At 56.0% G+C, this 502,609-nt stretch overlaps 25 protein-coding genes across 32 annotated transcripts; 11 read left to right on the top strand and 14 right to left on the bottom strand.

Annotated features, from left to right (window-relative positions):
- Positions 1-3,622: 3,622 nt before the first annotated feature.
- KIF21B (kinesin family member 21B) lies at positions 3,623-32,355 on the bottom strand. Its single transcript, XM_032203380.1, has 35 exons — positions 32,298-32,355; positions 21,237-21,459; positions 20,783-20,965; positions 19,934-20,083; positions 19,580-19,714; positions 19,090-19,257; positions 18,554-18,669; positions 18,219-18,414; positions 17,566-17,755; positions 17,408-17,471; positions 16,773-16,979; positions 16,445-16,523; positions 15,943-16,063; positions 15,472-15,663; positions 14,786-14,985; positions 14,501-14,608; positions 14,107-14,175; positions 13,512-13,741; positions 13,086-13,233; positions 12,819-13,013; positions 12,224-12,325; positions 11,949-12,114; positions 11,709-11,769; positions 11,376-11,433; positions 10,773-10,978; positions 10,277-10,351; positions 9,997-10,110; positions 9,472-9,510; positions 7,725-7,861; positions 7,303-7,483; positions 6,843-7,007; positions 6,463-6,580; positions 5,546-5,716; positions 4,889-5,088; positions 3,623-3,730 (listed from the first exon to the last, which is right to left on the bottom strand). Exons 1-35 carry the CDS (start codon positions 32,333-32,335, stop codon positions 3,676-3,678), a joined length of 4,860 nt encoding a protein of 1,619 aa, XP_032059271.1. The 5' UTR covers positions 32,336-32,355; the 3' UTR covers positions 3,623-3,675.
- A 2,087-nt stretch (positions 32,356-34,442) lies between these two features.
- CACNA1S (calcium voltage-gated channel subunit alpha1 S) lies at positions 34,443-67,795 on the bottom strand. Its single transcript, XM_032203022.1, has 44 exons — positions 67,635-67,795; positions 63,919-64,024; positions 59,122-59,261; positions 58,491-58,624; positions 57,964-58,116; positions 57,478-57,683; positions 56,831-56,934; positions 55,341-55,489; positions 54,298-54,379; positions 53,548-53,708; positions 52,938-53,163; positions 52,399-52,606; positions 51,963-52,083; positions 51,374-51,488; positions 51,166-51,259; positions 50,759-50,828; positions 50,405-50,537; positions 50,100-50,229; positions 49,135-49,194; positions 48,440-48,546; positions 48,069-48,156; positions 47,694-47,801; positions 47,277-47,329; positions 46,901-47,047; positions 46,398-46,599; positions 45,931-46,089; positions 45,560-45,670; positions 45,333-45,416; positions 43,140-43,196; positions 41,947-42,075; positions 41,710-41,775; positions 41,098-41,189; positions 40,506-40,665; positions 40,060-40,187; positions 39,499-39,595; positions 38,651-38,753; positions 37,651-37,752; positions 37,426-37,550; positions 36,868-36,996; positions 36,129-36,319; positions 35,404-35,468; positions 35,070-35,191; positions 34,833-34,913; positions 34,443-34,697 (listed from the first exon to the last, which is right to left on the bottom strand). Exons 1-44 carry the CDS (start codon positions 67,793-67,795, stop codon positions 34,443-34,445), a joined length of 5,514 nt encoding a protein of 1,837 aa, XP_032058913.1.
- A 3,428-nt stretch (positions 67,796-71,223) lies between these two features.
- Positions 71,224-73,265, bottom strand: LOC116498906 (lysozyme C-like). The gene is made up of 4 exons (XM_032203384.1): positions 73,112-73,265; positions 72,587-72,745; positions 71,929-72,007; positions 71,224-71,501 (listed from the first exon to the last, which is right to left on the bottom strand). Exons 1-4 carry the CDS (start codon positions 73,263-73,265, stop codon positions 71,441-71,443), a joined length of 453 nt encoding a protein of 150 aa, XP_032059275.1. The 3' UTR covers positions 71,224-71,440.
- A 35,198-nt stretch (positions 73,266-108,463) lies between these two features.
- Positions 108,464-112,130, top strand: PIM1 (Pim-1 proto-oncogene, serine/threonine kinase). The gene is made up of 6 exons (XM_032203219.1): positions 108,464-108,692; positions 108,819-108,925; positions 109,048-109,098; positions 109,691-110,057; positions 110,833-111,009; positions 111,200-112,130. Exons 1-6 carry the CDS (start codon positions 108,611-108,613, stop codon positions 111,355-111,357), a joined length of 942 nt encoding a protein of 313 aa, XP_032059110.1. The 5' UTR covers positions 108,464-108,610; the 3' UTR covers positions 111,358-112,130.
- A 7,346-nt stretch (positions 112,131-119,476) lies between these two features.
- Positions 119,477-134,214, top strand: TBC1D22B (TBC1 domain family member 22B). The gene is made up of 13 exons (XM_032203395.1): positions 119,477-119,591; positions 122,672-122,728; positions 123,508-123,824; positions 124,627-124,806; positions 125,279-125,349; positions 125,796-125,924; positions 126,346-126,411; positions 127,235-127,349; positions 130,630-130,736; positions 131,178-131,253; positions 131,511-131,638; positions 131,811-131,906; positions 132,347-134,214. The coding sequence occupies exons 1-13, from the start codon at positions 119,536-119,538 to the stop codon at positions 132,473-132,475; spliced, it is 1,527 nt and encodes a 508-aa protein (XP_032059286.1). The 5' UTR covers positions 119,477-119,535; the 3' UTR covers positions 132,476-134,214.
- Positions 134,215-136,921: 2,707 nt separating this feature from the next.
- BRPF3 (bromodomain and PHD finger containing 3) lies at positions 136,922-165,733 on the bottom strand. The gene is made up of 13 exons (XM_032203402.1): positions 165,673-165,733; positions 159,150-160,552; positions 157,918-158,074; positions 155,896-156,027; positions 153,720-153,848; positions 153,029-153,341; positions 151,489-151,755; positions 150,843-151,319; positions 148,659-148,752; positions 145,807-145,904; positions 143,656-143,753; positions 141,543-141,697; positions 136,922-138,986 (listed from the first exon to the last, which is right to left on the bottom strand). Exons 2-13 carry the CDS (start codon positions 160,532-160,534, stop codon positions 138,803-138,805), a joined length of 3,489 nt encoding a protein of 1,162 aa, XP_032059293.1. The 5' UTR covers positions 160,535-160,552; positions 165,673-165,733; the 3' UTR covers positions 136,922-138,802.
- A 9,541-nt stretch (positions 165,734-175,274) lies between these two features.
- On the bottom strand, positions 175,275-215,872 carry MAPK14 (mitogen-activated protein kinase 14). The gene is made up of 23 exons (XM_032203023.1): positions 215,624-215,872; positions 208,641-208,770; positions 205,085-205,143; positions 204,608-204,719; positions 204,052-204,081; positions 203,558-203,605; positions 202,976-203,090; positions 201,878-201,949; positions 196,187-196,266; positions 193,441-193,519; positions 192,938-193,111; positions 192,417-192,477; positions 183,441-183,663; positions 183,013-183,071; positions 181,791-181,899; positions 180,587-180,616; positions 180,097-180,144; positions 179,005-179,119; positions 178,564-178,635; positions 177,953-178,032; positions 177,410-177,488; positions 175,921-176,097; positions 175,275-175,554 (listed from the first exon to the last, which is right to left on the bottom strand). Exons 1-23 carry the CDS (start codon positions 215,737-215,739, stop codon positions 175,475-175,477), a joined length of 2,148 nt encoding a protein of 715 aa, XP_032058914.1. The 5' UTR covers positions 215,740-215,872; the 3' UTR covers positions 175,275-175,474.
- A 2,569-nt stretch (positions 215,873-218,441) lies between these two features.
- SLC26A8 (solute carrier family 26 member 8) lies at positions 218,442-238,406 on the top strand. The gene is made up of 19 exons (XM_032203249.1): positions 218,442-218,678; positions 221,224-221,363; positions 221,713-221,844; positions 222,815-222,990; positions 223,484-223,648; positions 224,323-224,472; positions 225,584-225,666; positions 226,020-226,167; positions 226,919-227,032; positions 227,795-227,872; positions 229,034-229,129; positions 230,058-230,164; positions 231,379-231,448; positions 232,281-232,373; positions 232,451-232,585; positions 233,900-234,259; positions 235,602-235,656; positions 235,789-235,967; positions 237,129-238,406. Exons 1-19 carry the CDS (start codon positions 218,509-218,511, stop codon positions 237,324-237,326), a joined length of 2,649 nt encoding a protein of 882 aa, XP_032059140.1. The 5' UTR covers positions 218,442-218,508; the 3' UTR covers positions 237,327-238,406.
- Positions 238,407-249,485: 11,079 nt separating this feature from the next.
- On the top strand, positions 249,486-265,780 carry SRPK1 (SRSF protein kinase 1). Its single transcript, XM_032203146.1, has 15 exons — positions 249,486-249,732; positions 252,997-253,115; positions 254,313-254,421; positions 254,773-254,860; positions 255,061-255,148; positions 256,621-256,727; positions 257,403-257,568; positions 258,608-258,633; positions 259,127-259,340; positions 259,615-260,040; positions 261,487-261,587; positions 262,510-262,617; positions 263,982-264,051; positions 264,492-264,584; positions 265,350-265,780. The coding sequence occupies exons 1-15, from the start codon at positions 249,662-249,664 to the stop codon at positions 265,532-265,534; spliced, it is 1,971 nt and encodes a 656-aa protein (XP_032059037.1). The 5' UTR covers positions 249,486-249,661; the 3' UTR covers positions 265,535-265,780.
- A 2,827-nt stretch (positions 265,781-268,607) lies between these two features.
- Positions 268,608-272,312, bottom strand: LHFPL5 (LHFPL tetraspan subfamily member 5). Its single transcript, XM_032203210.1, has 4 exons — positions 271,844-272,312; positions 269,539-269,775; positions 269,189-269,219; positions 268,608-268,925 (listed from the first exon to the last, which is right to left on the bottom strand). Exons 1-3 carry the CDS (start codon positions 272,253-272,255, stop codon positions 269,203-269,205), a joined length of 666 nt encoding a protein of 221 aa, XP_032059101.1. The 5' UTR covers positions 272,256-272,312; the 3' UTR covers positions 268,608-268,925; positions 269,189-269,202.
- Positions 272,313-273,801: 1,489 nt separating this feature from the next.
- ARMC12 (armadillo repeat containing 12) lies at positions 273,802-277,374 on the bottom strand. The gene is made up of 7 exons (XM_032203024.1): positions 277,215-277,374; positions 276,927-277,063; positions 276,649-276,783; positions 276,386-276,559; positions 276,234-276,305; positions 275,861-276,122; positions 273,802-273,944 (listed from the first exon to the last, which is right to left on the bottom strand). Exons 1-7 carry the CDS (start codon positions 277,372-277,374, stop codon positions 273,802-273,804), a joined length of 1,083 nt encoding a protein of 360 aa, XP_032058915.1.
- On the top strand, positions 274,448-275,442 carry CLPS (colipase). The gene is made up of 3 exons (XM_032202986.1): positions 274,448-274,543; positions 275,085-275,207; positions 275,311-275,442. Exons 1-3 carry the CDS (start codon positions 274,448-274,450, stop codon positions 275,440-275,442), a joined length of 351 nt encoding a protein of 116 aa, XP_032058877.1.
- Positions 277,375-285,840: 8,466 nt separating the features above from the next.
- Positions 285,841-310,445, top strand: FKBP5 (FKBP prolyl isomerase 5). 2 transcript variants are annotated; one of them, XM_032203189.1, is made up of 11 exons: positions 285,841-285,853; positions 297,727-297,855; positions 298,625-298,769; positions 298,903-299,045; positions 299,684-299,798; positions 304,233-304,389; positions 305,214-305,304; positions 306,297-306,380; positions 306,628-306,813; positions 307,699-307,938; positions 309,162-310,445. In XM_032203189.1, exons 2-11 carry the CDS (start codon positions 297,751-297,753, stop codon positions 309,267-309,269), a joined length of 1,374 nt encoding a protein of 457 aa, XP_032059080.1. In that variant the 5' UTR covers positions 285,841-285,853; positions 297,727-297,750; the 3' UTR covers positions 309,270-310,445. The 2 variants fall into 2 exon arrangements, with proteins under 2 accessions (XP_032059080.1, XP_032059081.1); XM_032203190.1 differs by having other exon boundaries at positions 307,798-307,938.
- Positions 310,446-315,098: 4,653 nt separating this feature from the next.
- TULP1 (TUB like protein 1) lies at positions 315,099-319,537 on the top strand. Its single transcript, XM_032203191.1, has 10 exons — positions 315,099-315,260; positions 315,445-315,558; positions 315,654-315,788; positions 315,923-316,014; positions 316,308-316,478; positions 316,829-316,941; positions 317,577-317,685; positions 317,861-317,959; positions 318,314-318,485; positions 319,404-319,537. Exons 2-10 carry the CDS (start codon positions 315,510-315,512, stop codon positions 319,535-319,537), a joined length of 1,074 nt encoding a protein of 357 aa, XP_032059082.1. The 5' UTR covers positions 315,099-315,260; positions 315,445-315,509.
- Positions 319,538-325,297: 5,760 nt separating this feature from the next.
- TEAD3 (TEA domain transcription factor 3) lies at positions 325,298-347,302 on the top strand. 2 transcript variants are annotated; one of them, XM_032203212.1, is made up of 13 exons: positions 325,298-325,332; positions 336,596-336,849; positions 340,144-340,208; positions 341,725-341,787; positions 344,049-344,060; positions 344,363-344,500; positions 344,666-344,709; positions 344,808-344,869; positions 345,219-345,352; positions 345,512-345,685; positions 345,828-345,968; positions 346,208-346,360; positions 346,964-347,302. In XM_032203212.1, exons 2-13 carry the CDS (start codon positions 336,714-336,716, stop codon positions 347,075-347,077), a joined length of 1,236 nt encoding a protein of 411 aa, XP_032059103.1. In that variant the 5' UTR covers positions 325,298-325,332; positions 336,596-336,713; the 3' UTR covers positions 347,078-347,302. The 2 variants fall into 2 exon arrangements, with proteins under 2 accessions (XP_032059103.1, XP_032059104.1); XM_032203213.1 differs by lacking the exon at positions 325,298-325,332 and adding an exon at positions 341,915-341,977 and having other exon boundaries at positions 336,641-336,849.
- A 4,374-nt stretch (positions 347,303-351,676) lies between these two features.
- On the top strand, positions 351,677-354,927 carry SMPD2 (sphingomyelin phosphodiesterase 2). The gene is made up of 10 exons (XM_032203135.1): positions 351,677-351,786; positions 352,252-352,348; positions 352,436-352,512; positions 352,732-352,825; positions 352,910-352,999; positions 353,259-353,341; positions 353,450-353,582; positions 353,675-353,779; positions 353,859-354,015; positions 354,217-354,927. Exons 1-10 carry the CDS (start codon positions 351,737-351,739, stop codon positions 354,558-354,560), a joined length of 1,230 nt encoding a protein of 409 aa, XP_032059026.1. The 5' UTR covers positions 351,677-351,736; the 3' UTR covers positions 354,561-354,927.
- MICAL1 (microtubule associated monooxygenase, calponin and LIM domain containing 1) lies at positions 354,917-368,816 on the bottom strand. Of its 4 annotated transcripts, none has more exons than XM_032203130.1 (26): positions 367,877-367,909; positions 364,694-364,966; positions 363,779-364,007; positions 363,403-363,681; positions 362,602-362,809; positions 362,395-362,511; positions 362,005-362,259; positions 361,762-361,862; positions 361,391-361,648; positions 360,825-360,940; positions 360,574-360,700; positions 360,171-360,243; positions 359,577-359,727; positions 359,321-359,508; positions 359,107-359,216; positions 358,972-359,025; positions 358,799-358,876; positions 358,304-358,472; positions 358,112-358,194; positions 357,540-358,005; positions 357,349-357,437; positions 357,151-357,246; positions 356,944-357,037; positions 356,762-356,861; positions 356,597-356,670; positions 354,917-356,509 (listed from the first exon to the last, which is right to left on the bottom strand). In XM_032203130.1, the coding sequence occupies exons 4-26, from the start codon at positions 363,661-363,663 to the stop codon at positions 356,379-356,381; spliced, it is 3,399 nt and encodes a 1,132-aa protein (XP_032059021.1). In that variant the 5' UTR covers positions 363,664-363,681; positions 363,779-364,007; positions 364,694-364,966; positions 367,877-367,909; the 3' UTR covers positions 354,917-356,378. The 4 variants fall into 4 exon arrangements, with proteins under 4 accessions (XP_032059021.1, XP_032059023.1, XP_032059019.1 ...); XM_032203132.1 differs by having other exon boundaries at positions 358,972-359,022; positions 364,694-364,970; positions 367,877-367,905; XM_032203128.1 differs by having other exon boundaries at positions 364,694-364,970; positions 367,877-367,905.
- Positions 368,817-369,783: 967 nt separating this feature from the next.
- Positions 369,784-375,193, bottom strand: LOC116498740 (protein MRVI1-like). Of its 2 annotated transcripts, none has more exons than XM_032203133.1 (14): positions 375,054-375,193; positions 374,258-374,304; positions 373,885-373,961; positions 373,700-373,763; positions 373,371-373,446; positions 373,115-373,142; positions 372,373-372,513; positions 372,127-372,258; positions 371,725-371,872; positions 371,241-371,293; positions 370,608-370,658; positions 370,427-370,503; positions 370,224-370,337; positions 369,784-369,951 (listed from the first exon to the last, which is right to left on the bottom strand). In XM_032203133.1, the coding sequence occupies exons 1-14, from the start codon at positions 375,170-375,172 to the stop codon at positions 369,792-369,794; spliced, it is 1,287 nt and encodes a 428-aa protein (XP_032059024.1). In that variant the 5' UTR covers positions 375,173-375,193; the 3' UTR covers positions 369,784-369,791. The 2 variants fall into 2 exon arrangements, with proteins under 2 accessions (XP_032059024.1, XP_032059025.1); XM_032203134.1 differs by lacking the exon at positions 369,784-369,951 and adding an exon at positions 370,935-371,005 and having other exon boundaries at positions 370,239-370,337.
- Positions 375,194-383,943: 8,750 nt separating this feature from the next.
- FANCE (FA complementation group E) lies at positions 383,944-387,955 on the bottom strand. Its single transcript, XM_032203026.1, has 11 exons — positions 387,750-387,955; positions 386,854-387,484; positions 386,155-386,199; positions 385,844-385,903; positions 385,624-385,767; positions 385,404-385,527; positions 384,712-384,787; positions 384,556-384,622; positions 384,347-384,472; positions 384,039-384,136; positions 383,944-383,947 (listed from the first exon to the last, which is right to left on the bottom strand). Exons 1-11 carry the CDS (start codon positions 387,953-387,955, stop codon positions 383,944-383,946), a joined length of 1,581 nt encoding a protein of 526 aa, XP_032058917.1.
- A 5,966-nt stretch (positions 387,956-393,921) lies between these two features.
- Positions 393,922-407,880, bottom strand: PPARD (peroxisome proliferator activated receptor delta). 2 transcript variants are annotated; one of them, XM_032203253.1, is made up of 7 exons: positions 407,561-407,880; positions 397,978-398,211; positions 397,204-397,355; positions 396,391-396,529; positions 395,738-395,940; positions 395,060-395,513; positions 393,922-394,690 (listed from the first exon to the last, which is right to left on the bottom strand). In XM_032203253.1, the coding sequence occupies exons 2-7, from the start codon at positions 398,111-398,113 to the stop codon at positions 394,443-394,445; spliced, it is 1,332 nt and encodes a 443-aa protein (XP_032059144.1). In that variant the 5' UTR covers positions 398,114-398,211; positions 407,561-407,880; the 3' UTR covers positions 393,922-394,442. The 2 variants fall into 2 exon arrangements, with proteins under 2 accessions (XP_032059144.1, XP_032059145.1); XM_032203254.1 differs by having other exon boundaries at positions 395,060-395,510; positions 407,561-407,878.
- A 6,139-nt stretch (positions 407,881-414,019) lies between these two features.
- DEF6 (DEF6 guanine nucleotide exchange factor) lies at positions 414,020-427,359 on the bottom strand. The gene is made up of 11 exons (XM_032203393.1): positions 426,879-427,359; positions 421,392-421,532; positions 419,517-419,702; positions 417,511-417,738; positions 417,215-417,361; positions 416,984-417,092; positions 416,608-416,906; positions 416,024-416,190; positions 415,616-415,814; positions 414,987-415,077; positions 414,020-414,801 (listed from the first exon to the last, which is right to left on the bottom strand). The coding sequence occupies exons 1-11, from the start codon at positions 426,972-426,974 to the stop codon at positions 414,590-414,592; spliced, it is 1,875 nt and encodes a 624-aa protein (XP_032059284.1). The 5' UTR covers positions 426,975-427,359; the 3' UTR covers positions 414,020-414,589.
- Positions 427,360-428,011: 652 nt separating this feature from the next.
- Positions 428,012-439,002, bottom strand: ZNF76 (zinc finger protein 76). Its single transcript, XM_032203431.1, has 15 exons — positions 438,955-439,002; positions 437,331-437,522; positions 436,082-436,162; positions 434,896-434,973; positions 434,549-434,751; positions 433,651-433,728; positions 433,124-433,240; positions 432,624-432,699; positions 432,142-432,267; positions 431,617-431,796; positions 431,094-431,327; positions 430,564-430,703; positions 429,564-429,716; positions 429,341-429,454; positions 428,012-428,979 (listed from the first exon to the last, which is right to left on the bottom strand). Exons 2-15 carry the CDS (start codon positions 437,401-437,403, stop codon positions 428,875-428,877), a joined length of 1,758 nt encoding a protein of 585 aa, XP_032059322.1. The 5' UTR covers positions 437,404-437,522; positions 438,955-439,002; the 3' UTR covers positions 428,012-428,874.
- Positions 439,003-439,430: 428 nt separating this feature from the next.
- Positions 439,431-442,742, top strand: RPL10A (ribosomal protein L10a). The gene is made up of 6 exons (XM_032203394.1): positions 439,431-439,509; positions 439,722-439,796; positions 439,890-439,970; positions 440,297-440,445; positions 441,275-441,447; positions 442,541-442,742. The coding sequence occupies exons 1-6, from the start codon at positions 439,505-439,507 to the stop codon at positions 442,709-442,711; spliced, it is 654 nt and encodes a 217-aa protein (XP_032059285.1). The 5' UTR covers positions 439,431-439,504; the 3' UTR covers positions 442,712-442,742.
- A 3,673-nt stretch (positions 442,743-446,415) lies between these two features.
- SCUBE3 (signal peptide, CUB domain and EGF like domain containing 3) lies at positions 446,416-479,436 on the bottom strand. Its single transcript, XM_032203237.1, has 22 exons — positions 478,996-479,436; positions 470,775-470,897; positions 469,587-469,712; positions 466,271-466,405; positions 464,121-464,246; positions 463,172-463,288; positions 455,442-455,558; positions 453,665-453,787; positions 452,095-452,211; positions 450,952-451,074; positions 450,258-450,374; positions 449,843-449,935; positions 449,628-449,744; positions 449,386-449,547; positions 449,046-449,249; positions 448,781-448,942; positions 448,337-448,504; positions 448,085-448,246; positions 447,651-447,848; positions 447,054-447,206; positions 446,811-446,890; positions 446,416-446,609 (listed from the first exon to the last, which is right to left on the bottom strand). Exons 1-22 carry the CDS (start codon positions 479,078-479,080, stop codon positions 446,460-446,462), a joined length of 2,958 nt encoding a protein of 985 aa, XP_032059128.1. The 5' UTR covers positions 479,081-479,436; the 3' UTR covers positions 446,416-446,459.
- A 13,460-nt stretch (positions 479,437-492,896) lies between these two features.
- TCP11 (t-complex 11) lies at positions 492,897-499,569 on the top strand. The gene is made up of 9 exons (XM_032203027.1): positions 492,897-493,002; positions 493,442-493,574; positions 494,316-494,436; positions 495,132-495,352; positions 495,704-495,840; positions 496,527-496,726; positions 497,026-497,210; positions 497,690-497,853; positions 499,331-499,569. The coding sequence occupies exons 1-9, from the start codon at positions 492,897-492,899 to the stop codon at positions 499,567-499,569; spliced, it is 1,506 nt and encodes a 501-aa protein (XP_032058918.1).
- The last annotated feature ends 3,040 nt before the right edge of the window (positions 499,570-502,609 follow it).

Here is a 502,609-nt window from a genome sequence, read left to right on the forward strand (position 1 = left end):
GGTTTGGGGGCCTGGCATTTTGGGGCTCCTGCGTCATCTCCATCCCCGCTGTGCAAAGCTCAGCTCCAGGCCGGAGCTGGAGCCGGCCCCTGTGTGCTGGAGGGAGGAGATCCAGGAGCGAGGCGCAGAGCCCGGGACCAGCAGCACCCAGCTCCCCCCCCCCGGGCAGGGATCAGCCTGGCACAAACCAAGGCACCGAGGGAGAAGCAGCACGAGGAGGGTGGTGTGAAGGCAGCTCCGAGCTGGCCCCGCCATGGAGGGGCTGGGGGAAGGCTCAGAGACCCCCACAGACCCCCAGGGGAGCACCCAGCGATGTGCAAAGGGATAAAAAAAAAAAGGGGGGTCGCTGGCTTCCTCCACCCCTCACCTGCAGCCCTGTCCTTACCCTACACACACGGTGTTTCCAAAACCACGGCCCCAGCCTGAGCCTGCAGGCACCGTCCCCCGGGCCAAGGACAAGGTGGTGAATTTGGGAACGTGCACCCCAAAACCCAGCGGTGCCCGCAGGGATGCTGCCCACGGGCAGAGCTGAAGGAGCAAAGGGCAAGAGCTCCCCCTCGCCAGACCCCCAGCAGGGTGGGACCTTGTGCTTTAGGGTTTGGGGGACCTGCCCCCCAAAGCTGGGGGTAGGGCTAGGAGCCACGAGCCCCCCCCCAAACCCCATGGGGCAGGGAGTGGGGCAGAGCCCCGTGCAGCTCCCCAGCCCCACAAGGGGAGAACCGGGGGCCCTGGGGCTGCCCCGGGTTGTGTTCAGTGCCTGGGACGGGATCTAGGCTCAGCTACATTTTGGGGAGGGAAAAAATAAAATAGACATTACACATGGGACTCCCCCTCTCTCGCAGACCACCTCCAACCTGGGCAGAGGTGAAAGCACCGCTCCCTGCGCCCAGGGCTCAGGAAAACAGGGACGAGGAGCAGCCCCGTGCCCACCCTGTGCTTTGGGTGCCATCACCCCATGGAGAGCTTTGCACCCCCAGAACCTAGCTGCGAGCACAGGGGCGGGGATGGAGGCTGATCAGCCCTGCAGAGGATGCTCTCCATCCCCCAAAGGGACAGGAGGGACCTGTGCCAGGCTGCAGATCAACCCCAAAACTAATGGGATCAAGCACCCTCCAGCATCCAGAGCCGGATCTCAGCAGGAAAGCTGCAGCAGAACGGGGAGCTGGGGGGGGGTTGGGGTGCTGAGCTGCCCAGGGAGGGGGCTCAGAAACGCAGTGAGGTGCAGGTGAGGGCACACGTCTTTGGGACAAACTCAAGCATCAAAATCAGACCGACGAGGACGAAAAGGCAGAGAAATCCAAACTTCAACCCCCCCCCCCCCCACCCTCCCACCCCATCACCCCCCCGACGAAACCCAACGACGACAGCACCCAGCTTGCACCGTGAGGTAGCTAAACCAGATCAACACCCCAAAAATCACTGCCCTGCCTGGGCAGCACCAACCCAGGCAGGGACTACGACACAGACACACACACACACACGGTATGGGATCACGGTCACCTCCTGCTTCACAGACCCCCCCCCCCGTGCCATGCTCCCCAGCTCCCCGCACCTCCAGGCTGCAGCCGGGGGGGCTCAGCATCAGCCAGGATCCAGCCCCCCAGCCCTGGGAAGCCAAGCAGGCACCCGCAGCCCACGTGGAGGGGGGAAACTGGAGAGAAAGGCGAGGCAGATCTGACCCCAAATGGCCCCAACAGGGCGGCCCTTCACTGATTGCAGCAGCGCGAGGTTTTAGGGCAGGCGCTGGCAGATCTTGGCACCGATGCCCACCAAGCTGCAGCCACACAGACACACACATCCCAAAAAAAAGTATCAAGGAGCAGGGAAACCCTCTCCAAGACAGGCTTAGAGGGCATCACCACCTCCAGCTCCGTACCTCTGTGCGCTATGGGGTGGCCGTGGGGCCCTTGTGCCTCTTGGCACTGTCCTGGGCAGGGTGGCACAGCATCGTGCCCTCCACCGAGGCATGCCAGCAGGATTGTTTTGTTGCTTTTTTTTTTTTTCCCCAAAAACCCACAAAAAAAAATCCCTATCAAGTCAGTAGAGATGCTCCTGTGCTTCGGGATGAGGAGGAATTGCCACGCTCCGCCTGGAGAGGTTTCAGCGAGGGCCGGTGGCTGGCCCAGGAGTGGCTGTGGTTGCAGGAAGGAGAGGGAAAATGGTCTGTGCTTTATGGGGCAGGTCCTGGAGCCCCCGGCCTCTGAGATCCCAGTTCAGCACCGGTGGGATCACGTACAGAAATCCATAAGTCCGAGTCCAAAAGCTGCTTCTTCTGCGACAAAAGTGAGGTGAGAGCAGGGGAGGAGAGGGCACCGCTCCTGGGGTCCCCTCGGCCATCCCACAAAGCCTGGCATGGGGCAGGAGACGGCCCAAGGGACCAGGGGAGGGAGAAATCAAAGCTCCAGCATGGGACCGGAGCCTGGCCGACCCTTAAACCAGGGGAGGAGGAGGGTGGCTGCAGAGGCTGAATCCTCAGGATCACGCTCCTGGATGGAGCAAACTGTGCAAGATCAGCCCCTGCAGGATTGTCCTTCAAGTGTGCAGGGAGTGGGGGATTTGTGCCAGCCCCAGCAGCCGACCCCATCCTCACCCCGCTCCTGGTACTGAGCCCCATCGCCGGCACCCCAGGGCTCGTGGGGCAAAACCGAGCTGGTCCCTCCCCAGGAAAGGGGCTGAGAGCGAAGCGTTGAGAGCCTCCAGCCCCCAGCTGTGCCAAAATGAGACGGGCCATCGGGGCACCAAACCCAGCCTCGGCTTCTTCAGCCAGGAACTTCTGGTCTCGCTTGGGGTCCTGAGCTCGAGAGGGGTTAAAAGGCTTCAGGGATGCACCAGAAACGCCTGCTGAGACCCGAGGTGCCAGCAGCAGGGCCGAGCAGCCCGTCCTTGCCCCGCCGCAGAGCGGAGCTGGGGTCTGCTGATTTGGGCTCAGAGATTTTCACAGATCACCACGAGGAAACGCAGCAGGTGGGGCTGGAAGTCGTGCGATGGATGGAGAGCTGCCCGGGCTCACCGGGCACAGCAGAGATGCTCAGGGCGAGCCGGGTCGGACAGGCTGAGGCTGGGGGATGATGGAGCTGCCTGGAAATCCTCCTGCAGACCCCATCGCAGCACGGGGGCCATCCCACAAGTACCATCTCCAAAGAAGCAGCCTCTCCGTGCTCTGGTCCTGGCCAGCAGACCCCAAACGGCCTCGAGACTGGGGAATGGAGAAAGACTCCTGCAGGAACCAGCCCTGGAGCCAAGAGGGACCAAAGGAGCACATCCAGGCGGAGGCTGCGGGAAGCCACAGGGACAGGAGGGAATTTGGCATCTCCAAATTCCTTTGGGAAGGAGCCAAGGAGCTCAGCCTGGACTCCAACCCCTCAGAGTCCTGACAGCAGGAGTACAGCAGGGTGGGCGAGAAGGGCGACGAAGTTTCCTGGTCAGTGGAAAAACCATCGAGAAACCGCAGCAGGAGGGGAGGTGGAGCTGCCGGTGCTCCACGGAGCTGCCTCTTCACAGGGAAAAAAAAAAATCAGTGCTCAAAGTACCAGGTGGGGCCTCATCCACCCCGGCGGGCCAGCCACAACAAATCCCATCCCTGGGCTGAGCTCCTGTCGATGATGAGGTCTCGATAGCAAGGGCGAGGTACCCGGCCGTCGCCCTCCTGTCCCACCTTCCAGTCCTTGGCAGCCCCTAGTTGGACCCAGCGGGCAACCTCCTCCCGCTCCAGAGCTTCACTGTCAGGTCGCTGGGAAATAAAGGGCGAGAGGGGCGGCGTGAGAGGGGCAGGGGGCTCGGCACCACGAGGAGAACGTCCTCCACCCCCAGCCCCTGGCAGCATGCAGCCCCCAGGGCTCCCCCAAGCTCCTTCCCCTCGGCGCGAGGACGCCCGGGTTGGTTTGGGGAGCAGGCAGACCCGGTGGGGCTCAGCCTCCAGCTCACCCCACGGGCAGGGACCGGGGACAAAGGGGAGTGGGGACCCTGACAGCGGGACCCCTGCACCCCTCGGATGAGCTCTGGCTAGGTCGAAGTGATGCTGCAGGGAGCTGCTGAGCTGGGTGTCCCCCGGGCACGGGTTTGCTTCGGGGTGGCCCCGTCTCCATGCAAGGGTGCGGGCAGGCCGTGGTGCCACAGGAGATGTGGGCACCGGGCGAGAGAAAAAAAAAAAAGAAAAAAAGAAAACCAAAAACAACACGGGGGCATGATGGGGACCAAGGGGCCGAGTCACTCCTAGCAAAGATTTATCAAGTGGGGAAAAACGCAAAAGAGTTTCATACCGTCAAGAAGCAGCTCAGACCAGAGAGAAAGAGAGAAAGAGAGAGAGGAGCAAAAGCAAGCAACAGCGAGAAAGAGATGGAGAGAAAGGAAAAGACAGAAGAAGAGTGCATGAGCAAGAGAGAGTCAAGAGAGAGCAGGAGGGTCAAGGCAGACTAGTAGCACGGCCCTTTATGGCAAGGACGCGTCGTGGAAGGCAAGGGGTGAGCCCAGGCACGTAATTCCATAACTTTACCCGGCAGTCGCTGTGTGGCACAGATGGGAGGTGGGGAGGAGGAGAGACAGAGAGAGACAGAAAAAGGAAGGGAGAAAAGGGACATGGTCGAAAAGAGGACATCAGAGTCTTGCTGCCAATTTGCTCCCCGAGAGCAGTTTGGGGTGCCCAGCCCCGGGGAAGAGGGGTCCCTGCGCGGGGGATAACCCAGGGCAGCGCCGGCACGCGGGCAGGGGACGGACTAAGACGGGCAAGACGAGATGAGGAGTGCAGGGACTGGAAAGCTGCGAGACCCCCCCCTTCCCTCCCTCCCTGCTCCCTGCAGCCCCCTCCCACCAAGGCCCGGGGATGCCAGGTCAACCCAGGGGGCTCCCACCTCCCCGGGGGCTGCGGGGGCGCAGAAAGCCCGCGGCTCACCTGGAGGCGGTGAAGATGTGCTTGGAGTTGGTGCAGATGGCATTGATGGGGCTGTCGTGCCCCTTGATCTCCCCCACCGGGGTGAAGTTATCCACGTTCCACACCTTGATCACGCCTCCTCGGCAGGCGCTCAGCACCATGGGGCGGCCGGGGATGAAGGCCAGGGCGCAGACCCAGTCCTTGTGCGCGTTGGGGATTTGCTGCACGCACGGGGACAGAGCGGAGGTGACGATCAGCATCACCTGCAGCCCCCGAAAAAGCCTCGTGCGCCCAGCTGGAGGGGCTCCGATCAGCATCGCCCCAGGGCTGACCTCCACAGGATGCCAAGGGGCTGGATCCGAGACCCAGAGCTCGGTTTGCCCCCTGGGCAGGGGGCACTAATCCTGTTTTCAGAGTGGAACCCAGCTCCCAGGGTCCCAGCACAGCAGCTGATGCTGCAAAGCCTGCGTGCCGAGGGGAATTGGCAATGCTGGGTGCCAATCCACACACATAGGTGTTTTTGGGGGTACAGAGCCACCTGGCACAGGCACTGCCATATTCCAGGGGGGCCCTCCAGGTGCGTTCAGCACAGGACACCAGCACCATGCCCAGAACCTTCCCCTAGCCCCCCCCCAGCACTGCTGCTCTGCCCCACGTCACCCTGAGGACCCCCCAGACCTGGATAAGTTCCTGCTGCTCCAGGTCCCACTTCTTGATGCCGTTGTCCCTGGAGCCACTGAAGAGGACGTCCCCCTGGATGGCCAGGCACTCGATGCCGTCGTAGTGAGGGGGCTCGAAGTTGTGAGTGGGGCCGATATTGCCCACCATGCCCTCGGCAATCTCAAACACCTGGGGGGAAAAAAAAACAGCGGGTGAGGGACCCCAGGTGGAGGCGTAAATAAACGGAGGTCACCCTGCCTTGGAGAACTTGGCATCGTCCTCTGAGGTGGGCAATGAGGAGCCATTTCTGCTCAGACAGAGCGGGCAGGCGTTGGGACGGGTTGCCCAGGGAGGTGGGGGAGTCCCCGTCCCTGGGGGGGGTTCCAGGAGAGGTTGGGGCTGGTGCTTGGGGACACGGCTCAGTGGGGACAGTGGGGGGGGGGTGGCTGAGCAGGTGACCATGGGGGGCTTCTCCACCCCTGATGACTCTGGGATTTCACTCACGGTGAGCTTTTACACCTCTCCAAGAGCCGAGCCAAGAGCTCGCAGCTGACAGAAGAGCAGGACCCTGCCTCCCTCCCCATCCCCCTGGTGCCAGCTCCACCTCAACCCAAAAATAAAACGGAGGGGTGAGCTTTTTCTGTGCTGGAGCTGCAGATCAGCCGGCACAGAGTGTCTGCACCAGGAAGGAGAAGGGAGCAGAATGGGGCAAGCTGCTGATCCAGGTCAGCCGTAACGCACCAGCACCAGGCACGGAGCCTGAGGGATGAGACAAACCCCCCACACCCAAAGCTGCACCCCTACCATGGACAAAAGGCAAGATTCAAGGCATGGAGATGCACAGAAAGCCATACACAGAGGTGAAAATAGAAATCTGGGCATGGAGGCACCGGGGGGTTGCCAAGACCCGGGCTCCCCGAGGTGCCAGGGCCCACCTTGACGTAGTGATCCTTGGAGCCCGTCACCACCAGGTCGTGGTTGCTCGCCGTCTGGTTTACTGTCAGACACATCACGGGCCCGATGTGGCCGCTCAGCTTCCCGACGGGCTGCAGCCTACAGAGACCGGGGGCTGGGGTCAACTCTCCCAAAAAGCTCCCCCAAAAGCCTCCCCCAGCAGGCGAAGGTCCCCCCCTTCTCCTGCGCTCACACCCCGAGGAGCCCCATCACTGCTCGTCACCCCTTGGGTCCCAAAAGCCCTTATTATCATTATTTCAGGCACCTTCCGCTGCTAATGAGGCTTTCCCTTTCCCCGGGGGGTCCTTTTGGGTGCCTCCAAGCAGACAGCAGCCCCTCTGCAGAGCCGTCCTGCCCTCACCTGCTCAGCTCCCAGATGCGGACGGAGTTGCCGGTGGCGGCGTAGAGCATGGTGCCGGTGGGGTTGAGCGCGATCTGGTTGATCTGGTGCTCCCCCTGCACGCTGGTGACCGTGCGGGTGGTGGTCCCGGCGCACGCGTCCCCAGAGATCACCTGGCCAGAAGATCTAGGGGAGGGAGAGGAGGAGGGTGGATGGATGGGGCACGGTCAGGGACCGGAGGCAGAGATCGGGACCCCGCTGAGGAACCCAACGGGGCTGCTGGGTGCCAGATCCCACATTGGGAAAGGCCCTATGGGTATCATCGACTGCCTGACCACCACAGGACCAGCAGGATCTCCACCTCCTAGAGGATCCCCTCCATCCTTGCACCCCAGCCCCCTCCTGGGACCAGCTTGTGCCGAGCCAAAGACGCCCCCGGTGCCCAGGGACCCCCCCGGGACTCCCCCAACCTGCTACGTACGTGAGGGTGCGGATGCAGCGGGCCGAGTCCCGGATGTCCCACACCTTGATGTACGAGGTGGACACGGTGAACACCAGCCCCGTGTGGCTGCAGTACTTGATGGACACCACGTTGTTGGGGTGCCCCTTGAGGGAGGCGATCTCCTGCCCCGTCACCAGGTTCCACATCTTGCAGCTGCGGTCTGCGGGAGGACGAACGTGCCCATGGGGGGGGTCTCCCAAGGGGCATGGACGACTCCCCATGCCCAGCACAGCCCCCAGGGACCCCCCCAGGGCAAAAAAAGCCAACCTGGGCAGCACGAGCTCGATGCTGAGGGCAGGAGGGTGGCCCAGGAGGGAGCGTCCCCGCGGTGCCCACCGCACCGCCCATTCCCCCGTGCCGACCTGCTCGCAAGGCAGCGCCCTCCTCGCCCCCTCACGCACCTTTGGAGCCGGTGAAAAGCAGCTCATCGGTGGCATCCAGGCAGAGCACGGGCTTGGTGTGTCCTTCTGCCACGGAGACGCACTGCAGCGGGGCCGTCCGGGCGTTCTTGGTGCCCCCCACCGGGTTGATGACGCCCCTTGCGCGGGAGAGAAAGGAGAAGCGTGGTGGGGTGCGTGTGCGTGCAGGGGGGCACCACGTGTCCCCAGGGGCACCCCAAGCATCTCCCACCACCCTGCAGGGTGATGGGCCCCCTGTCCGAACCCGGCACATCCGAGGAAATGTCTTTATGGAAACCCTGGGAACCTCCCCACTGCCTGGTGCCCCCGTCCTGGTGCCCAGGGCTGGGAGAGGGGGAACCCAACAGCCTCTGCCCTGCTCCTGAGCCTCTTGAGCCCATCCAGCAGCGAGCTGGGGAGCCAGGAGACCCAGCTCACCATCCCTCGGGGCATTTCGGGACAAACTGCACCTTGTATGGCCTGAAGCTCTGCCATAAACATTTCAGGATGCTAATAGCCAGCACCTCGCTTCCTTACAGCCCGTCAGGGCTCCTTTTAAAACCTCAAGGGTGGCAGAGGGCAACGCTGGCCTTTGTGCCCAGCATCCCCGTGACAGTGGCCGTGGGAGCCCTGCACTGCTCTGAGCCCGAGGGGACCTGTCCCTGCCAAAATCCCCTCCATGGGATGCCGGTGGGCACGTGAGAGGTGCTCGGGGTGCTGAGATCCAACAACCCTACAGCTCCAGCCCTGTCCTGCACGGCCACCAACATCTCCTCCCCGCTGCCACCCCAAAACGTGGCCCCGAGCTGCGCTGCTCTCTTCTTACAGACAGGGAAACTGAGGCACGGGGCTGGGGAAGGGCAGGCCCGGGGCCACGGAAGGCTCATGTTAGCCAGGATGGCTGCGGGCTCGTTCAGCGGGGTTTGGGAATCACACGGGCGTGATCTTCCTTTCCCAATTAGCAGGCGCAACCACAAACTCTAATTAAGCAGCTCTCCCCTGACCCCTGGTGTCCCTGCCAGCCTGGAGGTGACAAATGGGTGGAAACCCCAAATCCCCGGGGCGAGACGGTGTCAGGGGGCTTCGTGCCTGGCTGCAGAGCACCCAAGGTGACAAAGGGTCTGGTGTCACCCCTCCAGCACCCGTGGGCGCTCAGGGCAGGGTGCTGGGGAGCCGCTACTCCTAAAGGGTGAGGGAAAGGTGGTCCTGGAGCTGGGAAACCCCCCGGTGGATGGGAGGTGGCACGGGGACAAGCCCAGCAGCACCTCGTTCCCATCCGGGCTGTGTTCCAGGGCAAAAAGCTCTGCCCCGGAGCCCGGCGCTGGAGATGCAGGGCCAGGCACGGGGAGATGTTTCCCGGGAAGCCGCTCGCAAGAAAAACCATGCCGGCAGCGTGCGGGATGATCGGCCCCTTCCCCAGCACCGCGCGGTCCTGCTGGAGAGCCGGGGGACGGGACGGGGCACGGGGGCATCAGGCAGGTGGCACGGAGCATGCTGCCACCGCAGCACGGTGCGATCCGGAGCAGGAACGGGGCAGATCGAGGTCCCGAGCCAGGGGACGGTGCCGTGCCCAGAGGGGACACGGCACGGGGACAGCAGGCACGGGCTGGGAGATGGGGCAGAGCAGCGAGGTGCAGGCAGAGCATGCAGGGACAGGGGAGAGCGACCTCAGGAGAGAGAGAGAAAGGAGGAGGAGGAGGAGGAGGAGGAGGAGAGGAGGGAGGGGTAATAAATAGAAAGTTGTCTATACCTCAGCACCTCCGAGACAGAGGAATCGCTGTCATCAGACCTAGGGGCAGAAAATTAGCAGGATTACGGGAGAGAAAACCCAGACTAGAAGAGGCAGCGGAGGAGTCAGAGGTGGAGGGGTTGTTATTGCATCCAAGCCAGCGCAGGGCGTAGAGGAAGAGGAGGAGGAGGAAGGGAGAGAGGGAGAGAGAGAAGCACACACGGAGAGGGCAGAGGAGCAGGAGGGCACTGAGGGTCGGATAGATCTCCGTCAGGACACGGCGCTGCCGGCAGCTCTCCGAGACGTGGGCAGCCACCTGGAGCAGCTCTGGGGGGTCCGTGCCAGCCCCTGAGCATCCTGCAAGCCCCCAGCCCACCTCCCCCCTGCTGGGGGCAGCCGGGGACAAAACGGTGGCAGGAGGTCAGCAGGGAGCCCTCCTGGGTGCTGCGCTCTCGTGCCCCGCTGTGGGACCCGGTAGGCCCCGCCGGTGCCACGGCACGGGTCCGCACCATGCAGCGCCCCCAAAAAAAAAAACCCCACACTCACTTGTCCAAGGCCGAGCCCTGGCTCTGGTTGCTCGTGAGCCGAGAGAAGACGTTGCGGTCGTTGCGCGGGCGGGTGGGGGGGGACGAGGGGGGCGTGAAGCCGACGTCTGGAGGCCTGAGGCAGGAAGGATTAGAGGGACGCGTGATTTGGGGACTACTCATGCGGCACCTGCCAAACTCCTCTTCCTCATACCGGCACCCCAGGGCCTGGAGAGCATCCCTCCTGGCTTGTCCGGGCCACCCAGCCTCCCCCTGACCGAGTCCCTGGCTCCCGAGCTCACCTGGCGGGTTGCCCACGGTCGTAGGATTTCCTCCGTGTGAGTGGCGACGTGTCCGAGACGCGAGACTGCCTGGGGCTAGGGGAAGCAGAACGGCACGGTGGGTGCCTGCTCTCCTCCCCGTCGGGGGGAGCTGCTCCATGCTGAGCCCCTCGTCCTCCCCCGGCAGAACAAACGGGGAAGGGGCTGCCCTGGTGTCCCCGGGGCACCATCAGAGTCATCCGGTGGGCACGGACACTTCTGGCAACCCAAGAAGTCTCCATGAAGGATGGGAAGCCAGGGGGACCAGGATGGACCAGGATGGATGAGGATGGACCTGGATGGGACCCCCAGCACGAGGGGGTCCTTCTGGAGAGACCCACCACCGCGGGCAAGCCTGGATGGATGCAGGCTTTGGCTCGCCCTCGTTGCTCTGCCATGGGGCACAGCTTCCCCCCCCACCAGCCCCGATCCCCAGGAGCCCCCCACAGCCCCCCCAGATCCAGCACCCCCTGCTCACAACGTGCTGCCTCGCGTAGGCAGGCTGACGGTGCGCGACACCTTCTCCTTGTAATAGGGGTCTCGGATGGAGAAGCTGATCCCGTCCTCCTTGATCTCCATGAGGGACGCCAAGGACTTGGTGATGTTCTTGGTGGAGATGTCCAGCGTGGGACCCAGGCACTCGGCCGACACCGCCTTCATCTGCCCGGAGAGCTTGGGCTCTCCCTAGGATGGGACACGGGGCTCAGGGGAGCTGCGGGGCCAGCAGCACGTGCACCCCGGCCGCAGGAGGATGGACGAATTCCCAGTTTTCCATACAAATCTGACAGCCTGCACAGGGCAGCGGGCTTCCCTCCACCTTAGCCTACAAAGGATCCAGCACACGGACACCCCCCTGGGTGCCCACCCAACCTGGAAGCCATCCCTGCATCTCTGTGCCCAGGGGACCACAGATCCAGGAGGTTATGGAGAGCTGACCCCATCCAGAGCCCAGCCGTACCCCAAGGCTGGCTCCCCGAGGGCCAGGCTGCAGAGCAGACCCCAAAGCCGAGCCCCACGGCCCTATAAACAACGCCTCCCCCCATCCCTCCTCCCACGGCCGGCGGCAGGGAGGCCAGCTCACCTTGAACTTGAAGTCATCCTGGCTCGCTGAGCCCTTCATGGTGAAAGACTGGGAGAAGCTGCGAGGAGAAGGTGGCAGAGCTGGATCCTCATGGCTGAACCCCTTTCGGAGAGGCTGCTGCAGCCCCCCCAAGACCCCTGAGGTCCCCCCCAGTCCCCAGCTCCCTCTCTCCAAAGAACAACCCCATCTTCACGGGGTTTTCTTCACTTAGGAATGAAGAGACATCTGCGCTCCCCAAGGGCTAAGAGCCACGGGAAAGCTCAGGAGGGGACTTCATCAAAACCCACCCCTGAGAGGCCCCGGACATCCCACCCCACGGGGCTGGGTGCTCACCTCCCATCCGAGGCCAGGCTGAATTCGGAGACCTCCTCATCCGTGCTGGTGTAGCCGTTCTCTGCGCACAGGGGAGAGGGCACATGAGCGGTGTGAGGGGGGCCACGGCCCACCAGAACGGCACCCAGGGGCACGACGATGCCAGTGGTGGCACCTCTGGGTGCTCCATGGCACTGGAGGCCCGGCCTCACCCCACAGAGAGGACCCCGACCCCAAGGGAGGCCCCGGGCTCGTGCCCACCTTGCTGGACGTTGTGGATCAGCGCCTGCAGCTCGGGGTGGGACTCGGCTTTCTCCCGCAGGGCGTCCAGGATGAGGTGGTTCTGCGAGGAGCCGGTCACGTCCGTCTGCCTCAGGCGCCCCTCCAGCAGCCGGATTTGGGCCTCCTTCTGCGCCACCTGCAGCCCCTGGAGGATGGGGAAAGCCACAGCCACCTCAGCATCATCACGCTGCTCGGGAGAAACCCCCAAAGTGGGGGACGAGGCCCCCCCCAAGGAGGCGGCGCGGCGCCCGCACCTTGTCAATGGATGCCTTCAAGAAATTGTCCAGCAGGAGCCGGGCTTCGGCCAGGGAGCAGGAGCTGATCACCACCGAGGTGTCCGTGGAGTCCAGCTCCTCCTGGGAGGGGAGGAGAGGGAACGGGATGGGACCGGGGAGCATCGCAGCCGGGTAGGGTTGGGTGATGTGGGCACCACGGGTGGCACGGGCACCACGGGTCCTGCACCAGCACCACCCCATCCTGGCTCATGCCACGATCAGGGACAATTTGGCACAGCCAGGGACAGGCTGGGCACAGCGCAGAGCCTCCAGCCCAGGCTGCAGCCGCTAGAGGGGGCGAGGAGCCGCGCATCTCCCCGCCGTGCCCAGTGCCAAAACCGGACACCAGAACCCGTGGGGTTTCTCTGGGAAAAAAAAAGCCGGGTTTCCCAGACATTTTCCAGCATCCCACAAATGTTTGCAGACGCCCACGGAGACCAGAAATCGTCAGCCCCATGGGAAGGCTGCGGCTTTCCCACGTCCTGGGGCAGGATGCTCGGGGGTGCCCGGGTTCCTCCCCCAGCCTGGTGTTCCCCTCGCCTCCCAGGGACCCTCCCGCTCCCTCCGTGCCCACCTTGGTCTCCTCGATCTGCATGATGGTAGCCTGGCAGTCGGAAATGCTGTCGTTGATGTAGTCGATGTTGGCCCCCAGCACCTCGATCTCCTCGTTCAGCTCCTGCAGCCCCTTCTGCTCCTTGGGGCTCTCCGCCTGCAGCTTCGCCCTCTTGCCCAGCAGCGCCTCCTGCAGCAGCGCCAGCTCCTCGCGTTTCTGGGGGAAAAAAGAGGGAGTTTGGCACTGCTGGCACGGCCAACCCCCCGCCCCCAAGCCCACCACCCTCACCTTGATGAGCCGCTCCATGTCGGCCTCCAGGTTGACGATGGTCATCCTCTGCATCACGATGTCGAAGATGCGCCGCTCCAGGGACTGCCACTTGAGGCGGGCGGCCTTGCTGAAGGTCTGGCTCGTCCCCTTCTTGGGGAACTTCTTCCTGCAGCACGAGGGGACCAGAGGCACGTGGCTGCACCGCCTCTGGAAAGCTGGGCTTTCCCCAAAAGGACACCCAGGCTCTGGCTGCGTCGCTTCTGGATCGCCCAGCTCCGCCACCACCCCTCCCTGATCCTTCCAACGCAGCTCGTGCCTCGCGTTGGAGGTTTGCCTCCAGCCAAACGCACCATAAAAACCCTCCAGCCTCTGCCACCAGCCTAAAACCAGACCCGGGAGCCCCGGGGACACCTCCCCACCCATCCGCACGGCCCCTGCCCTGACCTGGGCGGCCGAGCCCCGTTGGCGGCGGGCGAGGGGTCTCCCAGGAAATTGTTGATTTTCCGATTCCACTGGCGCACGATGCTGGAGACGGAGCGGGCGCCGGATTCGGGCTCGGAGGAGGTGGTGCTGGCCGAGACCTCAGCGCCCGAGTCCAGCATGGGCGGCTTCTGGCTCGTCCTGCCCGCCACCCGGTCCGACATGGGCTTGGCGAGGCGGCGCAGCGCCGACACCTGCCCAAAAGAGGGGCCGAGGGTGTCAGATGGGGGTCCCCCACCCCAAGCCTGTCGCCGACTCCCTCGGCTCCCCAAAGGGCCGAGAGCAGAGCTCTGGAGCCCCGAAGCCGTTCGCACAGCCCTGCAGACAGCGGGCAGCTCTGTCCCTTCCCCTCACAGCCCTTTTTCTCGGCTCAGCTGCCCCAGGAGATGGGCAGTTCGGTTCCTCTGCTGTCTCCAACCTCCCCCAACCGGGCTCCCCGCAGCCATAAACCCCCTCCCACCCTTTGGGGGTCCCACTCCCAGCCAGCATTGCCCGAGTGAGGCCGTGTCACTGAGCCACAGTTTGGCTGGGACCCCCACAGAGATGCCCCCCCCCTCACCTCCTGGGTTTTCCTCCGCAGCACGATTTCCTGCTGCCGCTTCTGAGACTCCAGAGCCCGGATCTGGAACTGCACGAGAAAGACAGATTTGGCTCCTGATGGGGAAAGGAGAACCGCCCGGACCCCCCAGAGATGGCCACAAACTCCCCCATCACCTCGAGGAGTTGCTTTGGCACAAATGGGGTCACTCCTGATTTTATCAGCCAGCAGGTTCCCAGCCAGGAGTTATTCCTCCAGGTGAGCCCTGCTGGGGGCTGGCACCCCCTAAAGAGGCCACGGGGACAGCAGGGACCCCGAGCGTCACCAGCTGGTATTTACGAGCACCTTGGGGTGCCGGAGCAGCACAAACACCCCCTCCCCAGCGCAGGGACACGCAGAAGGGCCGGCTCCTCACCTCCTGGCGCCGCTGCTCCTTCTTGAGCTGCGCGATCTCCCGGTTCCTCTTGGTCTCCGCCAGCCGCCTCCGCTGCTGCTCCTCCCGCATCTGCTTCATCAGCGCAACCTGGGGAGGGGAAAAAACACCGGCACGGCGTGGGCACCCGGCGCTCCCAGTAACCAGGGTGACCCCCCCAGGACCAAAAACCATCCCTCCTGCCCCGAGCAGGGCCAGGATTCAGGCTGGTCCCACAGAAGCCTCCCTGAGGCTGGTCCCAAGGGGTTGCCCTCCGTGCCCGGGTACCTTCGCCTTCTTCATCTCGGCCACCTCCGCCTGCAGCTTCCTCAGCTCGCGCTCGTAGCGGGACTGGTTCTTGAGCAGGCGAGCGTGCTCCTTCTGGGCCGCCTGCAGCTTCTGCAGGTCCCGGTTCATCTCCTTCAGCCGCTTCTCGTAGTCGGCCTTGATCTTGTTGGCTTTCTCCTCTGTGTAGCACTCCATGGTGCCTGGGGGGAGCGCGGGGAGGGTTTGCAAGGCTCGCTGCACCCTGCCTGCCTTGCCGGAGCTTTCCCTCCACCCGCAAGGGGCTGGGGTCTGTATGGGGTACCCGATGGGGCGATGGGTGGGGGCTGAGCACAGGGTGGGGGCCGTGGGGTTGCACGGCAAGGGCTGAGCTGGGAGGAGCTGTGGGTCTGGACCTTCAGCCACAAGCAGTCTTTGGGGTCCCCATATGCCCCGCAGCACCGCAGCTCACCCAGAAAGGAGTGTATGGGACTAGAAGGGGCTTTGCTTCCCCGTCCTCTCCAGCAGCAGTGGGGCCAGGAGCTCTCCAGCTCCCATGGTGAGACACGCACGGCCTCGGGGTCCCAGGGACAGCAAAACCGTGCCATTTAGGGCTGCTGGATGCATTGACCCCGAGCCAGGGGGGCAGAAAGTGGGGGACGGGGACCCAAAGCTGCAGGAACAGGGCCCCTGGGGGAGGCAGCTCTCACTGAGGTTCTGCAGGACCCGGTCCCGCTCCAGCTGCGTGTCCCGGATCTTGTTCTGCAGCAGGATCAGCTTCTCCTCGTACTGGTGCTTGAGGGTCTGCAGGCGCCGCTGGCTGTTCTCCAGCTCGTCGATCAGCTTCTGCTTGATCTCGATCTCGCAAGTCAGATCCGCCAGGTCGGCCTGGAAATTCACGGCTGGAGGACGGGGGGGGAGCAGTCAGGCCAGGAGGGACGGGGACAGCATCACCCCCACAGCCCCCCAGAGCCAGGAGAGAGCTGATGCATGTTCCAGAGAGACCAGGGCATGTTCCTGGGAAGTGGCAGCACCCCTACGAGCCCTGGACACCCCCTGCAGCACCCCTGGGGCTTCTCCAAGCAAGAGAGGAGGTGGCCGGGGGTCCCCATGGACCCCCCAGTTCCCAGGACTGGAGCTCAGTGCCAGCAGACACCAGCACGCACCCCCCTGCTCTTTACCCTTCTCCTCCGCGTCCGAGTCCGAGTCCACCAGGCTCTCTTCACTGCCCGAGTCCTCGTCTTCATCCTCGCGCCCATCCTCTTCCTCGCAGCCGCTCTCGTCCTGCTCCTCCTCCTCCTCCTAAGAGCCGAGTGCCTGACCTCAGCTTGCAGCGTGGCCTTGCCCTTCCCTCCGCGCTCTCCCCCCTTCCTCCAAACCTGAGCTCACCCCGCAGAAACCAGCCACAGACCCTGCACCGGGCTCAGCCTCTCCTCGAGGGGCTGCAGCATCATTCCTGGACACCCCCCCCAATGCACCCCATGGCAAGGAGCAGCTCCGTGCCCCATCCATATCCCTACAGCACCACATCCCCCAAATCTCCTTCGCCTACCTCCACACCAAGCCCCTGACCCCCCCAGCCTCCTTGTGAGGCCAGGCTGGGCTCTGTCCCCCTCCCAGGGGGGGCTACGACAGCCCTCTGTAACCACCCCCCCCTTGGCACGAGCACAAAGCCCCCCTCACCTCTTCTCCCTCGTTCTCGTCCGTCTCCTCCCCGTTGTCCTGCAGCTTCGGCCGCTTCTTGAACGCCTCCTTCTCGGGGCTGGGGGAGAGTGGGGGGGGGGCTGCTGGGTCCCAGAAAAGGGCAACACCGGGATGGGTCCCCCCAAGCCTCCCTTTGGGAAAATCAGCCCCTGGGTGTCCACGGTGGGCGAAAAGGAGCCCGAGGATGGGGCAGTGCCTGGGGGGGACCCCCAGGTGCCCAGGTTTTGTCCGGGTGGCTTTGGGTAGGACGGGGGGAAGCAGCCCCAGGAGGGATGGCAGCCTCGCCTCACGCGGCTGCTGCCCTCACCTTTTCCTCCTCTGCCTCCTCTCCTTCTTTTTCAGGCGCTCCAGGTCCTGCTTGGCCCGGCGCAGGACGTCGGACGCCTCCGTCTCCGCGGGGGCAGCCAAACCGGGCACCGGGGACGAGCCCACGGAGTAGGGGGGCCGGGCAGAGACGCGCGAGAGGCTGCGCCGCAAGGACTCGTTCATGGATTCACTCTCCAGGAGTTTGGTCCTGGGGGAAGGCAGGCACAGGATGCGGTCAAAGGGGGAATATCCCACCGTCCCCAGGGTTTGGGATGGTGTGAGGCAGGGACAGGCACCACAGAACCCATCTCAGGCCATAAGGTCGGGATGCTGCGGACAGGGAGCGCCCCGGGGTCACCGATGGACCCGGGTCTGGGGGGCCAGCAGCCCCCGGGGAAGACCAAGGACTCCCCCCAGCATCTCCCCCATCCATCAGCAGCCACACAAAGGATGATGCTGGCCACAGCAGCACCAAGGCAGCCCCATGGGTCTCAGCTGCTGCCCCATGGGGGTCTAGGAGCCATCCTAAGGACGCTGGAGGCACGGAGCTGGGCGCAGCGCACGGGCTCGGACCCTACAACGGCACCCACCAGCCCGGGGACCCCGGTGAGCCGAGAGCCCCGGTGCCTGGCTCACCTCAGCTCTTCGATCTCCCGGATGTAATTCTGGATGAGGGCGCCGATAGCTTCGTTACCGTCCCCTGCAGGAGGAGCAGAGCCTCGGGTGGGTCACGGGAAGAGCCGCGGCGCGGTCCCGACCCAACCCCACGGCACCGTGCGTGCGCCCAGCCTCACCTGCCTTGGCCAGCATGAGGTTGGCCTCCTGGCTCATCAGCTGGGTGACCCTGTTGTTGATGGCATCGATGGCCTCCTGCATGGCCTTCACCCGCATGCGCAGGGCGCTGTTCTCCTTCTGCAGCATGGCGTTCTCGCGGAAAAGGTCGCTGTAGCCCTCCGAGCCGTCCTCCCCGATGACCCGCTTGCCCTGCGGGGACAGGGGGCAGCCCCTGAGCGCGGGGTGCGCCGGGACACGGGCACCCACACACGTCCACGCAGGGGAAGGGTGAAATCTAAGGACCAGGAAGGGCTGAACCCATGGGGCACAGGGCAAGAGATGCTCCAAGGCTCTGCTCCGCCTCGGCATCCCTACAAGACTTGCCCGAGGTCCTCCCGTGGCAGGGCAGGAGCTGAGCCGTCGCCAGTGATGCCAAAGCACCAGCTGCACGATTTCTCAGTGCCACGCCACCTCCCCAACACCCCGGTGCCACCAAGACACAGAACAGAGCTCGGCTGGCTGGTGGGACACCCTCCTTGGGGGAAAGGGCTGGAGACAACCAGGGGAGGGGGCACAGTGGGCAGGAGGGTCTTGCTGGCTAAAATCACCCCGATGCAAGCACGGGGAAGCTCCCAGCTCCATCCCACCCCACAGCCTTTGCTCGGGTGCTCACCGCCTTGTACTCCATCAGCTCCATCTGCAGGCGGGCGATCTCGGCCCGCAGGGCGCTGATCTGCTGGCTGGTCTTGTCCTGGTTCACCACCACCTTGTTCTTGATGTTGCGAGCCCGGTTGGCGTACTTGAGGGTGTTCAGGGTCTCCATGAAGTCACGGTCGGAGGGGCTGACGCAGGCGATCATGATGGTTTGGCTGGGGGAGGCGAGGGCTGGGGTCAGGGGAGGTCGCGCTCTGCCTGCCACGAGGCACCCACCCCATGAAGCCCTTGAGTCCCGAAATACCTCCCCAAGCCCCCCGGACCCTCACCCCGTTTGCAGAGGGACCCCCGTACCTGTTGCCCCCGAGGGAATCCTGCAGCAGGCGGGTGAGCTTGGAGTCCCGGTAGGGCACGTGCACCACCTTCTTGCTCTGGTCTCCCAGGGCGCTGATGACGTTCCCCAGGGCCAGCTGCCAACGCAAAGCAAAGCCCCCACCCCAAATTCAGCCCCTGCTGAGAACACAGCCACCCCCACGGCCGGCGTTTGGGGCCTGGGGTGCGTGCTGTGGGGTGCCAGAGCTGGAGGCTTCCCGGGTCAGACTCAGCGTTTGCCCTCGGAGTGGGTTTTAAGCTCAAATTAGCAGACCTGGAGCTTTTGTGGGCTTGCACCCTTGTGCCCAGCTGGAGCCCCACCCCACACCCTCAGAGTAAAGCCGTGCCCTCACCACTGCTGTTTAGGGTCACGGATAACCCAGGGCCAAGTCACTTAACCCACGGCACAGAGAGCACCAACTCAGCAGCTCGGAGCATCCCAGAGCAGGACCCAAAGGTGCCCCAGGGCCCCCCACAGCCCCCATCTCCCCCTGCCCCTTGCACGCCCGGGGCCGTACCAGCCCGCAGTTGATGGAGATGCCTTCCTTCGCCCTCTCGCCGGTAGCACCCGTTCGTTTCAGCCTCTCCGAGCCCGCCAGGTCGACGAAATGGAACTTGGCCGTGAGGGTCTCGTACTCGGTGGTGGGCTGGGCTCCGTCCAGGAGGCCGCTCACCTCCCCGTTCACCTGCAGGAGGCACACACAGAGGGGTCACGGCCACGGCCCCCGAGCACCCAGATACCCTCTCAGCCATATTCAGACACCAGCAAAACCCTGAGCACCCACCCTCAGCTCTCAGCCCCTCGAGGATCCCAACAGAAACTTGCTGCGGGTCACCCCGCCCGGCACGGGGCTGCTCATCTCCCACTAAATGTTAATAATTGCAGCAACAGGAGAGAAGCAAAACAAAAACCCAGCTCTCTGCGAGACTTCCAACCCCTGCCCCTTTCCAGGGACCCCACACAGAGCCAGGGGAGAGGGACAGGCTCCCCAGACCCCCTTTTCTCACCAGCTCCGGGCGGGCGCAGACCCTCATCTGGCACAGGTGGATGGTGAAGATGGCGTGGGAGCGGGAGCTCTGCACGTTCATCTGGGTGCTGGCAGTGGTGCGGGACAGAGCCCCTTGCTTCAGGCACTGGATCAGCTGCAACGACGCACGGCAGAGAGGAAACAAAACCTTTGGAGCACCCTTTTAGAGATTTAGGACAGCAGCCCTCAGCAGCCCAGCGGGCACCGGGCAGCCCCGACCTCCCCCTGCACCACCCTGGGACTGCTCTGCTCCGGTCCCTCCTCGCCTTGCCCCTCTTGTAGGGCATCCCTGGCTGCGACCCCATTTCTGCAGCCCCCCCGGTGCCGAACCCACCTCGTCCTGCGAGCTGATGAGCCGCGAGGTGACGCCGGTGGTGTAGATGCTCCCGCTGGCATCCTCGTGGATTTTGATGTTGGATTTGCGGTGCCGCGCGTCGGGGTCGCGGGCGCTGTCAAACAGGTCCAGGATCTCCTCGTTGTAGAGCTGAACGGGGCGAAAGCGGGCAGGGGGGTGAAACGGTGAGCGGGAGGCTGCTGGAGCCTGGCATGGAGGGAGTTCAGGAGCTGCCCTGTGCCCTTCTGCTGCTGCAGTCCCAGAGCTAGGACGGGCGGCGCAGGAGAGCCGGGGGTGCGTGCACGTGGATGCACACGTGTGCGCACAGGGAAGGGTGACCAGGAGAGCTGGCGTGCATACAGGTGCAGGAGAGGATGCACAAAGGGTGCACAAACACGTCCAGGAGGTGGTGCATGAGTGAGTTCGGATCTAGGTGCATGATTACACGTGCCCAGAAGGGATGGGGTGCAGGGGGGCGTGCGCCCCGGCCACACAAGCAGCAGGGCCCCTTGGGTCCCGAGGTCAACTTCACCAGGTGGAAGGGGACACAGGAGGGCAGGGGAGTGCCAGACAAGCAGGGACAACCCCGAGGAGTCAGAGCTGACAGCAGTCAGACACCTCAAACAGGAGTGAGAGAGCCCAAAGCACCCCAAACCTCCTGGGGACCAAGGCATGAGCTCCCATCCCTCAGGGGAGCTCCCAAGATAAATGCCACCGCAGTTTGTGGCCACCATGAGGCCAACAGCACCCGGGTGCTTTGGGTCTCCTGCGTGCTGTCACGCCTCCAGGAGCTCAGGACAAGGGCAAAGGGACACCCCAGGGTGCCAGCCCAGCCTTGCTGTCACCCACCTCCAGGAACTGGGCGCTGACTTTGAACTCGGGTGCCGCCACGCCTTGGCTCTGTGCCGCCCGCTTGCGCTCCTCGATGCCGCTGAAGAGGTGGCCGATGGCCCGTGGGATGATGCCCTGCTCGTCCTCGGAGATGTTCATGTCGAAGCCCGTCCCCATGGTGTACGTCTTCCCGGCCCCCGTCTGCAAAGGGGACGCAATGGGGGGGCTGCTTGGGTCCTCAATGCCCCCTTGGCTCCCCAAACCCCCCAGACCCCCACATATGCCCCAGCTGTGTCCCTGCCTTCTCCCAGCCCAGCCCCTGCCCCAGCTCCCACCCAGCCCAGGGCCACCTCTGTCCCCTCTGCACCCAGGACCTTTAACACCTCTGCCTTCCCCTAACCTCTGCGAGCACCAGTGGCTCAGGAGAGCCCAAAACCCACAACGGAGCCCAAAAAGAGGGCAGAGCAGGTACCTGGCCGTACGCCAGCACGGTGGCATTGTAGCCCTCGAAGCAGCCTTCGATGAGCTTGCCCACGCACGTGGTGTAGATCTGCTCCTGCCACGTGTCCAGGTCGAAGACGAAGTCGTAGGTGAAGGCTTTGTCCTTCCCCAGCAGCACCTGGGGCTCGCCGGGGGTCACGGAGGTGCAGATGTGACATCCCTCGATCTTCTCTTTGGACAGCTGGGGACGGATCCTGCAGGAGGAGGAAGAGGCTGAGGACAGCCTCGGGGCTCACCCCGCTGCCTGCTCCTGGGGACACCGGCGTGCCCCACGCTGGGGCTGGGGCTGCTCCAGGCAGGTGACAGCAGTGCCACCGCTCGCGGTACGGAGCGCACAGCTCACAACAGCTTCCCTTGCACCAACAGCTGAATACAGCCCAGTCTCCCACTCCTACACCAGTTTATTCACCATGTCCCCGGCCAGGCAGCAAGCCCCGGGCTGCAGGTAGACACCGATCAGTTCCTCGAAGCAGCCCGGAGAGCCAGGGCACAGGCACGGGCACGCCGAGGGGACGCATTGCAGCCAGCCACTGCATGGGCGCACCCGCTCGGGAGGCAGCGAGATCAAAACTGCACTTAGCAAAGTGACAAAATTAAAAGCACAAAATGAAATGCAAAGCGCAAAACCCGACGAGACGGTGCCAGCACCAAAACCTCCGAGTGGACCCAACCCTCCGCCCAGCCCCGTGCCTGCCCCAGGCTGCAGACGGGACCAGGGCAGCTCCGGCTGCGGGCACGACCAACCCGCCGCGTCCCCACCCGCTGCACCCAACGCCCCCAAAACCCTTGGGGTGCACCGCCGGCACCGCACCGACACGGATCTACTGCACGAGAGGCGCCGGGGCCGTGCAGCAGCTCCGGGTTTCGGGGGAAGCTGCCGGGTCCCCGGGGACTTGCGGAGAAAGAAGGGAGCGCGGAGCCAAGCGCCCTGGCAAGCGGCTCTCATTAGAGCTAATGACTGCAGAGCTCCCCTCCCTCGGCGCTCCATCAACGCGCCTATTAATTCCTCCCCAGCCCGCAGCGCCCGCAGAGGAGGTTTTGCGGGACGGGGCTCACCGGGAGGGCTGTGGGGGGGGGCAAAAATCCCCCCGGCGTGGGAGGCGGGTGGGCCGCGAGGCTGCGCAGCAGACGCGTGGGAACAGCGCGGTGTCCGCGGGTATATTTAGCTCAGCAGCCACAATAGAAAGCAGCTTCTGATGTGCTCTGCCCGAGACTCGCTGCCGTCGCCTTCCCCAGGGGCCCACCCTCCTCCAGGAAAATGAACCCCAGTTTTAATTACTTTTTTTTTTTTTTTTTTTTTTTTTTTTGACCCAGATGAAGCCCTCCCCATCCCCAGGCGCGCGCACGGCAACAGCGTCCCCCGGGGAAGGGCAGAGGAACAAGCTGGAAGCAGGGCACTTGTGGAAATTTTTCCCTCTCCAAGAAAGAGCAGAGCAGGGCCTTCAGCAAAATCCTTCATTCTTTTTTTTTAATTGCTCCAAGCAATTAAATATGTGCCTGTGGGTCTGGGAGAGAGGCTGTGCAGCAGCGTTGGGGTGACTGCACATGAGCTTTCTGTAGGATTTTTGGGGACCCACCTGGAGCCTGGTGCACGGGGCTGTTCCAGATCATCCACACGCCAACACCACCGTCTCCCTACCCCTGCTCCCCAAATCTCCCATCCAAACACTCCGGTCCTGAGCACCCGAGCGGGGCCCATCCGTCAGCCCAGCTCCTGCAGCCGTGGGACCCGCAGGGGCTGGAGGGGACCCAGGTGCCCCACAGGAGGGTCCCGACCACGGCGAGGGGCTCAGTCCCCAGGCAACTGGCCAAGAACCACCCGGGTACACCCCGGGGAGCTGCTGCAGACAGCAAATATCAGCCCCCCCATTACAAGAGCAGAGCAGGGGGCAGGGATGAGCACAGCGAGTGCCAGCAGACACAGACGGGGGACGCGGCTGTCACCAGCAGCCTGGCCACCCAGCATCAGGAGATTTATGAGGCCACCAAGACTCACCACGGAGGTGTCCCCAGGCCAGTGCCACCGTCCCAGCTCCCAGGCGTTGGGCAGCCCCAGCTCTCTGCCCCTCGGGGGTCTCAGCCCAGCCCAGCCCTCCCAGGGGGGCATCGCCACGCCAGGCACCGGGCGTAGAGGCACGAGACCTCCTCCTCCTAAGCCCTATGGACCAGCAGAGCCAGCACGGGCTCTCCCCTCGGCCCTACTCTCAGCCCCACCAGGTGCTGCCGGGGGAGCCGGCAGCTTTTTGCCTTGCCCTGCCTCAGTTTCCTTCCTCTGCAACACAGAGCAGCGACCGTGGGGTGCAGGAGGTCACCGTCCGGGTGCGCTCTGCCTCTCCTTGGCCCTGCCCTACTGAAAGGGATGCTCACCACGTCCTGCCCACCCAGCAGAATTGAGGGGGTGCCAGCAGGGCCCACCCTACAGGCTGATGGAGCTGCTCCCTCCCCTACAATCCCAGCAGTGGGATGCAGCCAGGCTGCTCTGCACCCCACTGCCCCGTACAGCTTGTGCCCAGCACCGTGCCAAACGTGCCAGGGTGCCCTGCCCCAAGGGGCTGGGACAAGCACAGAGAGCAGAGCCCGGCTGATCCCGGTGCAGGCTCCTCCAGCTATTTGGCTGTCCCCCTGCCTGTCCCCAGCTGCTTCGGTGCAAAGCCACCAGCGTGGGGAGGACACAAACTGTCCTGGGGCCCCCAGGGCACCACCAGCCCCATCTCCCTCGTGCCCACGCGGATAAACCGAGGCACGAAGCGCAGAGATGGCTGCAGACGGATGCACAGACATAAGAAGGTACGGGAAGGGGAGGAAATCCCAAACCAGCTCCTTCCCAAAGCAGCAGCACTCGCCGAGGGGATGACAGGCGGCACGGCAGGAGCCCACCCGCTCTGGCATCGGCACGCAGACCCCGCAGCACGGGCGGCACGACGCCAGGGAAAGCCCGCATCCGCGCTGGGGGACACAAGGGGACACAAAGGCTCAGCAGCGGCACGGAGGGGAGCCTCTCCATCTCTCCTCCCCTTTCCTGCCGGGCTGGCAGGCTGTGAAAGCTCCCGTCTCCATGGCTCGGCTGCCAGGGTGACCGAGCATCTTGGGGAGGAAGCGGAGAAGCGGGGAGCGGGTCCCGCACCCCCAGGGGCAGGGAGCGCCGCGGAGCGCCCCGCGGCACGCACAAAGGTCGGGTTGTTCGGTGCCAGGCTGGGAGCCAAGCCCTGGGCGGGCAGCACGAGGCTGTCGGCTCCCACGGGCAGCCCTCGGGGCCCCCTCCAGCCCCAGGGCAGGAGCAGACCCCGTGGGGAGCCCCCCAGCACCTCCAGCCTTGCAGCCAACGGGGTGGGCTTCGACGCAACGGGAAGGGATCCGTCCCTCCCGCAGCATCGCCCACTTCCAACCGGGGCTGTCCCAGCCCTCGGCACTCCCCAGCGAGGCCAAGCACACGTCCACTCGCCACCAATTCCCAGTCCAGGACAGCTGCTTCAGACTGGGGGTGCAAGCAGCCCCCCCAGCGCCTCCTGGGCATCTGGGGGTCACCACCACCCTGGCTGCCGCTGCCTCTCGCTGCCTGGTAGAGCCACTGCTGGGCAGTGCCCCGGTGCAGCAGGGAGCTCCCACCTCTCCAAGGAGGCTCTGGCAGGCAGCCCTGGCGGCGAGGGCTGGTGCAGGGTGGAGCTGGCAGCCCCGGGGCCAGCCGAGCAGCCTCCGATTTACCTGCACAGACAGCGCCGTGCGAGCCCAAGCAGCTCCTGGCTGCGTTCCCCACGGTGCCTGCGGTCCCCCGGCTCCCATATCGCTCCCATCCCTGCTCCCAGGCTCTTTCTGACCTCCAGCAGCACCAGGGATAGGTCAAAGCGAAGACCCCCGTGGTTTTCCCACATCCCCAGGCCAGCACAGAACAGGATCTGTCCCCTCCCCCCCCCCAGGACCGGTCCCCGTCCCCAGAGGACGAGCCCCCAGCCAGGTCCCCGCGTGCCCAGAGCCGGCTGGTGGCACGCAGGTTGCTCCGGACCCAAATCAAGACAAAGTCGAGCATTTAATTACGGCGGCAGGGAAGCAGCTCGGCAATCAGAGAAAATTGAATAAGGCTCCCCTGGGACTGCCAGGTCTGGTCAGAAAATGCTTAGATTAAGAGATATAGCGGGGCATTTCCTAGAGGCAGCCAGCACAACACGGGCAAGCGCTGGGCTCAGCCTGCCTCCGTGCCGGCTGAGCACCGAGGGCACAGCAGGTCCCTGTGGGGCAAACCCCGCTGCCTTCAACCCCAGAGCCCCCCGGGCCTCCTAATCCTCCTGCTCCAGGCTTTCCCAGGCTTAGGGAAACCTTTAAATCAGGCCTTGGCAGCCGCCGTGTGTTGCTCATTAGCTCTGGCAGGAGCACACCGGCCCCGAGCCGCGCCATCTGCTCCGCACCGAGACCCACCAAGGGCCAGGGGACGCACGGCCCGCACGGGGACCTGGCACCCAGCAGACCCCAGCCCACGGCTGCAGGCAGGGCTCGGCAGGGCTCGGGGGGAGCAGGGGATGGCGTTTTTCCCAGCGCATCGCCTGGAGGGCAGCGGGAGCACCGAGTTCGCAGTGCCTCCAGGCTCCTCCTCCGTCCCAAAGCCACTGGGGATCCCGAAGGCTCCTCGCTGATCCTGCCTGGAGAAGGGCTGGGAGATGCCACGAGGATGTTTGTGGATGGCAGACCGGGGGCAGTCACACACGAAGGGCCCCAAAACCCTGGGGTGGGCAGCGCAAGGAGCACACGTGAAGCGACCAAGGCGCAGGGCACCGCGCGGCCCCATCCTCTCCAAGCACACGGGAACGGCACAGGCACGCTGAGAAAGCTCCAAAACCTCCAGGAACAAAGCTGGGCCCACACTGGGGATGGCACCAGGCTCCTCACGGCCCCGTGTTCCCCTCGGGAAGGTCCAGCATGAAATATGGATGAGCAGAGGCTGCAGCCCCACAGCGCGGGGGATGCCCTCCTGCTAACAGGGGCTTGCTCAGAGGGAGGACGGCCGCCCTGGGGGATTTTCTCTGCTCCTTTCCCCTCCAGCACAAGCAAAAGGTCGGCTGCACCCATGCAGGTGGCACATGCCTTGGTCACCCAGGGGCTCCCCGAGGAGACGAAGGGGTTGCAGACCCAGAGCCCACCCTAAATAGCCCCAATTGTGGGGTGATGGGCACAACACCGCCCACGCTGCTCCTGGACTCCTCCACCCCATCACCCACACTCTGTATCAGGTCTGGGTCACACACAAGAACCAGAACCCCAAATCCACTCTTTTCCCAGCCTTTTTTCCCCCAACACGAGCCCCTTCCTCCTTTCCCAGCACTGCTCACCTCCCGGAGCACAGCGGGGGCGGAGGCGACCCCCTCGAGCTGCCCCCAAGCGACGCGCACCCAGGGCGAGCTCTGGCAGTAGGTGACGGCGTTTTCACCCTCCAGCAGCAGGAACCTCACAACTTCTGGCCAAGGGCACGGTGAACGGCCCCACCACGTCCCACCCTGCCCACAGAACCCCTCAACCCCCCCCGTCCTGTGCCCGAGAGCCCCCGGGGGCCGCTCTCACACCCAGGTCCTTCGGCTCGGGCACTCGCACGTGCGCCAGGTTGGGGAGGGAAGAGCCGAGAGCATTCGGGTGGCCTTGGCCCTGGTGTTTCTGATCAGGCAGCACCAGGGAAGGGGCTGAGAGCCTGTGGGGTCCTGACTGCTGTGGGTGGGGGCAGGAGGGCACTGATAAAGCCTTTTTCACCCCCCCGGGAAGGCTGGGTTGGCACAGCGCTGCCCCAGGACACATCGGCACCAGTCTCCGGGCTGTTTGCAAGAACAAACCCTGAGCTTGGGGAGGGGAGCAGGGCACCGAGCACCCCCCCCAGCACCCACCAAGCCCTGGGCAAGAAGAGCAGCCAGGCAGGAACCCCCAGGGGTGGGTTACACAGGTTATAGGGCCAGGCTCAGCTCTCCACGCGATCCAGCACACCCCGAGCCCGCCGGCTGTTTAACCCAGCAGCTGGGGACTGTTTTGACAGCCTCCAGCAGGAAAAAACCCTCCTGGGACCACCGGGGCCAGCCCCCGCAGCAGGAACAGCACAACACCGGGGAGGGGGGGCCGGGGCAGACCCCTCGATCAGCACGGGCTCGGTGGGGGTATCGCCTTCCCTCTCCGGGGCCGGGGCCGTGTTCCTGACAGCTTTGTTTGGAGCTTCACCTCCCGCAAACCGCCCTCATTCAGAGCCTCGTCTCCTGCCCCTCAAATTTCGCTCCTGGTGCATTGAAGGCACCGCGAGCCCCCGGTTCCTGGTTCTTCGTGGCATCAAGCAGTTCAATCCTGTAGGGTGCACGCACCGATAGCCCCCGGGGGCTGCAGGCTGCGATGTCCCCGTGCCGTGCGCGGCCCCGCTCCCCTCGCAGCGCCGAGGTTTCCAGCCCCTCTCGAACATTTCCGCTGTAAAACCCAGCAGGCGCACGCCTGATTGAGGCCAGGCACGGAAAAACCCCTCTCACCCACACACCTGGCCCCCGGCGCTGCCCCGAAGCATGGGGCCCCCACACCTGAACCCCGCTCGGGGCGGGGATGGGAACGCGCACGGCCGCGGGATGCGGTTTTGGGGCTTGGTTCCCGATCACCAGGGAGCCCCCCAGTCCCTGCAGATGGGGGAGAGACCCCAAAAGGGATGGAAAAGGGATGTCCCGGTGTCACCCTGGGGGCAGGCACATCCCCAGGCAGCGGGGTGGAGGGTCTGGCAATGTCCCCATGGTGTCCCAGAGTGGTGCGGGATGGAAGGGACCCTACAGAGCATTTGAGGGACACCTCCCACTAAACGCACACCCCTGGGACTACATCAAAGGGCTCGGAGCCACGGCAGCACCAGGATGGCAGCGAGCACCGGGGACGGGGCTGTGCCACCACCCTCGGGTGACAGTGCCGTGACACCGCTCAGGCTGATGCCACCTCCCCACCTGGACCCAAAACCAGCCCCGGGAGGAGCCAGCTCCCACGGCCCCGTGCCCTCCTGGTTCAAAAGGGGGCACAACCACCCCACCTCCTCGGCACCGACCCCGGTCCCGCAGGCTTTGTGAGAGCAGAAACCCCCCCAGCGAGCAGCGGAGCCCCAGGCAGGGCAGCAGGACGCTTTGCCCCCCCATGGTCACACCAAGCTGAGCCCCCTGGGCACACCACGATGGCTGCGTGATGCCGAGCACCCCAAAAACCCCATCCTGCCTCCCGGGCACGGGATGGGAGCAGCTCCCCGGGCAGCACCCAGCCAGCACCCACGCTGCCGGCACAGGGGCACGGAGCATCATCCCTCTCGGCGGGAGCGTTTGTGAGAGCAGCGGAGGACTGGAGGTTGCAGAGTTTAAATAAACTTGAAATCCGACTCAACTTCCTTCCCCAATTTCACAAGCTCTGCTTCCTGCGTCTCGGCAGCCGGCCGGGCGCGCTGGGGTGCCGCAGGCAGCTCCGGCACAGGGGGTGCTGCTTTCCCCCCGACCAACGCCGAGCTTGGGGGGCTGCAAAGAGCCCTTGGGGGGCTGCAAAGGGCCCTTGGGGGGGTGTTTCTGCAGCCAGCCCGGCTTCTCAGCCCCCCCCCCAGCCAAGGAGTCAAACAGCCCCGGGTTCCTGCTCACCACCAGCGCTCCCTGACACAGCAAAACCACGCGTGCAGCGGGGCCGGGCGCCAGCACCCTCCAGCAGCCCCAGGGCCCCGCTCCCCCCACAGCACCCCCGGGTGCCGGAGCCCACCAGGAGCCCACCAGGAGCCCGGTGCCGCACGGAGAGGGGGGGCCCCGAGCCCGGCCAGCCCCGCTGAGCTGTGCGGGGAGCCGCAGCGAGCTGCTGTGCAGCAACCACGCTGTGAAGGTCACCTGCAGAAGGACAGGGGGAGGTTGTTGGCTTCCCAGGGTTGCTGAGCGAGCACCCGAGGTTTTGAGGTCGCCCCACTCAGCACCGCGGCTCTGCGGCGCGCAGCACCCGGCTCAGCCCCTCGCTTCCTTCCCCGGCGGCATCCGCCAGAGCCGGCGAGCTCCGACGGGCCCACGAAGCGACCCGGAGGGCTCGGGACTGGTGGCAGGGGGAAGGCAGACCCTAAAAATGGGGCAGGAGCCCAGCAGAGCATGGTGTGGGTCCCTGTTGCAGGGACCCGCTGGGCACCCCCAGGGCTGCGTTTCTCTCTGCTGGCGGCGGCACTGCAGCAGGCATCAGCCATTGCGCTCGTGGCGCACCAGGAAGCCCAAAAAACACCCCCGTGCCCTAAATAACCCCCCCCCACCCCCCCGGCACCCAGCTCCACGCGGCCCCGGTGCCAACAGGGCCGCCGAGGCTCTCAGAGGGGAAGGAGGAAAATTTCTTTCATATGTGAAGGCCGAGGGTGACACTGCCGCATCTCCACGGCCTCCTCCTGCCGGGGCAGGGCAAGCAGAAGAACCGGGGCCCCCCCTTCTTGATCCTCCCAACCTTGGGGGCTCCACGAGACCCCAAAGATCGGTCCTGGTGGCTGCAGCACCTCTCGGCATCAGTGGGACCGTGCCCACCGCCCAGCAGCTCCCAGCACCTTCCTGCCAAGACCCCCCACGTCCCCCCACACCTCCCCTCGCTCCCACCAACAGCAGGGATGCAGAAACCCAAAGAAAGGGCACGGTAACACAAAGGGACAACATTGGGGCTTTTGTTCCCATCCTGCCGCACCCCAAAGGCGTTCGACCTCCTCCGCAATCCTTCCCGGAGCTGCCCTGTCCCCAGTCAGCCGGGGGGGCCGGGACCTGCTCCGCACGGAGGGTGGGGGTCCGGGAGGACCCCGCATCCCGGCTGCTCCCCCCCGCAAGGTGTCACACAAAGAAACCCGCAGGGTGGGAGGGGACCCGTGCCTGTGCTTGGGCACAAAAGCAGCAGGGAGAGGAGAGGCTCGGCCCTCCTGTGCCAGGAGCCACGCAGCCCCCCCCCCAAGCACTGCGACCTGCCTGCTTTGTCTCGCAGCCTCCTCGCCCCCACCCTCCTTTGTCCTGCCCGTTCACCTCCCCACAGCATCGCCCCCGCCACCCGCTGCCCACCGGCAGCACCCGGGGGGGACACGGGCACCCTTCCCTGAGCTGGGGGGGGGTGGGAAAGGGATGGGCGCCTTCCCACCCCACCCCGATCCTTGCCATGGATGCCCCAGCCCCACCACGACGATGCCGTGGAAGGGAGGATGCGCGTTTCCATCACCTCCTGCTCGTGGTCCCCTCCCCGTGCACCCGCCAGCAGCGCGGGCAGGGGCTGAAGGGTTCGGAAGGGAACAGCCCTGCAGCACCCTCCCTGACAGCACCCGCTCATCTCCTGGGGAAAAAAGGGACCGGCCCTGAGCCGGGGCCTTTGTTCCAAGGCTCCATCCCAAGAGAAACGCAGGATGGAGGACGGGAAGAGTGCGGCCAGCAGGAAATCTCCACCCGCAGCCACCGGCATCGCTCGGCTCCCGGGTCACTGCCCTGGCACGGCCACCCCTGACCTGCCCTGCGCAGGCACCGTGGGAGCACCCACACGGGAGGGATGCTGTCCCCTCCCCGCTGCTCCCCCAGCCTGCCGGACCCCAGCCTGGCCCCAATTCCCAGCCTGTGGGGTGGAACGAGGCAGAAAACCCCGAGCGGGCAGCACCGGGAGGTGCCTGGGTGCACCCGCACGCAGGCGGCGGCGGCAGGCGCAGCCACACACCCCCCCCATTTCCCCCTCCATCCCTGATGCTGCACCCAGCATCTTTTGTGCTCTGCCCAGGGCACTGCCTCTGCACCTCCCTTCGAGCAGCACCGCACCCCCCTTGCATTCTGCCATCCGCACCCCATCCACCTCGAGCCTTCGCGGGCACGGGGCCGCGGCACCCCCTGGGTCACCCCCTGGGTCACCCCCTGGGTCACCCCCTGGCCCTTCCCGCAGCCCCGCGGTGGGCTCCGAGGCAGGAGCAGTGGGATGGGGAGGGTCTGAGCCTTCCCTCGCCCCACTCCGGCAGCCTGCGGGGAGCTCGAGGCACCCAGGGCCTGACCCAGGGCAGTGCGGAAGCCGCGGGCTGAGCGGGGCAGGCACAGGGTGAGCGGGAGGAAGCCGAGCACCCAGCCCCTGCCCCACGCGGGGTGGCAGCTCCAACCGGGACCTGCTTCACTCGTGGGCTTCCACCGGGGTCTTAACCCCTTTCTGCTGGGTTTGGGGACGCGGGGGCTCCTTCCTGGCAGGGAGAGGAGTGACGAAAACGCCGCGGGTCGCAGGACCCCAGCGGCTGCGCTCAGAATGCACCCAGCCGGGTACGGCGCTAACAAAGAGCCCCCGCTCGGCTCCCAGCTCCATCCATCCCCTGCGGATCCGCAGCAGAGGTCGGGGATCTGCAACCCAGCCCCGGGGCCCCATCCCTATCCCCCCTCCCCAAATCCCCCCACCCCAAACCAGGCATGAATTCGGTGCCTGGCAGCTCCTTTATGGAGGTGCAAGACCCGTGAGGGGCATTGTTCCCAGCTTGGAGACAGCACAAAGGACACGGAGATGCTGCATCGCCCCCCCAGCACATCACAGGGACCCCCCCCCCCCGTGTCCCCTGGACACCACCGGGGGTCAAACCCAACCCCAAACCTGCCAGGAGCACTTTGGGGGGTGGGCAGCGAGGTGCAAGGGAAGGGTCTGGGGTCCCCCCCTGCACTGCGGGGCCGGGCAGCAGAGCAGTGATGGAGCTGATGGGGGGGGGGCAACCCCAAAAAAGATGGGGGGGGCTGGGAGGGGCTGGCACGGCTCTGCACCGCTCGGGGGACCCCCGTGCTGCCCTGGAGAGGGGGGTAAAACAGGGGGGGGGGAAGCCCAAGGTGGGTACAGAGCCCCCGGGGGCGCACCGAGCTCCCCTTGGGGGTGCACCGGGTGCGCCCCAGATGCGCACGGAACCCCCCCGGGGATGCACCGAGCCCCCCATGGGGGTGCACCGAGCCCCCATAGGGGGTGCACCGGACCCCTCCCACGATTGCACCGAGCCCCCCCACCCCCGTCCCGGGACCCCCGGGACCCCCGGGACCACCACCACCACCACCCCCCCCCCGGAGGCGCTCACCTCACGGCCACCTTGACGCAGCTGTCCGGGGCCGCCATGCCCCCCCCGCCCGGGCACCGCGGCCGCCGCTGCCCGAGAGCATCCGCGGGGGGAGGAGGAGGAGGAGGAGGAGGAGGAAGAAGAGGAGGAGGAGGAGGAGGAGGAGGAGGAGGAAGAGGCAGGGGGAGGAGGAAGGCGGCGGCGGCGCCCCAGGTGCCGGGGGCGGTCCGGGCGCTGCCGCCGGGGTCGGTGCCGCCGGGGGGGCTCCGCAGCCAGGGGCCGGGAGGGGCGGGGGCTGCGAGATGGGGGGGTCTGGAGGGGGCGGGGCTTCTAGGGGCGTGTCTGGGCGTGGTCACGATGGGCGGGGCTTCGGGGGCACGCCCCCGGCCAGGCGCGCACACGCGCACGGTCGGGCACGCGCAGCGCCCCCCCTGTTTACACGCGCACCCCCCCCCCCAGCACCCCCAGTCTGCCCCTGCTGCCCTCTGCCGGGCCGGCGGCCCCGTTCCTGGGTGTACTGGGTCATACTGGGCTGTACTGGGCTGTACTGGGCTGCAGTGGGTGTACTGGGAGGACCGGGTGTAACTGGGATGTATGGGGCTGCACCAGGTGTAACTGGGCCATACAGGGCTGCAGTAAGTGTACTGGGAGTACTGGGTGTAACTGGGATGTATAGGACTGCACCAGGTGTACGGGGCCGTACTGGGCTGCAGTGGGCGTACTGGGTGTAACTGGGCTGCAGTGGGGGTACTGGGTGTAACCAGGACATATAGGACTGCACGGGATCACACGGGGCTGCACTGGGTGTACTGAGCCATATAGGGCTGCACTGGGTGTCCTAGAGTGTGCAGGGCTGTACCTGGCCATACAGGGCTGCACCAGGTATACTGGGCCATAAAGGGCTGTGCTGGGTGTACTGGGCTGCACCAGGCCGTGCAGGGCTGCACTGAGTGTACCAGGTGTACCAGGCTGTACTGGGCTGTACTGGGCTGCACTGGGTGTACCTGGCCATATAGGGCTGCTCCAGGCCATGCCGGGCTGCACCGAGCTGTACAGGGCTGCATCGAGTGTACCAGGCCATACAGGGCTGCACGGGGTGTACTGGGCCATATAGGATTGCATGGGGTCATATGGGGCTCCACTGGGTTTACTGGGCCATACAGGGCTGCACTGGGCCATACAGGGCTGCACCAGGCAGTACCAAGCAGGTACCAGGGCCGTGTGGGGCCAGCTGCCACCCCACCCCTCCACCTTCAGAAGGGGGCACACACAGCCCTGCGCCCCCCATGGGACCCACAAACCATCACTGCCCACCTTGAGGCGCGTCCTTGACAGCTCTCCCAACAAAAACACCGGGTCCATCAGCAACCCGCCCCCAAAACCCTCTTCAGGAGAGGGCAGAGGTGTTTAGGGTCACCTAAGGGGCTGTGTGCCCTGCCCTAGGGCGGGAGCAGGGGATTCCCAGGGCTGCCCCTTCCCGATCCCACAGCCCCTGGGGGAAGGGGGCTGCTCCAGCACGTCCCCTGTGCCAGAAGGGCTCCCCAGAGCTCGGGCTGCAGATGGAGCTCAGCAACAGCCGTTTCCCTTTTATTAAGTTAACAAAATGCCCTGCTGGAGCGCAGACAAGCGCTATTGATTCAATACCTCTCCTGGGACCTATCGGTTTGCTGCATTTTAATATATATCAGGCAAGGAAAAGCCTGAATCACCCACTTTGGAGGGGCTGGAGGCCCTCTGAAGCAAGAACCCTACAGATGCCCGAGGGAAACGGGGCTGTCCCGGTGTCTGGCACCCAAATTCCTCCTGGGGCACCAGAAGTCTGTAAAACCAAGCTCCGGGGCAGACCCCTTCCTGGAGAGAAATAAATCCGGCTGCTGCCCCAATTTGCAGTCCTCTCCCCAGGCTGAGCAGTCAGCAGCCCTGAGCTGTGCAGTGGGGCTGGCAGAGGAAGGAGGGGACGAGGAACGCAGGGACTCACACAGCAGGGACACTTTAATGACCCGTCCGGCTCTTCCCAGACCCTTCTGGCACAGCATTATCCTGTCCCGTCACCAGCACCCCGGAGCCACAGCCCCAAAAAAGGTGGCGAGATGCCTGTCATTGCTCTGGTAGCCCCCGCAGGGTCCTGAAAGGGGCTGTGCCCAGGGGGCCGCAATGGCAGGCGGCTCACGGGTGAGCAGCAGGGTTGGATTTTTGGGAGGCAGCTGCGCGGAGCCCCGGGGAGCCGGCTGGTGACGCAGCCGAGGTGTCCCAGGGGACAGAACCGGCGTCCCGCGGTGCTTCTCTTCCCTTCAGCAGCTCCACAGCTGCCTTCTCCACTTCATCCACCTCCAGCTGGCTGCTGGCTGCCATCTCGGCCCTGGTCATCGCCACGAAGGACGGGTCCCGGGCCAGAGCCTCAAGGCCCCCGGAGATCAGAGCCTGCAGCAGAGGACGGGGTCACGCTCGCTGCCTTTGTCCTGCTCCAATCCCCCCCCCTGTGCCACGAGCAGCCCCCCGCCAGCCCTCTTCCTTCCCCGGCAGCTCTGCCTCTCTCCCCCCCAGCCCCTGCCTTACCTCCTGGATGAGGAAGGTGATGGCTGGGGTGGAAGAAGTGCTGGGGACGCCGCTGTCACCCCGCTGCTGTTCTGAGGACGGCTGGGTGAGAGGAGCAGAGAGCCGCAGCTCAGCCTTGGGCAGTGCCCACGGAAAACCTCTCCCACATAAATGTGAGGGCTGCAGGGACCGTCCCCAGCCTGTACACACAATCCCATCCCTCTGGAGCCCCTGAGCTTCACCTCCTCTGCCCCACACCGTCCCCGTTACCTCCTGGGGCAGACGGTGCTGCCCTGACGCTGGGAGATGCCCAGAGGCGGCTCCTCGCCTCCTGCTCGGCCTCTGCTGCAGCCTCTCCGAAGGGAAAGGGAGGTCACAGCCTAGGAGAAGGACAGGAGGGGACATCGGGGGGGCACAAGGGCAAGGCCACAACAGCCACCCAGAGGGAACCAGCTGGGAAAGGGTTATCTAAACTCAGGGAACCATGTGGAGGGGTTTGGGACTGCTGCAAGTCCCAGCTCCTCCTCCTGCCTGCCACCACCACCCCCCAGCAGGCTCAGGACCCCAGGACAGGGAAGATGCCGACACTCACCCTGTGCTGGAGGCCTGGGTGCTGCTGGCGTTGTCTTCCTCAGCACCTCGTCCTCGTACTGCAGCCTGGCAGGGGCAGGCAGACGGGGCAGCTGAGCAGGGAGCCCCGCTCTGCACCCAGCTCCAGCCACGGCCGCAGCCCTCCCCACCTTCTCCACCCCCAAGGGACACAGCTGGGATGGATGAACAGGGTGGAGACCCCAAGAAGGAGAAGTATGTTCTCCTACACGGGTAACCCTTGTCCCTTGTACCCATGTTGGGCACTGGTGGCCTCTACCTGGGCCTTGGCACTCAGAGATTGTGATGGTAACAGCGCCGAGGTGAAGGAATGATGAGAAGGACAAGCTCAGGGACACATGCACACTGCGTAGGGGCCTCACATCAGCCCTGGAGCTACCCTGCATGTCCTGGGGACACCTCTGGACGTGCAGACACCCCTACCTCGCACCCCAAGGGCTAAATTTCTGCACGGAGCTCCTGCACCTATGGGGCTGCTTCTGCATTGGCATCCAACCCCTGGTTCCTCCCCGTAGCCCACGGGGAGCTCTCTGCTGCAACCCTGCCCCTTTTCCAGATCCTTCCTAGCCCCATGAGGATCCCCTGGGCATGACCAACACACAGCATTGCCACCAGCACAGCCTCGCTGGGAGCTGCAGGGCTGCAGGGCACGGCCCCCAGCTCTTCCCCCAGCCCTGCCATGCCCACACGAGGCTCACCAGCCCTTACCCCTCTGGCCAGTTGCTGTTGTTGGTGTTGGTGTTGCCTTCCTGGGGGAATTCATCGAGGAAGACAGGGGAATCGAGGTCTTCGCTGCCCACCTCTGCGAACTGCAGGGGTCTCTGGCTGGTGACGTGGGGCTGCAGGGGGCTGCTCGGCTCCAGGAAGCTGTCGACCTGGCCAAACAAGCCGCCTGTCCTCTGCAACCAACGGGGAGGGCGTCAGGGGAGGCCTGGAGCTCTGGGAGGCTTTGGGGCCATTCCCACGGAACAAAACATGTTTGGGAGCCCGTGGGGCAGCAGGGAGAGAAGTGGATCTGTCCCCGTTGTGGTGGCACCCAGCTGTCCTGCCTTAGCCTGGCAGGAGGGGTGAATGGAGCCCTCCAAATCTGGGGGCCAACGTTCACCACATCCCTGCCAGGCATGTGAGCATGGTCTGTAAAAATAGAGGGGGAAACTGAGGCGAGTAACACAGAATCATAGAAGAACCCGAGTTGGAAGGGACCCATAAGGATCATTGAGTCCAACTCCTGGCACCGCACAGGTCTACCCAAAAATTCAGACCATGAATGTGCTGCTCAGGGCGACTGGGCCAGGATGTCCCGATGCTCAGGGAGAAGGAAGACAGAAGCACTGATATAATCGTGGTGGCCCACGCTGCCTGTCATGGTCAGGCTCATCTCTGAGGCCTGCTGGTCGCCACGCTGAGCCCCCACCAAACGGTGGGGTGCCCCACAGGCTGTGCTCACCCTGTATATCCCTTCCTCCATGGCAGCCTCCACCATCGCTCTTTCCAGCTCCTCCTCAGCCATCAGGTCCCCAGAGATGGCTCGATGGATTTCCGGAGCTGCTTCTTCTTCAATGCTCCTCAGCCCGGCCTGGTGGGGAGAAGAAGACATGGCTGGGGGTGACCTGGACCCACAACCCCTCTCACGTGGGGCTTTGGAGAAGGAACGGTGATGGGGCACACTCAGGAGGTCTCCAGGCTTTGGCAAAGGCCGTGGTCACCCTGCTGCTGGCCCTGTGCTTGGTGAAACAGCTTTGGGCTGATGCTGCCCAAAAAAGGGGTTTGCTAAGGGCAGCCCGTTAATGGGTTGGGCCAGTGGTGCCCAAAGGGGAGACAGAACTTTGTCCCTCACCCACAGGTATCTGAGCTGGGGCCTGGCTCATTCCCTCACCCGGCACTCTCAGGGCTTGTTTTATTTCCACCACAGAGGGTTTTCCTCTGTGTAAGAAGGTCAGGAGAGGCTGGGGGTATCCCTGCTGCTCTGACCGGGCACAAAGATGCCTCTGCTAGATCCACGAACCTGGATCTCTACGGGGTTCTTCTTGGGACGGTACCCGTAATACTCCTCCTGGCGCTTCATGAACTTCCTGAAGTGCTCCTGGATGAGGAACGTGGCGTAGAATTTGCCCACTGTCACCTCATCATCTGGAAAGGAGGAGAGCAACCTGATGGCACTGCCCCGAATTGCCATAGCTGAGCCCCAGGGGTTGTTTGGCCCCCCGAGAGGCACCACGGGGTGGGATACCTCCGATCGGTGGGATAACCTGGTCCAGCAGTTTCATACTGGTTCGCTTCCAGATTTTTTTGATAATAGCTCTGAGCTCCTCGTTGGCCTGCTCGAAGTTCCCTGTGAGAAAAGCGAGCGGGACGGGTTGGTTGGTTCCCAAGGGAAAGCGGACATGGGGGAAGAAGGCAAAGCGTGTGGAAACCTGGCCAGGCTCTTCCAGGGTGTGACAGCACCCATCAAACGGCAGCTTTGTAGGAATAAGGCTTTGATTTTAGCAAAAAGGGCTTAACTACAGGGTGAGTCACAGCTAGGAAACGGGTGGAACACGAGTGCCGTGGTCTCTGCTGTGATGATCAGCAGCAGGCTCCAACCCCCCCCTTCCATGCTCTCCCAGGATTTACTGCTCCTGCTCATTTGCACACCCAGCCCGTCCTCATGCCTGCTCTCAGATCTCCTCTGATCCTCCCAGTGCTTCCTGCATGGTGCTGGAGGCCGTGTCCCCCACCCCGGCTGAAGGGGAGGCACCGCGCCGTGCTGCTGGGGGATGCTGCCTGACCCACAGGCACGGAAACAAGCTGGTGTGGTTTCTCACCAAGGCAGGGCTTTGCAAACCGCCCTGCTGGCGAGGAAGAGGGTGAAAGCAACTCCACCCCGGCACAGCCGAATTCAAAGGGCAGCCAGCCTCTTCCATCCCAGTCTGAGGTTATTTGTACCCGGGGAGATGGAAAACTGGAACAACCAGCGCTGTGTCAGGCACACAGGGAGATCAAGCTACCCTCAACGGTGTAGGAAGGGTGGCTGTGCACCGAGACAGGGCTTGGAACTGGGTCAGGACAGCTCCTGAGCTGTTCAGAGTGAAATCACACAGCTGGGGTGCCAGTGGTTCGCTCTTCAGGGTCACAGCACACAGCCCTGCAACTCATAATGCCCTCCAGGCTTTGCCCGAGCAGCCCCATGCGCATGCACAAGGAGAGAGCCCCCCCGCTGTGCCGTGGAAGCAGACCCGAGCACCCCGCACCTTCTGTCTTGATCTTGAGGGCTGTCCTCACCAGCGCAAAGAGGGTTGCATTGAAGGTGACGGTGCCGTCGCTGTTCAGGGGCATGTTCATGCACACCAGACGCTGCGGAGCAAACCGATAACCGTGTCCCCACGAGGCAGAGCAGGCCGGCTGCCCTCCCCAGCAGGAGAAACACGGCGCTGCTCTCAGGGTGCATTCCTGCTGCTTTGCCTTCCATCCTCCACAAAGCGCACCAGGCTGCCAGGAGGGGCCTGGGGATCAACCCCCTACAGGTTTGCTCAAGACCCCTGCGGGTTTATACCCGTGGAGGTATAACCCTGAGCTCCTGCCCACGTGGTTTTCCTGGGAGCCTCGTACAGACTCTGGTTTTGTGCAGAGAGCCAAGCGTGGAAAAGTGTGCTCAGAACTGCAGTCTCCAGCTACCTCAGTGCTATCAGCTCTCGGAGACAAACCTCGACAGCCCAGAAGATGTGGCCGTGTTCCCAGCCCCAGCGCTGCCCCCTTGCCCCAGGTGCAGATGTGGAGCACCCAGCACAGCTTGGAAACCTCTGTGCAACGAGGGCTGCAGGAGGGCAGCCCACGGGTGTCATCCCCTGGGTGTGGAGGTGAGCACAGGCAAGTCCTTATCTTCGGGACCCTGAAATGCATCAGCTCCGTGCAGGTTACAGCACCTCTCCTTGCCTCTGAAAGACTCCTCTCCATTAAAAACCAGAGCTCAGAGCATGAGCATAGAGCATGAAAGTAGAAAGCTGGCTGAATTCGTGTCCTCAGCCTCTCCGGGGAGGATGCAGGGATGGCCTGGGGAAGGTGCCCCGTGCCCACGCACCCACCTCTCCTTGGCTCTTACCTTACAAGCTACACGGTGCGGGCAGAACTTCCCAAAGCCCAGGGGAGGCTGGATACGTCTCAGCAGAGTCACCACGTCCAGGTGTTTGATCCTGCCCCTGCAGAGGCAACGAGCTGCATCAGCAGCGTGGTGGCAGACAAGGGGGGGCAGCGGTTTGGGGAGGGGCTGGGTGGGTTTGTCTTCGTGGTCTGCGTGGTGGGCAAATCCTTTTACTTCCCTGCGCTCCTCCTGGGGAAAACAACTGTTCCCTGAGGCAAGGTAGCAGATAAAGGAGGTATGGGAAGAGTTGGCAGCACCACCAGGGCTGGACAAGGAGGGAAACGGGAGTCTTGTGTCCCCAAACCTCCTGATGGCTCGTGCCAACACTGGGACATGCTGGCGAGCCCAAACCCACCTCTGAGAAGCCAGGATCTAAATTCCAGACAGTGCTGAGGCTCGCATGGCCCTGGTGGCCCCAGGTTGCAGCACAGAGGGCAGCCCACCCCAGCCCCCCGACACGGGTCCCCACGGAGCGTCCCCTCCATGTCCCTCACCCCCTGCCACGCACACGTGGCCACTCACTTGGCCTCGGGGTCGTACTCAGCCCAGATCCTCTTGAACTCATCCAGGTGGTGGGGACCGAGGATGGACCAGTCCCGTGTGAGGTAGTCAAAGTTGTCCATGATGACGGCCACAAAGAGGTTAATGATCTGGGGGCAGAGGGGACCGTGACCCCTCACCCCACGCACAGCAGGGCAGGGCAGCCCACGGGCTCCATCCAGGGGGCAAAGCACAGGCAGACACACATCAGGTCAGGGACAGGAAGGCGCCAGGGCTCCCTGGAGCCAGGGGATGCTGTTGGTGACCCCACACAGAGGCAGGACCCCCACCCCATGGGGTTACACGGCAGGATGCGGCCGGCACACGCAGCTCTTCCCTCTCAGGAGGAGCCAGCACCGGTGCATGGCTGGGCAGCAGCACACGGGGGATACAGGGAGGAACTAAAGGGGATGCACGGCCCCACGTACCAGGAAGGCACAGAGCATGTAGAAGCTGATGAAATAGAAGTAGGCGAAGCCCGTGCCGCAGGTGTACTCCTCGCCCTCGGCAAAGTCGGACTCGGGGTCGCACAGCTTCCCGTAGCTGCAGTCCAGCAGGATCTCCTGCCAGGCCTCTCCTGTCGCACACCTGGGGAGAGGGGGATGCCCGCTGAACCCAGGCTCTCCTGGAGGGCTGCTGGACCTGCAGGGACCAGCCCCATACAGCGGGGAGCAGGGAAAGGAGAAGGCAGGGTCCTGGGCTCGCTGCGCTGCTGCAGGGAGGGCGTGGGAGCCTGCTATTGCGAGCTCCAAAGCGAAGCATTTGGGGTCAAGGAAAGCCTTGGGCTGAACTCTCCCTTCCCCTTGCTTTTCCTGAAAATTCACTAATTAAAATCCAGTCTGGGAAGGAAACATGCAGAACAGAAACACCACGGTGCCCCCAGACTTTTTTTTCTGTAGGGCAAAAAAATCAATCAGCTGCGGAAATGCTGGCGTCCCTTCGTCCAAGCCGGGAGGCTCCTGTGCCAGCTCGGAGCCCAGCTCCATTCTGGAGCTGCCTGCTCCCTGAGACAGTACCGACCTGAAGAGCAGCAGCACAGCCTGTGGGAAGGTTTGGAAGTTGTTGTTTCTGTTGATCTGGGTCCCATCCACCATGGCGATCTTCCCAAACATCTGTAAATCAGACTGTCAGCCCCCAGCACCCTGTCTCACGCACCCTCGCCCTCCAGAGCACCCCAGCCCAGGAGTTCCTCTTCATCTTGGTTACTTGGCTTTGATTTTCCCCAAAAGAGAGCGTGAGACCAGGGGGGACGTGGTTGTTCTGGGGCTCGTGAGCAGCTTGGACATCCCTGCCTATGCCAAAAGCCCCCTGTCGATGCTGTGCTGCACTCGAGACAAGGAGATCTCACGACCCAGGCACTGGTGACAGCGTGTCTGCGTCATGCTGTTGACTCAGAAAGTGCTATTTGGTGTGTGCCTGGGTTGCCTTAGCTGCAGCCTGGGGATGGGAGGAGGTGCTCAGGCTGTGTTAATTCTGGGCATCCTCAGAGACCAGGGAAAAGCAGTCCCACCGTGCTCAAAGCCCCCAGCACTGCCGTGCAGAGGATCCAGTCCCCCCCTGCCCCATCTCCCCCACTGCTCCCAGGCTCAGGTCCCTGTTCAAGACCAAATCCCCCCGCCCCGTGCCTCTCACCTGCATCCCGATCACAGCATAGATGAAGAACAGCATCACAATCAGGAGGGCAACGTAGGGCAGAGCCTGCGACAAAAGGATCATGGCTCGGGTGAGAGGCAGCCCAGCACCAGGGGACGCCCAGGGACAGCGGGTCGGGGCTGGAGTTATTGGGGGACAGCACCATGGGGACGGGACAGCTTGCTGCTCAGGGCTTGCTGCCAGCCCTGGGCTCGTGCTGGTGTGTTCCTCACAAACCTGGAAGGATTTGATGAAGGTCCACAGGAGGGTGCGGACGCCTTCTCCCCGGCTCAGCAGCTTCACCAGCCGCATGACGCGGAACAGGCGGAAGAAAGTGATGGAGACACGGGAGTTGTCATCGGGGTCCTGCAGGCAGAGGGGAGCAGCAGTCACAGACCCTACAGGAGTCCCGTTAGGTAGGGATGGGACACGGCGGGGGGAGAGGCATGCTGTAGCGCAGGCTGGGGGAGCCATGCTGTTCACCACATGCCCCAAGAGGTGGGTGATGCCTGGAGGTGTTCACGAGGCATTTGGGTAATGCCCTCAATCCCATGCGTTAATTTTTGGTTAGTCCTGAAGTGGTCAAGCAGTTGGACGTGATGAGCTTTGAAGGTTCCTTCCAACTATCCCATCCCATCCCATCCCATCCCATCCCATCACATCCCACCCAGGGCTGCCCGAGGACAGGCTCACTCTCTGCTCTCTCACCCTACACACCCTATACGTTACGCTGCCACCTTGGGGTCTGTTGGGGGCTGTGGGAGATGCTGGGGGCTCAGTTACCCGCTGGGGAGGTTGTTTTGGCACGGCACAGCCCCAGCCTTGCTCACCAAGTGTCACAAGCAAATGTCCATCCCGTCACACCTCTGCTACCCCTCCTGCTTCCCCTTGGCTTCCCAGGGCTTTCGTGCTGACCCCCCTCAATCCCATCACCCAACCCACCTCCTCCCAGAGGTATCAGGGCAATAAAACTCACCCTCAGACACCCCCGGGCCCTCCAGCAGATCCAATTTCCCTGTTATGGCATTTCTGAGCCCCCAGGGCTGCACTGGAAGCCACCACCTCTTCTTCCCACCCCTCCTTTTCTTGCCTTTCTCCTTCCTAGCACTCAGCAGCACAGTGGCCAGGGAAGTGGCCACATCCCCACGCAGCAGCACCAGGACAGTGCACCAGGGCCCTGGGACCCGCTAGAATATGCCCTGGGGGCACGGAGATGAGCCAGGTGCTGCACGTGGGACCTGCCACCGACCTCTCCCCATCTCCGGAGCCTGGCCCTTGGGCTCCTGGAGGCGAGATGTGCACAGCAGAGGGGAGCAGCAGGGCTCGGGGCGTCCTAATGCATGCAGGACACGCGCAAACGCTGGCAGGGCCCCAGGCAGCAAAGGGGAAAGGGGTCGGGTCCACTGCAAGCACGTGCAGCTGGTATTTACGATGTTCTCACAGCCCCCGCCGAGGCAGTACAATCCGCCGCTGGAGGCAAGAACGGTCTGCCAAGAGAATAAAAAGAGTCAGCAGGAGGGAGGGAGAAACGAGAGACGGGGAGGGTCGCAGAAGGTGGCGGCACAGGCAGCAGGAAGATGGAAATTGGGGACAAGAGGGGAAGGACGCAGGCGGAGGCACCATCAGTGGGGCTCGTCGGATGAGGAGATGGCTTTTGGGGGGCAGTGGCAGCAGGCAGATGGCCGGGAGAGCATCGTGAGCACGGGGGCACAGTGCCCACCTCCACGCTTCACCCGCTGCAGCAAACACACCTGGGGTGAGGGCAGAGGGACAGGAAACCTGGGCAAACGCTCAGCACTGCCTGGTTCAGCTGCCTCCCATAAATCACTCCCACCCCGGGCAGGCACAGGGCCACGGCAGGAAGCAAACCCCTGCCCAGCACCATTCACTTGCCCTCCAAGAAGGGGAAAAGCAGGAGCTGGTGCCGGCGCACACCCACACGCCCCAGGCACACTCATTTGCACGCAGAGGAGCTCCCGGTCACGCTCACGTGTGCACACACACAAAGCCTTGAAGCTCCTCAAAGCTGCCAGGCTCCAGCACCCAGCCCTCGGAGGGGTCCCCAGCTCCCTCCCAGAGCCTCGGTGCCCTTGCAGTGATTTTGGGGGATTTTCAGGGCTGGAAACCATGCAGCGTTGCTGAGCTCCCAGGGCAGCACGGACACTGCTGACCCCAGAGCTTGGGGTGGCACCACCAGAGGGTCTCCCACCTCTGTTGCCCTCTTCCTGCAGCCAGAACTTTCCCAGACCCCTCAATAACCCCGACGAGAACTCGGGGACTGAACAACCGTGAGGATTTGGGGTTTGGTGAGGGGCAGAGGGCTCCTCACGGCACAGCCTTCCCCACATCCCCATCCCTGACAGAGACACGAGGGAGGAGAACAGAGGCAGAAGGGAGAGAGAGGAAGGAAAGGCAGACTTTGCAAACCAGTCGCATGCCTCAGTGCCCTCACAAATGGCTCAGCTGTCGAGGGGTAACCTCCCAAAAAAGCTGCAGCCCCCAAGGTGTGCCCACACCTGCACAGTGACCCGTGGGGTGCAGCAACTGCAACCGGCTCCTGGGGACCAGGAGGGATGGAGACACCTCGCCCTGACCCCTCAGGTCCCAGGATGGGGTCTTGGGAGGCTTGGTGGCAGCTGGAAGCTGCTGGGACTGGCAGGAAATTTGGGAATCATCAAGGCTGAGAAGCCCAGAGGCACGGAGGATGGCAGTATCAAGGTGTGGGGCTTGCAGGGAGGAATGTTTTGGGAGAAAGATGGGTGGTTTCTCTCATCCAAGGACCCCTGAGCCTCTCCTCCTCTGCATGGGGACGGCTGCAGGACTCTCCCGAGGGTGGCCGTGGCAGCAGCTCTGCCAGATAAAGCCCTGCTCCCGAGGGGAGACGTGCAAAGTCACCAGAGAGGGTTAACCTCATCCACCCGACCCTACAGCTGCTTCTCCAGTTACCGTCGGGTCTGCCAAACGCAGCGCATGACCTCCCGGTGCACAGGGGCATTTTCAGAGCTGGTTGTGGTCTGGGGAGGTCCCAGTGCTGTGACACGCTCTGAAAATGCTCCCAGTGCTCCCAGTAGAGCATTTATCAGCATATAACCAGTGGCTGCAGCCCCCCGGTGTGTATGGCACAGAGCACAGACCACATTTAGGGGAGACACACGCACACATGCACGGATTGCTGCGTACAGGGACACACACAAAGCGATTTCATTGAGGTTTGATGTGCCCGACCCTCCCGTGGCATGGGTCAGCAGCACCCTGAGGGTACAGGGAGCTGCAGGGGAGCCCTTTTTCTGCCCACCCGCCCCAGTCTGAGGATGGACACCCGGACCTGTTGAGGTGGGAGCACACAGCAGACAGGCAGGGTGAGTGGGGCAGGGGCTGGAACACATCTTGCTGCTCACGGGCCTGTTTTCCATGGCATCCCACAGCCTACAGGCTCTTGGGAAGGGAGGGGGCAATGTGGCAAGTTGCTAGCCTGGGGACAGTCCCCTGTGTTTATAGAGAGGCCACCAAAGCCCCACGGAGCTGGGCATCACTCCAGTATCCCCAGTTCACCCTGGGGCAGGCACCAGCAACCCCAGGCGGGGCGAGGGGACACCCTCGTGCCCGAGCAGCCCGGCACTTACATCGATCTCGCTGAGGATGACATCGATGATGCTGCCGATCACAATGAGGAAGTCAAAGACGTTCCAGGGGTCCCCGAAGTAGCCCTGTGTGGGGAGAGCCAGAGAGAAGAGGGATGAACATCCAAGAACAAAGACAAGGAGGAGATGGATGCTGGAGCCCAGGGGAAGGAGAGCCCGATGAGGGAATTAATCAGCCCTCTGATCTCCAGGCTGCGCCCTGCCCTCACCTTGGCTTTGAAGGCCATGAGCTTGAGGATCATCTCCAGGGTGAAGAGGACGGTGAAGGCCACGTTGAGGATGTCTGAGATGTGGTTCATTTCCGCAGACTGGTTGTAATGCTGAGAAAATGCAGGAGCAGCCGTGTCAGCCCAGCTGCAGGGAGAGCAGCCTCCCCCAGACCTGTGGCTGGGAAAACTTCCAGCAAAACCAAAAAATCCCCCCTGCTGCAGCCCCTCCTCTGGGCACCCCACATCCAACCTCTCCCCCTTTCTCCCCAGGGCTGCAGAGCGCACACCCTGAGCCCAGCCAGCCCGGTGCCACAGGCATGGGGGTCTCAGGGGGGCACCACCGCCCTGAGGTCAGCACTCCCCCCCCTTACCTGCATGCCCAGGCAGATGGTGTTGAGCAGGATCAGGAAGAACATGAGGTACTCGAAGTAGGAGGAGGTGACCACGTACCAGATCTGGTACTGGTAGGGGTTCTTGGGGATGTAGCGCCGCAGCGGGCGAGCCTTCAGCGCGTACTGCACACACTGGCGCTGGGGAGAGCAGGGGAGGAGTGAAACCAGGGAGATACAGCAGGGACGGGGGCACGAGCACAGAGCCAGCACCACCAGTGACAGTGCACAGCCCCACCAGCACCAGCTGGATCCACCCTTCTTCCTCAGCCCTGTGTGCCATGAGCCAGAGACAGTGATGACCAACTACCTGCCGTGCTCTCCCCACCCAAAACCACGTTCCCAAAGCCACCCCTTGCCTCCAAAGGTTGCCGTGCTGCCCTGCTGCTGATCCCCCACTGAGCACTACGGGCTGGATCCACCTCGCCCCGTCCCAGCAGCTCCAGTACCTGGTTCTTGTCCAGCTCACAGTTCTTGTACTCGCTCTCCCCCTGCTCCTGGAAGGTGACAATGACAAAGCCCACAAAGATGTTCATCATGAAGAAGGCAATGAGGATGATGTAGATGATGAAGAACATTGCGATCTCCACCCGGTAGTTGTAGATAGGGCCTTTATTCTCATCATTAGTGTCAATGGCCCTGTATAGCAGCCTACAGGAGGGAAAGCGAGGCAACAGAGACCCTAGTTAAGGGGGGGAAGACCGTCTGCCTTCTTGCAGGCTACGGAGAGCTCTGGAGAAATCCCAAATCCAGCAGGGGTAGAACTGGGCTGCGGGGATCACCCTGCTGGCTCTCCAGCCCCTACCAGGATGGCTAGCCCTGCTCCTCAGCCCGGGCAGCTCTTCTTTCCCTGGCAAAGGCTTTCCAGCTCCCAGCTGGCAATCAGCCTGCGGGCAGCGACCTGCTCCCAGCACGACCCGGCCCTCGTCGGGCCCCCACACACCGGACTCACTCTGGCCAGCCCTCGAAGGTGGAGACGGTGAAAAGCGACATCATGGCCGAGAAGACGTTGTTGAAGTGGAAGTCGTTGTGGAACCAGACGCGCTTCTTCAGCTCGATCTGCGTCGGGTCCCCGTCCACGTAGTCGATGAAATCGCCCCTGCAGCAGAAGGGATGCGGCGCTCACCTGGCACGGCCCCCTCCTGCTGCCGCGCTGCCCCAGGGCTGCCTGTCCCTGGGAGGGGAGCATGGCTTTGGGCTACGTTTATCCTAGGGTGAGGGACAGCAGCAAGAGACCTCCCAGCCCCTTCTTGCTGGCTGCGGGATCCCCTTGCAGGCACGCAAACAGCCACACGCCCCCTTCCCCTCCCTGCCTGCTGCCCTCTTACCTGCACTCCTTCTCCGTCAGCTTGGATGGATCTGAGCAGCTGTAAAACTTCCCCTGCGTTTGAAAGAGAGCAGGAGGAGATATGGTTTTGTGGTTTTCCCTGTGATTTTTCACAGATTGGTTGATTCCCACCCTGCCTCCGTGCTGGCTCTGACCTCTGCCAGAGGGGAAACTGAGGCAGTGAGCAGGGGAAGGGAGCTGGTCCCTCTGCATGTGCTGCCTGGAGCTGACAATGTCCTGGGTGGTTCCTGCCCTCCTCCCACTACAGGCACTTCTGCTGGGAGGTCTGCTACAGGCAGGCATCTTCACAGAGCACAGACAGCACGTTCTGTGCTGACCTCGGCATCGGGAGACATCAACCCCAAAGCCCTGTGACTGCAAGACCCCAAACCCCTGGGCAGCCTGGGACATTTCTCACCTTGAAGAGCTGGACTCCGATGCAGGCAAACATGAACTGCAGCAATGTCGTGACGACCACGATGTTGCCGATGGTCTTGATGGCCACGAACACACACTGGACCACGTGCTGGTCAAGGACAGAGCACACGTGAGCATGCCTGGGGCAAGGCTCCCCCATGTGCCCCACACTCAGAAAAGGAAGAAGAAAAAAAAAGAAAAAAAAACAGGCAGGTGAAAGCAGGAACCTGCCAAGAGCAATGGAATAGGGCAGGCTCCTTCCCCAGATGGGGAGTGGGAATTGTTTTCCTGATCCTACAAACCCCACAGGGCATAAAACCCCACATAACCTTCCATGGGGACTCCCATGGGCCGAGGATCCCAGCCTCGCTCTTACCTTCAGCCCCTTGGCCCTGTTAATGGCTCGCAGAGGCCTCAGCACCCTCAGCACCCGGAGGATCTTCACCACCGAAATGGTGCTGGACCTGAGGAGGAAAACAGAGCTGAGACAGGGCAATTCCCAGATGGGAAAAAGGGACTCCCAGTTGAATTCCCACCCAGATCTTCCCCTTTGTCACCCAAGGGGTTTGCCTCCCAGCCACCCAGGCCATGTTTCCCTTAAAAATACAGCCAGGGACACATTTTGGGGGCCCTAACACATGGGCTGGCAGTTCCCATCCCACCCAACCCAAATTGCTGCAGCACCCCCGCTGCCCGGCCAGGCTAAACAAGAGCAGTGCCCACCCTGGGAAGCGTGGAGCTGCTTACTCGATTCCCATGGAGATGAGGGAGACGGCAACCACCAGCAAGTCGAGGATGTTGAAAGAGTTCCTGCAGAAGGAGCCTTTGTGCAGGAAAGCGCCGTAGGCTGTCATCTGGGGAGCAGGAGGAGTTAGGGGAGAGGCAGGGTAAGGCTCAGGGCACAAACCCTCTGCAGCTCCAGGGCAGGCAAGGCACAGAAAGCTTTTCCCATGGCCCAGGGACCCCATCCTGCTCAAAGCCCTTGCTTTGCAGCCAGGCAGGCAGCTGACTTCAGCTGGAAATCCTTTGCACTGCACTGGTGGAGAAAAAAACTCTGCCCAGTCATTCAGCAAAGCAAAGAGGAGAAGAGCAAAGAGACTTACAGCAGGAGCAGCTCACAGCAGCTGCTGGAATATGGTTTTACTTCACAGATTTTCATTGCTTTCTCTTTCCCAAAGCTTTTCTTATAGACATGCCAGGACAGAAATGCTGGTGCCACGGCCCATCTGTCCTGGTGTCACAGCACAGCTGCCTGACCTCGCTGCAAGGGGACTTCTGGCCCCTGGGGCAGGGCACATGCCCTGGGGTGCCCAAAACTGGGGGACATTAGGCTCAGCTGGCAGCTGCTCCCTGCCTGCTCCTGGAGCTCATGCCCACAGCCAGAACACAGCCCAGACCTGGCTCATGTGCATGGCCAGGGCCACGGGAGCAGGTGGACTCACCTTCAGGACGATTTCAACGGTGAAGACGGAGGTGAAACCGATGTCAAAGTATCCAAGAATCTGGGGATGTAAACACCAGAACTGGGTGAGATTTGGGTGATGTGGGAAATGCACCAGTGTTTTCAAATGTTCTGGCACTGTGGTTTGCCATCCACCCTGGGTCTGTTTGTCATCCAGGGTGTGCAAACCCAGGGCTGAGACCACGCATGAAATTCCCTTCACTTTTTTGATTTCCCCCAGTTTCCGCAGGAAACACGACCCAGTTTCCAGCCTGGGACCAAGCTCTCAGTCTCCAAGCAAGTGATGATTGCCCTGATTCACCTGAAAGACTCCGGTCCCCAAAAGCAATGGGCACCCTGAGAGACCCCCTTGTCCCTGCCAGGCACCACACAAGCCTAGACCCGTGGGGCTACCCCTGCCCCATGCAGGCAGTGTTTCAGGCGCTGCACACACCACTTGTCCAGTCTGCATGGGATGTCCCTGTCCCCAGTAAGCTGCCACAGCCCTAAACCAAGGTAATCTCGCTCACCCTAGCAGGTAGATCTCTTTACTGGGAATAACCTGAGATACAGAGCAGTAAAACTTTGTCCCGCTGTTTCCCCTGGATGGGAAGCACAAGCAGCCTCCCCTCCCCGAGCATCCTGCCCTCCCAGAGGCAGGGATTAACCCAGGAGAACCCAGTCCCCCAGAATCATCTTCCTTGGATTCAGAACAAGAGCAAAGAGGTAGGCACAGAGACTTTCCTCCCGGAGACCAGAAGAGCAACAGGGGGCCCTTGGTGAGACTCCCTTTCTCTGATTAAAATTCCCTTAGAGGGAAAAAAAAAGAAAAAAGAAAACAAGAAAAAAAAAAAACACAACTACCAAAACTCAGCTAGGCTCAACACCTGGCAAGCAGGTATCTGCTCACAGGGGAGCTGGGGGTCTCCGTGACATCTCCCCCACCCACCCGAGTCACCCTCGCACCTGGTTGCGGAATGACTCGGCACGGATGGGATCCTCAGCTGCCAGGGAGATGCTGCTGAGCAGAATGAAGAGCAGGATGAAGTTGGTGAACCAGGTGGCATTGACGATTCTGTGGCACAGCATCCGAAACCTGCCGGGGACAAAAACAGCGTAAGACACTGCGAGAGGTCAGAAGGACATCAGAGGGGGCCGTGGTAGCCTGGAAGAGGGTTATGGCAAAACAAGTAGGGTCCCTCTAGGAAGGGTTGGTGCCTGAGGTGCCCAAGGCAGAGCTCCACAAGGCAGGGGGAAGGCTCGGTGCTTACTTGTTGGTTGGGCTGAAGATGAAGAAGGAGCTGGCTTCAGGCATAGGCACGGCCTTCTCTTTCAGCTGTAGCTCTGCCAGGGGACGTGGCCGAGGACTCAGGGGGATTTCGGGCTCATCTTCCTCATCATCACCTGCAGGGGGGTCACAGGGAAGGAAGAGGAAAGGGTCACCCAGAGACGGAGGAGCAACGTGACCCCGTGGAAGATCTTCTGATGCTGTGATCCTGAGCTGGCCTCTGGGCCAGCCAGACCTCAGCACCCCCAGGCTGGTGAGGGGCCACCACATCCCTCGCTCAACACACAGCCACCAGGGCTCTGGCACCTTCCCCACAGTCTTTGGGGACAAGTCGTACCTGGGAAGTCTGCAGATGGGTAGGGGTCTTTGATCTCGTTGACGTTGGACTCAAATTCATCCACTTTTAACTGGAACAGGGGAGAGACAGAAAGGAAGACATGCAAGTGAGTGTGCCAGTATCGCTGCCAAACACCCCCGTCAGCCTGGAAGCCCTGTGGGGTCGGTGGTGTCTACATTCAGCCTGTACAACACCAAGCACGTGGGGTCCTGGCCCATGATGTGGTGGACCTGTTCCACCACACAACAGGCCCAGTCTGAGCCCAGAGAGCCTCCATCACCAGAAGACACCAAGGCAAGGAGCAATTCTGGCCCAGCAGAGTCCAGACCTGAGTGAGCTCCAAGCCTCTGTCAGCCCTCAAGGAGGCACTTGATCCCTCACCAAGGCCCAGCCCCACCAGCACCGACCTTGGCTGTTGTGGGAATCCCTTCTCCCTTCGCTTTCTGCTCAAGCTTCTTCGCCAGCATCTGCTTCTCATCTTCTGACTTCTCTGGGTAACCCCTGAGCGGAGAGCAAGGGCTGAGCCCAGGGCAGGACCACAGACGAAGCCGTTCTGTCCCCTTACCCCAAAATACCCGGCCTGGGAGCTCCCCCTGCCAAGACTGCAGCCCTCACCTGGACATCTTGCGCCGCTTGCGTTCCTCTGCTTTGGCCTTCTGGGCTGAGGTGAGGCTCTCAGCCTCAGCCAGGTTGTCAACCGCAATGGCCAGGAAGACATTGAGGAGGATGTCTGGTGGGACAGCACTAAGGACATGAACTCAGTTCCCATTTGGATTATGTGGCTGGGGCTGCCCGTGGTCTGAGAAACCTTCCTGGAGGTGGGCCTTGAGGCAACCCTGGCCAGGGAGGTGGTGGAGTCACCGTCCCTGGGGGTGTTCAAGGAAAGGCTGGATGTGGTGCTTGGGGACGTGGTTTAGTGGCTGACAGTGGTGGTAGGGGGATGGTTTTCCAACCTTAATAATTCTGTGATTCTATGATTCACTCTTGCACCCATCCTAGTGAGTGCTGAGCTCTGGGATGACCGCCCCATCCCCGCCTGAGCTCAGTCTGGACACAAACACGTGCACACACACACACACACCACACAACACACAACACACACACAACACACACAAATACGCTGAGCCTTCAGCCTCACACAGCTGGAGCAGTTTGTGAGGCTGGTCACAGGGCACCCGGGCAAGGCATCGATATCAGAGGATACAGTTCCCACAAACAAAGAGGATGATGAAGTAGATGCAAACCAGCATGCCAGGGAAGGACGGGCCTCCATAGGCCATTATCCCATTGTACATTATTGAATTCCAGTCCTCTCCGGTCAGGATCTGAGAGAAGAGCAGAGACAGCATAAGAGGAAACAGGGATGTGAGAGTGCCTGCAGCAGAGCAGGGCAGAACCCCACAGCTCCATCATGCTCCCAGCTCCAGCCCTTTGCCAGATCTCACCCCCCTCCTCTGGCCCTGAACCCCCACTGCCACCCATGACCCCATCTCCCCTCCCCACTCCATCCTCAGAGCTGCACCACCTCCCACAAACCCACTTCTCTCCTAACCCCAGCTCTTGCCAGGAGACCCCCGAGGGGAGAACCCAGGCTGTGGGGGTCCACCAGCCCCCCTGCCCTGCTTGCCACAGCCCCGTACCTGGAAGACACTGATGAGGGCCTGGGGGAAGTTGTCAAACGTGCTGCGCCGCACCTCCATGTCCTCAAAGTCATACTTGCCCCCAAAGAGCTGCATGCCCAGCAGGGCAAAGACGATGATGAAGAGGAAGAGGAGGAGGAGCAGAGAGGCGATGGAGCGGACCGAGTTGAGCAGAGAGGCCACCAGGTTGCTCAGGGATGTCCAGTACCTAGGGAGAAGAACATGCAGGAGGTGAAGGAGCAGGGCAGGACCATGGAGAAGCGGGGAGCACACTGTCTGCCCCCCAGGATGTCCCAGAAACCCAGCAAGGGGGACTCTGAGCCAGCACCACTCGCAGGGTGGGCACTGGGACTTCTCCAGCCTGGCCCCAGGACTGGTGTCAGGAAATACCAGACCACATCCTGGGGACACAGAAATCGCCAGGCTTGGCCTTGTTCATCACCCCAGGAGCTACCAGCTCTGCCAGTGCTGCAGGGACAAGGCCAGTGATGCCTGGGGGGCAGCCAGGCCCTGGCACCCAAAATTGCTCCCATCCCAACCTGGTGATCTTGAAGATGCGGAGGAGCCGGATGCAGCGCAGCACGGAGATGCCCAGGGGTGACAGGGTGCTGAGCTCCACCAGGATGGTCTCCAAGATGCCCGCACACACCACGAAGCAGTCGAAGCGGTTGAAGAGGGACATGAAGTACTGGCGCAGGCCCAGCGCGTACATCTTCAGCAGCATCTCGGCCACAAAGAGTGCTAGCAGCACCCTGTTGGCGTTGTCTGGGGTGGGAGATCCAGCCCATCAGAGCACGGGCCTCTTCCTCTCAGCATGGCACAGCAGGAAGGAAGGAGGGCAGCGCTGCCCACATCCCTTCTCTGCCCACCACCAAGCCCTGAGCTGCAGCAAATGCAGATTTCTAGGGAGCACTCGGGAGAGGAGGATGAGGAGAAGGGCAATGTACAACTGTGTGCTTGCACACATAAGAGTGTGAGTCCACGCAGTGTGTCCAGGTGGTGCATGAGCAAGGCTGTGGGTATCTAACAGGCCCTGTGCTAGGCCAGCGTGGCTCTGCACACACAGCAAGAGCTCCTCGTGCACGTCTGCATGGCAGCAGGCTTTCCCAGGCCCTCCCTCTCCCTGTTTGCTGACAGCTGTTTGCTCACCTTGCACCACCGTCAGCCACTCGGGCTGGAAGTGATGCTCAGAGGCAATGGAGAGGGTGTTCAGTGCCACCAGCAGGATGACGAGCCAGTAGAAGAACTTGGACTTCACCACATCCCTGCACTTCCTACGAAACATTCGGTTCCAGCGCCTCCACTGCCGGCTGCAGAGAAAGCCAAAGGGTCAGTGGGGTCAGTGGGGCTGACCAGAGGGTCCTGAGCAGCCCGGGGCAATGCTAACAGACAGCCGGGCACAGCCACCCCACTCCCTTCTTCTGGGCCCTTCCCTCAGAAGGGCTGAGCTGGCCCACCACCGGTGCTGGGGCAATGCATGGTGTCACCCCATTTATGAACCGGGGGCATGCAGGTACCAGGAGCATAACCCTGGCCCCAGGCATCGTCCCCAGTCGCCCAGGCTTTGCTGTTCATTCACATGAACACCTCCCAGCTCCTTTTTGGCCTACTTTGGCTTCTGGTTTCCTGCCACAGACCCGGCTTCTGAAGCACAAGACGTGTTGCATGGGCTGTGAGAGGATGCCAGGAGCCTAGACCCAAGCCGAAGAGGTTTTTTCCCTTGCAGCATCTTCTTGCCAATACAAAGCACCCTTCCCTATTGCTTGCTGTACTCCAGGAGAGCATCTGGCTCTCAAAAGCCCCTGGCTCTCCCCACAAAACTGGTGGCTGAACAGAAAGCCTGGCCCAGCCACGACAGCAAGCGAGAGACAGCAGATGGTGCAGCCCAGGAATACTCACAAGTAGAGAATCCACTTGTTCATGCCCTCAATTTCATACAAGCTCTCCGTCTCTGAACCTCCTTCATCCAAAGGCATCATACCTACGGAGGGAACGACATCCCAGGCTTTCCTTGGAGCCCTTGGGAAGAGCGTACGGGAGAGGACCTCTCCCAGGAGCACAGCTGGGAGAGCTTCCCCCCCAGCAGTGAAATCAAGAAACGCCATCCCAGGGAGACAGCAAAGGGAGCCTGAGCTGGAAGGTTTAAATGTCAGGTGCAAAACCCCTGGGAGGCCCCGGGAACTCCTGCACCAAGGGCAGCAGCAGCCCAGGGAGGCAGCCGGAGCAAAGAGCAGCACGGAACTGGGCTCCCCACAGCTCCAGACACCCCCAGCACAGAGAAAACTGGGCTCAGCCGGGATCTGAGCAAGTGCTGAACAACAGGAGGTGGGCGAAAGCACTGTCTACAGGTGTGGTCTTTCCCCCTGTTTTACAAGGCCCTTTCTACACATGTATCAGCTCTCAGTTATTGCATAGGCAGAGTGGCAAAGCGCTCGTGAGGGACATGAGTGACCCAAAAATACAGAGGCTCAGCGGCAGAGCCCTTGCCTAGATGTTCATCTCCTTTCCTGAGCTACTTCTAATCCCCCAAAATAGTCAAGCAGTGGCAAGAAACTTGTGCTCCTGTTAGGTGAGAGCTAGCAGCCCTGCTGACTACCCCTGTACGCACATGAGGCTTCCCGTGGCCATTTCAAGTGTGTTCTGCCAAAGGGGACCTAGGTCTTGTCAGCAGCTGGCAAATGGTAAATACAGTGGCTGAGGTGGTGTTAGCTTAGATGCCAAGTTATTTACTAGTTTGGGTCAGATTCAGCACCATGATTCAGGAAAGCCCAAAAAAACAGGAGGAAGGAAACTTCTGCACAAGCCAAAGCGTTTTGTTTCACAGCTTTTCAGGCAAAATGAGTCTGTGACTTCTCCAAAGCTCTCCCCCTTGTTTCTTCAGGGTGCTCAGTGTCAGGAACCCAACCCTCACCCCAGTGTCCTCGCCCAGGCAGAGCCGGTACCTTCTCCTCTGGCCCGGTCACTGTCCATCACCTCAGCGTGGGTGATCCAGTCCATGTAGCCCTTCAGGTCCTCCTCCAGCTGCTGCTTCTCCCGCAGCTTCTGAAACGTGCCCCGCGACTTGGCCTTCTCACGCTCCTTGGTGAATTCACTGGGACGAGGCCAGGAGCAGAGTAAGGCTCAGGAGGCAGCCAGAGGCCACATCCCGCAGCCCTGTCCCATACCAATCCTCGTAGAAACCTAAAAGCCCGAAATACCCTCCCACTAAGAGCTTGCTCTGCTGACTCCTCGCTCTCAGCCCCATTCCACGACACAAGATCATGGGGGATCGTGTGTTGGCAGGCAGGGATTCTTCCCCACCACCAGCTGCTCCGTGGGACCTCCGTGCTGCAGGAGGCTGTGGCTGGGCAGGCCAACTGCCATGAGATGCTGCAGAGGTCCCCAGCCCTGCTAAGGATCAGATCCCTTGGGGCACAGCCAGCAGTTGGCCCAGGGGTGAGACCTCACCTTGAATATTGCCCTCAGTTAAGGGCCTCTCATGACAAGGACACTGAATTGCTTGAGGATGTGGAGAGAAGGGCAGCAAAGCTGGGAAGGGATTAGGAAAGAAGTGATAAAACACAAGGCAACGGCCTCAGGTGGCACCAGGGCAGGATTAGCTTGGATATTGGGAATAATTTCTTCATGCAGAGGGTGGTTCAAGCATCGGAACGGGCTGCCCAGGGAGGTGGTGGAGTCCCTGTCCCTGGAGGTATTTCAGAGACGTGTGGATGTGGCACCGAGGGACGTGGGTTAGTGACAGGACTCAGTAGGTCAGGTGGATGGTTGGACTTGGTCCTGAGGGTCTTTTCCACCCTAAATCATTCTGTGGTGCCATGATTAAAGCAAGCAGAGTCTCCCCCATCTGGAGACAGACAGCTGGCCCCACGTTCTCCATGTGGGGAAGGGGAGCTCATCACACAGCAAATAATTAGGATACTGTCTCCATGGCAATGGGGATGAGATCCGTCTGCCAGTGGGGGGGCTCCCAATCTTACCATTCTTTTTCAGTTTGTGCCCATTGCCTCTCGTCAAATCGCTTGTTAGCCCTAAAAGAGGGCTAACATATCCAAATAATTAGCATATAACTAATTGGTGTCTCGACACAGCTGTAGGGTAAGGACAGCTGGTTTGAGCTCTCTGCTCAGCTCCTTTGGCTGCAAACCACACTGCAAACACCTCAAATGTGTTTCACGGCTGCATCTGCTGACAGGTGCCAGTACTGCAGGGAAAAGGTGTCTGTGTGTTAGGTGCTGAGCTAAAACCTCAGGCAGCCACAGATGCTGATACGAAAGGCAACTCGAGGTTGTGTTTCCAAGCATGCAAAAAGAAAAGGAGTGGATTGGGAGAGGAGAAGGAATACTTTTCAAGGCTTTTTTCTCCTTTTACAGTTAAATGTCCACACTGCGCTCACTGATCTGCTGGCAAAGAGAAGGGGCAGGGTGGTACTTACCCGCTGAGCACCCCCAGCACCAGGTTGAGAACGAAGAAGGAGCCGAGCAAGATAAGGCTGACAAAATAGATCCAGGGCCATTCGTTGCCAATGGCATCGTTAACCTGGCAAGGAGAGAAGCAGAAGTCTGCCACCTGGGAGCCCCCCAACAGCTTCTGGGAGCTTTGTCCCCTCCAAAGGGAGCACCTGGGATGGCAGCAGATTAACCTGGCTGAGCCCTTACCCTGCACCACTCTGCATCTGCTGTTAGTGGAGGAAAAGCCAGAGCATTTAGGGAGCAGATTTAAACACCTCATGCCTAAGCCTCAGCAAGACAGCCTCCTAAGGACTGCAAAACGTGGGGTTTTGCTGGAGAACCACCCACCAGCCCCCCACTGCCTGGTCTGCACCCCCCAAAGGTGGGAGCTGGAGCACCCTGGAGAGCAAAGGCATGGTGGGCAGTGTCTGCAGGGCAGAGATGTGGGATATGTGCCCCGTGCACGATGTGCTGTGCATCACAGCATGAAGCTGGGTGAGGGCAGGGTGTCTGCCAGTGGAGAAGAGATCTAACCCCATGAAAGGGTCCCAGGGGGAGTTCCCTGCTGCGAGGCACAACCAGAGGTCACCAGTGCCAAGCTGGGCACCGAGCCCAGGCTGCTGGAGCCTACCCAGTAGAGGACCTCGGTCCAGCCCTCCATGGTGATGCACTGGTAGACGGTCAGCATGGCAAAGCCGAAGTTGTCGAAGTGAGTGATGCCGTTGTTGGGTCCCGGCCAGCCGCTTCGGCACTCGGTGCCGTTGATGGTGCAGTGTCGCCCGTGGCCGGAGGTGGTGCAGGGGGCTGGCTTCTCCGCCCCCACCGTGGCGATCACATCTGAGGGATGAAGCCATGGTCTAAGCAGCATTTTGGGCCAAGGCGAGCAGGTCCCAGAACCTCCCAGCCTCCCACAGAAGCTTTCCAAAGGGGGCTCCTTCCACCACCTCCTCCCACCATCTACATTTCCCGGCCCTGTACCAAACATCCTTCAGCCCTCATGCTCTCCCAGGCCTGATGTTGGCAGGACCAGACTTTCTGCTACCTGCAGAGTCTCTGTGGTCCCCACAGGAACCACACAGAGACTTCTATACCACGTCCACCCCTGACACAGTCCCACCTGTCCCAAAGTAGTAGCAGGTCTTGTGCATCTTGCCCTTGAAGAGCTCCTGCCCAACAATGGCGTAGATGATGATCATGAAGAGCACAAGCAGGGCGATGTGGAGCAGGGGCACCATGGCCTTGATGATGGAGTTCAGGACAACCTGAAGGCCTGCACCGGGGAGAAGAGAGAGGAGCTCAGCCACTCCCCAAACTGCTTTGGGGGCACCCTGCATTCCTGCCAGACCCTCCGACAACCAGCCTGGAAATGCAATTTCTTGCATTGAAATTGCAGATGGCAATTTCTTGCTCCTTTCTCTATCCACCCTGTGAGCACCTGGAAGACTCCAGCGAGTAGTGCTGGAGGATACTTCATGCCGTCCCCCCATCCACTCTTTTGTTCTCTTCTTGTATTTACACAGCTTATGGGAAAAGGAGATCCCTACCAGAAGCAAATGAAGCCTGCTCTATGGTCTCCATCCCAGCCAGGCCCAGGGCCCCATCCACCCCACAGCCCGTCCTGCTGGCAGGGAGCCTGGCACCCACTCGGCACTCCCGACACCAGGCGCAGCGGTCTCAGCACACGAAACGCTCGCAGGGCCTTCACGTCGAAGCCGCCTTTCCCCCCCGAAGACCCTCCCTGCTTCGCATTGATCTGCTCCAGGGTCATGGTGAAAAGCCTGAAAAGGCACAGAAAAGGGAGGGAAGGGGAGAAAAAAAAGGAAGGACAGGGAGGAAGAGAAAGGCGTGAGGATGAAGGCCAAGGATCTGTGATGGAGTCAGAGCTCTGCAGGCAGGAAGGTGAGGGACAGGGCTCTGCCAGCTCTTGGCTAAGCCCAGCTCCTGGATGCACTCAGGGCTGGGCACAACCTGCTCTTCCCATCCCATGCCCAGGGGACCCATTCCCCACATGTCGAGCACAGGAGGACACCCTGCCACTCCTACACCCCAGAGCTAGGAGGTCCGAGAGGCATTAAGGAGAAATGGGAGTTACAGAGACTTCCAGGGGAGGTCAGGGCAAGAAAACGGGGCCCTTGGGAGAAGACTATGAACTGACTTTACAGGTTGCCCAAAAACTCACTGCAGTCACTAAAATAAAATAGAATAAAAAAATGCTGATGGGCTATGGACCAGGCCTGGCACAAGCTGAGCCAGCAGCTTCCCCTCCTTGCATTACCCGAGGGACACGATGGAGAAGTCGAGCACATTCCAGCCATTTCGGAGGTAGGCGTCCGTATGGAAAAGAAACCCGTAGGCAATTATCTTGAGCATCGCCTCGATGGCAAAGAAGATCAGGAAGGCATATTCGATCTTCTCCTGGGGGTTGCAAGCAGCAGAGGACGCCCCGTTAGAGCAGCCTGTCACCTCCCTCAGCCCCACCGCCATGTGTCCCTGGCTCTGCCCCTGCTGCCGACCCATCTGTGATCTCCCCGGCAGCACCGTGGTTGTCCCAGGCAGGACTCGGTGGCATGCTGAGCCACCACATGCCACCCTCTGCATCCCTTCAACAACGTGCTGACAGGATCCTACCCCTGCTTCCTACAGACTACACCGGGAACACCGCCACCTCCCAAACCAGCACCCTGAGGTGCCCGACCTAGGGCGCTGCACGTCCCTTCCTCACCCTCCCGCTCCCCTGGGGCCTTCATCGCACTGCTCCTCCTCCTCAGCCTCCCCAGCAGCAGACACGCTGGGTACGTGTTGGAGACACCACACAGACCCCGTGGTACGAGTTGGCTGCGTTGTGTTTTCTCTCACGCCCTGGGCTCCCAGGGAAGCCAGGCCTCGGCCTCCAGCCTGCTCCAGACATCTGCACGGCGAGAAGGAGCCTGGCCCGGGGGTTTTGCCACCATGCCCGCTCCCCCCGACAGGGCCTGGTGCCCATGCAGGGGCTCGGCACCGTGCCACAGCCACAGGGCCTGGAATAGCTCCGTTTTCCATGGAGCCCGGCCAAAAGCTGCCTGTGCCCACCTGGTTCTGCCCATCACCGTGATCACCGCTGCTGCTGGCCCTTTCCAGGCTGGGATTAAAATGCCGCTGAAGCGGTCAAATGGATGGGGATATTTATATTTCTGGTTTTCCGTGGCCCCTCTCCTCAATTTGCACCCCACAAAGGGCAGGGAGCATCCCCCATGCTTGGGCTCTGCAGGGAATCGCACCCAGAAAGGCAGGGGGAGGCAGCAGCACCGAGGGCACGCTGCCACAGCGCTGCTTCCTCACGGGGCCATCTGGCTTGCCAAACGGAAAATGCTGTCCATGTACGAAGCCAAGGCTCAGACAGACCCATTGCTTGCTCAATTACCGCGGCCAAAAGCGGCGGGCATGCCAAGTGTCCCTGTGTGACTGCCACCCATACCAGTGCCAGCCCCTTGTTAGATCGGTGGGAAGCAGTGGTGAGAGCAGAGACCTAAGCACTGCAACTACGGCTGTTATTGGGCTGCATCTTAGTGAGTTTTCACTAAGGCAACGCTGCTTGCCTTCCACGCTTATCAGTGACAGATCCCCTGTATCCTGTCCTTATTAATTCCCTGCCCTGCTCCACCCAGCAAGGCAGGATCAGCTTCCAGTGTCTCCAACCAGCAGAGCTCCCCTTCTAAAAACCCCTCACACAGGTTCAGAGGATGACTTACTGTTCCTTCATGATCCCTTTGAGAAGCCCACATCGGATGAACTGCCCTTTGGCCACCTCCAATGCCATTTGGAGCCCACCATGTACATGCAGCCAGGGAGTTTCAAACCTGAAAGTCCCCTGCTGGCTGTGTCGCCTCCCTCCTGGGAGGCTGCAGACGTCCTTACAGCTCCAGCTCCACACAGTGCTTTGCAGACCCAGCCTTATATGTAGAACTGGATCATCCTGGTCTGTCCTGCTGGTCTAACTCCTCCAGTGCAAAGAAAGCTTGTGGCATCGTCTGTATGAAGGTGCTATGCTGGGATCCATCAGTGCAGGCTGGAGGAATCCCCCTCATCACCTGTCCTGCAGCTGTGGGTCCAGTTCCCCCAGCCTTGTCTGGCTGTAAACTGCAGACAAGCTCAGATGTTAGCAGAGCAAAGGAAAACCAGGCCCCTGCCTATAAAGATATCAGTGGGCTGAGGTGGGACAGCTTTTACTAGGGCTGTTACCTCTCAGCAAACTCTCTGAATTCCCCAAATAAGTGTAGGTGCAGAACACATACCGAGAATGAAACCCATGTGGCCCCAAAGAGATGCCCTGAGCCAGGGCGAACTTGCTGCTGCTGATGGAAACCAGCAGAGAGAAGCCAGGGGTGTTTTGCCCTGAAGATCTGGGGTTGAATGTACAAGGCCAGCCCTCAAAAAGCACTATAAAAAGATGCGGATCTTTATAGCGTGCTGGCTGCTGCACATAGACATGCTTCAACAATGCTCGGGGACATGGGGTAACCTGACCTGCAGGCTCTGAACAGGACACAGCACAGCAGAAATAACAGCGTGCACCACGCTGCTGCGATGCAACATGACACAGCTCCAGCCTGCTGGGCAGCACCGGCCCCCAGCCCTGAGGGCACTCAGGACCCTCCAGAATGAGCCGCGATGTCTCCTTCCAGCAAATAGGGGGAACAGAGGCTTGGGCTGTGGGGCATCCCAGTGACATTCCTGGGGCTGCCCTAGGTGAGATGCTCTGAAATTTGGATTGGCTTGAAGTCAAAAAACATTTCAGTGTTGAAAAAGTTTGATGTCATTAGAACTACACGAAATTTTCAAAAATCTGCATTGCAAAACAAAAACCTGTGGCAGATGAAATCTAATCTATAAGGAAAAAAACTTAAATACATTGAAATTAAGCATCTGTATTTCTCCCAGGATACAGGAAAACAGACTCATAGAACACTTATGGGTCGTCAAATATTTTCCATCACCCTAAATGAGTTTTGACTGAGAAAGCTTCAATGAGACTAATCCTGTACCTAGTGCAAATTCTGTATGCAAGTCTTCCTTGGGTGGTCCTCGAAAGACAGCCACGAGTGTGGCTGCTCACAGGGTTTTCCAGCCACATGGTACTAAAGCAGCAGAAGAGGTGTCCCAGCATATCCCCCCTTCCCTGCACTGACCCACGGGGAGCCCAGATGGGAGCCTTGGTCCTGCAGGAGATCTGGGGTAACATCCTCACTGCCCTGCTCTCTCCCCCCTCACATATTTCCCCTCCTCACCTATTTTAAAGCCTTCAGATAAAAGCAATCCTCCCTGGAGACAACTGGGCAGTGAGGAGAGGCAATCAAAATTGACAGGGAGACACTAAATGCATCGCAGCATCCCTCTGCTGCGGGAAGAAATGCATCCAAGGAGCATTTCTTCCAAGAAATTTCATCCAAGGAGCACCCGAGGGCTGAGCCTGGCCCAGCTCGTAGCAGGGGATGTTCGCCAATGCCACCAGCACACGGGGACAAAGGGACAAAGAAATGTGTGGAGCAGGGCTGAAAGAACGGAGCCCCGGGGCTGCCAGGCTGCTGATAGAGCAGGCCGTTGGCATGGCAACAGGCTGAAAAAAATCCAAATCAGATATCGTATAAATAAGCTAATATGTAATAAATACAAGGAGCTGAAATGGCTTTGTAGACGCAGTTAGGTAGCACGTGTTGGGATCCCACCTGGCCGCCTCCTGTCCTGCTGCTGGGCTCGGGCTCATCCTCTGGCCGATCCCAGCCAAATCCCAAATCCCTTCTCAGTGGGAAGCCCCCATCGCCCCTGCCCCCTCCTCTTGCTCGCCACGCTCAGCTCACCCCAGTTATGCTTTGCCTCTTTCATCTCCCAGCTGAGATAGTGGCACTTTCCCCATCCCCTCGTGCCCCCACAGCCAGGGGACAAACCCAAAGTAGCGCCTCCTGCTCTGAGCACACCAGGGATCAGAAAATGCTCAGGGATCATGCCAGGAGGCTGAACGAGCCCCAGGTGTCCACCACACATTTAATTCCCCTCCTCTGCCGACCTCTCTTGATTTTATTTTTAAAATCATAGCACAATCACAACAGCATCCCCTTCCCTTTCTCCAAGGAAAGGAGCAGCAAGCACCATCTTCAGTGCCACTAAAAGCCTGTTGAGAGGGAAAGAGCTAAAAGCAGCTCAAGGAATTAAAACCTGCTCAGATGAAAGCCTTGCTTTGTGCTCCATACCTCAAATCTCATGACTGCTTTGATATTTTTCCCTGCAGAGCCTCTAAGGAACAGTCAAAACACAGAGCGGTGTTTAAGTCACAAATTGTCAGCAATACCTGCACACAACACCCCACCCCAGCACTGACAAGTCCTGAAATTAGCAGAAGAGAACATTTAATTAAAAACAACATATTTGGATGCCTTGATTCAGTGCCCAGACTCAGGCTCTCAATGGAAATCAATGTGGATTGAACCACGAGAGGGATTTGAAGAGGGGGAAGGTGGTGGCAAGCTAAAAATAATGAAAAATATTGATTGGGATCACAGCAAAATATTTTATTCCAGGCAATACGGAGTGACTGGAAAAAAAATTGAGTTACTGATTGGAAAGGAGTGACCTCTCTGCTTAACAGTGTTTTTTTCCCCCATTAAAAAGAGGATCCCAGAGTTAAATATACAGTTTAGAAATAAAAGGTCAGGAAACTTTGTTCCAAAAATGCTAAAACAAAACATTTCAGCCTTTCTGGAACAGGATGTTTCCTTTTGGAAGCATCGGGATAAAAAAAAACTGAGGGGATTCTTTCCTTTTTTGGCACCAATTCTTCCTTCCTGTGCACTTCACACACCAGTCTGCTGCCCTGGGTGCTGACCTGGGGGCGGTTTCAGCCCCTCTGAGGACCCATTTTGCGGCAGTTTCTCCACCGCTTGCCCCTCTCTGTCTCTCTCCATGCAGTGCCAAGGCCTGATCTCATCCCCCAGGGTGGCAGCAGCTCCCCAGCACGACAGATACCCCGTTTTGCACCCGGGGGGTGCAATGTGGGGCTGTGCATGAGGAGGATTGGGGAACACACCGGGCTCTGCCTTACCAGGCTGGAGTTGGCGACGTTGGTGTCATCCTCGGGCATGGGCAGGTAGATGGCCAGGGCGACACAGTTGGCAAAGATGGTCAGAAGGATGATGATCTCGAAAGGCCTGAGAGGAAGAGTTAAGGAAGGGGGACGGGAATGGAGAAGCAGGCGCAGCCCCCACCCTGTTTGGGTGCATGGGGGGAACCAACCTCGCCCTGGGGCAGGGAACCAGACAGCAGCCAGACCTCACCCCCTGCACACCCCCAGTTCCTGCCCCTTCCTGAGGTCCTTGGAAAGGGAAGGAGTTCAGAAATAAGGATTTGGGATGAGATGCAGGACCTGGAGACCTCGCAGCCTCAAGGTCAAGCTCCAGCTGCCACGTCCCTGAAGTCCCAAAAATGGCCCAAAATTCATCTGCAGGACCTCACCCACGGCAGGGCTCTCACCCCAGGGACCCCAGCTCCTCCCAGTGTGGTTCAAGCCCACCACCTGCAGTACCCTGCAGCAGACGTGGTCAGAAGAAGACAGACATCATCTTTTCCTGTCCTTTTTCTGGTCACATCCAGGCCCTGCTGCAGCTCCGAAGAGCTTTAACCACTGCATCACGGAGCCATGCACATGCCTGGAAGCAGAGGGGTTTTTTTGGTCATTTAGCGGCCTTGTGCTGGCAGAAGACAGCTGGGTGCAGCATGGCACAAAAAGGGACAATGAACACTTTTGGTCAGAATGCTCACGTCACTTCTCCTTGATCTATTTGCCTTGCCCATACCCACCAGTAGCACTGGAAGTCACTGAAACTGAGTGCAGATGGAGAAAGTGAGTCCCATCCATGGAGCCAAACTCACCAATGGGTTATATCAACAAACTGCAACACAAACCAGCACCCCCCCTCCAGCTCCTTCTCCATTTCACTGCCCCATCAGACAACATCCAGTGGTCATGACCCCCACGGACTGTTTTTGAGATCTCTCATCCCAATCTGCACATACCAACCTGCTATCACTCCCTTGAGGGCTTTCCCAGCACCCCCATCCTCACCTCAGGCAGACCCTACAAAGGACAGCCCGTGGGCACACCAGCAGCTCAGCCACACAGAGCGATACCGCTGCAGAGCCCAGCACAGCCCCTGAAACTCAGCCCTGCAGCCATACCGACACTTCCCTGCACCACAGTTAATTAACTACTTAGCTCAGCTTTCCAGGTAATTATATGGCATCGGGCTGCCTGATTCAGCATCATGGGGTAAGTGGCACCTGGGTTTTTTTTCTCCATTTTGGCATGCTGAGCTGGCTGAGTGCTGTCAGTCATGTCCTCTGCTCGTCATGGGTTACTTTGCCATATCTGGACCCATCTATCTATAAACTTGATGATGTTATAAAAAACAAAATCTGCTGGATCTTATGAGAATCTTATGGACTTCTGAATGTCCAGTCTGCTGAAGTATTCCCTGACCTGATCCTCTTCCACCGAGGGTACATCTTCCTTGACCCAGCCTTTCACCCTGGTCTCTGGCATTTGGACTCCCGAAGGCTGGTCTTGCTGGTAAAGATCGAGGCAAAGACCTTCAGCACCTCAGCCTTTTCACCATCCCGTGTCCCGTTTCATTCAGCAGAGGACCCACGTTTCCCCCAGTCTTCCTTTTGTCACCAATGGACTTGTGGAAGCCCCTCATGTTGCCCTTGACATCCCGGCTTGTTGGGTTCCTAGAAGGTGGTTGAGGGATTTCTCTCATCTTGCTTGCTAATCCGCAAGAGCTGGAGGGGACCCAGTTTGATCCCCACTTGGTTGATTTGGTGATCGGTCCCTACCACACCCCCTGTGCCCTTTGCTCAGCAGCCCTGTCCTGGTTACCCTCTCCCTCTCTGTTCCTTCCCCCTGCTCTGGGAAAACAGCCACGGGCTTATTTCTGCCTCCCTGGAGGGTGAACTCTTGTAATTGGAGCTGGAACTTGTTGCATGAAAGTGTGCGAATCTGGCACCATAACGAGGTAGAAATGCAACGGGCCAAATCCAGCCAACCAAAACTTCTGCCTTGAAGTCCCCCTGGCTGGGAAATGACCTGAAATACCACAGTGACACCACAAAGCCAGGCACATCCCAGTAGCCACCAGCTTGCTGGGCCAGCTGCTGAGTGCGTGATGCCGTGCCAGTTCGCAGAGTACCCCAATTTCCTTGTACTAACAAACATGGAGTTTGAGATGTGAGCAAATTTCAGCATTAAAAAAAAAAATAAAAAAATAAAAAACGAACCCACCCCTGAGGCATGCCCCCAGCAAACAGACACAGCTCATCTCTCATCTCCACTTGGCCTCTTGCCTGGCCCTGAAGCCTGCAGCACCCCTAGGAGCTGGAAAGGTCCCATCAGACCCTGTAAATCCCAACCCTGCAACAAGGGCGGTCAGGTGCATTGGGGTACAAACACAGGTGGGCACACGAGCCATGCCAACGAAATGCAACACCCTGGATGGTTTGTCCTGCACGGGGCAGAAGCACCTGCACCCTTCCTGGTGGGACACCTGCCTCGTCCCCCCACGCCCCTCTGTCAGTTATGTGTTCTCCAACCTGTGTTGGCCCAGGATGAGGAATGTGTTTGAGCACGCTGGAGGATGTAAGCCCTATTTCCAACTCTTCCCCTGCTGCTGGGATGTATGGGCAAGGTTATTCCATGCTCACTGCGTGTTTGAGACAGGCACAGCTCTGGGAATTATGGTTTTGAAAAGCCAAGGAGAAGCAGAAATGGAGAATTCCCCAATTTTGGCTCTGCTCCTCTACTCAACGGTCACAGAGCCCCTTTGCAGTGTAGGAACAAGGCGACCAAGCCTCCTCCTCAGTTTAGAGCAAAGCCTGGCAGGGCTGGGACACCCCTGCCAAGGCTGGTAATGTGCACATGAATCCAGTGGGTGAAATGAGAAAAGCTGGGGTAGAAGGACTGGGCTTGCTGGAAATGTCCCCAAATCCCACCACTTGATCCCAGATGTTTCGCTGCACACAAAGCGAAATGTTTCCTCTCCCACTACGGTAAAATCACCCTCTCCCCTTCCATAAAATGCAGGTGAACAAGACCACATCTAACGGCCTGGAATAGTTGCCGGCCGGGTGGCAGAAACACCACATTTTACATTTTCCAAGCCAAAACATCCCAGCAAAAACATGACCAAGGAGCAACCACCGAAAGCCCGTCCCTAAATCAAACCAGGGGCGCGGAGAGACGCCGTCCCCCTGAGCAGTCACTCACAAAAGCCCTCACCTGAGGCAGCGGTGCCAGGGAGGGATGGGAGAAAGGGGTGAGGGGTCACCAGTGCTGGCAAGGATTTGGGGGACGCTGTCCAGCCTCCTCCTCCCCCCCTACGTCAGGGAGCAGCTGCAGGACCAGGCAGGCGGTGACGCACTCAAGGAGCCATCCCAAGCAGCTCGCCGTGGCCTCGCTCCCCCCCAAACCTCCCTCCCCTTTCTCCTTCCTCGGCTGCTGCTCCCTGTCCCTGCCCGGCTCTGCCTGGCCCCGTCCTCACCCCATGACGGGCACCGTGCCCCCTCCTCACACACCACCCCCCTAATGTTCCTGGAAGCCATCCTGACACCTCCTACAGGGGTCCCCGATCTCCTCCTCGCTTTGTCCCGCTCCCTCCGAGCCCTTCCCTTGCTGCCGCAGGGCGAGGGTCCCAATCCCCTGCACCCCTGCCCACGGGCACACACAAACACGTGCGCTCCCCATCCCGTGCACACCCCAAAAGATACTTCCACTCCACGATGCTGATGCATGCCTTCCTCAGAGGGTTCTGCAGCGTTAAGCAGAACAGAGCCCGGGGCGGCCGGGGGGCTGCTGGTGGCACTGGCTTCTTGGACTTCTCCTTCTGTTGCCTCTTCTTCACGTCATCCTGGGGAGAAGCGGGCTCCATGGTGTTCGTCCCCAAACCTTTTCTCGCCCCCTTGCCTGGGTCGCGGCCAGCCGGAGCCCCCCGGGAGCCCCCTTCTTGCGGAGCCCGTCTCCTCCGCGCGCCGGGCAGAGTGGTGGGGCAGTGGGGGCTGGAGGCTGCGCTCGCATGTCCAAACACACAAAGCAGGGATTTAAATTTAGATCCCAGCCTGGCTCCCGGGTGCTGTCACAGCTCCTGAGGCAGCAAAAGGCCCCCAGCAGCTGTCGCTCCTTCACCCGGCGCATTGCGAGGCGGGCGAGTGCTTCGCATGCCGCGGACCCCGGCTGGGGGTGGCGACAGGCTGCCTGGCCCCGGGACACCCTTCTGCAAAAAGAAAAGTGCCTTTGTCCCGGGTCACCCCCTTCCCTGGCTCCTCCGGCCTCCTGTGCCCAATCTGGGAAGCCGGGGGATGCATGCCCCCATCACGCTTTTGGGGCAAGGTGGAGAACCGGTGGGGGGCTTCCCAAAGAAGTCACTGGTCAGACCCCTAGATGGGGGCAGCCACAAGTGAGCCAGCCCTACTGGGAAAAATACTATTAGTGCTATTCCCTCAATATCTACAACATAAATATATTCACTTCCTGGCAATATTTGTGGTGGCTTATTATCCAGATACATGCCTGCCTTTTTTTTAATCATAATATATTAGTTAGTGGTGTATATATTGTATATATTGTATATATATTGTATACAATACATACTGTATACAATATATTGTATATTGTGTATATATTGTATATATTGCTTATATGTTATATATATATTAGTTAGTGGTATATATATTAGTTAGTGGTGATTTCATAGAATCACAGAATCATTAAGTTTGGAAAAGGCCTCCAAGGTCATCTGCTCCAACCATCACCCTGCTGTGATTTGTGGTCATCTGTAACAAATAGATGTTTTAGAAAATAAAGCCTCCTCGTCCTTGTGTGTGACAGAATGCCATGAACCCACTGTTGTGACCTCTACACACCAGCAGGCCGGGAAACCCTTTAGACCGTGACAGTCCTCCCCCTGCAGTAACCCCACCACCCTTTTGGGGCATTTTGTGCAAAGCAGTCACGCTGCTCCTGCTGAGGGCTGCGGACTCGTCTCTGTGCCACTGGCAATGATCCCTTTTCTCATTTCACCCTTGTTTTTCCCTTTCTCCCTGGTGAAAGCCACGAGTCTATGCTTCTGGAGCCATGCACAGCAAGGGCTCGGGGCCCATCTAGTGGCGCTGATGCTGACAGCACCCCAGGCACCCGCAGCCCCTCGCCCTAAGGATGCTGCGAGGGCACCCATGGCACCTCCTCGGGAGGTCTCTGCGGGGGATGAAGAAGCATCTGCCCCTGGAAAAGCTGTCTTGGTGAGAAAGGGCACAGCGGGCTCGGTGCGAGCAGTCCCTGGAGAGGATGCTCAGAAACCTCTCAGATCTCTGTGCCTGCAGGCAGGAGCTGGGAGCTGGGAGCTGGGAGCTGGGAGCTGGGAGCTGCCTTCCTGCGCCCTGGGTTTTGCACAGGAGCTTGCTGCAGGCCCAGCCTGATGTGGCATTAGCACAACACCATTACAGAGGGGTCCCTGAAGGCTGAGACTAATGGATCACAGAGGCGTAACAACGCACAGGCTCTGCTTTATAAAATCAAGCAGCAGCAAACCTTACAAAGGACCCGAACTGGAGCTGCTGCACGGCAAGGGATGGCAATCGAGCTGCCGCCACCATCAGCTGCTTCCCCCCAAGGACTGAGAGCAACTCGTGTCTGAGTCTAGATTCTGAGGGTTGCTTTGTGTGCTGGTTGTTAAGAATTCGACCCAATCTGCAGAGGGTTCAGCTGTCTGAAAAATCCAGGGAACAAGAACTGTGGATAACAAGAAGGCAATGCTAACTGCTGGGAGCTCTGTGTGACTGCAGGCTGTGCTAGCTGCTAGAGATTGGAGATAACACTAAGCTCTGCTGATTGCTGACTTTTTTATGTGATAATAAAGCTCCAGTTATAACCACCAGCCTGTGGCCAGTCCTCATTCCACTAAGATTCCCTACAAGAACCTTACTGCCCTCTGTAGCATAGGGTGAGAGCAGGGAACTGAGCAAGCAGGCGTGTGGTGCTCTGCTGCCACCAGGGATAAACCACAGCAGCCCTTTCTGGTGGCCGATGTGATACTCACAGGGTCTGAGGTAATGGCAGACTCGATTGGCGTGTGCTAGACTGAATTTCCAGCCCAGCAGCCCCTAGCAGGGACACGTGTGGTTTGCAGCCTTCACTTCCCCTTAACTCTTTTTGTTGAGAGTGTCCCTTAACTATCAGCTAGGCAGAAAACATCCCTTCATCAGAGTTCAACCCACAAGTAAAAACCCCAGATAAGCTTTGTTCAAATCCCCAAATGGATTGAAACTTACCTGCACTGAATACAGCGACAAGGTCAGGCTTCAATTCAAGTTCTCTTGAATTTTCTCAAAACGTTAAGGACTCCCACATGTGAAATAGTTCTTCCTTGAATTACTTAATAAGGTCATGAACCCTGGTTTTGTCATGGGAGAGGAAAGAGCCACAGGTCTGCCCTGTAGACAGGGAGAGAGTCTTCTGCAAGGCTACATTAAATTGTTTTTTTGGGGGGTTGTTTTGGTTTTTGTTTCTTTTTTTTTTTTTTCATTTTTTAGCCATCTGAATAAACGTACCTTTCATAATTGGTTTATACATTAACATAAACTCTGGAGACAAAAGTGAAAGCATCTCTTTATTGTCTAAACATGAAAGCAGTCACTGCTCACCAAGCAGCAGAACAAAGCATACAAAGAAGCAAGCGTGGCTGAAGGCTGAAGTGTTGTCCCCTTCCATTTGTGCAGTTCCTGGATTCAGCATTCATTTGGAAAAATTACTCGTGATCTAAATGGCAAAACATTTCCCTGCCCTAATTGGCTTTCCCATCCTTTATTTCCTCACTGAGACAGGAACTCCCTGCATCTTTCCTACACTGTATTTGATCTGACACCTCGAAAGATGATAAGAGAAGCCATATTCTGCCAGACCAGATGTCCATACATTTCAGTGCCCTATCTCCCACGTCAGCTAGGAGCAGATGTTCAGGACAAATTTAAGGACAAGGTTCTGTTTCAGTACAGTTCTGTCTCTGTACTTCCCACCTCAGCCAGGGACTGCCCTAGATACAAGGCAGCTGCCATTATGCAGCTCTTGTAACTAGTGCAGCATTCATTAAGGATCTTACTTTCTTCATCTCAGATAAGAAGAAAGAAAAGAATGAAAGAAGATAAGGAAGGGAGGGGAAAGGTGGGAAGAAGGGAGGAAGGAAGGAGGAGAGAGAAAGAGAGGAAACCAGAGAGAACACCTAAATGGTCATCATTCAGGACAACAAAATCTTGACACAGGACTATGCAAGTAAATCGCTGAAAATCCGCCTGTAATGCTCTCACTGCCACTAAGTTTCATTTCTACTACGCCATCAGCCTTTAAATTTTCTCTACTTGCATTGTATTAGCACAAAGCCTCGTTGTATTAGCAATACCCAGCAACCCATCCACCTTACGCTGCGTTCAATTCCCTGCACCCATCCATTTTCCTAGTTGCTCTCTGCACAACCCCTCTCTTCACCGTTGGTCATCCTGAGAACACGGCCGCTGCTGGCAGTCGGTTAGCACCCCTTGACGTAGGAATCCAGTTTTTTGCCTTTGCAGTGTTTTTTCCAGGCAATCCTGGAAAAGAAATGCATAACGTAATTTGAGGAGTTAGAATGCAATTTGAGGAGTTAGATAACGATTGAATTGGTTATAAAAAGAGAATTCATTAGGCTTTGCTAGTTTTGGATGAAGAAAGCAGGGTTACCCTGAAAGATATGAATTACTGAAAAGCCTGGTGGACTCAATCTGGGAGAATGTGAGGGAAGAAAAACAGAGGTGTATCCTCACCACGGAAAGGGGAGGGAAATTTAGGGAGTTAGGGTGGGTGCTGGGATCCAAGACCCCTCTGTTCTCCCAGCTCCAGGATAAAGGGCTGTGCTAAACTTCTACGAAATACGCCCCCGTATCTAGGGCTCCCCCACCACCACCACCAGACAACAGGAGGATTTCTTTCTGTCTCCTCTGCTCAGCCTTCCCCAGTTCCCTCCACAAAGCTCCTTACCAGCGTGAGAGGCCATTAGCCTCTTTAGCAATTATCTTGGCACACCGAATATCATCTTCAATGTTATCATCTAGAAATTCTGCAGAATAGGGAAAAAAAAGGTCAGCATGGAGGGAAGGGAGGTAGAGAAACAGCACGGACAGATGGGCAGAGGGTAAGGTGCTCATCAGGAAGGGTAAATGGGATACTGAGGAGCTGGATGAATAGAATCATAGAATCACACAATCATTAGGGTTAGAGAAGCCCTCCAGGATCATCTGTTCCAACCACCCCCCCCCACTGTCCCCACTGAGCCGTGTCCCCAAGCACCAGCCCCAACCTCTCCTGGAGCCCCCCCAGGGACGGGGACTCCCCCACCTCCCTGGGCAACCCGTCCCAACGCCTGCCCGCTCTGTCTGAGCAGAAATGGCTCCTCATTGCCCACCTCAACCTCCCCTGGCACAGCTCCAGGCCGTTCCCTCTGGTCCCAGAGCAATGAGCTCTGCCCTGAGCCTCCCCTTCCCCAGCCCAAACACCCCCAGTGCCCTCAGCTGCTCCAACCAGGACAGACACATGGACAGAAACACCCAGAGCAGCTGCCTGGACAGGTGGCATGGACAGAGCAGGGTGCTTTCACCGAGTGGATGAAGAAGGCTCTTTGCCCTGCCCCAGCACTTACTCGAGCAATTGATACGACAGGTATTTGAAGTTCCGGGGGTTTTGCCATCATCACACCAGTACTTGCTGTTGATCTGAAAGATCCCGTAGTCCCGGCTCTTACCCTCATCACGAAAAGCGTGGGTGTTGTAATTGCTCTGATGTTGCACCAGGCAGACCCCTGCAGGATGAGGAGAGAGCCCAGAAGAGGAACATCAAAGTGTGCTCAGGGTAAAAAAGAGGAAAGAGATGAAGGAGTCAATGATGAAGGAAGACCTGGAAGAATAATTAAATTGTGGACTTTGTAAGACTGAGATACGGATGCACAAATATTTGGAAGGAGAAAGGTCTGGGTGGGCAGAAGCATGAGCAGGGATGTGCTGTGTTAGCAACAGGAGGCAAGGAAGAGGATGAGGAAGAGGAATGATGAAAGACGGCTTGCCAAAGGAATGGTTGGACAGAGTGGTACAGCTGGAGGATTACAAGAAGCTGAGAAAGACAAGGGTGGTATGGGCAGAGAGGTACAGGGGGAGCTCATTATACTCACAGTCAGCTACAGTTTTGCCCACGAAGCCCTGAAAGCCATGGTTGCGGAAGATCTTCACCAGCTCACATCGGGGAATAATTCTTCCCTGGGTGCCTGGCAGAGTCAGGCCAAGGAAGACAAGAAGAAAGCCAAAGAAGAGAATTGACTTTGTCATACTGCAGTCCCTGTGAAGAAGTGCCAAAGCAACTTTAGCCTTTTCCTCGAACTCTGTGTCTGCCAGGACTGCCCTCAACACCAGCCTTTTATTCCCGCTGGCAGGAGGAGGGCCAAATGGCTCATCAAGCGTGTCCGGTTAAGCGTGGGAGGTTTTTGCAGTAATTAGCAAAGTATTGGGCCAAAAGCCAAAGACAATTTTTGGAGGATGCTAGCACCTATCTCACCAGCCCCGTGAGGCTGGGGTCATGGACGGAGGTCACAGCCAGAAGTCGTGGACAGGGTTCTAGGGATGAAATTTAGGGTTAGCATTGAGATGATGGTTATGGTTGCCACAGGAGTTGAGCTGGGATTTACCTGTGGATAAAGGCCAGGAAAACTCTAAGAGTCTCATTTCCATCAACATAAAAGACTGAGTTTAGGATTAAATTACAGTAACCCATGGGTTAGCCTTAGGCATGTTCTGTTGATATGATTTGGTGTTGTCCAATGGGGGCAGGGTTGCCATAGAGACCATTTTAGGGTAATTACAGTAACTGAGGTCACCCCAAGTTCCTCTAAATTAGGGTTTGGCTACACATTCATTAGTTTTATGATAGCGTAGGTACCAATTCATGAGGCATCCACCATGGACTACCATTATGAACTACCTTGGGTGGGTTACTGTCACCCTGGAGCTGGAAATGGCATTGTCCTAGAAGCTGGGCTAGGATGGAGGCTTGTCAAGGGCCGCATTTTAAGGTATATTCAGTGGGAGTGGGGAAAAAACCTTTATGTTTGTGTAATGAGGTTAGGGACGGGCACAGAGTCCAGTAGTTCAGAAGAAGGCAGGACGAGGAGTCAGAACACCGGTGTTTGTTCCCATTGTGGGAAGCAGCAGTTGACAGACAGGGGCTCTGGGTTTGAAATACCTACTAAATTGGTCGGGTTTTTTGTTTGGTTGGTTTTGGTTTTTAGTCATTTCTTTTTAAAACATTAGCACTCTGGTTAGTGGGGCAGAAAACAAACAAACAACAACAACAATAAAAGTTATTTGCATCTCCAATATCATAGACATGTCCACAGCAAAACACCTCTATTTGCAGATGCTTCAAAACCCACTGCAATTTCTACCAAAAACTCACACTGCCAGCCCTGTCTATTATGAAACGATACACGGGAAACTTTCCAAAGCAGCTGGTGACTGTAGATGCCTCGTTCTGCAGGTGTCGTCCTTCCTAGTTTGTTATGCAGCACTGCTCATCAACGAGGGCTAAACGTGTCAATCTGAAAACCATTCCCTTCTCAGTCTGTTCACGAAGGAACCGGTGTATCTGACCAGGCTTAAACAAGAGACGTGCTTCTGCAAAAAGCATCTGGCACAGGGTGTTGGACACAATCTCAGGGTGATAAAACAACGTCCTCCTGCCCGTAATTTCGTTTCCAATTTGCTTCCATTGTGGATTGAATCCTAATCCCGCAGACACTCCTGGTAAATGCGGACAGGAAGAGGACACATCTTCCAGCTGACCGGGGTTGGTCTTCTGATGCTGGGTCATTGTTTACCTGAGCCTTCAGGAGTCCAAAGATGGCACGGAGAGAAGGAAACAGCCACAGCTTGAACCCGCACATCCTCGAGCACCTCTCTTGTAGACAGGGAGGTGCCAAAATGGTGACAAATAGGAATTGATTTGAATCAGTACCGGGAATTCAATGATGCAGGGACCACATGTATGAGAATTAACATGATTAGTATAATTGCAAGACATGCACAGGTAAAATCTCTGATTGTGTTTATGTCTTCAGCAAAAGCTCAGAAGCAACAATAACACCTTAGAGTTTGGCAGGTCACGATCCTGTTTATTTCTGAGCCTGAGAAGATGACGAGAAAGCGCAGTTCCCTCTGTCTTCACATCCTCTGCCTTCGACCACAAGGATGGGGATCGAAAGATCCCATTGCAGTCACTTCCGTGGGACCTGCTGCCATCTGCATTGAAAAACAACCTGCCCATTGGGCTGCAGAGGGTCAGGGCAAGGTTCAGATACCAAACACGTGTGTCTTGAAATGTCAGAGGTACCCAAAGTGGCCTCTGGTCACTGATTCAGGTTTCCTGTAAGTGCTGTTCCACGTCTGACAGATCCACGCTGATGCTTCAGGCATCCTGTCCCAGATGGATCCAGACATCCTCACGTAGACAACCGAGCCTTGCCCAGCCGTCCTGTCCCCAAGGTGCTGTCAGGTTGAGCTCTGCCATCCCACCTCAGCTCCAGACCTGGGAAATCAGCCGTCCAGCCGCCCTGCTCGCGGAGGCTTAGCCTTGGCCAAGCCATCACCCTGCTGCTCGCACGCTGTCCATCTCAGCAGGACAGGGGGACAAAATAGGAAGAGTGGGACAAAGAAACCTCGTGGGTTGAGATAAACACAAGGAGGTCACTTATCAATTATTGTCCTAGGCAAAACAAGCTTAAATAGGGGAAATTTCTCTTTCGTTCCTCTCCCCTTTCCCAGGCCCACGTTCATACTTTCATGCCTGGACACCTCTGCCTCCCCCGAGCAGCACAGGAGGGATGGGGGCTACAGACGGTGCTCCTTCCTCCTCATACTTTTCCCTCACATGGTTTCCCCTCTGGCTGCAGCAATATCTGTTCCACCACGCACCTCCTCCTTCTCCAATCTTGGTGTTTCATCCAGGATACTGTGTTGGAAGGGTAAATAACAGGCACTGCTTTCCCTTCATTCGTGGGCTCATCCCAGAGGCTGTTCAGCCACAACTTGCCCTTGTTTAATCCACACTGATGGTTTCCAGTCCCACTGGAAGTGGTTTCCAGGAGGGCTGAATCCATGATTTTCCCAGGGACAGAGGTGAGGCTCGCTGCCTTGTTGTCCTCCTGCCCTCCTGCATTTTGAAGATGGACATGGCATTTGCTTTTCCTTTCCAGTCAATGAGAACCTCTCAAAGCACGACTGCTTTCCTGCGATGATATTGGCCATATCCAGTAGCACCTTCAGAGGCATCCCACAGGGATCAGGGACCAGTGCACCTCCAGCATCTCAAAGTCATTCCTACAGGGGCTTCACCCAAGGGATGGCTGGGCACTGGGACAGCCTGCCTGGGGAGCTGGTGGAGTCCCCAGCCCCAGAGGGATTTAAAAGACGTGGATGTGGCACTGAGCAACATGTTTAGTGGTGAACTGGCTAGTGTCAGGTTGCTGGTTGGATTTGATGATCTGAAGGGCCTTTTCTGACCCAAAAGAGCCCAGGATCCTATGATGCAGCTCCTGTGGGTAGTGCTGCTCTCCTCCAGGTTTCACCAGCCAATGTGGAGACCTGCAAGCAGCTGTTTTGCCAGTGAAGCACAAAGTATAGGTGTCATGGAATACCTCCGCCCATCCCGTGTCCTAATGAAAATATTGGAGCTCCAATTATAAATCTAATAGTTTTATTATGATTGTGCTTACTCCATATTAGAAAAATAAAAGAGTCATTGTCTATTAAGTAAATTCCACTTCTGCGTTGTTACCTTATTAAAATCCCTTTTCCAGTAAAGTCACTCCCTTTAGGTCAGCCATCAAATGAAACATAAAGGAACGTTCAACAATCAGCTCGTGCACTGCCACCAGCCTTTGCCTTCCTGTAGCGTGGAATTTCTTGCTTGCAGCCTCCCCACATCCATCCTGGAGGTCCGAGCCCTGCTCAAAGCTGGGGGCTTCTCTTCCTTCCCAGCACCCTGCATGTCTTCCCGAGTCCCCAGGGACAGCATCGCCCCCGTGCTGGAGCAGCTCCATGAATCTCACAGGAGCTCGTTTGTCTGCGGCTCTCAGCCCTGCGGGATCCATCTGTGCACCAGCAAAGGCAGAGCAAGACCCCAGTCCTCAAGAGGAAAAATGAGGGAAGTGTCGATGCCACGGAAAGATTATCTCCAGCAGAAATTGCTCACCTATCCACCTCACAGTGGGCTACTCAGGTGTTTAGGGAAATTCTAACTACATCATCGCCTGTAAAGGCCTGATTCCAGGTCTTCTGATCCAAGTAGAAGGGGAGGCAAACCACAGAAATGAAAACAATCGCCTCTGCTTGCTGAGATAGTAATGTTTGGGTGGTCAGGTCACGGATGTGGTTAAAGAAGTGATAAAGTAAACAGTCACGCAAAGGCAGAAATGTCACCCCAGTACTGTGAGTCGTACGCTAACAGATCAGTGAATGCTTCTCAAGGTCTTCACAAGCAGACATTTTGTATAGTCCGTGTTTCATTCGCAGTTTCCCCAGTATGAGCTGATAGAGGCCAAACTGTCCTAAGACACACAACAGAAGTACACTGCACCCATGGAGCTGACCACAGTGATAAACAACGGGCAGTGTATCCCTCATACTGTGGCAGCTCTGCCCTTTGGGGGGCTACGACACAGCTGTCCCACCACTGTGGACCTGGTCCAGCCTGTGCCAGAGTTGTATGATTCAGGAAGAGGCTTCAGGACAAAGTTTTCCTCCTTGTGGCTCACTCCCATCCCTTCCATCAGCAATCGAGTGCCACCAGCAAATACAGGAACTGCCTTGCTTTCAGCAAGGTCCTTTACTCCATCCTGCACTTGCTAACCATGGGACTATACAGAAAATAATGCACACTTCCACCTGTCTTTTGCCAGTTGTTTTGCCCGTGAAGACTTGCTGACACACAAATAGGTTCAAGGAAGCAAAATGCCACTGGACTGCCGTGGGAAGGGAAATAGGCTGAACATAACTAAAAGCAAACATCTTCAAGCAAATATTGCTCCTCGTCTCACCCAGAGTTTAGAACTTTGTATGAGAAAAGGCTAACAGCAGAAGATACTGATTCTGCTCTGCACATCCTATTCAGCTCTGCTGACTCCTTGTTAAGTTTCCTGGCGCTCCATCACACCCAAAATTAGGTGGCTGGGTGTGGAGGTCTTGCCACAACTTGTGGTGACCTGAAATACACTGCTCATAAGCCTTGACTCCAAACTTCTGCAAGAAACTAGCATCTCACCTCATCTTCCCTCATACCTGCTCATCACATACGGCTTCTGCTGGGCAACAAGAGTGGTACCAGCCAGTCAGAAAGCCAAGTCACGCCCATGATCCCCTTTGAGAAGGAGAAAGACTTAAAGTGTTTTGTCTCCCTCTTGGCCTTAAAATCCAGTCTTCAAGTTGCAGCATTCAGTTAGGAATGGTGCCTGCTGCAAGACCCAGGAGGAGTTTGGCATTGCCTGTTTGATGCAAGTAAAGCAAGTGGGGCAACAGACCGGCCCGGCTGAGTAGGGAACTCCTCCTGGAACTAGGGCAGAAAAAAAAAAAAAAAGTATATAACCTCTGGAAACAACGTCTATCTTCATGAGGAGAAGACAGAGCTGCAGTTCTCATCTGCAGGGAGAAAATGACAAAAGCCAAAACTCAGCCTTGAGATGACAATGGCCGCTGCAGTGTCAGACAACAAAAAAAAAATAAATAAATAAAAATAAAAAAGGGCTGCCTGCACAGTCAGAGAACCACGACCAGAGGAGCCTTGCCATCCTAAGGGCCAGCAGGAGGATCCAGGGAACCACAGCCCTGTCTGTCTGACCTCGGTGCCAGGGCAGCTCATGGAGCAGATGATCCTGAGTGCCTTCACGCAGCACTTCCAGGACAAGTAAGTGATCAGACCCGGTCAACATGGGTTTATCAAAGGCAGGTCCTGCTTAATGAACCTCATCTCCTTCTACAACAAAGCAGTGTGCCCAGTGGATGAGGGAAAGGCTGTGGATGTGGCCTACGAAGACAGCAGTAAGGCTTTTGACACTGGTTCCCACACTAGTCTTCCAAAGAAGCTGGCTGCTCGAGGCCACAGATGTATGCTTTGCTGGGTTAAAAACTGGCTGGGTGGCCAGGCCCAAAGAGTTGTGGTGAATGGAGCTGAATCCAGCTGGAGGCTGGTCACCAGTGGTGTCCCCCAGGGCTCACTAGGGAGGTGACTGTGCCCTGTACTCAGCTCTGGTGAGGCCGCACCTCGAGCACTGCGTTCATTTTGGGGCCCCTCACTACAAGAAGGACATCGAGGTGCTGGAGCGTGTCCAGAGAAGGGCTACAAAGCCAGTGAAGGGTGTTGAGGAGCTGCTGAGAGAACCGGGGTTGTTTATCCTGGAGAAAAGGAGGCTCAGGGGAGACCTCATCACACTCTACAACTACCTTAAAGGAGGCTACAGGGAGAAGGGGATCAGGCTCTTCTCCCAAGCACCAAGTGATGAGGGGAAATGGCCTCAGGTTGCACCAGGGGAGGTTTAGGTTGGATATTAGGAGAAATTTCTTTATAGAAAGGGTTGTGCAGTATTGAAATAGGCTGACCAAGGAAGTGGTGGAGTCACCATCACTGGAGGTCTTCATGAAACATGTAGATGAAGAATTTAGTAGCATGGTTTAGTGGTGGGCATTAGTACTAGGTTAAAGGTTGGCCTAGATGATATAAGAAGTCATTTCCAACCTGAATGATTCTATGATCTGCGGTCACTGACATTGTAAGAGACCAGTTGTATCAGTTCAATGTTCCATATCCATGGGGCCTGACAGGATTCACTCCAGAGTGCTGAAGGATTTTTGTGTTGTAGCTGGATCCCTCTCACCAATCTACCAAAGGTCTGGGGAGTCCAGGGAGATCCCCGCTGACAGGAATCTGGCCAACGTTAAGCCATCTACAAAAAGAGTATGAGAAGACCCAGGAAACTACAGACCCATTAGTCTAAAGTCAGTCCCTGGAAAAGTTACGTAGATCATCCTGGACGATACTGAAATAAAATTAAAGAACAAAGCTATAGTCAGGCTGAAACAAGGGTTCTTCAGGAGAAAGTCCTGCCTTATTAATTTGATCTCCTTCTACAGTAAAGTCACTTGCTTGGTGGATTAAGGGAAGGCAGCGGGCATAATCTTTCAGGATATTAGGAAGGCCTTTGATACTGACCCTCACAGCATCCTGGGCAAACTGTCCAGCTGTGAGATAAGCAGGTTTATGCTATGCGGGGTGATGGTGGGGTGGTGGCACAGCTCACAGGGTTGTAGCAAATGGGGCTACATCAGTGCTGTTCCCCTGGGATGGTTCTGGCCAACGTTTTTATTAATGACCTGGATGCAGGAGTGGAGTGCATCCTCAGCAAGTTTGCTGGTGACACGAAACTGGGAGGTGCTGTTGACTCCCTGGATGGACAAAAGGCCTTGCAGGAGGATCTAGCATTAGGCAATCAGCACCAGCATGAAATTCAACACAGGAAAATGCCCGGTGCTGCACTTGGGATGGAGCAATGCTGGACACAGGCACAGATATGGGGGCACCTGGCTGGAGAGCAGCTCAGCAAAAGGGGCCTGGGGGTGCTGATGGCAGCAGCTCGGCACCAGCCAGCAGCACACCCTGGCAGCCACGAGGACAAACTGCATTGCGGGGAGAATTAACCACAGCATCACTGCAAAAGTTGTGAAAGCAACCTCCAAGGTCATACAGTATTCACGTGCCTCTCCCATGCTGCATCTGCAAAAACAGTACTTATGTTTTTACTTCCAAATGTACTAACTTCCCTTTTCTTGGCATTTCTGACCCTGTTAGGGCTCCATCTACACTGCAAATGAGCAGGTCAGGACGCTAAGTTCTTACAGGCGTGTTTTGTAGCAAAGAAACACACTTCACCATCTCTAATAAATGCAAAACCCTCCACCAACAAACCTAAGCCACATAAACTTCCACTGCGCCTTCATCCACAAGCAAAGCCAGAGTAACATGTCACAGCAAGGGGATGTGGCAGTAACACCTGAGCCAACACCTCCTTGTCCCTGCCCTGCAAAAACAGGTACATAAATCTGACAGCTTTGCAACAGGTTGTAATGTTTTATGAGCCCAAGGGTGCAGCTGGAAAAGTGGGAGAGGTGCTGCAGGCCGGGTATGGCACTGTGCTAACACTGCATGGGACAGCTGGGGGAACGCTCCCGTAGGCGAAGCGAGGCAGGTACAGAGCTTTCCTTCCCTGCACATTTCTTCAACAGCTGGAGGTAGTGGTTCATGCCCAACCTGCAGGAAAAACCCTATGAGCATGTCCCTGTCCCCAAACCCACTGGGCCACAACAGCCTCTACCCCAGCTCCCTGAGCTCTGGAAGGGCCACATCCACCCTGTCACCCCATGATATTCAGGGTCCTGTGACATGGGGTCCATAGGGTACAGGGTGTCCTCATCCCTGCCACTTTACAAGTGTCCCCAAAACCTGTCATGTGAGTAAGCCCCAATTCCTGATATAAAGGAGTCTGCACTGTAATGGGGGCATTGTTGCTCTATTACATATTCCCTGTCATACAGAGGGTGCCCGTTGCAGAAGGTATCCTCATCCTACTATACAGCGCTCCCCATTTTATAGGTGCCCTCATGTCCTTCAGTACAAGAAGGACATCGAGGCCCTGAAGTGTGTTCAGAGAAGGGCTACGGGGTTGGTGAAGGGCCTGGAGCACAAGTGCTGTGAGGAGCGGCTGAGGGCACTGGGGTTGTTTGGGCTGGGGAAGAGGAGGCTCAGGGCAGAGCTCATTGCTCTCTGCAGCTCCCTGAGAGGTGTGGGGAGCTGGGGGTTGTCTCTGCTCGCAGATAACCAGGGACAGGACCCAAGGGAACGGCCTGGAGTTGTGCCAGGGGAGGTTGAGGTGGGCAATGAGGAGCCATTTCTGCTCAGACAGAGCGGGCAGGCGTTGGGACGGGTTGCCCAGGGAGGTGGGGGAGTCCCCGTCCCTGGGGGGGCTCCAGGAGAGGTTGGGGCTGGTGCTTGGGGACACGGCTCAGTGGGGACAGTGGTGGGGGGGGTGCTTGGAGCAGGTGACCCTGGGGGGCTCCTCCAGCCCTAATGACTGTGTGATTCTGTGACTCTAGGGGTTCTACTATGCATACCCCCCACTGCACAGAGGTCCCCATAAAGGACCCCCAGCTACAGAGGGACCCCATCACAGGCTGTCCCCATGCACCCAGGTCCCCTCACAGACCCCATGCACATGGCGCCCCCAACCCCACACGGGGAGGGCCCCGCCCCCCACACACACAGCCCCCCCCGCGGGGTCGCCATGGCAACGCCACCGCCACCACCGCGCCTGCGCCCTCCCCGCCTCACACGTCATCACTCCGGGCTGTGCCGCGTTGCTGGGTGGGGGGGGAGCGGGCGGGACCATTGTGGGAGAGACGGGGGGGTGCGGGAGGGACCATTGCGGGAGATGGGGGGGAGGAGCTGTGGGAGGAGGGAGGGCGATGGAGGCGCTGGAAGAGGAATCTCCACAGCGGGGCGCACCCGGAGCTGGCATGGGGAGGCTGTGCCAGGGCCAGGACAGGGTGCCTGTGCTCCTGGCATGGAGTCACTGAGTCCTTAGGGGTGGAGGAGCCCCCCAGGGTCACCTGCTCCAAGCACCCCCCCACCACTGTCCCCACTGAGCCGTGTCCCCCAGCACCAGCCCCAACCTCTCCTGGAGCCCCCCCAGGGACGGGGACTCCCCCACCTCCCTGGGCAACCCGTCCCAACGCCTGCCCGCTCTGTCTGAGCAGAAATGGCTCCTCATTGCCCACCTCACCCTCCCCTGGCACAACTCCAGGCCGTTCCCAGAGCCATGAGCTCTGCCCTGAGCCTCCCCTTCCCCAGCCCAAACCCCTCCAGTGCCCTCAGTCACCCCTCACAGGACACTGTCCTCCCCTTGGCCTCCCATGGACCCACAGTGAAGTCTTTCCTCTGTTCCCTCCATCCTCTGCTGCCCTGTGGTGCAAATCCTCATCCCCAAACGCTGCCGGGCCCCAAGGAGACCTTGGAGAGGGAGGACAAGTCTCCTGGGAGCCATGGTCACCACCACCCAGCCCCACAGTGCCAACACATCCATGGCCCATGCCATGCCAGGCGATGGTATCGGACACGGTGCCTGTGTTTGAAGGCCTTGGGGAGCATCGCGGGTGCTGCAGGTGCACCAGGGCTCCCCGTGGTGCGGGTTCAGAAAAGAAGCCCCATGGTGGAGGTGGTTTGGAGGCTGTGGGGAAGGAGGTGGGGTAATTTGCTTTTCTTCAGCACCCAGATCCACCCCACTGTCTGCCTCCTGCTGCAGGGGGAGATACCTGAAAACCCCAGCTGGGATGTACCTGACTTTGCTTTTGTTTTCCGTGCCAGACTCAGGTGTAGGCAGTGGCACACTTCGCAGCCAGCCTGCCTGGTGAATATTTTCTTTCTCTGCTGCCTCTGGGGAAGAGGATTTTGGTCTGCAGACATGCAGACTGTTCTCACCCGGAGGCAAGTGCAGCCATGGCAGCTCCACCAGCACGCCTACTTCACAGAATCACAGAGCCATGAAGGTTGGAAAAGCCCTCCCAGATCATCTGGTCCCACCATCACCGTACCACCACCATCACCCAGCCCTCCGACCACTGCAGCCCCACCAGCTCTGTGCCGGGGGCACCCATTTGGGCTCTTCACAGCCCTTGGGACCGGACACTCAAGTGTCTGGGAGATCCCGAGCCTCCGGCACCAGCTTCAGCTGTTTGCAGTGATGTGACTCCCAGGAAGGGGAATGGAAAGTGTCTCATGAAGGGGGAGTGAGTTCCTTCACAGCTGAAATTCCTCCTGGTCAGATGGATCCAGGTGAACCCACTCCACACTGCCCTGCTCCTCGGGATCGCTAGTTTTGGGAGAAACAGGGTGACCCAGGAGGAGATGAGGCAGGCCTCCCCACAGCTTCGTTTTCACCCCCAGTTTTTCTGCATGTGGCGTTGAGGCCCTTCCTTTGCCCTCACCTAGAGCGAGATCCACTTCAATCCCACCTCCCTGCGCTTTGGCTTTTTGAGGCAAAAAAGGAGCGAAATGGGGGCACGGTCGCTACTGCACAGACAAACTGGATCCCCTTTCCCCTCCCTCCTTGCTCTCTACAGGGGATATAGAGGCTGGGGGACCCCAGGGGACAAGCTGGGGACAATTTGGGGACCGACCCCCCCCCCTCGGTGCTGTGCTGCCTGCTGCCGCCCGAGGGCAGCAACGCCTCAGCTTTCCTCCGAGCCCGGTGCCGGCTGCTGCAGGGGAGATGCCCGGGTTTGTGCAAGGATCGGTGGAAATGAGGCCATAAACCCTGCCCTAAACCCTACTGCCAGCCCAGTGTGAGCCCCAGGAGCCTTTTTGGAGGGTGTATTTTCTGCGGGATGGGCACCAGGGGCTGTGCCCCAGCGGCATCCCGCCCGTCACTGCAGAGCCCGGGCTGGTAGCTCGCCTTCACCCAACTTGTGGACCCTAATTAAGGATTTAGGATGCTGCTCTCCCAGCCTGTCACCTGGATGCAGTCCCCTGGTGTGGGGGCACCCCATAACCACAGACACCCCCCTCTGTGTCCCTGCACTCCTGCCCAACCCAGACTTTCCCTGGATTCATTCTGCCCACAAATGCTTTTCACCATCCTCTTTAGTCCCCATAAGTGTTTTTTTTTTGTCCCCACCTTCTTTAGCTCCCCAGAAACGTTGCCCAGGCAGAAGTCACCACTTTGAGCCTGCCGGGGGCTCAAATGGGATGCAGGGAGGCTCTGGGGGCCCCAGGAGTTTTGCATCCCCCAGGGATCTGGGGGTCCCCACTTACCCATCAGATGGGGACAGCTGCAGAGCCCTGCAGCAGCCCCAGCCCCAGCCCCAAGCCTCAGCCAGGTCCCAGGGGTGTCACAGGTGGAAGGGATCTGCAGATGGAAGGGATGTGGGTCACAGCCCAGTATTGCAAATGGGGACAACGCTTGGGGAAAGAACCAGGGGCAAAAATAAACCTCAACCATCGCCACCCTGGGGGTCTCTGGGGAGGTCTGTATGTATTTTTCCCCCCTTCCCCAGCCTAACCAGCTCAATCCATCCCAGGAAAGGGCAAGCCCTGGTGGCTTTATCTCCTCGGAAGCAAGAGATAATATTGGGAACGGGCGAGAGGAGCTCAGGTGTGGGGTGCAGAGCCCTGCCAAGGCACCCTCCAGGGTGCTACCGACCGCGTGTGTTCCCCCCTCGCCCCTGCACCTCCTGCCGCTGCCTCACGCAGGGGAAACCCCAGCACCCCTGGAAAAGCCGAGGAAGCTCAGGGTGCTGCCGGGGGTGGGAGGGAAAGAGCAAGCGAGGGGGAAGCCCGCGGGGCTGGAACATCTGCGTGGCCGCCTTCCGCCCCGGCGTCACCCGTGTGTCAGCGAGGAACAAAACAAGCCCGGAGCGGGGAGCTGCCGTCAGCCCGCAGCTCATGAATGGGCCTAAGAATAGATTTCCTGTTTACCCAGCGACAAATCGCTTCTGGGGCAGAGGGCACCTGCTTGCTATTTTTTGCCAAGCCCCTGCCCAGCTTGCTCCCCGGCCCGCTGGCCTCTGGCCAGCCCCGAGCTGCCCCCTGCGCTGCTGCAGCGTCCACGTGCGGCAGGGGAAAGGGCCCAAAGAGGCTGCTGAGGGCTGGAGGAGCAGGGCAGAGTCACGGGCACAGCCGTGCCACCAGCATCACGCCGTCCCCGAGCATGGCTGCAGGGTGAAGCAGTGCCAAGGGCACAAAACCCGTGGGCCGCGAGCACCAGGGAGGCACAGAGCCAGCTCCTGCCCCTGGCACCGAGCATCCCCCTGGTGCTGGGGGGCCAAGCAGGGCAGGATGAAGCCCCCAGGATGTCAGCAAGGAGGATTTCCAGAGGTGCACGGCTGCCTGGACATGGATCCCTTGTTCTGCTGGGGTGCAGCAATCACTCAGCTGCCCTGAGCACCTCCAAAACAGGCTGGGAAACCCAGCGCACAGGGCACCTTGTGATTCCCCACTGTGTTTTCCCATAAGAAAAATATTTTACACCCAAAACCTGCAGCAAAAGCCCAGCGGGACCACTGGGGAACTCTGGGGGAAGCAGGGTCTCGTCCTACACTCAGCGAAACCCATTTTGAATGGGTTCCATTTTGATAACTAAAAAATCATACAAATATAACTTTTTATGATTTTAAATCATACGAGTTTATTGCATTTTGCCTCCCCCTGCCTTTTCAGCCCCCTCGCAGCAATGGCCACGCGGAGCGCTTCACCTGCTGGTCTCCCCACGTGGAAAGCGAAACCCCGTGGAGAAGTCGTGCAGTTTCCCATTCTTGAGAATGAGGAAGGCTCGGGGGCCGTTTACTGGAATCCCCGCAGCCCTCCCCGCGGCCTTTTCTTGTAAGCACTGACCAAAATACATTGTGAAACCCACACGGCTGCTACGCTGGGGGGCCGGGCCACCCATCATTGAGAAAACGCAAACCGCGGCAAGGAGGAACCGGCGCTGCTGCAGCAGCCTCGCTGCAGAGGCTTTGCTGTCCTGTGCTCAACCCGAATCCCAGCCAGGTACCCGAAAACCTGGATCCCAAATCCCAAATTCTGGCTGGGGAGCACGGCCTGACGCTGTCAGGAATGGGATGCAGGAAGGTTCAAGGGCCTGGAGCCAGCAGGAAGGCATCCAGCAGGTGCCAGCCGAAATGCACCCTGCGCCCGATCCTGTCCCGCAGCACGTCGGGAGGCTGCTTTGTGGGGTGGGGGCTCTTGCTCTATAGGGACAGGCTCCATAGGGGGGGTCTCTACAGGGGAAGCATCCCCCTCCCAGTAGGGACTGCTCTGTGGGTAGATTCTCCTGCGTGATAACTGATGTAGGTGCTGCACTGCGCCATAGGAGATGGGGTTCCTTGCTCTGTAGGGCTGGTCTCCAGCCAACTGCAGTATCCCTCGTGCTATAGGGGCCGAGGTTGGGCTGTATAGGACCCAGGCTCTGTAGGGTCAGCACCCCACAGCAGGATCTCTTGCCCTATAGGTGTTGGGCTCCACAGGTGCATTCCCAGGAGCTGCTGGAGCGGAGCCAGAGGGGTCTGCGCCGCGTGGAGAAGGGTTGCTCCACGTGCCCTGCCCTATAGGGGCTGCAATCCTGCCCTATAACGGCTGCAATCCTGCCTTATAGGGGCTGCAATCCTGCCTTATAGGAGCTGCAATCCGCAGGGGCTGTGATCCACAGGGGCTCTGCTCAGCGCTGCTGCCTGCGCATCCCCGTGGGGCCTGTTCGGGAGCATCGCCCGCGCCGCGGCGCTGGGGCTGCGCGAGTCGGAGCCTCCGCAGCGTGGCCTCTGCCTGCCTGCAGCCTCTGCAGCCCGCGGGGTTTTTGGCTGTGCTCGCGGGCTGCCGTGACAGCCAAGAGCTCCTGGTAGGAGATGGCAGAGGCTGAAGGAGGCCATGGGGGAGCCCTGCCCAGCGCAGCCGTCCCTGCGGCACCCAGGGTCCCGTGGGACTCTCATCTCCCCTCCCACCCCGGCTGTGCTGGGGGCACCCCTGGGTGCAGGGATTTTGGATGGGAAACGCTGAAAAATGATGCAAAAAGGTTACAACGCCCCCCCCCCAAAAAAAAAAAAAATGCAGCTGGGACCGTGCAACCCCCCCAAAAAACCCTCCAGGGAGCAAGGCAAAGCTGGAGGGGTCCCCAGCACCCACCCGGCTGCACCCCATTCTGCATCGCAGCGGCGATGATCCCCACCTTGGGGGGGATTTTTTTTTTGGGGGGGGGGGGTTTGCAGCTTCCTCATCCTTTGCAGGGCCCCCGCAGGCTGCCGGCAAAGGGCGTTTCGTGCAATTGAGAACCAGGTCGTGCATCGCGGCGTCTAGCGAGCCGCGGGCGGGAGGTGTTTCCCGGCGGCGCAGGAATTTGCTGCTTGCGCCCGTGTTGCAGGAGAATTTCGGGGGAGAGGCGGGGACGGGGAGCGTGTGATGGTGAGGGGTGGGGGGGGGGGTTGGTTGTTATTATTTAATTTTATTTTCCTGCCTCCATCCAGGAATCTCTGCAATGTGCCGGCTGCTCCCCAGGAGGCTGGGGCAGCCGTGAGTCACCGCTGCTGCTGGAACGTGACTCAGAGCTGCTGCTGCTCCCCACCAGGACATGACCGGACTGCCAAAACCTGGGAGAAGCCCAGCGCCGCCGCCGCCCGCCCTCGCCCACCGGCGGGGAGGACGCGGGAGCCCCCCCACATCGCTCAGCACCCTGCCGGGGCATCGCCCCACTGCCGAGGGGCAGAGCTTAGCGTGGGAGAGCTCAGCATGGGGGGCAGATTGGTTTTTTTTTTTTTTTTTTTAATTATTCATTAATAATTTTTTCCCTCTTTTTTATCTTTTTCTCTCTTTTTTTTTTTTTCTTCCAAGCCTGGAAAATCCCCTTCACCCACTTTGCTTCGCCCATCTGTGGGGCCGTGGGTGTCTCCCCAAGGATTTTGCTGCCCCATCCTCCAGGCCAGACCCCATAGCGGAGCGGGGAACACCTTGGGTCGCCCCCGCTCCCGGCGCTGCCCCCGCCCCAGTTCCCGTGCCTCAGTTTCCCCATCCGAAAGGAAACGGAGATGTCCCCAGGCAGGGGGGAGGAGGGGTGACTTCAGGTCCTGCTTTGAGGTCTCGGAGCAGCAGCGGGGTGCTGTGATTAATATTAATGGGCTCAGGTGGCAGGGAGGGACGGGGCGGACGTGGAGCCGGACGGAGCCACCGCAGCCCTGAGTCACCGGCGGCCCCGTGCCGAGCCCCGGCACGCTCACAGCACCCCAGGGCTACCCACCCATGGGACCCCGCTGCTTCGCACGACCCCTCCTCATCCTCACCGTGACAGCTCCCGGGGGGGGACACGACGGCATCGGAGGGGGCCGGGGGCTGAGCTGAGCACCGGGACGCTCGTCACACCTCAGGCCATGGCTGCGGCCGCAGCTGCCTCTGTCAGCCGTGATTGAAAGCCCAGCCGGGCTGGCAGGCCTTCTCTGTGATCTTGTTAATTAAGAAATACATTTAATTAGCAGCACCCCAGCTGTGACTCAGCTCATCATCATGATCGAAACACAAGAGCTGGACTCCAGCGCCACCAGGCCCTGGCCCTGATGTGGGACCCCAGCGGGTCCCACGCGGGGTTTTGGGGTGATTTCCCCCCAGGATGGAGGCAGATTGGGGCTGGGGCCATCCCCACGCACACTATGGGGGCAAATTACCCATTGCCAGGCTGCAAAGAATCCTATTAATAACCCATTTACTATAAATAGCCTCGATAATGACATCCCGAGCTTTCCAGGAATAGCTCTTCCGAAAACGTGGGGAAAGCCGCTCCCCCGCGCCGCGATTTCCAGGTGGGGAAACTGAGGCACGGCCGGCACCGGGCTCGGCCCTGCTGCGTCCCCGGGCACGGAGCCGTCTGCCAGGCAGCTGTGGAATTTGCTCCCCGAATAAACCGTCATGGAAATGAGCCCTTATGTATATTTATGGGCGCCGTCCTGCCAGCTGGAATCTAAAAGGGGAGAAAATAAACCGGGAAACCGCCAGGAATGGGGCTGGGGGGGGGCTTCGCTTCACACCTCAGCCCCACACCCCTGGTTTGGGTGCCCAACCCTGGTCCCTGGGGTGCCTGACCCCGGATTTGAGTGCCCAGATGTTTTGGGGTGCCCATTTTTTGGGGTGCTCGGGGTGGGTGCTGCCGGCTGCTCCGCAGGTCCTGCAGGCTGCGGGGGCTGCAAAATGTGGGGCAGCACCGGGTCGGGGCTGTGTGGGGTGGAGCTGTGGAGCCTCACAGCGCACAGGAAGGGGGGGAGGACGTTGTCCCCAGCCCCACATCCCAACCCTGCACCCTCTGTGGGGCCAGGAGCCGGCTGCAGGCGATTCCCCACCCTGCTGAAGCATCCGCAGCGTGGCCCCCGCCGGCGTCTCCATCATTATCTCCCCGAGCTCTCCGCGGGCACTTTCCTCTCCACGGGGGGGGCACCCACGGTGGCACCCACAGCGGGGACCCAGAGCTGCTCCCTGGGGTGCCCTCACTCCCCCCTTTCTTTTCCCGCAGCCTCCGCAGAGCTGGATGGGGAGCGGGAGGCGACGGCGGAGCGAGGCCCATTAGGGATGCAGACAGCGGCGCGCGGAAATGTCTTCCTGTCTCGAGCAGGCGGCAGCCCCCCCCCTCCCTCCATCCCTGCGCAGCCACCACCGCCACCCCCTCGGCCTCCGCAGCCCCCTCCTCATCCTCGCGTCCCCCCTCCGTGCGCCCCTGCCTGCAGCGGGGGCTTGGTGAGGTTTTGGGGGGCCACCGGGTTTCGGCCCCTCGCCCTTCATCCGCTTCGCCGGTGCCAAGGCTGGGGGCGCATCCCCTGCAGGGAAAGGGGTGGGGGTGGGGGGTGTTCCAACCCCCGAAAAATAAATAAATAAGGGAATAAAAAATGAGAAATAAAGGGGGATTTGGGAGCGAGGCTGCTGCGGGCAGGGCTGGGGAGGCTCGGTGCTGCGGCACCTCCCCGCCTGCCGCCCGCCCTCGCCCCGCCGTGATTCCCTGCAGCGGGCTAAAAATAATCGCCGGGAGCTGCCGCCGCACACCGGCGCTGGAGGTGGTTATAAATAGCCCAGGGGCGGCTCGTGCTGTCCCCGCGTCCCTCGTTGTCCCCAGGTGTCCCCCCTCTCTACCCCCGGTCTCTGCGGGAAAGGCCGGAGCCCCCCCCTGTCCTCGCTGGGTGGGCGGACGGAGAGGGGGATGCGGGGAGATGGGGACGGAGCAGCCTCTGCCCCAGGGTGGTGCGGGGAAACTGAGGCACGGGGAGGGGGTTGGGGGGGGAAGGGGAAAGGGAGGGGTTGGATTTAGGGGGATTTGGGCTCTGATGGCAGCGCTGGGTGGGCAGGGGGGTGACAAAGCCCCGCGCCCCCCCTGCGGCATCTCCAGCCCCCTGCACCGCGTCCAGCCCCGCGATGGATCCGTGCCCCCCCCCCCCGGCCCTTCCCCGCTCCATCCCCGCCGCCTGCCCGCAGCCCGGAGCTGCCAAAGCGCAGGGCAAACGGGGACAAGCCGGGGGGGGGAGCGGCAGAGGCTGATTTTTGCCAGCTCTTCCTTTCCTCCATCCAAATCCCCCAGCCGCAAAAAAAAAAAAAAAAAAAAGCAGAGAGGGAGGGGAGGGCGAGGAAACCCCCTGGGGGTCGCTGGGGGGGGGATGCTGCCTCCCCCCCTGCTGCAGCGTTTTGTGTGTGTTTTTTTTTTTTTTTTTTTTTTTTAATTTCTTTCTTTCTTCATTCATCTCTTTATTTTAACGTCTCGTCTCAGCCTCGTAACGAAGCCGGGGAATAAATATCAGCGTTCTGGTAAGCGGTGAATCACCGCCCGCTCCCGGCGCTGACAAGCACACGGCGCTTCTGTCCCCGACCCTGGCCCCCCGCCAGCCCCCCAGCTCCACGCCAGCCGGCCACAGGGAAATTTCGGCCACGGCACAAACATGTTTGGCCGCATTCCCCTGGCTTCCGCCCCGGGCTGGTGCCGGGAATCGGCTCAAAAATCGTGTTTTGTGGGAAGGCGCCCGCTAGGTAATAGGATTTTGATGGGAGGCTGCGGGAGACCCGGGGATGCTCCTGCACCCACCCCCCCCAGGACACGGTGGGGATGTCCCCGCTCCCAACCCCATCGCTGCCTTTTCCTTCACTGCTCCCATCAGGTTCATCCTCCCCTGGGGTTGATCTCTGCTGTTTTCCAGTCCCGTGTCCCCAAAAAACATCCCCGGCACCCCCCAGCCCTGCTGCCTCCCCACAGCCTTCCCCCATCCCGTTCCGCCCAGCCTTGGCCAGGTGGTCCCTGCAGGATTGAGGGGACCCCAACCCCACTGCAGTCCCCTCACCGGGATTAGCACATCCCCAGCTCCCCACCCCGCTGCTGCTGGCTGTGCCGGACCGAGGACCCCAAACAGCGTCACTGGGCACGTCCCCCAGTGCCACCGCGGGTGGGACACGGTGGCAGGGGGACCCCAAACCCAGCCTGGGCCCTGCTGCTGCAGTGGGGCCGGCACATCTGGGAGGCACCCCTGGGGCCGGGTGCCACCACCATGATGTCACCCGTGTCACATCCCAGCCCCGTGCCAGGCGCTGTCCTCGTGGTCCCTGCGAGCGAGGGGTGCCACCGCGGCGAGGAGCCGGAGCGCGAGGTCCCCCCGAGCGGCAGATCCCCTCCACAAGTTACAGAAGGTCCTTGGACCTCGTGAGCAGCTGGTGTGAAGCTGTAATTACCTTAATTAGCTCTGGGATTGCATTCCCTCCCTGTGCTAATTTCGTTTCTACAGTAACCAGCCCAAGAGGTGTGCACGCGCTCGGCCCCGCGGCAGAAAGCGAGGCAGAGGCAGCAAAGCCAGGAGCCCCAAAACCTACCCAAAAACGGGGACCCCCCCACCCTCCCTTGGCCACCCCCAAACCCCGGTACTCCACGTGCACAGGGAGCCCTTCTGCACCCTTGCAGCGATTCCAGAGGGCCCTGGGTGCTCCCCAAGGTCCCAAGGGGGGGCATTTGCACTGATCCCCCCCTGGGTGTAGGGCAGGGGCACACGGGGGGAGCCAGCGCCCGGCTGTGGGGTTAGGAGCACGCCGAGCCTGGGCTCGTTCCTCGCTGCGAGTGCTTGCTGTAACCCAATATCCCCCTGATGTAAGGGCCATTTGGGAGGAAACCATAAAAGCTTCAGGAAATGGGTATTAATTCACAGCCAGGCAATAAAGGGGAAGGAGGGCTCCCGGGCAGAGTGGCGGCCCCCAGGGAGTGCGGGTGAGAGCAGGGCTGGGGAGCGGCCGTGCCCTGTTGCAGCAAATCCCCACACACACACACACACCCCCAATTGGAAATTCGCCCCCTTGAGAGGTTTTTGGACTCAAAAAATAAAATAAAACCGGGGGCTGCGAAATGGGAGCACCGGCTGCGGGCAGAGCATCGCCACCCAGGCATTAATTTGCCATCCAAAAGCGACCGGAGCGAGGCTCGGGGCCGCTTTCTCACCCTGCAAATTCCACGTGGGTCCGGCTGTTGACCTGGAAATGCAAAAAAAAAAAACAAACAAAAAAACAACAACCGAGCAATAAAAAAAAAAAAGGCCTCGGAGAGCTGGGCAGGATCTATCCACCCCGCTGCCTGCCATGCTGCAGGGCCTGCGTGCGGGGTGCCCCCCCCTCCGCCGCACCCTGTGCCGGCTGCGCCGTGTGCGTGGGACTATAAATAGTGCAGGAAAGCAGGTTGCAACGCTCCCGTCGCTCCAACGAGGCTTTGGCAGCCCAAAAAGCCTGCAGGGCTGGGGGGGCTGGGAGGGCGCAGGGCAGGGACCGCGCTCCCCGTCCCTGTTCCAGGCATCCCCGAGCCCGAATCCCGGGCTGGATTTATCCCCGGCGGCGGGCAGCGGCTGCAGGACGGGCGGCGGAGGCAAATTTCGCTGAGTGGCTGCTTTTTAAAAATAACTCTGCCTTTGTCAGCAGGTCAGGGCTGCTCCAGATTGAAGAATCGCAGCCGCCCCAGCCCTCCCCGGGCGCGTGCACGGGCGGCAGCCCCAGCTCAGGATGCTCTGGGTGCCGCTGCACCACCGACGTCTCCGCACCCCCTGCACGGGCACCGCTGTCCCCAGGGGTCCGACGTGCCCCAAGGTGGGGGGGGACACCGGGCTCCGCATCCCCCAGACCTCACCTGGCAGCCCCCAGGTGTCTGCAGGGCCAGGGAGGACGAGGGGGGGAGCTGCAGGAGGAATCGGGGCGCGCGGGCACGGAGCCGCTGGCGTTGGGAGCGGCTGAGTCACGCGGTGAGCGCGCCTCGGATGGGAGCGCGATCGTGCGGGGATGAAGGATGCTCACGGCTCTCGCACGAGACAACGCAGGGAGCTCGCTTGCTCTTCCCCCCCCTCCCCTGCAGCTAAAGGCTGTGCCCCATCCGCCGCTGCGGCAGGAAAGGAGCAGGCTCAGCCGCAGTTCGGTGGGGCCGGGGGAAAACGCGCCGGCTGTGGGACCGCAGCCCAAGGATGGATGCAGAGGGGATGAACGGGGCAGGAGGGAGAGCGGGGGCACCCAGGGGAAGGAGAACAACAGAGCATGACTGAGAAAGAAGGAGAAGCATTGCGGGGAGGACTGTGATGGCAAAAAGTGGATGAAAACACAGGGCTGTGAGGGAAAGGGAGGTGGCCACGAACGCCCAGACTTGGTGCGTGTGAACGCGGCGATGCTCAGACCCGGCCACACAAACGAAGCCAAAGCCACCGGCACGGAGCAGCCGGTGCAGGCTGGGGATGCTGGAGGGAAGGGCTGGAAGGAGCCGAAGTGGTTCGGCCCCACGCAGCCTCTGCCTTGCCGGGCACCGGCTGCATGGGGAGGGAAAATGAAGCAGTGGGAAAGAAAAGCTCGAGCGCAAAGGGCAAAAGGGTCCTGGCATGGTCAGTGCCTGCCGGTGGTGCTGGCTCCATCTTTTCGGGCTCACAGGTCATTGGAGAGGATTTTGATGTTCTTGCAGTTGGAGAAGTAGTGCCCAGTGTGGGGGAAATGGCAACGAGCTTGGTGTGGGTGGCCAGAAGAGGGTTTGGGGGGCAGGAAGGAGGCTTCCTCAGTTTGTCCCTGCGGCAGAGGAGCAGGGATGCTGTGCTGCGTGGGGTTGTGCTGGACCTAACGGGCTCCAAGGAAAATGGGGACAGCTTTAATGGAGACATCCCACAGTCCGGTCTTCCAGCAGGGACGGGGACACGGGGACAAGCCAGACCCCTGCCACTGCCCCGGCCACCCAAGGGCTCCCTGTCCCCACCCCGGTCTCCCTTTCTGCACACCAGGGAGCAAACGCTTTGCACCAACACCCCCTGTCCGTGCAGGTATAGAAACCACCGAGGCATCACAGGTTCCCTGCAAGCACCCGGGGGGCTTGGCTGATCCCCCAGCAGCAGGACGTGGGAGGGAGGGCATCAAAAAGAGGCACCGAAGGAGGCTCCGAGCCTGCCAGGCTCTCCTGGCCACAGCAAGGTCCCCACGTGCCCCGACGGTGGCGCGGTGGCAGCTCAGCATCCTCGCCCAGCTGCTGGGGCCGCGAGCTCTCCACCCCCTGCTGCCACAAGGAGCGAATGCCACCAGCGAGGCCAAACCCTACAGAGAAATCCCCGGCCTCATTCGGGTCTGATTTACGCCCCGGCAACGCTGCCAGGCTCGGTGAAGCCGCTGCTGATGGATGGCGGCGCGACAGCGTCCCACCCTGCACCATCTGCATCCTCCACCGGCAGCCGGGGACGGCCCCACAGCACCCGCAGCCCCATCTGCCCACGGTGGCATCGCCCCACGGAGCTGTCCCCACACCAGGGCCCCCCTCAGAGGCTGTGGGGCCGCGCATCCTCCCCAAAATCCCCGCCACGGTGCCCGGCTGAGCCCTTTCCCCTTTACAGTCAGTCCATTGGGGTTTGGGGTAGACAGCGGGGACAGGACCATGGGGAGGTTTTGGGGTCCCGGCCCTCCTCCTCACCCCACTGGCGTTTCAGGGGTGAGAAGGGGAATTGGGGAATTGTGGCCTCGTTTTTTTTTTTGAGCAATTTTTGGAGAGCGCTGCTAGCAGAGGCTCCGGCTGCGCGCCGGCGCTCTGGGGGCCGGCGGGGAGAGCGGGGAGGGGGATATAAAAGGTTTCATGCGGTGAGACGGGCACTCAGGGAAGAGGCTGAAAGGAGGCGGTGAGTGCTTTGTATTTCATGCTTGAAGGCACCGAGGCTTTTACCAGCCTGCCCGCGATGATTTAAGGCCGGCTCTGCACTTCGGGAAGGGAGCGGAGCCGTGGCCGGTGGCTCCGTGGGACCCCCCGGGTTTGCCCGGGTTAAACCCAGACTGGGCTTGGAACAGCCCTGCAGGGCACGCACCCAGCTCGTGTGCTCCGTGGGGACAATTTTGGGGCACGAACCCAGGTTGGACACCTTCCCTGGGACCTGGGAAGTCCCGGTCCCCACCGTCCCCATGTCCCCACGTCCCCGTCCCGCTCAGCATCTCCTCGTCCAGCGGGGGATGGACACGGGTGGCAGAGCCCCCTAAAGGAAATCACCCCCCGGGGCTGTGCAAGGGGACGTGGGGGGCTCCAAGAGGTGAGGACAACCCCTTTGGGTGCCCTCACCCTAAGCAGAGCCACCTCGACCACCTGGGGACCACCAGCCCTGCTCCAGCCCTGCCCCCCCATGCCCCCCACTCCACCTGCCTGGGGCTGTGCAAGCCCCGAGCAGCCCCAGCTGGCTCTGCTGGGCTCTTCTCTTCCTAATTCTGCCTCCAACAGGCCCCTTGGAGGGCAAACCCTACAGAAAGCCCACAGAGAGTCCTGGAGGAACGTGGAGAGGTGAGGACGTGAGCCACGGGCGGGTTGGAACTGAGATCTGAGGGGAAAAGGGGAAACGGGGAGCCCTAAACCCAGGCTGGGGGCGAGGAAAAGGGGCTGGAGGCAGGGACGGAGCTGGGAGCCTCGACCTGAGCGTGTGGGGAGAGCATCGAGGCAGCACCTGGGAGGCACCAGGACGGGGAAGGGCTCGGGATCGCGGGTGCTGTGCCCCCCGGGGTGGGGACACAGGAGGGCAGGGCAGATAACCCCGTCCCGAGCAGAAGGACCCGCAGATAACAGCGGTGTGCGCAGCTCCTCGCCTGCGCTGGGCTGATACCAGCCCCGAGGGCGACCTCTCCCTGGGGCTCGGTCCCACTACCTCTATATTTCACCCCAAAATTCCCCCCTGGCCAAGCGGGTTGCATGGCTCTGATTGACCGCGGTGCCACCCCCGGTGCGCTTCCCCCCTGGCTTTCTTCGTAGGTTTGCTCAGAAACCACTTTGCCTCGTCTCAGACCTCACACTCTGGGGGAAAACATCCCCTTCTGTTATAGGGCAGGGGCACGGGGCCGGCCCCGAACGGTGCCCAAATCCTCTTGCAAAGCCCAGCGAGAGCCTTCGGCGTCGCAGGTCGAGGAGCGAGCGCGCCGAGGGCCGGGGGGAAGCAGCTGCTTGGGGGATTATTAATGAGCAGCGAATGCTGGGAGAGGCGAGGATCAATCGAAACAAAGGAGTTCAATGGGAAAAAGAAAGGGCTGCGGGGTAATGGGAGTCCATTTCTCCAGCCCCGCCTGTCGGAAACGCATCCTGTTAAACATCCATCAATTATCCCGGCTCGCGAATGCATTAAGGTAATGAGGAATTATCCATCAAATACACTTAAAGGCAGTGCCCCCCTCTGCCAGCCGCCCTGCAAAGAGCCACTTCAGGCAGGGAAAATGGCCTGGAGGTGGATGGAAGCGCAGAGGAGCCCGCGAGGACCCTCCCAGGCTCGGCTGCCTCCTTTGGGACCCGTGTGTCTGGTGACACCGACCACGGGTGGCTCCGTACCCGCTCCGTGCCTCAGTTTCCCCGTTTGGTGCCACCAAGCTGCTGTCCCCGTGTCTGTGCCGTGCCCCCCATCGCCTCTCTTCCCAGGAAAGGAAGCAGCGGTGAGCGCGGTGCCTGGCTGGGTGGCCAAGTTCCCCAAACCCCGTCCCCTCCTGCGGCACCCACAGCCTGGGTGCGGCACCCACGGTGGCCCCGCGGTCACCAAAAAGGTGGCTCGAGGGTGGGAAAGACCCCGTGGCTCCACTGCAGAGGGGCTGTGGCTTGGAGCCAAGGTGGATGTTGTGCTGGATGCGCCCAGGAAGGGGAATAAAAGCATCAGGATCAGCTTGAGCCCGGGGTTGCCATCCGTGGGGACAGGACGGGCTTATCAGGGCGTGCCCCTGGCAGCAGGATTTGGGGAGCCAGGGCTGCTCCCGGGCGCTTTGCTGTGGATTCTCTGATGTCTGGCGCTGTGGTTGAGGGCAGGCTCCTGCCTTTCCCTCCGTCTGGGGGAGGATGGAAGAGGGAGAGAGCTGGGGCTCCTCCTGCGCAGGCTCCTGCAGATTTTCTCCCCCGTGCCCCACGCTCGGTTTGTGGCTGGATTTGGCCAGCGGGTCCAAAAGGAGGTGAGCAGATGAGCAGCACGATCACAGCCTGCGTTTCCCTAAGGAACGGGGGAAAAATCCAGCTCCTGGGCTCCTCTCCCCTGGGGCCCGGATCTCTGTTCCCCAAACCTTTCCACTTTTGGTGTCCTGGAGCGTGTGGGAGCGCCTGGGGCCGGCCGTGGGTGGCTATGAGAAGTCGCTGCCGTTAGGTGTCACAAGAGCATCGGGGCTTTGCCCGTCCCAGGATGAAGGGTGGTGGCGTGGGACAGGAGGGGTGGGACGAGGAGGTGGCAGATTGGAGCTGGAGACCCCCAAGGGGCCCAAAGGTCCCTTTGTGCCTACCTCCACCAGCCCCGAAGCCGGGCTGTCCCCGTCACCTCCGTGCACCTCCAGGGTCTGCTGCCCTGGTGCTGGGGACGGGCAGGAGGTGGCAACAGGTCCCTGCAATGAGCCGTCACCTTTTAGTGCACAGAACCCAAAGCAGCGGGCTGCTCCCGAGGGGACAGCTCCAAAAACGGGCTCCTGGATGCTCCCCGCAGAAGGATGCTCCCAGGTTCATCCCCTCCTGGGGTTTCTGCCCCGCGCCCTCCCCGCAGAGCCCCCGGGGCAGCTGCGGCGCTCAGATAATCTTCCAGGAATTTTGCAATTGTTCACCCAAACGCCGTTTTCCACCTTTAATTGTGCCATGGGCTGAAACAAAGCGTGGTCCAGGGCTCAGCGCCTCGATAAGGCACTGCTGGGAAAAACCTTTCTCTCCAATGCCGGGCGCGAGGCTGCAGCGAGCTGATAAAGCCCAGCGCGGCGGCGGCGTTCCCAGGGAGGGAGCAGGAGGAGCCTCGGGGAGCATCCCTGCCCCTTTCCATCCCTCTTGCCAGATGTGGAGAGAGCCGGAGAACGGCCCCGGCTGGCCTCCCAGCCTGGAGTCACCTCTCCCTGCTCGGAGAGGCTGAGGTCACGTCTGGGCTCCCCGACTGGGGACCGCGGCCAGGAGCTGCGGTGACGGCCACCTCCGCGGCACCAGCGGTGGCAACGTGCCCCCGTGAGGCTCTCCCCGCACCCTGCGTTTTCCCTGGGTGCCCGTGCGGGATGTAATGGGGAGGGGGGGACATGGGGGCACACCCAGTTCACCCAGTTCTGTCCTCCCGAAAAGCCTGGAGCTGTCGTTCCCGGAGCGTGCCGGAGCTGGGATGCCTTCCCCGTGACTCACGGCATTCCTCGCAGGTCAGCGGCGCAGGGGACACCCCGGCGGCCCCCTCCATCCCTGCCCTGCTGCTGAACTCCCCTCCCAAAGGAAATTTCACCCTGAGATGGGTGCCAAGGACGGGGGATGCAGCGGGGACCCCCCCCATAAGGGTGGCCCTGGGCAGGGAGGATGATGTGGATGGGTGACGAAGAGCGTGGGTAGTTAGCGAGAAGCGCGCTGCCAGCCAACCGGCCTCTCCGCAACCTGCGAGTTTCCTCTTCGGCTGTTTCTGAAGAAACCCAAAGAGGAACGGCCCCAAAACACCCCCCACGTGCCCCCAGCCCTGCCCCGCTCTGCGCCTTGGTTTCCCCGGGCATGGAGCCGGGGGCAGCGGTGCCAACCCGGCGCTGCTGGGCGCGGAGGGTACCCACGCTTTCTTTTTTTGGACACCTCGCATCCGGCTGGGTTGCCCCCGCCCTAAACATTTCCCTTTATCTTTCCAATCGGAGCCCTTTGAATCCACTCCCAGAGACCTTTTTTTGCCCTTTCAAAGGCTCAGAGAAATCCCTCTTTTTTTTTTTTTCCCCTAAACGAGCCCAATCCCGTTCCTGCCCCCATCACCAGGCTGTTTCCCCTGCTGGTCTTTGCGCACCCCTGCGTCTCGCTGCATCCCTCTCCCACCACCCTCAGCATCCCCAGCCCGTCTCCATCCACGTCACGAGCGGGGCCGTTCTCCACCAGCGGGTCCCTTCTCCCCACACGGCCGGGACCGGAGCGGGGCAGGCTGAGCGCGGTGCAGCGGGGCCACGGCCGGCGGCTGCCCCCGGGCTCAGCACGCAGGAATGCTGTGAGTTTGCAAAGTGGTTTCAGCGAGACGTTATCTAATGAGGGAGGAGGAGGAGGGCGGATTAAGCCAAACCCACAGCACCGGCTTTCAATTAAACCGGGTGAATTTACGGCTTCTCCTTCTGACACAGCAAACACGGGCTCCGAGCAGCTGCTGGGCTCTCCCCAGGGTCCCGACCCGCCGGTCCCCTCCTTGTCCCAGCAGGGGAATGGAGCAGCAGCACTCGGGCGCTCGCCCCGTGAAGCCAGAACCCCTCTGGGCTCTGCATTTACCCCCCAGCACCGTGCCAAGCCCAGGGACCCACGGGCGATGCCGCGGTGGGTGCTGCGCCCCAGAGCTGGCCCCACCTCGGGGGCACGGGCTGCAGGATGGGGAAAGTAGCGAGGATGAGGAGGTGGAGACCTGGAAGGAGAAACCCCACAGCAGCATCTGACGGATGGGAGAGATGCAGACGGCTTCGAGCAACACCTCAGGACCCCGAGAGGGAGGACGCCGTGGTCTGATGGATGGGGGATGCTTGGAGGGGGCTCAGCCTGCCCAGGTGCTCCACCTGCCTGGTGCCCTCCCCTGCACATCCCTGCACCGGTGCCGCACCGCCCGCTGCCTCAGTTTCCCCTATGGGGCTGCCAGGGGTGGCAGGAGGAGCCGGGCGAGCTGGATGAGCCCAGCCAGGATCTCGCAACCGGGGCTGGGAGCATCCCACCGGTGCTGCAGGCCAGGGCTGGGCACGAGGTGCAGCCTCACATGTGCCAGGGCACGCTTGGCACCTGCCACTGCCAACCCACAATGGGGGAAAATGCCCCAAAACTGTCCAGGGGAGGGTCAGGACCTCTTATCCTGCCACCCCCCCACATCCCAGCACTGCCAGTGCCCACGCGACCCCAAAAGCACCCCGAATCCTTCTGGCCACGGCATGAGCATCACCCTGAGCACCAGCTCTGGGCGATGCAGCACCTGTAGGGTCGTGGTGCCACGCAGCACCCCCGGCCCCACGGAGCCACCCTGGGTGCAGGCACCCGGCCAGGCCGGTGACGGGAGAGCCCGGCCGGGCTCCTGCGGTGACGTCCCGGCCCCGCTGCTGACGTCCGACGGAGGGAAAAGCCGTCCCCAGAGCAAATAAGTGGCCAGGCTGTGCAAACCCGGCTCGGCGGGTGTCTCCGGGCAGGTATCTGGGCCCCATCTGGCTGCTGTTTACCTGCCTGCTGGAATCCACCCTGCAAACTTCCTCCTCGCTCGGCCCCGATAAGGCGGGGGAGCCGCGTTCAGCCCGGCTCCGGCCCCACGGGGAGGACGCCGGAGCCGTGGCCTCGCCTCCAGCCTCCACCCATGGCATCGGGGGCGTCGATGCCCTCAGGGGGTCCCTTGGTGCCGGTGCTGCGGGCACCAGAGAGGGTTTAGGGGGGATGTGAGCCACTCAGCACCCAGCACGATCCCAGGGCCAAACCCCGCTGTCGCCAGCCTGGCTCTGAGCTGCCCCAGGAGCTGCCAAACGGCGTCCAGGGAGCAGCCAGGGCTCGAGGTCTTGACCTGGGGGTGCTGCCCCTGATCTGTGCCACCAGCGCTTGCAGGGGCTGCTCAGCCCCGGCCCCAACCAGGAGCCACCCGGCGATGGCACGGGGACACCACGAAGCCCCCGAGCCACCCCCGTGCCATCCTGCGCCTTGCAGAGCCCCTCGCAGCCACCCACGGGGCAGGGGAGGACCAGGGGACGGCCGAGGAGACAGAAGGGGGAAACTGAGGCAGGGAGCGGGTGCCAGAGGGCGCCGAGCAGGAGCAGCCCCGGCCCCGTGTTGTGAAAGCAGCCGGTTATCAGCGCGCGAGCGTCACGCTCGGAGCGAGCGGCTTCCAAGAAAGGAAGGAAGTGTGGGGTCACCCGGCCCCGCTGCCGCCCTTTTCCAGCAAACAGCCCGCGCCTGCTGATAACAGGGCCGTGCCGGTGCCGCGCAGGAATTCGGGGCCGCCGGCCGCACGCGCTGCCCCAAAAATGCGAGATTTTCCCCCGTTTCCTCTGCTCCAAAGAGCGGCCGCGGTGCCGGGGAGGAGGCGGCCCCGGGTGGCGCATGCGGCGGCACCGCGCAGCTGAGGGGTGAAGCCCCAGCGCCAGCCCTGCGTCCTCTTACTGGTGGAAACTGGGATCACTGGGCTGGGTGTGCTCCTGCTGTGCACCCAGGGAGCCAACCCGACGCCGCCGCAGTGCCCCGGGAGCGAGCAGGGAGCAGGCCCCGCTCCGCCCCGATACCAAGAATAATTGCGTGATTATGCGATTGGGAAGCAAAGCGCAGATTAATCGCTGATCTCGTTAGGGCCGCGTTTTGCCATCTGCTTCGTGCATGCAGGAGAATCCCTCGCCGTGTGGCCGGGCGAGGGAAATCCCTGGGTGCCGCAGGAGTCCCCGGGTGCACGGGGAGCCGGGTGCGTTGGGACACGCCGATGGCACCGCAGGCGCCAGCTGTCACCCACAGCCCCGATTCCTGGAAGCCAGGCGGGATCCGGCTCGGCGCGGGGCAGGGCTGTGCTGGGGACTCCTCCTTTGGCCAACAAGCGACGGCGAGAGGACAGCGCTGGTGGCCCCGGGGGCTGCGTACGGCCCAGGTCCGGTGCCAGGGCTGCTCCCAAGCCCTGCTCCCAACCCGCAGGCTGCCTCGCGGACACGGGGCTGGATTTCCAGAGGGATTTCTCCGAGCAGTGCCCTGCTGCAGCTCCCTCCCGGCACCCGGAGCCCCAGATTTGGCAAAGGGATGGAGCCCAAAGCTCAATAACTGCCCGGCACCTCCTGCATCCTTCCCATCGCCTCTCCAACCTCCCCACGTGGCAACGCAGCCTCCCCAGCCTCCGGCCTCGCAGCGGCTGCAGACAAAACCCTTTCCCTCCCTCTCTCCTTCCCTCCCTCCTCTCCCGGCCGCGTGTCCGCCAAAACCCCGGGAAGAGATGAAAGGGATTTCCCCGCTGACCTCCTCACCCCGCGCTGTTTGCACCTCCGCTCCCGCGGGCAGACGAGGCATTTTTCCCATGCTCGGAGGGTCAGCGCCCTCCCTGCCCCCCCGGCCGGAGCAATGCCAGGAATGTACCTGGGGATCGGCTGGGCAGGGTGGCAGGGGAAGCGGGGAGCGGGGTAAAATCACCTTTATCCCCTTAAAAAAGCGCTGTCCCCACAGAAAGGCTCTGCGGAAGGGAGCAGTTCTGCTGGGACAGGCTGCGGGTGCAAGGGCTGCAGCTGGGGTTTTGTGTCCTTTCCCCCCAGGTGATGCCACCGGGACAGATCCTGGGGCTCTGGGCATGGTGCTGGGTCTCCTCCGTGTGGGACAGAGCCTTGTGGGGTGTCCCTGCCACCCCAGGCTGATCCCACAGCTGATCCCACCCCGGCACCGTCCCTATGTGGCCATTGTGTCTGAGGCAGAGGCTACCAGGGGCCAGCAGCAGGAGGATCCGTTTCCTTCCCCTCCGTTCCACCTTGACCTTGCACCACCTGAAATAGAAATAAAAGGGAAACGAAAGCAAAGGGAATGGGGACAGGACCCGGGGCATTGCCCACGGGGCTGTGGGGTGACCCCAGGAGGTCCTGGGGCTGCTCCGTGCCCCAGCACGGCACAAACCCTGCACCCAACGCCTCGGGTGCTGCTTCCCGGCTCCTGCCCCTCTCCTGGCCCCATCCCAGGGCACCCAGTGGGTGGCAGGAGGATTTTCCCCTCCGGAGGGGCCACGGCCCCAGGACCCCCTCAGCACGTGGCTCCGTGCCCCGCGCCGCCCCGACGAGCCCCTCGCTCCCCTCCGCTCCGCTCGGCGAGAGGGTTTTGCTTGTAAACAGCAGTCCCCGGGTAACACTTTTAATCCGTCGCCTCTCGGCTATTATTCATCCCCGGCTAACCTTAAAGCCTCCCCCTTTCTCTGCGAGGCACCCCCAGAGCAGAGGAAATTCCTCAGGCCTGACGTGATGTGAAACACGAGCGGCTCGGCCCCAGCCGCCCCCTTCCCTGCCCCAAATCTCGCCGGGGCCATTTCCCAACCCAGGTTTCCCTGTAGCATCCCCCCCCCCAACACCACCTCCCAGCCACCCTTTTTCTGCTTTAGACATTGTAACCCGAGAGGCTGGAAATGCAGCGCCTTTCATCTTCCATTTCCCACATCCTGAGAGTCTGGGGAGAAGGAGCCCACCCAGCTGAAGGAATCCCAAAAATGTGGCTCTCTCCACCTCCCCATCCCCTCCGCCGCCCCCCGCGCGGCTCCATTCACAAAGCAGATTAGCCATGCTGCCGGCTCCACGCGCACCTCTCCCAGAAAGCCCGCGCTAAAAGCCAGCAGCGACAAGGGGAAAAACTCAAAAAGGGACAAAAAGGCCAAATTCCCGCGTCCTCTCCTCCTCCCACCCCGGCTGCTGGGGAGCGGCACCCAAAGGTGCTGGTTTAGCCGGGTGATGCCAGCCCCGGGGTGGGATCTGCGTGTCCCAAGCTGTCACCGCGGCTTTGGGGTCCCAGAAGGTGTGGGGGACCCCAGGACCCAGAGGTTGGGTGGGGAGGGATGCGGCCCCCAGGCAGTCCCATGGACCACATTTTTTTGGGGTGTCCGCGCTCCCACGTGCCCTGGGCTCGGCCGCATCCTGCAGGGCAGTGCCTGTCCCCACACCGCGGTGGCACCAGGATCGTGCACACATCTCATGGCACTCCCAGCATCACCGCTGAGACACCAGGGCACGTTTTGGTGACCTCGAGAAAGTGACAGCCGGCTGGGGATGCCCCAAACACCAGGGGGATGCCCCAAAAGGCCTGGCCGAGGACAGCTCCCGCGCCCTTTTTGGGGCGGAATCGCTCGCTGCGGGGTGCCAGCGCCTTTCCTGGCCCCGTGCGCGTTGGTTTCAGGCTTTCCCAACGCCTGGCGAGGCGGCGACGCCGCTGGGAGCTGGGGCTCGCCCCACGCCCTGGGCCAGCCGGTTCTGCGGGCAACCGAGCCCCGGCGGCCGCGAGCCACGGGCAGGCGCAGCAGCCAAGGTCACGCCGTGACTCAAAGCTCATGCGAGGGAAACCGCAGCCTTTCTGTGTCAGGGTGCAAATCGTCCTCCCCTCCCTCCTGCAGGGATGCCCCCGGCCGGCCCCTCCTCGGGGGGGGGGGATGCTCGTGAGGCTGATATGGGGTTGTGCTCCCTGCCGCCTGCCTCTGACCCCGTTCTTTTGTCCGTGCTTATGGGGGAAACCTCCTAAAGGGTGCGGATCTGCTTCCCCCAGGCCCCAGCGAGAGGAGGGAATTGCCCCTCTCTCACCCTGGGCGCTGCCCTGGCCCTCCCCATCGTCACCTATTTGCTAATTGTGCCGGCGGGGAAGGGCGGGAGGCGAGAGAGGAGGAAATACAAAAAGTAAACTGAGAAAGCCAGGCTGCAGCTCCAAGGGCCCGGCACAGCAATCAAGCGATAAAGCAGTAATTAAGCCTGATTATCATGCAAGGCAGCCCTGGTTAGACTGGAATGCCGCTGAAGAGCCCGAAAGCTGCCGGGATTGTTTGCAGGCTGAGAACTGATCTTCTGATGTCTGCTGGGAGCTGCTCTCCCCCAGCCCTGCCACCAGCCCCACGTGCACCCCGGGGTCCTGCTTCCTCCCCGGGCATGGGTCCCTCGGGTTTTTCATCCTTGCAGCCCCACGAAACCTCCTCCCGGAGCTGCACCAGGGCTTGTGCCGAGCCTTGGGTTTGAGCCAGGGGTGGAAAGATCCAGCATGGGCTGGGGGTGCTGCTGCCTGGCCCTTGGGGCCACCTGAATAGGGTCAGCCATGTGCCCGTGCACCCCAGGAGGTGCGGGGTGCTCTGCTGCACCCGATGGCTTTCAGTAAGCGGAAGAGGATTTGGGGGAAAAGGTGATTCCTCCGGAGGAAGGCAAAGCAGGATGAGGTTGGCTTCGTCTTAACCTGAATGTCTGACACATCCCAATTGCATCGCCTGGGGTTGGCGGAGGGAGAAGTGAGCTCGCGGGCCGGGCTCTGGGGGAACAACCGGCCGCCAGCCCTGCTTGGGGTCTGCTAGGAACCGGGGATGTGGCTTGGGGGGGTTATTCTGGGGGGAGATGGATGCGGTTGGGAAATAGGGCAGCGTGCCGTGCCCCGCATGGGGAAATGCCTCCCCAACACCCCCGGGATGGGGTGCCAGCCCTCCGTGCCCGCAGGAAGGGGTGCGCTCAGCACCCAGGAAATCGGCGCTTGGGCAAGGCTCACGCACGGCGATGATCTGGCCCCAAAGCATCTGGGTTGCGAGAGAGACGCTGCTCCCCTCGACGCTAATGAGCAGTTTGGGCAGGGCGAGGAAGAGGCTGAGCCTCCCCGGAGGAGGTCAGAGGAAGGCAGCCCCCAGGAAAGCCCTGCTGCTCCCGGGGTGAGCCCTGTTTGTAAATACAGAGCCTGTTTCCAGGGCAGCCCGTGTGGCACCTTTCATCATCGGGGCAAGGAATCTGGTAATGGGTTTGGGGCAGATGCTGAGTCACTCGGTCCCATGGCTGAGCGCTGACTCGCAGAACCAGTCGTCCCCAACCTGCCCGGGCTTTCGGGTGGGAATGAGGCAGGAGAAACGCGCCACCCGCCCTCTGCTCCACCCCGAGCTTGCATCACCCCAAAAAAAAACAATAACAACAACAACAACAAAAAATAAAAACAAAAAAAAAAGGAGAGAGGCTGTGACGGGTTTCTCCGCACTTTCCCGAAGCAGGAATGTCACCTACGGGGCAGGAACCAGGCTCGGGGGGTCCCACATGTGCAGGAGGATGCGCTGCATCGCCCAACACGTCTCGGCGAGGCAGCGAGCATCGCCCGCACACAGCCCTTGGGTTGGGCTGGGTGGCGTCCGGGTGTTTTTATTTTAAAAGAAGTACAAAAAGAGCCCGGCGCTCACCAGCATTTCCAGTAAAACCCATTGAATTTCGGCAATTCATCCCACAAGTATGTGTGGGATGCTGGGAACTCCTCGGTCCCGCTCGGGCGCAGGAGCCCAGATGGGCTCCGGCTGGAGCAGCGCAGCTCCCAGCGGCCGGAGCTCTTTGCTCTACATGCTAACAGAGTGAGTAATCAGAAACCTCCATCCAGTAAATTATTTATCTTATCTCTGGAACTCGGCGGAGCATTGCAGCCAGTGACTTCTGCGGAAAAGAAAAGAAAAAAAAAAAAAAAAAAAGGCTGTTAGTCAAGAGCCCCCAGCTGGAACCTCCACTTTTACTAGAAAAGGGAAAAGTTCAGGCTCTGGTTCGCCCGCAGTTCGTAGGAAGCGGTGAAGGAAAGGCTGGGATGGTGCGGGGCGGCCGGGAGAGCCAGAAAATTGCAAAATTTAATGCAAATAATAACATTATTAATAGGCTGGAGCTGCTTTGGGGTTTTTCGCTGGAATTGGAGAAGGGGAAGAGCTGCAATGCCGCCGGATGGATGGGAAGCGAGCGGGTGGGCTGCCAGCATCCCAAATCCACCCCGTTGGGATTATTCCCATTGTGCAGATGGGAAGGGTGAGGCCGGGTGGCCAGATGGGTGCCTCTGACCCCATGTGTCCCTTGAGTGGTCCCGGTACGGGCTGGTGGCACTTGCGCATGCGTTGGGTTCCCAGTTGGTGCAAGATGGTGGGGGCAGCACCTGTCAGCCCTGCCACGGCTGGGTGTCACCGTGTCACACCTGAGGATGCCCTGTCAGCCCTAGGGTGCCATGTCAGCCTTGACGATGCTCTGTCAGCCCTCAGGATGCCCTATCCCTGCTAACGCCATGTGCCCCCTGACGACGCCATGTCAGGACAGAGCTCATTGCAGCTCCCTGAGAGGAACCAGAGGGAACGGCCTGGAGCTGTGCCAGGGGAGGCTGAGGTGGGCAATGAGGAGCCATTTCTGCTCAGACAGAGCGGGCAGGCGTTGGGACGGGTTGCCCAGGGAGGTGGGGGAGTCCCCGTCCCTGGGGGGGCTCCAGGAGAGGTTGGGGCTGGTGCTTGGGGACACGGCTCGGTGGGGACAGTGGAGGGGGGGTGGCTGGAGCAGGTGACCCTGGGGGGCTTCTCCAACCCTAATGACTGTGTGATTCTGTGATTCAGGACACCAGGACCCCCCTGAGGGCACCAGGACCCCCTGAGGACCCTCTGAGGACCCCCTGTGCCCCCTGAGGCCGCCCCGTCCCCTCACAGCTCCCCGCGCGCCACGGGGCCGCCCGGCCCCAACCCGCAGGGCCCCCTCCTCCCTCCTCACACATCCCCCCCCCCCCCCTCCCCTCCCCTCCCTCCTCCTTTGGCGCCTTTTCCTTCCCGCCACGTCGTTGCCCGCCGCGCTCTCCCCTCCGCCCCGGGGCCGCGCCCTATTGGCTGCGGGGGCCGCGGGCTGGGCGTGGCCTCGAGCTCATGGCGCGCCCCGCTTTCAGGCTCCGCCCCCTCCCGCGGCTCTCCCGGGACCGCCCCCGCCTCCCGCTACTCCCGCGGCCGGCGCGGGGCCGCCGCCGCCACACCGGAGCCCGGCACCGCGCCGAGCAGCCGCCACCCCCCGGCCACCCCCCAAAACCCCCCCTAAAACCCCCCTTTACCCTTCCGCCGCCACCCTCCCGGAGCTTCCCCGGTCGCCGGGAGCAGCCGCAGCCCCGGTTACCGGAGCCGCCCCGCTGGCTCCCGGTCAGTTTCGGGCCCTGGAGGGGGGGGACGGCAGCGGGATGCTGCTTTCTAAAATTAATTCCTTGGCCCATCTCCGCTCCGGGCCCGGCGGGGAGTTGCACACCGGGAAGGTGCCGCCAGGTGAGCCCCCGGTTAGGGTCGGGGGGTGGTGGTCGTGGGGGGGGGGGGGGTGGGCTCGGTTTTTTGGGGGGCTCCGGTGTTTTGGGGGGGGAGCGGCGCGGTGATGCCCGGTGCCTCGCCCCGCAGGGAAGGAGAAGGAGCCGCTGGAGAAGCTCTACCAGGTGGGCCCGCTGCTGGGCAGCGGCGGCTTCGGCTCGGTGTACTCCGGTATCCGCCTCTCCGACAGCGCCCCGGTAAGCGGGGGGACCGGGGGGGGAGCGGGGGGACCGGGGGGGGGGGGTCCGTGGTACCGGGGGGTCGGTGGTGGTGGCTGGGGGGCGAGCGCCGTGCTCAGCCGCCGGTCCTTGCCCCGCAGGTGGCCATCAAACACGTGGCCCGGGACCGCATCTCCGAGTGGGGAGAGCTGGTGAGTGAGTGGGGGCACCGGGGGGGGGCACCGGAGGGTCCCCGGGGGGGTGGGGGGGTCGAGGAGGGAACCGGAGCATCCCTGGGTAAGGGGGAGTGGGGAGGGAGCCGGAGCATCCCTGTAATAGGGGAGATTTGGGGGGTGGGGGGGGGGGGGGGCAGTGGAGCATCCCTTGTTTTGGGGGGGAGTGGGGAGGGAACCGGGGCAGCCCTGGTGGGGGGGGAGACCGGAGAGGGGAATTGGGGCAGCCTTGGTCTGGGGGAGTATGTAAGGGGAAAGGGAACATCCCTGCTTTGGGGCATTTTGGGGGTTGGGGGGCACTGGAGCATCCCTGGCTTGGGGCGTTTTGGGGCTTGGGGGCCACCGGAGCATCCCTGCCTTGGCATTTTTGGGGTTGGGGGGGCACTGGAGCATCCTGCCTTGGGGCACTTGGGTGGGCACCGGAGCGTTCCAGCTCTGGGGGTGCCGGGGAGGGAACCGGAGCATCCCTGGCATGGGGGGTTTGTGGGTTTGTGGGGGGGGGGGACGGACACCGGAGCCACCCCAGCCGGGAGGGGGACACCGGGTCTGAGCGCGCCGTGCGTCCCCGCAGCCCGGCGGCACCCGCGTGCCGATGGAGATCCTGCTGCTGAAGAAGGTGGGCTCGGGCTTCCGCGGGGTCATCCGCCTCCTCGACTGGTTCGAGCGTCCCGATAGCTTCGTGCTGGTGCTGGAGCGGCCGGAGCCGGTGCAGGACCTCTTCGATTTCATCACGGAGCGAGGCGCCCTGCCCGAGGAGCTGGCGCGGGGGCTCTTCCACCAGGTGCTGGAGGCCGTGCGGCACTGCCACAGCTGCGGCGTCCTGCACCGCGACATCAAGGACGAGAACATCCTCATCGACCTCTCCACCGGCGAGCTCAAGCTCATCGACTTCGGCTCCGGCGCCCTCCTCAAGGACACCGTCTACACCGATTTCGACGGTGAGACCGCGCCCCGGGGATGCTCAGCGCTCAGCATCCCGACCCCCGCCGCCGGCTTTTCCCCTATTGCAGCAGCTCGGGGAGAGAAGGAGGAGGAGGGAGGGGAGGGGGGGGGGCAGCAATTATCCCAGCCGCCCGGCCAAGTTGCTGCTTCTATTTTTTTTTTTTTTTTTTTTTAATTATTTATTTTTTTTTTTTTGGCACGGGGTGGATGTTGTGAAATGGGAGCCGGCTCCCGGCGTCAGCCCAGACGCCCAACCAACCTGCTCCGGGCTGGGGCGGGAGGTTGGGGTTGTTGGGGGGGGGGGGGGGGGGGGGGGGGGGCGGCCCTACAAAAACAAACAGCTGCCGGGGGGGGGTTGCAAAACCTGGTTTGCAGCCGCAGAAGGGCTTGCGTTGCTCCGCTCCCCTTGTTTGCTTTGCTTTTTTTTTTTTTTTGGCAAGGAGTGTGGGGGGGGAAAGGCGTGGTTCCCCCCCCTCCCTCTCCCTTGGGTTTTTATTTTTTATTTTTGCGTGTAACGGTCGGCTCCCAGCCTTCCCCGGCCCCGTGCTGCCCCCTTTCGGCACCGGTGGCTTTTTTTTACAACCCAAAGTTTGTAAACAAGAGTCACGTGCTGGCGGCGCGGGGGGTGGCGGGTCGCACGGTGACCCCCCCCCCACCTCCACCTTGCTGCCACCCACCCTAAAGATGCTCGGGCGAGGAACCGCGGTCCCCAAAAAAAGGGATTTTGGGGCGGGGAGCATCCTTGTGACGAGTGGCACCGTCCCCACGCAGGTACACGGGTGTACAGCCCGCCGGAGTGGATCCGCTACCACCGCTACCACGGGCGCTCGGCGGCCGTGTGGTCCCTGGGCGTGCTGCTCTACGACATGGTGTGCGGGGACATCCCCTTCGAGCAGGACGAGGAGATCCTGCAGGGCCAGGTGTACTTCAGGCAGAGGGTCTCACCAGGTGGGCACCGGCTCCGGGGCACGCGGTGGGAGAGGTGGCACCACACCCGGGGGGAAGGGGGGCGGTGGGATTTGGCGGCACGCGTCGCGCCGTCCGTGGTGATCCCCCAAAAGTGGTGCTGGGTTTGGGCAGAGCTCGGAGGAGGGAGGACAGGAGCTGACCTCTCCCCGTGGTGGTTTCTCTCCCGCAGAGTGCCAGCACCTCATCAGGTGGTGCTTGTCCCTGCGCCCCTCGGACAGGCCGTCCTTCGAGGACATCTTCAACCACTCCTGGATGCAAAGCGTCCACCTCCCCCAGAAGGCCACGGAGATCCACCTGCACAGTTTGCTCCAGGAGACGGGCAAATAACAGCTCCCTGCCTCTCCTGGCCCTGAGAAGCGAAGGACAGCGGATTTTCCTCCTCGTGACAGTAGCCCCGGGTGGGGACCGTCGCAGGAGCACGCACAGCTCGCTCCAGAGCCCGGAGACTCGGTCCCTCGGTGGCCGCGACCCAACCCAGCTGTCCCGGACTTGAACCGAATGGTCCTGTCTCACTTGATGTTTTGCCAGTAAATTTTATTTTTATTTTTGGAATTTTTTTTTTTTTTTTTTTTGTCTTTGGGGGCTCCCACGAGTCTTCCTGGCCTGCTGAATTTGGGACTGCGAGAGGATCGGAGCCCTGACTGCGAGAGCAGCTCCAACCGGGGGACCTGGGGGGGAGGGCAGGGCAGCGCCGCGGCCGACCGGCTCTCTTCTTCGCCGTCACCGTCTTCGAGTGCCTTCAGTTGCAATCCTGGCTGTGCTGGAGGAAATACTTGAATTTTCCTACACTGCTGCTTTTCCGAGACTCGCCTGGGTGTAGAGCTACTTCTTCTCCCCGTGCAAAAGGAAACCGGGCAGATGGAGCTGGGGAGCTGTCTTTGCCTCCTGCACCTCCGAAGCGCGCCGCCGTCTCCTGGGGACTTTTCTTCCTTGGGCTCTTTGCTTCCCGTGCCCTCACGAATGCACAAACAATGCAACCCAACAGAGCTGTAAATGTGTGTACAGAGTTATACAGGAGCAAAGCTTGATGTACAGTTGTTAATAGTGGTAACATTTTACCTTTTTGGTTTTTTTTCCTTCCAGTTTTTTTTTTTTTTAATTTATTTTCATGGATTTTTGTTTGTGTTTTTTTTTTCTTTTTTTTTTTTTTTAAAGGAAGAGTCCTAGCCACTAGGATAACTTATTTATTTATTTATAACTCCCGTGGGTCCCCAACCCATGCCTTGCTTCTACAGCTGCTGATCCCTGGGTTCCCATTGGGGTCTCCCCCCCCGCGTCCGTCCCGGTGCCTGTTTCACCTCGTGCTTCCGTCGGATGTCTGGCCGTGGCGTGGAGCAGCCACCCTGCTCCCATCTGTGCCCTGCCACGTGCCCGTTGGGGTTTGCAGAGGATTTTCGGCCTTCCCCACGGGTACCTGGGGGGACCCCGGTGCGTGCCGAAGCGGGGTCGCCCGCGCTGTCGAGTCTGTCCGTGTAACCAGTGTGTAGCCGGCGGGTTTTTGTTAATAGCTAATATTGTACAGGGGAATTCAGAAATCCTATTTTTTTTATACATGCGGTTTTAAATAAAAACTTAAATCACTTCAATGCCCCGGAGGCACCCCTTTCTTGTGGGGAGGGAAGAAGAAGGGGGTACCGGTGACCGCGCCGCATCGTCCCCAGCATCGCACGGAGAGGAGGCAGTGAGCGAACGGCAGCACCAGACCCGAAGAAATTCTCCTTAACCGGGACTCGCCGGTCCCAAAGCAGCACGGGGAAGGCTGGACTGGGCCCTCCTCGGGCGTCTCCAGCTCCGACCGCTCCTGGGAGAAGAGATCAAAGGGGTGTGGAGCCTTTTCGTCTCCATTCATCCGCGGGCGGCCGCGCGGAGCATGTGCTCGGCCCGGCGAGTAAACAAACATCAAAGCGCCCTTGCGAAACGCCGGATGTTGTCAGCCAAATTAAATTTGGGTAACGCGGATCCTGTTGCTCCGGCTCTGTCGGCGCGGAGGAGCGTGCGTTGCATGCCGGGGTGCCGGGGGGTGAAGCAAGCCACCGGCGTGCTGCCCCCACCTCCAGCGCGGCTGCGGCCGCAGCCAAGTGAGAGGAAGTCGATCTCCGGATTACGAGAAGTCGGTCGCTATCAGGCAGCAGCGGTAACGCTTCGCTCAAGTTTTTGCCCTCCAAACTGCCCGAGCTCACTTCCCAGCTCCTCAGCATGTTCAGCTTTGGGGCTTTTTTTTTTTTTTTTTTTGGCTTTTTTTTTTTTTGTATTATGATTTTTGCTTGGGACTTTTTTTTTTGTGTGTTGACGTCATGGGAACAGGGCTTCAAAACTCTCATCTCACGGGTGGTGCCGTGATGGGTTGGAGAGCTCCTTCCCCCACGGAAAGGGGCACTGACCATCCTCCAAACTACTTCCCCAGACCCCTGACTGGACCCAACACAGGACACCATCCTTTCCTTGGCTCACCCCACATATTTCTTGCTTAAAACCCCCCTCCCAGCACCCCTTCCCCAGGTCACCCCAGGTGAGCCCTTCTCCAAGCTGTGGGGCTGCTGTGAGGGGGCTGGGGGGCCCCCCAGCCCCGTCCCCAGCTTTGCGGTGACTTCGTGCGCTGTGTCACTGCTGCACCTCTGCCCTCAGCAGCAAGCGTTAACTCGGTTTGTTTGTTTTGCCTTTTTTTTTCTCAGCTGCATCTTTCATCTCCTCCTCGAGGCTGCTCGGAGCAGGAAGCGCAGCTCCGAACGGCTTCAAAGTTCAGACCTATTTTGAGATGCGGTTTGCATTTAACCTCCTCTCTTGCTTTTTTCCTCCGGACCATCCGGGAAGCTCGCTCTTTACACGAAAGCAAACCTCCTGCCTCACAGCGAGGGGGCCTGAGCCCCCCGAAACGCTATCGCGGCCGCCCGGGCTGCGCACGGCCCACCCTTCCCGTAAACGCTCGCTAACTGCTGCGGCGTTTCTTAGAAAACTCGCCGCAGAAAGGCCGAGCGGGTCCGGCACGCTGATAGTCACCGCGTTTCCGCCTGCTGCTGATGATTTTGCTCACACCACGGCAGGGGAGCGGTGCCATCCTGGGGATGTGTTGTCCCCCCCCCCCCCCCGGGCACCCAGTGCTGCCCGGGTGCCGCCTCGCCCTGCCGGTGGCACGGGTTGGGTGCGAGGTTTGGGTGCTGGAGGTGTGCGATCCTTGTGCCTTGCTGAGGGTTAACGCCTTCGTGTGTGTGGCTGAGAGCTCCGTGTCCACGTCCTGTTCCTCTGGAAGGTGTGGATGGGGTGGGAGGCACAAAATCAGCCCCAGCACCATCACTGCGCATTGATCCATGTGCGTGGGTTTCCCTTCTCCCTCCCAGGATGGCAGGGTTGCGCTGAAGTTGAAGGATTTTCTCCTTCTCCAGCTCTTCCTGCTGCTTTGCGTCATGGTGAGGGGTGCTGGGGACTCAGCCTGTAAGGAATACATGGCAGGCTGTGGGCTTCCTCCTCACCTGCTTTTCTTTCTCCTTTTCTCTCAGCTTGCTCAGCCTCAAACTCTTCCTTCACTGTGTCTTGCATGGAGTGTGAGACCCCCAGGAGAGAGCCCGTGAGCCACCTGTCCCCAGCCCATGAGTGGGAAAGGGGGGGCTGGAGTGAAGGAAAAGGCCCTTTTGTCCCCATTTCTCCATGTTTTAGGGCTGTTTGCTGCCCCTTGGGGACACCAGCTATGATGGAAGCCACAGGAGCCATCCATCAGGAAGCAATCCAGAGCCAGCCTCGCTCTCCCGCCTCCCTTCCACGACTGCTCCTCGCTGCCCTTTTTCAGCGTGGGAAATACCCACACCCAAAAAGAATAATAAAAAAAAAAAAAAGGCCGGAACAGGACCAGGATGAGATTTCAGGCCATTCGATCTCCCCTTCTGGGAGCATTGGGGTCACACAGAGAGCTGAGGGTGTGCAAAGCGCTCGGCACACCTTTGGCTTCCCATCCTCACGGCCAAGCACCTTGGCTGGGGATGGATGTGTAAAGGACTGACCGAGGAAGCCGCAGCAAGAGCAACATTTCCATTTTCCACATCCCTTTCTGGGAACGGGAGAGGAGCAGCAGCCAGACACCTGACACGGCCGGGAAGGCACGCACCAGCCCTGCGGAGAAAAGGCTCCCGGCGAGCAGGAGCCGGGGAGCAGAGGCTTGGAGGCAGCAGCTCGCCCCGCGTCCCACTGCGAGGAAAACATCTCGCTGCCCCCGAGGCGGCGGCGGAAACCCTTTGGCCCTTCTCACTGCTGTGAGTCACAGGAGCTATTTTAAACACCTGCCTTAGGATGAGATGAATTATCAGCGAGCCGCGTGTCCCACGGCTCCAGCTCCCCGGTAATGAAGCCTCGTAGGAGCCGGTCTCGGAGAGCTTCGCCGACGTCCTGTGTGGCAAGAGGATTATCTCCACGGGGCATGTGGGGAAACTGAGGCACGGCGCCCCGACTCGCCGGAGACCTTTTGCGGTGGAGTTTAAGAGCAGGGCTCAGCCTGCCTGCTTTTTCCTGCCTCATCGCTCCCAAAAGTGAAATGACAGCCTGGAGAAAGTGTGAGCGTGCGGCGAGAGGTTCCCGGGATTGTTCACGGCTTGGGAAGGAGCAAGCTGTGACCACGAGGAGAGGTGGTCCCAGTGCTGCCCGCAGCCTTCCTCGGGTGGGACTGGCCACCAAGCAGCTCCCAGCCTCAGCCCTGTGGTGTCCCCACATCCCCCAGGCAAGGGGATTCGTCCTCTGGGAGCTGTCCCATCTCAGCCGTGGAAAACCACATGAGTTTGGGGTGAAACGCCCCTTCCCAGACCTCCAAAAACCCCGTGGTGTAAAGGCGAGCGGGGCCAGGTGCTGGTTTCAGGCACCTGGAGCCCTGCTCGGTACCGGAGCCTCGTGTTTCGTCTCGGTGATGCCACTTGGGGTTTACAACAACCTTCCCTAGAGCAGGGTCTGAGCTAACGCTGCCTCCGTGACACACCGAAACTGCATCACTCGGCCCGAGAGTTGGTGGGGGTTTTTATGAGGAAGAAACACTTTATTCACCATAAAAAGAAAACATACCGCAAAAGCTTTCCAGTGTGTAAAGTTGAGTCAAATTTAGCAACTTCAGCTAAAGAGGGATGTTTTTAAAAGAGGTCATCAGTGTTTTTCATCCTTCTCCAAGCTTTTTGTCCCCTTCCTCCAGGGTAATGTTCGTGTTTTTAATCACCATGTTTGTTACAGTTAGGAGGGGGTTAAGCGACCCGAAAAATGAAACAACAGCTCTTGTTTCACACTGAAGCAGCCATTTCAGTTAACCTGAAATGACACATGGGTGCGTGTCAGTGTTTGAAGGGAGAGCGGGTTGCAAGAGCGGAGATCTCACCCTGCTGCGAAAGCTGTGAGAAAAACAGAAGCAGCAAAATGTCATTTCAGGTCAAACCCACGCTGCAATTCTTCACGTTCTCCCCCAAAACGTGCCGGCAGGGCTGGTGAGAAAGCAAGGCAGGGCCCCCCAGCGCAGGCACAACCCATCGGTGCCGACCCCGATGGAAACTGCCCCCGTGCTCCCCACTGCTCAGCACAGATGTGCCACGGCAGCCGTGATCTGCACCAGGCTGCTGCCCGTAGCTCAGTTTTTGCTGTAGCATCCTTGTGTGTGTGCATGGGGGCAGGAGTGCACACACGTGCTTGGATGTATGTCGATGCCCCCCCAAGCATATGGGTCTGGCTGGATTTGGCTCATGTTGGCCAGCTGAGACCTGACTGCAATCAAAGCTCAGCCACAGGCTGGGATTTTAGTCCTTGGCATCCCTTTTGTCCCATCACTTGGATTTCAGTCCTTGGCATCCCTCTTGTCCCATCCCCACGTCTTTTGGGGAGGGGAGCAGAGCCAGTGAGCCACCATCCCTTCTCAGGCCCTTGGGTCACTCTCCTGTTTTTCTAGCAGGGTGTTTCCAAACAGCCCTTGATACATTCAGCAACCCAAGCATGAGAAGATGAGCTGTGAATTGCTGTTAAAAAGCAGAAGGGAGATCTCCAGCAAGGATTTATCCCTCGGGCTGGGGAGGGACAGCAAAGGGAACCCACCCTGCCCAGCTGGAGGGGCCAGCAGGCACCTGGAGGAGGCTGTGCAGGGACCTGCAGGTGCCAGAAGTGTCTCTAGGACAGCTGGACACAGCCTCCCACCGACACCAAGGGGATGGTTTCCATTTCTCGGTGTGCTGAGCTTTCACGCTTCCCACCGCCACCTTGCACGTGGCAATCACGTCCCAAACCAGGGCAAATTCCTCGCACCTGGGCGGCGTTTGCAGTCGTGTTACGGGACGGGGAGCTTTGCGGTAATGCAAATGGACGTCGCACCTTGCAGACCACACGCTTTGAGCCACGTTGCTCTGGCTGGAAGGAGCAGTATTTCTGTCCCAGTTCAGACCAGCCCCTTTCTGGAAGCCCTGCTTGCCCTCCTGACCGGGATGGCACTGACCCCCCTGCAGCTGGCAGCCTCAAAAAGCTCTATTTTTTGCTAGTTTTAAGTTTCCTTTCTCTGCTTCAGCCTCGGGATGGGAAAAGGAACCGATTCTTCTCGCTCGGCTTTCGTTCTCGTTCAGAACCGAAAGCTGCCATGCTTCTGGGCTCGCTGGTCTGCTCCTGGCCACGCCGTGCCCCCAAAACACCTCCCTGCATCCCCAGAACACCTGGCAGGGAAACAGCAGCAACAAGTGGATTTACACCACTGCACCCGCTGCTAGGCCAGGCTTTGTGGCTGTAACAAGCCTGTGCCGCCCTCTGCTGTCAGCCCCGTCCTTAGAAAAGATAATTTTTCTGCAGAAATGCGCCTGCAATTTTTATTTCCCCCTCGCTTTGTGAGCACGCGCAGCCCTCCCGCTCCCCAAAGGGTTTCCCCACTGCACTCGGGGTGGTGCTGAGGGGACAGGGACAGCAGAGCTGAGGGTGGCAGCTGTCCCTTGGCTGGCTCGGGTGTCCCAGCGTCTGAGGTGTCCCCGAGGGGCTCCCTGCCCGCTGCAAATAGGGGAAACTGAGGCACGGGCTGCGGCACTGACTCGTGGCCCTGCCAGCCACCAGGCACTGCTGAATGAGGCCAAGGCAGCACGGGGCCATCGCGCCTCGCCCCCCGGGATCTGGATGTCCCCATGTCCCCAAGGCCTTGGTGGCAGCACGCGGCCTGTGCCTGCCGCCATGGGGGCCTGGCGCTAGGGGCTGCCCCCATGGTGGGGTTTTCTCCTCAGGGATGACAGAGGGGGCTGGTGGGGTCCCAAGATGTCACCACTAAGTCTGTTTGGGGGTTTCATTTTTAATTTGTTTGGAAGCTTTTGGGGGTTGTTTTATTTTTGTGTTTATTTGTTTTGATCTCTGCAGCTCCCTGAGAGGAAGGGGTGGGGAGCCGGGGGTCGGCCTCTGCTCGCAGATAACCAGGGACAGGAGCAGAGGGAACGGCCTGGAGCTGTGCCAGGGGAGGTTGAGGTGGGCAATGAGGAGCCATTTCTGCTCAGACAGAGCGGGCAGGCGTTGGGACGGGTTGCCCAGGGAGGTGGGGGAGTCCCCGTCCCTGGGGGGGCTCCAGGAGAGGTTGTGGCTGGTGCTTGGGGACACGGCTCGGTGGGGACAGTGGGGGGGGGGTGGTTGGAGCAGGTGACCCTGGGGGGCTCCTCCACCCCTGCTGACGCCATGACTGTGACTCTGTGTGTTTTGACACCTGTGCTTTTTTCCACTTCACCCCCGTTTATTCACCAGGCGACCTCCCACACCTCACGGAGGCCGCCCCTATAACGCTCCTATAACACCCCGTTATTGGGGGTCGTCCCCTGGGGGCTCAGTGAGATGCCCCCCGCCCCCCCCATCCCTCTGGGTGCCATGGCAACGGGGAGGGGGGGAAGCACTGGGGGACCCCACCACCCCTCTACACCCGCCCCGCTCCCTAATGGTTCAGCCCGCCGCCACCTCCCCCCGTCTCCCCGCGGGTGGTTTAACCCGCTCCCCCTCCCTCCTCCCCTCCATGGTTTTGTCCCCCCCTCCCCCAGCGGAATGGTCTCTCCCGGCCCTCAGGGCGCTGTTTAACCCTGCGCGCCCAACCATTACCGGGGCGGGGGGGGGGCTCACGAGGGGAGGTCCCCTCCCGTCCCCAGCGCCCATTGCCAGTCCCCCCCCCCGCCCTTCTTTCTTCAGCGCTAAATACTCCTCCCCACTCCCCTCTACAGCAGGTGAGATGGTTCATCCCACCCCCACAATAACCGAAATGGCTCACCCCCCCCCCAAACATCCGAGATGGTACATCCCACCCCCTCCTTCCCCAACCCCGCCTCGCATGACATCACCCCCCTCCCCTCTCCCCATTGGCCGAGCCGCCGGGACCGCCTCGAGGGCGACCAATGGCGGCGCTCCCTTCGCCCTCAACCAACATGGCGGCAGCGGCGGCGGCTTCAACCGGGCGGCGGTGAAGGCGGGGGGGGGGCCGCCGGGGCCTTCTCCGCGCTCCGCCGCTGCGCCGGGGGCGGCCGGGCCCTGCCCGGCCCCGTCCCCCCCCTCTCGGCCATGGCCGCCGAGAGCGGGCGGCACTTCTGGAAGCGCAGCGCCAAACTGCCCGGCAGGTGGGGGCCGGGGGCTGAGGGGGTCTTTGGGGTCTTTGGGGGAGGGGCTGAGGGGGCTTTTGGGGGGGGGCTGTGGGGCTTGGGGGGGGCTGTGGGGTTTTTTTGGGGGCCCTGAGGGGTCTTGGGGGGGCCTGAGGGGTGTTTGGGGGGGGTCTGTGGGGTTTGGGGGGGCTCTGGGGTCTTTTGGGGGGGTTGTGGGGGTCTTTGGGGGGGCCTCTGGGTTTTTTTGGAGGGTTTGGGGTTTATCTAGGGGGTTTCTGGGGGATTTTGGGGGGTTGTGAGGGTCTCTGGGGTGTGGGGGGGTCTTTGGGGGGCTGTGGGGTTTTTGGAGGGGTTGGTTTATTTGGGGGGAATTTTGGGGGTTATGGGGGTTTTTGGGGGTGTGTGTGGGGTCTTTAGGGGGCATGTGGATTTTTTGGGGGTTTTTGGGGTGTTTGGGGCGGTTGTGGGGTTTTTGGGGTTTGTGAGGTTTTGGGGAGGAGGGGAGTGGAGTATAGGGGGAGATGTGGTGCTGGGGGGTGGGGAGGTCTGAGGGGGGGCTCCAAGGTTTTGGGGTGAGGGAGACCGAGCCTTAACCCCCCCCTCCACCCCAATGAGACCCTGCACGGAGACACCGAGGAGACCCCGTTCCCCTTGTGGAGCCCCCCCTTTTCATGGAAGTCCCCCCCTTTTCTTGCAGCCCCCTCCTGGAGGCTGCCCCTCCGGGCCCGTTTCCCAGGGACACCGCAGGGACACCCCCGCTGTGGGACCAGGGGGCTGTGCTGCTGTGGGGTCGCTCCCTGCCTGGCCCCAGGAGCAGGGCACAACGGGGTGGCCGCAAGCCACATACCCCAAACACAAACCCCATCGTGCTGGGGGCGTGTGGGGCCGGGACACCCCCTTTCCGAGGATCCTTCTGGGGTTTTGTGCGCGTCTGGCCCTCCTCGGGCTGTGTTCGTGCTCCTTTGCCTGATCTGAACCCTGCCCTTCCTCTCCGGGTGTAGGCACGGGGTGAAATCAGTCGGCATTAAATCCCAGCGGGCTCCCACTCGGCTCCATGGCTGCTCCAGCACCCTGCTGTCAGTGGGGCAGCCCGGATGGGGCACGGCACCTTCCCCCTCTCCTCTCCTGGTTGGAGCGGGTGCTGTGAAGCCCCCGGGTCCCTCCCAGCCCCATTCTTTCGCCCCAAGCTGCTGCCTTGGGGCTGCTTCGCCTCAGCACGCTGCAGCCAGGGGAACCGGTCGGGGAGGCAGCCAGCCCTGCCCAGGCAGCGACGGGCCCTTGGCAGGGCTCTGCCTCCAGACTGGTTCCTAAATCCCCCCCTGCTGTCCTCAGGGGTGGAGGAGCTGTGTTACCAGCCCTAAATACCCCGTGTGCCATCCTTTCCAGGAACGGGTACGGGCAGGGCTCGTGCCTCAACCCCAAAGGGCAGCAGAGGTCTGGGACACCCGGCACTGGGCGTGGAGCTGCCTCTGGTGCTTCTGATGTGAACTTTGTGAGGTCTTCCCTTGGCTCCTTCTTTCCCTTGCCCCAACAAGCTGGCGGAAGGAGGCTTTGGGATGATCTGGAGGCCGCCCTAGGTTCATTTGCCACGATGGGAGGAATGGGGCCGCTTGGGTTTACGAGCTTCTAGCTTTTCCCTGTTGATTCAGGGCTTGTGGCAGAAGTGGTAAACGTGGTTTCAGGTCTCCCGTGCTGCCCCGTGGCTGTTGCATTGGGATTTGTCCCCCCCTGTAATTTTTGGGGTGTGTTGGCAGGTTGGCGCCGTGCGTCCCGGTGCGCGTGTTTATTTATTCCCTGCTCTTCAGAGAGGTGAGAGTAGTGAGGGCTGTGTGGTGCTTCCACACTGGTGTGAAAGTGGGGATCAGAATCTGCTCGGATAAGCCCTGAGGTGGCACTGAGGGCCTGTGACACGGTGTCAGGAACCCCGGCCCCGCTGTGATCCCCGCGGCACCACAGCATGGCTCAGCCACCGGTTGCACCACGGATGTGCTGGTGCCCCTCTGTGCGGAGCTTCAGGACCTGGACGTGAGCTCGGGGACGTGCTCGGGTCGGTTGTGGGGCCAGGAGCAGACGTGGAGCGCCCCGAGGGCCCAAAGGTGCCACCTGGCAGCCGTGGGTGTTGGCCCAGCTCGGAGGTCACCTGCCGGCTGTCTCGGCGTTGGCGCTGCTCCATTTCCACCTGCTTTGTTATTCCTACACGCAGATGTGTGTGTGTGTGTGTGTGTGCTGAGCCCAGCCTCCAGCACCAGCCTCCTCCTGCTCCGTGCTCGTTTCCAGCCCCTGCCCCAGGTCTCCACGTCCCTCCCATCCCCCTGGCCCCGTTGCTGCCACCTCCACAGCCCCCGCTTGTCCCCCGCCTGCTCTCCAGCTGTGCGGGGCTGTGGCCCCCTCCGGCACAGCCAGGCTCTGCTTGTTTCCCTGCCGGGCTCCATCTGCAGCTCCTGGAAGCTCCATCGGGAGCCCTGTCCCTCGTGTGCCAGCTCTGAATGGGCCCTTGTCCCCGAGCTGTGTGCCAGGGGTGGCCAGGGCTTGTTTTCCACAGACCCGAGCGTGGTTTGTGGGGTGGCTGTGAGTTACCCCAACGGAGCTCGTAGCTCAGGGTCCGTCTCACTTCCAGAGGCTGTAACAGCAGTGGTTTGCCTGTCTGACAGCTCCTTTTTGGGATGAGGCTCGCTGTCCCAGGGACGTGTCTCGCTCCAGACCCCACAGGAGGTGGTTGCTTGAGCTGGGATTTGGACCCGTGTCAAACCCTGGATCGTACAGGCGGCTGCTTGGCTCTGGCTCTGAGCCTGAATGTCTGCGTGGGGATCAAACCTCGGGCCCTGAGGGGTCCCAGCGTCACTGGGCAGAGTCCTCCCCTGCTCCGGAGGGCTCAGGAGGGTGAAATCCCAGAGGTGGACAGCCCTCTGATGGAGCAGAGAATGAATTTCGGAGAATGATTTTCAGATCTCTGCCCCCTGCTCGAGATCCCAAATCCCAGCTCAGGCTGGAGAGAACCGAAGAGCTCCAACAAGGCTTCTGTTTGCTGCTGCAGAGACCAAATCTTCAGCTGCACGTGGCGCTTTGGATCTGAGGCTCTTTTTTCTCTGTTCCTGCAGCATTCAACCTGTCTACGGAGCGCAGCATCCCCCGCTGGATCCCCGCCTCACCAAGAAGTGAGTGTCCCGTATCTCCTGGGCACGCAGCCCGTCTGCTCTGCAGCTCTGGGGCTCGATCCTGCGGCAGCTGGAGGGCTCCAGCATCCCCTGGAACCCCAATATTCCCCCTCCTCCCTCTCGCTGGGAGTCCGTGTCCCGGTTTGTGTTGCTGGGAAGGGCGAGGTGGAGGCGCCCAGCAGCAGGGTGACAGCACCCGGGGAGAGGCAGCGCTGCCCTGCACGGCCTCCTTCACCCTGTCTTGGCCATATAGCGCTGACGGTTCCCCTCTTGGTGACGCTTCAGCTGGTGGACTTTGACTTCTGTGGCGTAAGGGTGAATGCCAGGGCTCCTCCTGCCCCTGAGGGAAGGCACAGCCCGCTTGGTGCCCTGGGAGCGACCGCAGCTGTGCCAGCAGCGCCGAGGAGCACCGACGGGCTTTGTGCGGGCTCTGCCATGCCTCTCCCCAGGTCTCGGGGCTTTTTCCGTGTCTTAATCCACCCGGGTGTTGTAGGGGGGAGGCAGAGCTGGAGGAACTCTGCGCCTCTCTGGTTTGCCCTGCTGAGCCCAGCAGCCTGGCAGCTCTCCAGCTGCTTCTTGGCACCGTGGCCTTTCCGTGCCCTGATAGCGCGCGGGCTGGGGCAGGCAGGAGAGGCTTGGCGCATGCCCTGGGTTTGAAAGGAGCAACCGGGAAGCTGGAAAAAGTCAGGGACCGGCTGCTCGGAGCTAGGACACGGGGAAGGAAAGAAAATGGGCCGGTCTAAGGCACTGCTCTGATGCTGTTTCTCTCTGGCTTCCAGCTTCATCAAGGACCGCTCCAAGGCCAACGCGCTGCCTGTGAAAAGCAAGAAGGCCTCCAGCTTCCACGAGTTCGCCCGCAACACCAGCGATGCCTGGGACATCGGTGACGATGAAGACGAGGATTTCTCCTCCTCCTCCTCCTCCTCTTTGCAAACTCTGAACTCTAAAGTGGCCAAGGCCACGGCCGCCCAGGTCCTGGAGAACCACAGCAAGCTGCGGGCGAAGCCCGAGCGGGCCCCGTCTGCGTTCAGCGACGTGCCCACCAACTGCAAGGTCATCAAGTCCAGCAGCGAGGCCCAGCTCTCCAGGACAGCTGGTAAGAGCAGCCTCTGGCTCCTGCTCTCTCCTGGCTGACTGCAGAGCCCAGCCCCTTGCTGCTTCTCGTGTCTGGTGCCCAAGAGGCTGGGGCACAACCCGTGTGCCCAGCAGCGACGTTCGCTCCTTCAGAGTAGCCTGTGCTCCAAGGAACCGTTCTCTTCCACTTCCACGTCAATCTCTGCTTTAATATCCTGCATACAACCACTCCTGGCCTCCAGGATCCTGTTTTCTGGGCTCTCAGGGGTTTTGTTAAATTCTTGCTGCCTTTAATCGAGGTTGGGATGCAGCCCTGTAGAGCCCGGTGCAGGGACCCAGGCATCAGCCCCTGCTCCCTCTGCCTTGCTCTGGGTGGAACTCAGCAGGTCCCTGCTGCCAGCAGGTGGCATTGGCAGCCCTCTGCTGCCTATCTCTGTGCTCGCAATTAGCTCCATCGCTGTTTAAATCACACGAGAGAGAGGCAGCTCTGAAGGTCGGTTCCTTTGGGCTTCCCACAGCTTCCTCCTGCCTCGTCTCCTGCGTCCTGCCCGCGTCCCCTCACACGTGGTGGGGGAGGTCTGACCGCGGGCAGGCAGATGTCTGGAGGGATGCAGGAGGAAGGAAAGGAAAGAAAAATGAGGGGAAGTGACAGAAGAACAACAGCGGGTCTCTGCGGGCCACCTGAGCCACCAGAGTGGGCCACTGGGACTGGGGAAGGGAGGTGGCAGCTGCGTGGCGAGCCTCTGGCAGCGGTCAGGGAGCACGGTGGGGTTGCAGAGGTGCTGCCCCCTCCCTGCTCTCACCGTGGCCTCTGTTCCCCGCAGAGGAGGCCTGCGTGCGGACCCCCCTTCAGAAGCAGCAGTCCCTCCCCCTCCGGCCCGTCATTCCTCTCGTCGCCCGAATCTCCGACCAAAACGCTTCGGGTGCTCCCCCCATGACGGTGAGGGAGAAAACCCGCCTGGAGAAGTTCCGGCAGCTCCTTTCCAGCCACAACACGGACCTGGGTGAGTGGCAGCGTTGGGCTCCTGTGGCTGGGGAGGAAGAAGGCAGAGGGGGGGTGCACGTGGAAAAAGCACAATTCGGGTTGAAGCAGCGTCTGCTCCGGGCTGGAGAAAGTCGCTGCCTGCAGCGCTACAGGTGGGGTAGCTGCAGGAATGGCTCTGTTGGCAGATGATAGCCTCTTCCACCAGCTGCCTGCCTGTTTCCAGCCTTTCTCCATCTCACAAACGATGCTGGGGTCACAGGGGGCTGTTGGGTTCTGCGTGAGAGCCCAGCCCAGCTGTGAGGGGAGCCAAGCCCCGAGCTGGAAGCGTCCCTGCGCACCCACGTCCCCGGTCACTGCTGGCGTGGAGCCGTCCTGGAGGCTCAGTGTCTCCAGAGCCTGCAGGAGCAGACTGGGCTTTCCTCTCCTTCTAGGTGTAGTGGTGCCTGGACGTGCCTAGGATCTAATCCATTGCCACCACTGTCCGTTTGCAGATGAGCTGAGGAAATGCAGCTGGCCCGGCGTGCCCAGGGAGGTCCGGCCCGTGACGTGGCGTCTCCTCTCAGTGAGTACTTGAAGCCGTGGTGCAGGAGTCAGGGGGGAAATTTGGCAGCTTGTGCTGAGCTGGGGACACAATCCTACACCTTTGTGCGTCCCAGGTTCAGTTTCACTCGTGTTGTGTCTGTTTGGGATGGAGTCATCCTTTCCCTGCCCTACGGGTGAGCTGTAGGTTTTTTGGCCAGGGAACGTAATTGCTAAAAATCCTCTTCAAGCAGGTGCTGGGAACGTGGTTTGTTCCGTTTTGGGAAACTGAATCCTGTAAGGTTGGGTTGTACCAGCTCAGAAAAGGCCACTGGGGGCTGGGGAAAAAAAGCCCAAACCCACAAACTCTTTCCCCTGCCCCGGGGTCCATGTACCCAAAGTTTCCAGGCACGCAGCAGCCTGGTGGGATTTCGGGGGCTGGTTTGTGGTGGGGGCTGAGGCTCTGCCCTGACGTGGGGTTTCCTGCAGGGTTATCTCCCCGCCAACATGGAGCGGCGGAAGCTGACTTTGCAGCGCAAGCGGGAGGAGTACTTTGGCTTCATCCAGCAGTACTACGACTCCCGGAACGAGGAGCACCACCAAGATACTTACCGCCAGGTACCCCGCTGCCTTCCTTTCCTCCCCCTGCCTGCTGCTTGCCCCCGTGCAGCTGGGTCATGCTAGGATGACTCCTACCTGTTAGCAAGAAGGACCTTTCTCACGGTCAGGGCACTGTTTCTGTCCTTTTTCCTTAAAAATTCTGGATTAATCCTTCCCTAAATTGGCCAAATAACTGGATTTCAGACCCCAGCTCTTTCCCAGCCCACCTCTGATCACCAGACCTGGGCAAAGGAGACTGGAGATAGAGCTGTAGATGCCTTCCTCTGTGCAGCTGCCATCTGTACCCTCACAGTGCTTGTCAGCAAGCCCAGCTCTCGCCTGGGGGCACTGCAGGGTGGATTCCCTTCTGGTGGGCTGTGTTGAGTTACTGTGTCCCTTAGGGGTATGGCTGCTGCATGTAACCTGTGCTGTTTTCCAGATCCACATCGACATTCCAAGGACCAACCCGCTCATCCCCCTTTTCCAGCAGCCGCTTGTCCAGGAGGTAAGGGGGGAGCGAGGCTCCTGCCCCACATCACTGTGGGGTCGGGCAGTTTGTGTGTGGGGTCAGACCAGCACTGCCCCCAGGCTGAGTGGGCTTTGTAGGGTTTCCCTGCCTGACTTCTCCCCGTGGCTTCTGATCAGCAAATTCCTGCTTAAATGGCCTGGTTGTGCCCCAGGTTTGTGAAACATCTCAGCCTTAGAGCTCGAGGATTATGAGATCAACCTTTTTTTTGACAAAACGTAGCCAAGGATTGATCAGAGTCCTGAAGCTATCTCTTGGAAACACATTTTTAAACCATTTCTGTGTGAAGTGGTTCGTGAGGAGCCCAGGCAGGGCCGGGTGTGAGAAGTGGCCGGGAGGTGTGAGCTTCTGTCCCCCGTGGACACAACCTCAGCGTGCGCAGTGTGTCAGGGCTGGAAGTAACAGGCTGAGGTTGTTTTGGGGGAGAAGCTGCTGTGGGGGAACTGTCCTGGTCCGTGGCGTTTTGCTGGGAGCACTGTGCTGGTGGCTGCTGGACCAGGAGCCCAGAGAACAACTGTAGCTGTCCGTGTGGCTTTTGGAAAGCTGCCATCTGCAGTCCTTCAAGCAGAGGCTTTGAGGACAAGACCAGGGCTCCTCGCTCTGGGAAGAGTGATTGGTTTAGTGGCAATCTGTGGATCAGATTGGGTTTTCTCTTAGGGCTGCTGTGCTCCTTACCTTAGCCACACTGCTGCAGAGCCTGTCAGCGCATGATCTTTGCTCGCTGAGCTTAGCAGTTTTGCTTCTCTGCCTCTCCTTTGTGCACGGCTAACGCAGGTACCTGCTTTCCTTCCTTCTCCCCTAGATCTTTGAAAGAATCCTGTTTATCTGGGCCATTCGACACCCAGCCAGCGGCTATGTGCAGGGCATCAATGACCTGGTCACTCCATTCTTTGTCGTGTTCCTCTCTGAATACGTCGGTAAGTGACAGAAGTGCCAGTCGCTGCTTGAAGCTGCCTCCCAACCACAGCGCTTGAAATGGTGTGAGGTGCTGGCATCCAAAAAAAAGCTCGCCTTGCTGGAGGGGACGTGTTCCTCTGCAGCTCCCGTGTCACGCTGGAGATGCGTCTTGACCTTAGAGTGTCTTTGCTGCCTGCTTGAATCGCCTTCAGTTTCGTAACCTCGCTGAGCTCCTCAAGTTGAAGTGCTCAGGGTGGATTTGCATCTGAATGTGCTTGGCTTGGAGGAGGATGGGGCCTCGAAGGCGCTGGGGGGGTTTTGTCAAAGGCCCAGAGCTGGGGGAGGGGGAGGATCTTCCCCTCAGAGCTTGAATTTGGAGCTCGCCCTTGCTCTAGGGAGAGCGAAGTACAAAGAGGCCCCGCTGAGAATGTAAAATAAACCATTTAAATAGCGATCCCTGTCCTGTGCTGCCCGTACAGGTGTGTCTGTCAAGCTGAGACTTTCAGAAGGCAAATCGACTTTTCCCTGCTGCTTGTGGCTTTCTTGTCAGCCCGGTGCTTTCAGCCCGAGCTCAAGTCATTTTCAGTTAGAGGATTTTGATTCTTTCCCCAGCGCTGGCTGTGTTTTGGGGTTGACGTTAATGCCAGGGTGCTGTAATCCCTGTGCCTGAAGTCTCTTATTTTTCACTGTGAGGAGAAGGAAAAAGGACTTCCTAAGACTCCATTAATGACAGAGAAATCCTGCCTGACAAATATTTTAGGGTCCGATCCAAAGCTCGTTGAAGTCACTGGAAGCCTCCCACTATCTGGCTAGGGCTCTGAGCCAGCAGTGATCTCTTTGCGATGTCCTCAGAAGCCACAGGACAGCCACCCAGGTTTCCACAGTGGTAGCCCGTGTGGCCAGAGCTCATCTCTGCGATGTGCCATTGCTCCTTGCAGTCCAAAGGAGGAAAAAAAAGCTCAGCGTGGGGCTCTGCTACCACCTGCAGTGAGCTCTCTTTCCTGGGAGGTAAAGGGTGAGCTGTCTGTGCAGGAAGAGATCTGCCCAAAGTGCTGGAGCTGCCTGTGTGTCCCTGGGCTGACTTCTAACCATGCACCGTGTTGGCTGTCAGGGCTCACCTCTGCACGTGGCTGCCGAGCTCGTAGCTGCACTTGACCCATCTGGGGCTAAGCTTCTTGCCATCCTCCACCCCTTTTTATCCTCCGAAGCTTTCTCGCTGAGTTCAAGGATAAGATCAGCAGTGGAGGTGGGATGGAGCCGGTACCGCTCGGTGCTGCATGGCCCCTGCTGCTCCATCACAAACCCCTCGGGGTTCCTGCGCCTCCTCCCCTTCCTGAGCGGTTTTGTTGCCCGTGGGATGCGGAGCTTCCTGGGCTCTGCTGGCCCCACTGCTCAGCTGCCTGTCCTAGGGCATCCTGGGGACCCTGGGGTGTGTGTGTGATTTGGTGGGAGCTCACAGGCTCTTGATTCAGGTTACAATCTCAGCATGAGACCAGGCAGACGCCTTGTCCTTGTCCTGTTCGCTCTGTTGGTGTCTCACGGAGCAGCCTCACCTCCAGTAAGGAGCTGTCCCCATCTACCAAGCTCACTTGAACCCACCCCGTGCTTTGGGCATTCCCAGACAACAAATCAGCTTTTCTATGGGTTGCTTAAAACCTCTCCTTGGTGCTCAGCAGCTGATTAATGTTTGGCTGGTTCCCATTACACATCAGATGCTGGAGCAGCCTTCAGAGGGCTTCTCCAAGAGCTAAAACATGCCCACGGCCCTAAGGAAGGTGGGTAGCTGGTGGAGGGGATGGTCTGCAGCTTACCACTTACCAAATGCATTCAGGGAGGAATTTGGCAGCTTCGTTCCATGGGAGTTGACACAAGGAACAACCCAGCAGCCCCCGATAACCTCACAAACTCCCCGGCCCTGTGTGCAGGGGGATTAACTGCAGCCTGGTGGGGGTGTTGGGACCTGGTGGCCTCCTGTCCCTGCTGCAGGCGGTGTGGGGGGGGGGATTTGTGCTCCTGGCTGGGTCCTGAAGGAGGGGAACAGCCCAGTGAGTGATAAAGTCACAAGAAACTGTCTCATGTAGCCTCACCGTGATGCCTGAGGGATCTGGATGACCCCACTAACCTCTCACGCTCCTTCCAGGCACTGAGCAGGCTGCAGCGAGCCCTTGGCAGATGGGGTGGATTTAACTGCTGGGTCTTAGCACAGCCAGCTCGTTTCCTCCTCTTGCCATGCCTCAGCTGCTCAGCAGCTCACAGAGGAGCTCTGGGGTCCCACCACTGCCAGATCCCTGCCTGGCGTGGTTCCTCCTCCGTGGATCGATGGCTTGGGCTGCTGGGCACCGCTGGTTTTCAGCTGGTGCTGCGCAAGGAAGAGCTCGAGGGAGGCCGTGGGGCTGTGCGAGCAGCTGAGCCCCCGGTGCTGCCCTCCAGCACGGGCTGCCAGCCCCACGGGAGGGTGGGGATGAAATCTGGTGGCTGAGGGGCTGGGGCAGGGCTCTCAGCTCGGTGCCTGCCAGAGGAAACCACGAGCCCCTTCCCCAGGCACGGGGAGAGGACCCGGTGAGCAGAGGGGTGCTGAGCTGGCTGCACACACAGCACCTCTCAGCTCGGGTCCCGGAGCTGCTGTGCTGAGTCTCTCCCGAGTCTCAGGGCTCGTGTTTTCATCTAAAGCAGCAGTGATGGAGCAGGGGACTGCAGAAGGGAATTCAGCACCCAGACTGGTTCCAGTAACAACCCTGTCCCAGTGCTCCCCGCCCAGCTCTCTGTATTAGGCTGCTTCCATCCCCAGTACAAGGCCCCGCCAAGAGGGTGGCCCCGAGCTCATCCTCTCCATCCCATGATCCTTTCCAAGCAAGATCAAAGGTGCCTGTTCTGACTTCTGAGCATCTGGGTTTGGAAATGAGCCCGTCCAGCCCTGCCATCCATCCGTTGATTCAATTTAGCAGTGACGGCTCCCACAGATGCATCTGCCAGCAGCACGATGGCTGCTGTCCTCCCGGGGGGGGCTTCTCTGCTCCAAACACAGCCCTTGCAGCTCTTCTGAGCACAGGGCTGCCTTTTTTCTTTTTTTTTCTTTTTTTTCCTGGAGCTCTCCTGTTAGCCCAGCTCGAGGAGGAGAGGTTCTGCAGTCCCTCCAGTACCTGGCGCTGCTGTCAGGCTCTGTGTGGAATTAACTTGAACTTTCACTGTCGAGAGAGATGTTGGGCAGCTGCCCGCAATCAGCCTTAAAGCCCCTCGGTGTCCCCGTGAGCCCCCTGGTGTCCCCCACCCCCCTGATTCTCTCCCCTGTCTGTTTTGCAGAGGAGGACGTGGAGAACTTCGACGTGACGAACCTGTCGCAGGATGTTTTGCGGAGCATCGAAGCCGACAGCTTCTGGTGCATGAGCAAACTGCTGGACGGGATACAGGTGAGCCTCTGGGGCCGCAGGGAAGCCCCCCCCCTTTTTGGGGTAGGTACAGCACCCTCAGCTTCTCTCTGTCTCTGGGTGAGAGCTCTGTGTATCCCTGGCACAGCCCTGGAGCAGCCAGGCAGACCTGCAGCACCCCTAGCGTTTAAAATCGAGGAGGCTCTGCCTGGCTGTTGGTCCTCTGACAGCAGGTCCTGGCGTTTCAGAGATTTCTTCTTTGTTGGGCACGATCTGGGGGCAAAATCCTGGGGAAACGAGCTGCTGCAGCTGTACAGCCACTGCTGTCCCAGCAGGGACTTCACAGCAGGCAGCTCCCGGCGCTCAGCAGCCATGTCTCGCTGCCTGGGGGCTGTCCTGGCTTCCCCGCAGAGCTTGGGGGTCTGGCGTGGGTGATTTCTAGGTGTTAATCTGCTGCTTCTGACCGATAGCCTCTCCCCCTAGGATAACTACACCTTTGCACAGCCGGGGATCCAGAAGAAAGTCAAAGCCCTGGAGGAGCTGGTCAGCCGGATCGATGGTAGGTGGCGAGGGGATGTGGGCAGGGGGGGAGCCCTCGTGTCACCCAGCAGCAGGAGGCTCCCGGTGCCAGCAGCACCCTCAGTGCAGGGGGGTTGATGCTCGCCTACAAAGATAGCACAGGATGAGCAGTGGGGGCGTTTGGGAGGAGGTTTGAGCTTTTGGAGTGTGAGGAAGCCGGTGTGCTGGGGGCAGCGCCTCGGCCGGGAGCTAGGGCACGGTGCTCCCCAGGTGTGTAAGGGAAACGTGCTGTTTCAGAACAGGTACATAACCACTTTCGGAAGTACGAGGTCGAATACCTGCAGTTCGCCTTCCGCTGGATGAACAACCTGCTGATGAGGGAGCTGCCTCTCCGCTGCACCATCCGCCTCTGGGACACCTACCAGGTACGCAGGCTCAGTACGTTCCCCGTGCAGCGTGGGGAGGAGGTTTTGTGCAGCAGGGAGAGGGGAGAAACAAAGCATTGTGCCCCTGGGGCTTTCCCAGGTAGCTGGGGACAGTCGGATTTCTGCCCACCAGAGCTGTGAGAGCTGACCCAGAGCTTTTTGTTGTCCGCAGTCGGAGCCGGAGGGATTCTCGCATTTCCACCTGTACGTCTGTGCTGCCTTCCTGATCAAGTGGCGGAAGGAGATCCTGGATGAGGAAGACTTCCAAGTAAGTCCCTGGGAGTGGGGGTAATTCCCTCTGGGAAGAGGGGATGGAACTGCCCTAGGGTGGAGCCCACCGTGGGCCTGGTCACCCACCCTCAGCCACTCAGGACTGGCTCCCAGATGGTCTGGTCTCGGGATCTTTGCCTGAAAGTAACTTCTGAGCCCCTGTGCTCAGCTGGAGGCTGCAAACATCAAACACCAGCTCTTCCCTGGGCTCGAGCTCTGGTCGCAGTAAGTCTCATTGTGGTTTGGGGGCATCTGAGGTGCTCCCCTCATTCAGAGCAGGACACGAGCACTTCCAAATGTTGCCTCAGAGCCTTTTGGACCTCAACAGTGACAAGCGAAAGTCACCGAGTGCTGCTGCCTCTGTTGGTGCCCTGGGCCTGCTCTGGAGCTGCATTCTGCCTTCAACTGCCCCAAACTAAGCATCTTCCCCTCTTTCAGGGCCTTCTAATGTTGTTACAAAACCTGCCCACGATACACTGGGGCAACGAAGAGATCGGACTCCTGCTCGCTGAAGCCTACAGACTCAAGTACATGTTTGCAGACGCTCCCAATCATTACCGCCGATAGGTGCCAGGACTCGACTCCCTCCTCTGCCCTGTGCCCACCTCCTCCTCCTCCTGGCCCGATCTGATCACTGTGGCATTTTGTCGTCCCGAGTCCCTCGGACACTCCAGCCGGGAGCTGCTCCTCGCTGTACAAAGCTCACATCGACTTGTCTTAACTCTTCTGTGTGCCTGTCCGCCACTCCACGCGCCTGGTGTGCCACTCCAACCACCGTCAGTATTTCAAGCCAGGGAGAGAGGCTTGAAGGGGCTCGGGGGCAGCTTCGCAGACAAACTGAGCCGAGGACGGAGCCCTCCTGGCCTCTCCCACCCCTGCCCAGGGCTTGTCCAGCTGTTGACTGCCTTGGCTTTGCTGCCGCCTGTTCGCCCACCGCTGCACACGCATACACACGCGCTCGCCGCCTCGCACCCGTGTGCGCTGCCCCATCCCGGTCCCTTCTCTCTTCAGACGCAGTTCGATCCAACTCCCAGACGAAAATGCCTTATCAGAGACTGCCTGGCCGGAGACCTTCCCCGGGGCTGCAGGGCAAGAAGTTTCTCAGGGCCTGGCTTCACTCCCAGCGTCCGAAGACCGCGAGCGCTTTGTGGCTTCGCGAGGGAGCTGCTCGTGCTCTGCCCTCTCCTCTCCATCCTCGTCGCCTTCCTCCAGGTGTTGGCGTGGTGGGCACGGTGGGGGGACCACTCCACCCACGTGTGCTTGGAACGATGCTCGTCGGCTGGCCGAGACCCTCTGCGCCCGCCGTGCCGTCGGTACAGCCCCTCCTGGCCTGGGGGGAGCGGGGGGCTCCTCACCGCCCCCTCGCCAAGCCCCCGCTCCTCCGAGGCGTTCTGTGTATATTGTGTTCTTGTGTATATGGGTCAAAGATGTACAATATAAGTCTTCTGTTTGTAGCAGATATGATTTTATATTTATAACATGCATCCCTTGTTCTTCCCATCCTCTCCACGCCTCTGAAGGCTGCCTGGGTACGGCCTCGTTGGGCTTTGGATCCCTCCCGAGGTGAGGGGGGAGCCGGAGCCGCAGCTCCTTCTGCCCTACTGTGTTTTTGGGGTGTTGAGTTTGTCAGGGAGTCGTGTGGTGAAAATATATCTCAAGGCTTCCCACGCAAAGGGGATTTGGGGGTTTAGAGGAGCTCCCAGTGGGTGTGGGAGCTGGGGGAGAGCAGGGTGAGGAGATACAGGGTACGGTGCCCAGTCCCGGTACCGCAGGGCACAGCGGTGCCAGTGCTGCCGGGGGCTCTCCTGGGCACAAATGGTCCCAGATCCGGTGCTGGCTGCCCCTGGTGCTCCCCATGGTGTGGACACATCCTCTGGGAACCCGGCACAGCCAGGGCTGGCCTCACCTCCCTCGGTTCTTAACCGAAACCAAGTGTGAATGTTTTACTGGGCTGCTTTCTTCTGCAGGTGCTGTCCCTGTCCTGCTGGGCTTGGCTGCGGGAGGGTGCAGGGGACAGGTCCGGACCCCACTGGGGTTTCTTGGGGCTGTCAGGGCACGATGTGGGGGTGCCCAATGCGAAGAGGCAGCGGGCTGTGAGGCCGGGGCCAAGCATGTGGAAGGCAGAGCCTTGTTGCCAATAAAACTCCAAACAGTGTCTCAAGAAATTGCTTTCCTGACCTGGAGTTTGTTGTTTTTTGTTTTTTGTTTTTTCCTCAGGCATTTGGACTTTTACTTTATTTTCATGTGTGCCTTTTGTTGTTTTCTCTGAGCCAGACCTGGCGGTCGGTAGTTTGACAGGACTAATTAAAAAAAAAAAAAAAAGAAAGAAAAACCAATTGAATTGCAGGCTGAGCTGTGTGGTCTGGCACGTGTTTGGGCTGGGGGGGGGGCAGGTCCTTGTTCGGCCCCAGGGGGCTTTGGGCAAGTCATTTTCTTCCGTTGTGCCTCGGTTTTCCTATCCATAAAATCTGGAAATTCTCCTTTTTGTACTAATCTGGGGGAAAGCATTGGGTTTGGTTTTGTTTCAGAGAATGGAAATCACACAGAAGGGGTCTCCCAGCAAGGCTGGGGGCGGTGGTGCTGAAACCCCAGCAGGGGTGGCCCCGGCGCTTGTGTCAGGGGCTGCGGCGGGGGCTTGAGGTTTGGTCTCCATCCCATGGCCCCCGCCTCTCCCTGGCCCTCCCTGCTCTGCCTCTGTGACCCTTTCTCCCCATATTTCCCCCCCCAGGTTCACTGCAGAGGGGCTGCAGGGTGTTAATTCAGGGCTCAGCCCTATTACCCCCGTGTTCTTTTTTAGGACTTGTTGTCGGGGGGCCACGCTGCTGGGGCCCCCAGCACAACCCCGCGGAGGCTCTGCACCCCCTGCTCACCGACTGCCCAAAATAAAACCCCACAAACTCGCTTCACCCTGCCCCTTTGGGCTGCCCCCACCGCCAGGGGGGCACAATTTAAACATCCCCACCAGGCTCCCCGTGCTTCTTCCACCCATCCCTGGCCCACGGGGAGAAGCCAGGGGCGAGCAGCAGGGCTGCTGCTGGAGCGCCTGGAAGGTGCCATTGTCATGGAAACCTCTTAGCCGCAGAGTAATTCCCTCAGTCAGCATCTCGTTTGTTAAAAGAGGAAAAGGAGGAGGTGGAGGGAAGCTATTTTATTACAATCTAATAATTCCAACCAAAAATGCCAGCGTGGAACTAAATAGGCGGGTGGACTGACGTAGGGCCGCGGCTGCTGATTTTTTGGTGCTTTCCTCCTGGGAAGCTGCAGCCACCTCGTGCTGCTCCCATGTCGCAGCCTTCCCAACATCTTTGCTTGCTCCTAAATCCTTGTTCTCCCCTGTTTCTTGCAACAGGTAGAAAACATTAAAAAGAAAGTTAGACCCTCACCTTTTAATGCCTCCCCACATATCTGCAACACTCGCTGAGCCAGGACACTGCGCCGTAAAGCCTTCCAGCTGCCCGTGCTGTACTTCACCATCCCGCCGGGTCAGGCTGTGGCCAGGGACAGTAGGGATGGTGAGCAGGGGGTTGTTTTGGCTCTACATGGCTAAGGAACGAAAGCTGCAGTAAGACAGCCCCAGCAAAACTGCTGGGAAGGCACAGAGAGGGGGGCTGGAGCAGCCCAAGGTGGTGCCCATGGCCGGGCAGCACTAAGGAGCAGCAGGATGGGTGCTCAGAGGAGTCACACACAGTTCAGCTGTGCTTTTTGTGTGCTTTTTGAGTGCTTTTTGTGGCCTTCAGGTCAGCCATCCCAATGCTGCTGCAGCTCTTCCATATCCCTCAGCTGCAGCTGCCATCACCCCAAAGCCCTGCCCAGGTTCAGCTGCCCTGGGTTTCCTGTCCAAGCTCTTCACACTGTTCCCTTCAAATTAAATTCAGGTGGAGACAGAGGCGAGGCTTTCTTTTAACCCATCCGACCCCTTGCAAAGCCCAAATGCCCTTTTCCTAGCACACATCACCCCCGTGCCATTTGTGGTGCTGCGGCACTCTGATAGCGGGGTGGGGAAAAGGAAAGGAAAAAAAAAAAAAACCCTCAGCTCCAGCGGGGTGCCCCTGCCTGCAGCAGCACGGCCCTGTGCAGGGAGGGAAAATGCCCGTTAGGAAAGATGGAAGGGAGATGCTCGTTAGGGGAGATGCTCGTTAGGGGAGGGAGATGCTCGGAGGAGCTGGGCTGCAGAGCCCAGCCCTTGCTGCAGCCGCTCACTCGGCTCCTGGCTCCATCTGCAGGAGCCCCCAGGCCCACCAAGAGCCACGAGCGCTGCCAGGAGATGGGATTCGAGCCCCAATTTCCCCCTTGCCATCCCGCTGGGGCTCTGCAGCTGCCCCAAGCAGAGACCTGCCTTGCACTGGGATCCCATCCTACAGAACCCAACACTTCATGCATTGCACAGGGAAAAACTCCCCTGCAGGAGACGTTTGAGGCGACACAGGGCTTCACGTCTTCATGTCTTCCTTCCCCATGGATCCTCTTCAGGGCCATAAGCCCATCTGTGTTGCCTGCACAGGCACCAGGCGAGCCGGGGACACCCTCGCTCTTCCCCCAGCCAGCCCCAGGGACTGGGAAGGTTCCCTCGGCTCCCATCAACCAGGGAGCAAACAGCATTTCCCAGAGCAGAGCCCGCAGGATCAGCACCCTCTGCCTGCCATCCCCGTGCACCCGAGAGGCCCAGACATCAGGACAACACCAGCACGGACTCCTTTTTTTTTTTTTTTTATACATTAGAACATTTATTTCTCAGAGAGAAAATATAGTCTCAGACAGTCAGATTATAGTAGGTAAAATTAGCATTTGTTTTTTTCTTTACAAGCATAGATTTTCATATTACCTCTCTTATACCATCTGATATAAACAGTTCTAGAAAGCAAATAAACTCACTTTCTACAATAAATAGAGCAATCTGTGCTTTACAGCAGACTGACAGTAACGTTTAGGTCCCGTAGCAACAGCAGGATATTAGCCAATCCAAACCCTAAAATGTCATTAAAAAAAAAAAAAAAAAGAAAACAAAACGGAACAAACAAACCCCAAGATCTTAGAACATATACACAGGTCACAAGTCCACAGCTGAGCTACCACCTGGAAAAGTGTATGTCCCTCAAAATAAATTACACCGTGTGCATATAAAAGACCCAGCAACACAACTGAGGACTTCAAGAATGGTGACAATAGGTCTAAATAATTTAGAACAGTATCTTACAACTATATACACAACATCCTTCCCTAGCCACACTCCGTAGGCATTATTATTATTATTATTATTATTATTACAAAACCCTATGCCCCATCTCTATATGTTACAGGAATCTTCCTTAAAGTGTGGTTCTGTGTCCCAATGTATAAGAAGTGGTATTTTAAAAAAGTAGACCAAGTAGAAATGGCAGTGATTACTCCCCACTATTCATTATTATTAATTATTATTAATTATTATTTTGACCCCACATTCTCTTCAGTATGAAAAAGTTAAAATAATAAAAAAATATCGAGTTAAAAAGCGAAATGGTGATATTCAATCTACAATCTTGCTCTGCACCTTTGGTTCTTAAAATGGGAAAGCAAAGAGGGATACACAACAGAAGAGATCAGAGAAATCAAAAGTCCTTGGCTAATAGAAAAGGTTTTGTCATCTGTTTCCAAACATCGGTTGTCCCTGTTTTTGCTGTGCAAACCCAGAAGAAAACAGGGGTTGTCAGCAGAGCTGGGTTTATTTGTTTTGTAATGATGACAATGCTGGAGACCCACACACTAGGGAAGGGACAGACGTGTGTGAGAGAAGGCGAAAAGGCAAAATGGTTGTGTGCTCTACTTAGTGCTTGGTTTCAACCCAAACCAAGCCCGAGGAAAACTTGAAAGAGACAGAAAAGAAGGAAGAAAGGAAGAGGAGCCCCACACCAAATGTGCATAAAACAACACAAACGATGCATCTCCCTCCAACCCTGATCAACCTCAGTGCCTGCAAAGCTGCTCTAGCTCATTGGACACCTCCAAAATTAGTTTTGTTTCTTCAAAAAAGGAAGCTATCTCTGCTTATAGACTCAGTTCTGTACTAAACCATGATATGAAATGTGACTGAAACAAGCACAGTCATGGAAATCAGAATTTAAATGTGAAACTATCAAAGAAATTTCTAGGACATAAACACACACCAAAAAAAAAAAAGCAGATAATTTGCTTTTTATATTTAAAGCTCTGTGCATCTGTGCATGTAAGTGTGTGTAGCAGAGGGGAAGGTTACCAAAATATCTCAAACTTTTCTAAATGCAATGCAAGAAATCGAACACGAAAACACTGTATGTAGGCAGGAACAGAGCGATACTAGCTCCTGGCTACAATTTCTTGAGCGTGATGGGACAATCAATGTCATTTAAACAAAATAAAAAGGCCAGTGATGGACAGGGTAAATTTGGCACGAGAAAGTCCAGTTGGGATTTCCATAAAGGATCCTGGTTTGCTTACAGCGGTGACGGGTTCCCAGGAATCGCTCAGGGCTGGCTGGTGACTGCAGACCCTGGTGGCACGGGGGAGGCAGGGGCGAGGGTCCGAACATCCAGCAGAGCTCTGGGCTCGCTGCATCAGCTGCCCGTGGCTCCCGCCGCCCAGCAGCTTCTCCTAACACCTTCCTCCCGGCCCTGTAGACTTATACATTTCATCTCCTGCCAGCTCTTCAGCGAGACACATTCAGAAAGAAGCTGGACAGGCTTTTTGGCACGTGTCAGGGTACTTCGAGGAGTGCTGACGGCTGCTGGGAACGGCGCACCTCGCACGAGGACACAAAGGGGTGGCAGCTGCCCCGCTCCCCGCTGGCAGCGAGCCCCCGGACACCCAGCGCCCTAGCGGTCTGCTCTGACCCCCAAAGTGGGCAACGGGGTCTGGAGGAGGAGGCCTGGCTGCCCCGACCCGTTACAGGTAATTAGACGTAACGAAGGGGTGATCTCCCCGCACGCGGCTCATGTGAATCATGGCTCGGTCGTACGCCACCTGCACAGACTTGCGGATGCTGGTTTTTCGGCCTTCCATCATCTTTAGTTTGTCCACGGTGTCGTCCACGCCGAGGGGGTACACCTTGTCACGCGGGAGCCACTGCCTGTGGTAAGAGGAGAGCACAAAATCCAATCAGCAAGGGCACAGAGAAAGGCAATTAGTCGCTGGTTGTCATCTCCCCAGGAGCAGCTACATTCACACGATCTACTTTTTTTTTTTTTTTTAATTAACACCCCACAATGACGCTATGAAGGTGTAAATGCCTGTATTGGACATGGGAGAACTGCAGCCAAAATGCCTTCCTACATGAGCACAGGTTTTTCTCCACTGTCCTTCCTCGAAGCTGTAAATTCTCCTTGGAGCTCCGGGGAAACTTGGAAACTTTTGTGTTCTGCACAAAGCAAGTACAGGGACTTCCACTGCGGGAAGTTTTTATCACCAAGACAGCTCTGCCTTCTTCCAGGAGTCTGTAAGCACCATGGTTTGGGCAAGTACAACCATCTGAGTGCCATCCAAACACTTCCAAAACAAACAAACACATCCGAACAGGCAGCTTCCAGGAGACACGCTCCAAGCCCAAGCTGACCCCAACCAAACGATGACTTAAACTGCAAGTGCCTCCTCTACACCAAGTTTTGATTGTGCGGTCATTAGCCTGGGTTAATTGGCACACTCAGAAACGTGCCATCTTTCCTAATGAACTCCAGCCCCATGGAGTTAGATCTCAGCCACAGTTCCATGTTTCCCAGCCAGCCAACACAGCTGACCTACGCAGCAAAGTGTGTCTCCACCATGAAGATGAGGGGCTAAGTTTTGTCTTTGTGACCTTTCTGCAGCCTCACTGCAGTCAGCAGAATTTGGATCTGGCACTAAGCGGGGTCTTAGGACTTCCCTGAGATGCTCTGGCTTTGTACAAATTGCTTGCAAGGATCTAAGAAGTGGCCACTTAAAAATGTCAGGAACCACTGGAGCTTTGTCTTCAATAACAGCAAGGCAAAATAGAGGAAATGTTGATTTTTACTGGGCAGGTAGTTTCAATTACAAACTAAGAGTTAGATTTTTCAAAACCAATGACTACAGCAAGGGGCAGTGTGACATTGCCATTGATTTCCAGCTACAAATCATTAGTAGCTCCTTGAAGAACATGCCCGGTTATCAGGAGGTTCTGGTAATCAGGGAAAGTGAAACAATGCAGCGTACAAAGAACAAGCCTCAGATGTGTGTATCTTTGTACCTCTTTTCTCCAGAGGACATGAAGATACTCAGCAGGTGATGCAAACATGATCCCTGCTTCTCTGCTTCCCAAGAAGAGAGCACTGGCTTTTACTGCCTGTCTTGCCCCTTGCTTCCACCTCTTCACTGCATGAAGTGCTGCTGCAGCCCCGAAATGCAGGAGGCAAGGCTCCCCCTTGCTGCTTTACCTGCTGTGCGTTTGGCTCTGCTCTCTCCCAGGAACCTTCCCTCCATCTGCAGCATGGCCTCTGGGCAGCGTGCCTCCTTCCTCCAGCCCTTCCCTGCCCTCAGGAGAAATATTTGCCCTGGCAGGGCTGCCACCTCCTTGAAGCCCCTTCCAGGGATGCAGGTAAAGACTATGTCAAGGAGATGAAGGAGGAAGAGGGCTCTCGAAGTCCTGCAAGCCTCCTTTTTAAACTGTTGGTGTCTCGTTTTATAGAGGAAAGAGAACAGGCAAATCTACTCTCTTCTCCATTTGCATGTGCACCCCAACTGCTCAGCATCTGCTTTGTCCTCAGTTTAAACCCTGCAGATCTCTGATCCCAGCAGTGCACAGACACCGACTCCTGTGTTATGTGTTACTGTTTATTGCTTGGTTCCTGTTGCATTTGCTGGTTAAATAATCCAGCAGGTTCAGCAGACGGCTGCCTGCCTCATCAGGGGGACAGCACAATGCTCCAATTTTACGAGCTTCCCATTGTTTCTCGTGCTGATTTCAGAGCCTTATTACTCATTTTTAAGGCACTTCATTGGTTTGTGGCTTATTGTATGTCTGGGTTATTGTTACCACATGAGCCTGGTCAGCCACTGACACTAAAATCAGCAGATTCAGTCTGTCTGAGAACAGTGAAAGGCCTTGAGATATTTCACTTGCCCTGAGCCAAGTGCTTACACCTCCATTTTCCATCTGAAAACAAATGGCTTCATTTGAAAACTGCAGGTATCGCTACCCCTGAAAAATCAGGCTGTTAGTTTAGGTCTAAATATGGAAAAAAAAATCCAGCATTTTGAAAATGTTACCCTGGAGATTCTTGGCAAATCTTTTGTGCAGCAGGGAAACTGGCTGCTGAGTCTGCTTGTGTTTTGAAGTAAAACGCTCCCTCTAATTTGCCATAGATTTTGACCACTAAATTGGCTCTTCATGTGTCTCAGTGTTTCTGTGGTGCTGTGACCCTGGGTGAAGGCTGTCACGTTGCTCAGCATGGAAATGGAGCAGTCAAATGTCATGGTCTTGGGCCAGGGAAAAGCAGACCAGCTTCCTCATTTAGACTTTTCTTGATTGCTGCACATTTAAATTCTGATTTACATGTAACACCACCATAACAATAACACCTGTATGCTCCCATACGCCAAAGACTACGTTAAATCTTGCCTCTCTGCCACCACAGCACTCACCACAGGCCCCCGCCTGTCTGCACGCACTCACCAGGTTCTCTTGTTGTCAAAGAAAAGGACAAGGAAGAGTTTTTCGCCTGCCTCTGTCTGCCTCTGCTCCCCCAGCTTCAGCACATCCATGGGTGGGACTGGGATGGGGACTCCATTGTGGAGCAAACCCTCACGCGGCATCTTGGGGTCGATTATCTAGTGACACAGGGAAAGGATATTTAAGCACAAAGGCCTTCAAGCACTGCAGAAAATGCATTTATTTTTCATGTTCTTTGCGTCTATCCAAGCTAGATGATTAAAACCTACTTAGGATGGGTAAACAAATTGCTTGCTCTATCTCAGCAGCTCTTTTTAACGAATTCTCCTATCCTCAAGGCTTCAATTTGGAAAAGAAACCAGTCAGCCCAAAAGCCAAGCACCTGATGTTAAAAAAGAAGTGAAAGGACAGAAGTATGTGGCTCTGTGGGGCTGCAGATGCATTTAGGCTAATTGGTAATTAAGCACAAACTCAGCATGGTTGTGTTCAGCAGAGGATTTCCCTCCCTCTCTCCAAACCTGCGCAATAAATTTAAGACCATTGCTGTACTCAGCAGGCATAATGTTATTTCACAACAGCTCCATTCTGGTGCAATTCGATTGACTTTAGTGGCATTGCTGAGATTTATGCTGTTATTAGATCAGAATCAGACCCCGTATTTTACGAGAGCTGACAAGCAATGCGGGCTTTATCAGGCCAGGGGAGCGCAGACTACAGTCATTTTGGAGAGAAATTACAACAAATGCGTCAATTGTCCCTATATCAAGCAGAAATGTCAGTGTCCAACATTTGTGCTGTATGATCACGGGAGGGGAACAAAGCAGCGAAAGGTGGATATATACAAGGTCTTTTTTTCTCTGCCTCCTGATCCTGGCTTCTAAGGGCTTGAAAAAGCAACTTGGCTTTGACGCTGGCCAGCTGTAGGATTTTATTAAGCCACTTTACCACCACAACACATTGCTATAAAAAAAAGGCCTTATTTTTGAGCAACCGCGCCATGCTAAAGCACAATCTGACTTTGGTTGTAGCCACATCATGATCTAAAAAATGCTTTGGCTGGCCAACACGGCAAGCAGATCCAAAGCTGTTCTCTCCTCTGGGTTCCTACCCAGAGTAAAAGCACGGATGAGGGTCATTCTTCTAGCAGAATCTGCTCTTTTTGACAGCATCAGAACTGTACTCTGCCACGGCCGGGCATACATGCTGTGTCAGCTTACGCATGGTTTCACAGCTCTGCTGTTTGGATGTAGGGACCTGTATAATTTCCGTGACGACTACACTTGCTTTCAGCCTCCTGCAATTTTTCAGCAGTCACAAGCGCTGTCTCTCTTAGTGATCCCAGCCATAAAGGTACTTTGGGGAACGGCTGCAGCCATGCAGAAACTACACGGAGCAGAGACGGCTGGAAGAGCCGTGTCTCAAGGGATATATTTAAAAGTAGCAGAAACAAGAAGACACAGTCAGACTACCTAATGTTCTTACTTTTATACTTACTTCAGCAATCTCTCTCTGTTGATAACTTAACAGGCACTTAAAAGCCTGCAGTGCTACTGGCACTTCCTAGCACTAGCTGCACGTTATCCTACTTTGGAACTGAGCATGGTGCTCACTGAAGCCAGGTTTATGGATTTCACAGTAATAGTTAAATATCTAAAAAAGGATAAACATTAAGGAAGCACTGTTCAAAGGACTAGGTTCCAAAACATGCATGCATTCTCATTTTCAAGTCAAACATACAGCTATTGCAAGAGGATCTGTATATACCATAAGGCCAGCTGGGCACCTACATACACAGCTGTACTCACTGGGTAAGAAGATGTACAGGCAGTGAGACACCAGTGGCACCTGGTGCCTGCCTTTACAAAATTTAAGTCTTCTCATTCCTATAGTACTGCGGAGAGGAGAGGGAGAGGAGAGGGCTCTGAAACAATGAGCACAGGGAAAATAAACTGTGAAAATGGAAAAAAAACACAAAAAACAAAAAACAACACAAAACCCACATAGCACATGATTTTGAGAAGCTTTCCTTTTCTGTCTGGCTACACTGCACACTTGCACTGTGTTCTGGGGTACCTGCGCTGCTGCTACAGACTGCAAGAGAGCAGAAGGTACTTACCAAGGCAGGGTAGGAGGGATAGCCACGGCACTTGGCCCACACGAGCTCCAAGGGCTCCAGCTCAGCCTGACTCTCAAAGGCCATCAGGAGAGTCCTGCCTAAGGGACAGAAGGAGGCATGGCTTACAAGGGCCCAGGTGCCAGCATGGAGGTTGCAATAACACAAGAAACCACCCCATCACCTAACCCAGTCCTGATGGCTTGCCTTGTCTTGGTAGCAATCAGTTAAAGCAGCTGAATGACTGTTGCACTTAAAACACGTTGACAATATTTCTGTTTCAATTTCTTTTATCCTGTTTAGTTAGACAGCAAGCAGAGAGCTGGAATTTCACTTTTGCTGAGAACAAACCTACTGTCCTCTTATTTGTCACACAAAAGCATACATTTAGTCACTGACATGCACAAATGCACAATTCCAGAGCACTTCTCTTAATTAAGACAGAGAGCAAAATGGAAAGCCACTTATTGTTTGAACCTACATACATTTGGTATCCACATCCATACGTGGTAAGACACGCATCTCTTCCACAGTAAGTTTATGATAAATGGAACGTGCAATGAGACACAGCATGGCTCCAGTGAATGTCCAGCCTTTTTTATGGTGTGTCAGTACAGTTATGTTCTGCCTTAAGATAGTTGTTCTCCTAAATCATAGGTCTAAGTCCATGCACACACGTAGAATCATAATATCAGAGAAATCACAGAATGGTTTGGGTTGGAAGGGACCTTAAAGACCGTCCAGTTCCACCCCCAGGGACACTTTCCATTCGATCAGGTTCACCAAACTCTGCTTTGAAATGAATAGCTGTAACATTGATGAAATCAAATGGGTATAAAAGTGATGAATTTGGTCCATTACACTCCACCAAGCTAAATTCACCCTCAGTGGAACTGATGAAGCTGTATCTGAGATTGATTTGGACCTCTGCTCGGAGAGCTCCTTTTTATTCCTTGTAAATACGAATATCCAGCCAATTCTGATGTCACATACATTGAGAGTATTTGATCTCTGTAGGAAATGCCTGCTTCTCATTGACAGAAGTCTGTTAGCTACCAATTTTTTCAAACTCGGGTCAGAAACGTTGCAGGAGATCTATTCAAGAGATGAATAACTCATCTGCTAGCTCCTGGCCCTGGAAAAGGAGCAATCTTCATTACTGTGAGTTTTACAGCAGGCAGTGCTTCCTCTGGGGGGAATGGTCAATACTCTGACTTTACCACAAGTCAAACTGAATCTAGAATAAGCTGAATACACCCCAAATGAGTGCACTGCCAAGGCAGACCCGATGTGCTTCTCTGTTATTACATTCCAAGCGCATTCTTCTGTTAATGAAACGATGTTATAAAGCACAGAATCGTGTGATTCCAATTCTCCCAATACCAGCCCCTCTCTGTAAGCTTATCTCCAAAGCAGATTGCTGAGCACGAAGGGTCCAGGATGATAACAGCTCCCGCGGAGCCAGGAGCCAGTGCACAGGAGCTGTACAGAAGGGCACGGGCATACCGGGATGCCAAAGCTGAATTCTTATTTCAGAGACACCAGTGTAAACCAGCAGTAACTCTATCAATGACACACCATAACCAAGATGAGAATCTGGCCACGTGAGTGCTGGAAGAATGATGTGTTGCCTTGGGGAGCATTAGAGGAGTGTGACTTAATTACACCATTGGATAGCACAGTCAGACAAAGACAACGACTTTGTTACGAAGACCTTGAAAGCAAGGATAGCAATACAAGAGGGAAGAGCTGTGAAGTCATTTCCAGAGAGACCTCTCCTGTAATTATCATTTACTGTTTGTATTGCAGCATCATTAAGGAGAACTAGTCCCCTATCTGAAGAAGGCAGTGCCAGACACATTACACCAGATCAACAGAAAGCAAGTATCCGAGGAGAACACAGGGCACAAGCAATCAGCAAAAGTGAAAGCAGGAAAAACCCTTTATGCAACAGCATAAATTGGTAAAAAGCAGGGTGATAACACAGGGGCAGGTTAGCATCCTGACCGTGCCATCTGTGTGCTTCCAGGAGGGCTGGTTCCCAACACGCCCTGAGACCTGTTCCCCCTGCTTCAGGTGGGGTCTCAGCCCTATCGTGCTGTGGGACAGGAGCGAGGTGTTCCCCAAAGCAGAGTCCCCGTGAGCCACTCTCACCTGAGCTGCTGTAATCAGAGTCTCCGTTCACACCGTCCAAGAAGGGCACCCGAGAAAGAGCTGGCTTCCCTCGACTTCGCTTGGGAGGCATCAAACCACTGTTGGAACAGACAGGAAAAGCAGGGCATTAGGAAAAAATAGATTACCCCTGAACACACAGCCAAATAAATGGACTCCCCTGTTTAAAATACTGAAAAATAACTGCACTGGTGCATCCCTGATGTGAAAAGAACACCGAATACTTGAGCAAAACGTCTCTTCTGGTGCAGGAATGCTGGATGTTGTCCCAGCTTTTCCAAGAGTGACGAGGGGGGCCTTATACAAACCTCATTATTAACGTGAGGAAGAAACCCAGCAAGGACTACATGCTGGAGAGGTGATGCCGTGATGTTTGGCACTCGTGCACTCACCCAGTTGTGTGTAAACGTCAGAGAGGACAGAGCAGCCCTCTGGTACGATGCCAATCTATCAGCAACTGAACTCTATCAGCCCAAGTCCTGAACATCCTTTTACCTCCCTACTACACAGATTTCAGAAAATAGCACATCTCCATCTTAGGCAATCACATTTTTTTAACTTCTGGTAATTATTTTTTACAATTCTCTAATAACCACCCCATTCTGAGTGTATTTGGTGCTCAAAAAGACAGAGTGGAGAAAAAGCAGTAAACAGAGCTGCTCCTAAATAGAATAATTGTACAAGTTCTCCATGAGACATCAGCTTGTTTTAATTCCTTGTTTTGTGGGTGTCACACAGCTCTAATGTAATTTTTGCTATGTGAATTGCTTGCAATTATTGTAATAAGCACTTACATCGCACTTTTCATCTTCAAAGTACTTTGCAAACATCAACTAACAAGCCCCCACGCTCCCCTGTGAATTCGGTTTTGTCTCTCTCACTTCCAGATGGGGAAACTGAGGTAAATATAGCAGGGCCATGAGATCAAGACACGGTCTGAAAGCGAGTTTCTGGCTCCTTGTCCTGTTCTGAGTTCATCCTCGCCCCGTGAAGGATTTCTGCATGACTCAAGGGCTCCCATTTAAATGACATTACAACTCTGCGTGAATCCAGCTCTCTGCTTTTTGTTCCCATCCACGCAGCTTCTCGACTTACAATATTTTACTGCAACAGTTTCTTGTGAGATCATGGCAATATCCCACTTACAGGAGAGGCAGTGATGCTCAAGCTGAAGATTTGGGTACAAAACTCAGAAAAAAGGGGAGAGAGGAGGCGGTGTGTGGATGTCAGCTCAGAGAAGCATTAGAGGCCTTTTGCCTCCAAGGGGCTCAGCATCTGCTAAGGGAGATAACTCATCAAGGTGCTGCGTGCTCCCCTGGGGCTGCCCAGCCCCTGACAGTGGACATGGGATCGCTCTGCCACCATTTCCTGCCCTCACAGAGAGCTCATTCCCCCCAAACCCAGGCCTTGCCTCTTTCCACTGACACAGGCACCAGAAGGCCCTCAGGAGACAAAAACACAGCTCTGCATACCTGCAGGACACTGCCTGTTGCCTCGGGCCTTTCCAAGTATTTGCTAAAACATTTGAAGGAATTAAGGCGCATAATGGCTTATCTTTCTGTCCAAAACATGTCTTAAACAAAGATGTTCATGAGTTAAAAGGCCAACTAACAAAACACCAGCTCCTCTTGTGTGCTGCTCCACAACGCACACATTCATTTTTTTCAAAAGTTCTGGATGAAGAACACAGGGATCACCACAAAGTTTGCTTCAGGGTTAAAATGTTAATTTCAACCCCCAACCAACTATGCTGTAGCCAAATTTTAAGCCTTTGAAAACCTACTTATGATGGAAATACTAACCAAACCTTAGCTATATGAGTAAAGTTATGCATCTCTAACGTTTATGTGTTGAACCTAAAGAAAAAAGCTTCATAGCAGCTAACATTTAGGATCACTCTGCAAAGCAGAGTGAAGTTTTCATTTAAAAAATGCTCCTGGGACTCAACCCTGCTGCAGAATACTCTGTTACACAACAGACTGTAGTCTCAGCCCTAACAATGGGTGTGCACGGGGAATTTTACAATCTCAAGTGCCCAGCTACCACTGCAAGCTTGGGGTTTTACAGGACTAACTGAGCACATGCACTGGAAGGAAGCATAAAGTGACTGAAATTATTTCCCTACTGACAGGCCATCACCCTCAGGATCATCGAAGACAAGCAGAGGGCAATGACATGTCTAAGGCACTGCAAGTATTGCTCACATCAACCCTAGTTGCCCCTGTAGCCTGCACTCACAGCACACACTGCAGACAATTTTGGCACAATGTTGTATAACTTAGGTTTCACTGTGCAGTGAAAGGGTTGTGAAGTGTAAAGTCAGCGTGAGGAGGAATGGACAAGGAGATAAGACCAGAAAATGGGTATGGTACCATGGTACCTACTGCATCTGACCAAAATACAGACGTTTGCTTTCAGTCTGCTCAGTCCTGTCTGAAAGTTCTGTTTTTGAACTTCTGGAAGGAAGAAAGCAGCCGTTCAGTAGGTGGCAGAGGTTCAGTTTTGCCTGTGGTGCTGGGCTGGCCTTTTGAGATCAAAGGGTTTTCTGGCCTTGGCTCTCAAGAACCGCAGGAAGATACGCATCAGCAAAGAGGATGCGTACGTACTGAGAAACAGGAGTGTAACAGATGCCCACTTGCTTGAAAAATCAAGCAGTGTTCTGGGACCTAGAGCTTACGAGGACAGGATGGAGCCTGAGAAGCTTTTTTCTTTAGGTTCAACACATAAAATAACTATTTGGGCTGGGTTTTAAACAAAGAAGTTGAATGACAAACCCAAGCCAATAAATCCAGAGAGGAGATATTTTGGGGGAGCAGCTTAGCCCAGGGTCTTACCTGCAGGCTTCAAGCACCAGCCCACTGCCCAGGCCAGAGCCACACTCGGAGTCGGAGCCGTTTTCTGTGTGCTTCGCAAAGCCGTTGGTCACTCCTGCCAAGGAAACAAAAAGGGAATCAGCCCCAGGAAACAGCAACAACACACAGAGACGCTGCCAAAATTCGGGTAGGGTCCCTGCCTGCTGACCTGGAAAGCCAGGAGCAGTCACAAAGAGGATGAGTGCTTCAACAGGAGTTCCCCAGGCTCAGCTGGAACCCGAAGGTGACCAGAGAGAGGTATTTCTGCTCCCCACACCCGGGAAACTGGGCTGCCTGAAGAAGCAGCAAGTGCTGGCGAAGTGCCCTGGGTAGAAGCCCCCCCTCTTCCTCTCAGGCCAGTACAAATGTCACTGCAGTGGAATATTTCAATTCTGTGTCCCGGGCACTGACTGCACTGGAAATCTTACCTTTGCTGCCAAGTTTCCTGCTCCATGCACCAGAGGGATACCTACACAGGGAGCTGGCATCACCTCTGGGATTAGACAAGAACCAAATCTCCCCAGCACAGGCAGGAAAAAAAAAGGAAAAAAAAGGAAAAAACAAACAAACAAACAAAAAACCAAGACCAAGCACCAACCCAACACTGCCCTAAGAAAAGCAGAGCAGGCACAAGCAGGCAGACGACCACTGCCTTTACCCACCATAAACACAGCACGGGGGTCCAACAGTCCCCAGGTTTCCTGCAGGCTCCCTAGAATTCCATGAGCCACACAAAGGGCAAAATCGTGTCAAGGCCACTATTATTTCTCCAGCTTTAACACTGCCACTGCCACAGGGAGTGCATTTTTGGGCAACACCTTGGTGTGACAACCCTGATCATGATCACGCTGACCTGCCTCTGTGGTAACACAGACTTGGCATACCAGACACTCCCTCCAGTTAGGAGAAAACAATTGTGTTTGAAACAGTTGAAGGCACTGAATCACCAAAGCAGTGCTGCGATTCAGGAGAAAAACAGCAGTGCTTCTTCAGCAGAGGAAAAATATTACTGCCTAGTTATCACTGATTTTCCAGCACCCTTCCTGTATTTTTCCTTTTTTAATTTCAACTTCTCATTCTGAGCTTTATCCACTGTGGGTAACTCCTCTCTGCTTTAATTACTGGCACACAATGACAGTGTGTCCCTCAGCTAGCAGCTCCTCTTTGGAGAAGACATTCACATTTCCTTTAACCTGTCCTGGTAAGTCAACCCCAATGTGCAATTGCTTTCCTCCCACTCTCTATTTACGAACAACCTTCGACAGCCAAATAACTTTAAGATGGTATTTGAGGTATGGGCTGTCAAGCCTTACACATGGGAGCTGTCCCACAATGGCTGTTAACACAGAATTGGAAAGAAATCACATTGCTGTCACTCAGATGTTCCTTTTCACCTTGAATCTTTCTAAATTTGATCTCAGCTGCTTATTCTTGTTTACGGGGCTCTTTTGAAAAGGAACCTGTTTGGTCTTCCCACTAATTTTATCTGAGTCTCAGAACTGAGAGTACAGCTTGGTTTAAAGGCAGTGTTTACCATCTCATCTTACACGAGTGTTGTGTTACTGGTCCACTGCACACTTCCAAACAAACACATCACTTCTGCAGAAGGAAACCCTCGCTCCTCAGAGTAGCCTACTCAGCACAAAGTTTCCCATGAGGGCAGGAATGCCAGCACTTCTCAACCTTTACTACAGACCCTGCAATCTCCAGCCAGGTCATTCAGCATCTCTGCAAGCAGCTGGGCATGGTGGCTTGCTCTACAAAAAGTGGTGAACTCCTCTCAGCAGCCCTGCTGACTAGTGAAAGGAAGAATTACTTGTAACCCAATCGGGGTTTCATCTCTTTAGCGTTAAATGTCTAAAACGGAGCTGTGTAGAGCTGAACTAAGTTACCACAAACTCCCATGTATAGTCAGGGGAGAAAAGAGGTGCAGCTCATTATGGACATGTCTTGTCTGTCCCACTTTAGGAACCTACAGAAGAGGTGAGGCTTTCCTCAGGCACCTCTGGCTCTGGTGACTGTGTCCTCCAAGCACAAAGTGAGTTTCAGGTGAGCAGTTCACATGCAAACATCTTTACCTGGCCTCAGCGCTCCCACTCTCCCAGCCCTACCTAGCAGTTTCCAGGTGTACAAAAGGAAGAGAAACCCCAGGAATGAAGGAATCACCTCTCTGTCCTGCCTGCCTGGGCGACTTCTCTCCGTCGCTCTCGCTGTAACTCCTGCTCTGCGGCCGTTTCCGGGCTTGTCGCTCCCTGTCGCTCTGCCCGTGGTCCTCCCCGTTCTCCAGGGAGCAGTCCAAGCCCCTCTGCAGCTTCACCCCATTCTTAGCTTTTTTAAAAAGGACAGATGTCCGTCGGCCCACGCCACTGAAGGGGGGGCTGGTGGGGGTGTCCGCAGGCGGCAAGGCGAGTCCGTTCAGGCCATTGTCACTCAGCAGGCGCTGGAAGGCCTGGCTCTCCCGCTGCAGAGCCTTCTTGTCGAAGAACTCCCTGTCCGACATCACCTTCTTCTGCAGCTGGTTGAAGGACTTGGTTTCGTTGATGGGTTTGAGCGTCGGAGGGTCCTGCAGAGACTCCAGCTCCGAGAAGGAGGGTGCAGGGCCTGTGGGCTCCAGGGTGGGAGGGTGCGGGGGCTTGGCATCATCTGATAAAGGAACAAAGAATCTGCTTGAACATTTTAGAAAGAGTTATTCTCTAAACTACACAGAGTCACTCCTGTCTTCCACTAAGGCCACAGACAGGAGGAACAGCAGGTACTGGCTGTCGACATGCACTAGGAGAGTCAGAAGTAAAATCCTGTTGCAACCTCTCACCTTTCTCCCCTTCCTCATCCTCTTCCTTCACCGTTTTATCCAGCCCCTCTTCCCACGGCACAGGCTCCCCGTTGGGCATGGTCTTGTTCTGCTGTTGGGCCAACTTCTGCCGAACGGAGTTGATTTCCCGTCTCAGGAGCCGGATGCGTCGCGTCCGGGCACCACTGGACCGCATGGGGCTCACAATGTCTAGCTTCTCCAGCAGCTCCTTCAGCTGGGCCTCCAAGGAGAGGTGAGCCCGGTTCTCTGGCAGGAGGATGTTATCCACTGCAGCAAAAGAAATTGTAACAGTGAAGTGAAGGAGTAAGGCTTTTCAGAGAAGGGAATTCCACTGCTGCTATTTGGGACCACAGCCATGCCTCATTACCATTGATGCTATTTATGAACCAGTTGCTTTAGTTTGGGGATTTACAAAGTACTAGCCTTGGAGCTTGGACTTCCTTCCACTGGGTAAAGAGCAGCTGATTTAACTTGCACTGCCCTCCAGTTCCCGTTACTGTCCCAGGGATGGCAGTGAAAGAACACGTGTCTGCACCCTACACAAGACAGCTCCAGGTCCTTCACAGGCCTGCTGAAGTGCCAGCAACTGCTGGAGCAGGGCAGACAGCTGAGGGCTGCCCTATCATACACTAACATGAATTTCGTAACGGACTATCTGTATTTAGGAGGGTTGAAACATTTAGGAAATGAATCACAGACTGCAAGCTCCGAATGCTGGATGGCAGAAGTGTTCTGCACTAAGTTTAGCAAAGAAATTGTACACCGTTGCCAACCAGTGCTTGGGATCTGCATCCTGAGATGCTGATCTTGGCTGTGGGCATGGCTGGGGTCACACTGTGAACGGAAAGTCTCACCTAGAAGGATTGTTTGGGTCCCAGTACCGTAATGCCACATCATCTCCTCCCAGCCCTTAGGGCTCCATCTAATCTAGTTGGTCTATCCTTTATCAATTTGTTGCCTACCCTGAAAGGCTTTGCACCTCCTGTGCCATCCCAGAACAGGGGTGAAACCATGTCAGTTTTCTCATTCAGTTCTCCCTTATTATTTGTCACATTTGCAACCAAGAGAATCACAGAAACTGAGAAGGAAAATAGTCTCAACCCCTGAACAATACAGAGTTGGCTCTGTAACAAGCCACAGATATATAATGATTGTCGTTTTGATTTACAATGAAATATATGACCTTCCCTTAGAGCAAAAATCCTAGATCCACCTTTGCATTCTTCTTTAAAATACCAATTTATGATACACCCATAGCACAAATCAAATAACATAGGCAGGTACAAGGTTCTGAGGCAGATACGTACTAAAAGAGCTAGAACTAAGTTGCACTTAGCTCCGAGAGCTCAACTCACCTGAAAACCTGCTCTTTGAGGCTATGAAGGAGTTAGATATATGCTTAGGTAAATACATGGGTAGGAAACATTTTTTATGTTGAATGGTGGCTACAATTTTCACACAGGCTGTGTGACATGCTCAGAACAAAGTACATGGTTACGATCTATCCAGGAAAAAAAAAAGAAAATTAATCAACACTCACCATCCTCCCAAGAAAAGCGGTAAAAGTCCTCAGTTTTGGGTGACTCGGGCAGGTGAATCCCCACATCAGTGTCAAAGCCGATGCTTTCAGCCTGCCGCCGTGCATGACGCAATATCGCTCCTCCGAGGTCTCTGAGCCGGACAGCTGCTCGGTGGAAAATCGTGTCTTTAGCATTATACCTCATGCAGTTGGTAACTATAAGGTTAAAGTCTTCCTCAAACTCATCCAATGTTCGGTACAGGTGGGACTCCAGCTTCCGCCTCATGGTGGAAAAATCCATTGGGTTGGAAATGAATTCCAGGTAATCTGGAACCTAAACATATAAAACCTGTACAATTACAAAAACCATTTACTAGCCAACTAGAGCGCATCCATCATAAGCACTCTGAACGCCCTTTCCACCTGCAAGGGGCAGTGCCAGCAGTTTATTTGTGTGTCACCCAGTCAGGGCAGACACATCCTGTCTCTGCAAAACACTACTTGTCTGAGATGCGCTGAAGCTTCCAGAAAACAAAACCCTGTTTTGGCCTGGAAGGATCCCCACACTGTGAGTCCTCTTTGAGATATTCTTCTGTCCACCAGCAGCTTGGGACAAGGTGGTTTGTGCTGCCCGGGTTATGACAGCACATGAGCTTCTGCCCAGCAACACCTCATCTCCAACCCGTCAGACACCCCTAGGAAAGAGACTTGCCTCATTCAGGTTAACGGGCTCTGCGAAGATCTGGGCAGCATCCTTCTCCTGCAGCAGGTCCAGCGTCGTGCGCAGAAGGACATTGAAAGGCGTCAGCTGTAGCTCCATAGCAGCCTGCTGAACCTTGACCTGGGAACGGGAAAACGGCGATGAGGACAGTTATCGAGGACAGGATATGCAGATAGCATCTCCCTCTTGTTTCTCCTGAATCATCAACCCAGCCTCACTCAATGGTGGAAACCTCAGGTCATCATGCCACTGGCCTGCTAGACTCACTGCTGAAGAATTTCTGGCAAACAACTTGTCTTTTCCATGTGCACGATGCACATTAGCAGACAGCACTTTGCAGAGCCTGATTTCAGGGTCCAAACTTTTTGCATGGGGAACTCCTTCTCATCCCATCTCATAAAGCCAAGCAAGAGGAAACCCCATGAACTTGAAAGAGAGTAGAACTAAAACTGAAAACAGGAAGAAGTTTTTCATGCCTGGTAAATTATCCTGTAGAACTCCCTGCCTCGAGATATTATTATGCCAATTAGCAACATTACAAAAAAGTTAAAACTATGTAGGCGTTTACATGAACAACAACACTCGTAATTAGACGAGTGAACATAAACAAAGTTCAAGACACATGCTCTCACACTTCAAGGCAGAAGCCACACCACAATAATGGTTAGAAGCACGTGAGTTTCATTGTACAGTTTCTTACTCCATTCTTTATGGAGTCCCTAATGCTGTCTTGATTTCAAGCTAACAAGTTGTAGCACCAGTTTGGTCTCTTACACTGAAACTCTATTCAAAGGAAACTGGAAAAGGATAGAGGTATTTATTTCTCCTTTAACATTTTAATTTCTTTGATCTTGTAATCCATCATTATGTCATTAAATCAACCACTTCAATAGGAAAGGAAAGCAAGTCTGTTTACACAAAGCAAACTGTATTTGATGTGCTCAGCAACAAGACAGCATCAATAGGAGAATGAATGAAGGCAGATAAAGCGACCTTTAAATCAACAGCATGACCACACTCTTCCCCCAAAACAGGAAAGAACCTGAACAAAGAGTCAGAACTCTGGAACATCCCTGCCACTCACCTAAAGGCTGGGCTGGGCTGGAGCTCCAACCAGATGCACTTTTCTGTGATACCATATCCATTTCTAAAGCACACTGCAGTTTCAAAAAGCTTTTATGGATTTATCCAACTGAGATATGGATACACCAAGATATCAAAAGCAAACAGATACAAAGCTCAAGTGATTTTTTTTAATCCTCCTACCTAAAATATGTCCACACAGCAAGCAGGACTGAGCCACTGCTATAAATGAGAGATATCACAGCAAATGAACCAGTGCTGGCATCAAGAGGCCTGCAGAAAAGCCGTGGGCAGTTTCTGGACATGAAAAAAAACAGCTTGCAGAGGGGCCATGATCACAGAGGATGCTGATTTCCCCGTCTGGCTCCCTGCAGTGCCTAGCAGCAGGGAGAGCACCCAGGCAATGCCTGAGGGCATGCATTCAGGCTCACGTGTGCAGGTTGAGTCTTTCATGAAGCTGTCCTTGAAGATACCTTGTGCCAGAGAGCACAGCTGTGGCTGCACCGTCTGACCAGGGGTGACAAGGAAAGACCCTCAACAGGCAGAGCTGGCAAGCAGAGGAGGTAACTTTAACCAGTGCAACTGCACACAGGTCAAAGAGGGAACTGGAAAATTTAGTAAATTAACCTTAAAACTGCTTCTTCTCAAAAAGGATACTTAGAGGGCAAAACATGGGAATTTTTAGATATAGAAATGAGCAGAATTGTGATTTAGGCCTTTTTCTGGAGAGGGTGTTACCAACATCCTGAAATAAACATTAAGGGAGATCCAATTTCTACTCTGCAGAACACCTAGTCCATGCCCAGGACAGAAAAAGAAGGGCTGTTGGAGGTCATGAATACAATTCACCGTTAGTTATGCAAACACATTTCCCCAGCGTTCTGCAGCCCAGCACTGGTCCTGGGGGCAGAGGCTGTTATGGACATAGGTGCTGAGCGAGAGGTGGCTGCTCTGCACATCCCCAGGTCAGACTCTATGAAAAGAGGAAAAAGCTCAAGAAAAACCTGCCGTGCTCCTCTGCCTTCTGCAACACAGGGTGCTTGCATAGGGCTGAAGCAGCAGCCTGACAGCCCAAGGTACCTACCTGTTCCCGTTTGAGCTTTTCCCTCTTACGGATGAGCTCGATGAGCAGCCGTGCCCGCTCCAAGTCATGTCGCAGTTTCTGCCAGTACTTCAGCTCTTCCTTCACTGCACTGGTCTTCTCATCCTGCTCCTTCTGTAACACATAACAGCGGGGCGAGATGAAAAACACAACTGGCTTCCTCTGTTTTCTCCTCTTTTCTAGGTGTCCCCCATGCACCGCTCTAATAGCCTGACTCTTCTCTCCTTGTCTCTTGTTCAGATTATGTCGCCTCCTCCCTGCAGTGTTTAGCTGTCTAACAAACGTAACATCAGCCCTTCTGGATTTTGCATTATCTGTGAAGTTTGGCCTAAATCATACCGTAGCTACTCTAGGAAAACACTTCAGTGCTTGCTCACTTCTGCTCTCCGTGCCTTTATATCAAAGTTCATTACAGAGGCTGGAAATTCTTTTTGTTGGCTGCTGTGCATTGAAGAGGCAGCCCAAAGGGTTCACAGTACAAAGGCAAGGCGAGCAAAAGCATTGGAGAAAAAAAGCTATTATTATCCTCTTTGTAACCAATAGGAAATTGAGCCACGGAGAGATTCGCCAAAACACAAAGGAACAGCCAACGCTGGGAGATGAGCTCACACCTTCCAAGACACAGTTCAGTGGTTTCACAATGCAATCATCCTTCCTCTCCTAAATCTGCAGCTTTTCACATGGTTTTGAGGATACAGCTGAGGTGCACATACTTTTGCCTTACTGCCAGGAGAAGGATGATAAATGCTTTGCATGATCTCGATGGCTTATATTTGTAGAACATTTGTCTTTAAGAACTTACTTATGGCAAATTGTTAACTTAATACAGCAAGGAAATGCTGAGTTTCCCCAAGCTCCAGGCTGATGAGTGGGAAATATTTGTTTTATTATTCATCCAGAGCTTTCCTGATGCAAACTGAAAGCCTATAAATTCCTCCAACTACAGTAAAACTAAATGTGCACAACACACACAATACCTACTACCTGCCTATGTCACAGGGCAGAGTCTTACTATTTCATTACGTCACCAACTACTTCTCGTGCCAAACACAGCACTGTTTAACAGCATCACGTCACTCTGGGATGCCAGCTCAGAGGAGGAAGCAAAGAAGCCCAGAGCTGATGATTATGTGCAAACTTTCATGTGAACGTCCATGGGAGGGTCAGAAATTCAAGCTGCAGGAAGAATGATCCAAACTGGAATTTAGCCAGGACTCTGGAGCTAACACCCATTTTCCTGAGGAGAGGATCTTTAATCACGAGAGAGGAACGTGTTTCTCTGACTCATCTGAGAGATGAGGCTACCGAGGGCCCGTCACGCCTCTGCACAATCCCAGGTCTCCTGACTCAGGTGGAAAACTCTTACCTGCTGGCTCATCAACACTAATTCTGGTGGCAGAGTGGACATCCCCACTGGTACACTAATGCAGCTATTCAGGCATGAGCATACCCAGAGAACAAAAGTAACTCAGGAAGAGCCACCATCCTCCTCCTCTTGGAGAGGGACTCTTTATGAGGGCGTGTAGTGATGGGACAAAGTGTAATGGCTTTAAACTAAAAGAGGGTAGATTTAGATTAGATATTCAGAAGAAATTATTTACTATGAGGGTGGTGAGGCATGGGAACAGGTTGCCCAGAGCTGTGAATGCCCCATGTCTGGAAATGCTCAAGGCCAGGTTGGCCTGGAGGTCTCCAGTTTGGATGGGGCTGTGAGCAACATCTGGTTGGAGGTGTCCCTGCCCATGGCAGGGGGATGGAACTGGATGATCTTTAAGGTCCTTTCCAGCCCAAACCACTCCATGATTTTATGACTGTTAGAATTCTTCTTTATGTTCTTCCATGCCTAACTCCTGACTAACAATCCAGGCTCATTAAACAATTCTGTAAGTGCACAGGCGAGGCAACCCTCTGCCTGTTTCACCCTTCCCAGCTATGCAACAAGTGCACCCTCCCAGGCTGTGTGTTTGCCATCCCCCCAGGTGGATCCAGCCCACAGCACGGTACCTGCTCCGCATTCCTCTGGGACTGGAGGTGCGAGTGCAGGCGCCGGATCAGGGGCACCCCATTCCTCGCTTGGCGCTTCAGCAGCCAGTAGTTGTGGAGCCTCTGCATGAACTGGTTCTTCCTCTGGAGGGAGAGGCCACTGCAGATTTTGTTCAGCCTAAAGGAAGCAAAGAGGCGTCATGGAGCCAGCTGCAAAGCAACGGTAACCCCGCAGACCCTGGTGATGCCACCAGGTTCCTGATGAGGCTTTGTGGTGGGCAGCTTTGAGGCTGAGTGTCGATGCATGCCCCGATCCACACCTGCAACGGGCACAACCTGGGGGCTCTCAGCCATGAAGATGTACGTGCTTGCTTTTCAGAGCACATCCCTATTTCAGTAGCAGCTTGGCTGGAGGGTCTGACCAGGGACATCACTGCACAGTCAAAGCATGCAATCCCCCATTCAGCTCCAAGCAGTAACCTGGAGCTGAAAAAAACTATTTTTCAACAACAGCTGAAAAAGCAAAAACTATTTTCAGTGCCAGAATAACTTTACTGAGGTCATTGAAGTTTTATGTCATGAAGCCGGAGCCTGGGAAACTAACTTGACAGGAGTCCAGGAGTAATATAGTACCTATTTTAACCTTTTCAAACCATTCATTAGATTATACACGGTGCCTTATCAGCAGTCTTTCAAAGCTAATCTGCTGAAATACTGGCGACACATCACCGCAACTCCTCAGGCACCAAATGAGAATTCATCACTACCTAATTCTGCACGAGAGAGCTGGGAGAAAAAACACACAGCCAGATTCAAAGCTGCTTGCAACACTGACAAGTTTGACATGCTCTGTATTAAAAGGAGGAATTAAAAAAACGACGAAATGAGAAGTTTAAAAGAAAATCAATAGGAGGATGACCCCTAATCGCCTGCCAATGTGTAATGCCTGAAGTATTTTAAAAACACCTTCACCGCCATCCATGTAAATTTGGTTGCTAGATGGATGGTTGCTAGATGCCTGTTAGGGACTACTGAAGATACTGCATTATGTGACAGTTTGGGACTGCTGCTTGACAAGGCAGGGAAACCAGTGTGCCGCTGACACTTACAGGGAAGAACGCTGGTGAGGAGCACAATCTGAACCCAGGTGTTGCCAGGTTTTGACTGAAGAGAGTGCTCCAAGTTCAACAACCAGAGGGACCGAGTCCTCAAACAGACCCATCCAGCTCCTGCTGCCCAGCTCCAACACTCACCTGTAAGAGGGAATTTGTGCAACTGTCACCATGGGCACAGACGAGCGCCCATCAGTCGCATCGCCGGGCTCCTTTTTGATCTTCTGCTTCAATTTCACTTGGTTCTTTTTCAAGGACCCTTTGGGAGGGCCAGAATGGGCTTCCTCCTCTCCCTCCTCCTTCACAGTGTCCTCCTGCCTCTCACCGGCAGCAGCTGGAGCCCCTTTTCTCACCGTCCCAGGAGGGGAATGGCTCTCACAATAAGCAGTCTTGCGCACGGTGAACGTTGTGCCATTGATGCTGGTCTCTCTCATGGGTTCAATCTTCATGAAGAGACCGGCCCGCTGGGCACAGGTGACATGGAAGGCAGTGTAACAGTTCACCTTGTGGCACTGGATAGCAGCTCCCATGCCCTTCTGCTTGCAGATATAGCACGTGAGCTTCCACCGAGCCGGGGGAATGTTGTTTATCCCTTCAATGGGCTCCAGGAACACAGTGTTTGCAAAACAGACCTCCGGAATCCAGATGGCACAAACCACGTGAGCCCAGCGGCCATCGCTGGTCTGCTTGAAAGCTCCACCTTTGTTCGGGCAAAGGACACAATCCACGGGGCGAGAAGGAGACTGTAGGCAGCAGCGGCAAAGCCACTGCCCCTCGGGGATGTAGGGCACGCCGTAACACTCCTGGTGCACGGCCAGATTGCAGATATCACAGAACAGGATGACGTTGCTGTTGTGACACTCATCGTCCATGCAGACGCAGCAGAAGGCATCCTCATCGATGAGGGACTGCTGAGCCCCGTTGTTCCGGCTCTCGAGGTACGACTCCTTTTCCAGCCGGTCCACCAGCAGCTCAAAAGTGTCAGCAGAAACTGTCCCGTAACCATCATCCCTTCTCTTCTCATTGACCATTTCCAGCCAGGCCAGATCCTCCTCATCCATGTCATACTCCACCTCTGCATCGAGGTCCTCGGGAGGTTTCTCAATGTATCGGTAGTAGGCGGCAGGGAGAGGGGGGGCATCCGGCTGGCTGAAGATGTCCACCACACGAAAGTTGGGCTGGGGTAAGTGTAAAGACGTCCCTGGTGCGTGTTTGGAGCAGGACTCCTTCTTCTTGCCTTTGGAAGGTGTTTTCTTGGATTTGGAAGGGAAAAGGGGCTGCTCGCTGTTTTCCTTGTTGCTGTTGCACTCCGTGATGTCCTGGGCAGTCAGCTCATCCTCGGTGATGATTTTTAAGGGATCATAGATGCTGATGCGGTGAAGCCGCCCATCGATGTCTACTTCCACGATCCGCTGGGCCTGAGCATACGTCAGCGTCTCCCGAGTCGGCGAGCACTTGAGGCTGTAGGGAGAAGGAGAACGCCTCCCCTCCAAGTTCTGCCGGGACCTCCTCCGAGGCTTCCTCATTGCTGCAGCCCAGGGTCCCTGCAACAAACCAGCACCAGCGTAAGCCAAGGAGACAACCAAACAGCAGCAGCACAGACTGAAAAAGCCACACGGCACCGCAACAGAAAAACATTTCCACTAAAGACCCCAGCAGTTTCAGGCTTGCTGAGGTTTCTTCACTTTCTTAGCTACAAGCAAGGACCAGATATATCAATCATTTCTTGCAACGCATATCACAGCAACGCACAGCACCCTCCAACGTTCTCTACGTGCATGCCAGGAAATGTGCATACCCCCATAGTACCAGCTGAGAAGAGCTGCAATGTGTTTTCCAGCACAGCATCTAAACACTCTGCTGTGCATTCAGGTCAGCAAACCGCTCAGATCCCCAGGAACTCAAACACCACTTATTCCATCTGCTTGCACCGTTCACACGCTTAGTTCACACAGGCCAAGTTCTTCTCTCTGTTCTCTTGCCCATGACTTTTCTTTTATATCCTCGACAGCACACACAATGTGCTGGATGTTTTCCAGGCCTAAACGAAAGCGCTGTTCCTGCCCTATAAAAGCAGTTCCTTATTTTTTGTGTGTGTGGCTGAGCTCCACGTGAGAAAACCAGCAGCGCTCCCTCAGTCCTGGCGGGAGCTCACCCACATTTCCCACCTCAAGGCTGCCGCTGCCACTCCTTCCTTTCCCACACCGTGGATGCAAAAAGTGTTCTTTTTGCTCCAGTTTTGCTTTCCCTTCTCCTGCAGATGTAGCTGTTCCTTACACCACTCCGCAGACACAACATGCTGAAATGACCCACGTCCCTCGCATTATGCAAAAAGGGTCAGAGAAGCCCAAGAAGAACCACAGGATGAACCGAGCAATGGGTGCTAGCTGCGCATCCCTTCTGCTCTTTGGCGGGATCTACAAGGAAGCAAAGGGGAATGAGCAGCACGGACTTACTGGCTCTGGCTCAGCATCAGCCCCTCTGGAGCCACAATCCATGTTCAGGCACCCGAGCTGGTTCTGCGTGCAGGATCCCAGCGGTACAAGCAGGAAAGCAGCAAGACACCTTCTGGACCGAGCTGTCCCAGGAGCTGTGCAATGGTATTCGCACGGAGCCTTAACTAAAAGCCCACGCCAGCTCTGCCCTCGCAAATGGCTAATCAGCAACTGAGATAATTATTTGAGAGTCGGCTCCTGACGTTAAGGAGGTGCCCGGCAAGGGGGAGCGAAGAAGCCTGGAGCGATGAGAAGAGCTGGGGGAGGATGGAAACACGGCAGCAGGAGCCCAGCGCTCTCAGGGCTAAGGAGGGAGGCAGCAAAGAGGGAAAGTGGAGAGGAAGCCAAATGAGTAATGCAAGGGAGAAAGACAGTGTCAGGGATGGGAACACGAGATATGGGAAGAAACAGGCCGAGGAGGAAACAGGCCGAGGAAAGAGGGAGAGGAGGAAAAGAAAAGCAAATGTAAAATCTCCCCAAGAAGATAAGCTGCCCCAGAGCTTATCTGTTGCTGCGCAGAGGCCTGAACCAGCACCTCACCCTCATTTAGAGCATTCCACACTTGCAGCCCTTTTCTGTGGGACTTGCAGACAAGAAAAACCACTACAAAAACACAATTTGCGTTTAGCTGTTGCATTATTTCTGCTCTGTGATGGATATAACCTCACAAAACCTCATCAGAGCGAGCAGCACCTCAAGGGACCAGTGCCTACAAGAATTCATGAAGTTATCCAAGAAAGGAGTAACAAATTCCAGGAGTGACACATTTCTCTCAAAAGTACTGGCTGTTAACCATGGGAGCAAGCCATGGTATAACACGTATGCTGAGAAACAAACAGGCTTTGGGAAAAGTTTCTAAATCCTCCTTTGCATCCACAGAAATAAGCTGCACGTGCCAGTTTCAGTAAGCACGCCCATAATGATGGAGTCTGAAAGCACAGCTTAAGCACAGATGCAAAATACGAGAGGGCAATTTCCACCTGCAAATATAGATATCATGATTTCCAGGATTTTTGCCTTAAAACGCTACTCAGCCACTTGATCAGCAGACTGCAGAAATGCAACTGAACTTGTCCCAGATAAACTCCAATTGCTTCAACCAGTAGCAAAATAAAAGAATTTTTAAAAAGGGTATAAAGGCAGCTTGATGTACAGATAAAAAAAAAAAAAAAAAAAAAAAAAGAAAACCCTGCTGACATAAGGCTCTCTTAACTGAGGAAGATGTTGGAGGCAAAAAGTTACACGAACAAAAAGATATTGGAGGATAAAGGAATTAGAATGACCTGACCACAGTCGTTATTAATATTGTGTTCAGGAAAAACAAAGCATTAGCCAATTGCTGGGAGTGCAGAGAGATTAGAGGTTTGCTTTTTAAAACAAAACAACAACAAAAAACAAGCACCCCAAGGAAGGGTTATTTTACCTGTTGATGGAAACAGCAAGGGTACTGCATTCTTGTAGCTTTAGTGAAACAATCAGAATATTGTCTGGAGAAATTACCCCAAGTGGGTTTTCTACTGACTGTTATAAACCAACCCATTTGTAAAACACACAATTACTTAACGCTACACAGAAGGATCTAAAATGGTACGGAAATTGCTGCCAGCAAGAACTGAGTGCCTGGGATAAGACATGCCAGCTGATTTCTAAAAGGTATCTAGATATTAGGAGAGACACAGCTACCCACCTCCAAAATGCCTTGAAAGCAGCCATGAAACGAACTCAGACACACTGCACTGAACACTGAGACCTTGTCTGCAACACAGAAACTTCTAAGAAGCAATCTAGGAATGTTTTGATCTTCTTGGCACACTTGAAAACATCTCCCAGCCACATATAAAAATAATCCCTCTGCAAACAGCATCCGTGCACGCTGAAATGCTAAAGAGATTTGACTTCAGCAGGGTTAAACGCTGTTTCAACCCATGCTGTTTCTGTCCTACCATGGACAAAGGTTGTTGATGTAAAAGCAGAAAGTTCAAAGAGTCGTCCTCTTGCTGTCGCCAGTGTGCTCAAGGCTTTCCAAAAACCTCCCATAAGCCATTTCCGCTGGGTATTGCGCCAGGAACAGGGGGATAGGTTCCTAGAGAGCACAACTGAACAAACAACGTGGCTAAAACGCACAAAGCTGCCAGAGCTTAATTTAATTCTATCCCACCAGTTTGCTCAGAAATGGCTCAATTCTCTCCAGCAGCAGTTTTCATACCTGTGGCCCAGAAATGCCTGGGGTCTAAAAAGGGAACTAACAAAAACAAGCTCCATCAGGAGACTTAAATGTACTACAGGGGTGTAGACAGCTCCACTTAAAAACAGGGAGAGATCCACATTTTATTGCAATACAGGCCCCTATTGTATATGCAGCCTGGAAAAATCCAGCACAAGTGGATCCTCTAACAGGGCTAAATGTCGCTGTGCTTTACACCCATGCAAGGCTCCTCTGAGGACCAGAGGCACCCGCTCACACCTCAGGAGCCCTCAATCTCCTTCCCAGCCCTCCTTAACTCCTGCAGCCCTTCTTTCTGGCCTCGCCATGCAGATGACCAAGGATTTTCTGTCCAGCACCAGGTTTCTTTGCTAACCTGCAGAGGTCACAAGGCTGGAGCTCAAGGCAGTGATGCTGGGGGAGCTTCTGGGCCATTTCCAGCATGGCGTGTGGATCCCAGAGAAGAGCTAGGTCCCCTGCTGATGAAGATCTTAGTGATTTAAAGAGAGGAAAGCTACCTGGACCTCGGCAGGAGGCAGATGGGAATAGTGCTGCTCTCACTCCACTCCAAAGCATCCTGACCATGCTGACTACGGCTGATACAGCCCTAAACAGCCCGGTTTTAGTTAAGGCTTAGCCTGGTGTTAGCAGCAAAGGCCTCTCCCCGGGACACCAAGTCAGACACGAGGCCTGGAGCCGTTCGTCCTCCCACTCCTCAGCGCCGTCCTGTGCTGGCAGCGCCCCAGCCCTGGGCAGCCGCCTGTTGCTGTTTGCCCTGATTTTAAATCTGCTCCCGCGTAGCAGGGATCGAGCACCTACAGAGCTATTTAAGAAACGTATCCGTGAAATAACAGCAACAGACACCACAGGAGAGAAACCGCCTGAGGCAGCCGCGTCCCCTCTCCACCACATGGCTCCTTCTCTTGCCAACCAACAGCACCAAGAGGGCCAAACTCCTCCACGTGCCCACAGTGCCCATGCTTCTCTACAGACCCACATGAACCCCAGACCCTGTGAGTCCACCCCAATCCCTACAAAGCAGCCTCAGGAATTGCTGAGAGCTTTCGAGCTGGTGCATGCTCCGGCACACAGTGATCAATCCCTGAATATTTCTGTAATCGAACAGAGCCGTGGCACACGCCAGGAGTTGCGCCAAGCCGCAGGAGGTGAGCTCTGTGTGGACATGGTTGGGTGCGACACGTTTATGGCAGGCTGGGGGTGAAGTTTAAAGGGAAGCCTGGTCACAGCTGCAGCCCCCCGATGTGGCAGGTGCCAGCTGGGGGCAACTCTTGGGAGCTCCTGGTTGCTGCCAAAGCCATGGCAGCCCCTCAGGCAGCCCTGGTTACAGCCAGAGAACTGGGGCAAGGCACAGCAGGATCCCTGCACAGCCACAACGGCGCACCCATGGGTGCAGAGGGCGAGGCGGCTGCGCTGAGCTCTGCCCGTTCTCAGCACCCCGGGGTGCGAAAAAAGTCCCCAAGGAGCCCCGGAGCTGGGCGGGAGGGGGAGCGAGAAAGAGCGCAGGAAAAGCCAAGCCGCTATTGGCTCCCGCCGCTGTCCATCCCGGCCCCGCCGCCAATCCCAACGCGAGGCGCCGCGGGCCTAACGGAGGGCGCGCCCGGCCCCGCCCTTGGGCCAATAGCGTGGGAGAAGGTGGGCGGGGCCGCCACCGGCGCCGTGCTGAGGGGGAGCCAAGATGGCGGCTGGGGGGGGCTCGGCGGCCGCGCCGCTGCCCGGCCCCGCTCCCCCGGCCCCGCCGCCGCCGCCCACCGCTCGCTGAGAGCCGCGGGCCGTTAAGCGGAGACCGAGCCGGGGGGGGACCGGCCGCGCTGCTTGAAGCTCCCCCCGGCTCCTTCCCGCCCTGCCCGGTCACCTTCCCGCGACCCCAGCGCGGGGGGTGCGTGAGGGAGGAGAGCCCCTGAGGGAAGGGGGGGGGGGGGCCGCGGCCTGCCGCGCACCGCGTTACCTGCCCGCTCCAGCGCTCTCCGCCGGTGCCGCCGCCTCCTTTTAGGATTTTTTGGGGGGGGTTCTCCTCAATTTTTTTTTTTTAAAGCAAACCTTTCCGCCTCCCAACCCCCCCCCCCCCCCCCCCCCCGTTGGGGCGGACGGGCTCACCCAGCCGGCGGCGGGAGGGGAGGGCACAAGATGTCGGCTCCGTCCTCTCCGGCAACCGCCGCCTTCTCCTCAGCGCCGCCTCCTCATGCCGCTGCCGCCGCTCCGGCCCCCCCGGTGCCGCTTCTCCTCTCCCCCCCCACAACCTCCAACTCCCTTTTTTCCCTGCTCCCACCCCCCCCCAAAAAAAAAAAAAAAAATTAAAAAAAAAATCCCTCCCGGGGGCCCCCCCCAGCGCCCCCCGGTGCTGTGTGGAGGGGATGGGGGGGGGGTGGGGGGGGGGAGCAGGGGACACCACGGGCACAAGATGGAGGCGGCGCTGGTGGCGGTGCTGGTGGCGGCGGAGCCCGGCCGAGCGGCGAGGGAAGGCGGCGGGCAGGCGGGGGAGGGGGCTGCCGTGGTTCTCCGCTCCGCTTTCTCTCTGTCTTTCCACCCCCCCCCCCCCCCCCTCCCCGCCGCGGGCAGGGACCGCCCGCCCCTCCCCGGTCCCTTCCCACCCCCGGGCTGAGCCGAGCTGGAGGCCCCCGGGGGCTGCGGGGTGATGGGGAGGAGGTTGGGGGGGGGGTTGGTTGTGGTTGGGGGTGCTGCTTGTGGATGGTGGTGGTGCCCCCCCCCCCCCACACACACTTTGTGCGTGGTGGAGAGGGGGCTGCAGAGCTGCTGCTGGCTCCGGGTGGTTGGGGGGGGACGCACACACACAGTCGTCGTGCCCCCCCCCCCCCCCCACAGCTTGGGGTTAGCCCAAGGGTCCCATCTTAGTTACACCCGGAGATGGGCAACCCAGCTTTTGTCCCAGGTTCGGGAGCGTGCCTTCGTGCTGCGCCCGTTTTAATGAAAAATTGTTTTATTTATTTATTTGCAGGAGGCGTGGGGTGCTTAAAAAACACGTGGGAGCCTGCTTGGGAGCAACGCCAGGCGCCGGCTAGCCCGGCTGCGCTGCCCGCACGGCTGCACCCCCCAGAGAGCGTGTAAGCCTTGTGTCTGCCACGGTTCGGCCAAACAAGCAACATCAAACAAATGATGAGAATAATAAGAGTCCGTATTTATTTTCTAGTCTAATACTTCGGGTCCAGATGGCCTTCTAATGTGCGGAGGTGTGGCAGGGTGGAAGGACAGAGAGGGACCGAGAGGAGTGAGCGGGGAAGAAGTTATGCTTGCAACTGAGAGAAGTGGTGAGATAGGAACTCCAGAGGCTCCTACACTTATTTTTTATAGCGCGTACCACATACTTGTGCATATGTACACTCCACCTCCCACTCACGATCATGCAGAGGATTGCATAATATTACCATCTGAATTTACAGAATTAACCGAATTGTTTTCAGAGGAAAAATTGAATGTTATTTTCCCTCGTTTACAGTCCAACTATAGATCTTTTGTCTTTTAACGTATGTTAACTGCAGAACATGAGAGCAGCCGAACAGCCTGTGACAAGTCTGTTCTGCACAGTACTCCGGTTGGACCAGAGCTTGCTGAAGCCTAAAAAACATGGGAAAACATGTGATTACTGTTCCACATTAAGGAACTCCTTTCTGTATATGTATTTTTAAAGAATCTGTTGTTAACTCATCAGGACTCAATATTACATATTCCATGATTTTTTTTATGGATGAAAATAATCAGAGTTACAGAAATAAAATACTCTTTTATATAAGATCCCACCTAACCCCCAGAGAACAACAATGCAAAGCACAATCCTATCTATGAAAGATAACAAAAAAAATCTATCAAATAGGTGTTTCAGCATCTGAGTAGTATTGGGAAGACTGTTACACTGTAAGTAAAATCATTTTAATAACTGCAGGGAGCAATTTCACTAGCTCATTTCCCTTCTTTATGTGAGAACTTAGTTTGATTTCAACACAGGGTTTTCTTGTATCTTTTTTTTCCAGTGTTTTTTTTTTTTTTTTTTTTTTTTTTAATATGACAAACTTGTGCAACTTCTTTTATTTTGACCTCAGTTTTGAAGCTCTTTATACTCTTAGATTTGCACTGAAATTGGCTTATTATAATCACATTAGGTTCCAGTCTTGCAAAGATTTGCATACATGCTTAATGTCAACCGTGTGAATAGCCCTATTAAATTCGGTAGGATGACTCGTGCACAACATGAAGTATGCACAGACATCTCTGAAGATTGGGGGCCATATGTTAGAACATCAAAACAAGTTATCCATCATTTAATTTTAAAATAGAGCTGTGGAACTAATGTGTTATTTGAAAAAACATCCTGGACTTATCTCAAATCCCAGAGGCACAACTTAATTTAATTTCTTTGCTCTCCTACTTTTTAAAGGGTACGAGTGCAAAACCAGCGATGTCGCTTCAAATAAAAAGAGCAGCTGAGACAGTTCAAACAGAGCTGGGCACCTTCAGTTGTAATTTTCTTCATATTTATTCAATTACATAAACATATTTAAAAGGGGATAAAATTATCATTTGGAATTGAAAACTGAAAAGTGACCTCTTTTTGTTTGTTGATTCATTAAGCCTCAAGATGAGTATGCTTTTATATCTGTGCCTCAGTTTGTTCTGGGGCTGTTTTCTTCAGAAACACTGAAATTAATGCAATTGCTAAAAAGGATCTGCGCACCTGAAAGGTCAAAAGCCCGATACCTCAAAGTGATTAGCCTTAGCTGCAGTATATTTCAGCTGGATTTGCAAGTGCTCAGCTGTACTTCCTAAGACCCTACTTTTGTGTGGAATATTTATAGCCCTGTTCAGTCCCAGTAACTTCAGAGGTGACACAGGCACCCAGCCCTGTCACCCCAGTGGTAATTAATGGTGTTCTTTTTTTTTAATTATTTAATCTTAACAGGTAAATCAGTTTTAAAACCCTTTTCAAGTTTTCTGAGGAAAGATCTGATATTATAGTTGATAGGAGGAAGATTATAATTTTTGTAACCAAAGGTGGCTAAAAGGAGTGAGCTGTCTCTCATTCAACTGAAAATTAATAGGGGTTAAAGATAAATACTAACCTTTCAGTATTATTTAATAGAGCACAACCCAACAAAAAAGGAGTTATCAATCAGCCAAAGTGCTGACTGCATCAAATGTGCAGCAGCATTGGCTGAACATGGTATTAAAAGCTGTATAAACCCACGTGCTCAGATAATGACCTTGTAGAGAGAAATCAGGCAAAACATCCCATACATCACAATTGGTTGGAAACACTGACATTTTCACAGTGGAGTGATGCTGATGGCCTTGAACATAACTGCAATTAGTGAATTAAGTGTCCATCCGTTCTGGGGGAAAAAATGAATTAGTACAGGCTATTTTGGGTCTTCTTTCATGTCTCGTTTCTCTTAGTTGGGGAAAAAAAAGACATAATCATATTACCAGCCAGCACTCCACTGACCCATGATATGGGAAACTGCAGAGGATTAGGAACACTTTGCCTGGTTACTTAGGCAAGTGAGACATGGAAATAGGAAAACACATCACCATCCTTCTTGCAGTATTGCAGAGTTCTCAGATGTGTTTATAATTTCCTGTTTTTTTTTTTTTTTTTTTTTCCTAACCCATTATCACACAGTTAAAAACTGAAAATGATTCATCTGTTTAGTCTTACTTAGAATGTGAAAAGATTAAATAATGAAAACAGACTCTTTTTCCTGTGGGATAAAATAAGTATGGTTTTCTAAGAAGCTGTAGATGCTTTCAAAGCTCTGCACTGAAAGGTTTCTACGTAGTGTCCAAAATGTGGTGAATATCGCGTCCTTGTTAAAAAAATGCTGATAACTTTGTAGTGTCTCTTAAGAAATAAGAGGAAAAAAAGTTTAATCTACTTTTTCTTGCTCACTCAACTCTAAGTACCTAATAAATATGATCTGCCCCATAAAGTTGCAACTCACAGACCCAATTTGCTGTCAAAAAACTTGCACAGAAAGATTGTTTATGATGAATTTTTCACTTTCCAAGTAACAATAAAAAATAATGCTTCCTAAACTCAGAAATAAACGCAGAATGAACACAAGTATTTCATGAGGGAAATCTGTACATTATGTGAGGTAGGCACAAATGAATTGTATCAACATAATTTTTTATTGCACATTCTTAATATAAATAGCAAGCATATTTCTGACTGGCCTAATTTACAGAATTTTGGATGTGCACTTATTAGCTGAGTGATTCTTACCACTCGATTCTGTATTTTAAAGTATGTAAACTACACAAGGGGAAAAACTAACACAAGGAATGTACATCAATTATGTGTCAGTGTGGGTCATCTAATAGATGCACCTGCGCCCCAGCATAACATCATTTCTGCTTTGACTAATAGTGTCTGTCAGGGTCACACACCCCATGTCTCTTGTGCTGATTTTAAAGTATTTTATACCTTGGCCTGAGTCAGTGTCTCTGCCAAGTAAGTGTTTTTTAAGCTCCTTACATGACAAGTAAATATGAATTATTTTTTTTCGAGTAGCACATTCGTCTTCAGTGAAAAATGTCCGTAAGTGCCATGTGTATATGGGGCAGTTGGTCTCTGTAACTGAATGCCATCTTTCCACTATCACCCCGCTACATTTCCTGCTATCTCGTACACACAACAACGCATGCACCTCCCTGGTTCTTGGGCTTGCAGAGCACCCACTCCCCATGCTTGTCATGATACTGGAAAATGCAGAGAAGTAGTATTTGGCTCTGGGAGGATGCGTGGCATACTAAAGGAGTGCTCGGCAGGGTCAGTGAGTGAATGAATGACTCTCAGAGTGTGGAGCCCCCACAGGAAACTGTTAAGATTGTTCTATTTCAGTGCTCAGTGTAAACTCACAGAACAGAAAACCTACTCAGAAACCTGCTCTGTGAAGCAGGCGATACTTTCTGGAAGTATATTCAGTAGAAAGACCGATAATGAAGAGATTCCTACGTGCTACACCTGAAACAAGTGAACTGGTATTTGCATGCTTTGAAAGCAAAATGTGTACCCCCACTCGGTGGTGGTCACATTTCCTCTTCTCATGCCCACTGGTACTGGAAGTTCCTAGTACCTCTTCTCATCCCCTGGTCAGACACAAGTCCTGAATGGCATCTCAGGTTATTTAAAGCTATGGAGGCTCCTTTTCAACTGCCATTAGGACGTTCAATACATTACTTCATCACAGAAATGTTTTCTCCCTCAGTCATCACGGAATGCCAGCAAACTCCAGGCCTTTTCAGGTCTTCCTAGCCTCCCCCTCCCCCTTTGAAGCACAGCAGGACAGTGAAGTCACACTCTAAATTCCCATTTAAAGTGGTCTTCAACCTGAATGGGTCCTTTCTGAAAGAAAGCAGTTCTCCAAAAGTCTGTGCTGCAGATTTACTCCATTTCAGACCCTTGTCCACCTCTGGCTGGCCATAACTGTGTGTCATCAGAAGAGCAGTGTGCCTGACCCACAGTCCTGAGCCATCTCCCCATACGTCTGCGCACACTCACCTGCACGGTGAACCTCCTCTGCTAGACACCGAGCCTGTTTTACTGGGGCATAAGCAGCTGTAAACACATGCAGTTGAGATGTTTACGGCAGCCGCACAGAGCTCTCTGACCTCTGTTAAAGATTATGCAGTGGACAGGGCAGCCAAGTCAGATGTCAGGTTCAAAGGGACAGAATTTCAGCTGGGGATTGATGCAGCTGAAACCTCTCCCACTGGTCAGGGAGAATGCAGATTGTATCACGCAGCAGGAGGAAGGAAGGATGGTCCCTTACTCTCATTAAACTTTGGTTCTTCAAGATCTTGTCAACAGGATCCTGCTGCATGCCTTCCAGCCCAGCTTTCTAGTGTATTTTGAGGCAGAAATGTTGAATTTCAAGGGAATTGAGGGAAGATTGCAACAGCTCTGCATTCAGTGCCCTTACCTAAGGGTGCAGTGAGGCACAGGGCTGTATGTGGCCCAAAGAGATAGAAGCCAAGGGAAACTGCATCAGTGCAGAGCATCTGTGCAGCTAGAGCAAGATAACATCAGTGCAGTCATATCAAAAAGCTGCAGTTGCCATAGGGTTATCCTGAGCAGTGCACGGTGTGAACCGCAGCAGAGAGAGACCAGAAACGCAACATCACCTCATCTGATTCGCAGTGAAGACCAGAGCTCAAAAAATGCTGTTCATGGTGCACTTCTCCCTTATTTGAGGTCTGTACAGCAAAACCAGAAATCATTCACAGGCAAAGAAGAAAATTGGAAGAGTACTGGAAGTGCACGTCCTGGCTAAAACAAACTAAAATGACTCAGCAGCTACAAAAGGGGTGGAGAGCGGAGAAACATTGCATATGTAACTGAGCTCATATACCTTCTATGTTCATGTAACCCTAGGGCCCGTGTTCTCTGGGCTCTTGCACAGAGCAGACCCTGGTCTCTTGGCACACATCCCCTGGGATGGACTTTGGAACAACCACCTGAACCTGTCTGAGCGCAACAGGGCAGGAGATGCCAACCAAGGAGATCTTTATGCTGTAGTTCCAAGTTGTTATCACAACTAACAATAGCAGCTGCCTAGCACTGAACAATCTAGTGCCTATCCAACAAGCAGTGGATCTGCAGGTAGATCAGATTCAGCACAGGCTGCAAAACTTTCTGAAGATTTACCAGGCTAACACGCTGAGCTCCGTGCTACTTTACAGCTTGTTCTATTAATACCAAGCTCACCAGCTTACTTAAAGCTAGCTCAGATGTGCTTGCATGTATCACACCTCTGGATCACAGGGTGGATCTGCACATACCTACCAATTTACAGGAAAGGATTTGGAAAGTGATTGCAGTAATCTGTAATATTTTTAACCTTTGCTGTCAACTGCAGGCAGAATACTCTGGCAAGAAATTAAAGAGCTGGGCAGCACCAGAACCATTCTGTACAGCACGTCAGCAACCAAGGGGCTCTAATGATAGCACCTGCAATTGTAGGGAAAAAATGTGGGTCCCAAACAGATCTATATCCATGTACATACTTTGAACATCATTTTACATCTGACAAACCTCGCTGTGTTACTGCTAGCGAGCCTTAAGCTCGATGGCTTTCAGGAAAACCTCTGCAGAAGGGGCTGATTGCATAAGTCTGTGCTCCTGTGCAGACTCTGTAAGACCATAAAAAGATACTTAACCTGAATGAATCATAACTCCATTACTATTTAGGCTTTTCTCTATGCTACCTTTAATATATAGGTACATGGAACTTATCCAGAGGTTTATTACAGTCCATTCAAGAAAACTAGCAATTTCCATCCATAGCAAAGCTGCAGGTAGATGACTTATTAGAGAATCAATCTTTAAAAGTGGCTGTGCCTTTGTATCCTGCTCAGCATAGAACCAGCAGAAAATGATGTCTTTTTTAAGTACTTCTATTAGTTTTGGTTTAGCAATTAGCATTCCCATGTGATTATTAACCAAAATGGTGTTTAAGGGAATATGTGACAAGCTGGGAGGCGTCCTAATACATATCTAAAGATTTTTTTGTGGGGGTGAGGCATACTCATTCATATTTTGAGCAGGAATAAAGGCCTGTCAGAGAAAAATCTATTCTATAGCACTGCAGAAAGGGGATAAACAGCTCTAAAGTCCCTATAGTACTTAGGAAGCTCTGCAATTAACTGTTTAGCATATAAGCAATGAGAACTTCTAGGAATAGAGGAAGGAGGGAAAAATTCTTAAACGCTGTCCAGTCGCCTGGTCTCACAAATACTGAAGGATCACAACATCACCTCACATACAAGTGGTCGAGAGAGCATTATAATAAGCTGTGCAAGCAAACGAGGGACATATTTCAAAAGGACTAAAGGGAGTTAGTGTCTACAGGATTGTAGAGTTAGAAAGAGGGCTGCCGCAGAGAGGCAGGAATTTAAGGAACTACAATACCAGACTTTGAAACTAGCTTGGAGTCACCTTACTCTCCAGAAACCAACTCATCCACATCTGCTTTCCCTGAGATATCCCACACCAGCAATAAATTACACTTGATTTCTTTATAAAAAAGCATTTAGCATTCAGCATTTAGAGAGCAGGCACCAAGGCAAGAACCTACAGAGCTGTAGTCAGCCTGAAGTCACTTTCAGATCCCATTTGCTTATTTTGTTCTGGGAATTGTTTTTCATATTTCTCCTCTTCTAATGATAATAACATTCATATCAAACACCTGTGTGTTTGGTGGATTGGGAAATATTGACACATACGCATCAAAAATTTCCAGGTGAGCGTCTCAGAGGCAGCAATTTCTTGAAGCCACCAAGAATTTCTCACTAAAGCGAATGAATTAAAGTTTGCATATATAAATAAGAAAGCCTCACCAAAGGAAGTACAGTAAAGGGAATTTGTGAAGCTCTTATTTACAAGGATGCTATTTAGCCTGCAGCAGCTTTTGCACAATAGCAGAAAAAGATTTTCTGAGATGCAATTTATAAGGATGCTGACTGAAGGATCTAATCTGATACTCCAAAACTAAGGTATCTGAAATTATTTTTGTGCTCACTGATTTGTGTTTTCCTTTCTGCTAATGCTACATTGTTCAAGCAATGCATTTTTATGCTTTTTTCTCCTGTATATACATTTTTTGATCCTTACTCAGGGATCTGAGCCTTAGGACTGACAAGACTTCAGACATTTCCCAAATGGTCAGTTTGAATGTCTCTTCATGGTAAGGGGTGAACAGCTCTTTTAGAAGACTGGAGCAAAAGATCCCAGGTTGACCTGATCCCTCAGAGCAGGGGGAATGAGAACATTGAGGGCTCACATCACTGGACCGTGTAACCAAATACTCGACCTGCTGAGTGATAAAGGCAGCCTGCAGCGGGCAGGGTAGCTTCAGGGAAAGGGTGCTCAGTGAGAGATAACCGTGCTAAGACAGAACCGTTGGGGAAACCAGGCTGAGCATAAAGGCAGAGGCCCGTGTGGGGGCAGCAGGACTGCTTGGTGATACCCAGCTCCTTGGGATACCGGGTCTGTGAACGTGGCAAAGCGGCCTTGAATTCCCCAGTTGTGTTTGCAGATAGCACTAAGGAGGAGACAGCACGGATCAAAACCTTGAGAATGAGAGAAGCAGAGCAAAAAGGAGGAGCTAACAGCTGTCCAAGGGAGGCAGCACCCTAGGTGGGAGTTTTGCAGATAGGAGGATGACAAGGTTAGAAGTTTGAGAGCTGCTCTGAAGGGAGACTGAGTCCACAAACAACTGGGTTCCTATGGTGTCCTGGGAGCCTACAGCACCTCAGCAACCTCACTGTGCCAGATGCTGTTTGACTGCTCAGGGAAAGGGAACAGGTTCAAAGTTAGACTGGATAAAGTCTTGTTATGCTGAATTTCCCAATTTACTATTTTGCTTTGGACTCAGTTCCCAGGCAAATTTACTGTTTTCTTAAAGAGCTAAAACTTGTCCTTGGAAGGAATAATGAGAAAGGAGCAACGTAAGCCCTGCTTTCTCAGCTGGAGGAATATGGGGGAGAAAAAAAAGAAACACGAGGTAAAATCACCCACAAAGCTTCAATAAACGTATATTTATCTTTAGTGTTGAAAACTGGGGGTGCTTCCCCCTTCAGTAGTACAAAGTCCAATGCCCACAGTGTGGTGTCATCTTCGTGTTTACACACACAGAAGTCCCACAGGCCAAACGATGGCTATGAGCGAGGTAGCGTGGAATAAATCCGACCTGTCACCCAGCACAAGAAGTGAAACCCAGTCGCAGCTGCACCAGTTGCTACAACGACATCCCACTCCGCTTCTTCGAGTCCTTCCGTGCAATGGGACTGAAGGACAAGATCTCCTTGTAAATATGCTCTTGAAAAACAGAACAAAATAATTGATTATCAGTAGCATGTCTGATTGTGGAGGACACAAATGAAACTTTGACCATTACATGTGCAGAGAGGAAGCATTCATCTGAAAAGATACGGCAGGTACAAGCTGAGGGAGGGAGTCAGACAAAGCAGAGAGGCAAAAAGAGGAGTGAAGAGAGAGGCAGAAGGGATCTTTGCTGAATACATAAAAGCAGCAGCAAGGAAAGGAAGATGTATGCCATCATTGAGGCATTAATGGGCAGTCGCAGCTAAGCCAGCCTTACTCAGCATGCTCACAGGAAACAGAGCAAGAGGCAGGAAAGTCCCATGCTAGACAGGGGCATGACTTCAAAGAAAAACTTCTTACTTTTCCACTCCTCTATCGAAAGCTTTTCATGTTCCAGAGAATCATCATAGGACTGTTGTGCTTCTGTCTCCTCCTCGATGTCTCGGAACTGTTCGAAATACGGGTGGGCCAATGCCTCTGTGGCCGTAAGGCGCTTTTCCACGTCCAGCTGCAACATCTTGTCAAGCAGGTCCACTGCTGTAGGAGGAGACAGGAACATGGCTAAGTGCATGCAGTGGAGAACGGGCATCCTGAGCATGAACCCTGAAAGTGATAGGACTAGTGTTTCCAGTAATACATTTCCAGACCTGAAAATGAAACAGATTCCTCAATCTGGCCTAGCATGGAGCTCCTGCCTGTGGTGATGCAAAATCTGCCAAACAGCAGCCTCGGGTAACTTACTAACAGAAGTGTAGGGGTAAATTGTATGGAAGTAACGAATTAGTCTTGGATAGGCCTTGCTGCATGGATGGAGCTGCAAGATCGTAAACAGCAAGCCAGTAATTTCAAGATATTTTTCAGTCACTTGCTTTCACTCTGACACCTGCAACTCAATATAGCCTTAGCATGAGTAATCTATATAGAAATCTATACATCCCTGGTAAACAGGAAGGTAGGAGACTCAGATACTGACTGCCTGTTAGCCCCACTCTGACTTGGTTTTAATAGCTTGATGCTTTCTTCTTCACACCTTTTAGAAGAGTTTTACTCTCATTTGTAATCTACTTGGGGAAAGAGCTACTTGTAGATCAATTTTTACAGTGAAAACTGCATGTTCCAGCTACCTGTCAAGTACCAAAAGGTACAGGTGTTCAACAGGCAGCTGTGATCTGAACTGTGCAATTCCCCCAGGAAGAAATTTTACTTGAGTGGACTTTGGGGCTCTCTCAGCACTTTATCAAAATCTGCAATGCCTTCTTGGATGTGGGGCTAGGGAAAAAAAAAAAAAAAAAAAAAAAAAAAAAAAAAAAAAAGCGCCTCATTCAAATATTCCTAATCATAATATCATCTGCTTTGCTACAAGCAATGAGCTCTTAAAGCCAGTATCAGCCAAAATTCATCCCAACTCTCATACCAAGTGCAGCTGAAGGTGTAGTTGAATACAATTACACACAACTGGTCTAATCCTGTAATTTGCATCCTGCAACCTAGACATCAAGTTTGTTAAGACAGCACACTCTTCTGGCTTGTTAATACAAGAGTCTGAAGTTCACCTCTTCCTTACAAGTTGTATGCTACAGACAGTGTCCTTTTAAAATTAAAAACCAAACCCGAACAAGTAGGTGGCCAGTAACAGACCACTGACACTGCAGTGCCAATAAAAATTTGTTTTGCTTTTAATTCATACATATTTGCCCTGGGGAGGGCAGCCTCCTGTGGGCACACAACCTGCAAGGGAGGAGGTAGTAAGAAGTTCTGAGAAAGAGGAGCAACTAAACTGCAGCTACGGCAGTCGGTCCAGCTCATTTCCAGCTGTGAAAACTTGTGAGAAATGCTCAAGATTACTTACCTTGGGGATTGGCTTTGGGGAAAAGCACAGATAAATCCTTCTTAGGCAATTTGGGAAGGGACTTGATATAACTCTTAGCCTGAAAGGGAAAGGAAAGCACAGCACATGCATTTACTGCAACTGGACACGTGTGAGTAAATGGGTGGTAAAATAGAGCTCCTGGGTCTCATTACTTAGAAGAAGAGAACAGCAAATTATCTCAGACGTCATTTCAGTGACCAGTTTGTGAGGAACAAAATTTTATCAACTGAGACACAGAAGTATTCATGCTTTAAGAGCAGCCAAGCTGGAGAACAGAGGAGGGATGCAGTTTGCTGGTGTGATAGGGACCTCACTTAGGAGCCCTGATGCCCAGCCCCTACAACCCGTACCAGTTCTTAATGCAAAGCACTAAAGTCAAATACATCAGATGCATCGCTAAGAAACATCATTGCTGTCAGGAGGAGAGATTGCTGTCTCTCCTGTTCACATGCCTGCTATAAAAGCAGCTCCTCTCCCCACCTCTGGCAGCAAGAGATGAACAGCCACACTGAACGTGCTTACCGCTTTGTCCTCCAGTTTCTCCACGAAGTCTTCTCCTGGATGCCCCGTTACTTTCAGGATCTGAGTCAGTTGATCCAGGTCTGGCAGGCTGTGTTAAAGATTATCTGACCTCTAGGAGCAAGCCCTGGACTCCACCCAGCAGCTCAGCCTGCAGACTGCATGCAGGAGCATCCCAGGACCAGCGACAGCTTTGGGCAGGTTGTGACACAAACCCAGCAAAGCCACACAAGCAAAGACTCATTACACTGGCAAAAAGAGCTCTTTTCCTGGGATGCAGTTTTCATCAACAAGGCGTTCTGGAACAATTCTGCCAAAGCCTATGCCCACAGGTTTGAGGGATATGCAAGGGCTGTGGGAATCAGCAGTTTAGGCTGCTGATGTACTGTGTATGTGGCCAGCACAGCGGTGTATTTCTAAGGGTGACTCTGCCCCTTCCCCTCCTATTCTCATCTCTGTTTTCCTCACCAAAAAGACTCCACTGGTCCCCTGTGATTACCTCTTAGTACACCAGGCCACCACCGATTTCCCTCAGTAGCCTCATTCATAAAAACCCTTTCACACATGCCAAGAATCATTGCCCCGAAGGGAAAAGGTTCAGTTTGAAAGGATACAATCTTTTCCTTTAAACAGCGTTTTCCCAGTCAGCATTTCTGCCATGATGCAACCGATAGACCAGATATCCACTGTTTGGGAAGAAAGAAAGAGAGAAAAGCAAAAAGAGAATGACAGTTTTTAGGAAGAAAGGATTACAGGAGCTGTTGCCTGCTTTTTCAGTTCTCAACAGTCACTGATTTCAATTTCACTCCCATTTTCCACCCTCCCTGGTCTTTTCTATGCTGCTAAAATCTTGGCTTTCATCATTTCCCACAGGCAATAGCTTTGGGAGTTGTGCAGCTGGGACTGTATGGCTGGAGCACAGCAGTGCTCCAGGGGACACTGATGATAAAGAGCAAAAACATTCTGGTGGATTATGTGAGATTTGACACGGGCATGACAGAGGGATCTTGGGATTTGTCACAAGACAGTCACACAGCTGAAGCAATGCAACTCACCTGTCTGGTTGTAATGCATCCAGTTCAGGATGACTTCTGGAGCTCTGTACCAGCGTGTAACCACATAGCCGGTCATCTCAGCATCAGCGTGTCTTGCCAAACCAAAGTCCAAGATCTGCAGTTCACCAAAGCAAGAGAAAGAAGGAAGGGCAGGAAAGAAAAAAAAAAAAAAAAAAAAAAAAAAAAAGGAATCCTACAGGCAACTGAGGATCTGCTTCTAAGAATAAATGAAGCAGATCCAATCAGATAATAATGAAGTTCTAACTACACCAAAACCACTCGTGGGATGGTTCAAAGAACTAACAGGTTTGTCTTAATTCCACTGTAAATTGCAAGCCAGCTGCAAAACCAGTTGTCCTGGGGAGACCCTGCGGAAAGGATCTCTGTCGTGTGCTACCGGGAAGGTCACTTCCTTTCTTGTAGCTTACGTCAATTTAAGAATCTCACAGAGTTTAGGCTTCTAGAACCTGAGGCCAAGGCATGCTCGCAGGCCATTACGACTCACCGTTTCCTATAAAAACACCCTGCAGCTGACAGGAGATGACCTCTCCCTCAGTACTGGAGATGAACATGGCTTGACCCAACCTTTACAGGCAACGGAGCCACTCCCTGTAATATACATTACAGAAAACACATGCTAGACCATCACACCAGTGAGCTGTAAGCAGTCCCTTCAGAGCACTACTGAAAATAATTTTGTCTAGAATCACAGCCACCACGTTTCAGGTCCTAGTCCATGGGAACCAAGAGGTAAGTGTGGTTGTATCCAGCTGTCCTTCAGGGATCGTTCACCTAACACAAGTGTTGCTCAGAAGTATTGAATTTACTTAGGAAGTCATTATGAACTTCAATGCAGCTGGAATTACAGTGACAGGATGTTCATTCCAAGTCTTGGGCCCTGATTCAGCAAGTTGCATAAGCAGGTGAGTATTTCCCACTGACTGCAACCACTGAGTAATGAGGTACCCTGAATCAAGCCTCAGGATGCAAGAGGAAACATGATGACGCCCAAATGCCAGGACTCCTGCTCGCAGAGCAGTTCCCCAGCAATCTGATATGCTACACGCTACAACGCGCTGCTTTTTCACCTACCTTTAGCTGGCAGTCTTCGTTCACAGCCAGGTTGCCTGGCTTCAGGTCCTAAAACAGACAAGAGCAGAATAATGCCGATGTTTTGATTTGCAACTCGTCAACACGAGCCTTAGTCAAACCTCGGTTCACTTTGGATAGCTTCCCATAACATCCCGAGTCCAATATCAACACAGCAAAGACAACATGCCTACTGTACAGGTTTATATTAAAGAGACTTTTTTCTGCTTTTTCCTGAAGCAGTTTTCATTCAAAAGCCATAAAATGCTTCACAGCTCATTAGAAAATACAGCATTTCCTCAAAATGCTGCACAGCTGAGAGCAAATACGAACAAGCACAGGGCACAGGAGGGAAAAAGAGGGAGGACGCTAGAGAGAACTTAGAGCAGATGAGGCTATTAATGCAACGATGTGCAGGAATTTGTTAGCTTTATGACCAAGCTGAGTTTCTCCTAAACAGACAAAATCAGAATAACAGTGCACATGAACTTACCCTGTGGATGATTCCGGCAGAATGAATATACTGCAATAAAAAGAGGAGCCACAATGTGATCAACTGCAGATAAGACTTTCTTTTCTCCCACAGAGAAATGAGAGCTACAAACAAGGACTTGCTGAGAGCACAGCCCTGGAACCTGCTGCAAGCCCCTGGCCCTCAGTGCATGACCCAAAATAAAACCTACAATCACAGGAGGAACAATGGCAGGTAGGAAAACGCCACCTGGCAGTGATCTGAAACCCACAGTGAATTTCTGACAGTATTTGCAGTTATATTGCTACTATAAAGAAGAGGCACAGAGAAGAAGGGGAGATATGGAGCAATAGTTCCTTACAGCAAGTAAACCAATAGCTTGAACTATCAAAACAAAAACATCAAGATTACAGATAGGAACATGTTCGGTAGATAACAAGAAAACTTCTGTTTTGAGTAATAATCCATGTGAAAAAATATTAAAATCAATCATTAAAACAAAATTGGAAATCACATTAGAGTTGCAAAAACTGACTTTGTGACTTTTATCACAACAGTTAAGCCTTTTGTATATTGTTTCCCCCCTTTATTTAAACTCAAGGTAACAGTGATCTGGGGAAAGGTGTTATTAGGGTGAATTCATTAGTGCCTTTAAACTGCTCTGGCTTTAGGGGAAGGGTATTACAGAGCGTAGTACTATTAAGATACTATCCCTACGTTTCAGGGTTTGAAGTGACTACTTTCTGTTCTCTCAGAGGCCCTTAAAAACAAGCACATTCCTCATTGTGTTGAACACAAAATCATTCCCTCCCTCTTCTCCACTGAGGGCCTATGTGGGAAATTCAGCAGAATCCCATTTGCTCCCAGCCCCTTTCTTTCTGTGCAGAGCTTTGCTAAGGGTTTTGGCAAGTCAGCGACGCAGCCGCTGCCACGGAGAAACCATCACAAGCTTTAACTGCTGCAGTTTCAATACCTGATTGACTAGTGTGAAAGAACAGTAATTTTGATTGATGTGTGCTGGAACAGGAGTAGTTCAATAGCAATTACCTGTTGTCAGTGCACGCAATAAAACCCCCAAGTCTTCCAAGACAGTGCTGGAAGGGGGGGGGTTATTATGGTCAGCCCAGAGTTGACACAGAGCAAGATCTACTTGTAGAGGAGCTGCAGCGAGTCACTGAATCTGCTGATGCCCCAGCCTTGTTGTCATTTCTCCAGACCCACCTACCTTCAACCCTTTCAGCATTTGGTAGACCAGGTACTGGATCTTTTCATCACTGAATTCATGTCCCATGATCTTTTGTAAATCTGTCCGCATGTATGGCATCACCAGGTAGCTAAAAGGCAGTAAGACAAGGCCCTAAGTCTAGAAGAAAAAACACAGGGAACCAGGCTAGCCTTGTTCTCACTTGTCTGTTTCCTGTGGCTGCATCTGACAGGAGCAGTTGGGACTATGGTCCTAGCTAACTAGCATAGCCTGTAGTGATGCTAGGATTTCCACCTGCTCTGAAAATTGCTCTTCTTCCCTCAAATCAGATACCTGACATCAAATAAAAACAAGGATCTTGCAAAACCTGAATAATCCTGAATTAGTTTACTTTAGACTTTAGCTGTTCAGTTCCAGATGGCCTTACACCATCTGGTAGCTGAAACATCTTGTTCAGCTTTAAAGAGTCTTGTAAAACGGCTGCGTTGGCTACCAAATTTATCTTTATAACATTCTTCGGCCGTGCCTTGGAAGACAACATCAAGGTTCCCTCAGCCTTTGGCCTGCCTGCTGAGGCTGCTAATTGGTTTCCAGTCCTCCAGCAGGAATTGCTCTGAGAAATGTCAGACAAATTTTGTGCAGGCTGCTAAATATCCAGCCATCGACTGCAAATCCAAACCCAGATGCACGCTGCTAGTGCCCAAGGATGGGGAAGTGAAAACAACTTAAGGACTCATCCAACCTGACTATCAACACTGAGGGAAATGGAACAACAACAAAAAAACTACTACACAAACAAAAAACACATCCAGAATCAAAGTGAAAAAAAAAAAAATCTGGAAATTCTCAGTTTAATTATCCCAGGGACTGATGAGCAATACTTCTCCCATCCTGACTCCAGCCTCTTAGTTAGCAGTCATGCAGCCAGAGCATTAGCACGGATCATGCCACATGTGATATGCCGTGGAATGTAATGCCTCAGTTACCCGTGTCAGTCTGTCTGTGGGGCATTCCCAGCTGTGAACATGGCATGTGATCTATTTATGTGGGGTTTTAGCCATAAGAACTGACCTGTGCTTTTGGTTCTCCTTGTTACTTGGGGATTACTTGGCTTTAGTCTGTCCCTTTTCAAATTGGTTTGTTGAACTGCACCTCAACACGATACGCTACTCTGCTGCTAAGCCTGCAGGTGTCTAGGGCAGTGATCGTGTCTAGACAGAGCCAACACAAACTGCACACTTACAAGTCCTGGAATCCGTGGTAGGAAGGAGCAGAGGTGAAGACATCAAGCAGCCCAATGACCTGATGGAGAAGAGAAGTCCAAATGTAAGCCTGGAAAGCATTTGCTGTGCACGTGGGATGCAGGTAGCAGCTCTGCACCGGCACATGCACGTCTGTGAGCACTGAGAGCTCTACGTGAGGAATCTGAGGATTCTTTGCGATGCTATGCAGCTACTTCTCTTCTTACTAATACTCAGGAGCACCCATTACACATCTGCTCAAGCCTGGTGCCGACTGGGCACGGTAGGCAAGCAGCAGTTAAGCCCTGAGACTGCCGGCACATGCCAACTTTTGAGACGTCTCAATCAAAACTAAGGTGCTGCCACCACAGAAGGCTTGCTCCAAAGTGGCAAGAAAGCTTCCCTTGCAGGAAGAAAAACAGCTACTTACGTTCTCATGTTGCATATGCTTCAGCAGCATGAGCTCTCTGTATGCTCTCTTGGCGAAGATCTCCGACTGGAAGGGGCGGCATAGCTTCTTGATGGCCACTTTTTCTCCTGTCTTCTTGTCTATGGCTGAACTGCAGCAGACGAATAAAAAACAGTTCTGACTATGCAAATGTGTCTTAACAAACATGTGTTTTAACAAGTTCCCTTCTAGCAAAGAGCTAATTCTGGACCTCAGAGAAAAACAGCAAAAAAAAGCCCCCTTGATCTTTCCGTGCTGGCAGAGGAATTCAGTGGAGCTCTCTGCACAGATTTTTCCACCGTATGACTTGGGTTTGCAGACCACAGCCTATGCTTTTTGGAGGACTATGCAGGATACCAAGCAAAGCATTAGTGGCCAGTCTTTACTCCCATTAACATTTCCTCTAACCTGCAGCAATGAGCTGCAGCTAACAGAGCAGTGAGAAGAAGGAAACACAAATAGTTAAAGGTCAGGATCGCTTCTAGTTCTGCCTTCTCCTTTACTAAGTCATGGAGATAAGGGAATAAAGCAATTTCCTCTTTGCCATCTGCTTGGAAGTTACTGTTAAAGGTACGTCAGCTTTCCTCACTGTTTTCTGGAGCAAAAGCAGGCTGTCACATGCTAAAAATGCAGGCTACTAGAATTAATTCCCCAGCACTAAAGATCTCTGATGCTCTACATATGCTTCCGTATAAAAGCAGGTCTGGCTGAAAACGAGATTCTGCTCATGAGCTCATGGAAACACGGTGCAAGAGCCATAGCAGGAGAGATGACGTTATTCTCTGATCACATTTACTGTCTGCAGCAGGGTTGGGTGATCCTGTGACACACGCTCTTCTTTTGGAGGCTCTGTAATCAGATTGCAAAGCAGGATCCGGATTTCAACAGATAAGGAGGGAGGAACATCCACAGGCTGTCTTCAGGATTCTTGGTGGTGTTTTCCAGGGACACAGAGGTGTCAGCACACCTTGGTGCCTCAGCCCCTCCTCAAGCCCTCCAAGAGACAACCAGATGAAGAAAGGGCTTTCTGTGCCAAACCTCACTGTGGGCTTTCCGGAGCAGTTTTGTAATTCCTTCTTCCATGGGGACACTGAAGGGCCATGAATTGGCATCCTCAGTTCCACAGCTTTTAGTGGCACAGCCCACACGAGTGCTGGCACCTTCCAGCTTTGCACACACCTCTCCCCTGTTTTTTTTTTTTTTTTTTCTTTTTTTTTCTTTTTTCCCTGAAGAGATGCTCAAGTCACCCCTACCATGGTCCCAGACAGCCAGGCTCCATCCACGGCTCCTTCCAGGCACTGTGAGGACCTGAGCCTAGAAAGGGCCGGTACCATAAGCAGAGATGACACTACCATGACCTCAAGGCCATCACTCAGAGGCAAGGCTTTCCGAGTGGCATAATCCAGAAAACACCACATAATAACGCAGTCAAATGGTGCATTCTGCTGGGTTTAGGGCAGACCAAGGAGAGGTGGAAATATCCTGCTCTGCCTAGTTTCCCCTTCAGTTTAATGCCAAGGAAGGGTTATTATTCCTTGGTGCAAACCTTGGCAGTCTGTTGAACAGCTTTCTCCGATTGTCAGCCCCAAGTAATCAGTTGTGGTGTGGCCTCCAGCGGTTCAGCTTATCAACAGCTCTCATCTAGCAGAGACAACATCTCTGGTACCATAAGGCAATCTTCCTGCTCATGGCCACTAAGGTCCCTTCCAGCTGCTCTCAGTTATTGGCGATGAGAGCAGACACATCCTCTGAGAGCTTCACTATGACTGTGATTTTGTCAGTCTATTCAGCTGGAAAAAGCAAAGGAAGTGCTGGAACAGCTACGCCAGGCAGCTTCGGCGCTGAAGATCACATAGGATATCTTGAGAGGGAAGGGGAGATTGTCTCACTGTCATTAGGACATCAGCAGGCGTTGGCAGAAATGGCAGCACAGTGTAAAAATTCTCCAAGAAGCAAGCGAATTAAGAGGAAAGGACTGAGACCTCACAGTCAGACACCTTCTGCAGATCCGAGGTGCTTTTCCTAACCCTGGAGCGCACATTCTGACCTGCTGTCCCCACATCTGCCCTACAGAGCACGTATCCAACCCCACCACTCAATGCAGGACAGCGTGAGTGCACTAGCTTCAGCCTGCCCCGTGTAAGCAGCGTTACTTTCACCCTCGCCACCAGGCAGAGCTAAGAGTTAATTCAGCTGACACGGCCGGGGTGAGCCCACAGCGTGCTTCCCAGCATCGGTTTAATGAGTAGCTGGAAGTGCAGGATGACGCCAAGGCCAACCTGGGGGCGAGGTCCCGCACAGGCCTGCAGGTGACGGTGACACCGCCGCATCCCTGGGACCCGGGGCGCAGCACGCCGTGCCCACGGCCACCGACGGGCAGAGCCAGGTCCCCACCTTGGCTGGGAAGAGCAGCGTTGGGGATGGCAAAAAACTCCTCCCACAATTACAAAATCGCTATAGATTTCAGCAGAATTAACGAGGGAAGAAACGAGCATTTGCTGGTTTTCCTGAATTAGCTCGAGGATGTGCAGAAGCTGGCTGCTCCAAAAATGCTGTGCTAGAAAAGCTTCCCAGCAATTCCCAGCAGAGGACAGCAAATCCTAACTCCACATGCGTCTTTGTACATGAATCAACACCAGTCCCACTCTGCCAAGCAGCGTCCATGCCGTAATAATGCCCCCCTCTCCCCTGGGTCTGTTTTAACACATCCATCCCTCCCTGAGATTCTTCACAGCAGCTGAGGTCCACACAGGGTCCAGTAAAAGATTTGTCTTACTGCTGTTTTTCTCTCCTTTCTTTTTTTTCTTTTTTTTTTTTTTTTTTTCCTAGTGGTCAAGGATTTGGAGGGATTTGTCTTCCTTTTTTCCCCTATGACTCACCCATTTTTATTTTCTTGTAGTCTTCCTGCTCTACTTTATTATAAAGACCAGAAAACACAGTGCAAATATAAAAAACTTCAAGTTCAGTCTTGCTGCTGGAGTTTGCTGGACTCATTTAAGTGTCTCAGAAGCCCACCTTGCACACGAACAGCAAAGTGGGAAGGAAACATCTGGTGCCTCTTTGCGTGCTGTGAAATAGGCAGCCAGGGGACAAAGCCAGAACTTAGGCCCCAGGGTTTTGGGATTCCTCCCAGGAGAGGCACTTTGCCCAACACCCAGGAGAGGGGACACACCTCCCGTTTTTTGTTTTTTTTTTTTTTTTTTTTTTAAACTCATCATGTTATGCAACAAAGGCTGCATTCAGATGCTATCAATGGGCTGCTTCAAGTTCAACCTTTCTAAAAGTCATCAGTCTCCTCCAATTCACCAGCACAAAGCAAGATCCGACTTCTGCTTGCTTTCACTATCGGCACCTTTGCCCATGTAATTAACAGTCGCTCAATAGCTCGCACTGCTCTCTTGTAGGATGAGGACTGCTATCGGCCAGGAAGGAAATCCCAGGCTGTTACTGATCCTGTTTTACAACGCTTTCTGTTTTATGAGCTCAAACTGGAAGCAGAACTGGGGGCTGTACCACCCAGCTGCTTTTCCCTGGGCAGACCAAAATCAGCTGCCTTGAACCACCACAGCCACCCCTGTCCCCGGAGGCTTGGTGCTTTGTTCCAGCACCCAACTCTTACCCTTTACAAACTGCTTTCAGAGACCTATTTTTTTTTGTTGTTGTTGTTTTTCCCTTTCTGCTGGACAGAAATCCTCCCTTAATCCAAGCTCAAGACCAAGGCGAGCCGAGGAGCTCCCTGACCCGAGGTCATACCCAGCCTGGCAGCCCTGCCTACCTGCTCCAGCTGCTGGGCGAGCGTCGCGTCCCGTCCCGCTCCCCCCACCTCTGAATGGATGCTGCAGAGGTGAGCTCGGGTTCAGACCTCTCCCCGCTGCCCACCTGGGGCAACCGCAGGAGGAAACAGGTCCATTTTCGTCCAGACAAACCACCTCCATCACGCATGCAAATGCCCTTCGTAATGGAGGGGTGCCCCTCAGCACCCCCTCTCTCCCCCCCCCGAGGGATGCTCCAAGCACCCCCTGCGCGCCCCTCGCTGCTCCCCACTCACCAGACGGAGCCGTAGGCCCCGGACCCCACCGGGTGGAGGGACGTGTATCTCCTGGGCAGCTCCCAGACGGTTTTGTTGAGTTCCTGTCTGTAAAAGCCTCGTCTCCTTGCGATGTTCATCGCCCGGCGGGTGCGGGACTGCCACCCCCCCAGAGTACTGGAATAGAGCGAGGCTTCTGGGGTGAGACAGGGACACCAAGGCCTTCGGTGCCGGTAAAAAAGGACTCTAGCGAGTTTCCTTCTCCGTGTTCAGCTGATGTGAGCGTGAAGGGACATGTCTTTCGGCCCTCCTCCCTCCGCCTCCACATCGGCTGCGATGAGGCATCAGGTTTCCAGACACGCCTCGGCCTTGTGCAGGTATTTCTGGACGCTCCTATCGGCGCGGGGAGCAGCGAGCCCCACGGCAGACACACCTCAGGCCAGGGCGCAGAGCCTCGCGCTCACCCGGTCTCGCCTCTCGTGCCAGGGCCTGGCGCAGCAGCCATCCGCCGGCACGCGCCGCCAAATGCCGTGGTGGGGCTCGGAGGGGGTCTCGTGAGATCACGGCTCCGATGAGTAAGGGCTTGCCGAGCCGGGGAATCCGGGGTCACGTTTGATGCGGAGGACAAGCCACAGCGCCTCGTCAGACGAGAGGGATGTTCTCTCCAGATGGACAGGGACAGCGCCAGGCTCGCGAAGAACAACCCCAGGGTGCTAAATCCACCGGAGAGTGAGGAGGTGATGGTGATTTTCTCCAAGCTCTCGGCTTGGTTTCCCAGCAGATGAAGGCTGGCTGAGCTCCACCTCCATCCAGGTGACCGCAGCAAGGAGGTACAGGAACCATTCTGAGACCTGCAGGTGCCTGAGGCTCGGCTGGGTCTGGTTTCCTTCCCTGCGGCAGGTCTGACCCCATCCCAGGTGCCCCCAGACAGCACAAAACCCAACTTTGCTCCTTCCTGCAGTGACAGCAGTAAACACAGGCAGCCTACACCAGGTCATCCCCTCCTGGTAAGCAGGGAGTGCCTCCACGCTCTGCTTGGACTTTAGATGCCCAAGTGGGGCTGTAAAGGTGCATCCTGCACACAGAGGAAGTGACTAAGGGGTGCCCTAACGAGCCAGCCCAGCCGCTCACCGTGCTGGACCCTGCCAGCCCTCAGCCCTGCTCACATCTACCAGCTCAGTGCCTGCCATCCGTAAAGGTGGCCCTGCTTTGAGTGCATCTGTGCAGCGGGACTACGATCTGCTAATAGGAATCACAGAAAATGCACCATAAAGGTTTTAGGGAGGATTCATTTTACCTGGTTACAGGTAACAGCAACCACAGCAACTGCTGTAACACCTTAGAGCTGGCCCTTATGTTCTTCAGATAGCCATGGTAAGGTCTGCAGCTTTATTAAACAAACCAGGGGCAGGGTGTTGGTAGTGTTTTAGCTTTGCTTATGCATGCACATGCAAATAAATCCGGCTATAGCAACAGTATGGTAAGGAAATAAAACAAAGATTGGCTTGGTTCTATAAATACACCTGTGAGCAAGAGGTGTTACAGCAGAAACTGCTGGTACATAAGCAAACATGCAACTCATTTGTAATTTCATGAGCACAGAACTCTTGCTCAACTATGCATGCACACATAACTAATCAGCACGCAATTAAGGAGTTCTAAATATCTAAGACATGTCTCGGCTGTAGTAGGATGAATTAATTTAAGTGACCAACTCAAATCAAATAGGAAACCTTAAGGCGTTAGATTAGGAAACCTTAACTCATTAGATTTTGTAGGTGGAACTTCCTTATTTTTTCCCCAGTTCACCTCCCACTGATTTTAGTATCTGTTGTTAACGAGGCTGTATTGTAACTGAGCACACTCAGGAATTAGGGTTCTGGATCCCCCCACCCCCACCACACAGCTCTGGAACAGGGGAGCGTCCAAGAGGTGGATGCCAGCTACCTGCCCTGGATCAACACACACCACCTTGTTTTATCAAGGCCTGAGAACTTCAGGTACTGAGGCTTTCATTAGCGTGACGAACACTGTTTTATTCAATCATTTCTCTCATCGTCCTGATTGAATTATAGCACTGGTAAGCAACAGAAGTCAGAAAATCTGTGTTAAGGAGAGCCAGGATGCTCCTGCTGCCATAAAAACCCTTCCACCACCAGCTAGATGATAGCTGAAGAGCAAAACAAACAAAAATCCCAAGCAAGTAAATGGCAAAAAACTGTAAACCAGTGCTACTGGGAAAAGGTCCCAGGTTCAGGCAAGTAGCAGGGCACTTGTTTATTGTGTTCAGTAAGAGCTTCCCTACGCTAAACAGAAAAATTTGTACTGTGTCCAGTACTCACGGTCAGACTCTAGGCTAGTTCTGTATCAGAGAAGTCACTTGGGAGAACTACGGATGCACAAGCCTCGTGTCAACAGCGTTGGTCAACAGTTACACAACCTTGCCCCCCGCCCTTTCCTCCCCCCCCAGTCCTGTATGACACGAGGGATAAATTCATCCCTTGCTAGAACTGTTTAGTACAAGAGGTTTGAAGTACCATCAGTGCAATAAATCTGAAAAATAGGTTTTATTTTTAACCAGTGGTATTGTGACATCTTATCTGGCATAACCAATTACAGCAAAATTCATGGATAGAAACAAAATAGCGGATCTCTTCTTTGAAGTGCATCCTCCTGTTCAGTCCCCAGGCAGCTGAACAGCATTGCACTGCAGGTAGGGAGTGCATGCCACTTGGGCTCCCCTTAGAGTACGGACTTTGAATGAAACATTCCCACTCACACACACGCACAGACACACACGCGCACACACAATGTCTATATTTTTTTTAAAAATCTTTAGCAATATTTCCGCATGGAATCACACTGTAGCATCTACACATAAAATGGCTGATAAAAATAATCTTGCTGTAGGTTTACAGAGTATATCTACATTTTTCATTTGAATACCTGGACTGCCGGTCCAGCAGAAAAGGGAGGTTTTCTGTCTTGATTTTGTTGGTCTAAGGAGAGTTTTACCCCAGAGCATGGCGTAACTCTCTGTTCATCTCACCCCAGACTTTATGAAGTATTTGACCTGAAGAGATCACTGGAAAGTGACCTGAAGAGATCACTGGAAAGTAGCCTAGGAGGAATTGATGGCTTTATTTTTCGTGTCCCATCCCTTTGTGCTGCCTCTTCAAACATGTGGTAAAAACACTACAAACAGTTCCTCTCCATCCCATAGGTAACAAGAATACAAAATACTGCAAAAGCCCTTCTCACATACACGGGTATGCTGTCTGCACAGGATGCCTGCAACAGATAAATGTCTTAAAAAGGTCTCCTCCACAAGTCCTAAAATTGGGCTCCTGAGCTCCCCAGGTATAGTTCTAGCACATAAAAATGCTGAGAAACCTCCCTACTGCCAGTAGCTAACTCTGGGCATTAAATTCATGCAGAGACCTGTAAAATACAAAATATTTGAACCACGTTTGTATTCAAACATACTCCTTTTTCCTGTTTCCTCAAGCAGAGTTCGACCTGCTAAAAAACAGCCAAGAAGCTCTTATCAGAGATGGTAAAATTTCCTCTAGTAAATGTTAGTTTTATATATATAAATACTTATATTTATAGATATAGACAGTGAAAGGGAGATTGTGGTTTTATGCATGCTTATTTCTTTGCTTTGGATTCCAACATTTGTAGGAAAAATTCTTTTCAGGAAATAACTTAAATTCTGGCACAAGATGCCATAGTTGTTTCTTTGAAGAACATTTTTTTACACTTGATCTCACAAGAAACCTTCCATCCCAATCTCTCCTCCTCTGAAATCAGATCAGAACTAAAGAAAAAGGTGCGTGTTTTTGTGCCGTATATTTTATCCTTTTCTCACCAAAGCCTCCACCGCGGCAGGTATTTCACACCGAGCTGCAACACAAGAGGAAGGATGCTGTGATTTCATGGCACTGGCTGAGGTACTCAGTGAAACTGTTCACTGATGATTTAACTGCCCCAGTGCCATCCCCAAGAAGTAACAAAAAGTAAGCAGCTCTACATGCACATACAGCTACGACATGCAAGAACATCCAATCCCACCTTTCACAGAACAAGATACACAACATGTGGCTAGCAAGAATCTTCTCCAGCCTCTGTCTCCTGAGAACTAACGCTGGGAAGCCTCAGAACGAGAAGAGGGGAAGAGGCAAAAACACAGAATACCCAATCCAAGGCAAGATGCTGTTGCCTCAGAAAGTTATTTCCTGAATACATAGAGCTCATGCCTGGCTATCTGGGAGCCTTCACCCTGAAAAACAGCAGGGTCAGATTTTCCACTCCAGACTTTCTTTCCCCTCATTCCCCATTCACTTAAGGCACAAACTTATTTACAGTTTCAAACAAAACCTTTTCACGTTCCAAGAATCAGTCATCAGAAAGCCTGTATGTTCTGCTGTACCTTATGTACCAAGATCTGGATGTAGATCAGCCCCCTGGCATGGAACAAGGACATCCCTCAACTTTACCCTCACTCCTGAAGAAAACAGAGGAGTCTCTACGCCTATCAACCAACTTCCCTTATTTTGAGGTTACTTAATTGTAGAACATCTGACAAATGGCAACGATTGCAACCAAACTTTGAATGTCACTTTCCCCACCTTGCCCCAGCAGCGCAAACTGTTTGAGCACTGTTTCTGTGGAGGACTAAAGAGCAGTCAGAACAGGTCTTCAGAGGCTTGCCCCAGGCTGTACACAGAATACAAGAGCATGCAGCATGTTTACATAGACTCAGCTTTCTTCCCTCCCCCCACCCTCCCCGATTCAACACACACAAAACCCCTCCACCAAGGAGAATATTGTTGTGACGAGGCACTTGAATGATATTTGGAGAGTCCCTATGAAAAGGCCTTCCCCTCACAGTGAAGTGGGACAAACAGAAGAGAGCAGGTTCTCAGGACTCCATCTCCTCTTGGTCAAGCGGTGGTGGCACAAAGCTGATTACTTCATCGTAAGTCAGGCCTGGTGGGAAAAATGGGAAAGAAACTTAATACGGATTGCTAAAGACATCCCTCACGTCAGAAAACCTGCAATGATCGTAAAGGTTCTTTCTAGCTGCATTAAAAAAATCAACTAAGTTTTAATCAAAAAAAAGAGAAAAGAATGGATATAGTATCTCCAAGACTAATACACACAAAAGATACTTCCAAAACATTGACATGGATGCAGTTGAAAAACAAAGACATGAGCAACCATGCCACCTACACGCCTGTAAACTCCTAAGTAGTAATTACCAAGGACTGTGCTAATTACGTGCAGTGGGTGATAAATTCACTCACTGCAAGGACCTCAGAACAAACAGTGTCCACATTTTTTTTTTTATCAGCTTCTTTTGCACCTCTAACTAGCATGGCTTAAATGAACTGCAGCTTAAAGGATGGACCACGAGAGAATCAGGCTCCCTCCTGTCCCCCAGACTCACTTTTCCATTCTTCAATCTCAAGTTCTCTGCTTTCAAACGACTGGTCATAGGGGTCTGCCACTGGTTCATCGTCTGGGTCATGGTACTGAGCAAAGTAGGCGTGAGCCAATGCTTCCGCTGCAGTAATTCGCTTGTCTGTATCCAGTACCAACATCTTCTCTAGCAAGTCCACAGCTGCAAAAGCACCAAAAGAGAAAAGAGAATTTTAAACAGAGAGCAATGCGAGCAACACTGTGTTCTGAAACGTAGCTCATGGAAGCCCAAGGTATACGAGGAATATCTAGTTTCTCAAGAGGTACCCATCACTCACAATTACTTCCCATATACCCTACAGCCCACATGTATTTTGTGAACTGAAAGATTGCATGCATCTATTCTGACCTACTTCTGCAGCCAAATGAAAACTTTGGGAAAAGTCTTAGTACCCCAGGACATGCCAGGTTCAGCTCTGGGAAGAGCACATTTAAAAAATAAACAAACAAAAATAAAGAATCAAACCTTACCGAGTGGATTGGCACCAATAAACACATTTTCAAAGTTCATTTTCGGCATGTAAGACAATGACTGGATGTAGTTTCTTGCCTGTGGAAACGAATACTCCGTTAAGTCTAACACAATCGAGCCACCAAGACAGAGTACATTTCAATCATCCTGAAGCACCACTTATTATGGTCTGTCTCCTCACTTTGCCGCCTCTTTACTTGTTCTGATACTTACTAAGCCCATCTTATCCCTTCCCAGCTAAAGGCCACTCAGGACAGTGGAGCACGAGCTGACATTACTTGGGGTTCATGCAAGACCGAGAAGCAAAGAGGTGCTGCAGGAGCTGACTGCCTCGGAGTCCCGACAAGGCTGCGTGCAGTATGGTGTCTGCTGGTAAGCCACACGTTTCACGCAGTGCAAAACCAACTCACTTCCAGGTTCTCCTGAGTCTCAGAAGGCTGTGGTTGAGTATGCACTGTCCAAATCTCAAGTCTTCATTTAGTACAAGAATCTTGCTGAAGAACAAGGAGTTAATCGCCCACCCCATGCCACATGCGAGCATATCATTTCTAGAGGCAGCAAACGCTGCAAGTGATGACCTGCCCTGCAAACCACCCCCTCATCTGCTCAGGTCTCACCTCATGGCTGGGCATCCTGTTAATGAGATATGCAGGGGGTGTTCCCGTCAGACGCATGATCTGCTGAAGCTGGTTAATATCTTAAGTGCCTAGTCAAGGGCTTTGTTAAAAACAGTGCAAAAACCATTTTAAACAGAAAACAGCTGCATACAAAGCATCTCTTCTGCCAACCACAAGGCACATGCCAAACAGGCAGGGTCTACTGCTTTTTTTTTTCCCCCTCAAATACTTGTGAAAGTTTAGCAATTGCACCAGTGAACACTTAAAACAATGGAGAATTACTAAGTTGGTAACAGCGTCAATACAGAAAGGAGTATTTCTGTCTGCCATCAGTAGCATTACACTACAACATGGTTGCTTTCACATTTCCCAGCAGTTTTAAGCCACTGGAGTAGACATTTTATTTGGATGAATCTACTCCTCAAAAATTTTCCTAGGCTGCTGCAGCTACATAAAGCCTCAGGAAAACGAACAAAAATTAGAACAGAAACAAAAATCATATCCTCCGCACTCGTTACCAGCTTTTTTCTTCCTGCACAGAAAGTATTTAAGTTCCTTGTGGTGCAAAGTGAAATCAGCTTACAACTAACACCTCCTTCTAAACAGCTTTGAATGCACTTTGATATGTGGGCGAAGTGACAGAAGGCAATAAGTGCAAAATTAGCAAAACATTAGCATTGCATAAGACATAAGAGTTAGCTGATGCCAGTGAACAGGACAGAGAAAGTAAGAGGATACCGAAGAAATGCAGCAGAAAAACAAATACAGAATTTCTTACAGTGACACATTTAAAGCCCTCAAATAGTTCTGCCATCTCTGTACAATGGAAAAATGTAGTAGAGACAGTACTTTATTGCATTTTTAAAAAACACTCTTGATTTGAACCTGGATAAGATCAATTATGCTTTTTATTGCACAATATTAAAGAAGAAAATGTTTAAATCTTACACATACAAACTAATCTTTTGCTTAACCTAGCCAACCTTTAAAGCTTTTCTCTCTCACTAATCTGCTGTACTTCAAATACCAGCCTACCCTTCCTCAGAGTCCCAAAAGGTCAGCTCACAGGCAGCCCGAGTGACCTGCGTTAATAATTTCTACCACGCCAAGAGACACCCCGGGATGTTTGAAATTGGTGTGATATTCGGTAAATCTACCGATTTGTTCCAAGCTGCACTACTTCTACCTTCCTGAAAGGTAATTCAAGGTTAACCTCACATTTACCCTAAGTGTTACACGGGAAAGAACATGAGGTGCAGCACAAAATTATCTTACTGCTCTCCACCACGCTGACCCTGTTACTTAACAGAAGCAGCAGCGAGTGACTTGCTGAAGTGTGTCATCAGTTACCTGTAAACGAGTTCATTGCCCACTACAGATTGCCTCGTTAATCTGTACTGTTACACCATCCTTTGCTCTACCTTTTATGCACTTTACTTTCAGTAACACGTAAAAATGAATGTCGTTTGAAACTGTCTTTGCAGAAGTTCCCAATCCAAGATTAAAACAATGAAGACATGGCGATATGGCTGAAGGTAGATGTCGCCCTTTAAAAAGGAGGCTGTAGAAAGCTTTTTGTGATTATCTTGACAAAAGGACCCCATACACATAAGAGCACCTAAAAGGCACTTTAGCTCTTATGCTACAAAAGCCTGAGATGGTTGCAGCAGTGTTTCAGGAATTAATCATACTACAGAAGGGACTGTGCGTGTCTAGAAGGTAACACTTGCTCTTGTTCAGTTTCCCTCCCCAGAAAGATCCTTGGGTAGGCAATCTGGAGAAATAACAATTGAGACAAGCCTCAAGTTCTTAGCTGTGAAAAATACTTTCCCAGCAGCATCTGATGATACAATATATCACAAAGTATAAACCCACAAACTGAAAAAAAAAAGTCACGAAGCAGTAAAAACAGAATATGGAATGAAGAAATCATACCACAGGCAGAGTTAACAGAAATAAAGATCAGATACACACAGCAAATGAACTCAAAGCCATCCAAGAGTAAAGAATGACAAAAGAAAAATACAAAAAGAAATCTCAACAAATACTACAGACAGACTACAGGAGGGCAACACACAAACTTGGGACTTCCAAAAGGGCAGATATTACAATCAAAGTGTAAACTCACAGACTCTGAGGAGATTTTCTTCAAAAGCTCAGGCCCTGGGGTTCCAACGAGTCTCAAAATGAGCTTCAACTGATCAATATCTAATGATGGACCATAAAGGAAAATGCTGGGACAAATCAAAATGAAAAGCGCAAAATATCAGCCTATTAACGTTGAAAGTTAACGCCTGCCAAGGCCTCAACTGAAAAGCTATTTTAAGCAAACTGTATTCATTCTTCTCGAACAAAATTGCATACCCACTTATAACACAGCTCCATCTGTATTAGCCAGATTGAACAACTCGACTAGAAAGGCACCGCATGCATCGAGCTGCTCACTGCATCCCTACCCATCGCGGAGCAGAAGTCCAAGCTTTTTGCCCCGCTGGCAAAGGATGGCTTTACATGCTCACTTCACCCTGTTAGCCCCACACCAAAGTAGCAGCAGTCAGCAGGATTAGGCTGGATTAGTGACAGACAAAGCAGGAGACTGAAAAGTGTAAGCACTAGTATTAAGAAAGTCAAGGCCTTTTGTGAACACCTGACAAGATGATTCAGCCACGGGGAAAATTTGAGAGTTAAGAACGTGACTGGACCCTGCTCACCACCTACAGCTCTGCTATGGGAGGGATTTTTGGCATCCCTGAACCCTTCCTTGCACCCACAGCAGCAGCTAGAGGAAGGGGCTGTGCAGCCAGCAGAGGGTGCTGGCTCCCTCCAGCTGCTGCAGGGGATGCAGGGCAGGAGGTGAGAAGCAGCCGAAGCACAAGGTAGGCTCAGATCTAAGATCTCTCTGGAGGAAGCTCTTGGGTGACAGCACTGCAGATGCAAAGAGTGTTTTAATCCAGGAAAAAGCCTCCACGAGGCCACTTACCATCCTGAGCTGCCCTCTTAATTAGGCAGAAAAACTTGGTATTTGGGATATGTGACAAAACACACACTCAATGAAAAAAAAACAAACATTGAAGACAGTTGTATGTCTAAAACTCCAGATAGTAAGGAGGTATCTTTTTAAAATCATTAAAAGAATAAATCTCCCTTCTTCTCCAAGTTATCCTCCATGCTGTCCTTCAAACCCCACTGGTGATTCCAGACTGTCCCTAATGTTTATATTTGCCCTCAAAAGTCTCTCAAGCTAGTTACAAGTTTTCCTTTCAATAAAAGCAGTCTATATACTAGATTTTTTTTTTTCCCCTGGGATTAATGCCTTCCTGATGTTTTCAGATGCAGTTACGATTCCTTTTGAGAACATCAGATACTACTCACATACTACTTACGTAAAAGCATCTTTGCACCTACCAAGGGACTGGCTTGGGGGTTGCTTTTTCTTTTAAATGCAGCATTCCTGTGTTACTGGCAAACTGGATATGAAGGAAATCACCGGTACTCTGCTAAAACCTTTATCTTCTAATTTAAATCATGGTTTCAAGTTTTCCATATAAAATGTAAAGCCCCTGGAAGCAGTACTTTGGCAGAACAGCTGAACTAATTTCTCACTTCTCAAGTTGCTTGGCCAACTCCTACCTACTCAAAACCTCAGAGTAAATCCAATGTATCTAACGGGATTTAGCTTAGCAGCTGAATTGCAAACTCCTAATTATTAATGCTGAAACGAAATCACTGTATCTACTGGAGTAGGAGAAGAAGCACAGGTGCTACACTAACCATAATTAGCTCATTTAAATTGGATTTTCCTCTGTGCCACTTAAAACAGCCCTTATACCTCTTACTGACTCTTGTGAAAGAAACAGTTGTGCAAGTTGAAGACTGCCAGCACCCCTCAGATGTTACATCTCACACCTCAGTTTAAATATTTAAATTCTTTTAAAGGTATTTAATATCGTGTACATCAGGTATGCCAACAGTATTGTTGCCCAGTCTGCTGTCAGCTCTTTTCCCCAGGGACCTCATGCTATAGGAAGATACTTGTGTAATGTGCTTTAGTGTCTTCTCAGATAAAGAAAAGGAAACACAGAACGTGTCACCCACACTGCTACAGGCATGCCAAAACCGAACCACTACATCTAGTTTTATGTCTGCAATCTGTAACCTGATGAATTACAGCGTTCATCTAACTGCAGGGCCTACCAGGTTCTAGGGACGTGAGCCATAAGCAACTACAGACAAGAAAAAACACTTAGTAAATACAAAGCAAAAGAAAAAAAAATGTGCATGGAGAAGGAAAACACAGCATGCAAACCCCAAATGCCATCACCAAGGTACCCACGACAACTGACAAGTCTCAGTGATTCTGAAATTCAGAAAACGATCTTCCATCGGCACCAGTAGCAGGCATTGCAAGACTAAGAGCTTATCCAGGCAAAGCAAAGGTCAAAAGTTGATTTAACTGCCACCACAGGCAAAAACGGGATGCATCAGAAGAATATGTAATTTCAGGCTATCTGGTTATGATGAAGTTCCCATACTACTGAACAAAAATAATTAAAGAAGTATTTCTCAGAGTTTAAAGGGAATACAGTCAACTTAAAATACACAAACACACAAAGCTGTCTAAGCTAAAACAAAACATTCAAGGTTTTCTTATTTGTGCATTATCATTTTAATACAAATTGAATTGTCAAACGTCAACTTTCCTACGTTATGTGTATGAATCATTCATATTACAGGAGCTGTAAAAGAAATAAATCAGGAGCATACACTTTTGACAGAAACTGATCTTTGAATATAACAGATAAAAAGAAAGCCCGATGTTAAAAGCCTGAAGGACTCTGATTTTTATTACCTCACCTTTTGTCTCTAACTAGTCTTCCCCACAACCTTTTCCACCTCCTAGCAGAGATTTTACCGATATTAGAAATCCATCTTTCATGCAAGTATCTTCATTTGTAGATGACAACAGGAACAATTCAGTTAGTGTACATTCAGTAAAGCTAGAAATATTGTAATAATCCTGCAAAGCTAAGCCCATATAGATCACAGTTGTATCACAGTTGTTTTTTCTTTGTTCTAAGAGTACCCAAAACACTTGCTTTAAGGCAATGACAGCCACGTTCAGGATCTCCACTGATTAGTTCCTTCAAGCCTTCACACTAAATTCAGCATTAGTTTATCAGAGGCATAACCATCACACGGAGCACTGAAGACCTTCAGCTCCAAATACAACTTTGTTACTTACCGGACAAAAGCAGCTGTACAGTTTGCTTGTTCTGAAGCCCATTTACAAGTAATGGGAGCATCTCTAAACCTTGTAAATTAATACCCTGTGGGCTGTAAATAACGTCACATCACTTCTGCTAAATCCTTGGTGAAAGGGAGCAGTATTTCAGTCAGAGAACTACCTGAACAAGAGGATGATTGTCCTGAGCATACTGAAAAGGCACTGCTCAGTCATTGTCTATTTGATTTAGGAAACGTGAAGCCATAGAGCTGAGAAAATTATTATCTTGACACCAAAAAGCAACAAGAATGTCAATTTTCCCAGTTGTTGGAGGGGAGGAGTTTCCAAATTTTCAACACCCAGAGTACATGGTCACACTGCCTTCAACTGGAATACAAATTCCCTAGAACTGCAGTGGATGTGGGCATACCGCATCCTTGGCTACCAGAAGCACGGTAAATATACTCAGAATTCAGCATTCCAGTTTGCCAGCAAGTGTGCAGTGACACTGCAGGAGCAGCACAGACCTCAGCATATCTGTGGCACGAAGAAACTATCAAGAGACCAGAAGTACTCAGCAGGATCCAGATCTGGAAAATTTAAATTAAAAATTTCAAAAAGAAAAAAGACAAAGAAAGAAAGAAAGAAGAAAGCCTACCGTTACCTTACTTCTATTTGTTTTCTTTAGATGTCAGCAAAACTGGAGTGGAAGCTGATAGCTTGGTGCCTTTCTAGATTCTTGGATAAGTGTAAGATGCACAAACAAGATTCATGACCACAAACACTGCTCCCCTTACCATTCTAACCTCATGACCAAGCAGCACACACATTACTTGAAGTGGGAAACCACCCATGCAAACTGTAAGAACTGTAAGTACTACAAAGTTTCACCTGGGATAGAAAAGGATTGAGCCTAATCCTTGGTAACTTAACCAATTCAGAACAGAAAAAGCATTTAAGTCAAAAGCGTTACTACTGTTTACAAGAGAAGTTGAACATTTAGTGTGAAGAGTCACAAACATCTTTAGGGAGATCAAAGTTACTTACTTTGTCACAGTAGAATAATTGACTAATTCCTATCTTAAAAGCAAACATTATTTTGCTTTGTGGATATTATTAGTTGTAACTCACAGCTAAAAACACAGCTGTAGAACAAAACAGATCTTCCAAGCCTGAGAACTTTCTTCAATTCATAAAGAACACACTGTGAAACATTTCTTACGTGTTTCAAATCCTATTAGGAAATATCTTATTTGCAAGTATCAAGATTTTTAAAACTTGACAATGTCACCGTTACTAGGATGCAATAAAGTCAATAGCTTAAAGAACTTTGCTCATATTTTAACAAATTAATGCTTATTTTTTCCCCTTGAAAAAACAAAACTCTGCTTATACCAAAATATAAATGCTAAATCAGCTGATAAAGTAACTTTTTTTTCTGGCTTCTTAACCACTTTCCTGTTAGTCTGCTTCTATTCCTGACAACAGGAGAACATGCCAAGGGTAACTAAACAGTAGAGTATAGCAAGTTCAACAAGTTTGGAGAAAGATTACAGGACGACAGGCATAAATAGAGAAAAATGATGAAGCTAGAGCATATCAAAAGGAGAGATGAAAGCGTCAGAACTGTGTTGAGAGTTGCTCCCCCTGCCAGAGAGTTTTGGAACCTGGATGCCTTCCAGAAATAACAGTACACAGAAGGCCAGCACTTCATATATTTCAATTAACGGACATAAATACTAATAAATTAACAAAAGTTAATAAAATTAACAAATTGAAAGAATTAAGTTTAATAAAAGGTGGGCAACATCATTTTCTCTTGCAAAGAAACCCCACTTTTTAGGCAATGAAACATCTTGAGGTGAGTTACCCCTGTAAGTCTGTTCAGCCACACAACCAAGTTCTAAGTACAACGCTTTGCATCAAGTCTCCTGGGGAGAAATACCACCAGCTCTTACAAACTGCTTGCTTAAATTTGCCAGTGTCCTACCAAGCCCACTTTGATACCACAGAAATAATTTGGAAGAGATTTTATTCAAGTTTGAGCTTCCACATCAATACAAGCATACAGCGAAAGAAGGCTTGCAATCTGTTTACGCTCAAGCATGGAAGTAGAACCTAAACATTGCAGAGCAGTTTGGAATGAGATCCTTGGCACTAACGAATCTGCAAACCCACTGCTTTCACAGCATACCACCAGGATACAGAAGAGAGGCCAGAAGGGATGCTTAACATTTGCTAGAAACGTGAAGCATGAGAGGATTCACAGCAGACAGACTACTCCAAGCAGTTATTTTCTACAACCTCAGAGAAAAATAAAGTTTAAATAAACTAAAAAAGAAACTCCCAGAGGTGATCAACACAATTCTAGTCATGCTAATAGACAATACAAAATAATAGATTTGCCTCTTGCACTTTGCACACTGTGATGATTTCTGAACTCACTTCATCATATTGTGAGTGAAAGAAACCATTGATAGTAATTCAAAAAAAACAAACCAACAAAAAAGCACAGAACTTGTTTCCTCATGAAGTATGTGAAAGTGGAGATCTCTAACTTCCATTTACAGAAAATACATTACTTGTAAAGGATACGGTCTGTACCAGGGAACAACGTTCTTCCAGTCAACAGTTCAGCCATAATGCATCCCACTGACCAAATATCAACTGAACAAAATAAAATAAAAAAAAACATAAGGCAGAAAAATAAAGTCTCAATAGAATCACCCTATCCAACAATTGCAAACAACTTTGTGCTTCAGTAGCCTCATGGTGTTGAAATAACCTGCAAGGCAGCTGACACTGTTCAATAACCACTTGGCTAAGACTTGTCCGAATAACGTAATACTACATCAGGCAAGTTTTCCTTCCAGAAAGTAACCGGCACTGGACACCATAGAGCTAAGGAGCTATCTACAAAGTCAAGGAGGAAGAAACCCGTTCAAGACTCTAAGGAATAAATTTGTATATGATCTTTCACAAATTCTACCCCAACAACCACCAACTATATTACAGATACAAGACAAGCCCACATACATGCAAGAGGAAAAGAGAAAAGATGAAAAGTAGTAAGGTATGAAACCAGAGTAACACATTATTCTTATTGCTACCTATGCACCCACGTACTAGAACTTCCTCAGTATTTTTTTCTCCTTTCTGTGCCTGATCTGAAAGAATTCTAGGGAAGCAAGGTGCGTTGCTGGGAAGCTACTCAGACTGGCAGGAGGGTGTAACAAGGATGAAATGGCTAAAAAGAGAGGAAAGGAAGGGATGTTTATATATATTTTTAGCATTTCTTCACCCCATAATCACAGACAGTTTTAAAGTGCATTTCCAGCAGCTTCCTAGAAAGGCATCTTTTCCCTGTTCAGATACACTCCATTCACTCACTTTAAAAGCCAGTGTGCTAGGAAAATAAGGGATAAGCGTTGACAATATTTTCCCAATTGCAATTTCAAAAGGTTCAAGTTTAAATAAGTCTTGTGAATGTTATCACAATGATTCATAACGCTGATCCAAGACTGCAGTTCAAATACTATTTCTGTGCCTTCTTTTAAATCACCCTTACTGGAGTGTAATTACCGTAACTGTCAATTTACACAATCAAATGAAAAGGAACAGGTACATAGGACGACTTCCTTTTTTTCCAGGAATTCAGGAACAGAGAAACCCTTTTTTAGTAAAACACGCTACCTGTCTGGTTGTAATGCATCCAGTTCAGCATGATCTCAGGAGCCCTGTACCACCGGGTAGCCACGTACCCGGTCATCTCATCATCTGTGTGTCGAGCCAAGCCAAAATCCAAGATCTACAGAACAGAAAAGACATCCGCCAATTACTGTCGTGCTACAACGTCTAGTTGTTTGCTGTAACTGCTTTGCAATTCTTGGATTGGGTGGAGGACAAGTGGTGCAACTGCGAAAGTGAATTACGAAACTAAATTTCATGACCTGTTAAAAGACACCAGCCTAGAATAACAGCACTCAGTCAGAATTACGTCTAGGTATCTTGTCTCTAAAACAACCAGGTCCAAAGTAAAGCTATTAAGTCTTCACTTTCAAAGTGATTCATTAAAAACATGTGAACACACAGAGAAGAAACATGAATTCTGTATAAGCACCCTTAAAACCATTTATGTCTGGGAAGGACACGATTAGTTTGGTTTACAAAAGTATTTTGTAAAATAGAAAAATTAATTCCCCCTTTAAATCCAAGGGCCATCCACAATGCATTCACTCAGAATACAGTCAGATTAGTCACATGGGGTTTAGTTACCTTTAGCTCACAGTCTTCATTTACAGCTAGATTACTAGGTTTTAAATCCTAAAAAATTAAACAACATCAGCATTAATGGCAATACATACATTGCTGCACAAGTCTGAAGTAGATAAAAATGTGATTTCAAGTAGAAAATAAGACTCCAACTAGTTTTCAACTCTCTGTACTCAGGAAAATAATTTTATCCCAGAATCAGCTCTCTTCTAGTATATGCAGAAGTGTCAAATACAAGCAAAAATACATAAAAGGCTGACTGCACCACGAGTGCTGTAGATGGGTATTTAACAAATAGAGAACCTATTTCAGAAAGATACAGGAACAGAAACTGAGGATCTTGAGAACCACTCCCATTGCTAAACTTTTGACTGTTTAATGAAATTAATTCTCAGAAAATTTCTTCTTGATTCTGTAGGGTACATTGTAAGATTCTGTGTTACATTTTTCAAACACATTAGTTCATTGCAGGAAGTAATCTCAGGGTTAATACTCACTCTGTGTATTATGTCAGCTGAATGGATGTACTGCAAAGCAAAATGACAAATTTTATTAACAGTCCAAGTAGCTTTCTTCTCATTTCCTCACCAGATAACACTGCCCTACCCCATCCAACGCAATAAAAATGTTACAGCTCATCTGCAGGAGGAACCAAGTGTAGCATCTGTAGGTTTCAAGTACATAGGTATTGCACTCAGTCTCTCCTTAGGAGCATTGCTACCACGAGTGAAATGAGAGAAAAAATGAAACTGAAGAAATGGAAGATTCATAGTCAGGGCAGATTAAAGGACAGCACACTACATAACCTCCCAGACTCTGTCCACAGGAACGTACACAAATATCTTCTGAAATTATACATAGCTTTACCGTTACAAAGTTCCAGAGAGGTACGGAAGGAAAGAATAATAATAAAAGGTTATCCTACAATCCATTAGGAAAGTTACAGAAGCCCCTCTATGCACTCATATGAACCTCTGAGGATATGACATTCATCAAGAACTTGCACTTCCCACTGATGAGTGATCAACATTCGGGCAGCACAGCTGCAGGTACCTTCAGCCCCCGAAGAATTTGGTATATGAGGAACTGCACATGGTCATCTGTGAGTTTCTGGCATTTCACAATGTTGTTCAGATCTGCTCCCATAAGGTGTGTCACCAAGTACCTGTGAACAAAAGGAAACAGGCTATGAAGCAATCTCTTCAGCATGATTAGGATAAAAATTCCTTATGAAGCACCACTAGCAGGGCTGGCTGTCCCAGGCATGTTGCTGAATGAAATATAGTCATGACACACTACATGATGTAGCAGATTAGTACATCAATTCCTACAGCGCTGGTCAATAAAACAAGTGAACAAATTGGAAGAGTGGAATGGCATAGGATGTCCAAATGTCTTTTGCGTTGTATTTCACAACTGCTTGAGAATAATGGCAGACAAATTAAGGTGACAACAATTCCTGTAATAATCTGGGAGAGGTACAGGAGATAAAAAAGATGTTTTGTTGCAATCTTCAGAGAAGTTACCTACACATCATTGAATTCTTCTAGTGACTTGGCAGGGGTGAACACATCCAACAAACCAATAACCTAGAAAGAAAAAGGTAAAGTGAAAGAGCTGTGAAAAATATTCATAGTATACAGTTAATAAGGTCCTTTGTGGAATAGAAACTACTCATTCCACTAGATGTTTTATTTCCAACTACATGAATCATTCAGATGTAGACAAATTAGTATTTATACAAGATCAGACACAAACGTACATTCTTGCGTACAAAAACATTGAGGTCAAAATACACAGGTGTCTTTTCACACCAGCCATCCACTTAAAACATCAAGTGGGAGCCACAACAAATCAAGACAATTCAAGGCAGGTGTAAACACTGGCTTGGAATACCTGATTTTAAAAACCGACTAAAGTTTGGGTCAGGGAATGAATGAATTAAAAAAACACCAGACAGAAATCTGTTTGCTTCCTGCTAAATCCTTAGTTATACCAGTGACTCCTTATTAAATCAGACCTAGGAGACTATTTTTCCCACGTGTACTGAGTAAGGATCTGCAGCACAAGCAGTGAATAATAATGACTACACCAGAAAGCAAGTCAGGAAAACAGTGCAACGCAAAGAGGACCCGAGTTTCACACGGAGCAGACAGCTTCACACTGTCTCTTGTATTTGCTGCCCTACAAGCCTCTATTCCACCTTTCCTTTTCACACCTAAGCTGTTCTAACAGTGAAGGGTAAAAGGGCATGTGTGAGCTACTCCGTGGAAAAGAACAGCTATTCCTTATTAACCTGGAAGTATCTTCTAGTCATTTACATTTCATTTAGGAAACAACCCAAATCTGGTCAAAAATGTTCTAATTTTCACTATGATGCACTTTTAAACATTATTTTCCTTCTTTTAATAGTATATTTTTGTTGGTGAAAATATGAGATAAAGACACAGGTTCCTTCTTCATATTTGAAGTCTGAATCTCACCTCTCTTGGATACATAAGCATCATGAACATTTCAGCAATGTCAGCAATGTTTCAAGTGTGCATATGAAACTGAGAGTTGGACTCCTGTGGTTCCCCTTCGGCACTTTTTTTTTTTTTTTAAATCTCATTATTTACACTTGCCAAGGATGTCAGGGCCAACTGAGCTACATTTCAGCCAGTAACTAAAGCCAAACATTTCAGGGAAGCTAGACTGTTTTTGGAAAAGAGAACAAGTGGGTAGGAAATAAAAGCCTCTGTCTCATCTACGTTATATATGCCAGATTACATGTTCATTGGGGAACCTGAATGAAAACTTTTCTGCCTCTCCTCATATACATCACAACTCTGTTTCTGGACAGACATCATCTTCAAACTGTAATATCCACTCTGCATAATACTTCTTATGTTTCCTTTCTCCAGTGAACTCTTCTGTATCAATATTTACAGAAAAATGCAATGTTACCAACCCATTTTAGCATGAGAAGACGAAAACCGACCTTGCCACCTAGACTTCAGCTTTTTCATTTATCGTTTTTATCTTGCTACACTCTAAAGCTCACTGTCACACTATCCGTATCTTTCATCAACAAGTTCCACGAACACAAATTCAGTCCTTTTGCAGCACATCACTGAGTCAGTTTTAAGGAAGTGTGGTCACCAACAGCTGGAGAGCCCCACTCCCAAATTTTGCATACCCCTTGCAGCGTTTTAGGTTGTCGCAAAGCTTAAAACTTCTTCACATGACACAAATCCCAGTTTGCTCACATCTGCTCAGGGTTGTGCTTTACACAAGCTAACGAGGCCCCGTGAAGCCTGCAAGTATTACGCAGCCATTCTGGACTGCTCTGCAGGTCCGTTTATTTGCTCAAGATCAACATGATCAGACTCGATACAGGACACAAAACTACCCTGTGCTCAAGCTCCTTAAAATGCTGTACCTACCAGATATTCTGCGGTGTTCTGCGCCGTGTAAAACCCCATCTTTTACCTCCAACCTGAGACCTGAACAGTCGTTGCACTAACGAGCCTGTCGGAACTGGCTCTAAATATCCCTGCATCTGCAAGATTTTAAACCACAACCTAGATAAATGTCCCACAGAGAGATGATGGCATGATGAACTGATAACAAATATTTCTATATATAAACAATTTTTTAAAACATCCTTTTATCCCTTACTCTCAAAGATATATATATATATATATATGCCCATTGCAATGCTAATGTCAAAAATATTAATGAATACCAGACGTAGAACTCTTGTAGCACCAAACTAATTTCCACTGTTTAATCATATTAGCTTGGACAAAATGGATCGATCTCTGATATTTATTTATTTCAACATTCATTCAAAGCTTTCCTCTGCAACAGTTGGGAGAATATCTCAGGTATGTGAGAAGGTCCAGAACAACCTCCAGGGGATGGATATGAAGCAGGATCAAATGTTATCTCTACCGTTCAGACAACAATATCACATAGAGGCACTGAGAAAATACTGCTGAGAATAGCACAAACGTATCAAAAGCTCCCATTCTGTCAGCCACGCTACAAACGCCAGGAAGATTTAAGGGATACCACCTGCTGGCTGCGGTGCTAAGAAGCCACAACACACAGCTACCGTTGCCACAAAAGACATAGCTCTGATCAGACCGTCCGGGGAGAACGTTCCAGTGAAACCAGGCTTGTTTGTTTGTTGCCTTAGATAAAAGTAGGCGGCTCCCTCAGCCCACTTGTTAAACATTATTTCCCTCCTGCTAAGCTGGAGTTTGCTTGGACGAAAACCAAGTGCCTTCCTTCCTCTAGGCACTCAGACAGCTCTACAGAGGGCAAGTCATGAGACTTTTCGCTCTGCTGCAGGCAATATTTGCTCCTAACAGCACACAGAACTAATATGCCAGGGTCTGACATGCCACAGACACACACAATTGTTTGACCATTTTCTACAGCAAACTGAAGTTATACTGAGAAACGATTAGACAGCTTGTAACATAGTTCAACATAACATCTGTCACAGTCTATTTCGTTTGTTTCCCTCTGTTGATAATGGATGGCTTGTAAGAAAAGACACCTTGATTTCCCACCCCCACCACCCCCTTTATCCTTATTTTATTTACAGGAATCTAGTGAACATCTACATACTCCATCCCTTTCTGACATGGTAACATGATGGAAGTCAAAACAAGTAAAACCTTCCAGAACACACCAAATCTTGATATACATGTGTTGTTTTTTGTTTTTCTTTTTTTTGTGTGTTTTTTGTTTTTTTATTTTTTTTAATAAATACTTAACATCACAGCAATTACAGCTTACTGTGCACCAGGAGAATGGACTGACATCACCTGTGACCTAAATCCTTAGCAATAACCTGCTAAGAAAAAACTTCCAAATTACTCTAGGAAACCTTAGACTTTTTAATTCAGAATTGATCTTAAATAAAATAAAATAATCCAACAACACCGCATGCTTTTCTTCAGCCATAATCCCTTGGAAGACTGCAAGCTTCATATTTAGTTTTAGAAAAACCTGTGCAAGGAGATCCTTAAATCCAGCCCTGGTGGATGCTCACCGGACAGCCCAACTTTTCTGAGCATCTCCCTTAACTTACATTTTCATGCTTCATGTGCTTAAGTAGCCGCAGCTCTCGGTAGGTCCGCTTGGCATGGATGATAGACTGAAATGGTCGGGACAGCTTCTTTACAGCCACACGCAACCCGGTCTTTGTGTCAAAGGCAGAGCTACAAAAAAGAGCAATCAAATTGTCAAAATTACTAATTCATAAGCACCCCCAAACCCTGGTAGCAACTCCAGACAGCAACTATGTGGAGACTGAGTCTTAGTCAAATTGATTTCTCCATTTTTTCAATGGAAATTATTCCAAAGCATTCTGGTCCACAACCTGCACCCCCACTCCAAACACCCCCACATTTACATAACTGTTGGTTTCTACAGAAAACATTTATCAGATGCATCTTGTTCACATAAGTAAAGGGAAATTAGCATATTTTAAAAGTAACTTTGCAGAAAAGAGGGATATTTTTATAATTTTTCTGTCTAAAAGACATTTGTGCTTTTAAACATAAATAAAAGCATGAAACTCTGGAGGGAAGAAGAGTACTTGTAAATATTATCCCTATTCTTAAACATACTTTCATAAACCACACTTCATCACAAAATAATTTGCTATGCTGCAGATACCATCTCTGATGGCTTAAGCCCATACAAAAACCCAAAGCCTGCTCCTAATAAAAACCAACTATGATGGTTATTAATCTCAGTTGAAGCTGAAATCAAACCTGTTCGGTTAGCAGATCTAATCCCAGATTCCTACTATAAAAAAATGTACGTGAATAAATGATATTTGGCTGTACATTACCAAAATTTGTCCCTTTAGCAGAATAAAAGAATTAAAATAATGTTTCTTCATTTAAGCACATAAAGAAGTATGTTAAACTTCGACACGCTGCACAAATCGTCCAGGGCTTAGGGTTTACGTTTAAGGAACCGAGGAAAAGCAAGCATTTAGCTGTGAACTAAATGACTCCTCTTTCTTCTCTTCTTTGAAGTTCTTATCGAAAGCCAGCTCTGGTTTGTCAAAAAAGGAAAGGGGAGGAGAAACAGAAGATGTGAAATCAAGGTTATATGTGATACAAGATAACCAACAAAGGGCAAGTTTGGAAAGGAGGAAGTCAGAGAAGAGCAGCATGGGTTGATTTTCCTGCTGCACATTGATTCAGGCCAGACTCCTGATTCCATTTAAAAGCCAGTATGTACTCATTCCTGGTAAGCATCGAGTGAAAAGGAAAGCTTCACATTTATAACATAAAGTGTGAAGGAGCTCAACTAATAGAGACCAAAGCCAATCACAAATACGGTCCTAGAACAACCCCACAGTGCACATACAAAAAAACAAAGCCCCTCTGAAAAAAATGCAGTTGTCATTTATACTTAAAGCAATTAATTGCTTGCAAATTCACTCGCAAAGAGATACATGTAACATCTCAAGGAACTTGCTATATGATGTTTACAAGATCTAGAAAGAAGCTTGTATTTTGTTTCCTGCAGGCTGCAATCCTTCCCCAGGGAGCTGCAGAGCACGGGGAAGCTCGCTGCGCACAGCGGGCATCTCCTCCCGTACGAGGGACACCTGCACACACAGTGCAAAGAAACCTCTGGAAAAGATATGAAAATGGGGCCTGAAGGGAGACCACAGCAGCACCAAATTTCTGAATTTCTGAAGCCACACCGTTCTGCCTAAAAGGATGCCCCAAATCACCGTTCCTGCATCCTTTATGCCTTGCTCAGCCTGGACAGGTGGAAGGAGCCCCGTTCATTTTGTAACCCTGCTTTCAGATGACCTACATCAGGTTTTCATCTACCAGTGGAAAATTGATATTTAAGCCGCAACACTTCAGGAACACAGAACGCCTTTTTTAAGCTTCACATTTACCACTTTGCAAAGTGCAAGCAAACCTAATTCAGGCTCTAATTATATGACGATATTTTAGCGATGCTCAAGGTGTTTTCTAGGACTTGGTGCAGAAACGAGATTAGTCATCTGAATTCAATACAGGCTGTTGTGGATTAGTCACGAAGCTCCACCAGCTTTCAAACATCTCAGGTGCAGAAGGCGGCGTGCACCATCTTCTCTTTCATCTCCAAGAGCAGGGGATGCCCCGCGCACCGACAACCCTCACAGCCACCACCCAAGGTCAGATTTCCCTCCTGGTTCCCACACGACTCTCTAAGAAGACTTCAGAGCCACCAGAAACAACACAAGCTACCCGGGAGCCCAGAGGAAAGTCAATTTCACCTTATTTTTCATGACATTTTGGGGATCCTGTTAAATCATCAGCTTGCTGTAGTAGTTTTATGACCTGCAGGGAGACCTGCACTCTGCAGAACGAGGAGTTATTTAACCAGCAGCGACACCGTGAGCAAGTCCAGGAGACAAAACCCCACGTTACTTTGTGTTTGCAATCTAGAGTTACTCTCAAAGTCAGAGGAGTTCTAATCTTGGGCATATTGGAGGCCTAAAACCTGTTTCCCTACAGATAAAAGCATGCTGAGTAATTTTTTGCCAATACAGCTATCTGCCTGATGCCATTTACAAGTCCAGAACACGGAGCTACCAACAGCTGCCACGCTGGAAAACATTTTAAAACACACTAAGCTGGCTTTCATCGCAGCCTTAAAACAGCTGCATTACACTGATCGTATTGCACCTAAAAAAGCCCAACTGGGAAAAACTTGTGAGATCCATAGTTTTAAAATCCCTTATAAAACAAGCTCAACACCAATTCCGAATTTATCACAGCTTCCACAGTTTATGACTCGTTACACAGCCCTGCAGCACGGCACATGCACAGCATCTCCCTCAGCTCCACCTCCAGTTCTGAGCTACCCTGAACTGAAACCAGGACACAAGAGCTGGAATAAAGCAATCACTTCAGGGAACCCACCCACTGATTCATTTTACATCTTCTCAGAAGTCACATCTGTAGCAGTCTGAGAACCTAAAGCACACCCAAAATTACTTCAAAGTCCAAGACATTCAAACATTAGGTAACCACAATGCCAATTTTTGTGCAAAACTCTTTTGCTAAATGGCATGCTGCTCATGGCTGGTGCCTGTGCAAAGACCCAAGCTGACTGAAGCATTTCATTGGTACCCTTGGAGTTAGCTCACTTGTCCCCAGCTACAGACAGAAAAACACAGTTTGTAGCACCCAAGAGCTTATCAGCAAAACCAGTTGCTTTTCAGATCCGTCTATAAACGCATGGCAATCATTTACCCTCCCAACACACCGTGAGAAGTTGTAAATCCTCCTCTGCTGCGCTGGGTTCTGCTGTATAAAAGCATAAAAGCCGCAACAAAAACCTCCCTCTAGCAAAGACGCGCTCACTCCTGTTTCATTTCTTAATCCACAAAGTTTCCAGCAGGTTCAGCCCTCGCTTTCAGAGCTCTGCTCCCTGCTCCTGTGCGTGCCCGTCTCCCACACGATCCCTCCTCACGTGTGTCCTGCTACCGCCACCTGCGTGGCTGCTCCATCCCACTCCCTGCGCTGGCGTTCTCTGCAAACCACTGCTCACGTCTCCACCACACCTCGCAGGCACTTCCCCAGGGCGCACACGTACTTCAGAGGCACCTGCACACCTCGATAAGGGATTACTAAGCCTAAAGACACACATTGGTTAAAAAAAAGTACACAGAACTGCTGCGAAGGGGATGGGTAAGGTTTAGTCGTTTCCTCCGGAGTCTGATGTTTTAAAATGTCTTAAACCCACAGTATTTTTCCATTAGTTTAAAAGGAGGGGAATTATATCAGGGTCTTCCTGATACCCAGGAAATTCAGAGTCAGTGATGGTAAAACTGCAGAGAGAGGGGGAAACAGCTACACAGCCTGGCAGCTTACGAACAAGAAAGGCTGGAAGACTTTTATGCAAGCTCCTGAGGAGGAGTGAGTCTCAGCTGTGCAATTTCTTTCCAAAAGGAAATAAGGTAACACAGAGAGCCTGCAAAGCAATTACACCAAAAGCCTTATTGTGCATATGGACCAACGTGACACAAATAACTGTTAAAAAAAAAAAACAACACATAAGGAATAAAATAAACTTCAGGGACCACACCAAATCTGCTTTCACGTTTCAGAAGCTGATGGCAAGGAGCACCAGAACACCTGCTTGCTTAGCTCAGAACCGGCTGAACTGCAGCCTCTTGCAGAGCCTTCCCCCGGCACAGACGAGAGGCGCAGCGAGCCTCCAGCACCACTGAGTCACCCATCGATCCCGTCCCCATCCTGCAGCCTCCCGCACCAGCCAGCCACCTACACCCCTTCTTTTCCTTACACCAGGTGTACTGACCGGTGCTTCGGGAGCCCACGGGCTTTAGCGCAGACCTCGTTACGGGTTTTGACCAAACCCTTTCCATGCAAGAGACTGCGCTGCACGAAAACACAGAACGCTGGCAGGAACAACTGAAATATCATTTCACACAACAGATGTCATTGCAATTGTTATGTGACTTCGGAACGAACAATCCGAGCACACACGGCACGCTTCTCGACGGCTTGGCACTGCTGAATCCCTACTTGCAGCTCCTTACATTTTCAGTTTTTCTAAACTGAAAAAATACTTGAGTGGGATGTTTGAGCGTCCTTCTCCCAGTGCTGCACACAGGATTCCAGAAAACACTAGAATATTTGCTCTAACTTTACACGTGTGCTTTGGCTGCCTTAAACTGCCAGCACAAAATGCCTTTCTCCGTCCACTGACTTCACAACTAAAGTCATCTCAGAATATCCCAATATAAAAATAAATTAAAAAATAGAGTATTCAGAGTTGTACTTACATCAGACATTTGAAGTAGCCTACAGCAGATACTCCATGATCTAAATGATTCATTTGCTGGCTTTATTCCTTTATTTATTTATTTTTTCTTCCACTCTGCAGAATTACCTCATTTTGAAATCCCTCATCTTGCCAACTAAGTAAACAACAAAGCATCTCATTCTAATATAATAATGCTGTAGGCAGATAGATACAGGAGTATATTTAACCAGTCAAAGGGTGGTTAAAACCCCACAATTTCCTGTCCCAATACAGAGGTACTCCAAAGTCCAAGTCTGAAATAAAGCTGGTAACTTATTCCTGGCGCAGAAGGGGGAGGGAGAAGAGGGAGAAAAATCTGTAAAGGCACAGAGAGCAGAGCAAGTCATTGTAGGAACATCCTAAATACTATGCATCACCAGTTGCAGCTTAACAACATTACAGATCAAAGAGAATTATATATGCATGGCTTTTTTTTTTTTTAATCCGGACATACTTTCTATATTACTAGTCTTCCTGAATAGTGTCTTTTCTGAAGCACGTTTTCAGGAGAACGTAAAGAAAACCATTAACAGGGACTGCACTGAGGCTCATGTGCCACATGTCTGCGACTGCTTCCAATACCAAATTGTTTCATCGGGGCTGAACACAATTGCACAATCTTTGAAAGTTTTGACACAGCAAAACAGGAAATTCATGATGCAAACTCTTCGGTTATTGGTTGTGAAAACAAACATTGGAAGTGTTACGCACACAATGGAGATTGTGAGGAGGGGGAAAACTGAAGGGGAACGGGCTGCCCGTGGAGGGCCAGCCTCAGTACAATGGCCAAGGCACTGAGCAAATCCATTTCCGACTGCACTCGGGGAGTTATGTAACTGTGGCACTTAAAGGGGTATTTATCGCCTCGGCCTTTCTTTCACCAGATCTAAACCCTTCAAACATAAAAAAACTCAGAAAGGACACTGCTTAGACTTTGTCTTTTGTGGCATATAGGTACTTACATACTCGGGGCACAGCAGCTTTCAGAAATGCATGTGATTTAAGCAGAGCTTCCTGACAATTTTTAACAGCTAGCTAAAGAGCAGCAGAGCACTTCACTTCTTCAAAAATTGCAGCACATGCAAAGCAACTCTTTTTTTATTACCAGAGGCCAGTTTGCATCAATCCTTAAAACATAAATGATATGAATTTGCACATTATGTTAATGAAAAATAGGCACGCCTGCTCAAATACAGCAGCACAGCAGACGTATAGCCATTATGCACTCCTATTAGGAAACTCTGATCACACTCTGACAGCGCCAAAGGACAGAGAATGAAAAGCAGAACGCTCACGGTGTCAAAATTTCTTAGTAAAAGGACACAGCAATCTGCTAACACACACACCTCTACTGGGCTGCTAAAGCCTAAACGCCACCCTGATTCAGACACGACCTTGTCTTTCAGCTGAAACGAAGTATGCGGCCAAGTTGATTCACATTTAATGATCCAACATGTTTCAGCAGAGGAACTACAACCGAGGCATGTGTTCATATTAGGTAAGCATTAAAGGCTACGCCGTGAGCTGCAAGCCCTGCTGAGCGCTGCAGCCCTGACACCCGGACGCCGCTCTTCCAGGCTGCACACTGCAGTAACTCAGTCACTGAGCACGAAAACAACCTCTCCTGCCTTGACCTAATATTGCAAACCAAACAACGCTGTTAGGAAGCCGGGGCTGGGCACAGGGCCCCCGCAGCCTCCCCTCCACCAGCAGCTTCCAGCTCACGGTGCAGGGGCCTGGAGCGTGAACGCATCCTGCAAGAAAGCGGGGCCTGAAGGGAACCAGGACGAGAGCTGGCGGGCTCTGCAAAGCCACAGGGGCCCTGCAAAGCGACAGGGGCCCTGCCAGGCTCTGCAAAGCCTCTGCCAGGCTCCATCCCCTCCTCCCCCTGCCAGGAGCTGGGGGAAGGCAGGGGGGGAAACGTGCCCGTGGGAGCTCGCTGAGGGAGGGGGGGGGGGGGGGCTGGGCTGTGATTATCTTTCCCTGCAGAAAAAAAAATCTGTTTTAGTGCCACCTGCCATGTGGTGCAATCCCCGGCGCATTCCAAAGGCGAGACGTTGGCTTCTCGGCGGTTCCGCTGTTAAACCGAGAGAGGGGGGGGGGAAAGAAAAAACAAAAAAAACGGCGGAGGAGGAGGAGGAGGAAAGCCGGGAGTGGGAGAGGAGCCCTCCCGGGGGGGGGGGGGCTATCGGCCCCCTTGTCCCCCACCTCAGCACTCACCAGACGGAGCCGTAGGCCCCGGAGCCGACCGGGGAGAGGTTCTGGTAGCGCTCGGGCACCTCCCACACCGTCTTGTTCAGCTCCTGCCGGTAAAACTTGGGCCGCTCCTGAGACATCGCGGCCGCGGAGCCCGCCCCGCCCGGCCCGGCGGGAGGGGGAGGCTCTGCCCGGGGCACCACCACCACGTCCAGCAGCAGCAGCAGCAGCAGTAGGAGCAGGAGCAGTAGCAGCAGCAGCAGCTCCCTCCTTCCTTCCTCCCTTCCTCCTCTTCCTCCTCTCCTCTCCTCCCGCAGGCGGCAGCAGCGCCGTCCCCTCACGCCGCCGACCGTTGGCCGCCGCCCCGCCCGCTCCCCCCCTTCCCTTCAGCGGCTTCTTCTCCTCCCCTCGCCTTCCCCTTCTCCTTCTCCTCCTCCTCCCCTCTCCTCCCACCTCGCAGCCCTGTCACCGCCTTCCCCCGTTCCCTTCTCCCCTCCTCCGCCGAGCCCTGACGGGGTGCGAGAACCCCGGGGAGCCGCCAGGGGACGGGAGCCGGCCCCCGAGCGGCGCAGCCCGGGCTGGGCACGGCCCCGACCCCCGCCGCCTCCCGGCCCCCGCTGTCCCGACCCCGGCCCCGGCTCCGGGCGGAGATGCCCCAATATGGAGCCGACGCGGAGCTATCGCGAGAGCGGCCCCGATCGCGACGGCGGCCCCAGAAGGGCTGTGAGGGGAGGAAGCCGCCGCGACATGGCGGAGTGTGGGGGGGGAAGCGAGGCGGTGCCTCGTGTGGGGCGCTCGCATGTGTGGTGTCACGGAGCCCGAGGGGGCGCTTGGAGGGAAAATAAAGGAAAATGTGTGAAAAAAATGAGCAAAAGCAGCAGTTGTGCAGGCCAGAGTTGGCCTGCGAGGTGTACCTCGTGTGCTTCTGGAGCTGTGTGTGTTGGTTCTAATTAATTAATTAGCGTTGGTGAACTTCCTGAGGACACTTTGTTCCCTCAGGAGGGCTTCACGCCAGCAGGGATAAAGAGAGCTAAGCTGATCCACCCAGATTTCCCCATGTATTTCCCTATCTTTCTGTGTCTGCTTCGAGAACAAGCTATTTCCCAGTGCTGTAAGAGGCCTGGCAGTACCAAAGATACGTATGTGCTTCAAGTATGTACTTAAACCAAGTGAAACCCTCGAGTGCTGCAGGTTAAGCAGGGTTTGAAGTGGAGCCCAAAGTGTCTTCGGTAGGTAGTAAGTACAGGACGTCCCAGCAAATAAATAGCATGGGGTTTAGGGATTAGGGCCGCTTGCTGCTCAGTTGCAGGCTTGAGTCTTATTAGCAGGACAAGACAGACACATTGGGAATGGAATATGGAAGCCTGCTTTTAAAATACTGGCTTCTGTGTCAAAAATAGGATTCTCCACACAGCCCACCAGAGTGGGACACTGTCCTCTGCTGCTGGGAGTCCTCACAGAGGTCTAAATAATAGGAATGAGTTACAGTTAACATTTACCATTGCTTGCATCTAAAAAGTAACTACTTCCTAACATGCTGAGGGGTTTAACACCTTTAATTTGTGATCTCTAGCGTCTTGTTAGTTTTGTTTGTTGTGTTGCCTTACCTTGAAAAGGTGATGGTGCTCAAAGATGTCATAAACAGCTTCGAGAGCTTGTACTGGTTTGGAAGATCTAAACTCATCTGTGGAAGACCTTGATTTATCTCTGCTTTAAAAAGAGGAAGAAATTGTGCCCTGGAGATGGTTTGAGACTTGCCTACAGCCAGCTGTTTCTGTGGTTTAGGATGACGGGTGTGCGGACGTGTTGGTGGATATGTCTTACAAGACAGTAAATACTGTGTCAGGGTGCCTGGAGCTGTATCAGAAGTCACATATCTCAATGATGCAAAGCACTAAACCTGTACAAACTGATCCTGGCAGTTCAGGAAATGAAATATGATGAGAAAGCTTAAATCCCAATGATATTAGTTTTTTTTTTTTTTTAAGTTTGGGTACTTTGAAGTGAGTCTGCATTCTGACAAGACTTTCTGCTTGCTCAGTGCATCCTCTTTTCCTTCTTTCTTCTGCCCATAGCCACAAAATACGTTCCTGCATGTCACCACCTTTCTCGTATGTAGGCTCTGTACTTTCACTTGGTAGCTCTGGATTTGAATTTTTATTCTGCCTCAGCTGTCGGTATGAGGACTTTAGAATATCTTAGCTCTGCTCTTGCACTTGACCTTTGCTTACTCAGTATGCGCTTTGGGAACTCACATCTTGCCTACTCTGAGTTATAGTGATTGAATTCAGATCTCCTTCCAGATATTAAAAAGCTCAGGAACGTGAGTCAGATGTTTTGGGCATTTAAAAACCTGAATGGTATCAGATACCCATTTTACACAGCAAGTTGCGGCATTTGTGCGGCCTCAGATTTAGCAGCTCTCTGTACGATTCAAACTAAGCCTTTTTCCTCCAGCATGGAAAAAAAGGAAAATTCAGATGGTTTCCTTAGCTGTGGTAGGTTTATGGAGAGAGATTGCATTCAGTTCCCTTAACACGGGCCTGCTTTTGGGATCACATAATGGAGGGGATCCAGGCTGGTCCTCCCTACAGAGCAGGAATATGGCAAATTCCAGAAGGCCCTGGTGTTCCTACAACTGGCAATTGATTTGCTTGATCCTAAAAGCAGCATGTCTGTCATGGGTGTCAGCCTCCAGAGCCTTGCTTATCCCTGCTGTTACCTTCATGGGAATTATGTTGGGGTGGATTGACGACATATTATGCTTTTTGTTGGTTTTGGTTTTAATAGATATTTCAGTCAATCACCTTGTTTCTTTATTCCAGTCTCACTGCAAAGAACGAGAGCTTTCATTGTGGTCTCCAGTATTTGCTGTTCCTTGGTTTTTCATTGTGATCAGAAAAAAAAACATGGAGTTAGACAACGACACTGTCCGCACTTGCAGGCAATCAGCAGTTTACAGGGCCCCCAAAAAAATTAAGACAGAGAAGCAGTTTGAAGCATTCTTGGAAAGAAACCTGCCTTCCACCTTGCATGGAGAACTACAAACCCCTCAACAGAACAGACGGCTACATTGCAGGTGAGCTCTATGCCACGAATTGGACAGGGGTAAAGAAATGGAGGAGACTCTTCAATCCCAAATGTAAAAGAGGTGCTGACTTTCCCACAGCTTCTGATTAAAATGCCGAACTGATTGATAACTGAAGCAGATCACCCAGTTACAGAACTCATACCCAAAGCATGCAAACAGCTTAGCACCCCACTACCAGAGCTGCTGATTTGCAATCTGCAGAAGTGTTTGTTCACTTCGGGACTATGATAACGTGAAGGATATATGCGTTGTAAAGGGAAACTGCTGATAGTTGTAGTCCCCTCAGTCCACCTGTCAAGCACAAGCTTTCAATTTTTCTTTTTCTTTTTCTTTTTCTTTTTTTTTTTTTTTTTCTGATTTGTGCAATTTCTTTGCTCCTATTTCTTAAATTTCAAGAACCATTTTCTGTTCCTTCTTAGCTGGGGACATGGAAAGTTGCATAATGGTATGCCTGAGATTGACCAAACTGCTTTTGCATTATTTTGGAGCTATGGTCCTACATTATTCAAGGAGAATGAGGCAAATGTACTGCCTATACAGCACTAATGCTTCCACAGCCTGATTTTCCCATCTGCCAAAATTCTCTTTTGGTCATTATACCAGGGATAGAAGCATTTCTTCTGCCAGAGGAGCCCTGTAGGCTCACTAGAAGGCAGGCTTTGTTGGCAACTTAGGAGAATTCCTGGTGTTCTTCCAGCAAGGCAAATAAAATCAAAAATAGGAAGCCCTTTCATCAGCGTCCCTTTTAGTTTTGTTTGACTGTGAATGCTCTTGGTTTTCTGACTGAATCTCTCTTTGGATATGGAGAGGACTGTCAATGGTTATGCCTGTGTCTACTCTACAAAGTCCTTATAAGAAAGTAAATATAAAATCTCTGATTCATCATTTATCTGAGCTTTGTTTCAGCATGTAAACTGAATGTATACTGAAACTCAGACTGTTATTTTGGGACCGTGACAGGACCTGAGACTCAAGTCTAGCTATGGGTGAGGTTCCACAAGGTGTGGTGAGCTAATCTAGCAGCTTGCTGCTGCCAGGTGGGACAGGACACACAGGGAAAAGGAGAGTAGGGGAGCCAGACTTCCCTCTTTTTGTATAGCCAGCTCTTACATCAGCTCAGCAACGTGGGCGACTGCAGCCTAAAACTGTGGATCCTGTTTTACTTAAACCATTGTAATTTCCTGGTGGTAAGTGAAGGCAAATGGAACCATAGTTTGACTCACTTCTGAGCTTTCTAGTTTTCCATTTCACCTTGAAAAAGTGCCATTGATTAATTTCTGTAATAGTGAGATCATTTAGACTGTGCAATAGCCATCCATCCAGGCACTGTCTTTTCATATGTTAAAAAATAAAAATAAAAATTAAGAAGGAGATTGGATAAAGATCTGCAGTCAGAAAAACAAAATTACTTGCTGGAAAGGCTTGAATTGTGTATAATTATGACGTGATCTAGAGTTAAGTCTGCCCACCCAGAAATGCCTGCTGCAATAAAATAAGTCTTGCCCAGATGTTGAAAGAAGAATTATACTTTAAAGTCACGGCTGTTATTATTGGAAACTTTATCACTGCACTTGCTGCGTAATAAGAAAATGTCTTTATTCCCTCCCCCAACTCCTCATTTCAGAATCATGTCTTTCTTGCTTCCTCATGCTGTTTTCCCTGTTTCTTTTCCACTTCCCTATCTCTTGTGTTTTCTCTGTTCTCTATTTTGTACTCACTGGGCAGCCCAGCATATGGGCACCTTGGACAATAACACGATGGGAAGGGACTCAGCTCTGTAATATTCTCTGGGGCTCAGTCTCCCCAGCCACTGCTCAAGGTTGCAGAAGCCTTGTGCATCGCTTATATTTGGTTTGTAAGTAGAAAATCACCAATATGGCCAGGGGATTAAAAAGGGGAAGGAGAAGCACAGGACTCGGGGGTTAGTCAGAGTTTACCTACTGGAAATTTTGATTCAAAGATGTGTAGGCAAAATAAGTCATCCAGGTCAAGTCCTGCTCGTATCCCCGTGCTAAGTAATGTAATACAGGAAACTTTTTACTGTTTTTTTTTTTTTGGATGTGGGATAGGCTTTTTTTTTTTTTTTTTTTTTCCCCCTCCAGATGCAGCATTTGTATGTTTGTGGGTTTTTTTGTTTTGTTTTGTTTTGTTGTTTTTTTTGTTTTTTGATCAGAATAGGAGCAATCAAATTACCATCTCCCATTTTTCCGCGGTGTTAATGAGGTCAAGTAATTGATGCGTTTGGTGCTGTGGCGCTGGCAGGGTGTCATACGAATGGCACACGGACTATTTGCGATTCATCTGAATGGAATGCAAAGGCACAGGGGTGCCTATGTGGGACTCACGCTATGCGCCAGCTGGAGCTGGGGAAGGCGAATGCTGGTGTGGGTTCGCAGCGTAGGGTGCCTGCGGAGAGCTGACGGTAGCAGCGTGGCTTCTGTGCCTGCACAGTGTGAGGTCATGCAAAAAGGCTGCAGAGCGTGGAGGTTGTAAAAGGCATTGCATATCGCTCAGCTTATTTGATTCTTTTCAGATTCTCCTGGGAAAGGTTCAGAAAGTTAATTCGCAAGATGTTCCCTGTCCTGAATTGGCTTTTTTCGTATCAGTTCAGAGAATGGATCTTGAGGGACCTGCATGCAGGCCTAAATATTGGGATATTTCAGATTCCTCAAGGTAGGCAGAGAGAAAAAAACCACTTCTGCTTCCTTTCCTACGTCAGCCTTTTCATAATCTACCGCCTGTACGTCAATTCTGTTCTTCCAGATGTCATCGGATTATGTGGGAACTTTAATTTACAAGTTCCCTAAATAATTAGCCTATTTATTTGCACATTTGCAAGAAAGCGTATGTTCTATAATTTATTACACAGTGTAATTTCAAGGAAAGGACACTGCCTCTTTTCATAAAGTCTTCCTCAAACTAAATCAAAATATAGACTAATAACAGCATTTTCCTGTATTGCAAACAACATAACACAGTCTTTAAAATCCACCTTGCAAAATCAGGTCTCTTAGATACTTACATTTTTGCTTTCTAGGGCTGTTAGGAATTTGGCTGACCAGGTTACCTCTGCCAATGGTCAATTGCTTCCTTTCCACGTTCTGCTGCTCAATGCTATATGTTATATTTGGGACCTCGCATCATATCTCAGTAGGTGAGGTTTATTTTGTACTGCAAAATGTTTCTACAGGACGTAGAGATTGTGCTCAATGCTGCTTCAAAAAGCCGCCAGGATATCCTAATCTATTTCATCTAAAATGCCGATGTTATTTAGGTGAGAATCCAGAGCCAGAGATTCTTAATTCATTGTTCCACCCCTCTGCAGCTGATCTGTGGTGAGAATTTCAGGAAGTCAGTCCAGTCCCAGCCGTGAGGCGCCCTGTCCCCCTGAGGACACAGCTCCTGTGTCACAGACATCACAGCAAAGGAGACAGCTGGAATGTCAATGGAGGCGTCTCCTACATAAAGTAAAGGGCCAGCGCAAGCTGCTTCCCATTTACCCTCAGGATGTGACTGTGATTCATGATTTAGCTCCTGGTCTTCTCTGGGGGTCTTGTAGATTCTTGCTATGACCGAGCTGTTGATGGTTTTACATTTTTAATTTGTTCAGAAACCAGATTATTAAAATTCTGTTTATGTGTTTATGATAAAAAGTAGACACATGGAGTTCTGGCCTCTTTGGCAGTTCTTTCTCAGACTGACTGTATTTTTTGGACTTGGAAGTGTGTCCCTGCCAGTGGCAGGGGGTTGGAATGAGATGATCTGTAAAGTCCTTTCCAACCCAAACCATTCTGTAATTCTGTGATTTCATGGCAGTTCATTGCAATGAATCCATTTTTGTGCTCTACATTCAAATCTTTTTGTTGTGCATCTGATCAAACAAAGCCTGTTTGTAAAATCGTAGGAGTCTGAAATTTTCGGATGGGACTTTGGAAACTTTAGGTACTTATTCAGAAACATTAAAATATATATGAATAATATTACATATATGAGTGAAAATAGACAGTCTCACACTGTACAGACTGATAGGGGGGGTGAAGAGATGTCTGTGTGCTTTTAAGATGAATCCTTGTTGCAACATCTCATGCAGTTCCATTTTCTTCTCTGTGTTCTGTTGGTCCCAGGCTCATTCAGCATCCTAAATCTGGTGGTGAAAAACATTCTGAAGTCTTTTAATTTCAACCAAACTCTGTCCTTTAATGGTTCAGTGGACAATTTCTCAGGCCCTACACTTACGGAAGATCATATGGAGGCCTTGACACTTACTGCATCAGTAACATTTTTGACTGGCATCATTCAGGTAGAAGATGAATCTATTTTATATCCTTAATGATGTGTCCTTATGTGTGTTCTCTGTACAAATGTGAGAAGTGGAACTGCTTGCATGTTCTTACCACAAATACTAAGCTCAGCACATTTGAGTGCGTATGTTGTACAAACTGGGACGTGAAGGTCTGCCTCTTCCTCTCGGGATGTCTGAAGATGTGATAGGTTCAGATTTATGTGTTGATGATAAATACATCCATGTGTGAAGTAAGTTGTTATCCTTTGTGTTGACCAGTTCTCCAGTATGTAGACCCTTAGGTAGTCCTACATAACTGCCCACACTTGATATAAAGTACTGCTGTTTTGTTTGGGCAGTGTTTTAATTGTGCATAATGAATATAGCATGTTTAAATAACTATCCATCATGCATGGCAGTGAAGAGTCATGCTCTTCAAATACAGAAACAAGAAGGGCGGGTTAGACATAGCTAATTATATTGCATCTCACTTCTCGTTTGTTCCATACAGTTGCTGCTAGGCTGCTTCTGCCTGGGGTTTGTAACAAAATATTTGCCAAAGACTCTCGTTGATGCTTACCTCACTGCAGCAGCACTGCACGTCATTGTATCCCAGTTCATCTTTATCTTTGGTGTCATGCTTGACTTCCATAAGGGCCCTCGAGACATTTTCTGCGTAAGTGAATTCATTATTAGTCGAAGAAATGCATGTTTCTTGTAGGGAATGAAAAAAAAAAAAGAACAGTTGCAGAAATTGAAGGCAATTTCAGAATAAGTCAGTTGCTAAGGGATATCTGTTCAAGTCTCAGCTGTGGTTTACTTTCCTTCCTGTTGTCTTGAACAGTGTATGGAGATTATTGTGCGACATGCAAGATTAAAAATCTGTGTGTATCTTTAATTATTTATGTAACTTTATAATTTTTAGCATGTCTATATTCATAGCAGAGCATGTCATAGAGGAAAAGGTACTTTTTTTCCTCAGTTGACCATTGTGGGCAACCTTTGGACACACAGTGTCTTTGTCATGTCTTACAAAAAAGCAGCAGACTCAAAGACAAGTTAATGCTAAGTCTTCCTAATTTATTTTACTAATGTCAGAGAAAGGTGGTGTAGAAGAGAGAGGAAGGATAAAACTAGATCTGAGTTACTTGTGGCAGCTTTTTCTCTGCAGATACCAATAATTCATTTTAAATAATGTTTTGCTCTTAGCATCTCTCTCCTCTCACTGGAGATAAGTTTTGTAGCCAAAAGGATGGGTTCAGTTGTCCAGGCAATGTGTGTCAATCTTCTAGAATATAAAAATAGTTGGAGTGTCTGCCCCTGATCCTCTGTATGATGATTCCTTTTCAGGATATATTTCATTACTTCCGGGCTCTCCCAAAGGCTAATGCAACCAGCACATTGCTGTTTTCACTTAGCTTGCCCGTGCTATGGATCAGTAAATGCATCAGCATAACTTATAAACATAATCCAATTGCATTTCCTATAGAACTTCTCTTGGTAAGTGTTCTCCATAATGCCATCGTGATAACTGAATGAACAGTTCAGGAATGACCTGTCTGAGATGGTGTTGTGGGGCTGAATACCACAAACAGCCTTTGTCATTGATTTGTGGGGTGGATTTCAGCAATGAACTTCTTCGTTCTTCCCTGCTACTGTGAAAATAAGCTTTATTTACTTTATTTACTTTTTATTTTACTTACTTTTTATTTATTTCCTGTGAAAATAAGCTACAGTGAAATTAATCCCTGCTCACAAAAGGCCATGAGAACAAGTCACAGTGAATTGCTACATGAATAAAAAGCAGTGTATAGGATGAAACCACCATGGAAACCCAGTTCAGGACTCTGAATGTTAATTCTTATCTTTATTAGAGACTAGAACCATGAACTCGAAGCTTCAGAGTCTTGATCTAACTATGCTTCTTTTTTGGTCTGGAATTGTTGGAAAGGGATATTCAATTTTGTGACATTCAAAAGCAGTTCTTGTTGTAAATTCTGCAATATTTGTTGCTGCTGTTTTCTCCACTTTTCTCTTTCCTGGAAAACAGATGAGCTTTTTTAATCCAAACTTTCTATTGAAATGAAAATTCTGACTTTTATGGATAATCTAGAAATCTAAAAGATAGCTTATTCCATAGAAAAAGCAGCTACCAAGAGCCCCACCTTGCTGACACTGGAGTTGAAGCCATTTGCCACTTGCCCAACAGGGGCCTGTGGGGCACCACCTGTGGCAGAGCATAACATTACAGACAGCAAGTTCTTTATCAGAAAAAAAAATAAAAATTATTATTTCTGAATGTTCATAAAGGTTAATAGGAGTAAAAGAATGATTTGGACTAAGAAAAAAAGTCCATGTTTTATGTGGGATATGTCAGACATTATTACACTGTAGGCATTAGCACATGGCTAGGAAGTATTAATATAACACACTTTATTATAAAAAATACATTAACATTACTTCAGGATGCTGTTATGTTTACACACTGAAAAAATCTGTGTTTAAGTCCTTTAAACACTCCTCAAGATTAACTGTCTTTAGATCTATGGTGTACAGCACCAGGAGCAAATGCTGTATAATCCCTGATACTATTTCTTGTTTTCTTTCCCAGATCATCACAGGCACCATTATTTCCAATCACATTCATGTTTACGCTGAATCTAGCAGTGCTGTGGTCAGTAAGATTCCTCAGAGGTTAGTTATCTGTCCTCTTCACGGGGTTATACTTTTGAGATACGAAAGGATGTTTCAGTCTGTTCTTGAAATCTGATGGGCTGATTCTTACTGGGCAGCACAGTTTTAGGAATAATTCTTCAAGAGATTTAATTGCATCATCATTTCAGAACACATGCAGAATTCAAACTACAGTCTTTATTCAGGTTTTGTTAGACCAAAAGAAGAAATTTGTATTTTTTGTGAGGTGGAAGCAAAGAGTCTTACATATTCAGAGCATCTCCTGTAAATAATGCCTCTGGTGTTGGTCCTGCGTATGGCTTGTGCACAGAGCCCAGACCAGGTTTAAACTTACCTGTTCTCTGATCCTGTAGGCTTCTGCCTCCTGCAATGCCAGATTTACCAAACCTGAGCAAGATCATTATGCCTGCTTTCTCCCTTGCTATTGTAAGCTGCTTCCTTCTTGTCTTTATTGGAGAGAGGTATGCTTCGCTTCACAACTACAGTATTTCCAGCAGTCAGGTGAGGACAAAGCTGCACATACTTCCTAGGCTAAGGAGCAAGCTGAATTCAGGCTAGTAAAGCCACTAGATACCTGACAGTGGTAGAAATGCAAGGATGGAGTGAATATGCCACCTGATGGTTTTGTAGCAACTCGTTGCCCTTCCCTGTAGAGGGGTGGCTGCTGCACATACATGAAATCCACATTAGTGGCCATCTTTTAGCAAGAGGCCTTGGCATAGCCTCAGTGGTTTGGATGACCTGCCTGCCAGCAGACACACACTGCTGCTACTGAACCCGGAGGACCATTGCTGTTGTGAATCCATGAGATTTATAAAAGCACACAACGTGATTAACTGAAATTGGAAATGGCCAGAGCTGCTATGGCTCTCTGTAGGTGGCTACTGTCGCAACGTATGGGTTCTCTGCCCAGAGTGATTGCTCCAAGAGTCTTTTGCTCTGAGAGTCCGAGAGATTTTGTTCAGATGTACTGAAATTTGCCATGCGTTAGCCTGGAAACTGTGGGGTTCTAAGTGGATTTCTTTATAAATAACAACTAGAGTCGGGTCCATGAGATCATCTGCTATGAAAACTTTGTACCTTTTAAGAGAACTCATTTAATCATGGGAGACCTTGTTTTCCAGAAGGTTTTCTGGGCTGAGCAACCAGCTAGTGTGAGCAGAAGGAAATATACTTCTTGTTAAGCCACTTCTATTTAGGTAAGTTATTCATTTTGGGGTTTTCTCTGCTTCCTTATATTTCTGTTTTACAGGAACTAATAGCTGTGGGGCTATGCAATATTTGCAGCTCATTTTTCAAAAGCTTTGCTATCAGCTGTGCTATTTCTGGAACTGTCATTCAAGAGAAGACAGGTGGAAGAACACAGGTGAGCTGGGCTGGATTTGTAAAGCTTCTACACTCATCTAAAATCACTGTATATTGATTGTAGGCTGACATTTCGCCCAGACAATTGGTGAGATGTAAAGTTATATACCCGTGCAACATGAACTCACATGCCCTCTCTGTGTATGTTATGTACTGTAATTATGTGGTATTTACAGCATGTGATGTCTACTGAAGGAAGCCAGAATTCTGTAGGGAGAATAAGATGTCTTCATACAGTTTGAAATTGTATTTTAGTTAATATGTCCAAAAAGACAAATGGAAAATTGTTTAAGCACCCTTAATTCTGCCACTTCTTCCTAACTTTCAAGTACTTTGTGATCTTAATATTTTTAAGGAGGGCTTAATATATAATTATAATTTCTAATAATATTTTTTATCATACCTCTTAATTGAATATTTGTACATGACTCACTGCATCACAGAAGTAATTCTGTTTAATAAAAAGCTTGTTCCTAAGGCTGACTTGCATGAGAAGTATCTTATTTCTCAAATGAAGTTATCAAATCAAAATCCTGCATTCTTGTGCATAAGAATAGTCCGTTTAGGCCAAATTTATATCTACTGAAAACTTGAGTATTCTGCAATGTGTATAATCCATTACAGCACACCTGTGGACTTTGTTAATTGTCCCCTGGTTATTTTTCCTAGTGGGTGCTGTTACATGGAGCATACCTACTTGTGTAGAGGGGACAAGTAAGGAAATGTTTCTGGAAGGCATCTCTAATAAAGTATTTCTGTTCAGTTAGCAGCAATGATTGGAGCAACTATAATGCTGGTGATTGCACTGAAACTAGGATACTTTTTCCAGATGATTCCTAACGTAAGTGAACATGAAATAGTTATGGTAGCAGCATACTTACTTTCTAAGCATAATATGAAGATTTCCTAGACAGTCGGGGTTATATCATTCTCTAGAGTTAATTGTTTTCATGGGCAGACCGAACCAAAACAATGACTTTAAACTCCCCTAAATTTCAGCAGGCTGAAACACTGGATAATAAACAATGCGTCTCTCTCCCATCTCTGACTGTTCAGAACAAGCTAAAATTGCTTGGCTAAAAGCATTCAAATTTCACTGCCAGGGTGTGTAATTTAGATGTATTTCACTTATAGTTTCCCATCTTCCAAGCTTTTTTGCACAACTGTATAACACATTAATGAGCTCCTGTCTTGCATCTGTATAAGTAATTTCTGCTTCAAAATCTTTAGTGTAAAGAGGTAAATAAAATCTTCAGAAATGGGAATTTGTGTTTAGTGTCTCTGATTCTAGCTTGGTCATTGAGGTTTATTTTAAAAATATATGCACTACCAAACTACCTTTTGTGCATTTTTTGCTGCAAACATTTGTTGTTGCAGATTGTTCAGAGGACTCAATTTTTTACTTCTCTCTTAAAATTTTTATCTAGACTTTTTTTTTTTTCCCTTTAAGTTGTCTTAGAGAACAACTGACATAGAGCATTACTTCCTGATTTTTTTTCCTGGCCTCTTTGTGAGATGGGAGAATTAATCCCCTTCCCAAAACTAGCTGACAAAACAGAATTTAAACATCTACTTCCCTTCAATCTCCTTTTCATTTCTAGGAAGGGCTGTTTCAATAAATGGTGTCAAACAACTTCCTAAATTTGGCAATGCACTGCCCATGCTAATTGAAACCACTTTTCGAAACAGCAGCTCTTAATTCTGTAGATAGTGTTGGCATTTATCCTAGTGCTGTAGGAGGCATAGGGATTCACTGGAGAATATTGTAATGGAAACTACATACAGCATTTCAAGAGGAAGTCCAGTTGTGTTGGCAAAAGTAATTGTGAAGTCAAAGAAGTTGCATGCTACTTTCATGTTGCTTTGCAGATCAGAGGAGATCTGTAAAAATTATGGAAATAAGTTTTAAATTCTGAGCAGTTTGTCTTGGATATCTGTGCCTTAGCATGTTGTGGATGCAATAAATATCAGATGGATTTTATTTTCATTATTATTTGTACAGGGTGTACTGGCTGCTATTGTGGTATTTAATATGCTACCTTTTCTTCAAAAATTTCTGGACATCCCCACTCTGTGGAGACAGGATAAGTATCATTTAGTAAGTAGCAAACAAACAAACAAACAAAACCACCTAAGAATTGCAATGTGCCTTAAAAGGAGAAATGCATGTTTTGGGATGGTAAGGCAAAGCAGTGGCCATTCTCTTAGAAGAGGGATCCTTTGAAATACCCACTGAAAGAATTGTGCTGAAATCTCTACAGATCAATTTGCAATTCTATACAGGGAGAACTGGTCATTGTAGTTGTTTCCCAGATCCCCTGAGAAGGAAATTGTTTAGCTGTCAGTTTGGAATATGTTAACTCTTGTTCCGGATTTCTCATTAAGAGAAACGCCCCCAGTATGATGTGACTCCTCTTAATTATTGAAGCCCTGTTAAAAAATCAGGAGATTTGAGCTGTGCATAAGATTTGTAGCTTGTGGGTTCTAAGGATTGTGAAGGCTTAGCCAACACTGAACTTGATGATAGAAAGGGTCAAAAAAAATCTACCAGACCTGCTTCTGTTATTTGCCATGGTAGAAATCAATCCTTTCTGTCTGGATTGAGGGTTTCAGCATCATCAGACCAAATCTTTATCTGGGGATCTCCGTACAGTTTTGTATTTTCAAGAACAAAGTGCTTATCAGGAGGGAAGTTCTCAGCACCATTTTTTCAGCCACATCTGGATATTTGCCTTGTTCTTCAGGGTAGACTGGAGTGGTGGAGGCATCTGTATAGCCACTGCATATCCCCAAATGCAGGGCAAAGGAAAGCAGGCAGTCCATCTTGTCCATAACTGCAGTTGAGTTATGCATTTTGAAGTCCTGCACCTTTTTCTTGTGATCTTTGTGATGACATCCAGGACTGGGGTAGTCTAGAGGTATTGCTAAGATTATTTTTTTCCTTCAATTTTCAAATGCTGGGCCTGAGTTGGAGGTCATTTTTATATGATTTCACAGCTAACGTTCACTCTGTCTCTTGTTCAAAGGTTATTTGGCTTGGAACTTTTGCTGCAGTGCTTCGTCTTGGTCTTGATGTGGGATTAGTGATCGCCCTGGCACTTGCATTCTTCATAATCAGCATTAGGTCACACAGGTACTTGTAACTCCTAGAGCAAAATGCTAATTTTTCTGAGAGCTGATGTTGTGGAGATAGCTATGCATGTGACAATGGAAAAGTAGTTCCATGTTTGTAAACACTTCAGTCAGGTCATCCTGGAGTCTCTAATACTATCCCAGAGCAATAATCTTGTCAAGTCCACGGGCTCTGGATTGGTCCTTTCTGCAGGTGTGCCATGCAACTGGAAACTGCTCCCTGTAGTGTAGGCATCAGCCAGGAGGTGTGTTCTGTATGCATGCATCTGTATACACGCTGCCAGAAGGATAAAATGAGATGATGTGTCTTTATTTCAAATGTATTCCTTAGTCTTCATTGCCATTTACCAAGTTGCTCTATCTTCTCCATAAACCTAATCTATCATAGCTGAGGGAGATTCCATTGGGCCCACATTGCTCAGTGTGTTACCTGCTATTCCAGCCAGGAAAATCATTTATAAATCCAAGCAACAACTCATGATATTTACCATGATAGGGAAGTACTTGTCTGAGTAGGCTGAAGCCTCTAGAATAACGTGCAAAAAGCTAGGAAATGCCTCAGTTCCTGTAAGTATCAAACCAATCCAGAGTGGCTCTGAAAGAATACTTTCAGGAAGAATTTCAGTTGTCTGAAACTCCCAGTATTCCTCTGCTCAGAGTTATGGGTGGAATTAACAAGTGGCTGGCTTGCTGGTCATTGGAGAGCGGGAAGACAGAACTGACCAGAACTCACCCCAAAACCATGCAGCACCATGAGCAAAGCACAATACCCAACCCAAGGTATTCTCCTTAGAGGCAAGATGCTGCACTAAAGCTGCTGCATGGCCTCTGGACCAACCTAGCCCATGTGTAGCCAGCCCTAAGCACAGCTTGCAACTGCTTCCAGCTGTACGTGTAGCTGTATCTTTGAGGAAGGCTGTGGGAAGATGGAGAGCAAACACACTTCCCTGGTGTAATAACAATAATGCGATTGTTCCAGACCTAGAAATGGGACATAATACATTCTTGAAGGCACCAGCATACCTTAAGGGTGTGCTTGTGTGCTGCTCCCCTATTCAGCGAATGCTGTTTGGGAGTGAATAATTTGCTGTATTCACACCCTCTAAAGTTAGGGTTGGTATATCCAGTGAAGAGGAGAGAAATGGAGATCAAGCTTTTAGGAACATGCAGTTTTTCTCTGCTGTATGTGAAAACCTAATAAACATCTTGTTTCAGAATGAAGATGGTGGAGCTGGGACAGATTCCAAACACGAATATTTATAGAAGTTTATCCGTCTACAGAGCTGTAAGAGGAAACAAAAAACAAATGTTCCATTTCTCTCTGCAATGCATCTTTTTCCCTTAAATGCCTGGGGGTGGCCATTCAGACTCGGTTCATTTGATTCCAAACTTTGAAACTAAAGAATGCTTAAATATCTGGAGAGCGAAGTGACTCAGGTACCTAGCTCAGCCTGCTTGCGCCCCGTGAAGCTCCCTGTGTCAATCTGTGTTGTCCCCGTGGTGGAAGCCACACTGCGGTCATTTCCGGAGCTGTTTGGTATTTTATGCTGACCTGCTTTTCTCAGGCTGGTTTTGTCCACGCTATGTTTGTTTTCACAATAACAGCTGTGCATGTGCTAGACTGACTCACCGATCCTTGTGGTGATGGGATAACAGCTAGGGCACAGGCTTTTTTAACACACTATTGCTAAGACTTGCACCCTACAGAGTTGGGCAATACAGCAGTAGAGAGCATTGCCAGCTGGGTACATGCACAATGTTATGCTGATGGATTTGCAAAGATCAAACAATAGAAAAACAAGGTTAGTAAGACAAGTACATAGTGTGTGTTTTCTGCAGTGAGCAGTATTAAAAATAATTTGCTCGTTTTATATTGTACCAGTCAACTGTCATCAGTGATAGAGCTGCTGGAGGTACGTTTTTTTAACAACAAGAGGAACGGGTTTGTTTTTGATGATTAGGTCCATGTTGCCAGTGCCACTACCAGTGGGAGGTGTAGTTAACATTACCAGAAACTGTGTCCTTAGGATAGCACTTTGCAGTCTATTGCATAGTCAGGAGGGGAAAAATGGCTCCTGCTAAGTACAACTCTCACAGATCCAACTTTTGTCTTAAAGGCAGCAGAGATTGAAGGTGTCAAAATCTTCCAGTGCTGTTCTTCCATTTCTTTTGCAAATATGAATAACTTCAAAAATTACTTGTTACGCAAGGTAAATGCCATTTTTTTCAGTTAGTGGAAGCTTCTAAGATCTATTATCTCTGTAATAAGACTATTTTTCTCTTTCAGATGGACATGAAAGCAGTGCCTCTAGATCAAAATGAAATGAGGGATTTAATTTCAGATTCTTGGTCAGACAGTTCGCTGGAAAGCAAAGATTTTGAATGCTCTTGTGTCTGTGATCAACCTCTACCACCACCTAGGGTCAGCTTTAAAAGTACATTTATCTAATCTGTCTGTTCGAGGTGTCTGCTTTTCAGTTACTGAGGACAATGCTCTTAGCTTGCCAGAATTTAGGAGGGTGTAAAAGTTTATATAAAGCATATATATATATTTGCTGTTTGAAAATAAGCAAACATTACCATTGTATTTCTTCATGTATACTTCATGATAGAGCAATAGAAGCTCAGCTTACTGGGTGAATTAACTAGCAGTTGAAAAATTCAGCACATCCTCTCTTCTTCTCCTCAGCCAAGAGAATTAATTTTGTAAAGTGCTTCAGTAAGCATTTTTTTCTTTTTCCCCAAAGAAATGAGTGAAAGTGGAATGTGTACCACTGCCAATATTGCCAAGAACGAGTACAAAATGCCACAAAGGCAGCTGTGATTATCCTGATCAGACAATTATCTCATATCTTTCCTGTAGTTGGCTGCTGCGTGTCTTCTGGAGAGTCACTCATATCCCTCTTTATCTGAATTTTCCAAGCCTTAGTTTATGAAAGAAACTTCAGGCAAAAGAAGATATTTTCCAAACAGCTACATGTAATTTTTAAGTCCTTTTATGAGAAATGGGTTGAAAGATAGCAGTCTGGAAAACATATGTGGCACCGAGGTGCTTAGGAAGCAATGGATAATTTAACAGCATCTTCTAAAGTGCTGAAATGCAGAGGGTGAATTTTCCTGTCTTGTGCTATAAAAATAATAATTAAAAAAACACACACACACACATTTGGAACTATTAAGAAAAAAATTTTACATTGGTCCACCTAGGGACCAGCAGGCATACAAGAAGGGAGATGCACAAGAGGTCTGCAGAACTCAGCCAGTAAAGGTCAGCTTACTGTTGCCTAGGAAGACAATGCATTGTAAAAATATGAGGAAGGAAAATAAAATGTCTTCTTAGAGTGGGAAGAGATGTTGTATGAAGCCACAGAAAGTGTTTTTTTAATTTTTTTTTTCTGCTTTTTTTCTTTTATGGAAAGTAGAAATAATAAGTCAGATCGCAGTATCTCAGGCCATTTCAAGATGTGGAAAAGTGAGGTACACTAGTGCTATTTGGTGGCTGAAGGCACTCTTCTAACCACATCTGAGGTTTGCTCAAGTCACCTGCTACTTTGCATACACTTGTGGCTTTGTGATATATTTAGTGTTACTTCAGATGTGCTTTTTACCATGAGAGAAGAACTATCATGTGATTTACAGTGTTTATTTGCAGAAAAAAAAAATATATTAAAAAAAAATCCACCCCCCTGGGCCTAGTTCTTTCAACCACTGATGTATTCTCCACTTTCCATCCTAGATACCATATACAGCGAGACTGGTGAAGCAAAGTCACACAGGCAGAGCTTCCTCATCATCTTCAGTGAATTTGGTACGCTGGTCCAAGAATGGAGACAGACACAAATCGAAAACGCTCCTGGTGGGAACAGCTGATGCACAGCTTCCATCCCCGGGCACTAACACAGGAGATAAGACTGAAAAGAAGGAGGATGAAGGGAAAGGAGCTAGCCCTTTGGCAGGCTCTGCAATAGATAATTCCTCAGTACAGTTAGGTCAGGAGGAAGAGTCAGTGGATTTGTCGTGTCCAGTTCACACCATTATTTTAGACTTCAGCATGGTGCAATATGTGGATTTGCAAGGCTCAGACTTACTGAAAGAGGTAAGGAACCTAAATCTAGCATGAAAATGTGAAACCTAAAGTTTACCCGATATCATATGTTTTTGGTTAGCCTCAAGTGCCCTGCTACGTAACAATCTATGTATCTTCCCGTTGACCATTCAGGGTGCAAAATTAATCTATTTATTTTCAGAAAATAATAACTTCCCATAAAGCCACTTTTTTAAAAGCAAAAGTCACATTATTGATGCTTGTTAAAACCTGCCATCCATGGTCATTAGTTCTAAAATAATGTAAACCAAAAACATACTTATAAAAATCTCTAATTTGCTGTTTCCATTTTGGCTGTTAATTTTTTTCTTCCAACTTAGAAAAAAAAAAAATCTCTTCTTTAGAAGTGTAAGATGTAAAACTATCAGCTATCTTTTCTTGGAGTGATTTGATTGCTGAATGCCTAATTAGCCTTTTCTTTGAAGTAAGACTTGAACATTTTAGTCTTCAAGTGGGGACCCTAGCCAATGGAGAGATATATTTAGCAAAAATAAATTTATTGTAGCTGTGCTGCTCAGAAAGACAGTTCCAGATGGATTCTTACTCAGCTCCCTCAAAGTCTATAGCTCAACTTCAAAGAGTTCTGTTTAATTTGTTCCTAACACCTATTGGGAATAATTGTGCATTGAGCTGATCTCCCTAAGATCCTTAAAGATTTATTTGGCACCTATTAAATGACTTCCCCTTTGGGGAGGGAGATAAGGTCTTTCCAGATTCCTTCCAGCCTCATACTGTGAAATCCTGTGATTCTCTTGTGATTCTCTGAAATATTGAGGTTTATGGCTTTTTTTTTTTTTTCCCCCTTCAAAGTAACTCTTTTTTTACGCCTTTTAATTACAAAGGGCCAGGAATAGAGAAGATGGTGAGAAACAATCCCCTCTAAAATCTGGTTCTTTTAAAATTAAGTTAATACATCTAAAAATGCTGGACATAAAAATTGAGACTAACAGAATTACAGGTCATGCTTGAAAACTCAGGTTCCTATTCTCATTGCTTACATGTGGGCATGGAGTCTGTGTATGTAGAAATGTTTTGAGTTAACCTGTTCCTGTAAGACATTTTTGTATAAGTCAAGAAATAACACTGGGTGCTGCATAGTGCACTGCAGGAGGGTCAGCAACCTGCCCTGGTTTTGGAGTCAACACTCATTTAGATCTTGAACACCCTGGCTGTTTAGCGCTGAGCTAAGAATTGGGATTTGAGATGCTGGAAGAAGGATTTCCTTCAGAGACAAACCATTACAAAGGAGTTCTTTCTTCATTTATGTTTTACCTTCTGGTGCACTTACATAAAGCAAGATTACTCTAATGCTGGTATGGGATTCTTTCCACAGATCATCCACATGTTTCGCGATGCTAGCATTACAGTCTTCATAGCTGGCTGTCACCGTGAGTACAGTATTTTTTTATGGATATTAACTGATCATGAGGGATACATTTTAAATTTCAGCTATATGTTTTAGCTATACTGCTTGTTGTGACTTCTGCTGCTGTTTATTCCCCCCCCCCCCATTTTTATAGCCTCTGTGATTGCAGTGCTTGAGAAGAATGATTTCTTTATCAGAAGTGTCACCAAACGAATATTCTTTCTAACTCTTCACGATGCCGTGCTGGCTGCTTTGGAGAAGCATCAAAAGCCAGATGGGCTACAACTTAGCTCGAAAGAGGTTGCCGATAGACTACAAGCTAAACACGAGAAGGTAGGATATTTTGCTTACATTTAAGTCTTCGTGTTGTTAATTACTCTGTCAGTAACTTAAAAGGCTTGTGATGTTGCTGAGGAAGTAGGGCACAGCAGATGCTCTTTTGAATTTTTCAGTTATTTTGTGGTTTGCAATGGACGGAGACCAAAAAACAAAAACAAAAAAACAAAAACCACCAACAAACCACCAATAATCCAATTTGTTTCTCTGAGTCCTGTGTTCCAGCCTGGGGAAAGACAACTTTGTATGCAGACTGGAAAGGAATCAGGCCAGTTTTGCAGCAGGGAATGACTTTGTGGCATTTTAGACAGTTTCCATTTCTCCCACAGAGCAAGGACCCTGCCAGGGCAGAGCAAAAGCTCCAAGCTTTTTATTTCCAGAGGTTACTGCACCAGCTCCCTTGGGGCTGTTGGGAGAAGTGAAGGACAGCACTGGCTTGATTTTCCAAAGAAATGAAGCTTGTGCACGTGATCTTTCTGCCAGTCCTGTGCAATAGTTTTTAAGCTCATAGGCTGTGTCAGCCAAGTTCAAATAGGGTAGACAGTTGTAAGTTCCAGGAAGAGCCCTTCTTCTGAGCAGAAGATTCCAGTAATTGCCCCACCTCGGAAAAAGAACCCAGCCTTGGCTAACTGTGCTGTGCATACCGCCAGGCTGGGGTCCTATAGCTGAAGGAGGGGGGAATGAAAGAAAAAAAACAACTAGCCAAATCCATAAGAAAATGGGTTTCTTGTGTTCTGCTGCCCATGGAACAACTTGTTTAACACTCTTACATTGGCATTGCACTGTCTAGCACAAAGGTATTGAGGTATTCCTGACTCTCTCCCATAGAATGAAGGTGTCAGTACACATTCACCGCTGTTTAGGGGACGTGGGGAAAAGGTTGGGAGCAGCTTCCATGTAGGAGGTGACAGTGGTTCCCCAAAAGTCCACTGTGAGACGAGGCTGGGCCAGATGTGCAGAAGGGACCCACAGCAGCTTAGAGCTGGCAGCTTGGCAGCCCTGCTGGCTCATTCCTTCAGCAGCTGGGGTTTTGAGCTGCCCTGTGCTCCCACGGCCCTCTTGCTGCTCACATGCTAGTGCCTTGGCATGGGAACCGCGCTTGACTGGCTCAACTGACTGGCCACCCTTGGCCTAGAGCAATGTTTGTGTACATTTCAGGAAATAGAGTCGCTCTTGGAGAAGACCAGAGAGTTTTCCTCTACAAGGAATTCTGACACCAGATTTCTGTGTGAAGTGTCATCAGATATCTCATGCTCAGCCCAGAACGAAGCAGGGCCAAGCCCTCTCCGGCGGTTTGATTCTTCATCCTTTCAACCAGATTTCGAGGACCCAGGCTGGGAGAAGAGGTGGAAGTAGACCAGCAATCCCTGAATTACAAGTGTTGGGGAACTGGGATGTCAATAGAAGGGAGAAAGGTACTGTCAAGCAACAGTTCTGGTGGTTCTTATCAGCATTTGATGTTATTTTTTTTTCTTTTCTTTTCTGTTCCAGAGTTCTTAAAATAGACAGCCTGACTAATGCCTACAGTACTTCTGTTGTTCTAAACAAAAAGCAGCATTTATATTATTGCTTTCAGGCATTTTCAAATAGATATAATATTAAGCAATAGCAACAGCAGAGAAATTTCAATGTACAAGATAATTCCTAGTTTTGTAGTGAATTCTAGCAAATGATATGCACTTCTTTCCTGAAATTCTTTAGAAATTAGTTTAAATGCCCCAACTTAGTACTTTTTATATATTTATTGGTTGTTAGTAAGTAAAACTCATCTGCCATATCTTGGCAGATTACATGCAGGCAGTTTCATTATCTTCAGAAGTGTGTAGAAGTGTGTAGAGTGATGTGAAGCTTCAAAGAAAAGCATTTTGTCATTACTGTTAGACAAATTGCTGAGGTTGATAGTCTGCACTAACATAACATGATGCCAGTCCTTTGAGTAATTTTCCCTCCATCTGTCTAGCTACCTGAACTAAATCCCAGTAAACAGTAATTTATTTTTTCATGTTCTTTGCATTCTCTTGCTGAAATAGTAAAGAATGGAGAAATGTTTTCATTTTGTTCTGAAGAGCCAGGAAAATTATAAACTAAAATACAGTTAACACTTGGGGAAAACAAAAGCAGCTTACTTCTATTTTCTGTACATCAGCCGTAGAGTTTAACACAGTGTTATCAGTACAGAGGAATGATCTAGGATTACACTGGAAGCAGAAACATTTACCTACAGCAGCAATACATGCCACGAGCTTTTGCCATACCCTCAGCTGGAGGATCATTTCATGGCACAGACTGCCCACTGCGAAGAGCGAAATTAATTAATTGAATTAATGAAATTATTTAGTGAAATTAATTGTAGACGAGTGGCCAGCACTGTGTCTATATCCTATTCAGCCCCATTTCAGTGCAAAGTTTGGGTGTAAATGATGGGTCCTTTATATACAGGTCTATGCTCTGGGCTGAATTCCAAAACATGTGAACAGCTCTAACTTTCGCTGCTGGGCATTGCCTGGTTTCTTGATGTAGAGTAATAGCATGGCGGTTCCTCTGAATTCTGCTCCTGGCTGCTAAATTTTAGCAATGATACAATAGCTAATAGGAATGTTAATATTAAACTACCTGTAATGTACTGCAGTGAGTTCTTTTCCTCTTTTTTCCTTTTTTTTTTTTTTCATTTAACTTCATACTCTTCCAAGGGGTTTCTCAAGGGAAGCTGCAGCTCTGCATGTGTGAAGTGCAATGGCGAAGGATTTTAGTGAACATTACTGTGCTGAGTTGCTTACTGGGAAGGAAACTGAGTGCTGGAACCCTCATACCTTTTGGACTAAAAGACAGGAAAAACTGAAAGCTGAAATGGTATTGAGTAATTCTCAAACCACATATGCTTCCCTACATTGTTTTGGACAGTGGCTTCACGCCAAGCTCCTCTCAGCTCTGTTCAAAACAGAGTAACACAAACCCCATGAAAAGCATAGCCCTCACTTGCAGATTCTCTTGGCTCTCCTGTGGCAGCCTTGATTTAAGATGAAGTGGCATTCCTAGCTGTTGGCACCACGCAAAGTCTGCACTACAAACTCAAGACTTGATTTTTTTCTTTGGCTTGCATAGCAGAGCTTGGAATCTTTCCTTCCTATCCCCATGACTCTGCAGAGCTGAGCACCAGGGGACAACTCAGACGTCAGTATGTTAGCTCTCAAATTATGGGTATTTGTGTTGCAAAACAAATACCTTGCTGAGAGGAAGTCCAGACAATCCTGATCTTTTTCCCTTATAGCTGCACGGTGCCATAACTCTGCACATGTACAGAAGGCTTCTGTGTTTAGCCAAGCACAAATCCCTGGACACAGGCTGCAAAGTGACAAAGCACGTACTTTATGGCCGAGGACTCCACCTATACCTCTGAAAAGCCACAGAAGTCAGAGTTCAAAGGCCTGTCTGTAATCGTGTGCTTGCAGGCAGTTTGATGTTCTCACCTGACCTAGTTGCAACAACCCCAGTTGTTTTGTGCAGACAGCAGCTTTTTAATGCTCTTCCCAGCTAGCGTGATGCCACGATGTTTTCCTAGCAGGGCACGCTGCAGCAACCCAGGCAGCTCCCCCATTGCACCGTGAATTAGAGGACACAGATCCCAAAACATCGCCACGCACGTTATCATTACACACTGTGCAAAGTGCACGCAACCTGCCAACCCTGCTGGCGTTTCATTAACACGCTGCTTTGCTGCATGAATGGCTGCAGAAGACAAAGCAGTGGAGAAGCCCCAGGAGTTGCAGGGAGCGTGGCAGCAGCAGTTCTTGGGGCATTGTGCTGCGGGGTGTCACCCTGCACAGGGAGTATGAGGAAGGACCAGATGGACTGGTTACAGACGGGCACAGTTTGGGGGCATTCATTCTGCTAGTGCCAGGCTGTCTGGGGAAAGAGGGATGGATTTGGGCTAGGGTCTGGCAACCCTTTGAGGGTGCTACCCCAGACTGCGTTTTTCTATCCCAGATTAGAAGAATCAGGGAAGAAACCCTGCAGGAGTGGAGGTGCTCAATCCCCTGCCAGTAATACCTTGCTTCTGCAGGAGACCTCTGCGTGAGGCTTAGGTTGTGATGGCACGTGGTGATGGAAGCAAGCATCCGAGGGTCTGCGATCCTTATCTACATCCTTGCTTTGCTTTGTTGCCTTCCAATTTGGCCATGTGCCGTCTTTGATGTCCTCACATGAAGAAATCTGGCCCAGGAAGCACGAAACAGAACAGCAGCCCTGGCAGGTGGGAGCTGCACCTCGTTAGAGCCAACCGCAGAGCACATTTAGTACAAACACGGGGCACCACATCTCTCTGCAGTACCGGGGTGCTGAGATCCCTGCAGGTTTTGTGCTGTTTCTGCTGGGACTTCTTTGAGGCAGGGACTTTCTGAGAGTTGCTGCAGGATATCAGTGGGGGGACTGCATCGTGCTTGAGGTCTTGCATCTCACATTGCTCTGAATCCCAGGTGTGCAAATGCTGAAAATTAGAAGCGAGCTTGTCCTCCTGTGTTGTGTTAATATCATATTTTGTGCTGCAGTTTCTCACTTAAAACTCTTTGCAGGGGGTCAGAGGAACTATGCCCGTAACTCCCAGAGCTCGTAGTGGATAATAAAGCAAAACCTACAGATTATGAAAAGGCCTTTTCTGCCTCCCCAAATTGCCCACGTGTGTACCTACCTCCCCTGGAAAATATTGATAATCTGATGCCAAAGGGCCCTGCTTTAAAATGCCCTGTGCGAGGCATCTGGCCGAGGACGCGCACTGCTGGGTGGCCGCGGCTCCCTCTGCTGGCTTCCCCGCAGCACCGGGCGGCTGTGCGGGGCCAAAATCCCTTTCTGGAACCCCAGAGGATGCAACAAGTGCTCGTAACAAAGCTACAAGCGTGGTTTTTGAGTAAAATGGTGTTAAACAGAACGGAACTAGAAGTTCTCAGGGAAATGTGTAAGCCCTGAGATACTGGTCCAGCAAAGCCCATGGAAGTGCTGTATCAGTGCTGGTAATGCCACCTCGGATTCTCGCATGGATCCACCGAGGGGATGGAAGCACCACGACCACAGAGCCGTGCTGGCACCTTCATTACCCCCCTGGTAATTAACCAGCCTTCCCCCTGCCCCGCGTTGTTCGCCCAGCTGGGGGCAGGACGACGAGGTCCGCAGGAGGCTGTGCCCAGCCGGCACCCAGCGCCCCGGCCCCACCGCTGCCCCCACGCCGGGTGGTTCGTGTGTGTGGGGGGGGCGGAAATTTGGGGCAAATCCGTGCGGAAATCGCCACGGCGCTGCTCCGGGCGTGGCGTCTGCACTGCGTGCCGCCGGCCGCGCCCCCAGGGGACGCCGGCGGGGGCCTGGGCACCAGCTCCAGCCCCAAAATCCCCAAATCCAGCCCCAAAACCCCCAGATCCGGCCCCAAAACCCCCAGCTTCCCCCCCTCCCAAGAGCCAGCGGCCATTTCCCGCCCGTTCCCGGCGCGGGCGCGGGAACCAGACCACGCCCCCTTTCCCTCCAGGCCACGCCCCCTCTCCTCTTATTCCGCCCCTCGCGCGTCACACGCGCCGCATGACGTCACACGCGCGGCGCTCCGCCCCCTTCCCCCCAGCCCCAGCCCCCCCCTCCCTCCCCCCCCCGCGCCATGCCGCTGCCGGAGGCGGCTCCGGCTCCCCTCCAGCCCCTCCCCGCGGCGCGCGAGCGGGGGCGGAGCCTTCGGCGAGCGGAGGGCGTGGCCCCGGCGGTTGGCTCCGCCTCCAGCAGCTCCTCGAGCCGGGGGGAGGAGCCAGCTGCGCCGGTGGGCGGGGCTCTTCTCCGGCGGCGGCGGCGGCGGCGGCGCGCGAAGCTCGGCGCATGCGCGGCGCGGCCCGGCGTGGCGCAGGGGGAGGCGGCGGCGCGCATGCGCGGGGGGCCCACGGGGCTGCCGGCCATGGAGCGGAAAGGTGCGGGCCGGGAGGGGACCCCCGAACCCCCCCTCAAAACCCCCGGTGACCCCTCACGGCTCCCCCCCGGTCCCCTCACGCCCCTCTCCCTCTCTCCCCGCAGTGCTGGCGCTGCAGGCCCGGAAGAAGCGGACCAAGGCCAAGAAGGAGAAGGCGCAGAGGAAGTGAGTGGGGGCCCGGCCTCCCCCCCCCCCCCCCCAACCCCCCTCACGAGGCCTCCTCAGGGGGCTCCTGGGCGGGAAGGAGCGGTCGGAGCCCCCCCCCCCAACCCCCCCTCAGCACCGCCGGGTGGGGCCGTGACGGGAATGAGGCCCTGAGGGGGGGTCTCGGCCTCCAGGGGGGGTCTTGGGGTGTGTGTGGGGGGCTCGGCTCCTCCTCACGGGCACGGGGAGGCCCCGGTGGTGGCTCCGTGGGGTGGGGGCCGGGCGGTAACGGAGCCCCCTGGGGGGCTTTGGGGGGGGTCCGAGCCCCAGCCCGGGGCTGCAGGCGCCCGTCTGCCCCCCCCAGAGCAGCCCCGTAACCGCTGCTGGTAGGCACCGGGCTCCCTTTGCTCCCCTTCCCCCTTTTTCCAACTCTTATCGCAGGAGCCGAGCGCCTCGTTCATTCCTTCTCTAACTTTGATGCTGTCCTGCGGCTCCCTTCCCACCGCAGGAATCTCGCAGGGCCCTCGGTGTGGTGAGCGGCTGGGTGCAGATAGGAGAAATTAAAGGATCTGCAGTAAACGCCAAACAATGGCTTCCAGCGGGCCGCCTGAAGTGCTGCATTCATTGCCGTGTACGGGTTCCTTCCCGGTCAGCGGTGATGTAAATCCCCGAGCCCGTTCTGTAAATGCCCTTTATTTCTGTAAGGACTCTGTGCCCACCAGCTTTTACACTTGCCAGTGCACAAAGTGAGGCTTGGGGTAGGCGGGAGGTTTGGGGTGCCTTCCTTCAGACCCATAATGCTTTCTTAGTCACTTCCTCTGACAAATCCTGCGTCTTTTTGGAACTTTTTAGGTTGGTTTTGTCTCCCTGCCTGGTTCTCAGGCAGGGCTCTGAGGGGTGAAGAGTGTTACTCTCAGCTCTCTGGGAGATGTGTGTTATATTTCCCCACTGTTTTGTACGTTTTCTGGTATCTTTCGCAGATAACCTTAGCACAATTTTTGAAGAGTTTCTCCTTGATCTTTGTGTCCTAATTTCCCAATGAATAATCACGTGTTTAGTTTTCTTCTTGCCTACTTTAGTTTTTTTTTTCTTGTTCAGCTGCAGACAACCAATGCTGGCTATGTTTGCAGTTGCAAGGACTGTTTACATGTTAATCCTGAAGCTGTTGAACGTTAGCTTCAAGTGCTGGCGTGTTTTTAATAAATAAATGAATGAATCCTCTTTAACCACATAGCTGGAGCAAGTCCTGTCCAGGGCTGCTGCTTGATCTTGCCCCTAACTCTGATGTGAGGGGAGAAGTATGCTGCTTGTAAAGTGCTGTGCTTACCTTCTGAAACTAGCTGCTTCAGCTCTGTTTGCCAGTGCTATTTATTCGATCCTACCTCAGAAGTTAAAGAAACTCCCAGGCACTTTATGCTTTATGTTTTACAATGCAAAAGGCCCAGCATCAGCCTCTGATTTGGAGGCCCAGCTGCAGATCCGTTATGCTATTTAAATACAAAGCTGCTCTGCTTAAATCTTCTAAAATAAGCTTAGCTGCATTGTTGTAAGACTTTCTCCATAAAATCTAAACTTGAAGCCACGTGAAATGTCCTCTTAACACACATTGTTCAATGGCAGTTGGTCAGATCACTCGTCACTTTTCCTATATGGAACAGCTGATTTTAAAAGATTAGGATTGGCAAGAGTTAGGAGCTGCCTCGCGGGTAAGTAAAAATGCAAAGAATGTTCAGAAGGGATTTAAAGCAATTCAAAATTGTTTTCACTTTGGAGGTGAACTATACCTGCTTTGTGTTTTTATTGTCAATCCAATCTGGCTAAAAACAAAGAAAAAAAACACTTAAAATAATTGTGCATAGTATAAAACCAGCAAATTGTCTCTTTCATCATTCAGTAATGAAAATTGCAGCAATTTAGGTTCAGAGAAGAACAGGCTAAATTGTTTAAACAAAGTAAACCCCTGTAAATACTAATTGCAGTTCCATTTATAGGATTTTTTTTTTAATGGGAAGGTCAACAAAGTTCTTTGTTCTCTGTGAATCTTAGTCTGCTCCTCTGTCTTCTTGTCCTACCTTTTTAAAAGCTTTATTTGATACCAATGAAGGAGTGAGTATGTGTCCTAATGTTCTCTTCTGCAGAAAGAGCTGGAAAAGCTTCTTGGTACTATGAAGGTGGGAGGTACCCATTTCTTCCTGCTCCAATAAGTTACCCCAAATCTTCTGGTCGTCTGCAGGAATCACTAAACCAGCTGTTTCAGATCTCTGTTTAGGAAGCTCCTCCTAGCCTGATCGTCTGTCCTGCGTCTGCTGCTGCGGAGCTGGGAGGCTGCTGTGGCTGTGGACCTGTCGCCCTCCGTTTCTGTGAGAGAGGAGGAGGAGGAAGGCAGGGAGAGTTGCAGCTGAATGGCTGGGGGGGACGAAAAGCAAACCTAAATAGAGAGATCCTGAGGTCTAACGCTGCCTGTTGGGTCGCTTTGTGGCCTTGAGGGAGGCATTTATTTAATTTTCCTTCTCTCTTTTCCATCATAAAGGAAATAGAAATCATTTTGAACAATTTAAATTCTACAAAACGAGAGGCAAGTTTCTGTTTGGTCTTTATCAGTGTCAGGAAATGCACATGTCAAAAAGTTCTAGTCCCTAATACAACGTGGGGAGTTTGGTATGTAGGCTACTGTAACATAGGCTGCTGCCAAAAGATAATGTTGCTGAAAGCTATCTGGAAAGTATGGGATATATTTTATTTTATATTTTATCATTTCGTGAGGTGGGAAGATCTCTGGCACTATCAGGTGGTTCCCAAACTTCAAAAAAAGCCCCTCTTTGTGTGGTTTTTTTTTTTTTTTTTTTAATGAGCTTGTAAGCTTAAGTTTTTTTCTTACTAAATTTTTCTTAAGTGTAACCATAAACTTGTCAGGCAGCTGGATCTGATGAGGTGAATTCAAGTGGTTGTTTTTGCTTGATTGCCAAAAATCCGGAATACTTCTGCATTTTTTATTTTGAGGCAATTACTTACCCCTCAGAGCTGAGCGGATGCCTTAGGTGTAGTGTTTGCAGAGGTGCTTGGGGAAGCGAGGAGCTGCACGGCGCTCTCCTGGGGACAGTTCTGGTGCTGCTTTTCCTCCCGTGAATTTTAGGGAGCTGAAAACACCGTTCCTGCATTGTGGTGTGCTGTGAGCTGTGCTGGGTGGGCAGAAGGGTGCGACGGGTGTGCCGAGTGCTCTGGCTTTCATCAACCACAAGGTGGCTGCTGCCATGCAGGGCCGGTAGCACAGAGCACGTGTGGCTGTAACGGGCTCGTGGTGCTCCAGGAAGCAGCGTGGGCTAGCAGGAGTTTTTCTGAAGGCTTGGGTTTTGGAGACAATCCCTGGGTACTGTGTGGGTGGGAACGTTGCCTTGAGTTGGCTCTGGTGCAGGTGGAAGGGCTGGTAACCGGCTGAAGCGGTGCTGGCACGTGCATTTGGGTAGTTTCATTTCAAAGGGTCCTTTCCTGTGCTCTGAGCCTCGTGCTGTGTGAATGACAGCCCAGTAAGTGGGGAAGATGAGGGATTTGATACCAAATCATGCTTCTGTTTGACCTGAAATGCAAATATGGATGCATTTTCCTAATGGCTCTGACTTTTATAATGGAATTAGGCGCTTGTGACTACTAATATTTTGCTTCTGGTCTGTGGCTGTTTTTTGTCTGGATTTTTGCAAGCACTCCATGATCAAGCTGTTCTTTGTCCTGGAAAAAACAATCCAGGTTACTTCTGCGATTAGGACCCAGGGCTTAAAAACCAGGCTAAAAAATAACTGTCCAGATTAAAAGCACATAGACAAGAAACAGAACAAGTAGTTGCATATTATATCTCACTTTTCCTGAAATGAAGGAAATAAGTGTATTATTAGAACTAGGCTACGAGGCTGTCTGCTGTCTAGTTAATTGGGTATTTCATCAAGCCTAGTGTCCTGCTTTAGCAGTGACTTCTGTTCCAGGAAAAGTTGGCCTAGTCGTGCACAAAACCAGCAGTTGTGTGTGTAGGGAATGAGGGGGTTGAGCTGAGTGAGCCTCTGAGCAGAATGTTTTATTGCTGTGAGCACGAATAACTACGAAGGTAATGGTAGCCATACAGCTGTAATGTGTGATGTGTTCTGAGAAAGGTGCATGATTGCAGTGCTTTGTTCCCATCTGGAGTGCGCTGATGAATTTGTTTGGTCCTTATGGGCTTTGTCGAGTGGGAGATGTTTTTTCACAGGGCTTTAAATAATTCTTCAAGCTCCCTTTGCTGCTGGAGGGAGAGCAGTGGCAGAGTTCAGCTGGTACAGTGCCACCATCCTGATCCCTCTCCCTCTTCCCAACTGGATGCGATAATCAGCATCTTCCAGAAGATGCTTACAATTATCTGCAATCTCCTGGCCAGACTCTTGTCATGCGGTGAAGCCTCGCGTCTTTCTTCCTCTGCAACTGAAAACCAGTAGAATTGCTAGATGAAGACAGATCGGGAAGTTGGTAATCTTTCTGTCTTTACACTCTTTCCAGTTTATTATTGCATTTCTTGCTCGTATCACCTCCTTGCTGTCTTTGGAGAGCCCTGGAGTTCTGGCAGCCCACTTCAGTTCCTCTTCAGCTTGCTTCTTGAAGACTTTGCCTGGGATCGGGATCTCAGGTTGTTTTCCTCGCTTGTCTTTCATAATTAATACCAGGGCCACATCTTTCGTAAGTATTTTGAACGTACATCGAGAGCCAGAACTTGATGCCTCGCCCACGAGGTTTTTCATTCAAATCCAGAAGTGATGATCAGACTTCAGCGTGACAGGCCGTAACGTAAGCTCTGCTGGTTTCCATGGAAGTCCTCAGTTTGTGTAGCTGGGAGAGCAGACGCTTCTCCAAACAGCTCGTTAAGTGCTTCTGTGGGGGAGTAGCTGTGGGGAGCGAGAAACTTAATCGCCTCTGTTATTTGTACATTGGTGGCATTGTCATGTGAAATTCATTATTACTTACCTTCCAACTGAACTCCCACTGATCTGCTAAACAGAAGTATGTTCCGGTGCCTCTGCGTTCAGTTCTTTGGGAACGAAGTGTTCCCAAACTGGTCCTGGAGGTTCTCAGCAGTGATCCACGATCGTTGCTTCGATTTCCAGCTCTAGCTCTGGAGCGACTGACCTACAGCAGCAAGCATGGCAGATCCGCCGCCCTGGCAGCGACTGCCAGTTCTCTATTCAGAAAAACAGGGGTGGGAGAATGAATGAATTGCACGTAATTACTAAGTAATGGGGGTTATAGGCTTGTAGCTCCCCCACAACAGATGCTTCTCCCAGACTCCCTCAAATACTTAGAAAATTGAGTAGAAGGGGTAAGGTGCATACAAGCAGGGAAGTACTTCTGCAGTACAGACCTGAATTCATACTCAGAGTTTGGGTTTAGACTGGCAGTGTTTATTGAACACAAGGTTTGCTTGCAGATCTCCAGGTAAGCACGTTGGAGGCTGGCAGCAGCAGCAGTCGTTGCCCTGCCTCGATGTGCCTTAACATGACCCTGGAATTGGGGCTGGAGGAACAGCAATGAGATGCAGTCTGCAAGCTGCTCCCTTTACAGACACTGTCTTGATGCACAGGTGTGAGAACGGGGGAGAGATTTTAAATGTGGGCTTTTTACCACACCATATGGAGCTTCAGGTCTCTTTTTTTTTCCCCCTAATGAAAACAAGGAACCTCTGACAGCACTCGAAGCAAGGTCTTGCCCTGCTCTACAGCCGTGGAAGTCTGTGGGCGGGTGGTTACAGTGGCAAGGGTGTTACGGTGCTTTTATCCGTGTCCTACGGGGTGAGCCGGGTTGCTCATCACTTTAAATTTAACCAATGAATTATGTTTAAGGATGCAAGTTTAATGTAATTCCTCCCAAAGAAGGAATGACAACTTTTAGTGCTGCCGGCGGCGTAAAAATCACTTAGGAAAGCGATCGTCCTTGGCTTCCTACAGACAGCTTCAGACCTCCCAATACCAAGGGCACAGCAATATGAGGTGAAGAGAAGGACTAAGGAAAGCATTTTTCCTTTGCTCATACGTGCGGGTGATGGGTGTGACAAAAGTGATTTGGACTGAGTGTGTTTACTGCCTTCTGTGAGGGCAGGAAGGGTCTGGATTGTATCCCTTCAAAGCAGGTAGAAACGTAGCACATGTTTCCAGTGTTTTAAGGACAATGGAATGGCCTTTTGAAGAAGTCACTTGCTGGCCTCCAATAGGAGAACCAAACATCTCTCCCAAGCGTTTTGGTACGTAAGTTACTGGCATGGAGGAAACAAGATCCGAGTTGTGGCAGTGAAGCTGTGGAGACAGTGCTGGTGCCAAACAGTATGAACAGCCCTGCTTTTCCCTGCTTTCCTCTTTTTTCTGTGCTCCCCCCCACTTTGGCTATTGGAGCCTGCTTCAGAGCAAAGTTGCAAGAGCACACACCTCGTGTGACCGGGGCTTCTTAACGTGCCTTTACCTTATTTTTAGTGGGCAGGCCAGCTAAGTGATCCCACGGGAGACAGACGGGAATACAAACAAGTTTTTTCTCAACTCCCTGAATGCCTTTGTAAGGAGTGAGTGATTGAAGCCTTGGTTCCTCCACATGGCTGCACTGTCCCCGCTGTGCATGGCAGGGGCATGTGGAGTTGTTGGGCAATAAATGGAGTGAACGAGGAGCAAAATGGTGTCTGCAGTGGAAAACCTGCATGTTGCTAGCTCCTCTTCCAGCATGAAGAGCTTTGGCAGCTCTTAATGCAGCGAGCTTTTCAGGTATGGAGTCAGCTGAACCCAACTCCTTAAAGCTCTCGGTGTAGAACTGCAGAGGCAGCCTCCGAGCACCTTCTGCTCGCAGCCATCCCTTCCTAGCAGAGTCTCTAAATTATTACTCGCTAGTGTCGCCTTGCTGCTGACCTGCTTCCCCATGGCTTACACAAACGAGCAGGCCAAACAGGCCCAGGAGATGGCCAGGAGATCGCTGCATCATCTGAGGAAGATGAGAGGCGACTGCTGCTGTGCAGACTGCTCACTTCTCTTTACTTCTTAAGACCTGGTGGAGGTTTGACTCTTTCTTCAACTTTTTTTGCTGCTTTTACCCATAAAGGATACGTTTTTCTTGTAACCCCGGATGGGAGAGGCTTGGAATTACTTCAGAAAAGGCATTTTCTCTTTGAACGCCCTTGCTCTCCCGTGTGATCGTACCGGCACCCCTGTATCAAAGGGGCTGGGCTGCCGGCAATTACCAGCAGCTCCATCCCGGCTTTGAATCCGCTGAGCCACCGCATAGGCAAATAAAACCGGCTTGTGCAGGAAGATGAAACGAAGGATCTGAGCGAATCTCTGCGTTTCATTAGAGGGAAGATCGAGGCAGGTAAACATCAAGAGGAGGAGACGAAATCTCTTTACGCCCGGCCCCCGCCGCACCAAATTTGCAGGAGGGACCGGCTGAGAGCAAACCCCCAGCCGTGCTGCGAGGCCCTTTACCTGCAATGCAGTGCTGGGCAGCTGCAGCTAGGTGGTGGAGGCAGAGCCCTCGCCTCCCTCGCACAAAGCTCAGCTGCGCTCGGGGAGAAGCAGCCCCTCCACCCGCCCTCCATGTCCCCTCTCCTCCCCAACGTGGCCCCTGAGCTTTGATGGCTCTTTCCAAAACGATTGGGCTGGCTCCGGGAATATCTTTATCCATGGGAGGCCGCGCTTCGTGCAGGTAGGTTCCCCTCTTGGCTTTTTTTTTTTTTTTTTTTTTGGCTGGTGACTTGCAGTTTTTTGGGCAATCCTGAGAGAATAAGGACTTTTTTTTACCCTAGGTACAGGTTATGAATTCCCTAAAAGAGCTGGCATTTTGCCCTAGCGTTGCTGTTCCGTCTCCTTCGGTAAAATGCTGCTTTGTAGTTGTGGAAAAAACTGCAAATCCGGTGAATTCTGATGATGAATCAGTGCATCCAGGGAGCAAAAGTAAAAGGCGATCGAAATGTTTTCAGGTAGAACAAGGGTGGTTTTTAAAAAGTACCCTAATCCACTAGATTTTTTTAAAAAATGTAAACCATTAACCATTTTTTCCCAAAGGCTTTTTATGTTTGTTTTGCAATGTTGCTGCAACCGCTGTCGCCTTTACATACCGGGTAGGGATTTTTTGCTGCCCGTAGCAGCCTTTTGTGCCTGTGGGAGGGATGCAGGCAGCTGAGGGCTGTGGGTTTGTGCATCAGTTTTTCTTTGGGGTTAACACTGATCTGCACCACTCGAGACTGCTTTAATCCCCGTCTGCAGTTGGTGTGGCCACTGGGGGAAGGAGGCGGCGGGATGGTATCTGGTGAATTTGCACAGCAAGGCAGCAAACGAGAGAATCTGGAGGTGATTTCATGAAGCAAACAGCACTGTAGGAAGGGATGTGACCTGAATACAGCTCTGTCTCCCATATTATAACCTATTATACCAACCAGTGCTCCACGGGACTCGTCCCAGCTCCCCAGGACAGGCTGAGATGGGGCTGCAGGCGGTGTGGTGCCTCGCCAGCCCCGTCTGCGAGGGGGCAGAAAGCTTCTGAGTGGCTGGGTCCGAGTGCTTCCAGCACCTTCTTCCTTCATGCGTGAAATTCCCCTTATTGAGACGCACCGGGGCCGCAGGATAGCGTGCGGGTTCTGTGCACATCACTGGGTTGGGAGATGAATCTGCTTTTGAGTCCGTCCTGATGTGCTGCGTCTTGCATGGCTGCAAAAATCTGAAAGCAGCACCAGGGAGAATTACTCCTTGCTGCTTGTGCCACAGGTGTGGCTGCCGGGCTTCAATTCTCCTTAAATTCTCTATCTGGTTCCTTGCTCTGGGTCTCCTCGCCCTATTTATAGGGTCTGATAGGTCTCAGCATCCCCATTTCTGGGGACAGTGTGACTGTAGCTTGTTTGACTCCATAGGAATGCAGCACTTCTAAAGTACATTTCTGGCCTCCCAGACTTGTTTCCAGTTTCTCTTGCCCCCAATTCATAATTCCGTGGCTCACAAGGGGAAGAAAGATCTACTTACAAGCCACCTTGGGGCTGGATCAAGCTCCGGGGTAGCTGATAAATGTCTCGTTAGCCTGGCAGCAGCGGAAGGTCTGTCTGTCTGGCGGTCCTGTGTCGTTCAGGACCATGACCCTGCATTGCTCATCCATTCCTGAATTCCCAAACCAGGGCTTGGTTGCTCTGATGGCAGACCAAAAGGAAACGCTGGGCAGCGTGCTTGTGGCAGGGATGACGTGGTGGTGCATCTTTGATGTAATGAACTTCAGTCCCTTGTTGTAAACGGCTGCAAATTTTGTCACGATCAGATCGAAAAGGGTGATTCTTCCTTTAATGCTCTGCAGGTATGGCATATACACATAGATCTAATGTGCAGAAATTAATTAATAGGAGATTTCAGCAGAGTGTGCATGTGGTAGGTAAATGCTGATTGTGCATTCTGTTGCATGACCACTGCAAAATGAAATGCTACGTTTCTGTCGTAGCTGAAGGTCAGTTGGCACAGCCAGGGTACGATGCCTGACTCCAAGGCAGGAGCTATGAAAGCTGCATCCCAAAGCCCACGTACATCAGCGTATCCCCTGGTGTAACCAGTGGCTGTTTCAGCAGTTAAACCTTGGAGCTAAATGAGTTGTGTTTGAAGTAGGGTGGTGGGAAGCCTGAGTTACATCTGCTGCTTCCCTGGAACAATAGCTTCAGTACAGGAAACTTCCACGAATTCACAGTGACAAGCTCATTGTAAAGAATGTTATCTGGTGCTTGTACGTCACTGCTGTAAAGAAATAAATTCTGGTACCCACCTCTTTGGACAACTCCAGCTTTTTTTTTTTTTTTAAATATTGTACTTCTAGGAAAAGAAAGCTTAATGTTGGTGTGCAATGCTTGGCCATTAAACCTTGCCAATGCAAATGAGCTACAGGCATTGTTTTTATTACAAACGCTTTCTACAAAAGGATATTGAAAATTAAACTTTAGAGAATTGACCGTTCCCGGCAAGGCTTTGTGAAGAGAATGCCTCCTCTATTTCTGTATAATGGTTTATAACACAGCAATAAACATGTTATAAACCATTGGGCTGGCTGCGAGCTGCGTGCTGTTGAGAAGAAGGAATCGGGGCACAGCAGGGATAGCAGCAGTGGGTTTTAGCTCGGGGATCTCAGTGCCCAGGTTCGAGGGCACTGCAGTGGCCTTTGCCAGTGAGATCTTCATGTGCAGGAACTGAGCTGCCCTTTGGTGTAAAGTTAGACACAAAATGAGTGGTTTTATTTATGAATGGAGGAGTAGAAAAAAAAAATACTCCCTCGGTGCCTGATTTCAATCCCTTTCCAGTCTCAAGCTCTCAGGAGGATTTGCAGAACATCTCTGTGCTCCTGCTCTGCACAGTTCAGAGCTGCAGCAAACCTTTAGCAAGGAGACAAGCTCGAACGTGTGATTTTAGAGTCCTGAAGTGTTCGAAAAAGGATTGTTAAATGGTCATGTCATGTCTAGAAGATGACGGCAAAAGGCACAAGTTCTAAAACGAGTTAATTCTTAGTCCTTTGGGAAAAAAAAAAAAATTAAATAGAGGTTTAGTCTTCAAAATAGCATTCTCCAGCATGTAAATCTTCAGGGTTGGTGAGATGGCATCCCATAATCTTAATTTGCTGTAGAAAAATCCTCACTGACTAAAGGGCTGAGAAGGAGATAAGAGACTAACACTGTCATGGAATCACCAAGCTGATTATAACTCACCATTTTGTCTGGACTGTCTTCTTATTGTACTATAAAAGCGAACCCAGGACCTTAAATTGCATTTCTCGCTAGTGTATGAAAAGCTGTTCATATCCACTTTAGGATTAAAAGCATGTAAGTGAAAACCAGTTTATCTGAAGGCTGAGTGAGGAGTGCATCTCCTCTGTTATCAGCAATCCCTTCTATAAAATGTAAGTTACCGAATTGCAGCATAACGTGTGTGAGATTTAACTGTTCTCTTTCAGACCTGACACTCAGCACCGGGGCCCTGCTGCCCACTCCGAGAATGATCTTCCAGAGCAAGAGGAGGAAATCCTGGGATCAGATGATGATGAACAAGAGGATCCAAATGATTACTGTAAAGGTGAGAACTCACCCGTTTGGGGTGTAGGTTTTTCAGTGCAATGGAGACATTCCTTAGTTTTCTTACCTGCTGTTGGGGATGAAAATAAGACTTTGATTATCTTTTTTTTTTTTTTTTTTGAAATTGTATGAAGATAATCACATCTCTCAAGCTAACCTGAAACAGAGAAACTGTTCTCCAAGGTAGCCTCTGTCAGTCAAGACTTGAGTTGGAGAGTTGTTTTCAGTGCATGTTCAATGCTTTTAGCTTCTTCTCTGTGGCAGAAGACTTTCAAAATCTGTAAAAGCAGACAGTCATTTTTCTGATTGGGGGGGGGGGGTGTGTGGAATGAATTCCACTTTCAACTAAACTTCAAATTATTCACTCTTTCCTTTTAAAAGTCATCATCTTAGTAACCATGCTTCAGATAATTTTGTGTTTGCAAATACAGCGCAAATGGAAAGATCAGAGTGTATAATTCAATACCAAAAGGGTCAGGCTTATTCTTTTTAACATAGCAAATTAAGTAGCTGGAATGCTGATCATGCAAATTCAACTGAGCAGTTAGCACTGCTGTTCTTCTGTTTGTTCTGTTTTCTGCAAGGGATGGGAAAGAACTAGCATCTTTCTCTGGCTTTTCAGGTGTTCATGTTTCAGCCATGGAATCTTCCTGCATAGTCCCCAGCTGAGGGATGCTAGGAGTACACAGCTTTCCTATTTTCAGTTGTGAACTTAAATGTCAGCCTGCCTTTCAGGCAGGAAAGCAGTTGCAATGGAAGCTCTGTTGGGATCTTGGCTGGAGTGCTCTCACTTGATGGAGAAGTAGCACTCAATAGCAGTGCTGATACTCAGACCATTCATAAGCTGCATTTTCCAAAGGTTGTTAGCCTGGTGAACTTCAGGTGCTTTCGCTGAAGAAATTTTTTTGTGATGCTGCAGCAGTGATCTACATTGAAAAGGAGAAGTCAGTCGTTCTAGCTCAGTTACATTAAAAAGACACTTTTCAATCAAATAAAGAGCTCTTCACAGCTCTTCCTCTAATATATTATACGCTTCTTTGGGCAAAATCCAATTAGAGAACCATTTGCATTTGTTTATATGATTAAGTATTTAAACACATCAAATAAGTCTGCCTCGAGTTGTGATGCTCGTTCCCCATAACCTGTTCTTCAGCACTTGCATGCTCATGCTATATCAACGTCCCACTGTTTTTTCTAGGTGGTTATCACCTTGTGAAAATAGGGGATCTCTTCAACGGGCGATACCACGTGATTCGGAAGCTGGGATGGGGCCACTTCTCCACTGTCTGGCTGGCCTGGGACATCCAGTAAGTCTTTATGTCTTAGCCAGCGTTTCTGGCAGGAAGCCCCAGGCTTGCACAAACGTGCATCTGTTTGTGTTTAGATAAAAACAAAACATGCCTGTCTGTATCCTCATGCAGAAGTTTCTTTTTGATATTGTTCATTGTTGATATTAGTTCATTTTGTGAGACATGGCTAGCATGCTTTATAAAAAGAGGCCCAAGTCGTCATAGTCTTCACAAGAGTGCTTAAACCTTGTTTTTCCATGATTTTGTAAATAATTCTCTTGCATACAAGAGCTACTCACTATGATCCTGGAGAATAACTTCTGTGTATGAGAGCTAACAGTATCCAATTTACTTACCGTGTGTGCATAGAGGGAAGAGATTTGTGGCAATGAAAGTGGTGAAGAGTGCAGAGCACTACACAGAGACAGCACTGGATGAAATCAAGTTGCTAAAATCGGTGAGTGCCTGAGAGCAAGGCTCAATTTAATTTGCTTTGGGGAGTTCAGATTAGTCAGATGCTTGATCTTTCCGGATTATGTGGCAGTAAATATTTTGGGTAAGAACCTCACGCTATTGCAGTAGATCTGCTCTTCAAAATATATTCTTGTCTAGTAATTACCTTAAGGCACGCAAAACTAACCCTCTTTTTCTCTGCAGGTCCGCAACAGTGATCCAAACGATCCCAATAAAGAGAGAGTTGTTCAGTTATTAGATGACTTCAAGATTTCAGGAGTTAATGGCTCTCGTATCCTTTTTTTAGAAGAAAGGCGTAGAGGTGGGAGCTCTCTAGGTAGCCATCACGTCAGGGGCTGGTAAATGTTGCCTTAGCATCTCTTTCACCGCCCAAGGAGTCCTGCTGTGAAATCATTGCCCCTTGTATGCCTTAGAGCTGCCTGCAGAGCTCGAAGCTGTAATGACCACTGAGCCTGACGTAATATGTATAAGTCACCGAGACAGAGCTGCTTAGTCATGCTTTCAACCTAAGAGCTGCTGGCGTGGCTACAGCTCAGTTCTGAATCAGGATCAAGGTAATGTCCAAGGTACCTTTTGTGGCAAGAGTGCCTATCTGTCTCAACTCTTTAGTTTTGCAGGCAGCCTTGTAATAACTCCTTGTTTAAGTAAAGCATTACAAAATGCCAGGGTCAGTAATTAAAAATAGCAAGCACGTATGCAGTCTGTAACTTGATAAGGTGGTTTTCTAGCTAGGGTAGCATCTTACCTTGGCCTTTACCAAGGTATATATACCAAGAGGTATAAAGTGTATTGCTTTGAAAAATCTCCTGCAGGTCTGTGAATAATCTTCTAGTAGGCAGTTATTTGTGGAAAGTTGTGATAATGCATCCTTAAAATTTGCAAGTTAGCCTTTTTTTTTTTAATCTTTCAGCTTTGCAGTGTCTCGAACATTATTTCAGTGAGAACTACCAGGCTGCGGGTTATAAACTTTCTAAAGTTCTTTGAAAATAAGTAGCCACGTCACATATTTCCTCAACTTTTTTTCCAGAACCTAGCACTGAGTAAATGTTGACTTGAGGTATTTCTCTCACTTGAGAAACACATGCATGCTTCCAGCAAGTGTAGAAGAAAATTAGTACAGTAAAATCCTAGAAGGGTGGCTTTTAAAGCAAAAGCACAATACTGAATGTGTCAGTAGTGACTGTAGCTGTTGGAGATCTTATAGACAAATAATGTAAATATTATTGGAGTCCAGGCTTGTAAAAAGTTTGTTTTGCTGGTAAAGAGGCAGGGTGGAGGAAGTAATTTAATTGTTCTGAGGATGACTTATGAAATGGAAATGTGATTATATTTTCAGGTACTGCTGGTACAGAGAGATCCGGCATTGAGTTTTGCCCGGGGCAAGAGTTTAAACAGTTCCAAAGCTTACATTGTTGGCTTGAAGCTGCTTCAATACTAGCAGGAAATACTAATGCATGGTTGCTTGTGTAGCTGGCTTCCACCCAAAGCAGGAGATTGCTACTGCTGCTTTAGGACCATTGTTGTAACCAGCTCTGTCCTTCTGTATTTTAGGTTTTGGGTAAAGCACTGATGCGTATAATGGGATGGTGCTGTTAAGGAGTGCAGCTGCTCTGAGCTGTGTCAGAAGGATGAGAGTTTGTTAATGTAGAAACGATTGGTATGGACTTGTTTTGATCCCTAGTCCTGGGAATTGAGGGCTCCTTGGGTCAGGTTGTCTGTTTTTTTTCCTTGACTTAGTTCCAGATATCTGTATGGTGTTTGAAGTTCTAGGGCATCATCTACTGAAATGGATCATCAAGTCAAATTACCAGGGGCTTCCACTCCCTTGTGTCAAAAAGATCATTAAACAGGTATGTTCTGGTTCTGACTGCACTGTTCCCCTTGACCCACTGAGAACTCATAGTGGGGCAAAAATTTTCAGAAGAAAACAAAAGTTAAAAATCAATGGTATCTCTCTCATGCAACAAAGGCGTTCTTCAGCTATTTCCCTTCTCTCCTGCAAAAACCTCCTGCTACAGGTACATGTTTTCTGTCACTTAAACCCTGATGGGAGGCCAGCTTTGCTTTTACCCTCTTCTTACCCTCACAAGTGCAAGTAATTCTTCCTTTAAATTGTCACAGTAAGTACAGTGCTTAATGATGGGAAAAGCAAGAGAAACCTGTTCCTCCTACTGGCTGGTTGCCTAAAAAGAAACATCTTTCTATGTGTGAGGTAAAGGGGATGAGGAAAGTATGATCTTATTGTGGAGTATTAAAATCTGATTTTCAACTGCAGTAATTTAAGTTATGAGGAACTATTTTAATTTCATACTTAAAAATCTTTATTCAGATCTGTGTTTTCTGGAAGTCTAATAACCACTGATCACATCAGCACTAATGTGGAGTGTTCTGAAACAAAAATCTCCTTGAGGTTTGCTAACCATCATGGGCAGCTGCTGACCTCTGATTTTGCAAATTCAGTCAGATTTTGGTTCTAGAGATCCTTGCCTTTTCTAATAGTTGATTATCTTCTCTCTCATCTGCAGGTTCTTCAGGGGCTGGACTACTTGCACACGAAGTGTAGGATCATTCATACAGATATTAAACCTGAAAACATTCTTCTGTGTGTGAATGACCAGTATATCCGCAGGCTGGCTGCAGAAGCAACAGAGTGGCAGAGATCTGGGGCTCCCCCACCATCTGGCTCTGCAGGTGCTTTTTTCATAAAAGTTGGTGCTATTCCCCCAGTCCTCCTCACCCCCTAAATCATAACCGATTTCAGTAGGGAAAACTTCCAAATTCAGTACAGTGGAACAATAATGCAAGTAACACTTGCAAAAGCCAGAACTAAGTTGTGAAGTTAGTCATTTTACCTCAAAGATACTCAGGAGGTTATCCTCAGGAGGGAGGATACATTCATGCTGACAGCTGCTTTTAATGCAGGTCTTTTTTTAATCTATCTGGAATAGATAAGGTGGTAGGACAGTCAGTCTTGTATAGAATGCACTGCATAAAAGCTAACACACTCAAAATACCCCTAGAGTAAAAAATGTAGTGAGGTCATTCTTGCACTGTCTACAAAAGTTTCTCCTTTCATTGCATGATGCTGGAAAAATGCATTTGGGGAAGTTCTCAACAAGGTGATTTATATGTTAGAGCAGCCAGTTTGCAGAAGTCAGAAAACTTTTAATAGAAACAGCTTCCTTGACATGCTGATGTTCCTGAAGAGCTGAGGGCAAAATTTCAGTTGTTACTCTTGAGAATATCCATCTGTACCTGTGGGTACTTCTCAAAAACTACGGCAGTGCAGATTGGAATGCTCTGTCAGTCTTAATTTTAGAACATCAGCATTTAGCTGAGCCTGTTGCAACATAGCTTGTCTGGGTTAGGTTAGGAAAACTCCCTTAGATTTGGTATTTTAATGTTTTGGTTTGCATTTTCTTTTCGGTAAGATGCATAATATGTGTAGCAAATGAAGCTGCATGACAGGAAGTGTAAGTCTTCGGTATCAGTCAAGCAAGTCTGCAACCTGTGACTTTATTAATGCATTTACTCATTTAATGTTTTCTCAGTTTGTTAATTCTTGTTGTACTTTCATAGAGGAATGAACATTTAAAATACCATTTGCTGATTGATACCTTTAAAGTGCTGTTACCAGATCACCTAGGAAAAAGCTTACCTTAAGATAAGAATCCAGTTGCAGTCTTTGACTATAAACATACTGATTTCCTGATCTTGCCTTCCCTTTCAGTGAGCACTGCACCACAGCCAAAACCAGTAAGTGTAACAGCTTTCATGTGTAAGTATCTGTCAACTTCTAAGTAGCACCCGCATTGCCTCATAATCCAGTTGGCATTAAGGAGAATCAACCTTATAATGAGATCAGAAGGAAAAGCGTGATTTGTGTGTGCTGTAGACAAAAACACCAGGTTCGGTGCTGTCTTGGAAATGTAGGTAGGTCTGTCTCAAATATATCACCATCAAATAAATCTCTTTGGTGGTTTTGAGGTCTGTTGTGAAGACGACTGCCTGTAGAGTCCGGGATCCCTCGTTTGGAGAATGCTGTTGGTTTCTCAGGACATAAATGCAGTGAGAACAGACAACTGTTCCAAGAACCTTAGTATTTGCTTTGTGTCTGGGAGGAGAACTGTCTCCAGAGTTTTCATTCCAGACTGCTTTCTCAGATCTAGAAAAAAGTAAAGCTTGGCTTACTTCAGATTTATTGAAATATGAGATACTAAGTCAAATTTCCCTGCTTGCTTCTGTGTAGGCTGACAAAATGTCAAAGAATAAGAAAAAGAAGTTGAAAAAGAAGCAGAAACGTCAGGCTGAGCTGCTAGAGAAGAGAATGCAAGAAATAGAGGAAATGGAGAAGGAAGCAAGCCCTGGGCAGACACGTCCTGAAGAGGAGGAGGAAGCTCAGAGCCCTCTAGAAATGCTCATAAAAGTTAGCCCACCAGATGAAGATGCTGGCAAAAAGACAGGTAAGGACCTAAAGTATTGCTGGCGTAGCACAGCTGTGTTCTTTCACTCAGCGCAATGAGTAGAGTGGGCATTTGTAGGAGAGGTGGCTGTTATTTAACATGTTTGCATTGCATTCTGCTCATGTAAAGAAGCTGGAAAACTTACTTTACAAACTAAATGAATGATTGTTTACAGTTATATTTTGAGACCCTTGTATTTCTGAGGCCTTCTTGAACAGCTTCAGCTATTACTTTGTTTAGACACACTCTTTCTTCTCTTTTTCCGCTCTTGCAGCTGAAGTCATTGTGCACGAGCAGTCTATTCTAATGGAAGGCAGCGTGGAAAAATGTGCAACAGAAATAAATTGCAATGGGGTGATACAAATGACGGACTTCCCAGACTCTGGCAACCAGGGGTCTGTGCGACTCGAGGATGACCTTCACAATGCCAATGACTGTGGCGATCACTCTCACACCCAGAAGAAGGAGAACTTCCATAGTTGTAATTACAGTCAGCGAAATGGTGACACGGAGAACAGGCCTCAAGCAATGTCGGACTCATTCGTGCCCTTAGTTGCAGAGGATTCCATGGTGTGTCAGCCTACGTCCAGCGAGCAGCAATCATTCAACGAGCAGGAGATCAGCCATTTGCAAGAAAGCATCCGGACAGAGATCCCTTCGGAGGATGAGAATGAGAATAATAGCCCATCAGATAACAAAGGTACAAGAGGAGCTGTGTGAGGAAGGGCTCCTTTCCCCTCGATGTGGGGGAGCTGTGTTACAACACTTCATCAGAATATTAATAGAAACCTCCATTTTGGGGGCTGAAGTGATCAGAACCACCTGTTTGAACCTTTTCCTGCCAGGGGTAATTTACCTGACAGTCCTACCCTGAGACATTTTGCTGTTTGTACCTTCCAGTTGCAGCTGTACATTAATTTTGACTATCAAATGCATAAGTGCTTCCGCTTCAGTATACTGATAAACACAACAAATGTACTTACACATTTGTTTTTCATTATAGGAACATTCCCTTCTTTATATCAGCTATCGCTACAGTTAGGAGCTTAAATCTACAAATTGAAGCTTAAGTCTGCAAACTATCACTGGTTGTTACATTATGGGATCAGTAGCTAAGTGTGTTCTGATTGTTCTGTTCATGCTGTGGAGTAAAAGCTAACTGCTCTCGGTTACCTGAGATGAGTAAATGGTTTCCCAGAACTGGAAATGCAAGCAGGCTGAAACAGTTTATACAGCGTAGGGGAAAAAGAACACTTCAATAATTCTGTTTGAATGTGATTTGTTTGGGGGCGTGTGTGGGAGCTGCAAAGCTTGTGGGATTAGAAGATACGATACCAGGTAATGTACTGCAGTTAAAAACAAACAACCTGGAATGTGTTTAAAAACCTGAATCAATTGATAGATCTGTTTTTGTATCCTTGAGTCAGGGTCAGATCCAGTATATCTGCTTGGAGGAGGAGGCAGAAGCTCACATTTGTAATTCTCTTTTAAATTTTTCTGTAGCGTTTTCTTGGCAGAGCGCTGCTAGGGAATTGTGTGAAAAAGCAGCAAGTGAAACTTAAACTTTGAAATTTGGACAGTGTTTGGTTGGATGCCCCTAGTAGATAACTAAGTGTGTTTGCTTCTCGCAACTCTCTCCCAAATTGCTTTTCGAGAGCTACAGCTGGATGTAATTTAGTGACTTAATATTTTTGCTCTCCACCACATCCATTGAGGTTTTTCCCAATATATACTTTAGCTCTTGTAACTGTCTGTGTTGCTGCAGTGACTGATGGCTGTGTCAAGAAGATGCTATTCTCTGCGGACTCCTGTCCTTCAAGGATTTAGGAAGACTTCTTAAGGGTTGAGAGGCTTGTTTAACTTCTGGCAGTGCCCTTACTTAAAAAACCTGTCTTGATATAGACAGCCTTTAGGTCTGTGCTGGAAAACAGTCACTCTTGCATATATTTTCTTGCCCTTCTGCTTAATGGTGGTGACTTTTGGTCATAGATTGAGGCTGATTTTTATACCACAGGCTTTGGAGAGGGAAAAGTTCAGATCTGAAAGTAAAATCTTTCCTGGGTGGGGATAGGGCTGTAGGATTTGGATGACAGATGGTAGTACTGTCCACGTAGCTTTAATCAGCTGTTGTACGTGTTGCCTCTAGGAAAATCGACTGCTGGGAATTTCCTTCTTAATCCTCTTGAGCCCAAGAATGCAGATAAGCTTAAAGTGAAGATAGCCGACCTAGGAAATGCCTGCTGGGTGGTAAGTTTAAAACCTTTTTACATTGACAGTTTAAACCTGCTAATTCATTTGCGGTATGCCGAGATTGAAAAGAATCCATAAAATAGATTCTGTTTTATGCCTGCTTGTGAGAGCTGTGATAATTCGAAACTATTGGTGGGGGAAAAAGAAGCAGGGAACAGGGATACAAAGAAAGAAGTTGTCCTATAAAGGCAGACTTCAGCCTGTGTTTTGGGTGCCTCCGGTCATTAGATTACTTCTTAATAGGCCTTTGAACAGTGTCGCATCTAATGTGTAGAAATCTGCATATGTTGAACTTCTGAGGGAGTCTGCAGCTCCTCTGGAGGAAGTTGAAAAGAATTGCTCTGTGCCTAGTTGTGCAGTTTATTAGCTTGTCAAACCATCTCACTGGATTTGCAAGCACATGAAAGAGACTCATAAATGGTTTTATTCTTTGATGATTGCCCTGTGCTGCTTTTAAGTGTTTCACATTTCAAATGGGAGAAATGTCTATTTTATATGGCTTTTAAAGTGGCAAAATAATTGAAATCTTACAGGAAAGGAAAGCTTCAAACTTGGGTCAATGGCAGGCTTGAAGCATCTGGCAGGGCTGCTGTCCCTGTGTTGCTTTACCTGCCTCCATGTCACTGAATCACGGCCTCTCTATCACAATCTGATAGGAGAGGGTGCAAACTCTGAAACTGTGTTCCCTATTCTGCCTCTTTGCTTTGCTTTCTTCTAAATTGCCAGACTTAAGGAGTGTCTCGTGTAGACCGTTTAAACCGTGCTTGTAGGAATATAAGGAAATATTTAACAGAGATGTAAAATTCAGATGAAGTGTGATGGAAAGGAGCTCTGATCTGCCCTGGCCTTCCAGGTTATTGATTTTTTTTTTCCCTTTAAACCATTTCCAACTGTGCAGTAAAACATTTGTTCTGTTTAGCACAAGCACTTCACTGAAGACATCCAGACAAGACAGTACCGATCCCTGGAGGTGTTGATAGGATCGGGGTACAACACCCCTGCTGACATCTGGAGCACAGCGTGTATGGTGAGTGGTGTCATCCAGGGGATTTCAGACCCCTGCTCTGGAGCATTTTGGGAAAAACTCACGTGCTGTGCACTCCAGGCTGCTGAATCACTAGCCAAGTCTGGAAAAAGAAAGAAGGAAAAAAGCTGCTAGTAACAAAAAAAAACCCACCCATCAGTCTTTCAGCCAACATCCAGACTTGTGAAATACCATGTTTCCATACCAAAATTGGTTTATTTTTTCCTTCTGCATGTAGCTTTTCCCTTGAAAGTCAGGATTTTGGTGTACAACACCAGCAGATTTCAATAACAACTACACTTTAATGTCATTCTTTGGAAAAACAAGGCAATTATGCAATTCTGAAACAGTCTTCATATAAAGAGCCTTTTTTGCTGCATCCAGTCTTTCACGGATGTCTTTAGTATCATTTCATATTTTAATCTCATGCATCCTCTGCATGTTTGGAGTCATAGTCTGAGTAATGCTGAGACAAGGCTGAAGCTGTTCCTGTGATAGCTGGCAAACGTAGTGATTTAAAAAAAAGAAAAAAAATCTAGTCAGTTACTGCGTGTGCCTCTTCGGTGTCTCCATTCTGTGTTTTCTACAAACTACAGCTTGGATTTTATATTTTAAGCTTGGAAAATATTGAGCGAAGTCCTTTTTGCTGTCTTGGAAAATACTCTGTGATTTTGATGGATGTGGTAAACATGGAATGCAGTTAGGGGCATGTTGTCTCTGCAGGACGTGGGGCCAAAATATTACAGTGGTTACTCCTAGTGCCTAATTCAATAGTTTTTCTACAGCAGTCCTTACAGAAAACGAAGAATACAGAAGGTCAGAGGTACTGTTAAGTGAATATGTGAAGGATAAATGTGTCATGGAATTCAGGAGTGGTCAGTGGAAACGAATGCCAGGTTTTTTCCTTGTTTCAAACATGTTTTTCACATCTATAGATGAATGTTCAGAGATGAACTGTTTGAAAGATGTTGTTCTAACATAGGAAGTTTTAGGGAGGGAAAGCTTTGTAAAAATATCTGTAGAGTTTGGACATTTGTTTTTTAGAATGCTCTGGAGGCAAAAGAGAAGCTAAGCATGGGAAAAGCCTTTATTTTGTACAATTTCACACAAGCTTACGGTAGTACAGTGTGATCCAAAATTTATTATAGACGTGCCTATGATGTTTTTAATGCAGTTACTAAAATGTTACGAAGTAATTGCTCATTTTAAGATGGTAATGGAATACTAGAATTTCCCAGCTTAATTCTTTTGACCACTTTGCTTCTGGCCAGCATGCTTCTGGCAGAGATGTGCAGAATCAACCTGCAGTGCTTCTAACAATGTGTGAAGTGCATTAAAGTGATATAATATGCTCGTTTCTGTTTTAGGCCTTTGAATTAGCAACAGGAGACTATCTGTTTGAGCCTCATTCTGGAGAAGATTACTCACGGGATGAAGGTATGTTTAAGTCTTTTTTTTTTTTTTTTTTTTAAATGGGACACGAAAGGCAGTGGATCCTCCTTCAGAAAGAGCTTTCTCTTGTGAGATAGCAATGTAAAGACCCATTGCAAAAAGATGATTTACCCAAGTTACTGATGTTAAGGGACAGCTGTGCTTAACTCTTTGCAGTTCTTGTTCTGGTGTTTACTGTTCCTTTAACCACTGGATTCTTTACCTTCTCAAACTGATCGTCCCCGCAAACTTCCCTTTTTTTTTCCCCCACCATACGTCTTGACTTTTTGTCCTTGCTTGTTGTAATCTGGTTTCAGGTGCATCCCAAAGTGATTTCTGAAGGAGGTAGTGTCTTTGTCTTTAACATTCCAGGGAAGGAAACTGGGGTATATATAGAGAAAGTCTTGTGTGGATGTCATATTGTCTTCTCTTTTGAAAAAATGCAGATCACATTGCTTTGATCATAGAACTTCTGGGGAAAATACCTCGCAAGCTCATTTTAGCAGGAAAATATTCCAAGGAATTTTTCACCAAAAAAGGTAAAAGGAAATTAAGCAAATGTCACTTACCCCCTTGCCCCACACCCCAAATACACAGGAATGCCTTACTGGCAATCTTAGTCTTTCCTTTGTTTTATGAAAGGCTTTCTCTGTAAAAAACTGCAGCTAAATATAAGGCATTCTTTTCTAACTGCTATAAAAATATAATACATCTTCACATAAAATATTTATATAAAATATATACTCATCTTTAAAGTCTTCACTAAACAACTTTGTTCCAGTATAATTACTGAAGAAGTGCCTTGAGTCCTGAGCTATGTGGCTAAGGACACATTTTACCTTGTTGCTCATCTTAAAGCCCTAAGTAGCCCAGAAGAAATTCTTGGCTTAGTTAATACTTTTTTTAAAATGATAAATAATAATAATAAAATAATCAACTTCTGTTAGTAGTGTTTAGCTTCTTCCAGCAGTGCTGCATGTATAGCATGTATTCCAGTCAGTGGCACAATGTTTATCTGTCACGTCAAACTGTATAATTGATGATTTAATAAAGAATATTTGCTGATCAGGAATAGCAGAAAGGAAAAAAAAAAAGTGCATGTCTTGAACAATCTTCAAAAGCAGATAGCAGAGTGGTTTTAGTATCATTTTTTTTTCTTCAGCATGCTCCACAATTGCATCTTCCCAATGCTCGAGTAATTGGAAGAGTTTTTGAATTCGGTCTGTGCTGTTAGCTGCTTGGCATGTTCTGCAAGTCGTGGCCGTAGCATGGCTGAAGTGAAACCTATTTGTCTTGGCTTTCAGGTGATCTGAAGCACATCACCAAACTGAAGCCCTGGGGCCTTTTTGAAGTCTTGGTGGAAAAATATGAGTGGTCCCAAGACGAGGCAGCTGCCTTCACAGACTTCTTACTACCAATGCTGGAGCTGATCCCAGAGAAAAGAGCGACGGCAGCAGAGTGTCTCAGGCACCCCTGGCTTAACTCATAGAGGCTTCGACCCAATGCCACAGCACTACACTCCGGTTTACAGCATAGCATACACACACCCAGCTGCCCCTTCCCAGAGCCGTTTTTTCCCTTGATCATTTTCCGTGTGAAGTTCTTCCTTCAAGGCTTCCAAGATTTTAGATAAATCTAACCCATTGCGCTGAGTTTGCTTGTGTGACTCAATGGGGGCTCTCCTCAGCCAGTGGTGTCGGCTGTGTTTTGGGCTTCGCCAAAGACTTAACTAGAACATGAAGCTTTCCCTGAGTCTCCTCACTGATACGCACTGTCTGTTATGGATGAGAGCTCACTGGTGCTCAGATGTGCTCCGTTAGCTAAATTTCAGGGGGCTGTGAAGATCTGAACTCATCCTCATCTCACTGACTCAGGAGTCCATTCCCCGCTGTTCACCCAGTAGCTAACAATGGGGTGAGAGGTAACAGATGGCACCGAGGTGGTGTTTGCTCCTTGTAGAGCAAAGACCTCAAAATCCTCCATCATCTTCTAGGTGTCTGCTGTATTCTTTGTTTTCCAGTCACATAATTTTTCTTTAGTTCTAGCTGCTTAATATTTAAATCTAGATTTTTTTTTTTTTGTATCATTTGCTTCTTCCTCTGAAGTGCCCCCTCCCTTTTCTTTTTCCCTTTCTGTGTCCAGCTAGTCAGAATAGTTTCTGAATTCAGTGATGTTTTCTCCTTGTTCTCTAACGCCTGAGCCTGTGACTAAAAGGTGACAAGGAAAATGAGCAGAAGCTGGAACTGACCGAACGCACAACCCTCAGCATCATGATGGGTGCACCCTCTGGCTGCAGAGAGGTAGCCTTGTTGCAGGCAACTTCTAACGTTTTAGTGAGCTGTAAATTTTTTGGTTTTTATCCCTTTCTGGCACTTTTTTTTGCCTTGCTTGACGTGGTTGCTGTACCATTGACAGATTGGCTCTCACTGATGCAGTGTATTCTCTCTCAATTTTTGACCATTCGCTTTTTTTCCAAGAAAGGGCAGCAGCATCTGTATCCCAGCCACGCTATAGCTGTTGGCTTAAGAACTCAATGCTTGAAAGTAAAGGTTTCCTTTAATTTGCTTCAGGTGCTCGCCTTCAGAAATAACCTTCAGAAATAACTTCCCAGGATGGGATTGCCTTTTATTTTCTGGGGCATCAGCACAAGGAGAGGTGGAAGAGAATTCCACATCAATACTGGATTAGCTGTTTCTAGAGTTCCCCCAACTAAAGATGCCCTGTGGGGTTTCTCTGTCACCTTCTCAGAGGAGGCTGGATGTAATAATTGAGTGGGTTAATTTTTAAAGTTAAATCACGGTGGCGTTTGATAGTTCTACGATGGCTTCTTTGAGCCTTGCCCATCCTGTTCCAGACGCAGCGTATCCTACTCTCGAGCAACATTTGGCAGTGTTGAGACTTCAGAGGCACATCTTTACCCTGGACCAAACCGGCCTTTGGATTCGTGGCAGCTCTCAGAGCACAGAAGCTGCCGTGCCGGAGGCCACGCAGATGCTATCCGAGACGCTTCCATTGCCAAAGCTGCCAAGACCACTGTTAACGTCACTGTGTGTGTGTGTGTGTGTGTGTGTTGGAAATTCAGGTTAATGAGAATTTATTCATAAACCATGGAGTCGTTTAATCCACTTACAGAGTTCCTCTAGCCCGGTGCCTGGCTGGGCTAATTAACGCAAATCATGCTGCATGTTCTTGTAGGGGTAGGTCAGGTTCTCTATGCATATAATCTAGAATTAAAGGAAGGTAACGTACCAAATGAGTTTGGGACTGCCAATCTGACTGTTTTTTTTTTTTTTTTTTTTTTTCCCTTTTCACCTGGAGTTTTTCCAGCTGCGTGTCACTTCAATCTCTGTTACAGGAGGACTGCAGACAGGACTGGATTCCAAAATCCCCACTGTCCACGTACTGTGAAGTTACATTGGCAGGGCAAACGATTTCTGTTGTCTTGAAAGGTCACCCCGTCTCGTGTACTGCAGGCTGGCTGCTCAAAGAACTCTTCCTAAAAGGGGTTTGCACACTTGGAGAGCCCCTTCCCGTCCTTCCCTTCCCCCTGCCACCCCTGTCCGGAGGAGGATGTTTGTTTTTTTTTTACCGTGGGAGCCAAGGCAGGAGCCAGCTCGTGAGTTGAAGACCTGCAGAAGCAGCTGTCGGGATTCAGTCTTGTACCGTGTGCTCGTTCACCTGGGGTTTGTTAATTTTCCAAATTGCCGTAAAGTGCTCACACTAAAGGATTTGTACTTGCTGTGTCAGTCTAAAACCTGAAGGAAAATACATTTTTATTCTTTCTACTTGGGTGCTTTGTCTTTTTTCTTTGTGAAAGCCATACAATAAACAGATTATTTAATAACTAAGCCCTACTCCTCATGTTCCCTCTGTAGGTCTGTTTTTCCTCAGCTTGTGGCCCTTGGGTTCGATTTTCTTTGCTAGTTAGCACTGGGTTTGGATTCTCTGGGGCGAAACTGTTTGATGGTGTTGGTAAATATCTTTGATTGAATTGTAACCCATTTTTAAAGGGGGAAGAAGCCAATAGCAGGGTAACTGCTGCAGTTCTGCCGTGCTAAAAGCTGCTGGTTTGAATTCTGCCACACACGGTGTCATCTCTGCTCTCTTCCCTAGCAAGGTCTCTTAACAAAACCTTCCCAACCACTTCCTTAGGGGGAGGTGTAACGCTGGAAGGCAGCTGTGAGAACCAAACTGACTCCTCTGCTGCAGGAACCAGCAAATTCCAGCAAGCAGGACTGAAAAATGTTCCCCAGGTTGGTCGGTCCTGCCTCCCGACCGGGTGAGTGAGAGGTCCTGAGGCCGGGTGGGAGGGCGTGCTGCCCTGGGCAGGCGAAGGCTGCGGGGTGGGGGCTGCTGGATGGGATGTGGAATTAGGGCTAAATGGGATTAATTGGGTGTGCGTGGTGCTGTGCTTTTCCCTGCTGGGGTCTAAAGGTGGCGTGAGAAGCTGATCTGGGGCTCTGCAAGGAATTGGCTGTCTCAGTATTTCCAAACAAAAGGTCGCAGGGAAAATGTGTGACACAGTCAAGGCTTTTCCCTGTCTCAAGGAGACCAGCACAAAATCCAAAACGCTACCTTTTTTATTCAGAAGTCATTTCCTTGAAAGAAGGTGGTGTACAAACCCCAAGGAGCAGCAAATCGTCTCCCTGTTCCTCCCTCTCTTTCCCTGGCTCTGCTGATGGCCTCAAAAAAAACCCCATGTCCAACAGGGCTCTTCCCATCAAACCCTGTGAGAGCTGTGAGCTGACAGCGGACCCTCGTGTGAAAAGAACAACTGTAGAAAACCCAAAAAATTATGGGGGCAGATGTAGAGCTCCTGAAGAAGTCATTTTCAAAGGGCTTACATCTCTTGAAGCTGATGAGAGCAGTTCTAGGAGTCCCTGGGAAGAAAGGAAAGAAAAGGTCAGCTGTTGCCACCATTAAACCATAGCAAAACACCCGATTTTAAGCTCTTTGCCACGTGGCATGGCGTGATGTTTTCCTAGTTCTGGGAGGCAAAACAAAGCCAATTCCTCATTTAACCACAAAGAAAACCCCTCGGTATAGCACCAGGAGCTATCGTTGCCAGTCCTTCATCGATTCTCAAAGCCCAGCAGTGTTGCACGTGCAGGAAATGTGAGAAATCCCCGTGGGCATCACTTACATGGTGGTTGGCTGTCAGTCGTTGCCCTCCTCTGTAAAACAAAAAGGTAATTGCAGTGTTAATGCGGTGTTAATGGGATGTGGTAATAATACTGGTGCAGGTGCTCTGGGGGTTTGTTTTTTGGGGTTGTTTTCCAAAAAGCTCAAAAAAAAACGAAGAGCCCATGGGGTTTCTTTGCTCTAGACTCAACCCAGGTACGTCTGCCTGGCGTTTGCAGGGTGGGGGGCTCAGTGAAGTCCTGCTCCCACCCCTGCTGCCCTGTGCTGCCTCTGTCCTGGTCACCCCAGGAAGCAACCCCCCAAATAACCCCCATCCTTTGGGACGCGTGCTCAGCCCGGGCTGCCTTTTACCTTTGCTCTCCACTTTAAAATCCGACGGGAGGAGGTTGTCCTGCCGGTTGCCCAGCACGAAGGCCAGGAAGGAGAGGATGAGCGCGTCGAGGATGCCGATGATGCAGAGGATGTACGCCCAGCGCACGGTGCAGGCGCCCAGCGTGTATTTGTCCGTTTTGTCCCCGCACATGCGCCTCACCTCGCTCGAGTCCCAGCCGTCGGGGTAAATCAGGCAGCCGATCATCAGCCCCGTAGCTGCAAGGAGGGGGAGACGTCGCAGGTACTGCACGTGCAGGCGGGGAGGTTACAGGGAATAGCACGGCCACGACCACAAATATTACAGGGAAAGTGCTAAAACCAGTTGGCAAGGCTTAAATATTCCCCAGGACTGTGCTCCATCCGAGCTGGGGATGGTGCAGCGTGGGCACGGCGCTGCCTTCCTACACCGCTGTTGCTTCTTCCAGCACTGGCCTTGTTGCCCCAAAATAAGGCCTCCTTCAAGCAAAACCACTTTGGTTTTGCACGAACCAACCGAGTTTGTGCAAGGTGGAGAATTTCGTTGCTCTGTGCACGGCTGGATTTGGGTTTGCCAAGCCGGAGCCGCTGTCAGCAGCAGCAGCTTTGTGTGCGGGTGAATTCTGCTTGCTCAGCTGTGCTGGTTCCAGCCAGAGCTGAGAGCTGCCCATGCTGGGAGCCCTCCCTGCCTGACCTCGGTGACCAATGTGGCCACTTGCCTGCAGTGTTCGCAGCTTTGCTGTGGGAGTCCTGCCACCAGCTGCCCAAGGGCCACCTCCTGCCCCCTATCCATGGGTTTTCTGGCAGTGGTCAACCTGAAAATCCTTTCCGGGTGCTTGCCTTGTGCTCTCCTAAGGGTTTTTATTCCCCTAGCTTAGGGGAAGGAGAGCAGCAAGGACAGCGGGCAGCTTCCTAGGTCAGCACGGAGCATTTTTCCTCATCTAGAAGCAGGCAGCCTCTCGTGTGCTTAATCACTCCTTGCTGTAGGTAATGGTGAGGAAGGGCACAAGGACGGGGGAGGCTGGAAGGAAACTGCTTCTCCTGGGAAGACAAACCCTGGCACGTAGCAAACCTGAAGGTGGGATCTGCTCAGCTCCTGCTCCCTCTTCTAACACAGCAGCCTCTGCATCCCCTGGTGCAGGGGGAAAGCTGTGATTTGGAGCCCTCGGCACTGTGGAAGAGCAAAAGGAAGAGCAGCAGCGCTGGGGGGACGCAGAGCCCCTTGGCTGTACCCCTGCACACCCTCTGCAGGGAATGAACCCCTCGGTTTGCTGGATCTGGTAGAGCCAAAACCTTGCAGCAATCTTCCCCCTTTCCATCCATGAGGGATGGGGTTGGGATTGCACAGAAGATGCTGTTGAAACCCTAAGGAGTAGGTTTCAGAGCCTCTGCCTCGAGGAGCCTGAAGCAGAGGTTGGGGGGTCACTAGCAGGGAAGATTTGGGCATATCCACGTGGCTGGAGCTGCCTGCACTTGTGCTTTTCTCCCCATCCAGCACAAAAATGTAGGTAAAAGCCCCAAATACAGCAGCAAAGCCTTTCCCTGCTCTCCCTGGGAGGCTGAGCTGCCCCAAGCCTCTTATCTAAATCTTCGCTTGAGCTTGTTTCTTGAGCTGGGAACTGGAGCAACCTCACGCTGCTGCCACCTGCCCTCCCATGGGACACCTGGGGAGCATGAGGACAGCGGCTGGTCCCTGCATCAATGATTCAGGAGCTGCACAGGTCGGGGTTGGGTTTCAGCGGCGCTGGATCAGGCCGGGTTACCGACATCTCAGGTGTCTGGGGCTGGAGGGGGCTGCAAGGTGGGGTGGAGGAGTGTGAGGATGAGAAAAGTGGGAAAGGGGGGTGGTGGCACTGAGCCTGTGTTCAGTCCCTACACCTTACATCTGCCCCATGCTCAGGGCAGCTTCTGCAGGGGACAGGGGAGGCACAAAAGGACCCAGCAGTGCCCTCTCCATCTCCCTGCTGCATCCCTAATGCTCGGAGCATGGAGCCCCGCTCCCCAAGGGATGCTCTGAAGCACCAATCCCACTGTGATTTGGGGCCACCAGGGGCTGTGTTCCTCATCCCACGAGGTTTTGCAGCAGGATCAGCGCCCACATGCAATGAGTCCATCAGGTCTCAGCTGCACAGTGGCTGCTTTACCCACTGCAAATTCCTCCTCTAACCCGTCCAAGGGAGCGGAGCGGGCACAGAGGTTGTGCTGCTGTCCCTTTCCTGGCCAGCCCCACCATGACACAGTCGAGGGGGATCAGCAGCTCCCCATGGACCCCTCGCAGCCCTGCCCGTTACCCCCTGGCCCTGCTCACCTGCTGCCAGCTGCATCCAGGCGCAGACTTTGTAGACGGTGGCCGCGTTGCAGAAGAAGAAGAGGCTGAAGCAGAGGATGGAGCCGATGATGAGGAAGGTGGAGATGCCCACGAAGAACATCGCCGTCTTGAAGGCGCTGGAGGGGATGGTGCCGAAATCCAGGGGGCTGCCCTTGCAGATGAGCTCGCTGGTGAGCGCGTTGCCGATGCAGTAGGAGAAGAGGCCGAAGTAGCCGGCCTGGGGCGTGTCGATGCTGTCGCCGATCCAGTAGGGCTGGATGAAGGTCACCACCATCAGGATGGCGAAGCAGAGGGTGAAGAGGGCCCACAGCACGCCCATGGCCCTGGCGTTCCGCACGTAGTTGGTGTGGTAGATCCGCGCCGCCTCCTGCGCCGGCAGCAGCTTGGGCATGGCCGGAGCGGGGACCCCGCCGGGCCCCCAGCGGCCCCCGCCGCCCCCGGGGTCTCCTCCCGGGGTCCCCTCCCGGCCCTGCCCCGCTCCGCCCCGGCCGAGAGCGGCGGCGGCGCCGCGGGGAGGCTCGGGCTGCGCCGGCGCGCCCCCCCCCCCCCCGCCTCCGTTCCCCCTCCCCGGGACCGCCCCGGGAGGCGGCGGCGAGACCCCAGGCAGCGAGCAGGGATGGGGAGGGAAGGAGGCAGGGATGCGCCCCCGGGGTGTGCCCCAAGGATGCGCTCCGGTGCCTCTCGGATGTGCCCCGGGGCTCCTGGGATGAGCCCCCGGGATGCGCCCTGGTGTCCTAGGGATGCGCTCCAAGGATGCGCCCCTAGGATGCGCTCCACGGCCCCGGGATGTGCCCTTCGGATGCGCCCCTGGGATGTGCCCCGGTGCCCCAGGGATGCGCCCCCGGGATGTGCTCCACGGCCCCGGGATGCGCCCCTGGGATGTACCCCGTGCCCGTCCCGTGAACCCTGGTGCCCCTGGGATGTGCCCCGCGCCCCTTGGATGTGCCCCCAGTCGTGCCCCGGTGTCCTTGGGATTTGTCCCATTCCCCTCGGATGCACCCTGTGCCCAAACCGTGCCCCTTCCAGCCTGTGCCTCTGGGATATGCCCCGTGTCCCCACTGTGTGCTCCCTGGATGTGCCCCGTGTCCCCAGGATGCGACCCTGGGATGTACTTCATGCCCCCTACATGTGCCCTGTGGCTCCCCAGCATGTGCCCTATATGCCTGGGATGCACCCCCCAGCCCCTATAACCCAAGAAGTGTCCCTGGGATGCACCCTGTGCCCACTCATGTGCACTGTGGATGCACCCCTGGGACACCACCTGTACCTCCACCATGTGCCTCAGCAAGCACCCCTGGATGTGCCCAGTGCCCTCATGTGCAGCCCAGTGTGTACCCCATGCCCCAGGATGTGCTCTGCACCCCACTGTGCACCCCAGGATGCTCTCAGGGTCCCCCCTGGGATGTGCTCTGTGCCTGGGGATGCACCTCAGGACATGCTCTGTGCCCGGGGACGTGCTTCATCCCCCTGCTGTATGCCCCAGGTCCTTGCTGAGTACACTGGGATGTGTGACGCACCCCAGGACACGTGCTGAGATGCCCCTGGGACGTGCTGTGCACCCCTTGTTGTGTCCCAGGATGTGTCCTGGGCTGTTCTGTGCACCCCAGCTGTGTGCCGAAGGCTGCTCCCCTCCGCCCTCCCCAGCATCACCTCAGTCCTTTCCCCACTGGAGCACACACAGGGTCCTGTGGGTCCCAGCCCCAAGCCAGCAGGGCTGGTGGGGTGCAGGCAGGGAGGGGACGAGGTGCCAGGACCCCCCAGGGCACCTGTGGGCACCTCGGGGCCTTTTGCCAGCTGCCACCGTGGTGCTGCCCTGCAGCCAGGGCCAGCCTGAGCCTCCCCCCCGTGGCTGCCGAAGGTCAGGGCTGCCCGGGCGTTAATCATTGCCCAGAGCAGCCGGGTTGACGTGGGTGCTAAAAGCTGTGCCATTCCCAGAGCTATTTTCCTCTCATTAGCCAAATGCCCCGCCCGCTGAAACACCAAGAACAAACATCCAGGGGGTGCTGGGGGGACCTCGGTGGGTTCTGAGGCCCCGAGCGAGGCTGGCAGGGGGTGGGCTCGCTCCTGCCACACTTTGGGTTTCCTTAAGTGGGTTTCTTGGTGGCTGTGCTGGTAATGTTGGGTCGATGGAGCAGCTGGGCTTGGGATTTGGTGTTTTCCTGGAGTTCCTGCTGTTCCATCGGGGCTCGGTTTGCCCTTGAAGCCCCATGCGAGCAGGGCAGTTAGGAGACAGTGGCTCATCCCAGCTCCCCAGGGCTCAGGGCGAAGGATTGCAGGGAGGATTGGTCCCACCGTGGCAATCCCAGCGCTGTTATTCCACACCTGCTTTGGCCAAAGGCGCTGCCGTATGGCAGGGAGGCATCACCCCTGCAGGAAGGGCACCTGGGGACGGGACACATCATCCCCAGCTCTGTGCCGTGCCGCCACCCGCGCTGGCACTGCACCCCGGGCAGCGAGGGCATCGCCGTTCCTCCACGGCAGCCTGGGGAAGGTTGGCCGTGATAGGAGAGGCTGCGTCAGCTGGCGGAGGTGCCGGCTATAAAGTGCCCGGCCACCCGCAGCAGAGCCCCGAGCGAGCCCACCATGGCAAGCACGCTGCAAATCGGCCTCCTCCTCTCCCTGACGCTCCTGGCCCCAGCCCTGGCCGCGTCGCTTGAGCGAGGGCTCATCTTTAATTTGGTAAGAGGAGGAAACCCTGTCCTCGCTGCAGCCAGGGAGCGTGGCGCTTGGGGCGCGGAGGTGGCCGCGATGTTTTGGTCTCTGGCGGTGGCCGTGGGGGTGCCCCGAGGTGATGGCTGCACCCCTGAGAGCAAAACTCACTTGCAGCTGGGGAAACTGAGGCAGACGGGACGGTGTGCTGGGTTTTGCAGGGCTGTGAGGGGTCTCTCCTGCTGCAGAGGGGCAGGGAAGCCTGTAAGCCGACAGGCGTGAGGCTCTTGGTGCCGGCGAGGACTCTCCCTGGGGGGCCTTGCAGGGTATATGGGGGGAGAAAGACTTCCCTGCAGCATCTCAGCCCTAACCCCATGAGCTGGGCAGAAAACAGCACCTCGGCGGGCCGTATTTTGGGCCAGAATGAGTAAATGCTGCTGGGTCTGCCCCAGCCCCAGCCAAAGGGCAGAGCAATTCCAACACCTGCCCCAACCCCCTGGTTCCGCGGCTGTGGTTCGGGGGGGGGGATCTGAGCCAAACGTGGGGCTCACACCTCCCCTCGCCGCTGCAGGACACCGGGGAGCTGTGCCTGCAGAGTGCCCAGTGCAAGAGCGGCTGCTGCCAGCGCAACAGCGGGCTGAGCCTGGCCCGGTGCATGCCGAAGGCGGCCGAGCTCCAGGATTGCTCCCCGAAGGTAGGTGCCTGAGCAACGCGGTGTCCCCAACCCGTCCCCGTGGGTCACCCCCCCAAGGTGGGGGGGCCGGGATGGTCCCTCTACCGTGCCCCCGTCCCCGCAGAGCCTCTATGGGGTCTACTACAAGTGTCCCTGTGAGAGCGGCTTGACCTGCGACGCCGACAGGAGCATCGTGGGCTCCATCACCAACAGCGACTTCGGCATCTGCAGGGACAAGAACGACACGGCGCGGTGAAGGACGTGAGCCCCCCCCCGGCACCCCCAGAACAAGCCTGGTGCGGTCGGGGGGTTCTAGTAAAGAGCATTTCTGCTGTCGCAAGCCGGCGTTTTCACTCCGTGTGTCCTGGCACAGGGCAGGGGCAGCAGGGCCAGAAGGTCCTGGGAAAGCCGCGGGGAGACGGCTTTGTGTTTGGCGTGTGAAAAGGGGTATTGATCAGCGCTGCGGCCGAATGATAAGCTGGGAGCATTCAGAAAAAGGGTGCAGGGGACGGCAGGGAGGGAGCTGTGCTGGGTTTTATTTGCTTCTGCGAGCGCGGCGGCTGTGAACGTCCCCTAGGAAGCGGATTTGACGGAGGACAAGATGTGATTCAAGGCGGCGCTGCCCGCTCTGTGCCTGCTCAGGGCAGCGGCGACCTCCCCATCCAGCCTGTGAAACTGCAGCTTCATGACGAGTTTGCACGCCTGGACCTGCACTGTCAGGTCGGGGTGGACGAACATGACCATGAGGCGGTTGGCCAGGTTGGAGTTCTCGCCGAAAAGGACCTCGTAGAGGGAGCAGCTGTCGCTCTTGGGGCTCTTGCTCGGGCGGCGGGGCTGCGAGCAGCCCTCGTGCAGCACCTCCAGCAGCAGCAGCATCTCCGAGAGCAGCGTCTCCGGCTGCGAGTTGTTCAAGATGCTCAGGATTTCGGGCCGAACCTGGTTGAGGAAATGCTGGGAGACAGCGGCCAGGCTGGGGGCAGCCCCAGGGTGGAAACGAGGATGCAAATCCCCTGCAAATCCCACCGGGCGCAGGGCCGGGGGCCGTACCTGGCAGTTGAGGATGTCGGGCAGGATTTCTTCCTTGCGGGACAGCGTGACGAGCAGCCTGAGGACCTGCAGCTGCAGAAACACCGGGGATGAGGCTGGGAGGGTGGGCACGGTGCTGGGGGGGTCCCCGCCGGGCACGGGGGGCAGCGTACCTGGATGTTGTAGTTGTCCAGCTGCAGGAAGCCCAGCAGGTTCGGCACCGTGCGGCGCAGCAGAGGCTCGATGTTGGGGGGCACGGGCAGCGCGTTGAGCAGCTGCAGCGCCGCCAGATGCACCCCCATGTCCCGGGAGCAGCTGACCATATCCAGGATTTTGGGGTAATAATCCTACAGGGATGGGGCGGGGGGCGATCAGGGAGCCGTGCACACCCGGCCACGGTGGGGGCAACAGGGGGTGTGAGGGGGGAAGCACTGACCCGGACTTTGTCAGTGAACAGGGGCCGGGTGACAAAAGCCCTGAGGGTGTTCAGCGCCTGGATCTTGGTGTCCCGGTTGTGGTCGTCCAGGCAGGAGGCCACCAGCTCGACGTGCTCCGGGCTGCAGGTGGGCTTCTGGAGGGAGACCAGACCGGGATGGGATGGGATAGAGATGGGATGGGGATGGGGTGGTGATAGGGATGGGATGGGGATGGGAACCGCAGCACCCCGGAGCGCAGCGGGGTGCCCTCGTGCTGTCCCCACTGTGTCCCCTTCACCTCCGTGTCCATCAGGTAGATGCAGCGGGCGATGCTGCGCAGGATGGCGCTGCGGGACCGGCCTTCCTGCTGCACTCTCAGCATTTCCAGCAGCTCCTCGCAGACTTTCCTGTTCAGAACCTCCTCCACGGGCAGCCCTGCGAGCAAGCAGGGAACCACGGTCACACCGGGGCGGCACGTGGTTCCCATGGGGAACCCAAATTTCGCTTGGGGTTCACGTCCCGCAGGAGGGGAAACTGAGGCAGGGAGGTGGCAGAGGAGGGACCCCGGTGGTCCTCTCCCACCCACCCTCCCGGTGGTCCGGGCTTTCCAGCCGGTAGCACTCGGTGCTGTCGGGTGCGCCGCTCAGCCCGTCCGCCACGGTTTTGTAGAGGAGGTAGATGGCTCCGGCGCCCGTGGCCACGCTCAGGACGTGGCGCCCCGTCCATGTCCCCCAGCACGCCGCCATCCCCAGCGCCACAGCCCCCGGAGCCCCACGGGACCGGGGCGGCTTCTGGAAGCAGAACCGTCCCCACGGTGTGGAGCCTTGTGAGGTCAGGGGCAGCACCGGGATGGGGCGCACGTGGGTCCCCGATACCCCCTGAATCCTGGAGACCCCTCCCCGTGCTGTCACTTTGTCACACCGCCCGGGGACACGAAGCCACTGAGCTGGGGACGTGGGGTGGGGTGAGCCCAGGGGAGCACCCGCGTCCCATGGGGGGGTCCTGCCCCTCTGAGCCCGGTGTGGGGGGTGGCACTGTGCCTGGGCACCCACTGGGACATGGGGTTGGGGATGAGGAGCGTGGGGCTGGGGATGTGGGACGCATGGAAGGGGACAGGGGACACATGGTGAGGGACAAGGGACATAGGGAAGGGAACGTGGAATATGGGGCAGGAGGCATGGGACAAATGGCAGGGGGCAAGGGACGCATGGAAGGGGAAATGGGACGCAGGGAAGGGGACAAGGGACACAGGGAAGGGGACAAGGGACACAGGACATGGGGAGGGGACATGGGGCAGGGGACATGTGCCATATGGCAGGGCCGTGGGACGTGGCACATATCCCCAGCCCTCCCACCTGCTCGGGGCTCAGCACCCCAAGGTGCCAGCAGGGAGGTGCTGCCCCCCCTAGGGCGCTTACTGGGCATACTGGGCATACTGGGAGCGCCGCCAGGGGCTCTGCACCCTTGGCATGGGCAGGATGCGGCCAGCGCAGGCAGGACCAGCAGAGGGCAGCCCCCACCTCCCCGAGCACCCCCCAGAGCCCTGCGGACCCCCCCAGCCCCATGGGGAGGGGGGATGCTCAGCCTTAGGGGCCCTGTGGTGCCCCCTGAGCCCCTCTTTTGGGGTCACCCTTTACCAGATTGGGGGGGGACCACTGGGAGGGGGCACAGCCTGGGCCGTGCCCTGTATACGACGGAGTTTTTTTTGGGGGTGGAAACATCTTCCTGGCCCTGGCAGGGAAATACTGGCGAGGTGGGGAGAGTTGAGGGATGGGGGGGGGGTTAGGGAAGGGTGGCAGCACCCCCCAAAAAAATGAAAACCTCAAACCCTCATCCTATTTATGGGTGAGCAGCGGCTCGATGTTGGCAGCTCCCCGCGGCCGCCTGAGTCACGGCGTTAACAAACACAGGAAGGGGCCCCGGTGCCTGTGGGGTGCTGCAAGCCCCGGGGGGGGCACCCCGAGCTTTTTTTTTTTGGGGGGGGGCATGCACAGAGCAGCCGAGTGCTGGCAGATGGTGCTTCCATCCCCCCAAAAATGCAATTTTTTTTTTTTTTTTTTGGGGGGTGGGGGGTGCCGCCGCGTCCCCCCCCAGCTCCGTTCGGAGCTGGGGGGGGACGCGGCGGCACCCCCCACCCCCCAAAAAAAAAAAATATTGACCTGGGGGGGATTGAGGGATGCCCCCACCTCCAACACTCACTACTTTGCACGGCAATGCGATGCAAACGGGGGCAAACCCATAAATCCCCCCCCCAAAAAAAAAAAAAACAACCCCACGCACCCCACTTTGCCCCGCAGCGGGATGCTCACAGCGGGGTGACCCCGCTCCCCCCCACACACCCCAAAACCACCCCGCGCCCCCTTAAAGCCAATCGAGGGGGAACCGGGGGGGGGACACCCGGCGATGTTCCCGTGTCCCCCCCCCGTGCCCCCCCCCGCCGGGGCTGTTTTTGACAGGAGGGTACAGGATGTTCTGCTCGCTCTTGCACAGCCTCGCTCCCGCTCCCCAACCTCCCTCCTCCCTCGCTCCCCCCCCCTTTCCTGCCGGCCCCATGGCCTTCACCTCGTCTTCGCCGCGCCGCTTTAACCCTTTTTCTTGCAAAAAGGCTGTTTTTTTGTTTTTTTTTTTTTTCATTATTATTATTATTCCTATTATTCTTCTTACCCTTACTATTCTTACCATCACGATCACTATTACTATAATCATTACTATTATTACCACTACACTTATTATTATTACTCCTGCTATTATTACCACCATTGCTGTTACTTTTATTATTATTATGAGCAATATTTCCTCGAGGCTCCCTTTCCACCCCCCCCAACCCCCCCTCAGGGGCTCCCCACGGGGCTCAGGACACCCCCCTGAAGCCTTCCCTCGCCAAAATCCCCCCGCAAGGATCCCCCCGGGATCCTTCCTGGGTGGCATTAACCCCCCCAGACCCCCGGTCCCTGCAGAGGACCCCCCCCCCCAGCAGGATTTTAGCACCCAGGTGGGTGCCCCCCCCCCCATTCCCAGCCTTGGGCAGGGGCCCGATCCTGCTGCGGGAGCAGAACGAGCACGGGGACGGCAGCGGGATGGGATCAGCCCCCGTGGCATCGGGGTTTGAGGGTCCCAAAGGACTCGGGGGCTCCATGAAGGGTGCGAGGGGGGGGTCATGGGTGCACCCCGGGGTTGCCCCAGGAGGGTTTTGGGGCCGGGCCTGATTTTTCCCCACCTCCGGATGCGGGGAAGCCCCAAATCCTTGGGCCGCTGCCCAATTCCGCCTCCACGCACCCACAGCACCCGAGCGGGGGTTGCGGGGGCTGATCCTGCACCCATGGGGCAACCCCCCAAGGCCCCGGCCCCTTTTTGGGGTTTGCTTCAGTCCCGGGGGGGTTTGCACAGCCCCGGGGAGAGGGCTCGGGGCTGGCACTGGCACCACGGTGGCGGCGTTTTGGACTTTCACTGGAGGAAAAACAACCTTTCTAGCAAAAAAAAAAAAAAAAGAAAAAAGAAAAATTCATGAAAAGCTCTCTCTGGTTTTCCTCTTCTTGCCAAAACCAATTGTTGAAGATTTTTTTATTTTTTTTTTTCCCGGCCTCTCCTGTTTTTGCCTTCGCATGTGGCAGGGGGAACAATGTCGCTCGCGGGGTTTTCTGCTCTTAGGTTCCCCCCCCAAGAGTTGGAAGAGGGACGGGTGCTGGCCCTGCCTGGGTGTCCCCCCCCCCCTCCTGTCCCCTCCTTTAGGGCTGCTGCATGTTGGGAACATCCCAGGGGATGGAGGGATGGGGGCACCCCAAAACCACCCCGCGGGGCCGAGCGGTGCCCAGCAGTGCCACGTCTGGCCCCGAGCCCCCCCACCCCCGAGCAGGGCACAACTCGCTGCTGCTTGGAAAGGGCAAAAAAAGGAAAAATTCCCCCAAATTCTGTGGGGTTGGGGGCAATGCTGGGGGCTGGGTGAGGTGCCAGGGGGTGGTGTGCAGGGGGGGCGCACGGGGGGCTGTGCTTGGGGTGATGCTGAAGGGGATGCTGGTGGCTTATGCTGGGGGGGGGACACTGGTGGGGGACAAAACTGGGGGCTGCTGCAGTGGGGTACGAGGCTGGGGGTGAGCTGAAAGGGGGGAGACTGGGGGGACAAAATGGGGGGGGCTGCTGAAATGGGGGTGATGCTTGGGGTGACACCGGGGGCGATGCCACCTGGGGAGGGGGCAACACCATCCATGGCGACCTGAGCAGGGACCCATCCCCTTTACGGGGCCTTTCCAGCACCGGGGAGGGGAATCCCTCCCTGCAACCCCTTCTAGGCAGCAGGCAGCTCCCCCCTTACCCCCAAGGGAACCCCCCCAGGGACCCCCTCCCCCCCAACCCCGGGCAGGAGCCAGGGCTGGCCGCAGCCCCGCGGAGCGGTTTCCCTCGCACACCCACTTCCCCGGCTGCTGACTCAGGCTGTTCCCTGCTCTCCCGCGCCCGGTACATCGCGTCCCCACGCCGGGCGCCTGGCACGCCGCCCGCCCGCCCGCCTCGCCCGCGAGGTGCCGCACGCTGCGGGGTCAGGGTCCGGCTTCTCTAAGGAGACCCCCTCCGAGCACCCTCCCCAAGCCATGAGCTGCAGGGCAGGGATGTGTTTTTTGTGGGTTTTTTTTTTTTTTTTTTTTTTTTTTTGGGGGGTGGGATTCAACCCCAACATAACCGAGGTGGCCCTATAACCACTCGGGCACATCAGGGGGTCCGGCGATGCGTCCCCACCCCGCGGCGCATCCCCAAGGGGTTGTGCACCCTTTAAGCCCCCCGCCACCCAACTCCTCGCTGCGGGACGAGGCCAGGGGGCCCCGGCAGCCCTGCAGAGGCTGGTACAGTTCGTTACGTCCCGGCCGGAATGTACTTTGTGCTACCAGTGGCCCCCAGCCAGCACTACGGGGCCGGACGTTATTTATACTCCCCGCTCCGGCCCCGCTGCATCCTGCACCCGGCGCTCGGGGCGTTATCTCCGGCGGTTTCCCCCCACGCCGGGTGCAGGAGGGAGCCTCAGACCCTTCCCCCCTCTCTCAATGCGTTAACACTCGCGTCATGTTTAATGATAATATGGGTTTTTAATTTTTTTTCCCCTGGAGGAGGGAGAACCCGGGGCAAAATGCGCGTCCTGCAGCTGGGGAAAAGCCGTCCCGGTGGGAGCTGCTGCTGGAAGGAAACGCCGCCGGCCTTGGGGCTGGGGACATCGATCCAGCCCCGGCTGGAGGCGATGCACGTTCGGATCCCAACCTGGAAATTTTGGGGTTTGAAACGCACGTGGAGAGGCCCAGGGCTGGTGGTGTCGGAGGTGGCAGGGCAGGATCCGGCCTGCGGTGGCGCAGGGGCACAAGCAAGGGTGCTGGGTCCCCACGTGTGTGGGTGCCGCGGGTGCCTCGTCCCCGCTCAGCAGCAACGTTTTGCTGCAGGAACCGGGGTCAGAGCGAGGCGAGGAGGCTCGCAGGGCCGGATCTGGCCATGAACGCATCCGGCCACCTCGCCGGTAGGAAGAATTTGGGGGGATTTCCTGCAGAAAACAGCTCTGCATCCCCTGCGGTCAGGCAGCTCTGCACTGAGCGGGTGTGCTGGCCCTGCTGCTTCCCCTGTGTCCCCATGTTCCTGTGTCCCCATGTCCCTGCGTCCCCATATTTCTGTGTCCTCACATCCCCAAGTCCCCATATTTCCATGTCCCCATGTCCCTGTGTCCCCACTTCCCCATGTCCCCATATCCCTGTATCCCCACATCCCTGTGTCCCTACGTCCCCATATCCCCATATCCCTGCGTCCCCACGTCCCCCCCCAGTCCCGCACATCCCCGTGTCCCCATATCCCCCTGTCCCCGTGTCCCCTGTGTCCCCAACTCCCCATGTCCCCACATCCCCACGTCCTCATTTCCCCATTTCCCCCCCAGTCCCCACATCCCCATGTCCCCACATCCCTGCGTCCCCATATCCCCCTGTCTCCGTGTCCCCACATCCCCGTGTCCCCATATCCCCGTGTCCCCACGTCCCCCCCCCGTCCCCACGTCCCCCCCGGTCCCCACGTCCCCAGCACCCTCCCGTCCCCGCCGCGGGCGCAGCTGCACCTCCGGCAGCGGGGACGCGGTGTACCCGTGCTGCCTGTTGTGCAACGCCGCCTGCGCCTCCGTAAACACCCGGCTCCCGCGCCGCCACCGCCACCTCCCCATTACCCCCCCGCATCTGGGGCCAAAACCGGGGCACACCCTGAGGGGTGCCGTGGAGGGTGGGGGACAAAAAGCCGCTTTGCTCCCCAAAATCAGGCTCGGGGCTGAAATCCGAGCAGCGGAGGCTGGGATGGATTCGGTCCCGCCGGTGAGCGGGGACCATACGGGGAGGGGATCCCCGGGGGGGGATCGATGGAAGCCGGGGAGCGGGAGGAAGCCGGAGAAATGCGAAGTGCTTTGATCTCCAACACGCTCGGGAGATTTCACTGCTGCGGCTTGCGGGTCCGCAGCCAGCAGCGGGGACGCCGCTCCTCCCCGCTCGCGAGGCAGATCAGCGCCGGTTATTTTTAGAAGACACAGATGAATAAAAATATCTCCTATTTTATTTTACTTTTATTTTTTTTCCCCCCCCCACCCCGTTGTTGCAGCCTCCTCCCCGACATCGCGTGAGGTGCCCGGGGCCCACCACCAGGATGGCTGTCGGCCTCGGGGTGGGGGTCGGGGCTCTGCCCCCCCCCCCCAAATTTCGGCCAGAGGTGAAGTCTCCTCCGGTCCCTGTCCCTCGGGGACCAGTGACAGCAGTGCGGGCTCCGGCCTCAGGCAGGACGCGTGTGGCCAGCTGGATGGCGAGGGGAACAAGCAGTGCCCCTGGCAGCCTCAGCAGCGCCTTCGGGGATTATTTATGGCATTTCACTCCCGAGGAGCACATTTCCTCCTGGGACAGGACAGGAGGGACAGGGCACCGGGGTGGGGGTCATGCACCCAGCCCCCAGCGCTGCATTTGGTGCATTTGGCACGGATTTCTGGGTTAAACCCCCAAATCAGGTGATTTATTTTTCCCCTTGCTGCAGAGCATACACGGTGCCGCGCTGCACTGTGGCCTCATTCCCGTCATTCACCCAAGCACCTCAGGCTCCTCATCCCCCCCGGGGGAAGCCCCACTGTGGCCCCTCTCCCATCTTTTCCCCTTCCCTCTGTCACCTCCAGCCCCACCGGGTGGTCTCGGGGGTCTCCAGGGCTCCCACGGTGGCTCCACGGGTGGCAACCGGAGAAAAAACCCGGCTCAGCTCCGCGGCCCCGCGGCTCCGGAGCACAGCGGGGTCGGAGCTCAGCGTGGGGTCTTGCACAACGCCTGTGCTGCAACACCCAGGCACGGGCGGGTGAAGCGAGGCCGGAGCTGGAACGGTGAATTTCCTGGCTTCCCAAAGCCGACGTCAGCCCCCGCTCCTTTCACGCCTCAAAGCAAATTTCCTCGCGAGCGGGGCTGCGACATCGACATCGGGGTGGGCGAGGACGGGGCTGCGGCTCCGTAGCGGTGCTGGTGTCACAGCCACTGCAAAGACTTATTAAAAACAACCCTCCTGTGCTTTCTTCCCATATATTTTCTTATTTTTGTCTCTGCAAACACATTCATCGTTCCCGTGGTGTGAAGCAGGCCGCAGCCCCGGCACCACTGCCGGCCTGGTGCAATCCTACAGGGCCTCGGCCTCTGCCCTCAATATGCAGCTGGGGAGCTGGGACCCCAAATATTGATCCGGTGAAGAGGAATTGAAAGCTGTCAGAGGCCGGGCAGGAAATATTTGAGGCCAGAGCCCGGATCCAGGCGCTGGGGCAGTGCCTCGGGCAGTGCTGGGAGTGCTGGACCCACCGGGGTCACGTTAGGCGAGGAAAAGCCCTCCTAAATGAACCAAATCTGCCACTTTTTTTTGAAGGTGGGCTTTCGTTTTTACTCCGTGTTGCTATTTAGGGCCGGTTTTATCTAAATTACAGCTGGCAAAGCCTAGTTCAGCATCAGGGGCCAGCCCTGTGGGAGCACCTTGGTGCCACAGCCCATGGGGGATTTTATGGGGTCAAGACGTAAGGAGCAGGTTGGGAATGGGGGCACCGGGTCGAGCACAATCCCAATAAAATCCCACACATTATAACCACCCCCCCGGTCATTAAACCCCTGTTTTCAGTCTGCCCAGGGCTAAAATCCCCCCAAGGTCCATTTTTTTTTGCACTTCCTGGTCCAGGCACTGCAATTTCCTGACCAGGCCAAAGTGGCGCTGGGCTCCACGTTTCCAATGCGCTTCATTTTTCCCTAAAAAAAGGGGTATTTTGAGGCAGCTTGTAGGAAAAATCTTATCAGGGTTACCGCGAATGGGAACATTTCTGCCTGTCCCCACAGCCGGCACATCCCCCCAGAACAACGCCCCCCAGCACCAGCTCCTGGCGGGTGTTATTTCTGATTATTTATTATTTATTATTTATTGTTTATTTTCCCAGGGTGTTGGGGTGCCCATGGGACATTTCTGGGGCTGTGGTCCCCGGAGGGATATCGCTCAGGGCCACTGGTGCTGGGGGCTGGGCTGTGGCAGCACTGGGGGGGGCTTTGGGGCACTGGGACTGGGGTGGCCTTGGGGACCTTGCACCCCTTTGGGACATTGCATGGGGACAAGACCCCCCCGGGGGCATTGCATGGGTACGAGACTCCCCCCCCCAGGGCATTGCAAGGAGCTGCATCCCCCTGGGACATTGCATGGGGGTAAGACCCCTCCCCAGGGGGAATCGCATGGAGCTGCACCCCCTGGGAACATCACACAGGGACAGGACCCCCCTGGGGGCATTGCATGGGGCTGAGACCCCCCCTCCAGGACACTGCATGGGGATAAGACCCCCCGGGGAGAATTGCATGGGGATGGGACCCCCCCAGAGGGAATTGCACGGGGTTAAGACCCCCCCCCGTACACTGCAGCGGGACAAGACCCCCCCGGGGGCATTGCACAGGGCCAGGACCCCCCCAACCCATTGCACCCCCCCCATTCCGCCCCCAACCCCGCTGCCCCCAGCAAGTGCTCGGCGCGGGGCGGGGCCAAACGGGGCGGGGCCAACCCCGAGCACCACCCCCTCTGCTTTGCATATCCCCGCCCCCTCGACCAATAAAAAACCCTCTCAGCGAGACGGGCGGGGGTAAGAACCAATGGGAATCGAGCTGGGGGGGGGCGTGGGGGAGCCCCGGCCGCGCGGGGGCCGCTCGGAGCCACTCGGAGCCGGGCGGCGGCGGCGCGCAGGTGGGGAGCGATCGTGTCACGCGTGGGGGGCTCGGGGGGGGGCGAGAGGGGTCCCGGGGGGACACGAGCTCGGCCGGGGACCCCCCCCTTTGCCGTGGGGTTTCCCCGTTTTTTATTTATTTTTATATTTTTTTTTCGCGTGGAAATCCGCGGGAGCCCACGCGGGAGGGGGTGCTGGGGGGCGTTGGGGGTGCGGCTGGGGCTGGGCTGGCCCCAAATGTGGATGGGAGGGGGGCAGCCCCCAAGGGTGTGCCCCCGGCGTGGGGGGAGGGATTTGGGGTTGGATTTGGGGTCTCCGTTGGGGTTCCTTTTGCGGTTCCCATTGGGGTTCCCTCTGGGGCTGCCTTTGGGGTCGCCTTTGGGGTCCCTTTGGGGTCCCTCTGGGGCTCCCTCTGCAGTTCCTTTTGGGGTTCTCTCTGCACTTCCCCTTGGGGCTCCCTTTGGGATTCCCTCTGCCTTGGGGCTCCCTTTTGGGTTCCCTCCGGTGTCCCCCCTGCAGCCCCTTTGGGGCTCCCTTTGGGGCAGGGACAGCAGTCCCCACAAACGTGGCATCCCGTTGAGCTCCCTCTCCCCCCCTTCCGTGGGCACGGAGCTCTCCCAGAGCTTTATTTTTAGATTTTTTCCACCCAAAGCACATCCCCAGGTAAGCTCGCCGTGCCCAAACCAGCACCCGCTGTGCTCAGCCCGGGGAGAGGATTTGGGGGCTCAACGGGTGGCCCCAGCTCCGCAGGCGATTTGGGGTCCCCGGCACAGAGCCCTGTGGCTGGGGCACCTCGGTTTTGGGGTTTCCTTCTGCTCGATGAGTGGGATGGATCAAAGAGGGAAGGAAAAACCCCAGAGCTGGCACTCGGGGGTGTTGTGGGTGGTGCTGGAGCCGTCTCCCTCTCTAAGGGGCCGTCGAAGCGGTTGGGGCATCGCTGGGGCACCGAATCCGGGCTGCAAACGGATGGCAAGTTAAAGAAAAAAAAAAAAAAACAAGTTGGAAATGCAAATTGCTCCTTCCTTGAAACTGCCCCAAGCCGGGTGCCTCCATCCCCGTCCCTGCCCCACAACCGGGGGAGCCCGTCGGGAGATCCGCTAGGTGCCGAAATATCTGGCTTTTATCAGACCTTTCCCGAATTGATGGCGTTTTGACCCAACGGCGGCGTCTGCGCTTGGACGCGGGGCTGACACGTCGAAGGCTGCCGTTTGCAGTGCCTGGGTTTTATTTCCAAGGCGGTGACCTATTTATGGGCTAACGCCATCCGGGGGCACGCAGCCACCGGCGGCGCGGAGGAAATGACGGCCGCCGCTCGCAAGGGTTAACCCGGAGCCCCCCGGCGCTGAGCACCACCGGCTCGCTCGGGGCTGAGCATTTTATAGCCCCGAGATGTGGTTTTGGGGACGCTCCCCAGGCCCCGATGAGCCCGATGGAGGAGCGGCGAGGAGGAGACGCGCGGTGGCAGGAGGAGAGCGGGTACCCGCGGAGGAGTTGCGCATCGTCCGGAGCTCACGAGGAGGGAAGAGCGCACGTGGTGGCGCGGGTCGGGGCTGGGAAGGCGACGAAGCTGAAGGAGAGGAGCAGGGAGGAAGGACAAGGAGGTGGCCTCGGTGGTGGCATCCGTGGTGGCCTCCATGGTGGCCTCGGTGGTGAAAAGCCCAACTTTTCCTTGCTGGCACTGGGGGGGTTCTGGAGAGGCAGCCCCCGGCCTCGTCGCTGGAGAGCATCCCCAGCAGGTAATTAGCTGGGTGTTAATTAGCAGCCTGCACCGGGCGCTGGGGCGCAGTGAGTTTGCTCGAAGCTGGGCTTGAGATGCACAGCCGTCCTGCTGCATGGGGCTCCCGCTGCTCCTCGTTAAGGACCAGGGGTTAATTAACAGCGGGGGGGGGGGGGGCACAGCATTGGCTTTTCCCAATGTTTTCACCCAAATGGTGTGGTGGGTGCTGGCGGAGGGCCTGGAGGCCAGGAGCTCTGGTGGGCTGTGCTGATGTCACCTCGTTCGTTACCTTCCCAGCTAATTACCCCTGGCAGGGGTGATGGGGGGGCTGTGCACCTCGCCCCCCCCCGATGCACAGCCCCGGGGGTGGTCCCGGGGTGCGGAAGGAGCGGAGCCGGGTAAACACGTTTCAAAAGCATCCCTGGCGCTCGCGCAAGGCAGCGTGTTATTCTTTAATCTGCTCTGGGAAAAGGCTCGGAAACCTCCCCGGGACAGAGCGGGCATGGCCTGAAGTCCCCAAAAATTGGGGATAATGTGCAAGCTGGTCTGAAATCCCCAAAACTGGGGATAGCGTGCAAGGTGGTCTTCAAACCGGGGCACCACAACCTCTCCTGGCTCTGGGTGCTCGTAGCTCAGGAAGGAGCCCCACCATTTCATCCGTGTCACAGGGAAATAATGAATTATTAGCTTTCTCTCTCTCTTTTTTAATTATTATTATTATTTTTTTAATGCTGCATGTTAGTGGGTGTAAAGAAATGGCCTTGAGTGCTGTAGTGCGTGAGTTAACGTAACTTGTTTGTCGTGGGGCTGACGGGCTTTCTCCAGAACCAGTGGTGGTGGCTGCAGTAAGTATTCCTGATTTTTTTTGGGTGGCTTTATTAGAAAATTGGGAACACGGCTGTAAAGGAACCGTTGGCAGCACGGGGGTTGGATGGAGAGAGGTGGCAGTTCAACCCTCTCGTGCCTGCGATGCTCCGTGTTCGGAAATAGCAGCGCCGCTCTTAGGAAATAAGCCTCGTTAGAAGGATTCCCATTCCAAGTATTTGGGGCTTTCGGTTAAATTTAATCGGTTAATTAAATAAGGGCAGCTCTGGGAAGCACCGCCTCTCCTCGCTTGCATGCAGTGATGTTTCTGGCTTGGTCTCTCGAGCAGCGTGCGGCTCGCACACGCCGCCGGCACGCGCGCGCTCCTCTTGGCCCCACAGTGTCGGGGGGGCACCAGCCCCCAGAAATCACTCCTGGGGGACCAACACCCTGCATCTTACACCATCTGTGAGCTGTCCTGGCTGCCTTCCCCGTGCCACCTCCCTTTATCTGCGCTGGGCTGCTTGGGGTCACTGCTGGTGGCGTTTCCCTGCCCTCTCCGAGCAAGCCCCCTTGGAGCGGGGCTGCGATTTCGGAGCGAGCCAGAGGCTGTGTGCGCAGGTACTTGGTGCTCAGGGGGTTGTGCTGGGCTCGGTGGGGGTCTCCAGCTTGCAGTCTTGCAAACGGGACACGATAATTTGGAAATTATTTTCCAAAAAATGTTGTGCATCCTCCCCAGCGCTGATTTGTGCCCACCCGGGGCGGCTGCAGGCAGAGGTTGGGTTTTATCCCCCCTGCAGCCGTGCAGGACCCTCGGTGTAGGATCAGCCCGCTGGGGTTTCACACCCGTGCTCTCAAAATGCTGCTGAGGATGAGGAGTAATTAATAAATTAACACAGCGCTTTTGTCACCGGGGGGTTGCTGTGGTTGAGGCTCACCTGGCCGAAAATAAATGTATTTGTCGAGGCTTTTTGAGGCTTTTTCGTTCGATGCTTTTACGAATTGAGAATTCAAGTCTGATAGCTGCATTTATCCTGGAGAAAACACGACATTGGAGCAGAACTGGCAAGGAACAAGAAGTTTCTTGCTTACCCCGTGTTAAATTAATACGAGTTCCTCCTTGCCCGGCGGTGGCACGGGCGCTGTCACCCCGTGGGGACCGGGGCTGGTGGCCGGAGCAGCTCGGAGGCACCAGAAAATCCCACCGAGGTCTGGCAGCTCGGCTCCTCCTTGCCCATAGGCGTGGCTGCTGTTTTGACATGCAGACAGAAGCAAATCTGTTACATATATATATTTTTTCTATTAATATTATTTTTTTTTTTCTTCTCCCTGGGCTGGGAGGAAACCCGGCGAGAGGAGGCTGCCGGCTCCCTCCCGATGGCAGCGCAGCGGGGAGCGGGTGCCAAGCAGTGGGCAGCGGGCTGGTGAGAGCTTTCTCACTTTTTCAGGACGGTTTATGTAACCTGCTGGGAAGCAGTGCTTTTTTTTTTTCCTCCCCCCCCCCGTTACATAATGCTGCCTTAGGAGAGCTGCAGGAGATCGCCTTCCCCTCGCACCGCCACCGGCCCCGTGCCACCGCCACCGGGCTCGCCCCGCGCCAGCCTCCGCCGCAGGGTGGTGTCAGCCCGGATCCATAACTCCATGGCTTTAAATGATACTTTTAACATAGATTTCAATATATATTTTAATCCATTTCAATATATATTCAACATATATTTGAATAAATGTGTCCTAGATATTTTAATGCATTTAATATATATTGTAATCGATATATTCTAATAGGTATATTTTAATATCAATTTTAATACCTATCTATATCAATTTTTTTAATATATATTTTAAAAAGTCACCGTCTGAAGTCGTGTCCCCCACCCAGATGTAGCAAGCAGGGGGCTGGGGCACGGCACCTTGCAGCCCTGCTCTGCACCTCGCTCAGGATTTGTCCCGGTGAGCGGGGTCGGTGCCAGTGGCCGTCCCCAAAGCGTGCCAGCACCGAGGGCACGAGGGCTCCGAGGGCGAGATGTATCCACGTGCAAAGCTCCCGATTGCCTCCAGCCCTGGGAATCTCCTCCCTTTGAAGGCCGACAGCCCGTAAATGTTTATGGGCTTTTGCTTTCGCCACTATATGTTTGTCTTCTGGAGTAAAGGAAGGGAAAAAGAGGGAAAAAAAAAAAAAAGGGTTCTGGCGGTGTTTTCTTGTGTTTTTGCACTTGGTGTCGAAGCTCGGGGTGTTTGGGCTCCAGGGCTGGGCACCGCGTGCGGCTCTGGGATATTCGGGGCTGTGGCAGCCGAGCTCGTTCTGTGCAAGATCTCTTGTGGAGGCGACCTGGAAAAATGATGGATTGCAAAAAAAATGCAGGATCTCCTCGGGGGCAGCGTGTCAGCTGGTTACGGTGCCTTGCCGGATAGCCAGCCGAGCAGCCAGAGTGGTTTTAGCAGGTTTATATCACGCTATAAGTTGCAGCAAGGGGGGGGGAAACAAACCCTTTTCTGCCGAAATATTTGTTCTGGCAGGGGGCGAAGGGCAGCGAGCCATCCTGCTCACTTGTTCCTCCTGCTGCACCCCAGGCTCGAGGGCAGCCTCTTATGTCTGAAACAGGAAAAAAAAAAAAATCAGTTATGAGCTGGATCCTCGCTGAAACCACTTCAGAAGCTGAAAAATATTAGCGAGGCGAAATGATGAAGCGAGTGTGAGAGGAACGCATGCCATCAGGCGCGAGTTAGCCGCGTGCAGCAGTTTCCTTCCCCCCTCCCTGCGCTCTTCATCGCCTAAAAGCCGCCTGGTGCCACGCTCCCAAATCCCCCCGGTGTGTGGGAGGGGAGGGAGAAGCTCCCTCTGGGGGACTGGTGGCACTGGGGGACACGGGGCTGGTGGTACTGGAGGATGTGGAGCTGGTGGCACTGGGAGGTGGCAGTGGGAACATGGGGCTGGTGGCACTGGGAGGTGGCAATGGGGGACGTGGAACTGGTGGTAGTGGGAGTAGGTAATGGGGGATACGGGACTGGTGGCACTGGGAGATGGCAGCAGGGACATGGAGCTGGTGGCACTGCAAGGTGGCAATGGGGGACATGATGCTTGTGGCACTGGGGGACATGGGCTGGTGGGAGTGGGAGGTGACAGCAGGGACATGGGGCTGGTGGCACTGGGGATATGGGGCTGGTGGCACTGGGAGGTGACAGCAGGGACATGGGGCTGGTGGCATTGAGAGGTGGCAATGGGGCACATGGAGCTGGTGGCACTGGGAGGTGGCACTGAGGAAAAAGAGGCTGGTGGCACTGGGAGGTGACAGCAAGGACATGGGGCTGGTGGCACTGGGGGACGTGGAACTGGTGGTAGCGGGAGGTGACAGTGGGGACATTGGGCTGGTGGCACTGAGAGGTGGCACTGGGGAAAAAGAGGCTGGTGGCACTGGGAGGTGGCACTGGGGGACGTAGGGCTGGTGGCAATAGGGGACGTGGGGCTGGTGGCACTGGGAGGTGGCAGCAGGGACAGGGGGCACACTCGGCGCGCAGGGAGCCGCCTGCGCTCCCCGCGAGACAGAACCGGGGGGTGTCCCCGAGCCGGGATGTCCCCACAGCCTCGGGGACAGAAGGAGTTAATGCCACCCGCGGGCTGTGAGCTCACAGCGGCAGTACACCGAGTTCGAGTTCGCTTCAGTCCACCGTGAGTCATGGCTCACCCCGCGCGCTCCGCGGGGACGGTTCAGCAGGGTGCGTGCGCGGCGGTGGCGGCGGCGGCAGCGCCTCTGTTTGTGTTTTGTTTTTCCTCGCAAGAAAAAGTTGCCATGCCCGGCTCCCCGCGCTGCTCGCTCCTTGCACAACGTGGCCCCCGGGAGGTTTGCTCGGGCCGCTGATTTAAAAAAAAAATAATGAAAAATAAAAATTAAAAAAAAAAAAAAAAAAAAGGGTGGGGGAAGTGAAGTGGTTAGGGTTAAAGAAAAAAAAAAAAAAAAAAAAAGTGAATTTTTAATTGAAGCGGTGACACATTTCGAAAGCAGCAATGTGCGAAACGGTCCCGAATCCGGGCAGATTTGTGATTTAAGAGCGAGGCAGGGAGGCAGAGCCCCAGGTGGAGGGGATGTGGTGGTGGCCCTGGGACCGCGCCGGGGCCGAGCCGAGGTTTCTTCGGAGCTGCCTCCGAGCCTGCGGTGGTTTGGGGAAGGACGCGGTGTGCCTTCGTGGGAAGCCGGGCGGATCTCGGAACAAGCGGCTAACGAAGCAGCAGGGCCCTGGAGGTTCCTCTTCGTCACGTTTGAGGCCGGCTGGGCTCATCCATCCCTCCGAACGGCCGGCTCGCTGTGCGGGGAGCCGGGCTCCTGTCTGATCCCGCTGCTCACCCCGAAACAATCCCAAATGGCATCGGGTGCCGGCCCCGTTGTTGGCTGCTTGGTCTCTTGCTCGGTCTCGGTTGCAGGTGTCTTGGAGCCTCTCACCTGGGAAAAATTGCTGGTTTTTTTTTTTTATTTCCTTCCTGCTGCACATAAACATTTTGCTCAGTATTTGTTTTCTTAGAGGAAAGCCTTTTCCCCATCGCAGGGAGGTGACGCCGCGGTGAAGTGGCGAGGAGATGCTCCAGGTGGGGTCGTCCTTCCTCGCTCTGCACCGGTGCGCTGGGAACGGGGACAGGGACGGGGACAGCCCCGGGGCTGTTGCTGCTGGTTCCCAGCCTGACCCTTGCATTTTGAAGCAAGTGTTGCAATCCGAAACTTGCAGCCACGGCGCGGTGGCGTGGAAGCGAAAGCACTCGGGGCTGAGCGGGTCTTAAAAAACAAACCCCGGGACGCTCAGTGCTCGTTTTTCCATTCTGCTGAGCCACGCCGTGACTTTTAGCAACGGGCAATAAAAAAGTTGGAGAGAACAGAGGCGTAATTTTTTTTTTCTCCTTTTTTCCTAAACTGATGCTGAGATGCCGAATGGCGCGGGATGGGAGCAGTGAGCGAAACCAGCCCTTCGGTCACTGCAGGAGAGCGTTGTGCTCGGCGGCTCCGTGCTGTGCCCACGCTCTGCAGCCTGCACCCGGGGTGCTCGGGGCAGGGGGAGCTGCCCTGGGGTCCCCATCGTGGGGATGGGTTCGGTGACAGCAACACATGCGACCCCGTGCGCCCTAGGGCAGGGTCCGACACGGCTGGGATGTGCCCATGGCTTAAAACCACAGCCTCACTTCTCCCTTCTTGCGAAATCCTCTTTTAGAGTGAAGCGTGGGGTTTGGTTTTATTAATTTTTTTTATTATTTATTATTTTTTTTCCCCCCTCTCCTTCCCAGCTGCTCGGGACACCGGTTCCCATCGCCCCGTGCCAAGCTGGGACCCCACGATCCGGGCTCTCACCCACCCGTGGGGGAGATCTGCGGGGCGAAGTTCTGACTTTTGCAGCTGGAAAGTTCCCGGAATGCCGATTTCTAGGAATTGTGGCCCGGGATGGTCGCGCAGCAGGGTTTTGTGAAACTCGAGCACGTGGGATACCTGCCTGTCCTCAGCCCCGGGTCAGACATCTGCGTCCCATTCCCCGCTCTGATTTTTTTCTCTTTTTTCTTCAGGCTGGATGATAGCGGCAGCTGTGCGGAGAGGGGGTTGTGAAACCAAAGGGCTTGTTTTTACGGGGTGGATTTCGGTGCGGGGCAGCGCTGGTGTCCTGCCCATTCTCCTGGGGCGCTGATTTGGTGCTGTGGGGTTTTTGTTCGAGGGAGTTTCTTCGGGATGCTTCCTCTGAATGTCGCGGGCTGTTTGGCGAGCGCACGAGCGGTGCTGCAGGGGAGCGAAGGCGGCCAGCACCTAGGGGTGAAGGCACCCCCAATCATGCAGAGCTTAAAAGAACCACAAGAGCTTAAAAGTGGTTAAAAAAAACACTTTTGTTATGCTTGCTCTTAAATATACAGTAAAAAATGCATTTTTTGTGAAGCAGCAGCTGAAATAATGCCGGTGAGGGCTGCTGGCGGTGCTGATGTGCCCATGGGTGCCGTCGGCTGCGCTCCCTGGGGAGCAGCACGGAGCTGGGCCCTGGCCGATGCTTCCCCTGCTCGTGTTGATGGGGAAACAACGAGAGCGTGGGGATGTGGGGATGAGGAGGGGGCAGCAGCTCTGCTTCTGAGCAGCTCGAGGGTTTTGTGCGGGTGGCAGCTCCTCCTGTCTCACTTTGGGCATCCCGATGTGCGGGGCGTCCCCTGCCCGCGAGCATCCTTGCTTCCTCTTGTTCTGCCAGAAGCTTGTTAGTGTATTTCACGTTAATTAGCGTTTAAGCAGAGGTTGCATCCGGATGCTGAAGCCTCTGGATTTATCTTGGTTTTAAAACTTGTTTGGTCAAGCTCTTCAAGTAAAGATTTATCAGCGGGGCTACTGGTCAGCTGGTACAGCAGCGGCTGACCAAAAGCAAGTTAAAAACCCAAACAAACCCTCTGCTTTTAGAGCTCAGAAATGGCTCTGCCACTGCAGCACCAGGGAAAAAGGGTTTGGGGGGGCTGGTTTCAAGGGCCGGCGTCTGTGGGTGCGCACTGAACCCCAGTGCTGTGCTCAGAGCTGGGACAGGGGCTCTGGAGCTGTTTTGGGGTTGGCATAGGACTTTTTTTCGGAGCTGCAGTGTGCAGAAGTGCCCTGATGTAGACTCAGGTCACGGTGTAGATCCCTGTGACCCCCTCCCCGTGGTGCCCACCAGATGCCATTTGCCTGCTCTTTGAGCATCGCTGGCCGGGCACATCCTCGGTGGACCACGGCACCGGAGCCGAGGTGCTGAAGTCTCCGCGCGCACGCTCGCGCCCCGCTGCAGGGGTTCATTTGCTTTAATTAAACACCATTAACCTCGCGGCACCGTCGTGGCTAATGGAGCGACGGGAGAGAGGGCTGTGCTTGGGGTAGCTCTGTCAGAAACGCCGAGCTTTTGCGCTGGGTAATTAATTCCCTGCCTTCACGCTTGGCTTCCACGAGGAGAAACGTCCGGCTGGGGCATGGCGAGCGAGGTGCCGCTGAGCCCCCGCTCCCCGCGCCCGCGGGCATGCGCCAAGCCCGGCGAGCGGCACATTTCCTCCGGCTGTTTGTTTGAAATTAATGGGAAGTTTGGATTCCCTCCAGCTCTCCCCCGGCTGCACTTGTGCCTCCGAAAGGCTGCTCCGAGCTGGAGAGGAGCGGGAGCAGAGCGGTCTTTTCCCTACGACTACAGCTGTGTTTTTTTTTTTTGGGGGGAGGGTAGGCGAAGGCTCTTCGAGCTCTTTCACAACGTGGACAGCATCTCTTGTGGGCTCCGTCCCTCCCAACCGCTGCTGACGCAGACCTTCTCCCCCTGCCTTGCGTTGGATGCTTGCCCTGGATGACTGCACTAATTGCTTACGTCGAAAAATAACGAGGAGGATGCGGGTGGTGTATTTTTAGATGTCTCTCGGTGGGATTTAGCAACCGGCGATGCGGAGCTGGCATCTCCGGAGCCGGCTTCCCCATCCCCGCGGTGACGCTTCGTGGCCCTTGGGAGGTTGTGTGCTGAGAGTTGCCTCTGCTTGGGTGAGCACCCCGCTTTCAGGCTCCTCCTGGGCATAATTATCTGCAAAAAGGGGTTCCCTGAGCCGCACGGCATCCAGCTTCGGTTGTGCCGCACGGGATGCTCGTGGGAGGCTGAATCCTGGCGGCGCCGAGTCGCGGCGGTTCCCAAATCCGCTGGAAATAGCACAAAATCGGTGCATTTGGACCCAGAATCTCGGAGTCTCGTTAAGCGTTACCCCGAAGCTTGTTGTAGTTGGGCATGGCCCCAAGCAGTTCCCTCGCTCCTGTTTGCAGCTTCCACGCAGAGCCCTTTGTGTCTCGCTGGCTTCCTGCGCCGAGGGGAGGCTGGAATTCGGCTCGTCCCTCCCAGCGCTGGGTGCAAGGAGTGCAATTATTCTTACAGCCTGACTTAGCTGCCCTTGGAGCTGAAAGCATCCTTTCTTTTCTGTTTATGAAACCCCGAACGGACGATTTCTCCTGCTGCTTACCATCAGCTTCCACACCAAGGGCTGTGGGAAAGTTTCGCAACGATAGGGACTTTAATAGATCTGTTTTATGTCTCAAAAACCATTGCTTTCTAATTCTGTGTCACATGTTTCCTTGATTACGTCTTGCGCAGCGGTGTGGCTACCAAAACAAGTCCAACGATTCGAAGGAAATCATCAGGAAATATTTTTTTCCCCAACTTGAGGCCATTCCTTTCTCACCAGGCAGCATTCGGCCAGGGGGTGCCAGGATGCACGGGCTTCACCCGCCCCGGCCTCGCATCGCATCCTCGTGACGCTTCCCCGTGCAGACAGCCACCACAGACTCCCACGAGTGGCTCCACACCCGTTTTAAAGGAAAAAAAAAAAAAAGAATAATCATCCTCGTGTGCTGCTCGTGCTTTGTGTCAGCAAAGCGTTCCTGGCCGCCAGAGCGGGCACATCCCCGTACCTCGCATCGCGCACCAGCTGTGGCCAGTGCCTCTCCCACACGGCTCTTGTTTTGGGCAATGCTTTGCCCCCAAAAAGCCGTTTCTTAGGGACTTTCTGCAAATTTTTGGGATTCTTTTGGTGGTGGGTTTTGTGTAGTTTTTAGAGCTGCGTGCTGTGCCCGGAGGTCTTCCCGCTTGGGGAGAGACCCCGCGGCGACGCGTAGCCTCAGCACTTTTTTGGGTGTTCTTGGTGAGCGAGAGGAAACGAGGCGTGCCTGTGGTCGAGCTGTTGATTTAAGAATAATGCAGCCTCTGACGAAACAGCGAGTAATTCCTCGTGGAAAATAATCCTCATCGATGTGTCATGGCTTTGGAGCACAATGCTGGGCTGGTGCAAATGCTTCTAAGCCAACGTAGCTGGGCACCTCGGCGTGTGCCCAGGGGGCTTCGCTGCTCGCCCCTGAGCATCGGGGTCTCTCCTGGCATCACCGCTGCCCCAAAGCAGCCTTCAAGCAGCAGCCCTGTGCTGACGTCCCTTTGGTGGCTCTCGGTGCTCCCTGGGGTGAAATCCAGCCTCCCACTGGGGCCAGCATCGTCGCGGGAGGTCCCAGAGGTTGGGTACGGGGATGAGTCCCCGCATGCCAGGAATCTGTTGGCCAGCACGTGCTCACCTGCTGGCACAGGTTTTTGGTACAGCTCTTGCCGGGGGAGTCCCTGCGGCACCGGGAGAGGTGTGGCAATGACCCGGGGGGCTCAGCGAGGTGAGAGCATCCCCGTGGCTGTCCCCGCTGCCGGGCAGGACGCCGGGGACACGGCACGGGGCTGCGTGCGCTCGTGGTGGTGGTTCGGCGGCGCTGAGCCTGGGTGGCCCCTGGGAAGGGATTTTCCGCTCTGCATGCTTGAGATGTTCTCTAAACTTCCTGCAGGGCCAGCAGAACCAGGGCTCTCGAGCTTTTAACCCTTTCCCCTGCCTCCTGCCCGCTCTCTCCCCAGCTCTGCTGCTCCAGCCCGGGGACGATGACGACCGACGAGGCCACCAAGCCCGAAGGGGAGGTGCAGGCGGCCGCCCTGGCCGAGCGCGGGGAGGACATCACACCCGCTCAGGACCGCGGCGTGCTGAAGGTGAGCGGGGTCCCACGGCCACCACAGCCCTCGGGGCACCTCGTGGCACGAGGGGACGAGCATCAGTGCCGCGGGGAGTAACGAAGGGGCGAGCGCGGCTCACGGAGCCAGAGAGCGTGGCGCGGATTCGGCCCGCTCGATGAATTTTCGCTGCGATTGTGCTTCTAATCGGATTATTAGCTGCAAATCCACAAAGCATTTTTGTGTGTGACTCACAGACATTAGAAAGAGCGCATTACTTAGGTCATCCAGGCTGCTCCACAGCCCCTCTTTTCATATTCAGGGCCGTTTCTGGATAGTTCTGCTCACCAGCACTTGCTCTTCTCCAGCTGAATAGGACCTTCCTCTAATAATAGCATCCTCCCCTGCCTCCATCCTCAGCTTGGGAACTGCTTGTTCCAGGCTGTAGCAATATAAAAAAAAAAAAAAGTGTTGACAAGAAGCGAGTAGTGAAACGACACACCCCTGCGAGTGAAATCTGCACGGGCTGAAAGCACGGGGAATTTGGGATCGCTCCCCGTTGGTGCTGACACCTCCGCACCGCGGGCTGAACGCGGCTCCGTGCGGGGCTGGCTTGTAGGGGATGGTGGAAGGGGCAAAGGGATGGTTCCCCCCCGACCTCCCCATGTCTTAAGGCACCTTTGGGGCGTGTGTTTATGTATAAACATGTACTGTAATATGTAACATAATGTATTTATTTAATATATGGGTGTTTATGCAGCCTGAGGTCTCCGTGGCTCCGTTCTCATGGGTGCTTTCCCTCCCTTAGATCATTAAGAGGCCGGGCAACGATGACGAGTCTCCAATGATCGGGGACAAGGTGTACGTGCACTACAAAGGCAAGCTGGCCAATGGCAAAAAGTTCGACTCCAGCCGCGATCGGAACGAGCCCTTCGTCTTCAGCCTGGGCAAGGGTAAGGGGACAGGGTCCCCGCTCCCATGGCGCTAAGGGACAGCACCAGCACGGTGTTATTTTTTGGGGGGGTGCCTCCGTAATTGTTTTTTTTGGGTTTGGGGTTTTGTGTGTGATGTCTGCCTCTCTCCCAGGCCAGGTGATCAAGGCGTGGGACATCGGGGTGGCTACCATGAAGAAGGGCGAGGTGTGCTACTTGCTGTGCAAGCCGGAATACGCCTACGGGGCCGCCGGCAGCGCCCCCAAAATCCCCTCCAACGCCACCCTCTTCTTCGAGGCAAGTACGGGGCCGGGCTGCCGCGGGACAGCTCGCTCGCTGCCTTCTGCCTTGCCAGCCAGCTCCTAAAAAAAAAAAAAAAAAAAAAAAAAAAAAAGCACAAAACAGCTTGGATTCCTGAAACGTGTCCCTCCGCTCCAGGAACCGGTGCCAGTGTTTTCTCAGAAATGTGTGTCTGAGCCGGAGAGGCTGCGGCCGGGGAGCAGCCCCGCGGGGAGAGCGAGCAGAGCCCTGCTTTAAAAAGGCAGGCGAAAAGGGGAAAACAGCTCGGAAATGCCTCCCTGGGCTGAAAAATCCCTTCCCGGCGCTGCTCCCGCGCTGCCTGGGGAGCCGTCCCCCTCGCACCTTCCAGCCCCGGTTGCCTCCTTGCCTGCAGGATTCCTGAACTCCCTTTTACTGTTACTTTGTGTTGGGCTTCAGGTGCTGGCCGTGGCCCAATTCCTAATAAATCGGGTGTATTATGCTGTGGCTTTGGAGCTGGCTTTTATGGGCAACTTCTGCTCGTCAGCTGAGCGGAGAATTAGTTTGCTTGGCTCCCCGGCTCGGGGCTGAACTGCTGCTTTGTGGCTTCCCCGTTGTTTTTCTCCTCTCCTTCCCCTCCACCCCCAGCTCTGCCTACCTTCCCTTTAATTCTTCAGGTCGAGCTGCTCGATTTCAAAGGCGAGGACCTGTTTGAGGACGGGGGGATAATCCGGAGGATCAAGAGGAAAGGGGAAGGCTACTCCAACCCCAACGAAGGCGCCACGGTGGAAAGTGAGTAGCGGGCTCCGCGGGCAGAGCTGCACGCCGCGGGGCTCTGGCCGAGCAGGGAGGGCAGCGGTTAACTTTTGGGGTTTTGGTGAGCTCCGAGGAGCTGCCCTTGGCACGGCCCGCGGCTGCCGTTCCAGGGCTGCTGGCTCCGAGGGTTTTACTGGAAAACCTCGAGGCGCGGGAGCAGCCAGCTGGTGATGGAGCGGCCGGGCGAGGACAACCCGCGCTCTGTTTTTCCCGGTCCTTCCTGCCGTAGGACAAACACGGGCCTGCGAGGCTGCCGGGGAGGGTGAAGCCCCATAGGGTTTTGGGGTCAGACCCTTCCTTTTTTGCACATTTACCCCTCCTGCGTCCCTGCCTGAGTGGCTGCGTCCAGGAGTGGCGTGGGGGCTGCTGAAAAACCCAGGCTCTGCCTCCTGGTGGGAATTTTTCAGCAGTTCCCCTGGGCTCCTCGTGATGCTTATCATTGGTTTGGGGCTTTCTATCGCATCTGCCGTGGCACGGAGCCTTGCCTTTTCCTTCCCATGTGGCCAGGGGACGGTTGCAGGCTTCTGGTCACCGCTGACAGAGGGGATGAATTAATGCAAGGGGTTTGTGGAGCCAGCTGTGCTCTGAACCCACATCGGGAGCCGGCTGGGTGACGAGGAGCTCATCCCATGCAGCTCCTTGCTCCCAGAGCCTTCTCCAAGAGCAGGACGCAGTAATTCTGGGCACGTTTCTGGAGCAAACATTTCACCTAGGCGGTGAGAGCCAGGTTTTTTTTTTTCTCTCTCCTCCTAAGAACAACTCAGCCATAGATTTAGAGCTACCACGCGGTACAGAAGGCATCCAGTTTCTTCTCCCCATTTCAGAGCTCCTGTTCGCTAAAGAGGGTCCAATTAACTTCCATTAGCGAAGGAGAAATTGGATCTGAACTCATAAAACTCCCTGCCTGAAACGGCCAGTTCTTCTCCCAGGGTTTTTTAAGGAGATTTTCTTGTCCCACACTGATCTCTCCGCCCGTCACATGCTCGATGTCGTCGCCGGACCCGGCCGGGAGTAGGGTTTCAGGCTGGCTTCACCGTCTCCAAGGTTAACCGAAGAGACAGGCTAAATATAATTGAAACCAGCCCAATTCCCACCTGCCTTTTTAGTGCTGTTTTTATTTATTTTTTTATTTTTTTATCTAAAGAGGCTGCTGGGGGCGAGCACGTGGCGGGCAGCGGCGTGCCCGGGGAGTGCTCCTGCTTTTTCCTTCGTGTTGAGCTGTTGGCAAACGCAACGGTGGCGCGATAATTTGGAGCAGGTTGGAGGCAGGGAGAGGGAAACCACATCAAGTGGTTTCTCCCAAAGGACACAGAGGTGGCTTCTTGGGGAGGGCTCCCCTTGGGTGCCCGCCACCCCAAAGCCCACTTGTTCCCAACCTATTTCAAGTGAATGCTTGGTTCTAAGTGAGCACGGAGAGCTGGGGGCGCACACGCACAGTGCAAATACTCGAGCTGAGTGCCCTTGGAGGCAGCCTCGTGAAACGGGCACTGCCCATGCAGGGCAGAGATGGGGAGCTCTGGGCTGGTCCCAGTGGTGGTGCCGCTGCGATGCTCTGAGTGGTGCCTAACTCGTTTGCCTCCCCGCACACCAGGGGTCACAGACCCCTAAATGCATCCCGCTGAGAAAGGAGCAGCACAAAACAACCTGGGAAGCATTTTGGGGTGCAAATAGGCTTTATTTGTCTTTTTTTTTTTCTCCCACAAACGCAGCGCTATTTACCTCGGAGCTTTGCTCCTGGCACCAAAGGTGGGACCCCAAGGAGCAGCCCTGGGTTTTATGAGCCCAGCCGCCTCCGCGCGGGGCTGCCCCTCGCCTCGCTCCCCCCAAAACCCTGTCTCAGCTCGGGGAGTAGCCCCAAGGTGCCCGGCGTCGCCACCATAACCAGGTTGGCCAAAAACGTGTGATTACCGGGGTGAGCATCCCCAGGCTGGAGTTTTGCAGGCGTTTTTTTTTATATAGGTTTTGAGTTGTACAGACCGCAATTCGCGGTTCCGGTTCCTAAAACGCGGGCTGCAGCCGAAATCCCGCATTCCAGCTTTTGTTACAACCTTTCCCCCCCCCACCTCCATCCTCCCCCCCTCCTCTTCTCCATTTTAATCTGAGTACAAATTGCTGTCAGCACATCAAGTTCGTGTGCCAGCCGCGCTCGGTACACTGTGTTCTGAGCTCTTCAAAAACAAAATCGCTGCAGGCACCGGGAGAACAATAAGTCAGCGCGGCAGCCGAAGGGATGTGCGGCGGCCCAGCGGGGGCTTTTCTCCCCGTAATCCAAGAGCAGCCGTAGCCAGCTGACCTGCTGCACACAGCGCCCAAACGCTCCTGGAAACCAGCGCTGAGATCTCCCCGTTGCTTTCCGTGTGATTAAAATGGAAGGAAAGCTTTTTTTTTTTTTTTCCTTTTTTTTTTTTTTTTTAACCCTCCGAGCAAGGGCTGGGAGCTCGCATCCTCCCGGGCAGCCTGTTGTAAGCAGCGGGCTCGTGGGGGTGCTGCCGCGTCCCGCTGGTGATGGGGTGACCCTGGGGAGATGTGGGTGGGTGCTCGTTTTGGGGCCAGGCGGTGGGCACGGCTCAGGCTGGGTTGTGCTCACCAGAAAAGGCACCTGGATGGCAGGGGGGTGGCATGGTGCCGTGGGGATGCCCGTTTTGGGCTGGATGTCCCGTTTTCCTGCACCTAAGGAGATGAAGCAGGGGTTAGCCCCGGAGGTGGGTTTGCTGGAGGGTTTTCCACGTAGCCTTGAAGCCCGGTGGCAGGTTGCTGAAAGCTGTGGCTGTGCTCCTTGTCCTGAGCTGGCTGAGAGCGTGCAGCATGTGTGTCCCCTCGCTGCTGTGCACCCCTGAGGGATGCAGGATGCGTCCTGGCGTGCTGCAGGGAGCATCCTCTACCACCCCTGTGCCGTGCTGTGCCGGGGGCCTGGCATCATGCAGGCAGGTTGCAGAGGAGAGCATCCTCTGGTGATGTTATGGGATGGCCCTGCAGGCACATCAGTGACGAGCGACGTTTAACACCTGAGTGCTGGAGCTGCTCGTGTTCATGCTGGTGCTGGTGCTCACCTCCCCGTGACATCCAGAGCCAGGTGCTCTGCACCCTTCAGTAGCTCAGGATCCGTCCTGCAGCCACCAGGTCGCCTTTGGGTCCCTCGGTGGCTCGCCCTTTGCCGTTTGGGGCATTCCCTGCAAGAGGTTTAAGGGAAACTCGTTCCCTGATCCGCAGCACCACATTTGAAGGGCAGAGACATCACCGAACGCTGCACCACCAAGGTGCAGGATGGAAAGCAGACCATCGCCAGCTGGGCACAGGGTTTTTGCTTTCCAGGGGTCTCTCCCCATTTTGCCAGCATTTATATGGGCACGAGAAACCCTTCCTGCTTCAGCTCTGCGGCGTGCAAAGGAGCTCGTGGCTGTACGGTGTGGGTCTTTCCCACCCTGGGGGCTGCCAACACCAGCCCAAACGTTTGCAAATTCTTTAAGCAGTTCTGACAGCGTTATTGCCTGCTGTGATTTCTCTCCTCTTAGAAGCTTTTTTTTTGGGGGGTTTCTGTGGTAGGTAGGAGTTTCTTATGAAATCCCTTTTACTTTACATTTGCTTGCGCGCTCGCGTGCACTTGGGAGGGCAAAGAACACGCGGTGCCCCCCCCCCCCAGGCGTGCACCGTCCTCGGGATCAAATCAGTAAAGAACAATCTCGCCGTGGAAATCACGCCAGGAGCACCAGGTGGCGAATGTGCCAGGTACCCGCTGTCCGCTCCGGCTGCGCCTCTGCCAGCTCCCCGGGCTGGAACAGCGCGGCCATTGGTTGAAGATTAAAAAAAAAAAAAAAAAATTAAAAAAAAAATGTTTATCTTGTACTTGCAGTTCTTAGAGGCAGGAGAACACGGCCTTGTTTTTGAGGTATAAGGCAAGGGTATGGCGCTGTATAGGAGGCTTGTAATCGCCGTGATAAACTCCGCGTGGCGGCGTGCCAGGAGCAATATCCAGTTCCAGTAAGGCTGACTCGCGCAGCGGCGCACGAGGGGAACATATTAGTCATTATGTTTATCTGTTGTCTGCTCCTTGCTTAGACAAGATACGGCTGCCTTGCTTCGTTAGCTGTGCTCCTTCCTGAGCCCTCCTGCCCCTCTCTGTCCCCTGGGGGCTCATTCGGCCGTCAGGCGGTGCCCCCCGTGCTCCAGCATCCTCCCGCTGCTTCCAGGGCTCCAGCTCGACCGGGGGCTTTTGCTGGATTTTGGGAGCTTGAGGAACGTGTGGTTACCTGACAGAGTTGCCCCCAGCCCTGTTAAAGCAGCTCCCTAAGGCAGCCAGCGCCGCTGATGGGCAAAATCCTTTGGGAAAGGCTTTTTTGGGGGGGAACCGGGGATTCGGGTCCTGCACGGCACCGGCTGCCCGCAGCACATGGGGCTCGCTCTGCCCTGCAGTTCACCTGGAGGGCTTCTGCGGCGGCACCCGCTTCGACTGCAAGGACGTGAAGTTCGTGGTGGGCGAAGGGGAGGACCACGACATCCCCATCGGCATCGACAAAGCGCTGGAGAAGATGCAGCGGGGAGAGCACTGCGTCCTCTACCTCGGGCCACGGTAAGGGGTGCAGGAGCTCGGCTTGAAGCTTTTCCGACCTCTGCGGCTGCTTTAGCCTTGGTGGAAGACAGCAAGCACGGCAGGAGGGCTCCTCCAGGAGAGGCTCGGGTTAGCATCGCCAGCAGGGCCAGCCAGAGGGGCGAGTGGCACGCAGGCAGGAATTTGGAGACGGTTTTAAAAGCAGGTGAGGTGGCAGGGGCTGCATCCAGCTCCCGTGGCTGGAAGGAAAGATTCAGCAGGGCTTTTTTCCTGCACAAGTAGGGAGAGGTGTAGAAAAAAACAGAGGTGATGGCACCCGGGTGCATCTGGAGAGGATGGTCCCACGTGTGTAATGCACATAGAAAGCAGCACATCTTTGCTGCTGTATCACACAAAAATGTTAGTGAGTGTAGAGATAGATGTGAAAGCAGAGCGAGCACCCTGGGTGCGTGTTCGTGGCCGAAATCTGCTGAAATGAGGATTTAGGGACTTCTCTCCAAACCCTAACAACCCTAACCCTAATTAGGACCCTAAAAAACATGTACAAAGCCAGTTTCTCCCATCAAAAAGTGCTCCCAACGGAAGCCTTTGGGTACACCTGAGCTCCCTTGGGGAACCTTTGCGCAGCAAACACAGCAGGGCTCTTTGGGGGCTCTTTAGGGGCTCCTTTTAGGTGGCTTTTCCACCTGCATTTTAAAGGTGCCGGTTCATCGAGGAGGATATCTGGAGAGGAGAGGGATGCAGGCAGTGGAGGGCGCATGGGGCTGAGGACCACGTGTGCCCGTTGTCCCCTGGGTGCCCCCCAGCGCAGCCCCTCTGATCTCTCCCCATTTCTGCCCTTCCAGGTACGGCTTCGGCGAGGCGGGGAAGCCCAAGTACGGCATCCAAGCGAACGCAGAGCTGGTCTACGAGGTCACGCTTAAAAACTTTGAGAAGGTGAGGGCAGGACCAGCCCCGGGGTGCCCGGGAGCTGCTCCTCTTGCAGCATTCACCCTTTGTCCCTGGCGTGGCTGCGCCGCGGCCCCTGCTGAAGCAGAGACGTCAGCAAGGGATCGCTGTGTTCTTAATTTGTTCTTGTGTGTTGGTTTGTTTTATTTTTCTGGCCGGGGTCCAAGGCTGGTTCTCTTATTTGTTCCTAGGCTTGTTCCTTTTGTACTTTTTTTTTTTTTTTCACTCCTTGGGCTGCACAGAAAAAAAAAAAAAAAAAAAAAAAAAAAGAGAGAAAAGTTTTGTGTCCCGCCAGCCAGCCGGGGCAGCCAGGGCCAGGGTGATCACTGGGGGGGCTGCACACAGGGGCTGGGGACAGGGACAGGGACATGGGGACAGCACAGGAGGTGCCACTGGGATGGGGCAGGTGCTGCTGGGTCCCCAGCCCCGGCTGGAGCAGGGGATGGTGGCAGGACCCTCTGCTTGCCCTCTCTGCTGAGGAGGTCTCTTCCTACCCACTTTTTTTTTAATTTAATATTTTGGGGCTTTGTTTTGTTTTTATGTTGAGATTTTTCATCCTGTGAGGTTGCAGTCAATGAACTGCAGTGGACGGACTGTGCCGTAACACTGGGCTCAGGGGAAATCCCACACCCAGCAGCGATTTACCTGGTGCAAAGGGGTCCTCTGCACTCCGGGCACGCACCCCACGTGTGCCACAACTATTTTCCTCTTCCCTTTCACCCCCAGCCCCTCAAACTCAACAAGCAGCCACCTCTGCCCTATGCAACACCACCCTGACAAGCCCCACTCATTAAAAAGAAACCCCAGAAAGCCTCGTGGATCCACCTGGCTTGCAGCATCCCATTCATTTCCCTCCCTTCACCGCTCTCCAAGGGTGTGCGTGCCGGTGGGGCCGGCGTTTGGAGGTGCGCGGTGCCTCCATCCCGGCGTGCTGGTGGGTGCTGTGCCCCACGGCCGTGGCTCTGAGCGTTTCTTTGCAGGCCAAAGAGTCGTGGGAGATGGACACCAAAGAGAAGCTGGAGCAGGCTGCCATCGTCAAGGAGAAGGGGACGATGTACTTCAAGGTTTGTGAGCTTGGCGACACCCGAACGCGAGCGGGGAGCTCGGAGCAAATCCTGGACCTCCAGAGGCACCCCTGAAGGGGTGTAAATGTCAGAAATGTGCCCCCCAAACTTTCCCTGTCCCTCTCCCCATATAAATGATGAGCTCCATGGGAGGTGCAGCCCCTGCCCGCCCCTTCCCCGTCCTCGGTGATTTTGGGCACAGATCCTCTGCCGCCCCAGCTCAGGTTCCCTCTTTGCTCCATCCCAGGAAGGAAAATACCTGCAGGCGGTGATCCAGTACGGGAAGATCGTGTCCTGGCTGGAAATGGAGTACGGCTTGTCCGAGAAGGAGTCGAAAGCCTCCGATTCCTTCCTGCTGGCTGCCTTCCTCAACCTGGCCATGTGCTACCTGAAGCTGCGCGAGTACACCAAGGCTGTCGAGTGCTGTGACAAGGTGCGGGGCCGCGGGTTTGCTTTTACTCTTCCCCCCCACGTATCAAATTTGTCCGTGTGCAAGCAGCAGTTTGCAAACAGCAGCGCGTTGTTGGCATCCCCACCGTGCCTCCTGCGCCCTTTGCGTGCGTCTGTGTCAGGAAATTATTAATTCTTCGATAAAGGGCTTGCATTTAACGAGCTTGCCTAAGGTTCTTAATCACGTAAGGCTGGCTGCCTTAAGCAGGATGGTAAGTCGCCCGTGAGACGTGTCTGGGACATGAAGCTTTCATAAAATAACAGGAAGCAGGGAGACAAAAACCTGTTTAATCCGAAGGAGATCCTCGGGTCCACGTGCCGCGTTCCTGCGTGATTCCAGCTCTGTGGGGGCTTCTCTCCTGCTGACCTTGCTACCCGCAGCAGGGTCTTGTGCAAGGAGATATTTTTAATCAGTTAAAATATATCAGTAAAAATTACATAAAAATATATAAAGTATATAAATGATATAGCTGCCAACTGGTTATGGAAACAGGTGAATTTTTGCAGAGCAAGATGCTCTGGAGACTCGGAGCCTTCTGCCTTGTCCTAATTTGAGCACTTTTAGCAAGGCTTTGAGCTTAAGGAGGTCTTTGAAAGCCACCCATTGAGCAAACCTAAACCAGGAGGGCACGGGGCTGCACGAGCAGTGCCCACACAGCACTGGTGCTGCAAAACGAGGGAGCTGCTTCTGGGGAGCATCTTCCCTTGCAAGGAGCTGATGGCATTCGCAGGCAGGGGAAGGTTCTGCACCTCTGCTCGTGGTGACACGAGGCGTGAAGCCACGTTGGTGCACGTGATAGCTGTGGCCATGCTGTGGATGTGTGTGCCCCGAGGAGGTGCTGGGCTCTGGCAAACTCTGTCCTTCCAGGCGCTGGGGCTGGACCAGGACAACGAGAAGGGCTTGTACAGGCGGGGCGAGGCCAGGCTGCTGATGAACGAGTTCGAGCTGGCAAAATGTGACTTTCAGAAAGTGCTGGAAGTGAACCCGCAGAACAAGGCCGCCAGGTCGCAGATCTCCGTCTGCCAGAAGAAGACGAAGGAGCACAACGAGCGGGACAGGAGGATATACGCCAACATGTTCACCAAGTTTGCGGAGAGGGATGCGAAGGTTGGTGCTGCGCAAGCGGCCGGGCGTCCCGATTTGGCCACGTTGAGGGATGCTCAGCAGGCTCGTGGGGAGAAAAGAAGGGTTAAAACGGAGGAAATTGGATATCAGGTTGAGGATGCTGAGGTTTGGGAGCACGGCCTCCAGCTGATAGAGCCTGGGTGGGAAGGAGCTGGTTGGTTCTTGGTCAGCAGAGGACGCAGAGGCTGCTGTCAGGTTGTCAGTAAAAGCATTTATGGTGTGGGCTCTCGACAGCTGATGACAGGTTTGGCGTTTGGACATCGCTCTGCCGGCCGTAGCCGCTGGCCGTTGATGACCTCCTGGCCACCGGCGGTCTGGGTGAAGTGAAATGTCATCCACCCCCTGGCAAGGCCAAGGGTATTTTGAGACATGATAGTATGGATTTCCTGAATCTTGTAACCCAACGCCCTGCTCCTCTGCTCGTACAAGAGATCGCTTTCGCGTAACAGGCTCTAATCCAAAATTCCTCCAAACAAAAACCGATGCACGGTGTACTGTAACGGGAGAGGACACAGCTTTGCAAACACTCTGTACGGGTAATTTTTAGTATAATCTCTTCTGAACCGGTGCCTGAAAGTGAGGCGGTGGAATAAGTGAGTGCTGCGGGCAGGGAGCAGTCCTGCCTATGGGGCTGCGGGCTGTCAGGGGCCTCGTGCTGTGGGCTGCATCTTATATATGGGCTGCAGCTATAGCTCTTATATGGGCTGTAGCTATAGCTTGTGTATGGGCTGCAGCTATAGCTTGTTTATAGGCTGCAGCCATATAGCCCAGTGCCGGGGCTGCAGCTGCAGCTTATATATGGGTTTGCAGCTCTATATCCCTGTGTAATGGCTGCAGCTGTAGCTCATAGATGGGGCTGTAGCTGTATAGCCCAGTGCAGGGGCTGCAGCTGTAGCTCAGTCCTATATCTCCCCTCCAAGGGCACCACCTCCTCTCCTTGTGTCTGTCTGTCTGGGCTCGCTGTGCCAGTGCCCTGCAGCATCGGGGCAGCTCCCATCCTTCCCAAAGGCTCACCCAGAGCTGGGACAGACGAGGTCTCACCTCCACGAGCCACCGAGCCAGGAAAGCAGGCGGCTGGGGTCCAAGGGGGGTCTCTTCTGCCCTGTTGGGCTCAGCCTCACCTCCGAGCCCTGGCATCGCTGCCACCGGCTGCTCGTCATTTCACCTCATTCCTGACTCTCTGTGGTTCTTTTGCTCTTTTGCAGGAAGCAGCTAGCAAAACCGGGGTAGAAAAAGAGGCAGAGAAAGCGACTTGTGCACAGGGGCTGGAAACGGCCGGTGCTGGAGGCAAAGAGGCCGAAGGCCACGTATGATGGAGGGGCAGGAGGAAGGGAGAGCCTCCTGCCCTCAGCCCGCACAGAGAACGGTTTTTGCCAGGACTCAAGGACTCGCCAGTGTTTTCTTGTAAAGCTTGTTACAGTTTGTGTGATCGTGGAAGCAAAAGCGCCTCGCAAAGAAAAACAAACCCAGTCCTGCTGCCGCGGGTGCGCTCACGGCTGGGCGCGAGCAGCGGGACGGCGTGGGACCACCGCAAGCGGAACAAACAGCTTTCCAAAGGAGGGGGGGAAAAATAAATAAAAGTGGAAGCTCTTGGCTCCCGGGAGGTTTGCGCAGACAGCTCCTCGCAGCTCGCTGGACTTGGTGTCGGCTGGCTGTGCCACGGCCTGCGTCCTCCGAGACGAGCTGGGACGTGGGAGCGCTTCGGCAGGATGCGACCGAGTGCTCCGGCACCGGCAGAGGCAGAGCAGCCTCCTCCTGCGCTGCCTTCATCCTCCTCCTCCTCCTCGCCCCAGGGCTGGGAGGGGAGCTGCAACAGGGACCTGGCACCCTGGCCCCCTGTGCTCGCTGAGTTTGCTGTCAGGGTGGGCTCAGGCTTCTCCTGTTGGTCCCCTGCACGTGTCCAAGGGTGTTGCAGCACGAGAACGAAAGCCTCCTGCGTGCCGGCCACCTCCTGTCCCTCGGGGGAGGCGATTCCCCCTCCTGCGGCTGCGGAGGCGTTTCTCATCCGTGGTGACCCCTCTGCTTAGGGATTTACAGTACGGCTTCAAAGCACTGTTTCATTGGGGGAATTTATTTTTATTTTAAGAGGCTGTGTTTTATTTCACTGGAGGGTGAAAAAAGGCTTTTCCAGCGCTGCTGCTCGCAGGTGCCTGAATCGCAGCCAGCAGTGGGCTCAGATTTTTAAACGGGGGTTTTATCGCTTAGCTGGGGCCCAGGTGAAAAAGAGAAGCAGCAGGTTGGCACCTCGAGGGGCAGGAAGCGAGATAGGTGTTGTCACTGAGCCGGTACCGCGGGCTCGTCGGTGAGCACCCCGTGCCGGTGCTGCTGCTGCGACCTCGCCCGTCGCCTTCCTCCAGCCTGTTGGGTGCTGTCACCACCTTTGGAGAACAGCCTTCAGTCTTTTTGGTTTTGTTTTTTATTTTTACTGTCTGTTCTTTGTAATACCCCTTTTGAAGCTTGAAAATAAAGAAATGAAAAAAAAAAAAAAAAGGAAAAAAAAAAAAAGGCTCCTCTTTTCTCCATCCTACCGTGAGCAGCCGTGGGGGTGACGGGTGGGGATGCACCGGCTCTAGTGGTGGCTCCATTCCTTAGGGAATTATCGGTGTCCCCCGTTTTACAGGGGGTGTTGTTTGGGATCTCAGCAGGGCTGCTTCTCCTGGGCAGCTTTATCCTGAAGCCTTTTTCATTTGGGAGATTCGGGGCTGGAGCTACAGGGTACATCGGTGGCACGCAGGGTGGGTGCTGGGGAGGAAAGGCTGCTGCTAGGAGTGCTGGAAGCAGGGGCTCTGCAAAGAACTGGCTTATATTTATGAAAGCAGCGCAAAAAAAAAAGCCATTTTGGGTCAGCCCAAGCCATGTTTTCCTTATGAAACACCCCTGGCTTGCTCTGTGGAAACTTGCAACTTGCTTTGCCGTTTCTGGGCTTTTCCCCCCTATTTTTAAGCATGTTTTTATTTCAGCTGGCTTCTCGAGGCATCGTACTTTTCTCCTCCTTTTAAGAGAAAATTGAAGGTGGGCAGACGAGGACAGTTGGGAGGTTAATGGGAGCATTTCACACCCAAGGCATCGAAACCCCTGGTGCTGGTTGCATGCAGCTCTGAGCGCCGTGCACGAGCTGCAAATAAACCCGAGCAGCGACGCAGAGAGGGACTGCTGTTCTCTTCAGCAGAAATGGGAGACAATTATTCACCTAGAGCAGCTTTTTAGGCTTTTCAGAGCCTTGCTGCTTGCTCTGCAAGGCGAGGGTCTCGCTGTCTGTCCCTCTCGGTGGCTCAGGGTGCGTCGAGGACGCCCTTTGCTGGGCGCACGGTGTTTAAATGCCATCTAGTGGGCCTGGGCTGGGAAGGGAGGCTGAGATGGAGTTTGGCGTGTGCATGGCTGGGTAAGGCCTGGCTGAGCCCAGCAGGGATTTGTGCAGCTTTGTTTTGTCCGGTGTTCAACCAGAGAGCGCCTGCAGGCAGCCCTGGCAGGGGGAGGTGGGCTGGGGGGAGCGGGGAGGCAACACAGGAGCAGCATCACGCAGGGGCTGGGTACCCTCACCCAGTGGGACCAGGGCTTGGAGCAGAGATTGACCAGCACAGGGCCATGGCTCGGAGCAGAGCAGGGACCAGCACCACCCTAGGGCATGCAGAGGACCCCCCCGGCATCGCCCCTGTGTGAGCTTCCCTCACACGCATCGTGCAACCAACCCAACTCCCCTCGTTGTGACACCAAGATGCCATTTGGAGGTGGAAAAAAGGAAAGTATCCCTAAAAAGAAGAGGTGGCATCCCCTGGGAAGCTATGGAGCCTGCCCTGCAGGGCTCCCACAGCCAGCACCGGGTGGAACCATGCACCCTAAAAGCCCCTCAGGGTCTGCTTTATGCCCCACTCCCACGGGCTCCCCATTTTCTGGGATTACCGCGACAGCTGCCACACTCTGCCTCTCCCCACGGGGCTGGCCGGCAGCCCCTGAAATCCTATTACCCAGTTGCAAGAGAAAGAAAAAGTTAATCGCATCCTCCACTCGCTCTTCCCCCACGGCGGCGTGGGGCTGGCGGAACCGGCGTGGGGCTGAGCCCGCGGTGCTGAGCCCATGGAGCCGGCCCCGGGCCGGTAGCGACTGCGGGGGCTGCTTTTGGGGAGCAGGTCGGGGCCATGCCGCTGCAGACGGAGATCCTACGAGAGGTCTGGGCGGCCGAAAGGTGAGCGGGGCCGGGCAGGATGAGGTCTTCGGGGTGCGATGCGCTCCCCTCGTGCACTTCGCCTGCTCCGGCTCCTTTTTTTCCTATTTAATTGTGGGGTGATATTCTGGTTTAGGTTTTTTGTTGTTGTTCTGAGGGTGGGTGTGAGGATGCTCGATGGCTTGTAGAGGGAAGGAGTTAATTAGGGCGGATTTTGCCAAATTAACCTCATTGCTGTCAGCCTTGGCAGAGGCAGACCCTGTCCTGTGCTGCCTGGCAGGGAGGGACGAGCTCGACCTGGTGAGGATGGGGGCAGCTGCTTTGGAAAAGTGGGGTCCCTTTTGACTCAGCACCACCAAAAATGGCCATTTCAACCCGTTCTGATGCGGAAGTGATGGAAAGGTTTCAATGTCACAAAACAAAATGAGTGGAGCTGAGACATGAGACCCAAAATACTGGCACACGCACCCCGCTCCTCCTCCTCCTCGCTGTGTCCTTTTAAAAAATAGGAAGGTTTGGGGAAGGAAAAGGCTCAAATATTTATTTTTGGTGGCACTGGATGTATTGGCATGGCCAAAATGGGATGAAGCTCCGAGGAAACAGCAGCATTTTGGGAGGGTTCCAGGGGAGGCAGGGTCCGGCCCCGGGGAAGCTGTGTAGGGTTCAGTTCTCCCCCAAACCCCCCAGAGCTGGGGAAAGCCCTCACCCCTTTCCTTCCTGTGCCCCCACAGCCCCAGCGAGGAGTCGGGGAGCCCCCAGCAGCAGAAGCCAAAGCAGGTGAGGATGAGTCCTTCCCCCCCCCCCAGGTCCTGGCTTTCCCCAGGGACTGAGGACGGGGACGCCCCCAGCCCCACACCAGGATAGGATCTGGTCCTCCCTCGGGGTGCTCAGCCCCAACTGGGGGCCGAAATTTGGGACCCCCCACTCCCTCATGCATCCTTCCAAAGCCCTTCTCCATCACTCCGCAGGGCCCATGAGGTGGGCTCTTTGTTCCTAATTAGTGCTTTCATTAAGCCTTTCGGCTGAGCTGTCAGCGGCGACTCACTTTCCAGGGGCTGTGACCCTGACAGCCGCTCCCTCTGCTCTGGGGGGGCTGCATTTCGGCACAGCCCCTGGGGGTCAGCCCCCCGCAGAGGGGGGTCTCGCAGAGATGTAATCAGCCTGCTTTAATTGGCAGCCCCTCCTCAAAGGGCTTCGTTAAGTAACGAAGCAAAGGGCCGGTCTCCCGCGCTGCTTAAGGGATTAAAGGGGTGAAGGAGCTATTAACGGGCAGCAAGCTGAGGATAGAAAGACCTGGGGTTTCCAGCCCCACCAGGAGACCCCTGGGGATGCACGTTAGGAGAAGGCAAAATGTTGGTGCTGGGGGCTGGATCCGGCCCTTTGTAACCCCCCTGCGGTGCTGCTGCACTGGGGGCTCTGCCCAGGAGGGACCCAGCTGGCAGCAAAACCCTGGCAAGGGGGGAAAAGCCCTGTTTGGGGTGGGGACCCTGATGCAACCAGCGCTGCTGCACCTTCTGGGGGCCCGGAGCTGGCCGCTACTCCCCAAACATCCCCTGCCCGCAGCTCGGCGCTGCACCACATGCTCTGTACTGGGTAAATCAGCGTTATTTATAGCCCAGGTTAAAGGGGATTAGGTGTGCTGCCTCTAATCCCCCGCTTCCTCCCGCCTCGCTCCTCACTGACCTCGATCCTTGAGGCTCTGACGTCCCCCAGCCCTCCCCACGGCCCCAGGGCTCCGTACCCACAGCCAGGTTTCCACGGGGACCTTTTGTGTGGGTGAGAGGAGACAGGGGCACGGAGCTGTGCTGCCTGTCCCCGTGTCCCTTGTCCCAGCTGGGGTCCCCCTGGGTGTCCCCTGTCCCCAGGAGATGACGGGGGGAGGTGGCTCCCCATACAAAGCCACCCCACATCCCCATGGCAATGCCAGCGTCATGTCCCTTGTCCCCTGGGCTGGCACATCCCGGTGCCACCTCTCTCCTGTCTGTGTGCTAACAGCCCTTTTGGTTTTCCTCCCTCTGCTTTCCCTCCGCGGGGCTGCCCCACGGTAAGGCGCCATTGGATGGGGTGAGCGCATCCCTGCTCCCCTGCCCACATTTCGGGCACCCCTGCTCCCACAAAATGCCCACATCTGGGGCATTTCAGAAAGGGCTCTGGCTGCTGTAAGAGCAGGGATCTCACCCTGGGGTGATCTCGTCTCGGCAGCACCATCAATGAGGGCAGAAAGTGAAGAAGAAGCGGCAGGAGCCCACACCGGAGTCTGCACCCGAAGCCAAGCCCCGGCGGCTGCGGGTGAAGAAGCCGGGCGAGTCGGGGGGTGCAGAGGAGCCCCCTGCCCTGGCACAGGGTAAATGAGGCAGCCTGGGGGTCCCCCTGCCAGCCCCAGTCCCCCTGAAACTGGGGGACGTGCGGGGGCTTTGCCATTTGCCCTGGGACACGCCAGGCCCCCCAGCCACGGCGCTCTCCATCACGGGGTCGCTTGAAATGCCCAGGGGTGAAGAAGCTGAGGAAGAAGAAGGAGGAGAAAGGGGAGGAGGAGAGCGACAAGGATCGCTGCCCCAAAGCCACCCGGGAGCCCCGAAAGAAGAAGGAGAGCCCGGCACCCCGCTCCCGCGTGGCCAAGGGCCCGAAGAAGCAGCAAGGTGAGGGGGGGACACGGCGGGCAGCACCCATCCCCACCATCCATGGGGTGCGTCTGCAGCGGCTCTGCACGCCCCTGGGGTGCTTTTTGTCCCCCAAATCCGCTAAAGGCGCGGGGAGGAGGACGAGGACCCCCAATCCCCGGCCCCACGCGCGCCCCCGCGTCGCGCGTGTGCGCCCCGCGGCTGCAGCCACGAGGGGGCGGTGTGGCCGTGCGCGCCCCCGCCGCCACCCACGGCCGGGACCGTGCCCACGGCAGCCGGTGCTTGGGGGGGGGACGGTCCCTGCTGGAAAAATTGGGGGCTGCGGGGACCTGCTCCCGGCGAAACCGTCCCATCGCCAACGCCGTTGTGTCCCCGCTGGGCAGAGCCGGCCGAGGACTCGGAGGATGAGGAGGAGGAGGAAGAGGAGGTGGAGGACAAAGATCCGCCGAAAAAGCTCAAGAAGAAGGTGCCCAAAGAGCCCCCCGCGGGTGAAGGACGGGAGAAGAAGCTGAAGGCGAAGGGTGAGCGAGCAGGGGGTGGCTCCAGCCCAGCTCCGTTGTCACTTGCTCGAGTCCTGTCCCCATCGCTGTCCCAGGAGGCTCAGGGGGCTGGGGGCTCTGGGCCGTCTCCCCCTCCCCATATATCGTCTCCGTTGCTCACCCCTTCTTCCCTGTCCTCTGTCCCCCTCCCTGTCCATCCCTCCAGGAGACAAGAGTGACCCCGATGGCAAAGCCAAACCCACCAAGAGCACCAAGAAGGAGCCAACGGCCATGTTCCAGGTGAACGGGGAGAGGAAGGAGAAGAAAAGCAAGAAGAAAGGTACCGGTGAGGGGGGTGGGCAGCCCCGCTGCCCCCAGGTGGCACCCTTGGCCAGCAGCACCCACGCCACGTAACGGTGTCCCCGTGTCCCCCAGCCGCCACCGGCAGCGATGAGGAGGACGACTCCGACTCCAGCACCAAACCCATCAGGTCGGAGAAGAAGAAAAACCCCGTGTCCCTCTTCCAGACCGGCGGGGACCCCCCCAAGGAGAAGAAAACCAGAAAGAAAGGTGAGAGTCAGCTCTGCAAGGGGGGTGGTGGGGCTGGAAGGGCTCTCGGGGTCACAGGGCACCCCTGGCTATCGGGGGCTTGTTACCAATGGTGTCGGGGTTCCCTCCGTGCTCCTGCCCCGTTCTGCTCACAGCTCCCCCCAAAGCAGCCGACAGCGAGGAGGAGACCCTGGAGTCACCGCAGAAAAATTCCAACAAGAAGGGCAAAGGGAAGAAATCCAAGAAGGTATGGGGGGAAAAAATAAAAAAAAGAGGTGTGGGGATTTTCCCTGCGGGGAGGTTGGGGGGGCTTGGAGCATCCCCTGGGGTGGGCAGCGGGTCTGGAGAGCAGCAGGGACATCCGTGCTGTCCCCAAAGCGGTGCCACATCGCGGGGGGATTTTGGGATTGAGGAGCTGTTATCTGGGAGAGGAGGTGGTGGCACATGGCACGGGCAGGGCTCGAGGGCTCTCCAGGAAGTCCCCTGGGTGCTGTGCACGAGGAAACGCGCTCGAAGGGCTCTGGTTTGGCCTTGCAACAGAAGGAGGAGAGGCCGCCGTCACCCGTCATCGAGGTGGACAACCTGGAGGAGTTCGTGCTGCGCCCGGCTCCGCAGGGGGTGACCATCAAGTGCCGGGTGACGCGGGACAAGAAGGGCATGGACCGGGGGCTGTACCCCACCTATTACCTGCACTTGGATAACGACAAGAAGGTGAGACAGGGCGGGGGGGCGGAGAGCACGGGGCTCTGCACCCACCCTGGGAGCACGCTGGTGATTTGGGGTGGATGCTGGTGCACGTCCCGCTGCTCCTGTGTGCTCCTATCCCTGTCGTTCCTCCTGGGAAATGTCCCACGTTGGTGAATGCCCTGCGGTGGCCACGGTCACACTAATGACAGCCCCGGCTGGGACACCGGCGGTGTTTTGGGGCTCGTCTTGGCTGCAGGGACATTGCGCAAGGTCGCGGCCGTGTCCCCAAACAAGGTTTTGTTTCGCAAAACCTTGCGCAAAGGGCACGGCGGGGCGATGGCGATGGCACTGCCCCGGCCCCGCCGTCCTCCCAGGTCTTCCTCCTCGCCGGGAGGAAGCGCAAGAAGAGCAAAACCTCCAACTACCTCATCTCCATCGACCCCACGGACCTGTCGCGGGGCGGCGAGAACTTCATCGGGAAGCTGAGGTGAGGCGGGCACCCCGTTTTGCCGGCACCCCTTTTTTTTCTCCCCGTGCCGGCTGCGGGCCGGGAGTGGGTTCGGCGTGCGGGAGGAAGGCTTCGGCTGGCTGAATTTCGGTGTTTGCCGCTGTTGGCTGTGACCTGAGGAGCGTCAGGGGGCAGGGAGGGGGAACAGGCTGGGCCGGTTCCTCCCGTGGGGCAGCTCGAGGCGAGCAGAAGCGCCGGCGAGCGCGGCAAGCCCCGGCCCGCTGCACCGCCGAGCCGCCGGCGCCGTGCCGCAGCGCCTCCGAGCCCACCCCCCGGTTTTGGGGGACGGGTGCCCTGAAATGGGGACAATGGAGATAAAGGGATCAAGGCTGGGTGCTGGTCGTGTTGCAGTGTCCATGCTCAGGGCTGGATGGGGGAAGCAGGACGGGTTGGCAGGTTTTGAGGTTGGAGCAGTGCTGGGCTGGGCTGGAGGGGTGCGGGGATGCTGCGGGGTGGGTGATTCAGCCCCCCAGGATCTGAGCACCCCAACCCTACACGAGCATTGCACTGAGGAGAGGGTGCCCGGGCCAAAAAGTGGCCAGCAGGAGGGGGGGAGAACAAAGGTGAGGAATCGGTGGGACCGGCTCTGGTCACGTCCTGTGCCGGTGCTGCAGGTCCAACCTGATGGGGACGAAGTTCACCGTGTTCGACAACGGGGCCAACCCGGACAGGGCCAACGCCGACTGGTCCAACGTGCGGCAGGAGCTCTCGGCCGTGGTTTACGTAAGTGGGGACCCCGGGGGGCCCCAAATGGGGCATCCAGAGCATCGCCCCGGGGGGGGGGGGCTGTGGACCTGTGGGGTGGGCTGGATCCGGCCCCGAGCCCTCAGGCTGGATGCTGGGGAGGGGCTGCAGCCCACGGTGGTCGCTGGTTTTATGGCCGGGGCTTCTCTTGCAGGAGACGAACGTCCTGGGGTTCAAAGGGCCCCGCAAGATGACGGTCATCATCCCTGGGATGAACTCGGATAACGAGAGGGTGCCCATCCGGCCCCGAAACGTAAGTCGGAGCAGCCAAGGGCCAAACAGGGATGGGGCCAGACCTCCCCCAAAGGCTGGATTTGTTGGGGATTATCTTGGGTTTCACCCAGTTTGGGGCACAGAAAGACTTTGAGGCGTTCCTAAAATTGAAGGCACCTCTCTGGGAGGTGGAGATGAGTGTCAGTGTCCATATATTTTTCTCCGGGCTGTCTCCCTTTTCCCAGCAGGGCCCTGCCATGGGGCAGCGTGTCGGGGAGCACCCAGGGATGGGGCACCCCGCTGGGAATACCACGGGGGTGGCAGGGCTCCGGGGTGCTCCGGGGTGCTCCGGGGGACGCCTCCCCTTTGCCATCTCCCCCCTCGCCCTCCCCAGGACAACGACGGGCTCCTCATGAGGTGGCAGAACAAGAACATGGACAACGTGATCGAGCTGCACAACAAGGCGCCGGTGTGGAACGACGAGACCCAGTCCTACGTCCTCAACTTCCACGGCCGCGTCACCCACGCCTCCGTTAAAAACTTCCAGATTGTGCACGGCAGCGACCGTAAGCCGGGGGCGGCTCGGGGGCTGATCTTGGCTGGGGTCCCGGCACCCCTGCAAGCGCCCTTTTTGCTGCATTTTTATTTATTTTTTTTTTGTCTCGCGGGGCTGCTCTGGGGGCCCTGCTTGCGTCCGGCAGAGGGAGCGCGCGTGTCACCTGTTGCCGGGCAGATTAGGGCAGGGACCCATCCTGCAGGGTGCTGAGCCCAGTGCCACGCCACGGGGGCACCCCAAGCACCCCCCCTCCAGCATGCGCCCCACATGGCCGATATGTACACCCCTGGGGCACGTGGCACCTCGGGGACAGTCCCTTGGGGTGTCCGCGATCACCGATGCAGGACCCAGCCGTGGCTCTGGGGTGGGTTTGCACCCCCAAACCCCACAGCACCCCCAAACCCCACACCCCACGGGATGCAGCCCCATGGTGAGGGTCCTGCCACGGGGCAGAGCTCAGCCCCGGTGCGAGCAGCCGGCCGCGGCCGCTCGTCACCTGTCCAGCACAGTCAGAAGCCATCGGCACCCGGGGTGTTGGGTTACAGGACAGAAAAAACCTGCCGGGGGCCCCCGGTTATTTTTACAGATTTCCTGTCACCCGCGCTCCGGTGACAGCAGCGGCCACGCCACGGGCGTCCCACGGGGGTTTGTGGGATCCGCGCCCCTCCGCGGGCTCTGGCTACGTGGAGAAGGGGCACTGGGGGGGGCTGAGGGGTGCCACGTCCCCGCTATACCCTGCTGGACCATACAGTGGGAAAACATTGGGTTTTGATAAATTTTGCTGCAACAGGGTGCAGGAGCTGGGCGCAGGGTGGCTGCTTTGCCACGCCGCTCTTTAAATCCCCTTGGAAAAGGGACGGGGGCGCAGGGAGGGGGCGCAGGAGCCGTCCCCTCCCCACCCCACGCGCCCTTCCCCTCTGTCCCGCAGCCGACTACATCGTGATGCAGTTCGGGCGCGTGGCCGACGACGCCTTCACCATGGACTACAACTACCCGCTGTGCGCCCTGCAGGCCTTCGCCATCGCCCTCTCCAGCTTCGACGGGAAGCTGGCCTGCGAGTAGCCCCCGCGCCTCCCCCACATCCCCCTGCGCCCCCTCGCTCCCCATTTTTCGCTCACCCAACTTCAGCCGCCCGATCCCCGGCTCGCCCGGGGCCGGCTGCGGGTCCCGGGCAGGAGGCAGAGTCAGGCCCGGGGTATATTTAGCAGATGAGGCTGCCTGTGATCCCGATTTCATCCCTTTGAGACGTTTCTTGGACTCGAATCCTGGAAACTCATCCCTCTTTTCTTTTTTTTTTTTTTTTTTGGTCTGTTTTGTATTTTGTAGCGTGTTCTTTAAACAAGAAGGGGGGGTTGGTGGTGTCCTTTGGTTTGGGGTGGTTCCTCGTCCCCCTGCGGGCGCGTGGCCGGGCTCTGCCCAAGGTCACCCCACGGCACCCCCAGCGCCCACCACCTCCAGGACCAGGATTTTATTTAACATTTCATTTAAGCACTACGAGTGGGTGCAACACTGCTGGGGGGCAAGGAGCCCTCAACCCAGCCCAGCAGCAGGGGCCAGCCCCCCAGCACCCCTTTGTTTGCTCCTCTGCTGCGCACACCACTGCTCAGTGCCTTATGGGCACAAAACCCCCGATTTTCACCACTTTCTCCAGCACAAGTGGCTGTGATGTGCCCAGAAGTGCAGCATCCCTGCAAGCCGTGGGGGTGCCCATGAGCCCTGTGGGATTTGGGTCCCCAGGGAGCAGCCTGGCCCCTGCAGGGTGGGCACGTGCTGGAGGGGCAGCCGGTGCCACCAGGAGCAGACCTTGGAGGGAAAAGCACGGTCGCAGGCAGAAGCATCGGGTGATTCACGAGGTGTGGTGCAGCTCTGAGCCACGCTGCTGCACGGGGACCGGTCCCGCAGAGCCCCCGCTCCATCTCTGTGTGTCCCCGGAGGTGACAAAGCGGGGGTGCCACCCCGTGACTCGGGCCCCTGGGTTGTAAATGGGTGCTGAACAAGGGGAGATGCTGGAGAAGGGCGGCGTGGGGGGAGCAGGGCAGCTCATGCCCTGTTTTCTAGCACCGCCCCAGCTTTGGTGGGTGAGGATCTGGCTGCATGGAGGGTCCTAAATCCCTGATTTCAGCGATGAGAAGCACCGGGACCTATCAGCGTGTCCCAAAATGCCATCCCGATGATACTTCTCTCCCTTGCTCGTCTCACAGACTGCACCCCAGGGATGCTGACACAAGTTGAGGTCCCCTTGCCTGGGTGTAGATGGGTCCTCCCCAATCCTGGGCATGCTCTGAGCCCCCAAAGTGCCACAAAAGGTGACTGGAGCGGCCTGGCAGAGGAGCAGGAAGCAGATGAGACAGCCGTGGTTGTGCAAGAGGGGTGCTCGTCCTCACTGGGCAGTGTTGCAACACCACCGTGGCCTGAGCCTGTCCCTGTGCTCCCATTGTCCCCATGCTCCCATTGTCCCTGTGCTCCCGTTGTCCCCACGAGCCCATTGTCCCCATGCTCCTGTCCCCACAAGGGGCTGGGGCAGAAAGTGGCAATGCGGGACCCGTGCTGGACCCCGCACCTGGTGCGACGCAAACGTGGGTTGGAGAAAACCCCAGATGCGGGGAGCGGTGCAGGATTGTACCCCCTGTGCTGTGTCCCTCCATCGCAGTGGCACGGGGACTGGAGGACTCCTTCCCTGGGTGCCACCAAGCAAGCCCAGGGTGGGACAGGCTCCCTGCACACCCCCGTCAATGCCAGCACTGGGGGGAGGTGACAAGGGACCAGGGCAGCAGCCACACCGCTGGCCAACATCTGCCGTGGTGGCTTTGCAGAAGGAGCCCATTTTTCCCAAAAGCCGCACAGATTTGGGCTCCGTGATTCATCCGATGATTGCACGGGGGGCAGATGGGGCTGTCCATGTGCCTGTGCGGGATTTTATCCCTTACCCACACGGCAAGGCCCTGGGAGTGAGAGGAGAAACAGCCGCTGGGGTTTAAGGCCAGCGTCTCCTGGCTAGGTATGGCCGGCAAATGTGGGGGAAAGCGAGAGCTTTCTGCCCAAATCCAGCCGGGAACCACACATCTGTTTGAAATTGGGACACGATCGGCTGACGGGTGAGGGCTGCCTCCACCCGCACTTGTCTCCGTTTCCTGTGCACCGGTGGAAGCCGAAAAGCCAAAATGCAGCCGGGGAGCGGGGTTCGGCTCGAGGGGCTCCGGGAGGTCTCCAAATCCCAACGCACGCCCACCCGGGAGCACCACTCATCCCCTGGGAGCTTCTCCCTTAAAACACCCCTGTTTTTTTTTTTTTCCATTATGACTTGCACCCCAAAAAAACTCCCAGCCTGCAGCCCCGCAGAAGCAGCCAAGGGGAGCCCGAAGCTGCAGAGGGTGTGAGGCGCGATGCCACCGCGTCCCAAAACGAGCACCTTCGGAGGCGATGTGCAAGGAAGGCGCACAGCCTACAGCAATTACAGCGCCAGCCGCCTACCCCAAATCGCTCACACAAATCCTCCTAACCCAAACCAACTGCAGCACAAGGAACAAATGAAAACAATTTAATAGGGCGATGGATATTCGGGCCCTTTGTTTGCGCTGGCTGTTAACACCAGAGGAGATGAGGAATTGAAGCACAAGAAATGTGTATCTACTTTGGCCGACGGAAAGTGTGACGGATGTGCCGGCAGACCAATGGGTGAGGATGAGGATGTGTGCGTGGGTGTGAAAGGAATGCTCGCTGCAAGAAAAGATCAAAAAAAAAAAAAAAAAGCAAAAAAAAAAAAAGGGGGAAAGAAGAAGGAGCCTTATCAACTTCAGGGGAGGCCAAAGTGTGCATCTTCCTCGGAGAAAGGATTTTCTCAATCCCAGGGGATGAGCTTTACCCTGAGGCGGAGACTTTGAGGCTGCTCCAGCTTCAATTTTGGGGGCTGGAGTTAGGCTGGTGGTGCGGGGCTGGATTTAACCCCATGAAGCACACGAGTTCTTCCCAGGAGCCAGCCCAGGAAATGCATTTTATTTTTGCAGAGAAGGTTATCAGGAAAAGAGGGGGAAAAATGTCCCAGTTCGATGTTGAGCATCCCACCGAGGACACACATCACCACGGTGCCACAGGCAGTGGCTGCACCCCTGCAGGCATTCCCCATCCTGCTCTGATAAAAGGAGGGATGCCAGCCCGGGATGTGAGCATCCCAGTGGGACCAGAGGGGAGCCCAACACACAGAAACTCCTCACCCCAAAATTTAAGGGCCAGAGCCCCTGGCTTCCCAGCACGTGCCCTGCCCGGCAGACAGCAGCGCTCAACCTCCAGGGCTTTTGGTCCGCGCTTTGAAGTGGTGATACATTAATTAATTAAAGAAGCAACTGGGACGTGTGCTTTTCTCTCCGCTCCCCCCTCCTGCAAATTCATTTCCATGATGTTTTTCACGTGGGAAGGCAGGCTCGTGCCTGATAAGCCGGGCTGAGCTGCGGGTTTGCAGGACGGGCTCCTGCTCGGCACAGCGACCGACAGGCAGTGCTGGGGAAGCCAGTATTTTTCAACTGCTTTTAGAAAGGAATCATTTTTTAATTAGTGAATCCATTCTGGAGAAGTGTCGGAGTTTTACAATGTTGTAGCTGTTCTTGGTGTGTTGCCTAGACTTGGATGTTCTGGCCATAAGAAAATATTATTTATGGCATTGCTGCTCGCAGCTCTTTTATATTATAATTCGGGAAAGGAAGTCGCTGTTCCCACCAGTGGACGAAGAATAGCAGAAACCAGGATTATGAACTTCTGAAGGAGGAACAAATAAAAATCCTAATCGGCAGGGCTGAAAAAAAAAAAAACAAAAAAACACCCAAAGCCAGAGCGGGGCTGGGATTGCCACGCTCCAGAAGGAGCTCAGCCCAGCATGGCAGGCGCTTGGATCGCCGCCGCCGCGCCGAAGCCCGGTCCCGCAGACGCTTTCTGCACGCACTTGGAGCTCGGCGCAGCGGTAACCCCATTGTTACTCCCCTGCGCAGAGTTACATGTGTTCCTAAACATTTGCAGATCAGGCTTTTATTCATGGGCTAATGCACGCTTGTTTGCTCATGCCTTACTCAGCCTAAACTCCTATTGAACTCAATTAAGTCTGTCATCTCCAGGAGCAGTCAATGTCATTTTTGCCCAAGTAAGGGATGAGTAACGAGTGCTCAGAACGGCCCTTGGAGAATAGCAGCCATTTTGTTGCAGTTTTTGGTCCAGATTCTTACAGTTAGCACCAGGCCAAGGGTGGAAGAATGCGATACGGCTTTATTAATCATCCCCGATTGCTGAATGTGCTGGATGCTCCGGAGATGGTCGCCTTGCAGGATGCAGCGTTGGCTGTCTCGTCCCGAAATGCTTGACTACAACCCAGTTCGGCACGAAAATTAGAAAAATATGGGTTTGAAAGGGATGGGATGCAAAGAGCATCCCTGCCCCGAGCGGAGCGCCGGGAGGATCCCGCTCCCCAATTCACCTCTGCGTGCGTCCCACCATGGCACAACCCAACGTGGCCGGGTCCTGGGCACGTGCCAGACCCTCTGCGCTGTGGAGCCGGGGTTTTGTGCCTCTTGCTGCCCAAATTGGGGCCACGGCTCCCGGCAGCGGGGCTGGGCCACGGCCAGGGCCTCGCATGCAATCAGCCGGCTGCGGCTTAGCGCGTTACCACCCATCGGCTCGCTCGTAGGAAGTGACCGCGGCCCCGCTGCTGGCTGGGGTCCCTTGGGAAATCACAGCCTGGGCTGAGATCCCCGCCCGGGTACCGGGGGGAGCCGGGGGGGGGGGGCTCGTGGGGGGCTGCGTGGGGACGTGGAGGGGTTTGGAAGGGGGTGAGGGGATGGGGATGAGGAGGGGGTGAAGGTGTGAGGCAGGGCACGAGGGTGGTGGAGGTGTGCGGAGGATGATGAAGGTGTGAGGAGGATGATGAAGGTGTGCAGAGGGTGATTAAGGTGTGCAAAGGGTGATGAAGATGTGAGGAGGGTGACAGAGGTGTGCAGAGGATGATGAAGGTATGAGGAGGGTGATGAAGGTGTGAGGAGGAGGATGAAGGTGTGCAGAGGGTGATGAAGGTGTGCAGAGGATGATGAAGGTGTGCAGAGGGTGATGAAGGTGTGCAGAGGGTGATGAAGGCGTGCACCGGGCGATGCAGGTGTGCAGATGAAGGTGTGTGGGGCGGGATGAAGGCCTGCGGGAGGAGGATGAAGGTGAGCCCAGGAGGACGAGGAGGTGCAGGGGGACACGAAGGTGTGCGGGGTGGGCGACAAAAGCTGTGCCGAAAGCCACCAAGGCGAGCGGGGGACCCCCGGCAGGAGGGCGGGGGGGGGTAAGGACGGGAGGAAGAGGAGGAGGAGGAGGAAGAGGAGGTGGATGAAGGCTCCTAGAGGGCGCTGCCGGGGCCGGGGCCGGGCTGCCCTTTGCTCACAAACTCCCTGCGGAGGGGAACGAGCCCCGTTCCCCCCCAGCCTCCCCTCTCCCCTCGGTGCCCCGACCCCCGGCGGGCCTCGCCGCTGCCTCCCCGAGGCCGGAGGCCGGGCAGGGAGGAAGGAGGAGGAGGAGGAGGAGGAGAAGGAGAAGGAGGAGGAGGAGGAGGAGGAGGAGGAGGAGGAGGGCGGAGGGTCGGCCCTGCCCCGCCGCCTCCTGATTGCCTCCCAACTTTCTGCTCCTCCCTTGCAGAAACTTTCCCGTCCCTGCGCCTGGCTCCGTGCGCGGACTCCGGGGCCAGCAGCGCTCCCGCAGCCCCGCCGCCCTCCCCCGGCCCGATCCCGGTCCCGATCCCGGTCCCGGACCCGGTCCCGGTCCTGGTCCTGATCCTGCTCCCGATCCTGGTCCCGGTCCCGGCACCCGCGGCCGGCCCAGCCCTCCGAAGCACGGAGCAGGTAAGCGCCCCGGGCGGGGGCTCCCAGCCCCCTTCCTCCTCCTCCTCCTCCTCCTCCTCCTCCTCTTCCTCCCCCCGGCAGCACCGAGCCTTGGCAGCCCCGCGGGGTGCCGGGGGGGCTCTGTGGGGGGGGCACGGCTCGGCTCGGCTCGGGACGTGGGGCCCCGGCAGCCCCCGCTGCGCCCCCCTCATCCCACCCGGGCCTCAGCCCCCGGGGCTGCTCCGTGCGCCCCCCCCGGCCCTGCCCCTCCTCACCCCCCCCGGGGCCCCCACTCAGCTCCGGGACCCCCGTTCAGCACCGGGACCCCCCCCAAACACTAACCAAAGCCACCCCAAAACCCTGCGGCCAGCTTTGCCTTGGGTGCCGGGGCTGTCCCCAGGGTGCCCCCACCCCAAACCCTCTCCGCCGCCTCATTTCACGTCCCCCCCTCTCCAAAAACTTTCCAGCCCCAGACCCCCTCCAGGCCTGGCAGCGCTCAGCACCCCCCTGGCCCCCACTCATCTTTTCCAACCGGGAGCCACGATTCTACGCTTCTAAAATAATATATTCATTTATTATTATATATATATATATATATTTTTTTTTTTTTTTGGTAATCCCCCTTTGCGCCGCGCATCTCCGGGGCGCGGGCTATAGGGTTACAAAGAGGCCTTGTGCGCGCTGCGGCCCCGTACGTTATATAAAGGGCGGCCGGCGTCGAGGCCGCGATGCCCACCCCGAGCCCCGGGCAGCTCGGCGGGGTCGCGGGGCCACCGCCGTGTCACGCTCCATGTGTGTCACACGCATGTAGGGGATGACCAGGCGCTGACTGTATGCTAAACACTTTGTGCCTCGTCATATGGGCGCATTGCTAACGAGTCAGCAATTAGATGTATAATTTTCAGCTGTGTGTCATCTTTATTATTATTATTATTTTATTTTTACACCCTCCCTCGGTTGTGTTGTTTTTTTTTTGGTGGTGTTTTGTTTTTTTTTTTTTTTTCTTTTTTTTTCCCCCCTTGTATCCCCTCCGAGGAAAAATAACGCCCAGCCCGGCAGTGCCGCCTGCCTCCGCCCCCCGAAACCGGGCTGTGGGCAACACGTTCGGACCAGAGTGGCTGGAGAGGGGAGGAAAACAAGGGAAAATTAAAAAAAAAAAAAAGATATTTTTGGGGAGAAACCAGCTGGGAATGACACCAGTGGCTCTGCTGGAGCAGCGGGTGCCCTGCAGCCCCTGGTCTCCGTTGGCTGGTTGGCAAAGGACGAGGGGAAGGTTTGGGGATTTTTTGGCTCTTTGCGGGGGGCCGGGGCGAGCCGGGCCAGGCGACCGTCCCACCGTCGAAGTGATAATCTCCTGTGTCAGGCGCGCCGGGGTATTTTTGGGCTCCGGCGTCCTCTCTCCTCCTATCGCTTTACCCCGCGCGGGTACGTGCGCGCCGTGAGTCAGGGCTTTGGCGCTGCCCGGGGGGCCCCGGCACCCCCCCTGTGGTTTTGGGGTGCTGCTGGGGGACGGCCGGGCTGTGGCACTGAAGCGAATTGGGGGGGCTTGGGCACGTTGGTCACCCCCACCCCGAGCACCGTGGGCACTTTGGTGGCCCCAAAGCTCTTCCCAGCACCTGGGTTTTGGGGTGGTTCATGGGGCGGTTTCGCCGTGGGGCGGGAGGAAAAGGGGGTGGTTGGGGGGAGGCCCCCCAAGGTCACCAGGGGGTGGTGGGGCTGGGACCCTGCTCGCAGGCAGGTGTTGGCAACAGTGTCCCCGTCACTTCCCCACTGGAGGGGACAGGCACGAGTGTCCCTTGGGGAGAAAGCCCTGGATTTGGCCCCTGTTTGGGTCTGCAGCAGGGATTCACCCTTCCTGGGCTCCCCGCTGGTGACAGCAGGGACAGGGCTGCTGGTGGGGACAGGGTGCGCGGCCACCCCTTCCTGGGTGACACGGGGGGACCTCGGGGGACCTCGGGCATGGCTCAGGGCTGCGCTCGTCCCCGTGGCGGGCGCGCGGCTGGCACGGCACCGGCTCTTCCAACCAAAATAACCCTTTGCGAGCAGCCGGGCTCGAGCCGCGTTGCGTAACGGCACCCGGGCGCTTTGGGTGCCTCGAGGACCCTCAGCTGGGAGCGAGGGGTCTGCTCGGCTCAGCCACGGCCTTTCGGGGCTCATCCAAACCCTCCCGCTGCCGTATCCCGGCCCTGCCTCGCCAAACCCTGTCCGAACTCATCAGCAGCCCACAATAAAAGGGACTCGCTAGCGTTTCCCATGACACACGGGCAGTATTTATCACGATACCGGAAACGGCATCTTCTTTAATCGCCGTTTAACCCCCTGCTCACCACCGGCAGGAGGGTGCCGGGGCCGTGGCCAAAGGGCAGGAGCGTTACCCGGCGCTGTGCACGCGCAGGGCGCAGCGGTGCTCTCGGGAGGTGGGGGTGGCCGTGGCAATCAGCTGTAATTAATGCGTTAAAAAATCGAGGAACCGCGCTGCTCCCGTCAAACGCACCCAGTTGAGGCCGGCGTGAGGTGAGCTCGGGGGTGCTGGGACGGGGAGAGACGTTGGGCTGTCTTTTGGGGAAAAATGGGGGTTTCTGCCTTATTGCCTTTTCTTCCTTCGGTGGGAGTGGGGCTAGAGGTGAATGTCAGGGAATGAGCTGCGAAACCCTTCCCGAAACCCTTCCCAAAGTTTCGTGGCAAGAGCTCTTTGTGGGTTTGGCACCCCTATGGCCATACAAGCAACAGGCGGGACAGATGCTGTCCAAAAAGCTGCCATCTCCAGGAGCTTTTCTCTCTTTTAACAAAACTTTGACAACGGTTGCAAGGCTGGAAGGGGCTGGTGGGGCTGCACAGAACGGCCCCATTGTCGGCACCGCTGCTGGTAAATAGTGTTTGGGGGGGGAGCTTTTATCCTGGGGTTTTTCTGCCACCAACATCCGAGGCGGTGTTTGGGGTCGGTGCCCGGGTCAGGCGCGTCGGGAGCGTGCTGGAGTCGCGGCCGAGCCCAGGCACCTGTGTTGTGGCTGGGGCAGGCACCTGAAGTGTGTGGGCGTTCGCTGTTGCCACCGTCACGTGTCGTCTTATGAAATGTTTTTTTCGGAGGGAGGGAAGGAGGGAGGGAGGGAAGGTAATGATGGGGTGAGCAGTCGGGGCCGTGCCCCGCGCCAGCCTGCAGCGGGCACGCGGCGATATGGTGCGGGTTCGGACAGGTCGCTGGGGCTCCCTGGGCCGCGGTTTTACCCGTCTGGGAAATGGGAGCAGCGGCTCCCGCGCGCTCAGAGGCGGCCTTTGGGTGTCGGACTGTTGCTTGTGCACCCGGAGCAGAGGGTGGCGAGGTGCTGGGTGCGAGCATGGCCCCGTATAGGGCGTTGTAGGGTGTTGTGAGGTGTGTGGATAGCTGAGCCTGGCGGAGGCGACAGGCCACGAGCCCCGCTGTCCCGTCCCCTTGCCCTGTGCTGATCCTAAAAGGTTTGGAGAAACGTGGATGCCCATGGAGCATGTCCCCCCTGGTGGTGCAGACGTGGATGGAGCCCGGCCCCTCACCGGCTCGTAAATGGATGCGCTGCTCCGATGTCCCCAGTGTTGTCCCTGCACCGTACTGGGACCAGCACGGCCCCATGGCCACCCCCGCAGCGGGCGCTGGGTGCGTCCTGCGAAGCGCCGGGCCCTGTCTGGCTAAAGCCAACCCGCTGCTAATCCTCAGCCATCCTCTTAAGAGCCTGAGGCCAAGAAGGTGACTTCAGCACACGATGGCTGCAGCTCGCCCTGTAATGTTTGCTCGCCGGGGCCGGTGAGCGAGGTGCGAGCGGTGGAGAGCGCTGGCTTTTCCCCTGCGCCCTCGCTGCCGGGAGAACGGACGCAACGCGGAGCTGGCAGCTCGCTCCCCTCGTCTCGGGGCTGGGGGACGGGACGGTGACAGCAGGGCTGGATCTAATTTTAGGCGCTGGGCAGAGCCTCGCGGGAAGCGCCGGGCAGCGGGGACGTCTCGCGACGCGATGCCCGCGAGCAACCTCGGCGGAGAGCGGGCGCCGGGAGGACCCCGGGTGGCCCCGTGCTGCCAGCCCGGCTTTGCCCCTTGGGCACGAGCTGCTGGAGAGGCTGGGGGTCCGGGGGCAGTGCTCCTGCTTATCCAGGACCCTCCGAGCCCTGGCAGCTCCGTGCCTCAGTTTCCCTGTGGCGAGGCGGGAGGAGGCAGGAGGGCTGGCCAGGCTCGGGGCTCCTCGCCTGGGAGCGCCAAGCCTTATTATTTCCCCACGACTGTCTCCTCCTCACTCCTCATAAAATTAGATCCAGCTGTTCACAATAGCCACTAACTTCTCTCCGGAAGATGTTCAAAGTTTACAGACGCGGCGTGCGTGGAGGATGGGCTGCCGTTCCCATGCCAGCTCCCTCGCCCGCCCTCCCCCAGCGCCTGCCAGCTCCTGCCTTCCCCAGGCGGAGGCAACGCCGCGGCGCCCGCACGCAGCCGCACGAGCCCCCGCGCGAAGCAAACCTTGTGTGTTCCAGTACCAGGAGGACCTGGGGTGCTCCGTGGTCCACGCTGCAAAGCGAAGCTCCTGGGCAGGACCCCGTTTTCTCCCCATGAGGTGTCTCCCCTGCCGGAGCAGCCCCGAGTGTCGGCACGCGAGCTGGGCAGGGCGCACGCTTGGTGCACGCTTTTGGTGCTCCCCAACGCCTGTGCTCAGCTTTGGCATGAGTTTGGGCTCTGTATGCCGTGCAGTGTGGCTGTTGTGCCCCGTTGTAGCCTCGCCTGGGTGGCATCGCAGAGAGTCAGGGTCCTGCTCCGACGTCTGTGCGTTGGCGCGCCGGGGGCTGAGCGCGCTGCGCCGGGCTCCCCGGAGCCATTGGGCCAACGCTCCTCTCTGGAGCTCCTTCTTTTACTAATAATACCGCCTTCGTGTATTTTTAGCAACTTTCCTCCCCAAGGATTCCAGAGCAATTTTACAATCTGCAGGAGCGGGAGTTGCTTTGCCCATTTTCAGCGCCGAGAGGCTGCTGCTGTGGCACTGGGAGCGCTCGGTCCCCCCGCACCGCTCCCCGGCTTGCCCTGCCCCGGGGCTGCTTGGGGGGGGGCTTGGTCCAAGGGGGCCCAGGCAGCGTCGAGAGGTGCTGGGGAGAGGGCGATGCGCTGCCACGGGTGTGCAGGAGGATGCTTTGCTTGCCCAGTTTGTTTACTGGCAAGCAGCGAGCAGTAAAACGCTGCTATCCCTCAATACCCCTCTCTGGGAAGAAATCGCCAGCGCAGCCTGCGCCATGCAGCTTCTGCGTGGCCTCGGCTTGTCGGCTCTCCCAAGCTAAATAAACTCGCTTCGGGAGGGCAGGGGAACGCGCCTCCTCGCAGGGCGACAACAACCCAGTGCCATTTCCGTGTCACGTTTTGCCCCAGACGCGGGCAGCTGGAGCCATCTCCGCGTCTCCGCCGGGACGGGAACACCACGGCCCTGATGGCACCAACGCTTGGGATCGGGGCAGGAAGGGCTGCAAAAATACCCGTGGCCTTGCAGGCTTCCCCCCATGTGCTTTTTTTTTTATTTTTTGGGGGGGAGGATCAGCTCTTGACCCCCCCTCTTGCTGTGAACCCTGGCACCCCTCTCGGTGGGGCAGCGCGGTGCCGCTCGCCCCCGGCCGCGGGCGCCCCGGGCTCTGGCGGTGCCGGCTCAGGCAGCGGGCGCAGCTGCTCCCGGGCAGGGTTGGGTTTCGCGGGGGCGGAGGCGGCCGGGGCCGGGGGTGGGTGTGAAATCCACTGCAGCCTTCCTCCTCCTCCTCTTCCTCCTCCTCGCCTGGCAGCCGCTGGCCCCAGGAAGACGTTCGCCCCTGCTGCGGTGGCCGGGCAATGGGGTCGGCAGCACCCAGAACTGCTCCGCGGAGGTGTTTCTCCTCTCAGGGGTATGGCCACGGGTTTGTAGGGTCCCCGGGACGTCTGTCCCACCCAGACAGAGGGACACCATCCTTGCTCTGGCTCCTGCGGCTCTCCCTTGCCCACGGTGGGGTTTGGTTTCCCCTTAAGGGCGAGCTGGGGGTCCCAGGGGGCCCAACATGCGGTTGGTCCCGGGATGGGAATATTTTGGTGCAGGAGCGAAGCGAATTCGAGCACGTGTGGGGGCCGTGCCATGCTGCTGGCCGTGCCCCTGGGCCACCCGGTGCTGGGGGGGGGGGTCATGGGGTGGCCGTCACGATGGCCCGTCCGTAGCAGGCAGCTCCAACCCTGTTGTTTCCCTCCAGCTCGTTTCATAACACAGAGAGCAATTAATGCCGTAAAAGCTTTCTATTTATGCGCTGCTGGGTGAAACGCCCCGGCTGGGCAGGGCGGGAGGTAATTGGGCCAGGGAGGGAAGCCGGGGTAAGGTGTCCGTCTGTCCCCTGCCCTGACGTCCCGGCCCCAAGAGCCTTGAGCAAAACCAGCCCGGGTCCCAAAAACCAGCTCTGCCGGGGCCCGAGGAAGAGGAGGAGATGGAGGGGTTTGTTCGCACGCCCGCTTGCGCCGTTAGCAGGGAGCACCTCGCCCGGTGGGGCTGGGACTGCCCCGGGCTTTGCTCGCCTCCTGTCCCTGCTCCGTGCCCTAATTTTCTAGGGCCAAATCACTCGGGTTCCCCCGTCCTTTGCCCTCTGGAGAGCCTCCCGCTCCGGGACCGGGGCGCTGAGCATCCCTCAGCCTCGCGCTGCTGGGCGCGAAGCGGCCGCGAGGTTTCGGGGCTGGGGTCGGGGAGCAGCGGGCACCCCCGTGCCCCCCGGCAGCGCCGCCGACCCCGGTGGGACGCTGCCACGTGGCCTCCTGCGGTTTCCCCGCTCCGATTGCTTCCTGAGCCGCCCGCCAAGCCGGAAGGGACAGGAAGCGATAGAGGAAAGGAAATTAGTCAGGCCGTCCCGCGGGGAGCACCGGGGGCTCGGCTGCCTCCCCGGCCCCCAGCCCGTGCCGGGGGGAGGCTGGCCGGGGTCTCGGTGTCCCCTGGGGGACGAGGTGGCCCCGCAGTGACCGGTGAGGCCCCAGGTGGGAGGGGGCAGGCTGTTCTTCCCCAAGCAGGGGAATTCCTCGGCACAGCCCCGGAGCTGCTCGGAAGAGGAGCGAGGTGAAGGCAGAGCTGTGCCGTGCCCCCAGGGGGTTTTGGCAGGGCGTGGGGTGGTCCCCAAGGGGGCTGGGGACCCCCGGCTCCTGCAAAGGCCAGGTCGGGTTCTTGGCTGGTGCCAAAAACAATCCTGCTGTAGGGTCATGCTCGGGCTTGGTGCACGGCACGGGGTCACGGGCAGACTGGGAAGCGTCTTCCCGTGTGCATCGTGGCCTTGTTGGGGTCCCCCCCAGGTAGGGCCATGTCACAGGGGGGTGGCGGAGGTGGCAACGGGGTCACAAGGAGCACAGCAGGAATGATTTTGGTGTGCCTACAAACTGCGTCCTCCCGCCAGCCCCCCAGCCTGCTCCTGCGGTGCGTGGGGCCGCCCGCGAGGCTCCGCTTCGGGGTTTATTCGCTTGGGGTCTTGCAGAGCCGGTGCAACGGGGCGGCCCCTCTCGGCACCCCCAGCGTCCTCCTCGGGGCACGGCGCACTGATCCTGCCCCAGTTTCAGAGCGGGGCCGAGCCGGGACAGGTTGCACAGCCCAAGGTGGGGGCTGGATGCTCAGCACCGGGGCGCGGGTGCCTCCCGCGTGCCACCGACGGCGGTGGCCCCGTCTTGGTGCCGTCCCCCCTTTCCCGTCCCCCAGCGGGGCGGCGGTGCCGGAGCGGTTGCTTGTGCAGGTGAGAGGCTGCGCCCGGCCCCGCCGCCTGCCCGGGCTTGTTGCTGAACTTTTATCCTTTCGCCACGGGGTCCAAGCAGGGGGGGGGGGGCCGGCAGGGCTGGCTCGCCTCGGGGCCCCCGTACGGGAAGGCAGGCGGGGAGCGGGGTGGCGGCCGGATCCCTCTTTTTGCTGGTTCTGCTCACCCCCATCTCGAAGTGTCCCCAACCCTTGGGGTCCTGGTGCTGCTCCCCATGGGGTTAGGGAAGCCCTGGGTAAAGGGGGGAGCTCGGGGCTGCTGTGCCCAAGTGTTCCCCCCCCCCGGGCAGCGGGTGCTGGCACCGGTGGCCGTGCCGTGCGTCCCCGGTGAGTCAGGGAGGATGTGGTGGCCAAAGCCACCTGCACCCCGATTTGCAAAGGGGCAGAGAGCAGCAGCCCGGAGGTTGCAGCCAGGGTGGGGGCGACGCTGCCACCTGCATCGGGGCCACCCTGGTGCCACCAGGAGGGCAGGGACAGCTGGGGCAAGGCGTTGGTCCCGTGGCGTCACACTGGTCAACACGGGACAGCTCCTGCCTCTGGCCAGGCTCAGTGGTGTGACAGGTGGCTGGGCAATGCGGGTAATGGGATGTGGCTCCTCTGCGTGGAGCAGACCCCAATTCTTGGCTTTCCACCCCGTACAACACGGGGTTGGGGTGATGCACGGCCTGCAGGATGGGGCAGCGCTTTTGGGACCCGGCACGCTGGGGAGGAGGGCACGCGGCGTCCCCCAGCTCGGTGCCACTGCTGGGGACGAGGTGCCACCCCACACCTGGGGGCTCTGAGCAGCACCATCCCCATCCCCATCCCCACAGCCCCTACCACATCTGGCTCTGCTGGTCCCAGCCCCGCTGTGCCCTACAGGGCCCCGCTCCTCACCTGGGCACCACACCGCATCCACACCTCTCCCTTCCCCTGACCCGAGCATCCCCTTCCTGGCCAAAGCAGGCTTTTGTAGGGCTTCCTCGTAGCCTTTCCGGGCTCCCCAGCCCCGAGCACCTCCCTGCAGCCCCCCACCACCTTGGCCAGCCTTGATCCACAGCGGGGCCGAGCTCGGGGCGAGCGCACAGCCCGTGGGAACGCCGCCTCCATCTCCCGGCGTAACCTTGGCCTCGCCAGGAGATAAGGGCAGGAGCTGCCCCGGCCGCATCTTCCCCTGCACCCATCCTGCTCCCCCTTCTCGGGGACCCCAGGGCTGCGCTCCCCTTCTCCTTGCTGGCCAGCACCTTTGGGGACAGGACGTGGCACCCCACAAAAGCCGCCTGCGGGGCTTCGCCCTCCGGGGCGCATCTGTGCCGGGGGTCCCCGCGCCCCGGGGGAGGGGGCTCCGTCGCTGGCCTGGGGAGAAGCCGGAGGGAAGGAGAGGATGATAAGGATTTTTCCGGCAGGTCCGGTCCCCTCCCTGCCCGGATCAGGTCGGGCAGGCCGGTACCTCGGTCCAGCCGTGCTGGTTTCCTAATTGCTCCTCTTGTTGCTGTTTTGTAAGGCTGGGTGGAGCGCTGCGCTCGGCCCCGCGCCCCTTACGTCAAAGCTGTGACTTGCCTGCACCCTCCCTCCAGGAAATAAAATTTCTTGGCCTGGCAAAAAGCAGGTTCGGTGGAGGAGGAGGAGGAGGAGGAGAAAGAGGAGGAGGAGGAGGAGGAGGAGCTGCTTCCTCGCACCTTGGCCGGGGCCCCGGCTTCGCCCTCCCTCCTCTCCAGGGCCCTGTTTTTCCCCTGCTTCCCTGAAAAAGGGATTTCCCTGCTGGGGAGGGGGGGGGGAGGCAGTGGGGTGGGAGGGATTTGGGAGGGCTGGGGGGGGCTGAGAGCCCTTGGGAAGGGGCCGGTGTGTGCGGTGGGCAGGGGCCAGCACCCCCCGTGTGTGTGACACTTGGGGACAGTGGACTTGTCACTTGGCTTGCAGCGGTGCCACCGACCCTATAATTCCCTGTGACAGTACAGGGGGGAGATCTGGGGGGTCCCTGTGAAGCCCCCCTCCACCCATTCTCAGGGCTTTCCCCTGGGGGGCTCAGCTGAGCCCAACCCCATGGGGCTGCGGGCTCCCGAGCTGCTGGGGGGGGTCTCGAGGCTGGGGGCTCCTGGGCTGCCGCAGGGCAGCTGGGGGCTATCGGGGTGCCGTGGGGCTGGGGGGGGGTCCCAGGCTGCTGTGGGGGGGTGTTATGATAGTGGGGGGGGGGTCTCAGGCCCCTACATGGCTGTGGGGTCGTGGTGCTGTGGGGTTTATCAGGCTGAGGAGGGGGAGCCGCAGCCCCCACCAGCACCCGCTGCGACCCCACTGCACGCACGGGGTGGGCACGGGGTGGGCACGGGGTGTGGGGGGGGCCCATCCCCATGTGTGCCCCCCCCCAGCTCTCCGTCTCCCACCCCGTTTTGCCCTGCTGGTTTCTCAACCCCCCCCCCCCCTTGGCCCTCAGGGCTCCCGGGGCTTCACGGTGGGGGGCACGGGGGGCGCTGGGGGCCGTCCGGCACCGCTGCCGCCATCCCTCCCCGGGCTCGCTGGCTCCATCCTACAAATCCAGTTCTCCTTATTTGGCCACACTGCTCGGCAAGAGGGGGAGCGCCCGGGCGAGGGGGGGGGGAGGACAGGGGGGGAGCGGGCAGGGGCGGGCGGCGGGGACCAGAGGGGGCTGACATCACACCAAGGGTGGCGTTTGGGCTTTGGGGCTGGGGGGGGAGAGGAGAGGAGGGGAAGGAGGTGGAGGGGCGGGGGGGGGAGAAAGGGGGGGGGGGAAAAAAATAAATTAATTATTTTTTTTTATTTAAAAAAAAAAAAAAAAACACCCAACCGCACAACACAAACCAGCCTCGCAGCGCGCTGCTCGAGCCAGCGGGTTGCTGCAGTTCCTTTAAAAGGAGATGTCTGCGCTGGAGACCTTTGCACACTCCCAGCCCGTCCGGGAAGCGCGGCGCAGGGAGACACCTCTCGCTCCCCACCGAACGTGTTATTGCAAAACCCCGCTCGGGAGCCGGCCCGGAGGGGGGGGTGAGGGCTCCCCCGGCAGCCCCCGCTGCATCCTCGGGGTGGGGGACGCTCCGGAGAGGTGCCCCGGTGGCAGGGGTCGGGCTGCCGGAGGGGTCTGGCCGCCTGGTTCCTATTAACGTGGCTCAAAACAGGCTGGGGAAGCCCGTGGAGTCGCTGCCCTGCCTTCAGCAGGGTGCGACAGAGCGGGGTTTTTAGGGGCTGGAGAGCCTCGGGGTGCTGGCATGGGGTTGGGGTCCGTAGGGCTGCTGCTGTCCCGTCCCGAGGTGGCACCGTGTGCCCGAGCGCCTCGTGCAGACAGCATGCCATCCGGGCACCCCCCTCCCCAAATTTTATTCAGGGTGCTTGCTCAGTGGCTCGGCCCTGCTGGAATTTGGGGTGCTTGTGGTGCAGCCGTGCGCTCGGGGCACACCACTTGGCATCGCGTGCTCGGCACCGGGGTGCGCTCCCAGCTGCCCGGGCGCAAGCAGGGACCGAACGGGCAGCGGGGCCGTACGTGGGGCCACGCTGTCACCCGCACCTCCGGCACCCAGGAGCAGGGGTAGCAGGGTCTAACGGGTGTCCCTCTGTCCCCGCAGGTTGTCGCGTGTCCGTGGGGGCTCGGGGTCGGAGCCCAGAGCAGCCAGCACCATAGCGTCCAACAGCTGGAACGCCAGCGGCAGCCCCGGGGAGGGGCGGGAAGATGGCCAGGACGGCATGGACAAGAGTCTGGACAATGATGCCGAGGGGGTGTGGAGTCCGGACATCGAGCAGAGCTTCCAGGAGGCGCTGGCGATCTACCCCCCCTGCGGCCGGCGGAAAATCATCCTCTCGGATGAGGGCAAGATGTACGGTGAGTATTGGGGACAGGACGGCACCCGGCGGCACGGGCGCCTCGCCGGGCTTGGAGTTACAAACCGGGGCTGAAGCGAAGCCTCCTGCCCCGAAACCACGTCTGGGGAGCTCCCCCGGCCCCAAAAGCGCCTCCCCAAGCTGCTGGGAGCAGGGCGGGCGGCGGTGACCCGTGTCCCCTTGGCGGTGCCGGGGCCGTCCCCTCCCTGCGTGCCGGCTCTCCCTCCCGCGCCCTCCCTCTCTCGGCCGTGCCGGACCGACAGGTTTGGTGGAGCCGAAGCCGTGAGGCAGGGAGCGGGCACGGCTCCCTCCCGCGCCCCTCCGCACCGCTCCCCAAACCTTCCCCGACCGCAGCCCGACGGCGGGGAGCACCCCAAAAGAAGCGTGGCCGGGGTCACCGGCCCGCCCCGAGCTCCCGGTTCTGGTTTCAGTGCCACCGTTGGTGAAATGGGGTTGGTGGATTTTCTGGGGTCCCCCCAAACGCCTCTGTCCTGGTGGCAGGTGATGCGGGCAGGGGCGCCTGGTGCCACCGAGGAGGAAGGTGCCACGGTGTCCCCATCCCTGCCTCGGCAGGGATTCCTCCTCCTCCCGTGCTGTCACCCCCAGGACCGGTGACCTCGGTGCCATCTCCACGGCACCGGTGCCTCCACCCCTGACCTCCAACCCAAAGCCACCGGTGTCACCGCCGTCACCCACACACAGCAGAGAGGGACGGGCAGATCTGGGGGTCCGCGTGCGACGCTGTGGTGCCCGGGACACGCCGCAGCCACCCCCATCCCCGCGCCACCCACCCGTGCCACCCCGTTTGCCGGGGCCCCCGGCCGGGGCTGGCGGCCGAGGGGAGCGCAGGGCTTCCCGCGCGGGCGCATTTTTTGGATTTCTCCAGGAATAGCTGAAGTGCCGCCGGGAGCCTGGCCCCGCGCAGCACGCCCGGGCGCAGACCGGTTTTTCCAGCCTTTTGGAGACATCTGGCAGCTGCTTAAAGAGGCAGCGGCCCCCGCCGCCTTTCATCCCCCCCCCCCAGAGCCCTCCGCAGCGCCCAAAAGCCTCCCCACCTCCTCCCGGGGCTGCGCAGGGGCTGGGGACCCCCGGGGGGCCGAGCTGAGCCCTGGTGGGGCACGGCAGGGGGCCCTTCTCCTGCAAGCAATGCGGGGGTGGAAAGCAGGGTCCGACCCGAATCGGGGCTGGCAAAACCCCAAAACCCCGGGGAGGGCGCTGGGGTTCTTTTGGGGGCTGCACATCCCCGCGCGAGGCACCCAGATGGGAGCGATATTTTGGGGAGCCCCTTGGCAGCACCCAAAGCGCTTGGAGCCGGAGATGGGTGGCCTCACCCTGCGCCCAGCACCCTACATCCAGGGCCTGGTGGGTGCCAGCGTCCCGTAGGGTTGGGGCGAGCGACGCACGCGTGCCCCAGGAGCAGGTGGGAGCCGCGGGGCCGGGCCGGGCACGCTGCTCGCGCCGCTCGTCGGCCGCCGGCGTGTCCCACTGGGTTATTTTTAACAGGGCCGTCCAACTGGTTCACGTGGTGGTGTCAGGGGAGAGGAATTCGGGGAATGTGGTAATTTGGAGGAGGACGTGCCCTCGCCGAGGGAATGGCACGGCCCCGGGTGAATCATCACGGGGGGACGGGGACGGCCGTGGGCACCCGGATGGGTGCTGCAGGGTGCAGCCGGCCCCGGGTGGTGCCGGGATGCGGGGTGAGGCGGGGATGGGTGCGGGGAGAGGTGTGGGGAGATGCCCGGTGCTGGGCACAGGGTGCTGGGCACAGGGTGCTGCCCCGCTCGGGTGCGTAATCGCAGCCGGGTTTCATTTCCCATATTTATTTCCCAAGGGCTGAGCATGGGGATGGGATTCGGGAGCGGGGAGACGCCGAGGTGCTCGGGGAAGGCGTACCCGTGCTCCAGCACCGCATCTCCCCGCAGCCAGGGCCGGGCAGCGCCCCACTACAGGGCGTCACGTCACCCGGGCACCCTTGGGTGCTGACCAGGGCAAGGCAGGGCTGGGCGCGGGGTGCCCGGGGCGGGCGCGGGGCCGCGGCTCCATCCACGCTGAGGTTTCGGCAAGCGAGAGCGAGCAAGCCCAGGTGGTTCGTTAGGAGCTGCTGGCTAATTAAAAGGCGGCCCAAACGGTGATACTCACACCGCAGCCGAGGCTGGGTGACAACACGCCGGGGCACCTTGGTGCTTCGGGGCTGCTGCGGGGTGGCACCGGGGCACCCATGGGTGCTACGAGGGGACAGGACGGAACGAGGGGACACCTCGCCGGCTGCATTCGGTGTGCCCACACTGCCAGGGGACCCACGGTGGCCCCCGGCCACCACCCCCTGCCCGCTGCGGGCACCCCGAGGCGCAGCCGTCCCCGCAGCACCTGGCCCTGTCGCTCCCCCCGCGTGTCCCCCCCCCTCCTCGGAGCGCCCAGTTGCTGCGGGGCTGGGAGGGGACGCCCGGGGTGGGGGTTATTTTTTATCTATTTATTTATTTAATTTTAAAGAGTGCTCTTTTTTTTTTTTTTTTTTTTTTTTTTTCTTTTTTTAAAAGTCGAAACCCGCTCCAAGGGCATTTCGACAAGTTCCAACCACGACCATCTGGTCCATTAAAATAAATCTGGCGTGCCTGCCCGCCCCCGTGCGCGGGGGGCGAGGCGGCGGGGGGACGGGGACGGGGCTGGGAGAAGAAAGCTCCCAGCTGCTCTGACGTTTGAACGTAGATTGGCCACAGCTGGCCCGTAAAATGTGGCGCAAAAGCACTTCTGCTTCGAATTAAGCCCAGGACATTAGGAAATACTGGTGGAAAGGCCAGCATGGCTCGCGAGCGCTTGTGGGGGGAAGCGGGGAGCCGGGGGGGGGACCCCAGGACCCCCGTGGGAAGGGCTGCGGGAGGGGGGTTGGCTGGCTCCCCCGCTGCAGTCAGATTTTTGGGGGGTCCTTGGCCACCGGTGTTGGGGGCACAGCAGTGGGGGGGGTCCCTGGTGGCTGCCACCCCCCGCCGAGCCCCCCAGTCCCTGCCCCACGGTGCTGCTGAGCCCTGAGGGTAGGGGCTAAAAGAGGGGGGTCCCTGTGCTTTGGCTGGGCGGCGGCCACCCCCATGTCCCCTCGGGGCCACCCCGGTGTCCCCTGGAGCCAGCCAGCCGTCGAGGCAGCGCCATCTCCCGGCAGAGCCTCCCTCATTAAGGACCGGCCTCGTTATGGACCGGTGCTATCGGGTCCCCTGGGGCTGTCCCCTTGTCCCCCACTGTCCCCTTGTCCCCTCCCTGTCCCCGCTGTCCCCCCACGCTGACGACTGCGCTCCCCCGGCAGGTCGCAACGAACTGATCGCCCGCTACATCAAGCTGCGGACGGGGAAGACACGGACGAGGAAGCAGGTGAGACCACGGCTCTGCTTTTCTTTTGGGGTAGGGGATCGGGATGGGGGTGCCCGGTGAGCCCGGCGGGGTCCGGCTGTGCCGTGCCGCCCTTCCCGGGGGCGCCGTCCTCGCCTCCTCCTCCTCCTCCTCCTTCTTGTGCTGGTTCGGCTCCGTGCTCTCCGTGAGGAGCTGCAGCTCCATCGCAGCAGCCTGTGCGTCCGTCGGCGTGCGCCTCCCTCTGCTTTTCCACCTGGATCCAGAGGCCGTCCCCACCTTGCTGCGTGCCCCTCGTGGCACACCCTGTGGGGGCGGCACCCCCAAAAGCCCCGGGCTGAGACCGAGCTGTCCCCATCACAGCCAGGGGACAGGCTGTGCCGTGCTGGTTTCGGGCAGCCTGGGGTGACACAGAGCTCGCTGCCCTGATGTGCCAGCACCTGGGGCTGGCAGCATGCAGGCAGGGATGCCAGTGGGTCGGGGCGGACGTTGTGGTCCCCCCCCTTTTAGCTGCATGGCACTGCAGCCCTCCAAGAGGTGCATCCGCTCGTAATGCACCCAGTGGTTCGTTCCTGCCCGCCGTGGCCGTGCTGTGTGTCCTGGTGGGCTCAGTGGCTGTCCCCGAGGGGACACTGGGGAGCAGGAGATCTCCCACACAGGGGTATGAATGGGTTTGGGGTGTTTTGGGGTCACTCGTGCTGGGACTGCCCCGTGCCACCATCCCCATATGGGATGGGCGTACCTGCACCCCAGGTGCTGCGGGGAAAAACTCCTCCAGGGCTGCTGCTGGAAGGAGAGGGACCAGGGTCCGGCCACGGTCCTTACATCCTCTGTTCTCTTGTTTCACCTGGACCCTCTCCATGAGGGGAAGGATGGACCACAGGGCAAAACTGATGCTCTGGGCCATGCACACGTGCCCAAGCACATATGGTGGTGGTGGCGTCCCCTCCTGTGCCTTGTGCAGCCTGCTGGGAGAGGGAACGTGCCAAAATGAGCCCTGGTGCCTGGTGGGGACAGAGCTGGGGCAGGGCCATGCACCCCGGGGGGTGGCTGTCAGCAGCTCAGCCCCTTCGTCTGGACCCTGCACACTCACAGGGCTCTGGACAAAACAAATTTCTCCTCGCCTTTCCCACCTGGAGCTATGGGAACCGGCCTCTCCGTGCCACATCCCCCTCGGGGACACTGAGGCACCCTACGGGGGCACCCAGCGAGCACCCTCGGGGCTGTCTGCAAGAAAAGCCCCTGCACTCACACCGGGGAGGGGGCTGCCTTTTCGGGACCCCTCCCAGCAGCCCACAGGCTTCGTTCCGAGCAGCACCGGCAGCATCCAGCGCGGCGTCCCGCGGTCCCCCCAATTTTTCCTCCCTCTCTAGCTCTCCCCGCCGCAGGAGCATCGGCATCTCCAGGAGCACCCGGGGGCAGCCCCGCGCCCCCTCTTTTCCGCACGTCCTTTCCCCCTGGGACGGCGGCGGCACACTTTTCGGGGTCATGTCTTCACGCTCTCTGTGTTTTCCTTTCCGAACGGCGTGGCGGGCCCTAGGTGTCCAGCCACATCCAGGTTCTAGCTCGGAAGAAGGTGCGGGAGTACCAGGTTGGCATCAAGGTACGTTGGCGCCCGTGCCCAGGTGTTCCCGGCGGTGTCTCTCTGAGCATGGGCAGCCCCTCTCCTTCCTCTTCTTTTCCTCTGGTTGACGGCTCTGCTGTTCCCCTCTCCTGCTCTCTCTCTGCAGGTCTCTAGCCACTTGCAGGTTCTTGCCCGGCGGAAATCTCGGGAGATTCAGTCCAAGCTGAAGGTACGCGCCCGCTTCCCCGCCTGGCCGCTGACCACTAACGCTCTCCGCTCTCTGGTGTGCTGCTTTCTCTCCTTTGGATGGCTTTTTTTTTCTTTCCCCCCTCCCTTCGCTCCTGGAACCCGGTGGTTTTGTAGCGGCATCGCTTTGGGGTGCCCCGAGGAAAGTGCAGCTGGAAGGGCCGGTCGAGGTGCCCGGAGCCCTTTTCTCTCCCTCAGAGCAGCAAATTTTGGAGGAAAAAAACCCTCTTTTCACTCAGACCAAGACCCAGCCACGTGGAAGGGGAGGATTAAACCTCCCCCGGCGATGCACAAGCGCTGCCCTCCTCCTTTGGGCCAGCCAGGCTTCCCCCAGGAGGAAAAGGACCCAGCCCAGCGCAGCCAGCACAGTAAAGCAAAATTAAAATGGGACCCCCGGAGGCGGGCTGATCACAAGCATGGTCCCCCCGGGATCGTGCCAGGGGATGTCCCATGCCAGGGGATCACAGAAGCAGCGATGTCCCCAGGTCCCTGCAGGCTGCCTGCTCACGCTGCAGCACGTGCCAAGGTGCGGGCACGTTGCCCCCCCCGGGTGGTCCCGGGCCAGCCCCGTGGTTCCAGGGGCCAAGGGAGCCGAGCAAGGAAAATCTGGATCGCCCGCTCCTCTGGTTGGCTTCTCTTTTCCTTCCTTCCTTCTAACTGCAGCCCGACTAACCTTTCCGTAACCGTTTCCACCGTTCCTCGTGGTGGTGGTGGGGAGGGTGGGGATGGCGGGTGGGAGGTGGGCACGGCTGGCACGGGCAGGATCGGGGCCGTGCCCCAAGGACGGAGCCCTTCTGGGGTTGGATCCAGTCCTGGTGTACACGGTGTGAAGTTGGGGACAGCGTGGTCCCCATGGGCTGCCCCCCTTTGGGGACGTCCCCTTTGCACAGCCTGGGATGCTCCGGATTTAATCCCTGCACCATTAAACCGGGGAGCATCTCCCCCCTGCCGGTCCCTGGGCCAGATCCAGGAGGGATTTTCCTCCTTTCACCTTCCAGAGGATTTGGGGACCCGAAAGCTTTCGGCACCAAGCCCATGGGGTTCGCTCCCAGCACCTCTGGGCAAGGCTCGCTCAGTCCCCAAAGTGTCACCACCTTTTTGGGACGGGGCACCTCTTGGTGCAGAGCACCACCTGGCAGCTTGGGACATGTCCTGAGCTTACCCTGGGGTTTTGGCCCCTGAGGGTTTGAGGGCTGTGCCCCCTGAAAGTGCAGGGCAGGTTGTGGCAGACCCCAGTGCCGGGAGGGCCCCAAACCCCGGCTGTGTGCTGGGAGAAGCCAGGAGAGGGCACCCCAAACCTTTCGGGGCTGCTCCTCGGGGCTCGTTTGTCAAAACCAGACCCCAGGAGGGGCTGCAGGGAGATGAGCCAGGCAGGGTTAGCAACAGCAGAAGCCTTTGCAATGGGTAATAATAATTAAAAAAGGCTTTTCTTGCTGCACAACACACAGCGGGGGGGTGCAGGAGGAGCCGAGAGGCTCTGGGGGCTGCTCTGGCTGGGGGATAAGCGGGGAGCTATCGACCTCGCAGCCGCAGCCCTGCCGTGCCCCGGGTGAACACAAATCACCAAATCACCCGGCGGTGGTGGCTCCGTGAGCTGGGAGAGGTGGAGGGAGCAAAGGCTGAGCCCGCGGGACCCGGGCGGCACCGCGGTGCCCTCGGCTCCTGCCCTACAGAGCAAAAGGGGAAAAAAACAAAAACAAAGAAACAAAAACAAAACAAAACAAAGGAAAAAAATGGGTTCCTTTACGGATTTCTTTTTTTTAATTTTTTTTATTTTTGAGGGTTGGGCTGTGCAGCTCGTTGGGAAGCCCGCAAAGGTGTGGGTCTGGCTTGCTGCGCCCAGCGGCCATGCTGAGCCCCCAAAATATCGGGGCTCGGACACCCCGGTCCCAGCAGGGCCAAGCTGTGCACATCGGTGTCCCCCTCCAAAAGGATGGGTCGGGGGGGCTCTGTCCCCAGCCCAGGCTGCGGTGACAATCTGGGGGGGGGGTTACACGGCTCGGGGGGTGCACGCCCAGGCTCTAACCATTTCTTTTCCTTTCTTTTGTGGACAGGCCATGAACTTGGTAAGTTTGTGCTGGTTGCCTTGCCTTTATCGCCCCGTCGCCTTGTGCCCCCCACCCCTTGCTACACCCTTGGTGCCCCCTGGGGGGGTGGGGGGGGACAGCTTGGGGACCTGGTGGGTCCCGCACAGAGGGGACATGTGCGAGATGATGGCATTAATGAACGCGGCTGTATTTTGGGGGGGGTATTTTGGGCATTCACCCCTGATCCCTCGCTTTGCAAACCCTGCTTGGGGAGGGGGGGGGTCCCAGCCTGCTTGGGGCTCTGTGTCACCCCCGTCTCCCCTCTGTGTCCCCCCCCCCAGGACCAGGTCTCGAAGGATAAGGCTCTGCAGAGCATGGCTTCCATGTCCTCGGCGCAGATCGTGTCGGCCAGCGTCCTGCAGAACAAGCTCAGCCCCCCCCCTCCTCTTCCTCAGGCCGTCTTCTCTGCTGCCCCCAGGGTGAGGAAGGCTCCGCGGACCCCAGGCTGGGGGGGGTGGGAGGGGGATCAGCCCCCACGTATGGACTTGGGGGGGGTCCACCAGGCTCCTGGGGGTCTCTGGGGGCTCGGTGTGGGACTGGGGGGGGGTCAGAAGCCGCTGACTGTGTTCCCTCTGCTGTTCCAGTTTTGGAGTGGGCCGATCCCAGGACAGCCTGGACCCTCTCAGGAGTAAGTAGAAGCCCCCACCCCAGGCAGCGCCCCCCCCCACACACCTTGACAAAAGGGCCCCCGGCCTCGTTACGCTAACGACCTGCTTCGTTTCGCAGCATTAAACCGTTTGCACAACCAGCTTACCCCATCCAGCCACCCATGCCTCCATCACTAGCCAGTAAGTGCCGTCCTCGCCGCGCTTCGCACCCCAAAACAGCTCCGGGGCCCCCCCTCTCCCAGCTCTGTGTCCTGTGCCACCTCCCCAGGGTCCCCATCCCAGCCCCACAGGGGTAAAACCTGGGGTTTAAACCCAACCAAACCCCCCCACACCCGGTGACGGGGACTTCATCCCCACTTACCCCATCCTACGGGGGTGCAGCATCCCCACGGGGCCATCCCAGGAGATTTTGGAGGGGGGGGAGGGATGCACGGCGAGGGAATCCGATCCCCCCGCAGCTCAGGGTGGGGGGGGCTCTCCCCAGCTGACGCTGCCCCCCTCCCCCTTGCTCCGGGTGCCCCCCCCCCAGGTTACGAGCCCTTGGCTCCGCTCCCACCAGCCGCCTCGGCCGTGCCGGTCTGGCAGGACCGCACCATCGCCTCCGCCAAGCTCCGGCTCCTCGAGTACTCCGCCTTCATGGAGGTGCCACGGGACGCCGAAACGGTAACCGTGCCCCCCCCCCCCCCGTGTGCCCACCCCGACCCCCTCGGGCCACCCAAAAGGCTCGCTCGGCCGGCTCGGGGCTGGCCGTGCCCGTCCTCGGTGGCGCCTCGCTTTTGGGCTGACCCCCCCCCCCCCCGGTTTATTTTGGTCCCCCTACAGTACAGCAAACACCTCTTCGTGCACATCGGCCAGACGAACCCCTCGTACAGCGACCCGCTGCTGGAGGCCGTGGACATCCGCCAGATCTACGACAAGTTCCCCGAGAAGAAAGGCGGCCTCAAGGAGCTCTACGAGCGCGGCCCCCAGAACTCCTTCTTCCTCGTCAAGTTTTGGGTACGATCCGGTTTTCGAGCTTGGGTTCGGGCTCTGCCTGCTTTCAGGAGCTGGCGAGCGTCCCAAGAGGCTCCTGAAGCCGATGTCCCCGTCCCCAAGGGAGCGCTGGCTCCTGACAGCTCCCCGCGTGCTTCCCCCCCAGGCGGATCTGAACAGCACCATCCAGGACGGGCCGGGGACTTTCTACGGTGTGAGCAGCCAGTACAGCAGCGCGGAGAACATGACCATCACGGTCTCCACCAAGGTGTGCTCCTTCGGGAAGCAGGTCGTGGAGAAGGTGGAGGTGAGTCCTGCGGGACGGGGTGGGAGCGGGGTCCCCGCCGCGGGTCCTGGCTCAGGATGGGGATGGGATGGGCAAACCCCCTGAACGGGGTGTAGGACACGAGGGTACCACCCCGGGCTGTGGTTCTTTCATCCCTGGCCCATGAGCACCATCCTGGGCCATCCCCACGATGTCCCCGTTGGCCACTGCCCTCATCTCCCCAATTTTGGCCCCCGCTGACGCCCCGGCTGTCCCCGCAGACGGAGTACGCGCGGCTGGAGAACGGGCGGTTCGTCTACCGCATCCACCGGTCCCCCATGTGCGAGTACATGATCAACTTCATCCACAAACTCAAGCACCTCCCGGAGAAGTACATGATGAACAGCGTCCTGGAGAATTTCACCATCCTGCAGGTACCTGCCCGCATCCCCCTCAGATCAAACCAGGGGTCCCCTGCCCAGGGCGCTTTGTATTGACCGCACAAGTGCAGCAGCTGGGATTGAGGCCATGCAATGCCTCCCCTGAATAATAGGTACCAAAATTTCCATGGTGTAGTTAAAGCAGCTGGGCTGGAGCCCGTGCCACCTCCCAAAGAATGGGAAGTGAATTTTTGGTGGCGCAGTGAAAGCAGTGCCTGGAGTTGTGCGTCCCCAACCCACCCGACCTACAGGCAGCAAATCCGCACGGTGCAAACCGAGTGCCTGTGCCTGAGGCCGTGTCCCCCCCTCCCCTCCAAACTGCAGGGAGCAAATCCTGATGGTGTCAATGATGTAAAAAGTGGCTGAGACCAAGCCCACGCGCTCACCCTCCTAAATAAGGGGTAGCAAGACTTTGGGTGGCGCAAATAAAGCGGTTGTGCCTGTTCTGTGCTGCCCCCTGAGGAACAGAGTGCAAATTTAGTGTGAATTTGGTGCAAACGAAGTGGCTGTGCCTGAACCTATGCAATCCCCCCCCCTACATAAAAGCAACCCCCCTCCTTGGGCTCTCTCCTGACTGCGCTCTCTGCTTTGCCGCAGGTTGTTACGAACAGGGATACCCAGGAAACCTTGCTCTGCATAGCCTTTGTTTTCGAGGTCTCCACCAGCGAGCACGGCGCCCAGCACCACGTGTACAAGTTGGTGAAGGACTAGGGGCCCTCTGGGACGGGCGGGGGCACGAGGGGCGCGGGGAGGGGGGGCCGTGCAGAAACGCCGCCCGTGCCCCCCGGCCTCGTGAGAAGTCATTTGAAGAGAGAAGGAGGAGGAGGAGGAGGAGGAAGAAAAACAATAGCCAAAAAAGACTGACTTGCGATCGCAGATGTTTTCTACTTAGGAACAGTTCCTTTTTTTTTTTTTTTTTAATAAATAAAAAAACAAAAAAGAAGAATGAGAAAGGAACCGTAGGGAGAAAGGAACCCATGTCCGGTGATGGAAGGGGACAGAGCAGCCCTCGGTGGCACCGATGAAGGCCAGCACCGTGCCGTGCCGCCCCCAGTGGGACGTCGGAGCGGAGGACGACCCCCCCCCGGTCCCGAGTGGGCAGGAGGAGCACGGTGGCTCGGCCAGGACGCGGTGGCACCAGCCCCTCGGCATCGTCCCCAGGGCAGCGGCGTGGCTGCGGCGTGGCAGAGCCCGGCGCTGGGGGTGGCGGCGGGGACGTGGGGACGTCCCTGCAAGGCCAGGGCAGAAGTGCCGAGGTGGGAGCAGGTAGGAGCAGGGCAGGAGAGGGGCTGCGGAGGGGGGGTGCTGCTGCTGCTGCATCCCAGGAACAGGCACCCTTGGGTGCCTTAAAAAGGAGGGATGGGAGAAGCTGCGTCTCGGGTCCCTCACCCCAAGGAGGGTGCTCCTCGTCCGACCCTGTCTGGTGGTGTTGGAGTGGGAGGGCATCGATGATGCAAAGCAACTTTTTATGGCTCTTTTTTTTTTCCTTTTTTTTTTTTTTTAATTAAAGTGCTTTTTAATACTTTTTAAAAAGACACCGTGCTTGGAATCGGGATCTGTCCCTCCTGTGCTGCTCCGCGGTGCCGGGGACCTGCTCCCTGCCTGTCCCTGGTGCCGGTGGCCAGAGGAGGTGGCGGAGCCGAGCTCACTGGGTCAGAGCCATATGGCAAAATTACGTGGCTCGGGCAGGCACGGGGAAGGTTTGGGGTCACCACACTCACGTGGGGTCCCTGCAGAGTGCGGCCGGGTTCGTGCGTGGCAGTGGGAGCCCCGGGCTGTGCTTGCGCTTTCAGGGATTACGCTTGGGGGCTTTGCCAGTGCCAAGCACCCCCGGTGTAGCTTGCTGAGGTGTAACGAGGACAGTGCAGTGGATTTGCCTGATTTACTTTGCATATGTAAATTTCCCTTTTTTTTTTTTTTTTTTTCCTTTTTTGCCTGTTTTCTGTGTTGACAATTCTGGTGTCGGCTTTTCCTGGCAGCCCGCAGAGAGCGGCCGGGTGTTGGCTTGGGCAGGGAGGAGCGCGCGGTGCAGAGCTGTGAGCAGGCAGAGGTCGGGGCAGAGGGGACAGAGCGGGGACAGAGGACACGAGGGACACGGGACTGGGTATTTCTGCGTCATTTTGGGGGCTGCAGCCCCAAAATAACCCAACGCAGCGTGCCCGGTCCTGTGGCGGCGGCTGCAAGAGCATCCCCGGGAAGGATGCAGAGCGGCAGAGGTGGCGCGGAGCAGGGTGGCAGGGGACAGGGACCCGAAGGAGGTGACAATTTGGCCCTGGCCTTGGTGCCGGAGGGGGAGCGAAGGCAGCGGGAGGTGCAGAGCCAGGTGCTGCGGGATGGCAGGAGGGATTTGGGATGGGGGAGCAGGGGCTGGGGAGCCAGGGGGGGTGTTGGGGTGCGATGGTGCCGGGCGCGGAGGGGCAGGAACAGCGCAGAGAGCTCAGGATTCGGCCTTGCAGCCCCGTGGGGACTTCGACCTCACCGCCGGGAGAAGCCACCCCCATGCCCATGTCCTGCTCGAAGGAAAAAAAAAAAAAAAAAAAAAGGAAAAATGGGGAAAGCCACAGCCCCCCCTACCCATCCCAGGGCTGCGCCGCCCAGCTGCGTTCTCATATGTAGCATGTTTGTTTGTTGTTTCCTGGTTTTGTCTGTTTTTTGTTTTTTCCTTTTCTTTTTTTTTTTTTTTTCTTCTTTCCTTTCCTTTCTCACCGATCTAAAACTCTGGGAATTAAAGCTCCAAACCTCCCCGCCACCACACACACGCCTGCCCTGCCTCTTGCCTCTGCCTCCCCCCCCAGGGGATGAAGCTCTTGGTTAACTGGACCGGTTTGTGCCTCCCTCCTTCCCTCCAGCCCCCCCCCAGCCCACGCACACGCGGACGCCCACGCAGGCCCCCGGCCCCGGGTGGGATTCAGCCACGACCCCAGAGCCACTTTTCTCGCCCCTTCCCCGACCCCCTCCGTTCTCCTCCAGTGTATTTATGAATTTCACATGAAGTACTGTTTTATTTTTTTAAAAGACTTTGTAAAGCTTACCAGGGTTACGATCACCATTTTTAGAGCTGTGTCAGTCCACAATGTTTAAAAAAAAAAAAAATCCATTTTTTTATGTATTATATTTTTTGTGTATTTTTTTTTTTAATCCAGCTGTGATGGGTTGTATCATATATTTGTTGTGTTTACTGTATCTGTCCAACTTCAGAGAGAGGAGACTGTGGAGCTCCAAGAAAACTGCAGTCTGCTGAAAAAAACATTAAAATTATTTGTTCATGGGTTGGCTCAAGCGGTTCTGAAGTTCCTGGTTTTTGGGTTTGGGGTGCTTTTTGGGGGTGTGATTTTTTCATTTTTTTTCTCTCCTCATTTCTTGTGGTTTGCTCTGGCAGCAGGGGCCATGAGGGGTGGGTGACAGCCCCAGCTCCGGGCTCTGGGGCACATCCTACAGATTTTGGCAGTGGTCTGCAGCGCTGGCCATGGGTTTGCTCGGTAGGATTGGTGCCTGCTGGGTTTGCCTTCCCCTACAGCCACACTCCCCTGCCTTAACCCCCCAGATCGGGGTCAAGGGGAGCCCAAATCCCTCGCTGGGGTCACAGACCCGTATTTTGGGTGGTCGCAGCCTTGCCCATCAGGTGCTGGAGGGCTGAACCCATGCTCCCAGTTCGACCTCCTTCCTAAACCCTTTCCCGCAGCCCCTTGGCTTCATCCTACCCCCACCCCCAGAAGGAGGGGGTCCTGAGGACGCCCTTTAACACTCCACCACTTCTCTTTTTCCACACCAAACTGCCCCGCACGCCATCACCCCCCCACACAACCCCCCCAGGGATTTATTTCTGCCCGGTGCCTCCCGGAGGGGGACCCCCAGACCCCGGCTGCGGGACCCCGCTACCCCCAGCCCCGAGCCGGCCGCGGAGCGGGGGTCTCAGGGCTGCCCCCCCCAGATCCCGGAGCTCCCCCCCCTCTCCCTCCCCGCTCCCTGCCCCTCCCCACAGCCCCGCGCACCGCCCCGGCCGCTTCCTTCCCTCCCTCCCCTTCCCGCGGCGCTGCCCGTCGGGACTCGTAGTCCTGCGGCTGCCGGCCCCGGCCAGGTCCGGTCCCGAGCTGCTCCCCCCCCGGACCCGCTCCGCACCCCCCCGGCCCCGCTCCGCACCCCGCACCCCGCCCGTTGCTCCGCGCCCCGCTCCCGGCTCCGCGCCCGGCTCCCGGTTCCTCGCCCCTCTCCCGGCTCCGCGCTCCCCCTGTTGCTCCTCGCCCCGTTTCCAGCTCTGCGCCCTGCTCCCGGTTCCGCTCCCACCTCCCGGCTCCGCTCCCGGCTCCGCACCCGGCTCCGGGCCCTCTCCAAGGCTCCGCGCTCCCCCTGTTGCTTCTCGCCCCGTTTCCAGCTCTGCGCCCTGCTCCCGGCTCCGCGCTCCCCCTGTTGCTCCGCGCCCCGTTCCCGGTTCCTCTTCCAGCCCCCGGTTCCGCACCCGGCTCCGCTCCCGGTTCCTCGCCCCGCACCCGGCTCCGCGCCCCCCCCGTTGCTCCGCGCCCTGCTCCGTGCCCCCTTCCCAGCTCCGCTCCATCTCCGCGCCCCGACCCTTCTGCGCCCCCCCCCGCGAAGCAAAACCCACCCCTCTCCCCCCGGGCTGGGGATGGTACTCAGGGGGCTGGGGATGGTCCTTGGGGGGCTGGGGATGGTCCTCGGGGGGGCTCAGCCCCACTGCAGGCATCGGGGCAGGAGCACGGAGCTGCTGCTCTCACCTTCCCGGGGGCTTCGTGGGGAGCTTTTGGCCAGGAAAAGGCAAAACAGAGCCGTGGCCAAGGGGTCCCTTTTTTTTTTTTGGGGGGGGGGCCCACTCGGGACAGGTCGTGGCCATGGGGTCCCGTGGCAGCCCCCCCGGGACAGGCGGTTGGAGCGCTCCCATCCAGCCGTGTCCCCGGGTTTGCTTTTTGCACTTTTGAAACCTCCCCAGGAGGCGATCGGTGGAGGAGCGAGGCCGGGTCCGGTTCAGGGTCCGGGTCCTGGAGATAGGAGCTGGGGAGGGTGGGGGGGGGCCCTGCCTTGCAGCTGTGCTTTGAGGCAGGGTTAAAGTGTGCGCAGTGAGCTCAGGACCGGAGGGTTTGGGTGCCTGCACCCCTTCCCTGGCCCTGTGCCCACGCTGTCCCCGTCCTCGGGATGGAGAGGTCACCGGGGATGAATCTGGGGTTCAGGATAGGCCCAGTGGAGGGGAGGGTGTGGATGAGGCTGGGCACCCCATCTGCTCCTCCCTCACGGCCTTTGCCTCGGCCCCTCCGCCACCGCAGCGCAGCTTCCCCGGCTCTTGGGGCGCCGTCACCCCAAGGCTGCTCCCTGCAGGACCCCCCCTCTGCCCGGTGCCGCCCGGCTGAGCCCTGCTGAGCGATGGAGGGGGACCCCGCGCTGCGCCTCCGCGTCTTCGACCTCAACTGCTGGTGAGTCCAGAGTCCGCCAGGGATGCGGGGACAGAGACGGGGACAGCCACCCCAGGGGATGGGGGCCTGGCCATGGGGCTACCTGCCTGCCCCCTTTATTTTGGGTTCGCACCGCTCTCTCAGCCCCAAAAGGCTGTGAGGTGCTCGGCTGGGCAGTGCCCCTTGTCCCCACTCCCCACTTACACTCCCCCTTCTCCCACCAGGAAAGGGCCCCCCATTTCCACTCCATCTCGGGTGGGCATCTTCGCCTTGCAGGCAGGAAAATCTGTCCCCAAACAGGCTCCCTGCACGCCCCTCTTGTCCCCATGTCCCCACAAGGCCCTTTCTCCCTACCCTCCCTTTCCCCCCAGCTGCCTCCTGCCCCGTATCATTACCAGCACCCTCTCCCCCCTCATTCTGTGTCCCCACGTGCCCCAAACCTCCCCCAACCCCCCCGAGCTGTCACTGCCTGCCCCTCTCCACCAGGGCCATCCGCTACCTGAGCAAGCGGCGCCAGGAGCGCATCCGGCTCATCGGGGACAGGCTGTGCCAGGAGGGCTTCGACCTGGTGCTCCTGCAGGAGGTGAGGCCACGCGTGAGCTGAGCGCGCCCGGTCTCAGCCCCGTGAGCCCAGGGGCTCCCGTCCTCCGCCCGTGCCGCTGTCCCACAGGTATGGAGCGAGCAGGACTACAGCGACCTGAAGGCGAAGCTGGGAGGCTGCTGCCCATACTCCCATTATTTTCGCAGGTGAGGGGGGCCAGGCTGCTCCCCTTTTTCCCCCCTGGGTGTCCCCAGGGCTGTGCCGGGGGGATTTAACCCATGGAGAGCCCACGGTGTGGGTGCTGTTGGTGTCCTGGCCCCGTGGCACCGGGGAGCGCGGCGCATGGGGACGCACGGCGGACCCCAGGGTAGAGGGAGGGAGATATGGGGAGGGGGCACACGCTCACTGCACCCCCCGTCCCGCAGCGGTGTCATCGGCAGCGGGCTCTGCATCTTCTCCAAGTTCCCCATCCTGGACACGCTGCTCTACCAGTACTCGCTCAACGGTTACCCCTACATGGTGAGTGGGGTAGGGGGGCACGCGGCACCCCCAGGACCCCACAGAGCCACGCCGGACCCCGTCTCTCCTCTTCCCTTTTTCCAGCTCCAGCACGGGGACTGGTTCTGCGGCAAGTCCGTGGGGCTCGCCGTCATTAACATCTCCGGGATCGTCTTCAACGTCTACGTCACCCATGTGAGCACCTCGGTGTGGGGGACACGAGTGGCCGCGTGGCCTTTGCTGTCCCCTCCCTGCGGCAATTTAATGAGATAGTGCCTAGGGTGGGGGGGCTGCGTCCCAAAAGCCGGGCTGTGCAGTGGGGTGGGGGTCCTTTTGGTGGGGTCAGCCAGCAGCCACGGGATTTGAGAGACCCCCAAAGGGGCCGGGTGGGTTGCAGGGAGCCCTGGAGCTGCAGAGGGAGGTCACGGCCCCTTTGTCCCCCTGTTTTTGGCAGCTGCACGCCGAGTACTGCCGGGAGAAGGACGCCTACCTGCCGCACCGCGTGGTGCAAGCCTGGGAGCTGCTGCAGTTCATCCGGTGAGCGGCCACGGACTGTGGCTGGGGGGTACCGGGGGGGGGTCCCAGTTTCCCCCCGCCCCCCCAAAGGGTGTGGCGGGGGAGGCTGAGCCGGTGCCGTCCCTGCAGGCACACGGCGAAGGCGGCCGACGTGGTGCTGCTGGGGGGGGACCTGAACATGCACCCCCAAGACGTGGGCATCCGGCTGCTGCGCTGCTGGACGGGGCTGCGGGACGCCTTCACCGAGACCAAGCACTTCGAGGTGAGCGGCACGGGCTGAGCAGGGGGCTCGAGGGACACCCCCATGTCCGGGGGGGGTCCTGGGCCATGCCGGGACATGGTGCTTGCTCGCAGGGCTGCGAGGACGGCTGCACCCTGATCCCCAACAACTGCTTCACCGTCAATTCAGAGCTGCAGCCCTTCCCGCTGGGCATCCGCATCGACTACATCCTCTACAAGGTGATGGGGACCCCCCCTGGGCTGGGATGGGGGGGTTACGGAGGGGGACACCTCCTGACCCCACTGTGTCCCTGCCCAGGCTGGCTCCGGCTTCACGGTGAGGTGCGAGGAGCTGCAGACCACCACGGGGACAGCCCCGGGCACGGATATCCCCTACTCGGACCACGAGGCCGTGATGGCAACGCTGCACGTCCAGAGGACGGGGCAGGCAGCGGGTGTCACCCCCAGCACGGCCGGTAAGGAGGGGGGCACCCCCACAGCACCCCCCTTTTTGGGGGATCCTGGTGAAAGACGGAGAGGAAATTTTGGGGATGCTTCCTCTTCCCAGCGCGTCCCCTTTCGGGGAGGGAGCTGGCGGAGGGGCGCGGGGATGGGGAGAAAAAAGGGTAGGGAGGGGGGATGCCGCTTCACTGAGCCCCCCCGCCTTGTCCCCGCAGTGCCGGCGCTGGTGGAGGTGCTGAGCGAGGCGCGGACCGAGGTGCGCGTGGGGCTGCAGGCGGCGCGGCGGCAGCGCTACTCCTCGGGCAGGATGGCCCTGCTGGCCCTGCTGCTGCTGCTGCTGCAGGCCGCGGCCGCGCTGGGCGCCCTGGCGGGGCTGGCGGAGGGGCAGCCCTTCCCCAAGCTGTCCTTCGCCCTGCTGGCCTTCCTCGCCCTCGGCGTCCTCCTCCTCGCCACCGGCCTCCACCTCTTCCACACCATCGAGGTGAAGATGCTGCAGGGCACCGAGGAGCAGATGCGGATGGCGCTGGGGGTGCTGCAGGAGCACCCCGGACGCTCCTGACCGGGGGCTGGGGGGATTCATCCCCGGCCCCATCCTGACCCGGCTCAGACCCTTTTTTCTCCTTGACTTTGGGATTTTGGTGAGCAGTGCTGCGGCAGGCTCGGTAGCGCAGGTTCCACAGCCGCCTTCTGGGGTGGAATTAAGGTTTTGGGACAAAAGGTTTGCCCCCGTGGGAACCACGGTGGAGGCAGGCTTTAATTATCTTTTTTTAATATGCCCTTTCTGTCTGGATGGACACCCCGGGGTGTGCGAGCACCTCGGCCTCCCCCTGCCCAGGACAGCCCCAGGGGCTCCCCCTGAGAGCTTTGGGCCACCCCAGCAGCCGGATTTGAGTCATAGAGAAAATAAAGGCGGTGTTTGAGCCCTAGGGCCGCATCTGGGAGGCTTTATTCAAAGGGAGGGGGCTTGCAGCAGGGCCAAACGAAATGCAGCCGGGAAGGTGTGGGGGCACGGGAGGAACCTTTGGGTGAGGGCGGCCACGGAGGAGCCCGCACCCAGCACCCCTATGACAGCCCCAACACAGCTGGGGACTGCAGAAAGCACCGTGTCAGCAGGGGGAACGGCCCTGCAGCACCTGGAGACTCCTTAAAGGTCCGAGAGATCGGTGCGAAGGGCACTTTGGCATCGGCAAGCAGGAAGAGCCCCAAAGGGGCAAGGAGGAAACAGCCACCAGCGGCTCTTGTCCTCTGTGTCACACGCACCTGGTGCCAGCCCTGGGCAAAATCCACCGGGAGAGCGGCTGGTTAAATGTCCCCGTCCCCCTAAAGTCACATGGAGGTTTGTGACCCTGGTTTCCTGCAGGGGATGGGGACGGTGGCACCCAAAAGCAGAGATGCTGTGTGCTCAGCCCGCTCTGGCCGTTGCTGGTCCCAATTGTAGAGCCAGATGTGTCGGGCTGGGATGGATGTCCTGGGTCGGGAGGGATGTCCTGGGTTGGGATGGATGTTCGAGGTTGGGATGGACGTCCCAGGTTGAGGTGGATGACCTGAGCTGGGATGGATGTCCCTGGTTGGGATGGATGTCCTGGGACGGGATGGATGTTCCACATTGGGATGGATGTCCTGGGATGGGATGGATGTCCCGGGTAGGGATGGATGTCCCAGGTAGGGACGGATGTCCTCTGGTGGCTTCCCAGGCCTGCTCCTGATGCTGCCCCTCCACACCTGGCACCTCCGCTGAGCTCTCCCTGTGGTGGCCGTGGTCACGTCCTCACTGCCGGGAGCGAAGTCCTCTGGGGCCCGGGAGGGCCAAGGCACAGGGCAGGCTGGGTGCCGCTGGGGACCCCTCACCCGCTGGGACCAGGCACAGCCTGTCCCGAAGAAGCAGCAGCACAGTTCGAGCACGAGGGGCTCTGCAGGACCAAAAGCTTCCGATGCCGCTGGCTGGGTCTGGGCAGCGTCCTCCTCGCAGGGGTCACATCCATGGGATCTCCAGCGCTGGGCGAGACCCCAATAACCCATGTTTTGTTTTGTTTGTTGTTGTTGTTTTTTTTTTTTCTCCTCTAGCAAGCTCTGTGCAGAGCCACTGCAGCCCACGCGTTTCATGCCCCCTGCAAATTCCGTTTCCAAGCAAGCGCAAGGCGAAGGCGCTCCAGCCGCACGCGGGGACGCCCTCTCCGCGCCCCAGAGCCGGGGGGTGCTCCTCGGTGCCACCCCCGCCTGCATCCACCAGCGGGTCTGGCCCCTCCGCAGCAGCTTTTGGCAAGCGGGGACCTGGCTTTGCCACGGCAGCAGCTGCCCGCGAGGCAGCTCAGGGCGGTGGTCGGCCGGGGGGGGGGTCTGCTCGTGCCCCCCCCCGGGAGGAGCCGGGGGGGGTCGGTCAGGCGTGCAGCTCGCTGAGCCGCTTCTCCTCCTGCATCTGGATGAGGGCGTTGCGCTTGTTCACCACGTCCAGCAGCTGTGCCAGGGTCTCCTTCTCGGCCACGCAGTCTTCGGCTGTCTTCAGGGCTTCTGCGGGAGCAGGGGGCTGCAGTGGGGCCGAGGTGGGGGGGTCCCAAGCCTGGCCCCGCTCCCCCCCCATCCCGCACGGGCGCTTACCCTCCTTTTCCATGTACCAGCGCAGCTTCTGGTCCAGCTGCCACTGCTGCTCCTCCAGCTTCAGCTCCTGTACCCTGCGGGGAGGGAAGGGTGGGGGGGTTCTAGGCATGGGGTCGGGGATTTGGGGGGGGGGTCCCAGGCAGCCTTTATCTCCCCCGGCCTTACGCAATCATGAGGTCTGACTCCTCGGACATGAGGCTGTTCTTCTTCTGCACCAGGTACAGCAGCTGGTTCATCCACTGCGTCTTCTGGTCGGCCGGGCTGCCTGTGGGGCAACACAGGGGGGGATGAGTGGGGTGCAGACCCCAACCTTGGGCACCACGGGGGCCCCGGCGCCCTGTCCTTACCTCCCTCATCCCGGAGGAACTTCTCCAGCTTGATGCCCTGCTGCTCCAGCTCGCGGAAGGTCACTTCGATCTCCTCCAGCCGCCTCTGGATGGCCTGCGAGGGGAGGGTGGTGATCGGACGTGGTCCGGGGCATCCCGGTGTATGGGATGGGGATGGGATGGGGATGGGGATGGGGATGGGGACCTGGCTCAGCCCATCAGGGTTACCTGTGCTTTGCAGAACCGCTTCATCTGTGCCTCCCGCACCCGGCGGGGCAGCGTGCGCTTGCAGGTGGCGTACTTCAGGTCCCCAAGGATCGGGCACTGCAAAGGGACGCAGGGGGTCAGGCAGGGCCGGCCCCAAAATCTCGGCATCAGGCCAGTGAGAGCCCAGTGGGGTCACTGCTGTTTGGGGACAGCACTCACAGACTCCCCTATGGTGCCCAGGTCCAGGCCTTCCTCCTCCTCTGCCCCCTCCTCCTCCTCCTCTTCCTCGCTGTCACTCTCCTCTGAATCTGCACAGCCCCAAAAATAAGAGCTGTTTCAGGCCGCCCGGCAGCAGTGGGGCATGGCAGGGTGCAGGAGGACCCCAGAGATCCCAGCAGGCAGCCACCCACCTTCCTCCATGTCCACCTCGTGGTCCTCCTCCTCCTCCTCCTCCCAGGCAGCCAGCCCTGGCCACAGGGCAGGCAGGGCCTCGGGCGCCGCTTGCAGCCGCAGCCGGGCTGGTTTTGGGGGCGCCTCGGCCTCAGCATCCCCGGTGAGGCTCAGTGTAGACAGGCTGAGCTTCTCCAGGGGCGAGAGGACGATCTTCCTCCTGCCTCCTCCCTCCTCAGCCTCCTCTGCCTCCCGTTGGGGCTCTGCGCCGGGACCCTCGTCCTCCTCCGGGACATCGTCCGGCCCCGAGGGTGCCACCTCCTGCTCCTCCACCTCTCCGGTGTCCGCAGCATCCTCCTCTGCCCCGGGTTCTTCCCCCAGCTCTGGGGTTGCCAGCGGGGACTGTGGGCACTCGAGCACCTCCTCGCCCTCAGGGGACGCACAGGGGCTCTCAGCGTCCGAAAACGTGGGGTTGGCATTGACATCCTAGGGCAAAGCCAGGGGTGGTGCACCGTGGGGCCAGAACGAGCAGCCACCCCTCTCCAAAATTTCTGGGGCCCGATTTCACCTATGGGGATTTACGGCTACTTACCCCATCGGGCAGCACCGGGGGCTCACTGGGGGGCATATCCATACCGGGGGCGTTGGGGTCGTGAAGCAAGCAGTAAAAATGACCTGGAGCGGGGGCACGAGCGTGTGACGAGCGAGTGAAGAGATTGCAGAGCAGAAAGCCACCCGTCCCCAGCACTTCATCCCAAGAACCCCGACCCCAAGCCCTGCTCACCGTCCTCCTCGTGGAAGGCGTAGTCGCCCAGGCGCAGCGTGGCCCCGCACTGCCAGCACTGGAAGCAGCCACGGTGGAAGAAGTGCCCCTCGGCGCTGGCCCTCTCCAGGATGTAGACGCGCTGGCCACAGAAGTAGCAGGCGTCGCTGCTCTCCCCGCGGGACGGCGGCTGCAGAAGGAGAGGGAAGGTTGTGGGGGCACGGGGTGACGGCACCCACCCGGCCCCGGGGCTTTGCGGGCGCCGGGGAGGGGGGCATGGGGTTTTGCCCCCCTCTCTGCTCGCTGCTGGCACCACGCAGGGAGCGGCAGGACTCGGCTCCGGAAAACCAGTTGGGTCAGGAAACTTGCTGGGAGGAGCAGCCAGCCCGTGGGCGGCCGCTTGCGCAGCGCCGGTCCCAGCCCTTGGCTCGTGCCCATGTGCAGGAGGAGCCGCAGTGCCACCACCCCCCGTGCCCACCCCGAGGGTCCCCTCCCCGGGGCAAAGCGAGGACCAACCTGCGCGGGGTCCGCGGTGGCGGCTGGTGGCTGGCTGTGGTCACCATCCAGAGGGTCTCCGTCCAGTGCTGCGTCCACCTAAGAGCGTGCCAAGGTGGGGGGGTCAGCACCCGTTGTCCCCCCGTGGGTTGCACCCCCCGGAGCATCCCTCGTGGTGCGCGGTGCGGACCCACCTCGGCGTCCCTGTGGATCTTTTTGGCTTCGGGGTCCTTCTGGGCGCTCTCCTGCTGACACAAACGGGGGGCTCGGAGCTGGGGGGGCACGGCCGTGGGGTGCCACGAGGGGCTGGGGGGTGCTGGGATGCTCACCTGGGCACGTTTGTGGGTCAGGGTGCGGCTCTTCTGCAGCTTGCTGAGGAAGAGGATGGCGCCCCTCGTGCCGCGCGGGGACATTGGCTTCTTGCTGACCTCCGCCGACGCTGCGCAAAGGGGACGTGCTGGGGACGCACCCTGACAGCGGGCAGCACCCAGCCGGCCCCGGGGGGGGGCTGAGGGTGGGATAAACCCCCCCGAAATCCCTCACCTGGAGAAGGTTTGAAGGCTTCATAGAACTGGCTGAGGTAGGTGATGAGCCCCAGGCGGTCGGGCTCCGCCATCGAGGCCATTTCGGTGCTGGAGAGGACGGGTTGGATGCCCAGCTCCTGCTCCGCCGTGTCCAGCATCAGCTGGTGGATCCCGACGGGATCCTGGGGGTCCACGGCATGGAAATCCCTGCGGGGAGGGTGGGCGCCGTCAGGGTGGGCTCTGCAGGTCGGGGGTCCCGGGGGCCGGGCACTCACACCAGGTCGGGGCGGAATCGGTGGACGAGGGCGCAGAGAGCCAAGCCGCTGGTCCAGGAGCTGGTGAAGTCGGTGACCTCCACGCCGCGGTACCCGGCCGTGCTGGCCTGGCACCACCGCAGCAGCTCCTCGTAGGCGTCTCCGGAGACAGCTGGGGAGGCAGCACACGCGTCCCCATCCCACCCCGGGGACACCCCCTCCGCAAAGCCCCCCTCCCTCAGCTTTAAATGCAGCCCCCCAGGGACCGCCCCCGTGCAACCTCCCCACCCCAAAGCCCAAGGAGCGGGTTGGTGAAGCACCCGTGGGTGTTTCATGGCTCGGCACCAGAAGGAAGGGGACACCTCCTGCTGCTGGAGAAGGCAGCGGGGGGGCCGTGTCCCCACGGGGGTAGAAGGGACGGATACGAGCGGTGCCACCAGGATGGAGACGCGGGCGGTGCTGGGAGGAGCGCAGCGGGCGGCTGGGCACCAGCCAGGGCTCCGGCATGAGAGGAGGAGGATGGGGAGGGGAATCAGGGCAGGAGCCGCTCTGCCGTGGGCTGCCAGGGGGGTCCTGGTGGTGGGGAGGGGCTGGGGCAGGACCGATCGCTCCTACCGGTGCTGAGCCGCTTGTCTCTCCTCTTCTTGTGGTCCACCTCCACCGTGCCCACGAGGTAGAGGTCCCGGACCTGCCAGCGGGGACACGCAGGTCACCAACCGCACCGAGATGTTGGCACCGTGCCGGGAGGTGGCCTTGGTGAGGGGGACACCCAGACCCCCCCCTCCGGCTCCCAGCACCACCGGCATCCCCAACGGGAAATGCGTTACGCTCTCTGGGGACCTGCAGCCTCAGCCTGACACCCCTGGGGGACAGGGGACCTCATAAACCGGTGTCACCCGCTGTCACCCAGCCCTCGATGGGGGTTAAGCAGGATGGCCGCTCTCCTCCGTGCCCGAGTGGGGCTGGGAAGCAGAGACCCGGGGCTCTGCACCCCAAAAAAAAGCTCAGGGCTGGGTACCTGGTTGGCTTTGATGGCGTGCAGGTTGATGTTGGGGTAGCGCGTGGCGGGGTCGATGCTGTACTGGCTGACGTTCTTGTTGGTGTTGTCCGGGGAGGTTTGCGAAAGGTGCTGGTAGATGCTTTCCCTGGGCGTGAGGGAACAGCGCTGGGTGCCACCGCGGGGACACGGCCCCTTTTTGGCCACCCCACCGAGGAGACAGAAATCCTGATTTGGGATCAGCCCAGCCGGGCTGGGGGGGGGGCTCTCACCTCTCGGCCAGCACCTCCAGCGGGGGGGTCCCGGCCGCCCACCGCCGCACCATCCACGCCGCGTCGAAGGCGGCCAGGAAGCCCCTGGCCACGCCGGTGCCCAGCGGCCAGAAGGGCTGCGGAGAAAAAGGCGAGAGAGGGATGGGGCTCGAGAAAGGGACGGGGCTGGAGCCACGCAGCCGGTCGGGGCGGCTGGGAGGAGGCGCGGAGCTGCCGGGCTTGGCCGGAGATGAAAGCGGGGAGAGACAGCGAGACGCGCGGGGAGCGGACGGACAGACGTCTCCTCCCCAGCCCCACGGCTGCAGCCAGACGCTGCCACCGATGCAGTCACGTCTGGGGAGGAGCCGGGCTGCTCCTCCACCCCGAAAATCTCCGGTGGGGATGCAGAAGGGACGACCCCGTCCCCACCAAAGCGTCCCGCTACCGGGCATCCCCAGATGCTTCCGCTGTTGGGGAGCGTGCCCGTGGGGACGGGGGCGAGAAGCACTCAGGGATGGGGAACACAGCGCAATAAACCCATCAGGCAGCCCTTGCTGGGAAAGGGGAAACTGAGGCACGGCCCTCACCTCCACCAAGCAGTCGCCCACCAGCCCCAGCAGCAGGCGCGCCCCGTTGTGCTCCCGCACCAGCGCCGCGTTCTCGGAGCGGGTCATGCAGGTGAAGTCGAACATGTCGACGTCGGGCAGGGCCCGGTGGTTGAGGGCGAACTCCAGCTCGGGCAGGCGGTAGTTGGTGGAGAAGTTGGCGGCTTCCTTGGCGTAGCTGAGGAGGGCGTCCCGGTTCACGTTCTCGTCGGCCAGGAGGCTCTCGATGTCCGGTTTGTCCTGCGGGGACGGGGATGGGGACGGGGTGAATGCGGCCAGGCTGCGGGCGGTGGCGTTTGTCCCCCAGCCCAGGGGGACGGGCAGCTCCTGGGGCCGGATCCTGCCCGCCTCACCTGCAGGATGACCCCCTTCTTGAGCAGGCTCTGCTTCTTGGCCGTCATGACGAAGTAGTGAGTGTCGTCCTTGTAGTAGACGATGTTTTCCAGGTCGATACCTGCCGATGGGGAAGGGGCTGAGCGGAGCCGCGTGGGGCCACCAAGTGTCCCCTGCATCCCACCCTGGGGGGGACATCCTGGGTGCACCGGGGGATAAAAGGGAACCCCCAGGGTCTCCACCACCGCTTGGGGCCCACCGACCTGTTTTATTGTAGAGGTTTTGGAAGAACTTCTGGTTGTAGATCCGCGCCACGCCGCTGATCTCCGACACCTCCACCTCGGCCCGGCTGTGGCGGTTGACGAAGTTGGTGGTGATGCCGATGGCCACCTTCCCCCGCGTCTCCTTCCTCTTGAAGCCCTCGGGGACGAACTTGCCGCCGCCGGCCGAGATGAGGACGTCGAACTCGTAGTGGCTGAGGGGAGAGGAGCTGGGCTGCAGCACAGCCCGCCAGCCGCCTGCGGAGAGGGGGGGGGTCACGGCGTGGGGCTGGGCTTTTGGGGGCACCATTTGCGCCTCGTCCCCTCCCCGGAGGGCTCAGAGCCACCGCCGCAGCCCTGTCCTTGTCCCCGGGGATGCCACCGGTGCCTTACCCTGGCCGTCCCCCCTGCTGGCGGGGGGCAGGAGGTCCTTGAACTGCACGTTGATGTGCACCTCCACGCCCAGCAGCAGGGCCACCTTCAGCAGGATGAGCTGCAGCTGACGGATGCCTGCGGGGGGGACAGAAAGCACCGGGAGCTGCGCCCACATCCGCGTGTCCCCCACCCCGGTCCCCGGGGAGCCCCCAGCACCCGACTCACTGATGTGATCCAGCGTGCCGGTGCAGAAGCGCCCGTAAAACTTCTTGGCCCCCAGCGCCCGCAGGTCGTGGATGGTGAAGGGCCAGAGGTGCAGGACGTTGTTGCGGGAGAAGACGTCGCGCTTCTCCACCAGCACCACGCGCGCGCCCAGCAGCGCCAGCTCGATGGCCACCCGCAGCCCGCAGGGGCCTGCCCCCACCACCAGGCACTGCGGAGGGGACGGGCGGTGGGATGGGGGCAAATCTCGGGGCTCAGCATCTCCCCCCTTCCCCGTCCCAGTGCAGGATCCGGCCCTCCCCACTCCCTTTCCTTGCTGCTCCTTGCAAAGTGGGGGCCCTGCGGGGTGAACCTCCCGCCCCCCCCTCCCCGGCTGAACCTTTGCACGGTGGCGATTTGCAACGGCAGCAATTCAGTGCTGGCCGAGATAAGGCGCCCACGCTTCCCCTCTGCAGCAGATGGGGAACGGGGAAATTTTCACCAGCATCGGGCTCTGAAGTTTGAAGTGCTGCCAGCCGGGAGGTGACAGCAGGGACAAAAGCTGTCAGCCCTTGGAAGGGCAGGAGGGGAATCCCCAGCCCCAGGGGGACACCCGGTGCTGGCACCCTAAGGGCACAGCATGTCCCTTGGCCCCTTCACGCCATGGAGAGGCAGCAGGGCTAACGAACAACCCCAGCAGCACCCTAAAGGGCACATCCCGCATCCTCAGTGTGCGAGTGAGGACGTCCCAGTGGATGCCCTCACCCCAGGGACGTGGCACAGGGCACGGAGGGACCCAAACCCACACCCCACGGCCAGCGGTACCTTGGTGTTGGCGCACGCCGTGCCTTGGTCGTAGTCCTTGTGCCCGGCTTTCTTATCCAGCTTGCTCCACAGGGCCTTGGCGTTCCAGTAGTTGAGGCCAGCCTTGAGGCCGTGGTAGAGCTGCAGCCCACTGCCCTGCAGCCCCAGCTGCTGGCACAGCTCCTCGAAGCAGCTCAGCACCTCCTGGCACTGCCCGGCCCGCAGGAAGCTCTCGAACAGGGCATGGGCCGGGTTGGCCGGCTCGCCGTCCGGCATGCTCATCCTGCCTCAGCTGGCAGCCTGGTGGGACAACGGGGGTAAGCAGGGACAGCAGGGGACAGCAGGGACAAGCAGGGGACCCCCTGAGCCCCCATCCTTGCCAGGGATGCTGCAGGACCTGGTGTCTTGGCGCGAGGTTTCCCAGCGGGTGCTGCAGCCGTCGCGGACCCCGCGGCGATTTGGGTGAGGGGGACGCTGAAATCTGTCCTCTTTCTGACAGCGCCTGGCTGAGCCTCCTCTGGGTGCTGCACCCAGCGAGCCACGGTGTCACCCTGCTGTGGGTGACGTCAGGGGAGGGGACGGGGACGGCTGCGGGTGGCGAGCGGCTTCCTCTGTGCTGCGTGTACCTGCAGCGAGCGAGAGCAGAGCGGGGACGTTTGGAGCAATGAGGCCGCTTCCTTCCTCCTCACAACGGGGCAGCCAAAGGGGGCCCCGGCTGCCAGGACAAACCGCAGGGCCCCAGTTTAGCAGCTGCCCCAAAAAGCAGCAAAGCCCGGCTGCTCAGCACCCACGGGGCAGGAAGGAGCAGGATGGGTTTTGCAAAGCAGCGAGGGGAGATTCGCGCCCACCTCCGCCTCTGCTGCCCCGGCGGGGCGGAAGCTGCCAGCCTCGAGGCACGCAGAGACGAGCAGGGAGGAAGCAACGAGGGGGGGAAATAAAAAATAAGCAAACCACGGCACCGATGGCCCCGGCAGTCATCTTCTCTGCAAGAGCCGGGGTGCAGAGCATCCCCCAGACCCTCCCCGTGCCCAGCTTCTCCCCGTGCGCTCCCTGCAGCCGCCAAGCGCCCGGCGCCGTCCCCAAGCCCCGGTGCCACCGCGAGCCGAGCACCATCCCGTGCCACCTTGTCCTGGCACAGCCCGCAGCACGAAGCTTTGCCCTCTCCAGCCAGCCCCAAAGCCCAGGGGCTGGGAAATCCTCGCCAAACCCCGGGGCTGGGAAAAACCTCCCCAGCCCCGCAGAGCAGCCGGCCAAGGCAGCGAGGAGGAGCAGCCCGGTGAAAAGTCTTGCCCAGGAGCCGCCGCGCTCCTACCTTTGAACCATTGAGCTTTGCCCTCACGTGGAGCTCCCCGAAGGCAGCGGCCAGCCCCACGGCTCTGCAGCGAGGTGCCGGAGGGGGGGAAGGACACCGCAGCCGAGCCGCGCTGCCTTCGGCGGGGCAGGGAGAGGCGTTTTGGCACTGGAGAGCCCGAATTCCAGCTGGGTTTCAAGCCCGGTCTCTTTCCAGCAGTGCCTCAGAGGACGCAAAGTGGTTGTGCACCTCCCGAGCATCACAAACAGGAAACCTCAGCATTTTAACCTCTTCCTGCCTGGGCAGACACAAGGACGAAGCAGCCAGCTGGGCTGGAGCAGGTGCCCACGGGTCCCCAGGGTGGCGGCGCGGGGACGAAGGGCACAAGCCACGCGTTCGTGGCAGCGGGGGCGGGTTTCTGAGCATCCCCCGCACAGTGCCAGGGGGAAATAAAGAGCAGAAAAACCTGGGGAAACTGAGGCAGCGCTGCCAACCTGACCGGAGCAGGCAGGCACGCCAGCCCACAGCTTCCTTCCCTCCTCCTCCCCAGGAGGCTGTTCCGGGCGCTGCGGCTTTTCCCCGGGGAGCTCACACCGCCGCAGGCACGGGGCAGGATGGGGGCCATAAAGCACCCACGCTGGGAGCACCCCTTCCATTTCCACCCCTCGGTTCCCCCCCGGGACGGGAGCTCCCGGTGCCAAGGAACTTTTCCAGCCCCGGCGCTTTGGGCTCGGCGAGGAAGCCCGGAGGAGGCAGAACAAGCAGCCTTGTGTTACGCCGAGTTTCCTACGGAAGCGATGCTCGGGCTGGTGCTCCGCGCCCCCTCTGGCATGCCTGAACCCCCCTCGATAATTTCAAGCAAGGGCAGAAACCTCCCCGGATACTCAGCTCCTGCAGATCTGCTGCAAAGAACGAGCCTGCAGCCCGCAGGGGCTGGTGCCAACCGGGGAGGGGGGCACGGTGCTGAGCCTGCTGCCCCCCAGCTCTGCTCTCCCCACGCCCCAGTGTGACTGCTTTTTGCATTTCTGCCTTCAAAACCGCCCCGGCGAGGCAGAGGGAGGAGGTGGGGGTTGCAGCCAGCCCTGACTCAGCTCGTGGTGGCTCCGGTTGGGGCGGCTGCAGAAACGCAGCCCTTGGGGACGTCACCCGGGGCCGGGGCACGCGGAGCAACCCCACAGCAGGGGTGCCCCGCTTCGCTTATGGGGTCACCCCCCCTCCCTTGTTCTCTCCCGCTAGGAAAAGGCAGGGAAGCTGCTGTGGGGTTTCTGGGCTGCCAGCAAACCAGACGTGTCCTCCAGGCACATGGAAAGAGGGTGGGAAAGGACACGGGGCCGCGGTGAGCTAATGCGGGCTGGGAGGGTTTCCAGCAGCAGCAGCAGATTCCCTTGCAGCTGGGCCTCTCCCCTCGCTGGTGAGCGGGCTCCCAGCACGGACCGGGCTGCTCTGGGTTTGGGATCCAGCCCGGAGAGCCCAGGGTCAGGCTGCTCAGCCCAGCCTGGACCTCAGGAAGGTCCTTCCAGGGTCTCAAGGTCGACCAAAAATGCCATGGGTGGGATGGAGAAGCTCTCGGGACCACGCAATGGGGCAGCCCCAAATCCTGGTTTTGGGGCATTGCACTGCTGCCGGAAGGGACCCCAAACTGCTGGTTTTGGCAACTGGTCCCATCGCACTGCTGCTGGAAGGGGTAAAGGCAGCGGGCAGTGCTCTTCCCATCCCCGGCACCGTGCTCAGGGGGAGCAGCGCCCTCCTCCCCGGCATGCCTTCGGGCAGGGAGATGGCCCCGGCCAACGCCCAGAAGCCAGCCCTTATCTGGCCCTGCTTTAATCTTTGCAGGAAGGAGAAAAATCAGGCGGCTGCTCCAGCTGGGGCCGGGTCGGTGGGTGTGTGGGCACGTCCTGGCCGAACCCTTGGCTCGTGGCAGCTCCGGGCACTGCAGCAGTGCCCGAGACCCCCTCGTTCCCCGGGGTGCAGCTGCTGGGAGAAGGGTGAAGGACGGGGACAGACCCATCACTGGTCACAGCGAGGGGCTGGCTGCTGCAAAAAAAAATCCCTGGGAAGCTTGTGCTGAAAGCACTGGGGTACCGAAATCCCCAAGGTACCAAAATCCCCAGGGTACCAACCACGGGCAGGTCCCAGCTGCGGCTCCTGCGGCCACCACCAGCAGAAGCGCGCCCTTCTCGGGGCATTTTGGCACCGTCCTTTGCAGGGGATCCCCAAAACCACAGCCCAGCCCCGTCAGACGTGGCTCCGGGGGTGTCACTCCCCCAGCCTTTGAGCTGCTCGGCGCCAGGGGCTCGCCTTCATCCCCCCCGCTCAGCGCCACCCCCTCGGGGCGCGCAGAAGGAGCCTCCTGCAGCCGAGCCGTGCTCGGGAGGAAGTCAGCGAGCAGCCAGCCCTGGTGTCTCTTTCCTCCTCCTCCTGCTTCTCCTTCATCTCCAGCCCCAGCTGTCCCCGTGGGGCCATCTGACCGCGGCCAAGGGTACGGGGACAGCTCTGTCCCTCTCCTTGACGCAGTTTCGCACCGACAGACGTTTCCGGGAAGCCTCTCGCTTGGGCTGGGCAAAAATAACTCAGCCCAGCCTCTGCTCCGGCCTCCTGCTGCTGGGGATGCTCTGCCTGCGGAGCAGCAGCAGCTGTGCCTTGGGGGGACGGCGGGCTCGTGAAGCCCGGGGGCTCTGCACCCCAAAAATTGGGGCTGGGACCACCAGGGATGGGGGCACAACAGGGGGTGGAGGGAGACGGAGCAGAGGCTCACACGGAGCATCCTCCTGGGATGGGGGAAGCCCCTGTCCCTTTGCAAAGCTCTTCCTGCTCGGTGCTGGGAGCACTGGTGCTACTGGGGAAGGGTCCAGGAGGGGGGGGGCTGCTCCCTTTGCCCTCTGCCCCGTGGTGGCAGAGCCGAGGGGCTGCAAACGAGGACGGGGGGGACCCTGCTGCCCCTGGGGACACTCAGAGGGGCTTCATGGAGACCCCTCGGGGGGACACAAAGCGCCCCCACCGCCACCGAGCAGCCCCAAAAGGCACCCTGGGGACCGCTGCTGGTGCACCCCCCAAGTGCGCGCCCCCACCCCAAAATCACCCCTCGGGGGTTCAGCAACTGGCAGAGCGATGCTGGTGGATGGGATGTCCCTTGGGAAGGGGACATTGGGGTGCTCCTCTCCCCTCCTCCCCCGGGGATGCTCTGCCCGTCCCCTCCCCACTCACCTCCAGGGCTCCGCGCTCGGGGAAACTGAGGCAAAAAAAAAAAAAAAACAAAAAACGGGGCCGGGGGCGGGCAGGAAGGGGCTGCCCCGTCCCCTCCTCTCTCCTCCCGCTTCCCTGGCCTCTTCCTCCTCCTCCTCCTCTTCCTCCCCCTCCCCACCGCGGGTCCGGGCTGCTGGAAGGCGGCGCTGGGAACAGCCCAGCCGAGGAGAGGAGGGGCAGGGCGGCCGCGGGGGCTGCCCGGCTTTGTGCTGCTGATGATTTTTTTAATTTTTTTTTTTTTTTACTATTATTTATTTATTTTTAGCTGCGAGCGTGGGTTTTGAGTGCAGCTGCGGAGGCTGCAGCGCCGGAGCTCCTTCCTCCTCCTCCTCCTCCTCTTCCTCCCTCCCCTCCCCAGCCTGGGGGTCCCAGCCCTGCGCTGGCGCAGGGATGCGCAGCGCGACCCCTGCCGCGTTTTTGCCTTCTGGGCTGAGAAAGCAGCCTTTTGGCAAAGCAAAACACAAGGTTCCGCCGCTGAAACACACCGTTTCGCTTCCCATCCCCTACTTCCCTCCTGCCCCCAGAAATAGAGCCTGGGAACCAGGTCCTGCTCCGCGCAGGGGGACGCGCTCAGCCTCGTCCCCAAACGAGCCCCCCCGCGTCCCCAAGCGCTGCTGTCCTCGGGGAAACTCTGGGGACAAATTTTCCACCTTGGGCGAAGGATCCCAGGGGGGTGACCGTACCTTGGGGCAGAGGATGGAACCACTGGGTCACCGAAGGTTGCTCCTGGCCGGGTGTTTTGGGGGATTTGTCCAGCGGTGGCCTCCTCGGGGTGCTGCTGGCCGCTTGCCCCATACTGGGGCAAGCAGCTGGGTGAAGGGGCTCGCGGGGCGGTGACGCAGGGTGACAACCTGCCACGAGGCTGCGGTGACTCAGGGACACGGGGCGAGCTGGCACACGGAGCCGGGGCTGCGTCGGCAACCTGTGAGTCACTCGCGGCACTGCCTGCGGCCACGGGGACGCGGGACGGCCGGCCCAACACCTCCATCCCTCCTCCCCACAGCCCTTTGGGGTGTCCTCACGGGGGTCCTGGTGCAGGACCCTCACCCACAGCCTCCCCATAACCAGACTGGGGTGTTTCGAGCCCCCCAACCCCGTGTAAATCCCCTGGGTGCAGGCACTGCGGAGCCCACCCGCGGCTCGGAGGCGCGAGAGGCCGGGGCGGACACGGAAATGGGGCGGCTGCGGAAAGCTGGGCACTTTTCCCAGGCACGGGAGCTGTCGGAAACAGCTCCCTCTGTTTGCAAGCCCTTCCTGGCGCTACGAACACAGCTCGCCGCTCCTCGGCTCCTTCCAGGCGCAGGTTTTTTTCCCCCCGGGGGGAACTTGCTGGGAAGCAGCACTCGCTTTTGATCACGGTGGCAGAAGAAGCAGAGGCACACAGCGACGGCTGCTCTGCGGGGCCCCAGGGGTGCCCACGCCGGGGCTGGGGACAGGGACGGAGGTGGTGGCAGCCCCCAAAACGTGGGGAGGAGGAGAGCAGCAGCAGCCCTTGGTGATGAGTGCCCCCAGGGAGCAAGGGTGTGCCACCGCAATGGCACAGCAGGGACACAGCTCTAATGCCAACCTGCTGGCCCCAGGCAGCCTGCTTTGTGTCCCCAGGGAAAAGGGGACACGTGGGCACATCCCCATAGCCCTCAGCGTGGCGTGAGAACGAGGAAACTCCTGGCAGGGCTGGGGGCTGCTGCAGCTTCATGCCCGCAAGCTGGCTCCAGCCCCCCTCAGCTCCTAGCACCGAGCATCGCCCCCTGCTCCATCCAAAAACTCCCCGATTCTGCCTCCGATTTTATTTCTCTAGGGTCTCTGTGTTTCGTGGCGGGGGGCAGGAGCAGTGATGGAGAGCGGGTGCCCCCCAGCCGCCTCCCCCCCGCTGCAGCTAGGCCTTGGGCGACGCCGCGGGCTGCAGCCGCTGCAGCTCCAGGACGCGGAGGAGGAGGAGGAAGGCGACGCTGAGGAGAAGCAGCCAGAACAGAACCCAGTAGTGCTGCGGGAGGAAGAGCCACGGCCGCCACAGCTCCGCCGGGGACCCCTTGGACCTGGGGAGAAGGTGACAGGGGACTCTCGTCACCCTAAAGCGGCCCCAGCAGGGATGAGGGGCCCTTTTGCAAACCCCAAACGAAACGAGGCTGGGGAGAGTGCAGGTGACCTGCAACGCACGGGGAAACTGAGGCAGGGGCGAGATGAGGCAGCCACAAACCATCCCTGCCCTCCGTCCCCAAGCCCCCCAGCTCCATCCCTACATGCCAACCACTTTGGGACCACACAGCCCCCCCCCAAAGGCTGCAGGGAGGACGCGGGGTGCGCTCACATCAGCCCAAGCTGCTCCGGCTCCTCGCCCCCTGCGCTCGTGTCCTTGCCATCCGCCCCAGTCGCCGGCTCCCCGCTCACGGTGCTGCCCCGGCCCGGTGGCTCCAGCTCGCTCCTGGGGAGGGAGAAGGCAGGAGGCTGTGCTGTCCCCCGTGGGACAGTGGCAGATGGTGCCACGGTCCCCTCACCACGCAGTGTGGGTACCTCTGGGTGCTGGCCGGGCGCTGGGGCCCCTCCGGCTCGCTGGCGGGGGACGCTCGGCCATCCGTGCTGGCACCTGGCTGGGCACAAGAAGGGGGGATTTTGAGCAGCCCCCCGATGGCACCGAGCCCTGTGGTGGGGGCGCAGCCCCCTCCTGTCCCCGCTGTGCTGTGCGGGTCCTTACCAAGAGCTGCTTGGGGATGACGGCGATGCTGACTCTGCGGCGGGCAGACGCCTGCGGGGAAGCGAGGGGCTGCGGTCAGCATCACGCCCCCTCCCCGCGCCCCCCAGCCCCTTCTCCCACCTCCCCACCACGGGCAAGGGGGCACCGAGGGGGAAGAGGAGGAGGAGGAGGAGGAGGAAGGACCCTGCCAGCCTCCCGCCAGCCCTGCTGCTACGGGGGGAAGCCGGTGAGGAGAGGGAAGGGCAAAGCCAAGAGCATCGTGCCTGTCCTTGCTGCTTCGAGCCGTGCCACCGGGGCTGCCTGACCCCTCCCCGAGCGCTCCCCTACCTCTTGAGCTGGAGGGGAACCAGTGCCGAATTCGAGCTGGTGCTAGAGAACGGCCTCCTGCCAGCCAAGCCCTGCAATGCAGAGGGACCTGCCTGAGACACCCCGGACACCATCTCCCCCGTGGCCGCCCCTAATTTTTGCCCCCATCCCCGGTGTTTCTAGCAGACCTCGCCCGCAGCAAGCGGCTGGGAAGGGTGGTGCTGCCCGGGGGGGTGGCGGGTGCGCGGGGACAGCCGGGTGAGGGACGGTGGCAGGGCACGGGGACGATGGCTGGGGGCTGGCAGCGGGGCTGCTTCGCCCGGTTACCTGCTGGAAGGATCGCATCAGGGGGTGAGGCCTCAGCCGTGGCTCTGTGTCATCTGGGAGCAAGGGAAAGAAGTCTTAGATTGCCTCCAAAATACAAAAATAAAAATAAAAATGGGGGCTGATGTGCAGGAAAATGCAAACGTCCCCCCAGCTGAAGGTGAGCAGGGCCCCGTGCCCCATGCCTGGCACGAGTCCCAGGGGTGCCCTCGCTGGGGAGACCTCGCTCGGAGCGTGTGTGGGGTTTGCAGGGCCGGGGGCTGGGGACAGAGCGTCCTTTGTGTGCCCCCCCTGCCCTGCATTCCCCGCTGAGCCGCGGGCTGACGGCTCTGCGGCCACCAGCAGCTGCTCCCACCCCGTGGCTGCCGTTACGGGGCCCCTCGTGCTTGTCATCGGGTCGGGTGGCTGCGGCCCCAGCTGTCACCCGCCCCCGTCCCCAGACCACGCACCCGAGGGGCTCGGGACCAAACCCCGCAGCCCACCTCACCCTGGGTCTCGGCCAGCTGCCGGTTGCGGGAGTTTTGCTGGATCAGGCGCTTCATCTCCTCCAGCTCGGCGTGCTCCCGCAGGTGGTGCCGCTTCAGGTTCTCCACGTGCTGGACCATCACCTCCGCCGCTCGGCTCATCCGCGCCTCCTGCAGCCGGGCGGCACGGGCCATCAGATCCCAGCTCCTCTGTCCCTACAGCCCCCCGGTGTCCCCACCAGCCCCGGGGGCTGACAGCGGTGCAAACGGATCCCTTACACACATCCAAGGGCGGGCAGATCCCTTGCACCCCAGCGTTCACAAGCTAGATTCCCACACCAGCAGCAGGAGGAGCACGGACAGACCCCAGCAAGCCCAGCGGTGCGTCCCCAGCACCCTCCACCCCACCCTGGGTGATCACCGACCTGATGAACGGCCCCCAGCTTCTCCGCAGCGCTCGTTGCCCGCTCCACGGCGGCCACCAGCACGGCCAGGCTGTGCTGCAGCTGCTCCAGCGTCTCCCTGCAGCCCGCGTCCGCGCAGGATGCGCCCAGCCTCTGCGGGGGGACAGGGGGAGGATGGGGGCTGCTGGAGACGAGGTTTCCAGTCCTCCAAACCCCTCCGGAGCTGGAGGTCCCCAGCAGATGCCAGCCTGCCCCGGTGCCACCTACCTCCAGGGCAGCCCGGCACTGCCCCAGCTCCTCCTGGATGTTTTCCTCCGCCGCATCCCGTGCCCGCTTCTCCACCTGCACCCGTTGCCGCAGGGTGAAGACGTCGCAGCGAAAAGCCAGGGCAAGGTGGGCAAAGGCTGCCTGGGGGGCAGGAGGGCACACAGGTGGGACACGGGACAACGGGAAGGCCATGGACCATTGTCCCCATGGCACAGCCAGCCCCCTTTAGCATGTCACCAAACAGGGCTGGTGCTGAGGGCAATTAGCGCTTGCCTTTCCCCAGCACTCATTAAGCTGCTGCACGCAGGGGGCAGCCCCCAGGAGATGCCACGGGCCTGAGACACAGCCCCAGGCAGCTGATAATGCGTGGGAATCCCAAACCCTGCTGGCAGGAGCGTGCCAGGCAGATGCCAGCCCTCGCAGCCAACACGCCGGACGGCAGAGCCTGCCTCAAGCCCTGGCACTCGCAGGACAATTAGTTTTATTAACGTGGCTTCTGCTGCCTCCCTGGCTGAGGGCGAGCTGCAGAGCGCTTTGCAGGACTGCGGGTGCGCAGAGGTCGGGCTCGTCTCGCCACGGAAATGCGGCTGCCTCCGAGTGCCAACAGCATCACCACGAAAGGGACTCGTGCAGCGACTGCCAAGGGACTGCGGTGCCAGGGCCGGGCACATGGCGTCCGTCCCCTGTCCCTTGTCCCCTGTCCCCGTTCCCCAGCCCACCCCCGGCCCCCAGCAGCCCTCACCTCCACGTCCTGCTCCGTCAAAGCCACGCTGCAAAAAAGAGAAGTGCTCTCAGGGGTGGTGGCACCAGGGGGCTGCACGCCGAAAACACGCTTGGGCTGCTCCCTCGGGTGCTGGCCACCGCCAGAAGTGGGACCCCCGCCTGCAGAGCAGCTCTCGTGCCATGGGAAGCCCCATCCCCAGAGCACGCCGTGCCCCGGGACCCCCCACCTCGTCCTGCAGCCCCCCAGCAGCGATGCCGGTGCTCTCCCCTTTTACCTCTGCAGGCCCAGTCTCTCCAGCACCGGGAGCTCACCGGGGAAGCTCAGCAGCGGCTCCTCCAGGGTTTCTGCATCTGCGGGGAGGCAGTGACACCGCTGGAGAGACCGCTCGTGGAGGCTTTTGGGGTGCTTTTCCTCCTCCCTCTGCCCTCCTGTCCCAGCGTGAGAACATCCCGATCCTTCCCCCAGCACCAGCAGGGTTTCACATCCCCCAAACCAGTCCCCGGGTCTCCACCACAGGAGCCAAACCCCACAGGATCCCAACACCCCAAACACTTCAAGCCCCACCACGAGGGGACCCAGCCCAGGACCCGGACAGGGACTCACCTTCCTCGGTGCCGTCACTGTCCCCGGTGCGCACGGCCAGCTCCTGCCTGTCCTTGCCCGGCTCCTGCGGAGGGGGACAAGGGTGCTGTCGGAGCAACCCCCTCCTGGTGCTGGACGGCATCCCAAAAAGAGCATCACCGCGTGGCTCCGGGGGCCCGAACCCGGCACCCTCCCGTCCCTCTCACCTCGCTGATGCGCTCCGTGTTCTGCTCACTCCCAGCCACGACCCCGTCCGGGTGCCCCTGGGGACTGCTCATCCTCCCTGGGGACAGAGAGGGCAGTGGTAGCGGGGTGGCAGTGGGGTGGCACAGCCCCCAAAAAAACAAAAACTCCAGGAGTTTCCCAGCAGGCACAGGCTGGCAGGTGTCCCCCCAAACACCTCCACATTTTGAAGGATATCCCCAGCACTCAGGAGCAGCTTCAGGGGACCCCTTCATGCTCCCCAAGCTGGAGGGGGCATTGAGATGCAGGGAGAGGGGCCCCCTTCCCAAACCCACGCAATGCTGCTCAGGAGGGTGCATGAAACAACCCCTCTCCCCCCATCCCCACTGCCCTTACCTTCATCCGGAGACGCGGGGAGCCCGGCTGGCTCTGCCTGCTGCTCCCTGCGGAGAGGAGCCCGAGTAAATCCCAAAGAAACTCCACTAAACCCCAAAAAAACTCCAGAGGGAGAGCCGACATCCCACCCCCACGCTGCCCCAGACCTGGCTCCTTCCCGAGCATCCTCCCCAGCCCGCTCCGTCCCCGCTGGCCCCGGCACAGGCTCAGCCTCCCCCTGTCCCTCTGCTCCCGCAGCCGCTGCAGAGGAGCCGCCGAAGCCGCTTGCAGCCAGCTCTGAGTCACCGGCCCGCGGCCGCGCTCCTCCTCAGCACATTTATTGCGCCCCGGCTGCCAAGCTGGCCTCTTCGCAAGCACAGCGGCACACGCAGCTGCTGGCAGGGCCCCCAGGAGTCATCTCGTGTCACCGCCGTGGGGACAGAGGGCTTCAGCACGAGCGCACGCTCCCCAAAATCCTGTCCTGGGTGCAAGGAGGTGTGGCAGCTCTGTAGCATCCCTGCTTGGTGGGGCCGGGGACGCCGGAGCACCCACACGTGGAAATAAAGGGGCTGCTGTGCAAAGAGCTCGTGCCGGAGCCCAGCGTGCAGCTAGAAAAGGGGTTTGCACCCCCAAAATTTGCTCCAGGCTCCGGACAGGGCTCAGTGGAGCTATTCCCTGCAAGTCAGTCCCCAGGATTAGCAAGAAAAAGATAATAATAATAATTTCTGCTGTGCCCAAACGGCACCCGGTGCCACCAGCCGGCTCTGCCAGCCCCATGGTGGCCCCGCTGGCACCCGCCAGCCCCCGGTGCCCCTACCTGTGAGCCGGGGGGCTCTGCCGGCAGCCCCTCCTGTGCCGCTGCCGCGCCGCACGCCCCTGGGCACGTCCCTGCGCCTCTTCCCCCGCGCCCGGCGAGGTCCCCGCGAGCGGCTTCATTTGCACAGTGCGGAGGCTCCAGGACCAGCACACCTATCACGAGAGACACATATTAGCTGCGCGCAGATGGGAGAACGCCTCTAAATGTTATATTTTTAAAGCGTTTTCGCACCCAGCAGGAGCTCCGAGCTCCTCTGCTGCTTCAGCGTGGAGGCATCTGTGGGGAAAGGGGTGGAGGGGCCCCAGCGGGACGCGGGGGGGATGCTGCTGGGACGCGCACGGGCATCGGGAGAGGAGAGTGAGGGATTTATGGCGAGCCACCTCTCAATACAACACTGAGGGCAAATTTTCCCCTTGCTACCCCCATTTTCCTGCCCCTCGTGGTCTCTAGCATCAAGGACACGATCCTCAGCCCTACATGGGGTATATTTGCACCCCCTGCCAGCCTGGGCACCCTGTGCAGAGCAGGGGCATCCCGCTGTGCCCCAGGCTGGGGGCGCTCCGAGCAACCCCGCCTGTCAGGCTCCTGGATAGATAAATAGAAGGGATTCCCAATTCCTTCTGTAAGCAAGCCCAGATGCCTCATTTAAGTTGTTTTGCAATGTTTAAAAAACAGAGAGAGAGACGGCAGAGAGCCCGGGGAGTCGCTGCCAGCCCATGATGATCGCCGTGCAGAAGGGGCTCTCCTGCAGGACGCATGTCCTGGGGAGCTGTGCCTGCAGGAACGCAGCTACGGGGCAGAAGGAAATTATTTTATTTTATTTTATTTTATTTTGCCAGGACAAAATGCAGCAGAGATTTAAGTGGGCAAAGAGCAGGGACCGGCTGAGCCCCCCCCAAACCTGTGCAAAGCCTCAGCCTCAGTTCCCCCGCACCAAGTGGGACAATTCTGCTTCTCCCAGAGCCTGCCCAGCCTTGATCTCGGCGTAAAAGCAAGCGATGCTCCAAAACGTCAAATCCCTAACGCCTGTCAGCTGGGAATTATCCCCGACACCTCTGCCCAGGGGTCCAGGGAGCCCCCAGGAATCCCCCACCTCATCCCATCAGCGAGCATCGGGTTTTTCCCCAGGGATGGCCCCCGCTGCGGAGCGTTTGCTCGGTGACAGCCGCCGCAGCCCCCGCGGTTTGCCCGCTCGCAGCTCCTCATCTTTCTCTGTTTTACGGCTGCAAATCCAGAGGCAGGCAGCTCGCTCGCACACAACGGGGCACAAACAGAACCCCCCAGGCAGCCAGACCCAGCTCTCTCTCGGCTCGGGGACTTCAGTTACCTGCCCAAATCTGTCCCGAGCAGCCCACAGCTCGCACCCAACCCTCGGTGCAGTCGGGTCCCCGGGAGGGGGTCGAGGGGGGCGGCTCGGCCGGCGGGTCCGGGGCCCCAGGCAGTGCAAGCCGGCGGCGGCAGAGCCTCCTCGGAGGGGAGAGCAACTGCATCTGGAGCAGAAGGAGCTGCCAGGGAACGGCTCGAAGCGAGAAGGCCTTTAAAGGACATGCCCGAGAGCGGCCGGGAGCTCTCCGCTTGGGGCCGGGGCAGGCTGAGCGCCTCGCAGGTGGCCGCGCATCCCCTGCTCGGGGCACGGGGCCCCATCCTGCGGCCTCTAGCAGGGGGGGAGAGCTGCTGTCTGTGGCTAGAGAGCAGAGCTGGGGCTCAGCATCAGCCCCCACAGCAGGCTCAGGGTCCCCGTGGAGATGGGGGCAGCCCTACACCTTCATAGGGGGGCACAGCACAGAGCTAAACCAGGATGGGTGGCGAGGAGCCCCCGTAGTGATGTGTTCAAAGCCCCGTCCCTCCTGCCCCCACTGGCAGCCCCGTTTCCCCCAGCCATCAGCCCCACTGCCCCTTTCCCTGCCCGACCCCTCTGCTCAAATCCATCGCATCCCCTAAAGCCGCTTTCTTCCCCTAATGAGCTTACTCGATGCTCACAGGGGGCAGCCTGCAGGCAGGCATCGCCATCAGCCTTCCCCCTGCCCCTGCTGCAGGTCTTTGGGGTCTGCAAATCCCCCAAAGCCTCAGAGGGCAGCCAGCAAACGGGGCAGGGCTGGCCTGGCCTCGTACCCAGCTGCTGAGGGCACAGGATGCGGCCCTGGGGCCAGGGAGGACTCGGAGAGAATATCTGAGGCTTTGAAGCAGGAGCTGTGCAGTGCCACGGTGGGATGAAGCTTCTGAAATGGCCACCAGCAGCTCTGCCCCACCAGGCTGGGGTCTGCAAATGCCCCTGGAGCTTCAAGGAGGTGTTTTTTGTGTTTTTTTTGTTTTTTTTTTTCTTCCATCCTGGGGCAAAGAAACCCTGCTTGGCCCTGACCCGACAGCAGAGCTGCTGGGAAGCCATGAACCATCTTAGGGGAGGGACAGCCCCAGATGCCCCCTGCCTTCCCTGCAACACACCTACCTAGCGACACAAGCAGTGGTGTGCATGATTAGCACCAATTAATGCCAATTAGCACCTTGTAAGCTCACACTGCCAGCGTGGGTGAGGGAAATAGCCACAGCCGTGCCCCAAGGCAGACTGGCACCGCCACCTGCTGCCTCATACACCCTTCAAAGGCCTCCCCTAGGATTCCCCCTTTTCCCCATCTCTCTGTGCTGCTTGCTGCCCATCTCCAAGAGTCTCAGGGTGTGAGGGCTGGTCACTGGGGTTGGTCAATCCCACTTCCCAGGGGATTTTCTGAGACCCACTGTGAGCAGAGGTTGCTGCTCTGAGCTGTGGGAGGATGCTCGGGGCCCGCAGTGGCAGGGCCGGACCCATCCCACCAGTGGTACCACCAGAGGCAGCCAAGCCAGGTGCCAACAGGGGTGATAAACCAGAGCAGCAGAGCTTTCCCCCTCACCTCTAAATTTGGGGTTTCCCTGGGAAGGCAGAAGAAGTCTCCAGGCACGGTCAGGTTTGCACAGGCACTGCTGATCCCATTGCTAACCCCTCCAGGCACCTCAGTGCTTTGGAAAGGGGAGCCCCGAGCAGAAGGGAAGACCCAGGCACCTGCCTGCTGCATGCAATACCATTCCCCTCCTTGCTGGGCTCCTTGCTGTCAGCATCACACGAGGGGCTGCTTGGGCACGTGGGTCTAACCTGCACGGGTTGGTGCTGATGCTTTTTCTTGTCTCTCCTCGACACTGCCTGCAGCCAGGACACACACAGTGGCGTATGGGAGTAAAAGGGGGCAGAGAGTGGGAGCTCAGGGGATGGAGGACGGACACCCTGTATATACCAGTGCCTTCCCATTGACACAGCCTCATTAACCAGCCCTCATTAACCAGTGCAGCCTGCTGGCCCCATCCCTGCAGGTGCCCTCCTTCCCCCCCAGGAGCAGCAGCCTGGCCCTGGGCTGGCAGCACGCCGCCCTCCACAGCCTCTGCCTGAGCCTTCTTGCAGATCCACGGTTGCAGAAAGCAGCTCTGACGGACACACAGCCCTAAAAACACCACCACGTCAGTTCCCCGCACCAGAAAAGAGCTTTTCTGCCTAAAAGCTCCTCTGTTGCCCACCCACCCCCATGCCAGGGGGTCCAAAGAGAAACACCACCCCTTTATGCAGGCCGTTGTATCCACAGAGCCTCTACCAGCATTTGCTAGAAGCACCCAGGGACTTTTATTTATTCTTATTTTTCAACCTGGGAGCGCCTATATCACAGTTAAGCTCTAGGGCCTTAAACAAGCGCAAGCAGCCCCACGCACAGACCTGCTGAAGGATGACGCAGAGCAAGACCCTTGCTGGGACATCTCCAGCCCCGAGAGCTGAGCGGCTGCTGGGGGCTCGGGGTTCAGCCCTCGTGCCTCCTCCGGAGGGGTCCCGCAGGAGCTCACGGCCCCAGCATCTCCGTGGGGCTCCTCCCGAAGCTGCGCTCAGACGGCGGGGACGGCGGTCATCTGGATTATCCACTTCTCGGCTCGGGAAGAAAGCCGCTCAGACAGGCACTGGCTGCTGCTGCTGCGGCAAAGATGATTTATTAGGTCGGTGCGGGGGGCCCAGTCCTGCAAGAAGCACAAGGCGAAACCCCAGCCCTCGGCCAAACGCATCTTTGTGTGGCCCTGATCTCCCCAGCTGACAGGGAGCTGGCAGCCACCAGGCGTCCCGAGGGAGAGCACGACTCTCTTATTATGATTAAAAGCTCGCTGGCAAAACAGAGGAGAAAGAATGGTTTTGCTTCTTCTAGTTGAATTTGAAATTTCAGGCTGATAAAAGGCTGCTGAGCCTTTCCCAGCGCGGCTCGCTCTGAGCATCCCAGCCACCAGCTCTCAGCTCAAACCTGCACCAGCCTCGGCGTACTGGGGATTACACCCGTGTGATTCACAGCTTGTCACCAAAATGTGGTCACAGGATGGCTTCCCCAGCCCCAGCATTACTGCAGGAGGGGACACACAAACACCATGGCTTGGACGAGTCTGCAGCGGAGCAGAGCAATCGCGCACACAATCGCATCGAGTTAATTTCCCTGAAAAAAAAAAAATATTAGGCCAAAAAGGGAAATCCCCTCCCTGCGATGAAGGGGATAAATCTCTACAAAAGAGGAAGCAGATAGGGAACCACTGTCAAATATCCCAAATAAATCAGCTGAAAATTATACACTGCCATGTACAGGCAGCCTAGGAAACCTCTAAACAACACTTCAGACCTTTCACTTCACCGATACTGCCAGTAAATCAAGACAAACACAAGCCCGGCCCTGGCTCTCCCTCTGTTCCTGGATAAGGTTCTGCTGAACTATAAAACCTGATGGATGTTTTATGACACTTCCACCTCTTTGCGCTGTTTGAGCTGGTTTTAGAGCTCCTGGGAGGGTCAAGAGGAGTCAAAAGTAAAGTTTTCCGTGGGGGAGCTACAATCCACCACAGAAATGAGCAGCTTTCCCCCAGCACTTCTAGCATCTCCAGGGTTCACTTCCAACTTCTCATGGCTTATCTTGCACGTACACCCCAGAGGAATCCATTGTACTCGATAAGCTGCAGCCAGCAGCACAAACACAGCTAGCAAGGCTCTTTGCACAGGCCAGCATAAAGCTGCTCAGCAGAACAGGAACTCCCCCTTACCGTTTGCAAAACTGATCTCTGACTACTGTTTCTCGAAAAAAAAAAAAAAAAAAAAAAAAAAAAAAAAAAAAAAGCATGTAGGCTGGCCCAGTAGCTCCAGATGAGTTGGAGATGCAAGCTGTGCGTGGCACATAGCAGCCAAGAACAGCCTGTTCAAATGAGACAGCCACCTAAAGAAAGCAGCGAGCAGCTACAAAAACAAACATCCTGCAGCACGGAGATGCACACCGCAGCCAGACGACTTTAAACCATTTACAGCTCTGGTCAGAGAGGTCCCAGGGTTTCCCTCTGGTTTTATCGATACACAGCACACGTCCTGCCAGCTCTTCTCCAGCAAGGACACGGGGAAGCTGACTGCCAGGTGAGTTCTGGAGACGAATTTGTCCTCTGTCATCATCATGCGACCAACAGCCCCAGCCAGACAGGGCACCTAGGGACAAGGACACCGAGGTCACTTACATTGGTAGACGTTTTACAGGGAAATTGTGAAGACTGCAGCCTGCTACCTAATAAAGCCAGAACAGCAGGCTCAGACCGTGATGATCAGGGCACAATTTCTATTTATGTCACATTATGGGCAGCCCTACAATAGCTTCAATACACTCAGCCACTAACACACTGGTATGCAAATACATCAACAATTTGGCTCTCTTGAGGTTTCTTTCCTCCAGCTAGCGTAGACTTTGAAGCTTCATCAGTCCACTGTCACCTAAAATAGCTTGAGAGATTCTTACTATAAAGAAATCTGTGCTCTCAGCATTAAGAGCATCACTTAATGCTTCAGAGTTTCATTTCTCTGGCTGGGTCTAAACATTAATGAGCAAACTTGAAGCAGCAACATGTCACACCTACGTGCTTTAATCCCTCTTCTCCCTTTGTAGATGTAAATGTTTATGAATTTTTAAACAGTTCCTGAAGTATGCAATGCTTCAAAACCAAAATACACCATCACAAACCCCAGTGCTGACCGCCTTCAGAGTGCATCCACCCTCTCACAGCCACATCTGTTCAGTCCTCTGGCCAACAGGTGTCCAGATGAGGTTTCAAGGGGTGCTTTCAAGGATACAGAACTGAAATCTGGACAGAGTCAGGCTATAGAGACACATTTTATTAGTGTATTATTAAATACCTTAGCCAAAGGAAGGCCAATTATTGCCACTTTGCAGAACAGAAATGTGATACAAAGGAAGACTTCTCCTGTATGCCATGCAGGAGAAAAAAAAAAAAAAAAAAAAAAAAAGTAATATTTCCAGAAGAAAAATCAATTTTTACCAGTTCTCCCTTTAAACTCCATTCCGCTGCATTAACTTATGGGTTCTCCCTTTCCTAACAATCGACATCCATCACAAATTCCTCCTACACAAATCACTAGCTAAGGTGTTCCAGTTTCTGGTAGTTATTTCCCTTCACAGGACAGCAACTGGGCAAAGCTCTTTAGCACCAGATATGCCGAATATGGAAAGAAATGAAGATCCAAAACTGAAAGAAGTGAGATTTGTAAATCCCAGCAGACCAGAAAAACAACCCAGCAGAGCAACGCTGCAGTGCTCAGGAATCAGCTGAGCTGTCAAGAGAAAAGCTGACATGCACAAAACTTACCACTTGTGCCTTGGCTCATCTGAGTCGATGTAAAATCATGATGGTCAATTAAGCCTAATCCAGAGCTGTCATCTTCAAACAGTCTCAAATCAATTTCTGTCTTGATTTAGCAGTGTGCTCAGGGCATTAAGAACTGAGGCTCCGTGAACTCCACCAAGCAGTACTGCTTGCTTGTTACTTTGAAATATAACAGTGCTAGAAAAACACTTGAAAAGCAAAGGCTTTGAACAAGATGACCCTTTGCTCCTCACTACAGATTACAAGTTTGTTTTCCTTACAGATAAAAAAATAAAATAAAAACAAAGCTCTCCACCCTGTTTCCTGTGTGCAGAAAGGAGCTGAAGGCAATGCCTGCCCCTGGAAGAGGGCAGCAGCACAGCCTGAAGGAGCAGCCAAATGGCGCTGGCATTGCCTCAACACACAGATATGGTGCCAGGGGCTGGGCCATCACATCTCACCTTCATCTGTTATCAGACAGCAGGTTTGACCTCCTCAACCTGGGCTACCAGCTTAGCTCAGAGCTGGAGCCAGGAATGAGCAATGTGCTCTGAGGTGAACTGCTGCTGGGAAGGCACAGTGCTGCTCAGCTGTGAGAAACACCACATTGCACTCTGTTTGAACAGGACACACATTCAGGTTGATTTAAACTACTAATGGCACCTGGTAAGACACAGATGTTCAGTCAAGCTTTCAGAGATACTGGCACAGGGTAGAAAATACCACAACATCCAGCATAGTCATCAAACCAAAGGGGACCTGAAAGCAGAGAGGGCTTCTGCCATTAGCAGGCTAATCTTTTTTCTTCCCTACGTGCATCTGTGCAAACCTCATCCTGCAGCAGAGAGTGTCCTGAGCATTAAGGGAAGCAGGCATTTAATGCAAACCACACGTCAGATACAGGACTCTGATTACCAAAGTCCCACTAGGTTAGGGCAGTTTGAAGGCAGAGCAGACTGCTCAGTGCAAATGAAATCAAGGGACTAAGGGTACCGTGACAGATACTGAGTGTTGCCCCTTTCCTCACCACCTTCACTAGATGCAGCAAGAGATTCCTAAGTTTGTCTGTACTTTAGTTCAGTGGGTTTATACATCCACACGTGTAATGGCTGAGAGAACATGCCTGGCTGGAGGGCTGAGCAGCCGTTGGTGAAACTCACAGGTTCTATACTACAAAAACACCCTCCCCCCCAAAAAAAAAAAAGTATATATAACCACACCCTGCCTTACTGGGCAATGCAGGGACCTACTTGATGGAAAACCCTTTTGTGTAAGAGAATATAGGAAAGTGGAAATATACTCAAGAACATACTCAAAGTGGAAAGTGCTGCCAGCCTCAGCCCTGGGCTCACTTCAGCACCACCCCACCCACATCCAGAAGTGAAGTACCTGCATGACATTAGTTGATTGTGAACATCAGAACGGATTTTATTTTCCGGTGAAAAAAGACATTCTAGAGGTTACAACCCATTTCCCCCAGCAGCCTTTATGCAATAACCCTCTCCCAGCCCACTGCCCTGTCCAACACCCCTCACGCCCCCAGGGCTCCGGCAGCAGCTCAGTTGGGGGCGATTCGGGGCTTTGCAGTGCCATCCCGGCGGGTGGCGGAGAGCTGAGAGCCGCCAGCCTCCCTCGGCCGCCCCGCGGCGCAGCGCTGCCACAGGCAGACCAGCGGCTCCTCCTCCGCTGCCATCTTGGACGGGGCAGGCCGGGAGGGGCGCACGGCGCCATCTTGGGAGAGGCGGGGGAGGAGGAGGCGCCATCTTGGGAGAGGCAGGGTCAGAGGGAGCCGCCATCTTGAGCGCGGCGCCCACTGCGGGTAGCTGGGGCTGCAGATCGCCTTAAACACGTTCGCAGAACCCTCCAACACACGCATTCCCTCTTTCCACGACCTTAGTCAAGGTGCCCAGAGACAGACCAGACATAAAGAGGCTGGAAACTTCACGTTTAACTGAGAAAACCCTCATCTTCACACCCCAGGGTAGATACCACCCATATCCCAGCACAGGGACTGCTCTGGGATAACGCCACGACAGCCCCAGCCCCGCTCACAGCAGGGCAGCTGAAAGCACAGCACCACACAAAGCCCCGGGCAGAGGCACACCTGCAGCCTCCCCCTGCTTTTTGAGCCAGTCGTTGGGTTCCTGTCTTGCTGGTGAGCAACATAAAGGCATCCTCCATCCAAGGAAACCTGCAGCAGCTCCGTCAGTGCTCACCTGGGAGGAGGAGAGGAGAGAAATCAAAAGATTTCCTAGGGAAAGGAAAACAGGGAAACCCGCTGAGCCCAGGCAGGGACATGCTCCTCACCTGGCAGGTGCTCCTAGCACAGCCTGCAGAGATTTCTTTAGGGCTGCATTGCTGCCTTCCAGAGCAGCTGCCAGGCGGCTCCGGTGGGCTGGTGTGACCTGGGGGGGAGAGCAGCAAGGAGCTCAGAGCCATATCACACCAGCAGAGCCCCGTGTCCTTCAGGGCATCTATTCCTTGCAATGGGAAGACGAGACCCCAGGGCCAGGTCCTGGCTCAGCTGCAGCCCCCGCTGACAGCCCCTCAGCCTCCCACTTGCACCCCAGAGCTAGAAAACACCAGACAGCAGCAGCACGCCAGGCATTACTCACATGGCTTTGGTACATGGTGAGCACTGCTGTCACCAGCTTGGCATAACTCAGCGATGTGGCGAAGGCCGGGGCCTGCCGGCACAGCGTCAGCACCAGGAGGTCAAAGAGCTCGGGGGGCAGCGCCTCCTGTGAGAGGAATGGGAGTGGGGAGGATTGCTGGCCATTGCTGCTGGAGCCAGCTGGGGATCTGCAGGGCACAGGGCCCTCACCTGCCTCCCCAGCACGGCCAGCACCACCGGCAGCAGCCGCTCCGACAGAGGAACCTCCAGGACCTGACTAAAAAGGACAGTGAGGAAGAGATGTGCCATGCTGCTTGCACAGCCCTGCTGGATCTGCAGGGCAGAGCTCAGCTCCTGATCTCTTACCTCAACACCAGTCTCACATAGTCAGGCTCCAGGCACTCCTCCACGAGCTCACACAGCAGCTTGGTCTGTTCAGCACCTGCAGGAGCAAAGCAGAGGCTGCCAAATCCACAGGGATGTGCTTGACCCTTCCTGTTACCCCTTCAACCCAGTCAGGACACCCAGAAATCAGCTGGTGTATTGTGTGCCCCTTCTAGGGCTCAGATAATCCAGCTTTCTTCAACCATCCGTGGCAAAAGGTTTAATTGCCAGCAGTCCCCAGCAAAGGGGAACGCTGCCCTGGTGAAGGTTCATGGAGGATTCTCTTCCTGTGCCAGCAACGCCTCCCCTCAGGGAGGTTTTGGCCCAGCATTAGCAGTTGCCCAAAATCCCCAAGCCTGTGGAGGGATGGCAGCTTTTCTCCAGGAGAGCTGATGCTGGAAACTGGCTTTGCCTCCCTGTGCATACAAGCACCTGTAAACCCATCTTCCCACCCAAATTCTGAGAGCTCACCTGCCCAGATTACTCCAGCGCTATTTCTGTGTCCTAACACACATTTTAGGTGATAAATGCCCTCAGAGACAGCACCCTGCAGTTCAGGCTTCCCTGCCCACTGGGTACAGCCCTCCACAGACCACAGCCTGCCTCTAGCTGTCCCCAAAACCACCCATGCCTCCCATGAGGACAGCCCACAGGAGGGCTCGAGCCCAGCACACCTTCCCCTGGCTCCCGCAGCACCGGAGCCACCAGGACCTGACAGAAGGGCTGGGAGTACTTGGAGCAGAAGGACGTGAGGGCAGCCATGAGGTGGCGGGAGGGCGGCTGTGTGAGGGACAGGACCTGTGGAGAGAAAAGATGGGAGGTGGGGACTGCAGGTAAGGAAACGGGGTAGAAAATAGGGCAGAGAATCTCGGAGACCTCTGCCCAGGCACTTACTCGCTTGAGGAAGAGCTGCTCAGCCAGGACGGCTGCGCTGGCGTAGCTGAGGTCGGGTGTGAGAGCCAGCAGCCAGCTGCAGAACCGCACCAGGAGCTGCCCTGGGCACGTGGAAAGCTGGAGGAAGGCGCACAACCCCTCGAGCTGGGGACAGCAGAGGGGACAGAGACGTTAGGGACAGCGGCAGGCCCTTTGCAGCTATGAGGACACCGATGCTCACCTGGCTAGCAGAGCAGTGGCTGAGGACACGCAGCTCAGGTGGGATGCTCAGCTCTGAGCGCTGCAAGGAAATGCAACCCCTGGGTAATGCACCAAACCAAACCCAAAATACAGCTCTAGGGCTTCCCTCTTCCCTCCCGCCTCCCCACTTCAGCCAGCACTGACCCCACACACTGCAGAGCTGGCAGCTGGGCTGTCTTTTTAATCAGTCATCTCTGAGAAACCCATCTCCTCTCCCATCCCTCCTGGAGGCCCTCAGAAGAACCCATTTAGCCCATCTGCAGCAAGGAGAAAGGCCAAAAGAACACTTACATTGGACTCTTGCAGCAGCAGCATTTTCAGCCTCGGTCCATGCATCTGGGGAAAATGCAGTAAAGGGAAAGAAATGAGACTGAACATTCACTGGCTGGAAAGGGGGAAACCCTCAGGTAGGGAGTTGCTGGCTCAGTTTGCTTCCTGATTTCTAGGAAAAGCACTTTGGGAGGGTAAGTTCAAAGGTAAGTAATGACACCTCTTATTTGCACAGCAATTTTCAACATCCTGCTGTTTTGAAGCTGGACAACAGAGCTATCTGGCGCCAAGCACCAGCCCTGCACAGCCACCTTTTAAAAGGGAAGGTGAAAATCACAACGCCCTTAGAAAAAACAGCACAGCCCCACAGCTGCAGCTTGCTGTCAGTCTGCAGAGAGCTTGGGCTCCTTGCCTCGAGCAGTACCCCCAAATGAGAATTATTTGTCTCTAAGGTACCTGTGCCATGCACACAGCAGCAGCCCCTTAGGGAGGCAGCAGCCTGAAGGCTCCCAGGGGACTTTTCCTCTGCGGTGAGGCTCAGAGGTGTCCCCAGGAGACACAAGGATGCTCCCAGAACAGCATCCACCTCTCCACTAGGCAGGAGAGGTTTGGGGAGGGGAGTGCACAGATCTAGCATGGAGCTGGATTTCCCTCATACCGGGAAAATTCACCTAGGATGAGACCAAGAAACCCCCCAAAATTTGAAAGCCTCCCCAGCACCTGGATAAAGGCCTGGACCTCAGCTGCCACCTCTGTCTGAGAAATCCTGCCGGGCTCCCCAGCTGCATCCTGCTGGGAGCTTTCCGGAGCAGCCCCAGCCGTGCTCTGAGCAGACCTGTCCCCCGCAGTCTCCGCAGGCATCTCTTCCACCCCTGCTTCACCTTCTCCGTCCTGGCTTCCCGGCAGGTCAAACACCACCTCCTCCAGCAGCACCCTCTTCCCTCCTCTCCCCTCATCCGGCTCCAGGCTCTCCTCGGACGCTTTCTTGCGCTTCCCACCTGGGAGCACGGAGTCAGCCGCGTCCCCTGCGGCACCAAGCTGCTCGCTGGGGCACCACTTCAGTTTTCTTTGCCCCTCCAGTTTGCTCGGGGCAATTTTTTGGCACAGGCACCTGAGCTGCTGCCGGCAGGCTGCTGTCAGGGCAGGGGGTGGAGGGGAGAGCTCCTCACCCCGCAGCCCCCGCTGCAGCAGGGCCCCCAGTGCCTGCACCCAGGGGTCCAGGTTGGGGTCCCCCCTCGCAGCCCGCAGCAGCTGGAGGACGCAGTCCGCTGGCACCACCGCTGCCACCGCCTGCAGCAGGGAGAAGAGGTTTCTCTGGCACACGACAGGGAGCAGCAGCAGCCGTGGTTTGCTGGAAAAGGGGAGAAAATGAAGAAGGAGCGCATCAGAGCAAAGTCCTGCATGGCCCCAAGTCCTTATGTGCCCACCCCACCCATGGAGAGGGGTCTGAAGGGAACAGAACCAACCCCTCTACCAGCTTTTGCAGACAAGCTGGAAAAGCAGCAGCTCCCTGCTACAGCCCATTGCACCAGAGGGGAGAGGACACACAGAAATTGGGCACCCGATGTCCCAAACACCCCCCCACACCCCGGGTTTTGGGATCGCAGCCGACTCACACAGCCAGGGCCTCCTCCGGCCCCTCCAGCGTGGGCTCCTCCATGCACAGGGCGGCCGTGAAGCCTTGCCAGGGGAATGGTCCCTCCCGGGCCTGGACCCGCTGCAGGACGCGGAGGGCAGCCAGCGGCCCCGAGGGGCCCGAGGCCAGAGCGTGGAGCAGGAGGCGGCAGGGCTGGGCCAGGAGCTTCAGCCAGGGGAGCTCCATCACTGCCGGGGGGGCTCCGCAGAGCCTACGGGAAAAATGGGGGGCACCGGACACCCAGAAGGGTGCCGGGAGGGTCCGTGCACCCCCAGCCCCGGAGCAAACCCATGGGTGCTCCTCCAGTGGTTGCGGGGCTTTGGGGGGGCTCCCCACTGCTGGGGAGGGGGAAAATTTGGGGGGTCGTGGGTACAGCGAGCACCCCAAAGAGCAGCCGGACCCCACACAAACCACCCACAGCACCCACAGCTCCCCCCGGAGAGGCTAGAGCCTGAAAGGCACCCACTGGGGGGCAAAATAGGGGAATGGGGGCACCCGCAGCCCCCTCCCCACCCCCCGGAACCCACCCGCGCCCCTTTGGGGCCTTTCCCGCGGAAAAAGCGCGCGCTGTATGCAAATGAACCCCACGTGCGCGCCTTATGCAAATGAGCCCTTAAAGGGAAACCCTCCCCGCTCGCAGCCCCAAGCCCGGGGGTCCCCTCTGTGTCACCCCCCCGGGAAGCAGGTGGCGCAGGCAGCTTTCCACAGCACGTTTTTATTATTGCACGATTTCCAAAAGTTTGGCTAAAAGCAGTGTAAAAACAGTGCCCCCCCCCACCCCCAACCTGTGCATTAAAAACCCCACTGCCCCCATCCCAGGGGAAAAGGGTACGGGGAGGGGGCTGCGTGCCCCAAAACCCCTGCGGCTCCATCACCGCCAGCCTCCTGGGGCTCCGGCCAGAGCACGTTCCCCATCCCGCCCTGCCCCTACAGCGCCCTCCATACCCACAGCCACCCCAAAATGAAGCCAGGAGCAGCCGAACCCATGAAAAGCAGCTGGCTGCCCTCCCAGCAGGCAGGTCCCTGGCACCAAGAGCACCCAAGGCTCACTGGGGAGGGGTCCCAAAGGGTCCCGAGGTTTAGTCGGAGTCGCTGGAGTCCCCAAAGAGCATCTCGTAGGCAAAGGTCAAGTACCGGGAGTCCGCCTCCAGCAAGGCCCTGGTGAAGGCCCATCCTAGCAGGAAGGAGTCGTCCTCATCCGAGCTCCCCAAGGGAGAGGGGTTGAGCTCCTGCAGCACAGGACAGAGCGGGAGCCCCAGCCTGAGCCACGTCGGGCATCCACATAGTGCCCCAGGACCCCCCAGGACACATCTCGTGGGGCACCCCAGCCCCCCAGGACGCATCTCCCCACTTACAGCTCTTGTCCTTGACCGCTGCGGACCACGCCGCGGTGGCCGGCCGCCGGGCAGCTCGTGCAGGTAGATGCAGTCCGACCTGAACGGGCAGCGGCCGCGGTTCTGGATGAAGAACTTGCACCTGATTTTCCTGCAGGATTCAAAGCCCAGTTGTAAGCACGGCTCCTGGCACAGCACAGAGCCCAGCGTGCTGCGCACTCACCCCGTCCGCGCCTTGAAGCGCTCGATGAGCTGCTCCTTCTCGCCCGCATCCGAGACCCAGTACTTGTGGGGGATGTAGTAGCTGGAGGCGACCCGGCACTCTGGGCAAGCCCTGGGTGAAGGCAACGCGTGCTGGTGGGTTTCCAGAAGGGAAACAGCCCCCAGCAGGGCTCAGGACCCACACAGGATCCCACCACCACCGCCTCACCCCGCAGCCATGTCCCATCCCCTTCCCAGCTCCCAGGAGCCGCACCACCAGACCCAAGGAAGGAATTGGGGGCGCAGAATAGGGCACAGTGACCATCCCCACGCTGCCCTGAACATCCCCCCCGTGTGCTCACTTGATGACCTCGCTCTGGAAGTCCCGGCTGCGGCGCCAGGTGCGGATGCAGCCCAGGCAGAACGCGTGGCTGCAGTTCGGGAGGATCCCGAAGAGCCGCTCCTCCGGCAGCGCCTTCTCGCACACCCGCTCCATGCAGATGCCGCACACCACGGCCTCGCTGCGCGCCCTCAGCGCCGCGGCAGGGAGCGGGGCTGCCGCAGCCCCCTGCTCCACGGGGACCTGCGAGCAGAGCAGCACAGCGTTGCAGCCCCTGCTCCATCCCTGCCCCAGCTTGTGGGACCAACACGGGGTGATGGGGGCAGCCCGGTCACTGGAGACCCCCCCCCCGAGCCCACCTCTGAGCGCTCAGCCCCCGTCGCCGTCTCCACCGCCGCCTCTCTGGGGTTGGGGGAGTTTGGATCCGGTCCCGGTCCTGGCGGGTGGGAGCCTGCAGGTAGGAGAGCTGTTAGGAAAACACATCCCAGCCCCTCAAAGGGCCAGGCCAGCTGCTTGCAGGGCACAGGCTCAGCAGTTCAGATCCCCACCCAAAAAAAGCAGCCAGGAGGGGTTTCCACAGCCCCAGCTGGGCCCTGCCCGGAGATAGAGGGAAGGGGATTTGGCTCAAGGGTCGGTGTGCTCAGGATGCCCTACCACGACCCCCAACACCCCCAGCCCTGCTGCTCCCTGGGGCAGCCAGCACCTACCTGCAGCACCCCGAGCTCTCCAGTGGATGAATTCCTCATGAACAGCTCGCCCCGAGGGGTTGCTCAGCGCTGGGACGTTCTCTTTATCATCCTCTTCCTCCTCAACCTCCCCATTTGGGAGCCTGAAGTCTGCTTGCATCGCCCTGGGGACAGCGGGGACCGAGGTGCGCCAGGCACCGGGGGCCACGCTGGGCACGGGGCTGTGGCGGCTCCCGGCTGGCAGCGGCTCCTCCTGGACGTGCTGGAAGCTGGAGGAGGCCGGGGATGGACAGAGGGACAGACGGACAGGGGGGTGTCCTGGTTTCAGTTAGAACAGAATTAATTTTCTTCCTAGTAGCTGGTGGAATGCTGTGTTTTGGCTTAGGATGAGAAGAGTGCTGATAACACCCCGATGTTTTAGTTGTTGCAGAGCAGTGCTTATACCAAGCCAAGGACATCTCAGCCTTTCGCTCTGTCCTGCCAACAGGCAGGCTGGGGGTGCAGTAAGAGCTGGGAGGGGACAGACCCAGGACAGGTGACCCAAACTAGCCAAAGGGGTATTCCATAGCATCTGGGGTCATGCTAAACAATACATAGGGGTGGCTAGCTGGGGGAGGGGGCCGGACTGCTCGGGGTTAGGCTGGGCATCGGTCAGCGGGTGCTGAGCAATTGCATTGTGCATCACTTGTTTGTACATATTATTATTACTTTCCTATTATCACCATTGTATCATTATTATTATTATTGTTGTTATTATTTTGTTATTATTATTTTCCTGTCTTATTAAACTGTCTTTATCTCAACTCACGGGCTCCACTTTCCATTTCTCTCCCCCGTCCCAGAGAGGGAGGGGGGAGGGTGAGCGAATGGCTGCGTGGTGTTTAGCTGCCGGCCGGGTTAAACCACGACAAGGGGTCAGCCCCACACGGCACCTCCTGGGCCCCCCGTCCCCCAGTGGCACCGGGTGCCCCTCACCTGCAGCGCTCGCCGTAACCGCAGGCCCCGCTCTGGAAGTAGCGGCACCGCGGGGCCGATTTGGGGTCATGGGAGAAGCGGCAGCTGCGGCCCCACCGGCAAAATCCGCGGGCAAAATTCCTGCAAATTGGGAAAAAAAACTACGTGGCCAAGGGCTGGGGCCAGCCCTGGTTACCCCAAAAGCCAGGGGCTGGGCACAGCCCCCTCCAGGTGCTGGCTGTGCCTGGATGTGGCCAGGTTTTCCCATCCGGCTAATTATCTCCTGGCTAATTGCAAAGCAAACAGAGCCCAGGGGCTGGGCTGGGGCTGAGCAGCTGCTGCTCAAGCCCGGGGGCTCTCCTGGGGGGGGGGGGATGAGGGCAGAGGGGGCTGGGGCAGGCCCCCAGGAGGGGCAGAAGGCAGCAGCAGCTCTTGGTGCGGGGCTGGCGGGGAGGGGGGTGCCTGGCCAGGACCCCCAGCTCAAGGGGACCCCCCCAGCGCTGCCCTCTCCAGCCCCACAACTTCTGGGGGAGACGGCAGGGGGATGCTCAGTGCTGTCACAAACCTCTCTCTGCCACCCCCCTTGAGGGTCCCACAGCCCATCTCCCCCCAGAGCCCTTCCCGCAGCCCCCTCACCCAGCCCTACCTGCACAGGGGTCTCGGGGAGCCCCCCCGGGCCCTTAACACCCCCGATGCTGAGCCTGCCTCCATCTCCTCTGGCTGCCTGTAGGGCCATGACCCTCCCGGGGGTATTTATGGCTTTGGTGGGGTGGGCACACCCCTTCCCACCTGAGCAACCCTCACCTTAATCAGCTTAACCCCTGCCCTGCTGCTCCTAGCACTGTCAGGAGGCTGGGTGGGGGGGGTCCTGTCCCCGCGGGGACCCCAAGCAGAGCCCGGTTCCCACCCGCACCCCTCGATTTGGGGCCCCCCAGGGACTGGCAGAGGAGAGGGGGTGCAGGGGGCAGTGCCAGCAACCCCCAGCCCCTGGGCTGGAAACCCCCATCCCGATGGCTCGAGAGGAATCCCACAAAGAAGGGCCGGCCGCTCAGAGGTTCTTAAATATTTAGTTGCGATTTATTTAAAGTCAAGTCAGTTCGTGGGCACTATTTATATTATTAAAAACACTTGGAGGCTTGTACTTCTAGCAAAAATATACATTTCAGTTTGAGGGTTGGTACGCTGCCGGGGAGGGGGGAAGAGGAAAAAGCTCCCCAGGTAAGGGGCACGCGAGCCCCGGGTGCCACCGGGGGGAGGTTTGGGGCCAAATCCCCCAGGTTGGGTGCAGCGTGCGTCTGCGGTGCCTTCCCCAGAGGACTTCAAAGTGCTTTAGAAATTTAGGTCATTCCTAACTCCCCCGCGAGGTAGGGACACGGGAAGGGGCCGGGCGGGCTGCGGGCAGGGAAACCGAGGCACGGTGAGGAGCCCGAGGGCAGCGGCAGGGGTTTGGGAGCTGCCAGCCCTGCGGCGCTCCAAAGGGATTATTGCACCAGGGAAAGCCACTACCCTGAAGAGGAGGAACACAAAACCCATTAATCCGCTCTCGTGTCCCCCCTGTGGGATTATCGGTGTTTGAATAAGGCTGCTGGGGACGCAGGGATGCTGCAGGCAGCACCCAGCTTCGCAGGGCACCCAGCCCGCTCCTGGGGGGCACCCACACCGGGTCCCATCCCGGGCACGGGCAGCACCGCAGCATTTTGCTTCACCTGTGTCACGGAGCGAGGTGAAGCCCCGGAGCTGCTCGGGGCTTGGGCAGGGCACGGAGCCTGAAGCTGCCCCCTCCTCGCTCAGGGGAACTTCCCCGGCACGGCGCCCTGCGAGCAGCCGCCCTCTCCCTCGCCTTTGAGGAATACTTTGAGGCATTTAGACCAGGGGTCACAGCTGCAAGGCTCCTTGCAACCAGGGCACTTGTTAATCCTCGTATTTCCCCTCGGAGCAGAGGGCAGGTGACAGCGTGGCTCCCTTCCCCAGCAGGGGAAACTGAGGCACGGCCATTAAGAGGGGCCGAAGGCCACCCAATTAGGCAGCAGCAACACCAGGCTGGGCTGCAGCCAGCTCCTGCTCTCCCCAACGCTGCTGTTCCCCAACTTGAAGCCTTCCAGGCTGGTCCCACAGCCTGGACAGAGTGGGATCATCAGATCTGAGCCCTTTGTGGCACCCTCCTGCCCCGTGTTCCCTTCCCCTGTCCCAGTAGATGTCCCCTCGCTGTGCTGGGCTCTGCGGGCTGGCCGTGACTTTCCCGGTGCTGGTGCTGCCGGAGGCTTTGCTCGCTCTGGTGTTTGCAGGGATCCCGGTGCCTCTGCCCCACAGCCCCAGCTTGGGAAGGGAGCTGCAGGACCAGGCATGAGCCCCGCTGCCTCCTCCCAGCCTTGCACAGCCCCAGACCTGGCCCCGTGCAGACAATTTTGGAGCTTCGGTCTGCACAGAACGGCCTGGGGAAGTAAAGAGACCTTGGCCTCTGCTCCACAGGTGGATTTTTGTGAGTCAAACCCTTCCCTCCCTTCTCCACATCCCACCCTCCTCACACGGAGCTGCCGAGGGGCAGGTTCCTCTGGAGCGGGGGCGCTGGGGGCACAGTGAGGGCGCTGCAGCTGCAGGTGTGTGTGAGGACAGCTGTACCCGTCTTCAAATACTCTGTGTTTTTTTTTTTCTTTGGGAAAAGAGAGAAACTTCCTTTTTGTGACACTGCCCTAGACTTCACGGCTCAGGCCCACATCTTCGGAGTGCAATACAAAAAAAAAAAGACAACCGAGGCACGCTCTAAGTGCTGCTGCTGGCCCTGCTCGGTGACCTCTGGACAACCAGAGCAGCCCCGCTGCCCCCAGGCTGCCGCAGGAACCCCGCTGCCCACGCCGTGCGAACCGCCCGGCCGCTGCAGGGCCCCGGGGAGCAGCTGAGGAGCAGGGCTGTAGTAACGGAAACGGTGGCTTAGGGTTTGCCTCTGAATTTGTTAGTGTGTGTTAAAGGAAGCCCCGGCCGGCCAGGTGGCGGCTGCAAAATCTTACGGCGTCCTGCCCTGTGTACCGTACGGTGGGGTCGTGTAGAAAAAGAGTTTCCCGTAGAAGGAACGGAAGACACCACGGGGAAAGGTTTTCTTTGTGTTTGTACAAAGAGTCCCACCGGGAATCCATGGCTTCATTCTCATAAATAACAGGTCCTTAGTACATGTCCTTGTAGATCTCCTGAAGGAGAGGGTGCAGGGAGGTCTCGGTCTCCGTCTTCTTGATCTTCTGCACCAGCTGGGCGTGCTCCGTCACCAGCTGCCGCAGGTCGGCCATCTTCTGCAGCAGCTTGGGGAAGAGGTACTGGGCGTCGGGGTGGTTGGACTGCAGGTGGAACTCCAGCGCCCGCAGGATGTTGTCCTGGATCTCCTCCACCTGCTTCACGTTCATCAGGCCAGGACGGTCTGCGGGGAAGAAGCACGGCAGCGGGGCGTTACGGGGTGGCCCTCCGAAGCACGGGCTGCTCCTGGAGGTGTGGAGATGGAAAACCCTCCCACCACGGGGACTCCAGCCTGGTCAATGGGACAAGGGGAAAAACACGTGCCCTCGGAGCACGTGTCCCACAGCAGCCTGTGAGAAAGGGATGACGCCAGGTCCCAGCGTGCCTGGCATCACTGCCGCGGAGAATCTCTGATGTCAGAACTATTCAGCTCTTCTCCTGCTCCCCTAGGACACCCCTGGCTGATCTAAGCCAGCAAAACCCTTGCTGAAGCTGAAACCCAGCCCTCCCCAGCCTCCTCCTGACTCCCGCAGGGCCGAGAGCAGCCGCTCACCTCCACACAGGATAATGGCAGCCACAAACAGAGACAGGTCACTGTCATCCAGCTCCAGCGCGTTGAACTTCACAGCAAACTCGAATTTGGGCTCCATGATCTCGTTGAAGGGCTTGCGCAGGCTGCGCAGGAACTCGCGGGTCACAAAGCCGTTCCCGTTGGCCACCAGCAGCCCGTCCTTGTTCATGATAGAGGCCAGCATGGCGAAGATGGCCTCGTGCACCCCGTACTTCAGCAAAGTCACTTGGTCGTTCAAGTAGAGGCCGACGAAGCTGGGGATGCTCTTGGCGAACTCGGTGAGCTCCCGCACGGTCTCCACCGTGGTGCACTGGCAGCGGTAGAAGACGTGCACCCCGATCTCCTTGTAGGGGGGAATCCCATTCACCAGCTGCTTCCACACCAGCCCCTTCTCTGCTTGCCACAGGGTGTCCATGTCATGGATCACGAAAGGCTGCTTGAAAGAGAAGCAAGCGGTCAGGAACCTGCCACAGGGACCTGAGCACACACACACGAGTGTGTAAAGCAGTGAGCGCAGGGCGTGTGGAGCCCACGGAGCTGCAGCTGGGAAGTGGTGCACGTGCAATAGCGACAGCAGGAGCGAGGTGCACGTCCTCGCCCAGAGAAGAGCCCCCCTGCGCCGGCTGCAGCCAGCCCCGTTTGCCCTGGGAGGGAACTTACTGGGGTGCTGCTGGCCTTCCCGGTCAAGATACCTCTCGCCTTCTTTTTGGTCATGTTGAAGTTTTTCAGGTAGGCGTTGTAGATGTGCTTGGAGAAAGCTTTCAGGTCGGCCACCTGTGGGTTCTGGCAGCTGATCTCGCTCGCCGTCAGCCCCGCCACCAGCTTCCTCTTCTCTGCCTCCGGCATGCGGCCGAAGCGGATCGCTGCGAGGAGCAAAACAGTGAGCCCCCCAGCACAGCCCCACAGCTCCCATCCCTGCTCATCTGGGTTCTCTCGCAAGCCCCGCTTCTTCTTCCTACATAAACACTTTGGCTTGGCCAGGAACGGGATGGTGACGCCTCAGGTTTAAAGATCCCAGCACAGGAAAGCGACCTGTGTGCACAGCGCCTGCCGGGCCAACCTGGAGGGAAGAGCCCCGTGCCACCAGCCCGCCTGTGCGGCAGGAACAAAGAGCCCCTTCTCGTAGGGAAGGAATGAATGCAAGAGACAAAGACCAGAAGCTTTGGGCTTCAAAGAAGATGATTCCTTGGCAAAAAAAGAGCCACGGGATAAAGTGAGCTCCATCTGGCCTCCCCATGTGAGTCCCTGGGAGGGGGCTCCGCTCACGGGGCCGACGGCCCCACGGCACCCCAGGGGACAAGGGTGGCACTCACCGTTATGTGACATGCCCAGCGAGAGGCACTTCTGGAAGCGGCAGTACTGGCACTTGTTCCTGTTCTTCTTCTGAATCTTGCAGCTCCGCTCACACTTCTCGTACTCCAGCTTCATGCGGATTGTCCGGCGGAAGAAGCCCTGAGAGCAGGCAGCGCACGGGGGGGACCCGGAGCAGGGGGAACAAGGGAACAGCAGCGTTAGCACCCGCATTTTGGGACTGGGCTCATTTCTGATCCCCAGCAGCCTCACAGAGGCTCAGCCCCCTCACCCCCCACGGGGTATTTTCAGCACGAGCAGAGCCTCAAGGCCACGAGGAGAGGTGGGAGAAGGGAGCTGGGTGTGTGATACTGCGGGCAGCCAGCAGGGAGGGATGGAGGAGCGGGCTGTGGGAATGCCTGGCAGGGCCTTGCTGCTAACCCAGCCCCGCTGGCATCTGCTGGGGGGGCGAAGGAATTTCAGAGGCGCAGCCAAGCTGCGGCCAGCGGTCCCAGGGGACGAGCACGCTGCTGGTTTGCAGCACAGCCAGCATCTTGAAAAGCAAAACCAGAGTCCCCAGGCGGGCAGGAGGCTTTGCCTTACAAAGTAAAGCGCGACGCAGAGAGGTTTGGGTCACACACATCTCAGCTGCCTCCTTCAGGACAGTGTTGGTGTGCCTGCCTGTAGGTTCTCCAGGCAGGTTGTGGTTTTTTTTAGTCATTTCATCCTCCATCCCTGCTTTGCTGTGGCCCTGCTTGCCCAAAGAGCCAGCTCGCTGCCCGGGCTCTCAGCTCTGCTTGCTGTTGCCGAACGCAGCCCCTGCAGGGCGGACGCACCTTGCAGCCCTCGCAGGCGTGCACGCCGTAGTGGAAGCCCGAGGCTTTGTCCCCGCAGACCCTGCACTCCACGTTCAGCGCCCCCGAGGCCGCCTCCTCGCAGCCCATCTGCAGTTGGTCCGACAGGGAGGGAGAGGAGCTCTGCGAAAGGTCTGCAAAAACACGAGGGGAGGCATCGTGTTGTGTAGTCACCACAAGCACAGCGTCGCATCTAACCCCGTGGCTGGAGGGACTTCCAGCACTTCCCAGGCTGTCACTCGGGCAGTTAACCTCTGAGATCAGGCACTGGCCACAGGCTGATGCCCTGTACAGAGCCAAGCGTTCCCAGCAGCTAAGAGCCTCCCCATCAGCTCTGATTTCTCCCTCTGGCATTCATGTTCAGGCAGCGAAATCCTACCAGCAGATTTGCCAGGCAGCTGGCACGGGGCTGGCACAGGAACAACAACGCTTCTCTCCCGGCTCCTACGAGCAGTTTGCACCCAGGATTTCCAGGGAAGGTTCTCAGGCACCCCGGGAGCCCTCCCCTCGCCCCCATGCACCCTCCGGGGCACAACCTTCCCCTCCTGGCCTTGCTGCCACCTCCCAGCCTGCTGCCAGTGGCTGTGTGGTGACCGCAGAGAAAGAAATACTTCTCCGTAACTTGGCTCTCCATGAATTATTTCATAAATTAAACCAAGCCAAGCCCCGTTCCCATGCAGACCCGGTGCCCTTTGCCTTGAGCACGCTGTCTGGAGGACGTGGCTGCAGCCTGGATGCCCCCGGGGCTCCACTCACCTGTGTAGCTGCTCGAAGGCAGCGAGCTGTCTGGTCCTGCGCTTGGGTCTGAGGCTCCGCTGGCCACCATCACTGCCTCTTCCTCTTCCTCCTCCTCTTCCCTGACCTCAGGTACTTCCTCCTGTGGTTGTTCCATAATCGATCACCCCTCAGTGCCAAGACTGCAATCCCTGTCATAGCTCTGGCATCATCCGTGTCTAGCCGAGATGGACCCTACCAGGCTGTTGCTTTAGCCTGCGGACAGGGGGAGAGGCACGGTGTCAGGCGCAGGAGCCCTGCTCTGCTCCGTCTTACCCAGGCAGACAAGCAGCCCCCGGGGCTTTTCTCTGCTGCTCTTCAGGGCTCAGGGAAGCAAAATCTTGCTGGGATCGTGTTCGGAGCCCAACAGATCCTGGGACACACACCAGGGACCTGGGGCCGCTGCTCCCTGCCCTGCAGGTCCTGCAGCGGAGACGCTGCCCTGGGCAACATCCCCCAAAGCCACCCATGCCCTGGGCTGTCCCGGTGGCAGCCAAGGCTGAGGTTTGGCAGAGCCAACGCCAGCAGAAAGATCAGGATCCTTCATCTTCAACCTTCAGACTCCATCCCCAGCCACGCAATGCGGGGCTCAGCCTGATGACGGGGCGAGGACAGCGGCTTCTGGGGGCAGGAAAAAAAAAAAGCCCCAGACCCACGCCAGCCGCCCGTGAGACTGATGGCTTCCTGCCGGCCCCTGCCCTCCCGTTCCTTCCCGTCACAGTGCTGGTGTTTGTTTTCACTCATCGTGTTGTAACAGCCCCGGCTCCTCTGCCAAGAGCCCGAACACGCCGCTGCCCCGCCGCACGCTGCCGAGCGCCGCAGCGCGACCGCGCCGGCTGCACGGCCCAGCCCCGTCCCAACCCGGGGCTTCCTGTGGGAGGGTGGCCACGGGCCCCTTTCCCCCACGCTTCCTCTCCTTGTTTGTGCTCGTCCAGCGCCAAGCGATGTGCCGTGGCCGAGGCCGGGCTGTTCCCAGCGCCCCGAGCCCAGCCGGCTCTCGCCCCGTGCCGCAGCGCCTCTGCCTCCAGCCCTGAGCACCTCCAGCCGGGGTGGTGCAGAGCTGCAGCCGTTTCCTTCAAGGAGCTATCAGAAAGCTCAGGATCCGTTGCTTTATTTCCACAGAGCCTCGATTTACAGACACGAGTTCAGCTTTTGGAGCATCCTCGTGCCCACTCCCTGTATAAGCTGCTTGCAGGGTTCTTCCACGAGGGCACCCCGCGTGTCTGTGCCCCACACCCGGTGGCACAGGGCTCACTGCAGGAGGACAGCAGCAACCCACAGCTCCCCGAGCTCGGTTCCTCTCCCACAGCAGCCCCTTGTGCCCAGAGCTCTGCAGCCAGGCTGCATCCAGCTCCCCAGCCCACCCGGGGAAGCCGTCAGCACCCGGCAAGGTCGGAGCTCCCCAGGCCAGCAGCTTGGTGCCAAGGGGAGGACGAACCCTCAAAGGGGAGGCTGGACATTGACACACCAGCACGGGGACCCCAAGGAGCTGCTGCTGGATCACAGCCCGGGGACACCGCTGCGAATTTGGAGCCACGGCTCCTCTGTTTTGAGGAACTGGGACAGGGGCAGGGGGCTCAGCACTCCCCGCCCGCGCCTCCCGGGCAGCACTGAGGCCCCATTCACGGCTCTGTTACCCTTGGCCGCCGCTCGCACACGGGGCAGGGCATCCAGGCAGGAAAACCTAGTCGTCAGGGGTGGAGGGTAACGAGCTGGACCTCGTTAAAGGCTATATATAAACGAACGCACAGACATCGGGGAAAATGCTTCTGCATGGAACAGCAGCGAGCGGGGGAAGGCTGTGGCAGGAGGAGCTGGCCTCCCGTGGAAAGCGCAGCCAGCAGCGCCTTCATGGGCTTGTCGTTAGCTCTCCGTGGCTCTGGCATCCATCAGGAGAGGCAAGCACTTAAACCCTTTGAGGATGTAGTCTCTGCTTCGTCTCATCGGCCCCCAGGGGCTCAGTTTTCCAGCTGTGTCCCTGGCACGCCGGGTCCAGGCAGGGCCTCGTGCCCCTGGCAGCGAGCTCGAACCCCAAAAACCACCAAAGCAACCCCAAAGGACGGTGCCCTGTGTGGGCGAGGATGTTAGGGGAAGGGCAAGGATTCAGGTCCCAGCCTTTGAGAGCGGCTGGAGAGCCAGGGGGAGAAAAGCTCTCGGCAGAAAGCTCTGAATTTATTGTTTTAATATCTTCTGGCAGGCCGAGAGCGGAGGGGCCTGGGCGGAGGGGAGCTGCGGGAGCTGTTTGCACACCTGCCTTTCCCGGAGCCGTTCCCCTGTTTTCCAAACAACGGAGATAGAGGCAGAGGAGGGGGGAGAGGGATTAATTCCAGCCGGCCGGCGGCACCCCCTGCCTCCAGCAGATGAAAGGCGGGCAGGGGCCAGGCCTCCGCGTGGCTGCAGGGGACGTGCGGACCCCAGACCCCTGCGGGACGGGGCAGTGGCCAAACCTGGCTCCACGCAGAGACCGCCGAGCCTTTGGTTCCCTTCAGCTGGATCGCTGAGTTTGGTATAAAGAACAAACCAGCGCTGGCTTGATCAAAATCAGCAAAAAAAGCTTGATTCCTTTTAGTGCTGGATGCTTGTGGCACACGCAGAGAGTGAATGACTGTGCCAGCCTCGGGGATGCTTTATTCAGCCCCAGACACCGGGGAGATTCCCCCCCACCAGCCCCAACAACGGCATTTCCTTCCCTGGGCTGAAGCTGCCTCCCTCTCCATCACAGCAGAGGAGCAGGAGGGGGGAAGAGATCCCTGCCCGGCACAGCCACCCCCTTTTTCCACCCGGCAGCTGTCACAGAGCAGCGTTGGAAAGCCAGGATGGAAAGGAGGACGGGCACTGCGAATTCCTTCCTAAGCGTCTCCAGAAAAATCAGGCAAAGCTGTTCCCTTTCCTCTTCCCACAGGATGGGAACGAGCAAGAGGGCGAGCATCTCGTGACTTGCTCTGCCCCGTTCAAAGCTTTGGCAGCCAGGGACGTTGGGCTGGTTGCTGTGCACGAAGGCTCCTCACTCGGACAGATGCTGCTGGGTGTTCCCCTCACGGCTCCTACGCCTCAAACAGCGCTGGCACCAAGTTTTTCTTTACCAGAAGCAGGAGCTGAGCCCTCTGCCAGGCGGAATGACACGGCAGGAAGACGGGGAAGAAGCGTGGCGCACAGACAAGGGGGAAACAGCTTTAAAAAATTAAAAAATCCTGGCACGCCAGGGCTTGCAAAGTTAAGAGGAGACAAATCTCCAGCCTTGAGCGCAGCACGGACCCGGTGCCTGAAGGCAGAGCTTCTCCAGAGCTGAGCAGGACCCATGTCTTCCTTGCATGCTTTTGGCCAGGCAGCTCCTGGCAGCGAGCTGGCATTTAAGCCTCAGAGCTAGGTTCAGAGACAGCAGAAGCTGCCACACGAGCCAAGAAGCGCCCACTGCCCCCCGGCTGGTGCACGGGAGGGCTGCTGGGGCGATGCGACCACCCTCACAGGGCTGCCCGTGGAGCAAATTAGCACAAGGAGGGGACGTGCGTGGCGACACGGACACCTGGGTGCTGGCAGCCACCGAGGGAGGGAGGAAGTGCTCATAATTAGAAGGACGTCATCTTTAAAGCAGGTGTAGTTTCAAAGAAGTCATTTCGACACGCTGGCTGGGGTGGAGAGGACTCCTGCCCCGTTCCCCTCCAGGGGAAGGCACATTTGTTCCTAATATTTCCATACCGACGGGGATGGAGGCAGCTCCCCGACATGTCCCGGTTTCAGTGTCGCCAGACGAGACTCCTCCCTGGAAGATGGAAGTTTCCAGGCAAAGCAAGGCGCCAAAAAACGTCCCAGCCTCCCAAGGGACGGGTCACAAGGTTGATCCACTCAAAGCTGCTCACGTTTCCCTATGGGAGGTCACCAGGAGCCGTGAAAGGAGACCAATTTACCACGGGAGCACTTCTGGGTTGTGTTTTTGATCATCTGGATGAAAATGTTAGGCAAATTCACAGTCAACAGAAGCGAACCCCTTCGGAAGGATTCTGTTGGCTGTGAATTTGGCACCGGACAGCAGGATTTTGTGTGACACGGCACACACATCAAATGTACCAAAAAACGGAGCTGATTCCAACAAAAATGTGGTGGTTGCTCATTGGCCATTATTTGCAGACATCCCTTGGGTTGTGTCACCGCGTCGGGTATCTGCTGATCGAGGACCAGTTTCTGTTCCTCCTCCTGCACGTCAGCTACTCCTAATAAAAGCCGTGTAAGAGCTCAGCAGATGCTGCAACACAGGAAAGGTAACCCAGAGCAAAAAGTCCACAGAGACAAACACTGAAAACGTGTTTTGTTTTTGTTCCTGAAAGCCCTACACACCTCCTCATTAGCTAACGAGGTCTCGGCAGTGCTCACTCTCCCAGCATTTCCTCAGAAGCCTCGGCCAAGAGGCAGCTCCGTGCAGAAGTGAACTACTGGAGCTGGCGAGGAGGAATGCTTCCCCCTGCACCGCGGCACCCAGCCCTGGCCAGCGCTGATATTCGGGGCCTGAGAGAAATTAAAGCATCTGCTCCAACCCTGCAGATGTCCAGCTCCTTGTCCTCCCTGCAGGCTGTCGGCTTTTCACCAACGCCAGCCCAGCCGAGGCGGCAGCAGGGTGCTGCCCGGGCTGCTATTAGCCGTGCTGTTAATTACTCAGGAACACGCGACGGAGCAGCGCAGGAGATTCCCTCGCTCGCCTCGAGCGGCCAGGCCTGCCAACATGAATCACACATCGCCTGCGTGTTTGAACTCATCCACTTCCTGGCCACTGAGAGAAAAAAAAAAAAAAAAAGTCAAAGAGTTATGAAACTCGCTGGATCCTTCTCTTTTTGCGCCGCAATCGTCCCGAAGAACTAGATCATGTTTTGATCTGAAGGGAACTTCCCACTTTCTCACCGGTGCTGGGCTTCCTTGGAAGAGGGTTAATGCTCCTGCGGGGCTCACCCCTCCACACCTGGCTCTCCAACGCCTTGGATGAGCTGGGATCCGCAGCTCTTTCACAAAAGGGGCGAGAGGAGGGTGGGCAGTGAAGAGCCGAGCAGTCTGGAGCTCTTACCTGAAGTTCTGCTCCATGACCTTCAGCAGCTCCTGCCGCCCCCCGTCCCTCTATTTCCTCCATCACCCAAAATAATGCTAACTGGGTTCTGCAGCGCTTCCTTCCTGCTCCTTTCCTCGCTGCATTAGCTCACAGAGACGGCATGTTTTGGACATCGGTGCCAAGCGTCATTGTTTATTCCCGTGTGAGGGATTTGGACACCTGTTCCCAGTCACGCTCGCAAGGCTCAGCACCACCCCGCGCTGCTCGTGACCCTCTTCTCCCTCTGCACATTCCCATATGAAGCGTTTCCAGGAGTGCTTCCAGCAAACAAACTGGCGAGGCTGGGGCTGGCATCTGCCAAGCGATGTCTGAGTTTTGCTGTCAGCTCAGGACAGCCCGGAGCAGGCAGGGGCAGGGGGTGCGCGTGTCCGGCTGGCTGGGACGGGGACAGCAGCCAGGAAACAAGCAGGTACCCGAAAGGTGACACCACTGGGGCTGCTCAGCACTGGAAACTGCGCAGACGTGGTGCCATTTGAGACGTTCGTTAAGTCCAGTAATGAGAGAGGATCGTCCCCACTCCCGCCAGGGCACAGCGGAGGTGGCCCGAGCTGTCCTGTGATGCTGGGCGATGCGCTGCCCTCCTGCCTGGGGCTGTGCCCCCACGAGGACGATGCTTTGGGGACAGCTTTGAGCTCAGCACGTGGCCTTCAAGCACTGCTGGGGGAGACACGAGGCAGCTCCGAGGGTTTAGTGACAGCAAGAGACCATGACCCCGTGGCCCTGTCCCTCAACATCACCCATTGATCAGATGCAGGCTTCCACATCCCTGCTTCCTCCCTGGAAGTGCAGAGAAGCCACCTGGGAAGCCTTCCCCTTCGCCATCCCAAAAGGAGAGAAGTTTGGCAGCTTGAAACCCATCAACGTGCTGCAAGCTGGGGCTCTCTGAACCCCCGCGCCCCCCGCGTGTCGCTGCAGGGCGCTGGGTTTGCTTACAGAGCCCTCGTCCCCCCGAAGCGGGGCAGGCCACGTGGGAGGATCTGGTTTCAGGAACATCAGTAATTATAGAACAGGGCTGACAGGGAGGGAACAGCAACACGGCTTCCCAAGGCAAACAGCGGGCACGGGCTCAGAGCAACGTTTAAAGGGAAAACCAGGAAAGCTGCAAGCGCAGCGCGGTGCCACTGCTAGCCCTGGAGTCGGAGCGCCCGACTCGTGGCAGCACCTCGCACCCGAGCCTGGCGTGGTTCTTCCCAAAGCCCCAATGTCACCAGGTCACCGGCGAGTGTCGCCCCTGGGGCAATCAGATCCCTGGAAAAGAGACGGGGGCACAGCAAAAATGCGGCAACAGGTCAGGGCGTCCACTGCCCTGAATCACAGGCACGCGCAGGCAGCCCGTCGGCGGGAGCCAAATACCCAAGAGGCCAGGAAGCCCCAGTGCCAGGTGGCCAGAGCTCCCAAATCCAGGAATCACCCTCAAAAACGTTACCAAACCTCAAAAACGCTACCAAACCTTCTCCTCTTTGCAGCCACTGAGATCCCCTGGGCTAAATCTACCGGGCTGTAAGTTTGTTATGCTTATACTTGGGCTCCCAGAAACGCGCTGCGTGTTTTGTAGACCTTAGCAAAAACATCCCGGGCACCAGGCATTCAGCTCTGATCCCAGGACGCAGCTGACAGTGAGCGATTATGCCCAGGCACGAGTTCAGATGATTCAGCAGGGTCTGGGAACACGCGCTGGAACAGAACAAATCTTCGCTTCACCTCTCCTTCGAACGCGGAGCAGGAAAAGACGAACTCTGAGCTTGCTTCTGTCTCCTCACAGACAACTCCAGAGAGCATTAAAATAACTTTGTGTAACAAACTAGTTCAACACCCTCTCAGGAATTTGGAGGAGAACTGTGTTTCCTTACTATTTTTGGCCACGTTCACACAGCGAGAACCGGCCGGAGGAACGGAGGTTTCCCGGCGTTTTCAGGGACTGAACGCGGTCTGGGCAGGACAGCCCCACCAAGGAGAGGAGCTCGGCCTGCTCCTGTCCCTCTGGATTCCTGCCTCAGCCCCTAGAAAACAAAACGCTGGAGCAGGGCATCAGCACCTCTCCTACCACCCTTACGTCCTGGGCACCATCGCAGGTCCGCAGGAGGAGAAGTGTTTCCACAGTCCACCAGCTCTGGTAGCATCCATATAATTAACGTAGAGGCAGAAAGCAGATTTGGGTACCTTCAGAAACATTTCAGATTTGCATTAAGATGATATTTGGACTTAAAATAAAGTTATAAAAAAGCAGACAGGATAGAGAGTTAAGCTTAGGTTCCCATCACTGAGGTGACTGCAGCAAACCTGGGTTATTTTGAAGCCCTCTCACCCGTCCCTTCTTCAGCACGACAAAACCTTTCCTAACGAGACTTTCATTAGCAGCTGCATGTTTCACAGCAAAGTTTGTCTTAACAGATTATCAAAATAATAACAAAAATCCCTATCAGCTCAGGCAGGAGCTCACCTGCCCTTTTGCACCACCAGCACCATTCCCTGTCCCACGCCACATCTCTGCTCGGGGTTTGAACTTGCACCTTCTGTGTTTTGGATGCACAGTTCCAGTTCCCAGATCAGGGCAAACCAAAAACACTTCAGGAGGGCACAGCTTCTGGTTAGCACGAGCATTATCTGCCCGATGCTATCCGCAAGCCTCAAAGGCGTGCTCTGGCATGACCCAGCACCACGAGAAACGTTAACATTTCTGGCTCAGGCTTTCACCCTGACACCTCTTCTCAGCCAGGATTTCCTAAAAACCCCGGCCTCAAAGCCCACGCTTCAAGGCAGGACCTTTTTGGGGGATCCGCAGCGCCCCAACACACACCTGACCCAAAGGGCCCCACGTTCACAAGCTCTCAGCTAAGTCTTGGAGGACCCAGATGTTTTTCAGACGCTGTGATTGCAGCGCTGAACCTCAGAGCATTTCAAGAAGTCATCCCGAAACTAAGACCTGTCTCGAGTCAGTTCTGTTCTGAATTCTTGCAGTCACGCAGGGCTCAGCGAACATCCAAAAATCGTTCATTTTGGGGAAGCTGTTTCACAATCTCCTTGACCAAAAGGTTCACACTGGCATCGATGGCTACACTCGAAACCCTGCTTTGGGAAAGAAATTTCCCAGGCACTCTGCCAACGCAAGTGTATTTCGGAGTGTAAGATTTAGAAAAAAAAAGCAAAATAGCTCTTCTACAGAATAATCCCATTCATGCTCACTACGGAAATCACTTCTGCTTGTCTAGACTTTCCCACAGTCTCAGAAATCATCGCACCAGAGACACGTAGTACGTCTCTGAGGAGTGACACCTCTAGAAAAGCAGAGACAGCCCCGCAACGCCCTGTATAAAAGCAGCTCCACAGCCTGACAGACCGGGGCTATCAGCACAAACCACAGATAAACCAACAGCTCGAAAACTCCACGGGCAGGGCAGCCAGGCTGGGATCTGGCAGCAAAGAAGCCCTCAGCCATAAGCACCGGGACATCATCGTGCTCAATTCAAAAGCGTTTGCGGGTCCCCCCCGGAGGGGTCTGTGAGCCTCCTGTCACGCCAGCCCCTCCACCTCCAAGACCATTTGCAGATTTCCAGTTCGTAATTCAAGAGCCGCAGATAAATCTTTCCCCCAAAGACACGATGTTCTGTACGGAAATGCGGATTTGTCAGCAGGCAAGGCTCTAGAGAGAAAGAGCCCATTAAGATCAGCGAGCAGCTCTGCACAACAATGCCTCCCCGCCCGCTCAGCGTCCTGTGGCTCGTTACAAAACCCTCCCCACGCACTGGGGTTCCTCAGAAGTCCCCGTCCCGACCGCCAGAACACAAACTCGAGGAGATGCTTATACAAAAGGCTGCGTCCCCGTCCAGCTAAATACCTTCGACGTGTCTCGTGGCGAAAATAAATCCACCCCTCGGCGGGGATTTAGAAGCCAGGCGAGGCGTTTGGGCGCGGGGCGAGCACCCCGAGGAACGTCAGCATCCCCACGGGCAGGAGCTGAGCCCCCGGGGCCACGTCCTCCAAAACTATTTCAGCTCTGCAGCACGCCGCGGCGTTTTGGCTGGCAGGGCTGTTCCGGAGGGAGCGATGTTATCGGCGTCGGTGTCAGATCGCGTGTCCAGATAAGTAGGTGAACATTTACCTAAGCACAGCCTCTCGTCTCACATGACCTCCCCGCTCTCGAAGCAGCAATTTCGGTTGTAAACGCAGCCAACTAATCACATTTTAAGTTGTTATACTTTGACGGCAGCAGCCGGCTGAGAGCAACGGGATCAGACCACAATACTTAGAGCAGAGCCCTAAACAAAACCCTTAAAGATCCCGTTCAGAAACCGAACGGGAAGAAGACTCCGAATTCAGATTTTAAAAGAACCTTCAGAAAGTTTAAGCTCACGGCCAAAACTGAAACTTGCTGCAAGCAGGTCACTCTCCGCGGGCTCTTCCTTGCCCCGAATTTTTTTAAAACACAAACAGAGCGAGCGTTTAGGAGGAGCAGGCACAGAAAGGAAGGGTTACCTCTCCGCAGCAGCTGTCCCTGTCCGCCCGCCGGTGCAAGCCCCTGTTCCGTTACCATGTCAGCACGGAGAGCTGAGCAGCGAGGCAATCTGCAAGAGAACACAACACCGAGTTCCCCGGCTGCGCTGAAGGCCAGATATTTATGCCGCCGGGAGAACTGGGACAGATCCAGCGACGGCTCTGAAATTTAAACACCCCCCCCCCCTCCGCCGTGCGCTGCAACCATCTGCTGGGGCGAGTCCCCGGCGCTGCGGGGAGGCAGCGGGGGCAAAGCCCCCAAAATCCCTACAGGGACCCCCGGGAGCTCCCCTGGGGTTTTAGGAGCCAGGAGACCCGCACGGGGACGCTGCCCCGGCCTCGTGGCTGCCACCTGGACAGATTTCCCCAGCTTTTCCCCACCACGCACAAAGTCGATGCTAACGCACGGCTCCAGTTGGAAAAGGCTGGCGTGGCCACGAGGCGGTTTGTTTACTCGACTCGCTTAATCCCTCTTTAGGAGGCTGCCTGCAAGTTCCTGCAGTTTTACTGAACCTCTCCCTCTCTCGGGTTGTAGAAACCGAAGGATTTGACGGAGTTTGGCCCTCCTGGTTTTGCTGATAAGGCTGCAAATACCGCCCGAATTTCAGGAGAGCGGCAAGAGACCACGGCTGGAAAAAAACCCACGGCTTACGAGGCTGAACTGGAGGACTTACAGAAAATATGCTCTATTTTTAGACGCAGTTATGCAGACTAACTGGACTAACGTATTAAACAAAGATGTTGTGAACATGATGCTACTTGAACCCACGTACCCTCCCTGCCGTGACACGGGCCTGGCTGCTCCTCCCACCCCGCTGGAAAAGCCCCGTTCCCTGTCGCTGCCTCTTTTGGGGCAAGGAGACCCCCGGGACGGGGCTGCTTGGCGGGGTGAGGTGGTGATTCCTCTGCAGGCACCAAATCCCACCTTGTGCTGCTCACCCCAGGTGCAGCGAGCACCCAGAGCTTCATCTGCCCAGCATGGCAGGAAGAAAGGAAGCAAATCCTCTGCCCCAAAAAGCCCTGTGCTCCTGGAGAGGCTCCTCGGGTGGGTACGAAGAACGTTTCCTACGTGGCCGAGCAGCCCCAGGCACCTCCAGGGGATGGCACGAGTGTCCCCTCCAAAAACAAGCCCTGTCCTGTGGAGCAAAGCATCAGTCACATCAGGATCTCCCTTCCTGACAGCTACAAATACAGAAAATATGAATGAATACGGAAAATATAAATGACTATAAACACCAAAAACATAAACTAACAGCCTCCCGCGAAGGAAGCGACTGTCCCCGTGCTGCAGGGAAGGGGCTGAGCCGCACACAGGAGCAGAGGGCGAGCCCCCAGCCCCCTGCTGCTCAGGGCCATAAAACCACACACCCCGACCCCAATCCACGGCTGTGCAGGTCCCCTCCCGAAACGGAAGGGTTTTTCCCCAAACGCCCAAGCCCAGGCTTTTTGTTCCCCTTCCTGATGAGGAGAGGCCATAAAGCCATCCCGGCCCCGCTGGTGCGGCAGCAGCAGGCTTCCTGCACCTCCACCAGCAATAAAACCCGGCCCTGACTCGGTGACAAAGTTGAGGGTGTCAACGAGCGCGTGAATCACGCAGCGGGACGGCAGGGATCACACCCCGAGCTCGTTCCCACTGCTGAGAACTGAGTAAATCCCGGGCTCACCTTGCCCTGCTCGCAGGTAGCTGCCGGGGCGTGCCCGTGGGCACTGCTCGCACCTCCCTAACCTGGGAGTCCCGGGGAGGACGGGGAAAGGGCTTCCCCACTGAAAGCAGCGAGGGAAATCACAAAAAAAGAGACCAGGAGGAGGGAGGAGAGGATCACAGACCAGAATTGGGATGTGGGCTGACTTATGGGGGTGACCGCAGCCGTGCTGCCCCGATCCCGCGTGTCTGACGCCTGCAAAGCCCACAGCCCTGCGTGGGGGGCTCCAGAAAAGCCCCAAATCCTGCCCAGGGGGCTCCAAAGCCCCAGTTTCTGCACAGGGGGCTTCCAGCAAAGCCCCTGGCCCTGCATGGGGGGCTCCTACGCCCAAATCCCTGCCCAGGGGGCTCCCAGCGAAGCCCCAAACCCTGCCTGGGGGGCTCCCCAGCATCCAGGGGCTCCACGCTCCGACTCCTTCACGCGTCTGAGCCTCTCTGCTCCTAAACAAACTTAGAGACTTAAACCTGGGCTGAGGTGGAGCCGGTGCTCAGGAGCTTCTGAAAGCGTGGCGAGGCGAGAAACCCTCCTGAGCACACGGAAAGGGGAGGGCGAAGCAGCTCGGAGCAAGCCCGGGATCCTCGTCTGCAACAACAGCTCCGAGGGGGCCAGCGAGGAAGGAAAAAATGCAACAGGTTGGAAGGGCAAAACAAAGCAGGGAAGCGGGAGGTGAAATTAAACCAGGGCTTGTTTTGAGGTCCTGCCGCCTCCTTCTGCACGCTGCTTTACCTTTCACCTAGGACTTTTTTTTTTTTTTTTTTTTTTTTTTTTATACGAGTGTTTTTTAGGTTAATTAAGAGCTGGAGGCAGCCCAGCCAGCACCACCCTGCCGCTCTCGGCTGGGGTCACAGACACAGCGCGGAGCTGGGACCCTCAGACACCGCATCCCCCGGGGTCCAGCAGCCCCTGTGCTTCCCCTGCCATTTATTTTTTATTTTTTTTCAGCAAAAATCCTTTATTTAGGATCTCAGCCACGGGAAGGGGAGCAGAGCACGGGGTGGCATCGCCGGTTCCCCACCCACTGGCCAAGCCACGCTGCTGGCCCCAAACTGGGCACCCCCCTGCCCCCCCCCCCCAGCAGCCCCCCCGGCTCCGTCCCCCTCCGTGACCACTGAGGTACCACCCACGAGCCCCCTGGGACCCCTAAGGGGTGGGGACACCCGGCACAGAGCCCCCAGCCCCCAGCTTCTCCTCCTCAACACCTGCCCTTGGGGACAGCCCCCCCCCCCAGCCTCATCCTCGCCCCCCAACCCTGTCATCACCACGACCCCCCCCCCGTGTCCCCTGTCCTTACCATGTCCCCTCCTCGCTCTTCCCCAGTTCCCCTCAGGACAAGCACCCCCCACACCCCAATGTCACCCAGCTGCCCCCAAACCTTACCCACCCCCCCCAGGACCCCCAGGGCCCTGTCACCCTCATAGAGCCCCCCCCACACCCCCCCTCATCCCCAATCTCACCCCCCCCACCCCCCCGTGCCCCTCTTGCCCCCTATATCCCCCCATAACCCTTATGCCCTCCAACCCCCCCCAAACCCCCCAGGTCCCCCCCAAACCCTCACATCCCCCCCAACCCCCCCCACCCCCTACATCCCCCCTGTGCCCCCCACACCCCCCTTGTCCCCTATACCCCCTACACCCCCTATATCCCCCTCACACCCCCAACCCCCCCAGGCCCCCCCCAAAACCCTCACGTCCCCCCCTCACCCCCTATTCCCCCAAACCCCCCAATTTCCCCCCAACCCCCCCGTACCCCCCTACACCCTCACATCCCCCCAAACCCCCACGTCCCCCTACACCCCCTATTTCCCCCAATTTCCCCCATGTCCCCCCCCCCACCTCACGCCCCCCCCCGCTCTCACCTCCCGCCGCCGGCCCCAGCTCCGCCGCCGGCGCCCCCCCCCTCCCCCCCCCCCCCGCCCCCGGACGTCACCGCGCCCGCCCTGACGCCACCGCCCGGCCCAGCGCCCCGCAGCCAATCAGCGCCGCCGGCTACTCGGGGCCGCGTTGCCATGGCAACGGCCCAAGCCCGCCCCGCCTCTCTCGGGGCGCCCCCTGGCGGGAGCGGGTTCGGGCAGCGCGCGCGCGCGGGGGCTGATGGGAGTTGTAGGCGCGGGGGAAGGGAAGGAGGGGGGGGAGGCGCAAAATGGCGGCGGGGGTGGTGGGGTTGGGGGGGGGAGGAGGGATGTGGGGCTCCTCCTGCACTGCTCAGCACGCCCTGTGCGCTGCTTGCTGCTCCTCCTGGGGTCACAGCGGCTTCATGCTTTGTGCAGGGGGGGCTGTGTGCCCGCACACTGTAGCTGAGGGCTTGGATGAGGCTTTGCACCCTGACACCCAAGGGACGAGCTGGGATGAGCGGTGTGTTTGTGCAGCGCCGGCTCAGTGCCCGCTGTGGGTGCTGGGGAGGCAGCACGGTGCTCACAGTGTCCCTCGTTAATGCAGTAATTAAAGATCCCTGCAAATGTGCAACCCCTGGACAAGGGTGGTGGGCAGGGGGGTGTCGGCGGAGCTGCTGACCTGGTAAAAGAGCCATAAAATCCTAGAAATGTTAAGGGCGGAAAAGCCCCTCAACACCAGCTGGTCTGAGCATCCCCCTGCTGCCAATGTCACCCGCTGAACCTTCATCTGCAGGGTGGCTGGGCCACTGCAAACACACCCCCGTGGTGGTGTTACCCCTGGGCAGCTGTGGGTTTCCCACAGGAGACCCCCCCACACCCCAACTGGTGTGGGGATGGTCTCAGGGACAGGCAGCAGAGAGCCACCGTATCCCCACACCCCTGCGAGCTCTCCTTTTGACCCTTCTGATGTTTTTTTTCCTTAGTCTGAGGCACCAGAGCATGCACTGACGATGTGTGCCTGCTGCTGACACAGGCAAGCTCTGGGTCGGCCGCTCTGGGAGGGTAAGACAGACACGGGCACATCCAGACCTGGCGGCCGAGCAGAGGCAGGTGCTGACACTGCTCCCTCCACGCCTGTCCTTGCGGCAGTGAACATATCCTGCTGCATGGGAATGCGGCTGCTAAGAGCAAAAGCCACATTCTGCTGAGTTGCTTTAAGGAGAGGCGATGCAGCCCAGGAGGTGGGGAGAGGCAATGGCACTTTTCACCACCAGAGTCTCCTGGGGGTTGCGCACAGGGCACAGAGCCCTGCAACAAGGCATGGAGCTGCAGAGATGGGCGGAGGTGGCCCTTTTCCTCCTGGCCTAGGTGTGGTACCTGTCCTGACACCCGATCAGGGAAGAGATTGAGCTAATGGAGCTGTCAGAGGCGGAGGAGCTCTCCCATCGGGGCATTTCTACCCAGCCCATTTCCTTCCCAGTAGAAACCAGTGCTTGGCACCCTCCCTGTACCCGCCCCTGCCTGAGGATCTCACAGGGCTGTGAGCTGTGGTCACCCTGGGAGGCCTTGGAGATCTTCACACTTCAAGGCGACAAAAAGGCCCAGCCCTGGTTGATTTTACCCCAGGGTAATGTGTTGCAACGGCCCAGCTCCACCAGAAAACATGTGGCATGGCAGGTCTTGTGTTCAAGGGGTGGCACGCTGTCACTTGTCACAGAGACAGGCAGGGGCTCCAGAGCTGTGTGAAAACCGTATGGGGCTGCAGTGGTCAGGCACCACTGCTCAGGGCTGCTGTGCTGCATCCTTCACAACCCCCACAGTCCCCAGCACAATGAAGAGGAGGACAGGCGACAAATTTGACCTGCTGCAGTCCCTGCCTGGCAGGGACAGGCCCCCAGAGCCATCGCTGTGAGGGCTGCAGCCACCCGTGCTCCCTCTGTGCATTGGCGAGGCCACCCGGGGACTGGGCTATGGGGCCAGCCGGGCGTCCTTAATGGACACACAGAGCTGCTTTGTCCCAGCAAGGCCCCATCGTGCCACGCAGACCTGAGAAAACAGCCTCTCAGGCAGGCAGAACTGAAAAGAATTGTAAGAAAGGAGCACTGTAAAAACTAGGGGGAGGAAGAGCTCTGCGAGCAAACGCTCGAAGCCGCACAAGTAGGAAATAGATCGTAATCTCCCTAACGAACTGAACTGCAGTTAATCATCACGACCAACTGTGAATCTGGGGTTGATGCAAGGGTTTGCTACCAGTGGCTGTTTTCAGAGGGGACCCTTACGTGAACAGGGGCTCTGTGCCTCAAAGTAACAGGCAAATGGGGCTGTACTTAAGAGAGGTACTTGGAAAAATTAACCCCAGTGTTGTTTTTTGTTGGTGGTGGTGTTTTTTTGTTTTTGTTTTTAATTCTATGTGTGTCTGTGTGCAGGGAGGTTTGCCAGAAGACTTGGCTTTTGTTCTTGGTCTTTCAGGGAGCAAATTAAGTGAAGGAGGCAGGCCGGGCCAATGTCACTGAAGAGAGCCAACACATCCACCTACTCCCGGAGCAGATGGAGCCAGCCCAGCTGCCTCCAGGAATCTTTTCTATTGCCTTCTGCAGGCCTCGGACCAGCTCCCAAAACAGAGAGTCCTGCAGTCCAAGGGCAAGGACCTAAATCCCGAGCACTGTTACCTCCCTATACAAGCACTTAATTGAAGTAACGAGGTATTGGCCCTCCCAGAAGATACCCCATTGCCATTCTTGGCCCTCCACAGACTAAACCAAAATCCACTGGGACCTCTTTTCACTGGTTGTGTCTGATTCCTTTTTAATTTCTTTAATTTTCTGCAGTGGATATCCAGACCCTGCCCTACACATGAAGAAAATCGGGTGCCTACAGGGCCACAGATTTGCAGGGAATGAGGTCTACGGGCCAGGGGCTCCAAAAGCTTTATTACTTGTTGGTTTGTACTACCATCTACGTGACTCCAGTGACTAACAACCCCCTTCAGGGAATGCACGTCTTAGTTCAGGACATCCTGGTCCACCTGGTCAGGGCTGAAAATGCCCATTGTGAGGGAGGAGAAGTCACTGCTCAGTCCATAAAGGCTGCTCTAGGATCCCCTTTGCAGGGGCACAGCGGACAACACAGCAGGCATTGCCAAGAGAAATCAAGGGGGAATCCTGGACTGTGTGATCCAGACCCGTGGTGGTGTTTTGAGGCAGTGTTGAAACCAGAGTCCAGCATGCAGGGAGGCGCGTTGAGCCCCCACACCTGGGCAGCCCGGAGGAGACGGCCCCGCTGCCTTCTCCCCACGTTGGGCTGCCTGAGCTCCTGGCCCGCCGTGGCTGCAGCACATCCCTGAAGAGAAGGGGAGCGTCTCTGCCCTGCGTGTAGTCATTTAGAGGCTCTGTGCTAGTCTCCACACAGCAACCAGGTGTGCTCAGAGGGCCGTGCTGGGCCCTGCGGCTCCCTGCTGGGCTCTGCCATCCCGTGGGGCTAGTTGGAGGGCTCCGTGGCCATGGGGTCTGCATCCGAAGGCGGTGGCGGGCCTCTGTTCCCACCGTTGCTCACGTTTTCCTTGCTGCCGTCCCTCACGGGGTCGCTGCCTTTCTCTTCCACCTTCTGCTTGAGTTTGAGGGAGGAATCTCTCCGGCACAGGAGGGGATGGTAGCCAGCGAAGCCGCCTCCGCTCACGTTTGTGCGCTTGTCTGGGGACAGACAGAAAAAGCAGATTGTTTACCTGGGGTCCAAATTTACCTCATGGTGAAGGAAAAGGGGAAAAGGTCTCATTGCCAGAGGTGACTGTGCTTCTCTGAGGATCCCAAAGAGGGGGGTCAGGGCAGGAGAACTGGCAGCAGCACGGAGTTGCATGCCCCGGGGGAAGGTCTCCTACCTCCCGGCTCGATAGGGTGCATCAGTCGGTTCATCTGCACGTTCCAGTGCTTGACATTGGTGCTGGCCTGCCGCAGCTTCCTCTGGGCCGCCTGCAAGGAGATGGAGGAGAGCACTGAGCCTCTGTAGGTTTATATACAACACTAGTGCTGTCCCCCCAGCAGGACACCCTTGTGTCACTTCAGCCACCAAATCAGCCCCTGGCACGGATCAGAAAAACCCAGAGCCGCAGGGTGAGGAAGTGCCAGCCTGGTGGTTTCTCCAGCGCCTGCCCCGTCAGCAGACTTCTCCTAATAGCATCTGCCAGCGCAGCAAAATGGGGGCAAAGTGGCCACAGCCTCCTCCCCGCTTCGCTGGCCTCGCAAGCTGAGCGCCGAGCCTGGCATGGCCCTACCAGGAGCACGGGATGTGCCTTGCAGGGCAGACATCCCTTCCCAGGCAAACCTCTGGGCTGCTTTCCTTGCTGCAGCTAATGTAATGCCCTAAATCCAGCCTGGCTACAGCAGGGTACGTGTCAGTGGGTCCCCAAAGTCCCCAGGTTCTCCCCAGCATGGAGGTGTCTCAGAGGAGGGCCAGGAAGTCCCCCGGTGCTCGTAGCGCGATGGGAAGTGTCACCAAGGCGATGCTCACCATGACGTCTTGGTCCACCCGCTGCCTGTTCACTCTCACTTCCTCCAGCTGCTTCTGGGCCTCTTCCAGACACTTGTTCTTGTTCTCCATCTCCTGCTTGAGGACCTGCTTCTCCAGCTGAGTTTTGATGATGTATTCTTCCTGCTCCTCCTTCAACTTCATCAGCTGTTTCAGCTTCTCCTCTTCCTCAGCCAGTAGCCTGTCAAGAAAGCGCAAGAGGTGAGGACATCCCTCTGCCACTTCATCCACTGGCTTCCCCCAGCCCTGCTGCCATCACGGGCGGTCACAGGCACACGCTGGTTCCCCAGGGAGCAGACAAGGCCATGGCATCACCCCGAGGAGTGTGTCTGACAGCCCTATGCCCAGCCCTTCCCTGGTCAAGGAGAGCCAGGGATGCTCTGGTCCTACCTGGCCTGTGCGTATCTCACGGACTCCTCGTCGTGCCGAGCCTTCACCTCCTGTTGCAGGGCCTCCTGGAGACGCTCCTGCATCTCCTCCAGCTCTGTGATGCGCTTGCGCTGACGCTCTGCCTCTGCCTCCTTCAGGACCATCTCCGCCTGCATGGAGGCGCGTGCCTGCGGCGGGGAGAGGAGTTGTCAGCGTGGGCTCTGGCCCTGCACCCCTGGGTGGATGGGGCCAGATGTCCCCCACACCACGGAGAGCCCATGGAGAGAGCTCCAGAGCATCGGCTGCAAGGTCAGAAGTGGGCTCCCTGGACAGCATCGAAGCCTGTCAGCCTCACACACCCCAGAGCACATTGTCCTCAGCCCCTGCTCCTTGGGTACCTCATGCGCTGACCCCTCCATCCCTTGTCCCCAGGTCCCACACTACCACAGGAGCCCAGAGGTGTTGGTTACCAGCAGTGTTATTGCAAGAAGACATGCTCAGCTCCTCCAGCCCCCCAGGTAACATGGCCAAGGGATGGGGAAGGCAGCGGTCATCCCACGAGCGATGCAGCCCCACAGCAGGACCTGCCACGAGGATGCACCCACCTGCTCGGCCTCCCGCAGCTGGATCTCCAGCGTCCTCTGCATCTCCTCGTGCTGCTGCCTCCGCCGCTGCTCCTCCTCCTGCAGGAGTATCTCCGCCTGCCGCTGGGCCTCCTTCAGCAGCTCCAGCTCCTGCAGCTTCCTCTCCTTCTCCTCTTGGAGCTGCTTGAGCCGCTGTGTCTCCTCCTCCTTGGCCGCCTTCCGCTGCTCCCGTTGCTCCCGCTGCTCCCGTCGCTTCTGCTTCAGGTCTTTGTGCAGGGACTTCTTGCCTTCGGCCTGCAGCCGGATGGCGGTCTGGATGGCTGGGAAGGGAAGGAGGATGTTAGTAGGGCCATAGGGTGCTGGGGAGGGGACACGGAGGGGGCACGGGGACACTGACCTAGCGTCCACTCCTGGCGCTGCCGGGTGTCGGAGGCGCTCATCTCGTACGTGCGGGAGGAGGTCTTCACGCAGAACATGCACCTCTTCCCGTCCCGGTCGGGCAGCACCTGCAGGGAGAGGACACAGCACGGTGTCAGCACAGGGTGAGGGGACAATCAGTGGGATGAGAACCAAGATAAACCCACGTGGGACGTGTTATCCCTGCCATGAGCCACGGCCCAGGCTGTACCTCCACACAGCAGTGCTTGTCCAACGCGATGCTCCCCTTCTTCTCCTTCCGCTCCTCGCTCATGTAGTAGGACAGGACACTGGGCTTCAGCATGAACCACCGCTCTGACCAGTTCCTCCTCAACTGGCCCTTCTTCCACAGGTAGCCCTGCGCCCAGGAGACACGGGGATCAACAACGGGGCAGGGGAAGGATGGGTGGTGGTACAACAACACCATAACCATGCCCTTGAGGGCCGGGAGAAAACCAGAAACATCCCCAGAGAGAGGTTGTGCCCCAGGACACGTGGGCTCCTTGCCTGCTTGAGCACGTCCTCGATCACCTCCTGGTACACCTCCTCCACGGCCATGCTGATGGCCTCCTGCTCGATGCCCCGCAGGAGCCGCCCCGAGTTCACCATGTCCAGGAACTGCCAGACCGTCAGGCCGCCCTGCCCCTGCGGCTCCTGGGAGAGGTAATCGTCCAGCTCGCAGGAGTTCAGCTCCACGTTCATGGCCGTGCAGATCTTCTTCAGCAGGTACTCCACCTGCGGGGACGGGGAGAGCAGCGTCGGGGAGGAGCGAGAGCCGTTCCCACCCCACAGCCGCCGACTTGGAGCAAGGAAACCCGTGCTGGAGGACCTAAGACCGCGTCCCTTTCCGTGCCTTATCACAAAGATAGCACCCCTCGCAAGGGTTAAGGGCAATGGCCAAGCTCTTCCAGGCTCAGGACATTGATTTTGAGTTAAAGCTCGATTAGCCCTGGGAGATTCTTCGTTGTGGCCGCAAGCACTAGATGCTTTCGGCTTCTTTGAAGAGAGAGAAAGCACCGCAGAAGTCAAGTGCCTCGGGGAGATCGGCCCAGCACTGCTGTCCCCCACCCAACCCACAAGGCAGGCGGCTCAGACCATGGCCCTGACCTCAGCACCACCTCTGGTTTCCAGCTGAAACTGTGAGAACCTCGGGCTGGAGCAGGGGACGAGGTCCCACAGAGGACACGAACACCAGGCCCGGCCTGCCCCCAGCCCCCCCAGCCTGGCCTAGGGCACCCCCAGCTCCCATGCCAGGGCCTTGCCACCCTCACAGTGAAGAATTTCTTCCTAATACCTGACCTAGATCTCCTCTCTTTTCCTTTAAACGTCCTGAAGGACATTTCCCCTTGTCTCTATGACCCAACCTCTCCTACAGCCCCCTCCAGGCGCTGGGAGCCCTTCCTCATCTGAGAGGACTTCCCTCTCCTCATCATCTATCTAGGAGAAATTAATTATGTTTTTTTCTAGGACAATATCTTTTTTTTTCTTTTTCTCAGGCCCGGCCCTGTCAGCAGAAGGATGATTCATGTTGTCATGGTCTGGGGAACAGGAAACACCTCTCCTGGGGAGCAGGAAGTGCGGTTGCCCTCGTACATCTGCGCAGCGCTGTGTTGCTTTTCTTTTCTTTTTTTTTTTCTTTTTTTTTTCTTTTTTTTTGGTGGTGGTGGGTTCTCTGTTTGTTTGGGTTTAATATTTTTTTTTTCTTCTTCATAGGAGGGGTGTGGGGGGCTGATCTCAGGGGGAAGATGGTGCCCAAGCGGGTGGCAGCTGCCTGCCTGTCCCTGACCGCTGCAGCAGGGCCTGGCGAGGCCGCTGATGGCTTTTGACCCTGTCCCTCCTTGCGGCATCTGGAACCTTCTCGTGGGGCTTTCATCTGGGCCCCAGAGAAGGAAAAACCTAAATGCTGTCTGGAATTTGGAGATTACTGCCTGCCCCTCGCCGAGCAGCCCGGCTGTGTGCCCCTCAGGTGCTGGTCAGGGGCTGAGCTCTCGGTGCCAGCGGGGTCTGCTCCGACACTGCCTGCTTCACAAGGAGCACCCCCTGATAACAGCAGGTTTAAAGGGTTTCTCATCATCTTCTCTTTCATCCCTATAAAAATCAGGAGGAATCTTCCAGGTCCCTGCCCAACTCAACCTCTGGGGGATTCCTGGCCTGTTGCGAGGGCTTCAAGACCAGCCCCAGCAGGAGCTGAGCTTGGTTGCTGCTCCAAAACCTGCCCCGTTCATTTAACAACAGGCCAAATGGCTGTCTCACCCCAAAACCAACACAGACCAGCCCTTTCCTTGTCCTCCAAGCCATCTACGCTCCAGAGGCTCCAGCATTTTGGAGGGCTCCCCCCAGCTGCCCCCAGCCCACCCCACTTTTCGTGGGCACGGCTCTTCCTCCCCCCCTGCCCTCTCTCCCCCCCCACATTGCAGGATGTGATGAGGCAGACGGAGGAAGGATGTGCCAGGAAGCGATAGCGGGACATGGCAGCCCAAAACCAAGCCCGGGGAGAGGCAGCTGGCTCCTACCTCGTCCGGCACCATGACGAGAGGGTATTTGTCTTCAGACAGAAAGTTGAAGAGACACCAGAGCTTGAAGGCGTCCTGGTGGGATATGATGCTGTTCCCGTTCCTGTCAGGCTTGTAATTTTTCTTCGCCGTCAGGGTCCAGCAGAGCTCGTCGAAGTTTTCTTTGACAAAAGCACCTTCCTCCACCTGCAGACAGGAGCCAGGCTGGTGAAGGACTGCGAGGGGGCTTCCAGGGGGAGATGCTGGAGGGAGGGCAGAAGCTCCACACCAGAGACCTCCTGTCCCTGCCGGCACCGACTGATTTGTCCATGCAGCAGAGGATGGGATGCGACCATCACTGCTGAGCACTAACTCGGTGCAAGGCCACCAAGCACGGGATCCCTTGCACAGGTTTTGGGCACGCTGACCAGCAGAGAGAGCGCTCCGGGATCACTGCGGTGCCTGGGCACCACGGCACGGCACCTGGGGCTGTGGGGCACCAGCAGAAAGCACACGGCAAAGCACATCCAGCACCGCTGGGCTCTCCCCAAGCCCTCACTGCAAATGCCTGCAGGGCTTTGGGTCACTCTCTTTATCCCATTTGACCAAAAAAGAGGAATAGGGGCTCAGCAAAGGGAAGTGACGGCAAAAAGGCAAGCAGGCAGCACCGGTGGTAGGGAAAACACCTCCATCAGCCCTGCTGCCTGCTCACAAGCTTCTGTGGCCACCAAAAGGCTTCCTGAGGGCTGGACCTGAGGTATTACTGCTGGTTTTAGAGGCTGTGCCACCCTGGTAGGGGGTGGCAGGGACCAGACCGGCCTGTCCCACTCTGTCCCTGCACTTTCCCAGAGCCCTACCACGTGGCTTGCATGAGCACAAACCACAATCTGCAGCAGCAGAGCCAGAGAAGAACCTTTGGGTCCTGGGTACCAGGAAGAGCTAAAAGCCCCTCTTACTAGGAAAAACCACTTCCCCTTCGCAGGCTGCCTCTGGGATTTTATTAGTGAAAGGAGAAGGGGGTTTGAAGGTCATGTCCCAGAGAACCACATGGGAAACTGCAAGGGTTTGGGCCGCTCTGCAGCAGGAAGATGGGGCTGTGCCGAGCAGGATCAGCCCCTGGTGCCCTCCCCGGGCAGCAGGCTTGGGCTTGGCTCTGTCCCTGCTCACAGCAGAGCCGATCCCTATATCCCGATACCCGGGGTCGATGCCAGCATCCCCAGGGCTCAGCCAGCACCCAGCAGGGAGCGGCACCGGAGCACCAGCGGCAGCCAAAAACCCATCTCAGCCCTTTGGGGAGGCAGCAGGGGAGGGAAGGGTGGCGGCACCCTGCTCCGGGCCCCCAGCGCCTTGACAGCACGCAGTGGAAGAAAGCTGTCAGTCGTTTTTCCTCAACTCGTATGCCCGGAGGAAACGAGCACCGTGCCGCCGTGGTGCACCGCGTGGAACAAAGGTGCCTTTGAGCCACGGAAAAAGAGCGAAACCCACCCACCTCCCACCCCAACCTCTGCCCTGCCCCAGCGCCCCGGCCTCCCCCAGCCTCCTCCTCCTCCACCAAGCGGCCGAGAGGTCATGCCTCAAATCTCAACAGGGGTGGAGAGGAAAAACGGGCTGGGAGAGGCCGCCAGGACCCCCTCCGAGCCCTTTAGGAAATGCTGACGCAGCTGCGCCTCATCCAGAGGCCAGAGGGAAAGGGGGAGGCTGGCTCGAGCCTCGCCAACGAGGCTCATTTTGGCCTTCATCTGAGTGCTCTGAATCCTCCTGCCACCCGTCCCAGCACGCCGTGCCCTGCACACCGGGAGCAGAGGGGACAGGAGATGTGGGAGGGCCACAAGATGCAGGAGCGGAGCAGGCACCGCGGTCACAGGGGGGTCCCGGGGAGAGGGGCCGGGGGCTCACCTTGTCCAGGATGTACTTGTTGAGGTAGGGCATGTAGCCCTGGCTGGACACCGGCCCGTCGTCGTCATCTCGGAAATGCTCTTCCAGTGCCACAGGGTCGTGGGGGATGCACAGCACCGTGTACAGGTTGTGGGACAGCACCTGGCCGAGCACAAGGGAGAGGGGATGGGGTCAGGCTCCAGCCCTACGAGCTCCCACCCCCCTGGCACTGAGCCCCCTGCTGCCACCCCAGCCCCCCAGCATCATCCAGGCTTGGGCCTGGCAGCAGGAAATCCCCAAATATCAACCTCAAATAATCATCTGGAAACAGCAAAGAATTCACGTGGAAGCGAGGATTGTCTGGCATTCATTTCATTCCTTTCTTGGTACACAGAGGACTTTTTTCTTTTTTTTTTTTTTTTTTTAAATCGGGCTGTTTCAAATATTACAGAGCAAACAGGACACGCTTTGATCTCGCAGGGATGATAAGGCGCCCCGAGCCATGCAGTTTGGCAGCTGCCCTTAGCGATCTCTTGAAAAAATAAATAAAGAACGCACCCAAGCCGGCTGCCGTGTTGCAACCTGGCAGCAGCAGCTGCTTTCTGTAAGCGTGTCACGAGAAGATGCAAAAATGAAAACAAGAAAAGGTTTGGAAGAAATTAAGACCAGGCTTCGTTTGCAGTGAAAGCAGATGACGGTGATCTGGAGACACACCACCACCACCAGCGGTGCCGTCCATCTGGGTTTTGTCCAAATCCCCCAAACGAAGCACGTTTTGCCCAAATTTCCCATGTGCTGGCAGTCCCAACTGGAAATCCCGACTTTCTGTGCTGGAAAGCCCAGGGGGAAGGCTGCCCGGGAGCACCAACGCCTCCGGCTGGTGGTGCGGCGCCGTCTGCCCTCCTTCAACCACCGGCGAGCCGGAGATGCTGGAAGGAGAGGCCCAAAAGCTGGTGGCCTCCCCTTGCGTTGGGATTTACACAAAAAGCTCGTGGCAAGGGTTGGGGCTGGAGGAGACGGTGCCCGGGCACACGGTGTCCCTACTCCTCTCCTCGTGGGGCTGGAGATCTCCTCCCAGAAGGAGAGGACCCGCCGGGGGCCATGCCGGCTGCTGCAGCTGGAGAGGGTTCTCGGTTCTCGCTCGACCAGATTTTCTCTCCCTTTTTCACCCTCTGGCCAGATGCTATCAGCAGGGCTCCACCCGGTGCTCAGACACCGCGCAGGCCGTAGCCCCGAGCACTTCTTTTGGGGTTCGGCACAGCTCCGGGGTCCACACAGGGGTGGGGAGGGGTGGAAGCACCGGGGGCACCCGGGAATCCAGACTGAGCGCAGGGGATCGCGCCTCGCCCTCCCCTTCCCACATGGGGCCTCGTCCCCTCCTGGTCTCCCCTCCTCTGCCCATGTCCCCTCCGAAGCCCCCATCCCACTGAGCGCTGCTCCAGCTCCTGCCCCGACAGCACAGGAATGGGGTGGATGAGACCCAGAGAGGATCCTGCTCTGGGAAAACACAAGGGGGAGAGGAATTGTTTCCTGGTGCTGAGCCACCGGGGTGCTGCTGTGTCCCAAAACCCCAAAAGAACCCCATAAGAACCCCAAAACCCCCAGAGGTCTCAGGTGTGCACCCAGCCCTGGCCAGCCCCCCTGACTCCCTCTGTGCGTCCCCCCCCACACCGCAGAGCAGTCACCCAAAATACAAGAAGGGGGCAGGAAAACCCTGCTTGGGCTCACTGCAGAATGTGTGGGGCTGGGGCTGCCCCAACCCCATTGAGACAGAGGAAAACACCCCCCCAGTGCTGAAACAAGGCAAAAAAAGTGGGTGTGGGGGGGGAAAGAGAAGGGTGAGGATGCTCTGAGCGTCGAAGGCCAGCCCATGATGCAGGTTTGCTGACGCAGCCTTTCCACCACGACGTGTAGGGGCGGAGGGGACGGCCCCGGTCAGCCCAGCACCGCGGGCACCCCACGTCCCCCCCCCCTACAGCCCCGGACGCCTCCCTCCACCCTTTTCTCCCCCAGCCCCGTGGCCGCTGCTGACGCCAGCCGCAGCCGGGGGTGGAATACGTAACGCGGCAGGAGAATGGCTGCCCCTTTTCTTCGCCCCCGTGGGAGATGCCAGGGCTGGGGGTGACCTTTGGGGTTGGAGCCCGGCTCGGCACGTCAAGCACAAACCCCTCCAGCCCCTGTGGGACCTCTGGCACCATGCAGGAAGCCTCGCTGCTGCCTCAGTTTCCCCACATGTGAGCAAACCGGCCCCTCTGCCGAAACTGGAGCATCCCCAAAGGGGGCTGCAGGGAGCGATGCCCCGGGGGAGATGCCTCCCTGCAGCCAGGCACCTTCAGCCGCCCAATTTCTGCAGCAAGAGGGGCACGAGAGGGGTGCCCCCACCTCGCTGCCCTGTCAGCCAAGCCCCCGTGGTTCAAGCCCAGCCCCGTGGGCTCCTGAGCTCTGATTTCCCCCCGTGCACGCACAGAGGAGCTGCTCCCAGCCCTCGTGTTGGCTCAACTGCTGGTGCCAGCCTGTGCCAAGAGCCCTTTGTGCATTCAAGAAGCTTTCAGCGAGCACAGGGAGCTTTCGGTCCCAGCCAGGCGCCTCCTTCCTGCCCCCAGGGGTCTGTAACTGGCTGCGGTGAGCGAGCCCGGCCCCCCAAGGCTTCAGCAATTCCCGGAGACCTGCGTGGATCACGGGCTCCAAAAGAGAGCAAGAGACACCCCCCTGCTGCTTGCACCCTGTCCCACCCCGACACGCAGCCCGGGCACCCTTGGGCCCACCAGCACCACCTCTGCGTTTCCAGCTATGGTTCCTAGGGATGAGAAGCCCGGAGAGTGACCAAACCCTACCAAAACAGCCCCAAATCAGGGTTTTCAAAGCTTCCCACCAGGCTTCCAGCCCCAGCAGAGCTAAAGGCAGCTTCCAGCCAGCAGCCTCGGGAAACCCAGCCCTGGGAGTGCGCAGAGGGCTCCTCTCGCTCCTCTCCCCTCCCTGTGCCACGGGGATGGGACCGCGAGCAGAGGAGCGAGAAGTGCCAGGACGGGCACAGCCCCTGCACGCTCAGCTCCAGAGCCACCGACACCCCGAGGCCCCGGGACCGGCTCCTCCAGCTCCGCCAGCGGGGCTGCGATGGCACGGACAGGATAAAACCTCCTCGGGGACCAGGCCCAGTGCGTGCCCGCGCTGGGAGCAGAAACACCCGATATCTTTCGGCTCGGAGCTCTTAACCACAAGACTGTCTTTCCTTCCTGTGCGAGATACACACCTACAGAGCGCATACATATGCACGCGCTCACTTGCATAGGAGGGTACATGCAAAGAACTCAACTGCTGAACCCAGCAGCTTCCCACAGCTCTGCCACCCAGCTTTGAAACGCTGCTAAATTTACTTATGCAACTGGCTCAAGAGCGGAACACCCAGCTCCCACCGGCTTTCCTGTAATCCCCCGGTAAAATCCAGCTTTTGGGGCTAAACTGGGCCTTTGTTTCGGGAGCTGCAAGAACTCGGTGAACACCAGCAGCTCTCCCACCCTCCTCAGGACCACGATGGGGTTGGGGGGCAGAGCACAGCCCCATGCCACCTCCTCGCACCGTGCACAAGGAGCCCTGCGAGGGCACAGAGCTCAAACCATCGCCCTACAGGGCCTGGGCTGCTTCACCGCTGACCCTACAAGCAGAGACGCTGCCTTGCGTAGGCCGGGCAGAGCTCAACCTCGCGAGCACAGGCAGGGTTTGGCAGCAGTGAGCGCTGGAAACGAGGCCTCGCAGGTGGAGAGCTGTCCAGAATTGGGATTCACGGTGCAAGGAGCACAGCCGGACACCCCGCGTGCGGCAGCGCAGAGCCTGTGCCGTGCCCCGAGCTGCCAGAGCTCCCGTTGCAGGGCTGGAGGCGGTGGAACAACGAGGGTGAATCTGCCTTCTGCTCTGAAACGTTGCTCTGGGTAAAGTCACCAGGGAGATGCTGCACTCAGCATCCTGTGCCCCTCGGCAGCCTCCCCGCACAAACTCTCTAGGAAACTGCCCTTAAAGCGGGGTGTTTGTGGTCTCAGCATCACAGACCATGCAGGACGAGTGTTGCACGTTAACCTTGTGCTGCCGTCAGCCCTTTTGGAGCCAGGTGTGCACGGCAGGGCCAGGAGGGTGCCCGGTGCTGTGCTCAGCCCAGGGAGAAGTTCCCCAGCAGAGCCAGCAGCCCAGCTCCGCTCTATTTTGGCATTTTCCTGAATTTCGTCAGATATTTCTACAGCTTCAGGTATCTTATTTAAAAAAAAAAATAAAAAATCACAAATCCAGCCCTGGGGAGCCTTCAGGCCGAATCCAGGCCGTGCTCCTGTTGCCACGTGGGTGCTTTTCTCCTCCTGTCCTGCCACGTGCAGCCTCAGCCCCCCGAGCACGAAGGCGCCGAGGGGCCCTGACGCTCAGCACACCTGCAGGGAGTTTCTAGGAAGCAGCTGCAGGAGCCCGGCTCCTTCAGACCCCTTCAGACAAAAAAATCCAGTTTTCCACCCAAATATGCCCCCTCCTCCCTGACCCCAGCACCTCCCTGCAGCCTGTCCCGGGGGAAGCCCTCGAAAGTAGAAGGAAAAGGAGGACAAGAGGTTTCGTGGCAGAGTTTCACAACACATCTCACGGGCTCGTGGCAGCTGCCAAGTGCTCCTGACGCAACGTTTTACCGGGTTTTGCATGTTTCTAGCTCAGGTCCTTCCCCGGCCTTCCACCCCCCCTGCTCCAACCAGCATTTCCAACCCCGGTGCCAGGCTAAGAAGCAGGATTAGACTTTTAAGCAGCGATACAAAAGGGCTTCCAGCGTTACTGAACAGAAAAAAAATAAATTAACTATTACTGTAGCAGTGGCAGAACCTGGTGGATTCGACCAGACCCAGTCCTGGAGGCAGACAAATAAAGGTTTTTAAAGCCTCGAGGGTGCCGATGAAGGGCTGAGCTTGGGAGCCCTGTGAAGAGCTGCGGAGAGCACAGGGGGAAGGGGAAATCAGAGTTTTTTAAAAAATGGTGCGTTATTTTTGGGCTGGCCGCTGAGGAGTTGTAGTTTTTACAGTGGGCTCCCTTTACCTTCCAGCCCTGGGGTTGAACAGGAAGCAGAAACGCGGGTGTGGGTGCAAGCAAGAAAATAAAAACCGCATTTGGGCTGGTAGCTGGGTCTTAAAAGTGTAAGAAACTAAAAACATCCCCCCCAAAAAAATAGATTTCCACTTGTTTTATGTATTTTTCCCAAAAAAATACACTGGAGGATTAACTCCCTCCTACTTCTCCCCACCTTTTTTTTTTTTTTTAATGTTTAAAATGGAGGTGAGGCAGGGACGGGGAACCTCACTAAACCCGGGCACAAATTGTGGAGGCGACAGCAGGGGCTCGTCCCCCTCCACGCTCAGCAATTCCCCGGTGGCAGCCCTGGAGCATCCCCGCAGCCACCCCACAACCTCGCAGCCCACCCGCGAGCCCCGACCGGGGGCAAGCAGCGCCCCGAGCCCCCCGGTTCCCCCATCAGCACCCTTAGGGACTCACCTTGAGCTGGGATTTGGACACCTTGCCGCTCTTCTCCACGTCCAGGGCGGTGAAGGCGTACCAGATGGACTTGAGCAGCTCCGCTCGCAGGTCCATGGCTACGGGCGGCGGTGGCAGAGGCTGCTCTGTCAACGCTGAGAATCCGGTTTCAGGAAACCGGTTGCTTCGACAGCCTTCGGCAGCCGGAGCCGCGCACGAAGCAGCAGCGCCATCTGCTTGGGTGCACCCCCAGAGCTCCCTGGGGTCCCCCAAGGGTTCCCAGACAGGGGTCGACACCTCTTGGGGGGCTGGGGTTGGCACCCGCTGTAGGAATCCCCTCTCTGTCCCCTTTGGATCACAGGGGGAATAAAAGGGATGCGCGGTTTTGGGGCTCCTGGTGTGTGAACGGGGAGCCGGGGCCCTTCGCTCAGCCTGGAGATCAGCAGCTTTCTCAGCACGGAGAAATCCCCTCCCTGGCTCAGGCAGCAGCTTCCTCTTCTCAGCTTTAAGCGAGGAGCTTCCCCTCGCAGCAGGAGCACGAGCTGTGCCCGCTGGAAGGGCTCCAGCCCGGCTGCTTCGGGCTCTGTCACCCCGAGGAAAGCTGGGACCTAACCCGGGGGAGGTTGGGGTGGCGGTGCCAGGCCCATCCTTTCCTGCACAAACCTCTTCCTCTCCGAACGTCTCGGGTAGATGTGACAAATAAAAACCTGCTCGCTCACAGCTCCCTGTGTGGGCTTTGTTCACAACCCCGGGGCACGGGCACGCACCTGCTGGGCTGAGGAAGGCAGCCCAGGTCTCTCTCCCAGGCTTAGAGAGTTGTAGGATGCGTTCACAGGGATATTTTCTTACAGTAAGTGACATAATCCCCTACACTGAGGCTTGGAGGAGCCAGGGAATGACCTGGGATGCAGGAGACATCCTTTAGCCCCCCTGAGTCACACTCTGAGGGATTAGAGGCTGCAGCTGCCCGGCTCACACCCCTCCTCAGCACCGCCCGTGGACAACCACTGCTTTGGCAGGGCACTCAGTCAATTCAGCAAATCTCCTGAACTTCTTTGATCCTTATATCTGGAAAATAATAAAATCTAAGCCCCCCTCCCATCCTCTGCCAGCCGCTGCCTCCAAGGACTGAAAGAGAGAAGTTTTTTTTTTTTTTTAAAAAAACAAACTTTTATTTTTTAATTTACAATTACATCCAAACCTAGCTCAGCGCCCCACAAGTATCAGTTCACCTCCTTCTGCCCCATGGCACTGAGTCTGCTGCTGAAATTTGCTCGAGAGCGGAGAGAAGCGTGGTAAAGAGATGGGAGAAATCCTCTCACACCCGGGCGCCCGCTCCGTGCGCACCCCTGGGAACGCTGATTTCCAGCATCAGGGTGGGGCTCTCCCTCTAACACCTGGCCCAGGACAGCCTGGGCTCACAGACGGGGCTTTATTGCTTCTGTGCATTTGCTGCCCCCTTGCCCCTTTCGTGGAAGGGTTGGCAGAAAAGGGGAGCTGTGGGGCCACTTCGGGAGGGAGGGGAAAGGAAACGCCACCCCAAAAACATTTGGCTCTCTCAGAGACTGATGAAATCTCCGTGGCTCCGTATCTACTGCGGGAGACTGGCAGGTGTTGGAAACCTCAGCCATGAAGTGAGTAACAGAAGACACAACCTGCCGTCTCCAGACAGAGGGAAGCAGTGTCCGAGGCGAGGAGCAGCGAAATCACTGCTCGGAGCCCAGAAAAAACAGCAGAGCCTCCAGCAGAAGGCAGCAGCCGGGATCTTGGACACCGCTGCGTGTTGAGAGGAGCCCTTCCAGCAGCATCACCCTGGCAGCCCAACGCTGCAGCATCGGCTCTCAGCACCTGCCCGGTGCGCACCAGCCACGTTCAGCTGGCCTCAGACACCTTCCTGCACCTGGGTACCACACGGCTTCCGTGTGCCCGCTGGCCCCTTTCCTGCAGATCTCGATGCCCCCGTGGAGAAACAGGCTCGGGCCGCCTGCTTTCCCCGCCCGGGAGGCTCTTCGGGGTCTCAGCACCCGTTGTCAGACACGGCTGCATCGAGCGGTAGGGGTTCGTGCTGGATTGCTGCTGCTGCCATGCTGATGGCGTCCTCCAGGCTCTGCTGCTCTTCTAGCTAGTGAAGGAAAGAGAAAGAGAACACTGCGCTCCCCAAAAGTGGGCTCAGGAGGCTTGGGCTTGCCCCCCGAGGACAGAAGTGTGGGTGACAGGGGTATGAATCAGAGGGACAAAGCAGAGGCACGGTTGTGATGGGGTTTGCGGCTTACAGGGCAACATCCTGCGCTCTAAGGAGCGTGCCCCTGCTCTCCCCTGCACTCCGGGCAGCTGAGAATAAAGGAGCGAGCAACTTGGGCAGGCGGGGGTGCAGCAAAGCAAGAGGTGGCTGCCAAAGCCAGCGGTGGGGACATGCACAGAGGAACAAAGGGGCCGGGGCAGCAGCAGCACCGCTCAGCCTCGCTCCGGGCGCGGCGCGGTACCTGCACGGCGATGTGCGTGCCGTTGGCGGTCGCCAGCAAAGCCACCTGCTGATGGCAGAGGGATGCCACTGCCGACTCTTCGGACACGACGGCCCCAGAAGTGACAATGGTGACCTAGGGAAAGGTTAAGACAAAGCCCAGTCGTGTCTTAAAATGAAACGTGACCCCCTCCTCGCAGGCTGTAGCTCTGCAGGGATGAGGGCAGGCCCCGCGTTGCCCGTACCGGCTGCGTTTTGGTGCCGTCAGCATTGACCACGGTCACGGTGTGTGTGTCATCAGCCACCAGCTCCTCCTCAGGCACCGCGAGGGCCCCGCTTTGTGTCACCATGCTGATTGCACTGCCCAGGGCCTGCAGGTCTTCCTGTGACAAACTGACCTGGGCAGCGTAAAAACGTGCTCTCAGCCGGGCTGGCTTCTCAGGAAGCCTTACACAACTCCTGAATTTAGCAACAGCAAGGTCTCCTAAGGATGAAATACTCTCCTCTCCCTCGTGTGGAAGATCTAGGGCACAGAGAACCCCAAGGACTTTGCCCAGGGTGACAGAATCGGTGGAGACCTCACAGACCTCCAGTCTCCAGCTCTACCCCTTCAATCACGCCTCCCCTTCCTATCTCTCTCTCCGGGCTCCTCAGTAACAGCTCATGCAGGCAGCACCTCACACTAAGAGGAAATAAACCTTACTCATGGCAGCTGCTTCCTCTGCCCCATGCCACAGAAGGAGTTTTTCCCAGTCAGCACACAGGCAGCTGGTGAAGGGAAGTACGTGCAAGAAGAGCACTGCCATTTACAGGCTGAAATAAAAAGCAGTCTCCAAATCCAACCCGTGTCAGCAAAGATTGGGAGCTGCCTCTTGACAGCTGGGCAGGAGGCGAGGGTTGGCAGGAGCTGCACACAAGTCTAAATAAATGTCTGCAAGACCCCATCCAGCCACAAGTTGAGGCAGGGACCAGAGGCCTGTGATTTACCCTCCACATCACGGCTGCAGGGGTGGGATAAGGCTGTAAGGAGGGAGCCCTCATGACAGACAGAGCCCACAAAACCCCAGGGCCTGCTTTACACTGAAAAAAAAGTCTTGAAGAGAAGGCCACACGGGGATCCAGACCCCACAGGACATCTGTTTAGTGGCGCTGGGAAGTACCCCAAGGCACACAGGGCTGGGAGAGGCAGAACCTCACTTGGACGACCGCTCTCCCCCAAGTGCTGCAGGCTGTTAGTGTCCATACCTGCTCTGTCCCATCCGGAGAGATGAGTGAGACCTGTGCAGGCATAACATCGTCATCTTCCTCTTCATCCTCATCTTCCTCCATCTCTGACAGGAAAGCAATGTGCTGGCTCTTTGTGGGGGAGCCTTCCTCAGAAGCAGCTGAGCCACAGAAATAGAAGAGCAAAATGGGAGTGAGAAGTGTTGATTAAAACACGACGGCACCCACCTCACCCCAGCACCTGCCTGCTCCCTGAGGAGCAGATCACGGTGACAACAGCCCGGTGCTGGCTGGGAAAAAAGGACCTTTCTCTCTCCTTGTACTACAGAGAGGAAGAAATTCCATTCCCAGCCCACGACATACAGCTAGGAGCAGGGGCAGCCTTTTCCTTCTGGCCGTGACACAAATCTGGGCACGATGAGCGAGGCCGAAGGTCACAACACAGATTCAGGTCTCAGGTCCCCAGGTCCTTGCTGTCATCTCTCCCCCCTCTGCCACAGGGCCAGCCCCAGCCCCAGCACGCCACAGGCGGCGGGGGAACGACTGCTCACCCTCCAGCTGCTGCTCTTCGTACAGGCCCTGCTCGCTCTCCTCCGTGGCCTCCAGCTCGCCGTGGCTGCTGCGCTTGTGCGTGGCCAGCGTGGAGGTCTGGCGGTAGGTCTTCCCACAGCTCTTGCAGGCGTAGGGCTTGCAGCGTGTGTGCACCACGTGGTGCTTGTAGAGGCTGGAGTACTCCGTGAAGCGCTTTCCGCAGCCCGGCACGGTGCAGACGTACGGCTTCTCCCCTAGGGCAGAGGTCACAGAGCAGAGTTTAACCCACTCACCCTCATCGCGCTCCGTGAAGAGATTCCCCATCAAGGGGGAACAGCTGGAGGCAGACCACTGGAACAGGTGGAGTAATAATTATCCCAATAAAACAATTCCCACTTAATTTAATTCCCTAAACCTAACCCTAAAATGCCTGGCCTGGAAACAACCATCTCAGTCCCCCAGATTTCCCTGCTGCCACACTCGGTGGCTGCAGGCAGTGAGTGGGGAGGAGCAGGTGCCTGTTTCCTCCCCTCCCCTGCTTACCTGTGTGGATTCTCATGTGGTTCTTGTAATTGGTGGCGCTGGTGAAGCCCCTCCCGCAGTTGGGCTCTGGACACATGTAGGGACGCTCGCCCGTGTGCGTTCGGATGTGAACCTTGCGGATGTTGGAGGTGGTAAACGAGCGGCCACAGCCCTCAAACGGGCACTTGAAGGGTCGCTCACCTGCATTGACAGAGCAACGTGGATCAGAGCAGCTGCTGGGGATGCCCTGGACACCTGCACCGCTCCATTCCTCCTCAATATTACACTAAGGAGACCTCCGATCAGTCCCAACTGGATGCTCACTGCCTCCAGTAACACTGGCATCTTTAACCCCTTTTGCTCTGCTGATAGTGAGTCAACAACCCGTGGTGTGACTTTTGCTGCCTGTCTACTTCTGGCTGAACACAACCTCAGTTCTGCCTCGCTTCACCCAAGATACAAAAGGCACGACCCAAAGGCTGAAGCAGTACTGCATCCTGGAGACCCTTTTGATAAGGAGCTCGGTTCTCCTCTTGTACTGCTCACCTGTGTGTGTCCGGATGTGTTTCTGCAGATCCCCAGAAGTTTTGAAGGCTTTGCTGCACATGTCTTCTGGACACTTGTATGGTTTCTCACCAGTGTGTGTTCTCACGTGGCTCTTCAGCCCATACCCTGCCCAGTGACGAAACTGCACAGTTATTTTTATGAGAAGGGAATAACACTGCAAGCTCTGCACCACCTCGCAGTTCACGCACACATCTGTCCTGTGTCTGCAAAGCTGAAGGGGAAGAAATATCCAAAGTGTCTCACAACATCCCTCACAACTCAGTTTCTTCTTTTAACTCCTTTAATAATCAATCAACTTCATAATCAACCAAGTCCTGAGCAGCCTCCCACACTGAAATTCAGTCTCAGAAGGCTTTAAAAGCTAGCTGTGCTTCTTGTGCTCTGCTGGAAAGAATGGCTGATGTTCTCAAGAATGGTTTCAACAGGACTGAAGACAATTTTGATACAAGAGAAATTGTTACCTGTAGCAAACGCTTTCCCACAGCTTGGGAAGTCGCACACATATGGCCGGTCACCCGTATGAGCACGTTCATGTACCTGGAAGAAAAAGAATAGTCCACAAAGTGAGGTCTAAGACAAAGGGGGAAGGAAAACTGAAGAAATGTAGCAGTTGGACAGAATCTGAAGTTCTCTGCTGGGTTTCATCTTGGGCGATTAACACATCTGTCTCTCATGGGTCAAAACCTCTTCCCACTGATGTGTTCCCACTTGACTTTTTTGAACTTACAGACGCTTTTTCCTGTTCCTGCAAGGTTGAAAGCACCTCCCTAAAGACCTTAGAGAAAAACTCACTGCAGAGTAATGCGACAGTACCAAAGGATACCCTGACATCCCCTGGAGCATTTGACCTTCTCCCAGGAGCGTTTCCCTGCTCCTCTGTAAAGGCACATTCTGATCTGGCACTAGAATCTGGGGGTCTGTTTGGTTTGCACACTGTTTGACTGCACGTGAGCTGCTTTACCTTCAGATGGTGAGCTGTGGTATAGAGGCGGCCGCAGCCTTTGTACCCGCAACGGAAAGCTTTAGTGCCAACCTGCTGCCCCTTCTCACTGCCATGCACTTCTTCCTCCTGCAAATCCTGCCAAGAGATGTATGGAAATTAGGAAATTAATTCAACCAGCCACTAGGGCAGGCTTTGCAAAGCCCACACAGATCAGTTCCTTCCTTGCCATACATGTGCACTCCTTCAGTTAGCCCCACAAAGCGTGTTCCTGCACACACAGCTTGTACACACACGGTGCGACACACATGACAGGGCAGGGGTCTAAGAAGCAGAATTTCCCATCCCTACCTCCCAACTCACTGGGTGTTCTCAGGCACATAACTCACCTCTCCATGCTTCACTTGGCTCATTTGTAAAACCAGTAGCTAACAAATTTGCTAACGTTGCAGAGAAGCCCCAAAAAGATTATTTTTACTAGCTCAGTGCTCTGCATATCAAGAGGAGCATAGCCTACTTCTAGAAATGCATCTCTGAAAAATTCAGACCTGAGAAGGGACATCACTGGACTCCTTGCTCTTCACATGAGAAGCATTAGTTACTCCCTCTCCTTCCTTGTCAGACACCTGCAAACAAAGAGGCAAGGCACTATTCACACCTTGGTACAGCGCAGAGCCCGTGAGCAACCCGTGCACAAAAACATTCCCAGCAGCAGCAGCAGCACCCTGCTCTTCTCCAGGGAGCTGGGGGAGGCTGGTCCTGCCACAGCAGAAAGGCTGCAATATTTTTAGCTGCCCAGCTGAGCACTGTATCAGCACGCTCCTTGTAGCCCCTTCAACACCGTGAAGATGGGAGAAAATGTCAGCACACAAGACTGCAGACGTTGGTAGGCCCTGCAGTGCCAATACGTGTTAAGATTGGAAGTTATTATGGTTTTTAAGGTCTTTTTTTTTTTTTTTTTAACATGGGAACAGTGGGTGTAACTTAGCCACTCTTGACACGTAAAAGATTTGTCTCAATCTGCTGCCTGAACCATGTATGGAAGAGAGTATCACACCCAGGTGGTGTTAGGAGAAACACAGGCACACAGGAAGAAAAAACCTACAAGAGGGGACACACAAAGCAAGAAAAAAAATCCAAGCTGTATCACAGCACCTCGCTGCTTTCCCAAACCTCTGCCTGCGGTAGCTTAAGGGTAAAAGGCCCGGCACTCTGCAGGTACCAGCTAGGTGGTGAAATAGGAACCTGACACGCTCCAGGTCCTTGTCAGCCACCCACCAGGGCTGGCGCTCTCACAAAAGCCCTGCCCAGCTTCTCTTCCCAAAGTTGGCACTGCTGTAAAACTGACACATGGAAGTGCAAATGAAAGGAGGTAACAAACTCCAGGCCAAATGCGGACTAGTACCTTGGTGCTGCTGGCAGACCATGAAAGGCTTGCATCCTCACCTTGCTGGCGTACTGCTTTAATGCGTTAATGGTCTCGACATCAAAGGCATCCTCTTCCTCCTCTCCAGCTAACTCCTCTAGCCCAGCTTCTGCCTGCACTTCCAGGATGGTGCTGCCAGGGGGCACGATGACAGGACGATGTATGTAGGCGGTGGAACCATCCTCGAGCTGGACAGCCTCAAAAGTGCTGGAGTCATAACTTTCTGCAAGGGGAAGCAACAAAATCAAACGTCAAAGAGCTGCTGAGTGGGAGCCACCCGTCATCTCCCCAGGCTACCTACAGCCTTGGAGATCCATGACAATTCAGCACTTTCTGCTCCAGCTGCCACGAAAGGGGAATATTTTACCTTTAGGTGCGTTCTGTATGTAGGCCATGCTGCCATCTTCCAACACTACTGGCTGCCCGTCTTCGAAAGATACAGGCTCTGAAAAAAAAGGGGAAAAAAACCCACACACATTATTGGGAGACTCAGATGGGATGGCGGGGTAGTGCACCAGCTCCTGAGCACTGCAGTAACCACAACTGTAGTTTTAAGACACCGCCTGAGCCCTTCAGTCCTAAAGTTTGAGTTTTTTTCAGGCTTCACGCATAATTTCATGGCACTTCTTTAGCTCTTCGGGGTAATGCAACATTTCACCAACTAGAAACTGCCAGGCTACGTCCTGGACGTGATGTACAGCTCTAGCACAGATGTGTAGAAGATAACATGCAGAGCCCACGGCAGGGGAAGCAGAGATGACAATGAAAAGCCCTTGCACTGTGTGTGGGTGTTTGGAGACAGGAAGGAGGATAAAGGGAGGAAAAGGGCAGAGCCAGGCACGCAAAATGGATTTCAAGCAACCTTTGGAGAACAGAAATGGGAGGTGGCAAAGAACTTGGCAGGGTGAAGGGAGGACTGCCCAGAGCAACTGATTTCTTTCTACCTGCCCTTTCATACCTGGCTGAGGATTGCTTTGTGCCACTTTCCTTCCTGCCACAGGAAATGAATTCCCATCACTTCTGGGACTATCATCACCTCCTTTCACAGCTGATGGGCCAGTGAACAAGGTGACAAAACTTCCAATAATCCCCACCCTTCCCCCTCAAACAACTATTTCAGAATGTTATCTTATAGGTCAGAGGAAATTCCAGTTCAGCTGCTCCTAAATGGAACAATTTTTGTTCGGGCTCCATAGTTAGCACAAACACAGGGCACAGCTCGCTGGCCTTGCCTGCAGACTTGTGATCCAGATGGACAAAATGTGAGAGTCCCAACGTGGCACAACACCTAACAAGCATTTGCTTACCACAGCAGCAAAATTAGCTTCTTGACAAATCGCTAAGAACTATGCAGGAAATCACATGTTCTATGTTCCTGTTCACTCAGCCTCAAAACCATGGAAATTTAAAACAAGCAAATGAACAACAAAAAAAAAAACAACCCACCACCCCTAGAAGGACTCAAAACTAGAGCCACAACCGCTGGGACACGGATGATTTCCATCACATCAATGTCCTTCTGAGGAGAAGGAAGGTGAATTTACAGTCCTCACCTTTCTGAACCGTCACCTGATGGATATAAGCTGTGGTCCCATCTTCAAGTTCAATGACTTGGCCTTCGATCAGCTTTGCATCTGGAAGAGTTAAAAACAACGCCATCAGCGCTGCCTGCAGAGCCCACGGCCCTTCTGGTCTCACGAGCTGTCCCCTTGGCTGCGCCTTCTCAAGGAAGGCGGTCACACGAGGCAGTGTACCGGCGCTTATAAGCAGTTATTTATCGTGCTTTCCCCTCAGCCACAGAGGAACTTGACTTCCCAGACCTCCCTTTCCTAGACAGGAGAATAGAAGACAAAGAACCTCAGTCATCACTTGTTTACAAGCTGCCCTTCACAGCTCCTTAAGCCAAGAAGCAGAAAGAATGATGTGTGCTAAGCACTTTGGATTTAAAGTAGAAAGCAGTTCGACTTGTGCTGGAGAAAGCTCAATTGTCAGCTTGTAATGGCATCAGCAGTGACCTGAACATTTCTTTTCTTTTCTTTTACTTTACTTTTTCTTTACTTAGGTTGAGGATCAACTCTTGGAGAAAAATTAGAGGTCCTAAAGGGGTCTAAAGCACTGCTGCCCTTGATGAGTTGGGAAGATTGGACTCTTAAAAAGTAGTGCAAATCTGAGTAACCCTGCAATAACATTTTAGTTACAGTTATTCCGTGCAGAGCAGACACTGCTCCATCCCACCTGAACTCAAGGAATCCCAGTTGCTCTCACCTGGTGCAAAGTGTCTAGGGGACAGGTCACAAAATTTTCAAGAAAGTTCAACCCCACATATTTAACAAATTTGCAGAGTTCACACAGAAAAGTACTCAAGCCAGCAATCACCAGGACCTGGAATCCTTGCAACCTGAGTCCTGTTCCATGAGCTGTCCTTTTCTCAGGAACAGCAGATGGTGAAGAAAGGAGCACCCTACAAACCCCAAAGTAAGGGCAGGTGTTGGGTTTGGCACTGCTGCCACGACAGTTAACCAACACTGAGATCAGATCTGCATCCCTTTGAGTGAGATGGGCACTGCTGCGAACCAAACGCTGCGCATCTCAGTGGAGGCAAGCATTCTGCTCAGCTTCAGGGGAAGTTTTGGATGAATAAGGTCCTGCACGCCACACAGGTGACACAGTTGGAAGTACAAAGCAACAACACAAAATACACGACAGCCCGTGTGACACCAGGACACTTTTGAGAACTCCAACTTCCATTTCAAGGGGTCGTTCAAGAGGTTTTTATTCTTTCCAGCCCAAAGAAGCCGTTACCTTTGACAGCCTGCTGAATGTAGGCTGTCGTCCCATCACTAAGGGTCACTGCTTGCAAGCCCAAGCTCTCCATCCTGCCCCGGTGACCTGTCCTCAGACATGAATTTCGCTTTACTCGGCGTGCTCTCAGGGAGCGCTGGGACTCAGAGCACGAGGTCAGTGGAACAGCGAGTCCTCTTCTTCCTTATAAGCCTGAAATAAAAAGAACAATTCAAGTTTTATTTTTTTCCCTGAAGTATACGTGTTGTTTTTGGCATATTCATCCTGGAGAAGAGAGGGCTTTTGGGAGACCTTATAACAACTTCCCACTACCTAAAGGGGGCCACAGGAAAGCAGGAGAGGGACTCTTTGTCAGGGGTGTAGTGACAGAACAAGGGGAAATGGCTTTGAAATAGAAGAAGGGATATTTAAATTAGATATAAGGAGGAAATTCTTTACTCTGAGGGTGGTGATGCCCTGGCACGGGCTGCCCAGAGGAGCTGTGGGTGCCCCATCCCTGGCGGTGTTTAAGGTCAGGCTGGATGGGGCTCAGCACAGCCTGCTCTAGTGAAAGGTGTCTTGCCCATGGTAGGGGGTGGAACCAGACATCTGTAAGGCCCCTTCCATCCCAAACCATTTGGTGATTCTACCATTCTAGGTTCCTATGACTCTAAGACATGAAGAAAAGCTCGAGTGGCAAACTTTTGGAGTCCGTAAAGCCTTAAATTGGCCAAAAGATGCATTTCTCCTATACCAACATCAGGATTGTCTAAAAGGCAGGGCAAGCAGCCTGCCTACAGACAAACACACGATAAAACTCATCAAGCCAGCGGACAGACAGACTCTTTGGAGAGTCAGCGTGAATACCACACCCAACCCTCCTCCAAAAGGCCTGCAGGACAGGTGCCCAGACCCCTTAAACCCCGACCCCGCAGCCTGGAGGGGAGCTGTGCTGTGCTGTGCTGGCAGGGGTGGGCTGACAGCGCCTGGAGGTGCCCTGGGCCGCTCTTCCCTTCCCAGTTCCCAGCTTAATAAATTGAAATCTTTGATTGTAACCCTCTTAATGACTGTAACCCTATCTGGGACTCAGTCATTTATCACATGGGAGACCCGAATTTCGGGCCTCGGGCAGGTGATGCTGAACCCCTCCAGAGCACTTCTCTTGATGCCCACCTGCAGCAGGGCTCCTCGGGGGTCACCTCTGAGATAACCCAGGCTTTTATCACTTTGCCCTGATATTTTTATCATTTTACTTCCCAGAACTGCCAGTATTTTATCACTTTGCCCTGATATTTTATCTTTTTGCCTTCCCAGAACCACCAATATCCCATCATTTCGCCCTAATATTTCACTTCTCCTTCCGAGAACCACCAATATTTTATCATTTTGCCCTAATACTTCATCATTTCGCCCTAATATTCCATTTCTCCTTCCCAGAACCACCAATATCCCATCATTTCACCCTAATACTTCATCATTTCGCCCCACTATTCCCCCACACCAGCCTCCCCCCGTGCTGTGCCCCCCCCAGAGCCCGAACACCCCCCGGGGCTGAGGGGACCCCCCCGGGGCTCCCCTTTTGGGGTCCCCCCCTCAGGGCCTGGGACCCCCTTGAGCCCCTCCCCCGCCCCCCCCCGGCACCGACCTGAGGCAACCCGCCAGGCCCGAGTCCGCCGCCGGCCCGCCATGCACCGCGACCCGGCCCCTGCGCGTCCCGCCCCGCAACCAGCATAGCGGCAGAAGGCGCCGCCGAGCCCCGGCCGCCCGCGGGCGGTTATTCAGGTTCCGGGGCCCCGCGCCGCACAGCCCCTCACTGCCTCCCGGAAGTGGGCTGCAACGGACTGCTTGAGGAGAGTGAGGCGCGCATGCGCAGTGCCCTACGGTGAAGCCAAAAGGCACCGGGTGCGTGGTGTGGGCAGGCCCGTTTCGGGGCTCGCCCGTGAAGCTGCCTCCACAAAACCGCCGCGCACACGCGGGCAGGGCCGGCCCGCGAACGAGCGGCCCGTGGGGAGCAGCCGATAACCGGCGGAACCCGCTGTGAGCCCTCTGTGCCGCACCCAAGATGGCGGCTCCGTGCCGCACACCCCGCCACTCCCAGCATGGCGCCCGGCGCTTCCTGCTCTCGCGAGATTTCCGGCCGTATTTATAGTGCGCGGGGCCCCGCCCCCCTCCTTTCTGCCCGAGCAGCCGCCGCCATGAGGTGGGTGCGGGCCGGCCGCTGCCATCCGCCGCCATCCTCCGCCATCCGCCGCCATCCGGCCCCGATGAGCGGCCCGGGGGGTTGGCAGGGGCCGGGGAATGGCGGCCGATAGCGGGGATGAAGCGCGGATGATGCGGGGCGGGCCCGGCGGCCTGGCCCTCCGCCCGCGGCCTAGCCCCGCGCCTGAGCCCGCGCCGCTTCTCCCCCCGCAGCAGCAAAGTGTCCCGCGACACCCTGTACGAGGCGGTGAAGGAGGTGCTGCAGGGCAGCAAGACCAAGAAGCGCAAGTAAGAGCCCGGCCCGGGCACCCTACCCACTCTTTGCCCCCTTCCCTCACCCCCTCGAGCCTTTACCCGGCTGCTTTCCCTCCCCCCCTCCAGGTTCGTGGAGACGGTGGAGCTGCAGATCAGCCTGAAGAACTACGACCCGCAGAAAGACAAACGCTTCTCCGGCACCGTCAGGTTCGCCAAACTCTCGCTCCCACCCAGCCTTCAGCCCGCAGCCCCCTCCGATGGGCAGGGCGCTTGGCCCAGGCGGTGCTGAACGCCCAGGGTAGTTCAGGACGCCCCTCCCCAGGGGGGTGCGGCTGGACGGACCCCCACCCTGGGTCTTAAAACGTGAGGGGAGGTGCGGGCAAGGCCACGGCGCTGCCCCCACCGCCCTGCCCGCGAGGGCAGGTGAGGAGCCGTGGAGGAAGGCGGCGAGGCGCTGCGGTAAGGTGTCACCGTGATGGGGTCGCTCTGGTGCGTGGTCCTGCAGCGTGGGGTGACTTGGGTTGTGTCCGCAGGCTGAAATCCACCCCCCGGCCCAAGTTCTCGGTGTGCTTGCTGGGGGATCAGCAGCACTGCGATGAGGCCAAGGCCGTCGACATCCCGCACATGGACATAGAGGCTCTGAAGAAACTGAACAAGAACAAGAAGTTGGTGAAGAAGCTGGGTGAGTGGTGGTGGGGATGCATCACTCAGTACTGTGGCTGAGCTGGGAGGGCTGGGCAAGCAGCACGGTTCTCCCTGTGCTTGGATTTCCATGACACGATTAGTTGGAAAGAATAGAAAACTGCCCAAAGTGAGCAAGAAGAACAGGGACCTGTCTAAAAAGTACCTAGAAGAGCTAAGATCCTTCTTCAGGAGTGCTGTGTGATCGCCCTCTCCCAGAAGGAGGGGATGCAGGAGAACTGTTGGTATCTCCCCAAAGGTAGCGCTGTTCCCTGGTGCTCCTTTCCTGGTCAGGGAGCTGGAGAGCAGCAACAGCAGAGTAAAAGTGGGGGCAAGACTTGGCTTGAGTCCTGCACTATTTACATAGACAGAATGTGGTTGGCTTATTTTAACCTGGTAGCCTATAAGGCTTTTCCCTTTCTGCAAAATCAGTCATTTTGACACATGTCAAGCAAAGAAAACTTAGCCTTCAATCATAATTAACCTCGGAACCACATGCAGGTGGGAGGTGATGCAGGAGGCGTCCTGGGAGCTAGGCCTGGCAGGTGGATGTTACATCCCCCTCCACACGTGCACAGAACATCAGAGGAGGCTTCTGATGCAGCTCAGAGTTGAGTGGCAGTGATGTGGCACAATAAATGTTTTTCATGGGAACAATTAGGTACAGCAGGGGTGCAGGGTCACTGTCAGGATGTGAGGCTGGGTCCTGGCGGGGCTGATAACAGGGTTGGAAAAAGGCAGGATTCTGGGGATGTGAATGTGTTGGGAGGAAATGTAGAGGCCGAGCTGAGCTGAGGATCCTTCATCACCTACCTTTGCTCTTCTCACAGCCAAGAAGTACGATGCCTTCCTGGCCTCCGAGTCCTTGATCAAGCAAATCCCTCGAATCCTGGGTCCAGGCCTGAACAAAGCTGGCAAATTCCCTTCTCTCCTCACTCACAATGAGAACCTGGTGGCCAAGGTGGACGAGGTCAAATCCACCATCAAGTTTCAGATGAAGAAGGTAAAAAGCACAGGGCTTACCTTAACCTGGGGGTTGTTGGCAGGTCCCTTGTGCGTGGCTGCGATCTCTGCTCCGGGCTGTAGGTGTCCCTGCAGCCTCTTAGACCAGCTCCTGGGAGCAGCATCGCAGCAAAGGGCCGCAGCCACCAGAGCGTTCAGCTGCTAACTGGGAAGGAGCAATTTGCGGTTGAAAGATCTTAGAGCAAATGATCAGGAGGCGATCCTGATGGGAGTGCTGAGCACAACGGCTCGTAATTAACACTCCTCACAGCGAGCGGGTGACACTTGCAGGGTGGGGCCCTGGTGCCCAGTGGGGCTGTGCAGGCAGCAGTGCTTTGTCAGGGGCAAGCTTGGGGCTCGACTTCAAAAATGAGCTTCGTGGCAGCTCTGCGGATGTCTGCTCTCTCCGTCAGAGATGGGAAGGCACGCTGACTCCCTGAAACCAAAACAACCCCATTTAGGCATGTTAATTCTCTGCCAGTGGTCTGAATGCGACTCCTGGGCATTGCTCGGAATTAGCAGCTCTGCTAGCTGAGGTGCGCCCTCGGACTCCTCCAGCTGATCTGGGCTCGAGGGCACAACAACTGGAAGGACCCAGCGAATGGGAGAGTTTGCAAATGCTGCAGCCTTTCAAGCAGCCGAGCTAATGATATCCTGACACTTCCCTTGTCAGCTCGCTCGTAAATCCTTTTGTCTTCGGCCTGCGGGGAGCGTTGCCTTACAAGCTGCTTGGCGAGGCTGGCAGGCGGAGGCTTGGCCCCCGCGCGCGCTGTGCGCAGAAAGAAGGGGCTGCTGCCAAAACAGAAAGCGAAGCAGGCGCCACGCTTGGGGGTGAAGTTTGGAGCTTACAGGCTGCGTTAGCAGCTCGCAGGGAACGTGCCAGTGCTGCCTGGCGAGCGGGGCACGGGATCAGAGAGGTAGAGGAGAGGTTTGAGCCTGCTCCCCACCTGCTCACAGCGCGTTACGCTCCTACCCCTGGATGAGCTGGGGAAATCCTGTCCAGCTGGCAGAGCAGGCAGGGATCTGGTACCTCAGGGCCTTGGGTTCTTGCTGTGCCCCTCAGCGTGTCTGTGACCCCGCTGTGCTGCCCCCAGGTGCTCTGTCTGGCCGTGGCCGTGGGTCACGTGAAGATGACGGAGGACGAGCTCGTCTACAACATCCACCTGGCCATCAACTTCCTGGTGTCCTTGCTGAAGAAGAACTGGCAGAACGTGCGCGCTCTGTACATCAAGAGCACCATGGGGAAGCCCCAGCGCCTGTACTGAGAGGGCAGCAATAAACTTTTTAGGACACTGACGGTGTGTTTTGGTGGTGTTTCTCCAAAGCTGCTTGGGCAGGGTTCTGCAAGGAGCTGCTGGTGGGGACGTGAGTTCAAGGGGAGCACCAGAATTCACATTGGGGCTTTTGGAGGAGCAACACAAGGGGGTTGCTTGGGAGGGACAGGCTTCTGATCCCACAACCAGAGCAGGAGGGAGGGGGAACAGCTCCACTAACACCTAGAACAGGCAAAAGGGAGGTTGTTACCACAAAGCTGAGGGCCCACAGTGGGGTCACTGCTCAGCAGTCGAGGTGGGGCCCCTGGGTGCCCCCGCCCCCCCCCCCCCCCCCCAGAAGGGTCCCTCACCTCATGGGGGCAGCTCCCTGCTCCAGCAGCCTCCTTGCTCCTGGGGGTGGGCTCACATTTATAGGGTTTTGCTGTCCTTACAGGGACCAATGAAGGGTCAGGGGCTCCTCCTGCCCAGCAGCAGCTTGTGAGGACCTGATGGAGCTTTCCAGCTGGCCCCAGTCACCTTTGGGTTTAGGGGAATGGGCCCTGCTGGGGGCTCTCAGCAAGGGGTCGGTGCTGGCCCCAGTACAAGGAGCGGTTCTTGGCGGCTTTGCTTTGCTCTGGCCTAGCAGAGGGGTCCCGAACCAGTCCCCGTCCAATTTCTGGGCTAAAAATGAGATTCAGTGCATTTAATTAACGTATATAAATAAATACATTGTGTGGTGACTGGTGGGCTGATGGCAGGCTATAGGATTTAAATTTCTGGGGAAAGAAAAAAAAAGCCCTCTACCCTTGAACAGAGCGTGTCGTAGCATCCAAGGGAACAAAACAATGAAACCAGCTCTGGAGCCTGCTGTTAGAAACCTTTAAAATAAGTGTCAGAGCCAGTTTCTGAAAGATCAACACAACACCAAGAAATTCCATTTAATAATTAAAAAAAGACAATACAAAATGCAAACATTTCTTTTTACAAAGTTCAGATACATTTTTTTTTTTTTAATCAAGTGCAAATAACTTTATGAACTACATCTTTCTCGTTAACTTTACTCATTTTGCTGGAGATGGTAAATCACGGCCTACTGCAAAAGGCAGATATAAATATTCCAACATGAAAAAAAAAAAAAACAAAAAACGACAGAACACACAACAACCCTTCGTTACGTTCCCCATGTCGAGACATTCAATCCATCCGAGAGGTGGCTGGTGCCGTTTTCAGCCTTTCAAACCTTTTCTGAGTCATTTTTTGGGGGATTTGTGGTGAAAGGACCGCTCCTTCCTGGTGGCCCCGTGGACTTTTGAGGGGGTTGTTTGGGAATATTGGTGAAAAAGGAGAGGATTTGGTACCAGAGCTCTTTGTCCTTCATGCCAGGACGTGCCACCCGGCTTGCCTCTTCCAGAGCTGCCTCTGGGGACGGAGGTGGCCGGCATGGGGACATGTGGCACCCAGGACAGCCCCGCAGGGCTCCCGGCGGCAGCAGCCCCGATTTTAAATCATGGAGACTGAAAAAAAAAAAAAAAACAACCAAAAAACCTGGGGGGAGGAAGGAGGGGCTGCACTGCACCGGGGCCACCAGGGCGTGCGTTCCCGGGGTGGGTTTTTTTTTGGTCCTTTTATTTCTTCTAAAATATGAAAGACCCTTTCAGCGGTCACTGCTCCGCTGCGACTACCCTAGAGCAATAAAGAAGAAGAAGAAAAAAAAAAAAACCTCCAAATCCCTACAACAGCTTTTGTGCATCAAAGCAGCTGCTCGCAGGCACCAACCGAGTGACAAAGAGCTCGGCCCCCAGATGTCGAGCTTCCAAGCGGGCTGGGAGCCGGGCAGCAGGAGGGACGAGCCCGCAGCTGCGATGAATCAGGGATCAGGGCAGCCTCCAGCACCCTGGGGACAAACCTCAGCCCCTCTCCGCCGGCCCTAATCCAGCCTGAGACCCTCATAACGCCCGGGAGAAGCTCTTGGGGTCCAGATTGAGGAGGGGAAACCCGGGCCAGCAGCCGGTTTCGGCATGGACTGAGCCTGGGTCATCGAGGGGGACGTGGTGCAATAAATAATTGCTCGTTAAGAGCCTGGGGAGCGGGGCTCGCCCCATGTGAGGTCAAGGGACAGTGAGAGAAGCAGGGGTGGGGACAGGCAGCAGCAGAGCTGAGCCCCAGCCCAGCACCTTTCCTCCAGGAGCAGCAGGATGGGGTTGGGGATGGGGGGTGACAGCCGAGACCCGGTGGGAATGAGGGCTGGGGAGGAGGACAAGATGGTGCCGGGTGGCAGCGGGGTCGGTCCCTGTCCCCAGGGTCCTGTCCGGCCACGGTGACACCCACGATGCCATCGTCACCTGTGGTGCCTGCCTCTGAGGGTAGGATGGATCCCTCAGGATCCTGCAAGCCTGGGAGGGAGCTCAGGAAATTGGTGCCACTGTGTTTCTGAGGGTGGCACCTGCACCCCATGGGTGGCATCTGCACCCTGAGGTGACACCCAGCACCTGAAGGCACTTGGGAGCACAAAGCTTCCCGAGAGCCGAGGAGGGCGCAGACCCCAGTCCCTGGGGGCAGAGATGCTGGGGTCACCGGGAGGCCCCTGAGCGCAGCGGGATGACAAAACCCCTGGCAAGTGGCACCAAGGAGGTGCCGTGGCCGAGGGCTGCACCTCGCCCTCCTGGCAGCCTCCGACAATCCCAAACTGCTCCGGATCAGCCCCAAAAACGCGTGGCACCGATGCTGTTCACGGACAGGGACACCTTGAGACCTCCCAAAAACTCACCCCATCACGCAGCGTGGCCAAGCCCCGCTTCCCTGCAGAGAGAGGCGTGGGCTGTCCACCAAAAGTGTTATTTTTTTGGAAAAAAATGCGGCAGAAAAGGTTCCAAGGCCTGAAAACGCCATCGCATCGCTCGCTGGCAATCCAGGGCTGGGCTTGTTTGTTTGTTTCTGTGGCAGACACACATTCTCATTTCTCAGGCAGGTATAAATATCGTAGTTTCTAGTAGAAAACAAAAACAAAACCAAAAAAACTTCCCTCTAAATAATATAAAGAAGACTCAAACGATTGCACTTAATACATATGAAAAAAAAAAAAAAAGGTAGAAAGGAGGATATCCTAGTGCACAAACATTTACTCCTGCTCTTCACAAAGCTTGCTTTTTCCGTCGACGAGTTCCTCTTTGGCAGAGCTTGCAAGAAAGTCTGGTTCCTTGGCACAAGTGTCTCCGGGGGGGGACAGGGGGGGAAGGCGGCCGGCTGAAGCCCTCCTTGGTCGCTGCAGTTTCTCTCCCGTGCAGCCAGACATTGTTCTCCGGGAACGTGGCTTGGCTTTCCTCCCACGCCGAGCACCAGTGCCCCTGTGCGCCCGCCGCCGCGCCGTCCTTTACCTTCTCCTTGTTATTTTTTAATAAAGCAGGCATCATGTTGGGTTCTTTTCCCCCATCTCCTCCGCCAAGCTGTGCTGATGGCCAGGACCCAGGAGCTGCGTTACCTCCCGCGCCGCCCTGGGTGAGCCCCGGGGTGCTGGTGGCATCGAGGAGCGGGACGGAGCCGGCGCGGAGGCGAAAAGGGAATTCAAAAGGGTTTTGGGGGAAGCTGCTTCGGAAGAGAGGAGCAGCATCGCCGGCGGCAGAGACAGAGCGTGCCGAGACATCTGCGGAGCGGGAGGTGGCGGTCCTGCCGGAGCCGAGCAGGGGGAAGGAGGAGAAGTGAAGTAAGAAGGGAGGGAGAGGAGGGTTTCCTCGGCAGCCGCGTGGCCCGGGGCGGCAGGGCGCTATTTGTAAGGCCGGAGGAAGCTGGAGACTTTGGAGCGCAGCAGCTTGATGAAGGAGCGGGGCAGCATCTCCTTGTGCTTCTCCGTGTACTTGAAGTAGTTCTGGGGGTGCGCCAGCACGTCGAAGAACGCCTTGATCAGCTTCTTGTCCTGTGGGGAAGCAGAGCCGGGGTCACCCTCCCTCCCGTTCCCACTGGGGCAGGTCCCCAAAACCCCAGCCCGACACCGAACCGAAGCAGGGAGTGCTGAGTTGCACTCACCCCCACACCAGGGCTGCCAGGGAATCCCAAAGCCCTCCACCAGCATCCCGCTAAGCCCCGGGTGACAAGGCCCACGCGGGGACGCGCTCACCTTGAGGATCTCCTGGTGGTTCTCGGAGGCGTACAGCCTGCCGTCCCGCACGATGTCCTCCACCAGCTGCTCGTAGTCCTCTGCAACACCCGAGTGAGAAACCAGCTCAGGGGACACGGCCCCAAACCTCCACCCCCCTCCCCAGGCACTCAGCTGCCCCCCAAGGCGTGCAGATTTGGGGTCCCCGGGTAGCGGGCGAGGCAGGGAGGCGATGCCGGGCCCAGCTGCTCTCCCCGTGCTCACCATCGTAGGTGACGTAGGGGATCTGGAAGCCCCGGGCGCTGTTGGCCTCGCTGGTTTTGAAGTTGATCCACAGCTTGCGAGAGCGGGCCGTGAAGGCGATGGGCCTCTCATACGTCTGGCACGTCTCGTAGGTGGTGATGGAGGACGGCGAGGCTGCGAGGGGAACAGCCGGGGGCTGCGTGACGACCCCGGCCCCACTGCACCAAAGCCTCAAAGGGGGCGAGGGGCAGAGCAGGGGCCCCAGGGTGGGATTGGCCACGTGCAGCGAGGCTGAGCCCCCTCCCAACCCCTCCTGTTAAATGGCAGGGGTGCCCATACCCCTTCCCTGGAATGGACGGGGCTCCTTCATCCCTTCCAGAGGTTTTAACCCCGGAGAAGGCGTGCTGAAGGGCGCTCAGCCCAGCTCACCCTGCACAGCCCTACAAACCAACAAGGCACCGAGCAGGCGGGTGACACCGATCCCCTCCCGCCCACCCATTTCCTAGAAGCACCCCACCACCTCCATCCCGGGACAGGGCTTTTCCCCTTGGCATAAATCAGCTCTGCTCTGCCAAACCACGGCTCTGCGCTCCCCCCGCGGCGCGCTCGGTTACCTACAGTTTTTCCGCATGACCAGGACGTCCCCGCACTCGTCCTCGGAGGGCAGGAAGATCTCCGGCACCACGATGAGGATCTTGCGCTTGGGGGGCGGGTTGATGTTCCAGGTGCACTCCACGTTGGCGGGGTAATTCCCCGGGTAGTTGGGGGACTCGATGTAGCCCGTGTACTCGCCCAGCTCGCCCCCGCACTGCCGGTCTGCAAGCAAGGTGGGTGAGGGCACGGAGAGCCAGTCCCACTGGGAACCAGTGGCACGGGGACTGGGACAGCGAGGGTTTACTGGGCGGCGGGGGGGAGAGCGCTCGGTGGCACTGCTCATTGCATACCCAAATAAAATAACCCCAAAATGCTATTTGAAGGAATTATCGGCTGCTTTGGAGGAAGGACCCCAGCTCGCAGCACGCCCACCCCCCAGAGCACCATGGCCCGCTTACTTTTGCACTGGGACACGGAGGTGGAGCCGTCGAAGTCGGTGGTGGTGTTGCCGGGGCAGGCGATGCAGTAATTCTGCCGAAAATCGGGCTGGTAGGTGCCCACGGCGCAGCGAATGCAGCGGTGGACGCTGGTGTTGTAGTAGTGCCCGGGTGAGCACTGGACTGGGGAAGCGGAAAGCAAAGGGGGCTCAAAAGGGGGCACGGCCCCACGGGACCCCCCCCGTTACCCCTCAGGGGCTGTCTCGGCCCTACCTTTGGTGTCACAGTCCTGGAAGGAGAGGGCTCCCTCGTGCTTGGTGGTCAGCCCCCCGCCGCAGGGGAAGCAGAGCGCCCGCCCCACCTCGGGCTGGTAGGAGCCGCGGGGGCACGGCTGGCAGGGCTTGAAGCCGTCGGCGGAGTGCTGGCCGGGGGGGCACTGACCTGCGGGCACAGGCATCGCTGGCACCCAGCACCCAGGGGTGCCCCACGCCCAGCTCCTCGCCCCGCCAGGCTCGGCAGCCCCGAGAAAATAGGAGCCAAGTGGTGGGGCCCCTCTAAAAGCTTCTCCCCTGCTCCAAAATGGGGAACTCCTGGGGGTCTCCGGCGTGCCCAGGGCTTTTCCACCTTCTGGACGGGGACTGGTGGCAGGGCACTGAGATCGCAGGGTGGGGATGTCCCCCGGGCACTCCCCCCCAAATCCCCTCCGTGCCCCCTTACCCGTGCAGCCGGTGATGTTGGTGGCTCCCACGGGGCCGAAGGCGTCGCTGCGGGGACACAGGTCGCAGGAGAGCTGCCCTTCCTTCTCCTGGTAGGTGCCCGAGGGGCAGGGGACGCACTGCTCCGTCTGCCCGTGGTAATAGGTTCCCTGCGAGCAGCTAACTGAGAGCCAGGGGTGGAGGTGAGCGGCACGGCAGGGGGATATCCCTGGGGGGGGGGGGACACATGCCAGCCCCCTCCCCGGCTCCCCGCGGTGCCCCCTTACCACACTTGGTGCCCAGGCGCTGCTGGCCCGGCCCGCAGCTCTCCTGCCGCTCGGGGGCCACGCTCAGCTTCCTCGCCACCTCGTACTCCATCCCGGCGAAGCGCAGCAGGAACCGCTCCTGGTTGATGGATTTCTTCAGGGCTTTGATGGCCGACTTGAGCTTCTTCTCCACTTTCTGCCGCAGGCAGTGCAGGTTGCAGCTGGCTGGGTGCGCGGGGGGGAAAGAGGGGCGGCGGCGATAAGGGGGAAACCCATCAGGATCCCACACCCCACCCCAGCGGGACACCAAGGACCACTTGGGCTCTCCTTCCTGCCCCCCAAACACCCACACCGTGCCCACCTGTGGTCTCCTCCGGCTTGATCTCGGCCTCAAACTCCAGCGTGATGCGCGTCACCTCCTTGCCAGAGGAGTTGCGCGCCCGCCGGCCCTTCCCTTTCTTGGACGAGTCGCATTTGAGGTTGACGAAGGCAACCTGGCAGTCGGAGCAGGGTGCAGCACCGCCTGCATGAGGGGGGAACAAGTCAGGGCCCCGTCTGTGCCGGGGGGGACACGCAGGAGCACCCCCTCTGACCCTCCCTCACCTTGCGCCCCGGCCTTCCCCGCCTCGTCCTGCTTGCCCTTGGCCCGCGGGTGCAGGTGGCACTTGGCGTCCTTGATCTTGAAGGAAGCTTTCTGCTTGATTGGCGCAACGACAGCCTCTAAAAGAAAAGGCGGGTGCTGAACCAGCCGGGGGGCACGAGGGGCAGCACGGGGGGGGGTTTTAGGGGAGGGGGGTGGCTGCTCGGAGCCCCCTTACCGAGGCACTGCTGGCTGCTGTTGGCCGGTCTCTGCTGGCTGCCCTGCCGCAGCACGGGCGTCCCGCAGCTCACGGTGTAGCTGCTGTCTGACTCTGTGGGAAGGAGGAGCGGGCATTGGGGGTGCCCCTCAGTGCTGAGCCCCCCCGGTGCAGCCACACAGTCCCTACAGGGCGGCGGTGGTTGCCCCAAGGGGGTGCAGAGACCCTGGGGGGCAGCACCCAGCACCCCACCGCCCGGCTCCTGCGCTGTGCAAACCCATCCCGAGGAGCCAAACTCAGCCAGGAAAAAAACAACCACAAACACTCCTTTTCCCTCATCCCAGGGCTCGGGACCTCAGGGTGCTCCGCCGGCTGCTCCTCTGCCCCCAGTTTGGGCCAGGCAGGGAGACGGGGACCCCCCCGAGCTCCCCCGTACCTGGCTGGAAGCGAGCCTTGGAGGCGCAGGTGAGGGCGCAGCTGTCCTTCTTGCCCGTCTTGTTGCAGGTGAGGGTGGCCCGCGGCGGCACGGAACCTGACAGGCATTTCACCAGCTCTGAGGGACACGCACCAGCTGGTGACGACAAGCGGGGACGCCCGTGGGTGGCACAGAGCCACGGCGGGACCCCCTCGTCCCCCCTCAGCTGGCGGCACGGTGCGGCGTGGGGCCCCGGGAGCAGCATCCCACCCCCCGGCCCAGCTCCTCCTTGAGCTGTCACTGCTGGGATTTCAGGATTTTGGGGGCAGAGCTGCACTTTGCTGCGTCTTTCCCCGGTGAAGGGGGGTGGTCGGGTGCCAGAGCTCAGCCAGGGCCACAAAAATCATTCATTTAGGGGCACCTGCTGGGGCACGAGCTCACGGCCAGCCCCAAGCATGGTCCATAAATCAACGGCCATAAGTCCATAAATCAGGACAGAGGGAGCAGGACAGCACATCCCATCCCATCTAGACCCACGCCATACAGACAAGGGACCCCAGACAAAACCAGCCTGCTCTGGAGCATCCCTGCAGCGGGATGCCCCAAATCCCAGCACGCCACCCACTGACAGCCACGGTGGGGGCCGTGGGGTTTCGGCACCCCCCAAAGCTGTGCTGGAGCATCCCTGGCAGCAGCGGGCCCTGCCCCGACGTACCTACGCAGTCCTTTTTGTTCCAGTGCAGCTTGCAGCCGGGGGGACAGGTACACTGGTAGCTGCCGGGCGTGTTGATGCAGCCAAATTTGCAGCCCCCGCGGTTGATGCTGCATTCGTCCACATCTGGGGGGACACGGGGAGAGGTCAGGGGGGCAGAGCGGGACCCCTGTGATGCTGAATCGCCCCCAGAGCGGGATTTTGGATGGCCAAAGTGCACAAACCCTGTGCCCCAGCAGGGTGCTTCCAGCTCTGCCTCCTCCCAGCAGCCGCCCCAGCTCCACAGCCCCAATTTGGGGGGGGGTTCGAGGGAAGCCCCAGCCGGTGGCACCCCCAAGGGCAGGGGCCGGGCGGCGGCGGGTGCAGCCCACCCAGGCTGAGCCCGGCCCCACGGCAGGCTGGGGAGCTGCGGGGGGCAGCAGACAGAGCTGACATGGAAGCATTTAGCAGCCCAATTCAAAAGGCAGCTGCTTGGCAGCCCGGCCCCCCTCCCCGCTGCTCCCCTCCAGCACGGCTCCTCCGCGGGGGGACCCCCGACCCCAGCCCAAAACGGGGCACAAACCTGGTCAGCCCGCCCCCCCATCTCCCCGGGGCTGTCACCTCTCCCTGCTGCGGACCCCATGAGGCTCAGTTCCAACCCCAAGCAGCCACCGGGGGTCTCAGGAGGGTCACCCCCTCCCCTGCCACGACCCCTCTCCGGCACCCCCCGTGCATCCCATCTGCTCCCCGCGTCCCGGGGCGCCGCACGCCCCCGCCCTTGGGAGCCAGCCTGAGCTCAAACCGAGCTCAGCCCCTTTTGATGTTCCCCTTCCCAACCCCGTCCCAGCTCCCTGCCAAAAACGCCGGGGATTTCTCCCCTCTCCGCCGCTGCAGACAAGTCGCAAGCTGTTCCTGTCGCCCCGTTTGAAGTCGCAGACACCAGCCCCTGGCTGCGTGCGCCCTCCCCACCCGGCCCCAGCACCGGGTGCACGGCGGGGACACGGGGCAGCCCCCCCGGGACCCTCCAAACCAGCCCTCGGGGACAGCCCCAGGGGGCTCGCAGTGACCGTGCCGTGGGGCTGCCCCATTTCTGGGTGTCCCGAGTGCTCCCCCCCAGGACCCCGAACCCATCGGGGAGGTGGGGACCCAGCACCCGCCCGGCCCTACCTCCGCAGTGGGTGAGGCCGTACAGCGTGTAGCCCTTGTTGCAGAGGCACTGGAAGCTGCCGGGGGTGTTGATGCAGAGGTGGTCGCAGGTGCGGTCGAACGAGCACTCGTCGATGTCTGGGGAGGGGGGAAAAAGGCAAGGTGGGGAGCTGAGGGCTGGCACCGTCCTCCCCCACCTCCTGCAGCAAACAGGGGGGCTGCGCTGGGATGCTCTGGGATGCACTGGGATGCTCTGGGACCCCGTGTCCCACCCTCCCTGCCTCCAAGCTCCCTCCCTGCATGGTCCAGCTGCTGCCAGAGCATCTGCAGCCCACCGCACCGATGTCCTTCCCCCTCCAAACTCCTGCAGCCCCTCCGCACCCAAAACGTGCCAAACCATGCCCTCGGCACAGCTGCGGGGGCCCTTGGGTGCTGCCCGGCGGGCAGGGCTGTTGCACGGGCACGTCCTGCCCCGGGACGGTGCCAGAGCTGTCTCTGCACCCCCGCGGGGCACCTCTCGAGGGCTGGGCGGCCCCGGCTGCGCGGGTGAGCCCAGCCCGGCGGGTTTGATCCTCGTTTCATTGGCTTCATTAAGTTAATTGCCGCGCTCACGTCAAACTTGCAAGAGCGCGCGGCACCTGGACGGAGATGAAAGAGGTCTCAGCCCTGGAGCGTCGGCAAGCCCTGCGCCCCCCTGCTGGGGCCAGAGCCCGAGCTTTTGGCTTGCAGCAGCTGCGTTCGAGCACTGCCCTCGGCTCGGGGCATGGGGGGAGCCCCGCGCCCCCCCAAAACGGCCCCGCAACCTGTGGTGCCGCGCCCTGGCACGCAGCGGCAAGGTTTGGTGAGATTTTGCAGGACGTCGGGGTGGGGAGAGGAAGGTGGGAAAGCTGTGCTGAGCAGGAGACACAGCCCTCCCTCCTGCCCTCTGACTGATGGGGAAGGAGGAAAGCCTGGCAAAGGCACCCAAAGCCTCGCTCTGCATCCAGAGCATGGCCCCAAGTGGGGAGCAGCCCAGGCTATGGGACGGGCAGGCAGGATTCAGCCTGTGGAACGGCCTGGAGCTGTGCCAGGGGAGGTTGAGGTGGGCAATGAGGAGCCATTTCTGCTCAGACAGAGCGGGCAGGCGTTGGGACGGGTTGCCCAGGGAGGTGGGGGAGTCCCCGTCCCTGGGGGGGCTCCAGGAGAGGTTGGGGCTGGTGCTGGGGGACACGGCTCAGTGGGGACAGTGGGGGGGGTGTGCTTGGAGCAGGTGACCATGGGGGGCTCCTCCACCCCTGATGACTGTGTGATTCTTCCCATCACCAGCCTCAGGAACACAACGGCCTCGAGCACAGCCCAGCCCCTGCGGTGCAAATCACTGGTGTGCAAGCACACGCGCTGTAGCAGCGAGTTTAGGTGATGCCATGGTGAGATCCCCAGCAAAAACTCATGCAAGAAAACACAAAGCTCTCAAGAAGCCAAGCAGGGTGGGCGCTGAGCTGTGCCCACCCAGGGCAGGACCCCTGCTTGGGGACGGGACCACAGAGGGAGGGACAGGGATGAAGAGCAGGGAGAGGCGAGGGCTGCGTGCCCGGGTCCCCAGCGCCCTCACCTTGGCAGTTCCTTTCGTTGATGAGCAGCTTGTAGCCCTTCTTGCAGCTGCACTCGAAGCTGCCCACCGTGTTCCTGCAGATGTGGTCGCAGCCCCCGTTGTTGAGCCGGCACTCGTCGATGTCTGGTGGGGACAGGACAGGGACACCCCTTGCACCCCGGGCTGGTGACCGTGGCCACCCCTGGGGGGCGTTTGGTCCTCCCCAAACCTCCCGGCTCTGCCCCTGGGCCCTGACCCCAGCAGGATGGTGCCAGAGACCTGTGGGATTTGCTGGGCACCCTTTGCTGGGCCATTTTTTTTCTTGCCATCGCCAAGGCTGAAAATGACGACGTGCCATAACTGCAGAGAGCGCTGGGAACCTGGAAAGAGGCTGGCCGGGAGATGTAATTTTTTCCCCCTTTTTTTTTTTTTTTTTTTTCCCCTCCTAAACACAAAATTTACTGCTAGGAAATGCCCTGTAAAATGGAAGGGGAGCAGGAAGAGGCGGCTGTCTTCCCCAGCTCCCCGGCCCCCCGCTGCCAATGCTGGGGCGACAGCTCTGCCTCTCTGGGGCCGAGGCTTTCCCTTTATTATCGCGGGGAAACCGGCTGTAAAACAGCTCGCAATTGTAATAAAACCCCCAGACGCAGGGGATATGGCTCCAGGTTATTGCACTTTCCTGGAAACTGCCGAATCGGAGGGGCAGCGGGCGCTGAAAAAATAACAAGGGGGCAGGGGGCTTCTGGAATCAGTCAGCAGGTAGACAGCTCGCGGCGGGCCGGGGCTTTGCTTTCAACCAGGGTCAAGTTCCTGGAGCTGCCGAGAGACAAAACGCAGGCACTGCCCCGTCCTGCCCCGGGGTCACCGCGTCCCCTGCACCCGGGTGCACGCGAGGGGCTTCTCCCCTGGCCGACGCACGGGGACGAGGACGTCCCTGGGAGTGTGAAGGGTTTTGCAGCACCCCAAAGCATCGCCCACGCGGGACCCGGTGCTTGAACTTGGCCAGCAGACCCGGCAGTCACCCCACAGAGCCGCAGTGGGACCCACGCACCCCAAATTGCCTCTAACTTGACCCAAATTACCCTTCCCAGGGGGGTTGGGGCCAATCGCGGCACCTTTAGCAAGGAGGGTCCCATTGCCAGCTCCGAAGGAGCAAAAACAAGGGGGTGCCATCACCCTGCAGCCACGGTCACTGGGATTTCCCCACCCTCTGCAGCAACCCCTGTGGCCGCCGGTCCCTAAAGCACCCCCAGGGTCGGGGCAGCCAGCTGGGGGCTTTGACTGAGAGCCCCTGGCACCGTGTGGTTGGGGCAGGGGGGGCTTCAGGGCTGTGCTGGGTCCCCAGCGAGCCCCAGGGGACATGGGGTGGGGGGTAAGGGGCTGAGCTGGGTCCCTGAGAGTCCCCTGGGGATCCTGAGCCCTGGCCAGGCCGTGGGGAGGGAGAGCAGCTCCCCTTGTGTGCATGGTGCCAGGTTTGCAGGACAGGGCGCCGATGCATTTTGACACGTCTTAAAAAAGACAAAAAGATCACAATTTGGGATTTTCCCATCTCAGCAGACACCCAAAAAGCTTTGCAAACCTGGCCTCAGCTCCTCGGATCCTCCCTCGAGCAGAGCACCCGTGGGTGCCCACCGCACCCCAGGAGCCCCGCAGAGGGGTGTTCCCCCTTCTCCACCCCTGGCTGCAAGCACGATGCAAGCAAACACCGTGGGGAACGTGGAGCTGAGCCAAACCCGAGCCTTTTTGAAGGGCTCCGAGGACACAGATGAAGGCTCCCAAGGGCAGAGCACCTTCCTACCTTTGCACGTCTTCCTGTCTGGCTGGAGCATGAAGCCCATGGGGCAGCTGCAGTGCACGCCCGTGGCTGCGTCGTGACACTTGCTGTCGCAGCCTCCGTTGTTCACGGCACACGTTTCTGCAGGGAGAAAGAGAAAAAAAGCCCGGGGGTGAGGCTCACGCCGCCCAAAACGTGCTGCTGCTGCTCAGGGGAGAGGCAGAGGCTGTGACCCTCCCTGCTCGGCTACATCAGCCCTGGGCTCTTGGCGTAGCGCAGCCAAGGAGCCCCCCAGTTAATAACCCCCCTGAGCACACGAAGGGAGTGCTTTGGGGTTGAGGCACGGCACGATTTCAGCTCAGGGCTCGGCTGCACACCCGCTGCATTTTCCACCTCGGCAGCGCTCGGTGCCTTTATAAGTCCTGGCTGCTGCTCTCCATGGGTTTTGGCTGCGAGATCCTTGGCTCATCCCAGGCTGCAGGCAGGGAAAAGCACCCAGATTTCTCGGTGTCTGTCCTAGCCCCTGCAGAAGCCTCCTGCCTCCCAGCAATCAGCACTTTAGAAGTGGGCAGAGGCTGGTGGCACGGCCGGGGCGCACGGGAACAGCGGCTCCACAGAGGCAGAGGGAGAAGCAGCTCTGCAGGATTAATCCTGCCTTGCTCAGCTCCCAGCTGGCAAAAGGTCCTGTGTCCCCCAAGAAAAGGATCAGGTGAGATCAAAGATTGGCCGCCCCGAGGTGGAGGAATTGCCTCTCCCAGTTACGCCCCAGCAGGGTGAGGCTTCGGGGCTTTTCTGCCACCAGGCAGGAGCTGGGGATGGGGCTTGGTGAAGGGGCAGCATGGTGTAAGCCCGACCAGCAGGAGGCTCGGCCAGAAACACCGTGAAAAATAAAGAGAAAAAAGCTTTTGGACTCCTTGGGAGACTCAAAGCAACCCTCATGGTGCAAGCAGGCGACAGATCTGCAGGTTGTGGCTGGAGAACCCAGCACCGCTCATGGGGACACCCAGGGATGGTTTCTAAGATGTTCACCCCCAAAACGCCCAGGCACAGTTCCAAGCTTTTCACCCCCAAACACCCAGGCACAGTTCCAAGCTTTTCACCCCAAAACGCCCAGGGCTGTCACAATTCAGGCGTGCAAAACACACTCAGAGGGCGTGCACGGTCCCGGTCCCACACCAGATGTACCCCAGCACCCCCAGAGCACTCAGCCATTGCTCCCACCCTCACTAAAGCCCCACGGCTCGCTCCGAGCTCCAATTCCCACAAAATCCACTCCCAACATTTGTACATCCCACGTTCGTGTCCCCTGTCCCCAAGTGTCACCCACTGGCAGGCTCGGCCCAGCTGGGTGCCCTGGCCGGTCCAACGTCGCAGGCTAATTCGGGCGAGGTTTTGTAAAATTAGAACACACACACACACGCAGGCAGCATCAGTGGAAAAAAAATCCGGTTTAGAAAAAAAAAAAAAAAAGCTAATTATTTCAGTATTATCAAAGTCAGCTGTTGCTGGTAAAACTAGAAGGGACACTAATTTAAATGAGGCATTTTCAGCTTGACAGCTTCCCTGTGAGATCAATCTTCAATTTTGCTCCTAACCACCAGAACAATGGCTCGGAGTGCATTAAGTTGTTCACAAAGGGTAATAAAGTATTCCTTTCAGAGGGCTGGTCGCTCGGATAAATGAGGCGCTCGGGCTTCAAGGAACCCGACATGAAAATGCCTTGAAGAAATTCCTTGGAAAGAGCAAAACCCCAGGTCCTGCCGCTCCTTGCGAGAGCCGCGTGGGGCACAAACGGCTGAGCCACGCAGCCCCTCGCTGCAGGGCGACGGAGCTGGGATCGTTCTGTGCTCGTCTTGCCGCTGCTATTTTTATGATGTCCCATAATAAGAGAACAAAGGGACCAGCTCGCGAAATGAATGGCCAGCGCGATTACAAAACGGCCAGGGAGGGATTTGTGCAGATACGGGTCCCGCAGCCAGGTCCTCACGGCGCACGCAGCCTGGCCACGATGGGGCCGGCGGCGTTACGCCGAGGGGAAGGGAAACTTCATGGGGGCTCGATTAAAAATTGAACTCGGCCTTTGTCCCAGCGGCTCACGCACAGGGAGCCCCGGGAGGGTTGGATTAGCAGGGTCGCTGCAGAGATGCGACAACATGCTCAGAGCAAACACTGCTTTTGGGGTGATCAAGGAGCACGGCTCCCTTCTCACCTCCCAGCCCCTTTGGGACTTTTGGCTGGGCTTTGCAGCAAGCCCTCCCCACCACCCCATGCAGGATGCGGCCGGTGCACGAGGGGGCCTGAGCAACCCCAGCTGGGACACCACAGCAAAGGGGGGGGACGCATCCCAGGGCTTGCAAAAAAAGCTTTTGCAAGCAGACCACGGGCTCCTGGGGTACCTGAGAGGCAGAGAAGGGTTGGGGCTGGGTGCTGTGGGGCTGTTCGGGAGCCGGCCCTGGGAGAGGAGCATTGTTTGGTGGTGCTGGCAGCCCGGGGGCTGCTGCGAGCCTGGCGCGAGCCAGCGTGAGTCACCGAACCACACAGGGCTTTGGCGAGGGCCCCCGTCGCTCGGGGAGGGAGAAGACAAAGCAGCTTGTGCGCACACAAACGCTCCCACACACACACACACACACACACTCGCTCCATCCCAGCCTCTCTGTGCCACGACCATGCCCTTGCATCGCCCCGATCCACACCGGGTCCAAGCGCGCCCTCCCTGCCCGCACACGTTCTGGCTTCGCCTCCACCCACAGGGAAACATCAGACCCGAGAGCTTTCTGAGATAACTGTGGGACAATCGGGGTGATTAGGAGCAGCTCTGCTCAGCACAGTGACAGCCCCGAGCTGAAGGTCCCCCCCCAAAGGGAAGAAGCCTGGGGGAAGGCTCTGCAGAGCCCCCCGAAGCAGACAGCGGGGAGCTGCACACCTGAGTGCACCGGGAGGCTGCGTGCACCCAGCACATCCCCATTTGGGAGGTTTTGTGCTCCCAGCACGTCCCCGATCGAGCCTCCGGGCTGCAGGCGAGGTGCTGAGCCCTCAGCATGCCCCATGTCCTGGCTGGCAGAGCAGAGGCGTCCCCTGGCCTCGGGGCAGGGCTCGAACCTTGCTGGTGCCACAGCGATTGCGAGGAAACCCCCAGGGAAGCAGCCACGGTGACAAGCCTGAGCAAAGTTCGCTGTGAGAGAGCCTCCGAGCAATTTGTCAGCACGGCGAGCAGCCACGCTGGGACACGCCAGGTCCCCAAATGTCCCCAAATGTCCCCACCTGTGCCTGCATCGGTCAGTGAGCAGGGGGAGCTCCAGGAAGGGGTAACTTTGGGAGAGCCCGGGGAGCAGTGCGGTGTCACCCGGAGCTGGGGTGGCTCCTGGGGACCTGTGGTGATGGTGTGGGGGCTCCTGGGCACGCAGAGGGAGCGGTGTCACTGCGGGGTGCTGCTTGAGGGCTCCCCAGCAGAAAGCATCGAGGGAGAGAGCCCTGCCCTGTGTCGGGCACGCCAGGCTTGCGGCATGGCTCCTGCAAATGCCTTTTTTAACTGCCCCAATGCACGGGTGGCAACTGCTCCCACCTTTGCTACGGCTGCAGAGACAGGCACGAGCATCTCCCCCCTCACACAGCCCCAGGGACACCGCTGGCCACTTCTCACCAGGTACCTTGGCCGGGGTTTGGGGACAAACACCACAAACATCGCCGGGAAGAAAACCATCACCCCATGCCCGGGCAAGGTGAGCGCCCCGCGTCATGCAAGCACAGCCAGGGAAGGGGTTTTGCTCTCTCTCTCCCCAAAAGCAGAGGCTGTTTGCAGCCCGAGGCCGGGTTGGAAAGCAGCAGCAGGGGATGGTTAGTGGGGCTGGAGGCCGTGCGAAGCGAGGCATGCAGTTAGTCCGCCCGCTCAGCCCCCCGAGTTACGGCCTGGAGGTGAGAGCACCCCTGCGGTTAGATCCCCTCGCGGAGATAGAGAGAACAAAAATATTTACCATTAGAAAACGTCTCAAGGATAACGTGTTGCTGGAAGTGTCTCTCCCCTGTTTGACATTATAAAAAAGTGATTTAGAAACAGTGTCCAGCAAGGAGCTCGTTTGGTGTCACACGTCAATTACTGCTACTCTGCTGCCTCTGAGCCTGGGGGAAATGGGCCCTTTTTTTAAATTATTATTATTTTTTCTCCCCCACCTCCCAGAAGGACCAAAATCTGGGTTTTGTGCTATCCAACTCCTCCATCACCCTATCCAAAGTCACCCCCAGCCTCTCCAAGCCCCCGCTGGTTTCGCGCTCTGCTTCGGGCTGACCATGGGCTCGAGCACCGCGGCAGGCACGGGACAAAGCAGGTTACGAGGAGCATTAGTGCGGAGCCCGTTAGTCCCAGGGAATGGTTCCTCGCTCCCAAGAGAGCAAAATTAGTGCTCACCTGAGTGGCTGCAAACACAGGGAGGGGGCAGACAGGCAAGGAAAGACCCCAGCCCACCGGGTGCGCTGGGACCCTCGGATTTAGCAGCAAAGCTGGCTGAGGCGACGGGAGCCCAAATTGGGGTGCTTGGGGTGCTCGGTTTCCCCCTGCGCTGGTGGACCCAGTGCTGGGAGCTCTCAAGGGGATGTCTGGGGAGTGGTTTTGGGAGCCGTGGCACTGAGCTGGGAGTTGTCCCTCCTCGTCCTGGTCAGTGTGGGGAGGGGACGAGGCGCCCCAGCACCTGGGTTTGTCCCCACGCAGGGCTGGAGTCCTGCACCCACGGGACGGAGCGGAGCCGACCGCGTCCCTGCTCGATAAGAAGCAACGCCGGGTCCACGCGGAGGGGAGGGAGGAGAAAAGGGAAAAGAGAGGAGGAGGAAATCCAGCTCGCCCTGTGCCCACGCTGTGCCAGGGGGCTCAAGCCAAGGGCAGGGGACCCATCAGCAAGGCCACAAAGCTCCCGCGGCTCTGCAGTGCCAAGAAGGGACCAGATCTCACCCTCCTGATGAGGCCAGCGTGCTCAGAGCAGCACACACGGTGACACCACAGCCATCCACCTCGTGTCCCCAAGCTCTTTTTTCCCCTGCCCAGAGCCCTTCCATCCACCCCAAGGCCTCTTTGCTCTGCTCTTCCCAGCCCCGATCCGGCACCGCCACCAGCGCTGTCCCCGCTCCTCGGCACTGTCCCGGCACTGTCCCTGCTCTGCAAAGCACGGGAGCATCGTGCACACTGCCGCCAAGCACAGCTCAGGAAATCTGCCATAAAACTCGAGCCGGATTCGGTTTCCTTCTCCATCTAATCGCATTTCCTGCCCATCCACATCTCCCGCTCCTGGCTCATCCCGCTGCTGGTGCTCAGCACCCCGCCTCAGCCCTCTGCGCCCCAAACGGCAGCGGGAGGGGAGCTGCGCCGCAAGCATCAGCCTCGCCTTACAAATCCTCCCAGAAAGCAAAAAATCCACAGCCACAAAACCACAACGGCCGGGTTCGCATCTCCCCGAGGGCGCCGTACCCAGCGGGGCTGCCCTGACCCGATGCTGCACGGTGCTTTAGCTGGGAGGGCGATTTGTTGCGCCTTTTTTTTTTTTTTTTTCCCCTCTTCTTCTTCTTTTAAGGCTGCTTTTAGAGCACAAACATAAATATCCAAGGTCAGTGGCCTCCCCTCCCCGCTCCCCATCCCCCTCGATGCTGCAGACATGTTGGGAGCCATTAGGGCTGGCCCCGGTTCGCTCAGAGGCATGTTATTCATTATCCGCGTTTTTAAAAGCAGCAATAAAAAGCGGAAAAATGAAAAACACCGGCCGTGGCCTAATGAAACTGCCACTCAGAGGGGCTGCTCGTGCTTCCTGCCGCGTGGTGTGATCTGAAGGGAACCTGGGCCGGGGGCCTGCCCCAGCAGCCCATCAAACGCACCGCGTTCGATTTCAAAGCCCGCAGCCCGGGGAGAGAGTTTGCGTTCCCCTCGCTGGAAACTTTATTCCCCTTGAAACGATGAAATATTTCGGAGGAAATGGAGAAGGAGAAGAGGGGAGGGGGCAGCGCTGGGAGCACCGGGGCGCTGGGAGAGTGGGGCAGGCTGTTTGCCGAGCCCCAGCCATAAAACAAAGCCGGGTGGTTATAAATATCCGAGCAGGTACCTCAGCCCCTGTCTCGGCTGAAAATCTGTCGGCTGGGCTTCCCCAGGGCACAATCCTGCCCTGGTCCTGCTGGGGTTGGGGTCCAGGACCCCCCCAGGGTGGACACGGAGCAGAACAGGGCTGTCCCGTGGTGCAGGGAGATGGGGCAGCAGCACCCGGCGCTGCGGGGACGGGATCAGAAGCAGCCGGGGGATTTTGAGCTGATGCTGCTCTCAAAACTCTTGGTCACACTGCTTAATTTCCCCCAAGAAGGTTGGGTGGGAGGAGAGCTCGTGGGGATGCACTGGAAGAGGTGGGAGAGGTCTCCCCGGGGCTCAAATTGGGGATGGAAGGGGAGATTTTGGCCAAGGCTCACAGGAAGGATGAGTGATATATAACACAGAAATCCCACTCATACACCTGTACCTGGGGCTCTGAGGCCCTCCAGAAACCAGATCCCTTTTGAGCAACCCCCAGATCACCAGCTGCTCTCACCGGGTAGCATCATTTTGGTGCCCCGAGTCCCCGCATCGCCACAGCCAACACACGCACACACGCACAGGGAGCCCCACACAGGGCAGATACAAGAGCAGAGGCACCCCGAGCTGCAAAAATCACTCAAGGAGAGCTGCACAGGAGGAGCTGTCACCTCCCTGAGCACAGCAACGTCCCCACAGGCTCCTGGGGAGGTCCCTGCTGGGTGCCAAGGTGGGACAGGATGCAGCAGGAAGGGCAAAGACGCATTCACAGGAGCCAACATCGCTCAGCTCCCTGCTGCTCTGGGGCAGGAGGGGCACCTGCAAGCAGCCAGGACGGGCTGGGATTAACCACGAAGCAGGCAGGGGGACAGCAGTGACATGAAGTGACAGGGTGACAGCAGTGACACGAATGTGGTGGCACTCTGAGGGGCTGGCTCCGGGGAGCGCAAAGCGTCCCCAGTGCAGGCACAGCAGGGACGGGAGCAGCCAAAACCTCACTGCTGCTTTCAGTTGCTTTCAACTCCTTTTTTTTTTTTTTTTTTTTAAATTTTTATTTTGCAAGAAGAACTAAAACGTCTAGAGCAATTTGCAGACTTAATCACTCCCCAAACGTAACATTTTTTTAAATCGAATCAGCTGTTAAGCAGCGCGAGCATATGAAACCAGTAAAGCTTCTATCTCTGTTTGATGTTTTACAATTTGAAAACACACACAGGAAAAGGACAATTTTGGGGTGGTTGGGTTGTCGGGTTGGTGTTTTTGTGTTGTTTTTTTTTTTGAAAGACAATTGTTCCTGAGCCGAGACCCCGCAGTGCCAAGTTGGAACCGATCACGCCGCATCCAAATCTGTCCCCTCCGTGTGCCTCCCCGGCAGCAAGCACTAGTGCAAATAGTGGCACCCGGGTGACAGTGACAATGCCACCCCTCTTTCCCCAGGGGCATGAAGGCAGGCGGGGACTCTGGCACACCAGCCTGTCCCCACGTGTCCCCTCAAGCCTCCCTGAAGCCACTTTCTCTCCCCGCGGTGGCGTGGCGACGCATCGCTGCGCCTTGTGGGTGCACGCGGCATCACCGAGCAGCTCTGACCTCACCCCTTTAACTCCAAGCCAAAAAGAAGCGCCCCAGCCCAAAACCACAAAGAAATCCTTCATCCAGCCAAGACCGAAACGCGTGGGGTGAGCGCGAGCCCCGCGGTGCGGCAGGCGACGCTGGCACCTACCGATGCAGGTCACGCCGTCGGAGTGCAGCAGGAACTTGACGTGGCAGCCACATTTGGGGCCCTGGTCGGTGTCATCGCAGGTGTGCTGGCAGCCGCCGTTCCCGTAGTTGCAGGTCACTGCCAGAGGCAAAGAGCAGCGGTCACCGGGGGACGCGGCCCCTCTCGTCCCCGACACCACCCCCCCAGGCTGGGCACGCACCAAGGGGCAGCGTAAAGGTGGCATGGAAAACCTCAGCCAAGTCCTAGGACAGGTCTCTCCCTCTTGGATAATTTCTAAAGCCCTTCACAGCTTTCCCTGCGGGATCTTGCAAGATGCAAGCCCTGATTTTTTTATTTATTTGCTTTTGGCAGATTTTTCCACCGGTGGGCCTGGTGGAAAGGGACCGGAGGGCTGGTCCCCAGGGAGCACGAGATCGGTGACGCAGGGGAAGGGCGAGACTGCAGCGGGCTGCGGAATGACTCAGGTGCTCCCGGGAACCCCTGCCAGCCCTCTCGGGGAGGCGAGGCGTCCTTTGCCTTTGGCTCGGAGGGAAAAAAGGCTCGTGGGATTAACCCTCCGTTTCATCAGCAGTTTTACAGGCTTGCTGCAGACAGCCAGCGAGAAGCAAAATAAAAACAATTGCCTCAACACAGAAATAGGCATCTGACAAGCCTGGCAGTGGCAGCGAGGTGCTGGCAGGAGATCAGACGGGCTGAGAGCACCGCGTGCCCCGCGGGGAGGATTCCTGCGCTCCTCCCGTGCCAATCACCCCCCCTGCTCACCTTCCCTGGGGGAAAGCAAAGCTGGTGGGAGAGCAACGGGGCACGCTGCACCTCCGGGATCCCCCGTCGTGCCATTTCAGGCTCGAGAAACGGGCTGCTAGTGGGGGGCCGTGACATTGGGACGAGGCACAGAGCAGGACCGGGGGGCTGTGGATGCCCCGTGCCCAGCCCCGGGGGTGCTCCTTACGTTTGCAGTCGCGCTGGTTCTTGGTGAGCTCAAAGCCCGGGCGGCACTCGCAGGCGATGCCCCCCTTGGGGGTCTCCCGGCAGATGTGGGCGCAGCCGTGGTTCTTGTTCATGCAGTTCATTCCTTCTAAAAAGAGAGAAGGAAGCAAAGGAAAGCTCCAGAAGGTTGCTGGCACTGGTCCCCAGTGGGAGAAAGACACCTGGGGTGGGACAGGGGAGTGCAGGGGGTGAAATGAGGGGAAAAACTTTTGGGTGAAATGAGGGAGGACCTCGGTGAGAAGCAGGATAAGCCCGAGCCCAAGGCACAGTGTTTGGGGTCACCCTGGTGGGCTCACAGCTGGTTTACGACTACCCGGTGAGCATTTCTGGGGCCCAGCCCACCCGTCCCAGGCCTGGGGACAAGCAGCACCCATAGGTGCACACCAAAGGGAGGGAGGGGGGCTCCAATCTGGAAGGGAATTAGCACCCCGGGGTGCACCTGCACGCAGGCAGTGTCACTGCCTTGCTTCCCTGAGCAAGGAAGCTTTCAGGGGGGAGCTCAGGGCTCACACCAGGGCTGCCTCTGAGCTTCACACACCCTTTAATCCTCCCTCTCCCTGCCACATCACCATCTGCACCACAAGGACCCTGCTCCACCTTTCTGTTTTTGCTGGCTTTGCTTCGCCCTCCCGAGCGGTGCAGATTGCCCCACGGGGAGGGAGGGCAGGCTGGGCTCGTGCTGCCCAGGAGGTTTTTGCTTTGGGGCAGGGAACACTGAAAGTCAGGAATATTTTCTTTCCCATTCCTCTGCACCCAGCAGCATCGCTGGGGTGAGCATGGCAGGGCCTAAGGCACCTGTTTGTGTTGGTTTTTTTTTGCCACAAAGGGAAGATTTCCTTGCAAGCCTCACCAAAACCTCACGTCTGCCTGTGCCAGCAGCTCCCTGCTGTGGGGAGGCAATTCCTGGGGCCCCACAGTACGGGAGGGGGGCACGGTGCTGCTGGGGGCTCCCAACCCCGCAGCATTTCAACCCCCTGCATCTGCTCACAGTGAGGGGGCAGAGAGGAAAGCAGCAGGGAGAACGGGGCAGGAGAGACCACAGAAGAGCAGAGGGAAAGGCAGTGCCTGAGGCAGGAGAAAAGTCAGAAGGAATAGACAACTGTCCCCAGTTCTCCGCGTTTTCCAGGCTCACAACCCAGGGATCAGCCCCAGTCCTCTCCCCCCTTCTCCTGAGAAGCCTCTCCTGAACCTGGGTGCGGGGACCACGCCAGCAGCAGCGATGAAACCAACCTCGGGGCGCAGAACTGACACAAACCTCCCCGGGCCAGCAATGCTCTACAGATGCTCAGCTCGAAAAACCACTCAAAAGCCAGCACCTGCCTCCACCGGGGCCACCCACGGCGTCCCTGTGTGATGGCAGGGAAGGGACAAGTGGCTCGTCCCTCCTGGGCACACACACGGGGATGGGGACACGGAGATGCTGCTGAGACGTCCCAGCCAGGGCGAGATTCCCTGGGGAGCTCGAGGGACCAGCACAGCTAGGAAGGAGGAAAGCAAAAAACAGCCAGCTGCTTCGCCAAGCGGCAGAGATAAAAATCAGCAGAGATACAAAAAAAAATAAAAAAATCTCTCATTTCCTCATATTTTGGCTAAGAGATTGCTCCAGACGGCAGCAATTTAGAGCTGATATCGAGGCGAAGGGATCGGCGCTGCGCAAGACCTGGCAGGAGAGGACGGGTCCTGCAGGGCAGCGCGAGGATCTCCGGGTACCTTTTGTTTAATAAAACGCTCCGAGTATGAATTTACATCCTCCGTTTGGTGTCATTGTGCTTCGTTAAGGGGCCTGCAAGGGTTTCGCTCTGGAGATGTTTATGAGCCCTGCAGCCTCCTCTCCCAGCACGCTCACGCCAAATTTGCTTTTGGATTTGCAACACTCCCCGCACCGAGGCGGGGGGGCCCCAAACCCGTGCTTCATAGGGGGGTGATGGCAGGAGCCCACCGACCCCTTCGGGGGTCTCCTGCAGCCCCCAGATGGCCACCACCGGGGCAAACAACACCACCAGTCCTCAGGACCTGACCCGAAAAATACAGCGAGGGTTTCCCCATGGGGTCCTTCCTTAGGGGAGCGCAAAGGTGGGCAAGGAGGGTGCCGGGGGGACGCCGAGCACTGACCTTCGGGGCGCTGGATGCAGGTGTGCTGGTTGTCGCTGAGGAAGAAGCCCTCCCGGCAGAAGCACTCGTAGCTGCCCATCATGTTGACGCAGGTCTGCTGGCAGCCGCCGTTGCCCTCGGAGCACTCGTCCAGGTCTGCAAAGGGAAGGCAGCGGGGGGGTGAGCGCGGCTCCCCGAGCGGCCGGGGGGAAGCGAGGGCGATTTGCTGTGCAGCAAAAATTGTTTCTGCTTTGTACATCCCTGATCCCCCAGCTAGAAGAAAGGGGGACGCTTTGGCGCTGCAGGGGATGAAGCCAAAGCACATCAAGGCGCGGATCTCGGAGGCCACACAGCTTCTCCGGCCGATGGGCAAAATAAAAAAAAACTAGGGGGTGGCCCCGTTTTACAGATGGGAACACCAAACCGCAGAGGAGGGGGTTTTCCTTGCCCTCCATCCCCGGGCAGGCTGTGCCCAGGATGCTCAGCCGCAACGCAGCCGCCCCCGCTGCCAGCCCCTCCGACCCCGCTGCCGGCGGGGAAGCGCCTGGACTTCATTACAGGGAACAGGGAAACCTTAGCCCGGAGTGGGGATAATTGCTTTTAAGGAGACTCAAATCCCCTACAGCAGCCGGGCTCGGGGAGGAGACGGCGGAGATGAAAACTTCTGCCCGCCCGTCCGAACGCTGCAGGAGCGGTGCCGCAACCCCGCATTGCTCCTGTCCCCGAGGGGTGACGGCCACAGGATGGGGACCGAGGGGCCCTGTCCCAAAGAAAACCTCCCCTGAACTCGGGCATTTCAGAGCCAAAAGCTCAGGCGAAAGCTGAGCCCTGCCAGCAGCGGATGCTGGAAAAGCTGGGAGAGCAGCTCGGGGACAGCCGCTTCTTAAACCCTACACGGCACAGCCCTATGACATGGCACGCACCAAAACCCTTTGCTTTTGGGCAGAAACATGGATAAATGCATGTCTGGGCAGCACAGGGGCATGGCACTGTGCGAGCCCCAAGGGTGCCGCAGCCTGGGGATGCTCAGAGCAGGACGGAGCCCCGGCTGGGAGCTGTCACCAAGCGGTGGCACAGGCTGGGTGGCTGCAGCCAGACAAAAAGGGACACCCTACTCGGCGGCTGGAGGCTCACAGCTTCCTGCAAGGCTCGTCCCAGCCAAGCTCTGTCCTGCAGATGCCAGTAACTCCCCTCAAATCCCCCGCTTATAACAAGGGCTTAACGTCTTGTGACTTCTCCTTAAAGCTCAGCACAAAAATGAGGAGGCAGCTGTTCAAAACCGATGGCTGAAACGAGACTCCGCCGCCCTAATACCGATTTTATTAAACGCAACCGAGGCGGGCAGAAGCCAGAAGCCCCGTGGCAGGACGAGGGCTGGAATTCCTGTCCTAGTTCAAAAGGTCGCCCGAGGAGGGGATGCTCGATGGCTCCAGCGTGCCCCAGCCCAGCTCCCCAACCCTGCTCGTCCACGGGTGCTTGGCAGGGACCTGTTACAAGGAGCAGGGCTGGTGTCCTGGGGGAGCTCTCAGTGGCTGCAGGTTATTTTGTGTGCAGGGCATGGGAGCAGAGAACCAGGGCTCCTGTGTCCTGCTCCACTGCTGCTCCCAGGGTGAGAGAAGCTGGGCAGGACTCTCACCTCGCTTTGCTTCCGTCTTCTGGCTAAATGGGGGCTTTCAGAGGCTGGGAAATGCACGGCCACGGTGTGAGGGTAGGAAAGGAGGGTGGGAAAACCCCCCTGGGGCTCATCCCTGCTTCCCACCCAGAGCAAGTAAAGAGCAAACCCCCACATACCCTAGGGAAAAAGAGGGAATCGACATCCTCGTCTGCAAAATGGGCTCCGAGGGGTACATTTGTGCCACCCCTAAACCTCCCTGGGAGGAACCGTGGAAGGGCTGAAGCAGGGAGCTGGGGCTGCCCCCGTGTCCCCCCCTCGCCCCGGGGGCCGCCGAGCCCAGCGGCTCCCCTCCCGCCCCGCTCTGTAAACACATGACGTCTGCGGCTCGCCGAGCCCGGCTTCCCTTTCTTCTCCTTGGGCTCATCCTCCCCGGAGAGGGGAAGGCAGGGCCGCCCGCCTGCGCCTCCTTCCAGCTGTGTAAATCTCCCTCTTCACCGAGGAGGCTGCAAAGTTCCCGGTGATGGCAGCTAATGCAAAGCGTATGTGGCCATAATCCCTTCCCCCCCCCCGCCCCGCTCCTTCTCCTCCCTCCAAGTGATGAGCTCATTAATGACCCCAGCGCAGACGCTAATTAGAAAATAGCACGGAGCCGCTCACGCTGCGGATGCCGGGGGGGAGGCGGGTGGCTCCGGGCCCCCGTGGGTGCTGCGGGAGGAAGCGGTGCCGGGCGCGGGCAGCGCGGCCGCCCTGGGGCTGTGCCGCGGGCTCGGCTCGGCCGCGGCCGGATGGAGTTTGGGGCGGTGGGAAGGATGCGCGGCCTCTCCGGAGGCAGATGCCGGGTTTGTCTTGGCCCCGGGATTATTTACCCGGTCCCTTCCCTGGTTCCCATCCCCACCGTATTCGCTATGAACTCATCTATTTTGGCAGGTGCGGGGCTGACCTCAAGCACGAGCCCAGCAGGCGGCTGCGCCCGGGTGAGCCCCGCAGGCTGGTCCTGCCTCATCCTCGCATCCAGCGGTGGTGAGGAGCCTCCAAGCCCGCTCTACCCCAGCAGATGGATAGTTCCCATCCAGCAAGGCTTTGTCCCAGCACGGGGCATCCTCTCGCAGCACCACCACCGTGCAATGGGGACCGATCCTGTCCCTGTCCCCGCAGAGCTGTCGTGGCATGGGACACAGCCGCACCTGGGGTCAGCCACCTCCCTTGTCAGCAGCTCTCCTAAATAACACGTCTGAGACGTGTAACTGGGAGGTTATCAGCTTTCAGCACGTGGGCAGGCAGGGAAGGGGCGTCCGCCTTTCAGCAGTGATGTGCGGGGGAAGGCAGAAAACCCTTGGCTGCTGCTTGTCGGGCACGAGGCGACACAGTGTGCTCGGGGCAGCACAGCGAGCAAGGAGAGGGTTTGCAGCACAGAGCCAGGCAGGGTGCACAGGGGTCCTGTGCCCCCGCAAGGAAAGGGGAAGAAAAATCTTGTGCCCTGTTTTGCATACAAAAAGCATCTTCTAGGAGCTCTGGGTGCTTACACCCTCTAAAATCTGCTGTGCCCTGAGCCACACCACAGCGGTTTGCAGGCTGGCATTGCCACAGCTCCCCACCAAAAGCAAAGGTGCTGAGGTCGATTTAACCAGCAGCAAAGCCTCGGTACAATAAATCCTCTAGCACCAAAGGGCAGTGAGCTGGCCCCGAGCCGTGACGGCCGCGTGTGCTCCCCCCGACCCTCACCTAGGCAGTTGTGGCCGTCGTGTGCCAGGCGGAAGCCGTCGTAGCAGGTGCAGCGGTAGTTCCCGGGGATGTTGACACACTCGTGGACACAGCCTGCGTTGTCCTCCCGCTCACACTCATCGACGTCTGCGGAGGGGAGAGAGAGGAGGGCAGGGGGTGCAGGCGGCTCACGGCGCTGTTTTTTCTCCCCAGCCCCATCGCGGTCACCATCCCAGTGGATATTTCGCCCCAGGGGCTCTGCTGCGTCCCTGGCTCCAGCAGTGCCTGCAGCATCCCTCCACCACGGGGCTCCTGGATCTGCTCTGCTCCAACAGATCTCACCTCCTCCACTCTCCCATCCCAATTTTGGGCCTGCAGCACACCGGCCAGCAGCCCTTTCACCCCTCTGTCTGCATCAGCAGGTGCTGAGGTGCCCAGCTTTGCACCGCAGCAGCCCCTGGTGCACCCCCACTCCTGGCTCTGAGCCCCACGCAGGAGCAGAGACTTGGTTCTACCCCTGTGAAATGTGCAGTTTTGGGCCATTCCCCTTGCAGGGCTGGAAAACTGAGGGCTGTCCCTTTGCTCTGCACCCACAGGGCGATGCATGGCAAGGAGAAGACGTCGCCTGTTCCGCACAAGGCTCTGAAAGCCTCGGCACAGGGCAGGGCCCCACCGCCTGTCCCCCTGGGGAGCAGCTCCCTCGCAGGCCTGGGATCGGCCGGGATTTCCCGAAGGCGGTGCTGAGGGCAGCCTGTCTGCCTGCCTATCTGCGCTGGGATCTTGCTTTAATCCCCTTGCTGTTTGCACTCCTCCTGACTCGGGGAGCTCTCCCTGCCGCCGCAGACCCTGCGCTCCGAGGAGCCAGCTTCTCTTATATGCCCTGCTCAGCTGCATGCAGACACATCCTCAAACTTCCCGTGCTACTAGCCCAGTTCTGCACCCTTTGGGTTGCAAATCCTGCAAGAAAAAAGCCCAGATTTCTTACAAAGAAACTCCAGGGAACCCTCTTGGGGCAGATGCAGAGCAGGGGAAGAAGTGCAGTGACAATCATGGTCATTCAGCACACTGTCCCCATACAGCATCAACAGACCAGGCTATTTTGGGGCAGAATAAGGAAATAAAAGGTTTGCAGCTGGCTGTGGTGTAGGAACATCCCACCCCAATGGCTCAGGGCTCATCAGAGGGGCTCCAGCGGCAGTGTGCCCCTACCTTTGCAGTGCTTCCCATCGCCGGTGTAGCCAGACTTGCAGATGCACTTGTAGGATTTCGGGGTGTTCTGGCAGATGGCATCGATGTGGCAGCTGTCGGTGCCCTCCACGCACTCGTCCACATCTGCAAAGGGAGAGGGGGTGACAGGCAGAGCCGCAGGCAGGGGAACAAGGAGCACGAGGGCCCATGGCAGCCACACAGGTTTTCAGGCTTCAGGACGTGGATTAGGAAGGACAAAGGGAGGAATCTTGCTCCTTTTCTCCCTATGGCTGCACCCAGCCCCAGTACAATTGGCGATGGGCTTGCTGCAGACAGGGAGCTCCAAAACGGCATCACCCGTGCCTCCGCTCCCATTAAAGCCGCCCCAGGAGCCACCAACCACACCTAACAGGGAACAAGATGCAGACGCCCAAAGTCCAGGCTGGAGCCAGCCCAGCCAGAGGTGAAAGTCTCTGTCTCCAATTAGCAGTTTCCTGAGCCGACCAGCCACCCAAATAATCGTCATCGCTTTCTATTCTTAGGCGCGGAGGAATGTGCGCAAATTAACGGGAACCGCACTAAATAAACCTGGGAGTGGGAACCGAGGAAGGATAACTGGGGAAAACGTGACTTACTCAGGGGCACGGCCAAAACCTCTGCTTCACCACCACCCTACTGCCTCCCTGGGCATCCCCTTACCCAAATACCTGGGGTGCAGCACCTCACGACACTGAGGCACACACAGGACATCACACCCAGAGCACCGTGCTGCAGGCAGTGACCCCAAATGGTGATACCCAGCACAAATTACAGGGAGGGGAGGTTTTAATGGCATTTAGGAGCTGGACAAGTCTCAGCTTTGTGGGGTGGAGGTTTAGCAGCATCAGGCTGCTCGCCTGGCTGCTTTCTGGCTTGGCTGCTCAGCCAGCAGCGGGGCTGTTGGTGATGGAAGGCAGCCGGGTGTCCCCAGAGGGGGCTGAGCATCACGAGCAGCCCCTCAGCATGAGCAGTGCTCCTGGAGCACCACGCGTGGCTCTGCCCCCGGTCATCTCCTCTGGGAGAGCCTAGGACCCCCCAAATCAGGAGAGTGAGCCCGTGAAGCTCCCAGCTGCCTTTACAAAGCTGTTTTTCCAGCACCCAAAGAGCAGACGCGCTCCGGGAGGTCCCTGAAGACAAGACGCATCCTTGCAAGCCAGGGGAGGGCGAGCAGCCCTGAAAGCACGCCAGGATGGAGGCCACGGCCGCGGGAGCGATGGCCTGAGTGCTTTCTGGCCACCGCGGCGGCGTTTTTTTGCCGGGAGATGTGAGTCACCCGCCCTGGGGGAGGAGAGGTTTGCGTTTGCACCAGGGAGGCGGCACGTGCCTGTGCATTGTATAAATATTTACAGCACGCATTCATATTTGTTATTTGACATTAGCCATGGCCCGCGGCCACCGCAGCCTCCCTCGGGCCATTAATCACGGGCTGGAGGCTGACCCACCGCGGTGGAGCCGGCCGAGGAGCTGCAGGGTGGCGCGGGGACGGGCACCCTGCTCCAACACCCGTGGGACCGGCCCCGGTGCCACCATGGGGCCAAGACCCCGTGGGCACGCTGCACCCAACGACATCCTCAGGGGGAGCCTCCCCATCCTGTTGGGGTTGCAGCTCTGGGGAGCTGAGCGCTCCCAGCTCGCTGCCTCCCCAGCCAAAGCTGGCATTTTGTTGGGAAACCTGCCCTGGTGCACGTGCACCCTGCCGTGTCCCTGCCTCACCTTGCGGAGGCACCGTCCCACGACACTAAATGCATGTGCAAACAACCAGCGAGGGGAAAAACCCGCACGAGCCCACGGGAGTGTAAAGTTCACTGCTCCCTGAGTCACGGCTCCCTGCGCCCAGCCCGGCCACCACTGCTGGCTGCCTCCCTGCCACATCGAGGGACGGCGGTGACACGTTGCTGGGTGCCCCATCTGGCACCCCAAAGCCTCTGAATGGCCACCCCAGGACCCCCAGTGCCTGCGGGATGTCAGAGCAGAGGGATGCATTTGGGATGTCCAGAGCTCACTGCTTGGCGCGCCGCGATGAGCACAATGAAGCCAAGAGTGAATCGAAGGGGTTTTCAACCCCAAATTCATGAATCGCAGCTCTGTGCCCGGAGCCCACAGCCCCGTGGCCACTCACACCCATGGACACCCATGTCCACGTGCTGAGGGAGCCCACCAGGGCAGGGGTTGGGGTTTTGCAGCTCCCTGCACCCAAAGGTGCCCTTGGGACTCAGCACCTGCACAGTCTGAGCTGGCACAGGGCGTTGTGTGGCCGCCACACACCTCAAGCCCAAGGCAAAATGTTCCTTTACCTGCTAGAGCAGGGAAATCCCATCCAGGCACCACCTGCATGGGATCAAATCAAATCCAACCCATCAGTTTTCTGAGCTTCAGTGGCTCAGATCTGTGCGCAGCTCATTTCACATCTCCCGTCTGCGCTGAGGTCGTGCTTCCACCCTGCTCAGCACCGGGGGAGCAAAACCCCCCGCCTCCATCCTCTGAAAACCCCCAAAACACACAGCATCCATCACACACCACGTAGTTGAAATTTTCCCAGCCTTCTGCCAGAAAACTCACTCATTTTAGTATTATTTTTTAATATTTTTTGTTCTTTCTGTGCCCTCAAAGTCAACACAATGAACAATGCCTGCGTGACACAGAAAACAATGCGTGGCTTTCCTTCTCACACATGTACGAATTATTTTTTTCTATCTTTTTTTTTTTTTTTTTTCCATTCTGTAACTTCAAAACTTCTCTAACTTTGGAAAGATTACACAGCAGCAAAAGTACAAAAGAAAACATTATAAATTTGCCACTCTGTAATTTTTCCAAAGCTGGAGACATTCTGAAAGGTTACGGGATTAGAGAACGGGAAAAAAGGGATAAAAAAGTGTGTGTGTGTGGGAAGCGTGAATAAATACCCTCCCAGCCACCCGAGGAGCCATCCCCGTGTTGGCAAGAATCCTAACTTCAGAACACCAAAATTCTGGCTCCTTAGAAAAAGCATCTTTAAGAAATGATGCCGTGAAGAAGAAAAAAAAAAAAGTGCCTTCTGAAAAAAAAATCAACAAATTTTTGAATTTTTGTCAATGCAGGGAGCGTTTTCCCACGGTTCGGCTGTCGGGACAGCCCCGTTTTCCTGCCAGAGATGTTTCTTCCTCCGAAAGCACCCGCGGCAGCCCTGCAGGTGCTTCCAGCGGCCGCGGAGGTGCGAGGGCCACGATTTACAAGGCGACAGAACGGGAGATTCAAGGAAAAGCAACCTGCGGGTGCTGCCGTCCCTGCTCGCCCCTGCAAAACCCCCTCTGGTCCCAAACCCGGGGTCCCAAACCCAGGCTGGGGTTTGGGGTCAGCCCCTCCAGACCCCCCCCCCACTGTGGCCCCTCTCCCCTCTTTCCGCACGAATAATCAAACTGCCCTTTTTCAACCCAAAATGGAAGCAAGTTGACGGGTGCGCCGTGCCCCAAATCCCCCAAATCAGGGGGGGGATTTTGCACAGAGCGAAGGATTTAAGTTTAATGAAGACACAAAGTCCTGTTGGGGGACTCAAGGTCTCTCCTGCACCCGAAGGCATCCAGCTCCGGTCCTGGCCACAATTTTGGGGCTAATTAACACTAACGAGGGCGCACGGCACGTGCTCGCCCCAAGGTCCCCGGGGGGTTTGCAGCGCGGGGCTGGGGCGCTGCCCGGGAGGAGGCGGCAGCGCCCGGCTCGATGTTTTTTATTCCGTTGTGGGTGGGATTTTCCAGCGCTCGCCGTTGGGCCCCGTTCCGCTCCAGCTGCAGCTTTATTCTCCATTTCAAAGGCAGCCGAGGCAGACGCTTGCAACGCCACTGCCATTTCGAGCGCGCCGAGGGGACGGCGCCCACGGGGGACCCAAGGGCTCGCAGCGGGGACGCGCGGGGAGGTGGCGGCGGCGGCGACGGGTGCCCTGGGGTCCCGTGCCCCAACCCTGCCCCGCGGTGATGTCCGCATGCCCGGGGGATGCAGCCACGGGTGCTTTACGAGCCTGGGTTGAAGCTCTTCCCTCGTTTCATTATTAAAAATAATAATAATAAAAGATGCTTTTATCCATAGGCTGAAAGGCGAGGTAAATTGGAGGAGGAAGCTGAGCTAAGGTGGCAAGAACGCCCTGAAACCCCTAAACAAACAAAACCCTTTTTCTCCCTTCGGCTTCAGCTTTTTCTTTTAAAATTAGTTTTATTCTTTGTTTTTATATAGGCGCACGTATTAACAGCCTGTCTGTATAGGGCCGTGTGTGTGTAGCTGTTGGCAGGGGCGCAGAGTTTCCACTCGGCCTTAATGCCAAATTAAAGCTTTATAACTTCAGTAGCTCTTTTTACCGGGGTATTAATAACCACCTCAGACACTGTGGTGCACTTTATTAATCATTTGTTCGGCCGCGTGCGGCAGAGCGGGCGCTGAGCGGCTCCGCCAGACCATGAGCGGCCGCGGTCCCGCGGGACGGGGCGGGCAGACACCCCGCGAGGCGGTTTGGGCAAATTGGCCAAAAATGCATCGTCTGAACCAGAAATCCTCACTCAGGTGCTCGGCGCTGGCTCATCAGTGGGATGGGAACCGGGCTCCCTGTGAAGTATTTGGGGAGGGGGAGATGAAACAGCAGGGTGCGGCTCGTTATGGGGTGGCGGTGCTGGTGGAGCACGAAAAAAGAGGAAAAAACACAAATATGGGCAGCAGCAAGGGGGTAGAAAAGCTCTCCCCACCCCACCGCCATCCACCTGCAGCCCAAGGGCTTCGTACCCACTGAGGTGGTTCCACACTCCTCGGGGGATTGCTCCTAATGCTGCTGCTGCCCCTTTGGCTGTTCGGGCAGAGCAAGCTTCGCCTTCCAAAAATGTGTTTGTTTGTTTTCTGTTTGGGGAGCAACAATTACAACATCTCCGGCAGGGATGGCCTCACCGAAACGCGGCCGGGCGTCCTTCGACAGCGCGAGACAGAGCAAACTTTATTTGCCATCCCGGGCTTCTCCTAACGCCTCTCGGGGGACTTACAATTTTGAAAGCGAAGGTTAAGGTTATTCATGCATACTTTTTTTTTTTCCTAAATGGATCGCTCCGGTGCAACTGTCTGCAAAGGAAAAATCTATATAAAACTAAAATTAAAAAATTAAAAAAAATATAAAAACCCCGAGCTGCTTGGAGACAGCAATACATCTCCGCACTGGAAGACTCGAGGTGTCTGAATATTTATACTCCTGTTGGCAGTTACAAAAAAACTCTTCTTCCCTCCTTCCCACCCCCCTCCCCTTTTTAATCTAAGTACAGGCATGTTAGACGCCCTCAGTCAAAGATCTCCTTTGAACTGCTGCATGTTGAAATGTTTACAGTTTTACATTTCATATTTCAGAGGGGCGGAGGGGACAGGCACAACAGTCGCACACTGTGAATGCAGGAGAGGGAGGAAAGCGGAGGCCAAGGGGGAGGAGGTTCAGCAGAGATGGGAGGGGAATAAAACGGCATCTCCACGCTGCAATTGGAAAATTTTATACTCCTTAAGGAAAAAAAAAAAAAAAAAAAGGAAAAAAAAAAGGCCCTGGCGGTGTAGGCTCTGCAGGTGCATCCCCACAAAAGAGAAGCGAGCCCCTCGTGCAGGGCGCGTGGGCTGGCAGCGAAGGGGCTGCTGTGAGCAGGGAAGGGCTGGACAAGGTGGCAAACATTGAGATGTGGCTTCACCTATGGGGGATGCTGCTGGAGGAGCAGAGGGACCAGGACTTGCTCTTCTGCCTGCGGGAGGTGGGACGGGCTGACGGAGGAAGGGCTGGGATGTGTCACCCTGCCAAAAAGCGAGGAGCTGAGGGCACGGCAGCAGCAGGGAAAACTTCTCGGTGTCCGAGTGCCTGCAGTGCTCGGGCTGCCAGGAGCCTGCCCTGCGTTATTTGGGTTTATACCATCAGCAGTTCTCCCCTTGCAAGCTTTCCAAGCCCTACACTGACCCGATAAACCCAGCAGACATCAAGGTCCTCCAGCAGATGCCATCCAGGCCCAATGGCTGTGCCAAACCCTTCCTGCCCTACAGACCAAGCTTTCCGGGGTAACGCAGTGGTACGAAGGAGCCTGCAAGCCCTGTTCACACTCCGATATTACCACAGGAAAACAAACCTGACCTGAGTGGGATGAGCTGTCTCCAGCCCGTGACAATCACCTGGTAAAGGCACCCCAAAAGGGCAAAGGCTTTGGCAGGGGCAGTGGGGTTACGTACCCTGTCTGCATCACCCTGAGGAAGCAGGGGGATTGCCCATTGCTCCTCAGAAACACCTTACCCAGGCATATGGCTTGCTTCAAAGAGCTCAATGTTGCTGGTTCATGGAGAAAACCAGGTGATATTGGGTTCCTGGGCAAAGCACATTTTTATCTGGCATCCCCAGGCTCCGTCACCCTTCATTCAGACGTGCCCAAAACCCACCAGGTCCACCCCAGCGCAGTGCCCTGCCTTGGCACCCCGCGTGCCCCAGCTGCATGGCAGGCACCAGCCTCACCCCCAGCCTCCTCCTGCTGCCTCCCCCAGCCCCGGCAGAGGCTTCGAGGATTTCTCAGCTGCTGCAAACAGCCGGAGCCACCAGCTCTGCTCGGAGCCTTTGGTGGGACCGAGGAGCAGGAGGAGCCTGCGCCGCCCCGGGAGCGAAGCGGGCGACTTAGCCCAGGATTTCGCTCACCTCTCTCCACCCCCACTCCACCCCGCTCATTCCCCAGAGCGATCTGTCAAGTCCCTGCACGATGGAATTTTACTTTGCTATTTTAATGCAATTCTGGCTCAGGCTTAAATGGAACTGGAAACCAAAAGGCCTTAATAAATAAATATTATGATAAGAAATGAAAGCAATGCATACACTAAAGATAATTTGAGGGGGGATAAAAACCTAAGCATTCCTTTCTAAGCCTAAATCGTAAAGCTTTACATGAAGCCGGACGCCTTCTCACCAAACCTTTGCCCTGGAAAATCTCCCCCGTGCTTGTCCAGACTGCCCTCCTGAAAAGTCGTCTATTGTTTTAAACACTTTGAGCCAGATAAGACAATAGCCTTGAAATTCCTTCCAACTTTGTCAGTGACAGGGCTCAGGGTGCCGGTACATGGCTATTACTAATGCCTGCACGAGATCTTTAATTATAACCCGCGCTCCTATATTTCATTCACACTCTATTTAATCTCGCTGTCTGCATAAACATGCAGCTACTACAATGGCAAGAGCCAAAGCTGGTTTGGATAAATCTTGCATACACTTAAACGCCATGGAAAAAATAAAAAAATAAAACCAACAAACAACAGATTGTATAGATAGCGGTGAATTAGGAAAAAAAAAACACCTTCGATACAGCCAAGAAGATCATGCACATAGGGCTGTGTGTGCTGGCGTGCGCGCGCACTCCTGTGCGTGTGCCTGGAGAAAAATCCGAGCTAAATATAGAGGTGCTATAGAAAAACCGAAGGTATAGATAGCCCGTACATAAAGCTACGTGTGTATGGCTGGCAGGGAGAAACTCTGGCTAAGCGCAGGAGCAGGGAAACAGCAAAGCCTTGAGACGATACGACGGGACGCACCTCTCTTTTCCAGAGGTGGGCACACAGAGCAGGCTTTTTGCGGGGTTTGCCGGCGTTCAGCTCGCCCAAGTTTCCTGCAGCACACCCCTCTGGAGCTCAGCTTTTGAGGCTCAACACGCGCGGATGTAAAACAAGCGCGGGTGCAGCCGTGCAGCTCCCACCTTCCAGCACGAGACACCAGCTCCGCTGTGCCTTCCCTCGAACCCAGCCAGAAACGCGTCCTCCTCACCCACATGGCAATGGGAACGAGCCCACCCCATGGACAGTGAGCCCCCCAGAGAGGCACAGCACCCCCAAACCGCCCCAAACAGCAACGTTTTGGCTTTCTGCCTCCGTGCTGGGTGCAGACTTGTCTGCACACCCTCATTCTCTGCCTCTGCACCCCCTGCCCTGAAATAAAGAGTTCAGCCCCACACGTACACACACACACACAAAAAAAAAAAAAAAAGTGTAAGAAATGCAACTCCTTCAAGAGTTTCCAGAAAACCAAGCGAAGGCAGCAGGCAGGATATCTGCAAGCAACATTTCAAAGCAGCCCGACTGGTCGTTACTGCTGCTGCTGGTTTCTCCAGCCTGCGCGTAAAGCCCCAGGTCTGGAGAGGAGGTCCGGCTGCCGACCCGCACATCCAACAGCAAAGCCTCGAGCCGGGAAGATTTCTCTTACCTTGACCGGCTTTATTTGCCAGCGTGTTTCCAGAGTGGAGGAGAAAGAAAAGCGTGCAAAATCCAGCAATCTGCAACGCTCCCATCTCAATCCCCGTCTGCCTGCAGGAGTGGGGGCAAGGAGGGGGATTTCTCGTGCTTTAAAGGAAACAAGAGGCTGAGCATGCAGAGGGGGATCAAGAGAAGGAAGGGGCTCTCTTCTTGCCGTGTGTGGGACAGAGGGAGGGAAGGGGGCTGAACTGATGGAAAAAGCTGCTCTGGGTTCAGTTTTGGGGCTCTTGGTGTTGCTAAAGAGGAGGGAGCGAGGGAAGGAGACCCAGGGCAGTTGGAGGAAAGTGGACTCTATCGCCCTCTCTCTGGCGGCTGCTCTGATCCCTTCTCCTTCTTCTTCTTTTTCTTCTTCTTCTTCCCTTTTTTTCCTTCCCTAAATAATCCCAGCCAGTTCCAGTTTTGCAAGAGAGGAGCAGCAGCAGCAGCAGCAGCAGCAGCGATGAAGGGGGGGAAGCAGCAGGCGCCTTGCACTGGTGCTGGGGACCTGAGAAAGGGGAGTGGAAAGGAGAGCCCCATCCAAGCAACGCCCTTTTTCTCCCTGCCTTTCTTTCTTTCTATTTGGCTTTGGCTGCTCCTTCCCGGCTCCCCCCCTCGCACCCCCAGGCTGGGCTCTGCCTGCAGGAATTTACAGTCTGCTCTGGAGGAGCAGGGCCAGTAGCCATGGAGACTGCTTCCCTGGGAGCAGGGAGGTCAGGCGCAGACCATGGGCGATCAATGCATCAATGCAAAGCCCCCCGCGACCCCCCGAGCCACCCCGCGCCTCGCAGCCCCTCGGCCCCGCAAGGGCTCGGGGTTGGCGGTGGCGGCGAGCTGGGAAGGGGGTGGGGGGGCGGGTAAAGGGGTCTGCCGTGAGAAAAGGGAGTGGGAGGGAAAGGAAAGGGGAAGGAGAAATGAAGACGGAAGGAAAAAAAAATAAAGAAGAAGGGGAAAATAAATAAAAACGGAGCAAACAGGCAAAAAAAATACGAGGAGTTTGGGGAGGCTGCGGCGCGGGGCTCGGCGGCTGCGGGAGCGGCTCGGTGGGGAGCGGGTCTGAAGGGCAGCTCTGGGAGAGGTGGGGAGGACTGGGAATAAGGGGAGGGGAGCAAAAATAAGAGAGAAAATACCTTTCTGAAATATTCAGGGTTTTTTTTTTTAGTTGTTTGTGGGAGCCTCTCACAGCCTGATCCCCACACCCAGCACCCCGGCCCCCCTCCCCGTGCCTGCATCCTCTCACTGGGACCTGCTGGCAGCTCCTCTCTTCTCTTTTGGGGTGCTCCCACACCCCGAATCCCAAATCCCCATGGTGAGGAGGCTGCAGCAGGGAGCCGGGGCAGGCAGCAGGGTGGCAGGAAGGTGTGCAGGCATCCCACCTGTCCTGGGAGCTCTTGGGGTTGTCCCAGCCCACCGTGCTGCCCCGGCAGCCTCGCCTGGCCCCTTTTGTCCTGACAGCCCCCTGAAGGTAAACTCAAGGGGTCTGGGGGCTGCAGAAAACACCCAGCTAAGCCCAGGCACTCACTGCTGTCTTGCAGTGGAAAGGAGAGGGGGGTCCTCAGCTGGATGGGAACATGCTGAGGAATCTCTGGGTCTGTGCTCTCCATACAAAAATGCCTAACCCTTGGATCACCGCCGTGGGCATGCAGGGACCCACACGGGAGCCAACCCCTTCCAGAAGAGCGAGGAGACCACCACCAGCTGGAGGACAGACGCCCAGACGTGGACAACAAATGCAGCAGAGCAGCGCGTGCACCTACGTGACCTGTCCCAACATCTCGCTGCATTGTGTCAACCCAGTAAAGCCAACCCTCCCTGGCCCCAGTAGGCTTCAGCGCAGCCTGGGGAGGTGCAGGGATACAGAAATTATTATTAAAACTGTAAAAAAAAAAAAAAAAAAAAAGTGTTATACATAGAAATCCCACTGCATCCGGAGAGGAGCGCGACGCACCAGCAGGAATGTGCTGTCCTGCTGGGCTGCTGGAAGGGGCTCCCGGCTCTCCTGCCAGCCCCAGCCCGGCCTTTGCAGCCTCTGAGCCGCTTTGCACCGCGTGGCTCTGCTCCGTGTTCCTGCTCGGATGTCCCAAACCCGTAGCAAGGTCCCCTCGGCAGTCCGTGCTGTGGGCTCTTTGGGACAGGGGCTGTGCCTCTGCGGGAAGGGGCTCTCTGCTCCTCGCCACGCGGGCACAACCGAGGTCCCTGCAAGCCGAGGTGCCGTGACCTCCTGAGGGATCTGCCGAAAGCCAGAGGGATCTCCTGCAGCTTGCTGTCATGAGACCAAGCCAAAATGGAAACCCCACATCCCCTCACCCAGCGGCACCTTGGGGCCGGCCGCGTTCGCATCCCACCCCGCGATCTTTTATCATTGTAACCAGAGGAAAACTAAACCCTCCTTTTTCTTTTTTTTTTTTTTTTTTTCTAACCTGTCTTCTAAATCTGGCGACCGATCTCAAGGCACGAGGGACAAGACCTTCAGCTATGTTGATTTATAACCGAGCTTCTAAATTACAGGTTTACGCATTAGTATAAACACCCATAAACCAGCCCTAAATACACAGTGCCGTATGTAATCAAAACGCCAAAACACCGGGCGGCCACGTGACGGCACGGGGGGGGAAAGCAAGCTCCTCGCTCCTGTTGGGGCTGGGACCAGTTGAGAGCTCCCAGTTAAACCAGTATGGTGCACTGGGGGTGGATCTTGCCTCTTACGGCACATCCTTAGCTGCTGGTAGCACCACTGATGCCCTGAGCCTGGCTCATCCAACGCAGAAGGGCTGCAGAGAACCATCATTGGGATGGGCTGCTGATGTCAAGAAAATCCCTTAAAAGTTGGTTTTCTTCCCCAGACTGTGCCACCTGGTTCCCGGGGCTGGAAGAGCAGAAGGTGGGGGTCCCAGCACGCATCCTGCACCACCACGGGTCTGCAAATGCCGTGGTGCCCCTCGGCACGGAGGGGCCATCCCCTTCCCGGCGCAGATGGGGAAAATCAGGCGGACGGAGCTTCCCCGGATCACACAGGGAGGCTGGAGGGAGGGCCATGAATCACACTTAAATCGCCTGAAAGACAGCCCGGTGCTTTGGCCCTGGTGGCTCCTCACCAGCTCCTGCTGCTGCCGTGCGGGGTTGGCACAGATCTGGCCCCGGGAGCCCCTCTCCAAAACCCTTCAGAGGCAACGGGGATGGAGAGCCCAGCTGCCGTGTGCCCGTGCGTGTGCACGTGTGTGTGTGTGTGTGTGCGTGTCGGGAAGGGGAGGAGGTGGCAGCACTCTCCTCCCCGCTGCCTCCACTCCCCGTGGAGCACTTCTGGGCAAAACCCATTTGCTCCGGCTTCATGTAGGGCCAGCAGATTCGGCCCATTGTGCTGCGGCGCTGAAGAGCCGGCGAGGAATTGTCGACCATGCTGAAACGGTTACATGGGGAGTAATGAAAATTTACTGCACCCTGCTCGGGTCTCCAGCCAAGAAATAAAAGCAAAAGATCACAACAGGCATTTTTTTAATTTGAGGCAAAATTAAAAAAAGAAAGGATCCGCACTTAGAAAATAACAACCACATCCACAGATCAAAGCAGCTGTTCTCCTCTCATTCTGGGTTTTAAGAGGTTTCTGCAGCTACAGGGATGTTTACACAGGGAGAGAGATACATACATTGTGCTGTCTTGATGCTGCCTCTCCCCCCTTCATCTGGCAAAACATTCCCTGGGAGGCAATATGAGGTCATTCTTAGACCCTGCGTTGTTTTCCTCAAGCTGCAAGCCTTCGGGGCAAGAGGCAATTCATTTCCCATTAGCAAACACACATTTGCACTTGGAACCCTCCCATGCACATCTTGACAGGGAGCTCGGGGCCGGACCGGGACCGGTGCTCGCCAGCTCATCGTGGCACTCCCGGGGGGACTTCCAGCACCCCAGGGCTGTCAGGGGGGGTCACTGGCTCTGGCAGAGCCCCGAGGAAGGGACACAAAACTGGGGGGCAGGCTGGCATCTTCTGGACACCAGCCTCAATGTTCCTGTGGCTTCCACCGCTTTTAGAGGGGCTGGATGGCTCTGGGGAGCACTAATGGGCTGTAAAAATCTTGTTCTCCTCCGTCTCGTTGGCTCGAGCCCATTTTGGAGCAGGGCTGAGCCCCGCTGCAGAGCCCGAGCAGGGATGGAGGCTGTGGGAAGGTGCCGGGGCCGATGCTCCCCTCGCCTCCCTGCATCTCCATGGCGGTGCCTCAGCGCTGGCTTCTCCAAAGCAAAGTCCGGCCACGAGTGGTCCTGTGCTATCGGTGAGAATGAGAAGAGTCTTTAAAACCACATCTCCCCAGCTCTAGCGTGAATTGAATGTCACATGCTAGAAACGAGCCCCATCTTCAGCACTGCCTGGGCATATTCGCACGGCGTTGGGGCCAAAAGGGATTTCTGAGGCTGTGCAAGAAGCTGCTGTGAAGCAGCGGGTGGAAAAGCCCCATTACTGATCTCGGGGCTTGCAGAACCAGCTCCAGAATCGGGCAGAGGCACTGGAGGAAGAAGAGGAGGCCAAGGGGTTAAGCCACTGTGCTGAGAACCAGGAGATTGCCTTCTCCCCCCATCCACGAGGACCACAGGCACCCCGCTGCCGTTGCCCCCGGCAGGACCCCTCCTGCACGCCGGGTGCTCAATAACGCCGCTCGTGCACCCCGCAAGTCTTCGCTGCCACGACTTGGCTCGAGGAAGCAGCAGCCGAGACATTTCGATGCCCCGGCGAGGGGTGCGGTCCCAAACTGGGAACAGAATGGGCTATTTTTAAAAACAGCGAGGAAAACACTGCATTCCCAGTAATAAGCCAACGGCCCGGGCTCAAGAGGCTCAGCCCATCCCCATCGCGAGCTCCCCGGGCACATCTCTGCTTTCCTCAACCTGCAATTTGATGGAGATGCCTCCAAGGGGGGCGAAGAGCGCCGGGTCGTGCTAAATGACTGCCTGCCACGCTGTGACACCTTTTTTCCAGCGTCGCAGGGCTTCCCAAACCTGCGGGCGGAGAAAAGCCCGTGTTTGTAATTCCCACTTTGCAGCAGGAGAAGCTGCCACAGGCGGAGGTGAGGTGACTTACCCGGCGTCACCGGGAAGGTCGCTGGCAGCGCCAGGAATAGCCCCGTTCCCAGCTAACCACTAACCACACTTAGCCCAGAATAAGGGTCCCTTTTTCCAGCTCGAATTTATAACAGCTTTCTAAGTGACATAAGCCCTTACAGAAATAGGCAGGCTTTTCTTCCAGAATAATTACTGGGAAATCGCACTCCGGCGCACGGGGGGGGTGTAATTACACCCGAGCGGCTGCTGCTGGTGGCTCGCACCCCGCGCTGCCGGCAGCTCCCCGCAGCTTGTACCTTGTCCTGCTTTTCCATCAGCATGTGTACACCAACTGGCAGCTCGTCAGGATGTGGGTGGAGAAGGAAGGGGCTTCGGGCAGCAAGGAAAGCAACTCGTCGCTCTTTGAAGCTTTGTTAATCGTCTTTCCCCTAGAAGCCACTCAAACAATGCATCTCCCAGCCACCGACGGCAGAACTCAGCGCGTCTGCTTCGGGCTCAGCCCAGGCGCTGCTGCAGAGCAGGTGTTTGCTTTTAAAGGCATTTTTAGGTCCCACGCATGTAAAATCAAGCTCAGGGTTCAGGTTCTGCTGAAGTGAGGCCTGAAATGCATTTCTGACCCAGGTCGTTAGAACACACCGTGCTCAATGCCCCCAGAAATAATTTATTTCTATTTATCAGGTGTCGATGTGTCTGTATATCCACCCAGAGCACTATCTGCCAAGAACGGGGCTCGTGGCTCCGCCGAGCGTTACCCCAGGGGCTGGTGAGAAGGCAAGGGGTTAACTCAGCACTGGTGACACCACTTTAACTCCAGGACCCAGACGCGTGCGTTTAAAAGTAGCACTTCTCTCCTTAAAATAGTTTATGGATCTTACTCGGGGATAAATCCAACGCCCCCGAGCAGAAGGAGACCTATTAATTCCTGAGTTTTTTCACACTGTAGTAAAGCAGCGATTTTATGTGCCCGAGTTGTGTAAGATGTCAGTCATTTTCCCACTTGCATTTCCATATACAATTTAACAAGGCATTAGTTTATTTCCAGAAGCCCCAGCCAGCCCTGAGCCAACTGCGTCAATATTTTGTTGCTTACACAAATGCCACCATTAGAGTCAACAGCGCGTTTTGGGGGAGGATTTTTTTTTTTTCTTCTTTTCCTTTTTTTTTAAAAGCAGGGTTCCTCCGCGCTGATGTACGTATAGCTCTTAAAATACCCCGGTAACACGAGCCTTTCAGGGCGGCTTACCTGGGTGCAGAGGCGCCGCTTTCAAGGCTTGAAGAACGCTCCTGGAGGGCGCTGACCTGACCAAAGGCATTCGCTAATTAATTCATTCTTCCAAGAGACTTAACTGCCTCTTGCCTTCGGAAACCCGAGGCAAACCCGAGCCAAATCCCAAGCCTGTCGGAAAACACGGAGAGACCCTTCCTGACTGCACAGGACGTCAGAGCTGGGAGCCTTTGGCCGCTCCGAGCCCGCTGCAGTGCCTTGGCTCCTGGCCCCCGGTGCCAGCGGCGCGGAGCCAGCAGCGTGCCAAGCCACGGCGGCCGCTTCGCCGCGTCCCTCTCCGGTCCTCGGAGCTGCTGTGGGGATAAAGGAGGGAAGCAGAGCCTGGGTGTCGGGTTGGGGAGTCCTCACCTTTCTTAGCTGAGTCCTACAAAGCTGGTTTTGGGGGTTTCTCCTATGCTGCGGCATCTGGGCGCCGGGGCACGGCTGAGGGATGCTCCTGCAGCTCGCGCTGTCCTGTTGTCTTTGGCACGCTGTCCTGAAAACCCTCAGAGGTTTTCCTGGTGTGGTGTGAGCACAGCACAATGGGCTCGTCCCCCTGCCCCAGCCCCACTGCCTCCCTGAGGACACAGCCCCCAAGTCCCAGGGCTCTTGGGATCACCCCAAGCACCTCTCTGCAGCCTTACCGGCTCTTACAACCCCAAAAGCTGGGTGTTTCCACCAAAACCCCTGTCCATTACCCTCCAGCCCCGCACACGGCTGAGATTTCTGAGCAAATCCCGATTCGAAATCCCCCTGAGCCCCCCAAAGCTGGGGGACAAGAGGAAATCAAAGAACAAGTTTCCCCAGCACCGGCAGCCGGGAAAGCCCTGCAGGATCCCCTCTGTGATCCCGCACCAGGGCAGCCTTGCCGGAGAACAGAGCGGCCTTAGTGTGTCAACAAGCCCTAAACACCCGAGGGCAGCTGGAAGTGAGATGCCATTATTATTTTTTTAATTTAAAACTAACTTCTTAACCTACAGGAAAGTAAACGTTCTTCTCGGATGGCCAAGAAAACCACGCTGGGATTTTCCAAATGGCTATGACTGACTGTTTATGAGCAGAGGCTTCCAAACGCAGAAATAAATGGCTCGCTCTCAGCAGGTTTTCCTTTCTATATTTACCCTCACCTGAAATGAACATTATTGCACACTGCAACGTTTATTCCCTCTGATCAGGGGAGCGGGCGAAGAAACTAACCAGCCGCAACACGTCAAATAAATTGTTAATCTGCTGTTTGCACTGGGGCCGGGGGAGGAGGGAGTCCCCAGGTTTTGGGCAGCGCCCAGGTCTCGCTTACAACTTCCATCCCCGCTCCGCGGGAGCGCCGAGCTTCGCCTGCGGCTGCCTGGAGCTGGGGCCGGATCCTTCCCGGCGCCGATCCGTCGCTCCCCGGCCCTCCCCGCAGCACCCGAGCACCCTCGGTCCGTGCACGGGTGGCTGCAGGAAGGGTTCTCGCCCCCTTGCACGGGAGGAACCCAGCTCCGAGGTGCGAGGACTCGCTCGAGGGTGCACGAGAAGCCTTCTGCAAGGCAAAAAAGCGCACGCGAATCCCAGGGGAATGCACAGATATGAGATGATTCTCTCTGAAGCTTTGCAGTTCCCTTCCCGGAGCCCCAGTTTCCCCGCAGGGCGTTTCTCTGCTTGTTCTCAGGGTGGGAAGTTCCTACAGACATGCAGGGGTGATCCATGAAGTGATGGGCCCAAATGGCCATAAATATCTAAAAAGTCCTTCCCCAGGAGAGGCTGTCAGGGCTGAGCCTTTGCAAACCGAATCCTAAGGCGATGCTGGCCGTTCAGCTGTAAAATCTCTCCTAATCCCAGCTCCCAGGAGAGGAGAGGACACGGAGATCAATCACCAGGACGTCGTCCCCATCACATGGCGCCCTCAGTCATGCTCGCGCCCACCAAAATCGCCAAATCTGGGCTTGACCTCCCATTTACCTTGGTTCTTTCTCAGTAATCGGGCCAACAGCTGCACGCCAGCCCAAAAGGGGTTCACACAGCCCCGGAGAGATCAGGGGGAGCTCCTCAGCTTTGGGGGTGCCCAAAGACAGCCCTCAAAGGCAGCCCCTGGATTTGGGAACAGCCGTGCTCGGTTCGCAGGGCTCGCACACACTCAACACCAAACGGGACCTTGCCTTTTTTTTTTTTTTTTTTTCCCAGCTCAAACTTTACACTTTTGGAAAAGTCTTTTCGTGTCGGGATGGCTTAGCAAGCCTTTCCCCAGCCAGCCACTCCGAGAGCATTTGCGTTAATCCAGATTAACTAACATGAAGCAATTTAGATAAACCGCATTAAGCCGAGACACCTTTGAACTTTTTTTTGGGGTGGGGGGATTGAAATCCCTGCCCGAGCGCTGTGTGTGGTTTGGGCCTCCCCACGCCGCGGCACCACCGGAGCTGAGCTCTCCATGAGCACAAATGGAGTCAAGTCAGCAAATACAAAGATTTCCCAAGGGCGCCGAGCCAGCAGCACCGATGTTTTGCCAACAGAGCCCAAAACTGTGTCCAGGAGCATCCAACGGGGCAAGAGAGCACAGAGAGCGGCTCCTCGGCACCATCCCAGGCTGAGGACGTGACCACGAGCCAAACTCCTGCAAGCCTCAGTTTACCCAGTGCCAACCCATCCCCTGGGCACGCGGTGACGGGATCGGCTGGCCACGCGCTGAGATCAGCCGCTGGCCACAAGAGGCCGGGCTGGGCGGGCAATGGTTTGCTGAAGGTGGCCAAATCCCACCGCCCGGCCACGTGCACCGTGACCGAGGTGGCCACGGGCAGCCCGGGTGCATGGGATGTCTCACGGAGATGGTCACGCTCTGGGTTAGGAGCAGGGAATTAATAGCTGCTGAAGTCACTGGGGAAACACGTAGCACACCATGGGGCACGTCCACGCTGAAAGAGAGGAGGAAACTCGCCGACCCAGCCGGCTCCCAAATTGCCACCAGTGGCTACGGCAGCCCTGACACCAAGACCAGAACCGTGCAGCCCAGCGTTTCCATCCCCTCACCTGGACAAGACGGGCACTAATACTTCATCTGCTTGCTGGGGAACTGCAAGCTCCTCGGGATCCAAGCGCCCAGCCGCATATTTGCACCAGCATCCAGCACGGAAACAATCCTGACCTTGTCTGGTGCACCGGGAGCTCCTGCAAAAATAGCTTTCCTGGCTTGTGGGGCAGAGGAAAACTCCCCTCTTCCCCAGCTCCCCTCTCCACACCCTCCAAAGACACCTGCTCAGGCTCTCTACCCTCCACCCCGCTCGTTCTCCTCTTGTAAGGAGGATTTCTGGCAGAGCCAAAGCTGCAGCATGCAGTCTCCAAATTCCCCCATTTTCTGGGAGCTGGGGCTGCAATGCCAGCCGGGCTTCACGTCCCCCGTTTGGACTGGGTTTGCTTTTCTGTAAACAGAGCTACAGCCCTGCTTGCGGCGCTCACAGCTCGGCGCTGTGCTCGCTGAGCTCCGCTCCCAGGTGATTTGGATCAGGATACACCAGGAAGTTTGCTTTCGGCCGCCCCAGTCGGCGCGTGGGCGTGTAAACAGTGACCGACTTCACTGCAGGTTCGCCTCCTTTAAATGGGGACTTTCACGTTCGTCAGACTTGAGAAAACAACGCCATCTTTTAAACAAAAAACCCATTTCCCCTTCCATTGGCTGCGCCCGCCGCCGAAGGCATTTCTGTTTGAACAAGCGGGCCCTTCCCTCCCGCTGCACTCGGCGAAGCCGTGCTGCCAGTGGGGATGCTCCCACGTGGAGATTTCGCTGCCCCTGGGACGTGGAGGGGCAGCCAGAGCGATGCTGCTCCCTCTGCTCCTGCTGGGTGGGTGCATTTTTGGCAGGCCAGCCTGGCTTTGCCCTCCTGGGGGAGTTGCTTGAATCAGGGCAAGGGAGCGGTGCCTGGGTTCATCGTCACCGTCGTGCTGCTGATACGGGCAGGTTTGCAGCACAGATGGGTGCTTTCCGATGTGAATGTGGGGGTTACAAGTCTCCGAGGCTATAAAAGGGCAAATTGGAAATATCCCCGTGGAGGTTGCTGCCTGACACTCGAGCGCTCACCCTGAAAGACTCAAAAATCCCCGTTTCCCCCGTTGGAATTCCACCTAAATGGCTTGGATGAAATAAATTAGATTAATCTAATCAGGGAGATGGATGGAGCTCATTAAAATGGTAGATTAAAAAAACCTACCCCACTTATTACCAATGCTCCCGAGGTCCTCTGCCTTTGCGGCAAGTTACAGCCACCCAGGAACTGGATTCCCTTGAAGAAATCTGCAGGAAAGGCATTAAAAATGCATTCAGCTATTACAGTTCTTCATGTCACCAGTCCCTGGGGAAAGGAAATGAATGCAGGGCAAATGCACATACATTTAAATACACAACTGCCTCCTCTGGGACCAGGATTTATAGGCTGGGAGATCTGGGCCCTGCTCTGAAATGGAGAGATGAGAGCAAATTGAAGGCACCAGTGGGCTGTGCTCTTTTATTCTCTGACACAAACACCACCTCCCCGCCCTCGGCTTCCTCACACAAAGCTGAAGATCAGAAAGGGGCAGAAGCAGGAGCTGGCATCGCATGGAGCTGCACAGGGGGCACAAGGGGAAATTCCTGAGCAGGATTTGGCCCCGACTGGCCCCACGATGAGATTTACTGGGTGTATTTCTCACAACCAGTGCCCTTCCTGCCCACGAGCTGCCTGCCAGCTCTTTCCTGGGGCTCTGAGCAGAAAAACCACCCCAAAATCCTCCTCGTGCCCTTTCATGGCTGCTCTTTGGGATGAACCCACTGCATTGATGTTCCTGAACGTGTAAACACAATGTTTGCACCGCATGCAGGGGCCCCGTTGCTTTCACTCCCCTCGCCTTCTCCTGCTATTGAACTTTCCAGGCCAGAGCCACCAACTGATAATTATTGCAGAACTCTCCCAAAAGCCACCAACATGAACTGCACGTGCTATTTTGGGAGAGTTCTCCAATAATTATCAGCTCACGCAAGGCAAGCAGACAGCTCTGCTTCTGCCTGGGGTCAGCCTGCTGCGCCACGACGCACGTTATCTGCAGCGAGTCCACCCTTGGAAAAACAGACAAATGAAAGAAAAAATAAAATTAAAAAATCCCGAGTCTGCCTTCCTGCGGAGTGCACAGCAAGCAGTGCTATGGCCTGTGCTGCTGGCCTGCAGGGCCCTCGATTCAGGGGGGAGCAAATCCCCCCCCAGGGCCGTGCTGACCTGGCAAACCCCACATGCCAGACGAGCTCTGGGGTGCTTTGAGCAAGAGGAAAGAGCTGTCCGCACGTCGGGGTTTTCCCAGCTCCCTTCTCAGCGGCATCCACCCCCAAGCCAAGGGCCGGTCGCCATCTGATGTAACTGCAGCGCTGCCCGAGCCAAGCACTTTTCCCTTATTGCTTTTTGATGGGATGATTTTTACAGCTCCCCGGGGGCCTGAGGAAATCACCGAGGGTTTCAGGAGATGGCTCTGACACAACCGTGTGCTGCAGATGCACAGTGGGACAGCCAGGGGCTCAGGCTATGGCTAGCCTCTCCGGCACGCAGTTGTTTACAGAAACAAAACGGGTTTCAACTCATCGGCTGAGCTGCATTAATCACGCTCCTGGCCTGCTACAAACCCACGGCAATGGGGGCAGCTCCAGCCACCTTTAAAACCCACCCAGGACATTTCCCTTTGCAACTGCACGGGGCTAAGAGAGCTGCAGCATCGTTCGCACAGCCCAGCTGCGAAGCTGTAACTAATTACATGCGGTAATTGGGCTGTCCGTCCCCACATGGCGTGCCAGCGCTGCGCCTTTCATCCTCTGCAGTTCTCCAGCCACAGCACCCAGACATCTTAGGCGTTTCAGAGCCTTTGGAGGGCTGAGCTGTTTCAGGAGGGGCGGATCAAGGCCCCAGCTCCCGGAGGGGCCGCTTCTTGTTCCCCATCCCACGCACACGTGGGGCCGGGCACTGGGCACCCAGAGACCTCCCAGTCCCTGCCTCATGGCCCTGCAGCGCTCTGTGACCCCCCAGCTCCACAGTGGGTGCCGCAGGTGCCTGCTGTGGGCATTAGAGGATGCTGAGGAAATGGGAAGGTGCTGGGAGGAGAGAGGCAGATGTTTCATGAGAGCACAAACAGCCCGGGCTGGGCATTTTGCCCCCCAGATTTAATTCCAGTGCTGGGCAGGTCAAGGGGAGGTTATAGCAGGAGGGTACACGGACAGAGGGTCGCCTACCAGAGAGAAAACTGATAAAAACAAATGAGAAAAGTTAGGTGGAGGGACACTGCAGCTGTTGCAACCTCCAGCCCTAGAGTTGGCTTTTTCGCTTTATTCACTCTGACAGCTCTAAGGTTAATACCCCGGCAGTTGACAGCCACTAAGCCACGGCTTTAGGTATAAAAACAATCAGCCCGTGACTCCCCCAGCCTTCGGACGGCGGAGAAATTCCTGCCATTCCACAGAGGGCAACGGGAGCTGGGCATGGCGACTGCCTTTTGTTCTGCTGCAGCCCGTTCTGTCCTGCACAGCCCTCCCGAGGCGTTCACACGGAATTTAGCCCAAAAACGGGGCTGGGGCCGGACAGGAAGGGCCACAGCAGCCCTGCCTTTGGTGTGGGACACGGCGCCTTGACGGCACAGCAGGGACGTGGTGGTGAGGGGTGACAATGTGCTTTGCTCTGTGCTTTGCTTATGTTTTACTCAAAGTGCCACACGCCGGGGAGGGCAGCTGAAGGATGAAGGAGCAGCCTTCGGCCTCACCACACCCGGGCAGCAAATGGCGGCTCCCAGCTCCCAGATGGGTTTTTGGAGGTACCAAGCCCACGGAGCCACCAGCAGCACGGCTCCATTGCCTCTGCTGGGCCATGAGGTGTGCTGAGCCTAAAGGAATGGCTCCCTTCGCCTTCACAGCCCTTCTCTGGGCAGGACGCCCCCCGCCCCACCACAGCCCTCCCGCTCTTCGCGCCCACCCTCCTCATCCTCCTGTCTGCCATGAGGCCCCTGAGCTTCGTGCCTCCTCCTCCTCCCCCCCCCCCCAGGTTCGGAATGGGACAGCCCCGCCGCGCTGCCTCGGCTCGGCGCCTGGAGCGTTCCATCGCGCACACAGGGGGGGGGGGGGGGGTGACGGGCAGCCCACCGCCCGGACGGTGCGCTGCGGAGCGGCCCATCGGGTGCCACCATGGGGGAGCGCTGGGGGCTCGGGCGCTCGGTCAGCGAGCCTCACCCGCTCAGCGCCCACCAGCGGGGCCCCACGGAACGGATTCCACTTTAGGTGCCTGCGGGGGCTGGCACCCAGGGGTAGGCGCGGGATGGGCGGGGGGAATGGGCGAAAGCGCTGAGCCGGTTCCTCCCCTCCCGCCTCGCGTTGGTTTCGTCCCGTTTGAAGGGGCGGCGGGCGCGGGCCGCGCCGCGCCTCAGTCCAACGGCGGCCCCGTGAGGGGAGGAGGGCGGCGGGGCAGGGGGCAGGGCTCCGGCGCTCCTTTTACCACCTCAGCGCCCTTTTTACCACCCTGGAGCCCTTTTTTTCCACCGTAACGCCCCTTTTACCACCCCGGCGCCCCCTTCCCGGCCTTGGCAGCACCATGCCCAAGCCCAGCTCCGGCGACGAGCGGCCCCCGCGGCCGTCAAGCGCTGAGGCAGCGGCCGGGCGGCCCCGGGACTGCGGCGAGGAAGGGCCGCGGGCACCCGGTACGGGGCAGCGGGGCCGGGCCCGGAGCCGCCGGCACCTCAGCGGCGAGCTGCGGGGCATCGCCAAAAAGGGGGGTCTCGGGGCTGAGGGGAGCCCCTGTGAGGGTTTAATCTGGAGGAGGACACACCGAGGGTTAGGCTGGTGGATAAAAACCCGCCAGCCTCCGTTCAAGGCAGCCCGAAATGTCACGGCCCCGGTAAAAAGCTCCCCGCGGGGGAGGCGATGCCGAGCAGCGGTCAGTAGGGGTCAGCCTGCTATCGACCAGCGAGCTCACAGCGTCCTCCAACAGCAAAGTGCCCTTGCAAAGCCCGTTCCTCCCCTAAAACACAAGTTGCCCCTCTTTTTTCCTCATTCTCCATCAGTTTTTAAACCTTCTTCTCGCAGGAGGCTGCTGAGCCGTCCTCCTCACGGTCTTTATTTTCTCCTGCTTGCCTACAGCCAGCCCTCCGCAGGACCTGTCCGTGAGTGAGCTGCAGGAAATCTCTGATGAGATCTACAAGCTGACCCTCGCGCATGAAATCGTGCTGAATGGTGACTTCAAACTGCAAATGGGCAACTTCTCCCCATTCAGGTGTATATAAATATGTATACCTGAATGTATATACACCACATATATATATATATTCAGGCTAGGCTTCTTTCTGTCACATTACAGAAAAGATGTGAGAACATGGAAAGGAGGTTAGGTTCTGACTATAGAAGTAAAAAGAAAAGAGTTCCTGAAGCAACAAATAAAAAAAGGGGGGGAACTGTGTTGTTTTATTTATTCGTTGCTTCACGATTTACTAAGAAGTTCTTAAATACAGCGAATGACAGATGTGACTCACTAACACTGAAAGAATTAGAGGCTTCAGCTGCGTGAGCTGCAGCTTTGACAAGAACAAAGCAGAATTTTCACTGAACAGCTCTGAGTTGTCTGTACGTTAGTTAAAGATCTGTTTTAAGTTGCTGACATTCTCTCCTTCATTGCATCAGCGCTAGCTAGAAAAATATTCTCTTGATCTTCTCTGAGGACTTATAAGAGTTTCTGTGAAAAATACTATGCTCTTTTTATCCCATAGTTAAGAGGGGCTAAGTGCGTTTTATGAGCAGGGTTGAGAGGATGGAGTCCTGTTTTAGATGAATGGGACATTTAATCTGAGAGAGATTTTCATGAGGTGTATTGCTGCCAGTTTGGAGGAAAGACGAGGAGAAGAAAACGTCAAAAGACCTAAACTACAACGAAAGCAGAGAGGAATGGCCCCATTAAACTGAGAGGTTGTGTTTATCTGACGCTATGAGAAACTCCCTGATCCCCTCTCTTCTTTCTTAGCCTTGAAAACAGAGTGAAGGAGACATTGCACAAAGCTTTCTGGGACAGCCTGAAAGAACAGATCTCTGCCAGCCCCCCCAACTACACTCAGGCAATCCAGCTGCTGCAGGAGATAAAGGAGGTCAGCTGATCCTGGCACAGGGAAGACCTTAGAATTAGTCTTCCCTTAATCATCACCCCACCCCTTAAATCCAAATATTCCCATGTGAACATGCATAAGAGAGAGGCAAAAACAAGCTCCATATAGTTTATAGGGAGATATAAGTTACACAACTGCACCTTAAAGTCTGTCTGAGAGGGAAACTCATTCTCTGGTTTCAGGTCTTTAAAAAATGCTGTACCAAAGCAATGGAAAGCCTGTTGAGCTGTTGGTTTTAGTAACAGCCATTCCAGGGATAGCATCTGCCAACCAGAACTGCAATTCTCTGTACAAAGACACCTTTAGCTATATGATGAACTGTACCTACTGTGTAAGTGTACAGCGTGGTCTTCAAGAACATTGTTTAGAACTAAAAGACAACAGTTCTTAGTGGAGCATGAAGTTGCATAGAGTTCTTCAGTCCAAGTTTTCCCATTAGATTCCAGGCAGGTAACTCCCTTCTTTTGTGCATGGTGATAAAGGAGATTTTGCAATCTGCGAAACAGTAGCCAGACGTCCTGAAGTGAGTCATTAGAGACAAACATTCCCTTAACGCAACGTGTGCCCCACAATTTGTGTACTGAGTCTCAATTCAAGGCCAACCTTGATTCCTGTTGAGCAATTCTGAAGATCTGTTGTGGTTTTGGATTAAAAATTAGCGTTACTTCTTTTGGCAGGCTCTGCTGTCATTGCTGCTGCCACGACACAACCGATTGCAAAGCCGAATTGAAGAGGCCCTTGACATGGAGTTAATTAGACAAGAGGCTGAGCACGGGGTTCTGGACATCCATGGCCTCACCACATACATTCTTGACACGATGGCAATGCTGTGTGCGCCTGTTCGAGATGAGGAAGTGCAAGGACTGCAAAGCCTCACAGACCCAGCTCAGCTTTTCAGGTGGGCGACGCTCCCTCTGTCTTGGGCTATGCAGACCAGCAGAACCCTCAGTGTTAAAACACTGGGTTAAGCAGAAACTGCCCTGGAATTACTTTCCTTTTTTGATTTTGGTTCTTTTTCAGGGTAGTTACACTCGTGTTGCCCAGTTGCTCCTAGATAATAGAACAGTCTTCAGTGAAGTAAATCCAATTTTTCTAGTACTTTTTAGGGAACTCCAATTATACTGAAAAGCCCTTTGTCAGAATACGGAGTAAAGAATTTCTGAGTTTCCCTTTCTTAGCATTCTAAACTGACCCACAACTTTCGCTTTTACTAACGTATTAACCTTTCAATTCACCATGTCTCATCCAGGGAGATTTTCCGGGTGTTGGACCTGATGAAAATGGATATGCTGAATTTTAGCATCCAGAGCCTCCGCCCCCACCTGCGGGACCATTCCATCCAGTATGAACGGAAGAAATTCCAGGAACTCTTAGACAAGCTTCCCAGTAAGTCAGTGGGGAAGGGAGACGAGACCTATTACTTCTGTGGGAGATAATGAAGCACCAGAAAGGACCTTGAATATTCTAAAGCTGATGCTTTCATCACATGCTCAGTAAAATAAAAGAGAAGTGCCTCTAAAAGCTGAAGGACCCCTGGGTCCCTTTCTCAGCCTCTTCTCTACCATACGCTGCAGAAAAGAAGTCAGTGTGCTTCAGTTTCTGCATGCATAAGATGGGCCTAATAGCTGCCTCATGAGTGACTGTAAGAGCTCGCAAGTTTAAAGTGTTTTGAGACCCCCAGAGGAATCAGCAAAATGGTATTAGCAGGTGTATTTAAATGAAAAGCTGGCATTTGGTGCAGACATCCCTTCTGTGCTAGGCTGTAGAATATTTCTCTCTGGCTGCCTCTCTCATTTATAAGGCTTAATTAGAGGTGCTATTCAAAGACTGAAACCCTCTCTACAGCATAAAGTCCTCCAGATACCAGTGTCAGGAGGCCTAACCTTGTGCCCTGCCAACAGGACATTAATGCTGAAAATTAGAGAAGGTGCAAAACCCCCCACCACCCCAGGACCCAGCATGTGCCCTGGCATTGCGGATGTGCATCCCGTTCAGCTGGAACATCACGTAGCCACTTCTTACTCAGTTAGTTTAACCTGTTTTTTTGTTTTGTTTTTTAAACCCTGTTGCAGACAGCCTGGATCACACCACAGAGTGGCTGCGTGAAGCAGCAGCAGAAGTGTCTGCATCCCTTTCAGAGCCACAGCCCCACTCTGCAGCCTTACAGGGGGCAGTCGGTGGTAGCCCAGCTCTGCCAAGCCTCACGGCTGTGCTAAATCAAGGATACATGAACCTGCTCTGCTGGGAGCCTGGACAAAAGGAATACCCTGAGGTAGGATGAGGGCTGGGACACCCTTACAGCATAAAGATATACAAAATGAACAAGTGTATAGGTTCTCTGTCTTTTATAGAAAGAACTGGCAAGAGTCTCTGTCCCCTTTACTCGAGTCATTGCACAGGGTTTATTCCCCATGGGAAACAAGTTGGATTTTCCACAAAACTCACCTTCTCTGCTGCTTTCCTCCACTCAACATCATGGGGCTGGTACAGTCCAGTTCCGTGCCTTGAGAGCTGCTCAGTCATCACAGCCATTGTCTCCGCACCCACAGGCTGACTGGTTTCTGTTCACAGACACTGCTTATGGACCAGGCCCGGCTGCAGGAAGTCCGAGCGCAGGTGAATCAGCTTGCCACCACAGCTGCAGTCCTGCTAGTGACCAGCAGCACGTGTGGAAGCGCCTTATTTGGCTCACCTGGGTTTGTAGCTAGGCTGAAACTGGTAACAAAGGTCCTCTTGGAAGGGCTGTCTTGTACCAGGTGGGTTATTTACATTTTCTTTTCCAGAAGGAGAAGAGTGTGTAGGTACTGGTTGGGTGTGGGATGCACAGCAGGAACCTCCTTTGGCAGCAGAAGAGGATCTGAGATCCAAATGGCAGCCAGGTCCACTGCAAGGAGCGGGGGAAGCCAGCCTGTGTATTCAGCTGGGTGTCAGCTCCCTATGGCAACTGTCCCTTCTTGGTTAAAGGGAGCAGTCAGGGGTGCTGAGCCCCATGTCCCAGGAGCCAGCCTCAGGGCAGCTACCTGCCTGCCGAAGAGCAGAGGAAGGGAAGCGTGGCTCACTTGCAGCAGGCACCAGAGCTGTGGCCGAGTGGGGTTTGTCAGATGCTGCTCCCTGCCCGTGATGACACCCAAAGGGCACGTGGAGAGACTTCCCCGCTTGCTCTGTGCCTGAGACCCCTTCCCCAGCAAATCTGCCCAGTGGTTGGAGTGCAGGTGTATACCTTTGTGTGATTTAGGTGTGAAGAAGCTTTGCAAGACATCGGCGATCAGGTGCTGCAGGAAGTCAGCAGGGCGCTCTCGCAGCTGGGTTACCCTCCTCTTACCAGTGACAAATGTGCTTCCCTGAAAGGCCAGATAAAAAGCATCACAGACAAGAGCAACACAGTCCGGCATGTCATTGGTGAGTCTCTGAGCTCGTGTCTCCCTCAGCAATGAAGAGGCTTTCATAAAAGGTTTAGGCTAATAACCCTGCAGGACAGGTACTAGCAAAGGAACTCCCTGCATTGTGCAGAACTATTGCAGGGTCAAGAAGCTAGGTTTAGAAACTGCCCTGATTTTCCTATTTCACCCTGAAAGACTCCCAAACAGTAATTGCTTTGAAAATCTCTTAAATCCTACCATCCTTGCTAAAAGCTAAACAGGCCTAAGTGCAAGGTCTGTTACTAGGTGGTGTTGCAATTTTCAGGCTAGTGTGTAGAGTGAGGGCTTAATCACTGGCTCTAGTAAAGCACCACGCTAAGATCTTTAAATAATATTTATCCCTAGGGAGTGCACTGCCTGGTATTCAGCTAACCAGCTGCCCTATAATGCTGCTCCATCAAAATATTTATTCAAATGTCTTGGATAAGAGCTGATTATTTTGACCTTTTATTAGACTCTGAACGCTACTAGCTCCACATCAGATTGCAGTGCCACGGGCAGCTCGTACACTGCAGGAAAGATTACTTCCACATGGAAGACAAGTTTTTATCAGCTATGAAAATAAGGTGAGGCTCTTCCTGCCCAGTGCTGCATTCACTTAAGTATCCTTCTCAGCCCACGTAGATTCTATCACATTATTTGGATTTATTCCTTCCATGTCAGAGCAGCCTATTTTGTTCTGAAGTAATTCGGAAGGCTGAATTAATAGCCTAACTCAACCTTGCTGGGCAGCGTGTGATGGCAGTGACTCACTGATGGCGTGGCGTTAGAAGCTGCAGAGCCAGACAGCCTTCCCCTCTCCACTTCTAAAAAGCAGCATCTCGTCTGTGCTCTTTGTCACTCTCAGCACTTTCCAAATACATACTTGAAACAGCAACATCCAAGGCAGTTGAGTAGATGAGCCTCAGCTCTGTGTCCCTCGGAGAGGCTGCTTGAATAATTTCAGTTTTAAAATGCTGCTGTGGCAGGCTAGATAAATCCTGGGCTCTGAAGTTCTGTATTCCTTTGTGCTTCTAAGATGCTTGACAGTTCTGTACAAAAACTTAGAGTGGACAAAAAAATCTCTATTGTTGAACTGCTCCACTTCAGTGTAAGCATTGCCAAATCCATCAAACCTAATGTCCTGCAGCCCAGTATCCCAGGTAAAGCCATTGTTAAAAGCAACAACCCAGGGCAAAGTGAAAACAGGGCGTGTATACCTAATACTCAAGTGCTCTCCTAGCATCAGGTAGCTTCACCTTGGTTCCTGTGCTGGCTGCTGTCTCATCTGCTTAGTGTTTGGAAGAAGACCACACTAATCCACCATGTCCCAAGTCCATCTAGAGCTTGTCTGCACCATCCTGAAACAACGCAGCTGCCCTTGGATCTGTTCTCAACTGCACAAGGAATTCTTTCTCTCAAAGGCTAGCTTGCTGTACAAAGGTTGATTTTTGTTCTCCTGCTTTTGCTCCCTACAGAGCTGCGGATTCATTTGTTCCTCAGCCGTTTTATTTCCCCTGATGGATGGAATTCTCAAAAAGATTTTCCAAAGGGTCTTGATGCCATCCAGGAAGAGCTGCAGGAAGTTGGGCGCAGGTTTAGAAGCGTGATCCACCACAACAGGCAGGTGTTTGGCCCTTTCTACTTGGGAATTCTCAAGAAAGTGCTTTTCCCAGAGGCAGAACCAGAATCAGATGCAGGAACAGATTCCTTCTGATCATCTTTATTAAGTACCACACAGGAGGGCAGGGGTGGAACACATTCTCCAGCAGTTTCTCAAATCATGCTTCAGCTTGTAAAACTCAATCAGATAAACCCATCTGGGCTGCCACAGCTACTGGGAAGTGACTCTTAGCGTGTCAATAGCTGAATAAACCTCTCAACTACAAAAGGGAATGCTTTTTTTTTCACCCTCCCCCCAAAAACAAACAATCAAACAAACAAAAACAAAAACAAAAACAAAACAAAACAAACAAACAAACAAACAAAAAAAAACAAGCCACTATTTAGTAGGGAAGGAAATGAAGGTTATAAAACTGCAATGCATTTTGTTTTGTTTTGTTTTGTTTTTTGTTTTTTAATTCAAGGTGTTAATTCTGTTGTGGGCCTGTAGCCTACTTTGCTGAAATGTTAGTCACAGCCCAGGGACGCAGTTTGGATTTGATAAAGCCACATGGTATTTAAGATCATTAAAACTGCTCAATATATTTCAGAGTTAGCTTGAAAACCTGACTTACTGAATTATTAGAAATGGAGCATGTGGTATAAATTTAGCAGCCCCCAATGAATTTAGTATTTTACATCAGCCAGATTTCACTTGACACAAAAATCTGAACTTTCACCTGTATTTAAATGTCTGGATTTCTTGCTCTAATTTTATGTAAAGAAAACGTCCTACTTGGTATGCCAAAAATCTTTGCAGGTTAAATACTACATGCAATGGCTGCCTGAACTGTTAGAATTGTTATATGAATTAATTGCTGCTGTGCTGCAGCAGGACACTGATGTTACTGTTTATCATCAATAAATTAGGGTCCTGATAGTCCTCCCTCAGTGGATCAATCCTTGCAGGTGTTCATGGAAAGGGGTAAAAATCAGCCTTGCCCACAATTATGTGGAGAACAAAGAGGTTGGAGACCATCGTGTTACAGGTAGGTGTATCTTTAACAGAGCACATGGATGTGCTTTTATGCATAAATTAGTCTCAAAAGAATTCAGAATTCAGGATCAATACTGAATCAATCCCAGTCATGTGGTGATCAGTATGATTAACTGCAAAACGAGCGACTCCAACCAATGCGATTTGCACCGCCAACACCCCACATCCTGCGTGCCACGTGCCTCAGGACAGCACAAACCCTGCACTGCGGCCAAGGACTTGCATCAGGCCTGCTCCCAGCAGAGCAGCAGCCCGTCCTTCGCTTCTACGAGAGCAGCAAATCGTCTCTGCACACTGCTTGACACTGCTGATGGTCTCTTGTTCCTTGGATTTACAAAGCAAAGCAACACTGGTACAGCGCTAGGCTGAACTAATCACACCTCGCTCAGCTGCCCACCCTCACCCCTTTCTCTTACCTGCTTTGGCTGCACAGGTTGCATCTGTGAGATGAGGACAGGAACAGCATTGCTTGCACAGATGAACATTAAACTTCTGCACAACGCGTACGTCGCAGTGATAACAGGGCAAACGTGTGTCTAAGTTTGTTTATTAATTCAGTCTGTTCTAAGTTGTACAATTATGAAAACAACAAAACGACTGCTGGAAGCCCAGGAATATTTACAATCTCGCCTTGTTGTAGTGAGGTCAGTCTATGTTGTTGCACAGATTGGTTATGTTTGGTACCACAAGATGTTGAAAATTCAGACAAATTTGAACAGATTAACAATTGTATATACAGAAAATAAAAGGAAATTCAAGTATCAAAATACAGACAGATTAAATAACATTTGTATTACAAATCAGTCCCACTGCCATACATCACAATTAGCAAAAATGTCTACATTGCAAACTGAACTTGACTGTTCTCTGCCCTGTTAGGGAATCTCAGGTTATTCTTCCACGGGTAAGAAAAGTGAACTAGATCTACTTGGTAAGAGCAGCACATTTACTTCCTTTTGAAAAAAAAAAAATATGCAGTAATGCCAATAGGAGACCTACAAGGGAGACTTTTTGCAACAAGACAGTGTTGCAAACACTGTGCTTGCTCTAAAATAAAGATCTGATTGCATGGAAATGATGCAAGCAGAAGAAAGCCAGGAAAAATTCTGCTACTAGAAACTTCTGAAGTGGGGCGGTATGAGCATTAAAGCAACTGAACCCACATCAGCTGGGCACAGAACGAGTTGGTTGGAGGTACTATTTGGCATCTGGTCTGTGTCTCACAGCAGCCTTGTGAAGGCATGAACTTATCACTACAGGTACATCCTGGAAGGTGCCCTATCTCCTCCCTAGGAGGGAGACAGGCATGTACCCCTTAAGAGTTGCATAATTTTTATCTTCTAAAAAGAACAAGTCCAAAGAAAGCTCAAAACCAGCTACGGTTAGGTGGTTTTGTTTGTTTGTTTTTGTAAATACAAAACTAAAAAGGAAAAAGCAACTTCAATTTGGAAAAAAAAAATCATCCACTCCTTTATAAAAAAAAAAAAAATAGTAAAAAAACATCTTAGCAAACGTCTTTGTTTGTCTTGAGTTCTCAGCCTGGACTCATGCCGTGTACAAATCAAAGCCTGTAAACTACAATCTGTTCTCAAAAGGGGAACAAAACCTGGGGCAGCACCACCTTTTCCCAGGCAGGCAGTACAGCAGATGCATTTTAATTCAGTCATATTCAGCACCAGAAATTTGGGGCACTTTCCTCCGGGTACCATGAAATCCTGTAGGGAGGAAGAGCTAAAATACTGCGTAATGGATGCGTTAAACAAATTACTAGGAGTCAGTGACTGGCATGGTCCGGAATCAGTCTCCAGCATGCAAGTACCTCAAAACCCACTGAAATTAAAGGGGAAGATGCACTGCCAAAACAATTGCTTTGTCTATTAAGTGAGAAAGAGCATCTGGCTAAAGAACTGTTGGATCACTAAAGACAACCATGGAATTATACACAGGACTGGAAAGGACCACCAGGGTCACCAATTCCAGCCCCCTGAAGATTGGAGTCTTCATCACCACGTCACCTCCAAGCCAACCTTCAAAAAGCTCATGCATCAAAAAAAGAAAGGTGTCCCTCCTCCCAAGCAGAGGTTCAATTTGCAATCTC

The sequence above is a fragment of the Aythya fuligula genome, chromosome 25, assembly GCF_009819795.1.
Source record: "Aythya fuligula isolate bAytFul2 chromosome 25, bAytFul2.pri, whole genome shotgun sequence".
Classification (NCBI taxonomy): Eukaryota; Metazoa; Chordata; class Aves; order Anseriformes; family Anatidae; genus Aythya; species Aythya fuligula.

Coding starts and splice junctions, on each gene's coding strand:
- KIF21B (XM_032203380.1), bottom strand. CDS start 32,335: ATGGCGGCCCCGGACAGCTGCGTCAAGGTGGCCGTGAG. Junction 17,472..17,565: donor CCTCATGCTGGCCAAGGCAG/GTGAGGCTGGGC, acceptor CTCCTCCTGCAG/GGGACGGTAACGAAGCTATC. Junction 11,434..11,708: donor AGCCTGGCCTCGGATGGGAG/GTGAGCACCCAG, acceptor TTCTCCTCGCAG/CTTCTCCCAGTCTTTCACCA.
- CACNA1S (XM_032203022.1), bottom strand. CDS start 67,795: ATGGAGCCCGCTTCTCCCCAGGATGACGTGAAGAAGAGGCAACAGAAG. Junction 58,625..59,121: donor TTCTCCATCGTGTCCCTCGG/GTAATGCAAGGA, acceptor GTGCCTTTTCAG/GCTTTTCACCATGACCCTGG. Junction 39,596..40,059: donor GAGTACGACCCCGAGGCCAA/GTGAGTGGCCAC, acceptor TTGCCTCTGCAG/GGGCAGGATCAAACACCTGG.
- LOC116498906 (XM_032203384.1), bottom strand. CDS start 73,265: ATGACAAAGTCAATTCTCTTCTTTGGCTTTCTTCTTGTCTTCCTTGGC. Junction 72,008..72,586: donor CTGTCGTATCAATTGCTCGA/GTAAGTGCTGGG, acceptor CCTATTCTGCAG/AATTTCTAGATGATAACATT. Junction 71,502..71,928: donor GCTAATGGCCTCTCACGCTG/GTAAGGAGCTTT, acceptor TTTCTTTTCCAG/GATTGCCTGGAAAAAACACT.
- PIM1 (XM_032203219.1), top strand. CDS start 108,611: ATGCTGCTTTCTAAAATTAATTCCTTGGCCCATCTCCGCTCCGGGCCC. Junction 108,926..109,047: donor GCCTCTCCGACAGCGCCCCG/GTAAGCGGGGGG, acceptor CTTGCCCCGCAG/GTGGCCATCAAACACGTGGC. Junction 109,099..109,690: donor TCTCCGAGTGGGGAGAGCTG/GTGAGTGAGTGG, acceptor GCGTCCCCGCAG/CCCGGCGGCACCCGCGTGCC.
- TBC1D22B (XM_032203395.1), top strand. CDS start 119,536: ATGGCCGCCGAGAGCGGGCGGCACTTCTGGAAGCGCAGCGCCAAACTG. Junction 119,592..122,671: donor AGCGCCAAACTGCCCGGCAG/GTGGGGGCCGGG, acceptor CTGTTCCTGCAG/CATTCAACCTGTCTACGGAG. Junction 131,907..132,346: donor TGGATGAGGAAGACTTCCAA/GTAAGTCCCTGG, acceptor CCCCTCTTTCAG/GGCCTTCTAATGTTGTTACA.
- BRPF3 (XM_032203402.1), bottom strand. CDS start 160,534: ATGAGGAAGCCTCGGAGGAGGTCCCGGCAGAACTTGGAGGGGAGGCGT. Junction 156,028..157,917: donor CCCAGAGGAATGCGGAGCAG/GTACCGTGCTGT, acceptor TATGTGTTACAG/AAGGAGCAGGATGAGAAGAC. Junction 151,320..151,488: donor GGATGAGGAAGGGGAGAAAG/GTGAGAGGTTGC, acceptor TTCCTTTATCAG/ATGATGCCAAGCCCCCGCAC.
- MAPK14 (XM_032203023.1), bottom strand. CDS start 215,739: ATGTCTCAGGAGCGGCCCAAGTTTTACCGGCAGGAGCTGAACAAGACG. Junction 204,082..204,607: donor AAATTCTTCGGGGGCTGAAG/GTACCTGCAGCT, acceptor TTTGCTTTGCAG/TACATCCATTCAGCTGACAT. Junction 178,033..178,563: donor GCTGTTTAAAGGAAAAGATT/GTATCCTTTCAA, acceptor ACAGCCTGCCAG/ACCTGGATCAACTGACTCAG.
- SLC26A8 (XM_032203249.1), top strand. CDS start 218,509: ATGGAGTTAGACAACGACACTGTCCGCACTTGCAGGCAATCAGCAGTT. Junction 231,449..232,280: donor GTTTATCCGTCTACAGAGCT/GTAAGAGGAAAC, acceptor TTTGTCTTAAAG/GCAGCAGAGATTGAAGGTGT. Junction 235,657..235,788: donor CTTCATAGCTGGCTGTCACC/GTGAGTACAGTA, acceptor CCATTTTTATAG/CCTCTGTGATTGCAGTGCTT.
- SRPK1 (XM_032203146.1), top strand. CDS start 249,662: ATGGCTCTTTCCAAAACGATTGGGCTGGCTCCGGGAATATCTTTATCC. Junction 253,116..254,312: donor TCCAAATGATTACTGTAAAG/GTGAGAACTCAC, acceptor TGTTTTTTCTAG/GTGGTTATCACCTTGTGAAA. Junction 255,149..256,620: donor TTCAGGAGTTAATGGCTCTC/GTATCCTTTTTT, acceptor ACTTAGTTCCAG/ATATCTGTATGGTGTTTGAA.
- LHFPL5 (XM_032203210.1), bottom strand. CDS start 272,255: ATGCCCAAGCTGCTGCCGGCGCAGGAGGCGGCGCGGATCTACCACACC. Junction 269,776..271,843: donor CTGGATGCAGCTGGCAGCAG/GTGAGCAGGGCC, acceptor CCCTCCTTGCAG/CTACGGGGCTGATGATCGGC.
- CLPS (XM_032202986.1), top strand. CDS start 274,448: ATGGCAAGCACGCTGCAAATCGGCCTCCTCCTCTCCCTGACGCTCCTG. Junction 274,544..275,084: donor GAGGGCTCATCTTTAATTTG/GTAAGAGGAGGA, acceptor TCGCCGCTGCAG/GACACCGGGGAGCTGTGCCT. Junction 275,208..275,310: donor TCCAGGATTGCTCCCCGAAG/GTAGGTGCCTGA, acceptor CCGTCCCCGCAG/AGCCTCTATGGGGTCTACTA.
- ARMC12 (XM_032203024.1), bottom strand. CDS start 277,374: ATGGCGGCGTGCTGGGGGACATGGACGGGGCGCCACGTCCTGAGCGTG. Junction 276,560..276,648: donor TGTTCACTGACAAAGTCCGG/GTCAGTGCTTCC, acceptor CCATCCCTGTAG/GATTATTACCCCAAAATCCT. Junction 276,306..276,385: donor TGGACAACTACAACATCCAG/GTACGCTGCCCC, acceptor GTGTTTCTGCAG/CTGCAGGTCCTCAGGCTGCT.
- FKBP5 (XM_032203189.1), top strand. CDS start 297,751: ATGACGACCGACGAGGCCACCAAGCCCGAAGGGGAGGTGCAGGCGGCC. Junction 305,305..306,296: donor CGCTTAAAAACTTTGAGAAG/GTGAGGGCAGGA, acceptor GTTTCTTTGCAG/GCCAAAGAGTCGTGGGAGAT. Junction 306,381..306,627: donor AGGGGACGATGTACTTCAAG/GTTTGTGAGCTT, acceptor GCTCCATCCCAG/GAAGGAAAATACCTGCAGGC.
- TULP1 (XM_032203191.1), top strand. CDS start 315,510: ATGTTCCAGGTGAACGGGGAGAGGAAGGAGAAGAAAAGCAAGAAGAAA. Junction 316,479..316,828: donor ACTTGGATAACGACAAGAAG/GTGAGACAGGGC, acceptor CCGTCCTCCCAG/GTCTTCCTCCTCGCCGGGAG. Junction 316,942..317,576: donor AACTTCATCGGGAAGCTGAG/GTGAGGCGGGCA, acceptor CCGGTGCTGCAG/GTCCAACCTGATGGGGACGA.
- TEAD3 (XM_032203213.1), top strand. CDS start 336,714: ATGGACAAGAGTCTGGACAATGATGCCGAGGGGGTGTGGAGTCCGGAC. Junction 345,353..345,511: donor TGCCACGGGACGCCGAAACG/GTAACCGTGCCC, acceptor GTCCCCCTACAG/TACAGCAAACACCTCTTCGT. Junction 345,969..346,207: donor AGGTCGTGGAGAAGGTGGAG/GTGAGTCCTGCG, acceptor CTGTCCCCGCAG/ACGGAGTACGCGCGGCTGGA.
- SMPD2 (XM_032203135.1), top strand. CDS start 351,737: ATGGAGGGGGACCCCGCGCTGCGCCTCCGCGTCTTCGACCTCAACTGC. Junction 352,826..352,909: donor TCAACGGTTACCCCTACATG/GTGAGTGGGGTA, acceptor CCCTTTTTCCAG/CTCCAGCACGGGGACTGGTT. Junction 353,000..353,258: donor TCAACGTCTACGTCACCCAT/GTGAGCACCTCG, acceptor TGTTTTTGGCAG/CTGCACGCCGAGTACTGCCG.
- MICAL1 (XM_032203131.1), bottom strand. CDS start 363,663: ATGAGCATGCCGGACGGCGAGCCGGCCAACCCGGCCCATGCCCTGTTC. Junction 362,260..362,394: donor CAGCAGGGGGGACGGCCAGG/GTAAGGCACCGG, acceptor CCCTCTCCGCAG/GCGGCTGGCGGGCTGTGCTG. Junction 358,195..358,303: donor CGCCTTCCACGAGGAGGACG/GTGAGCAGGGCT, acceptor CCCCCGCTCCAG/GTCATTTTTACTGCTTGCTT.
- LOC116498740 (XM_032203133.1), bottom strand. CDS start 375,172: ATGAAGCCGCTCGCGGGGACCTCGCCGGGCGCGGGGGAAGAGGCGCAG. Junction 373,143..373,370: donor GAGAGACTGGGCCTGCAGAG/GTAAAAGGGGAG, acceptor TCTTTTTTGCAG/CGTGGCTTTGACGGAGCAGG. Junction 370,338..370,426: donor CGCCCGGCCAGCACCCAGAG/GTACCCACACTG, acceptor CTCCCTCCCCAG/GAGCGAGCTGGAGCCACCGG.
- FANCE (XM_032203026.1), bottom strand. CDS start 387,955: ATGGAGCTCCCCTGGCTGAAGCTCCTGGCCCAGCCCTGCCGCCTCCTG. Junction 386,200..386,853: donor AGGTCCAGGCCTTTATCCAG/GTGCTGGGGAGG, acceptor CATTTTCCCCAG/ATGCATGGACCGAGGCTGAA. Junction 385,528..385,623: donor AGCAGCTCTTCCTCAAGCGA/GTAAGTGCCTGG, acceptor TTCTCTCCACAG/GTCCTGTCCCTCACACAGCC.
- PPARD (XM_032203253.1), bottom strand. CDS start 398,113: ATGGAACAACCACAGGAGGAAGTACCTGAGGTCAGGGAAGAGGAGGAG. Junction 397,356..397,977: donor GCCTTCGAGCAGCTACACAG/GTGAGTGGAGCC, acceptor GTGTTTTTGCAG/ACCTTTCGCAGAGCTCCTCT. Junction 395,514..395,737: donor GGAAGGCCAGCAGCACCCCA/GTAAGTTCCCTC, acceptor TTCTCTTTCAAG/CAGCCTTTCGTGATCCATGA.
- DEF6 (XM_032203393.1), bottom strand. CDS start 426,974: ATGGACCTGCGAGCGGAGCTGCTCAAGTCCATCTGGTACGCCTTCACC. Junction 417,093..417,214: donor ACAAGCACTGCTGTGTGGAG/GTACAGCCTGGG, acceptor CTCTCCCTGCAG/GTGCTGCCCGACCGGGACGG. Junction 414,802..414,986: donor GCACCCTATCGAGCCGGGAG/GTAGGAGACCTT, acceptor GTCTGTCCCCAG/ACAAGCGCACAAACGTGAGC.
- ZNF76 (XM_032203431.1), bottom strand. CDS start 437,403: ATGGAGAGCTTGGGCTTGCAAGCAGTGACCCTTAGTGATGGGACGACA. Junction 433,241..433,650: donor CCAGTGATGTCCCTTCTCAG/GTCTGAATTTTT, acceptor ATCTCTTGGCAG/GATTTGCAGGAGGAAGAAGT. Junction 429,717..430,563: donor CTCCGGATGGGACAGAGCAG/GTATGGACACTA, acceptor TACGCTGCCCAG/GTCAGTTTGTCACAGGAAGA.
- RPL10A (XM_032203394.1), top strand. Junction 439,971..440,296: donor CGCTTCTCCGGCACCGTCAG/GTTCGCCAAACT, acceptor TTGTGTCCGCAG/GCTGAAATCCACCCCCCGGC. Junction 440,446..441,274: donor GAAGTTGGTGAAGAAGCTGG/GTGAGTGGTGGT, acceptor CTCTTCTCACAG/CCAAGAAGTACGATGCCTTC.
- SCUBE3 (XM_032203237.1), bottom strand. CDS start 479,080: ATGGGAGCGTTGCAGATTGCTGGATTTTGCACGCTTTTCTTTCTCCTC. Junction 451,075..452,094: donor CGGCCTCACCCACTGCGGAG/GTAGGGCCGGGC, acceptor GTGTCCCCCCAG/ATGTGGACGAATGCAGCATC. Junction 446,610..446,810: donor ACCACCAGGAGATCCTCAAG/GTGAGCGCGTCC, acceptor GCTTCCCCACAG/GACAAGAAGCTGATCAAGGC.
- TCP11 (XM_032203027.1), top strand. CDS start 492,897: ATGCCCAAGCCCAGCTCCGGCGACGAGCGGCCCCCGCGGCCGTCAAGC. Junction 493,003..493,441: donor GGAAGGGCCGCGGGCACCCG/GTACGGGGCAGC, acceptor GCTTGCCTACAG/CCAGCCCTCCGCAGGACCTG. Junction 494,437..495,131: donor TGCTGCAGGAGATAAAGGAG/GTCAGCTGATCC, acceptor TTCTTTTGGCAG/GCTCTGCTGTCATTGCTGCT.